This window comes from Zalophus californianus, chromosome 4 (genome assembly GCF_009762305.2).
Source record: "Zalophus californianus isolate mZalCal1 chromosome 4, mZalCal1.pri.v2, whole genome shotgun sequence".
Taxonomy (NCBI): Eukaryota; Metazoa; Chordata; class Mammalia; order Carnivora; family Otariidae; genus Zalophus; species Zalophus californianus.
Window position 1 is genome coordinate 34652731 of NC_045598.1, and position 566677 is coordinate 35219407.

At 48.3% G+C, this 566677-nt stretch overlaps 13 protein-coding genes, 1 long non-coding RNA gene, 7 other non-coding genes and 1 pseudogene across 59 annotated transcripts; 14 read left to right on the forward strand and 8 right to left on the reverse strand.

Moving 5' to 3' along the window:
* Nucleotides 1-691: 691 nt before the first annotated feature.
* Nucleotides 692-9309, forward strand: DMAP1 (DNA methyltransferase 1 associated protein 1). Of its 5 annotated transcripts, none has more exons than XM_027612452.1 (11): nt 692-781; nt 963-1108; nt 1664-1755; nt 2016-2211; nt 7187-7348; nt 7455-7622; nt 7842-8027; nt 8134-8205; nt 8500-8572; nt 8713-9008; nt 9198-9309. In XM_027612452.1, the coding sequence occupies exons 2-11, from the start codon at nt 1004-1006 to the stop codon at nt 9255-9257; spliced, it is 1410 nt and encodes a 469-aa protein (XP_027468253.1). In that variant the 5' UTR covers nt 692-781; nt 963-1003; the 3' UTR covers nt 9258-9309. The 5 variants fall into 5 exon arrangements, with proteins under 5 accessions (XP_027468253.1, XP_027468277.1, XP_027468267.1 ...); XM_027612476.1 differs by having other exon boundaries at nt 7190-7348; XM_027612466.1 differs by having other exon boundaries at nt 720-781; nt 999-1108.
* Nucleotides 9310-9720: 411 nt separating this feature from the next.
* Nucleotides 9721-134659, reverse strand: ERI3 (ERI1 exoribonuclease family member 3). 15 transcript variants are annotated; one of them, XM_027612548.1, is made up of 9 exons: nt 134638-134652; nt 132175-132250; nt 120021-120298; nt 101868-101984; nt 95286-95345; nt 90874-90965; nt 68399-68471; nt 34525-34624; nt 9721-10252 (listed from the first exon to the last, which is right to left on the reverse strand). In XM_027612548.1, exons 3-9 carry the CDS (start codon nt 120273-120275, stop codon nt 10170-10172), a joined length of 780 nt encoding a protein of 259 aa, XP_027468349.1. In that variant the 5' UTR covers nt 120276-120298; nt 132175-132250; nt 134638-134652; the 3' UTR covers nt 9721-10169. The 15 variants fall into 15 exon arrangements, 12 of the variants coding, with proteins under 12 accessions (XP_027468349.1, XP_027468302.1, XP_027468295.1 ...); XM_027612501.1 differs by lacking the exon at nt 134638-134652 and adding an exon at nt 134270-134625 and having other exon boundaries at nt 120021-120292; XM_027612494.1 differs by lacking the exon at nt 134638-134652 and adding an exon at nt 134270-134404.
* Nucleotides 134660-167492: 32833 nt separating this feature from the next.
* On the reverse strand, nt 167493-180213 carry LOC113926830 (60S ribosomal protein L30-like). The gene is made up of 3 exons (XM_035727045.1): nt 180162-180213; nt 170535-170886; nt 167493-167499 (listed from the first exon to the last, which is right to left on the reverse strand). Exons 1-3 carry the CDS (start codon nt 180211-180213, stop codon nt 167493-167495), a joined length of 411 nt encoding a protein of 136 aa, XP_035582938.1.
* A 2027-nt stretch (nt 180214-182240) lies between these two features.
* On the forward strand, nt 182241-403275 carry RNF220 (ring finger protein 220). 3 transcript variants are annotated; one of them, XM_027599911.2, is made up of 15 exons: nt 182241-182507; nt 188948-189689; nt 367732-367864; nt 375851-375896; nt 379529-379630; nt 384361-384403; nt 387518-387639; nt 387983-388115; nt 396205-396301; nt 396498-396584; nt 396718-396773; nt 396905-396983; nt 401168-401276; nt 401420-401494; nt 402249-403275. In XM_027599911.2, the coding sequence occupies exons 2-15, from the start codon at nt 189065-189067 to the stop codon at nt 402318-402320; spliced, it is 1779 nt and encodes a 592-aa protein (XP_027455712.1). In that variant the 5' UTR covers nt 182241-182507; nt 188948-189064; the 3' UTR covers nt 402321-403275. The 3 variants fall into 3 exon arrangements, with proteins under 3 accessions (XP_027455712.1, XP_027455719.1, XP_035582932.1); XM_027599918.2 differs by having other exon boundaries at nt 182243-182507; nt 387518-387561; XM_035727039.1 differs by lacking the exons at nt 182241-182507; nt 188948-189689; nt 367732-367864; nt 375851-375896; nt 379529-379630 and adding an exon at nt 383960-384193.
* On the forward strand, nt 219535-220025 carry LOC113925280 (ATP synthase subunit g, mitochondrial). Its single transcript, XM_027599928.1, has one exon. It carries the CDS (start codon nt 219616-219618, stop codon nt 219925-219927), a length of 312 nt encoding a protein of 103 aa, XP_027455729.1. The 5' UTR covers nt 219535-219615; the 3' UTR covers nt 219928-220025.
* LOC113925288 lies at nt 373146-383902 on the reverse strand. The gene is made up of 3 exons (XR_003520971.2): nt 383859-383902; nt 373845-373992; nt 373146-373369 (listed from the first exon to the last, which is right to left on the reverse strand). It is a non-coding gene; the product is annotated as an uncharacterized LOC113925288 (long non-coding RNA).
* On the forward strand, nt 386889-386992 carry LOC113917364. Its single transcript, XR_003518214.1, has one exon. It is a non-coding gene; the product is annotated as a U6 spliceosomal RNA (small nuclear RNA).
* Nucleotides 403276-404690: 1415 nt separating the features above from the next.
* Nucleotides 404691-426511, reverse strand: TMEM53 (transmembrane protein 53). 4 transcript variants are annotated; one of them, XM_035727379.1, is made up of 4 exons: nt 426143-426271; nt 422028-422121; nt 410766-410887; nt 404692-406196 (listed from the first exon to the last, which is right to left on the reverse strand). In XM_035727379.1, exon 4 carries the CDS (start codon nt 406158-406160, stop codon nt 405543-405545), a length of 618 nt encoding a protein of 205 aa, XP_035583272.1. In that variant the 5' UTR covers nt 406161-406196; nt 410766-410887; nt 422028-422121; nt 426143-426271; the 3' UTR covers nt 404692-405542. The 4 variants fall into 4 exon arrangements, with proteins under 4 accessions (XP_027433836.2, XP_027433862.1, XP_035583272.1 ...); XM_027578045.2 differs by lacking the exon at nt 422028-422121 and adding an exon at nt 413986-414135 and having other exon boundaries at nt 426143-426234; XM_027578035.2 differs by lacking the exon at nt 422028-422121 and having other exon boundaries at nt 404691-406196; nt 426143-426511.
* ARMH1 (armadillo like helical domain containing 1) lies at nt 426397-475918 on the forward strand. 13 transcript variants are annotated; one of them, XM_027577954.2, is made up of 15 exons: nt 426722-426772; nt 433521-433588; nt 434297-434389; nt 440629-440753; nt 441815-442042; nt 447510-447578; nt 448517-448683; nt 449725-449921; nt 453077-453161; nt 473888-474010; nt 474098-474170; nt 474310-474439; nt 474494-474598; nt 474889-474970; nt 475108-475917. In XM_027577954.2, exons 5-15 carry the CDS (start codon nt 441837-441839, stop codon nt 475272-475274), a joined length of 1404 nt encoding a protein of 467 aa, XP_027433755.2. In that variant the 5' UTR covers nt 426722-426772; nt 433521-433588; nt 434297-434389; nt 440629-440753; nt 441815-441836; the 3' UTR covers nt 475275-475917. The 13 variants fall into 13 exon arrangements, with proteins under 13 accessions (XP_027433744.2, XP_027433805.2, XP_027433811.2 ...); XM_027577960.2 differs by lacking the exons at nt 426722-426772; nt 434297-434389 and adding an exon at nt 426480-426531; XM_027577943.2 differs by lacking the exons at nt 426722-426772; nt 433521-433588; nt 434297-434389 and adding an exon at nt 426397-426531.
* A 4644-nt stretch (nt 475919-480562) lies between these two features.
* On the reverse strand, nt 480563-480678 carry LOC113917108. The gene has a single exon (XR_003518127.1). It is a non-coding gene; the product is annotated as a U5 spliceosomal RNA (small nuclear RNA).
* Nucleotides 480679-484601: 3923 nt separating this feature from the next.
* Nucleotides 484602-486358, forward strand: LOC113926825 (annotated as a pseudogene).
* Nucleotides 486359-498577: 12219 nt separating this feature from the next.
* KIF2C (kinesin family member 2C) lies at nt 498578-518319 on the forward strand. Of its 2 annotated transcripts, XM_027575567.1 has the most exons (21): nt 498578-498720; nt 499806-499900; nt 502508-502609; nt 502780-502828; nt 505260-505382; nt 507354-507476; nt 508027-508127; nt 508776-508871; nt 509315-509369; nt 509455-509617; nt 511276-511366; nt 511607-511670; nt 511747-511838; nt 512623-512765; nt 513783-513987; nt 514101-514211; nt 515276-515343; nt 515657-515762; nt 515858-515971; nt 517472-517595; nt 517687-518319. In XM_027575567.1, the coding sequence occupies exons 1-21, from the start codon at nt 498657-498659 to the stop codon at nt 517767-517769; spliced, it is 2172 nt and encodes a 723-aa protein (XP_027431368.1). In that variant the 5' UTR covers nt 498578-498656; the 3' UTR covers nt 517770-518319. The 2 variants fall into 2 exon arrangements, with proteins under 2 accessions (XP_027431368.1, XP_027431379.1); XM_027575578.1 differs by lacking the exons at nt 498578-498720; nt 499806-499900 and adding an exon at nt 501975-502349 and having other exon boundaries at nt 517687-517824.
* An 11477-nt stretch (nt 518320-529796) lies between these two features.
* RPS8 (ribosomal protein S8) lies at nt 529797-532509 on the forward strand. The gene is made up of 6 exons (XM_027603600.1): nt 529797-529862; nt 530280-530386; nt 530831-530930; nt 531331-531506; nt 531745-531874; nt 532346-532509. Exons 1-6 carry the CDS (start codon nt 529859-529861, stop codon nt 532453-532455), a joined length of 627 nt encoding a protein of 208 aa, XP_027459401.1. The 5' UTR covers nt 529797-529858; the 3' UTR covers nt 532456-532509.
* Nucleotides 530113-530192, forward strand: LOC113917597. Its single transcript, XR_003518292.1, has one exon. It is a non-coding gene; the product is annotated as a small nucleolar RNA SNORD55/SNORD39 (small nucleolar RNA).
* LOC113917627 lies at nt 530650-530753 on the forward strand. The gene has a single exon (XR_003518304.1). It is a non-coding gene; the product is annotated as a small nucleolar RNA SNORD46 (small nucleolar RNA).
* Nucleotides 531571-531640, forward strand: LOC113917621. The gene has a single exon (XR_003518303.1). It is a non-coding gene; the product is annotated as a small nucleolar RNA SNORD38 (small nucleolar RNA).
* Nucleotides 532157-532225, forward strand: LOC113917616. Its single transcript, XR_003518300.1, has one exon. It is a non-coding gene; the product is annotated as a small nucleolar RNA SNORD38 (small nucleolar RNA).
* Nucleotides 532510-534570: 2061 nt separating the features above from the next.
* BEST4 (bestrophin 4) lies at nt 534571-541163 on the reverse strand. Of its 3 annotated transcripts, XM_027603525.2 has the most exons (10): nt 539601-541158; nt 539009-539172; nt 538828-538922; nt 538021-538254; nt 537680-537834; nt 537158-537235; nt 536674-536871; nt 536472-536552; nt 536210-536364; nt 534572-536047 (listed from the first exon to the last, which is right to left on the reverse strand). In XM_027603525.2, the coding sequence occupies exons 2-10, from the start codon at nt 539158-539160 to the stop codon at nt 535774-535776; spliced, it is 1422 nt and encodes a 473-aa protein (XP_027459326.1). In that variant the 5' UTR covers nt 539161-539172; nt 539601-541158; the 3' UTR covers nt 534572-535773. The 3 variants fall into 3 exon arrangements, with proteins under 3 accessions (XP_027459320.1, XP_027459333.1, XP_027459326.1); XM_027603519.2 differs by having other exon boundaries at nt 534571-536047; nt 537680-538254; nt 539601-541163; XM_027603532.2 differs by lacking the exons at nt 538828-538922; nt 539601-541158 and having other exon boundaries at nt 534571-536047; nt 537680-538254; nt 539009-539164.
* Nucleotides 537631-554586, forward strand: PLK3 (polo like kinase 3). Its single transcript, XM_035727099.1, is given in 24 exon segments — nt 537631-537745; nt 541532-542259; nt 548718-549998; nt 550000-550176; nt 550382-550489; nt 550578-550694; nt 550837-550884; nt 550886-550967; nt 551049-551086; nt 551088-551137; nt 551951-552046; nt 552140-552284; nt 552287-552340; nt 552469-552592; nt 552780-552832; nt 552834-552872; nt 553112-553136; nt 553139-553204; nt 553366-553449; nt 553543-553705; nt 553838-553967; nt 554137-554241; nt 554243-554254; nt 554365-554586. Coding segments are annotated over 22 exon segments (1941 nt in total). The 5' UTR covers nt 537631-537745; nt 541532-542259; nt 548718-549965; the 3' UTR covers nt 554557-554586.
* Nucleotides 554587-554804: 218 nt separating this feature from the next.
* On the reverse strand, nt 554805-555576 carry TCTEX1D4 (Tctex1 domain containing 4). The gene is given in 4 exon segments (XM_035727098.1): nt 554805-555098; nt 555100-555360; nt 555362-555546; nt 555549-555576. Coding segments are annotated over 4 exon segments (768 nt in total).
* Nucleotides 555577-556449: 873 nt separating this feature from the next.
* BTBD19 (BTB domain containing 19) lies at nt 556450-561794 on the forward strand. Its single transcript, XM_027603557.2, is given in 12 exon segments — nt 556450-556607; nt 557614-557832; nt 559125-559164; nt 559166-559250; nt 559253-559308; nt 559310-559339; nt 559445-559498; nt 560678-560737; nt 560838-560906; nt 560984-561115; nt 561238-561363; nt 561523-561794. Coding segments are annotated over 11 exon segments (876 nt in total). The 5' UTR covers nt 556450-556607; nt 557614-557743; the 3' UTR covers nt 561658-561794.
* Nucleotides 561795-565677: 3883 nt separating this feature from the next.
* On the reverse strand, nt 565678-565794 carry LOC113917112. Its single transcript, XR_003518128.2, has one exon. It is a non-coding gene; the product is annotated as a U5 spliceosomal RNA (small nuclear RNA).
* Nucleotides 565795-566677: the final 883 nt, after the last annotated feature.

Consider the following 566677-nt stretch of genomic DNA (forward strand, 5'->3'; position numbering starts at 1 on the left):
AGGACCTCCTGTTCTAGACGTCTCTCTCTCCAGGAGATTAGTAAATTTCTTCCTTTAAGAGAGACTTCTAGCTGCTCCCTGCTTGGGGCTGTGTTCTTGGGCCTGTTTGTAACCCACACTAGTGCAGTTAGCTCCCGGTTTAGTTTAGTTCCAGGAAGCCGGCTCCAGGAAAGCCCCATGGGAGGGGAGCTCCATCAGTGGAGGTGCAAGTGAAGGTCCAGACCTCACTCCATCTTGGCAGGCATCCTGGGATGTTCCACCTTGACTAGTTTCTCTCTTCATCTCCGACGCTTAGCACAGTGCCTGGTACACACAGCATTTAATGAACAGGGGCCATTAATACCACTAATTTATTTAATAAAAAAATTAAACGTGCTAGGCAATTTGCTAATGTTTTGCATGGATTATCGGTACCTCATTTAAGCAGGTGCCATTACAATTTCCATTTTACAAATGAAACGGGTTCAGAGGAATTAAGCGACTTCAAGGTCATAAAGCTCTGCGCTGTTCTTATTGCCCGAGATGCAACAGAGTAATGTAGAGGGAAAATGCCAGAAAGCAGGCAGCACCCGAACACGGGCAAGCCCGTGGGAGCCAAGCCCGCGACGGGATCACCACAGTCAGCCGCTTTCGCACTGGGTTGCCCTCCGGATCCATTTCCGCTCAGCACAGACCGGAAGTGTTCCTGACGGCCGCGTTTCGAGTGCGCACGACCGGAAGTTTCTGTCCGCGGCTTTGCGGGGGTAGCGGAGCGGTGGCTCCGGCAGTCGGGGGAATCCAGGTGCCGAGGCGCTGGGGCTTAGGTGGCAGTTCGGGCCGTTAGGGAGACCCAAACGGTGGGACACAGGCGGAACCCCCGACCCGCCCCGGACTACCCTCCTCCTAGCGGCCCGCCTCTTCACCCCGCCTCTCTTGGGGCTGAAGTGGCTCCGCCCCCTGGCCTAAGGCTGGTCCCTTCTCAGGCACTGACCCTTGACCTCGGGGCGCTCCCCCATCAGGCGCGATGGCTACAGGCGCGGATGTGCGGGACATTCTAGAACTCGGAGGTCCAGAGGGGGATGCAGCTTCCGGGACCATCAGCAAGAAGGACATTATCAACCCGGACAAGGTAGCAGGGGCGCCTGAGAGCCTTGGGTACTAGGAGTGAAGTGGTGGGGAGCAGTGACAACGGGGGGAGGGAATGGGGGTTGGTGCTGCGCTTCTGAGGAGATGGGCGGTGAAAGGTGTGACATAACGGGTTAGAGAGTTATGTGTTACCTTGACGAGATGGGTTGGAGGTGGTGGGACACCCATGGGAAATGGTGGGGACCAAGAAAGTGTGATACTCATAAGAGATGAGAGTGCTGAAAGAGTGAGACACTTGTAGGATATGGGGGGCGGGGTGGCACCAAGTCAGTGTGACATTCTGAGAGACGGTGGAAAAGTATCTACTCTCACAGGTCGGGGTTCTACCCAGGTGAGGTGGGGCTGGGGAGGGGAGTGACCTGCCCCAACTAGGGGTGCCCCTATGAGTGGGCCTTCTCGGTGTGTCGTTATGTGTCGGGTGTGTATGTGTGTCACTATACCTGTAGGTGCTGTTTTGTTCAGGGATTGAGCTGGGCTCGAGAATTTTCAGGGAAGGGAGTCTAGGCTGTGGTTCTTACCCTGTGGTTTCCCTTCGCAGAAAAAGTCCAAGAAATCCTCCGAGACACTGACCTTCAAGAGGCCTGAGGGCATGCACCGAGAGGTCTATGCACTGCTCTACTCTGACAAGAAGCAAGTATTAGAATCCCAGGCCCCCCAGGTTCTGGTTGCCTGACCAGTCTGCATGTCCCTATCTCCTGCTTTTCTGTGCCCGCTCTCCCCCTTCCGCCCTCCCCAGGTGGGGTTCCTGCTTACTCAGGAGGATGCAGGAGGAGCTCAGACCTCTCGTTCCAGGATGTGACTTTCTTGCTCTAGGGCAGATCAGCCTGGGCCCAAAGGCTGTCTACACACCTCTGACTCTAACCTCCCATCTCTCCAAACCCTACTGCCAGGGATGCACCCCCACTGCTACCCAGTGACACTGGCCAAGGCTACCGCACAGTGAAAGCCAAGTTGGGCTCTAAGAAGGTGCGGCCCTGGAAGTGGATGCCATTCACCAACCCAGCCCGCAAGGACGGAGCTATGTTCTTCCACTGGCGACGGGCGGCTGAGGAGGGCAAGGACTACCCCTTTGCCAGGTTCAACAAGGTGAGCCATCACCATTTGGACATAGGCCAAGGTCTCTGCGCTCCTCTGGGAGCTCTCGGCCTCCTGGGGTTGGCCCCAGAGGCACGGTCAGTCTTTGTGTCAGCCACAGTCACCCACTCAGTCCGCATGGCAAAGACGTGCAGGGTGAGATTTCGTGCGTCTCTTCGGCCCGTGGGATCCTGTCCTTTCCTGGGCCTGGTCTGGTCTTTGGTGGCTTCTCTTGGTCCTTCAGATGTTGCTGTTCCTCAGAGCTGTGTCCTTGTCTCTCTGTACTTTCTCCCTAGTGTGTCTCATTTTCTCTGTGGCCTCAGTTACCTGCTCTATGCCAGTGACCCCACTTAATATCTCCAGTCCAGAGCAATATCCAGTCATTTACTTAATGTCGCTCCGTGAAGGCCCCACAGGAATTTCAAATAGGTACCCTTGAGCAGAACTCATCCATTCCCTCTCTTCCTCACCCGTATCAGTGAAGGGCACCACCGTCCACCCAGCTACCCAAATCAGAAACTTGAGAATCATCCTTGACTTCACTTCTCCTGTAGTCTCTAATTACTTCAGCCAACAACAGGACAAAGAAGGTGGGGAAAGATAGATAACAAACATGTAAGCAAATAAATTGGATTCTTTCAGATAAGAGCCGTCAGTAAAATGAAACCAGGATATGAATGGAATATGAAATGAGTTAAAGAGTGAACTTGTAAGCATAGGGGAGGCCTAATTTAGATAATGTGGTTAGGGTGGGCCTCTCTGAGAAGGTGGCATTTGAACTAAATCTCAGCGATAAATCTCATCGAGTTCTGCTGATTCTGTTTCCATAATAAACCACGTCTGCCTTTGTTCTTTTTTTTTAAAGATTATTTATTTATTTATTTATTTATTTATTTATTTATTTATTTATTTGGGAGAGCGAGAATGAGAGACGGAGAGAGAGCACATGAGAGGGGGGAGGGTCAGAGGGAGAAGCAGACTCCCCGCTGAGCAGGGAGCCCGACGCGGGACTCGATCCCGGGGCTCCAGGATCATGACCTGAGCCGAAGGCAGTCGCTCAACCAACTGAGGCACCCAGGCGCCCTGCCTTTGTTCTTCATTCCCTGTGCTGGCACCCTAGTCCGAGCTGAATCATCTCTAGTCTAGGTTACCGAGGCTCAGGGAGAGCCGGGCCTTACCCACGCTCCCCCAGCCAGTGAGAAGCAGAGCTGGGCTAGGCTAGGATTTCCTAGGCTGTTGTTCAAGCCATTATACGATATGGTGTCACAGTCCCTGCAGCCCGGAGTAGCCTAGACTTGGAGGCTGAAAACACTGGGGCCTGATCCCACGACTTCAAGTCCCGACTTTTCCCCCCTCAGCCCTGTGTAGCCAACTGTCCCTGCACAGCTCTGCCTGGATGTCTCACAGGCTTCTCGGACTGAGCGCATCCGGGTGTGACGCATCATTCTCCCCCACCCCAGACAGACCTGGTTTTCCTCCATCTCAGCACCATCCTCAGACCCCCTCAGGTCCAGCAGAGGGAGAGGCTGGAGGTGTAGGATTGAAAAGGGACAACCAAGAGGTGAGGTGCTGAGGCGATGGGAGGGAAGGTTGGATGAGACAATTTGAGAAGATGAAAGAATGTTCATTTTGTATTTGGTAAATGCTGCTTCATGCCAAGTCAAGCCCTAGGCATTGAGAACAAAAAAATGCACCAGAAACAATATCTGCCTGCAAGAAACTCTCCATATTGTTGGGGAGGGAGTGGGGAGAGCCACAGGCAGTTAGTTTGGTAGGATACAAGCTGTTCTGGGAGGACCTGAAGGTCATGGAAGCTTCCTGGAGCAGTTAGGGCTGGAGTTGTGTCCTAAAGGATGTCACCAGGCGATGTTAGAAAATGAGTGTAGTGACTTTCTCAAGCAGAGGGGCCAGCAGGAGCAAAGGCAGAGATAGAAAACCAGTCCCATGTATGGCACGCTGCAGGCACTTCCCTCCTGATGAAGCCTAAAGCTCGGGGTAGGACATGGTGGAAGGTGAGGCCTGAGAGGTCAGCAAGGCCAGATCAGGCAGGGCTTGGCAACCAGGCTCAGGAATCTGGGCTTGGCCCTCATATCCTTGGGTAGCGACAGAGAGATTTTTAAATAGAGTACTGTCAGAATCCAGTTCGAGTCTTAAAAAGATCATGGTGACTACAGGTGGAGAATGAAGTCGGAGTAAGGTGAACTAATGATCTTCCCTCCAGTACTGCTGGTTCCTGGGGCCCCACTCTTAGTCTGTGACTCCCCAGCCGCTCTCTTGCTCAAGCCCAAGACACAGGGGTCACCTGTGACGGCGTCTTCCTTCACCCCTCATGTCCAGGTGCCAAGTCCTGTGGTTTTAACCCAAAGTTACGTCTGTGCCCTGTTCTCTACCTTCCACTGGTGCTGTTTTAGTTCCGGCCTCCTCCCTTCTCCCCTGGATTGTTTCCAAAACGTGCCAGCTGGCCTCCCAGGCTCTTGTTTCCCCCCATCTGTCCTTACTGCTGCCGGGGTGGTCTTTATAAAAGAGAATCATGATCATTTCTCTCTTCTCTTTCAAAGTAACCTTACTGTCTCCTGTCACCTCTTCCCTGACCAACCCTTATCCCCGGGCTGGATCAGGTGTCACTCATTATACCCTTCGGTATACCTTTGGCATCATACTCGCCACACTGGACTAAATTGTTTTTTCAGCTGGACTGTGAGCTCTGAGAAGGTAAGGCCACTGTCTGTCTTATGCAGCACTGTGTTCCCAGCATAGGTCTGGCAGGCTCAGCATAAATCCATGAATGAATGAATGTCTCCCTCACTTGACTGTGAGCTCCTTGAGAGCAGGACTGGCTACACAGTTCCTGAGCTTTTTTTTTTTTTTTTTTTAATTAAATGGAATTGAAATACATGGCAGGGATACCTAACCAAGCCTGGGAAACCAGAGTGACTTCCTAGAGGAGCTAATGCCTATAAGAGATCAAAAGGATGAGAAATTATCTATTAGAAGAAGGAATGTGGGAGTGGGAATGCACTTCAGGCTGAGGGGGAGAGCCTGGCGTGTTCCCGACACTGCTAGTCATTTGTTTGGAACTTCGGGTGCATGAGGGACAGTGGCTGCAGAGAGGGGAGGTCATCCACCCATCGTTGGTTGATTCTGTAACTATTCATTGATACTTAAGAGTGTGCCTGGTCCTGTGCTGACCTGTGCTTTTGAGGAGTTTGTGAATTAGCTAGAAGGCACTTTTAGTGTAGTAGAGAACTTCTGAGGGTTTTAGGAAGAGATGTTTGGGTGACATGATCAGATAATTATTCTAGAACAGTGCTTCTCAAATTATCTGTGATGAAGGACCTTAAAAAAATATTTCCAATCCATCAGAGAGTGATAGTAAGGTTATAAAAAAAGACCAAATACAAGTCTGTGTTTGTTTTAAAGATTTTATTTACTTATTTGAGAGAGAGGGAGCACAAGTGGGGGGCGTGTAGGGGGAGAGGGAGAAGCAGACTCCCCACTGAGCACAGACCCCCCCCCCGACACAGGGTTCAATCCCAGGACCCCGAGATCACAACCTGAACCACCCAGGCGCCGCCCCCCCCGTTTCTTCATATTCGACTCAGTAGCATGTGATTTCGGTGAAACTATCATACTCTCTCCTACTTTTCCAATTGCCTACTCTCACTTTCCATACTTACGTAGACCACTGGTACCAGTTTGCAAACAGCACTGGTCTGCAGGCTGTCCTTTAGGTAGCACTGGTCAGATCACATCTTGGCTGCGGATGGAGAATTGCTTGGAGGAGGATCAAATGGACGCAGAGAGGCAGGTGGGGAGGCTGTTTCTCTGATGCAGGCAGTGGTGGTGGTGGTCTGGATTGCGATGTGGCAGGTGGAGATAAGAGATCTGGGGGTAAAAGCCACAGCTTTGTGGAAGGGGAGGGGTCAGAGGTAAAGGTAGAAGTTAAAGATGCTTTCTAGTCTTCTGGCTTGGGCACCTGTGTTGGCCAATGGTGACACTGAGAACCGAACTGGAAGATCTAGAAGTTTGAGGGAGGGTGACGAGCTCAGTACTGAACACTCGCATATATTTCTGTTGAGGTATAATCAACATATAGTATTCTGTTAGTTTAGTTTCAGGTGTACAACATGATTCATATTTGTTGTATATTGCAAATGATCACCACTATTTGTCACCTGAACATATTAAGTTGGAGGTATATGTATATGTGGGACCTCCAGTAGGAGAGGTCTAAGAGGCAGCTGGACATAGGGTCTTGAGAGCAGGTTTAGAGTCAATGTGGTTGGCCTTTGATAGAGAAAAGGGACTTCCCCAGTCCAGCCTAACGCTGACTCCTTCCTGGGGTCTCTGACAGGCCCAGCTGGTGGTGGTGTGTTTTGTCCATGAGGAAGGTCTGGGGTTTGGGGCGTGGCAGAGGGGAGGCAGGGACGTGTGTAGGGGTGCACGTACTGGGAGTAGGATTCAGTCCCCTTTACTCTGTAGAGAGAAGGGACCTTGGCCCGCTCTGGGGAGCTGCAAGTCTCGTTGTCACCACTGGGTGGCAGGAGTGCTTCAGACAAGGGTTCCATGGACTCGGGCCTCTCTCCAGTATTTAGCCATCTGCTCTACTCCAGAGTTAACCTCTGGACTCCACGGAAGCACTTACATGTGAGCCCCTCATCTTAACCCTGGGGACAGGGGCATGCATCTTGTTACTGCGGCTCTGGAGCTGAAGGCATGGTCAGGTCGCTCCTGGACCGGATCCAGAGGCAGGCTGCGGTCCCAGAGCCTGCTGGGGTCCTCTGGGCACGCAGTGTGTTTCCTCACGTGGAAGCATCATTTCCGGGCCGCCCTGTGCGGGGCCCCAGGCGGAGGGTTTGCTTTGGTCCAGCCTCGGGATGGGCGGTCCACGGTGGGCGGGGGGGGGGGGGAGGGCTGTGATCACGGGGGCCGGAGCCCGCTGGCCATGCCTTGATGCGCCGCGCCCGCGCTCTGCCCCCCGCACCAGCAGACTGTGCAGGTCCCCGTGTACTCAGAGCAGGAGTACCAGCTGTACCTGCACGACGACGCCTGGACCAAGGCAGAGACGGACCATCTCTTTGACCTCAGCCGCCGCTTTGACTTACGGTTTGTAGTTATCCATGACCGCTACGACCACCAGCAGTTCAAGGTGAGCCGGTGTCCTGCATTGGCACGCGTGCCCCCTGCCTTCACGCGACCCCTGCCCTGTGCCTTTGGGCACTCACCCTCCGCTCCCGCCGTGTCTTTATCCTCAGAAGCGTTCCGTGGAAGACTTGAAGGAGCGGTACTACCATATCTGTGCCAAGCTTGCCAACGTGCGCGCTGTGCCAGGCACGGACCTCAAGATACCGGTGTTTGATGCTGGGCACGAGCGACGGCGGAAGGAGCAGCTGGAGCGTCTCTACAACCGGACCCCAGAGCAGGTCAGCGCTGCAGCCCTTGGCTTCCATCCGGCCTGCTCTCAGTTCCCCCGCCGCCGGTTCCCCTGCCTCCCCACCTCGTCCTTCCTCATGAGCCACTCTCCCTGCTCCACACCCCTTCCCCTCCCTCGTGGTCCCTCGGGGCGGCCCCGCACCCCCCTCCCCCGCTCTGCACTGCCCCCTGCCGTGCACGCACGGCTTGGCATCCTCTCGCTCTCCCAGGTCGCGGAGGAGGAGTATCTGCTGCAGGAGCTGCGCAAGATCGAGGCCCGGAAGAAGGAGAGGGAGAAGCGCAGCCAGGACCTGCAGAAGCTGATAACAGCGGCGGACACCACCGCAGAGCAGCGGCGCACGGAGCGCAAAGCCCCCAAGAAGAAGCTACCCCAGAAAAAGGAGGCGGAGAAGCCGGTGCGGAGACCGAGTCAGCCCAGCCCAGGGTGCAGGGCTCCGAGAGCACCCAGAGCTGGCGGGGTGCTGGGACTGACCCTGGGCCCTCCCGCTGCCTCTCCCCCAGGCTGTTCCTGAGACTGCAGGCATCAAGTTCCCGGACTTCAAGTCTGCCGGCGTCACCCTGCGGAGCCAGCGGGTACGTGTCACCTCCATCGCTGTGCTGGGGCCCCAGGCTCCCTGCAGCCTGCGTGCGGCAGCTGGGGCACCGGAGCACTGGGAGGGGGTGCCACGTGCTGCAGAGAGGGAGGTCTCGGGGATGTGGCTGGGCTGGGGTCCAGGCTCTTGCTCTGTTCCACTTGCTGGTTATTTCTTTTTCGGACGTAGAGCTATCTCCAGGGGGTTCACTTCTCTCCCACTCCCCCTTGCCTTTGGTCCCCCTCACCCTTAACCACTTGTCGGGGAGAGGGCTTAGCAGCCTGGGTCATTGCAGATGAAGCTGCCAAGCTCTGTGGGACAGAAGAAGATCAAGGCCCTGGAGCAGATGCTGCTGGAGCTTGGTGTGGGTGAGTGGGGACTGGGCCCGCAGGAGCTACCCACCCGCGGCTGCCCATCAAGGCTGGGCTCGGGGTGGGGGGGGCACTTCCTGTCGCTGGCCTTCCCGCACACCCTGGTTCCGCCCGTGCCCTCCACCCACTGCCTGCAGAGCTGAGCCCAACGCCCACGGAGGAGCTGGTGCACATGTTCAACGAGCTGCGGAGTGACCTGGTGCTGCTCTACGAGCTCAAGCAGGCCTGTGCCAACTGCGAGTATGAGCTCCAGATGCTGCGGCACCGGCACGAGGCCCTGGCTAGGGCCGGCGTGCTCGGGGGCCCCGCCACACCAGCATCCGGCCCGGCCCCAGCCTCTGCTGAGCCAGCAGTACCTGAACCTGGTCTCGGTCCCGACCCCACCAAGGACACCATCATTGATGTGGTGGGCGCGCCCCTCACGCCCAATTCGGTAAGAGCCTGGAACCGGCCCCGCTCCCTCTCGTGCCGGCAGTGGGAGTGGTTACTCTGCTGGGTTCTGGGACTGAGGGTAGGACTGGGTGGTCAGTGGGCATTACCTGCCCTGAGTGTGAAACACATGCACCAAGCCCGAGTAGAGCTTTGGGGGCCACTGACTCCAGTGCCTTCTGTGTCTTCTCAGAGGAAGCGACGGGAGTCAGCCTCCAGTTCCTCTTCTGTGAAGAAAGCCAAGAAGCCATGAGAGGCCACACGGGGTGTGGGTGCTGCTGTGTAAATAGAGCTGCTGAGTTGGACTGGGCTGCTTCCTTTTCCTTCCCACCACTTGTGAAGCCCCTGGCTGGTTGTGGGGGGTCACGTTGGAGCAGTCACCACCCCCACTCCACAGGGGTGGCGTTGGGACCTGCCTGTGGGGAGGCCCTTAGCAGCCCTCTCACCACTGCCAGTTTTGCCCAAACATCTGTACTTGGTTCTGCACTCAAGGTGGTTCACACATTGCAGTGGCCTCAGATACCAGCCACTGGAACACTGCCTCATGCTTACAGTCCCTGCGGCCCTGTGCTTATTCAGGGAGGGTCTCCCAGGTGCTCCACTGACGGCCAGCCGCACTGGTGGCCTTCAGCCTAGAGCAGCCCGGAACGCGCTCTAACCTTGTACACCTTGGACAGCATCAGGCACAGCAGCGCCTGGTCCACACACACCCAGAGTCTCGTTTCCCCGACTTTATTCAGTGGCACGTTCACAGCGGGGATGGGGGTAGACACAAGGTGGGGCCTGATCTGTCCTGGAGCCCTGGGGGCACCACACACCATGCACTACAGATGGGAGGGGGCACAGGGGGGCTTGGTGGCCCCAGCAGAAGCCTGTGTACCAGGGAAGAGGCGGTGAGTGCCTGGGTCCCCCTAGCCCAGGCCCACAATGGGAGGGGCTAATACTGGGCTGAGGTTGAGGGGTTGGGGTGGGGGGCACAAAGTGTCTGCTCCAGAGGGGCCGAGTGGCCAAGGCCTTACCCAGGGCACAAGCCCACAGGGCAGGCTGGGGGACACTCTGGATGTAGAGCTGTGCCACTCTCCCTTTTCCCCTCTGGTGAGGGAAAGGAGGGTTCTGGGCTGGGCCAAGCAGCTACCCTGTCCTGCCCCATCCCGTCCTCGGCCAATCAGAATGGCTTTGATGTCTGCTTGAAAATGAAGCCTTGATATGCAAGAGTCTTCATGATGTTGGCAATGTTCTTGCAGTCATCTGAGAAGAGAAAGAGAAGACATTTAGATGGGTCCCAGATCCTTCCCCTCTGTGCCCACAGTTGCTCTTACGTGGGTGAGGGAGGGGAGCAGGGTCAGATTCAGGAGCCACAGGCTCTAAACCAGGGGGTCCGGTGCCCTGGTGGCAGCATCTCCAGCCTCAGGTTGGGCTGGATGAGGCCGGGCCGGCAGGAAACATGGTCTCAATGCTGCTCAGTCCCATAATTCATGCTGGAAATTGGCCGGCATGTCCCACCCCGGCCCCAGCGGTGATGTATGGGCGCCGTCGCAGTAAGAAAAAGGCAGAGTAAATGTGTAATTTCTCCCTTGACGGCCCCCGGCCGCTGGGCGATCCTTCTTGTTGCCGCCGCGTGGGGACGGCCCGTCCGCCACACTCCGTCTTCCCGCCACCCGCCTTGATGTCTCCATTTCATTACTGTGCGGCCATTCATCACGCCCACGGCCAGGGTGACTTTGCCGGCACTTGAGAGGGAGAGTGTGTGTGTGTGTGTGGGGGGGTATGGCCCAGGCCATAATCGCTGGTGACAAGGCACAAGCCTTGGCACTTGGGGCCGGGGGCCTGGTCAGCCTGCTCTGGGAACCTGCTCCCCCATGTCGCCCCAGAGCAGCGGAGAGGGTCTAGGTTTGTGGACCTTTGACACCTGGGCCAGCAATCTTCTACTAGACATGCCTGTGTGCTCAGTCTAAGCCCTGCCTCTCCCCAAAACTGGTGCCAGTCAGGCTTCAGTCCTGCCTCTGGCTGTACCTAAGTGGGTCTGCTCCTGCCAGACCGTGTCAGCAGTTTCTCCAGTACTGGTCCCTGTGAGAAACTCCTGGAACCCTGGCGGCTGCAGGAGCAGGTACTCCACGCCTTCACTATCATGGACATAGGCCAGGGCTAGTTCTAACGCCACCAGCAGGAGGTGCAGCTGCCCAACACTCGTCCCTCTACAGAAAGCCAAGGACAGAAATGGCCCAAGTGCCCAGAGTTTTTTTGTTCCACTGCCCAGGACACCAGACAGCTCCCCATCCCTTCACCTGCCCCTCCTCCCACCCCTCTCCCACCTTCCATAGATGGTCCTGGGCCATAACCAGAACCTCAGCCGCTACCAGCCCTCATGGGATCGATGCTGCGATTGCGGAAGCATTATACTTCGATGTCCTAATCAGGTGTGGGGCGGTGGCAACGTCAAGGTGGGGTCAGGAGGCCTCTGCATCTGTCAAGGGCCAACCCCTTCCATTGAGCCCTCCAGCCTGCCCTTGCTAGAACCTCAGACTAGGAAACGGGGCGCAACAGAGCTAGAAAAGGGCTGTGGAAGCGGGAGTCTTGGCCAGCCCAGGTCCCGTGTCATCAGCCGGATGCAACTCTGTGAGGGCAGACAGGTCACACGGGGTCCTGTTTTGCAGACCTCAACATGAACATACCCAAGGGGAATGTGGGCATGGAAAAGTGATACCCAGACACAGGGACACCCTTTTCCTCCAGGGACTCAGGAAGCCACGAGGGCTGGTCTGAGGCAGGACAGTGGGAAGACAGATGGGTGGGTAGTCGCGGCCATGGCAACTCCAGACGTGACCCGTCCCCGTGGTTTATGGGCCGGACACGCGCCCCGCTCAGCTGAGGCCCCATCATTTGTCTCCCTTAGTGTGTACGCCTGTGCTGTGGGGGTAGAGGGTGGAGGGAGGGGGATGAGACAGGAGTGAGGCAGCTGACAGGAAGGGGAAGGGGGGCAGGAAGATCTGTGTAGGAGGGGCAGGCTGGAGATGGGGCAGGAGGGTTTATGATAGGGCCCAGAGGCTGTGATGGGACCATCAAAAAGGCTACGATAGGGTGATTTTCTTCCCAAAGAAGTCTGGCCTTGTCAGGGCACCTCCAGTCCTTCCTGTCTCCTGCACTCTGGGGACCATGGCCGCCGTGCATATTAAGAGTAAGTCCCCTCGTTATCTGCAATTACCCAGCGGCCACACACCTCATTTCTTCCAGCAGAAAAGAAAATTAGTTTTCTATTGACTTCATCTGGCTCCTCCCTCATTGCTGGACAAATCGCTCAATCTGCCTCCCCTGGCCCAAGTGAATGTGCCCAGCCCCCCCCCACCCAGGTCACCAGCCATCCCGTGGGCCAGCACTGACCTCCCACCTGTGCCCAGCCCCAGTCTGTCCTTGACCTCTCTGCACTTGACACACTGGCTGGCTTCATCCACACCCTGAGCTTCAGCAAGCCCTGAAGATCGCCATCTCCTGCCTGCACCTCTCCTGAGCTCTGGAACATCTCCTTCTGGATCCATACAAACTCAAAACATCCAGTAATGCACCAATTTCCTTCCCCACATGTCTTCACTACCCAGTGTTCTCCATCCCAGTGAACAGCACCCCAAGTGCTCCCAAAGAAGCCTGAGAATCGGGCTTGACACTTTGCCCTCTCCTTCCCCAAATCTCAAGTATCAACTGGATTTTATCTTATTCTGTTTAATCATCTCCTTCCCTTCATTCCGCCCCCCACTCCAGCGCAGACCCATCATCTCTTGCTCTTACACAGCCTATCCTCTTTCTTCTCCCTCTAATCCATTCTCTTGTAGCCCAAGTGATCACATCCTTGTCTAAGTCCTTTCAATGGCTCCCGCTGCCCTCAGGTTCAAGGCTATACTCTTTAATATGACTTAAAGGTAAAGGCCCTGTAAAAACGGGTCCCTGCTCTCTCTGGTCTCACCTCTGCCACTCTCTACCCCCAATCCCTGTGTTCCAATCTCCAGGAACCTCTGTTTTCTGAAAATGACAACGATAGACGCGTTTCTAGTCTTAACTTTGCCCACTGGCTGTGTGCTTGTGGCAAGTGCTCACGTTTTCTTTGAACTTCAGGTTCCTCCACTAGGGGTGATGAGGGACGCTACATGTGTTAACTGTGAGCACTGAGCAGGTGATACCCTTCCACACCCCATCTTTGTCGGTGCTTTAGGTTTGGAACACTTCCTCTTCTTGGAGGGAAGGCAAGGACGCTAGTTTCCCGGGTGACCCAATGGTGAGAGGGTATATCCTGCACAATCTCTGGCACAGATGACAGAGAGGCCCGCACACGGCGATGAGACAAGCCGGCATTCATTGCACAAGCTCACACTGACTACTGATCCTGTTTACTGAGGATTCTGGAGCCTACCTTGTTGTAACTGGTCCACTACAACAAAGAAAGAGAGAACCAGAATTGGGAAGACACTTGTTTCAGTTCACCAAGTCCGTGGTATGGCAGTTATGGGCTTCCAGCCCAGGCTCTTTTTCTAGCCCTTGAAACCTCATGAGCCAGTGCAACCTACTGATCAGTTTAAAAAGTCAATGGCACAGTTAGAAAATGAGGAAATGGGGCAGAGGTGAAGAGGCAAATCTGGGCCTTTTAACAGGCCAGGAGTTCAGAGAGAGCCAGCAGCAGGGTGAGGCTGGTGACAACATGGCCTCTGGGAGAGTCCTCTGCTTGAAGCCCTGGGGCCACATGGGTCAACAGCCTCCCCTTCTGGCACCTCTCACTGAGCTAATGAGGCCAGCCTGAACCCATTATGGTGTAGAGGGTAAAGGGGTGGGAGGCACCCAGCCTTGTGACCACAATGGAGGCCTCCGAGGTAGGTCTTCCTTACCTCCAAATTCTAGAAGACTAACCTGATTTTATGTTCCTGCAGGGTTATCAGCTTGTGACAAGATGACTCTCTTCTGTTTGGGGCATTAATGTTCTTAATACTGGAAATATTTTTATATTGCTAAGACCATAACGGGAAGATGTGCAGCTGCTTAAATCCCTCCGAGAGGTGAGTGGGGCTAGCACCTGACTTGGATAAGCTTGTTGACTGGGCCCAAGGGTAGTCAAATATCTGCTTGGCAAAGCTGCTAGTGGAAGGGTGGCTCAGACCACTTAGGACACCCAGTGAGGGCTGACACAGGACCATGACCTGAGGCCACTCCAGGTAGCTGCACTTGTCTGGGAACTGAACAGTAGAGGGCAGAAAGCAGGGCCTGGGCGAGGACCACCCTCAGCAGGGAAAGGGCCCAAGGAAACTCTTGGAGGACCATTTATTTGTGCACGCATTCATTCAGCAAACACACACTGACACTTCTGTGCGCTGGGTGCACACGGGCCATGCCGGGTCACAGGCCTCGCTGCAGACTGTTGCTCCCTGCCCTCAAGGAGCTCAGAGGCAGGCCCGTAAGTGGTGTGATGTGAGCAGTGCTATGGGGAAAGGTGGCAAAGAAAAGGCACCGAGAATCGGGAAAGGGCTCCCCGGAGGACAAAGCCAGGCAGAAGTCTGAGGGCACAGGGTGGAGTGGGGTGGGGTGGGGTGGGGTGGGGTGGGGGGAGCTGGCCAGCAAGCTGGGCTTGAAGTGGGGAGGTGATCCCAGCATAGTGAATAGTACTGGCACCTTGCTGGAGGGGAAACGTAGTGTGTCCAAAAACACGTTAAGTCTAGCAGGTGGTGGGGGTGATGAAGAGTAAGAGGCAGGGGAGTGGCGAGAGGCGAAGCTGGCCAGGTCAGCAGTGACTGGCCAGAGGAAACCCTGGAGACTGGATGCTAAGCTAAGGAGCTTCAGAGCTTCTTATTCTGGGAATGACAGGGAGACGCTAACATATTTGAGGAGGAACAAGACAGGAGCCTATCTGTGTTTCAAGGATTGGAGGGGTTAACCCTGAAGGCACAGACGCTGACTAGCAGACTGTACTACGGTCCAGGCCAGAAACGGTGGCCCAGAACCAGGCCAGTGGCGGCAGAGACGGAGATGGGGATGTATTGACGGTCTGGAGACGTGGACAGAGGCAAGAGATTTTAAGGAAACAGAATGTGCAAGCCTTAACGGGGGGAGATCAGGGTGTGGGTCTGTAGGGGGCTGAGTGTAGGATCTTAGTCAACTCATGGAGGTAAGACAAACCTGAGGTGGTGTAGGTTTGGGCCAGGGATGACCTTAGTGTTAATCTTGAGATTCCTATGGGACATTTAAATGTATCAGGCATTTCCTTTACAGCTTCTAGGCTTTGTATCTCACTGAAAAAGGCCTTCCCTATCCCAGTGCTATTAGAAAACTATCATATATTTTCTTCTAATACTTTTTTTTTAACTTTTTAATCTGTCTGGAATTTATTTTCATATATGGTGAGAAATAGAAGATCGAACTTTACTTTTTTTCCCTAGTGGGATAGCCATTGTCCCATCACCATTGATTGAACTGTCCACACTTTCCCCACCCTTCTGAAATGATGCCTCTATTATATATACAATTCCCATACGTGAGTCTGTTGGAGCGAGGAAAGAGAATGAATATGAAATGATCATAGAGGTGAACTGGACTGGGAGACATCAGGGGCAGCAGGGTGACACGCTGCTGACTTTACAGGGCTGCAAGGCAGTGTGGCCTAAAGGCAGACTCAGACAAACCTGAGGCCTCCTTCCTAAAAAGCTCAGCCTGGTAAGCACACTCTCTTAGTGATCTCCAGGAGCTGGTGAGGAATGGGGCCAGAGCCCATGGAGCAGGGACAGCAAAGATGGGGTGGGGAGAACAGCACTGGAAGCAGGAACCTTAGTAAAGTAGAGAGAGCAAGAACCCTGGTGTGTTGACATTCTAGAACCTCATTTTGCCACTACATCTCTCTGTTTGCACATCTTGGCAGCATCGTGCCCGAGCGCAAAGGGTCAGTGGGTCAATGCTGGGCCTGCTTGACAGAAGACTGCCAGATTAATAAGTCCCCAGCCCCAGAGCGGACATAATTGTACTAAAAAATTATTTGTTTTTTGGCTGAAGTTTAAATTTAATTGGTGTCCTATATTTTTATTTGCTAACTGGGCAACTCTATGCTGGGGGCCAGCATCTCAAGCTGCAGCTGGGTACAACTCAGGGTACAAGAGCACAGGGTAGCTCCGAAGGAAGACAGGAGCCAAGGCAGTGAATTTGGGACTGACCCAGCAGAAAGCCCTGGGTATCCTAAGATTCTGGGTTCGAATCCAAACTCCATCACTTCATAACTGTGAACTTGAGCAAGTTACGGTGCTTTTATTTCACCTCTCTGTGTCTTGGTTTCTTCTTTTCTAAAATGGGAACAATAATGATAATTATAGCAACTACTTCCCTCAAAGGGTTGTTGAAAAGATGAAATGAGTTTTTATTTGTGAAGTGCTTAAAACAGTGGCTGGGTTAGTGATTATTATTGTGGTTGCTATTCCAATAATATCCAATAATAATGTTATTCCAGCAGTAATACCCTGAGATCCCACAAGCCTGTTCCTTGTCCCAGACATGGCCCACACAGTCCCCTGGGCGCCCAGACAGGGCCCACCCTGGCCCCCCTGACACCACCCCCAGATATAGATCCCTCTCCCCAGACACGGCTCCCACAGCTCCCTCTGCTTCCCCCCAGAGCCCTTATAGCCTCAACTCCAAAGTGACCCCTTCTTCTAGCCCCTCCCCTCCGCCCCCTCCACCCCACCGAGGTGCCTGGAGGTGCCACAGCGCTGATGGTGAAGGATGACGGTGGTTCCACAATAAGGGGAAAAGGCAATTTCATCTTGATTAGCAGGCGATTTCTCTCTCCGTAATAAGCGCGCTCCAAATAATTAGCGTGTTTTACGTAATAATGAAATTACAGAAATGCAGTCCACTTATTCAAACAACTCACCATTACCATATTTTTAAATATTAGACTTAATTAGAGTTTATCACTTCAGAGAAGTATGCGGACCGAAGATGTTTTTAAAAAAATCCTCATAAAGTGTTTATTAAGCGCTGGTAAAGCTGGGATAATGATGTGTTTGGAAATTAAGGCAATCAAACACTTACCGCCGCTCCTGGAGGCCGGGCATGGAAATGAGGCCATTACACGCCCATTACCCGCCAGCTCAGAGCCACTTGGGGGGCGGGGAGAGCGTGTGCCTGGCCGAGAGGGCAGAGTGCCCGGAAACGCCTGTGCCAACATCCCACAACAGCCTGGCCAGCGAGCAGGCGTCAAAGCCTTATGTCACTTACATCACGTTTGGCCACCAGGAGCCCAACTCAGACTTGGCCAGGCAAATGACCAGATTGGTCCCAAATACCAAAGATGACACCCAAGACCAACCCTGACCCAGACTCCCAGGCTGGGCGGGACCTGTCACCTCCATTCAAACCCTAGCACAGAGTGGGGACAGAAGCCCTGCTTGGGCAGCCAAGAGAGGTCAGTGAGAGGAGGCAGAGGCTGAGGAAGCCACAGATCCAGAGCAGGTGACCGCTCCCAACTCTGGGCCACACAGGAAGGGCTAGCTGCAGCGGTGGGAAGAGTCTAGGAGGGAACTGGGGAACTGAGCCATGAGCCAAAGATACAGAGGAGCCAGGCCTCGGGCCCGGGAACACACCTGGATCAAGGAAAGCAGGCAAGAAGGGTGGTGGGAGAGGGGCTGGTGGCTCCAGGCCCCATTTATCCCAGTGAATAACTAATTCCAGAATTTATAGTGCTGGGTTTTTGTTCTGTGGCCATTTATATCTGCGAGGGGAGGAAATGAAGAGGCAGCACGGACGCCACATCTTTCTGTGTTATTGCTTGTCTGCCATTTGCAAATCATTATTAATTGTGGGCCCTGGTGGCGGGCTGGGTGGGGGCCGGGCCGGGTACATCCACATAGCTCTTCATCAAGGACCCCAGCCGCTGCCCCAGAGAGCCAATTACCCCGCCCTGATTGGGATCAGATAAAGAGGGAATTTTTACAAATTAGGGAATAAATAGAATTTCCACACAGGGCGCGGGCAGGACCTGAGAGGCTGTAATGAAAAACCATCCGTCACCATCAGCGCGGCCTGGGCACGCAGCCCCGGCACTCCCTCCCCTTGTGGGCCCGCCCTAACGCTCAGGGGCCTGGGTGTACAGGTCTAAGGACACCGCTACTCCTCCACCCGCACCCCAGGCCCAGAAGCAGGGAGAGGACTTCCCTGGTGGGGTGTCTCTACGCCGGTCGGGCTGAAGAGGCCTAGGCCCCAGCTCCGACACTTTGCCTACTGACTCCTCTTCCTTTCCCTGTCTGCCTCTCCCTCTGGATGTTAAGGAGGAGGACACTGAGGTGGTCATGAGAAAGGCCAGAGTTGGGGACCACAGGGCAAAGACCGCATCCATGCCCCTACAGCTACGGCAGCCCGAGGGCAGAGCCCCGGCCCTGTGGACCACTCACTCTGGGCTCCCATTAGCGCTCCTCCCCTTGGATCATTAAATATGTATATCTTATTACACGCCTTGTTAGAGTATCGAGCTCTATTGACTGATGATAAATCCTGAGCCTCGTCCTGGCCATAAATTTATCTGGAGATGATGAAGACTCAATAATCTAGTCAGGCAGATAATATCATCGGGCCTTAAAAAAGATCATTACATTATATGTCAGAATTAAAAGTGAAATACGCCGTAGTAACAGGGCGGCTGCTCTGGCCATTACAACGGGTGCCCGCCTCCCCCACTCATTCCTAGCCAAGGCCCCATCCAGGTAGAGGAGCCAAGAAGCCTCACCCTCCTCCTCCTGACTCTGGGATACTATAGCTAGAAGTGCCAGAGGTTAGCCAGATAACCCAAGGCCGGGCAAAGGCGACCTGGCCGGGGTGGGGTGAGAAGAGGCAGCTCCTGAGAACAGCTGGGCACATCTGCCATACCTGGCAGCCACCTCTGCCCCATTCCACCTTACCCTGTCCCTAGGGGTCTCCCGTGGGACTGTCTTCTGAGGGTCCTTGAGTGGCTCCAATAGGAAGGTGACAGGGCCTTACCCCTTTCCAGAATGGCCTGACCAACCAGGGTGTTTTTTTCCAAAATGCCAACACTGGGATTCAGACACGTTAGGTCACTTGCCGGTACTGCCCCAGGCACCTGTGACCTGGCCCCAGACCCATGCGGCCCAGACTCAGACGCAGTGTCTCTGAGGCCTTTCTTGTGAGCATGTGCTAGCAATCTAGACCCTGGCCACCTCCTTCCCAAGAGACCCGCCTGTCATAGCCTCTACAACCTGTCCTTTGAGAAACTTGCCAGCCTCTTGGATCTTTGACCTCAGCACTGACGACTGTTTCCACTGTATCCTATTTCCACTCATTTCCACAGTTATACCTTCTACCTTTTTAACATCCTCCACTGCTCTTCCTTTGAAATATTAAATTCAAATCTCCCTAGTTACTGGCAATAATACACTTTTCTTTCATCTCACTGGAACCTTGAAACATTAATACCTCTACTCTATCCAGATACACGACTCGCCTCCTCTCTTTACTTTCTCCCCTGTCGACTTCTGACTGCTTACCCAACAGTCATTCCCTTGCTGCCAACCTGGCAGAGCCCACGCCTCCCTCCTGTGACCAGGGTGAATCCTCCAGGTCTGAGCCACCTGCGGTGATCCCATCCCCCTTGCCGCTCACTGGTTTAGGGGTGGCGGTGTGTTCTGGCTAGTGAGAATGAGGGTAAGTTTGCTGAAAGACCTTCTAGGAAAACTTGTTCACTCTTGTGAAGAGAAACACAAGGAGGAAGTAGTCCTTTATACTCTGTGGGAAGTTTTCATGTTTGCATGTAATGTCTGGGACTGCAGAAGCCATCTTCTAAACGTTAGGGGAGTTAGCCTGTGAAGAACATGCTGAAGATAACAGAACAGAAAAATGGGAAAAGTCTGGGTCCTTATGACATTGCTGAGATGCTGAATTAACTAATCCTACAATCACCTTATCTCCAAACTTTTGTGAGGTAATAAATCCTATTATTTAAGGTATCTTGCATTGAGTTTTCTCTTTCTTGTAGCCAGAAGCATACTAACTGATACAGAATGTAAAGACAGGAAAGAGAGTGACATAACAAAGGGGCCCTATAACATAAACTTGGCTGAAGGGAGGAGGGAGGGCAAAGGGCAATGAGGGCGCTGTTATTTCAAGCCAGGAAGTTGGTAACTCTTGTTATGCTCTCTTGAAACATTTGACCAAATTGTTTCCTGCTATATGGCAAGACACAGGCCATATTACTACTAAAAAGGCTAAAAGAGTCAAGTTTTGATGGGAACCCACATGAAAACAGAGAGGGGAGAAAACGCAACTGAACGAAGGAAAATTTTTTATGTCTATGGCTTGTGATCTAAGTTGCCTGAGAATCCCACAGCTCCACAAAGTCATTGGGGGCTCACACTTCTTTCTACCCTTCTCAGCGTGTTGCTTCTAATTTCCAGGTTATCTCCTGGTCCAAAATGGCTGCGGGAGCTCCAAGCATCACATCCACATTTTAGGAAAGAGGAAGAAGGAAACAGCAAGAATAATGTACTTCCCGGCTGAATCACTTCCTTTTAAGTATCATTCCTGGAGGTCTCACACAACGCTTTTCCTTTGATCTCACTGGCCAGAACTCAGGGACATAACCATATCTAGCTGTATGAGGAACTAAAAAGAAGTGGTGTTTTAACTGGGTACACATCGCTGCCCCTGGTGATACCAGGGCTCCTTTTAGTGAGGAAGGAAGACAATGGATATAGGGTATGAAGCAAGCAGTTCCCGTCCTAGCAACATAACCGACGCACCTCACACAGGAGCCTGGATTCCATGGCCCATCATCTCAGTCCTTTCTTGCCAACACTCTCAACTCTCTCTTCTTTCCATCACCCTTGCCTGGAAAAACCCAAGCTGCCTTCTCTATGCTTGCATCTGGGCTGAGCGTGACTAGAGAACATCACAACCATATAGATTCGTGCCCCTTCTAAAACCAGAGTCTGCAAGCTCACCTGGGTGTATGAAACCGCCTGGCCGACCTCCTATGCTCCTGATCAGCGCACACACGCTCTCCCTTTCTCCCTAGTGCCCTTTTCTCTACTTCCCACCATTCTCAAGTCCCCCCCGCCCCCGACACAGTGTGGTCTCCTACTTCACAGGAGACACAGTAGGCACTGTCCTCTCACCTGTTACAGAGGGAGGAGAGAGGGTGCGTCCTCATGGCACTTCTAAAGCCCACCCCTCACTCCACCTGGGTTTTCCATCCCATTTCCTTTAGGGGGGCCTTACGTGAGGAGCAAGCCCCTTTCTGACAGAGCCTCGATTGTTTTTCTGCACTGCTTCCTTCACATAAGCATGTAAACACATCACACCTCTCCCATCTTTAAAAACAACCTCGCCTTAACTCCTTTTCCACGTGCCTGGTAGCCAACCTCTCCTCCCTTTCATAGCCAAACTTCCTGGTTAACGCTCAAGGCCTCCTTCCCTCATTTCCCACCCTACAATCTGATTTCCCTACCTGCGTCCTACCGAACCGCTTTCCCGAATGATCCCTCCGACCTCACAAGGCTGAAAGTCCAGTGGTTTAGATGGCCCCAGTGGACTAACGCGTGCCCTGAAGCTCTTCTCCCCCGGCTTCAGTGACAGCACCTTCCCTCCCTATCCAACTCCTTCAGCTTCTCTGTACTTTCTTCTGATTGTCCCTACAGAGTGGGTGTTGCTCAAAGCTGCCACTGGCCCCCTTCTCATTCTCCACGCTCTCACCGGGTACACTTAGCCAGTCCTGAGCTTATCTACCCTAGATGTCCCAGTGATTTCTAAACCTATATTCCCACTACCACCACCCTGGTCCAGGGCACCACCACCTCTCACCTAGGAGACAGCAGTGCCCCCGCCAATCTCCTCCAAGGTGTCCTTCTAAGCCACAAATCTGAGTCATTTCACTCCCTGTCTTAAAACCCTTCAATGATCCCGGAACAGAAAAAGGACAGCATTGGAAACACTGGTGAAATCCAAGTATGACCTTCAGTTTAGCTCACAGTATAGTACCCAAGTTCATTTTCTGGTACTGATAACTGTACTGTGATTATGTCAGATGCTAACATGAGAGAAAGCTGGGTAAGAGATGTATAGAAACTTCTCTGTAATGTAAAATTGGTTCAAAGTAAAAAGTTTAATAAGAGTTAATCATTAAAATCACCACCACCACTCACTCCAACAGCACCTCACTGCTCTCAGGATAGTGTCCAAACTTCTTTATAAAGTTCCGGGGATCTGCCCAGGTTCCCCCTCAGGCCTCATCTTCCCCACTCTCCTGTTGGGGACCCCAGAGTTCAGGCTCTTTAGCTTCTCAGCTTTTTCTGCACGCCCTCCTTCTGCTGGAAAGCCCCGCCCCTTGCCATCACTGCCTCAAGTGCCTTACCTGGGCCCTCATGTTTGCGTTAGGGATCCTTCTATGTGTTTCACAGCACCCAATGTTCCTCCACTGTGATGGCCTGTGTCACCTCCAGCTAGATCACAAACCCGAGGGCACTAATGTTACCTGTGCAGAGGCCCTCAATAAACACGTATTAAGTGGAAAAAAGGAAGAACTGGAAGAAAAGAAAGAGGGAAGGATGGGAGACAAGCTCACAGGCAAATCTATTACAGCCCTGACATCCGTTGCCCAAAGCCTAAACATGCCAAGGCCCTGAAAATTAGTCAAGGTCCTTGTCCTCAGCTTCCAAAGTGCTGGGGGCTTCAGCCCCTTCCCCACCTCCACTCCTTCCTAGTATCTTGATTTCCCCAAGACCTGCTGGGCCAGGACACTGGCTGGGACCTGAGCTCTCAGCAGTCCAGCCACCAGTCTGTCCAGCAAACTGATGCACCTGGGGGCAGCAGTATCGGTGGTGGGACTCCCCAGTAACAGTGATGCCCTGGAGAAGGGCCTGGCTCTGCCTGGGGACTCTGCGAGGGGGGCTGCCCTCCCGAAGCCCTGTCCCACCTGGTAAATATTTCATCCTCAAGCTGCTCAGCTAATCCCTATTAATTTCAATACCGCCGCCTTGCCTGGCTCAGCTCCCAATGCATTATTTATCCCCTTTGTTTGTTTGTCGCTAACAGGTGGGCCCCAGCGGAGGCGCTGACTGGGGACAAGCCCACTCCATCACAGTGTGGCTGTGAATTAATCATGAGGACTAATGGGAAGCACCTCAGCTCCAGGCACTGCCCTAGCTGTCTCCCCCTGCCCTGGCACCCAGGGGTGGGCCAGGGCCACCTCAGCTCAACTCAATTCAAAACAACACATTTTATTTACTATCTGCCTACAAGAGTCAGACACAAGGTTACCCTTTGGGGATACAAGTTGAACAAACAGACATAAACTCCTGCCCTCAGGGAACTTACAATTCAGTTGAGGAGAGAGATGTTTAAATGACTATTTCTTAATTAGGATCGTGAGGAAAGGCTGTGCAGGGGAAGTGCTGGGTGTTAGGAAGGTGTGCACAGGGGAGGACCTGACCAAGTCTAGGAGTCAGGGAAGGCTTCCCTGGGGAAGCAACTTTGAGCTGCTCTCTGAAGGCTGAGCAGGAGTTAATCAGGCCAAGGACCCATAAAGCCATGTGGGAAGGCCAATGGCAGTTTCCAGAAAATGGGGGAGGCTCTTGTGCTGGAGTGCAGAGGGCGTGAGGAGAGTGGCTTGAGAAGGGGCAGGCCCAGCTCAGGGATGCTCTTCTCCCTCCATGACTGGCATTTTGTTCCTGGTGGACTGCCATGAACACATCCTGAACACCTGATATGCTCACTCACACCACCTCTGCTGACTTGAGCAACATGTGATTTCTTGACCTTCTGCTTGTGGCTCCTGAGAGATGGTCAAGATCATTAACCCTCCATTGCACAGATTAGGAAGCTCAGGTGAGCATTCAGCTTGGGGCTTATGAGAAGGCCTGTGTGGGCCTCTCAGCACCCTAAAGCTTAGGTGTGCCCATGGCAGGACCGGGCTGGATCTGACCCATTGACTCTACGTGGGGACCAGGCACAGGGTTGGGAACACTGAGCTGCCTCAGCCACAAGTGCTCACATCACCTCCCAGCAAGGAACCTCCCTCACCTCTGCAATCCAGCACTGGACTAGGCACCCAGAAGACCTCAGCAAACATCTTCTGAATGACTGAACAAAAGTGAATGAATGCCCCACAATCCCCTCAAAACTTTTACAGAGAACTAAAAAAGACAAATGGGCTAACTGGTACCTGGGGGAGGGGGGTAGGTTTACAGTATTTTCAAATGCATTACCTCCTTTCTCCTCATAGTAAGCCTGGGAGGTAGGAGTCACCATCAACCCCAATTTAAAGAGGAAGAGACAGAGGCCCAGAGTGGTGAATGACTTATCCAGGACCACACAACCTAGAAGTGATAAGCCTTGACTAGAACAAGGTCACCCTGCTTCTAGGCTCCTGGCTCCACCATACCCATAGGTCTGCCCCTCTGTGGGCATTTCCCCAGGTACCCCCTTGGTGGCTCCAGGGACCCTAGTTCTCAAGAATGATCCCCAAGTGGTCTCAACTCATTTATGAACCAAATGTAGCTCTGCCAGGGCAGAGGCTTCACTGTGCACATGATCAGGGTTTGTAATTCTATTCAAAGTGGCCACTTTGAAAATCCGTATGTCTCCAGGCTACCTGTACATCATGGTGTCAAGTCCTGGAGCAGAGGCATCCATCAGCACCTCCCAACGCCATGCCTGTGTGCCCACATGCCTCTTCCCACCCGTGCGTCTGTCCTTGGCTCCCAGCAGCTCAGGAAGTCTTAGCCGGCCCTGTGCAAAGGCTCACGTTAGCCTGCCTGCTTGGCCCCGCAGTACCGTTGCCTGCAGACTAGTCTGGCTGCTGGGCCCCACCCCTGCCCCAAATGCTGCCTCGGCCCTGCCTGCTTCTCTGCTCTCTCGGAGCTAGGCAGCCAGCACGGAGGCAGCCTCGATAACTCGCTAACGTGCTGCCCATGCTGTTCTTAAAAATTTATGACTGTGCAACATGAAAAATCCGGCTGAGGAGCCGTCATTAGCCGCGCTGCCTCCCTCCCCCACCAGAGCCGCCCTCGTAAATTGAGATTTATGGCTGCAGCAGGCGGGGCGGGGGCGTGTGCAGGCGGTGAGGATGTTGTAGGGGAGACAGGGAGACCGATGAGCGGTGGGGCCGGGGGCTCCCCCCTGCGGCAGCTCCAGTTTATCACAGCCTGCGGTGAGACCCACCGAGAGCAAGGTCTTGCCTGGGGTGTGAGCCCCCGCACAGATGCTGGATTCCGCCTAGCGGTGGGACTGGAGGGGGAGGGGCCTATCCCGTGCCAATCACTGGCTCCTTTAGGTGGAGGACCAGATCCTGAGGTCCAGGTGGCTGAGCAAAGGCCTCTCAGGAGGATGATTTGAGGAGGAAGAAGGTTGGACCTAGGGAGCACCATCATCTTAGCTGGAGTGACAAGGCCTGGGCCCCCAGAGCCAGATTCTCCAACCAGAAGCACGTAGGTTGGGCTGTGATTGTGGTATCCCAACCAGAGAATTGGAGGGCAGGCAGGGAGCGGGGCAGAAGGGTGCCAGCAGTCTTCCCTTTCCCTCTTTTCTCTGGTGACGAGGGCTGGTGGAGAGGACCAAGTACTAGACCTAGTCACAGAGCCTCCCCAGACAGAGCCCAGTCTGGGGCTGAAGAGAAGAGGAGGTAATCCCGCAAGCCATGCCCCCCCCCACGAAGCCCCCCATACCACCCCCCCCACAGACCCTCTGTATTACCTCCCCGCTGCCTCCTCCCCTGCTCACTTAGCCCTGTCAGCCAGGCCATTATGAAATTGGGGTTTCATTTACAGACTAATTAAACATTACAGCTTGTTCACAATTACAACGCGGGGATGAGGGAGTAACTAATTACGGAAGAAATGAGCTAACATTTATCTCTGCTCCCACCCTCCCTCTCCCCACTGCCCCCCCAATCTGGCTTCCTCCCGCTCTCTGGTCAGTACCTGCTCTCTAGGCTTATTTCCTAGGATGGGGGACTGGAAGGGCTCAGCACCCACCCACCCTGGACACAAGATCTGACTATTGTTCCCAGACACTCTGGGGAGGGGCTTAGCTCTCAGGGCCCTGCTGCAGGAGACAGGGCTTTTGTGCAAGACCTTGGGTGTGACTAAAGTAAGGGACCCTGTGATGGTGGGGGGGGACACTACTTTGGTGTGTGAGTGTGACAGTACTTACTGGAGGGCTGTGTGGCTCCACGTAGCTGTACCTTGCAGGGCAGGATTTTGGTGTGACTGCTGCAGACAACTATTTGTGTGATGGGGTATGCGTGTGAATGAACCACACCCTCACCCTCAAACCCCAGGCAGAAGAGAAAAGAACTAGGTGGCTGCAGGAGGTGATGGTCAAAGCAGCCCTCGGTCCAAATAACCACTGGGCAGCCCTATTCATTCCTGCCTCAGAAGTAAGAAAGGGAGCAAGGTTACCCTGTTCTGGGGGCTCAGCTCATCCCTGCCCTCAGGTTGGTCTTGGCCTCTGGCCAGATGCCACCTGGGGCCCAAGAAGCCTCCTGGGGGCCTGGGGTGCCCCCTGTGGGCAGGAGTCCTGGGGTCTGGCTGGCCTGCCGCAGAGTTTAATAATAGTAACAGTGAGAGTAAGCGTTTCCATCCTTCCTGCCTTTGGGCAGAAGAAGAAAGGAAAGAGGAGGGAGAGGAGGGAGTGGAGGGAGCGGGCTGAAGGGAGGCTTTGAGGCCTCAGAACTCACATCAAACGGCCGGATCTGGGCCTAATTGTCTGACCCCTGCCCCTGCCTTCAATCAGCTCTGCGGCTCCCCGCCCGCCCCTCGCCTAACTAGCAGCCATGTTCTCCTCATTAGGACAAGCTCCCCTTGCACACGTGTCCCCGGACATGTCCCCAGCACTCTCAGCTCCCAACCTTGCCTGGTGGGAGGGTACGGTGGGGACCCAGTTTTGGAGGGGCCCCTGGGACAGCTACAGCCTCCGCCACCACAGCTGCCTGGACTGAGCTGCTCAGCCCCTCTCCTTGAGCTGCAGGGGCCTGGATGCCACATGTGGTGACATATCCTGGGGCTGGCTCAGCCGCTGGGTGCGTTCTGTCCTCTGTGCGTCCTTCTTGCTACAGCCCGACTGTCTCAGACACAAGCTCCTGAGGGCGGCATGTGTTTGAATCCTGTCCCTTTTGGTCTGGTTCAGCCCGGCAGGGGTTCTGGGCTGGGTCAGGGTCTGTGTTCAGAGGCTGGGAGCGGAAGGAACATGTCTGCCCACTGTGCTAGGGTGGCCCCCTTCCACGGGCCCAGGCATGCTGATGTGTAGAGTGTCTGGGCTGCTGCCACCGCTGTGAAGCAGCAGAACCTGGTGGTTTTGAGCTCTGACCTTAGAGAGATACATGTTTAAATTCCGGCTCTCCCACATCCTTGCTCTGCAGCCTTGGGTGAACGGTAACCTTCCGGAGCTCCAGTTTGCTCACATACAGTAGTGCTGACAGCCCCTATCTCACAGGGTTTGGGAATGAGATGACAGACGGGAACTCGTCTGTACTACATCTGCCACTCAGCAAATGTGGAGGGATACTGGCGTTGGAGGGCGATTCAGACCAAGTTGCCCCCTCCATAGGCCACAGCCCCACTTTGCCCAGGTGGGGTCTGGACCCTGGTCACCGGTGTCAAGGACAGGAGGAGCTGTGGGGAAGGGGCTAATACCAGGGACGGAAGCACCGACACTAGAGCCTAAGCTTGGGGGCAGGGATGTCACACGGCAGCTTCAGGTGGCAAGGGCAGGACCCAGCTTAAGGACTGTCAGGGGGCATGAGGTCAGCTGAGTAGGTCTGGGGCTGGTCCTTGAGGCGCGGCCCCTTCCAGGAGTACTGTGGGCCCGGGAGGAGGCATGCTGTGAACACGGCCAGAGTGAGGGGCTGTCTGGCTACTCGCGGTGCTCATGTTCAGGGTACCAGACCTGGAGGCGATCAGGGGAGGGGCTGGCCTGGTCTGGGCCCTGACATTGTCTCTCACCTTAAACCAGTGGTAATGACTTGCAAATATTGATGAAAACGCAAACTACAGAGATTGTGTTTTTCAGGGAGTGAAGGTGGGGAGCGGGGATAAGGAGGAAAATAAACTGAAATGAAGTCCAGTTATCTCCCATCTGTGGCTGCTCCTAATCCCCCAGCCCAAAGGAATCCAATGCAGCCCCTTATCTGCCCTGTCAATCACTCCATCACCGCCCAGTGCTCGGTGGGCACCACACGCCCTCATACACACTCAAGCACAAGCTCACACATGCACACACACGCACACACTCACTCCGACTCCTGCTCCGACACTCCTGCCCACCCCCAGCCCATTACTCCTCTGAGTAGGAGCAGCCAGCACGCAGGTCCTGCCAGATGGATGCAATTTGCATAATATCAGCAGTGGAGGCTGCAAGATCACCAGGGGTCAGGGCGCTGACATCCCCGCACAGTCTATCTGCAAGTGCTAATTTGGCCGGCATTGATCTGTCTTTCTGATTTCTTTGTCATTTACGTCTGCGACGGTTTGACAGGAAATACAGAGAGAGACAAGGGGAGGCCAGGCCGGGCCCGGGGCTAGCAAGGTAGGGAAACAAAGATTGTACTTCCCAGTGCATCACACACACACAGCACATAATACACATACCAGAACCTTCCCCCATCCATCCGGCAGTCCACCTGTCCGTCCATTTTTCCACCTGTGGTTGCTACTGAAGACTAGAGCTCAGGAAGGAAGGAGTGAACACCTCTCCAGGTGAATACTGCCTACAGACAGGCCAAGGGAGCCCCTGTCGGTGCCTGGAGAGTCATCCCTTCTCAGGGCCACCTCTCCCCCAGCTGCTCACTTTCTCTGGGCGACACCAGAAAGAACGAGACAGGAGTGGGGGGTGGGGGTAGTGCCAAGGAAGCACAGACTCCAGCCGTCTCTGTCCCCGCCTCGTACAGCAGCTGTGCCAACAACTCCTCCTGAGCCCGCCCTGAAGATGGTCGAAGTGGAGGGGGTGGGGGGGGGGGCCCGAGCAGCACCTTTCTGCCTCTCCGGGATAGCCAGGGAGAGGGCTACTAGGTCTGCAGGGGCTTTATATCAATCCTTCACCACCCTCAGGTCTTCCAAAGCCCAGACTGGTTTCTAGCTGATTCTGAAGCCCCTCAGCTCAGCCAGAAAGCCTTAGATCAGATCAGATCTAAATGCTACCCACTGAACCCTTGGCCACTATCCCCACATTCTTCCGTGCCTTGGGAGAAGGGCTCCCCATAGGGACAGGGGCACTGCCTGGACAGATGTCAATGGTAAAAGGGGAGGGGAAGATAAGATTGCAACTCTGGAAAGAAAGAACCCACTGCAGAGAAGTGGACATGGTCACCCTGTCAAGAGAGGCAGAGGGGCCTGAGCCTTCTAAGGGTGAAAGCCCCCCTCCCTGCCAGCCACAGTGGCTCTGTCGTGGCCCCACCTCCTTTCCCTTGCTGATGGTAGCAGAGCAGGGTGATCAGAAGGAACTCCCTGCTGGGCAAGAGGGGGGCTGGCGTTTGGTGTGTGCTAATCCCGGGCCTGAGGTCTTCAGAGGGACCTGGGGAACTTCAAGGAGGGGAAGGCAAAGCTGTACTGTGGACGAGCTCATTAGCCAGCACCCCCACCCCCCCCCCACGAGGAGGAGGGCGGGCAGCCCAGGGAGCGTGGCGGCAGAGGCGGCAGAGAAAAGGCTGTCACTGTCCTTTCTTCCTTTTGGTACAAGCATCTCCCTGAGCCGACGATTCTCCTGCAGTGACACCTCTCACGGGAGCTAATGAGATCCGTGTCACAGAGCTAATGCGCTCTGACTGGACTCTTGATAGACACCCTACTCCTTCAGGGGAGACCACAGGCCAGTACTGCCCCCCTGGGGCCAGGCCCCCACCCCTTGCCTCCTGCCAGCCCAGCTCTTTTTGCCAAACCATGCTGGGTAACAAGCTCCTGAGAGTCCACTTGGTGTCTGGCCATCCCTCCTTACCATGAGCCTCAGAGGGACCCTCCTCAGGCCCTAAGCAGAGGGGCTAAGAAACCAAGGAAGGACCACCCAGCTGGGCATCAGGGAAGGTTCCAGTTAATTCTCCCAGCTAGCTTAAATCAGCAGTCTGTGGGGCCTCCATGTCCAAACAACAGGTGAGATTTTACTGACATTTCCTGTACAGATTTCTGGGTCCTGCTGTTAGATCAAGTATGGAGGGCCTGAACATCACCACCAACAAACTGTAAGTGGGGTCCAAGGATGTATTTTGTACATGCACACTGGGAAGTCCAGGCAAGATTCCCAGAAGAGGTGGCCCCTGGAAAACGGGCAGGATTTTCCTGGTCAATGAGGTGGAGAGCAAACAGATCAGAGAACTGTCAGAGCCAGAAGGAGGTCAGAAGCCGAGAGTTGCCGGGCTCTGGCTCTGAGGGCGACTGTAGCAGGCTTTCTTCCTCAACAAGGCTTTGTCAAGGCCTGTATGTTTCACACTAACTGAGGGAAATGAGGGAAGTGAGCTTGTGTTCTTCCTCATTGTCTCTGTTGGTAGCACAAAGCCCGACACCAAAAAGGTGCTTCCTAGTTCAGCACAGCGGTAAGAACATAGACTCTGCACTCACACGGACCTGGGTTTGAGTCCTGGTTCTTCAATTTACCTGGCTGTGTGACCTCAGGCAAGTCACTTAACTGAGTCTCAGCTTCCTAGTCTATAAAATGGGAATGATAATGCCTGCCTTCCATAAAACTGGTGTGAAAATTACATTAGTTAATAAAAAGTACCCCCAAGTACATGCTGACCCTCTGCAGAAACACAAGAAGCACCATACAGCACTCCGAAGTCCCCCGTGGAGGCTGCCCTGCCTCAAAGCCGTTGGTCCATGGCAAGGATGCAGATGGAGTACGCTGACTGCTGCCCGTCAGCAGTCCCACGTACATGCGGTCCCTCTTCACCCATAGCCCGCTCCACACCACCCTGTTTACTGGGCTTGCAAGGTCAAATCCACCACCTCAGAACGAAGTGTCCCTCTCCTGACAGAGGGCATGCCGACAGCCCCCAAACACCCCTTTTCTGCCTGGAGCTCCACCGCCTCCCTTCCTGAACCTACCTCTCCCTTAGCTGCCAGGGCCAACTGTACCTGTGCTGACGACTGTACCTGAGTTCTGTGGGGGCAGGGCACTCTGTCATCTTCACCAGTACACCTGTCACGGCTCCTGACACATAGCAGGTGTAAGGTAAACATTCACTGACTAGTCCTCTGCCTCCATTCCCAGGGCCACTGCTGGCTCTGAATTAACCGCCGCCTCCGTGCTCCTTGCTGAGCTGCCCCTTCTGCAGTTTCTCCTTGCTAGTCCTCCCTGTATAAACTCTCAGATGGCTCAAATTGAAGCCCAACTCTGACCAGGTTACCGCTCTGCCAGGATCCGCCCACCCCGCCCCCAGCTCCCCTGCAACAGTTCAGCCATGCACATCCATCCCAGCGGGCCCTCTCCCATTCCACAGCCTACCTCCCAGCCCTCCAGCATGCCTGCCCCTTGCTCTCTCAGGGCCACCACACCCGATGCTCAGCAGGAGTCCCCACCAGGTAGGCCCCACACACTCCCCCTCCCACCCATACCTTAGAAAGAGACTCAGGAGATCTCTATAGGGCCTAGGATCATCAGTGATTTGCGCACAGAGCCACTGCCTAGCCCCCTCCCTGGCACCGTGGGAGAGCCAAGCGGGTCCCAGAGATGGCTAAGCTGTGGAATCTGCAGAACCCTTGCCCAGCATCACCAATGCTGCCCCCCCACCAATATGCACACCACTCCCCACTTCAGGCTGGCAGCTCCTCACGCAGTTAATTAGCACTATGTCACTGAGGACCAGCCTGAGTGGCCAGTGACAGGAGCTGACCCTTGACCCCAGGGCTGGGAAACAGTCCACATCAAACTCTTACAGCGCGACCCTTTTAGCACGCACAGTAACTCGGGGCACCGCCAGCTGAAGCTCATTAAAGCTGTCTCTTTGGCGCGAGGGCCATTAACCTCACTGCTCAAAACCAACGCCTCCCCTCCCTGCCTCTCCCAGCCCAATTAATGCCCTGCATCCTCCCTCCCCTCCAAACACCCTCACCCACACCTCAGAGCCAGCTGGGAGCGGGCAGGGCAGCCCTCTGCATCCAAAGATACAAAGACCCAGTGCCAGGAACCCCCAGTGCCCTGGGGAGGCCATGGTGTTGGCAGGGCCACAGAGGAGGGGGCTGCCTGAGCACCTACTGTGTGCCAGGCCAGGCACTGCACAAGCCCTTTACACGATCAGCTTCACTGAACCTCCCCAACAGCCCTGAGAGGCACTGGCATTGTCTCTTGTCTGAGGTCACAGGGCTCTGGGTGGTAGAGCCAGAACTTCCTCTGGCTCCAAAGCCCCTACTCCATTGTCACTTTTAACCTTGGACTGTCCCCTGTGGCCTGGCCAGATGGAAAAACCTTCTTCCCTGGAGAGGGAGGGAACACCTCAGGAGTCCTAACAGAGAGGGAAGAAGGAACCTCTTCCTCTCACAAACACACCCTGGGACGCATCCACAGACACAGGGCACCCAGCTCAAGGCCAACCCAGCCCCGCTGGTCCCTCTAGCAGCCAGACTCAACTACTGGCAGCCCCTGCCCGCCTGGGCCAGTGCAAGTCCTCTCATTGATCCTCACTGTCTGGTCCCTCCCTTTCCCATCCCTCTGTCACTGATTCATCTACTCATTCATTCAGTGCCCCCCCCCAAAGTGTTTACTAAGCATCTATTAAGAACCAGCATGCGCAGTGCGCCCTGCCCCGTCAGTTCTGAGCAGGAGCTCTGAGAGTACTGTCCTCTCAGTCACAAACCTCCTATCTCCTCAGAACCTCACCAAAGAGCCAACCCTTTAACTGGCATTCAAGACCCACTTATTTCCCCATTTTTTTTCTAGCTGTTCTCTGACCCAAGTGTCCCTCCCACTCCAGTCACAGCAAACTACGTGTAGGTGTCTAAGTTGTCTTCAGTGTGCCCTTGTGCTTTTGTACGCACAGCTGCCCTTAAGTAGAAAACCCTTCCCTCATTTTTCTACCTAGCAAACTCCTACTCATCCTTCAAGAATCTCCTGACTCAAGTGTCTTTCCTCTCTAGGAAACTCCCTGCTGAGCTTCCAAGCAGATCAGCTTGCTAGGCTTGGGGTCTCCTCTAGGTTGTATGGACTAGCTCCTATGGAAGGCAACAGTTGTTGTGGGGCACCCCCAATTCCTTAGACCTGTTGACTTGCTTCCTCTCCCCCCACCTGCCAGGCCCCAGAAGAGCCTTGGGGTGTCCCAACAAGAAGGATACAGGGCATCCCTGAGGTCAGTGAGATGTAAATAAAGAAGCAGAAGTCATTGTGGCACCTGAGGACAGGAAAATCCTCCCTTGGGGCAGCCTAGGTGTTCCTATCGCGGCCCTTATACCCTGGGGACCCAGTTCAGTCTCTGTCTTGTCCTAGGATGTCACCTCCTTGAGGACAAGAATCTCCACCCAGCATGCCCAGCACCCACTAGGCACCAGTGATCTCTGTGGAAAGGATGAAGGGCTAGTCTGTGACAGGTGACTGGGTCCTTTTGGTGTATCCTCCCGGTCCCTCTGCCGCCATAGCTCCCCAAAGGTACACAGGTTATGATAATGTCATACTACTTCCCAGGAATAACCCCCCTCCCCGCTCCTCCCCACTTGGAACAAAGCCTATGCTTGTCAAGTACCCCACTTGAAAGCATTTGCATGACGTGTGCTCACACACAGAAAATCAGATACACAGAAATGAACAGACACACTTTCTGGTGGATACACACACAGGCTGATGGTTGCTTCCATATAAAGACAAATGCCCTCAGGAAAATCAACCCAGATATATTGTTACACTCACTCACTCACACACACACGCCCCCCAATACTGATATATCCAAAGTTAGCAGAGCTTCCAATGCCTAGAACCACAGCCACTCCATCCCCCTCCCACGCAGGGATTCCTCTGAGGGTGCACCCCCACCTGGTACCCCAAGTGGCCCCTCCCAACCCCGGCACCGCTCAATGGAGGCTGCTCCTCCTGCGGGGGAGTCAATACCCTGTGGACGGAGCCATCGGTCAGAAGGACCCCGACTAATTAAAAGCTGGTGAGGTTTAAATAATTCATCTCCTTAACTCCCATTGATCGCCCAGTTTAGTAGCCACAGACTTGAAACAATATTAAACAGCCTCTTCTAGCTCCATGGGGGTGGGTAAGCTGACATATGCCCACCCCTCTGAGGACATCACCCACCAGAGATGCAGGCAGGGTTGGGGGTATCTTGGCCTGAATCCAAGGCCACCTGTGACCCACCCAAAGCCCAGACCCCAGTCTTATTCTAAACAGTGTTTTGAGAGATCTCTTCCAATGGTCTGGTTCCACTCTCCCCTATGCCACCCTCCTTCCCCACTCCCCCCACCTATGGAAAGCACCCCGTTAGAGCACAGAGCCACAGAACCCCTCTGTGTGCCAGGGGACTGGGGCATGCGGGCAGGGGGCTGACTGAGCTGCCAGGGGGTATATGTGGAGGGACTGACCAATGCCGCTGTGGGGCCGGCCTATGTGTTGCAGGCTGAGGCCCTTGTTCATGTCTAGAAGTCCATTCTTGGGCCAGCAGCCCATGGCGAAGCTGTAAGCCTGGAAGACAGGAGGCAAGAATGGTTAACAGAGGCCCTGACCCCCAATACTCACCACCTCCACCCTCCAGCCAAATCTTGCCAGTAAGGGCTTACTCTCATTATGTCACTTCATGAGAGTCCCCTCACTGGGTCCCCTTTCCACCAGGGCCCCCACCAGAAAATCCCTTCTTCTTTCAGAGCTCCTTTTATCTTAGGCATCTCCCCATCAGAGACCTCCAGCCCCCAACAGGTGCCCCCTTGTCAGGCTCCTCTAGAGAGCTCCCATTTATTAAGATCCTCCTTCTCAGGACCATCCTGTCATCAGGGCACCCCCTTCACCAGGCAGCCCTGTTAGATACCCCTCCCTCAGTGTACCCAGCACTGTGCTGGGCCCCTCCCCACAGTATTGCTGGTCATAAAGCCTGGTGTCGGGAAGGACTTGGAGACCAACATATCCAAACTTCACTCTATAGATAGGAAAACTGAAGCAAGAGGGGGCCAACCACAGGCCCTTGGTCTACTTGCTTTAGACCAAGAGGCAGGCCAGGCTGTGGAAGGTTGAGTGCCATGCGTGGGCTCAACTGAGGAGGAGTAAGGTCACCTGGTTGACTCAAGCAGCTGTGAAGGGAACACATAAAAAGAATGTGTGTGTGTGTGTGTGTGTGTGTGTGTGTGTGTGTGTGTGTGTGTGTGTGTGTGTGTGTGTGTTAGGGGGAACAGATCTCTGCTGAAGGTCAAGTACTCACTTATGCATATTCAAAGCGGCCACCCATCGATCTGTACTTAATTGTTTTCCTGGGGTTGGGGAAGGAAGTGCTGGGGGCATCGATCTGCTCAGACCCCTAGCACTTCATTGCTCCCCTCCATCTGCTACTCGCGCCACCTGGCCGCCACCAACCTCCATGGTGGGGGGCAGTACATGGCAGGACCAGGGATAGTACTTTTCTTTCACAATCCCTTACAGGCACAACTGACTTGACATCACAGATGAGGAAACTGAGGCCCAGAAAGAAGAGAATTACAAGGGTTAGAATGCTATCAAGTGGCCCAGTGGGAACTGAATTCCTGCTCCACCTGCTAGCAAAGTCCTGGGCTTCTACCAGGGGCTTGTGTAGCTGGCTGGCCCTTCAGACATTTCCCATCGCCTCACTTTGAAGTCCTGGAACCCCAGGCTGCCCTGCTCCCAGTGGCAGGAAGCATACGGGATACGGTCACTAGGAATGTAGCTCGGGGGAGTTCCCAGAAGCTAGGTGGGGAGGGGAACGAGGGGGAACTAAGGTGGCTGCAGCCACGTTCAGACAGGCACTGCAGTGCCCCCAGCCATGCCCTGGCCTGGAGGTCCCCATCCCACTGGAGACTCCCTCACAGCGGGGAGGTCCTAACACCAGGTCAGAAACCAAAGACATGAGGCTGGACACAGAGTCTGTGCTGAGGCCAAGGGGCTGGTACCCTTCCTTCCCAGCTGCAGGAACCAAGCCCTGGCTCTGCGGGTCCTTCAATCTTAGCACCCTCCCGAGCTGCTTTCCTTGACCACAGACGATACCAGCCACAACTCAACGTCCCAGCCAACCTTCCCACACTTTCCCAGGCCACAGCTGGACCCACAAATTGGTGGCTGGGTGTGAGGCTCAAGGGCAGGGGAAAGAACGCTGGCTTGCAGCCAGGGCAGAGCTGGGGGAGTGCAGGCAGCAAGGGAAAGTAGCCAGTGGGTGGTGCACAGCTGGATGAGCTGCTGAGCGTGGTCAGGGCCATGGCTGGAGCGCAGTGGGCCAGAGAGCAGTGGCGGGCCGGCTTTCAAGTACTTTAAAATCACTTACAAAGGCCGGATTAAACGATCAGAAATTCCATTTAATAGGACAAATAAAGAAATAACAATCTACCCTATCAGCCTGGAGAAGGCGAGCTGGATGGGTTTTTTTCCCCTCTAAAAAGGAAAAAGGGAAGGAAGGGGGAAAAAAGAAGGATAATGTGTGTTTACTCAAGCAAAGAAAAAAATATTTAAGTGATGTCGGGGAGAAGATTGCAGTAACTAGTGAAGAATAACATCGTCTACTTTGCTGTCAAATCACACCCGAATTTCAGTAATAGATTCTCGGCTGACACTCAATTCAATTCGAAGGTGATCCTGCTTTATCCCAGCCCATCAAATATTAAACACTTGCATTAGCAGGTGCTGCCGCTTCCCGGCTTAAAGCGGCGGGCGGGCAGCGGGCTGCTGAGGCCCCTCTGCTCTGCTCGTGGCTTGGGGACAGGGCAGCTCAACGTTATCTGCACGTCATCCTGAGTCTTATCGCAGCTAAGCGGGAAGACCACTTCAGATAACATTAGACGCTTGCCCCGATGAGTCACCGTGATTAGATTATTATTATAATTATGACTCCCCAAGATCTTCCCTAGACTGGGACATGTGGAAGGGGGGTGGAGGGTGGCAGCGCCCAGGAGGGCCAGGCTGGGCCTGGCTGGAACAGAGCAAGCCGGAACCCAGGCAGGAAAGCAGAGGAAACAGGCAAGGCAGCGGCCCCGGTCCCGCCTGACGGATGCCTTTCAGGAAGGGCAGTCTAGCTTGTCAGAGCGAGGGCGAGATGAATTGGCGTCTCCAGCGTGGCCGCGGGTGTCATGCGCACAGTTTCATATTCCCAGATAAGGCATGATAACCAATTGCTGCCATGACATGGCCTCATCCAGCACTTCCTCAGGGGGGCACAGGCGGGGGGAAGGGGGCAGCACGTGCACATGGGTCTGCCAAGCTCCTAATAAGAGGGATTTAATTTTTACAAATGCTGCTTCCAGCGGGGCCTTCACATACCAGCCAAAGTCCAAAATGATATTAAAAACGGTTAATTAAAACTGCTCTCCTTCAGCCTGGTCTCTCCCCCTGCTGCCCCTGCTGAGAACCCTGGCATGTCTCCCCCAGGTACTGTCACACACCCCTGCAGAGCTGAACCTTCAGAAGTGACCACCAGCCTCGGGGCACAGTCCCACAAGCTCCCTCCAACTCCTGCCATCTGAGGAACCCCTCAGTCACAGCCAGCAGACGCAGAAAGCCACCCAGAGAACACAGGGTCCTACAGCAATCTGTGTTCTTACCAATGTGTGGTCTGGATCCTCACACCTGCTACCCCTCTACGCCTGTACCCACATGCCCACCACCCCCAGCACTCACTTCTAAAGTCCCTCCCTGCCAGATACATACACCATCAAGTGTGCACACCCACACAGGCACCAGACTCTCCCTAGGTTACTCGGCGCATCCTTCCACTCCCCACGCCCTCCAGATGTCCCCCACAAGATAACATCCGTCTATGAATCTGAGTAGAGCCTTCCCAGGAGCCCCGCTCAGGACAAGGTGATGTGGGCTGTGTCTCAGAGATTCTGGCTGAGAAGTCAAGGCTCGGACTAGGGAACCAGCAGAACAGGAAGATCAGGGAGGCTGTCCCCTGTGGCTGCCCACAGGGACAGTGGAGAGAAACAGGCCTGTGGGACATTGGAGGCAGCTAGGAAAGCTTCCTGGAGGGAGTGGTAGTGGAGGGCTGGGCGGGGATTTGACAACAGTCCAGGCAGGAGACATAGTAAGGACAAAGGAGAACGGCAGGAGCAAGCTTGGTGAGAGCACAGGAAAGGGCTTGGGTGGGGCTGGGGCAGCCCACAAGGACGGAAAGAGCCCTATCTTGAGGTGCTGGCTCCCAGCTCTGTGTACCAATAGCAACACTGGCATCAATCAAGGGACCTAATTATTGTCCACCCCCATTCTCCCGCCTGCTTCCTTTCCCTGCTCCCTCCCTCTCTCTTGCCAGCCTGCAGGGTGTGGGGGTAAGGGACCTTGGAGTTTTCTGACCTCAATCAGCGCGGGGCAGGAATCTGTTTTAAGAGTTCTTGCCAAGAGCCTGTGCCCAAAAGCCCCCTTCCCACACTGCTTCCAAATTCTTGGGGTGCCACTTCTCCACCTGCACCTCTCCTAGCCACCAGGACCCACGCCCTCTCCCCCAGCAGTGGCTTCCTGGCGAAAGAGTTGGGGGGGTGGAGTTGGGGTGAAAGATGCTGGGTCTACCAAACCACCCCACCGCAGCCCTGTGCCAGGCAGGCACGCACACTTCCCTTCCCCTGGGCTGCTGTAATTTCCATGCGCGGGGAAGCAGGTGCCGAGCCACTCCCGGCTGGCTCTTCTCTCTCGTGGCTCTGCCCGCCTTGGCTGCTGCCCCATTAGCTTAGTGGCCAGCCATCTGCGACGGGCCTGCCGCGCAGCCCTGCTGTAGGCGCGGCGGGTGGCCCCCTGTGTAACAGGGAGCTTTGCCATTAGCGCCTTTAATATTCTGACACCTCAGCACAGCCTGCTATTACATGCAAACGCTGATCGCCCTGTGAAATTACATTGCTGGGCCCGCAAAATGGAATCGTGTATAATCAGCCTCCTCCATGCACTGTCAGTCCCATCACAAACACGGCGCCCGGCGGCTTACGGGGGCTTAGCAGCTGCGACAAGTGTATTGGGTTTAATAGATGAAGTAGCCCTCCTCGGCAGCAGCGTCAGATCCTTCAAAGAGGAAGGAAGAGGCATCGATGGCTGCTAGGGTGTCTCGGCCCACCCATTCACTACCTGCCAGGGCCCTGAGGGTGGGGTGGCCACGGAGTGGGCAGGGTAGTGGATGGGGTTAGAACCCAGCTCAGACTCCACACACAAGCACAGACTGCTCTGTAACTTCCAGAAAACCCAGAGCTTCCAAGCTGGAACCAGCACACTGGACCTATCCAGCTTCCTCATGAGGTGGGGAAGAGGAGGCCTTTAACCAGACCTCTGGGTGACATGTCACTTGGTGGACCTAAGGCTGATGGGTCATTTCCCAAGATGAGGAAATAAATCAAATCACCTGCCATTCCCACAAACACCCAACAGATGAAGTTGTAAGGGTGATACTCTGGAGGATTGGGAGGGGGGGAACAGAAAGCCTGACAGACATAACTACGACTTAATTCCTTATCTAATTGGCCAACACTTCTATAGCTGGTGAGCCAAGTACCAAAGACAGAGGTAAACACGAGGCTGGCAGACCCAGCAGCCCAGAGAAAGGCAGTGTGGTCCAGCTCAGGAGTCAGACAAACATGAATTTGGTTCCCAGTTCTGCCAGTTATTAGCACTGTCACTTGGGAGGAGTTATCAAACGTCTCTGAGCCTCAGTCTCCTATACCACAACATGGGATGACAGTTCTTTCTCCGGGTATACCTGAGGTCACTCGGGTCCACTCCCACTGCAACCTCCAGATATTCTTGATGCCGTCACCCAAAATGCGTATTGCCTTTGAGAAAGCTGCTCCCTCTCCCTTTTCTGGGCTCAGCCTAGCAACCAGTTGTGGCCGACTGTGTTTTCCGGGGATGGCTGCAACACCATCTCCCATGCTCTTCTTACAATGTGACTTTGACACCCCTGTTATCAAGAGAGGGAGTCTATGTCCCTCCCTTGGAAACAGCGTTGGCTTTTGCAACTATTTCAACTAACAGAGTAACACAGAAGTAATGCTATGGGACTTCAAGGCAAGTTCAGAAATACAGGAGGCAGCTTCCTCCTCATTCACTGAACACTTGCCTTGGGGCCCTGAGTGGCTCTGTAAGTAGCCAGATTGCTCCCGGGCAGCCATCTTGTGAGGAAGCCCAAACTAGTCTGTGCAGAGACCACGTACAGAAGCCAGGAGACTAGGCAAAGAAAGAGAGATGCCCAGCCAGCCCCCAGCTGACCCAGTCACACCCTGTGCCAGCTCCAAGGACTAACTACAAATGCCTGAGAGAAGCTGAGTCAGAACCACCTTCCTGAGCCCTTCCTAAATTCCTGACCCACAGAAACCTTGAGATACAGTAAGATAGCTGCTGTCGTGTTAAGTCACTAAATTTGGGGGTGACTAATTATGCAGCAATACTAACTAGAAAACCAATACCTACTCACTTCTGGATACACTCTGCCAATACCTTCAACTTCTTGCTGCTTTGAGACTATTCCTCCCCTCCCTCTGGGACTCCATTCCAGGTCATCATCCACCAGGTAACTTCAGTATCTACAGGACAGCCCACCCATGAACCTTGCCTGCCTTTCAGTTTCTCAACTTCCTGGGCTCTAACGACCTTCTCCTCTACCTATTTCACCCATCCATCCTTACGGCCACACCCGGGGCCTTGTTATCACCCAGAACTGCTCTCCCTAAGCAATCTTACAATGACAGATTCCACTCTGACGCCAGTCTCCTCTCCTTCCAGCTTCTGTACCCTCTACTCTTGCTCTTTTCCCAGTCTGTCCAACTCCTTCTGGTCTCGATCCTTTGTCTACCAGGCCTGGAGCCCTGGGATCTATCACGTCAAGCACCCATTCCCCAGTCTTCAAACCCCTGCCCGCTTACCCTAGGTACGTCTTCCCTGAAAAAACCCAATGGTGACTCCATTTCTCCACACTTGCACCTGAGCTAAGTGATGCTGGAAAGTCACTCTGATGCATCAAAAGTGGCCACTATGGGTACAAGATCACAACCTGAGCAATTCTCAGTGGTATGCAACAATCCGACTCTTCTCTGACTTTCACAAATCTAATAAAAGCTGTGGCACAGAACTCTTTCAACTGCATGCCCCTTGTCTACTAATGCATCTGTATCCTTCCCTGCATCTGTACCTCCACCAGCGCTGTTCCAACACAAGGGACACCTCACTTCTTGTCTAAGGCCAATCCCGTACTTGTGCTCAACATCTCACCCTTCTCCTGCCTGCTTAGTCCTGCTCCACCTGGGATCCCCTTTTTTTCTAAATCCTTAACCTCCCCCTCTCTGCTGGCTCCTTTCCACTAGCATTTTAGCAAATGTTTGAATCTCTATCAACTTTACACAACTTCTTGGGCCTCAGGTTCCTCTTTGTAAAATGGGGGTAATAACAGTTCCTACCCCAGAGCTGATGTGAGGATTAAATGAATTATTGTGTGTAAACTGTTTAAAACAATAGCCGGCCCTCTGAAAGTTATGTCAGTATTAGATTATTATTTTTAAAGCCCTCCATTCACTCCATATCCCCATCTGGTGACTGACTTGTTTTCCTGTTAACAGCCAAACTTCTCAAGGTTGTCTCCACTTGCCTCCACTCACCTCCCACATTGCTCCTGAACCCCTGCAGTCCGGCTTCTGGCCTGACCGACATTTAGCTCCTGCTAAAGCCAATGGTCCTCACCACGCTGCCCACACCTAGGGACAGTGTCAGAACTTTGCTGTCTCTGCCTCTCTGTGCCTGCTTCAGCTTTCACACTCTTCTCCTTTGGTTCTCTTTGCGTTCTCTTCTCTCTCTGATCTGCCACTTTCCTCATAATCTCCCTGTAGTCCCTTCTTCGTGCAGACCATCCTCCTCCTCATGCACTCAGGTGCCCTCACTTCCTGTCTTTGTCTACACTCTACCACTCTCCCTGGGTGACTTTTTCAACTTCCTGTCTTCCACCTCTCCAACTTCCGAATCGATACTCTTTGCCACTACTTGAGTATTAACCACATATATTCTATTGCCTACCTGACATTTCCACCTGGATTTCACCCGGGTACATCATTCTCAAACATTAAAACAAACAAACCAACAAAAAAAACCCAAACCAAAAAAACACGCCTCAACATCTCCTCCCCCAAGTTACCCTTCTCTTGGGTTCCCAAATCCCAGTGAAAGCCATTATCATCTCTGTGGTCTATAGAAATGTGGGGTCAACTGTGTCGTCTTCTTCCTTACTGCCCCGAGTCCTGGGATTGCTGTTTCATGCCTCCAAGACTTGACTTGAGCAGTTCCTTCAGCCTGCCTAGGATGCCCTCGGCCTTCTCCCACTGTCCTAATGAACACGTACTCTTCTTTCACCACTAACTCAAAGTACCTTCCTTTATCAAGTCTTCCCTGACTCGTCCCTTCTTTAAACCCAACCATACTCTGAACAGCATCTGTAACACCAGATTTGTTTACATAACTGTTACCCCACGACGACACTGGGAGATTTTTAAGGGCAAGGGCTGTATCGCTGTTTCTCTAAATGGTCTCCGTTAAGGGAAGGGAAAATAAGACGTCTCTTTGGGCCTAATTTTGCCACACAGGAAAGCCTGGTTTTCAGAGTTGCTGCTCCTGTTGACCCTATCCAGTCTCCTTCAAGAACCACTGCTGTTCTTGCCCAGCAGACCAGGAATCCCCCCCAACAGTCAACCTTAGAACTGGGCGCTCAGCATCCTATGTTAGGAGAGAAGGGGAGGCTGTTCCTGTCCCCCTTCTTTTTCTGAGCTCTCTGGCCGTATGGGTAGCTCCCACTCCGTTCCTGTGGCCCAGCAGAGGCGTGGCCAGCACAACTATAACAGCAAAGGGACTGACACTCACATCAGCTGACAAAACCCATCCTCTCTACGCCTGGTGGGTAGTTCTGCATGTTCATGGTGTTCCCTGGCTACCAACATCCTTTAGGGCCCCAGAGCTGCCACTGCCTCTGTCCATCCACAGACTTTGTGTGAGATGATTGTTGTGTCTGTACTTAATCTTCCTGCACACAGCCCACAACAGGACAGCTGCCTCCAGTGTGCTGGACCGACACCACAGCCAAGGCCAGGTTCACGGCATTGGGAGGACAGCTGCCAACTCCGTTTGATCCCATGAGGGTCCCGGGTCTATTTTCAGGTGAAGTAATCCAGAGCCTCTGCTTCACTGCTGAGTCAGAGGGGACTTGGGGACACTGAGCTTTCTGAGGCGAGAACCAGATAAGGAGCTCCTGAGCCACGCTGCCTGAGCCCCCACGGAAGAGGCTGGCCTCTCTGGGGCTCCACACGCACTGTCACAGAGTTGAAGGCAGCAGGTCTCAGCCAGCTGCCCAGGGTGAGAGCGAACTTGTGTGTTTTCTTTGTTTTCATTACAATTTCCTCTCCCATTGCTTCTTTTTAGCCAGCCCTTTCCTCCCCGGGGTGCTAAGGATTGAATGAAACACCACCCCCGGCTCCAATAAGTGTATTTCAATTACATCTGTCACTGCATAACGATATAATGATATATCATGTGATATTAAATCCATGGTAATCATATCAGGGATTTTTTTTAATCGTGCACTAATCACATTATTACATCTCTATAATTAACAACAGGAGGTATGGAAATTCAGTTAAGGCAGAAGGCTCAATGTACTCCCCTCACCCCATCCCCGCCCTACCTTCCCCAGATTAGGGCCCAATTAGGAGTTGGGAACTGCAGGGCACTAGCATGATGGGCCAAAGCCCCCACCTCCCAGTGCCTTGGCCACGGGCAGAGCCTTCAGCATCCAGGGATGGCAGAGACAGGTCAGACTGAGACCAGGAGCATCTTGTACATGCTCAGTAGAGAGCCTGGGGTAGAGGCCACCCAGAGAGGCCCAATGACAAGGCTTAGCTGGGCCTCCTAGGCCCCCTGTCACTGCAGCACCAAATCTTCTCCATGTGGAGGGGTGTTACCTTTCCTTCCAACCAGCAAGGCTCTCAAAGTTGCTTTCAAAGCACAAGACAAATTCCTGCCTCATGGTCTCCTAGATCAGAATTCCTCTTGCTACTGCTACACACATTCCCTCTCTCTGACCTAGCCCTCTGTGGCGGCAGCTCTTAACATCACCAAGTCCGGCAGCTGTGATGTCGCTGCCTCTTGGTTCTAAAATCCCTGAGCTGAACAAACCCAATTCTTCCTGGGGCCATTCTTCCCCAATGCTTTCTGTGAAGCCTGGCACTTCATATTGCATGACAAGTGGGTTTTTGATAACGACTGGGGTTGTTCCCCCATCCCCCAAAATGGTCCGGGTTCTTACGTCCTTGCACCCAGACCTATATGGAGAGGGGAAGGGCCTGGGACTGCAGCTTGAACTATGTCAAATGACCCTGTCTCTCCCACCTCCCCCACCCCTCCTGATACTGAGCTGTTAGGGCTAATCCCCTCAGGGGTGTCAGAACCAGTCTGCAAAGCAGAATTCTGTGTTTCAAGTCCAAAGCTTTGAACTTGGCATGTAACTAGTCCTCAGTGAGGGGCAGGCATTTTGCTAAGTTTGACTCTCAGAAGTTGGACAGGCCTGAAGATAAAAGAGAAAAATCATGTCCTTTTTCCTAATAAAAAGGAGACACTAATAGCAGTCAGCACTTAGGCAAGCACTTTAAGTTTCTAAAGTGCTTTCCAAATTAAAATATAATCCTTTACTGAGCATGTGACACCACCACCACCACCACCAACCCCTCACACACGAAAGCATGTGCCTGCTTGCACATAGCACATACACCTTCGCTTTCTTTCTCCCTGGGAAAAATGAAAACGGTGTTCAAAACCTTCATCCCAGACCTCCCTCCATCTTCACCGGCTTGCTCATATAACACACACTTATTGAGCAATTACCATGTGCCAAGCTCTGTGCTAGGTGTTGGAGACACACAGATCAAGTGCACTAGGCCACTGCCTTCAAGGAGCTTCCAAGCTAGAAGGAGAAACACAGAAACTCACATGCAATGGGGGCTGAGATCAACAAGAGCCTTGAGGTAGAAACCCTAACCAGGTCTGGAGGGAAATCAGCTAGAAGACTGACGTGGCTTTCAGTAGGACATCCAAGGCAGGGTGCCTAGAGAAGGTGGACATGTGGGCCTGGAGCTCAGGTCAGAGGTCAGAGGTCTAAGCTGAGACAAGAAAGTCCTAAGAATGTGTATGGGTGGCACTTGAAACTAAGTAGGTAAGATCACCCAGAAAGAGAATAAAAAAGCTCTGAGGGTCAGAAGAGGCCCTCTCTTCTTTGACGTGTGGAGGGAAAAGAGAAAGGCCGAGAGATGGAAGGCTGAAACCCTAGAGCCTCCAGAACCAGCGCCCAAAGAGCCTCCTCTCTGGGCACACCCACCATCCTGTCCCCGTACGCACTTGTCACCGCCACTTTCACTCTGCCTGGATGTGGTTTGATGGAAGAGTGCAGGCTCTGCAATCACACTGACTCACTTGTGACAAACATTTACGGACAGCCTATTATATGCCAGGCCACTTGCATACATTAGCAATACAGACACAGTACCATCCCCAGAGAGCTTCACAGTCTGTTGGAAAAAGTGGATGTTAAATAAACAGCTACATAAATAACCACTAAGCTGTACCTATAGTAAGGACTCAAAGAAAGGTAGGCTGTTAAGACAGGATGGAAGATGGGAACCTGACCTAGATGGGGAACACTTCCCTGAGGACAGGGAAGCACGAACTGATGGACTGGAGGGGAAGGTGTTTGGGGTGTAGGGAATGATGCATGCTAGAGCCTTCAGGCAAAGGGTAAACAGCACTTGGAAGGAATCAAACACTTGGTACCCCTGGAGCACAGGAGGCCAGTGTAAGATGTGGCTGATGAGGAAGGCAGGAGATGCCCGGCCACGTAGGGCCTCACGGGACACAATAAAGGGTTTCACTATTGTTTCCTAAGGTGATGGAAGCCAGCCAAGGGTCTACCACTGTCATGCAATGTGATCTTAGGGTGCTGTGCCAAAGTCAAAAGTTAGTTGCTTTGCACACCTGTCCCTCCCTATTCCTAAGGACAGTCAGGCCTGGAAAAAGCTAATCAAGAACCAAAACCATTTTCTCCTGGAAGGAGAGGGAGAAACTGCACAAGCAGCTGAACTTATTCATTTATTCACTGAAGACTCACACACTGAAGGCCTGCCAGACCCTGGCACCTCAACTAAATCACATGTATACTCTGCCCTCAAGAATTCACAGTCCTTTGCAGGGAAATGAATACAGATGCCACGAAGTGCCCAGTCACTGTGACAAAGTGATCAGTGAGAACTGCAGTAGTGTTACGAAGGAGCAAAGTGCTTAGGCCCAAAGGCATCTGGAGCCCAGTTTAGGTGTGTTGCCTCCTGGTCCTCTCCTCACCGCAAGCAGCAGCTGGCTGGCTGGGACAAGCACTCCCACACACACTGCACTTAGGGCTGGGGGCAGAGTGTGAGGAGGACCCTGAGCCAAGGCTCCCAGGAAAGGGCCGGAGACCAAGCAGAAATGAACTTGAGCCAGGATCTTCTGACTGCACAAATGAAGGTTGGAAGGATGTGACCAAAGCTACAGAGGGCAGAGGAGGGAAAGGCTCACTGTATCATCTCAGGATGATGGAAGGGGCACCTTTAGAATAAGCAACAGGGCTTAAATAGGAAATCATTTCAGGAAATGATTCCAGCAACTCTAGTCCCCAGGACTGTTTCCTCTTTGGAAAGTGAGGGGCCTAATTACTTGACTTCTTAGGTCTCTTCCTGATCTGAAATTCACTGGATCCGAGGTGAACCTCCCACAAAAGTCAGGCTTATTTCTGATCCCACATCTTTGCTTACACTATTTCACCCCCAAAACACTGGCCTTCCTCCACCCTCTCCAAATCCTACTCTGTCTGCCAGAACACCACTTCCAGGAAGTCCATCCTGATTTCTCTTCCTCCCTCCCCCATATCCCACCCTGACCTCCACAGTTCATACTATGGTTCTCCCTATAGCACTTTGCTTAATTACATATTACATGGGGTCTGGTTCTCTTACTTGACTGGTCTGGAGACTGTCTTGTCTCTGCCTGACCCCTGACATCCATTTCAGAGGCAGGAGGGGAGCTCTACTCTTCCAGGCCCTAGAAGCAGGCAGAAGTCTGGGTCCCCACTCCCTCTGCCCACAGTCCTTTGAGAACTCGACAGGCCTCTACTTGAAAAGGGTGCTAAAAGCAATGATGTCTCCAAGTGCGATGGGAGATATTTGTGTCTGCTTTACCCTTGGCTTTTTGCTCCGGTTCAGGTAGGAGCGGGGTGGGCCGGCTGGCAGATCTGAGAGCGCGGCACGCCCCAGCGGGCAGGGCGCACAGCGCGGGGAAGGCGCGAGTCAGTCTGGAGTGCTCCCCATTTATCAAGCTCACGCAGGCCGCCAGCCGAGCGAGTCTTTCTATCATTACACCTCTCAAAATCCGATTCATACCACTAATCCTGCCTTCATTCTCCCAGATTAATAACATCTCTTTCAACCTTCACAGTGTGATAAATAGACAAAGAGAGAACAAAAGGAGAGACAGAAGAGAGAGAAAGAGCTGGAGCAAGTCCCCATAATAGAGAGAGCCGAGAAAGAGGAGAGGGAAAAAAGGAGAGTGAGCGAGAGCAGGCAGCGGCCGGAGACTACAGCTACCTCAGAGAGCCGCTGAGGAGAGCAGGCCGCTGCGCCCCGCTAGGCGCTCCGCTCCGTCCCTGAAGAGAAAGAAAGGCTCGTTAACAGCTCCTTCCTGCCTGCACTTTTGTTCAGATTCTTTTCTTCCCTTCCAATCCTGCTTTAGGTCAAATTCTAGTGAAAATGAGTCTCCCGGCTTCCCGGGCTCCTCCCAGCCTCCCTACCAGGCCCAGGGAACCAATTGGGCCCCTGGCAGCAGGGCTGGATCTAGGCCCAGGCAGGGCTGGGAATGGGTTTAGCAAGGGTGGGGCAAGCTGGCCTAAAGCTTCCCCAGAGCTGTTGCCTTAGCCTGGCCCCCTGCCTTGCTCGTCAGGCTGACCAGGAGAGGAAACAGAGCAGAGGGAGGGCCTGGGGTCCATTTCCTAAGGCTCTGTCCTGTACATCTCTCTGACCTAAAGCTCTGGCTGGTCTAATCCAAGGCCCCTAGCCCCCAGCAGCCCAGCTAGATGGTGAAAGTAGGCACCACTCAGGCTTGCTAAAACTGAGGTGTGGCTCATACCATCAAATTATGATGGAGAAGTGTGCCTGGGAGAGTAAATCCCACTGGGTCCCAGCCCTAGCCCTAACACAACTGATCTGTGATGATTCTCCTTGTTCTCTCTGCCCAGAAGCTCACCCACACTTGTCTCCACAGCACACTCCCCATCCTCCTCACAGACTCAGTTCAAGAGCCACCGCCCCCCCACCCCCCCCCCCACCCCCCCCCCCCCGCCTTCTGGACGCCCGTCTGCGCTTTTCCAGGAGAATTCAGGCACTCCCTCTTCTGGGCTCTGGAAAGCAACACCATTTACATCACCCTGTAGTGACTATCTGTCTCCCTCACTCCACTGGGAGTCTGTCAGAATTCTGAGTTCTCTATTCCCAGGTCCAAGCTACCCATGGCACTTCCATTCTTTCTTGACTTTGCCCAAACTATCCCTAGCAGGAGACTAAGCCGAACAAGAGTTGACCCTTCCTCTGGACTGCAAAGTATTCCTAGGCAGCCCGCAAGCCTAGCTGAGAGGCAGCGGCAGAGGCATTCCACCCTGGGGAACCCTCTTGGCTCTGCACACCCACTTCCTTCACAATCCATCAGATGGGACAAGGTAGGGTTGTTTTTTTTTTTTTAACAGTACAGAAACTTCACTGACTTAAACCTGATTAGAATATGCCAGATGAGAATCAATATTGTACAGAAAGTTGTACAGAATTTTTTACATAGAAAACTTTATGTCCATACCACATACGTTTTCTCTGAAAAATTTTTTTACATCAAGCACCTCAGAGATTACTCTATCCCTTACTATACTCTTAGCAGTGGGAGGTGGGGTGGCGCATATAGAGAAGGAAGGCCTGTCTTGCCCAACCCAGCCTAGTAGGAGGAGCCGTCCAAGAGAGTCAAGGCTTCTCCAAGGATAGAGGTTGGTGGTAGAGAGAAGCAGAGCCTCAGTAAAAAGCTGGTGGCCTTGTGGTCTGTTTAGAAGCAAGTCCTATCTAGGGAATATCTTGCAGACACTTGCCAGCTACTTTTCTCTGAAAAGCCTCCCCCTATCCCCTGCCCAAAACACAGCCCTCCTTTTGGATCAAAATGGCTGCTACCTACCCCCACCATTCATTCCTGGGGACCCCATCACTTCCAGCTCTAACCCTTAGGTTTGGGGAAAGAACTTGAAAGCTCAGAGAACTGGAGGCTTCATAGAGCCAAGTAACAGAGCAAAGTGGGTAGACTGTAGTCCTTGGGATCATATCCCTCTCACAAAAAAACCAGAAAATCTGTTATGACCTTCCTTCAGCCCTGTATCAGGACTCTCCACACTCACCTGCTCCACCAGGCCTCCAAGATCAGATACCTACAATAGAGGGGTGTGAAAGAATGACAGCGACCAACATTTGTCCATGAGTCCAAGTGACCCAAGGAGATGGGTAAGAGGCAGAATCATACAGTCTCAGTGAAGGAGAAAGGGTCCTCCCTACAACCAACCTAGCCCAATGGTACCCTGATCTCCAGGGCAGGCTAGGTTTAGATGGCACACAGGTCCATACTGCTTTCAAGCCTAAGGCCACAGGAGAATTCCAGAAACATGGATCTCGGCCCCTTCCTTCCCAAAGAGCCCACATTAAAGGCAGATCAGAGAGCCTCAGCCAGTCAACCCCCCTGCAGCCCTCTAGATACCCAGCCAGCAGGCCCAGACACCCCTCAACTTGCTCTAACCAGCTCCCAAGCTCTAAACTCCCAGGTAACTTCCTGGACAACTTCCCCAGGGGCTCAGAAAGATGCTCTAGCTGTTGCAGCCCCACCCCAGACAGGAGGACAATTCCAGGCTCTGAGAAGTCAAGTCATGGCAGCCCCTCCGTCCTCTGCCTCTGTTGCCAGTCCTTACTCAATATACAGTCTCAGCACCAACCTTCTAGGTAAGCCTCCACCAGGTCACCCAGCTCTGAGGGATGAACCTCATTCCTTCAGGGGGATTGACCCCTTCAATTGAGAGGGACAACCTAGACCCCAGTAAGGGACCTGTCTGGGGAGCAGATAGAAGGAAGTCAGACAGACACAACAGGGTCTCTGGCAGGTCAAGAAGCTAGTCCCAGTGATGCTTTTCCCCTGAACCAGACTTCGAAAGCTCACCCCCAGAGTATCTAGTTCTAGAGCCCACTCCTCCAGGCAGCCAGTGGCATAGAGCAGGGAAGAAGTTGGGTCCTAATGTGTAAAAAGCTCCAGCAAAGCAAAATCATTTACTCTTTGGTGTGACTGCTCAGCAGAGCTAATAAATCTTGCATGAGCAGGGCCGATTCTAATTTCCTAATATGAAAAGGCATTTGGATTGAGAGAGAGGGGGAGATAAAAGTGATTGAATCTCCAATAGTCCAGGTTACTGACAAGAAACATCCTGCTCAGCCCTGAGAGAAGGATGGCAGCGCCTGCCCGCCTGCACACACCCATCCGTTCTGCCCCCCTCTTGGCGCGATACATCTCAGTCTCGTCTATTGACAGGACGTGGCTTTAAACACAGTTACACAAGTTATCATTTCTGCCTTCTGATCAATCTGAATTTTCAGGACAATTACCCTCTTAATCAATGATTGCTATCAGCAGCCCTGCGCCTGGACGGATTTCTCAGCAAGGTAATCATGCCGCCAGGCTGGACGGCGCGTGCATAGGCAATGAAGCTCCGGGTGGGGTCTCCTCCCTCCCTCCTGAGTCCCCCATATCCCAGCGCCGCTGCCAGTATCGAGGACAAGGACGGCAAAGTGTGAAGGCCACTTCAAGGAGTGATGGGACTAGACGGAAGGGAGGAAGGGAGGGGGCCCAGCCACCCAGTCAGCCTTTCAGACCACCTGATTATGGAACAAACCTATTAAAACCCTAGATTTACTGCCCACCACCCTGATGCATCTCCACATGCCCTTCTGCCATCATTCCTACCTCCTAATTAGCCTAATAAAGCCCAATTCTAATTATGGGCTCAAACTATTAGGGTGAGTAAATGCAAAGAAAAGAGAAATATTGGCTTTACTAATTTCTCAGAGGCTATTGGTTCTAGAAAGTCCTTTTCTTTTACAGACCTGGTTCATACAGGCTACTGACTGGAATGGCAGGGGCAACCTCTTCTCCTCCTCAGATACCCAGGCATCTGGAGCTGTCACAAAGCCAGCCTGGCCTAGAGCCAGGAGGCCATCCAGCTCAACACTCCCTCCAGGGCCTTTCCACAGATTCTACCCTCCTTGCATAAAACAATCCAGGGCCCCTGAGGAAAAGAGGAAGCAGGGATTGAGGGTTAGAGTCAGTCTCTGCCTCAGTGTTGAGTTCGCCAGAGACCTTACTGGCCTTACTTGCCACCAAGGGGGCAACTCAGGAAAGCTTCTCAGATTAGCTGTTGTTGGGCAAAGGACTGACACCAGAGAGGCCAACAGTGGAATGAGAAGGGCATGGTCCAGGACACTGACAATGAACTTACGCCTCAGCATGGGTGGCAGGTATGTGAATATAGATATAGGGGGCAGAGTGGCTTGGGAAATTTGCTATTACATCCCAAGAGGGAAGATAATTAGAAAGCATGCACGTATTCATACACTGATATTTACTGAGTGCTAGCCAAGGGCTAAGTGGTGGGGATACAGCAATGAGCAGTATAGGAGTGACCCTTACTCTTAGAACTCACAATCTACTTGGAAAGACAGGTGTAAAACAAACAAACAGAACACCAAAAATGCAAAAATAATAAAGTGAACTTGTACACAAATATTCATAGCGGCATTATTCGTAACAGTCAAAAAGTGGAAACAATCCAAATGTCCACCAACTGATAAATGGATAAATAAAATGTGATATATCCATACAATGGAGTATTAGTCAGTAATGAAAAGAAATGCAGTGCTGATTCATGGTACAACATGGATGAACCTTGGAAATGATGCAAAGTGAAAGAAGCCAGTCACAAAAGACCACAAATAAGAAATTCCCAGAATGCAAGAATAGGCAAATTTATAGACTGAAAGTAGATTAGTGGTTGGCTAGGGCTGGTGCATTTTGGGAAAATGGGAAGTGACTGCTAATAGAGTTTCTTTTAGTGGGACACAAGAGTGTTCTAAACTCAGACGGTGATGATGGGTGCACAACCTCAGGAATATACTAAGAAATACTGAATGGTACACTCTAAATGGATAAATTGTATGGTATATGAATTACAGTTCAACAAAACTTTTTTTTTTTTAAGTACACTAGCACAGAAGAAGTGCAAAGAACCCACAACAGCCTCACCTAAGTGAACAAAGCCAGAAAGCTCTACCATGGTACCTAGGCACTTAATAAATAGGTGTGTGAAAGAGAAGGAAGTTGCCAATGGGAAACGCAGCAAGTTTTCAAAGAGGACATAAAGAAGTTAGGTCTTGAAGGGTTAAGTAGTTCAGTAGGCAGGAATGCAGCAAAGGGCATTCTAGGTAAATGGAACAAATATGAATAAGGTCTGCAAGTGACCATGCAGGCTATCCTGGTACAGCTGAAAACCCAAAGGGGTTTCAAGAGGTAGGCCAGAGAGCTTGTACTGCACACAGCATCAAGATTTTTCAAGTAGAGGAGTCAGATGATCAGTACAGGAATAGCTTGGGCTTTGACGGTTTAGGCATGGGAAACAACATGTCACAGGTGAAAGGCCACGGTTTCTGGAGTCACATATCCAGCATTTAAATCCTTCAGTTTTTCTCCCAATAAACTTGAATGACCGATGAGGGCTGGAATTTTGTCTATTTTGCTTGCTATTTTATTCCCAGTGCTTGGCAGAGTGCCTGACCTAGTAGGTGGTCAACAGCCATTTACTGAATGAAAATGAATGAATGAATATGTTGAATCCAGTCCCATTTGACAAACATTGATTTAACATCTACTGTGAAGTTCGCACTGGTTACACAGTGTGAGCTCTTCATGGGCAGGGTCCCTGTCGGATCTCTGCCTCAGTGACTCACACGGGTTCTGTTTGGCACAGGGCAAGTGTTCAAATTGTATTAATACCCCTCCCTCTCCTGGTCCAGGAGGTTTCCCTCAGACCCAGTGAATCTTGGATAGTGTGGCATGAACACGATGCAGTGGCTGACAAGAAAAAGGGAGCTAAAGCTGTCAGGGTGCAGGGCTTTGGAGCAGGTGGTAGTACCCAAGGTATTCGATCCACAGCAAGCCATGGTGCTCTAGGAAGGCAGCAGGCAATTCCACTTATTAAAGCTGGTGAGGACCTGAGTGGGAATGACAGACCCACATTCCCACAGCCCGCTCGCAGCATCCTCTGCAGATTACCCTGCACCCAAGGCCCAAGTGCAGAGAGGGGGCCAGCACAGAGGTGAGGTGGGAACATAAGCTGCAGGTTGTTCAGGTGGACGAGGAGGAGAAGGTCTGGACCTCACTTCCTGAGCACCCTGTCCTGACCCCAGAGATCCGCCATTTCCACTTCTCCCCTCTGGTCAGGAGAGCCCTTCAGCTCACTGCTGACCACAGTATGAAGGGGGCTCCTCAGCCTCCCAGCCCCCAATTCCTGTAGGGCCTCCTCTCCCCTCCCTGTTCTTCCCTCCCTTTCCTTCCTGCAGAGCTTCCCTTGAGCCATAAAAATAAAATAAAACACAAACACCCACAGTCTAGGAGGAGGGCGTCAGACAGATAATGGGCATTTTATATCTTTTTATGACACTCCCCATAGGCAGCTTGGCAATCACAGCGCAATAAAGGCAGGCATGCAGCTTGCATAGTTAAACAACTGCCGGGTAATTAGGCACAGCAAACACACCACTGGGGAGGCCGCAGGGTTGCCCTGGGATCTGCCTGCAGCCAGCCAGTCCTCCCTCCAGCAGCCAAGTAGGTGCAAGGCCCAGGCCCAGCACCATAAGCCCTGGTCATGGTGCTGAAGACAGACCCCTGGCTGCCGCCCTCTGCACACTTGGGCTCATGCTCGTGTACACTCACAGGCACAGCTGTGTGCACCCATACATAAACACTTCCCAAGCAGCTAGCTTGGACCACATCTTCCCAGAAGGACCACTCCTCTTTTCCAAATAGGGCAGCCTAGCATCTCTCGAGGGCCCTGCGTTAAGGCCCTTGAAAAAGTCACTGGCCCAGCTGCAGCCAGGGCAGGCTCACCCGGCTAGCTCTGAGCTTATCGAGTCACACAGGCAAGGGACATATAAACACAAAGGCATGCTTACATGGATTCTCTCTCTTGTGAATTCTAACTCATACAAAGCTGAATTCAAAGTAAATTATTTTTAAAAACACACCCAAACACACTATACACAATTCCTATTACTGTACTTAACTACCTCTATTGTATTTTTCCCCATTTCCCCTGCTAGACTGGGAGCCCTGTATAGGTAAAGACTAGACCTGATTCATCTCAGAGTCTAAATGCCCTGATACACAGGGCTTTAGAGAGTGACTGGTGGCTGAATGTGAATTTAGAGGTCCTGGCGCAGGCAGGGCACAGGTCACTAGGTCCAGGCTGATCTAAGCTTAGCTTACAGATAAATGTCCTCCCAGCACCGAGGACACCTCACTGTGAGTCCACACAATGCCTGTTCCTTCTCTAGTGACCCAGCCAGTTAAATTCAGAAATTTCAGGGAACTGGTGGCAAATTCATGGGACAGAATAGACAAAACCCTGCTACAATCCTATTTGAAGACTGAGATAGCCAAAGGTCCCATATCTCGAAGCCACCCAAATCAGCTTTGAGGAATCAGCCGGGGAAAATTAAAGCACCCTAAGCTACTCTTCCCCCAAAAGAGCTGACAGCAGGCCAAGTGAGCTCACACAAAGGCTTTGGGTTGAACTAGCAAGTTTCATAGGAATGTGAAAACATGTCCAGCTATTTGTTCTGGTCTCTACCTGGTCATCACTCTGCACCTGCCAAGACAATCAACAAAGGGGACCAAAGGCCAGAGGAAAGGCCTGGGCTGCAGCCTGCCTTTAAGGTATTGAGAGGCCCCCTTCCTACCACACTCCAAAGGAGCAGGGAGACAACAAGCTTCACCTCACCCCATGTTCTCACGGAGAAGCCTGAAGCCTCAATGGCATTCAACTCTAGTCCAGGCCACCCCAAACTGTGACAGGACCAGCTATCCAAACCCCTCCCTAATACCTGAGCCCCAGCTCTCCTGACCTGATGCCAGGCAAGGTTCTGCCTTCCCTAGACCCTCAACTTTTCCTAGTGGGATAGTAGAGTAGTCCAAAGGCTGGAGATCAATGTAGGTAAGGGTTTAAGGGGAACTTCTCTCACCTTCCTTGCCTTTGTCTCATTTTTTGCTGAGAACAAAAAAGAGGAAACCTAAAGTACCATGAATGATCTCAGAATGGCAAAGGCAGAAGAGATTGCCTTCTCCAGCCCCCTTATTTGTTAGATGAGGAAACTGAGGGCATAGAAAAGGCAAATGACCCAACACCAGAGCCCATATCTTCAATCTTCCAGCTTCAAGTTCAGCCCAGGGTTCTTTGTATGTTGCTGTTTTCCAGAGATAAGGGCCACATCTGCCCACCTTCAAGTGGGCACATATTTCCACAGACCCCATATTTACACCCTTACCATATTCCTACACGTGGTCATGTGCAAACACCTGAGTATATGAAGATACAAACCTCCCACATGGACAGATACACTTCTTTAAACATATACAGATATCCACATACACTGGCACACCCCCATACACACACAGACAGACCCCATTAATTAGGTGCCACTTCCAAGAGACTTGGATTATGAGGCCAATCCCTATTCTTCCCCAGTCACTGCCTTTCACTGACCATACAACTAGTAATGGCTGGTATGTTTTTGCCCCAGCCTCTTGCTCCAACCAGGCCAGATCAGAGGAACTGCCTGTAGGTGGTATTTGCTATGGGACAAGTGACAAGAAAGCCAGGAAAGGAGAGAAGCTGAATTTACATCCTGTTCATGGGGCCTTGGGTGAGCTTAATTTCTCTGAGTCTCTACTTCAGCACCCATAAAACAGGGACAACAGCCACTCCCTTGCTGCACAGCTGTGAAGATGAAATGAATGAACGTGTGTAAAACACCTGGCACGGAGGCTAGCGCCAACTGGGGCTCCAAACGTTGGTGCTCTATTATTGACACTGGCAGACGTGGTCAGCCCTGCTTTTCCAGAGTGGCAGCAGGGAAATGTGGGAGGGAGAAGGGAGGCAGGGCTGTGCCTCCTGCCTTCAACAAAGTCTCTTTGTCCTTTTCTCTCCTTTTCTGTAACTCCTTCCAGTTTCTAGGGTCCAGAGTCACAGTAACAACAACAACAAAACAGAACAGAACACAAAAAGAAAAAAAATGAAACAAAACAAAAACTTGGGAGAAGGCAGAGTAACTCATGGTTCCCTTCTCTCAGACTTAACACTGAGTGTAGATGAGTCAACCTCTCCCTCGCTTTACCTCTCTCCCCAGTGGCCCTCAGCTCTTCCAGTGTCTTCCTGACAATCCCCTCTGCTGGCCTAGCTCTGTGGATTGAGAATTCTGATGGGTTCAAGAACGAGATCTAGTCCCTGTGCTTGAGTGGCTCACGGTCCTGCACAGGGACAGACCGGGCCACACAAAATAACCAAGAGGCCTGGACCTTGGGCTACTCTGGGCCCTAGAGGTTAGCCTGACAGTTACAGTCTAGGCTCGATAGTCGGGATGCCTAGGCTTAAATCCAAGCCCCAAACAGACCCAGGAGAGCTCACACGCTCCCTTGTTCTCAGGAGTCGCTTCCTCAAGGACACAAGAGAAAGACAGAGGAGCATCACAGTGGGACCAGGAGAAAGAGGTGGTATCACCTGATAGGACACAGATCTGAGCAGCAGCCGGCAAGAGGGAGACCATGTGGCGGGCCTCGCCGCAAACACCTGCCACGGACAGCACTGCAAGCAACTCCAGGGTAGAGATCGACTTGTAGCAGCAGCAGGGAACCTCATGGAGGAAGAAAGAATCGCAGCTGCCTTGAGCTGACTGCCTCACCTATTCCATTTCCGCTTGTGGCCACACTCACGGGGGATGCAGAACAAGGCGGCCTAGCCCCCTGGCTGAGAGTGTGCTAGGCTAGCCACTCACACACCAAGTGCCAGCAGTCTTTTTTTTTTTTTTTTAAGATTTATTTATTTATTTGAGAGAGAGAGCACAGCAGGGAGGGGCAAGGGAAAGGGAGAGAGAGTCTTTTTTTTTTTTTTTTAAGATTTTATTTATTTGACAGAGAGAGACACAGCGAGAGAGGGAACACAAGCAGGGGGAGTGGGAGAGGGAGAAGCAGGCTCCCCACTGAGCAGGGAGCCCGATGCGGGGCTCGATCCCAGGACTCTGGGAATCATGACCCGAGCCGAAGGCAGACGCTTAACGACTGAGCTACCCTGGCGCCCCAGTGCCAGCAGCCTTCTAAAAGCTTTACACACATCACCTAATTGATTCCTCTCACTGTTTTGTTTTTTTTTTAAAGAGAAAGGGAGAGAGGGTGGGGAGGGGCAGAGGGAGAGAGTGGGAGAGGGTCTTACGCAGGCTCCACGCTCAGCGCGGAGCCTGAGGCGGGGCTTGATCTCACAACCCTAAAATCCTGACCTGAGCCAAAATTAAGAGTTGGACTCGTAAGTGACTGAGCCACCAGGCACCCCGATTCCTCGCTGTAATTTGTCACCTTCTGCTAAGGATACAAAGAATGATACTGAAGCTGAAAGAAGTGACTTTCCTGAAACCCCACAGCTAGTAAGTACAGTGAAGATTCTAAACCAAGCCTACTGGACTCCGGAGCCTACTTCTGTGTGTCAGGTATTAGTTGTCTTTTATAGGTTCAGAGAGCTTAAGGAATTTGCTTCAGATCACATAGCTAGTTGGGAGCAATGTTAGAAGTTTAAGCCAGACTCATCTGATTCTAAAGCTCTTTCTCTTGCACTAACGGTCTCCAGACTGTGAGCTACATCCCCAGGGGCCAGTGTCCACACCAAGCATCACCTGAAGACTAAGGGAAGGGTCCATCTCACACACAGCCAGGCTATTTGTTTATGTAGGTTTATGCAGATAGTGTTGTAATTAACAAATACAAATCCATTTAAAAGCCAATCAAATTCATTGTAGTTTTTTTCATTATGTACCTCCCTTATCTCTAAACACCCAAACCATCAGTTGCACCAAGTGCTGAGGGGGAAAAGGAATGTCTGTGAAGTTTTCTGACGTCACTAAGAGCTCCACGTACTCTGCCTGCCTACCTCCTTGAGAGCTCTCCAAAACCACAGGCAGGCACTTTGTCAAGGCACTTTCCCAATCCTTAGTTACAAACGCACAGTAGAGAAGTGTCTTTTGTGTGGAATAACTGTCCAAAGGTCATTAGCAGTGACAGGAGGCACAATCCCTTCCAGGACTTGAGACCCATAAATGTTAAGAACCGATGCCATCTCTAGCAAAGAGGACTCAAGTCCTGAGCTAGGAAAGGAAGGAAGAGTCAGGGAAGTGAGTTTCTGTCTTTCTGACCCTGGCCTCCAACTCCTTCCCTGCCCACCTGCCTAAGATATATGGTCTGGGGAACAGAACACCCCTACCCAGGTTCAAATCCTAGCTTTAGGCTATGTGCCGTGTGGCAAGTTACTTAACTTCTCTAAGCTGATTTGTCTGGGAAATCTGGCAGGGGAATGGGCATGTGGACTCCGGAGCTCATTCGTCCAGCCCTATATTCAGTGTGGGTTCAAGTAGTTCCTGTTGACACCCAGTGTGTGCCCAGTCCAGTGCTGAGCACTAGAAATACAGAGACAGGTGGCATGTAGGCCTCAAAGTGCTCACAGTCTACTAGGAAATACAAATGTGTGAGCAGATAATTGCAGGAGCATGTGATATATACTCATTACAAAGTGCTGAAACCATACAAAGGAGGAGATGATCGACTATTTCTACCAGGGGTTGGGGAAGGTCAGTGAAGCCTTCACAGAAGAGGGTTTTGAAGGATGAACAGGAGTTTTCTCAACACATGAAAAGGGGAAAGGCAATGTAGGCAAAGGGAACAGAATGAGCAAAGGGAAGTGATAGTCCCTTTGAAGAGTGTATTTGAAGAATGGCAAGAAGTTTGATATGGCCAGAATGTTAGAGGGATAGGAGATATGAAGCTAGGGATGCTGCAAAGGGCCCTGGGTACTTTGCTCAAGAGAAAGGATGGGTCACAGCCTTCCATACCTACCCTCTTGGCTCCAGTGCTTTTCCTGTCAAAACAAGCACACTGCAATTGCACCCTTTCCTGTGCCTTTGATTTAAGAGTTCCTCTCCTGGCCCTGACAGTAAGGCATTTCTGTCCCATAGATTATAACTCACTCTGGGCTATTATTCAGCTCCCCAGCCTTGGCCCTGCTGCAGTTAGTCCAAACATAATATCCTTCATGCATATATTATCTGTCTCCCTATTATCTGGAATCATTTCGGAATTAAATTTCAGTCCTGCAATATTGGCTTCAGGAGCGGCGCGCTTTATGGGCTAGTCAAAGGTTAGAATACCAATCAAAATAACAGTGCCGATGCAGCGAGACATTTTAATATTCCAAAACCCGGTAATTGTAAAAGGACATAATATTTTTTCCCTGATTACCCCAAAGGCAACACATGTTAACAAGGCGAGGGAAGGAGTGAAAGAAATTTCAGAGTTCAGACAGCTGTAAGACATATTTAAAGGAAAAGCCAGGCAGGGCACTACACCATGGGGGCAGGGAGATGTGGAGAAAGGAGACATTCTTTCCAGCTCCAGCTGCCCCTGATTCCAAACATAGCACTGTTCCCTCTGCTACCTCTGGACCACATCCCAAGAGCTCATGCCCAAGGGCAGACATTGCAGAGGGCAGGATGAAAGGAGAAAGAGCTCAGGATGTGGAGTCTTGAGGCCTGGGTTCTAGTTTCAGCTCCACAATCCAGGAGCCTCCAGCCCCCAAGACTGGCTCCTCCCAGGGCTTCAGCATCAAACCCAGCAGCAAGCGCTCCAGGCTGCTCTCCCACTCGCCCCCTCCTTGTCCCATGCCTGTGCCCCCACCTCTCCCTCATTTATACCTGGTGCTCTGTGTCCTTTCCTCTGTGCACATAATTCTAGAGGCCCTGGCCCATAGGATAGTGGCCCATAACTGCCCACTGCCCCACGGACAATGCTCTGTACTTTGGATGATGCCAAAGACCTGGACCACAGCATGTCTGGTTCTGACCACTGAGTGGTCCAGAAACACCTGTCTTGGTACAAACCCTCTCGCCCTCCGAAATAAACAAACAAATAAAACAAACACCTTGCAGGGCCCCTAGATCTTCACACCCCTTTCTTGGTTTTCAGTTCTGTTTTGTTCTTGTTTTTTTCCAGATTAGCTTCTGAATAACCCCAATGGAGGGGCTCTGCAGGTGGCACCACGTGGCCACCACTCTATAGAGTCCCAGCCTCTGTCAGGCTGCCTATCACTTGAGCAGTTTTATGCCCACAGCTCCAAAACAGTGACCTGACCGACAGTTTCAGATCTTTTCATTCCTGATGGCTTCCCAGCTAGCTAAGCCCACTCGCTGGAGCCTCCAATCTGCATCATTCCGACCTGCTGACCTGCCTATGGCCCCCAGCAAAGAACTTCATTAAGGCCAAGAATTTATTCCTCCATAAGCCCTTAATTTATTACTGCACTGATTGGGACTCTGAATGCTCCAAGGTCAGGAAAAGTCGCACTCAATCGTAGACACCAACCTTCCCTTCAGCAGTTTCTCCTGCTGTCCACTCCCAGGGGAGAGGGAGACAGAAAGGCTTCTTGGAGAAATGCTTCTCCTTCTTGGAGGGACCCAAGAAGGTCTCCTCTTCCTTATTCTCTTTCACAGCTGGTCCCAACGCACCCCTTCAGAGCACCCAGAAATTACAGCAAGGCGGATAGCACAGATGGCAGAGGAAAAGTGGAACAGCAGTCTTCCTACTCTGGCACATCTGGGTCTGTTAAATTCTAGGTGACCCGCTCCCTACAACTTCTGAGCATGTCTGGTTGAGCTCTGTCAGGACTGACTCAGGATCCTCCTAAGATGGCCTGTCTAAACAGGCCCAGAGGGAATTCCAGACCATTTGTGAGTGTATGTGCATGGACTTGCATGGCTTGGTCTGAAAGTACATGAACTGCATATGCATACATGCAGGCATATATTCGTATATACATTTATCCCTATGTGTCCATGCATATGCAGAGAGAATATATACATTATGTGTGCATGTGTGTATCCACATACTCACTTCCTTAGGAAAGTCGCATCTGACCTATCCCTTTCTTAACCTCTTATTTACACTAACATTTTCCACCACCCAATCTTAGCTACTCACTCCCATGGGTGCACCTTGGAACCTGCCAACACGGAGAACTGCCCCATCTCTGAAATCACATCCTACGCTAACCATAATCTCTTATCTTTCCATGTGGCATGTTCAACTACACCCGGTATACCTTTCCGCGCCTTACTGGGACCTAGCTACTTTTTCCATATCCATCAGGCCCCCTGCTGTCTTCTCTTTCCTCAATATCCAGCTAGGATCTCATAGCCCATCTTGGCAACCACCATCTTGCCAGTATTTTCAACAACTCCTCTGTTCCTTTCATCACACTTCTTGCGAAAGTCTCCACCCTGGATGAATCTAAATGTCTGCTTTCGGTCTGCTGAGCTCTGCTACAGAAAAGCCCTACAACTGAGCAGCGGTTCCACTATGAATGAATGCCATCAACCTCGACGGGACCCTCAATACTGCCTAGAAATCCTACTCTATTTCTCAAGTTGGCTCACACTTCTACTCTTTACTAAAACTACAGCAATCCTTTCCCACTTCCTACAAACCTTCCCAGTCCTCCCCTATTAGTTATTAGCAAGTGGCTCATCTACTTCATAGAGAAAATGAGCCATCAGATGGGAACTACCTCAACTTGCCATCAAATCCGCACTCCTTCAGCATCTACTGCCCCCACCTCGCAGCAGAAGAGGGGTCTTCCTCCTGCAGAGAGCCGATTTCCATCATTTTCTGCACCCCATCTCCTCACCATCCCAGAGACCTCTGTCCGTCCTGTATTTTCAAACTTCCTTCCGTAACGGTGCCTACAACCAAGCGCACGTCCCCCATCTTACAACACGCCACCTGCCTCAACCCCACACTTGCCCCATCACAGTTCTTGTCCTTTTTCTCTCCCTCAAAGCCATGTTTCTGAAAAGGTTAAAATTTCTCTGTCGCCTCATTTACTCCCCCATTTGCTCCAATTTGGCTCCAGTCCCTCTCACGCCATCGAGTTTTCACCAAGGTTGCCGAGGCCCTTCCGTCCCAGGCACTCCCAGTTCAGTCCTTCTGTTCCATGGCTCTCTGCGAGCTGACCGGCCCTCTTGTCCTGAAGATTCTTTCTCTCCGTGGTCTCTGTGGCACCACACCCTCCCTTCTCTACCACTCTTTACTCTCTCGTCCTAACCCTCTCTTTAGCACAAAGGGTCAGGCAAAACTAAATTTCAGTTCTACCTCTGCCAGGTACCAACGTGGGACACTGAGCAAGTTGCATCTTCACTACGTGCCTGTTTTCTCAACCTTAAAGTGTGAAAAAAAGAGATACGCAAATAATAACAGATTATCAAGAAGTAATCAACATAAAAATTACTAAAGAACAAAAAAATTAATGAACTATTCTGTATTTAAGTGTGTAATTTATACTTAAAATACATCTCAGTTCAGATGCTAAATCGTCATTAGAAATATTAGATCTATATTTAGATTTTAAACAGCTAACAGTTGAAAATGTAAACTCACCAACACAGGTTGTTCCAAGTATACTTAAAAGTTCTTCAAGAAAGTTTATTTACATTTAAATTAACTAAACTTTAAAGTGAAAAAAAAAAACCTGGTAATTACGCTGGACAACACAGGTCTAGCACACAAAATGCAATCAATAAATGAGAATTTTTATCACTACTCTCAGTGGCCACTCCTTCTTTATGTCTGACTCTTCCTCTCCTATCTACTAAGTGCTGATGTTTCTCAGTGTTCATCCTAGGCCCTCGTCTTCTCACCCTGTATATTCTACATTCTCCTGGCTTCAATGATCATTCATATACCAACAACTCCCCTGAATTTATATCTCTTATCCAGACCTTATCTCTGAGCCCCAGACCTATATATTCAACTACTCCGTAGCTTCACAAGAACGTCTGAAAGCTTCTAAACTCTACGTGTACCAATTCATCTTCTCTTCTAATCCCCGAACTTCTCCTCCTTCCATTACCTCAGTGCATTCATTCCAATTCATCCAGTTGCTCAAATCATAAACCTTAAGAGTCATCGTGGTTTCCTCCTTCATCATCAGTCCTCACAGCCAATCAATCACCCTTTCCTGTCCATTGTACAGTCTGTTCTGCTATAATACTCATTTTGAAAGAGAACATTCATTCCAATGCAGTCAATGTATTAGGAAACAGTTTAGCATAATGCAAATTTTGCCTTTGTTTATGTGTGATTTTGTTCATCATCAATACCAGATAAACACAGGAAAGTGGCCCGGCTGAAGAGAGCTGAGTCAGAAGATGCAGAATGCACACATGCTTACACTTCAAACATACGTAGCTTCCTAGAACACTACATGTATCATAAGCCGCATCCATCTGGCTACAATTTTCCAACTGATTCCAGAGAACTCGCTTTCTACCACTTTGCAGTAACTCACAAGCTGCAACCTTTCTCATGCCCACTGCCAAGCAAACTTCAGGGTTTTTTCAAGGTAGAGTGCCGTATTCACTGCACTATTTATGTATTTCTTAGCCTTTTAACGTGTAAAATTATGCTACCATTTTTTATTAGATTCCTATCTTTTTTTATATGTCACTGATGAAGTTTTTGAGAATTGTGCTTCTAACCCCATTTTTATTTCAACTTTTTATTATAACTTTTCATAGCATGGTGATTTTTAAGAAGGTCTATGTTGCATTGTAGCAGAACTGACTGTACCACTTAATACTCTAGAATTAATCCATTTCTCTACATTTCCACTGTTCTCAGTTCAATCCTGGTAACTATCATCTTTCACCTGGGCTGTAGCAGTGGTCTAATTTTGTCGTTCTCAACCAGGGACAGTACCTCCCCACTCCCACCCCCGTCTAGGCCCCTGGAAATGTACGTGCATATGGTGGGCACAGAGCATTTCCAATTGTCACAATGACTTGGAGAGGGGCACTACTAGCATTCAGTGAACAGGGGGACAAGAATGCTACAAGTTCAGCAATGCTGTCCAGACAAGGGTTCCTCCCACTCCAAGACGCCAACTATAGATAGCCCCATTAAGAAAAACCAGTACTGATCCCCCCATATCAACACTCAGCTCTCTCTACACTGTAGCCAGAAAGAGCTTTTTCAAAATGCACATCAGATGACACCTCTCCTATGTTTAGTACCCTTCAACAGCTTCCCCTTACCCTAAGGATAAGGATCAAAATCTAAAGTGTGGCCTCCCCCTCCAGTGTCATCCCTCGCCACTCTCCTCTCTTCCCCACATTCACTATGCTCCAGGCAGTCATTCATTCAACAAATAATGACTAAACATCACTGTGTGCCAGGAACTATTCAAAGTGATGAGGACAGAACAGTGAACAGAGACTAAAATTCTCCACTCTTCATGGAACTTGCATTCTAGTTCCATTAAGCTGCCAGGCTTCTCCTCACCTCAGGGCCTTGCCACATGCTTACTAGCCAATTCCTACTCATCCTTCAGATCTCAGCTTAGACACCCTTCCTCAGGGAACCATTCTCTGACCTTGCCCCCCTAAGTCAGGCCCCCTTATGAAATGATGCCATGACTCTGGACTACAATTAGAATTATTTAATATCCATCTTTTCTGTTATATCTCCAGGCCTAGTACAGTACCTGGAACACAGAGGGCACTCAAGAATACGTGTTTACTGATGAAGATGTGTATGTTTTTATATATATATCCATGTGTCTTCATGCTTTATAAATATGTACGTATAAACATTCGTGCCTGTGTATTTCCATATATTTTTGAAGGTGAATATGTGACTATATATTTACACCCATATGTATGAATGGAAACATACATACAACTTTGGATATGCCTACTTGGGTATATTCATTCACTTGAGTAAAAACACGTGTATATTCCTGCACGTGTGTGTGTGTGTGTGTGTGTGTGTGTGTGTTCTTCTGGCTCCTCAGTGACAGCTCTGACCTCCTGGAGGGAGCTGGGAGCAGGGCCCCATGTCTTCTCTAAGCTGACAGTTCAATAAGAGTGTAAGATCATTCAATGATACTCCAAATGTCAGCAAACACTGGCTTGCTCCACTCTGCTACAGGGGAAGTGGGTGGAGACAGGCGATGTGGCAGCCTGACCACTGAAAAGCTACTCTTCCCTGATGCAGTGCACACCATTCCTGGACAGGAGAGGCCTTAGGAAATGGGGATGGTGAATTCAGTCCCAGTTCACTCAATGGGCAAGTTTTGGCAGCCAAGCAGACCAAGATACCCCCACCCCTACTTTTTCCATGGGCAAAGTTCTGCTTGTGGAGTTGAGGAGAAGAGGAAAAGGAGGTAAAGTAGGGAGGAAAGAGTAAGATCAAGGACAGGAGAGGGCCCTGGAGACAGCCAGGGCCTGGTCACACAGGGGGAAAGAAGGGCATACATAGAGTAAGACGTTACACAATACCCATGCAACCCTGGCAATGACCTCTCTGGCTTGCTGTTATTGTTACTCTTTTTAAGGGAGCGGGAATCTTTGTGCACCCTGCACTAACCCACGCCGTAAAAAGGTCAGAAAGATCACCATGCCCCTGGACCTCTAGGGCCCTGCAGCCTCTCTGTCTTGAATGGCTGCTGGCAAAGACTGGCCCAAAGTCCAGAAGTGAGGCATCTCTCCTGCTGGGCCCTCAGGCGCATCTGGAACATGATGTGGCTGGAGGGCAGAGAGGAAGGGATTAGACCCCTCTAATGCCACTCACCTCATGCCACTCTTGTTTTTCCTAGATCTGCTCAGTTTACCTACCAAGACGCAGTCACAAGGCCAACTGGGAACAAAGTTTCCAGTTTCCACTTGTACCTATTTCCCTCCTATGGCTTGGCACAGTCTGGCAGAGAACCACGCTGAACAGGCTCAGGACAGCTTGCCTCCAACCCCAGTAGCATCAAGGTAGCCTTGGGTGGCAATGTTAACACACGGATCGGCTGTTTTCCTGCCTCTCTGCCAAGGAACCTGGAGGCAGGGAGCTAGCCAGACACCAAAGAGTCTAGCGAACTTCACACAGCAACTGTTCATGGTCAGCGCCTGCCTCGCCTGGCCGGGCCTTCATATTACATTTGCTAAGGCCAGCAAGCAGCCTCAGATGCACTCTGACAGCTGACATGCTGTCTTCCGGGAGCGCAGACCTAGCCACACCCTCGTGCAGAGCCCCACCAAGCCCTGTGTGAGGCCTGTGGAGCCAGCTCTCAAAGATCAGTCAGCCAGCCAGCCAGCCACAATTCACTGAGCACACACTCTGTTCTCAGCCCTGATCTGGCCACCTCAGACACAGAGAGGAACCAGCCTCAGTCTCCGTGCTCCAGACGGACAGGTCTGTGAGGAAACAGATTGGGACTCAGTTTCAACGCTCAAAGATCACTGATATCCAAAGGGTCGAGGAGTCTCAAGACAAGAGACTGACTGCTGACCTCGTCAGAAGAGGTGATACCTGAGCTGAATCCTCAAGAAGAGCAAACGTGCCTTATGAAGATGACTGGGGGACACTTCAGACAGAGGTAAGGCCACAGGCCAAGACCTGGAGGAAGGACAGAGCTTGGCCCCTCAGCCAAAGATGGAAGGTAGTAAGTAGCTACTGCTCAGGTCCAAGGGAGATCAGCTGGAGAGGTGGGTAAGGATCAAAGTACAAACAGGCCAAGGACCACGTGTAAAGAACCTGAGTACCAGGGGAAAGCAAAGGAGTTCACAAATGTCGCCATAAAGAATGGCTGCCCTGAGACTGATGGAACAACATCCAAAGTCATTCTCCTCTACTGTTCCTCCACATGTTCACTTAGCTCCAGCCCATACACACACCAAAAGCATGCTGCTCCCCTGGAAAGTCTTCTCTCCTCTTCAGATTCATATTCCACCTTCCTTGAATACCCAGTTCACGAGCCAAATCCTCACAATACCCTTCAATGACGGCTCTCTTCTCTAAGTCCCCCTGGGGGCCACTACTCTGACCCCTGGTGTGTTCTCTCTTCTCTGATTTCCTGGGAGTCACTAAGCTGATGAGCGGCATGGGGTTCTTAAGGTTGCTCGAGGGCTGTTGCCCTTACATCAGAATTATGGGGGTGAGTCTCTCTAGCGGACTGGGCCTCCTGGAGGAATGATCGCAACAGAGGGATAGGAAGGAGGATCTCTATCTTGAGAGTCTATTCCTATACCTCCTTTCTTCTGCTTACCTAGGAAGTATAGCACACACACTAGCAAAGTAGAGTTTTCTGGGTAATTCATTCTCTGCCAGGTCCCAATTTCATAGCCACATGGGGTCCCTCCCAGCCCAGAGCCCCAGCACCCACTCCCCAGGTACTTGGTGCTACATTAGGGCCAGTCTCCTTCCTCATACTCAAAGGGAATTGGGCTCTAGTTTCCATGGTCCTTGTCACATGAGCAAGGCTCTGCTGGGGCGAGGCAGGACCAAAGCCAGCCTGAACTAATTCTACCTCCCAACCAGAGGGTGATACCAGAGCCACTCAGGACAGTCAGAGGCCACACTCATGATCACATCAAAGAAGGATACTTTCCCAGAGGCTCAGCTAGTGCCACATCTCTCCTAAAGACAATGCAGCTCAGCCCAGTGATTTAGTTCTGAGCAAGAACCTAGAAAGTCCCCTTCATTGGGACTTCTCTGCACATCTGGATGACACTACATTGGATAATGTTATACTCTACCCTGCAGCTTGGTCCCCAAGCAGCTCCTCCCTCCCAGAAAGGTCCACACCCTTCCAGTGCATGTTAGCTAGGGAAGAAGAAGGAGGGATGTTGAGAAAGGAGAACAAAAAGAAAAGAGATGACAACAAAAAGAGAACAGAGATGAATAAAGCAAGCAAGGGGGGAGGGGACCTGGGGACAGGAGACCCAGAGGAAGCACCCGAATGGGGCTCAGACACAGTACCTTTTTCAGATTAATCCACTGCTTGAAGTAATCCGCCACTGGCAAGCCCAAGTACTGGCACTGGCCTGGGAGCCTACAAGAAAGGGAAAAGAGAACAAGTTGGGAACACCCATGTCCCAGGTATGGAGTCTGAATCTAGGAAATGCAAACACACCTCCTCAGAAGGCTGACCCATTAGCCACGGGTCCCACTCTGCCCAAGAAAGGCACCGCACCTCTAGCACCCTGGACACTAGGTTCCAGATCTAAATGTGAGCACCTGGAACCTCTATTCAAACTAACACCAGCAGCTACTATTTTCTGATGGCTTGCAAAATGCTAAGGATCTTACTCGCATTGGCATGTGATTCCTCAGCACGATGCTGGGAGGCATTGTTGCCTACCTTTTACAGATGAGAAAATGAAATTCAGAGGGGTCACCAAAAGTCCCACAGCTAAAAACTGACAGTGCCAAGAACTGAACCCAGGTCTATCTCACCCCAAAGCCTACGTTCTTTCCAATGCACCAGTTTGTAGTTGTTTTGTTACAGCAGAGAGGCAGGGATCTAAGACGGGAGGAGAGAGAGAGGAGCATGTGAGTTGGTGATAGCTGGGCAGGGGCTCCAGTTCACATTTAGGTCTCTAGCAAGAGGTTTTCTGCTGATAGAGAAGAGACCATGCAAAAGGATAAAAGGTCAGAATTTAAGCCAAAAGCCCTTTCTTATTATTTATAAATGGTCTTTCCCTCTAAATAGGATGTTGTACCCGCATAAATCCATTCAACCATTTACTGAAGTTTAATAATAGACAGGCACTTAGGGCTCAAAACGTTAAGACTTAGCCCCTGCCTCCAAGGGGTTCACAATTTGTTCAGTGGGATGGACAATAAAAGAAATAGACTAAACAGCCTTAAGTTGGAGCACTGGGATACATGAAAACATGGAGTAAAATACCAGAAATAGTAGCTGTGAAAGAACATAGAACTTTCTTGCTAAGAGAAGAGCTTGGCCATAGGCAGTGGAGAGCCTCTGAAGAGTTGTGATTTACAAAGATTTATCTGGGGCCGACAAAAACAATACCCTGAAAAAGCTGGGTAGTAGCCCAAAGCTAGACAAAGGCTGTAGAAATAACAAGCAAGGAACAGACATGAGACGTGAAGGAGACCCTGGCAACCAAATGGGATGGGGGCGCCCAATGAGAGGAAGCAGTAGAGCCCAATTCAAAGGTCTGTGGCTTGGCTAGCTTCATGTTACTCCCTGAGTCAGACACAGAGAGGGAGGCAGGGGCACAGACAGGATATCGGACACCCAGAGCAAAACAGTATTTAGTCAATTTTATGACTGTTTTTAAATTCTCTGCCCAAATCACAGTGGACTGCTCACTGCCTCACCCCTGGTGCACCACTGGAAGGAGGCACAAGTTTGGGAATACAGTTTTACGTACATGCATGGTACATGGTGGGCACTCAATGTCTGCTAAGTTCAAAGTGCCTAGGAGACATGTGGCAGGGGAATGATATCTAAAGAGGCGGCTGCATATCCAGTTTTGAGCAGAGGTCTGGACTGGAGATATAAACTGCTAAATCGTTAATGTAATTTAAATGAAATTAAAGCCACACGAGTAGATCAACAGGGAAGAGTATGGAATGAGATGAGCAGAAGGCCCAGGCTAATGTCTCGGCAGTGTTACTGAGCAAGAATGAAATCAGGTCACCCCTAGAAGACCATCGCCACACACATGGAACTCACTACTTTATGTGGCAATCAGCCCTAGTTTTGGTCTCCTTCAATTCTAGAATATCCTTTCTTAATACTAAACTAAAATCTGTCTCTGTCTGAGTCTTTAGAAACTAGAGAGTGAGACTTCCATCTCTTCCTTGCAGAATACTCCCAAGATCTGAGGGCCCAGGAAGCTTTCCCCAGAGGTCCCTTCTCATCTCCTTCCAGAATTCCACAGGAGATAATGTACCATGAGTCAGGACTCACCCAACCTATCCTCATTCCTAGAGGGCAGAGCTCCTGGACCTTTTTCAGGGTATCAGATACCCAGAGTCACACATGCTCTTTTGGCCTCACTTTATATCAACCTGTGGTCAACCTAAACAACCTAAAAGCACACTTCCCCTTTCTGGAATATATACAACCGATTTTTCAGCTTAAATTACAGGTCATTAGTGTCAAATGCCACGGAGTGGTCAAGCAAAATGACAGCTGAGAAAAACCCAATGGATTTGGCATCAGTGGGTTGGTGGGAGCAGAAGGCAACATGCAACGTGTCAAACAGTGAGTAAGAGATAAGAAAGTGGAGACCACAGTATAAACTCCTTTTTGAGGAAGTCTGGTAGTAAGAATCCAGTTAAGGTGATTGGTTCCACCCCAGAAAGTTCCAGGGCAGTCCAGCCTCCCCTCCATTACTCTGTTATTTGGCAGACACTCAGAGGAAACTGATACCCATGTTTCAGGCAGTACACTAAGAAATTTACTTTTCTAAGACCTGAGATACCTTACTTGAAGGGGAGGGTCCTCTCAAATATTCAGGTGGCACAGGGACATTAATTACAACCAGTCAATTTCCCAGAAGGGAAGTTCTGGCTGAGACCACGATGAAGGAGTACCCAGGTAACACGTCCCCATGAGGGAACCAAGGACCAAGAATATAAGGATACTAGGCAAGGTTTTGAAGGCTGAAAGATAGCCTTAGGCGCTACACAATGTGGTTGCTTAAGGAGAACTGTATTTTTTGGATAATTTTCTTATTTCCTTCCATTTTTCTTTCATGTTCCTTACCCTTGTTATTTGTGAAAATGCTTGCTGAGCTCAGGTATTGTTGAAAAACCACATTAAGGTCTGTGAGTGAAGGGGCCACCAGAAGCAGCAGAATCTGCAAAGAAACAGGTCAGGGGGACCGGCCAGCAAAAGGCAGGGGTCCTGGGCCACCTACCATATTCTCCCTTAGCCAGTCCCAGTTTCTTTTAGATGACACGGACCAGAAGTCCTATTGGCTGTGGCTAACTCTGGTCGGGGGCACAGGGTGGGGGTGGAGGGGGTGGCGGCTCCCTTTTCAGCAAGATATCAAAGGTAGACATTTCTACCCAGGTAGGGAGGGTCTGGCACAGTAGAATCCTACCTGACCCTCTCGGAGGAAGACCTATACCAGAGGGGCCACATCAAAGACAGACTAGACAGACCACCAGGCGGGTTGGTCAGCCTCAGACACGGCTCAGCAGCAGCCCTGAGTGCTATCTGGACCCCGTGGCTGACTGAAGCAGAGGAAGGCTGGACTGTAATTCTCACTCAGGCTTCAGGACTTGCAGGGACACATGCAGTCTGCAGACTCACAGGCCTTCAGGTTGCTGAGCCCTCCAGTCTGCGGCTGGTCCTGGCCCTGTGACTCCAAGACATGAGCAGTCGAGATGCGGCAGGCTCCAGGCCCATCTTCACAAGAGACACAGAGCCAAATGCCAGAACTTGAACTTCCAGGTGCCTCATGGGAAGACAGCTACACATTTCTATGACAGAACCCTCGCCAGCTCAGAGAGCACCAAGAGAAACTATGAGCAAGGTAGGTCAGAGTAGTTGTCATCCCCTACATAAAAAAGGAAAGTGATGCCCAGAGAAGAAAAAGGATTTGCTCGATCACACAAGAGGCCAAGGGGAGAACGAGAAGTGGGGCCTCAGCCTTCCGACTGCACGGGGCCTCAGTCATGCACAGGCACCCAGAGTTCTTCACGGTCCCTGGGAAGCCAAGCGCTGGGGCCTTAGAGAGGCAGGTAGCATGGTAAGCATGGTGGTTACTGCTCAAGGTCTCACCTGGCTCCAGGGTTCTTAGGAGCCTAAGGCTAGGGTCCGTGAGTACCAGGGGGTACATGGTTCCACCAATTTGGAAAGGAAGAGGGCAAAAGTCCCCCTGACACAAAAGGTCCGAATGCTGTGAGTTCCTACCAGGAAAAGAGCCACTGGCAGTGGGCCCTGGACTAGCCTGCGGGCATGAACGTGCAGGCAGGTTTATGGTGCCCAGGTCTCCGTGCAGCTGGAATCACTGGGCACAGAGCTCCTCAACTGCCCAAACATCATCTGGCCATGCTTATTACTGCTGCCCAATGAAATTTTATGCACCGAGTCCACAGGTGTGATTTCCCCTTCTTTATGAGGGTCGGAATGACATCACTGATGGCCAATAGAAAAGAGCCAATTATGTCCAGGCCATAAAAAGGAATGAGATTTTTTCAACCAAATCAAAACTTCCTTCAGCTTCATGAATGCAAGGGGCCCCCTTTAAGGAAGGGCCCCCCAGTCTTGCGTGGGCTCTAAACCGAGGGATTACAATCGCTTTCCAAATACTGTGGGGCCGAGGGCTGGAGAGGGACTCCGCCTTCAGCGTTTACCATGTGACGCTGCTCCTATCACACTGGGCCCTAGGGTCTTCAGCAGAGAACATCAAACCCTCCTCAAAGATGCCTGACTAGCCCCTCACTACTTCTAACTCTAGGCAGGAGTTAGAAAAGATGGGGTATTTCTCAAGTTCCCTTATTACTCCTTCCAAATAACAAAAAAGAAAGCAGAGAGCCCTCCTCCACTTAGAACAGTGTGGGAGGAGGAGGGATAGAAGAAACTGCCCCCTCCAACAAGCGTAGTGCACAAAACATAAGGAACCCGGCCCTCCCCACACACCCCTCATCCAGCCCCACCACCTGCAGCCCAGTGCTGGGGCTGGGCCCAGACAGCCCTGATGGCAAACAGGTGTGACCAGCTTGGCGCCAGCCAAGGCAGGGGACTAGCTCATTAAGGGAACACCACCCTCGCTAATGGGTAGGGGCAGGATGAAGCCATTGTGAACAGGAGCTCAGCTTTGAAGATTAGGTGACGCAGATCTGGGGGGCTCTGCTAGAACTGCTAGGCTTGAGTTGAGGAGGCCAGCAGCATCCATGGAGGTCTGACAGATAGACTGGCAGACACCAACAGCCAGGACCAGCAGGAGCGCAGGCACCAGCGCTGGGAAAGGTTATGCATGCAATTCCTTCTGTGCTTTTCTCATTCTCTCTAAGTTTTAGGGGCAACTCCAAATCAGGGAGATACAGGACACTCTCACTTTTAGCAGACTTGAGCCCTTAAAGAGCAGGAAGCCAGCCGGATCTGGAGCCATATGTGATTCCTTTCTGCCTCTCTGGGAAGGCCATGAGACCCAGATCTTGAAGTAATGTAGGCTGTCAGTCCTGATGTCCAAAAGCTCAAGGAGGCACATACTGCCCACCTGCAAGGGCAAACTATTTTGTCCCATCTGATATGCAGAAACGGGGAAGTATTAAGGAGCAAAGGGAAGAGTAGGGAGAAAGGCTCAGTCTTCTCCCAAGTCACTGTTGTGCCACGGAGGGCCAGAAGGCCCAGCCTGGGCAAGGAGTAGGCCAACAGACCCAACCAATCAGCCAGATGGATGCTCCTGCCAAAGGGACACCTATGAGGGGGAGTGGGGCTTGTTTCCATGTAGGGTCTCTACACTTGCTCATTCTGATACAAACGTGCCCACGGAATGTTGTCACTATCCTGCGTTTCAGAACTGCCATGTTTCCAAGGCCTTGGGAAAGGTCCCATTCCCACTGGATCCTAGTCTGGGAGATGCACCCAGTCAGAGCCTTCACGGCCGGCGTGATGAGTCTGCATCCAGCATGGGCAGCCTATCCCAGCTGAGGCAGCACTTAGCTAGGGACACAGCTCTTTGTCTCTCCTGTTTCCGTTCCCCCCCTACGAGAGGAGATAAACAGACCCTGGGTGATAAACGGCCCGCCTTTCACGATCACTTTTCCTCAAGTTGAGGAGAGTAGCTAGTGATGGATGGGCTGGAATTTGGTTATCGGGAAGGGCTGTCAGCCAGAGGTGCCTATCTCCTCCCCCACTACGCAGGGCATCATTACCCTGTGGCATTGAGGTAAAATATGAGCAAGGGGAGGGAAGGAAGAAAGAGGGGAAGGCTGGGCTTCCACATAGAGCAAATTGAGCTACAATGAGAGCGGGCACAAGGCTGGGATGTTAGTTATCTGCTGCGACACCTTTATCTCGGTGTAAATTGGTCCTTCCTCCCCCACCGCATCCTCTTGTACAAACAGAGGCAGGCACAATGTGTCACCACAGCAATAGCGTAGCAATTTAACCCGAATTAGTGAGGGGGGTCAAGCCAGGAAATAGGGGTTTCTCATTTCAACAGGTTCCTTAGTCTCTGCTCTGAACCACCACATTGGGGGGAGGAGGGTGGTGGACAGAAAGCAGACCCATAATTGAATTCACTCACTTGGCCACCGTTGATGTATAAAAAATTAATGCTGGAGCCTCCTACTTATCAAAGCTGGTTAGTTTCCATCTCACCTGCGAGATGCACCACAGCAGAAGACATGGCCTGGGCCACCCCTGGCAGGCTGAGCTCTCAGTGCTTCCAGACCATGCAGGGATCAGCAAGGTCAGGAAGGCAGACATAGGTGCTACCCAAGACAGCGGCCCCATGCCAGCAACCCCTCCTAGAAGCGTACAGGATAAAGTGCAGGGTGGGGTGAAGAATGGGGGGTTAGTGGGGGGAGGGTGTAGAAGGTGATCACATTAAAGATGATCCTGGGCAGTCTACAGACAGAAGCAGCATTCTGGCTCCATTTTCCACCCCCTGTCCAAGGTGCTTTTAGAGGGGTATCCAGTAACCCTTCTCTGCCTCCCCCAGACAGATAAGACAGACAGACAGACAGACAGACAGACACACACACACACACACACACAGTTGTGCTGAAATTGAGGAAGCCAATGGCAGCACTGATGGCAATGACAAGGCTAAAAGAGGCAGGAATAGAAGAGTCAGGCCCATTCTTCAATGGCTCCCCCACTGCAGACCCGGAGCTAGAGGGGGGCGCGGGGGAGGGAGCGTCAATATAACCCCCACCCAGCATACAGCTCTGCCGCACTAAGAGACAACTTGGTCAAGTGCCCACGTGTCCTTGAGCAAGTTACGTCACCTCCATGTGCTGCTCTATGAAGGCCATAGGAGCCAGCCAAGGGAAACACATTCCTACCTAAGCACGCATAGAAGGGAGTATGGCTACAGGGAGGTCAGCTGTGACCAAACCTGCAACAGACTTTGGAGAGGCTTCCGGGTCACCTGCCTTAAGACAGCGCCTTACTCAGGAAAAATACACTGGAGAAGCTTTGCTAGGGATGACACAGAAAGGGGTAAATTCTAAAACCACTGAACAATGGCAAAAAATGAATTCCGAAGCCTAGGGATGATAGGAGGAGTTGTGCATGGAGGAGGCACCTTGGAACTCATTCTCCAAATCTAAATAATCAGCATACATATAGGAGGGAACAAAAATCAAGGCCCCAGTCTAGACACAAAATGGGAGAACATTCTACCTCAACTGCTACCACACACTTAAGGGTATCACTGAGACCCAGGACCCTCAAGGGCAGATGCCAATCAAACCTGATTCCTAGATTCACAGAGCTTCCAAGACCACCCAGAAGATAATCACAGCATGAAACATAATGATCACTCCTGGAAAGACGACAGAAAGGGCCATCCTATTTCTGGTGATGGGAGAGCACTGCTGGGGAGCATGTACAAACACTCTGCTTCAGTCCCCTCTGTTAGAACGAACACACACACACACACACACACACTCTCTCTCTCTCTCTCTCTCTCTCTCTCTCTCTCCCCTCTCTGTCCCTCCATTCATTCCTCTTTGCCTGCCCACAGCCCTGGGAGAGTGCCGACTTCTCAGCCCATTTTGCTCCCACACTTGCCCCCATCCTCTGGGACAGCTGCAGGTTACAATTCCAACCACAGGCTTCAGAAAGATGATACACTTGCTGGAGCCTGCAAGGGGTCAGGAGAGAGTACTGTTTGAAATACCAGCGTGACAGCTGGCTCCTTGTCTGTCTCTTCCTCTCCCACCCCCCTCCCCAAACTTGTCATGGTACAAGAAGTCTATAAGCAGCCCATCAGCTTTAAATATCAGTGTGCGTGAAGCAGGAGCACGAGAGCGAGGGAGCGGGAAGCAGACAGCGAGCGCCTCTGTCGCCACTGCCTGTCAGGGAACACTAATGAATTTCACCACCAGCAGCCATGCTTCAGATGGGGCCAGGGGCGGGGGGGGGGGGGGGGGAAGGTGGGGGTGGGGAGTTTTCTAGGGAGAACCTCGCAGTATTAAAACATCTTTTCCTAAAGCCCTGTTAATAAATGTCACTGCAGAGCCGAGAACTACAGCCCACTGCTAGGACTTCAAGGCAAGGGAGGGGTGGGGACAAGCCCTAAGGTCCTCCCAACAGAAGGAGAATGCCAAGTGTGAGGCTGAAGGGGGCCAGCTGAATCCCTGCAATTGGGAGGGTGACCACCATGACCCATGCTCATCTTGTAAAGGCCTTGGGCTGCCTAGCTGAGAGGACCAGGACGGGAAGGAAAGGCCTCAGGTGGGGGGAGATCACCAGCTATGCCTTCCAGGCCAGACTTACTGTCCACCCCCCTCCCCATCCACTTCGGCCAACTCATTTCACAGGGAGGCCCATGGGCAAGGGACTCCAGGGGCTCCCTTCCAGATCTAGGGGAGGATACTCTGGCACCAGTCCCAACAGGAAGTACTTCCCCCACAGGTGGCCAGGAGCCAGAGCTTACCATAATCTCTGTTTTACAGATGAGGACGTGGAGTTGAGTGGCAATGTGACTTTCCCAAGATCCTACAACTAGTAAGTAGTGGAGTCAGGACTCGAACCCAGGTCTCTTAATTCTAAAGGCCCATCTCTTTCCACAGCACCATGCAGATTCTCTGAGGAAGGGCTGATCACCTCATGGCCTCCTGTGTGTCCTCTACTCCCAGGGCCCTGCCCGTCCCCTCCATTCCCTCCCACTGGTACACACACACACCTTTGGCCTGGTATAGGCCACAGCTGCCATATAGCACAGGGCTGGGCTCCAGGCCAGGGTGAGCCCGGCCTGGCAGAGAAAGCCCTGGGAGTGAGCCAGGCCATCACCTGGGAGTCTCCACAGCTCAGAGGGCATGGCTGCAGGCAGAAGCCTTCCCTCGGGTACCCTCTGCACAGCTCTGAGCAGCAGTGTCTGATCTGGCAGCGACCTGCTGTGCAGGGGGCAAATGACATTTAATTTCCTCTTGGTTTCCCTATGGTACAGACGAAAGGCCGTCACCTGCGTCTGGGTCTGGCGGCACAGCTGGAAGTGTTCCCAGACATGCTGCTCTGGAGAGTTCCCAAACAGAAACCAGAACACAGGCAGAGCAGAGGGACGCCCCATAGGCCAGGCTGCTGGTTGTCCCTGAGAAAATCAACTTCAAATCCCCAATGCCAAGCAGTTGCTCAAAGCCTCCGAAAGGCACTGATAGGTAAAAGGCACCTCCCTGCTCCACTGTTTGCCGGCCCACTTGCCTACCGTTTCTCTCACACGGAGCCCACAAAAATGACCACAAGAAGCACACAAGCGCCACAAGCACCCTGTGGTGTTTAAGATGCACGTTAAGTATAACACGCACTTCCCCTGTGCCACAAATAGTTCAGGAAGTCAAATACCTTCTATCTCCCCAGCCCCTCTCCAGTGAGACAGCAAGACAAGCATCTCTCCAGGCTCTCCCCAAGGCCAATTCCTCCAAGGAAAGGGCACAGTGCCACACCTGTTGTGACTGTGGGAAGTGTCAGGGCTGCCACCAGGTCCTGGCTAGAGCTCGTTCCCAGATGGAATGACAGAAGCCCCAGCAGGCGGCAGGGAGGAGGGTAGAGGCAGGAGGGGAAGCAGGTGACAGGAGGTTTCCAGGGCACTTTGGTCAGTATCTCAGCTGATGAGCTATTCTTTTTGGCCCAAGAAATCCAGAGCTCCTTAGCAGTTTGAGCTGTTTCCAAGATATCTCACTCGTCCCTCACTACAGTCTCCACCTGGCCTGTGGCCATCTTGACCCTTTGCCTGGGCTGCTTTTGTGTGGCCTACAATGCCCTCTGGAGGCTCCATGGAGAGGCAAGCTGCAAGCGGTCAGGTTCCGGGATGTAGCCTGATCTCTGCTCCGATACACTCAAGGACAGAGCTGTTCCCCTTAACCCTCTGGCTGACCTCGCTGCCCTGATCCCAGCTCCCTTGACTCCCTCAAAACATGTTAAGCACTTGGCCTACACAGAGTCACACTTCCAGGTGGGCATTAGAATAGGCTAGTGGTTTTTAAACTGTGCTCAGTGGGGTTCTAGGATTCTAGAAGGGACATGAGGCTACTTTGTGGACTGGAGGAAGAATGGCAGGGCCCTGCCCCAGCTTCAACCAGAGCAGCTCAACTTTTATATACTTTGTAATATTGGGATTTCTTTAATATTTGGGTTTTTAAAAAAGTTTCCTGCTAAAAAATACTACCCAATCAGTCTCTCTCCTGTGCACCTCTGGGCTCTCATGGCGTTTGTTCTGTATCTTCTCTGTAAGTTCTCATCCTCCACCTCACTCAGCTTGTAGTTAGTCACGCACATGCTGCTTTCCATCCCAACCACCTGTGCTCCCGACAGCCTCCAGCACAGGACTTCTCTCAGCGGGGGCTGACTCGGGGCTACTGCTGGGAATGCCAGCACTTCCAGCACCCACAGTGGTCAGCACCTTCAAGGGCAGTTTCCAAAAGACTTCTTGAAAGAAAAGAGCTGCAGTGAGGATGACATTCACAAAGAAGGTCCTAGTGAAGACACACGGCATATGCCACTCTTAAAATGACCAAGTGGGGCACACCTGCTACCATCATCAATCACCCAAACCAACCTCTGGGGGGAACCAGAGAGACTTTTGCAAATGGCCAATCTTTGGGCAAAATGCAGACATTCCAACCGGAAATATCACTCATTAGAGGTTTCCAAACCCTGAATGTGGGACCATCCATGGAAACACAAGATGATGCTCATCAGCTGAGTACTCAAGGGTCTGCCGCCTTGTAGAAGAGTCACTAGTCCCACATTTCTGCTTATAGCTCTGGAAATGGGTGAAGCCCCTTGGCCCCATAAACCAAAACCAAACCCACTGCCTGGCCTCCTTCTCCAGCCAGCTCTGGGGAAGGGGCAGGAGGGAGGCAGGGGTCTGTGCTTCTCCTAGCTAAAGCCACTTGTTAATAGGCCCTAGATTCCCTTATCCCCAGGGAAAGGAAGGTAGCAATGAGCCCTCTCCCTCGCACGCCCCCTCCCCCCCATATGCCTCCCAGCAGGGCCAGGGAAGAGAGCCATTAGTGTGTGCCTCAGCAGACAATGGGGAGGAGAAGTCTCCAGAGCAAAGGACAACTGCAGCAATTAGAATGCAGGGAGGTTCAGAAGCTATTTAACTGGGTGACCCCTGAGGTCGCTGCATCTGACTCCCATCCCTGGATAAATATTGTATGAGAGGGGAGGGGGGAGAGTGAGGGAGCCCTCAGAGTGCTGCTCCTCCTTCCACTCTGTTCCCCACCCAACACGGCTGCCTCCAGCCACACACACCAGGAACATTATTTACAGCCCTGACAGTCAGAGCAATCACTCTGCTAACCAAGAGGGAATGGACTTACCAAAAATTGACTCTGGCAATTGAAGAAACCAGGGCTGTGGGGGAAGGGAGCTGAGCCAACACTGAGATGCAAGGCTTCCCCCACATTCTGGGTCCAGCTAGAGCAAATATTTCCCATCACCCCAAGACCACTGGCAGGTGAAGCTGGCCCTAACTAGTAGAGTAAATCAGAAATGGTGCATCCCTCCATCTCTTGGGGACTTCATAATTGAAAAACTCCTGGTTCTCATCACCACCCAGGTGTTCCTTAGCAAAGATGGGAACCCTAGCTACCTGCCCAGAGGAAGTGGGACTAGCCACACGTCATTCATCCAGCTGGTTCCTCAGCTGACCTCTGGGAAAAGGTCACCAGCAGGAGAGTCAGCCATAGCAGAAAGGGGTCAGGTTGGGGGAAGAAGAGGAGAGCGTCTGAGTGCGGGCTGCGCCTCGGCCCCCACATGTGCCGCTCCTCTAGTCCTGCTCTAATGCACCCTGACATGCCTCTGAAGACAGAGAGCTGTTTGCAGTCAGCACCGTGATTTGTTAGTAATTATTTCCATGGTGTCACATTGCTGTCACTCTGTTAACAAAGAGACAGGCTGCCTCGGGCTGCCTGCAAGAAAGAATCGCAGAGAAAAAGGCCTGTCAGGCTCCCGGGATTCTCTGGGCTGGCTGGCTTTCTTCCCCAAACCAACATCCTTGCAGGCTTTGGAAGAAACAGTTTTACAAAACTATCAAGTCTGAGTATGTCACCCTTTAGCCAGGGACACTGAAAATTTATCCCACCCACTCACAGCCATCTTTCCCAAGCCCTACTGAGCTAAGCCCCCAAGTCCACAGATCATTCAGGCACAGGCCACTACGACAGCTGCACCCTCGAGTTCCCGAGCCTTCATCTTCCAAGACCCCTGCTTCCTGACTCCTCTTCCTCACTGGGGTGTTTGTAGCCTCTCAGGGGCTCTCGGGAGCCCAACACAGGGAATCTATTTCAGACCAAACTGAAGCAGCTGCCCCACCGGCATGGATGGTGGTTAAAGAGAATGTGATGGCAGGGCATCTTCCCTCCTTGAAACTGCCAACCACAGTTCAGGACCAAAGCTGCTCCAGTGTCAATGCCCCTGTAGTCTCCAGACGCCTGGACAACTGTAAGGAGATCCCCACAGACTGCCCCGTTGTTCCCAGTGCCTGGATCGGTCTGGTATCCACACAAGGAGAACTGGTGGTTTGCTTTAGCAGAGTAATGTCTCCATTACCCTGGCTGGGCATTAGAGGACAGATTGGCAAGCGCTGACAAAACAGAGGTCACTCACCTTATAGGCATGGAAAATTGGAGATTAATTCTCTCCTCTCACGGAGGGAATCAGACTCCTGGACAGTGGAAGGGAAGCACCAATACTGAGAAACCTCTTCCCTGCCAAGCAGCAGCAGCAGCAGCAGGAGAGGGAGATAAAAGCCCACAGGCTCTACAGAGGCCTTGTCAAGGTGGCAAGGGCCATTGCCCCCCAGCTCCCGCAGAACCCCACAGGATAGTGGAGCCTGGGCAAAACCAAGATTCTTCTGGCACCAGGGTCCAAAGGGCAGAGGGCAGTGCTGGCTGCATGCACTGGAATGTAAACTCTATGAAGGCAGAATGTTTTAGAAGTTTTCTCTCTTTGCTCACTGCTATATCCTCAATACCTAGCATGGTGTAAGACAGAGTGGGTATTTAATCAACATCTGCTGAAAGAATAACTAAATGGGTCAGCATGGCTCAAAGGCCACTTCCACAGGCCTGGGGCCAGCCTCTCCCTCAGAGAAGAGGGAAACCAGTGCAGATTCCAGAAGAGATAGGGAGGCCACATATCCAAAGGACTGGGGTTAGGTTTTAAAGTATGAGGGAAATTTGGGCAAGCTGATAGGCCTCAGGAGATTCTCATATCAGACTGAACATTCACATGCTCATTCGACAACCATGTACTGAAGGGCTAACGAAGCTATGTAGTCCAACAAAAGAAGAATAGATAAAGTACAGCACAGAAATACAATGGAACACTATACGGCAATGAAAAGGCTGAACTACTAATATATACAACAACCATGGAAGACTCTCTTGTATGTTATGTTGAGCAAAGGAAGTCAGACATAGTAGGGTACATTTTGTATGATTCTACTTATTGGAAGTCAAGAACAGGCAAAACGAACCAAAAGTAAAAGAAGTCAGAACAGTGGTTACCTGACAGACGGAGAGCGTTACTGACTGAGAAGGGGTACAAGAGGATTTCTAGGACGATGTCAAAGGTTTTTTATCTTGATCTGGGTGGTGGCTGCACAGGTTTGTACTTGCATAAAAACATATGGAGCTGTACGTTTCACGTTTGTGTGCTTTATGTACCCTACTGTGCCTATGTCATACCAAGATTTCTAAAAACAGTAGAAAAAAAAGGGTTAGGTCTCAAGAGTCACACAGAGTTTAAAACACACACACACACACACACACACACAGAAATATCTCACCCAAAGTAAAACATTTTCCAGGAGCAACAGTGTCTCCTTCTCCTTGGGCGTTCAGGGGACAAGCCCTCCAGCCTTCACTCTCTAGTTGCCAGAGGAGCCCAAACAAATGGCCAAGGCCTGGGAAGGTCCAGAAATATTCAAAACACAAAGAAGTGCAGCCCGAGTGCCAGGCCTAGGAGGTAGTAACAGCCTCTATTCCGTCCCAGGTGAGCTGTGGGGAAGCAGAGATGGAATATACGGTCAAGCCATGGCCCCAGCTGGTTCTGAGGCTCTCTGATGCAGCCTGGCAGATACTGCCACAAAGCATAGAACCAGACTTCCAGAGACAGTCTCAAAGAGCCACAGGACCAATTTGTCTTCCTGACAAGCCGGGCAGACACTAGCTGAGCTACCCGAACTCTGGGCTATGCAAAGGTCTCAAGGCCTACAGCCCCTGCTGCCAGCAAGGAGGAGGTGGTAAGACCCTCACAGATGGTCAAGGGGAGTATAACTCTGGGGGCCACTACTTAGGCAGCAACACTTGCCTCAGGCCCAGTGAAGCAGTAAAGAGCCATCCAGTCAGCGGCTCTGTAGCAGGCTAACGCATGAGGCTCCCACCACCACACACATCTCAAAACCTTATCAGTTACCACACAAATGTCTTTATCTTTTATCAGGATTTTAAACAAGCAACACTTCCATTTCAGGGGTTCCAAAAAAATCACTAGAGTGCTTTAAACCTTCTGTCACCTTCCTAGTGGATGAGGAGATGAGGCCAACATTAGAGTCCCACCACTCAGCCTAAAAGTGCCCAGAAAGTGAATCACCAGAGGCTCTGCTTGCCAAGGAGGGGCTGAACTTACTGATCAGACAACAGAGCTTCTCCCCAGTGCCCCTCCAGGTCCAAAGTCCTTCCAGAGTAGACCAACTGCCCCAAACTCCCAGGCTCCGAGGCAAGGACACAGGCTGAGCTGCCTGCTGACCTGCAGCTCCAGGACCACACGGAGAAGAATGGAAAGGGGGCTCAGGCAGGGACCTAGGAGTCCGGGTGGACTCCACAGAAACCTGCTCCTGCCCTAGGACCTGCCCATAGGAAATGGGATAATCCCACTATGCTCACACTTAGGAGCGCCTTTACCACTAGTGCTAGGCACCAAGACATGTGCCGGAGGGAACTCTCCTGTGTCTGTGAGTAGGCTGGCCCCAGAAGCCTGCAAGCTCTTGGGGGGAGGCGGGGCACCCCTCGCTCCTCAGAGCCCAAGAACTCTCAGCCCAAGGAGCTGTCAGGCTAACGAGGCTACCCCACCGCCACTCCATCTGAGCGTGGCAGGCTGCACCGCACGACTGGCTTCAGGTGGCTCTTCTTTAATTAATGGCATCCCAGGCTCTGCAGGGAGCTTCACCCTACAATGAATGGCCCTCTCTCATTAGAGGCAGGCCTGCCATGATGTATTCAGGGCGAGGGCCAGGATTCATTTCCCTGTCTGTGGGTTGGGGATGGGAGGGAGGGGAGAGGCAGCGGGGAGAGATTTATATCGAGTGACTTGGATTAGCTGCAGCTGAAACATGACCCCATCAACTCAAGCTGCCTTCTTGGGGCTAACCCGATGCACCTCTGCTGACGAGAGGGCTCTAGGGAAGCTGAAGGGAGGGCAGAAGGTCTGGTTCTTGTTCTCTCTGGGCTTAGGCTACAGCTCGAAGGCCCAGAATTCCTATACAACCTCCAGAACCCCCTCCCCACCCGCCACACACACTCAGTATGCACTGGGAGCCTGGCCTGACTCTGAGCCAGTCTTGCCCACTGAGAGCCTCTTCATGGCCAGGAAGCTGACACACTGGCCTCCGAGCTATAAGACTGCCCATGGCTGGCGGCTGGTGGCTGGCTTTCCTAACTACTTTGTGTAGGAAACACCCTCCCTCCCTCCCTACTTCAGAGGAGGAATGCACAACATAGTAATGCCCCCTTATCTGCTGTCTGGGCAGGATCCAAGAACATTATGCCACAGGGCATCTCAGACCTCAGGCCACCCAGCACTAGGGAAAAGACAGGCATTGGTCTGACACAAAAACACACTGTCAGCTATCACCTCACCATAGTGAGCCTCTAAGGTAGGGAGATTCTGTACACTACTACTCCTCTCCACCTCCCTCTGAGGCCATCTCATAGGGATCATAAGACTGAGCAGGGGGACCTGGGGTCTTCTGGGCTAAAAGGTATCCACATTTCCAGCATACTTTTCAGAGACTTAGAAAGAAGGCTACCCTGCACGCTGCTATTCACACAGGTGGTTTTAGACCTGGGGGCTAGGTAGGTTCAGGTTGGCAGCAAAGAGCACACAGCCCTACAAATTCCCCCTGTAAATCCCACTGAATTTGACATTCAGTTTTGCTTGTGCTTGGGATAAAAATCACACATCAGAGCCTATCCTCTACCCATTCTTAGCCCTCTTAGAATGCCCGATTCAGGGCCACCTGGGTGGCTCAGTTGTTAAGTGTCTGCCTTTGGCTCGGGTCTGATCCCAGCGTCCTGGGATCAAGTCCCGCATTGGGCTCCTTGCTCAGTGGGGAGCCTGCTTCTCCCCCTCTCCCTGCTCATGCTCACTCTCTGTGTCAAATAAATAAATAAAATCTTTTTTTTTTAAGATTTTATTTATTTATTTGACACAGAGAGAGACACAGCGAGAGACAGAACACAAGCAGGGGGAGTGGGAGAGGGAAAAGCAGGCTACCGGCTGAGCAGGGTGCCCGATGCGGGGCTCGATCCCAGGACCCTGGGATCATGACCTGAGCTGAAGGCAGACACTTAACGACTGAGCCACCCAGGCGCCCCAATAAATAAAATTAAAAAAAAAAAAAGGCCCAATTCACTAAGAGAGCTGGAGAGTGGGCCCTCACCTGCCCCTGCCAGCCAATCAGAAGGCTGCTCTGCAAGCTTGCGGCATCCCTAGGAAGGCCAGGGCAGAATGCCTATCATCTGTACACACACCCACTCCGTGTCATCCACGCTTCTCCCTGGCCCTCATGGAAGAGCATTCATTTACCCTTCCTTCCCTACTCGGAAAGAGATGTAGCTCAGTTCCGCTTTGCTAAGCCCTATTTGGCAATGTGTCTAAACACATGCAAACTTAATTAGTTCAGGAGGGGAGCCCAAGCACTTGCAGTGACAGATAAAAGTATCTGGAAATGAGACAAGTCAGGACTGCCAGGGAGTTCTTACTCAAGCCCCTTCCCCCAGCAGGCTGCTAATCAGAGGTGATGCAGCTCAGAGCTGGGACCAACTGGCCCACCCATGGGCAAGGAGCAAGGTTTTCATGAGCTTAGTGATATGATGAGAGCCCCCCACATACTACAGGAGACAGGTATCCAAAATGATGCTGGCAGTGGTTTCCTTAAAACTGATCTGAGGACTCATTCATTTGTAGCTCATCAAGGAGGCTCTCAGACAGCCCCAAATCATCCCTCACCACACCTCCTGGCCAACCATGCCCCCATATCAAAATAAACCTAACAGTCCAGACCTCCACCAACACCAGACCGGGTACCAGCAGCCTAGGGTGTCAGAGAACATCTGCCACTCAGTGCAAACCAAAGCAAGAGGGAAGGGAATTCCCACCATATCACAAAGCCATGGGCCAGGAAGGGCAGAAGCAGATGGGCAGATGGCATAATGGTTAAACACACAGGTTCTAGAGCCAGAATGTCTAGGTTCAAATCCCTGTCACAAATGGTTGTGTGCCCTTGACAAATTACCCCTTTGGACTCCAGTTTCCTCATCACTTATTTAAAAAAAAAAAAAAAGGTTATAAAAAGAATTTATTTCACAGGACTGTGGTAGAATTAAGTGAGATAATGTGTAAATAGCACAGCAAGACTCCTGGTATGTAATAAGTGCTCGATAGATGCTGGCTATCTTTATTATCTGATATAAATGTCTCCAGAGCAATCCCAGCCCTCAGTCTTAGAAGGCACAAATCTCTCAGAGAGCCCTTCAGCCAGCTCCTAGGACCAAACTCCTCCACAGCCCAGGCCTATGGGCCATCTCACCCAGTACCATGGAGGGAGGACCCAACACCCAGTGCTGGCATTGAGAAAATCCAGGAGCTTCCTGGCATTAGCAGCATAGTTCTCCAACCCCTCACACTCAGGTTGATGCAGAAAGGCCCAAGATTTCCTCTTCTGTTCCATTCTCCCTGAATCCACCTTCCATCGATCCTCTGTCGTCCTTTCTGAGTACAGATTCCACAGGCTCACTCCATTACTGAGCTGTCATTTATTCAACAAACATTTACTGAACAACTACTACATACCAAACATTGTCCAAGATTATAATGGTGCCCACAATCTAGTGAGAGGGACCGACAAGTAGAGGCAGACACAATACAATTTCATGTATAAATAAGTACATGTGCTCCAGAAACACACAGGAAGGCACCTAGAAATTGACATTAAGAAGTATCGTGAGGAACTGGCCAGCTAGAGCATCCAGCTGGGGTTAGGGGGTGGGGGGTGCACAGAGAGTATTGAAAGATGAGGTTCGAGAAGTAAGCAAGAGCCTTGAGGCCTCATTAAACAGCATGACTTTGCCTTGAGGGCAAGAGGAAGCCTTGAAAGTGTTTTGTAAGCATGTGACATAATTTGTTATAGTTAGGAGAATGTCATGGGGGGTAAAACTGGAGTCAGAGAGATGATTTAGAAGAATCCAAGAATACGGTGACCTGACGGGAACGTGGATGGCTCAGTTGGTTGAGCGTCCAACTCTTGGTTTCGGCTCAGGTTGTGATCTCAGGGTCGTGGGATAGAGCCCCGTGTCAGGCCCAGGCTCAGCAGAGAGTCTGTTTGAGATTCTCTCCTTCTCCCTCTGCCCCTCCCCCCGCTTGCACTCTTGCTTCCTCTCTCAAATAAATAAATAAATCTTAAAAAAAAAAAAGCACCTGGTGACCTGAACTAGGGCAGCCGTAGCAGGGATGGTAAGAAGACAAAGATTTTGAGAAACCTCTGGCAGGAAGAATCAACAAGATTAATTGGTTGTGCCTAGAGAAAAGCAATCAAGGATGGTTCTCGGGTTTCTGACAGAACTACCAGACAGTGGTTCCAGTCACAACTTGAGAGCAAGCTGGAGGACCAGGTGTTGGGAGAAAGAGGACACCTGAGCTTTAAGGGGCCTGTGGCATCCAGATGGAGATACAGAAATAGGCAGTTGGATGTGAAAGCTTGGGGTTCAGCTGGCAGATAAAGCAGACTGCTTTTCTCCAGCAGGATCTCTGCTGCCATGTCAAAGATGAAACCCCTCTATAGAGACATTCCCTGCCTGGGCAGGCAGAGAAGAGAGAGAATTGGAGAAAAGAACCCTAAACGCCATGAAGAGGTTCAAGAACCACGAGGTAAGGCAAAGGAAAGGTAGGTCAGGTAGGGGAGGCAAGCTGACCAAGGGCCAAAGCCATACAAATGACATTTCTTAAACAAGTTGAGAAGGAAAATTAAATCTGTGCCCACTAAATTAAAACCCACCTAGGCAGGATCTGTGACTACAGCATCAAAGCCCACAGAGTATCAACTCATCTGGCTTTGACAAAAGATGGACACAAAATGATTCTTTCAGGACCAAGCAGATTTCTTTTCTCCAGTGGGATTTCCGCTGCCACTTCAGTTCCCATTTCTCAGTGCCTCACTAATCAGGCCCTCTCCAACAAAAGTGATGGGAAGCTGGCTGGGGGTGGGTGTTGGGAGAGAGGGGAAGGGCAGCAACGAGAAGGAGCCGTGGCTCTGGGAAACTAGAGTGGGAAATGAAAATATTTGCTGAATTCTTTAGACTTAGTTAAATCTGAAAATGGATGTCAAAATAAGAAGTAAACCCCATACTAACAAGTTGCGGATGTCAATTTAACACCACCCTTGTCAGGCTCCTCAGCAGCCTTTACCAGGCGCATAAAAAGGTGATGGCTCTGATGAGAGCCATCTGACGAGAGGTTCCAGGAACACGGATAAGCTGTGCACTGTCACGAAGCACTACTTAGGTTTCCTCTCTGGCTGTTTTTATTTTGTTACACATTTAATTAAGAGCCTTCCCAGCAGTTATGCGGACTCCTGCTTCTAAAAGGCAGCCACAAAGCTCTCCTCCCCCCAGTCCCTGCTACCTGACATCTGCTTCCCTCCTGCATATTCTTTTTCAGATCTTCACTGGTCTTTTCAATGCAAACCCAAACCAGCTTACCAAAGTCTGCCCAACCCATCTCTTTTAGAAGCAACATGGTCTTAGAATTCAAGTCTGTCTAGCTAGGAGTCTACCAATTTGGGTCTTGGTTTCAAATTCTGTCTTGTTTTGTTTTTTCCATCTATAAAAGGGAGCTATCACCTTCTACCGGGGAAGATAATTAGGAGGACGGAATGAAATATGGTACATGCTCATTAAAATTTGGTTTCAAGGTGCCTGGGTGGTGCCAGTTGGCTAAGCATCCAACTCTTGGTTTTGCCTCAGGTCATGATCTCAGGGTCCCGGGATGGAGCCCCATCTCAGGCTCCAAGTTCAGTGTGGAGTCTGCTTGAGATTCTCTCTCTCCCTCTCCCTTTGCACCCCCCACCCCCCCCAGCTCATGCTGTCTCTCTCTCTCTAAAATAAATCTTTAAAAAAGCTTTTTTGGTTTTTTTTTTTTCTATATGTTTGGATATAGACCCAATCCCTCTTCTTGATTACATCAGTTCTTATGAAGATGCAAAGCAGCCTCCTGAGTCACCAAAATCTGTCCCAGGCCCAGTGGGCCGAACTGGTGCTATAGGCCAGAATGGGCCAGACCCAAAGACAACACCCTCTGAAATTCCCTCTTTGTCTCATGGAGAAACCAGCTTAGGAGGTCTGGCCAGAGAGCCCCCACTCGTATGCACAGGGAAGTTTTCATATACACGCATATGCACATGCCTTCCCTAGTTAATGCAGGAGATTCTGAAATGTGGGTGTCTGGGATATGAACACATCAAAGAGTGAAATCCACTTGGAAGAGTGGGAGTCCTGGGAGGCTATCTGGAGAAACTGGGCCTCTGGACTGGGCCACACGAGCCACAGACACTGGGTATCAGCCTGAACCCCAAACAGCTTCTCTTATGCTATGTACTTCCACCTCAATCCCTTCTCTGCTTCAAGTACTCAGAGCTGCCCAGGATGCCATAAATAAGAGCAACAGCCTTCTTCCTCCTCACCTTCTCTGTGGAACCCTCCCCTGATTCATATCTGCTTCCAGATCCAGCCTCTGTAATTTCCCTGACACATGAGTGTCATCTGGGAACACGGAGATCCTCTGGAGCTCTGGGAGTCCTGTGTGCAACCTAGAGTATGCAGTCAGTGTGTGTACACGACCTGAGGGATGTGTGGGTGTTTATATGATCTGGACTTGTTCCTCCTGTCTCACCTAGGGAGCTGGTATCCAGTAGCAGGCTTGACATCCACCTGAGTGCGTAACTTCACCTCAATACCCAGCATCCAAAAGGCATAAAAAAGGACCTTGGTGAGAAGATAATGCCTAATTTGGTAGGAAATGTCACTCCAGAGCCACTATTCCTCACCTCCGACCAATACCCCACCTATGCACGAAAGTGTACACGCACGCGCGCACGCGCGCGCACACACACACACACACACACACACACACAGAATGCTTGCAGCTGCCTTCGGTCACAAAGAACACAGAGGTATCGATTCTATCAATCCTCAGCAAACAGTGCCCCCACCACCTCCACCCCGTTTTAGCTCCCCGGGGGCTGTCTGAAGCCAGGTATCCATGAGGATAGACAAGAGGCAAAAGTGTCAACCTAGCAAAGGAACCAGTTCTGTCTTCCATACCCAGGGAAGGACCCAGAGACAAAGGAGAAAAAGCAGTGGGGACAAAGGAGGCTGGGGAATTGGACAGCTCCCTAGAAGCAGCCCTCTCTCATCCCACCACTGGGCCTGCAGTTGAATCATCAGGGCCTTGTACCCCAGATAAAAGGGTAGCACAGCAGAATGGTTAAGAGACAGGACCCTGGAGCCAGGCTGCCTGGGTTTGAATCCTGGCTCTGTGTGTCTTAGGCAAGTTACTTAACCTCTCTGTGCCTTAATTCTCTTATCTATAAAACAGGAATAAAAGTACCAAGGTTTATTAAACGAATTACTATTTCTAAAGCATTAAGGGTAGTAAACACTATATACTTGCTAAAAAAAAAAAAAAAAAGGATCTTCTTTTAACTCCTTCCTTCCAGGGCAATAACATGCAGCCCCACAACTGGAAGGACTGTCCTGAGCAGTGGGACCTGGCAAAGGCAGGAAGGTCCTGACAACAGCCGTCCCAGTAGGGTCCTTGACAGGTCTACTCCCAGCTCCAGAGGCAGAAGGCAGGGTTCCCAGTCCTCTTTTTACCTTGGCAGCCCCAAAGATCCAGGGACTCCCTGACTCAGCTGCCCTGTAGGCTGGGACATGTAAGCCTGCGAAAGGCGACACCTGGTCCCACAGCTTCCAAGCCCTGCCAGCAAAGCAGTGCTTCTCATACTCACATGACTTTCAAGTCCCAGTCTCCACAGGTGACAAAAATTGACTTGACGTTTGGATCTAAGAGGCCTTCTTTCGCCATCCACTCATCGACCCTCTGAAAAGTACACAACAAGAACAGATGAGATTTTCCTTTCTTTTTTTTTCTTCCCAAGTCTGTGAAGAGCCACACCAGTGAAACACAGATAAGCTGCTTGTAATCGGAGCAGGAGAAAACTGTAATCTTATCCAGCCATGGCTCCGCTCTGGGCTCTCAGCCTTGGCTCAGGGCTATGGGGGCACCAGGAGGATGATCCCTGCAGGAAGATCCACAAACCCGAATGAGTGGGGGGAGGGAGCCCCTCCGCTGCCTCCCTGCCCCACTGCCTGGCAGCCCACCCCAGACGGGATAAGGACACATCCTGGTAAGTCGGTCCTCAAAAGCAAAGCCTAGCACAGACACAGGATGCCCTGGGCCATGAGAACAGGCTGGAAGGAGGCTCCAAGCAGGAACTCCAATCCACAGGTTCATTCATTCCCTTATTCATCTCACCCTCCCACCAAAGGTTTATTAACCAAATTTATGAATTTGGTTATTCCCGAAATGACGGTGAAGTTAATCTTCACTGTGAGTCTAGCAGAAAAAGCTCCCTTGCTGGGCTAGAACCCCACCTTGATCCCTGGGGTGGCACTGCCTGCTTCAGTCACTGAAAGCTCATAAACTGGCCCAGGCTTTATGTTTCTCCTCTCCTGGTTGAGGACTCAAATTCAAATTCAGTGGACTCTTTTGAAGGCTGAGCTCAATTCCTAGACAGGGACAAAAACTGCTCCTAAACATACTTTAAGTTTTCTTTCCCTTCATCCCTTTGATCAGGTTTATTATTTGCACTCACACTGGAAGTACAAATACTAAAATCAGTATATAATGAGAGAATTATCAGAAGGCATTCCTGAAGCATTGCCTATTTTTCAGAAGATTCCAGGCATGGGGTGAGAGTACAGCAGATGACCACCACGCCACTCACAGAGAAGGATTAGCTTTTAAAGGCTACGTCGCAAAGTAGCCAGAAATGCAGGATTGAAAGTCAAACACATCTGGGTTCTAACCTTGGCTCTTCCATATCCTGGCTGTGTCACTGATAGGAAGTCATTTAAAAGTCATTTAACCTCTCTGAACTTCAGTTTCCTTCATCTATAAAACGAGGTAGGATGACTAACCTTACGGGGTTGTTTTGAGAATTAAATGTAATAATGTATTAAGTGCCTACCACAAAATAGACAGTAGGCTGAGAAGGCGAGAAAGGCAGATCATCATAATACAATATAATAGATGCAGCCCTGGAGAAGTGACCAGAATGCTACAGGACCAAGAGAAGGAAGTGACTAGCTCTATCTTTTACAGAAAAAGGAGTCAGAAAGGAAGGCTTCACAAAGACGCCAACTGAACTAGGGGACTTGGTGGTTGGGTTTCCCAAAAGGATGGAGCAGAGCAAAGGATATCCCAGGCAGAGGCAGAGGCATGATCCTTTTATATTTGAGAAGCAATTACATGCTCAATGTCTGCGTCCCCCACCAGACTATAAGCACCATGAAGGCAGTGACTTTCGTTTTATTCACTGTCTAAATCCCTAACTCAGCAGTGTCTTCTCAATAGATACCTGCTGATTGACTGAAACATGAGTAGGGGATAGTGTGACCGATGTCCAGTGTGTAGAAAGGAGGGACAGGAAATGACACTGAGGGTTAGGTGGGCCAGACTGTGAAGACTCCAGCAGGTAATGGAGAGCCCACTGAAATCGTGAAGTAAGATTACTCCTAGCAGGTGTAGGCTAGCTCCCTGGGACATCTCAGAGATCCTGGAGGCCCAGTCCACACCAAAGCAGTCTTTGAGTAGGGCCAAGGATCCTAGGTCATTCCATGACTAGAGCAGTCCTACCTCTCAGGAGGTCAGACCGCTCCTTAAGCCAGACTGTGCAGACCCTCTTCACAGTCTGCACACCGGAGAATCCCCCTCAGCCCAAGAGTCTCCCTAGCAAGCTAAATTCAGGACTTTCTACTGCGGAATGGCTTGTCTCCCCAGCCACTATGGCCCAGTTGCACAGAAGGACACGCACACACTCACATTCATGTATCCTTTCCCAACACTCTACATAAGAAAAGGAGTAAGGCAAACCTAGGGCTCCCTATGTCATCTAACCCTGCTCTAGCTCACTGGCCTTAAATCCCCAAGGTAAGTGCCCCATCTGCTGGGGGGGTGCTCCCCAATGCCCCAACTCCTAAAAAGTGGTCTTGGAAAAGAGAGCAAGACAGGATTGTCAGGAGCCAATGCCCAGCAGGATCTTTCCCATGAGAAGCACTTAATATTCACAGGGGTCCTTGGAAGCTTAGGACCTAGGCCATTCACTCATGCAATAGGTATTTAGTGAGAACCTTCTACTGTAAGCCTGTCCAGAGAGGTGATACATTTGTCCTGTACTATCACTGTCTTTTTCTGTCCTTTTCCTTCCCTTCTCCGCTTAGGTGGATAAAGAGTTAGAGGAATCACCAAGACAATCCCCAATCAGCTGGGCTGGCCCTCCCAGCTACTGAAGGTCTAGCATGAGTCCTACTTGGACTAAATGAGTCAGGCAAACACCTAGCTGGCCACCTGCTCAGGGCCTTGGTTAGGACAAGAAGTCAGCTTTTTAGCTATATGACCAACTCAGGGCCAATGAGACAAAGTACAGCCCATTCTGGTCTCCTTGCCAGAGACTCCCCATTCAGGCTGATGCCAGGAATCTTCCCTCTTTACCCACAAAGTATCCTCAAGTATCAGAAAGTAGCTTTATGGATAAGACTCAGAATCCCCTGAGCATTCTGCTCCAGGGTGGCCTGAGGTTAGCAAGAGGAAGTCTCCTGAAGACCATCGCTCCCTGTCAACCAGCACAACTGAGGGGAAAAAAAAAAATCCCATAAGCTCAATAGCTCTGGTTCAGTGCTGGCCTACAGCAGGCATCTTCCTCCTCAGATCCTGGCCAGCGACATTCCAGGGAATAGCTAGCTGCCTGCTGTCTGGCCTCCCTCAGGGGGCAGGCCCTGGCTGGGACAGAGGAAAGGATGGGTGGGGTTCCCACTTTCTCTTTGAGTCTGGTCTTACAGGGAGCAGTCGATGCTGAGGGGCCCCCTCAATCATAGGAGTGAATCTCCCCTCAAAAAAAGAGGATCAGTGGGGCTGGGAGACACCTCAGAACTCATCTTCTCATCTCCCAAACTAGTGTAGGTACCTTCACATTGACCCGACCCAGAGCTTGACCAGTCAGAGAACCTAGGCTTGTACACTCGCAGGGACAGGGAGCATACCTGCCACTGGGTGAGCCTAAACCTGACTCCATCCTGAGGAGCCCAGGAATTCAGTCTGCATTTCTCTCTCCCATGAGACAGGGCCTCTTGGCTAAATAAAGAGATCTTCCCGCCTCTCCCGGCTACCACCCAACTTCCTCTAGGCTGATTACCTCCGGCGCAGACGTGCCCTGCTACCCCCCCACCCCCTCTGCTTCCTCCTGTGCTTTGATAGGGGCTGAGCTTTAGGTTTACTGGTCTTAAAGATAATAAAGTACCTAATGGGATCCACAGGCTTCTTCTCTTCTCCCCTCCCCCTAGAGAGGAGGGAGGGGGAAAGGGACCTTCCCCCTCCGTGAAAACCCCCAGGCCAGAAGGGGTGGGAGACAAGCTGAGGCCAAGCCCGGCCCTTCCTTATTCCCTCAGGCTGGAGCACAAGAAGCAGCATCTTAACCTTTTCCAGCTCCCCGAGGAGAACATCCTAGAAGTGTGGTCTCCGCCAAGGGTTCTAAAGCCTTTCATTTGATTTCCCTCACATAGGCAATTGTCGTAATTATTCTGATTAGGAATCATTACCCAGCGCAGCCTCTGCACCCCTGACAGGCACAATGCATCCAGTGGCAGGCTGCAGTGGGGCAGGCGGGCCCAGCGCACCTCCTGGAGGAGCCGACAGCAAACAAAAGCCATCGATGGGGAGTTCTGGGTGAGTTAATGAAGCGCTCACATGCCACAGGCAGCCAACACTAAAGCTAAACAAAAACACCTTCAGTCCCTAGGGCTAGTCCTGCGGTCCTACGCTCGGCCCCCCTCTTCCACGACCCACCCAGCACCGGCTGCCCGCGCTGTCCAGCCCAGGGCCGGGGGCCAGGAGGGGGCGGGGGCCCTGTGTGGAACTCGGGGCAGCACTGGACATCCTGCCAGTAACCCTGACGGGAACAGCTGGAGATGACAGATCAATGGTTCAATACTCTCAACAGCATGTCACGGATGTGACAGCAAATGTTATTCTAATCAAGCCATAATCATAGTCAAATTACACGGCTACATTCTCAGGAGGGGAGGGAGAGAAAGGCAGCGGGAAAGGGTCCAGAGGTCAGGAATTAAAGGTCACTCAACCTACCTCCAGCACTTGCTGCAGGCTCGGCTGACCATCCACCATGGCTTGAATAATCCCGGTGAGCTGAAAGGAAAGAGAAATAGCCAATAGGTGGAACTGCAGGGTACAGGGTCTCAAAGCCAGACAGGATCCTTTCCTTTCTCCTTCTACCATAAAAGACTCTGGCCTGCAATGCTTTTGGCTCAGAACCTGCCAGAAGCCTTGGGAATGAAGTCCCAGGACATAAGGTGAACTTTCTCCACAACATCCTGCCCCAAGAGGGGGAAACACATCTACATGCTGACCAAAGGGTGTGTTTCATGCCCATTTCAGCTTTCACTTTGAAAAGAAAAGGAAAAAAAAAAAAGATTTTATGTGTCTTGTATTCAATAGGCTCAGTAAATCCCTACAAATTATGATCCAAAGTAAATTCACCTCCCAGCTTCACAGAAGTTCCTGTAGACCCTGAGGAATGCTCACATAGGACAGCAACACTTGGTTATCAAGTCTGGGTCTCGATGTCCAGCATTTCCCCATCTAACACCAGAGAAGAGCCGGGGGAACCCCACAGGCATCCACTCTTTACCCTGAATACCTGGGTCCTCAATACCAACTAGGCAAGCAAGAAATAGACACCTTTTTTTTTAAGATTTTATTTATTTATTTGACAGAGAGAGAGAGAGCACCAGTAGGCAGAGTGGCAGGCAGAGGGAGAGGGAGAAGCAGGCTCTCCGTTAAGCAGGGAGCCAGACGTGGCTAGATCCCAGGACCCTAGGATCATGACCTGAGCTGAAGGCAGACGCTTAACGACTGAGCCCTAGGCACCCCAAGAAACAGACACCTTTAACTGATTGGGAAACTCAGACAGAAAGGCCTAATAAAGGAACCTGGTCTAGAGAATTTCTGACTCACAGGCCTATGCTCACCCAGGTCAGGCCTAGGTTCAAACAAGCTTGTTGCTTTGCTTTGCTTTGTTTTGAAGTGAAAATATCCCTTGAATACAGACTAGGACTGCCTCGGGGACCTGAGGCAGGAGGCCCCTATCCACAGACGTGAACCCAGCTGGAAATCACCATGCCCAATGTGCCCCTGGCTACTCCTACAGAGAGCAGCAGCTCAGGCTTGCTGGGGAACTTATTTTTTTTAAGTGTTGGGGGGGGGGAATTAAACTCCAATTAAACTATAATTACATTTAATGAATATCAAATACCCAGCTCACAGGAACTGCCGGCTCTAAGAGGGAAGGTTAGTTTCTCATAGAGACTTACATGGAATGGTAATACACACCTTTTAGGGAAGAAATTTTCATTTTAAGAACGCTGAGTTCCTCTAGGTGGGTTTCTGTAGTTCATCAAGTCATTATTAGGTGGTATTTTAAGGAAGTGTAAGGACACAGCCACTCTATTTTATATTCCAGAAACTGTTTTTATATTAATCTGTATTTTAATTGGGTAACAGCTGCTGCCTACAGACTTCCCATGGTCTAAAAGGAAAATAAATTAGAAAGATTAACTACACTGTTGTTTCACAAGGCTTTAACCCACAGCATGCCCACCCGGCTGGCACCTCCACACCCTTTCCTTGCTTGGGAGACCAAAGAACTGCCCAGCAGAGGGAGGGCCTGAGCCAAAGAGAAAAAAAGTTGGTCCACTGAGGGCTAGGGGTGGGGCTGGGGGGTGAGGAAGAGCTCTGGGTCAGTGGCTTTAATCTTAAGAGTGCTAAGACTCCTCTTTTTATTTAGTCAACAACTATTCATGGACAGCCTACAATGTACTGGGCCCCATTCCAGGAACTAGGGATCCAGCTGTGAGGAAAAACATGAAATCCCTGCCCTCCTGGAATCAGCATTCTTCTTGGCAGCCCCCTCTATGCCCAGCCCAGCCAGCATACAAAGCCTGTACACCTTCCAGAGCCACACCCTGAGCAGGCAGTTGCCCTGTGTTTTGTCTCAGGCACAGAGGGGCCAGAGTCCAGAGTAGGCTTGTTGCTGACTCCAGGTGCAACACCCAGATGACTGACGAGCACCCATGCACCCACCCCTGCCCTTCCTGGCCCCACTTCTCTCCTGCTTCATTCTTCCAGAGCCAAGCCATATCCCCAAGCTTGGAGCTGGGGCTCAGGGTCAGGACTATCCTGGAAAACCTACAGCCACTCTTACTTCTTGGAAAAGCTCTGGGATCTGTGTGCCAGTCTCATGTCTTGTCTGAGTTTTCTGGGGCAAGGGTAGGTCTACCACTTCTCTTGACTCCTACACCAAGGGTCACTGAGATGAGATGAACACTGAAGGGCTTCCAGAAAGGCTCACTCACAGAAGAAACCAATGGCACCCTTGTCAAGAGACCTCCCTCCTTGGAGATGGGACTTAGGTCAGCATCTATGTACTCCACAAGCACCTGCTCTGGGCCCAGGAAAATCACTCATGTGCAGAGAGAAAGTCACTGCACTAAAAAGGAAAACCAGGGCACTGCTCTGCACGATCTCTCACTACAGACTAGGGCCCACCTTTTCCACCCTGGAGGTAGGGCTCCAGGGTCCTGGGGCTTTCTCACACTCCTGTCCAGTGGTCAGCAATCCTAGAATCATCAGCCTGGGAGGAGCCTAGTGAGCCCAGCTCTCTCTCTCTCCAGGCTTCCCAAATCACCTGTGGTTCAGCAAGACAAGGCTTACAGCTGAGCTCCTAAAGGGCTTGAACTCAACCCCCAGAGACACGGGGGCTTGAACTATTGGTTCGGCTAGAGGCATCCTTCCAGGGAGAGGCCTCACTCCCCTGTATGAATCCTTCCAAGGATGGACTACATCTTATCAGCTCCACCAAGGCACTAGATGAAGAGTGTGAAATTAAGAAATTCGTCCCTGTACCTGATACTGACAACCTAGAAGACATCTCTAAGACTTACACCAGAAGCCATGAAGGAGAGAGCTAATTTAATAAAATAAATACTGGAAAGTTCTACCTTAGGCTTAACTTAAATCCTTCATGCTGCAGTTTAAACCCAATCCCACTTGGGTTAATATATATTTGTAAAAAGCTTTCACATCCTCACAATGAAAGGTACTAGAGGAAAGCCAAGTATTATTAAGCTGAGAACCAGGGCTCACAGGCTAAACAGAGCTCAAAGACCTTAACCACTTAAAGCTGGAGAGGTGAGAGGAAGAATTAATGTGTGCTCTGTGGCTCCTTTCACCGAGGGATTACAGGATTAACTCCCGCTTCTCCAGACTCAGAAACCGTAAGGCGAGGGGCTTTTGACCCTGACTGATAACATGACTGGTTACTGAGATCCCCTACCCACACAGGGGCTTTGTCCAGGAATGAGCTGGCTTCATCATAAACACTAGCAACTACAGGAAGCAGCCCAGGACACTCAATGCCAATAGCATGTCAGCATCCAGTGCTTTCTCCTTTCACAGTTTATCTCCAACACAATCGTATTCTGACACCAAGACAGTTTGTTGATTACATAAGCACTTGTCTCTGGTGTGCAATCTGATAATCAGACCCACTCTTTCTCCTCAGACAAAGAGACCAATAAATCTCACTCTTTATAAGTACAGGTGCAAGACAAAGCCCTTTACTGGCATTTAGCAAAATTGGTATTTTTTCTAGTTTTTTCAAGACAATGACAACAACAGCAACAAAAAAAACTGCACATGGTCAGGAACTGTGCAGTAGCCCAGCTGCTAGATGCAGAGATCTGACGGGTTGGAGCAGATTCTAGAGGTGGTAGGGAAAGGGCTTGGGAAGGAATGAAACTTATCCCATCCTATCTCTGTCAGAAACAAGTCTCCAGGCAGACTATCACCTGGAACGAAGAAAGGACCTCAAGAAGGCTACTAACATGTCCATTACACAGAGCAGTTAAGAGTGTCTATATGTGGGCTACAGACCCACTCAAGGCAGCATCCCTCTTCTTGCTGCCCAGCACTGAGCCTGTTTCTCCCCTCCAAAAGCATGTACTCAGATGTGTACTCATGTGTCATGATGTGTGCACACATCACAGGCCAGGGTTCTTAAGAACTTCTTGTGCACAAGAGAAAATCCTACTAGAGGAGATGCTCAGGCACAATCCAGAGGTGCTGGGTTGTTCCTCATACCTACTAAGGAAAGATTCTCTCTGACTGTGATGATCTCTATCTCTACCCCAAAGGCAGCCACTGCCACACAGGACAAGGTCCCACAATGATGGCCCCCATCCCACGTCCATGCCTTTCTCTATATTACAACTCCATCTGGTATGGAAACAGAGCAATATTTAGATGATCTGAGGTCATCCAAAGAAGATATAACTTACTCGAAAGAACGAGTTAGCAGGACAGTTACTTCGGGGCAGCAGCGGGGCGGCGGGCAGCAAGGTGTGGTTGACTACTCTTTGACAATATTCATTCATTTAAGGAACACATGTTAAGTGTTTACTTGGCACCAGACCCTAATGATGGGCCAGAGATGGATCAGATCCAGGTTCTGCCCTCAAGGAACTCACTCACGGTCTAGTGAGACACATAAGTAAATAAAGTACAATGCATCTGATCAGCGGTTTGGGTGGTGGGACCAGCCATGGGCTTGGGGAAGCCTCCCCAGAGAAGGTGACCCTGAGAAGAGTCCTAGAGGGACAAGTAGGGGCAGGGGAGGAGAGTGGGAGCCGCATACAGGCAGGAGCTTCATGTGCACAGGCAGACTGTGAGGGAGCGACCTTAGGTGAGGGAAGTGAGGGGGCATGAAGCAGGGAGATGTGAGGCTGGATAAAATGGCCAGGACCAGGTCAGGGAGAGTTGGAGCCTCTGGAAGCCTGAGGCGAAATGGCACCCTCGGTGCCACAGCTCAGTCACATCTTCACTTTCAGATAAGGCTTCCGGACAAGGGTCCCAACCCCACCGTGCCTCCTGCCCTCCAAATTATGTATGTGTGTCCAGGGGTGAAACTTTCTAAAAAAGGAAAAACAGCTCTCATCATAGTCTCACAATCCCTCCTCCCTTATCCCCAAAAAGAAACAGCAGCAGCCCTGATCTCAAAAAGATCTCTCTTCCCAATACTCTCAAGAACCCACTCCTGCCAGGGCTGAGCTCCAACAGCACTGTTCCATGCCTAAAGAACTAGTAACCTTTCCCAAATTTGGGTCTGCCCAGCTGCACCAGGCAGCCTAGCTGCAGCTGGAGCTCCCAGGGGAGAATCTGCACACAGAGAGGAAGAAGAGAAGGACGAGAGGATACTGCATTTTCAGGCCAGTGGAGGCTCAGGTAACTAGCTGGCTTAAGGAAAATCTTCCCTTTCCATAAGGAAGGGGATTTTCACCATTAAAATGGTGATTTTTTTTCAAAAAGGGCAAAAAGAACAGATTAGCGCCCCCTGGTGGTATAGGTAATTTCCAGGGGCAAGGGGGAAAAAACATAGATCCCAGAGGGAGCAAGAATCTCAACATCATTAGTGGGAAGAACAAAGGGGCTGAGAGACTACACGCTTTGGCAGATGGATGCCTGCATCAAAGGCCTACCTGGGTTGGGCAGGAAACACTGGCATCAAGCCCAGCGACCCCTGAAACTTCATATCTGGGCTAAGTCAGCCTCAGAGCCCATGGGGCCCTTCCACCAGTGGCAGGCAGGCCCTTTCCCAGCATTCCCCACACCAAGACAATGGTTTGGGGGATCACTCAAGAACTTCCTTCCTGTTTCACTCATATGAAGAATGTAGATCGCTAAACAAAAGCACAGTATCTCGAATGTACCCCAGCCCCAAATTCTTAAGAAGATTCCAGAAACACTCATGTTTTCCCATTACTTCTGCTACCACACATACTTGGCCCATGATTCCACCACAGCCCCTGGCTACCACAGAGAGCATAACACGACACATCACAGGGGAAAGCGGTCACAGAAGGTCTCGGGAGTAAGAACTCTTCAGGGGCACCTCCTCTCTGCTACTAGTTCTTCTGAGCCTCTAGCAAGCATCAAGATCTCAGCCCAATTTCACAATCTGCAAAATGGGGCCAATACTAACCTGCTGGCAAGGTGACCGAGTACAACACTGGCACGGGATAAGGACAAAGACATTTCAGCCTCATATCCCACTTGGACTGCTCTTCTCATTCCTCAATGACAGGGTCGTGCTTCCCACAAACTCAACCAATGCTTCACGCAGGGCCTCTTTGCTCAAGGACAGAAAAACATCACCAGAAGCTAAGAAAGCCTGAACATAACCTCTCCTTCCAAGAAGCTGAAATCTTTACCTCTTGTCAAGAGGTGCCAAGGGAAATGGAACTGAAAAGTAGCTGAACCCCGGCAGTACCACCCTGGAGTGGTGTGGCAGTACCACCCTGGAGTGGTGCAGCACTCCAAGTGCCTGGTCATCAGGACGGGTAGGGATGATAAGGGAGAGAAAAGGTTGGGGAAGCCGGGACAGATGGTGCCACTTCTCCTTGGGTCCCCAGTGACCACAGCGGTGCAAGCGGAGTGGCAGACTTTGTAAAAAGCCAACTGCTGGCTGGGTCCAATGTGCACCTGCCTTACCCACTAACAAGGCTCCAGCTGCCCCTAAAGCAGCATGTATAGTGCACCAGTGACCCAAAAGCTCCTGTCCCAGCAGCCCGTGCTGCCCTGCTCCAGGGCCCTTACCTCTGTACAGAAGGGAGTAAGCTGTGGATGGACTACGGGCTGGACATACATGTGAAAGGTAGACTCAATCTCCATGGTCCGACCATTTAGCTTCAGGATGGGGAACTCGATGATTTCCTGGAATGGCAAAGACACAGAAAAAGAAGAATACATTTTTTTAACCAAACATTACAAGAAAGAGTCAAGAATGAGGGACTGTTTTGGATTCATTAGCTCTTGCCAGGCCAGACCCAAGACTGAGTGAGATGGTGCCAGCTCAGTTCCAATCCTAACCTTCCCACTGTTACTACCCTTACAGGTGGCAGGGACTAGACACACACCCCACCCCCACTGGAAAGGGGAAAGAAGACAGTAGTACAAGCTGCCCCAGTTTCCCCAACTGCTTCTCTGCCAGAGGCCTGTTAACTGGAGCCCATAAGAGTAGCCCCACCCTGTCCCCTTGCCCAGGCCTCTGCCCTGGATGGGCCTGGATCTCCAGTCACCTAGACAACCAGCCATAAGACCAATCACAGCCTTCTGCATTTGAAGCTTAAGCAGAACCGATGAGTTTCTTCATTCGTTCTTAAAAAAAAAAAAAAAAGATAAATAATAAATAAAGCCAAAGGGGATATAAAGAGAAAAAGAAAACTGAGTAAGAGTAATAGGACCTGGTGCCTCCCACCTTTCTTTCAGGCAGTACACCCTCCCCCACCCTCTCCCCCCCAATCACTTAGCCAGCCCTTCCCAGTCCACTGGAACGTAATGGAAGAGAAGGAGGAGGAGTGACAATTTGTTTGGTGTCTCTAAGATTAATTTGTCTCCGTTATTTAATAGAGATGCACAGCACCAAGGTCCTGGTGTGCAAACAGGCTTGCAGAACGCTGGCTGTGCAGCGCGCCTCCTACATCGCTCCTGGGAAGGGAGGAATGCACCAGAGGGGGGAGAGGGCAGGAGAGCACACACGCATCAGAGAGAAAAGGGAAAGCAAGGAGAGAGAATAAAAAAAATTATTGCTTTTTAATATTCAAAAACAGTTTGCAAAATTTAATCAAAGCAGAGGAAAAGCTAACATTTTTACCACTTTGACATTTTTATTAGCGCTTTCATAAATTTTTAAAACATGAATGGAATTAGTTTACAAAAAAAAAACTGCCCTGAAAACATCTGGAAGAGACAAATAGGAAATAATAAAAAAAATAAATAAAAGCAAAATCCTCCGAGTAAAATTAGCATGTGGAAAAGGCCTCCACTGCAGAGAGCGAAGGGGGGCTTGGCCCACTCCGTGGCCCCAGTAGTCAGCTCCAGCAGCATCCCTACTTCAGGTCCCCGGTTCTGGAGGGGACCTTTCTAGTATCACTAAAATCAAGGCAAACTGGTTCTCTCCAGGGACAACGTGGAGGAGCAGCACGGAAGCTATTGATACCTGACCGCGAGCAGGACATGGATGAGTGGGAAGACAGAACAAATGGCCAATCTCCTCAATGTCCCAGGGCAGCCAGGTAGCCTCTCCCTCAAACACACCTGTGACTATCGGGCTTGTTTTTAAAGCATCTATTTTTATCCAACACATTACAGCAGGACTGAAGACCAAATCAAGGCAGTCAGATTTCATGACCGAAAAATCCAAAGGTTCTGCTTGCCTGGTCTCCCCAGCTGATCCCCCAAAATGGGGACACTGACAGGAGCCCCCTGAGATAGGAAGGGCAACAAGGCTGAGGCAGAGGGGCTGGGGCAAGGAGGTCCCAGCTTTGCTTAAATTAGGTGACACCTTTCCTCCCAACTTGAAGAGATGGGGGGACTTATCCCCCAAATCCCTGGGCCTCTCTCACTCCTCACAAAGCACTCCTTTGCAGACCTGGTAGAGGACAGTTTTGTGCTGAAAAATAAAATGGAGGCACACATACACACAAAATACATTATCGGTCCCCCTGAAAAAAACAGATGTCCAAGATTTCCAAACACTAACTCTGAAGTGGGGCTCATCGGATACCTGAATTTCTGATGTATCCTGCTTCTCCAACTATGGAGAAGCAGCACTTCCCCAGTGGGAGCTCCACAGCCTGGTTAGTTTGGCTGCCCTGGTGTCTAAAGAAACAAATACAGCCAGTTCCTCACTAACAATGTTAGCTGGGCCCACAATGAAATTTAACCTGTGACACAACTGTACTTTTCATTTAAACTTTCATTTGGAGAGAAGCAGTGTTTGGAGACCTGCAGTTTGTCCTGCTAATAAAGACAAGTGTTGGGACCTTTAAGGATGCCATTCATCTCTGGCTTTTATTAAATTCAATTTTCTTAAGCCTATGATACATTATGAAATTAGGAGTTGACATTCCTCTGGAAACAAAAATATCTATCAAACATAAATAGAAAAAAAGCCCTCTATTACCAAGAATTTATGGCTTAAAGTTGATCTCTTTCCACTTTTTTACAAGCACATGGTTTGTTTTAGATATCTGAAATGTTATTATAGATCTAGAATTTCATTAGTATTTATTATAAAATAGTAAGCGCTTCAGCTCCTGTTCTGACCAGCACCAAGTCGGCATCCCCAGTAGATTCTCTGAAAACTTGGCCTTTGGGTTTCCCCACTGCAGCTTGCTCTTCAAGCTCTCCTGCTGCTGGCTTCCTCACCCCTAGGGAAATGGAGCCAACCTCTGCTCACACTCAGTAGCACCATCCCAGAGAGGAAGAATAAGCTAGCTTCAGCTCTAAGCAAAAAGACGGGGAGGAGATCCCCAGGAGGCCTGGGGGCCAGGGACATAGTGGATTGGACCTATCATAAACATACCTCTCCAGAGTCACTGGCCCGTCAGCCAGGCCTTCTCCCCAAGACCAACAAGAGGGACTTTCAATAGCCAATCTTAGAACATGACTTTGCATGGGCCCCTTCTCAGCACCATCAGCAGCTGTTGTAACAACGACCTTGCACACTGGCAAACTCATTTAAGCCAATGAGGATGCAAAAGAGGAGCTTCTGATGGAAGACCCTCTGGGGAGTCAGAGCACAAAGGATTTCACTTAGGTACTTCTTACCTTCCCATATTACCCAATCAAGCCCAGAACCTAAAAATCCTGGCCCCAACAGCCCATTCATGGGAGAGGAACCCTAATCTCTACCAAGGGGGCATGACTCTGCAGCCAGTGCACCTGGAGCAGGCCAAACACTTCAACAGTTTTCGGCTCATAAGGATCACAATGGTAACACCAAAGTTACAGGTTGATCACATTAATTCCAACCCAGGAGCTCAGGAGGATGTGCCTACGTGCTAGCTTCTGAGGGCAGTCACTCCGATAATGAAACTGTTATTCCTGCCTCTCCTCCTTTTCCCTCCCTCAGTCTCCTCATTCCCCTGGGAAGAGGGAAGTTTTTAGCAGTAGTTGAGTGTCTGCTTGTGCAGAGGTAGCACCAGGAATGAAAGAAGAACCAGTGTGTGTTCACCAGCCCTCTCTTCCTGCCCTAAGAACAGTTTCCCAATTCCTTACATCTGTATGTCATTCACGTTCAATTAAACTACCTGAGCAGCATCTACTGGGTGCAGGGCACTGTACCAGTGTTAGAGTGGGATTTAGAAAGATGTAGCCTCTGCTTTAAGGAAGTGCACAGACTAGTGAGCAGAGAAGATACAGAACAAATAATGAACAATGCACTACGATAAATTCTTAGTGGAGGGACATACTGAGTGTTAGGACTTTCAACTTATAGTGTGCTTGCAAATACATTTTCTTATCTTACCCTTATTAATCCTGGAAGATGGGTCATAGCAGCAGCAGCAGCAGCAGCTCATAAACCAACACTATGAAGCACCTACTATTTACCAGGCAGGGACTGGGTGTGGAGGCAGAGACAAATACAATGAGATGTGGCTCCTCTGTCTGAGTCTGGACAAAGGGTAGAGAGGAGCTGGCCCTGACACCCTTGGGGACACATGGAAAATGGAATCATTTCATTCCTTCCATTTGTTGTTTACTACGTGGCAGACTGCTAGATGCTTAACAGGAACGACCTCATTGAAGCCTCCTAACAACTCAGGAGGTGGGAATTGCTATGATCCTTATTTTACAGATAAACTAAGGCCCTAAAAGAAGCGGTCACTTGCTCAAGGTTACACTCCTTGTGAAGGGCAAAGCTGGGACTCCAAATGGGGAAAAGAGACTTAAAGAGAACAGCTTTCAAAATATGACGGGTCAAGAGCTGATTCTTCCAGACTGACAGGCTGTCTTTAGGAAGCTCGGTCTGCTGTCTCCTAGGAAGAGAGACTGCTCTCGAGTTACAAGAGCACTGAATGCAGCCTACCCGGGCAGAAAGTCCTGGAGGACCATTGCCGCACAGGCTCCACTGCAGCTGCAGTGACACAGATGGTGCTTTGCCCTGAGCTCGGGGATGGTGGGAGCCTTAGGTTTGCATCTCCAGCACCCAGCTCTGTCCTCGCATGTAGACCGCGCTCTCTGCGCTTCTGGTGAGTAACATCTGAGGGGGCCAATAAAGGGCAAGGTAGAAGCCAAGCACATGGCTCTAAGAGAAACATCTCTGTTTTACAGAGCTCTCCACAGGTCAGGGAGGTGAAGGTGACAAACAGGGTAAAGATGGTGGTGGAGCCAGGATTCAAACCCAGACACAGAACACCCCAAAGCACTTTCTGTCTCTCATGCTGAAGTGCTTTCTCGTCCTCCCCCAACTGCTGCAAACCACCAACATCCCAGTTTTTTGTCTGTCCAGACCAAGGGTTTCCTGGAACGTAGAACTTTCAGAGTTAAAACTGGGACAGCTGGTCAACCTACCTGTCCACAAGCTACCTGCACCACTAGGTTGTCCAAGGATAGAGCATAATAGTCTCCAAAAGTTGGTCTGCTGATGGTGGATAGGAACTAGCCACAATTTGACAACTCAGGACAAAAGCCTCAGAACTTGGATTGTTCAAAGTATCCAGGGTTCCAAATCTCCCGTGTCTCCCTCAATAAAATGTCAGCAGCAAACCTTTGTTTTTTTAAGGGGAGGGAAGACAGATAAAAAGGAAGCACCAAGTAAATATTCTTTTACCTTTTTAAGTGAGCAGAGGTATAAGTTGGAGCAAAGGTTTTAGACATAGCTGCTTTTGCTCAACGAGGAACACCAGAGATTATCTTGATTAACTGAGGACAAAAGTGCAATAGCATCTCAAGTGAAATTTCACAACTACAATCAGTAGATTACAAGAAATAAATGTGTAGGTTGCTTTCAGGGTATTCAAACTCCCTTCAACTAAAGTGTCTTCAGTGATAAGATTATATATTTGAAGACAGAACAACAACAAAAGGATTTTTAAGAAGGGACTTAGGTTAGACTGCTGGAATTTCTTGACAATGGGACAGAAGGTTTAATAGCGTTCTTATAGACTTTTTCTCCAAAGCACAGATTCTCCTTTGCCTGAGCTGATGGTTCTATGGTCCCGTCTGAAATAAGGGAATCAGCAAAAAATTTTTCACGACTTCCTCCTCTCAACCTAGGAACCGGCATTTCTTCAATTTACAGATGGCAACAACTAATCTATCCCTTCCCTCCATCCTATGAAGGAAATTCCAAAATGTGCAACACCGCTGCACAGAAAGGTTTGGTAAATCCAAAAGCGACATCACACCACAAGGTAGAAAAAGCAGTACATGGCTTTTATAAAACGAGTTTTATGCAAATACTTGGTTTTTGGCTACAAGTCACATGCAAAGGCAGGCCCTTCCTCAAGGGATCAAGGAGCCTCCTGGCTAAGGGAAGAGGGGAAGTTGAGAGGGGAAAGTGAGGGCTGCACTGGGCAACGAACAGGGCACGGTTTGCTTAACAGTTTCTCCCTTGGGGGGGAAAAAAAGACATTTTATGCACAAGGAGCTTATTTCTTAAACAAACACTCGTGGTTTTGATTTACACCACAGCCTGCTCCTAAATAATTTATGGCGGGTTAAATTTATTGCCGAGCCCTGGCTGGCTGCAAATTCGAATTGCCAAATAATTAGATTTTAGGGCAAAGCTTATAAATTACCCGTCGATTTGTCCAGACTTGTTTGTCAGTTGCTTTGTGCTTCGGGTCATCTTTGGCATTTGGCTGTTTGGGTTTTAATTGCTGATTTACACTTTGACAGATGAGAGCTGATGCTCAAAGTTTCAGGACAAGGAAGGGTAAAAAATTGGAGCTTTAAAAGGCTGATTTTTCACCTACATGTCCCTTTTCACTATCCCCATAGACCCCAAAGCAATTAAAATGTAGAAAAGAGGCTGAAATAGACACTGCTATTCTTTATTGGGGGGGGTGGAGGGTGGTGTACAGAATGCTTTATAATTTACTTTTACTGAAATCTGAATTTAAAAAACAAAACCATAATACCAATAAATGAAGGAGACCAAAAGTTTTCAAAACTGCATCCTCACCCAGGAGAGTGTGCATGCCTGTGTCTACCTTCACGTGACTCTGGATCCGCCTCAGTTCAAGCATTTTTACATGTTCAATTGTAAGTAACTGCAGATATTAGTGGCCTCTGTGAAGCTGACCCTCCAGGGCTGCAAACAACCAAATGATTCCTTTGTAGCTACCTGTATAGATATTGGTCATAAAATTAATTTAAGCAAATCTCAGGGTTGTGTGCAGGAGAGGCCCCCCAGGGGCAGGACTAAGGGAGGGCATGGAAATAGAAGGGTTCTGGGTCCAACTTACCATTCCAGTAGAGGAAAAAAATCTCTCTGGGTGGTGCCTCAGCTCTACCCACTACGCTGATAGAGGGCCTAAAGGCTTTCTCTATGCTTCCTAAAGGAGGGCCTGCTTCCCAGCCATCTGCTATATCCCAATACCTTGCAATGATGCCATGATTAAGAATACTACTAGTAAGAGCTAACTCCTACAGCTATTGTATGTCAGGCACTGTTCTAAGCACTTATATTTTATCCTCCCAACAGTCCTATGAGACCGGCGCTTTATAAAACCCCTTTTTGCCAATAGGGCAACTGAGGCATAGAGTATAAGCAACTTGCCCAAGGCAAGTCATACTGTTAGTAGGTGGTGGAGAGGGCTCAAATCCAGAGTCCAGTTCTGGAGTCTATGCTCTGAACCATTATGCTATATTGCTTCTCATCAGAATAGCCTCTCCCTCAGTTTTCCTCACCCTGGAGGTCCAGAGTGCACATTCTGGGACTTGGGCACATGCAGCCAATGACTGTTCGTTTAATCAACCAGTAAGGTGAGGAAAAGTCATGTAATGCGCTCAGGATCACAAGATGAATCAGAGGCTTGGTTAGTCAAAGACCATTTTTCCAATGAGTGTAAATACTGCACTAAAGATCTACTATTTGGGGGTAGCAGGTGATCAGGAGAGGCCCAAGCCCACTCAGGCAGACAGAGGTTCTGGTCAGGTAACTTGGGTAGGAAACCAGAGAAACTGGCTGGGCTTCAGGAGACCCTGCTCCTAAAGGGGCTGCTGGTCTCTTCATAGAAGACTTATCTCCATGGGTGCTTCATAGATTCCCTGTTCTTTGTACAAAGCTGCCAGCCAGAAGCCAGGACAGGTAAACGGTTGTGCTGGCATGACAGTAGATTTTTAAAATCACTGACCATGGAGCAAGCAATACACAAACTGACATCCTGCCTACAATGCGCTGAACACTTTTCTCACACATTGGCTCATTTGATCTTACATCTCTGTAAGGCAGGCAGGAATCATTGCCCTATTTTATAGACGAAAAAGCTAGGGAGGTCAGTGGGTCTCAAAGCATGTTTCCTCACAGGCAGCATCCCATCACTTGGGAATTTATCAGAAATGCAAATTCCTAGCCTCCACCCCAAACTCTGGATCAGAAACCCTGAGGTTGGGGCCAGTAATCTGTGTTTTAACCAGCTCTCCACGTGATTCTGATCACAATTCTGATTGCTAAAGTTTAAGGACCATTGGTCTAGACTACAGCAGTGTCTCTCAGACTTCAAATTACCCAAAGATCTTGTCAAATTACAGATTCTATTTAGCGCTGGAGTAGGGCCTGATATTCTGCATTTCTAACAGGCTCCTACATGATGAGGATGCTGCTGGTTCTTGGACCACACTCTGAAAAACACAGATGTAGTCTAGAACATCTATGAGAGTACCTCCTTATCACAGATATACTGACCAAGTGAGAATATGAGCCACAGGTCTTAGTCCCTTTCTCAGAACAAACCCTTACTTGGCCCACTTTCAAGCACCTGGGACAAGACCTTTAGATCTGCCAACCACTCCTGGCTCTTGCCATCAGATATTTCATTCTCCTTGCTGCCACAATCAGGGGAGAAAAACTGGCATGTCACATCCCAGAGCTTTAATGAGCAAGCCGGTAACTCTCTGCTAGGGAGCCAACAAGAGATCTTCTTTCATGACAATGCGTGCTCCCTTGAAGAATACTGTCAGGATCAGGGCATCAGCTACCCACAGAGCACTCATACTATCCTCTCCAGAAAAACACCTTCCTTCTGTCTAACTGAATCAAAAAGCAGTTCTGGATACTTCTCCAATGAAGACTTCTTGAGAAAGACCTGTGGCCACAGATCTGGAACAGGATCCTGGCAATTCCTGCAAATATCCTGAGGCACCAAACTGGGGATTCCTCACCAACATCAACCAGCCGCCACATTCTACACCATCATCATTAACTTCCTTTTAAGGCCTACCCCTGGCCTTGTTTCTCTAGTCACTTACCTTTCTAGTGAAAGCAGACCTTATCAAAATGGCATGTTTCATATTCCATTCTTCAGTGCCTACCTCCTCTGTTCCCAACCACCAATCCCTTTCAGTCCACCAGTTGGCCTTTCATTCAAATGCTGCTAGCAGTGGGGACAGAAAAAAACCAACCCGTGAACAATGCAGACAGACCCCCTGGAACTCCATTTTCAAACATCACAATCTCAAGCCAGGGCTCTCAGTTGCTATCACACTTTTGGAGAGCAAGATTCCAAGCTTTCTTTCCAGTTATCATCCTATCTACCTAATCATCACTACCTACCTCCCCTAGGCCAATGGCCAAATGGTTCATCAAAAAGATCCTACTTACAACACCACTAAGGAACTCACCTTGTTGGTTCTCCCTGATAATGACTCTTCAGTTTGGAGCACTCCATTTACAACAACCATAGGTTCCACCTTTACTCCGTGCCAAATCTCTTAGCACCGCTGACTCCTAGGGGCCCACCAGTATCCAAAGGAACTACCAGCTACTTGGTTCTCAAGCTCACTTCTTTCCCAGCACATCTAAAGCTACAACACATAACTTCCTCTCTCCATACCCACCATCACTACCTTAGTCCAACCTACTAACAACTCTTCCAAATAATGCCTCCTAATTAGGTTCCCCATGTCCATTTTTAACCCCTTGGAACATCTTCCCCACCATTCCCATGAATTCTGGCTTGCAACATCTCTTTCTGTTTCTTCTATTCCATTCAATAACACCTTCACATTTTCTCTTCTGGCTCACCAACTTTGCCCCCAGCCTCACCTCGGACTCTACGCTCCTTTCCTTTCAGCAACATCAGTATCTCCAAATAAGAGCTTCTGCCAGCATTTACCCTTCAGGCCAACCCCTGGCCTCCCTAGAACTAGACACTGACCACAGCACTGGAACAGAAGTGGACTGATCACATAACAGATGTGTTTTCCTGCCCACAGACCAAGATCGCCCACTGGCCACTACAGACAGGGATAGGACCAAAACAGCAGCCAATTCCAAGGTACCTGAACATCAGATTAAAAGCTTTGCTGATGTTTGTCTCTCTCTCCAGAGTCCACTTACCTCCTTTCTGATCTCTCAGCACCAAACGGGGCTTTGCCCATGACAGCACTCTAGAAGGTACAAACCCTTCTCTGCCTGTCCCAGCCTGCTCACCCTCTGCTGCAGACCTGCCAGCCTGGGGGGCTAGTGTCAATCTGGGAACACTCTTGTTTCAGGCTTTTAGGCTATGACTCAATTTTCACAGCGAGAGCTCAAAACTCATCACATAAATGTATAGCTGTGGGTTTTTTTTTTTTTAAGTATTGTGAACACCCAGGATAAGAGAATAAAAAATAATCACCCCAATAGCATCTTAATCAAAATGATGCAGGACCTTTTCCCCAAAAAGACAGAGATGGAGAAAGCATCTCCTAATATCAGTTTCCTCATGTCAAACAACTGAGCTCAGTCTACAAGGTAAGGAATGTAATCAATATTGGAGAGAAGAAAAACAAGATAGGATGGAGGCAAGGAGAAGTGAAGCCTATGGACCTACCCTAAACACTCCTTTGGATTTCACTTCCTCACTACCCCACCCCAAATTCCCCGTTTTCCTTCTATGGCTGTGCACCTGTTGCTGCTGCTCAGAGAGAGAGCTCACCCCCCATCTCGAAGCCCTCTAGTCACCTCTGCTCTAGCACATTTTCTGTTGTTACCCAGGCCCACCTGCCTCTTCCTTAATCCTTCCATTGCATCTCTCGACGTTAGGGAGCCAGTTGCTTATCTGTTTGATGGATCTAAACCTCCCCAGTCTATGGAAGGTAGGTCTTCCCAAAGGATGTCTCACAGATCCAGATCCAAACTGCCAGTACTTTTAGAGGGTCACAGGGAGGTGCTGTGTCATTCTCCAGCCCTTCCTTCTCCCTGAAGGCCTAGCAGCCCAACCCCGTGCTGCCCTTAATAGCATCCAGGGTATCCAATTAGCCCTCCCCGGCAATGCCTCAGGGCCTCAGCTCACATATTTTTTTGTTGACCCTTACATTTTTGCCCACACTTTATTGGCTAAAATTCTCTCAAATCTCTCCTAGCCTTCATACTCTCACAGATCCCACTAAGATCTTCTGGCTTGCAGGGCTCCTGGGTAGTTCAGTCTGTTAAGCGTCTGCCTTTGGCTCAGGTCGTGGTCTCAGGGTCTTAGGATTGAGACCCACATCAGGCACCCTGCTCAGCAGGGAGTCTCCCTCTGCCCCTCCCCGCCCTCCATGCTGCTCATGAGGGCACGCTCTCAAAAAAAATTAAAATCTTAAAAAAAAAACCAACAAACATCTTCTGGATTGAATGTGAGAAATACCATATAACCAATAGAAATAATCCTACTAAACAAACAGTGAAATATTTGTCAGTTCAAAGTCTTCATTCTCTCTCTTCCTCATTTTCAACACTCCCACAAACAACCCTGCAATCCAGGTCAGTTTTTCAGCCTTAGGTCAATTCATCCTGGCTTACTCTGTGAGCACCTTCTTTCATTCCTGCTACAACAATTCTGAGAGGCCATAGGCTGACCTGGCTCTCTTGGATCTCCTAAATTTCTCTAACATCAAGCCTATGCAACCCCTCCTCCACACCATGAGCAGGGTTGATCATTCCCCTCCTTTGAGCTCCCACTGCACCAAGTACTGACCTACATGATATAATCAAATGCTTAACAGTGATTACATGTAGGTCTACCCTCCTCGACTATGAGCTCCTTGAGGGTAGGGACCATTTCTCACTTGTTTCTATGTCCCCGGGATCTAACACAGAGCTTGAAGTTGCTATCCAAAGAGTAGAATGAGGCCTTTTCATTGCCTCTAAGGTGGTTACAATAAGGTCCTCCCCATTCCTTTGCTTACTTGGTTGGTTTTGTCGTATCCAACAAAAACTTTAAAAGGCAGCTCACTGTCACTGTTCGTTTACAGTCCCTGATTTCATTCATCATTTATCAATGGCCCTATTCTTTACAGCTCTTCCCCACCACCAACCTTAGCCCAGTGTCTAACAAAATCTGCATTCCAACAGCTGTCTCAGCCCTGGGGAGGCCACCAGGATAATAAGAGGCTAGGGGGAGGTTTCCTGATTTGTACTCAATTATGTGGTGATTTTGTTACCAATGACCCAGTGCTCCCCAAGGAAAGTTCCTGGTCCCACCCCCAGGCAACTCCACAGCCCTAACTACACACCACAGCAGCTTAAAGGTATAAACCCTGGGGAAGATAGAGAAGCAGTCAGAAGAGAGCAAATAAACCCACTTCGATCTACGCCTCTGCTATGCCAAACACATAAGGCAGCACCACCATGCATCGGTGCTGCGCTCCCGGGATGTATATTTTACTTCCACATTGCTATGTCTGCTCCAAATAAAGAAGGGCCCTTCGGCTTTCACGTGAAGTTACAACAAGGCCAAGACCCGGACACAGCAAACGCTTGTTCTCATTCAGGGAGCAGTTGTGAGGAGCCCCAGTGACAGTTGGAGGGAAGGGATGGGGGGGTGGGGGGGGGGATCCGGATGAGGGACCACCAGGAAACAGCAGTCTGTGAAGGAGGGGGCTTCTGGAGGTGGAGGGGAAGCACCACTTTTATGGAAGCAGCAACAAAAAGGACAAAAGCGCCTAGTGGGCTGTCCCAGTCCCACCACCATCAGTGACCACCAATAGCGGAATTCATTTATGGTGACCCTGGAAGAAGAGATGTGTTAAAGCAGAAATATAACTAAAAAGAAAGGCAATAATTGGTCTGATGGGCAAGGGGAAAATTATACCAGGAGTCGGGAGCCTGTGCAAGAACACTTACAGCTCACACAGTCATCATAACTCAGCCCCCTCAAGCATTTTGTGCTCTGCTTATGGTGTTAACTTTAATGTCTTAACATATAACACCATCCGCACTAACACAAAATACTACACACGCCAGATGAGGCTGAATTATAGTTGCTGTGGGAAGCATAACTTTGAATTTCCTGATTTTGGTGCATTTAATCTCAACCATAATGTTACATTAACGTCGGTTTTGCATTTCATTTCCCAGTTTAGAAGAATAGCATCAGCGCCTTCGCCTGTCTGTAGAGAAAAAAGTGCAGGCTGACTGGGGACACAGGCAGATGACCCGCAACCCAACAACTGGGCCCTCGCAATAGAAAGCCTGGCTGGGCCCCTCCTACTTGAAGGAGCTGTGATTGGGACAAGTGAATGGGGCAGGAAGGGTGGGTTCTTTCTCTAGGGAACCGCCTTTCTGTCCACTTGGAGGGTGTAGAAACCAAGAGCAGGGAGAAGGAAAGGTGGATACATAGGAAGAGCAGCATGTGTGTGTGCACGTTGGCTGGGGGCAGGGGAGAAAGGGTAGGGGGAGCCTGCCTTTCAGCCTTGAATGGAGAAGGGAATCAATATAGTTTGATTTGTAGGGATCTTAACAATTTCTGTAAAGTTTCCCAAAATGTCTCTCTCACAAAAGACTAATAACGATGTACCAGTTCTAAGTCATACTGAGTATGCCTCTCAAATGCCTCTCTTTTATGTTATTCCTTCTCCTGTCACCATTAACCTTCCTCCACCCTACCCTCCCAAAATAACGCAGCATCTGGACAATTTTCTATAAAAGAGAAACTCCTTTACTCATAGTTCTAACTCAAAATGCAGATGGAGTTTCTTCAAGGTTTCCTAGAAAGAAAGAAAGAAAAAAAGAAAGAAAGAAAGAAAAGAAAAGAAAAGAAAAGAAAAGAAAAGAAAGAAAAGAAAAGAAAGAAAGAAAAAAAGAAAAGAAAAGAAAAGCCCCTGTGGACAAAGACCAAACACTAGAAAACCTCAACCCCAAAGGTCATTTTTCTCCAAAGTTATGGGCACTTGAATACAGATGAGAAGGAAAACAGTCGCAGGGCTGTGGCACAGCAGTGAGGAAAAGACCATGCTCAGGAGCTGATGGCTGGCCAGAGGAAACCCAGGGAGGGAGGGCAGGCAGCAGCCAGGACTTCGCTCCCCAGACAAGGACAGCAGGGCTGCCCTTTCCCCGGCCATCCGGAGAGCTGAGGTTATTTCCTTCTCCCCGTGTGCTGTGGCCTATACCTCACTGTCCTCACTTACATTTGCTTTGTTCCTTTCTAAACACTGAGGTGGTAAGAGAACTTGCCCCCAGGTTAAAGATGGACAGTTAAAGATCCCACCAAAGCTTTCAGGCTGCTCCCTGGGCCTGAGGGTCACAACCACCATTATTCGATGCACATCCACACCAAAATGAACAACTATGAACTCCTGCTAGCCAGGAGAAAGGAGTCAGGATTCTCCTAAACCAGATAAAAACCTACTTCCCTATCAGGAAACAATTCCTAAAGCAAGAAAGGAATCCTATTCCTCAAACTTAGAGTCTCTAAAGCAATTTAAACCACCTAAATTAACATTTAGGTGGAAAAATGTTTTCAAATGTAAAAGTCTCATATTCTGCCAATATCTATCATATTAACATGATAGAGATTAATCTGAATCAAAATGTAAATCAAAATGAGTGCAAAAACCTGCAAAAAAAAGTGAAGCCTATTACTGGTAAACCGACCACTCCAGCTTCACCTAGCTGAACAAAGTACAAAAATAAACAGCAAAAATGATGACAGATGGAAAATACCAGATGTTTTACCATGTTTATTACCAATATTGTTACTCACCCGAGTACAACAGAGCTTATACCTGTTAGTTTTCATGGTGCCATTTCTTAAGGACAGTCCCAATAAGCTGACTCAGAGACTTCTGAAGACCAAAGATAGATCAGAAAAATGAACCCCATGCCAAGCCTCCAGATAGATCCTGGCCCCAAACTTGTTTCTGCCTCCTCACCCCTGAGGGATAATGGCACACTCCCATAAGGATCGGAAATGTCCTATGTAGAGGCCTTGAGTATTGAAAGCCACTGGGAGTCAGGGAGGAGGAAGGCTGATCCACAGTCCCAAGCTCATCCCCAGGAGGCACACAGACCTTGCCCATAAAGCATCTCTGTCAAGTGGACAGCCATTAAGCTATTCTGAGAGAGCACTAGGGAGGGCTGGATTCAGCTAGCAGCCCATATTCTAGTCCTTTTCCAGTCTCTTCTAAAAGTTCATTATCATCCCAAATCTCAATCTTTCCTGTTTCCATTTAAATTTCTTTTTTTTTATCCTTATTAAAATGAAGAGCAAGTTATTAGTATACTCTTTGGAACAACTACCTCCCATATGATGAATTTATTTAGTCTGAATAAGAAATAAGTCACAAAGACGATATTCAATTTCTCTTCTTTCTTTCTAAGTCCTATTTTTGTGCCCCTAATGATTTTTTTCCCCTCTCATCCTGAGTTTTTCCAATTTCTCCACTGTCCCTGCTAACCAGAAGACCTACACAGCACAGAGGCTCTAATGACAACATGACCCATGATAACCTCAGTGGAAGGACGCTATCCTATGTGGAACTGATAACGTCTCCAATCCATCTTCCAAAATTCCTCTGAATCCTATCAGGATCCTGCTACTTGCAAACTTTAGAGAAGTTTTTCGTTTGTTTGGTTTTTAAAGAGAGAGAGGCTTTAAGTTGCCACAAACAAGTCTCAAATCACTCCTGAGCTACCCATCCCTTTCCTGAGAGTGATCCAATGGGTAGTCCAACAGAGCTGCCTGGCCCCCAACTCACCTTCCTACCTGCTGATCACAGCATTGTGGAGGCTTAATGAAGTAGAGATGCATTACATTTATCACTTACCCCAGATCCACTCAAATCCATCACTATGTCACAGCAAGAAGTTAGATTGATCTGACAGGATTTGCTCTTCTTCACAAACCCATGTAAGTTATTACTCAGTAGTACCCTATGCTCTTCTAGCTGTTTGCTGATTGATTATCTGACGATCAGGTCAAGTATCTTCTCTGGAATCACAGTAAACTAACAGGTCTATAACTTCCAAGATCATTCGTATTCCCCTTTTTAAAGATAAGCAAGACAGCGAATGCTTCTTCCTGAGTTCTCTAAAGCAACAGCTAATGCTTTCTAATAATGAACCAGGGCAGCCAATTCTTTAAGTGCCCTTGGAATCACATCATCAGGGTTCATTGATTCTGGAGATAATCTTTAATCAGGCCTAGATCCTGGTAAATGGCATGAAGTCCTACCTCAGCCTAGGTCAGGAAGGCCTTGGTGCCTAAGTCTGGGTGAGAAGTTGGTGATACAAGTGATTTAAATCTGTACTGCAGGGCACCTGGGTGGCTCAGATGGTTAAGCATCTGCCTTCGGCTCAGGTCATGATCCCAGGGGCCTGGGATCGAGTCCCGCATTGGGCTCCCTGCTCAGCGGGGATCCTGTTTCCCCCTCTGCCTGCCACTCTCCCTGCTTGTGCTCTCTCACTCTAATAAATAAAATCTTAAAAAAAAAACCAAACCGTATTGCATTATATCTTCAGCATTGCAATAAATAAATAAATAAAAAGAACAATGCCCTTGAAAGAGAGATGGAAGGTGATACTGACAGACCAAATTTAGACATGAATCAGGCTTTACCTTCAGCAACATTGATAGGACCCTCTGTAGGACAAGAGAACAAAGCTACATAATTATCTGAGCTTACAATCTAACTGAAAAGTTCAGAAATAAACATACGTAGGCATGTGCCAGAAAGCAGAATGTAGAAAATGCCATAAAGGAAGTGCCAAGTGATTATGAGAGTTCAGAAGAGGGATGAATCATATGCAATTGGGACGTGTTGGATTTTAGACTCATGTCCCACTAGGGCTTACTCAGTAATTGAAATCTACATCAGTAAGGGAAATAATATGGTGTGTTAAGATATGGATCCTTGATTCCTAACCTGGGAGAATCTATGTAACCAAAATTCCCACCCACCACCCAGGAACAGCCAGCACAGAATCTCTAATAGTTTTGGGAGGCAGAGAAGACTCTACAGCATGGGCAGGAGCAAGAGGCTGAGAAAATAAGGGTGGCTCAGGCAGCACCCAAGCTATATTCCCTTTTATGTGAAGTTCTTTCCCTCAGGACATTCTCCTCATCTTGCTCCTGTCTTCCCAAACTTCCACAGGGCTAATTCCAATGCTCCCAAAGACAGTCCACTACTTAAAGGGAGAACAGGAAAAAGGAGAGAGAAAGGGGAAGGTAAAAGGGTGGTGGGATCTGCTTTATGGAAAATAATCTACTATTCTAAAGACAGAACCTCTTCATGGGAAAAACCAACCATGAGAAATGAACTCAGTTTATCTCTGAATGGACCCCACTCCTCCCTGTCTCCCAAGTGCCTGATGCTACCGCCCCCCTTTTCCCATCCTCCCTACCATTGAAAGCTGCTCCCAAACTAACATGTCTACACATCCCAAAATTATACCCCTAATAACCCAGGCCCACAGGGAAGAGTTACAGTCCTAGAGCCGGGCATACTCAAGGCCCCCACAGTACAATGAACTGCCCCATCAGCCCCCAATCGTTCCCCCAAACCAACCCCAAGCACGCCAATATCTCCAAGAACAGGTGCCTCTCTGCTGCTAATCCAAACCTCCTAGTAGCACTACCTTAAAGGGTAAAAGGTCTCCAGACACAGTTGATGACTAAGGAAAAAAAGTAAGCAAAGAAATCTTCCTTTCCAACAGACCAAGAGTTGTACTTCAGGTTCTCTAACACATCCCCAAACTTAGTGGCTCCAAACATCAATAATCACTTCTTATCTCTCACAGTTTCTGCCAGCCAGGAATTCAGGAGTGGCTCAGCAGACCAGCCTGGCTCAGGGTCTCTCCTGAGGTTGAAGTCAGATGTCCACTGGGGCTGGCAGATTCACTTCCAAGACAGCACCAAGAAACATGAATGGCAAGTGGTACTGGTTTTTAGCTAAGAACCTCAGTTCCTGTACATATGTGCCTCTCCACAGGCCGTTTGAGAGTCCTCAATGCACGGCAGCTGGCTTTCTCCAAAGCAAGTGATCCAAAAGAGCAAGGCGAACCACAGCGCTTTTTATGACTTAGCCTCAGAAATCACACTATGGCTTTTCCTCTATGTTCTACTGGTTATACAAGGCTAGCCCTGATTCAGTGTGGGAGAGAAACTACCAAGGGCAGGAATCCCAGGAGGCAAGGATCATTGGGTACCATCTTAGAGGCTGACTACGACAGTATTCCTTAAAATAACATGCGGCAATAGTAGGAGAAGGAAGGAGGTAAGGGAAAGGAGAGAGGAAGGATGGGACAGAAGGAAATATTTTGATTCCCAAAGGCTGAGACCAGAGAGAAACAATATGCCCAGTTCTCTCCAGAGACTTCTCAGATCTACCTTACCCTACCATGCCTGAACCAAGTCCAACTTCCTAGGCAGGAACTCCTGATGAGTAGCTAAAAGCCAGGAAGACATGAGAAAGTTCCCCTGGAACCCAGAAAGTAAGACTAACCTCCCTCCCTCCTTGCCCACCCCACCTTTTCTGAAGCAATGATGCAACAGTTACCTGAGGATGAATCTGTGGCTTGTCGCACGTGGCCTCAAAGTCCAGCACTAAAAAGTAGTGATACCTCTGGGGAGGGAAGGGCACCATTGCCGCCATGGATGCGCCAAAGCCGTGGGCCGCCAGTTTTCTGGTGGATATGGAGCAGAACTCCGGAACACCACAGGGAGAAAATAAGTGGGAGCCCAGCACTTTTCTTGCTCTTGAAAGTAAATATGAAGAAAATCGAGCTGCTCCAGTCTGTAAAGGTGCTAGCATTGAACATCCAGAAGCATCTAAAACTTAGGGGAGGAAAGTTTAAAAAAAAAAAAAAAAAAAGAAAGAAAGAAAAGAAAAGAAAAGAAAAAAAAAAAGAACAAAGAGCCTGGGTTACTCCCCTCCCACGGTGGCCCTGTTCCATCTGGTCTTCAGGAATAGTCACACAACACAAACCACTCCCCAGTGTTTCTGGACCCCTTTTCTAAATCAACAGTATTCATTCCTGAAGTTCAAGACCCTAATACTGGCCCCTGCAGCATTACGACAGCTCTGAGTCTCCAAGATCATCCTCAGAACAACCTGCCACGCTGGCCTTCATCTTTAAATGGAGCTCTAAAGTTCAAAAGAGAGGAGAGAAAAATTCTGTGGTCATTTCTCGGGTGGCAACAGTTAATGTAAAGCTAAGGTTCCTAAAGTAACATGAGGTGACCCAGCTGTACAGTCAGTCCTGGGAGCTAAGGAGCCTCAAACTGGAAAATGCCAAAGAGTCTCTCCTCAGCTCCATTACAAGCCATTTGCCCCTGGCTTTCCAGTCGGTATCACACACCTCCACATACCCTCCCTCCCATCTCCCAAGGTGAAATGGAACACAGCCAATCACAGGGGAGCTTGCTCCTGCAGGGCCAGTGATTCCCCAGCCCCTGCGCCAGTAAGTGGCACCCTGGGGGAATGAAGGACGCCCAGAGAGCACAGCTGGTAACAGCCTCAGGCCTTCCCGTTCGCTGCCTTTAGGCTCACTCTCTACTAGAGGCCCTGAAGGACTGCAGGACTTTTTTTAAATAGGGAAGAAAAAGAGAAAACCCAGATGTGGCAGTAATGGGAGCATTGCTTAAAAAAAGAAAAAAAGAAAAAAAAAAGTCTAGTAAAGTTTCCTGAGTGAACATGTGCAAAAAAAAATCCAAATCACTTTTCAAGTTTTCCCTTTAAATTTGTAGAATGTCTGCTCCTTAGAGGGTTAACTAAATATAAAAATCAAAGCCTAAGTTTTACTCACAAATAACCCAGGCCTCCTTTAAAAAAAAAAAAGGAACAAAGAAAGTTTGTTTTTACCCCTCTTACACCCAATATTCAAATTCCCTCAACTTTAATCCTCAAAGTCAAAGGAGAAATCTCACTGCTCAATGCAGATATAGCCATAGTTTATGCCTTCTGAAGCCCCATTCTAATAGAGCCAAAAACTTGCCTATGAAAGGCTGCAAATGGGCACTGGCTCCTTCCTGCAGGGCTGAGGGGGGTAGCAGCCTGTGAAGTCCAGAGCATACTCAGAGGCAATGAGGTGACTACTACCTGAATGGACATGTACAATCAAGTATCACTTTTCCTTCTGGCTCTTCCCTGACTCACTGAATGACCTACAATAACTTGCCTGCATATTTACTAGGACACATGTGGGTCCTCAATTTCCCCAACCCCGTAGTGAGATTCCATGGGGATTCAGAGGTACTAAGACCAAAAAGTATTTTAAGTTCTTCATGGATCCTACAGAGCACAGTGCTTGCTTTCACCATGGCTTTACAGCATTTCCAAAAACGCAGCCCAAACTCCTCAGCTCAGGATAGACAAAGGCTGGCTTGGATTTCACTATGGAATCCCTTGGAAAGGCAAAGGGGCCAACATCCCTTCGAACACCAGAATCCAAAATAACTTCACATCACCACCCCTGCCTTGAACAGTACTGGAAGCCTTGCTGAGACGGGAGACACCAGTATGTTCAGATTATGCATTACAGTTTGGATCCACAATCTCTCAGGGCCTTAGAACTCTCCTCTAACTCCTTGAAGTCAGGCTGGGATAAGGACTTTTGAGAGTCCTAATGTTTGTCAATATTCATAGAGAGTGTATATAATATATATAGTCAACCAGACCCCATCTGCCAAATACTACCGGCAATTTAGCATCATGATTAAGGAGGCCTTCCAGGTTTGCATCCTGGCTGAGCCACTTATTTGCCATGGCACCTTGGGCAAGCTCTGTTCTTCCATCCCTCACCTGTAAAATGACAACAATAATAGCTCTTATTCCGTAAGTGAGAATGAAATGAGAGGGCACATGTAAAACACTATTGAGCAGTGTCTGGCATATAGGGGCTCAATATCTCTTACTATTATTACTACTACTATTTTTTTGAGCTATGCCCACCTGGCCAAGCCTGGACCCCCAAACTTGGAGCCTATATATCCAATTAATGCATGCATAAGGCAACCTCAGAAGTAACACCCAAATCTCCTGCGTGCCCAGAATGCTCTAGGCCTCCCATGTAGCATACTATATGTGCGCTATCCCCTTCCATGAATGACACACTGATGACCTAAAGCCCTCTTGCCTGCAGGCCTTGCTTTCCCAACTGATTTCACCCACATCAAAAAGCTTCTCTTGCAGGAAGTCTTGAGAATAGACAATAGTAGAAGTCTTCCACACGTCAGTAATCACTGGATTCCATACTTCCTTTACTTCTAAAAACCAAGTTCAACTCAAGTCAAGAAACAGAGGGCAGCTCTTCCTCTTCCCTTCCTGAAAAATTTAATCTTATGGCTTTAGTCATTAGTTGTGGCAGAGGAAAGTAGTATCTACAAGTTGAAGTGGGGGGGAGCAGAAGAGTCTGAGGGTGGGGGTGGAGGGTATCAGAGCCCAAGCACAGTAAGGAAAGCATCTGTACAGAGGCAAGAAGGTGTGACGTAGCATGTCAGAACCCGTGTGGGGTGTGGAGGGCATGGGGAGGCGGGGAGCAAGCCTGATGTGGGGAGTCATGGGCAGGGTAAAAAAGGCACTCAAGAGGGGTAAGGACCAATGGTAACAAATGGGAGATTGGTTATATACAGAGGGATTGATCAAAGAAGGGCGTATATTAAGGGTAATGAGAACCAGGTTTCTCATTGTTACAGGATGGAATTAAAATATGGAAAGAGGAAAAAAAAAATCCATGGTGTCAAATTGAAATTGGAGGAAACAGTGTGAACTCATGGTTTCTGATATATAATATATAAAAATAAGCTAGACATGAGTATGGGGACACACACACACACACACAATCTATTTTCTAGCTCTGTCTATTGAAGGGCCAGGGAGCAGCAACACTCTAGCAGCAATGAGCACACCTAACACCCAGTTGCCTTCTAAATAACAGTCTTCAGTGGAAGAACCAGAGCTCTTTGAAGAAATGGTTGATTCCACAACTATGGCAGGGAAAGTACAAGATGAGTCTAGAACATCTTGTTTAGGGGCCAGAAAGCAAGGAAATGCTCAAAGAATGATGGGAATTAATCAAAAGGATGCAGAAGCCAATTTGAAGGGACTCCCACTGGCAATAAATAATGATATTAATAGATTATATTGCATTGAATAAAAAAGGAAACCATGAAATTAAAATACACAAATTAACTAATTAATAAATTAAAGTTTGGTAAGGGATGTTCACGTAGTTTCAATCTCCCCACAGAATGCTTATTAATAGTTAACAGGAAGCAAGTATACAATGGAGAAGCCTGGCAGACATCACCTTAATCAAGTGATCAAAATGAACACAATGGGATAAATCAAAATCATGTACCACATGATGGGATGCAATGAGAAGAAAGCATCATTTCTGTGATATTCCTGTCAAAGATGCATAGTCTAACTCTAATCATGAGAAAATATCCAACAAACCCTAATTGAGGGAGAGCCTACATAATAACCAGCCTGTAATCTTCAAAAGTATCAAGGTCATGAATGTCAAGGAACTTTTACTGAGCAAAATCTAAAGGAGATCAAAGGGACTTGATAACGAAATGCAATGCACATTCTGAACTAGATCATTTTGCTACAAAAAAACATTACTGGGACAATAGGCCAACTTGAATGGGGTTTCAGAATGAGAAGGAGGTAAGGTACCAATATTAATTTCCTGGTTTTGCTGGTTGTACTATGGTTAGGTAAGAAAATGTCCTTGCATGTAGGAAATATGCCCAAAGTATTCAGGGTGATGGGACACTAGGTCAGCATTAGCTCTCAAATAGTTCCACAAAAAATTCTTTGTACTATTAATTCCAACTTATATGTAAATTTGGCCTATTCCAAACTTTTAAAAATTATTTTTTTTAGGGGCGCCTGGGTGGCTCAGTCATTAAGTGTCGGCCTTCAGCTCAGGTCATGATCCTGGGGTCCTGGGATCGAGCCCCGCGTCGGGCTCCCTGCTCGGTGGGAAGCCTGCTTCTCCCTCTCCCACTCCCCCTGCTTGTGTTCCTTCTTTCGCTGTCTCTCTCTCTGTCAAATAAATAAATAAAATCTTTAAAAAAATTATTTTTTAATCTATATGCTGCAATGTGGTTTAAAAAAGGGGGGGGAGGAGAGAGAGAGAAGAAGAGATGGTATGTGAGGGCTCAATCTCGCCATACCGCCCACCGAAGGTAGCCTGTGCATACAGCCTACAGCCTACCTTAAGAGGCAAAGCCAGCCCTTAAAGCATCAAGTCTCCACGACAAGAGCCCCCACTCAATGCCTGCTCATGGAGCACTCCTGCCACCATTAGAGCCTTCTCAGGAAAGAGCCCTGCACTCCCTGCAGAGGCATCCCACCTGCCTTGTACCCTCTGGCCTCTTGGGAATTCCCCTTTCCTAATGCTGCTTTATACTTGAGTCACAAGTTTGTAGACTCTAAGTCTATAATTGGTATCATCAATTGGGATTTTGAGTATCTAGTCCAGGGGCAGAACTCAAAAGGAACAGTTTATGATTCCATGTACTTCTGCATACTGTGTTTCATCAGAGACCAAGACTTATACACATTTATTCTCAGGCACCCTTTTTCTTCTCCTGGCAATTAAAGGTAGTAAGTAGCCTATGGCAAAGAGGAAAATAAATGATTCCCTCCTCAAAATGAAAGGTCCAGCCCCCACTGGAGACAGGGGAGTGGTAAATAGGGACTGCCATGCCAGCCCCATTTGGAGAAACAGGCCTGCGCCACAGCCCCCGGAGGATGGTCTCTGTGCAGAGTATTTACACAACAGACACCAACGGTCCTCTGCAGCCATTACCACCGGTCAGGTAAATAACGCATGTGCCAAAACACACATTTAATGAGGGAAATATGCCTTTATAAAAAGCCTCAATCTGTATTTACCTGAGAGACCAGAGAAGCACCAAATCACCAGATTAGTGGAACCACAGAGGAGTCATTCTGGTGTCTTGGGTAAATAGACATTTTATAGCCTTCCATTACTGAGGGGGGGAGAGAGAGAAAAGGGAGGGGGCCATCCTTTAACATCCACATCCACAGGCCACAGGAACGTGGGGGATAGGAAAGGAGAGGGCCATCATGAAATATGGGGTCTACTCCCACTCCATCTCCCCAGCTGCAAATACAGTTGACCCTTGAACAACACAGAGCTTAGGGGCACTGACTCCGCCCCCCCAACAAAGTGGAAAATCCACCTATAACTTTTGACTCTCCAAAAACAACTATTAATAGTACTGTTGACTGGAAGCCTTACCAATAACATAGTCAATTAATACATATCTTATATATGTATTGTATACTGTATTCCTACAATAAAGGTAGAGAAAAGGAAACGTCAAGAAAATCATAAAGTATTTATTGTACTATACTGTATTTACTGAAAAAAATCGACAAGTTGATCTGTGCAGTTCAAACCCATGTTGCTCAAGGGTCAACTGTACTTGGAATCCCTGGGGAGGGTTTAGGCTGGTACCATCCCTGGATTCTAACCATTCCATTAAAAACCAGACTGGGAGGCAGGAGCACATTCCAGAGAAACTGTAAGGCACTAGAGGCAGGCTCTGAGTCTAGCCAACTAGAAGCACCTGAGAGAGCTGCAGCTTCCTCAGGTCCCAGTCCCAGGGCAAGTCCCTGTCCCAATCTGACTGACAGTATTACAAGGGCTCAGGTACCTGAGTCACAGAGGCATCAACAGAGAGCAGAGTAATACCTGTCTGGAACCACTCAGTCACAGGCTCTGTATTAGGCAGCTAAAAATAGCCTGGGAAAAATCTAAATAAACTGCATGCCTTCAAAAGTCATAATCTTCAAGCTAATGAATGCACCTTGCTGCCAGAGCACTTTCTGTGAAAATCACAGATTGTCAAAGGTGAAAGAAAATCTAAGGGGAGACACAGTACAGCCAGCCAGGGAAAATGAGCCCCAGGAAGAGAAAAGGACTGCCTAAGACTCACATAGCATAGTAACAACAGAACCCAGGGCTCCTGACTCCCACACCAGGGTCTCAGACCACTGCCCCAACACAAGGAGCAGGCCTCACTGCTCACCTCCCAAGCTTCTCTGTAGTCTCACAGTGGAGGCCGGGGGGCCTGAGGGTTTGGCCTAGTCTACTGAAAGCTAGAGGGTGAGGCAGAACAAAGCTTGACATGCCCTGGAACCTCTACACAACTTCCTGATGGCCCCAAAGTAGAATGGAAGCAGGAACTCTAAAGCTGGGTCCTCACCTCAACAAAACACTCTCCTCCTCCCTACAACCTGTCACTCCCTCGGCCTGTAGCTACCTACAGTTGCTTCTGCTCCAAGGTGGGGCAAGGGAGAGCATTCTCCATATTAGAAGCAGCTGCTAACCCTAAATTACCAAGAGAGCTACAGTCACTAAAGACCTTCAGGAACACCACATTCTGATGACAACATTACAGGCCACAGGAGGCTTACTCTCCTCTTCAATTAGCCATCTCAGCAGCTCAAGGCAGCACCTAAAAAGAAGCGACTGTGATTGGCCTGCTGTTTGCTAACTTACCACTACATGCAGTAGTTTGGGCAAATTCCTTCGAGGAGCCAAAGCTGGGAGACATCTCTTTGCAAAGTCCTACAAGTCAGTTGTGACACCCATCGCACGTGAGAGGGGGCAAAGTTTTGTTTCTAATACACCATAAATAGGATAGAAATGAAGGAGGGGCAGAGTATGGTACTCTTATCCCTTCAAGTACCTTTCACACTTGTAGACAGCATCTGACCCCAGAGGAGAGATATCAAGAACCTGCCATTCCCCTGCTTCCAAGATGGAACTGGTACAGAAACACAGCCCAGATGTTTAAACACTAGAATCAGACAAGTCTAGGTTCAAATCCTGACTCTATCACATATCCTTTTTTTTTTTTTAAGTAGGCTCCACACCCAACATGGGGCTTGAACTCATGACCGCAAGATTGAGTTGCATACTCTACTGACTGAGCCAGCCCTTCTACCACATTTTCTTAACAATAACTACTATAATAATAATACCTATCTCTTTGGGGTTCAGGTCAACCACACAATGTATATAAAGCACTTTGTACAGTTTAAGCACTCAATAGAAGGGAGCTACTGTTGTTAATGCATGAGAAAGAGGAGAGGGAAACACAACTATAAGCCAGGTACTGTATTAGTGATCCACATATTTTATCCTCCTAACTCTCAAGCAAAATGGGGAAAAATAATCCCATTTTACACATGAGAAAACTAAGCCTCACACGTCCTCAGTTCTTCGGGGCCCTGTTCTCCTCTCCCATGTTTGAGGGCCCACATTCCCCACTTGATTGAGTCCGCTAAAAATACATATCAACTTCAGTTTTTCCTTTGAGGTAAGGTGGTGACTTTAAAAAGTAACCCAACCGTAAGCAATGATCAAGTCTGTCCAAATCATCCAAATTTGTTCTCATAATACATTTATCACATTTTAACAAGAAAAACAAATTGCAGCCCTGCGTACAAAAAGCAGAAGAAGGATGGGGTGCCTTGGACAAAAACAACTGCAGCACAAGAAACTCAAAGCCTCTTCTCAAACAATTCCAGAAGAGCAGAGAAACTGGCAGGAGGCAGGGTGACGACTAGCTCTTGCTCAGGTCCCCAAATGTGATGTTTCCTTTTACAAATCTGTGCCTTGGCAAATGCTACCCCCCTGCTTTGGAATGTTACTTCCATTTTCACCAGCTCCTTCCTCAAAATGCAGCTCAAAATTCCCTTTTAGTAGCTTTCTCTGATACTCCATCAGAAAGTTAATTGCCTAAGTGTGATCCAGTAACACACCCTATTCCTATTTCATAACTTTTTGTCTCACTATATCGTACATATACTTTTTGTCTCACTATATTGTAAAATTTTAATCTATTTCTCCTACTATAATTTTCAGAGCCTTAGGTGAGAAGGCTGTAAGACAGCAGGTATAAGTATGTGTGCGTGTGCATGTAAAAAAGGCATAATTTCTTTGGACTTGTTTTTTGTCAGACCCTTTAATGCATTTTAAAATTTCAAGTAGCATTAAAGAAAAGCATCAGTTTAATTTTTTCACCTAAATAGCGCATGAGTTTCAAAACTCTGAGAAACACTGACATTCACATAGATCCTTAAGGGCAAGGACCACATTTTATTCATTTCTGTATTCCCAGCACCCAGCACAGGGCCGGGTACAAAGTTAGTGTGAATCAATGTTTGCTGAATGAATATGCCCGAAGTCCTGATGTCAACTGCTCTGGAATCAGAACATGTTAGAACAGAACAGACCCTAAGCACCAAGCAAAGCTTCTTTTTTTTCCTCTCTCCTTCCTAGCCCCACCCCATTCTGTCCTCCCCAGTCAAAGACAGAGAGAGATACCACATTGCCTTGGTGCTGGAATACTATTAAAAGGATTAATTTAGGGACCAGTGTTTGGACTGTCACATCCAATCACTACCCACAGATCTACAGCTTCCCAAATCAAGCTCATGCAAAGAGGAATCAATTGCAAGGACACAGAGGGTCTGAACAGGCATACTAATGGCCTCCTGAGGTGCCAGCGGCCAGCTCTGACACTCCCATAAATTATCCGCCTTTTGATTTTACCTGTAGCTGTGGGGCACAAGGCACAATTCTGAACATATCAAAGCAATCTCTTGTAACCCAAGGCTCCCCCAAGAATGTCCCCAAAGGAGGAGGGGCTAAAAACAATGACCCAAAGGGAATCTGCTTCCCTGGTCCAAGCAGTCATCAATTAAAACCCAACAGGACCAAGTGGATAAAGTGGGACCCAAATCACTCCTAGCACATTTGGACAAAGCATGCATCAGTCTGCAGTTCTGCAATGACTACACATCTCTCACTCAAAGGAAGAGAAATCACAGCAATAAACTAACACAATTTCATCTGGAGGCAAATCTGCACTAGCTATGACAGTACCTCACAGCACGACCTCAGGTAACACACTTAACCTTCGTGGGCCTCAGTTTCCTCACAGGGGTAAACAGGGACAGCAATACTGACCACCTGACTCATTCCCAGAGTGGTGGTGAAAAGTAATAAAAAAACATTCAAGAGGACTTTACGAAGATGTAGGGCCACAAGGGTGGCAACACTAATAAATGACCCTGACCAACTGGGAGAAATGACTGGTCACACTTTGGTGAATTTCTTTCGGGTAGCTGCTCACTCAATTCACCTCACTGATGGTATTGGGGCTAAGGTCTACCCTGAAGAAAGTTCTGATTTTCTGGACTCCTGATGTCTGAAAATTTTCCATTACGAAGAGTGGTGGCCCCTTCCGTTAGTTATAACTTCCTTCTGTCTACTGGCTCTCACCACCAGTGGTTATGTTCCTATCATATGGCCATAATGACAACTGTGAGGACCCAAAACATACTAATCCAAAGGCCAACTCACCCAATTGTGGGCTGCTTTTAAAAAAAAAAAAATTAACTGTGTAAAATACTATTAGTAAACAAAAGTTATTAAAACACTGCGCTAAGAGCTTTATATACATTATCTCATTAAATCCATTAATCAACCCTCTTTAAGTCCCATTATCTGCATTTTACAGATGGGAAAGTAAAGCTCAGAGAGGTAAGTCACTTGCCCGAGGTTACATAAACACCATAATGTGGGTTATCAGAAACCTACAGGCTTCCCTCCAGCAAGGCAAGTAGGCTTGCAGGAGGACGAAGACAATTTATCGGACACTCAACACTTTGGCTCCTGTGCCTGGCATATACCATCATACCTGAACCAGGAGACAGTCCCCAAACCAGAAAAAACGTCATCAGGTTGCTACAAGCAAGGAAAGTTTGACTGAGTAGGACACGTAACAGAATGAGGACAACTCCCTGGAAAACTTAGGAAACTGGGTCCTCCTTTGTTTGTATAGTTCAAAAAGTTTAAAGTAATTGACATTAAGCTATGAGCCCTAAGACCAACATCCCTACCAGGGCTCCATTTATTCTCTACTTCTTTGATTAGAAGAGTTCCCCAAACCTTTTCATTCATTCTACACCTACTTTCCCTTCCTACATCGTTTCTTTTTTTTTTTAAATTATATATATATATTTTTTAAAGATTTTATTTATTCATTTGAGAGAGAGAGAATGAGAGACAGAGCATGAGAGGGAGGAGGGTCAGAGGGAGAAGCAGACTCCCTGCTGAGCAGCGAGCCCGATGTGGGACTCGATCCGGGACTCCGGGATCATGACCTGAGCCGAAGGCAGTGGCTTAACCAACTGAGCCACCCAGGCGCCCCTACATCTTTTCTAGTCTGTAACACAGGAGCTGGTATTACCAACAAATTCTTTGGCAGACATGCTTTAAGCTCTAGTCGATGGCCAGGATATTAATAAACATAACCAGTATATACATTATGCAAAAATTCAGTTATGCTCAATTTTTTAGGGTCAAAATACTGCCTCAAAGGGTTAAATATAAAATGCTACCCATGCAAATGTCACAGGCTTCTTAATTGGTCTCTGGCTCCAGTATTGTCCCCTTCAGTCCATTCTTAACAATGAAATCAAAACAAACTTTCTAAAACACAAATCTAATTATCAGTCCACAGCTTAAAACCTTTAATAGCTTCTTACTGCTCTTATGATAGTCTGGTCCAGGTGTTGGCAACAATGTTCCACAGGCCAAATCCAGCTGCCACTGGTTTTTATAAAGTTTTACTAGAATATAGCCATGCTCATTCACTTTCATACTATGGCTGCTTTCATGCCGTTAACAGCAGAGCTGAATGGAGTTGAATAGCTGTGAGAGAGACCCACAAAGCCTAAATAGTTACTATCTGGTCCTTTACAGAAAAAAGACCTAGTCTAACCTAATCCTAAGAGCTTATAAGGCCCTGGCCTCTGTTTACTTTTCCTGCTTCGTTTCTCACCTTATTCTCCAATCCCCTGCCCACTGAGTACACTATGTTTTAACACATTACTTCAGTTTCTCAAACTCAACAAAACTCTGACATTCACACTTGGTCCCTCATGTCTTCATTTAATTCTAGATGAGGAGCCTACAAGTCTGGGTTGCAGACCCTTCTGAGTACTCCCCAAACATCTAAACTTACCTTATAGCACTCCCAGTGTGTATCAGAATTGCTTCTTTACCACCTCTCTCTCCCCTGAATTTTTAAGCCCTGTGGCATCAGAGACAGCATCTGTCTTGTTCACCACTACAATTCCAGTCCTAGCAAAGTATCTGGCCCTTTGTTACTAAACAGCCTCTGAGATCCTGGATATTAATCATCAGAGTCTTCCTTTTCAGGCAGCCCTGATCTTGTAAAATGGAGACAGGCTGGGATTCACCATCCACCCAATGGTGATTCCCAACCCAAATCAAACCAAGATCCCAAAGGCCTTGGTCAAATGCATTACCAAAAGCCAAACCAATGTGTTCCTTCCTATTATCTTAAGCTGTGTATTTCTCAGGATGAAGGGCTACTCCAGCTCTATTCAACCTTCCTGAACCTAAAGTAGGTGCTCATGCAATGCCCACAGAGAAATCATGACAGAACTTGAGTAGATACCCCACCTCTAATTCTCGCCATTCAGTAGTCTTTGAGCACATGGTGTCTAATCAGAAAAAGCTACAGAAAAATACAATCTGCACCAACCACCACCCCCTCACCCTCCAAACCCAAATATTCATAAGAAAGAAGTCGAGCCAAACTTGACCATGCAACAACATTCTCACCTCTCCTTACTTCGAAGATGCCAAGACTGCCAGCTGGGGATGCTGAAGGTTCTGTGAGAGCTGGAAAGCCCCAATGCTGTGGATAAATACACATCTCTGCAACAAGTCTATTTCAGTTATAAAGGATCAAATCCCCAGGGGACTGCTGCTATTTGAAACAATTTAAGGACCACACCAAACCTCAACTCCTAAACTCAAACTACTTTGGGATAACAGTTATCTATGTGGAAGAACAATGCCTGAACAAAGCTTTCAGAAGCTACTAGTACTATTTATTTTTGGAATGATGGATTTCATGTTCTCTAGTCGCATACTTTTCTTCCTAAGGAGGTCATCTCCTAGAAACACTAAACATTTATAATATCTGAGCTTGGACTAAGAAAGATGGCCACGAAATGGTATCTCTCGGGATAACACCAGAAACCTAGTTTAGTCAAGGAGGAGACACTGGTAAGGCTGACAATATTCAGAACTCAGGAACTGAGACCAGGATTGGAGGGGCTGGTTGCCACAAACCCACAGGCCATACTGCAAATGGCCAAATAGACCATTAAACACTTGCAGTATACTTCCAGGTATATCTCAAGTCCTAAGAAAGTCAAAGTGTAACCAAACCCTAAGTCAAATCATTAATGGAGACCTATCATATTTATCACCTAATTCAGATTTTCCAAAAGACTAGAAGTTGCAGAGGTGCTCTTGTAAGCTAGCAATGCCCTTTGTACAGAGAAACATTTAGGTTTGGAACCAATCTATTCCTGTCCACCACTCTGCACATTTAAGACTTTATGCTACTCAGAGCCCCTGGGAAAGACCACTCACAGACTTAACCCACCACCAAGAAAACTTTTCCCAAAATGAAAGGGAATAAAGGCACTTTTATTTGGAAATTTCAAGTTAGAAGGAGAGCTCTCAGCCAAGCTCTAGGACCTAGCTAGCTGATTATTTACAGGATCTTTGGGCAGGAATTGTTAATGAGCTTTTAATTTGGAGTGCTTAAGTTGCCAAAGTGCTCTGAGCTCCAGTGAAGCACCACGGAATCCATAAAGGAAACCTTATCAATCACTTCCCGGCAGCTCCCTTCCCCCACACCCTACCTCTCTGACGAAAGGCAGCCAAGTGGGTTTCTAACCAAGATCACAGACACACACATTAGTGGAGTCACACTCCAAGTCCCTGTTTATAAATTGGCTTTTAAATGGTGGGGGATTCAGGTATAATATACTTAAGCTCCAGGAACGAACCCACTAAAACAAGGCATGCCATGTATGATAAAGTCAGAATAAAGCAGAATTTGATGAAGCCAATTTCTGGTAGAAACTCTACAGTCAAAAATCATTCAGCCAATCACAACCTACTATAGTTCAAATAGTGTACAGTCTTCAGCCAATAGGATTCGTGGTTTTTTGCCCTTCAGCTCGGAGAATGATAAAATGTCTGATAAGAGCTAATCCCATAGAGGTGGCCAGAGACCTATAGCAGAGACAACGATGGGCATTATCAGTTTGCAAAATCCAACCCTAAGGTTAGAATTCAAACCCCCAGGAAGGAGCCACATGCAGCATCTTCCAAGTCAACCAGAAGTTACATTATGCAAAACTCGCAGTCACACCTCAATCCAAGTTCATGCTTTTTTGTTTTAAGAGAACACCTGTTGCTGGAACATTTGCAGGAAAAGCAAACAGGGGAAAGCTAGCTAGGTTAGGCCCGTTATTCACTCCTTCCACCATCACTACTACCACTGCTACAGAGTTACAAAGAGTTAAAGTGCTAACCTCGTGTGTGTGCTGGAGAGGGAAGAATGGGGTTATTCTATCTACTATCTCTTTGCTGAGTTTCTATCCACTGTGGCCAAACCTCTCTTCCTCTTACCTAGTATAATCCCAAGTAAAAAGTCAGCACGCTTAATCACCCCACCCAGTCGGTCTGGCAAAGCCCTGCCCCGCTCCCTCTTGGCCAGAACGTTACTCAGTAGATCATGCATCCAGGGTGAGCACATGGGCTAGCACCCCAGACTGCACAAACAGCGCGCGGCGACCTCACCCCGCATGCATTAACCAGGGCCCAATCTGGGGGGCCTCTCCGCATCACCCACCCCAGGGTGTTGCCCCCAACTCGGGCCCATCCAAGTCCAGGGGAGAGTAAGGGGAGGGGCAGGGGGCCAGGAGACCAGCCCTCCTTCCCAGGGCCGCCCCCGCCCCCCGTCAGCGGCGGGAGAGGCTGTCGCCATGGCAACGCCCCCTCCTCGGGGCCAGCGCGGCAGGCTCCCTCCAGGTGCAGGCCCCGACGTCTCCCTCGGCCTCAGCAGGCGCTCAGGGCAGTTTACGGCGGCGGGCGCGGCCCGCGCCGACTGCGGCGCCGGCCAGGCAGAGGCAAGGCCAGCTCCGCCCGCTCCCCACCGCCCGTTCCCGGCCGCCTCAACAGCGGCAGCCAGCACCACGAGTCCACAACACACCGACTCACCTCCGCGCACTCTGACCCCGGCCGACGCGACTGACGGGCGGGCTCGGTGGCCAACCGCTGAGCCCGCCGCTTGCTCCTCCGACCAATGGGCTTAAGGGGGCGGGGCTTCTTCTCCCCAAACGCTCGCTCTCCCGCCGACATGCGCGTTAAGGTGTGTCAAGATGGTGACTCCCCGCGGCTGGCCTTATGGGACTTGTAGTTTTGAGGTGGCACGTACTCAGAAGAAAGTGAAGGGGGAGCTCCCTTCCGACCTGGGAAAGGAATATTTTAAATAACGAAAACTTTCTAAGGCCTAGAGCGACTCAGGTCCCCCACTTCCGTTTTCCCACCTCCCAATATACTCACGAGGTGAGTATAGGCTCATAACATGACGTGTTATATTTAGATAACTCCTCCTCATGATTTGTTCAACAAGTCATTATTGTCATCCACTCTCGGAGGTGGGCCTGGGGAGAGCTGAAAGGAGGCAGATTTTAGGCTAAGAAGAAAATTCTTAGATTTCTGAGGGGCCTTCCTACTGAAAAGGGAACTGACTTGTTTGGGTTGGCTCCAGAGGGAACGTCAGAGTTGAAAGGATTCTGGCCTCAACTACAGGGAGCTACGAGAGAGAGTCTATTCTGTCATTTGGGGAGAAGTCTGGCTAAAGCCAGAGATGTGTTTCTTCATCTGGTTTATGGCTCTTTGGGAAGTCATGGGTAACATGTTCTGAGGTGGAAAACCCTGGCCTTGGCCAAATCAGTGATGGCTTTGACAGCTTCCCAGTGAGCCAAGAACCATCTTCTGGGCCCAGCTTTGGTCACCAAGCCCTCTGTCTGCCATTTGCATATTTTCACAAAGAAAGTGATGTCATTTCTGGGCCCACCATTTCTGTGAGATCTGACCTTAACATACTGGTTCTTGCCTGAGCTGGGAATGCCTGGTAATACCCATATTAGGGAATGTCTTCCTTAATCCCGCATAATGGACTAGGTGATTCTACTCTGCACCTACAGAATTTATTGCATTGTTTTATAATTGTCAATTTCCTTGTTGTCTCTCCCCAGGGCTGTAAATTCATTTAAGGTAAGCATTATTTCTGTATTGTTCATGGTGTATCAGTAATACCCAGCACAGTTCCACGAATAAAGCAGGAATCTGGTAAATCTTTTGTGGACAAATGAGGAAATAAACATCAGCAGGGACAGATGCCACTTAACCCAAAGTCAGTAAAGTGGAGGCACATCTTCCTATCTGATTCTTGGGGCTGGAATTGGGTATTCCTCCTCCCGTTAATGTCATCTAGACATTAATCCCAGTTGATTAGTCAGTCAACATACATTTATAGTGCCTCTGCTAGGTGTCGGCAACTGTTTTTGCTGCTAAGATTCATTGGTGAATAAGGCACACAAAACCTGTATCCTTGAGAAGACTATATTGCGGAGGGGAAGGTAGATGCAGAACAGACAATAAACAAATAAGTAAATAGATAAATTAAATTAGACAAATGAGGGGTGCCTGGGTGGCTCAGTCGTTAAGCGTCTGCCTTCGGCTCAGGTCATGATCCCCGGGTCCTGGGATCGAGCCCCGCATCGGGCTCCCTGCTCTGCGGGAAGCCTGCTTCTCCCTCTCCCACTCCTCCTGCTTGTGTTCCCTCTCTCGCTGTGTCTCTCTCTGTCAAATAAATAAATAAAATCTTAAAAAAAAAATTAGACAAATGAGAGGCTCTGAGATGGTCTCTCCTGTCCCTGGTTTTCATATGTCCTGAGTCTGGCCTAAGAATAGGGCACAACCAAACTTCTTGGCTGTAAGAATGAAGTCAACCTACACTGTCTGGATTGGAGGCTTCCTTTAAGGCCTAGCACCAATATCCTCCATGGAGCCTTCCATGGTGCCCTTAACTTCCCCAGAATGTGCTCTTTCCTCCTCGGTGCTCTAGAGCTCACCCCTATAGCTTCCAGGACCTCACCGGACTGTATTATATATAAGTTCTTTTTGGACAAAGACCAGGCCAAATGTATTCAAATAATAGAACAGTTTAAGAGATCAGTATATTCTTGGTGCCTTACACTGCTGCCTAACCCAGCATTTGGCTCCCTCAAGCCTTTGGCTCTGTGGTGATTCCCCTGTTTCTTATTTCCTAGAAAACAGAGCCTGAGGTAAAGCTTATGTGGTTAAAATTTCATTGGGAACTATAATCCCAGGGCAGCAAGAGTTGAGAGGCAAAGAGAAGTGAAGCAAAGAAGAAAAGGAAGAAAATATAAGGTTGTGTATTATAAAGTTGCCTGGAGCTTCAAACACAACTAGTCTTGAAGCCATATAGAACCATCACTTTATAAGGGGAAAGGGAGGTTGTATTACCCCACCACTCCAGTAGCCACGGGGGGTGCCAGATCCCACACCCTAAAGCACAGAGGTTCATCTGAGACTAGAAATGATAAGAGGATCATAGCCCCTGGTTTGGTCAAATTAGGCCCATTGCAATCCCCACCACAGTGGCATACTGGAGGCTCTGTCAAAACTCTCCTGAGGAGGCTAAAACAACCAGATGTGTTACTAAATGAGATGACAGTAATGGCAGCTGGGCTGTCCAAAAAACAAGTGGCCAAGGCCCGGGGTGAGGGTACAGCTGGGGCAAGTGAATCTTTGGAGGCAGATGAACTGAATCCAGTACACAGACACAGATAAACCTCGGGCAGCTTCCTGGCTGATGGATTAAGTGACTGAGCTAAAGTGAACACAGCAGGAATTAAAGAGAGGGCCACGTTGGTTCTGCTGCCCTCTGAAACCACAAGGGAAAACAGCAAGATGGCCAGCAAAGCTGGGACCTTAACCAGCAGTGGAAGGGCAGAGAATCCAGGACCCAAGGACAGTGCAGGCATGACGGCCCCCAAACGTGGCACAGCTGAGAGAACCAGACTGGGTCAAAACCATTTTATCTAAGAACTGGGAAAATTGCTTCTGCCGTTCACAGTCCCTGTAAGCTATGTAAGACAGCATCGTGCACTCAGGAGGAGTGTGAGCTCAGAGACAGCCTGTTCAGGTTGGGGTCCTGACTCCATCTGTGACCTTAGGGAAGCCACATACCTTTCTGAGGCTCCATTTCTTCCTCTCTGGAGTGGAGATAATACTAGTATCTACTTATTAGAATTAAATACAAACATGCTTAGTATAGCATCCAGATAAAGAGTTCAGTAAATATTGGCTGTTATAACTATTATTCTCACCCCTCCCCCCATGCCTCTGTCCAACTCCTCTTCCCACCATGACCACCACCACCCCCCTTGTCACCCCCCACACCCTGCCCCCCACGGTCTCCACTGCAGGAGCAGTGGGAGCCAGACCTGGCCATGCCTTTTCTGCCCTGCTTTCCCCAGGGCTGTTCCCCATGAGCCTGTGCCATTCATCTCCCTGGTGACCTGAATCTGAACTAAGAGATGGATGTGGGGTGGCTGAGGCCAGGGTGGTAATGTGCTCCCTTATCTCCGTGCCCCTCACTGGGGCCTAGTTAATTTTCCCTTTGATTTTAATATAGATTTATTGAAAGTTTCAGTTATCAAAACAAACTGCAGCAGCAAATTGGTGTTCTTTGCAGGCCTACAAGTGCCTATAAAGCTGCCATGCTCGGGAACGAATGGCGCTCTCGCGGAGGTCAGTCATGGCAACAGGAAGTCCCTGGGGACACACACACTGCAGTTTAATATTTTTCTTATTAGCCTTTTTCTTCTTGGCCATCTAAGCCTCCCCTTTAAATCGGAAATCAAATGGAGCCACCTGCCCAGGGAGGCTCCCCTTCCCCAAGCTGTTCCACTCTGCCTTCTCTGTCCTAGCCTCCCATCATCTTGTCCTCAGACTTCTCCCTGCCTTGCTCACTGTCCAGAAAGCATGGTGATTCACATGGCCCAGAGGTGTGGCTCACAGCCCCACCCCAACTATGGAAGCTTGGCTTGGGCTGTCCGGCCACTCTAGTCAGAGGCAAAGCATCCCTAGAAAAGATTGGGGCCTCAGGCCTCTTCTGGATCTGGTGCTCAGAGGGGAGGGAAAAGACAAGTTTTTAAAGTAAAAGAGTTGTTTTCAAAAAAGACAGACAATCCTGTCAGGATCTATTGAACTCAACAGAAGCATAAAAGAAAACTGGGCAAGTTTCCCTTCCGGCCCCCGAATTGTCTGGTTTCTTTCCCATTTCCCCCATGGCCACTCCCAACATGGCCCTCTCCTCTCAATCCCAACTTGATTTTTGAGACCCCCCCCCCGCCCCGCCCCATTCTCTGGTCCCAATCTACCTCTCTAAGAACCAGCCTGGTTTCTTGCCTCCAGTGGCTCCCATAACTAGAACCACACACTGCCACCTACAAGTCCTGTCCTTGGAGGGCGTCCATGACCTGATAACCCTGAGGCCACCATCATCTCTTCTTCTGCATCTGAGCTGCCGCTGGGTCACCTGAACATGTCCCATCCCAATTCCCAATGGCCTCCTCCTGCTCTTACAAATTCCCTGCCAGCAGTATGGGCTACTGCCCTTCCTCAGAACTTGGACTCTGACTAAGTCGACAAGTGTTGCCGTGTGGCTAGAGCAGTGGCCAGGTGCTACAGTTTGGATCCAGACAACCAAGGAATTGAATCCTGGCTCTGATACTTACTGACTCTGTGACTTGGGGAACCTCTTTGTAGTGTCACCGTACCTCGTGCTTATGTCTGCCCTTGTCTGCCTCTATCTCTCACCCACAATATTCTGTGGTCCTCAAAGAGGACTGTGTTTCTAATTGTCTTTATATTCCCAGTGTGTGTATTTGATGAATAAGCAAAGTCACCTTATCTTGGCCTGTTTCCTCCACTATGAAAGGGAGATATACCGCATAACCAATAAAGCAAGGGAAAGCACCTACCACCGTACCCACCCAACGTAAGGTAGGTGCCCAGTGAGTCCAGTTTCCTTCAGCAGGTTTCTCTTGAGGTTGGTCATCAGCCGCCAGTACTGCCACCTTTTGCCCTATTCCCCATCTCAGCTTCAAGTTCAGCTCTCTCCTGTTACCTGTTAGAGCTTCCCATCACTGATCAGATGCCAGCATTCACCCTAGACCCTTTGGAGTGGTGCTGATGTCTCCGCTGCTCTGGGCCATGCTCCCTTCCAAACCCACTTACAAACTGCTGCCTCCTGGTGGCTCTGTTCTATTCCCTAGGACTGCCTTGTAGTTTGTCTGTTGCAAGGCTATTCCAGCTGGTGGTACCAATGAGTTTATGTTAACATTCATACACCAGTCTTGCTAATGCTAGGCCCCCCACCTGCTCCTGTGGAAAATACCAGTCCCCGGCAATATTTCTTTAAAAGCCTCAGTTGTGGGCGCTCGGGTGGCTCAGATGGTTAAGCGTCTGCCTTCGGCTCAGGTCATGATCCCAGGGTCCTGGGATCGAGGCCCGCATCGGGCTCCCTGCTCCTTGGGAGCCTGCTTCTCCCTCTGCCTCTCTCTGGCTCTCTCTCATGAATAAATAAATAAAATTTTTTAAGAATCTTAAAAAAAAAAAAGCCTCAGTTGTGCCCACGGATCCATCTAAGCTACTGTGTGCTCCACTGGCTTCTGTTGCTAAGTGCACCGTAGTTGCTGGCCTTGAATGCCTCTGCCTGATGTGCTCAATTCTCATGATACCATGACAGTGTGAGAGCACAGCAGTCTTTCACAAAGTAAGAAGAATCCCTCCGTATTACATCAGCTAGGAGGATGTGAAGCCCTGCTTAGGGTGTTTGAGCTCTAAAGTGTTTCACAAACAGCTCTTTCCACTTAATCAGCTATTCCTTTTTCGTTTCATTCTGCAAACCTACTACCGTAAGAGTAGCCAGGATTGGGTGAGTTTACGTAAGAACCATCATACTGAACCAGAGCCATGGTCCTCTTCAACCATTAGTCTTATTGTGGAAACTGGCTCATCTGCCAGCCTCCTCCCTCCTCTATCATTAGGCCTCTCTCTCTCAAGCTCTGCGAGCCCTTCCAGCAATCTGGGATCCAATGGGTTGTCCACACACCACCACTGTAATCCATGCTGGTATATACCTGATCCAGTTATGGTTGGTTGAAATGTAAATGTCAGGCTTGGTTCACATGTATTTGTTTGGCTTTGTAGCTCCATGTAAAACAGTAGATTCAAATAGATGTTTGGGTCAGAGGATGTTGCTTAACTCCCCATAGTGGATGTAGCCCAGTAATCAGCCCCATTACACTGCATATTCCCCCCAGGATTCAGTGAATAAACTTGTACTGCCTGCACTGTTCTTGGCCTTCCCAGACAAATACAGCCTCGTCCTTCCGCTGGACCCCTTGTGATTTCATAGTTCTTCCTTCCTGATCTTGACTTGGCTTTCACGTGCTTTACAACTCAGGCTTCAAACCTACATTTCCAGCCTTATTTCCTGGTAGTTCTTTACCTCCCCTTCTCTTCCAGGCCAAAAAGACTAATTGTTACTCATCAAGATGCTTTGCACTTCTCTGCCTCCAAGACTTTCTTTGCTGGTGGTGTTCTCTCAACTAGGAGTACCTTCTCCATTCCATCTCTACCATTGAACCCACTGAGAAATGTGGCCCTGCCCCAGGAAGCATTTCCTGATTCCTGAGTGATTGTTCCTTTCCCTCCTCTCAGCCCTCAAGCTCCATCTATGGGTCCTGCCCAGTGTGGCACTCACTAATCCAGAGGGCGGGGGCTTGCTCAGCATTCTTCTTCTTCTTTCTAAGTTAAAATCCAACGTGGGGCTTGAACTCACAACCCTGAGATGGAGAGTCACATGCTTTACCGACTGAGCCAGCCAGGCACACCTCAGCATTCTTAATCTGTAGGCACTGCCTGACCGCCCCCACCTCCCCAGGACCTGAGAATGCTATAGGCTTTTAGGAGGCATCCCAAGCCTTCAGGGCATCTCCTCCAGCAACCCCAGCTGAACTAAGAGCTTGAGCCCATCCTTCTCAAAGTGTATACTTTTTCAAGATTCAACAACATTCTTTGTTTTTTTTTTCCAACAACATTCTTTGAAGACCTCCTTTGCGCTAGGCTCCTTGAAAGGACAGGACAAGATCATGAACAGTGGACACATTTCTGCCCTCATACAGCTTACACTGAAATGAGGGAGACACTGGTAAAGAAATATGTCACTTAGAGTCATAACTGTGATCAAAGACCAATTGCAGTGAAAGTTTGAAGAGGAGGCAATGATCACAGCTGGAAAGATTAGCATTGAAGTCAAGTCTTTTTTGAGTAGGAATTTCCCAGGCCAAGGGGCGGGTGGGGAAGAGTGAAGAGGAGAGGGCATTCCAAAAAGGGCATAACATGAGCAAAGCCATGAGACAAAGAAATGGCTCCCATGTGGATGGGAAGAAACTCAGTGCTATTGGAGCAGAAGGTGTCACATAGACAGTGGTGAAAGAGGAGTTTGAAATAGGCAAGAGTTAGATCATGCCTAGTCTTAAAGTAAGCCTTCTTAATGGGTTTGGGCTTGAGTTTGAGGGCAATAGAGAGCCACCAAAGGGTTTAAAGCAGAGCAGGGTCTAGGTCTGTTCTGTATTAGATCATTGCTCCTCAAACTTGAGCGTGCATTCCAGTCACTTGGGAATCTTGTTAAAATGCAAACTGTGATAATGGGGTCTGGGAAAGGCCTCAGATTTTGCATTTCTAACAAATTCCTCAGTGATGCTGATGCTGCTGGCCCTCAGGCCACACACGGAGAAGCAATCCCTCTGGCCCACCTTCCCACCTTCCCCGACTGCATCCACTTACATCTGCAAGCACAGAGCATTCTCCTTTCCACTGAAAATGGTCCAAGGCTGCTGTGGCTCTTCGCTTTTAAGTAGCCTCTATCTTTTAGAAGCTGTTTATTGAATATTTATTTGCTCCATGCCCACCCGGTGTAGGACTAGGTGCAAGGGGTGGGGGTAGGGGGGCAGGGGAGGGAGGCTGCAGAAAAACAAAAAGCAAGACATTTTCCTGCCCAAAAGTGTTCGGCATCATCTCTGAAGGGGCAGCTTTCCCTGAGCTGCCCTCTGCCAGACCTGTCATAAACATGGTAAATGAGGCCTGTCTCAGTGTGCTCCCTGGGGCTCCCTCCGCTTCTGCAGCCCCATCCAGAGATGAGCCTGTTTATCCCTAACGGTTGTCTCTGACCTCTAAATCAATTCCCTATCTGATACAAAAACCCCAATCCTCCCGGCCCGCCCCTCAATCCCAGACTATGACAGTTTTTAAGACTGAAGGCGGTGTATGAGGACAGTGGTTCCCAGCCCAGGCTCTGAAGTCAGACTGTCTGGATTCATGGCCCAACCCTACTCCTTATTAGCTGGGTGACCTTGGGCAAGTGGCTTAACGTCTCTAAGCTTCAGTCTTCCTCATCCGTAAATTGGGATAATAATTCTTTCTGTATCACGAGGCTGTTGTGAGATTCCGTATGACAATGCATATAAACACAGCCCCTGAACCCTGCAGAGAACACCCAACAACTGTTAGCCATTTTTTTTTAAAGATTTTTTATTTATTTGACAGAGACACAGCAAGAGAGGGAACACAAGCAGGGGAGTGGGAGAGGGAGCTTCCTGCGGAGCAGAGAGCCGATATGGGGCTCGATCCCAGGACGCTGGGATCGTGACCTGAGCTGAAGGCAGACGCTTAAAGACTGAGCCACCCAGGTGCCCCAGCCATTGTTTTTATAAATATGAAAACCTGTGTGTCCAGAAGCTTATCAAAGCCCTTTTGGAAGTCTGTATAAACAAAAGTCCCTGTCAGCCCTTATCCACCTGTGATGGTTTTTCCTACCGGCATCAGCCCCTCCCCTAATGCTGGGGAGGCAGAGGCAGTCTTGGAGTTCGGTGCAGATCAGCGCTGCTGGATGAGGCAGCCTTTGGGGAGCACTTCGGGGACAGGTTTCAGCCTACAAAAGCCAAGGCTCTGTGTTGGGGAGGGGTGCTTTGTGGATCCCCTCCTACCCCCAACCCCATCCCACACAGCGTCCCCTCTGTCCAGGGTCACCCAGGTGGCCCCTCCTTCTGGCTGCAGGGAAAGAGGCAGCTTCAATCATTCATCTTAATGTCTCTATTAAGCAGGGTTATGACCAGGACGAGACAAGAACAAGGTCTTTTAGTGTAAAAACATGGCTCCCAGGGCTTGGCCTCAGGGGACCTGTCCCCTGCACTGCTGCGGTTCCCATAACTACTGCCTGAGGGCCAGTTGAGGCCCCAGGTCGGACAGGATGCTTCTGCCCGACTTCTCTCTCTCCGTTTCCTTCCCTGGATCCTGCTATGGGCCCTGCCAGAGCTTTCTTTTCCAAAGAGAAGAGCAATGACTTGGCATTTAGTGGCAGCCCCGGGGGCCTCGAGGCCTGCACCCTGCCTTGGGATCACCATCCTTTATCCCCATCTCATCTCTCGCTGGCGATGTGGAAGCAGCTACAGCCTTAGCCGCTGGGCTCTGGGCAGGCTAGGGCTTCACCTGGAGTCGGGACTCAGAGCCTAGGGGATAATGGGAATATTCCTGATTAGGGAAAGATCTTAACAAGACCGTACCGGAAGTCCCCATCTGTCACATTCAAGAAGGTTTAGGAGTCATTGGTGGAGTCAGCATATGCCTGGACCTGGGGCCTGGGTTCTAGGGTGGTAGCTGTCTGCCCAAGGAGCCCAGTGCGTACTGGTGCTCACCTACCCCCGTGCGTGGGCGGAGGTTGGTGGGCAGCAGCGGAAACCCACCCCCTCACCTGGGGAGAAGAGCTGAGGCTCCTGGAGAACTAGAATCAAACGGCCCCAGAAAGAGCAAAGGGCACAGACGCAGGCTTCAGAGGCACAGAAAGCGTCCCCAGATAGCTGCTCCCGCGTGTTAGTAATGCCCCCATTAGAACACGAGTCCTTCAGCTCACTGGCGTGGGAGGATAAGAAAGTGGAACCCAGAGAGGGCAGGGCCTAAAGAAGGAGACCGCTCACCCAATACTGCTTGCTGCCTGCAGCCCTGCTAATCCTTGGGCCACTGCCTTCTATCTCCCACCGTGCTGCAGCCTTCTCCCTGGTCCTGGATTTACCTCTGGATCACCACTTACCCTAAACGTGACCTTTCTCTGAGGGCCTCCGTGAGGTGGGCTGGCAAAGAGGAAAAGCCCTAGTCGTGGGGCCAGGTAAACACTGGGTTCACATCCTGGCCCTACCCCTTCGAAGCAAAGTGACCCGCAGGAGTCAGCGCTGCTCCCTGAGCTTCAGTCTGTCCTTCTGTCCTGAAGATCTTGAGGAGTCAATGAGACAGCATGCATGCAGTTGTTGGGCTTAGAGGAACACTGTGGGGAGGGGAGAAGGGGTGGAGGAGGGAACCGGGAGTCTCGGTCCTCTCCACGTGTAGGAGGGAAGGCTCTGTGCCTAAAGGCTCTTGTGCCTTTGCTCAAGACCCCGCCACCCCACGCCCCCACCCACACCCAGGGGGCGTGGGTGGTGGGGTCTTGAGCAAAGAGGGCTGCAAGAGCAGGGGGGCCTGTGGAGGGAATGCCAGCACAGCTGAGGGCAGCACAAAGTCAGAGTGAGTTAGCACTGGTCCAGGGGCTGCATGAGCCACGCAGGCTTTTACAGAGATGTCCAGGGAACAAGAAATACCAGCAAGGAAGTTGCCCCATTAATAAATAAAAAGGCGGGAAATTAATGATGGTCTGAAAATGGCTGAGCTACTGAACTCGTTCTTTAAACCTGTCTTTAACAAGAAAAATAAAGAAAAGAGATTTGGCCAATTAGGAGGTAATGAAGACATTGTAGAAATAGCACCTGACAAAAACACACGTGGTGGGGCGGGGGGCGGGTTGCTGAGTGAACATCCAATGGCTTCGACCCTTCAGAAGAAGAATGCCAAAGGAGAGGAGGACAGGAGATCATTGCAGGGCCTGGGAAGGGGTAGGAAGGGAACTGGGGGCGGGGGGGTGGGCAGGACACTGTCCCCTGGCAAGGCTGGAATGAAGGTGAGAATGGGGGTTAGAGGGGACACAATGAGGGCAGATGGAGGTGATAGGAAGGGCCCAGAGAGATCTCTAAAGGCAGAGAAAACCAGAAGGAACCCGATGAGAACTACAAAAGGGCTAGGTCCCTGACAAATTTGGGGTGGTCCCTTTTAGGGAGTCTATGCCTATAAATGGGAGAAGAGAACAGGAGAGGAGGCATGGGGGAGGGAAGGAAAGCGAAGTCAGGAAGGGAGATCTGGGGCCTGAGGAGAGAGGGAAAGGCAATTGTAGGGAGAAGGAAAATTAAAGACAGTATTTGGGCAGGGCTTAAGAGAAACAGCTGTGGGCAGTGGGGGGGAGGGAAAGGGGCCATTTTTCTAAGTCGAGACAAACCACACTGCTGGCCAGTTCTAGCACTCCACGGAGGTGCAGGTGAGCCATCCGGTGAGCAGAATGGCAGCCTCAGTGACAGGTGGCGATAGGCTAGAGGGGTCACAGGTTGAGCTAAGCAGAGGAGCCTCAAGAAATAAGGGGGGGGGGAGCCAGAAAGATGAGGGTGAGAAAGGAGTCCCAGAGCAGGGGCAGCTTTGCCCCTGTGGGGAGCTCTCTGGGCAAGAGTCGGGTGCTGCTCGGCGCACCCCACCATGGTCACTGCTACAGCAGTCCTCCTGCCACCCATGCCCTAGGAGGACACAAGGAGAGCATGGGGGCCTGCGAGACTGGCCACGTCACAGAGAAGGACATCTACAGGAGGGCTCTTGGGAAGATCTAGGCAGGGAAGGAGTGGAAGGTCTTGAGGAAGAAAGGAAGGAATGAGAAGGCAGGTCCATCCACTCTAGCCACCCCTCCCCCTCGGCAGCCCTATAGCTAGGAAGGGAGCCCTCTGCTCCCTTAGCCCTCCTGGACTTTTCCAGGCCAGGGCCTCCCTCTCCTGCAGCCCCTGGGTGCTGCTTTTGGGCTAACCCCCCCGACCCCGCCCAGGGAAGCCAAGGCCCACAGTCCCCCAGGGACAAGGGTGGTCTGGCCTAGGAAGCTCACAGGCTCCAGGGTCTGTCCCGAATCTACGTCTGGAATTCACCCCAAAGTGGCTGGGCCATAACACCACTGACACCGTCTGCGTGGGGGTGTAGGGGGGGCGTGAGCAATGAAACTGCAGGAGAAAGGGAGGCCAGCCAGTGATGAATAGGGGCAGCCAGAGCCTCGTTAGAGGAGGGTGTGGAGAGGCTAGCCGCTGCAGGGATGAGCCCTGGGCCTGATTTATCATCTTCAGGGCTGATCTGAGCGAGAGGGGTTAAGTAGCAAGTTAATGAAATCCGCAGATGCTGCTAAATGGGGAGAGCGGGGAGCACCAGGCTAGAGGGGGTGCCAGGAAAGGAGGCAGGCAGGCTGGCTGGCCACTGAAGAAGGGGAGTCATCTGGAGGGGAGAGAGGACAGACCTATTCGTGCTCAGAGGGGATCCTGTCATAGTCTCTGAAATCCGGCTTGGGCCAGCCAGAGAGAAAGACGTTAGACAGCAGGGATTCAGGGAGAACCCAGGTCCCATCCCAGGGGCGTCCCCAGTCAAGCTTCACAGCCCCCTGCCCCAGTCCCAGTGGGCTTCAGCAAACACTTACTGGGCGGCCCCTGAGCCCCGGAGACCAGGAGGTGAATCAAAACGGGCCTCTGCCTCTCTTTCCCCCCAGGCTGAGTGGCGAAACAAGTAACTACAGTTCGCTGTGGTAAGTGCTGTTGAGCAACACAAAAGGAGGGAGCAATTAATTCTGACAGGGGAGGGCAGGGAGGTCAGGATGACATTAAAGCAAGGCTTGAAAAATAAGGATTTTGCCAGGCAGAAAAAGGAAAAAGAGGGATTCTGGGCAGAAGGAACGGCATGAGCCAAGGCCAGGAAGAGCACAAAGGAAGCCAAGGGAAAGGGAACTGACCTGGCAGAGATGCCTGTTCAGGGAAGGGAAGGGGCAGGCGGAACCCAGCCAAAAGCCCTGTGTGCTCCACCACGGGGGCTCAGCTGCGGATCCTGGGTGTTGGGTGAGGCCAGTGCGCCCAGGCATTGTGTTGGGTGGGCCCAGGTGCACGGTTGGTTGGTCCTGCAGTGGTCTGACTGTGCAGGACAGGCCCAGGAGAAGCACAATCCTGGCCAGAAGAGCCCCTTCTGTATGCTGACCTCCTGCTCTACTTCTAACAGTAGGTCTGGACCTCCATTGTAGGGTTGATGCAGAATTAAATGAAGTCATCTGTAGAACTTTTGGCACAAGGCCTGGCACACAATACGTGCTTACTAAATGTAAATTATCATTATTTTGGTAGTTAATATTTCCAGGCTGAGTGAAAAAGAAAACCAACAACAAAACCCTGGGCCAGGGTAAGACTGAGGCTCCGAAATGCACGCAGGGGGCAAGCAGACAGGTGGTTACTTAATAGGTAGAAACTTGGGCCCATGGGACAGAAAGTGATCAATCACTCTAATGATGCATTGGGACAGGGTGCTGCTGAGACATCAGGACTGAGATCCCCAAGAAAAAGAAGATGACACATAGGCTATAACTAAAGGAACTCTGAGGACCAGGCCGTCAACACTTCTGACCAGACCCATGAGGGGCAGCTCTTAAGCAGAGGAAAGCAGTTTGCATCTTTGGGCCAAACAGCCAAGTCATCTTATACCTCATCCAGCCCTCAGAGCTATCTGGGCCAATGAGTACAGCCTTCCCTTTTCTACTCTTGTCCTGAGCAGCAACCCTCCCCGTATAGGAGAACCTTCCCTAAGGGTACAGTAGCAGGGGTATAGTGGCAAGATATCTGCTTCACTCCTTACTATTCTATAGTAACTAGGTATTCATTGAATGTTTGTTGGATGAAGGGATGGATGAACTAGTAAAAATCCTGAAGCTCTTCAGCATAGCAGAGCACAGCCAGACCTAGAAAAGTCTCCCCTGCCTGCCATACACACACACACACACACACACACACACACACACACACACACACACACACACACACACACAAGAACGCGCACGCACACGCACACACGCACCCACTTTCCTCATTCTATCTCAAGGCAGCTGGCGTGAAGAGAGTGGCTGATAGTGTGGAGATTTAAAGATTAGGCCTTGGAGTCAGACCATCCTGGGAGTCAGACTTTCCTTACCAACTCTGTGCTCCTTAACCCCCCTAAGTCCCAGTTTCCTCTGTAAAATGGGAATAATAACAATGTGAAGAATAATAATAGTGCCCACTTCATACGTTGCATGGATTAATTTAATAATTCATAACAGTTCCTGTGAAGAACTTAGTACAGTGCCTGGCTCACAGAAAGTGTTACACCAATGGAGTAGGATTTAATAGAATTAAAAGAGTAGAGAAAATTAAAACAGTAGTAGAGAAAATCTCTTAATTCTCCCTTCACCTCCACTTTGTGCCCCTTCAAACTTTCTCTGTGGGCCCATACTCCCCCTGCTGCTGCATGGTTTTTCAGGCAGGTCCTAAAACTTCATCCTTTCACCAAAACTGAGTTCTGAGATCCACCGAGTCATGAGGTTAGGCAGGCCCAGTAACAATCCATCCTAAGATGGAAGGACTACATGTGAGGTCGAGCATGCGCAGAAATGGAGGGCACAAGCAAGCTGCAGGTCAGTATCCCAGGCTCCCATGTCATGTACCACTGGTGTGCCAGTGCTTCTCCTCTGCTCACGCCCAGCTTGTATGAGGGATTCCTTATGACAAGGCAATAGGAGGGAAAAGCCCTACCTTAGTTTATGGATGGGTTGATGCAGTGTGTGGGAACAAGCTGAAATGGACAGTGGCTACGCTGAAAGACAGTGGTGAGGGAAAATCCTCCCAATGGGCAGAGCCCTGGTCACCCACTTTATGTGGAAAGAAATGAGATTCAAGGATAGAATATTTATGGGCTCAGGGCCAGTGGGTAATGATAGTGCCAGCTGGAAGGGGCAAGCCTGGAAGATCACGGACAAGGAGGTCTGGGGTAGTGGCCCGTGAATGGACATATGAGAATGGGCACAAAGTGTGAAGATCTTGTATGACTTGTTAGTGCCCACCAGTGACTATCCACCATGGAAGGGGCACTAAACCATCAAGTAGGTAAAATGACTCAGCCCATTGACATCAGCCAGCTTCTGTCATTGGTTACCCCAGTGCCAGTACGATGAATGCATGGATGAAGTAACTAGGATGGCAGGGGTGGATGGAAGTTATGCACAGGCCCAACAGCATGGGTTCCCATTTACCAAGGCTGATCTAGTTACTGCCACTGTGGAATGTTCAGCCTAGCAGTAATAGAGGCCAATGCTAAGTCCCCAGGATGGCATCACCCGCTGAGGAGATCAGTAAGCCCGTTGGTTGCAAGTTGGATATTTTGGGCCCTTTCCATTTTTGGAAGAAGTAGAAATTCACTTTGACAGGAATAGATACATATTCTGGTTATGAGTTGGCCTTTCCTGCCTACAGGGCTTTAGCCAGGACCACCAAATGAAGGCTTACAGAGTGTCTGGTTCATCAGCGTACAATCTCATATACTATCTACCATGTCATACCAAGGGACCTACTTTACAGGAATAGAGGTGCAAGAATGAGCCTATCACATGCTATAGCACCCAGAAGCTAACTGAACAATGAAATGGCCCTTTGAAGGCCCAGCTGAAACACCAGCTAGGAGGTGATACTCTATGAGAATGGGGCACCATCTTTTTGGATACTGGCTCTCAACTGGGAAGAGTTTTGCCCCTCGGGGGCTTTGGGTAATATCCGGAGACATTTTTCATTTTTGCAACGGGAGGAAGGGAGAAGGAGAGGTAGTGCTACAGGCATCTAGTAGATAGAAGCTAGGGGTGTGCATCCTACAATGCACAGGACAACCTCTCCCCCTCCCCCACACACCCAAATAAAGAATTATCCAGCCCAAAATGTCAATAGTGCCAAGATTAGAAACTCTGTTCTAGGACACAGTATACATTTTTTTTTTCACAGTATACATTTTTTAGGCGGGGCGGGCAGAGGAGGAGAGAGAGAATCTTAAGCAGACTCCATGCCCATCACAAAGCCTGACGTGGGGCTCGAGCTCACAACCCTGAGATCATGACCTGAGCCAAAGTCAAGGCACTTAACTGACTGAGCCACCCAGGTGCCCCCTAGGACACACTATACATTTTAAATCAAAGATCTGTATATGGAGATGTATCCCCGGTGGGGTCCAGAAACCAAAGCCTCATTTACAATTACTCCCAGTGATCTCTATGTGAAATATACAATGCTGGGCTTTGCAAATTTAGAAGAGCTGATTCCCAAAGGGGAACACTTCTGTTAGAAGACACAGTAAGAGTCCCACTAAACTATATGGTATGCCTGCTGCCTGGGTTCTTCGGGTTCATCATGCCACAGACGACAGGCAAGAGGAAAAGTCACTATATCTTGGCAGAGGTAATTGGCTCAGATCATTAGGAGGCAGCAGGACTGCTGTTACACAATGGGAACAGCCAGGCGATCCACTTGATACTTGATCTATTAGTACTCCCTTCTCCTAATTTGATGGTCTAAGGACAAGTGCAACAGCCCCAGCCTGAGAAGGGAATGGTAACCAGTCTGAGATCCCCCAAGAATGAGAGTCTACATCATGCCACCAGCTAAGCTACCAAGACCAACAGATGTGCTAGCTGAGGGCAAAAGGAACCTAGAACTGTGAGCAGAGGAGGAGTATAATGGATATAAGCTGTGACCCTGAGACCAGATCCAACAGTGGGGTCTTTATTTCATTCTTCAAACCTTCTTCTTCTAAGTTTCCCCTGGGAAAAGAGGCCCACGGAAATCCTGGAGGAGGTGCCCTCAGAACCAGTATAAAAAAGTGAATCCAAGCGGTACCAGGGTCAATTGCAGTGAAGGCAGTGATCTGCTGCCTAGTTCCCCCTTCAGGAATGAAGGACCAATTCTGCCAGTTGCTGGGAGTGTTAGCCTTGTTGGGGGATGACTGCAGCTGAAGAAAACTTCTTTGCCCAACGTCCTGCCTCTTTCTCAGGGCAATCGCATCAATGACTGATCAATACTGGGGCATAAAGATCAAGCTCACTTATCCCAACTCTGGGTACTTTTGAAAGATCATCCCAGCTCCAGGGCTTCCTGTGGGACTGGCTGAGGTCTTGTTGGGACTGCTTCACAATTCAGCTTCTCCCTCTGCCTAATCGTGCTTCCCTCTCTTGGTGCTGATCCCAAGAGCAGTCTACTAAACATCTTGCATACTAATCTTTGTCTCAGAATCTGCTTTCTGGGGAACACGACATACAACAGTCAACAAACAAAATAAGACCTCTATCCATGTTGAGCTTACATTCTAGGGGTGGGGGGAAATGGGGAAACACCGTAAGTGAATGAGTAAGTAAATCATTAAGTATGTTGGGAGATGGTAAGTATGATAAGTTCTAAGGAATAAAGAAAAAGTAGAGCGGAGTGAGGAGATCAGTACTGCCTGGGCGTAGGAGTTGGCAGACAAGATGCAGTATTAAATCAGATGCCAAAGTGGGCCTCATTGAGAAGATGAGATTTCAGCAAAATTTAAAGGAAGTAAGAGTTGAACAAGTGGATATCTGGAGACTTTCCAGGTAAAGAGAAGAGCAAGAGCAAAGATCCTAAGGCAGGAGCCAGTGTGTTTCAGGAGCACCCAAAAGGCCAGTGAAGGTAGAGTAGGGTGAGCAAAAGGGGACTACAATAACAAGAATAGAAATTGGAAAGGCAATGTGGGGACAGAAGGTCAGATTATGTAGGGTGATTTTAAGGGTGATGATTTTTGCTTTGAGTAAAATGAGAACTGTATCTGATTCATCTTCCTCCAGGAAGCCCTCCCTGACTGTCTCTGGCTAGATGTACGCTTCCTGGTGCCTCCCCTGTGCCCTCACAGCCTCCTGGGCTTCCGCCATGGTTGCATTTATCACACTGTTGTAATTGCTTCATTGTCTGTCTGTGTTACCCACTTAATTGTGAATTCCATGAGAACACACTGAGGTTGTGTTGGTAATAGGGGATCATTGTGAGGACATAGAAAGTAATAAGGAAGTAGAGACATAGCCACACCATGAGACTTCACAGAGCCCATAGAAACTCTGCAAATGCTGTTGTTCAGGATACAGTGTAGTTCTAGAAATGAGGTGTTTCCATTGCTGCCTCTGAGTGAGCATTCATTGATCTCCAATCTTGTTTTTCACCACTGTAGTCACTTAGTACTCTGTCCTTGCTTCTGCAGCACCTAACACTTAAAATTAATGTTAGTTTCTATTTTCCAAGGGAAAGGATCTAATTGGCGTGGCCGCATCCCAGTCAGTAACTCTGTGGAGCAGAATTTCTTGCTAGGCCACTTCATGGACTCCTGACCAACAAATAGATTGGCTGCCTTCGGGTCACGTGTCCACCCCTGAGGCAGTTAGCTGTGGTCAGAATAGTAAAGTCAGTTGATACCAAGCACGGTCATCACTGCGGAAGGAAGTACCCAGAGCCCCTTCTCCTCGCAAGGAGCTGCAGATGTGCCAGGTATTCACTATCCAGTACAAGTGACTTTCCAATACAACTTGCAACGGTGACTTTCTAATGGAAAGCCTCAACCAATCAATCATTCTTATATAATGTCCAGTCCTCCCAAGGGCTTAGCACAGTGCCCAACACAGAGTAGACAGCAATAATAATTTCAAAGTGGAAGGCCAGTGCATTCAGACAACCCGGCACAAAAGGAGGCGATACAGAGTAGTGCTTTAGCACGTGGATTCTTGCCAAAGACTGCTTGAGTTCAGATCCCAGCTCTGCTCCCCAGCAACCATATGACTTTAAGTCAACTGCTTAACCAATCTCAGACTTAGTTCTTGTATCTGTAAAATGAAGCCACAGATGGCACCAATGACATAGGAGGCTCGGGTGCATGAAATGAAACAATATATATAAAGTGCTTTTCTACAGCCCCTGGCGCATGGTGATGCCTCAGGAGTAGTAGCATTGTGATTTTCCTTTGTGAGACTCATGCTAACGAACATGGAGCTCTAGGCTAAATACGGATCTGGAAGGCAGTGGTCGTATCCTTCCCTCAGCTGAGTGGGTTAGGGTCCTATCAGAGAGCTGCCTAAGCACACACTGATTCTGAGACTGGCAAGGCCATGGTCCGCTGGCTGGACTCACTGTCTTCCCTGTGGCTCCGCCCACGTGGTTCCAAGTAACCTGCAGTTTATGGGTCATCCGGGCAGCTACTGCTGATTTTAGCAAAGAAAGCCACTATGAAGGATATATCCCAAACCTTTCTGGGTCAGCAATAAATATATTAGTTATTGGGCAAGCAGGCTGCTATACCCTCAATGTCTTAAAGGGACAGGTAAGTCCAGCAGAGAATAGGGGAAGAGAAGAAAGATAGAAACAAGAGTGTGCATTGACCACAGTCAAGGATTCAAGGATTCTCTAAGTTACGGCTCAGTATATAACCAAGCCAATCTTAATATTTCCAGTATGGAGAAGCCTTCTGGTCACCACATCTCGGCACACAAGGGTCAATGGGGAGGTCGAGATGGAGACAGCTTTCTGTGCATTTGTGTGAATGTAGACATGTTTGAGATTGGGGGCTCATTCAGGGCAAGCCAAGGCCAGCGTTACCCCCTCCTGAGACCCCCTCCAGGCTGGCATATAGACTGGGACTGAGAGCTGATAGAAGATGAGGTTCTTCTTTGGAACCTACTTAACCAGGAAGGGCTCCTCATGGAAGAGATTATGAGAAGATTTGGGGAAAGGAATGAGAGTAGTTGCCTTGGCTCAGGGTATGTTGAGGAGGCAGAGGGGTGGGAGGTAGGGAGAAGGAATATAGAGAACAGAGGGAAGATGGAGTCACTGCTTCAAGCTGGACCCTCGGTAGACTGAGCAAAGAGCAGCGGGAGTTCCTCTCTCCACAGAGCTCCATGGTGGCCTGTGCTGGGGGCTGGAGCCTGAACCGCCTCCCTTTGGGACTTTCTGGGGGGCAAGAAGGCTGGGCCTCTTGGTTCCTCCCAGGGGCTCCAACTGCTACAGAACGGGGGGTTCTGCCGCCCCCCCCGCCCCCCAAGGAACACCACACAGCAACGCCAGCTCCCCCTTTACTGTGCATAGCACCTGGTAGCCTTGAGGCATACTTGTCAAGGGAGAAGTTTCCAATAGCAGATCACAATTTTCTCTTTTCCTCACGGATTCCGCTGGGAATTTCCTTTGAGGAAATGGTGGTACCTCAGGCACCACCAGGGGGCACTAGGGCCTCTAGGCACCAGGGGCCAAGGCTCGTGAAATCCTTGAAGCATGGAGGCCCAGGTCCCTCCGCCCGAGGCACTCCCCCCACCCCACCCCACAGCAGCCCCTCCAGCAGGACCTTGGTGCAGGAGATCAGGGAGACTGTGCTTCCCTAACGAGAAATGAGAGGACTGGGCCAAAGAGCCCTATTTCTGTCCAGCCCTATACTACCTGCCATAAAATTAAATGATCACAATGAGTACATTAATTACCTGACACGAATGCTTTAACATAACAAAATTATTAGCCATTTTAGATTTAGTGTTTGTACAGCACTTTATATTTGCAAGGGCGTCGCAATAACTTCCCCTGTCGAGGGCGCGTTTCGGGCCCGAACGACATCCTAAAGGGTTTCTTCTGGCCGGCCAGCTGTCTGGCCTCCGCCACAGCTGGTCGCCAGCCTTTCTTGCCTGCGCTGACTTCTTCTCTTCCCCTCCAGCTGCCACGGGGCAGCCCCTCCTGGCAGGGCCCTCATCCGTTCACCAAATCCCATTTGTCCGAGAGCCCGGAGACAGTTTCTTCACTTGTGCCCAGGTTCCCTACTTGATCCTGCATCAGAATTCAAGGGTCTGAGGGCAAGAGCCCTGGGCAGGGCTGGCCTTGGTGTCCAGCAAGTATCTCTCCCATGCTGGCGGTGGTGGCAAGTATGGACACACGATGGGTTCTGCACATAGTAGGAACTCTGAGTTTGGGGCCTGATGTTGTTCAAACTCCACAAGAACTGATGGTTTGTCCTGTCATATCACCCCAGAGCCAGCCCTAGACTCTTGGGGGGCATGGCGTTGAGGGGACTTGCCACAGTGCAGATTCAGTTCCAGACTGAATGGGATATTATAGGAAACTTCACTAGTGAAACTTGTTGCAGTTGGCTTGGGTGTGAAATCTGCTTCCCTGGGCAGAGAGATCAAAAGCCCAGTTGATGGATGTCTGTGTACCCAGCTCTCCTTGCTCGCTTTCATCTTCCTTCCAGAAAGAGGAGTAAACATTCAGCTAGTGAGCACTGCAGGTGTTCCCTTGAGGAGTGGAAAGGAATATCATTGAGAGCAGACAAGACCACCAATGAAGGTGTCCACAGGATATCAAGGGTCTCAAGAAGGAGAAAGATGAAGGGCGTTTGCAGCAGCAGTTCCAGAATTTCCATGTAGGAAGGCCTTTGGGGCAGTAGCAATTTGACTGAAAGGCAGCTGGGGGAACTTTACTTGAAGCTGAATTTGTGTAGCTTATATGATGCAGATCAATAATATTTCCTAAAGCTTTTAGTCATACTTTACAAAAGTGGAGAAAACATCAGTTCTCTATATAAGGTTTATCTTGGTGCATAGTATATATAGTGGTTAAGGGCAGACTTCTGGATCTGTATTACTTGGGTTCAAACTTCAGCTTCACCATTAACCATCGAGGTGACCTCAGGCGAGGGCTTTAGCTTCTCCGTGATCTAATTTCCTCAACTATAAAATGTGGGTAACTATAGTGTCGACCTCACAAACTTGTGAGGATTAAATGAGTTAATCTATATAAAGTGTTGAGCGTATAATAAGTCTTCTTTAAGGGTTAGCTACTGTTACTTATTGGGAAGAGACTTGAGAGGGCCTAGGGGTGGTTGTGGTGCCCAAACTGGGTGTTTGGAAGTCAATTTGTAAGTCATTCAAAGTGAAGGGGAGTGGAAGAGAGGGATTTAGGCAGGAATGGTGTGTATGGTGGAGTGCTGAGGAGACTCCTGGTGAAGTCCAGACAATTCCATCTCCATAGGGGTCATGGAAAGGAAAGGGCTGGGTTCCAGGTCATTAGAGACCCACAGTCTTTCAGTGTGCATTGAGGAATGGCAGCTAGGGCTGCCTAGCACCCCCCCCTTTGACAAAACTAGACGTTACACCTAAGAGTAGTGGGGGGAATGACTATTCTCTTGCCATTCTGTGCACAGTCTAGGAAACCTGTGGTAGGGGTACAGAATGGGAGGGAGGAGCATATGGGCCCAGCCAGGGGAGCGGGAAGGGTGGGTTTCAGGCACTGTCCGGGGGGCAGGACATCTGTGCGGTGGGCAAGTAGCCCTGCACCCGTGCTCTGCCCCTGCCTGACTGTCCAGGCTTTGGAGGAAGAGTGGCTCTCATGGCTAATCACAATGACTGGCTAATTAGCTGGCCTCCTCCCACCCTCCCTGTGCCTCCAGGATCTGGGTCTCCCAGAAACTCAAGGGGGATAAGGGGTGCAGTGACCACTCCAGGGAAGGGGGGACATCCTGGTTCTTGGCCCTGACCCAAAGTGGTAATGGGGTGGAGATGAGCTCAGTAGGTGAGGAAACCTGCCTCTGGCAGGATCCTGGAAAAGCCCAGGCCATGGAATTGGGAGGCTTGTGCACCTCATCCCACATCTCCCTCTAAAGTGAAACAAGGGGGGCGCCTGGGTGGCTCAGATGGTTAAGCGTCTGCCTTCGGCTCAGGTCGTGATCCCAGGGTCCTGGGATCAAGCCCCATATCAGGTTCCCTGCTCGGCGGGAAGCCTGCTTCTCCCTCTCCCACTCCCCCTGCTTGTGTTCCCTCTCTTGCTGTGTCTCTCTCTGTCAAATAAATAAAATCTTAAAAAAAAAATAAAGTGAAACAAGGGGTTCTGACAAGCTTCCCCTAAAAGCCTCTTCCAGCAGCAAGCCTGTATGAGATTCTGTCTCTTCTTGTAGTCGCGAAAAGGAAAATGAGGGAGCAGACCTGAGTTCTACAGTCTTGCTATGACTCTTCTAAGTTCTGGAACCTTAAAACTGAGATGAACAGGCCAAACCCTGGTCCTCCCGCACACTCCAGGCACAGAGTAGGCTCACCCACCATACAAGTGAACAAAAAGGCCCAGATGTCCATGTGCACCCTACTTGGTAGGTCACCTGGTCACCTGTCATGAAGGGACAAGATGTATCCTAAAGGGAAGCGGGAAATTCAACAATATGGAGGATTGACAGAGATTCTTTTATAGATATAGATATAGATATATCTATATATAATGGAATATTTTAAATTCATATATATGTAATAGGATTTTTTTATTCAAATATAGTTGACATACAACATTACATTAGTTTCAGGTGTACAGCATAGCGATTAGACAAGTCTGTACATTATGCTCTGCTCACCACAAGCGGAGCTCCCACCTGTCCCCATACAACGCTATTAAAATATCATTGACTATATTCCCTATGCTGTACCTTTCATTCCTGTGACTTAGTCACTCCGTACTTGGGAGCCTGTATCTCCCCCTTGCCTTCACCTATTTTGCCCATCCCCCCCAACCTCCTCCCTTCTAGTAACCCCTCAGTTTGTTCTCTGTATTTATGGGTCTGTTTCCCATAAATAGAGGAAAGCTTTTGTTTGTTGTTTTGTTTTGTTTTCATTTAAATTCAATTATTAACAGATAGTGTATTATTAGTTTCAGAGGTAGAGTTCAGTGATTCATCAGTCTTATATAACACCCAGTGCTCATTACATCACCTAGTTACCCCATCCCTCCCAACTCCCTCCCCTCCAACAACCCTGTTTGTTTCCTATGATTAAGAGTCTCTTATGATTTGTCTCCATCTCTGATTTCGTCTTCTTTTATTTTTCCCTCTCTTCCCCTATGATTCTCTGTTTTGTTTCTTAAATTCCACATATGAGTGAGATCATATGAAAATACGATCTCACTGTGCTCAGAAAGGCACAAGAACAGTCTAATTCCATCCACGTCGTTGCAAATGGCAAGATTTTAATTTTTTGATGGCTGAGTAGTATTCCACTGTATATATACTACATCTTCTTTATCCATTCATCAGTTGATGGACATCTGGGCTCTTTCCATAGTTTGGCTATTGTGGACATTGCTGCTATAAACATTGGGGTTGACAGAGGTTCTTAAGACGTGTTGCAGTTAACGTGTACCCAGTTAAAGGATTTACTGATTATATTAACTAGTTTTAGCTAAATGTCTTCATAGAAAGGACAGAGGGTTTAAAGCATTCCTACAAAGAAAACATGACTTTTAAAGAAGACCAAAAAATGCAAGCACAATCAATCGCTTCTACTCCTAGTGGGAGTTCTTAGACAGATTATCAGATAAAAACAATCATAAGCTAATCAGATCTGACAAGAAGTCAGCAAAAACTTTTTGAAATTATTAAGAAGAGTATTTGAAATATGGATTTACATACATTATAATGAATTCTGCCCTAAGTGGTATTAGCAGATGGTAGTAAATTAGAAATAAATATACATATATTGGGAGAGGGTGGGCTTTTTTACCGATAAGTATGCACAGTTGAGAAGTTTGGAGACCACTATTTCAGCATATCTGTGGCTCAGGTTTTGTCAAAAATAATTATTGTTTTCCAGAAAAGTGATAAGATAAATCACTTCTCTTAATTTATGATATGTTATTTGATGTCTGGACTGTCATTTTCTATCTGTGAAACCTTGTACAATTGTCTTAAAACTCTCTGAACCTTGCTTGGCTTATCTGTAAATCATTATAAGGTTGTTATAGGATTATAGAAAAATATTTAAATGTCTGCCACACTGTGGGCCCCTGATAATGGTTGATATCATTATAAAGAAAGGCATTGCTAAGTCAAATTAAGAGGTTTTTTTTTTAAAGATTTTATTTATTCATCTGAGACACAGAGATACAGAGAGAGAGAGAGAGAGAGGAGAGAGCCTGAGCAGGGAGAGAGGCAGAGGGAGAAGAAGCAGCTCCTTGCTGAGCCAGGAGCCCAATATGGGGCTCGATCCCACGACCCTGGGATCATGACCTGAGCCGAAGGCAGACGCCTAACCATCTGAGCCACCCAGGCGCCCCCAAATTAAGAGGTTTAATAAATTAATAGGACAAACAATAATTTGGTGCAACATATTTTAAAGTACTTGAAGGTTTGAATTCACTTTGGGCTACGGGCTGAGGAACCAGAGAGGAATTTGGTGGAGACTCTGGTCTAGAATTTGGAGCTGGCTTGTCCAAATTATTACAGCAGCCTCCCAACTAGTGTCCCTACCTTCATTGTCCCCCGCAGTTCCCTGGCTCCAGCGACCACCTCCCCGTGACTGGCAGACCAGTCCACATCACTTCCATCACTCATTTCCATGCGTAAAAACCTTCAGTAACTCTTGTACTACACAATTCTCTGTTATATACTGTCTTGAACTGTTCAACAATCTTTCTTCAATTCAAACTTCTCTTCCCAGATAAAGCTGTTGTAGTTAGGACTGAGAACTTACAAATAAGATTGCCCCTGAGAGAATTTAACTTAATGGGCAGGTGATGAAAGGAACCCAAGGTCTCCTAGGCCCTTGGGAATGGTTACTTGATTACTAATCAGTGGTATGAACACAACCAAGGAAAAAAAGCTTCAGTGTGGTCTGCAATACAACTCAACCTAGAGGAAAGCTACAGAGATAAATGTTAGCTGAATGCATCCAGGACTGACCATGGAACAAAGAAATATATTGGAAACAGGAGAACCTGAACGTTTCAAGGCTTCAGGGCTATTTATTTCCTCTGGCCAGGAGAAGTCCTCTTCCCTTGTATGTCTCTAGTAAAGATACTCAGCATTCTTGTCGTCTTGGATCACCTGGATGAAATAGTCCCCCTTTTTAATTACTAGGTCTGGCAATCTCATCAGGGTACTGGTTTACTACTTTTGCTTCTCAGGTATTTACAGATTGAGATGGGGCACCTCTGATAGGGTCTCAAGCATTCCAGTCAATTGAAAAGTATATCTCTATTCTTTTTTTTTTTTTTGACAGAGAGAGAGAGAGGACAAGTAGGCAGAGCAGGGAGCGCAGGGAGAGGGAGAAGCAGGCCTCCCGCAGAGCAGGGAGCCCAATGCAGGGCTCAATCCCAGGACCCTGGGATCATGACCTGAGCCGGAGGCAGACGCTTAACCCACTGAGCCACCCAGACATCCCTCGGATATCTCTATTCTTTATGTGAGTCTGACAATCTTAGTTTATGTGAATCTGATAATTAAGTAAAGATCTTAGTGAAAAAGATGAAACATGAGGCAGGAGGAAATACAGCAGAATATTTTTTATTTGTTATTATTTTAAAGATCTTATTTATTTATTTGACAGAGAGACAGAGCACAAGCAGGGGGAGTGGCAGGCAGAGGGAGAGGGAGAAGCAGGCTCTCCGCGGAGCAGGTAGCCCAACACGGCGCTCGATCCCAGGACCCCGGAATCACGATCTGAGCCAAAGGCGGATGCCTAACCGTCTGAACCACCCAGGTGCCCCAAATATTTTTTTTAATCATGTGGTTGAAATGCTCCTTTTAAGTAAGACATACCATCTAGAATCTATAAAGGAAAAGATTTAACTAAGTAAAAGACTCCTATACAAAGAAAAACACTATCAACAAACTTGAGAGACATGATAGACTAGGATCACATATTGGCAAATTACATAATAAATAAAGGATTAATATCCACAATATATGAAGAAAACCTAATAATGAATAAGGAAAAGACAACCCAATAGACGAATGGGCAGAGGATATGAATTAGAAAAGTTACAGAAAATATGTCTAATAATAATATGTCTCACAAACATTTGAAAATGGTTCAAGTTCACTTTTAACTAAGGGAACAAAATTAAAATAGCAGTGATATACCTATCCCATAAGACTGCTATAGTTTTTAAAAGATACATGAGAGGGGTGTATCACTGCTATTTAATTTAAAAATTGTTAGTGTCTTTAATACAACTGATGAGGGTATAGGAAAACAGGTATTTTCAAATACTGTTAATGGGATATATGTTGGTATGGCTTCTTTTGGAGGATCACTTGGAAGGATATATCCAAATGTGACTTGCTGTTATATAGGCACATCTCAGAGATATTACAGGTTAGGTTCCAGGCCACCCCAATAAAGCAAGTGTCACAATAAAGTGAATGTCACAATATAGCCAGTCAAATGAATTTTTTATTTCCCAATGCATATAAAAGTTATACTATACTGTAGTCTATTAAGTGTGCAATAACATTATGTCTAAAAAATGCACATACCTTAATTAAAAAATACTTCATTGCCAAAAAATGCTAACCATCATCTGAGCTTTTAGTGAGTCATAATCTTTTTGCTGGTGGAGGGTCTTGCCTCGATGTTGATGGCTGCTGACTGGTCAGGGTGGTAGTTGCTCAAGGCTGGGGTGGCTGTGACAATTTCTTAAAATAAGACAACAGGACAGTTTGTCTCATTGATTGACTCTTCCTTTCACAAAAGTTTCTCTCTATGCAATGCTGTTTGATAGCATTTTACCCACAGTAGAATTTCATTCAAAATTGGACTTAATCCTTCCAATTTAATCAAGTAAGTTTATGTAATGTCCTAAATCCTTTGTTGTCATTTCCACAGTCTTCATAGCATCTTCACCAGGAGGAGATTCCCTCTCAAGAAACCACTTTCTTTGTTCATCCATAAGAAGCAACTCCTCATCCATTCAAGTTTTATCATGAGAGTGCAGCAATTCAGCCACATTTCAAGGCTCCACTTCTGATTCTGGTTCTCTTGTTCTTTCTACCACATCTGCAGCTACTTCTTCCGCTAAAGTCTTGAACCCCTCAAAGTCATCCATGAGAGTTGGAATCAACTTCCTCCAAATTCCTGTTAATGTTGCTATTTTCACCTCTTCCCATGAATCACAAATGTTTTTAATGGCATCTAGAATAGAGAATCCTTTTGAGAAAGCTTTCAATGTATTTTGCCCAGATTTGTCAGAGGAATCACTCTCTACGGCAACTATAACCTTACAAAATGTGTTTCTTAAATAATAAGTTTGAAAGTTGAAATTACTCCTTGATCCATGGGCAGCAGAATGGATGCTGTGTTAGCAGGCATGAAAACAGCATTAATCGCATTGTACATCTCCATTAGAGCTCTTGGGTGACCAGGTGCATCATCAATGAGCAGCAATATTTTGAAAGGAATCTTTTTTTCCTGAGTAGTATGTCTCAACAGTGGGCCTAAAATATTCAGTAAACCATGTTGTAAACAGAACAGTAAATGAGCATTGCCTTCAACTTAAAATTTCCAGCTGCATTAACTTCTAGCAAGAGTCAGCCTGTCCTTTGACACTCTGAAGCCAGGCATTGACTTCTCTCTAGCTATGAAAGTTTTAGATGACGTCTTCTTCCAATATAAGACTGTTTTGTCTATATTGAAAATCTGTTGTTTAGTGTGGCCACCTTCGTGAATTATCTTAGCCACATCTTCTGGAGAACTTGCTGCAGCTTCTACACCAGCACTTGCTGCTTCATCTTGCACTTTTTTTGTTACAAAGATGGCTTCTCTCCTCCAACTTCATGAACCCACCTCTGCTAGCTTCCAACTTTTCTTCTGCAGCTTCCTCCCCTCTCTTGGCCTTCACAGAATTGAAGAGAGTGAAGGCCTTGCTCTGGATTAGGTTTTGAATTAAGGGAGTGTTGTGGCTGGTTTGATCTATCCAGACCTCTCAAACTTTCCATATTAGCAATAAGGCTCTTTTGTTTTCTTTTCATTCACGTGTTCACTGGAGTAGCACTTTTAATTTCATTCAAGAACTTTTCTTTTGCATTAGCAACTTGGCTAACTATTTGGCTTAAGGCGCCTAGCTTTTGACCTATTTCAGCTTTTAACATGCCTTCCTCACTATGCTTAATCATTTCTAGCTTTCGATTTAGAGTGAGAGATGTGTAGTTCTTCCTTTTATTCATACACTTAGAGGCCACTGTAGGGTTATTAACAGGCCGAATTTCAATATTTTTGTGTGTGAGGGGCTAGGAAGGCCCGAGGAGAGGGAGAGAGACCAGGTGAACTGCCAGTTGGTAGAGCAGTTAGAACACATAAAACATTTATGGATTAAGTTTGCCATCTTATATGGGCACAGTTCATGGTGCCCCATAATACATGTTCATTGCACCCCAAATACAATAGTAACCTCAACGATCACTGACCACAGATCACCATAACAAATATAATAATAATGAAAAAGTTGGAAGTATTGCAAGAATTACCAAAATGAGGGGTACCTGGGTGGCACAGTCGGTTAAGCATCTGACTCTTGGTTTCTGATCAGGTTATGACCTCATGGTTGTGGGATTGGGCCCGCATTGGGCTCCATGCTCAGCACAAAGTCTGCTGGATATTCTCTCTCCCTCTCCCTCTGTCCCTCCTGCTCATGCTCTCTGTCTCTCAAATAAATAAAATAAACCTTAAAAAAAAAAAGAATTACCAAAATGTGACACAGAGACGCAAAACGAGCAAATGCTGTTGGAAAAATGGCGCCAATAGACTTGCTCAATGCAAGGTTGCCACAATTTATAAAAAACTATGAAATGTAATAAAGTGAAGTACAATAAAACGAGGTATGCCTTACCTGAAAAGCAACTTGACTAAGAATAAAATTCATGGGTTGCATTTGCTTCCCCTCACACCCTTGAAGTCATGCTCCATTGTTTTTCTGATGTCGAATGTTGCTTTACTTTTACCCCAGCATTTTCATTCATCTCTTGGTTGGCTTGATTTCATCTTAAGTTGTTTTTTCAGGAAGGATTGTATGTTATTTACTCCCCAGGTTCTTGCTTGTTTGAGAATGTGTGTTATTGGCTTGTTGACTTAAATGACAACCTGATCAGATATTATATTCTTGGGCTCACTTTATTGCCCTAGAAACTTTGCAGCCACTGAATGCCGCTGTGGAGAAGTCTGAGACCAGCCTGATTCTTCCTTTTTATACGTGATCTGCTTTTTCAGCCTGTTTGATTGAAGAATTCCTTCTTCATCGTGAAAGCTAAGGAACTTAATCAGGATATATCTTGGTTTCAATTGTTCTTTGTTGGTTTTCTTGCGACACAGTATGTCCTTTTCCTGTGTAGAATGAGTGCTCCACAGCTCTTCACATCAGGAAAAATTTCTTCTGTTATATATTAAAACACCTTTTCTTTTTAATTTGTCACGTTCTTGCACCCGGTTTTATGTCCTCAAAGCATGTGTCACTATTTGAAAGTATCTTATTTGTTTATAGTTTAATGTTTTTCTAACCCTTGGAAAGTAAACTCCATGAGAAAAGGAATTTTCACTCTATATTGTAATTTCTGTATCCCCAGTATCATGAACAGCGCCAAAGAAGATCATTGCTGTTTCAATAAATATCTATTTCCAATTTTATAAATTATGCAGTGAACATTCTCAGCATACATCTTTTTGAACCATTTAAATGATCCCTTTAGAGTAAATTTCTGGAAGTGGAATTACTATATCAAGAGGTACACATATTTCATATTAGGTTCCCCATTGCCAAACTGTTTCCAGAAAGATTGTTCAAATTTATGCTCCACCTAAAGTGCAGGTGAGTGCCCATTTTCCTTACCTACACGGAATGTAGTCAGTCTTTCTAATCTTTGCCAACCTATAGGTAAAATGTAATAGCTTATTGTTTTATTCTTATTTTCTTTAGGCTCTTAGGCACTTGTAGATCTTAGATTGTGAATTTTCTATTTATGCAGCTTGACCTTTTGCTAGTGGGTTGTTAATATTTTCTTGTTGATTTATAAGAAGCTAGTTAGATATTTGTTATTAACTCTTTTTAATTAAGTATTATAAATTTTTTCACTATTTTTTTTTAATATTTTCACTATTTGCTATTTGTCTTCCAGTCTTATGTATGGCCTTTCTCACTATGCAGAATGTTTACATTGGTATGTGGTTACCAGATTCTCTTTATGGCTTCTAACTTTTGGGACATGTTTTGAAAGCCTTTCTTCAACTCCAAGGTTATACAAATATTTCCCCTTGTTTTCTTCGAGTATTTTTATGGTTTCATTCCCCCCACATACTTTGGGTCTAAGGAGTGAGGTAGGGATAAAGTCGTATTTTTTCTAAATGGCTGGCCAGTTATTCCAAAATCGTTTACTGAGTTATTCAACATATATCCACTGATTAGCATTTATTGACTATCATGTGCCAGACACTAAGTCCTTTACATTCATAATCTAGTTTAATCCATACATCAAGTGATGAAAAAATCAGATTTGCATTTAAAAAACAAAACGAAACTTTGTTTCCAAAGCAGAAAACAGACTGGAGGGGGAAAAAATAATTTCAATGTGACCAATTATTTAAGTGATCCAGGCAAGAGGCTCCTTTGCAGCTGTATATTCTAGCACTTACAGGTCATGGCACATGGTAGATATTGAGTAAATACCTATTGAATGAAAAATGATAATGACTTGGACCAGAGAGGTGGCAGTAGAGATGGAAAAAGTGGACAAATTTTGAGAAATAGTTTGGAGATAGAATTAACAGATCTTATTTAAATATGGGGAGATTATTTAAATATGGGGAGATGTGAGAGAGGGTGATGTCAAAGGTGACTTGGGTTTCTCGAAGGAATAGCTTTAATGGGAAAGTGATGAGTTTACTTTTGAACACACTGTGTTGGAGATCCCTTGGAGATATTCACTTGAAGATGTCAGGTAAGCAGGTATATCAATCTGGAGCTCAAACAACAATTCTGAATTCGAGTGTGAATTTGAGGAGCATATGCATACTGACAGTAATTAAACCCATAGGAAGAGCTGTGATTACTTAAGGAAAAGATATTGAATGAAAAGAGAAAAGCTCCTAGGATAGATCCTGAAACACTCCGACATGTAAATGTTTCGTAATAGAGGAGGGAGAAGGGAGTAAAAATGTCTCTGAAAGCCTGCTGGACAAGTAAGAGAAACCAGGCGAGTGTGGTGTCTTAGAAGACAAGGAAAGAGTGTATTTAAGGAGAGAGTTCAGGGTAATTCTAAGAGCGAGTGAAATGATGGACCATGAACGCTAAGCCAGATAAATAGAGAAGTAAAGACAGGAAGGAGGTAACAGAAAGGAAGCGAAGTGCTCCATAATTTTTTCAAACAAAGGGAAAGGGCATGTGCAGTCAGGCTGGTGTAATAAGTGAGCTGGAAGTATAGGTGATTGTGGTAAGAAAGTGGGCTATTAGAATTAGTGATTTTAGGGGAGAGGGGAAAAGAATTAGTGATTTTAGAAATAAAGAAAGTAGAGGAGTTTTAGGTGATGATGACAAGGTCCAGGGAGTGACTGGGGGTGTGCGTGGCAGGGATAGGTGGCCAAGTAGCATTGGAGGAGGACATCAGAGATTAGGCGGGTCTTTCTGAACTCACTTAGGATGATGGCAGGACTTGCAGGACACAGGAACACAGTAACCAAGTGCCAGTATCTTCTGTGAACGATGAGCACACAGAAGGCAGGTGGATTGACCAATCAGGGAGTGGGTGGCAGGGGTTTCTACAAGAGGGTGGGGAAGCAGTGGACTCTGACTAGCACCAGGGAGTATTCTGGTCTCCTGACACTAAAGAGGTGTGAAAAATATGAGCAGATCTCACTGGAGGGAACAGCCTGGGAAGTGTCCTAGAGAAGGCTAGGTTTTAATAAGCACCGAAGTGGAAGGAGCATTCAGGGAAATGATTGAGTGTGTAGAGGAATTGGAATTCCAGAGGGCAAATGGAGGGTTTGTGTAGGGAGAGAGGAGAAGGATTACACTAGGCTTAAGGAAGTGTAGAGCATTTTAGGAATGACAGTTCCACAGAGGACAAATTTGGGAAGAGAGCAGGTAATTCTATTTGGGGCTTTGACCTATGAAAACCAGAATGAAGCTTGGCAGATTTAGTCACAGCTAACTCCTGGAGAACAGTGGACACAAAGGCTTAATAAAAGTCAGCTGTGGTCTGGAAGGTCCTACAAGTATTTGTTTTCATGCAGAAGTGTGATTAGTCACAGTAGATGCAGCAGAGGACAGTAGTGGGAGCTAAGAAGCTTGAAGTTCAAAGTTCTTTGAGGGGGGGAATGAACAGTGGTCCTAAGATTAAATTCTTAAGTGTAGCATCAACTGGTGTCCTCTTTAATCAGAAGATGGAGGTCTTGGTACTTACAGCTTGGGGTGGGGGGTGGGGAAACAGGGACTTAGTGGTGGCCTGGGAACCTAGCCTAGAGCTACAGATGCAGACATAGTTTAGAACTTCCACTGGAGAACAGTTTTGATTTTCACTCTCCCAGCATAGGAATGATGCCAAAACTATTATCTCAAAGTATTTGCATCCATTATTACAGGCTCAAATTTTAAATGATTTGGGCCATTTCCCCTAAGTTTCCTTCTTATGTTAGCAAAGTATGTATTTGCTTAATTCATAATTTACAGAATTGTTGGTAAGTTAAATTTTCCAACACAAGAGAAATCATGGTTTTGGGTTGGTATAACTACAGGATTCGGAAGTCTTAACAAAACTTAAAGTTGTCACGTTTCAGGAGGGAAAGTATAAATCTTAGTTTTTAGTTTGTTCTTTTCTTGCCCATGCCTTTATAGAATCAATAGAAAACACGTTAGCAGAACTAGGCCAGTGTCATACACAGTGCACCTCCCTCACCACCTTCAGCTCCTTGAGACTTCTTGCTGCACTAAACTTCTGGAGATGCTTTTTGTTTCTAGCACTCACTTGGATATGGGTAGAATATGGATATATTCTGTTTTTTCACCGTGGAAGCTCTTTGTTTTTTACCCACATATAATCACGTCTTAGATGCATATTTTTCCACATTTTAACAGCTCAGAAAATTGAGATGCTTCTTATAGTCCAAACTGTTTTTGATTTGATGAAATAGAGTACTTTGTATCCCTCCCCTCCCACAGCCCAACATAACTCCTGACACACAGGAAGCACTGAACAAATGTTTGTTTATTGATTGACTAATATGTAAATTAAGAAGAGGCCATAGAAGTTGAATTACTTCTTAAATACCAATTTTAACTTGACCTCCAGCATTTATTCAAACTCTTGAGTTTCATGACTCTTTATTCAATAAAATGTTAGGTTGTTACAAAAATAGAGGAAAGGAATAAAGAAAGTAATAATTTATCTGCCTTTATAATGATTTAAAAAGGGAGGGGCACCTGGGTGGCTCAGTCGTTAAGCATCTGCCTTTGGCTCAGGTCATGATCCCAGAGTCCTAGGATCGAGCCCTGCATCAGGCTCCCTGCTCCGCGGGAAGCCTGCTTCTTCCTCTCCCACTCCCCCTGCTTGTGTTCCCTCTCTCGCTGTCTCTCTCTGTCAAACAAATAAATAAAATCTTTAAAAAAAATAAAAAATAAAAACGGATTTAATATTTACAAGGCATTCCTTAACAATACCTACCTTACTTTTGTGTAGAATTTGTCACCAAAACAACAACAACCAACCATGCAATATATATAGAAAAAGTGACTATTAGAATAACAGAGGGGTGCCTAGCTGGCTCAGTCCATAGAGCATGCAACTCTTGATCTTGGGGTCATAAATTCCAGCCCCACATTGGGCCTAGAGATTACTTAAATAAATTAAAAAGTGGAAAATAGAGAAAGTATATGATTTACCTAAGTTCCACAACTAGTCAGTCTTGGTTTCTTGGTTTCTGTACACTGGGCTGGGTTGTCCCATGGAAAGATAGACGTACCAAAAGCATTCTTAAATGCAGCGCATTTGTGCAAAGTGCTTCTTAAAACTGATTGCCTTCAAGTGAAATTCTCATTGCTTGTGTGCTGTTGCATTCATCTCTTTCTAGTCTTCAGAAGAAGGGGAAAAGGGGAAAGGGAAAAGAGGCAGCGTAGCTGAAGTATAATTGCTTAGTAGACACCATTCAATGAGGGAGGCAGTAAAAAGTGAAACTCCTATTATTACATAGTAAAGAGCACCTTATTTAGCTCTTGGGAAAGACTGAAGGATGTTTACTGCTACAATGCAATTTTCACTCACTTTGAAGGAATCATCACAAGTGTCAACTCGTTTTCCAACTTAGAACCTTTAAGTCATCCTCATGAAATGTTTATATTCCTTTGTCTTACCTTCTCTACCCATGCCTCTGTGGTGTCACTCCACTGTTTCGCTTCGATTTGACTTTCGGAGTAATTTTCCGTCCTACACATTTATTTCCAGACTCTCCTTAGGTCATCCCTTTCTTGCTTTGTCTTTCATTGCAATATCTTCTCTGACATTCATTTTAGCCAAGATTAACTTCCTTTTGCCCCTGAATATTTGATTTTTCTCTACCTGTGAGCTGGTTTTGAAGTCAAGGTGTGTCCCAGGGTGGAAGTGTCTATTTTCCATTTCACTAAAGTTACTTCCTAGAATTACTTCTCTCTTGGGAAAAGAAGGGTGGCTTTCAATGAAGCTCATGACTCCAGAAAATTAATGAGCACTAATTTTGCAAGTTATAGTGAAGGATCTTGGTAGTAGCGGTTGCCCCCTCTTATGGGGAAGTCATCATATGGGTGCTTTATTTCTCCCTTCCCACTCAAGATGCTTATAGGTTATCAGAGAAAGGACTTCTCGTGACTTCCAAATATTCCCCCTTTGACTTCTTTTTTCAATTACTTGTTTATATTTAGTTAGTTTTGCTTTCTAGCTATGTTTTACTTTTTTTTTTTTTTAAACAAGATCTAGGGTTACCTGGGTGGCTCAGTCGTTAAGCGTCTGCCTTCAGCTCAGGTCATGATCCCAGGGTCCTGGGATCGAGCCCCGCATTGGGCTCCCTGTTCGGTGGGAGGCCTGCTTCTCCCTCTCCCACTCCCCCTGCTTGTGTTCCCTCTCTCGCTGTCTCTCTCTGTCAAATAAATAAAATATTTAAAAAATAAATAAATAAACAAGCTCTGGCCAGTTTCATTAAAGAAGAATTTTGCATGTTTTGCTTTTCACCAGTCTGTCCTGGCATGCTTCTAATGATATCAGGATCACCTGGATCAATGATAGCTAATGAGCATACTCCACAGTATTTTCCACATTCTAAACCCAATTCAGTAGTATTGCCACTGTACTGATGGACACCAGTTTGGGCCAACATGGCATAATAATCTATTTCAGATTTCCTCAAGGCTGGACAGTTGTTGACAAGGATGATCAGTTTCACTTTGCCATGTCTCATCATTTTCAGAGTCTGCTTGTACCCCAGCACATACATTCCACTTTTCATGATGACTTGGAGCCCAGAGTAGATAGACTCTAGTGGCTTTTTTGTCTCCTTTGCATCCACCGTCTTCCTGCCTTAGGTGTGGGCAAGGCCAACCAGGAACAGCCGCCAAGATGGCTGGGAGCAAGAAAAAGGCACTATGTTTTACTTTTTAAGCTCTAACTTTCTGAGCAGGTTATTTAATCTAAGCTTTGATTATTTTTATCTATAAAATATGGATGAAAATGTCTACCTATCAGGGTTTTTATGACATTGCTCATCCAGAAGTGGCTAGCTGGTTCATTTCATAGCCTTTATAAAATGTCATTCAGTTCAGTACATCCTTCACTGTCTGCAACTTGAAATCACTCTAATTTCTTGCTATGCTCTTGTCCTAAATGTTCTTGCCCTTAGCTCACTTAACTTTTCCAAATTCATGTGGTCTTCTGGTTGGCTGGTCATATAATTTATTTGGACACTTTTTTTTTTTTAAGTAAGTTCTATGCCCAATGTGGGGCTTGAACTCAAGACCCTGAGATCAAGAGTTGCATGCTCTACCAACTGAGCCAGCTGGGCACCCCTAATTTATTTGGATACTTTTAAGCATACAAGGGGGCAGCACCATCATTATTATGCTAGGATAACAGGTGTAAATTGGGATGTCCTAGGCAAATTAGAATGTATCCCATCCATTAGCCCTCTCCTGGCTACAGCAGACTGCTTCCTACCTGGGAATTATCTTCATGTTGCCATTTCAGGACTCCATTGCTTTACTGACCTTCTGTATAAATTCCCCCCTCTGTCACTATGACTATCAATACCTATGCTCAGAACTGCATATATTTATTTTCTAAACCACCCTCCTTTACCAAGTTTTCCATTTCTGGTAAAGGCTAGCCCACACTTCAGAGTTTATCTTTGACTTTCTGTGTTCCTTCAGATCTCATATCCAGCCAGTTGGCAAAGTCTGTTAGTTCAATACTATAAGCATACATTGAGCATTCACTTTGTTCCAGACACCAAGTGAAGTGCTAGGGATAAAAAGAGAAATAAGATACAGGTAGTATCTTTGGTATAGTGGTGAGGTTAACATGGAAGTTATCAATTCTGCTTGAATGAGTCAAGGAATACTTTGCAGAAATAAAGGTGAAACTGATCTGTCACTTACTATATGAAAGAATTAATATATATTTTATTACCAAAATTTGCTAGACACCGTGCTTGCTATGCACTAAGAATACATTGCTAAGCACGGCAGGAATGGCCCCTGGAGCTTATAGACTATTAGTGAAGGTAGACAATATAAAAGTGAGAAGTGTTAGGAAGGATAAGAATGGGGCATAATGTGAATGTAAAGAAGGAGAACTAATCAACTCTGCTTTCAATTAAGCTGAAACCTAAAAAGACGAATAGGAGTAGTTAGGTGAAGGGTAGAGATTGCTAGGAGAGGGGACGAGAGATAGGTGTGAAAGAGGAGAGAGGATGATGCTTTGAAGCACTGATGGGAGACCAACATGTCTGCAGAGGAGAGAGAAGTGGGGGAAAGGGACATAGAATAAAGGTGGAAGCGCAGATGGGGTCAGAACATATAAGACCTTGTAGACCATATTAAGGATTTTGGACTTTATCCCAAGGTCAATGGACAGCCATAATATAAGCAATGATAGTGATATAAACAGATTTGCCCTTTTTAAAAGAAGGCTGTTGCAGTAGCTTAGATAAGAGATGATGGTGGTAAAAATGGAGAAAAAGATGGTTTTCAGAATATCTAGAAAGCATAATGACAAGATTAGTAATTGATTTGTAATGAAGGGTGAAGAAGGAATGGTCGAAGATGACTCTCAAAGCAGCTGATACTAGCACGTACTGAGCTGAGAAACAGCAGAGGAGGACCAGGTTTGGGAATGAAGACGATAGGTCTAGGTTTAGATATGCTGGGAGTTTGAGATGCCAGTGGAAAATTCAGATAGAGAGCTTATGGAGGCAATTGGATATATGGGTCTGAAGCTATAGATTTGAGACTTGTAGGTATGCCAATGGTAACAAAGCCATGGGAGTGAATGCATTTACCTTAGGAAAAAGCCAAAGTAGGAAGAGATGTATGCATTACAACAGAATGTAAGAAACACTTAATGGTCGCACAAAGGGAGATCTGTCAAAGATGGTCAAAAAGGAACATCTAGAGAAGAGAGAAGAAAATCAGAAATGTGTGATGTCACAGAAGTTAAAGGAAGAAAGCATTTCAAACAGGGAATGGCCAAGTAAAAGGAGAAATAAAAATTGATGATCTTACTGAGGCAGTTTTGGAGGAATGGCAGCACAAATTCCAGATTGATGGCGTTGAGGAGTAAGGGGTGGTTAATAAAATCAAGGCAGAGTGTCTGTGGGCAATACTTTGCACAACTTTGGGAAGGAGGGGAGAGCATAAGAGCTGGAGAACGATGTGGATGAAAGACTAAGGAAGATTTATCTTTTTTTTTTCTTTTAATGAGGGATACTTGAGTATGTTTAAATACTGACTATAAAGAAACCATTAAAGAGGAAGAAGTTGGAAACAGGAAAGAGACAATACTAGTGCAAAGGCCTCCAATGAAGGCCAGGGCTCCAAAGCACAGGTGGAGGGTCCAGCTTTTAAAAGGAGGAGGGGCTCTTCTTCTCTCTCTGCAACAGGAGTGAACAAGGGAAGGGAATTACAGGTGCAAGTAGGAGGTGGGAAGTGAAGTAGCTTCCCCTTGATGGCTTTTCATCTTTCAAAAGTAGGTACTCAATAAATATTTATTAAGTCAATGAATGAATAAACCCAAGTAACACAAATCTTAAATCCACACTGTTTCTATTTTCCTCCAGAAGCATTCTTTTGCCTAGAAAAGCGTGGAGATGATAGTGGAGGTGAGCAGGATTCAGAGTAGTTTTAGGAAGAGTGCCTTTAGGAAGAATGCTTTTTGGGATAGGATGTTTCAAAATCAAACAATAAGTACGCTAAAGTCATGCTCCAGATGGAAATCGGCAGGGAAAACGCTGCTCTGTTGGATGAAGTGAAAGCAAAAAGTCTGACCATCTGTTCTATACAGGTCTGTTCTGTTCTATATTTTTAATTAAAAAAATTTTTTTTTTCAATCCCTAGAAGTTCCACACCACAAACTCCGACGCTGGGGGGAAAGCATGGAACTATCATGTACTGAGCACTTCTCTGCCAAGAACTATGGAGAGTAACTTTCATTTTATCTTCATGTTGACTTTATGAGGTAGGTATAATTAATACCATCCCCATTTTAAGATGGTGGAAACTGAGCTTCAGAGAGGATAAATGTGACAAGACCACTCAACCATTCAGTGGTAGAAACAGGATTCAAACCCAGATCTGCCTTTAGTTGTTCTTAACTACGGTGCTATGTATCCATCTCAGATTTTAACTCTTAACATTGTGGACACTCGTCATGGTGCAGTCATGAGTAAAATGTTCCCTGACATGCCATAGGCTCTATTCTTGTGATATTTCCCACTCTTCAAGATTCAAATTCTATCTCCATTAATGCCCTATCTAAGTCCTGCTTTCTCCCCTAAACACTTGAGGATACCTCAAACCCTGATGGTCTCTCCGTCCTTTGAAATCCTACAACAGTTTGTCTGTGTTACTCATTTGATGAATTTTTTTCTGCATTGTAATTGAGAATATTAACTTTTCTTTTGAACTTTTCATAGGATTTTCTCTTTTTTTCTTTATTTTTTAAAAAGATCTTATTTATTTATTTGAGAGAGAGAGTAAGAGAGAGAGAGCACATGAGAGGGGGGAGGGTCCGAGGGAGAAGCAGACTCCCCGCTGAGCAGGGAGCCCGATGCGGGACTCCAGGATCATGACCTGAGCCGAAGGCAGCCGCTTAACCAACTGAACCACCCAGGCGCCCTCATAGGATTTTCTTATGATTATGACTTAACACCACAATTTCACAAGCTTCTTAGGGGATAGAAAGTGCATCTCATGTCCTTTTATTTTGTTTTCCTTTTTCTTTCTTTTTTCTTTTCTTTTCTCTTCTTCCTTTCTCCCTTCCTCCCTTCCTCCCTTTCTTTTTAAATATCTTTTAAAACTTCTTCCTAATGCATTGTCCATAGTTTGCAGTCAGTATTTGTTGCTAGAGGTTGCTAGGTCAATCTCACCATGGATATTGGTTGAATGTCTCTGAGAACTGTCCACAACTACTTCAGAAAGTTTCTTGTTGATGTCAATCTGAGAAATGGAGGATTTATTATTATTTCTGCTGTGGATTTTATTTTTCTTTTTTAGTTACAAAACTGGGAATCTCAAAAAGACTATTGGTTTGTATGTGCATATGGGAGGGTGGTATTCCTTTGAAAGGGACTGTAGAAAAACAGACTTTTTATTCTGTAAAGGTTTTTTGCAGCTTACAAGTTCTCATAAAAAAAAAAAGAATAGCCCAAATTGGTTGAACTTGAAGTTCCCCTCCTCCTTTCTCCTCCTTCAGACACTTTTTCTAAACCTACTTCCCTTAAAATGACTTTTATTGATTTTCACTCAGTGAGAGTTATTCTTCAGAATGAGGATGGAGGGGTCAGAGAGAGAAATTTACCCTGTGTTACCTGTGGAATAGGTGTACCTCCCTATCTAGTCTTGTTTTATTTGTTCTGTTTCCTGTATCCAGAAACCTGCACACTAGGGATCATTAGGTCCTCTGTGTCTTGGTCGGAGCTTGAGTACAGTATACTAATAGATCAATTTACGTGTTCATTCATTCAGCAAACATTTATTGAGCAGGCATGTCCTAGGCATTGGAGATACTAAGATGAATAAGACGTAGTCACTGCCCTCAATGACCTCCAGATGTACATGAAGGCACCAACTTGGTGGGGGTTGGGGTCAGGGAAGGCTTCCTCAACGAGGTAACTGAATATCCTCCCTTAGGGAATCCTAAGAGACTAAAGAGGTCAGTCTTGTAAAATACATATAAACATCTAATCAAATTAGCCAATTAGAAAGACATTTATTAAGAAAAGACAGTCTTTTACCAGTATGTCCTATGTTTCTTTTTCAATTTTTTCCTTAATTTCTTTGTCTCCAGTCTTACCCTCTCCAGCCTACATTTAAAATTGCCTCCAAAGCTATTTTTCCAAACCTTGATCTGATCATGTCATTTCTGTCATGAGAATTTTTAATGGCTCCTCATTCATTCATTCTATGTAATCATCGATCACCGACTGTGGTGTTAAGTGTTTGGGATGCAGTGGTGAGCAAGCAGTCCTTCCCTTTTTTTTTTTTCTTAAAGATTTTTTATTTATTTATTTGAGAGACAGAGACAGAGATAGTGAGAGAGATAGCGAGAGAGAGGGCAGGAGCAGGGAGGAGAGGGAGAAGCAGACTCCCTCCTGAGCAGGGAGCCTGATGCAGGGCTCGATCCCAGGACCCTGAGATCATGACCTGAGCCAAAGGCAGACACTTAGCCAACTGAGCCACCCAGATGTCCCCAGTCCTTCCCTTTAAGAAGCTTATAATGTAGACAAGGAGACAGACAAGTAAGCAGACAGTTTCAGTAGAGTTTAATGCTAGCTTTGACAGGGTAAGCACACAGTTGTGTGGGAATGTATAGAGGAGCACCTTGTCCTGTCTTGGAAAGCCAGGTAGTGCTCCCTGAATCTTGTCCTTAGCTTTAAATCAATTCAATCTAACAGAGACTAGTATCTATTGTGCTAAGTCCTATGCAAAACAACTGCTTTTAAGCAGATCAAAGTCTAGTGGAGGTTCCTGAAAATTTAATTGAGAATTCCAGCACAATGTGGTAAGTGGATGGATAAATGCATAGCGTGCTACAATAACACAGATTGAGGAAAAGAGAGGATGGTGGTAGTGGAACTCCCTGAAAGAGACAAGGCCTAACAGAGGCTTGAAGTATGAATAGGAGCTGGCTAGATATTGCATCGTCCAGATCCTTAACAGACAAACAAAACTCTTCACAATCCATTGATCTACTTTTCCTATGCACCCTTATGTCTTCTCTGCCTTTGTTTTTCAAATTAGAAACAAGAACCCCTGGATTATTTAGTGTTATACATGTGATATGAGTAAGTACTGGACAAATGTGGTGCATCTCTCTGAAGCATCAGTTTTATCAGCTGCTAAATCATTGAGAACATTGTTTTATATTCAAACATAATATATTTGTGGAATTGAAGGCAAATTTTCCATTAAGTTTTTTCAAGATAAAACCTGATACATAAATTTCAGACTTGCCCTTAGACACCATTATCCACCCTCACCCCTTTCTTGTAGAAAAGTTTGAACTGCGCTATCTGAATGTGCCCAGAACTTTCATGTCTCTGTGCCCTAGCATATGCTGTTCCCTCATCCTAGAGTACTCATCCCAATTTTCTCCCTAGGTAAACTCACTTATCTCCTCCCCAGGTAAATTTTATCCTTCAAGCCCAACTTAAGTGTCATCCCATAATAGTCTTTTTTTTTTTTTTCAAGAGAGAGAAAGAGCAGAGGAGAGGCAGAGAAAGAGGGAGAGAGAGAATCTCAAGCAGGCTCCACATCGAGCACGGAGCGCATCACAGGGCTCAATCTCATGACCCTGAGATCGTGAGTCTGACACTTAACCGACTGAACCACCCAGGAGCCCTTATATGGTATTTTTTGAACACCCACTTCAGTCCGCCTCCTTTCCTAGTAGCTCCAGGTAGAGTGAGCGCCTCCTGCCATCCTTTACTCAGAATCTCCGTTACAGCACCGCTCACTAGCTGCTTCCTCATTTGTCTCTGCTGCTGAACTGTAAGCTTCTCTAGGGCAGGGATGGACTACTTTAAAATTTTTTTATTATTAACACATAATGTATTATTTGTTTCAGGGGTAGAGGTCTGTGATTCATCAGTCTTATACAATTCACAGCGCTCACCCATAGCACACACCCTCCCCGATGTCCATCACCCAACCACCCCATCCCTCCCACCCCCCTTTGCTCCAGCAACCCTCAGTTAGTTTCCTGAGATTAAGAGTCTCTTATGGTTTGTCTCCCTGTCAGGTTTCGTCTTATTTCATTTTTTCCTCTCTTCCCCTATGATCCTCTGTCTTGTTTCTTAAATTCCGCCTATCGGTGAGACTGTATGATAATTGTCTTTCTCTGACTGACTTATTTCACTTAGCATAATACCCTCTAGTTCCATCCACATCGTTGCAAATGGCAAATTTCATGGGTTTTTTTGGTGGCTGAGTAGTATGGAATACTACTGTGTGTGTGTGTATATATATATATATATATATATATATATATATATATATGTATATATATATATATGGACATCTTGGCTCTTTCCATAGTTTGGCTATTGTGGACATTGCTGCTATAAACATTGGGGAGCAGGTGCCCCTTCGGATCACTACATTTGTGTCTTTGGGGTAAATACCCAGTAGTGCAGTTGCTGGTTCGTAAGGTAGCTCTGTTTTCAACTTTTTGAGGAGCCTCCATACTGTTTTCCAGAGTGGCTGCACCAGCTTGCAGTCCCACCAACAGTGTAGGAGGGTTAGGCTATTTTAAAATTTATCTTTGTGTCCTTAGTATTTGGCACAATAAATGTCTGTTGAATGTTATTTATATGGACCATTCCTTACTCTGCATCACCTCTGCTCTTACCTAAAGTAATATCTCCTTTACTTCTCGTTTTCAGGGAATGATGTGTTCCATGAATGTGTATTTTCCAGACAACTGAAATTTACTTCCTAAAGTATCAAAATCTGCTTTGGGTGGGAATTTATTTTTCTAAGTTTTTACATACTTGCTTGCTCTCGTAAGTAAAATATACTAAGCATAATGTGTTCCTTAATGACTTTCCCCTGAAAGCATTAGGGTTATGCTGGTCTGGAATTTGTGACATCCTCTGGGGCCGCTGATGGGACAGGGCTTTTTGCTTCCACACTGAAGAACTCCATCCTTTTCTGGTTTTTGAGTTCTTGTGCTTGCTTCTTGTATATTGGTCACCATTTCTGGCTGTGGGTATGTTTGCTCTAACCACATTGCCCTTTACTCCTTTTATATGCTTTTTAATGGATACTAAAATTACAAAACTAATATATGTTCACTGAAACACAAACAGAAGCATTTGAAGCAAAAAGTCCCTTCTTCATTCCTGCTCCCCCCACCACTCACCCACATCCCCACTCCCACTCCCTGGCATAACTATTGTTGGCAGTTTAATGTATATCCCTGTAGGTCATTTCTGTCGATATGTGTGCATACTTGGGTACATACAAATATCCCATCACTCTACATGCGCTGTACGCTGTTATACGACTTGCTTTTCTTCCCACTTGACGATATACAATAGGTATACTTGCATGTCAGTACATCCAAGTCTATCTCCTTCTTTTTAATGGCTGCCCCTTTTTAATTTGACGATCTTAATCAGCTGTGAATGGGAAAGCCAAATAATCAAGCTTATTAGAATTGTACCTAAGAAAGAGTAAATCGGCTCTGAGTGAAGGCTTGAGGAATTCTCCTAGGAGTAAAATGTGTTAACTCTAGTGCGAGGACTTTGTAATGTTTATTTTGGTTATTCAGGGACCCCTTTTGCTTATTTCCTAGTCCATTGTGTTTTGGATACCTGAGGTTGCTGGACAATGACCCGTGAATTCTTGAGGTATAACATATTCAATTTTGCATTATATAGTTTTGCTATGATTTTGTGGATTTAATTTTTTCATTATTTCATCTAATTCTTAAGTACTTGCATCATAGTACAGAGCACTGAATATAGCAACAGTTAAAAATATTTGGCTTGATGATTGACATAGGGCTTCTCATCTATATCATCTACCTGTGAGAATGTCCACTGGATTTATGAGAACTCTGGAAGCTGATCTGAGGAAGCCTTTTGCTACTAATGAACATTAAAGTACTGATAGTATCTTGTCCTATAAATAATAAAATCCTATTTCAGATTTATATAGGGTCTTCCTTCTGCTTCATTTACCATAGAAAGTGGCTAAATCCTTTTGTCTTTTTTTTAAGTAGACTCCATGCCTAGCATGGAGCCCAACAGGGGGCTTGAACTCATGACCCTGAGATCAAAGTCATGACCCTGAGATCAAGATCTGAGCTGAAATCAAGAGTCAGAGGCTTAACTGACTGAGCCACCCAAGCACCTCTATCTTTTTTTATTTTTAATTTTATTTTTTAAGTAATCTCTACACCCAATGTGGGGCTCAAACTTAAACCCCGAGATCAAGAGTCACATGTTCTACCGACGGAACCAGACACCCCTAAATCCTGTTGATCCTATCTTTAGATACCACTGCAATGTGTCTCCTCTTCTCCATTCACTGCCTCAGTACCTTGGTTCAGGCCCTACTAGATCCCAACTGACTTACCTGTCATAAACTTCTTAACTGGTCTTCCTGCCTCCTGTCTAACTTCTACCATGCTCACCCAGTAACTAGTACTCTTTTCAAGCAGGAATCTTACCATGTCACACCCCTGAAAAACCTTCTAGGGGTTTCTCATCAGTTCTAGGATAAAGTCCACTTTCCTTAACTTAGTATACATAGCCTTTTGTGATTTGCCCCACTTGTCCTGATTATCTCTTGCTGTTCAATGCCTCATACTTCAATTTCTAGGGAAATCAAGTGGTTTATAATTCTTTCAACATATCACACAAGAGAATTCTCAACAGACGCTTGTTAAATGAATGAATGAAACGCCCCCTTATAGCTGGGGTGACCATTCAAACTGCTCAGCTGAGGATGGTCCCTGTTCACACCGACCATCGCAGCATAATTACTAATATTGCTCCTTTTCACTATCAGACTTGTCTCACACCAATAAATTACACGGTCATCCCAATTATAGCAGCCATCAAATTGTTTTCTACCTCTAGTTTCCTCTACCAGATGGTGAGCTCTTCGGGGGCAGAAATTTTATTTGTTCATTTTATTTTTATATCCTTATGTATGCATTCAATGAAAAGATTGCCACTGTTAGATACTGAGGATATAATGTTGAATAAAACAAAAATGGCTCTTGCCCTCAGGAAGCTTACAGTCCAGGAGGAAAGAATAATCTAATGGGAAGAAGAGCACCTAATCCAATACATGCTGCTGCGAATGAATGACTAAATGTGGATTAAAACTTAGAGGCTCCTAAACAAACAACCCTAATCCTATGAATTACAGATACAGAAATAGTCATAACCATAGAACTCTAGATTGATCAAATCAACCATTTACTTAGAGTTGCTAATTAAGAATTTGAAATACAAGCCACACGTGTACACCTAAACATACATGACCTGTAGATGCTACCTTAATGTTAAATGTAACAAAAAAGACCATGCAGTAATAGCAAGCAAGAGACTCTGAGGGCTCTGTTTTTATAGAGATAGTTTGTAATCCTGTGTGGTTCTTTGCTGAGTGGATTATCAGTATGTACCCTACCCCTGCCCCCCCGTTTTTTTTTTTTTCAGATGGGAAATCTGAGGTTTCAGAAACTGAGCCATAAACAAAGGAATGATTTCCTAAACCAGGATTAGATTTTGGTTGGGCTTTGCTTTCAGAGCTAGGAGTACCTGCTATCCTAGACTTGTTAACCATGTTCCATGGGCAAATTGCAAAAACCCTTTCAACCTCAGTTTCCTATTTTATATATAAAATAATGATAATATTGTCTCCAGAATTAATCTAGGGATTAAATGTGGTTATGTAAAGGCATTTAGTCCTGTAACCTGGCTCTTAGAAGACACTCAGGAAATGTTAGTTCTCCATCCATTTTCCCCTATTTATCTTTCTGTCCTTGGTGCATTAAAAAAATGATATAAAATGTTTTGAAAAAAAGAACTGTAATATAAATACCAATACAATTTTTAATTCTTGATCCTGGGTGCTAAACTAGGCCCTCTCCACCATCTCTAAAAGTTGTAGTTTTATTTATATTCATCTGTTATCTTATTGTTATAGGCAAAGACCCTGAGAAGCATTCCAGGAACAAAGCAGTAGGTAAGATTTTTCTGGAAAAAGGCAGAGTTCATGAGGTAGCCAGGATATGGGGGGCATTCAGCTGCTTGTGGGTGTCAGCCTTCAAGATTTACCCATTTACTCTCCGTCTTTTGGTTCAAGAAAGGAAGAAGAGCACCAAACCATCCATTGAGATCTCTCGGGGTGGGTGAGGGGGGTGTGATGAGGGGGAAATGTGAACAAAAGCAAGAGCTCTGTTCAGTTACCACAATGTCCGGCGACCCCAAGACTTTCGAGCTCTTTCGTGAGGGCCAGCAGGTCTGTTCTCCAGGAGTGCCCTGGGTCTGGACTCCATTTCCCAGAGTCCCTTAGTGCCCTAATGTATTCAGTGCTCAGAGTGCCTGTATGTGTGTGAGTGTGAGAGAATGTGTGCGTGTGTGTGCGCGCGCGTGTGTATGTGTGTGTGTGTGTGTGTGTCTCCGAGTCCCTGGGAGAGTGGAGGCTCATTCACTGATTAGAGCCAGCGCTGAGAGGCAGCACTGCTCCTTCTCTCACACCAACCGAGTCTCTTGATCTGTACATGCAATCCCAGGCAGCTCGCGAACACAAACCCGGGGCCAGCCGCCTGCTGCTGCTGCCGCTGCCGCCGCCGCCGCCGCCGCTGCCTCCGCCGGCTCTGCGCACCCGGGACTTTTCATGCACCACACTCACTGCCTCCTTCCCTCCGTGTCCTGAAAAGTGCGACCGTTCTCCCAAGGAATTTCCACGGCAAGTATGGAGACCAGAAAGGGGTGTGGGTGTGTGCGCGTACACAGAGGGGTGGGTGCGAGAGCGGCGGGTTGCTCGGGAACCTGACTAACTTTCCGGGTCCGTTTCCTAGGGATTCGGGCGGCTCCCCCCGACCGGGGCAGGGGCTGGGACCCGGGCTGGCGCGTCTCAGATCTCCGCGACGGTGCCTCCCGGCGTCTGTGCCCTACGCGCTCCGTGCGCTCCCTCGCTCAAACTTTCCGTCTTGAGTTTTCCTTAATGTGTTTTATTTGGGGGGTGCGAGGGGGAGGGACCAGACGCGAGAATTGGACAAGTAGGGAGGGTGAGGGGACAGCCAGGGAAGGGGAGCAGGACTTCTTTTCTCCATCTTTTAATAAGCCCCGTTCCCACTTTGTTTGGGTCGATGGGGAGATAGCCCTGTCGCCGGGCTCCCCCGGGTACCCCGCGGTGATTTCCGGCAGGGCCCGGCCCGGGCGGTGCTCAGTGGGGAGCCCGAGGCGGCGGGCAGGATGGGGAAGGGGAGATCCTAGTGAGGAGGCTCCCCACCGCCCCCACACAGCACACCACCGGCCGGGTGGGGTACCCGCGCACCGCTGGGAGCCTCGGGCCCCCGGGTGCTCGGTTCACTTTTTCCCAGCGGGGGCGGGTGTGAAGGGCGTGGAGGGCGGTGGGGGTGGGGTGGGGGGAGTCGCGGCGCGCAGGAAGGAGGCAGGTGCTGGCACTGAGGTGGACCGTTCTAAACGCAACCGGTAAACTCCCTGCTCCGCCCGGCCGGACCGGCCTGGCCTTAGAGCAGCCGGACCCGTGGGGGGTCTCCCGGGATTTTCGGGGTCGGGACTCTAGCCCCGCGGTTGTACGGAGCCGGGCGGGAGGACCGCCGTATAGACAGCCGCGCGTGGCTCTTTTTGTAGTTTTATTTGAATCTTAGACCTGCCTTAAAGAGTAACAATTTCTCTTTCTCCGACTTGAGAACAAAACTTTTCAGCGAGCACGCAGGTCGCTGCCGTCCTGCAGCCACCGCCGCCGTGCTCGTCAGCCCCTGCGGAGCGACCTTCTCCGCCCGGAGCCGGGCCCCGCCACCGCGGTCCCGAGCCTCCGGCCGGCCCCCTCCCCAGCCCCGGGCTTTTCAGGGCTCGGCCTGGGCGTTTCGCCTTTGTGCTTTGTAAGGGAAAGCCTTTTCTTCCAGGGCACAACAAACTTGGGCGGAGAGCTTCCGTGTGGCCCCCCGGGCTTGGCCGCCTACGGTGGTGAGACCATCCGAGGGGATGCCCGGTCCGTCCTTTGCTCCACGAGCCCCTCCAAGAGCTCGAGGCCCAGGTGGACCCCAGCCGGCGAGGGCGCGCGGGAGCCCCGAAGTAGCGGGGGCTCCGGCTGCCCGGAGGCAGAGGAAAAGCTCTCGTTTCCCGTTCGGAACGCGCTGCTTTTTTTTGGGCCCTGGCCGTGGCTCCAGTGGAGGGCCAGGGCCCGGGCCCCGAGCCCGGCGCGCGTCGCACCGGGTGGGTGCATGGGGCGGGGGCGCTCGGTGTGGGGTTCAGCCCTGCCTGGCGTGGCCGGGCCGGGCCGTCCGGGGTCTGTGGCCTGCGCCGCCTCCCTGCCCCAGGAACAGCAGAGAGGGAGGACTCGGGCGCTCTCTGTCCGCGATGCCCACCAGCCACGTCTCGCCTCCAGACCCCGCTCCGGACTCGGCTTGAGGGGCAAAGGGAAAAGAAAGGAAAAATAAAGAGGAAAAAAGGGGCGGGCAGTGAGGAAGCGGCGGGTCAGACTGGAGGGAGCAGAGCAGCCAGGGATGCCCGGCCTCCTCCTCTGCCGGTCTCGGGGGTTCTTGCGGAAAATGGAAAATGAGCCGAGGGGGGAAGGCAGAAAGAGCGTCGAGGAAGAGATGCGGGAGTCCTCCGTTCCCATCCCTCCTGGCCCGCGGAAAGCCGGCAAAAGTGGCGTGAGTTCGCTCGCTGCGATCCGGGGCGAGGTGGGGGAAGGCCGAGGACAGGGCGGCGCCGCCCCGCTGGTGACCGACGGGGCCGGGGCCGGGCGCCCAGCGAGCGGGGACACACACCTGTTCTGCGAGCTGCGTCGTGTGCGGCGGCCGGACGGCGTCGGCGGGAAAGGCAGAACTCTCCCTCCTTCACCCCAGGCCCGCAGTCCCGGAACCGGGAGGGCCCGGTTGCCCCGCGCCGGCCCGCGTTTACGGGAGCGCCAGAATCCATGAGCCCGGTGGCTGCCCGCCGAAGCGGTGGCGCGCGGCGATGAGACCCGGGTGACCCGCGGGGCGGGGTTGTTCAGGGGCACGAGGTCCTTGGACTTTGATCGAAGGCAGCCTTCCCCCAGCCCCTGTGCGGCGGGCCCTGCCCGGCTGTGGACCTGGGCTCCTTGCACTTGTCGGTTCTTCCCTGGCCGGCGCCCTGGCTCCCCAAAGTTACTAGTGGCTTGTTTCGTGCGGAGGTTGTTGGGACCTAAAGTATTCTTTGTGCAATGGCAGCCGAAAGCTGGAGGGAGAGGTCAGGCCAAGGAGTGGTGGGCTCGGCCCTGCGTTGGCCCCAAGTTTTTGCAGGTTTCGCCTTCACCTCTTCTCCCTCCGTTTTCCCTAAAAGAGTTGCTTTTCCCTGGCTAAGACTCCTACCGGCTGAATTTTACACCCGCTTAGCTGAGCTGGCAGCCCCGCAGCCCCGCACCCTTCGACAGGCCGGGCTATTTCGGATTCGCACCCGTTGGCCAAGCCCGGCCTGGGTCGGGGTCCAAATCTGGGACCGATACCCGGCCACGTCTGAATCTCAGGCGTTGGCCCCAGCCTTTGGAATAGTGTTAAGCTTATGCTTCCTGAGCTCTTGCATATGGTGGTAAAATTTCTGTTAGAGCGGTGTTTCCAAATACCCCCTGGGCATTTGGTGTGCGGGAATTCTCTTCAAGCGAAGAAGTCTGTGAACTTTAAAAAAAAAAAAAAATTCTTTCCTGAGTTCTTCACAACCCCCCACTACCCTGGCCCCATTTCCCATTGTTCTCTGCTTTTTAAGTTGCCTGTTAATTTTTTAAAAGTTTATTTATGCAAAGGAAAAATATCGTTTAATTTGTTCTATTATTTTAATTCCTGGGTTTTGGAAACTATTCAGAGACCACAAAAATGTCACCTGTTGTAATAAGCAGAGGAGTGTTGTGTGTGCGTTTTAATTGCCAGCAGAGTCGTAGTTTGGTGGGCGTTCAGAGCTAGGGCTCCGGGAAAGAGGCTTTGCAGCTTTTCTTTGTGGCAGTCATTTGCAAGTGGGTTTGGCTCCCAGCTGTAGGAGCAGCAGCGCCGCTTCCTTCTACGCGGTTCCCAGCGCGGGTCAGGAAGCCCAGACCCTGGACAGGGATGGTCAGAGGCCGGGGTGGGAGATTGCCCACTCTCAGACTTTCTTTCTGGCTTTCGGTTTTTCAATGCGAAAGTGGCTAGTTCGCGCCGGAGAGCGCGGAGCGCTGCTCATCAGATCAGCTTCAGACATTTTCACGTTCCAAACGCCAGTTTCTTCGTTTCATTTGTCTTGGTTCTGGCATGTTTAACCACGCAATTAGTAATCTCACTAATTATTCAGTTAGCTGGCGTTTTGTAATCACTTTAAACCAGGGTCGGGTGTGTGATTTGACAAGCAAACAAACTCCCACCCATACAGACCTGAACCAAACCCATCACGTCAAGGATTTGAAAATTTTAAAACTCAATATTTGTTGGTCCCTCCGTCCAACCTCACTGCCTGCCACACAATTTATTTAGCTTCGTGGATTGATCCCTCCTCCTTGTTTAGTTAATTCAACAAAGACTTTTTGCAATCTGTTTGGAGTTTGTCTGATGCCGTGGAAAAGTAGCTGATGATTTATTTGGTTGCTTTTCGATTTCTGTCTTCAGCCCTTCTTTCTCCTCCTTTCAGCGGGGATGTCAGCTGTTATTACTTCCTATTGATCCCTTTGCAAAGTGAGAAGTGAACTAAAATTAATGTCAATTCCACTGCTCGGATCAATAGCTGGAGTTATTTTAATCTGGATTTGCACGAAGTGCTAAATTAAAAAAAATCAGCATAGAGGCGGAAAAGTAACAGTTACTTACTTTCCCTTTGCCTGATTCTTTACAGTCACCCAAATGCTCCATCAAGCTGATTATCTTACAATCCATATTTTTTTAATTAAGAGGGTCAGTTAGTTTTCTTATTTTGGGTTCTGTGTTTAAACCCATGACATTTTGACATTGGGAGTGTATTAACTATAGATTTTCATAATGACTGTGGTCTGCTGAAGCCTCATCTATACAAGTTGTTAATGTGAGGAGGAGGTAAGAAAGAAAAGGAAAAAGAAAAAAAACACACTCCCCCTTCCCCCACAGAGACCAACGCCCACACAGTGGAGTAAAAGAGATGTGGCCTGGAAAAATATTGTTGATTTATTTTCAGTATAATGAAGTTTCAAATGAATAACCAGGTTTGAGTGATTCACCGTGTTCTGTTGGAGTGTCCGGTGCTGTCGCCAGATTACTAATTTATGAAACTCATTTAACATAATGAGGTGATCCAGGAAGTAAAAACAGAAAGTGAATTCTCTGGGCAATTGGTTATTTGGGGGGACAACATTCCACCCTTCATCCCCCCCACCCCCAGTGTACTATGTTTGTCCTTTTCTCCTGCTTGCCTCATGTAATATTGCTTGTTGAGAGACAAGTAGTTAGTTATTTCTGTTATGAAGAGCTGCTTAGAACCCTTGGAACAGCCCTGGACCCACTTTAGAGCGTCCATGTTGTGTGACCATTAATCTGACTTGAAAACAGCCAAGAACAGGATTCCCAGACCAGACTTGTCAGGCTAACTGGCTGTCCTTGGCAGATCATTCCCTGCACTGCTATAACTTGACAGGAAAGTTATTTAAAATTTGGAAGAGAGAAAAATCCGTTAATGTGAGATACATAATCTGGTAATTTAGCAATGATGTCTATAAGGAGAGATGCCAAATGAGGAAGCAGTCTGATGGTGTGCACTCATCTTCCCAATTAATAACAGTCATTGACACGTCTGCTACAGGATGAGAGAAGGAAATACTCTCTTTGCACTGCATTAAGCCAAGGGGATTCATCTACAGTTTAACTGAGGCTTCTCTATTTGAGGGAATACCAAAGATACTCCATTATCTAGGTGTTTTTTTTTTTAAGGAAGGGGGCAAATTCTTATTTGAGCTATGACTCTCGATTTAAAGATTATAATTTGTAGCAGATGGTGATTTTTGGTTACACTTTGAGTTTCATTAAGTTTCTGTCTAATGTATATTTTTGAAGCTAATAAATTCTAGTACTCATCTTATGTTATCCTGACTTTTGATATATAGCCCTTCTCCCATTCCCCAACCCCCTACTCAAAATAAATTTTGAAATGGAATCAGTGGCTATGGAAATGTACAACCTAAATTTAAAAGGGAAATTGAAGGAAGTCTCTCCCAACTCCAATTTGTTCCAGGGGTCTTTATCAGACATCAACTCTGACTGGGCTCAATAAGCAGAGCAAAATAAGTCAGAAATTTTGTTAACATTTTACTCCAAATGTTAATGGCAAATTCAAGGCTGTTTACAAATCTACTTAAGAGCGAGTGCATTAGTAACTAAAATTACCGATCCGTTCTTTGCTGCCCCTGGAAGACAGCCGCTTCTAGAGAACATATGCCAAAGGCACCCATTATGGTGTTAAATATTGTCGGAGATGCCAGGCATTTTCCTGATGAAGATTTTGTTCCTTCTCAGAAAAGAGAAAACCTGTATGATTAGAGAGGGGTGTGCGTCAAAAATAATATTGCTGTTGTCTCTTCACATAGCACTTTTTTCTGGAAATAGCCTTAGATGATACATGAAGATGTGTGTTGATGTATGTGCCAATGTGTGTGATTTATCCACACGTACAATTCGTACCGACTAGCATGTACAGATGGTCTAGATGTGCTTGATTTAGGAATTTTTCAGCACCAGGGTGTTGTCAGGGGAGATGAAGAGAGAATGTGTTTGTGGGGGGTCATATAGGTAGAACCTTGCCTCTGTTTGAACATCAGGGCTGCCATGAGAGGTGTGTGCAGGTGGAAACCCTTTAAAATATAGACCCCACCTAATCTACTGGGTGACTTGGCCTTCCAAAGCTCATTTGCTCAGGGAATATTGTATTTGGAGGTTTTATGCTTTTTTTTCCTTTGCTGGGCTCAGGCGCATTTCACCCGGAACGTGTAGGGACCAAAGTCAGCTACGCGTACATCACAGTAAGTTGTCTATTGATTTTCCTGAATGAAAATGGTCTGATGCTGCTGCCCACCGGCTCCTAAAGCCTGTGGTGTCTCTTGCCCGAGCATCTGTAAGCCAGAAGGATGGTGTTTCGATCACTTGGGGTTTCCCTTTTTTTCCTCCCCCCTTGACCGTCCTCCCCCCTCTTTTTTTCTCTTTGCTGTTTCCGCAGGTCTTAGAAGGGGATGATTCCCCAGTAATATTCCCTGCCCTGATCCAAGGTGCCGCTCGGCCTCCCTCCCAGGGAAGACTGCTTCTTGTGTGACACGAGCCTAAGAAAGAGACTCCGATGGACTTACACCGGGCAGCCTTCAAGATGGAGAACTCATCCTACCTCCCCAACCCGCTGGCATCCCCAGCACTGATGGTCCTGGCGTCCACGGCTGAGGCCAGCCGCGATGCTTCCATCCCTTGTCAGCAGCCACGACCCTTTGGTGTACCTGTCTCAGTAGACAAGGACGTGCATATTCCATTCACCAACGGTTCCTATACCTTTGCCTCTATGTACCATCGGCAAGGTGGGGTGCCAGGCACTTTTGCCAATCGTGATTTCCCCCCTTCTTTACTACACCTCCACCCTCAGTTTGCTCCCCCAAATCTAGATTGCACCCCAATCAGTATGCTAAATCATAGTGGAGTGGGGGCTTTCCGTCCCTTTGCTTCCACTGAGGACCGGGAGAGTTATCAGTCAGCCTTTACGCCGGCCAAGCGACTTAAGAACTGCCATGACACAGAGTCTCCCCACTTGCGCTTCTCAGATGCAGATGGCAAGGAATATGACTTTGGGACACAGCTGCCATCTAGCTCCCCCGGTTCACTTAAGGTTGACGATACTGGGAAGAAGATTTTTGCTGTCTCTGGCCTCATTTCGGATCGGGAAGCCTCTTCTAGCCCAGAGGATCGGAATGACAGATGTAAGTACTTTGGTGTGAGCCTTCCCTACCCCCAGCAAACCCTGCCTCACAGTAGTGTTCAACAGGTCGCTGGCAGTTTTCATGCTCCTAGGAATGGGGAGGGCCAGGTACTTCCCACTCGATGGCTGCAGAGTGCTAACATTTACTTGTCTCTTGTCGATGAGCATTGACAGTTCTGGGAGGACATGTTTTTCTGAAGGTAGCCAGAAGCAAGTCGGCCTCCACGCTGCCTCTCCCTGGGGCATGATTGGCTTATTCTCTGGGGATTCTGGAGTGAAGAAGGGTGCTATATATATATACTGAAGTGAATGTCATTTTATTAGAAAGCGTAGGTTCCTAGGAAATTTGGGGGGGGCCTGAAGAAACTCATCCATGCCTCCTCTCTTTGCTATCCTCATTATATTTCTCTGAGCATTTTTTTTTTTAGCTTTTCCATTGTATCACATCCAGTGGACTCCACGTGATTTTATTTTCCCAACTCTCAGCCCTTGTCCACATGAGGCTATTTTTCAGAGAAGGACAAAGGTGTCGTCAATCACCATAAAGCATTTCAAACAGCTGTGTTTTCCTTGCGATAAAGCCGACTTCTCTTGGGATTTAACAGGTTTGCTGGATGCTTATCCTGGGGCTCACTTTTAGGACTAGACACGGTTGACCTGTGTGACTGCTCCATATTTGATGTTCACAACAATTATTAATTTCTGCTTATGGAACAGTTTTCTCATGTTCTTTCAGTGCCTCGTTGAGCTTTGGCGATCCTCGCTAATAGTTGGAACTAAACCTTTATTTGGAACTTGTAGACCAGGAGTGCTGAACCCTGCAATCTTCTCCTCTAATAGAATCAGAAAATAATTGTGTTCTAACGTTTTTGGGCTATGGGTAGGCAGAGCAGTTTTCTTCAAGCCTGGTGAGAATTTATGAACTGAGGGTGTTTTTCCACCCAACCCTTTGTTCTAAGGTTTGCTTTATTTTATTTTCTTAAGAAAACTACATCTGAGGTTTGCTTTCCCCTTCTCTATTTTTTTGTGCTCCTGTCCTCTCTATAACCACCAACACAAATACCTTTTTTTTTTCTCTTCTCTTTATGATGCCGAGGAGAGTAATAGAGACATTGCCACTCTCTCCCCTGTCGGCGCTGCTTCCTCAGGCTGTCTCCTTGAATTAGGCACTGTGTTAACTTTCCTGCGCTAAAAGGCATCTGCCTAAACCCAGCGTACCTTTTCAATAAAAGTCATCATAAAATCAACCTGCCTTGTAAATCCATCGCTCTTTGGTTTTGAAATATGTTGCAAGTGTGTCTTTTATGTCAGCGTCTGTAAGCCCGAGACCTCCCCACTTCAGGGACAAGCTGCCAGCACGAGGGCCCGTGTGTTCTCTTACTTTGCCTGGGCTCTTCTTCCTCTGCCTCTCCTTCTGGACAGCTGACGTGTGCATTACCATCTTGCTTTCCGGGTATACCTGCTGAAGACACTGGCGTTGGGTTGGATCTGTTGTGTTTTACTTTAGTGCAGTTTTCATTTGTCAGTGTGCAAGTGATCAAGGCAAGCTGTAATCTGACCTCTGGCTAAAGCTGGCCCGGGTGAGAGTGCGACAGATTCTGTCCCTTTTTGCTCCAAATACAAGTTGAAGATGCAATCCTCTCAAACCTAACAGTGCTGCAAAGTAACATCTGGAGATCAAGATTCCTTTCTTCTCACCCAACAGATCCGGCTGGTCTCCATTTTTCTCTCTTTTTAGCCCAAACCTGGGTCAGACCCCCAGAGCAGGAGGAAGCTTGTTAGTCAAGTCAGAACTCATAGATGTGTCTATCCATTCCCCCTCTGAGTGTCAAAGCCATAACTCTTCTGTTTGCCTGGTTTGCATTGTGTGGTGGTGCCATCCCCCATGGAGTTGGATCTCTCACACAGGAATACGCCTGGGTGGAGAAAAATTAAATGAGTCTATCTCCCAAAGTGAAATGGAGTTCTGACCTTGAAATTAATGAGATTCTGATCAGAAGAGTGGGGAAACTTCTTTATTTCAAATTGTAGTGTTATAGAAATTGGAACCCTTTCCCCTTTTATTTGCTTAAAATATTTTTCTTTAGAGAGTACTTTGTCTTCTCTTTTTTCTCTTACCCAAACATAAAACCTAGAGGCGTGTCTGTGAGTGTAGGACGTTTTGCACAACCACATTATTATCTAGAGTTGCATTTGTGACTAATCTTTAATAAGAAACAAAGGTGCAAAGTGAAGAGGAGCCTCTTAGGCTGTGATAGCCCTGGATCTGGGCTCCTTCCTCCCTTTCTTTCCTTAGGTGGCAGAGCAGCCTTCCCAGGGCTGTACTGGGTAGCGTTTGTGCTTTTGATTTTGAGTTTTTGGAAGGCGGGAGAAACATTTTTCTGTGGGGAAGGGTTGAAGAGGCACTGTGACAAAGTCTGCAGCAGCTTTCTTGGCTCCTGTCATATGCCGACGTGTGTCGGAATATTTATGGTCTGTTTTATGTAAATACATATTTAAGGGCCGTTAGAAGGCCTGATTATTCCCACTAGATGCCTTTCAGGTCCTCCCTACAGAACCGTTTTGAAATAAGTAATATTTCTCAGATAATCGAGTGACAGTGTACAAGACTGCTTCCAAAGGGAGAGCTTAAGGGGCAGATGGGGCAGTGAGGGGGGTGGGGAGGCCAGCAGAGAGGATAGAAAGTGTTCAAAAGAGCAAAGTAATAGGATGCAGTGGCTTTTGGTCAGATTTCCAAAATTAACCATATATATTCTAGTTTTTTATTCTTAAAATTTAGAGTTAATTTCTGATGTGGTTGACTTATTTTTCAGTTCTCTTCATATAAATAAATTTTTCTCATAAAATGTAAAAAAAAAATGGTTTAATTAAATACAACAGTAAAACTCCTAAATAGGCACTTAGCTTTAGGGGTTTTTTTTGGGGGGTGGGGGGCCGAGTATGGGTATGTGTGTGTGTCCTTTACTTAGAGTAGAAGTTTTATGACTGAGTTTTAGGTCAATGAAAAATCAGTTTTACAATGGAAACACTGACAATTTTTACTGTCGCAGCCACCCCCTGCTCACACACTGCATCCATATGCAGATATGTCCACATGTGAGAGCATTTGAAAGAGGGGCCTGCAGACATGGTGTAATGCACACGTGTTCTTTCCTTAAATCTGGGTGCTGATAGGCAGGATTTCTTTTGTAATTAAATATGCATTTTTGTAGACCAAAATGTAGCTATTTGGGTAAAGTATTGTCTCTCCTAGTAGATGATTTCCAGTTCTTGCCCGTTCACCTACCTGGCATCACAGGTGATTCGTGAGGTAGGTGTTGGGTTCTATGGAAAAAAGAAGGCTTTACTCAACAGGACTGACTTATTTGCCCTGGAGAAAAGGAGAAGTGTTTTGTGAGAAGCCGTTCATGGAGGATGTGTAATTCCCCAGGAAGGGAACTGAGGTAACTCCTGTTTATTGTCACTCCCTGAACCAGTCTCCAAGGCTTCTTGTCCAGGGAAATGATGCTAAAATTTATGGACCAATTACGAATAGTCCACGTGTGTCTTACATATATATGAAGTGTCTACAGATATGTTTCCCAGGGCTTTTAAAATAAACATCTCCTCATTAAGGAAACTTTACAACAAAAGGGAAGATAAGTATTGTCTGCTGCCTTGTGCTAGAATCTATACATTTATTACTCCCTTAGCACCCTGGCTCTTATCATGTGCATTTCCTTGTTGTTCTCTGTTGGCCACCCCTGGGCCCAGATTCCTGCCCGGGTGACACAGGTTTTTGGTTTTGGGTTTTTTCTGTTTTGTTTTGTTTTCTTGGGGGGGGGGGCAGCCTGCCAGTCATTCCACTCAGTCAGCCCAAATTGGAGTTGGCTATATGCATGTTCCCCAAAGGGCTAAGAGGAAAAGAACTGTCCCAGTTGGAGCAATGACTGGCCCTGCCTTCTGATTCATCTCAGGGACGGGCACTGGGCATTGACCCTAGAGTGGCCCTGTTTCTTTGGCCCTTGCCTGTGTCAGGCAGATTCACAGGTAGGCAGGAAACGGGGTGGCTCACAGCAGTTCCTGGATGTTCTGCTTTGCTCTCATCTTTGATGTATTTGAAAAGTCATTCTTGGGCCCGAAAAGCCCTGAGTAGGAGATGGTATTTTGTACTGGGGCGGGGGGGGGGGGGGGGGGGGGGAGAATGTGTCTTTATAAAGGCATGTATCATCGAAGACCCTGTGTCCTAACAATCAGATCAGCTGAGCCCACATAAGCCCAAGGGCAGCCTGGAATGAGGAGTCCCAGCTACATCATGGGGGTGGTATTAAGGGGGGATACTTCCCAAGGACTCTGGGACTGGAGTGGCCAGGGACCCTAACCTGGGCTTTTAGGAGAATTGTTCTTGCTGGGGAAAATGTTTGGGACAGTTGTCAGGTCACCAGGCTCAACTTCTGGATTGTAGCTGGAGCAGATGACCACCATTGAAAGGGCCAGCGGATCACCAGAGGAGATGGGTCAGATGGTTCCCTCCGTACTGACTGCCCAGACCTAGCCCAGTTGTCGCTCAGCTGCTCCCGGATTTCTCCTGGAGCCCCCTTTCTCCTCCCTCTGGGGATGGAGGGCAAGAACTCCTGTGATGTGTGGTTGTTTCTGGTTGTTCACTCCCAGCACAGTCATGGAGACTCCTTTTCATGCTGCTGGGTTTAATTGTCTTGTTGGGATAAAGAAATGTTTGCACAGCTAAAGTGGGGCCGGGCTGGACGGGAGCAGTCCCTGATGGCTGCAGAGCCATCTGGCCTGGCTTGGCTTGGCTCATCGCGCCGCTCGCCCGCCGCCCGCCCGGCGGCTGGGCTCGCTCCCGCTCCCGCTCTCGCTCTCTTCCCCTGTCCTCGCTCCACGCCGCGCCGCTCTGGTCGGCGGCTGCCTCCTCGCGCGGCCGGAATGCCTAATCACCATGGTGAGAAAACGGACACCGCAGCCGTCCTCCCTCCTCGCCTCGCGCCCTCCCTCCCATCAATTGTCATGCAGAAGTGATCCGGGCTGCCGTTTCCTCGCGGCCGCCAGCCAGCCCCTCGCCGCTCCCGGCAGAAGGGTGGCTGGTAATTGATCGTTTGGGGGAGGGGGCGCGGAGAGGCGCGAGGCCCGGCCAGGGGGAGGAAGGACCACAGAGCGGGCACCGTTGGCTCACTTGGAAAGGACCCCCCAGCCTCGGCCACCGAGATGGCTTTCAAGTGGTTTCAGAAATGTTGGTGACCTCGCCGTCGCTCGGCCGGACTCGGAGGCTGCGGGAGAACTCCGGGCGCCGACCCAGGGCCGCGCGAGGCTCGCGCCGCCGCCGCCTGCGGCCGGGACCCGCGGGCGGGCCTGGTCCCCCACCCCCCGCCCCGCCCTCCACCTCCCCGCGCCCCCAGGTCGCACTAGGAACCGAGCCCTCGGTCGGTTTCCTGTCCTGTCGTCTGAGCCGCAGAGGGAGTGTGGGAACGGGGTGAAGGGACAGGGAGCGAGTGTGACCGGGGGGGGGCACGCCCACGCGGGGGTCGGGGTGATGGACAGGGCGGGAGGTGCGGGTTGGCGGGTGGCGGTGTGAGGAGGCGAGGGGACCCCGCGCGGGCGTGGGGCGGCCAGCGCGCGGGGAGGGGGCGTGGGGGGCGAGGGGTGGGGGGCGGGAGTGGGAGGAGGGTGTGGGGGAGGGCGCGGGGGCGCGTCGAGGAGGACGGACGTGTGTACGCGCGCTTCTGGAGCTAGCATTTCCCTCGGCACCCGACGGCTTTGAGGTTTCTCCTGTAGATTCGAAATGTTTTCCCCGTCTTGCTTTTCACATTTGTAAAACGTTCCGGGAAATGTTTCCCAAGTCCTGGGGTTCGTGAATCCGCAGGATGGCCGGTATTCGGGCGAGGCGAGTCTCGGTCGCCTCTGACGGTCTGAGGCTCTCAGCCAGCACAGCGGGGCTTGTTAAAGTCCGGGCAATTTCTGGAACTCTTCCCACGGGAAGTTTTCCGGGGCTGCCTTCCGGTCAGCGGCCCCAGGTTGATTATTTGGTGGCCCTTTTTTGTTTGAAAACAAAAAACACACATTGTATCCTAATAACAAAAGTTGCTCTCCCTCCCCATCCCCTTTCCTCATTAGGCAGAAGAGGAAACTGAAAAAATAGAATTATATTTTTATATGAGTTTTTCTTATTTTTAACCCTTGTTAACTACATCCATCTGGTTAATAAATATTAGCACACATTGAAATGTATTCTTTGTAAATACTCGGCATTTGGAGTGACAATACATTTAGTATAGTTATATTTTCATAATGGTTTTTCATATTTTTAAGTCTTATTAACCACATCCACCTGGTCAATAAATATCAGCATACATATTGGAATGTACTCTTTATAAATACTTGGGATGTGGAGTGATGATACATTTTAAGTGTAAAATCCACACAATTGTAACACCAAAATTACAGTAATCTTTGGATTTGCATATTGTCTTCCAGCAGTTTAACAGCATTTCCCAGTGCCATCTCCCCCCAAAGACAGATGAACTGCAGACTTGGGGATAACTTATTGCTGTAGAGCAGCTAAAATGCCTTCACGTTTTAAAAAATACCATTTAAATTGTGGCGTTTGTGGCTGAACAGAACCTACAAGTGTGTGCTGTGGGTGGGAATTTGTAAATCTCTCTTTCTTTGGGCAAGGAGGAGAATTTTCTGCAAAAGAACTTTCACCTACTTAGTCTCTCTCTTACTTAGGCCCTTTCCAGGAAAAGATCCTGATTTAGAACTATGGGTTTAGGGCTAGAGAAAAGATAGGCTGTGGTATGAATCAGCAAACCTGGTAGATGCTAAGTAAACAGGAGGAATTCATTCCCTTCCATTTTTACCCAATGGGTTAGGTTTTTCTATAATCTTAACCACAGTTTAGTTTTAGTGCCAAAAAAAATTTCTGGGGCATTGGTGCCAATCACATCAAAGGGTTCAGTAAGTAATAGTTGAGTATTGAATAAATTAATGGTGGTGATTATAATCTAATTTTTTCTCCAAGTTTTCAGCAGTTTGCCACTCTTCAGCATTGCGCTGGATAATATCTATTAGACCATGCTATCCCAAAGGTATAGAGGTCGGAGGAAAGAAAAGAAGAATTTATTTATGCCTTGAGATTTAATAATGACAAAAGTAGGTAGGGAGTTTCAAGAGATATGTGAAATTGCCTATCTCAAATATAGACTTATTGTCTTGATTATTTGGGGGTACCAAAAGAATCTTTCCTAGCTTAAAAAATAATTTAAAATTTGCTTTTCTCACCTAACACTCTAGAAACCTAAGATCAGAGGCTATCCCCTTCCCAAATGTTTTCTCACAGCATTACATCCCCTATCATGGAGTCCACAAATGCTGATCTGCTTTTGATGTGTATTTAAAAAAAAACAAGTTCCTACCCAGGTCTTGGTTGAAGCTGGAAACAGACAAGTGATGTGGGGGTTTTGTAGACACATATAACCATCTGGCAATTCAGACATTTGACCGTCAATTTTCTCTGTGGAATGTGTTCTGATTGAAGATGACCTAGAGGAAATGAAAGTTGTGTTTTTTGGGGGAAGACATGGTGCTGCATCCAGTACATTCTGTTCAGCAGGCATGGAGCTTTAGGAAAGTCTAGAGCTGTATGTGTGAAGAAGGAACCTTTTGGTACAGTCTCATGAGAAATCAAGCCCAGTAAGCCTGAGTGTGACTCACCAGATGAGGGTTGTCTTTTTCCACTGAAATTCATTTGCAGGCTGAGACTTATGGCTTTGCATCCATCTGTGAGAAAGCTGTAGGGAGGGGGCAAGGGCCAGCCCCGGAGAGACCTTTGCTTTATTTTCAGGTATATGATTCCCATTTAGGTGCCAGCTAATCCTATAGTGCTCTCGTTTGGCCTTGCGTTTTGGGTTGGTGTGATTTATACCAAGTCAGCGTGGCCTAGCAGAATAAATGCCTGTGAGAGGAATAAATGTTGCATTTACCCCTTTGAGCCTCAACCTGAAGATGTTTCAGATCAAAGGTGGGAAGACAATATAACGTAGTAGTTATGAGTTCAGCCTCTGGAGTAAAATCCTGACCCTTTATCTTACCTACTCTGTGACCCTAGGCAAATTACTTGACCTCTTTGGGTCTCGGTATTCTCACCTGTAAAATGGGAATTATACAACCTTAAAGGGCTGTTGTGAAGGACTGAATGAGATTAAGTACACAGGTAATGCTCAGAACAGTTCCTCATACATACTAAGCATTCAATACATAATGACTTATTTCAAGGATAATCTGGTGGTATAATCTTCATTGTTAGAAGCACTGAAGTAGCCAAACACAGGGTCATTAACAACTAGCATGTATGTAGGATCCTTTCACACACTCATGCCTTATGGCAACGTGGAAAAAGGGAGAGATAAAGTCTCAGAGCCCTTTGCTGTGATAGCCAGCTGCTTCACCTCCCTTCATGATTACCCATCCACCAGGATTAGCCCTGGTGGCCCTCTGACCTCTTTCTCCCTCCATTTTATTTAGAAGCAAGGCAATATTAGAGTTAAAGAAACCGAGTCTGAGTCAGGAAGGGACCTGACCAGGGTTAGTTAGGTATCTAGGCAGTGGCCCAGGTCAGAGAATCCAGATCTCATTATATTTTCTTATTCTGGAACTTTGTATTATCGGGTATCACTTGAAATAAATGGACCATTAGAATTGTTTGTGGTAGAGATTTGAGCTATATGTAATCAGATTTTCTGCAATGGTATTTGGTATTAGAATTCGAAGTCCCAGAGTTTCTAGTATGTCCCTAGATTTTAAGTTACACAGGCACTTTTACCCTCTTGCCTGTGTGAGAGAAATCTGTGAACCTTCCCCCATCTGTGTGTGTCACAGTCCCACAGCATGATGGATTGTCTCTGCTTGGGGGAGGCTTAGGACGGGGCTTGAAGGGGCCTTGTAGGTCAGGAGAGAAATACAGCAGCAGGACTGAGCTGGGGGAGCTGCTGAGGAGGGATTAGCAAGGGAAGGGGAGGGCAGGATTGGGCGGGGATAGGCCTCTTCCATGGTGTCTGCGTGCATTTTCCTAGGAGTAAAAGAGGGCTGTCCATTACCCTGAGTGCACAAATAAACTCAGTGTTTTCTTCTTTGTAGAAAGAAAGTCCCATGGGGTTTGGGAATATCAGAGAATGATTCTGCACGTCAGTGGGAGAGGTCGGGAGTAGGGGGATGGGAGTGGGCAAGACTGACCTTCTGCCTGAGGACTGTGGATTTGAGTCTATTATTTAAATATAGGGGCTTGGGTTTGAAAAGTCTCCTGTGCACGTATGTATGTAGCAGAAATAGCCATTGGCGGCCAGTTGAGGCCAACTCCTCAATCCTTATCAATTCCTTCATGGCTCTGTGGCAGAGAAGGGGTTCAGGTCAGTGTTGGTGGTAAAGAGCACCCACTTCTCCTCTCTCCCTATCCCCAGTCCTTCCCACATAGAGACACAAAGGTATACAGGAGATAGGAAGGGAAATGCTCACCATTTTTAATTTTGAGTTGCTAAAGAAGGGGGGAAAGTCTGAGATTTAGGCCCAAATGCCAAAGTCAATGGAAGGAAGGAATTCCAGAAAAGAGAAGAGTTGGACCCAAGAGGTGGATGGAGAGGCGAAGGCAGTAGTGCGTGGTGGGGTAAGGAATCAGCAGGACTGCAGTTAGGGCCTAGGCTTTGGCTTCCTTCCTGAGCAGTAAAATTAAAAAAAAAAAAAAAAAATCCTTAGAACAACAAAAGTCTGGACGCATGGGCTTCCTTCCTGACAGGCCAACCTGGTGGGGCTTCATTCAGCCTGAGCAGCAGTCAAGGCTGATTTACTGGTAAGAGATCCCAGACAGACATTTGAGCTTAACCCTTTCCTAACTGCGGAGATGCCTCATTGCCAACGCTGCCCTTTTCTTACAGCTTCCCATGGCGGTGTAAGTAGCTTCTTCCTGTCATTTGTTCTTTATTTAAAGAGGGTACCTGCTGCTGAAGGGCCTAATACCCTCTTCACGAGAAAGCTGGGTCTAGGAGAAGTTGAATGACTTGAGAGATCTTGCCATCAAGTCTCTGAGAGGGCTGGCATTGTGGCTTACGGCTGATTTACCTCTCAGGCTCTTGGTGACATTATATTGACTTTGGAGCATTATTTCCATCTTTGGTCATGGGCAGTGCCTCCTGGAGTCTGTACTGGGGTGATCCTATGAGCCTCAGTTCTGCCTCCTTATAGTTTTGGCACCGCAGGAGGAACACTGCTGCTTATTTTAGGTGTTTATTGGTGTAGTATGGATAAAACTGGCGGAGTACATGAGGCATGATTTAGTTTCCATCTTGCTAGTACGATGCACTCATTAATTCATTTAATTATTCAGTCAGTATTTACTAAGTACCTGCATTGTTCCAGGCACTATGCTAAGTGCTAGGGATACAATAATGAGCAAGGCAGATTATATATAGTCCCTGCCTTTCTAGAGCTTAAAGTTTAGCAAGCAATCACAGGATGTTGTGAAAAGTACTACAATAGGGGAAGTATAAAATGCCATGGGATTAGAAGTGGGAGCACCTACTCTTGTCAATGAGTGTGGATAACTTTCTGGAGCTAGTGACCTTTAAGCTGATAATCTGGAAATCAAGAAGGAATTACTGTATTCAAAGGGGCTAGGTGTGGCAGTTTGCCTTTCTGGACAAAGTATAGCATCTGAGAGTGGAAGAAAGAACTCCAGAGCTGCCAAGGATTGCTCATGATAAAGTAAAAATAGAATTTCTGTCTGCCAGGACCTGAGACATGACCCTGGATCTCTGTAGTACTTCATCCTATAGCCGGGTGTTCGTGAGAACATTCGTTTGGTGCTTATATGCTTCTGAAGCCCAGCATCATGTAGGGTCTTGTTTTAAAAGTAACTTTCTTCTGTTTTGTCTGTTTGTTTTGTTGAAGCATAACTAACATACAATAGTAGATATAGGAGATAACTAACATAGAGTAGTAGAAACATTAGTTTAAGGCATATAATATGATCCAACAATTCTGTACATTACTCAGTGCTCATCAGAATAAATGTCCTGGGGCGCCTGGGTGGCTCAGTCGTTAAGCGTCTGCCTTCGGCTCAGGTCATGATCACGGGCTCCTGGGATCGAGCCCCGCCTTGGGCTCCCTGCTCCGCGGGAAGCCTGCTTCTCCCTCTCCCGCTCCCCCTGCTTGTGTTCCCGCTCTCGCTGTGTCTCTCTCCGTCAAATAAATACATAAAAAATCCCTAAAAAAAAAAAATAAGTGTCCCGTTTATCCCCTTCCCCTATTTCACCCATCCCCCACTCACCCGCCCCCCCCCCCCCCCCCCCCCCCCCCCGGTAACCACCAATTTATTCTCTGTATTTAAGAGTCTGTTTTTTGGTCTCTTTTTTCCTTTGTTTGTTTTGTTTCTTAAACTCCACATATGAGTGAAATTGTAGGGTATCTGTCTTTCTCTCACTGACTTGACATTATACCCTCTAGGTCCCTCCGTGTTGCAAATGGCAAGATCTCATTCTTTTTTATGACTGAGTTATATTCCATTGTGTGTGTGTGTGTGTATATATATATATATATATATATATATATATATATATATATATATAACACCACATCTTCTTTGTCCATTCATCTACTTGAATGGGGTTGCTTCCATATCTTAGCTCTTGTAAATAATGCTGCAATAAACATAGGGGTGCATATGTCTTCTTGAATTCGTGTTTTCATTTTCTTTGGGTGAATACCCACTAGAGGAATTCCTGGATCATATGGCAATTCTAGTTTTAATTTTTTGAGACTGCTCCATCCTGTTTTCCACAGTGGCTGCACCAAGTCGTATTCCCACCAACAGTGTATTTTCCCTCCACATCCTCGCCAATACTTGTTATTTTTTGTGTTTTTGATTCTAGCCATTTGACAGGTGTAAGGTAATATCTCACTGTGGTTTTGATTTGCATTTCCCTGATGATGAGTGGTGTTGAGCATCTTCTCATGTGTCTGTTGGCCCTCTGTATGTCCTCTTTGGAAAAATGTCTATTCAGGTCCTCTGCCCATTTTTAATTGGATTATTTGTGGTTTTTGTATTTGAGTTGTATAAATTCTTTATATATTTTGGATATTAACCCCTTATCAGATATATCACTTGCGTATGGGAGAAGTCCCATTCAGTAGGTTACCATTTTGTTGGTTTCCTTCACTGTGCAAAACAAAAACAAAAACAAAACAAAAGTAACTCTCTAAAGATAAGCCACTATAAAATACTTTCTAATGACATATGATATCTTAAGACCTGTGAGCACCCGGAACCATGCTTGGTACAAAGTACTCAGGAAATATTTGTTGAATATGGAAGCCCATTACCCTGATGATGTTTGGGGGGATAGATCAAGGGCCCTGGTCTTTTTACTCAAGTTCATGCTCAGCTGTATACTTTGCCTGCACAGAGATCTGATAGGTCCCAAGATCTAAAGTACTCCCTGACCGTTAAACTAAGCCACACAGCACCCAGGATTCTTGGCAGGATTTCTTGGCGAAGTTTCCTACGGGAGGTGCTTTGCTCAGGCGTGACTTTCATGAGGGAGGTTAGGCGTGTAGTGCCAAGACTATTGAAAAAGAAAAAAAAGGAGGCAAGGCAAACCGTTGTCCCAGGCTGGCACACATAGGCATACTAAAAACAGTTCCCTCCAGCCAGGGCCTCGGTACTCTGCCATCCTGGTTGTGGTTTTCCTTCCCCTGGCCTCTTATCGTGGTCATCACTCAACATCCACAGCATTTCCTGTAGAGTGCAGTGCTCAGGGCTGTTTGCAGAGGAGTCAAAAAACTAGATGATACTTCCTCTTCTTGAGGGCCTATGGTTAAGGTGAGTGGTTAGGATGTATATACGAAAAAAGAAAGATAATATAAAATAACAGACAACAGGAGCTCTCTGGGATCTCGGGAGGAGCCATTCCCAAGGCTGGGTTTCTTAAACTGTGAACTAAGGACCACCAGTTTCCCTACCACTTGTGATGGTGATAGAGGAAGGGGTGGTTTGGGGGTGGGGTGGGGGGGAAATATGACCTGTAATGCAGATTCCCAGGGCCCACTCCAGACCTCCTAATCAGAATCACATGGAATGTGACCTGGAAATCTGTATATTTAGCAAGCAGGTGATTCTTAGACTCCTTAAAGTGTGTGTCACTCACCAAAGGTAAGAGTCTCAGAGGGAAGTTTTCACCAAGGAGAACAGCTTTGGAGGAAGGGCAATCAGTATGAGCAAGTAGAGAGGAAGAGGCTGGGGTCCCAGTCAGAAGCCCGGAATGGTAAGAGTGAAGATACCGGATCCACTTAAGACGGTATCTTTCTTCTGTTAGGCGTAGGATCTGCCCAGCTGCCTCTAGTTGCCCCCTTGGCCTTTGTTCCTCCTCGGGTTGTTTCCCTTTTCCTCTCTTATTGCTGACCGGTTGATCAAACATGCTCAGACCGCCCCTGTCTTGGTACAATATTGTAGTTCTAAGGTGGCCCAGTGGAGGGGCTCACGGTGCTTAGCCAGATGTGAGGGAGCCAATGAGCGCTTTGCTGCCTCCTGGGCTCCAGCCAGCTTGGCTGCTCACTTCTGTTATACTGCCGAGTTGGGGCTAGAGAGGGGTTTTGCCAGCCTTCTCTCTCCTCTTCCCCAGCCCTTAAGCTTTCTTCTTATGCTAAAATGCTCATTTGTAAAGAAATAAGAGTTAGCGGAGAGTTGGAGGGTTAGAGGAATCTCTCAGAGGCTGAATTAGTCACCAACACCTGCAGACTGGCTCTCTGCTTCAAGCTTTAACCCTTCTGGGGACAGCTGCCAGTGGATAGAAGGTTAAATGAACCGCGAGTGGGGGCTTGGTTCGAGGTTCAGATGGTTCAGGCACCTGCACACTGGCAGATACTCTCATCAATGTTACCCATGGACTTGGGGGTGGTGTCCTTTTCCTGACATACTCTCCCCTTTTAAAATGCTGATCACATTGTATTGTAATTATTTGCCTACTTGCCCCTTATGTGACTCTACCCAGTGTTTCTCCTCCTGTAGCACCTGGCTCAATAAATATTTGTTGTGAGAGTAAGTGAACGCAGGGTCACTGTTTCCTCGACCGAATTATGCTGAGTGTTGCCAGCTGGCTCTACCCGCTCCGACATAGTCTGAAGGACCACACAGGATCCACCGCAGGGCTGGGCACCCCCTGGCACATTGACAAGTGGGAAGTGATGACTAGAAATAGAGGCTTTGGAAACAGCTCAGTGACAGGCCAAGAGCACAGAGCCAGAAGCTCCAGCTTCTCATTTACAAGCTGTGTATCTTTGGGCCCATCCCCGTCTCTCTGACCCCCAGCGCCTCATATATAAAATGAAAGGTGGCAAACAATCCGCACCCTACTTTACAGGGTTGTTGAATCAGGAAAGATAACACAGATGTGTTTTGTCATCCAAAAGATACTGTATAAATGGCACACAAGCTCACAGACCACAACAGGTACGCATACCCCATACAATGTATTCATCCCCTTCCAAGAGCATCTGTCTAAGGAGCAGCATGGTCTTGGGGGAGCAAAGCGGTTTATGAAATACCTGAGTATTCAACCTAGAGGGAGCCCTCCTACCTGCAGTTCCAGCCTTGCAGCTGGACTCCAGAAGAGAGGCTATGTTCCCCGCCACCGGCTGAAACATTATTTTCCTAGGTGGTTTGGGACAAATTTTTGTGGACTCTTTGTGGATGTAGGTTGACAGGCCACTTTCTGTACAGATCTGTGACATCTGAGCTGAAATATTATTTTGCCGGATTCCCACTGAACTGAATTCACCCTCTGCCTTTCTTCTCAGCAGTTCAGAGCGCCTTTCTTTATCAGTTCCCAGGGCCCATGACTCTAATTCCTACTTTGGGGAGGGAAATATTTTGACTTAGAGGCAGAATGCCTTGGCCTAAGGAATGATAGACAGAATTGAGGTGAAGAGGGCTTTCTGCCTAGGCTGCAAGAATAGCCATGCTTTCCAGGCAAGTATGACAAGATGAAGAGGGCCATCAGATTTGGAAGGATTTGGAGGGACTTGCCCCGCAGGTGAGATCTTTAAAAGTCGGAGCTGAGCCTGGAGGATTGGAAAGAGCAAGCATTTGAAAAAGGCTTTCCTTGTGCGGTAAACTTCATTGTGTGATTATTTAATAGACCATTAACAAGCAGATTCATTAACAAGATCTTAATTAACAAGTTCCAGGGTTATTCCTCCAACTTCCCAGGGGAACTGTTCTCCTATTTAGTCCCAGAGACTTCCTATCCTCCTTAAACTAACCATACCCAGACGCATTTAAATTCAGTCTTTTTATTGCAAGAAAAATGACTGCGGGCAAAGACAGGCACATAGCACTACTCCTAATAAGAAGAGCTAACACCTTTTGAGTGCTTTCCACGAGTCAGACACTGTTCTGAGTGCTTTACAAGTAATTGTGTGTTTAGTCCTCATAAAATCCCTTTGAGATCGATATTGTTATCATGTCCATTTTACAGGTGAGGAAACTGAGGCCCAGAGCATTTAAGCACTATACCCACTGTCACAGAAGCAAGAGATAGCAGAGATGAGATTCAGACCCAGGCAATCTGGCTGCAGAGCCAATGGGAAGGAGGAAAATCCCAGGAGAGGGAAGTGTATGGGTCAGATTCGTGAGGTAATAAGAATAAGACTTGTATCTGTTCATGATGCGCCAGACACTTCTCGGCACCTCATGTCTGTATGCCAGGCTGCGTCCACACTGGAAGAAACTGTGGGAGTCCTTTGTACTGAGGCAGCCCTTAGGGCGCAGTCTCTTTTGGCCCACTCACAGGCCTCTGTCGCCCTACATGCGCTGGGAGTTCCTTGAGGCAGGGACTGTGTCTTACTCATCTCTGTTCTCAGTCCCTGATGTGTTGTCTGGAACTTACTAGTTATGATCTCAAACAAAACGAAACAAAAAACAGTTTGTCACATATACCCCTTGATAGGAGAGGGGGCAGATGGTTTAGCATCTGCTAACTCCTCATGCTGTTTGGGGGGCAGAGCCTGCTGTTTGTGGGTGCTCTGCACTCCACAGATAGAGCAGCTCAAGGAGAGCCAGCTCTGAGACAGGACAGATGCGTCTGGTCTTTCTGTGCCTCAGTTTCCTCAGGGTAAAGTGGGACTAGCACTAACACCAGTCTCCTGGGGTTGTTAGGAGGATTAAATGAGTTATATAAGATGCAAATAAAGTCCCAAGAACAGTTCCGGGCACAAAGTAGGCCTTTAATACACGTTAGATTTAATAGTCACAATCACAAGGGCTCTGGCACAGTTTTGAAGTCCCTTGAACCAGGCTCTTCCCCCTCCAGCCTCTATTCTTTTTCTTTTTCTTCTCCAAATTTTTATTTAAATTCTAGTTAATCCCAGCTTCTATTCTTGATTACATTATAGGGGCAGTGACTGGTGAGCCCTGATCTCTTATGGGTTTGTGCAGTTTGACAGTTCTTTCTATAGCTGAAAAAAGAGTTCCCAATTGACATTAAGGAGCGGTACCTATAGTGCGGTCTTCTTGGCTCCCGTAAAATGGGGGCTGGAGCAAGGAGACTACAGCTCACCTGATGATCCCCGCCCCCCCCCCTTTTAACTACCCTAGCTGGCATGGGATGGAAATAACCAGAATTCCATGCTAAACTCCTACCTGGGGAAGGACAGGAAGCCATCAGGACTTTATTTGGGAACAAAGGGTTTGGTTAGTCTTGTTTTTCTCCTCTTCCTTGCCAGCCTTTCAGAGAGCAAGCTTGTGGACTCTGCCAGCTATTTTGGGGAGAAGATAAGGAAGTGGCGGAATGCCTGAAATCACTGGGAAATTTGACCTAGGAAGGAACTGTTGCAGGTTGCTTTCTTTTGCTTGTTCTCTGATTACTTACATGGAGCTTATGTGAAGCTATGTTTTCCCCTTTATCCTAAAAAAACAATTACTTCTTTATCCAGATTCTCATCCCATTTGTACATTCTGTAAGGACCCATCTCCTCAGTCTCAACCTGAAGAACTACAAGAGCACCCGTTCTCACACTGGCTACTTTTGCTCCCTCTCCAGTATCCACCCCCTACCCCATCATCTTTCATTAACGATAGATGCTCATAAACTCCCAAACTGGCCTCCCTCTTTGCAACTTAGCATCCCTGTGTTCTTTCTAAGTAGCTTGGCCATAATATCACTTTCTTTAGCAGCATTCTAACTTCTAAGAAGCTTAATAGGCAAGGAGATTGTAGGGCCTTTGACTTTCTCTGAGCCTCAGCCCTAAGTGGTTTATTCTATTAAGCTGATTCTTGGTGGTGGATAGAGCTTTGCTGGATAAGAAGTTGGGGATGAGGAGGGGGGTTGCAGTTTGAGAAATAGGATCCTTTCACTCCCTCTTCCACTGTTCCCCACCCTCAAACCCATTCCTGCACTAGGATCCTGTTTTTTGAGCTCAGGAATGAAGGGGGTGGTGATGGAGCCAAAGCAAAGAACTTTCCTTTGAGGACTTAAGAAGTTGGCTTTTTTTTTGAACTGTGCTTTGCCTCCTTACCTCTACCCTTCCTGCCCATTTGTTCTTCTTCTTCAATCAGCCACTTTGGGATTTTTTCCTTTTTTTTTCCTTCCACCCTTTTGCCTCCTCTCCAATTCTAGCAACAACAAAAAAAGGAACAATGAATAAAAATTATGAACTATTGATTCAGAGAGAGGAAATCCAGGTGTAGGATTTGTAGGAATGTAGGAGAAAAAAATAATAGATTCGACTCTAACAAAGGAAACAATGCAGAATTCTTCTCAGTGTTCTTTTTCTTTAGAGTTACACCAAGATGAATTTATTCCTTCTGATATTTTGGCCCAGATTAAAGATCTTCAGGTTTCCCTATTAACATTCTCTCTTGGTTCAGAAGGGCCAGCAGGTTGGGAGAGCAGGGCGGGGGAAGAGTGTTTTTTGTTGAATCATGTGGAGCTGCAGGAAAAGTATAAGGGAAATTTGTGAGCAGGAAAAACAAGGTTGCTGGAGAAGTGAGGAAAGGACATCAAGAGTGTACGTGTAGAAAAAAGTACAGCAAGACGGGTGAAGGGGGGGCTAAGAGGTACAGACTTCTAGTTAGAAAATAAATAAGTCAGGGAGGTGGGAAGTAAAACATAGGAAATATAGTCAGTAATATTGTAATAAGGTTATATGGTGACAGATTATGACTGCATTTATCATAGTGAACCTTGTGTCATGTAGAGAATTGTCAAATCACTCTGCTGTATATCCGAAACTAGTATAATATTGTATGTCACCTAGATACTTCAGTAATACAAAATTTTTAAAAAGTACAGGACAATCTTCTCAGAGAGGGCAGAAAGAAAACCAAAAGTGACCGGAAAGCTAAGAGGAAGGAAAGAATACTTGAAGATGGAGGTGGGAGGATGATGGAACATTTGAGACATTCCAGGGAATTATGGACAATTTGTTTCATAACATACCCATTGTTGATGAAGGTGCAGGGACACAGGGCCTTGTACGTAGCTGGTGGGAGTGTAAAGTTCTATAGTCTCCTTGGAGGGCAATTTGGCAATATCTATGAAAATTTTAAATGCAAATATCCTTTGCTGGTTCAACTATAGGAATCTATCCTACATATGTTTAGTCAAGTACATAACGATATATGTACTTTATAATATTGTTTATAATTTGAAAAACTAGAAGCAACCTAAAGGTACATTGATAGGGAATTGGTAAATTATGATACATCTATATAATAGAATACTAGGTAGTGGATTTAAAAAAGTAAGTTAGGGGGCGCCTGGGTGGCTCAGTCGGTTGAGTGTCTGCCTTCAGCTCAGGTCATGATCCCAGGGTCCTGGGATCGAGCCCCCGCATCGGGCTCCCTGCTCTGCGGGGAGCCTGCTTCCCCCTCTCCCGCTCCCCCTGCTTGTGTTCCCTCTCTTGCTGTATCTCTCTCTGTCAAATAAATAAATAAATAATCTTTAAAAAAATAAAAATAAAAAAGTAAGTTAGGGCCGTAGGTGCTTGTATGTAAAACAAGGTACAGAGAAGTATATGACCCCTTGGTATAGAAAAGAAGATACATACATATATATATTTATATGCATATAAAACTTTTGGAAGGGGACAAAGGAGGTTGTTAACAGTAGTTTTATTTGGGGAGTATGACTGGGAAGGAAAGTAAAAGTAATACTTTTTATTTTATGCTCTTCTGCAATATTTGAATAGGTAACATGTATATGTACTATTTTTATAATTTAAAAATCTAGTTTATGATTTAAAACATAGTTTGGAGGTGCTAGTATAGAAAAAGGACATTAGGTAAAAACTAAAGAAATCTGAATAAAGTATGAACTTGAGTTAGTAATAGGGTATCAACATTGGCTCATTAGTTATAACAAATGTACCATACTAAAAATAAGATGTTAATAAGAGGGGAAACTGGGTATGAGGAATATGGGAACTGTCTGCACTATCTTTGCAATTTTTCTGTAAATTTAAAAACTTCTAAAAAGTTTATTTTAGAAAGACAGTTTGGGGGCGCCTGGATGGCTCGGTCAATTAAATGTCCAACTCTTCATCTCAGCTCAGGTCTTGATCTCAGGGTTGTGAGTTCAAGCCCTGCATTGGGCTCCACTTAAAAAAAAAAAAAAAAGACAGTTTGGAAGACTATATTATGGGAAAGGCCCATGACCTAGCATTTAAGGATTGAATCTTAGAGAGATGGTTTGATAAAGCTGGATGATTTCTCTAGTTCTAGAACTCGTTACTGATTGGTTCCATTTCTTCCAAATGCCGAGTGGAATGGGGTGGAGAGTCACAATTGCTGCGAGAAAAGTGTCTGATTTTGTTGTTGTTGTTATTTACAAAATTAATTTTCTTTTCTGAATTAGTTTATAAAAAGGTTAAAATAACAGGTGATTTTGGTTATTTCCACTTCACCACCCAAAAAGTACAGACTGGTGCAGGAGCTACCTAGTGAAGGGAGTTTAAAAATGAAGAGAGACTTAAAGGTGGTCAAATGCTTGCTACTTTCTTCACGTGAGTGAGATGGGGTAAACAGGGAGCAGATGTGAGGACTAAGTTGTAGTCCACTTAAGCAGTTCTGTTTGTGGTCATTTATATGAGATTTGGCACTTTGGCCCAGGAGGAGCAGGACAGAAGACTCTATCCCTAAACCATCCTCTAAGTGGGCTCTCTTCCCTTCTCATGCACTGATCAGGGCTAGTGGTGGCCATTGGCTGAGTTCTTTGCAGGATTAGGGTCTAGAGAATGCAGACCTGCCATTGGCTTAATAGGATGTGTGCTCTTCTATATTTCTGCCTCTGATACTAAGAAATGGTTAAGACCAATGATAAGAATTTTCCCTTTGAACTAACTTACATGCCGGCCAGAGGAAGGCAGACTTGGTTTTACCTTTCCAAGTAGTAAAGGGAGACCTCTAAGCCTTACTCCCTGTTGGCCCTGGCACCCAATTCAGAGGAGGGATCCTTTATAGTATTGGATACAACTAACCACTGACTTCATCCTTCTCGGAATTCCCACTTGCTTGGCTTCTGGGACATTATACTTCCATTGTTCTTCCCCTACTCCTTTCCCCTTGTTTCTGTTCTCACAATACCTATGTTTCCCTGTATCACAGCACTTGACTTTTTTATTGTGATACAGTATCTTGTCAATTGGTGAGGGGAGTAAAGTACTATGTTAGTCTGTAGAGGAATGTTAAAACAACAGTCAGCTAAAAGTTGGTCTGCTTTTTAATGTCATCATGTGCTGGCAGTTTTAAACAACATCAGTTAAAATATTTCTCCCCGAAAATATCTTTTGTTGGTCTAAGTTCTAAAAAAAATTGCTGTTGTTACTCTTGAGTTTTACTAATATATATGTAACTTTTAAATTAGCACGTCTTAAATGCTATGATTTAATAAACATTGTATTCTATAAGGAAGAATTGGGAGAACTTTTAGTTATACTGCAGGCCCATGACACCTGCAGGCTCAGTTTGCTTTGCAAGCAAGTGCCTAACAGCTCAGAAGCAGTTGAGCTCACTTAGGGCTCCATCTCCTGTAATAGTGAACATTTCTGCATGCAAACGGTAAATTCAAAATAAACAATGAGAGCAAGTTAATTGTAAAGCTAAAGAAACAAAAATTGAGTTATTTCAGTCAGCCATTCTTTTTGACCTCTTGGAATTCTTATTTATGTTTAAACTTTGAAACAGTGAAACAAACTATGAAGTGGGGTGTGACATTTTCGTTTGGTATGTGCATATTTTAGTTCATCTAGTAAATAGTTTACTAGAGTATCTTTAAAAATCAAACATTATTTTTAAATTGTTAATTACTTATGTTAAAACTGAAGAATCAATCAAGAAAATAAGTGTTATGATTGATTATGGCATGATTATTTATTTGTCATAAAAAATAATCCGCCGTGTCCATTATGCCTGGTATGCCCCTGGAGGTGATGTTTGAATTGAAATGTGAACGGTGAGCAAGTGACAACCACATAAGGGTTTGGGTCCTGGTACATGTGAGGGACAGAGAGTCTGAGGGCTGGGATGGAGTGAACTTGGGGAAATAAAACAGTAAATGAAAGAAAGAGCAGCCTGATCTCCATGAATCTTTTAGATCATAGAGGGTTTGGATTTTATTCTCTATGCAACAGGAAGCCACACAGTGTTTTAAATGGAGAAATACCATGTTGCGATTTATCATTTAAAAGAGACTATGGGGGCACCTGGGTGGCTCGGTCGTTAAGCGTCTGCCTTTGGCTCAGGTCACGGTCCCAGGGTCCTGGGATCAAGCCCCGCATCGCATAGGGCTCCCTGCTCGGTGGGGAGTCTGCTTCTCCCTCTCCCACTCCCCCTGCTTGTGTTCCCTCTCTCGCTGTGTCTCTCTCTGTCAAATAGATAAATAAAATCTTTTAAAAAAATAAAAATAAAAGATGACTATGGCTGTTGTGTGAATAATGGGTCCAAATAGGGTGTTAGTAAAAGAGAATCATTGTAAAAAGTCCGTTGCAATAGTCACAGTGAGAGAGAGGGAAGAAATAGTGCTTTATACTTATTGAAATATCCACAATTCCCACAGTAGGTACTCAGTAAATACTAAATAAATAAATTTGTAGAACACTAAATGCTTAAAAAAAAAGACAAAACAAAACCCCAAACTGCAACAGAGCAGCTGCTGAACAACACGGTGGTAAGCCAAGGCCACTTACTGTGGAGTTCAACAGATCGGGCTTTAGTTGCAGCTTGGGCTCTTAATGGATGTGCTGCTTTGAAGCAGGTAATTTAAACTCTTTGAGCCTCAGTTTCCTTGTCTGCAAAATGGGAATGAGCTGACTCACCTTTCTGTTTTATTGAAATACTGTATTTATAGCATGGTGTCTGATACACAGTAGCCACTCAATCAATGGTGACCATTATGGTTAGCAGGATATGAGCTAGTGGTCAGTGAAGCTTTGGTGTGGGTACAGGCACAGGGAACAGGGCATCTGGTGTTCCTTAGGATATCAGGAACACTTTGAACCTTCTAACAAATGAGATTCTGTCTCCTCAATCTAAACTTTTGCTGGCCTTTGAGTAACTGTGTTGGAGTCTTAAGAGGAAAAAAATAGAAGAAGAGAGCTTTGGAAAGAGATAGTTAAGGGTTAGCATATTCTCTGTCAGCTCAGTTCTTTCCCCTGATTTTAAGAGGAGTCAAATCTCCTGTTCCTTCATTTCCAAGTTGAATAGTGAAGTCCTAAGGTATGTGCTTCCTTTACACACAAACTTAGCTGCTCTCCGAAGCAAGTTTCCAGTTTTCTCTGCAAAAGCTGCCTGGGGCACAGGACGCTCTAGTCTTGTACCTAGTTAAAGACCTCGATTAAGGATGCAATCAGAGTTGTTTGGCTCTGTGTATCACTTGACCCTCACCTAAAGTGGCCCAGGCCTCTGGGGTCGCTGCAATAATCATTCCGAATCTGTGAAGACAAGGTGGAGCTGGAGACCGCTTTTATTCATCGTGGGGAGATAGCTACTTCTCCAGGGGCGATATAGTTCTTTTTCTTAAGATTTTCTTGCCAAGATATGTGTGTGTGTGAGTGAAAGAGAGAGAATAAAAAGAAAGAGAAAAAAAGGCCCAACAGTGCACAGAAACTGTTAGCACAAAGGCCGGGGGAGGGACTTGCAGGGGAAGACAAGGAAGTGATTTTGCCCAGTTTAAATCCCACTTGAACCGTGTGGTTTCTGAGTCCTGAACCTTTTGAGGTTCAAGTTGAGTGCACTCTTGACAAAACGTGATTTTCTGGTTCACATCAAAAAGGCTTTAAAAGACTTCGAAGTCTTTTCCTTGGGACATCAAACAGTCCTCAACAAAGCAGGGTGCTGATGAGATGCGTGCAAATGAACAGATTAAATTCTCCCGTGAGGATTAGATTCTCCTTAAGAAGCCGGCAAAGTTGGAAACACGGGAGACGAGACGAGGCTGTGCCCAAACACACTCACAGGCAGGGACCCCAGAGTGCCCTTATGCCGGCTTCCCGGCACTACCTCCCTGGGCCTAGGGGCTGACCTTATTTGTTATAAGGTTCACACAGGAGTACCCAGGGAATTAGAAACTGAAAACAAACTCTTCTGTATTCTCCCTCTTGCCTAAGGCAGCACTTATGTTCCCCAATAAAAGGTGTAAATTAACTTAGAAAAGATAGGTCATTCCTTTGAAAAATTGTCAGTTGTCTTGGTGGCTTAGAGCAGAATTTTGCTTATTGAACCAGCCTCAATCTTTCGAGAACTAAGGACTTAAATGTCTGCTGCCTTATGGTAAATGGACTAGCCGACTTGAGGATCAGTGTGGCAAACCAACTAGTGCAGGCGAATTTCTGTTACCAAGCAAACCCCCGAAGCTAAAGTCGACTGCATAGACGCAGCTGTAGGTGGGTCAACTGCATCCAGCACCGTTTCTGAGCTGAGCAGCTAAAATATTAATGATTAGCTTTGAGGAGGAGCAACTCTGACTGAGACCACTCTCTTGAAGAAACCATAATTAGCAATTAAAATATATTTAAAAAACTGTTCTAACCAACAGCTTCTAAATAAATAATTGTCACTGCTGATTGAACTTGTTTTATTTTCCTGTGTTTTTTTCTTATCTTTTCTTCCCCCTGCATTACTTACAACCCTGTAAATGCTCAGTAGCTGTTAATATGATTCTGTCAATATGTTTACCATGGTGACTTGGGCTGTATTTGGCGAGCATTTGAAGAAATCAGTCACTGGTTGGTGCGAGGAAAGACAAGCTGTCGATATCCAGGGGAAGAATGCTAATAACCCTGGTGACAAATCGTCCTCTGGATTCTCCAAGGGTTAAGAAAAAGCACCTCTTAGACATGGGAGCTCCAGGCTAAGTGGTGGTGACTTGTTAGGAAGCACAGACATGAGCTGTCACAGACCTGCAATGTCCTTTTCATTGTCATACTTTGTACCTTTCAAGCCACAGAGGAGTTTTGGAGACAAATGGGCCTAGATTTGGATCCTGATTCCCCTGCTTTTTAACTATGTGACCTTGAGCAATCACCAAACCTTCATTTTCCCATTGTGAGTTAGAGGTTGTAATACATAGCCTCAAAAGTGGATGGGAAAGACCTTGCACAAAGACATTATTCACTGCTTCTCAAACTCTTCTGGGAAAGTACACAAATGATAAAAGAAAATGAACTTCTGGCCCCTAGCATTGTAATGGTGTATAGGAAATATAACATATTTGGGTGGATTTTACATTCTGGGTTTAATTTATCAAGACAATGTTTAAATATGCTTATCATTAAGTAAAATTGGTGCTCTGATACAGTTCATTAATTGAACACATATTTGTTGAATGCCTACTATGTGCCAAGCAATTCAAGACGCCAGGGATACCACAGTGAATAAGATAGATAAGGTCCATGCTCCCAGTGCCTTACAGCTGCATCAACCAGGAAACCTAGTATTGGATATTTCTCAGGTTCCCTGGGACCCATTTGAGGGGACACCAAACCCCACACCAGAGAATCCTGGGGAAGACCATCCACTGGCTAACTGCCATGATTTTAAGTGGGGAAAGAGAGAGAATCATTAATATTTTGGCATATGTCCTTCCAGATTCCTTTTTATGAGTTGATAGATAAATAAGCTGACAAGTATTTTTATACAAGTAGGATCATACTAACATGCTTGTTTTTTCACTTTTTCATTTATTATACATAATGCTCCGTGTCAATAAATATAGATCTATAACACCATCCTTAAAAAGCTACTTAGTATTCCATTGCAGAGATGTATCATATTTTATGTAACCAATGTCTGGTTATCTAATTAGGTGTTTCCAGCTTTTCAGTATTATAAACAACACTGCATAGAACATCTTTGTAAATTCACCTTTGACAAGTATCTGATTATTTTCTTAGAATATATTCCTAAAAGGAGAATTGTTGAATAAAAAATATACATATTTGGGGCACCTGGGTGACTCGGTTAAGCGTCCAACTCTTGATTTTAAGGCTCAGGTCATGATCTCAGGGTCTCACATTGGGCTCTATGCTGGATGTGGAGTCTGCTTAAGATTCTCTCTCTCCCTCTTCCTCTGCCCCTCCCCACCCCCCAACACGCATGCTGTAAAAAAAAAAAAAAAATATATATATATATACACACACACACACACATTGTGTATATGTATATATATATTTAAATTTTTATGCTTATTGCCACATTACCTATTTCTTTGTAGTCTTATCAATATATTCTAAAACATTTTAATTTTTGTCAATAGGCAAAAAATGGTATTTTGTTTATTTCATCTGTATTCTTTAATTACTAATGAAGTTAAACATTTTAAAAATGTTTGACATTAGTTTGTCTTTTTTGAATTGCCTGTTTATATCCTTTCTCCATCTTTCTCTTATTGATTTTAAGAGCTCTTTTGATGAGAAGACTAGTCATCCTTTTATATCTATCATCTATATTGTACATTTTTTCCCTAGTTATCGTTTGTTTTGATATATTAAGATGGTGGCGTTTTGTTGTTCATTTTGCATACAGAAGTTCTTTATTTTTAATGAGTCATTTTATGGTTCCTATCCTTTTTAGTTTCTGACTTGGGCTTATCCTTAGAAATGTATAAAGCAACTTCTAATCAATCCCTAAAGCATATTCCAATATGCAGTAGTTATCTCAAAGGTAATTGTCCCCAACTTGGAAAAAGTCTAAATCCTGAGCTCCTGTGGATGTCTGCTGAAAGGGCAGTTAAGAGGCGTCCAGATCAGATAAGTAGTCCATAGATAGGATAACCAAAGAAGTTCACAACCTAATGGAACATATGGACAGACAGTAATTAAAATAAAATGTGATGAGTGATATAATAAGAGAAGTACAGAGGATGCTTGGAAGGTAACCAAGGGGAAACCAAACTGGGTCCAGAGTCTCAGGATGTGCATCCTGGAGGAATAGAAGTTCAGGTTGAGATTTTAAGCCTGAGTGGAAGTTAGCTGTAGGTAAAAGGTGGGGAAATATATTTCAGGCAGGGAAATGGCAAACACAAGACCTAGAGTCTAAACCTGTCAGTTATAGTAGCCACCACTATGGGGGCTATTTACATTTAATTAGACTTGAATAAGATTAAAATATTTTTTCTCAGTCCCCTTAGCTACAATTCAAGTGCTGACTACGCACATGTGACTTGCAGCTATTACGTAAACAGCTCAGGGATAGAACTTTTTCATTATTTTAGAAAGTTCTATTGGACAGCACTGTGGAGAAAGAGCTTTATGTATTCAGGAAACTGAAAAGAGTTCACTCCAGCAGGTACATAGTGTGCAATGGAGGGGGGTGGCAGAAGATGAAGGGGACACAGCAAAGAATGGAGGGACTCAGTCAAAGCTGATTGTAGTATTGGGGCCAATGTCCCTAGCCTGTTATAGAGGAAGTAGCGGGGAAACAGGGGAATAAATTTAAGTTTTATTACACATCAACCTTTCTGGTAGATTTTTATCTCCGTTTTACAGACAATGCAGCAGAGACTGAAAGAACTTAAGACATTTGACCAACGCACACCTAGTTAGTGACAGAGCTGAGATTCAAAGCCACACCTGTCTGATGCCAAAAACCTGTCCTCTTTCTGTCACTTCGATTGACTACAGAAAGCTCTACAGAGTGATCTATTGGATCAGGATGGAAGGGATTCTGACTTAGAAAAAAATCCTTTCTCAACTTGGTACTCTATTCTGGGAGGATTACTCATGGGTGAACTTGGGACCCAGCCTGGAAGTACGAGAGAGAGAGAGAGAGAGAGAGAGAGAGAGAAGAGCGCTTAGAGGCATAACTTTCTTTGGAGCTTTAGGTCTTTGATCCTGTGTCCCCAAGAGAACCTCCTTCAGCTGCCCTAGGGACCTTGACATTAGGCAAATTTAAGGGGGAGCTCTGTCCAGGGGCTGGCTCTTAGAACCAAGACTACATTACCAAAAAAGGCAATTGGCTTGAAGAACCCAATCGGAAATCTGTCAGAGGTACTCATGGGTATCGGAATATATGACTTGATTCATCCCTGACCTAGAATCTACTGTGGTGGCCACTTCCAAGATACTATCTTCAGAAAGGAAGGGTGCCCATCACCAGCTAAAGAGGGAAGTCCTTACCTTAGTACAAGCCCGTCTAGTCCAGCAGTTGAGGAGCATGTCAGACCATGTCCGCCCCAGCCCTAAGCCATCATAGGGACTGAAGTTTTTATTTTTTAATTAAAAAATTGTTTTGGGTTGGGGGAGTGGGGAGCTGAAGCTTTTAATTTGCTGTCACAGCACCAAGCATTCTCTGAGCCAATGAAAGTCATGCCTGGCAGGATATTAGAGAGTATATTACCAACAGAATGAGAACCCTATATAAGTCTGTTTCCTAGGTCTGGTATTTTCTAGCGTGAGTATGTTACCTTCGCATCCTCTGAGCTGGTATGAATGATTGAAGGGGAAGATAACGTGTATGATCATACAGATCGGGAATAATGAAGGATGCAAATCTGAGAAACAAGTGCAAGAGATATAGTTAAGGTGATAGATAAAATGGTTAGCTTTGGAGATGAGCAGCAAATCTAAGAAGAGTGATAGAAGAGCAAACTCTAAATGGAGGAGGAAGATGCCATGGCCTCCACCTTTAAAGGAGGAAGCAAGATATTTTGTGGAGAACTGTGGAGGAAAGGATGGAGTAGCGGTTGGAAACGTCGTAGGTGGAGAAGGTTCCTGATCTCTGTTGAGTGTAGTGCAGAGAACACTTGAGATATGATAGTAAGAGAAGTGAGTAGCTTATCATCATTTTCATTCACTCATTCCACAAGTGTATTGAGTACTTGTTACATGCTGTGAGCCATTTGGTCATCAGAATCCAGAACCCGGAGATCATGACCTGAGCCAAAGGCAGACACTTGGCTGACTGAGCCACCCAGGCACCCCACATGTCTCTGATTCCTGACAAGATAGAGCACCTTCTCATATTTATTAGCTATTTAATTTTCTCTTTTGTGAAGTGCCTGTTCAGGGTTTTGTCCATTTTTCTACTGGGTTATCTCTTCCCTGATTTCTTCACATAGGCTTAGTATTTCTCCTTCTACTCAACCACTGCTCCTTATAAATATAACCTATATATTCATTTTTAAGCCTATATGTTCTCTTTTTTTAAGAGAGAGAGAGAGAGCACACACAAGCAGGGAAGGGGAAGAGGCAGATGGAAAGGGAGAGACAGACTCCCTGCTGAGCAGGCAGCTCGATGCGGGGCTCAATCCCAGGACCCTAGGATCGTGACCCAAGTTGAAGGCAGCCCCTTAACCGACTGACCCACCCAGGCACCCCAAGCCTATATATCTTATTGATCTCCTTATTTCTGAACTCAGACCCTTTTAATCCATCTTTGTCATAGCTACCAGAGTTCTGTTTCTAAGACAAACCTTGTTCTTGTAATTCCCATGCCTGGAACCCTTCAGTGTCTCCCCATTGCCTCCTGGACAACATAGCATGGAAGGCCCTCTATCATCTGCCCTAAAAGCCTCAGCTTTTGCTGGATCCTCTCAACCCCCTCCTTCCTCTTTATTTACTGTAACTTCCATCTCTACCAAACTGCTTGCAGTTCCTTGAACACATAAAGCTGTTTTATACCTGCCTTTGCCAGAGTTATGCTTTTTTCCCCTTTGTCTTTAATTGAGAGAATACCTACTCATCGTTTTTAAATTCAGTTCAAAGGTCACTGCTTCTTTAAGACCTTTCCAACTCTCCTTCTCATCCCTCATTAACCTCACCGTCTTTTGTCCTCCTACTAAATACACTATTATCATTGCTAGCAGGGCACCTGTTTATTCTTACGCACATACTGGTTAATATACCTCCCTCTCCCACTAGACTGTACCTACACCCTCTGAAGGCATGGGGAGCCCCTTGAATGGAGGCGTATTTCTTACCCCTCTCTTTAATCTCGGGCCTACCATAGTGCAGGTGGCAGGAAATAGGAGACATTGTCATTAGTGTTATTAGTGTTACCGTGAGTACATGTCCACCTGTTTGCTTATTAGATCGGGAATTCCTAGAGGGCCTGGCACTTGGGTGGCATGCAGTGACATTTGTTGAATGAATGAATAACTTACAAAAACTTCTGAAAACAGTGATTGTTTTAAAGTGGTATTTGGAGTAGGAATAGAGAAGCCAGGTGTACTATATTTGCAGAGGAACAAAGCTGATTTACATCCATTTCGCAAGGATGAAATTTTAATCTCAAATAAATGCAAAGCAAAATTTTATAAGGACAAATGTAAAATTTTATGCTTGGGTGAAAAATTTAAGCTTTAAAAGTGGGGAAAGCCAGGGGGTCCTGCGGCGGGTCCTTCCGGGGGGTGACATTCAGCGCCCGTCCGGGGCGACGGACCTTCCAGCTTAGAACTATGGCCCAGTTTGTCCGTAACCTCGCGGAGAAGGCCCCGGCGCTGGTGAACGCTGCTGTGACTTACTCAAAGCCTCGACTGGCCACATTTTGGCACTATGCCAAGGTTGAGCTGGTTCCTCCAACCCCTGCTGAGATCCCTACAGCTATTCAGAGCCTGAAAAAAATAGTCAAGAGTGCTCAAACTGGTAGCTTCAAACAGCTCACAGTTAAGGAAGCTCTGCTGAATGGTTTGGTGGCCACCGAGGTGTGGATGTGGTTTTATGTCGGCGAGATCATAGGCAAGCGTGGCCTCATTGGCTATAATGTTTGAAGACCAATCTTTAACATCTGTTTATATGTGGCTTATTATCTGAGTGTTCTTGGACCATGTGTGATCAGACTGGTATTTGAATAAAAGAAGATAATGTAAAAAAAAAAAAAAAAAGTGGGGAAAGCCTGACTTGCCCATGCCTGTGGAAAAGGAGCTGAAATCTGTGATATGATATCGTCCTTCATCTAGAAAGATCAAGTTTTTGCAGCAGATTATAATTTGTATATGAGTGTGACTGGAAAGATGAAAATCTAAGAACAAGGTCCTAGGAGATTATCCTTTGGTCAGCACCGATGTCTGCTGTCTGGAGAGCTTGTCAGTGTTACAGTGACATCTTGTAGATGGCCCGGCTAAGACTTTCTTTGCTCAAAAAGAATGCCTCTTCCCTGGAGTAACCATTCTTAAGCAGCTATTTTCATCTTCACACAGTAGATGAAGCTCACATGCATGGTAATCTGTCATAGACAAATCTACAGTGCTGTATAATTTCTGGTCCATGAGCTCTGCCTTCTCCTCTTTGTCTCCCCCTCAAGAGAGCATATCATAATGGAAGTGTACAATCATGACATTATTTATTAGAGTGATAACCTTGATCTGCTCCAAGTTATGTTTTCTAAAAACTCAATCATTTCTCCAAGCTTCAATACTTTAATTATTAGTGGTAAGAAATTACTATATTCCTCACAATTGACATCTTGGTTGAGAACCAAGATATGAACAGTATGAACAGTGGTATATTTTATTTGTAGAGAGATGAGAAACTTTGGAGTCAGACCAATTGTGATTCATTTTGCAGTGCATTCCCTGCCATGTGATCCTGACCTAGTTGCTTAATATCTCTGACTTTCATCTGAAAAATGGGCTACTTTATAAGTTGCCATCAGGACTATAAATAATTATGTAAAACACCCAGCCTAGTGCCTACCTCCTAAATGTCTTTCAAATCTGTATACATCTCTCTCGCCACTCCCTACCCCACACGGGCTGTATCCCTGTTTTGAGCCACTAGGATCATGTTCCACATTTCTGCAGCAGCCTTCTTACTGGTCTTTTGCCCCCACTCTTACTTGCCATTTCCTTCAAAGCAAATATTTTCAAAAACTGATTTGAACCCTCAACAGGTATGTCCCTGGTACGGGGATGGAGGTGTAGTTGCCATTTACTGAGTGCCTATCAGATGACAGGAGCTGCTCCAGCATTTTATGCATGATCTCATTTAGTCCTCACAATAAGCCTGAGAAGTAGGTATCATCATTCACCTTCTAAAAATGAGAGGTTGGAGAGATTGAGACACTTGCCCACAACTACTCAGCTAGGAAGTGAGGAGCTCTGTGTGTATCCAGGTTAATCTGGTTCCATAGTTGATGCTCTGTTCCTGTTCCATGCTGCCTCTGCATTGGGTTATCAGCTCCTGGTGCTGTTAAACACCCTAATCCTATTGCTAACTCCCTGTGTGCTGACTCTGAGTTTACCATACGGTCTCCTAATAATTTGGCTTTGCACATCACTTGGCTACAGAGTGATGATGGTGGATGCAAATATCTCATTGTATATTAATAAACTGACACTCTAGTTTTATACTTCAGTTTTTTATGACTTATTGAACATGCCTAAACCTCCCTGGGTTCTCTCACCTGACAGGATTGAGTTTCTGGACCAGCGAGGCTGAGGGCCAGATTCTGGACTTGGATAAATTTGCCAAGGGAAATACCCCCTGGTTTGAGTCTTCTGGCAACTAGCCTACTGCTCCGAGCTACAACTTTCTGATGCCTATCATTAACCTTGATGATACTGATGAAAAATCTTTTATTTGGTTTACCAAAACCTGACTACTTCTCTAGACTTCTGGATAGTAACAGAGATGAAGACTCTCTACACTTGGTTTCCCAAGACTTAGGCTAGCCTTTGTGAATGGCTGCTCACTTCTTAATGTTTTCTCAAGCATTCCATCAACAAACATGTTTTGAGCCTTTTTATAAGGGGAAATACAAGAAATTTAGTGTTTTAAGATACTTTACCATGTAACTGAGATCATTAGACATGAAAAAAGAAATGACCAACAATTTAAAATACCAGATCACAGTACTTTCACATAGTAAACTTTCTATGAATCAAATAGGTTTGAAGTGAATGTTTGATATCATATGTGCCTGGAGCTTATATGGGAGCTCAGTAAATATTTATTGAATGATTATTGAATGTTGACCTCCCAGATGCCACTCTCCCATAGACAACTTCCAATCCATATCTCTAGCTCTGACCTCTCTAAGAAGCTGCAGGCTTGTGATAGCCAGCTGCCCCCTGGACAGCTCCACCTCAATGAATATACCATTAGCATCTCAATCACAACATGTCAAAATTTATCTTATTAACTTTCCATCTTTGGAGAGGCGCCATAACCTTGGGATTAAGAACATGGAGTCTGGGATATTGGTTTGATTCAGATTCACAGCTCCCGTACTTAATGGCTGCGTGACCTTGGGAAAGTCTCTTAACTCTTTTTTGCCTATGTGGGGTTGTTCTTAAGAGTCAATGTGATAATGATAATGGATATAAAGCATTTAGCACAGTATCTGCACATAGTCAGCAATCATTAAATGTTAGCTATTGTCATAATTCCCCCAAACTTCCTATTTTCTTTACTTGGTGATGACACCATTACCCACTCCAACCCTCACATTCACCCCATCTCATCTACTTAGTTACCTAAAACTGTATGTTCTGCCTTTTTGTTATCTTCCAGATTATGACTCATTTGGCATATGCTTACTCAACATCTGCTGAATGCCAAACACATTGCTAGGCTTTGAAGACACAGAGATGAATACTTACCAGTCTCTGTGTTTATGAAGGCAGATACATACATAATTGCAACCTTTAAGTGATCCACTTAATGGAAATGCACAAAGTGAGTTAAAAAGAGCTTGGGAGAGATATTCTTTCCTCCTTTCAAAACCAATGCTCCCGCTTCAGCCTCTATCACCTCTAACTGTGGATATTGCAGGAGTTCTTCTTCCTCTTCTTCTTCTTTCTCTTCTTTTTCTTCTTCCTTCTCCTCCTCATTGATTTTGAAAACGTACAGGTAAAACAGAGTAGGTGCTCATGGAAAAAGAATAAATTCCAGAATAATTACAAAGTAACATTCTCTTTGACTCCACTTCTGTAATCCTACTTCCATCCACAAAGGTTAACACTATTTATAGTTTAGTATGTACCTCCTTTAGACCTTTTCCTATTTATAGATGTATACGCTTATGTAGATAAAGATATAGTTCAGTGTAGATAAAAAATATGTTTTTACACAAATGGGATCATACCACAAACATATTTCTTGCTCTTTTTACTTAGCAATATATCTTTTTTTAAAGATGTATTTATTTATTTGAGAGAGAGAGTGAGAGAGTGCGTAGCAGGGAGGGACAGAGAGAGTCTTAAACAGACTCCGCACCAAGCGCAGAGCCCAATGCAGGGCTCCATCACACAACCCCAAGATCACAACTACCCGAAACCAAGAGTCCAACGTCTAACTGACTGGGGCACCCAGGCACCCCTTAACAATATATCTTTAAAAACTCTTCCACGTCAATGCATAATAGAATCGCCTTATTCTTTTAACCTTTAATGCTATTACATATTTTGTAACTATCATAATTTATTTAGTTGCTTCCCTATTGGAATCCTTCCAAGTGCTTCATTTTTCACTATTACAAGCAATGAAGTCGCGAACTTTTTACACAGATGTTTTTGTGTATGCATGCAATTGTTTCTGCAAGTAAGTTTCTCGTAGTGGAAGGGCTGAGATAAAAGATGTCAGAATTTAAGTTTTTGTTAGAGTGTGCTCCAGAAAGACCATATCTGTTTATGCTGCCATCCAACAGTGAATGAGACTACTTATTTTCCCACATCTCTCCCATACTGGCTATTATCAGTTCTTCAGTTTTTGCAAATCTAATGAGTAAAAAAGCTATATTAATCTTTTACAGATTTGTATTTCTGTGGTTACTAGTCAATTTGAACATGCTTCCATATATTTACTGGTCATGTGTATTTCTTCTGCGAATGGCCTATCTATATTATTTGCCTATTTCTGTATTAGATTGTTGTCTTTTTCTCATTGATTTGAAGGCTTGCATCATTACATTTTGATATGAATTCTTTCTCTGTTATATATGTTACAGATATTTTTCCAAGCCTATTGCTTGTGTTTTTGTTTTGTTTTGTTTTTTTGCTTGTCTTTATTTACACTGTCTTACATCACACAAAACATTTTCTTATGTAGTAAAACTTGCCAATCTTTTTCTATTATGGCTTCTGAGGTTTGTTTTGCTTAGCATGCCATCCCTACTTTCAGAAGATTTTATATATATAATCTTTTTCTTTTCAATACTTTCACAGTTTTGCCATCCAAGTTAGATCTTTAATACAATTAAAATAAATCTTTATCAATAGTGTGAATTAGGATTATAATTTTAGTTTTTTCTAAAGTAATTTCCAGTTGTCCCAACATAATTAATTAAATACTTCACCTTTCCCCCACTGATTTGAGATGCTAGGTTGTACACAGGTCTGCTTGTGGATTCTATCCTGTTCCCTTGATTTTTTTTGTTTTTTGGCCCATTTTTGTGCCAACATCACTCCGTTTCACTTACTGTAGCATTGTAGGACATGTTTATACCGTATGAGACCCAAAACTGCATGTTCTACCTTTTCATTATGTTCTTTTTCTTTGTCACATTGTTTTTCTTTCTCATAATTTTCTTGACTGCCTTTGTACATTTCCTCTACCAAGTGAACTTTGGAATCAATTTGCCAAGTTCCATAAAATATCCTATAAGTATTTGGATTGGAATTTCATTAAATTTATAGTTTAATTTGAGTTTCATCCAAGAACATGATGTATTCTTCATTTATTTTTGTCTTCTCTTAATGTCTTTCAATAAAGTTTACAGTTTCTTCATATAAATCTTGGACATATTGGTGAGTTTAGTCACGTGTATTTTACAATTTGCTTGCTATTATAAATAAGATACTTTCCAATACATTTTTCTATTTGGTTATAGTTGGTGTATAGGAAAAGGGGTGGTTGTTGTTGATCTTTTATCAAGCTTTTCCTGAAATCTAGTATTCGTTTTGAGTTTTTACAGTTAATTTTTAGATTTTCTAAGTTGAAAATTAAATCACTTATAAATTGTGACAGTTTTATGTCTGACTTTGTAATACTTCTATTTCTTTTTCTTATCTTATTGGACCAGCTAGGACCTCCAGTGCCATGGTTAGTAGTTACAATGATAGCAATGAAAGCTGGCATCTTTTTCTTATTCCTGATTTTAATGGGACTAGTAAATGTCCTTTATCAAATTAAAGAAATTTCCTTCTATTACTGGCTTGTCAAGAAGTTTTTAAATTTTTGTTTTGTTTTTTTTATTTGTTCGCCTGCTTGCCTCTTAAAATCAGAAATGGGAATTAAAAATAATCGCTTTTTAAAGCGTCTTTTTGGGGTACGTGGGTGGCTTAGTCATTAAACACCTGCCTTCGGCTCAGGTCATGATCTCAGGGTCCTGGGATGGAGCCCTGCATCGGGCTCCCTGCTCTGCAAGAAGCCTGCTTCTCCCTCTTCCACTCCCCCTGCTTGTGTTCCTGCTCTTGCTGTCTCTCTGTCAAATAAATAAATAAAATCCTAAAAAAAAAAAAAAGTGTCTTTTTGTGTGGTGATCATGACATTTTTCTCCTTTAATTTATTTAGGTAATGAATTATATTAATAGATTACCTAATAGAGAATCAGCCCTTTATGTTTCTGGATAAATCTTACCTGTTATTAGTCATGAAAAAAGTTTTTTAGAACAATTAAGTTTAAGATATTTGTATTGGGGGCACCTGGGTGGCTCAGTCATTAAGCATCTGCCTTCATCTCAGGTCATGATCCCTGAGTCCTGGGATCGAGCCCCGCATCTGGCTCTGTGCTCCACGGGAAGCCTGCTTCTCTCTCTCCCACTCCCCCTGCAGTGTTCCCTCTCTCGCTGTGTCTCTCTGTCAAAATAAATAAATAAAATCTTTTTAAAAAAAGATATTTGTATTGATGTTCTTAAGTAAGCTGATAGTTTTCTTCTTTGTCTGTTTTTCATGTTGGAGTAATATTAGTTTAGTACAATGGTTCTCAAATTTTTCTGTCCCAGGACCCATTTACTCTCTTAAAAACTATTGAGGATCCTGAAAGAATTTTTGTTTATGTGTTGTTTCCTGTCAGTATTAGAAACTAAAATGGAGCAAGTTTTAGAACACAAGAATGTACAAGCACGCATTTCATTAATTGCCAGAGCCATGACATCATTACATGGTATTCCATTAGTCTCTAGAAAATGCCACCTACGCTTGTATGAAAGAATGAGAATGGAAAAAGTCAAAACATTTTAGTATTGTTATCAAAATAGTTTTGACTTGTGGACTCCCAGAAAAGGCCCCAGGGATCTTAAGGGATCCCTAGACCACACTTTTGAGAACTGCTGGCTAACAGAATGAGTTGCAAAATTTCCATTTTTTTCCTGTACTATATAAATAACATAGAAATTATTTGTGTCTTGAAGGTAGAACTCATCTATAAATTATTTGGAACTGACTATTTTTAGAATGTTATATCTTTGCCTACCATTTCAATCCCCCATATGATTATTGGCCTACTCAGGTTTTATACCTCTTCTTGAGTTAATTTATACATTCATATTTACCTAGAAAAACATGCAATTTCATGTAGATTTTTATTTTTTAAGTATGTTATGGTTATGCTTAAATTATAATTTTTAGATTTTCTTTATGTCAAAAATTAAATCTGCTTTTTTATTTCCAATATTGTTTGCCTGTGTGTTTTCTCTGTTATTCTTATTTGGATCTGCTAAAATTTTATCTATTGTATTGCTATGTGTTGGTGTATTTTAAAGAACCAGTTTTTATATTATTAATCAGGTTTATTGTTTTTTATTTGTTTCTGCATCTCTATTAATTCTTTTATTTTGGTGGATTTATTTTTTTAAATATTTAAATATTTGTTACTTAATAAATATTTATATGTATATAAATATTTATTGAGATATAATTTACACATAGTAAAATTCACCCTTTATGGTGCACAGTTCTATGAGTTTTGACAAAAGCATACAATCTTGTAACCACCAGCCCAATCAGGATACAGAAAAGTTCTGTCATCCTCAGAAATTCCCTCATTCCCCTTTGCAGTCATCTTCCCCTTGATCCTCAGTTTCTGGCATCATGTTTCCTGTTTTAGTAGTTTATTTCTGAGTAATATTCCATTATATGGATGCCCCACAGTTTTATCCATTCACCAGTTGAAGGATATATAGGTTGTTTCCAGTTTGGGGTGATTATGAATAAAGCCACTATAACCATTTGTGAATATGTTTCTGTATAAATTTTAGTTTTCATTTTTCTTGAATAAATACCTAGGAGTAGAATTTCTAGGTCATATGATAAGTATATGTTTGACTTTATAAGAAATGCCAAATCGTTTTCCTATCATTCTCTGTTTACTGGATTTCTGTTTGTTTTGTTCTTTCCTTTGCTTCTGTCAAATCTCTTTTTTTAGAATGTGAGTTTGGTCTCCTCATGCTGATTCACCTTAGCAAGGGCATAGGGCACACCACAATGCCTCAAGCATAAAACACCAGGGAGGACACCTCAGTGACAAGACTTGGGAAGTGGTTGAGCAAAATGATCCGATCCCTGTGATTATTGTGATGGGATTGGGGTTTGGGAAAAGGAGAGAGGCTGAGATGGGGCCAGTAGTGAGGCTGCTATAAGAGTCTCATGGGGGTCATGGTGCTATCAAAGGAAAGAGAAATTTGTGGGATGGAAAATGTGGTAGGTATTCAATAAATACTTGTTTAATTAACTGATTAAAGAACTTGATATTTCAAGTTGGTTGCAGGAAGTAAGAGGTTTCTTAGAACTGCAGATGAATGAACTAGAGAGGTGAAAACATTGAGAACAATACGGAAAGATGAGTAAATTGAGAGGGGAAAAGAATTCTGATAACTAATTTAATGGTCTAGGGTAAGAGAAGGGGTTGGCAACAGAGACTTAAAGCTGTAAATATAACATGAACTTTGTGAATAAACATGGAAACCTCGTGAAGACCAAGGATAAATTTCTAGGTTCTCTGGCTCCAGCACCTGCCATCTGTCCCTGGTTGATGTCTGAGCTTGTCTATGGATACCCTGAGGCCAGACAGCCAAGTGATGAGAAGGAATGTTTCTGAGGGGGTTTAAGCTTTGAGGTGGGGGGTGAGGGGTGAGGGGTAGATGACATGACTCTGAAGAACTTTTCTAGCTTTAGGATCTTGTGATTCCAGTGAAAATACTACTCAAGTGTCATATTTCCAGAATAAGAATAAAGACTCTCTTGACTTGGAGAAAGGCCCCTAAGGCCTTTAGTGGGAAAGAACAAGTAAAGGCCAGGAAAGGTCAATAAAATCTTTTTAAAATACTTTATTGCTAAAAAACATCATCTGAGTTTTCAGCAAGTCATAATCTTTTTGCTGATGGAGGGTTTTGCCTTGATGTTGACGGCTGCTGGCTGGTCAGGGTGGTGAGTGCTGAAGGCTAGGGTGGCTGTGGTGATTTCTTAAAATAAGAGAACAGTGAGATTTGTCTCATCGATTGACTCTTCCTCTCACAAACAATTTCTCTGTAGCATGCAATGCTGTTTGATCGCTTTTTACACACAGCAGAACTTCTTTGAAATTGGAGTTAATCCTCTCAACCCTGCTGCTGCTTTATCAACTAAGTTTATGCAATATTCTAAGTCCTTTGTTGTCATTTCAATAATCTTCACAGCATCTTCACCAGGAGGAGATTCCATCTCAAGAAACCACTTTCTTTGCTCACCCATAAGAAATAACTCCATCCAAGTGTCATCATGAGATTACAGCATTTTAGTCACATCACCTCTTAAACCTCGTTCTCTGGCTCTTTCTACCACATCTGCAGTTACTTCCCCCACTGAAGTCTTGAACCCCTCAAAGTCATCCATGAGGGTTGGTGTCAACTTCCTCCAAATTCCTGTTCATGTTGCTGTTTTGACCTCTTCCCGTGAATCATAAACGTTCTTAATGGCAACTAGAATGCTGAATCTTTTACAGAAAGTTTTCAATATACTTTGCCCAGATTCGTCAGAGGAATCACTCTCCATGGCAGCTATAACCTTACAAAATGTATTTCTTAAATAACAAGACTTGAAAGTTGAAATTACTCTTTGATCCAAAGGCTGCAGAATAGATGATGTATTAGCAGACCTGTAAACAACATTAATCTCATTGTACATCTCCATTAGAGCTCTTGGGTGACCAGGTGCATCGTCAATGAGCAGCAATATATTGAAAGGAATCTTTTTTCTAAGTAGTATGTCTCAATAGTGGGCTTAAAATATTCAGTAAACCATGCTGTAAATAGAACTGTAAATGAGCATTGGCTTCAATTTATAGTCACCAGCTGCATTAACCCCTAGCAAGAGAGTCAGCCTGTCCTTTGAAGCTTTGAAACCAGACATTGACTCTCTCTAGTTATGAAAGTCCTAGATGACATCTTTTTCCAGTATAAGGCTGTTTTCACCTACATTGAAAATCTATTGTTTAGTGTAGCCATTTTCATTAATGGTCTTAGCTACATCATCCAGATAATTTGCTGGAGCTTCTACATCAGCACTTGCTACTTTAACCTTGGACTTTTATGTTACGGAGATTACTTCTTTCCTCCAACCTCATGAACCCACCTCTGCTAGCTTCCAACTTCTGCAGCTTCCTCACCTCTCTCAGCCTTCACAGAATTGAAGAGAGTTACGGCCTTGCTCTGGGTTAGGCTTTGGCTTAAGGGAGTGATGTGGCTGGTTTGATCTATCCGGACCACTCAAACTTTCTCCATCAGCAGTAAGGTTGTTTTGCCTTCTTATCATTGATGTGTTCACTAGAGTAGCACGTTTAATTTCCCTCAAGAACTTTTCCTCTGCATTCACAACTTGGCTATTTGGCATGAGAGGCCTAGCTTTTGGCCTGTCTGGCTTTCCACATTTCTTCCTTGCTAAACTTAATCATTTCTAGCTTTTGATTTCAAGTGAGAGATATACAACTCTTCCTTTTACTCAAACAGAGGTCATTGTAAGGTTATTCATTGGCCTAATTTCACCACTGTATCTGCATGGAGTAGGGAGGCCTGAGGGGAGGGAGAGACACCAGAGGAACTGCTGGTTAGTGGAACAGTCAGAACACCCACAACATTTATTGATTAGGTTCACTGTCTTATATGGGCAGGGTTCATGGCACCCCAAAACAATTACAATAGTAATCTCGAAGATCGCTGATCACAGATCACCATAACAATGGTATAACAAATATAATAATAATGAAAAAAATTAAAATATTGCAAACATTACCAAACTATGGCACAGAGACACAAAATGAGCAAATGGTGTTGGAAAAATGGCACCCATAGATTTGCACGACACAGGGTTGCCGCAAACCTTCAATTTGTAAAAAACTCATTATCTATGAAGCATAATAAAATGAGGTATGTCTGTAATTGGCAGAATGACTAGAAATATGAATAAGGGGATTGGCTGAAGATAAAATCATAAAGGTAAGAGGGATCCTGTTTGTGTATTTGGATTTTTTCCCAGTTGGGAGTTGGGGGAAGGAATGGAAATCAAAGGCTTTTTTTTTAATTCAATTAGCCAACATATAGTACATCATTAGTTTCTGATGTAGTGTTCAGTGATTCATCGGTTGCATATAACACCCACTGCTCATCACAGCACACACCTTCCTTAATGCCCATCACCCTGTTACCCCAGCCCCCCAGCCCCGTCCCCTTCTGCAACCCTCAGTTTGTTTCCCAGAGTGAAGAGTGGAAATCAAAGTGTTTTAAGCAAGAGGGTGTTGTATTCAGATCTGTGTTTTCAGAAAATAATGGATTCTTTATCTATTGCTATTCCATCTCCAATTTATTTTTTATTTTTTTATTTTTTTAAAGATTTTATTTATTTATTTGATAGAGAGAGACACAGCAGGGAGGGAACACAAGCAGGGGGGAGCTGGAGAGGGAGAAGCAGGCTTCCTGCTGAGCAGGGAGCCCGATGCGGGGCTCGATTCCAGGACCCTGGGATCATGACCTGAGCCAAAGGCCGATGCTTAATGACTGAGCCACCCAGGCACCCCTCATCTCCAAAATTTTAAATGCTAAAACAGAGAAAGCCCCACTCATTCAGCATTGCTACTAAGTTGATTGATCAAAATCAGTTAAAGTAGGAAACCATAAAAAGTACTACATATATGTGTTCAACATTTTAATCTAATTTAGAACATATAAATGCACAACAACTGGCTAATCTTCAGGTAGAGGTCCAGGGCCTTCCCTTAAGTGTGGAGTCCTTGATTCTTGAATGACTGCACCCAAATGGAATCATCTTTGGATTTTAGCTTCAACTTCTTTAAAGTAGAACAAGAAACTTAAATATTTCTTGTAAAATAACCTTCTCACAGATTCTATTATTATGATTTTTCAGGTTTTGTACATAATAGCATAATAATGATTAAGAGCACAGCCCTCAAGCCAGACAGCCTGGGTTCAAATCCTGGATGCACTGCTTCCTAACTCAGGCAGGTGGTTTAGTCTTTTTGTGCTTCAATTTCCTTAATACTCACTTCAGAGAGTTATCGTGATGATCAAATAGTTATTTTATATAAAGGCTTTATGTGGTACCTGACACACAGTAAACATTCGAAAGATGTTAACTGTTTTTCAGTTGTCCCACCCATACCCAATTCAATCTAGGGGCACCTGGGTGGTTTAGTCAGCTAAGCGTCCAACTCTTGGTTTCGGCTCAGGTCTTGATCTGAGGGTCAAGAGATCGAGCCCTGCATCAGGCTCCATGTTAGCCCTGCCTCAGGCTCTGTGTTCAGTGTGGAGTCTGCTTGAGATTCTCTCTCTCTCCATCCGCTCCCCACCCCCTCCTCACTCTCTCTTTCCTCTCTGAAAGAAAGAAGGAAGGAAGGAAGGAAGGAAGGAAGGAAGGAAGGAAGGAAGGAAGGAAGGAAGGAAGGAAGGAAAGAGAAAGAAAGAAAGAGAGAGAAAAAGAAAAAGAAGGAAAGAAGGGAAGAAGGAAAGAAGGAAATGAAATGGAGATTTACCTCTATTGAGACTTTCCAAAGCATTTGGTTTTGTATTCTTGGAAACAGTTCTCTTTCTTTTTGTACCATTGGTTTACATAATATTTACTTAAATTATATAAGTTCCATATAACCGTTAACATTGGCATAAACAAGTTTTGGCCTAAACAGTGACTTACACTCAACTGGTGGAAGTAGACGCAGACGTACCCGAGTGGCTTTCTCACCAGGAACATTCAGGGTGCTGTGGCCATTAACTAGTGTGTGTTACAGTGGAAATGAAAAGTTATAGTGAACCCAGTAGGTCAGTAGAGACAAGGTCAGTTAAGAGAGCATCTAATCTTGGATGACAACCTCCATCCTTCCAGCATCCTCTCTCCCTTGCTCCTCTTCTAGCTATGTCTTAATTTCATCAACTTCCTAGACCCAGGCCAGACCTTTAATCTTCCTAAGCACTAGAAAAGAGAATGCTCCCCTATGGAATTTAAAATAAAAAGAATACTAACTTGTAAAATAAGCATAAGGAAGTCCAATAAAGTTCTGACTTTTCCCATGGTGATTATTTCAGTGCTTTTTTTTTTTTAAATTTTAAATTCTTTCCCCAAATATGTTGTAGGTGGTCCCTTTGCTTTGCTTGTGCCCTGAGAATGTGTATATCTGTTGGGTAATCCCACACTGCCTCTGACTCTTCCATTTTTTTGCCAATCTCTCAGCCTCCTAGAATCACTTCCCTCCTTTTTGAGCCTAGATCCTGTGGTCCATCGCTTTTACCTGCTTTCTTGCCAATATCGTCTATTCCATTTCCTTACATACTTGTCTTTACACAGAACCCACCCAATAACCCCTCAAACACTGGATATATTGAATTTGAGGTGATTTTGCGGCTTCTGGGTAAAAATACCCAACAGGCAGTTGAACCTAAAAGTCTAGAACCCAGGAGAGAGTAAAAATAGATAAAGAGATTTGGAAATCTTCAATAAATAAGAGGGATTTGACCCCATGTGGGTATGTCACATCACTAAAAAAGGGCCTGTTGAGTGGGAAGAGCAGTGGCTGAGCTGAGAACTCTGAGGAATATCACTGTGTAGGGGGTGGATGGAACAGGAGCTGCTGATGAAAGAGAGAAGCCTGAATCCAAGGAAAGAGGGCTTCAAGAAGGAGTGGTTGCCAGTATCAAACGTAACAAAGAGGTGAGGTAAGATTGGACAGTGCCCAACACCTAGTAGGTACTCAGTGCATACTTGTTAACTGACTAACTAATTAGGACTGAAATGATTAGGATGTTGGTGGTGATCTTGGTGCTAGGTTTGGGTTTCCCTAGGCAGACCCTGAGATAAGCATTAGTGTATTTGGAGGATGTAGGAATTCTGGGAGATGGGAGAGTGAAACAGGACTGGGGACCAACCAGTAAAGGATGAGTTATCAAGCCAGCAACCACTGTGAGCAGTTCGAGTTTAATCTCCCAGGGAAAATTCTGGAAGTCAGTGCAGAACACCCAGCTTATAGTTATCCTTCTCAAGGGATGAGGGACCTGGAGTATTTATATACCAACTCCTGCAGGTCATTTGTGGAGAGCTGCTCCTGGAGGGCTTTAATTCAGTGACGTTTCCAGCCTGCTGGTTGGGCAAGAGAGGAGACCTTGGTTGTATAAGGAAGCAAATGAACACAGATCCTGGCATTTGGAAGGCTGGTGTGCAGTCTAGTAGTAAGGGCAGGGATACGGACGGGACAGCAACAGCACCTGTACTCTTGGTATCTGCAGTTTCAATAGCAGAAGCTAAACTTGTGTGGGTTGGTAGTAAATTGGAGGTTAGCAGTGGACATAATGAGTGTAGATCTCTGTTTCAAGATGCTTAGCTGAAAGAAGGTAAAAGATACGTCCACAGGCTGACTTTATAGAGGGGAGGAAGGAAGGGCAGGGTGTACTGGAGGATCAGAACGTCCTGGTGATATTCACTGAAGAGATTCACGGGGCATGTGGGTGGCACAGTTGGTTAAGTGACAGACTCCTGGTTTCAGCTCAGGTTGGGATTTCAGGGTCCTGGGATTGAGCCCCGCACTGGGCGTGCTCAGTGCGGAGTCTACTGGAGACTTTCCCGCTCCCTCTGCTCCTCCCCACCGTGTGCTCGCTCTCTCTCTCTCTCAAATAAATAAATAAATCTTAAAAAAAAAAAAGAAATTCACCACATTTTCCCATTTTTAATTAGGATGAGATATACTTAGTTGCACTAACTACTACTCACCTCAGGGTCCTTCTTCAGCTTCCTTGGGCCAGCATCCAGAGTTTCCTCTGCTGGGCTTTGGGAACTGAGTTCCCCTGCTGAGCTAGCCTTTTCCAGCCTCAAGGTCCCAGAGGAAGAGATTGACTGTAGTGCCAAGTGTGGAGCCCGGTGGCCAGACTCTGAGCCCACAGAGGACCACAAGGTGAGAGGAGAGCTGCTCCCGAGGGGTCTTCCACTAAGTAGCTCCTTGCTTTCCCCTCTCATGTCCACAAATCACAATAATCGGTTTGATTGGGGCATAACAGGCATAATGTTAAAGGAAATAATCTTGTGACATTGATCTAAAGAATGGTTCTTTATTTGATTGCTGTCCGTCTCTTAGCTAAAGCATAAGCTCCTGGGGGATTGTGTTCATTTTAGCGGTATCCTATCCCTAGTGCCTGGCACATAGTCAGTATGCAATAAATATTTGCTTAATGAAGAAAGAAAACCACAAGTACTGCTGTCTATTGATGGTGCCTAGACCAAGAAAAAGCTGAGATTTTTTTTTTTTTTTATCCCCCGAGAAGTAGATTTTCTATGAAGTTAATGAAATTGAAACTTATAAGGGCCCCTTACTTGCAGGGCTCCTTTCAAGATCCTGGGAGAGGCCTTAACAATATTTTTACGTGGTCACACTTTTGCAAATTTATTGCAAAAACAAAATACCTTAATCCTTGAATTATATTTCAATTTTTCTATAGAAAATGACGCTTAAAATTGTTCATATGAAGAGTCAATCCAAAAGTCTGCAGCCCAAAAATTGTAGGAAATAATTAACTTAGGGTTCTATCAGACAATTGATTTTAAAATCATATTGAAAATTTTTTGTGATGTTTATGGTCAACTTTAAAAATTTTGTTATATGTTGTGCTATCATTTGTCATGCTAAATAAATACTCACTTTTGAACCTAATTTTATAGTTGTACTTTTGTTTCTTTTTCTTTTCTTTTTAAGAGGGCCCTCAAAGTTGTATGTGCTAAGCTTCAGATGCCACAAAACATGAACCTATCCCTAATCCTCCTTTACCTTCCTAGCTTTAGGTGATTTTGGATAAAAAGCATTATCATCTTTAGTGTCCCAACTACAGACAATTGGTGTGTGACTAGTTTTCATGTAGACATTTTAGATGGCTCCTGGCCTTCTTTTTTGGTTTATAGAATAAATTGAGTTTCTAGAATTAACCAGGAGCTGAGGACCACTCCCTTCTGATTCATTCATGGTATTTGAGTTTGAACCTCTTAATTCTAAAGTCTCTTTGAGCCCAGGCCCCAAAGACAGATTTCTTCTTCATTTGCCATTTGGCTGACTCTAGAATGGAGGCAGAGTTGAAAAGAAGAGGGAGAAGAGGGCCTCATGCGTACAGAATTCTAATGTGATGACTTTTGGGGAGTGCCTCCTAATTGGTCCCAGTTGGTATATCTTGCTGAGAAAGGAGAAGGCATATGATGACCGGTGGAAGGAAGTGAAGATATTTAGCCTAGAGAAGAGATCTCTCTGTTGGATACCTATATTAGCAGCTCTTGCCACAACACTGCATAACAAACCACTCAAAACTCAGTGCTCAAAGGTAGTGGGTATTCATTTCTTAAATGCACAGATACTTGGATCAGCTGAGGTTCAGCTGATCTAGGCTGGGCTCTGCCAGGCTTGGCTCCACTGTGGGTGAGGTCCAGGACTGCTCTGTGTGTCCTTTATCCTTCTTGAACCAGCAGTTCTCAGAGGCATGTTTTTTCTCATGGTGAAAGGCAAGAGCCCAAGAGGCCAAGACCAACTTTGCAAGAACATTTCCATCCTCTGCTTGCATAATATCTGCTAACATTCCCCTGGATGAAGCACATCAATAGCCAAGCCCAAAGTCGAGGGTAGGAAGATCACTCTGCCCTGCTTTGAAGACAAAGCAAGCCATATGGGCAAGGCAACATCAGGGGAGCCGGGAAGATGGAGGTGGAGGCACGGAAGGAGGGAATATTTGATGAGCAGTCATCTCATTATGCTACAAGAGCTGTCATAGCGAACAAAGAGCAGATTCCTCACCTCTCCGTCCTCAATGCACTAGTCTATTCTCATTCCCTGCTTTTACCAAAACCACTAAGTCTTACTTATTTTGCTTTATTAATCTAGAATGTGGTTCTTCTTCATGCTTGCCTAGATTGCTGCTACAGCCTGATAACTGTTCTTGTCTCTGGTCTCGTCCTTTCCCAATTCGTCATCCACAGAGACGCCAGCTCTCATCATTATCCCACAGCATCAGCATTAGTGTTATGTATTTTGCATTACACTTACTGGTTTCTGTGCCTTGTTCCTTCGTTGTATTGAGAGCTCCTGGATGGCAAGAGCTCCTCGATGTGTTTTCCTTATCTTTGAATCTCCAGCATCCTGCACTGGGCCTGACACAGTAACACTTCAATAAGGAAAAAAAGGAAGATGGGAGTCCGATTTAAGTGTGTATGACCTTAAAGCCCCAACTCTTTCTACTCTACCATAATTTAGACTTAGTCACAGATGTGCTGCTGATAAAAATAAGGCTAAAGCTCAAACCCTCCCACTGCTACACCTGTGGAAAAGTAGGCTACTCGATCAAGATTAGCAAAGATCTTTTCTACCATAATCACAGTAATCCTTCCTAATCCTAGTTCTTGGAAAATGGAAAGGTCTTGAAGCCATAAAAAATTATAAATGGCCATCAGTACTTTAAATATATGAAAAGATGCTCAACTTCACTCTTAGAGAAATGCATGTAGCCTTTTTTACCTATCAGGTTGGCAGGGATCAAGAAGAGTTTTAACATTGTCTTGGTGAAGGGTTTAGAAAGAGGCATTCACATGTATTGCTGCTGGGAGTGTAAATCACTACCTCCCCTATGGAGGGCAATTGGGCAGTGTCTGTCAGCTCTTATGTACTGATGCAAGGAGGTCTCCAATACACCCTGTGTTGTCAGTAAAAAGGAAAGTTGCAGAATATGGAGTATACTCTTAGGTCCTTGTGTCGGGGGAAGGGGTATAGATACACATGTATGTTGTTACTGCTCAAGCAAGCTCTGGAAAGCCATCTAAGACCCTGTTAATAGCACTTGCCTTTGAAAGGGTAACCGAGCTGGAGAACAAAGAGGAGAGGAAGATTTCTTTGTCCTTGTGTGTATTTGACATTTTCTTCCATTTAGAATAGAACTGTTCAGATGACACAAACAATACAGAAGATCAACAAACTGGAAAACATATTTGCAACATGATATTGCAAAGGGCTAATTTCCTTAATCTATAGAGTTTATAAATCAGTTAAATTAAGACAGAGGGAGAAGTAAGTAAGGGATATAAGCACCAATTTTAGAAAAAAACACAAAGGCCAGTAATTACGTGAAATAAAAAGCTCAACTCATACATTATTAAAGAAAACAAAGGAGAAATCAGAAGGAATCTTTCAGAGAAGAATTAAGCTTGATTATTAAATGTGTTTAAGTGGAGACGAAGTGACCAATTACTAAGGTTGCTGTTGAGGAGTTTCTTTTAAGCATCTGACAAAAGAAGGATTTCTAGCACCCGAAGGAACGAATTCATTCCAATCCTTAGAGGCCCTAATACCTTCTGGTACCCAGTGGAGAGGTGTTCACAAGGCCCAGCATAAGAAGGGAAAGGAAAATAATGAAAAGTCCCCTAGAAAGCACAAAATCTTGGAAATGGAAGGGAACCAGCCACCTAACACTCTGTCTCTTGGGACACAGTCCCAGATTTGCCACTTAACAACATTGGGCAACTTTATTACTATATCATTCATTCAATAAATATTTACTGAGTTCCTTCTGTGTGTGTCAGGCACAGCCCCAGTCCTCATGGAGACAGACATTAATCAAATATTTATTCAAACAAATGTAAAATTGTCACTGTGATGGGCTACGAAAGCCTAAGGGTATGATGTGACCCAGACAGGGACTTTCGGGAAGTTGAAGAGGAGTTTAACGAGGCAACAAAGGGAGGGGAAAGGTGCCAGGCAGAGGCAGCGGCACGTGCAAAGGCCCCGTCAGGAGGGCTCATGACAAGGCCTAGGAGGGAATAAAATTGGACATGGTGCTGACTGTGTGTTATGAGGCAAGACTGAGGAGAGAGGGCTCTGGGTTGAGCTCAGTCAGAGCCCTAAGGGCAGTGGAAACACTTCAGAGGGTTTGGAGATGGAGAAGAAGGGGGCCAGGGCCTGGAGGAGATGCGCATTTTTTAACTACTACTCTGGCTACAGGGGGGAGAGTGAATTGGAGGAGGCAGGAGCGGATTGCACAGGTGGGCGAGGAAGCCCAGAGAGGGTGGAGGCTCGGGTTACAGCGCTGGAGCGCAGGGGGAGCAATCCGGACCAAGGAGAAAGACGCCTGGGAGGTAAAATTGGCAGGAGTCTCTGGTGGATTCCATCTGAAGAGTGACAGAGAGGAAGGAAAATGTCAATACTGCTTCCTGAGTGGATAGATGACAGTACCATTCACAGACAGAAAATAATGGGAGAGAGGACTAAGTTGGGGAGGAAATGTCAGGAGTTCGGTTCAGAAACCACGAGATGCTTTTGAGAGGACACATCGGTCGGTTAGCAGCATTTACCTGGAGCGTCCTCTATGTAGCCGGCAGTGGAATGTACGGGTGTGTTTACTTGTAATAAAGGGGAACAAAGAGCTAAACACAATACCCCCTTTGAGGCCCCTTCTTTTCCACTATTCTGTTGTTTCTTCCTTCTTCCGTCATTTGCCTATTTTCTGACTCTCTTCTGACCTCATCTGTTGGACGGAATGATCCAATACCTTACATTTATAGCTTCTTGGTCTACTAATTTCTAAAGACCTTTATCACTACTCACTTCACTGTCTAGTCCCATGGCCACACCATGAACCTTATCACTCAGAACCCACCTTAAACTTCTCGCACTGACTGTGCTCTCCTATCCTGCCGGTTTTCCCTTCCCCTCTGGGTCTGCGTCCTCCTGCATTTACTGTCCTGTTTCTTTCCTTGCCATTATTTCCAAACCTCCCAGAAGGATCTCCTCCCCAACATCACCAGAAACATAACAGGCATTCAGTAAATATCTGTTGATTGTCTCCACTTCCTTATTAACCAATTGCTTGTAGCAGGGTTGACCTCCATCACTGCAGTGGCAGGCCAAATGGGGCGTCCTAATTACCAAATCCAGTGGGTACTTTTTTCAGCCTTTGTTTTATCAGACCACCCTTCATTGTGGCTGGCCTTGTTGCCTTTCTTTTCACACTCTACATTTCCTTGAATTCTGCATTTTCCCCCCTCTCTACTTTTTCTTTGCTTCTTTTGAGGAATCCTAACCCTCAAGGTGTGTCTTCAGCCTTCTTTGTCCCTCATCTACCCATTTTCCCTAAATGATCCTATCTACTCTCTGTGTGGCGAATCCCCAAATATCTACATCTGGCTCAGAACTCTATCAAACTCTGAAAATGTGTTTTTGCCTGCCTACTGGGTATTCCCACCAGACACCTAGTAGGTATTTTTTACATACTGGTTGAATGAAGCCTCTATAAGCTCCCACCTCACAACTACCATGTCCAAAAAAGAAATCATCTTTTCCTTCCAACCCACTCCTCCTCTTTTTTTGTTTCCTATTCTGGTTAATGGTAGCACTGCCCATCTAGTCATCCAGACTCCTCACATTAAGCACCAAGATCTAATTATTTTTACCCCTAAATATGTTGAAATCTGTATCTTCCTCTATCCCCGCTACCACTCTCTTAGTCCAGTCCCTCGTCAAAGCCCTGCTGTTTTTTCCTTTCTCCCCTTGTAACTCACCTAGATTATTTGAATAGTTTTCTAAACTAGTCTCTCTGGCCTTTATCTTGCTCCTCTCCAGTCTTTTTTTTTTTTTTAATTGAGATAAAATTCATCATTTTATCATTTTGAAGTGTACAATTTGGTGGTTTGTAGTATATTCACAATGTTGTAGAGCCATCACCACTGACTAATTCCAGGACTTTCCCATCACCCCAAAAAGAAACCCTGTGCTTCCCAACCCCTCCCTACCCCCATCTCTTGGCAACCACTAATCTACACTCTGTATTTATGGATTTGCCTATTCTGGACATCATACATAAGTGGGATCATACAGCATGTGGCCTTTCATGTGTGACTTTTTTCACTTAGCATAATGTTTTTTGAGGTTCATTCATGTTACAGCATATATCAGTACTCCATTCTTTTTTGTGGCTGAATAATATTCCATCATATGGATATATCACATTTTGTTTATCCATTCATCAGTTGCTGGAGATTGGAGTTGTCTCCCCTTCCGGCTATTATGAGCAATGCTGTTATGAGCACTAGTGTAGTTTTTTATGTGGACACATGTTTTCATTTCTCTTGGGTATATACCTAGGAGTGGAACTGCTGGGTCATTCATTAACTCTCTGCCATCCAGTTTCCCATAATGGCTGCACGATTGACAGCCACCATTGCCATCGGTAGTGTGTGAGGGTTCCAGTTTCTCCACATCCTGGCCAATCCTTGCTATTTTCTGGTTGGTTGGCTTGTTTCTCTGTTTTGTTTTGTTTTTTTTTTTTAAAGATTTTATTTATTCATTTGACAGAGAAAGACACAGCGAGAGAGGGAACACAAGCAGGGGGAGTGGGAGAGGGAGAAGCAGGCTTCCCGCCGAGCAGGGAGCCCGATGCGGGGCTCGATCCCAGGACCCTGGGATCATGACCTGAGCCGAAGGCAGACGCTTAGCGACTGAGCCACTCAGGCGCCCCAGTTTCTCTGTTTTTAATAGCCTATCCTACTGGGTGTAGGGTGGCATCTCATTGTGGTTTTGATTTGCATTTCTCTAACAACCAATGATGTTGAACATCTTTTCATTTTTTGTCCATTTATACATCTTCTTTGGATGCAGGGTCTCTTTAAAAAGCAATTTCATCATGGCATTCCAGTACTAAAAATTTTTAATCACTCCCTATTGTCTAAATAATAAAATCAAAATTTCTCAGTGTGTCATACAAGGCCCTTCAGGATCTGGCCTCGGCCTTCCTTTTGCTCAACACCTTCTATTATTCTCCTCCTCTGACTCGATGTTTTAGCCATATTGAGCTGAGGAGAGGTAGGGGGATTGTACTTTTGTTTCCTTTTGTGTCGACTCAGTCTCCAACAATAGAAGATGCTCAGCCAAAGTTAAGGAAGAGTCATCTGAGCAGTGCAGTGATGAGGTGGGATCAGGATACCTGTGAGCCCTGCCGGTGTTTCCTTTCTTCCTCTTATTCTCTTGGCAGCTCTCCTTTGCCCTGATCAGACCGTGTGAGTGCCGGACAAGACTATATTCGTGTCTCTAGACCTTACTGAAAGGCTCCCGCTCAGGTCTTCCTGGACGGCGAGGTGTGTGTTTCTTCATGTCACTGCACATCCTGGGATTCCACAGCCCAGGAGGAGGCGGGTAGGCAGAGGAATAGTGGCCAATTTGTTCTGTGGGCCCTTCCCTCTCTTGTCTTGACTGCAAAGAGCTGGAAAGTCAGCTCCTATTGTGATTAAGTTATAATTTAAGGCAGTGAACATGTGCTCTGCTGGCGGCTATAAAGATTCAAATCATAAAGTTTTACAGTGGAACGGTTTCTGTAAAAGCATCGTTAGGAAGTGGGAACCATGCCTTTAATTCTTATGACATATGGGACTGCCTGGTTTGTTTTGGTTTCAGTGGAGTTTAGTAGGGTGATGGTCTGACTAATTAAAGTCAGACCTTCTTCCTCACCACAGTGCTCTGCCCTGTCAGAGGACAGCGTAGAAAGGTGGAACTTTCTCTCTACTTTTGTTCCTATCTCAGTTTATCAGGGACAAGGAACTCTTAGAAATCAAGAGTAACCCTTCAGTCACTGAGTATTTTAAAATCTCCTCCAGCCTCCCAGGCTTCATTTGTTGGGAGTCCATGTCTTCCTCTGTCCCTTACTGACCAAGGGGGCAAACCTAGACAATGAACCAAGCCTAACTTAAGAGGATGATTTCATTCAGGGGGATCAGCTGAGGAGATGGATGGGCCTTGTAAGCATGTCAATGGTAGAAACAAAGAATAATAGTTGAGTAGCTCTCTTAACCAACTTTCACTTAACTTACTTGCCTGGTTAACTGTCGTTCTCTATGCCGTGTGTAAAATGTACTGACGCCTACCGTGTACTCTCAGCTGCTGGTTACTCTTGATTTGCTGTTATAGGTTACGCCACCTCACTGCCCCTCCCACCAGCTGACTTGTACGCTAACCAAGACCCGGCTGTACTTGCCCCTAAGCCTGTTTATGCCAGTGGTAGTTGCTACTATAACTGCCTAATTTCATTAAATATTTTGTAAATTCAACAATAAAACCGGAGAGATGTGTTTTGTTGTTGTTTTACGAAAGCCAAGTTGAAACCTAAGGTGAGCTTTTAAAATAATGGCTGCTGAAAGAGCTGTAATACTGAGGGAAAACATCACAACAATCTGGGAACCTGCATTCTCATTTCTCTAAGTTCTTGTTCCACTATAAAAAACCAAAACCAAGAAATGTAGACAACATATTATGGGTGTGATTTACGCAAGAAAGATCTGGAAAGCCAGTCAGCAGACACATTCCTTGGCCTTACTTCAAAAAATTGGAGAATGAATCTACATTTGTATATTTTAAGTTAAAATAAAATGTTTGAGGTAAGTATATATCTTTTTAAATGATATTCTGCTTTACAGGACTTTTTGGATAATCAACCAATGTGTTGGATAAGAGGGTTTCTCTGTAATAAGATTTATCATTTATTGGTATCATTATTGAGTGTGTTAAATCTTTGCAGTGGAAGGCATTGTTATCCCCATTTTACAAGTGAGGAAACAGAGACTTAGAAGAGTTAAATTGTGCTAGTTCACACAGAGAGGGTGATCACTTCAAGTCCTTTAGCTAGGGAACCAAGAAGAAAATGAAAAGTCCACTGTGGAATACAGGAGCAAATGGGTCAGGGAAAGAGGTATTTGTGTTTGATCAAAAAAGTAATAATAAGTAGCACCCAGTAGGCTGCTGGGAATATAAATTTGGTATCAACCAAATTTTTTCATAATGCTATGAAAAAACATAGCATTATCTTCATTTATTTAACCAATAACTATTGAGTCACCTACTCTGTGCCAAGCACTGTTCTACATTTTGGGGATATGTGGAGGTTATAGGTTACGCCACCTCACTGCTCCTCCCACCAGCTGACTTGTACGCTAACCAAGACCTGGCTATACTTGCCCCTAAGCCTGTTTATGCCAGAGGTAGTTGCTGCTATAACTGCCTAATTTCATTAAATATTTTGTAATGAACAAAATAGACAGAAAACACTGACCTCATGCATTGTAGCTTACATTCTTGTAGAGCTGAACATGTATATATCATATGCCTTAGCACTTCCACCCCTTGGTATATTCCCTAGAGAAACTCCTGCTCACATCCTCCAAGAGATGTATATACAAGAATGTTCACAGCAGAAATGTTTGTAATAGCAACAGAACAAAGCCTGTAAATAATCTATATGTCCACTAACAAGAGAATGGATTAACAGATTGTGGTATATTCATATAATTGAATACTATAAAGAGGTGAAAATGAAAGCACTATAACCCTATGAATCAACAGAGAGAACTCGTAGAAATATAACATTGAGTAGAAAAAAAGAAAACAGTTGCAAAAGCATACACACAGGTCTGGGAAGGGATGAGGGAGGTAGGGAGATGGGATCCAGAAGGAGCACATAATTATTAGTGGTTATGTTCTATTTCTGAAGTTTGGATGGTGGTTCACAGATGTTCATTTTATTATTACTTTTCATATAGCATATGTCTGTATTATTTATCTTTGTATCATACAATTCATATAATATTTAATAAAATGTTAGTGCCTGAACAAAGAAAAGAAAGTAGAAAAGTTGTAGAGATTAAAGTCAAAGATCTTGGAGCACTTGGCTGGCTCAGTCAGTAGAGAACTGATCTTGGGGTCCTAAGTGCAAGCCCAATGTTGGGCATAGAGTTACTTTAAAAACAAAAGTCAAAGATCTTTACTTGGAGAAGCTTGGGATTAGAAAAGCTAGAAAGCCAGACCCCAAACAATCTGTATAGCTTGTACCAGGATCCAGGCCCTGGTTTTTCTTTCTACCTCTCCCATATAGGAGGATCTTCATGCTCAGGAATCCCTCTGTGCTTCTTCACAGCATATGGTCTATGACTTCAGAAACACTGTAGAGACTGACACTGGGACCTTGTAGCAGGGGCAGCAAATGCTACAAGAAAGAAGCTAATGGTAGCTTGGGGAAGGTATATGTTAGAGTTGTCAGGCTGTGGGCTTGGAGTCATCAGGCTGAAGATAGAAGAAATCTTTGGACTTCAGTTTTCCATCATAGCTTTGAACCAAAGCTCTGTGTGTCTGCATGTGTTTTTATGGGTATGCTTATGTTTTTGGAGTGGATGGAATACACCAACTAAGCTTGGTGAAAAAAACTTGCTCTGACCTTGGCAGAACAGCAGATGGCCTGATCTTCATCTTTGATCCCAACTCATAATATTCGTCTCAAAGCAATCAGACATAATGTAAAGAAGGAGCCCATCAGTTATGTATTTTAACTAGGTTGGTTTGTTTGGTTACCAACCTAATTCCTTAGGAAGCATAGCTCACTAGGAAGGGAACAAAAAAGTTACTATCAAAAATAAGAAGAGGGACACCTGGGTGGCTCAGTCAGTTGAGGGTCCAACTATTGATTTTGGCTTGGGTCATGATCTCGGGGTCCTGGAATCGAGGTCTGTGTCATGCTCTGCACTCAGTGGAGAGTCTACTTGAGGATTCTTTCCCTCTCCCTCTGTCCCTCCCCTGGCTCTCTTTCTCTCTCTCTCTCTCTCTCTAAAATAAATAAATAAATCTTTAAAAAATTAAGAATGGAAATAAATTGAATTACACTTTCTAAAGCTATTTTCTGGGCAGGCCAAAGAGTATTCCAAGTGTTTCCCAACATATCTAGTTTCATTCACTCACTTTAAAAATTCCTTTACTCAACAAATATTTATGGATAACCTATTGTGTGCCAGTACTAATCCTAGAATTTGAGAAGGCATTAGTGAATGAGTGGATATGGTCCTTCCCCTTTCAAGGCCTGTAGTCCAGTGGGGAATGCAAACAAACTAAATATTTATTATTACACACAGGGATGAATGCTATGAAATAAATGGCATAATAATATAGAATAATTGGGTGATCTACTAAAGGTGGTCTCTGAAGAAATGCGTTTGTATAAAGGCCTGAAGTAAAGACCTGCAATGAGCAAAGGGCACATTCAGAAAGAAAGAACAGGTTATTTCAATAGTCTTGAAACAGGAAAGTGCTTGTTGCATTTGAAGAATGAGAAAGAACCAGTTAGTTATTGCTACATAACAAACTCCCACAAAAATCTCAGTTGCATACAATAGTAGCACTTAGTTCTCATGCATCTGTAAGTCAGCTAATCTAGCTTCAGCTTGGACAGGCATCTTTGCGCCTTGCAAGTGGGTTGAGTGCTAGTCTGATCCATGGATATTCGTTCTGCAGCTTGGGCTGAAGAGAGAGCAGCTACATAGGGAGAACGTCTCTTCAAGAAGGCCAACCACACAAGTACATTTCAAGCCCATGCTTGGGACATATCTGACCCAATGTACCATTAGCCAAAACAATCACATAATTGAGCCAAAAGTCAAGAAGCAGGAAAGTAAACTTCTCCACAGAGGCAGCAGGGGAGTAAATATTTTTGGACAATAATCTAATCTAGCACAGTCTACCACTTGTTCATGAATATTCACATACCTCCCACTTGCAAAATACACTCACCTACAATCCCAAGACTCCCCCACATTTTATCTAAATCATGGCACTTGGCCTATTAAAGTCCAGGATCTTATAATCCCTATATTAGGCCTAACTGTGATTTCTCTTTATCTGAAGACCTAAGAACCAAAATAAATAAATAAACCACCACCACCACCACCACCCATTTAATATACAGTGGTGGAACAGGTACAAGATAACAGCAATAAACTACTCCATTCAAAAAAGGGAAGAACTAGATGCATATAGAAATCATCAATCCATAGCAGTTCTGAAATTCTACTGGGCAAATGTTGACAGGTCCCACCATCCTAGGAGTTGGGAATTCTTTGATTAGTCCTTGGTTCTGTTTTCTGGGAGTCGATCTCCAATCCATTGTTCTCTATGGCTCTTTGTTCTGTCCTGTAGAAATTCTTCTTTTTCCATCAGTCTTGGATGCTTCTTCTTTTTTAGAGAAGCGGGGAGGGGGTATGGGGGGGCAAAGGGAGAAGGAGAGATAGAATCTTAAGCAGGCTCCGTGCCCAGTGCGGAGCCTGACACAGAGCTCAATCCCACGACACTGAGATCATGACCTGAGCCAAAATCAAGAAGAGTTAGACCCTTAACTAACTGAGTCACCCAGGTGCCCCGCCTTGGCTGTTTCTAAAGAGGGCATTAAATAATATGTATTTCTGATGGCTGAGCAGATCTTTCTGCCTACTGCCTGCCAGTAGAAATTTGGGGACTCAGAGATCTTTTATATCTTGAACAGTCTCAGTCTCTTTTAGTTGGAGCTGTCGCTGCTTTTGCCAATACAACTCTCTCACAAACTTTGTGGGTTTTCTATATATTTGATACTAGTCAACTCTGTGTGCCACAAGCCATACCAAGGTTTTTGCAAGACTTGATCTATCCAGACTTAATTACTGGCAGTCTGCACATATCAGGCTACTGGAGAACCACACTCATAAGCTATCTAAGGAGCCTCTTTTCCAGCTGAAAGAACCTACTAGATGCCACCTTATTTCCCTCAGAGCTTAATGAGGACCCTTGATTTTTACTTCACCTTGAAACGATCTCTTCTGACAGCATCCTGAATTGATCTTTAGCCCCAAGATGGATCTTAATTTGAAAATCTTTTACTGGAAAGGCTGGAGTTGAGAAAGTTTTATGGTGCAACCCATTAAGTTCTGAGTTCTTTGTATTTCCACTGAATTCTGCTTGCAGACTAGCCAGTTCTTTTTAAAATTTATCTCTTTCTTCTTAGTGCCTCATCAAATGCAGCTAAAAGCAACCAGCTCATGATTTCAATATTTTACCATAAGAGCTCTTCCAACTCTATTAGTTCATTAGATCCATTTTCTGTCTTCCAGATTACTATTGTTTAACCAAGTGTTTACCTCTACATGATACAAGTTGCTATTTTTCTAGTCTTTTATATTAGCTTCCTTGCAGCTCTGCCTAGTTCCAAAGCTAGTGTCCCATATTTTAGATATTTTGTTGTTTTTGTTATAGCAGCATTTCAATATTTAGAGTGATTAAAAAAGATGAAATCACCAAGGCAAATCACGTTAAAAGGAGAAAATAAAAGAGCACAACCTCCAGAGACCTATAACATTTAAAGATTTAATAGAAGAAGAAGAAAGGAGTCTGAGAAGGATGGTAAAACCAAGGAGCAGAAGGGGAAGTGTTTTAAGAAAAGAGCAAATGGTGAGCTATGTCAAATGCTACTGAGAGATCAAGTAAAGGGTTGTGTCTGTGGGCTTTGGCAATATGGAAGGTGATTGGTAGCCTTGAGAGCCATTTTAGTGGAGTGACAGGGCAAATTCAAATTGTCATGAGTTGAAGAGTTAATGAGAGGTGAGAAAAGGTACATAGCATATGTAGACAACACTGGAAATGTTTGGCTATAAAGAAGAGCATAAAAATATGATGGCAAGCAAAGAAATGTGAGGTTAAGTGAGGGTTTTTTTTTTTTTAATAGAGGAGACTAGTACACGTGTGAATGCTGATGGAAATGATTCAGACAAAGGAAAAGACTGATAGTGCAAGAAAAAGAGATGATGATTAATGATGCAGTTTTTAAAAGGCAAGAAGGGATAGAGTGCATGTGGAGGACTGACTTTAATAGGAAGAGGATCATTGTTCTCATCAGGAAGATGGGTGTTAATCCAGAGATAGGAAACCAAAACAATGATAGCTAACATTTCCTGGGTGCTTGTTATTTGTCAAGCATTGTGCCAAATGTTTTGCATGCCCTGCTTCAATCCCTATGAACTTGGTTTTATTTCATCCCCATTTTACAGATAAGAAAACAGAGGCTTAAAGAGGTTAAGTAATTTTCCTAAGATTTCTCTACTTGCAAGTAGCAGAACTAGAACTTGAACCCAGTCAGTCTGACTGTGAGCCTACACTTTTTTTTTAAGATTTATTTATTTATTTGCAGGGGGAAGAGCAGAGGGAAAGGGGGAAAGGGAGAGAGAAACCCAAGCTGACTCTGCACTGACTGGGGAGCCTGACGAGAGGCTCTATCTGACAACTCTGAGATCAGACCTGAGCCAAAACCAAGAGTCAGATGCTCAACCAACTGCACCACCCAGGCGCCCCAGCACCCACACTCCTAACTTCTATGCCAAACTGACTCAATTCATTTTGCCATAGAGGAATAATATTTTTTTAAATGAGATAAAACCAAGAATGCACTGTAAGCCAGACCAGAACTGGTCTAGATGAGATCTCCGCAGGCTCCCTTCTCAAGTGCACAGGAGGAGTAGGGAGAGAGGGCTACAGTAAAGACATCTGAAGGAAAGAGGGAGATCAGACCAATACTAATACTGATCTCTTCCTCTTTTATTTATTTTATTTTTTTTTTTATTTTTTAAAGATTTTTATTTATTTGAGTGAGCGTGAGAGAGCATGAAGCGAGGTGAAGGGCAGAGGGAGAATCAGGCTCCCCGCCAAGAAGGGAGCCCCATGTAAGGCTCAATCCAGGACTCCGGGATCATGACCTGAGCCGAAAGTACACGCTCAACTGACTGAGCCACCCAAGCGCCCCTGTTCCCCTTTTCTATACTGCAGATTTTTCAAAGCTGAATATCTTATATGGAGCTAATAGTCCTTCTGTAGGAAGAAAAGGAGTTCTTTTCTGGTAGCATGAGGTACTTGAGTACTAGGGGATCTGAAATGGGCTTCTTCACATTTCACATTTCTAGCCCTTGGCATAGCCTGTGGCGGATTCAATCGTAGTGTTAATTAACATACACCTTTTCAAGGGGATCAGTTCAATCTCTTTGTGGGCCAGTTAGCTCTGCTCCACCTTGCTCAATGCCAGAAGCCCAGTTTGCAGATACCTGCTGTAGATCAGAAAGAAAGCTGAAAGGAAGTATGGGGGAGGAACCATCTGCAGTATTAACAGCACTACTTTAGAAATCATCCCAACGTGTAGAGTTAGAAGATAAACTCATCACATTAGCATGCGGAACTTTGGGGTGCCCGGTTGGCCTGGGTGGCTCAGTGGTTTAAGCATCTGCCTTCTGCTTGGGTCATGATCCCGGGTCCTGGGATCCAGCCCCTAGTCGGGCTCTCCACTCAGCGGGGAGCCTGCTTCTCCCTCTGCTGCTGCCCCTGCTTGTGCTCTCTCTTAAATAAATAAATAAAATCTTTAAAAACAAAAAAACACATGTGCAATGTTTTGTGCCCATTCATTCAGCAGATATTGAGCTAGTCCTGGGTTCCAGGCCCTGTGCTAGCTAAAGGGGTGTAGAGTGGAATGAGGCTCTTCTCCTGACCTTGAAGAGCTCCTAAGCTCGTGGGCAAGCAGATTACCTTGCAAAGGTGTTTGATGAAGGTATGTCCAAGGAGCTGGAGAACAAGCAGTAGGCAAGAATAGACAGGTAACCAGATGAGAGAAGGCCAAAATGTGTAAGCAGCGATGCAACTTGATCTGATTTGAGATTATGATTTATAGTTTGCTTTCATATACATGTTTATTATTCTGTTTGAATCAGATATTCAGACTTCCCCCTCATTACCTTTTCTCCTTTGAGCCTTCCAAAGCCTATCAGATGAAATTGTCAAGTACGTCACGGACCAAGAAACCCCCAATGCTGTGAGCTCCCTTTTCCAGGTGGAGAGTCTGGGCCTACAGCAGGCGGTTGCTGTCGTAAGCCGCTTACCCTATCCAAAATCTGTTTTCCCAGCGTTGGACTCCAGACTCTCCTTTCTCACCTATCCTTCACAAGCTGTAGAGCCTCCTGAGGAAGGGCCTGGGTCAGCTTCACTTTTAGAGTTTATTAGTCAGGGTAAGGTAATTTCTACACCAAGCAAACCCTGTTCCGAGGGTAGCTTCATAGCAGTGATTTGGGAATACAGGTTCATCAACCCCTAGGGTTCAGAATCCTCTGCTGGATGTTCTAGCAGGCATATGAGCAAAGAAAGAGAGCATAAAGGATCAAGTAGTAGACTTTCATGGGCCCGGGGGAAATAACATAGCACACATTGCCTTCACCTACGATCCAGTGACCGGAATTCAGTCCTATCTAACCGCAAGGGAAGCTAGCGAAGACCATCTAGCTGTGCGCCCAGCAAGAAGGAACAGGTTTCAGTGGGCACACAGTAGACTCTGCCACACAGCAGGCAGAACTGACAGAGAGTGGACTGCTGAGCTCTGGTCACAGTGACGACAATGGAGCAGCAACGGGATCCCCCAACATCCATGTCTGGAGACCAAGGATATTCTACTTCAGGTTTTCGGTGGGATGGCTGGTGGAGGCACTATCCACCCCATTAACAAAAGGAGACCCGCTTGAGGAGATGAGTGAGACCTGCTGTGACTAGGATGGGGGGCGGGGCGGACTCAGGTGGCCTGGAAGAGGGTTCTCAGGTAGGCTCTCTGAATAATGCTGCACCAGAGCCTGTCAGCTTTTTCAACCAGGGTAAGCACAGGTGCCCTAAGCCGTCCCTTCAACGTAATGAATTAACATCTCTCTTATGTATTTAGAATGTACCGTCTAGATGGACTAATTGTACCATCCTAGGGAGAACTAAGAAAATAGTCACTCAAGTCGTTTTTCTGTCCCTGAGGTTCAGTCGAGGAACCCTGGTTGAGAACCGCAGCCTGTGGCGCTGCAGACAGCATTTTGTATTTGAAGCAAAGGCTCTGGGCTCTTTTCCCCCTTCCCCCAGTCTCCTGCCCCCTGAAAGGAAACAAACTGATGTCATGAGAAATTCCTTTCTAATAACAAAAACAAATGGGCGGTCTTGGGGGACTGTTCGTGTGGAGAGACAGTGGTCGTTTAAGAATGAGGAAATGGTGAGTCCTGCTCAGAGTTCTGGCTAAGTACCAGGTAGAATCTTTCCAGCATCATTCTGAATCAAGAGAGGCAGGGAAATCACTTTAGTAAAATCTTGGAGTGGGGAAAAATGTAAAGAAAACAAAATCCAACTAAGGCTGCTTTTCCCCAGGAAAGGCATTAGTCAGGCAGCCGTTGGAGGCAGCCGCCTCTCAAGAGCCTGTTTTTCAGTGTCACTACGGTGACTCTCCATGCTCTGGGTTTTAATTCTAGCCTCTAATCTCAGTTGCTTCTGTGATAAATTAATTGTAATGATAGAGGCCCCAGTTACGAGGTCTGCACCGTTTGCTTGTAATGTGAGCGACAGGTTTAGGACCTGCTTTATTTAAGATGCTGGGGTAATTACATGGGAGTTAGCATATGCGGGCAGAGATATGATTCATTCTTCCAGCCACAAGCATGACACAGCTGTTTGCGGGATAAAATAGGGGAACCGTGTTGTTACAAAATGTTCCCCTTATTATACCTCATTAAAAACAAGGCTGTGATAAGTCAGGACTGGCAATGAAGAAAATCTATTGCCCCTCTGTAAAACCTGATAGGGAAGAGACTCAGAGCTGTGCTGTGTCATTTTATTTTTTTATTTATTTTTTATTTATTTATTTTTTTGTCCTTTCTCTGACTCTTCCCCCTGTTATTTAGCAACTCACCAAATACTTGGGGGAGGAATAGTCTCCCAGACCCCCTTCCTTTCTCCTAGTGAAATAAGGTCTGCCCTTTCCCTTTCTTAGATAAAGCTGAGGATTTTCAGAAAGAGAGAGCATTCACTGAGAACAAAGGATGGGGGTCCTTTTGGCGACCTGGCCCAATTTTGTCCTCATCACCTTCAACAGGAGCATGTGGGCTGAGAGAGCGCCCAGTGCAGAGAGAGCTCCGAGGTTCCAGCAGGAAGCAGAGCTTCAAAGTCAGAGAAAACCACGGGCAAGAGACAGAGGCTCATTCCTTTCAAGAGACAGATATATGCTGTCTTCCCCCATCATCTTGCTTTTTAAAAATAACCTTAAAAATTGAAATGCATCTTTGGCCTCATTTTCCTCCTTTTCTCTCTTCAAGGGAACTAGTGAGAGTCTAAACCAACCTGCCGATTAACATTGAACCCAGGGCCAAATAAATTAGGCTATTCTTTATCAATATGGATGGTTAGGAAGGATAGGAGCTACAGCGTAAAGAATATTCTTCAGGAAGTAGCTACTCGAGCCCAATCCAGAAGAGGTTTTCCTTGAGACATGCATGTGTCTGTCCAATAGTGGAGCCCACTTGGAAAGCCATAGATCTTAGTGATTAAGAACATGGGCTGAAATGCTAGACTACATGGGTTCAAATAGCTCCACCATCTCCTAGCTATGTGGCTTTGGGGAAATTGAGTCAATATATCTGTGCCTCAATCTCCCCAATCTATAAAATGAAAGTGGCAATAATAATGCCTACCTCTAGCATTATTATAAGAAGTAAATATGATAATACGTGTAAAGAGCTTAGAATAATGCCTGGCAAACACCAAGTGCCAAATAATTGCTGTTATTACAAGTAGCACAATTAACAGCAGCAAACTGCTATGAGCCAGGTTGTGTGTTAGATTTGAAAGGACAATTTTGGGGATTTTTAAAAATGTTGTTGCTGCAACAGAAGTAAGGACTCTAACCTGATTTGTGATCCTTCTTCAGAGTTTGGGCTTGGGGACAAAGTCTCAAAATTTTGGCTAGAGATACAGGGAGGGAAGTTCACGGGCATTCTCAGTTGTTGAGTTACATACCAAACACCTGTCCACCTTGGTAATATGGGTGTCTTAGAGGGGTGCCTGGGCGGCTCAGTTGTTAAGCGTCTGCCTTCGGCTCAGGTCATGATCCCAGGGTCCTGGGATCGAGCCCTGCATCAGACTCCCTGCTCTGCGGGAAGCCTGCTTCTCCCTCTCCCACTCCCCCTGCTTGTGTTCCTTAATGTGTCTCTCTCTGTCAAATAAATAATATCTTTAAAAAATATATATATATATATATGGGTGTCTTAGAGTAGTGGCCTTCAACTTTTTACACTATGATTTATATTTTAAAATATGTTTTACAATGTGACTCAGTACACACACTCACCAACTGAAACAAAAGCTTCACAAAGATAGTACTATCCTTACTTTATGTGATGCACTTTACAATTTTCTGTCTTACTCTATTCTATTGCATTTCATTAAAAAGTGCTGATGATCACTCTTAAGTTGATATTACCCTCCACTAATGGATCTCATTTTGTAAGTGATGGGAACTTGGTTAGTTCTCAAAAAGTGCTTGTTGAATTGAAGTGTTCTAGAAGAGGGATTAGAATATGAGAAGGACAGAATCAAGTGTATATGGCATGTTCAAGTTGTAAAATACTGCTGAAGTGATAAAAGTTGATGCTGAAGGGGTAGGGTATATATACCCAATAGTTAGGATCAGGAAAGCATTAGATCCTAAGAGAACAGATAATGTAGATTTATAGACAACTATACTATGAAATCAAAGGTGTTAAACACCATAAGAACAATTCTGAGAGGTTGTGGGAGATCAGAGGAAGCTGAGATGGCTTTCAGCTGGGAATTCCTGGTATTCCTCAGGATTCTGTTCTACACATTGTTCATTCATTCATTTATTAAATGAATATTTTTTGAGTTCCCACTATGTGCCAGACACTCTCCCTTGGCTCTCATCCATTTCCCTAGTTTCAACTGCATGAGGATAACTTGGGTTTTTAGCTATTCATTAGGCACTTTCCAGTGTGGAAAGGTAAATGTTTACTCAAAATCCCTATTGAAGTCCCAGTACCTCCTTTTGGCTTTGACTTGTGCCATCCTGAACCAATCACCTTGGCCAGGGCAACATAATGCTCTAATTGTCTTATGCCTGGGTCACATCCATTACCCTGGAGTGAGGTGTGGACTCTACTTCATCAGAATCTCATAGACTGAGGATGAGGGAAAGGGTGGTCTTGAATACCATATTTTGTTTCACAACTCTAAGTCTACACATACTGTTTCCACTGCCTGGGAAATGATTTTTCATGATTTTGCCTAACTAATGAGTTACTATTTGTCCTTAAAAGCCCTGCTCAGTAATTATCTCTATTGTAAGATTTACTCTGTTAAACAGAGCTAATTACTTCCTTTTCTATATTCTTTTGAACTTTAAACATAAGTCTGTCATTGAATTTATCAACATATATTACACTTATCTGTTTCAGGGTCATCTCTCCCACTGTACTGTGAATTACTTCAGTGCAGAAACTGTCTTAACCATTTTTGTATTCCCAACCCTCAGCTTGAACATAGTAGGCACTCAAGAAATGTTTATTAAACTAAACTGTTCTTCATAAGACTAGTCAGGCAGCAAAATGTAATATCAACTAGAAAGGGAAATACTGGATATGTTTCTTAGTGACAGATAAAGATAAATAAGGAGGTATCAAAGAAGAAATCAAAAGGGAAATTAGAAATTGATATGAATGAAAATGATAACACAACACACCAAAACTTAAGAGATGCAGCTAAAGCAGTGCTCAGAGGGAAATTTATAGCTCTAAACACCTGTACTTTAAAAAGAAGAACTATCTCGGACACCTGGGTGGCTCAGATGGTTAAGCATCTGCCTTCGGCTCAGGTCATGATCCCAGCATCCTGGGATCGAGTCCCGCATCAGGCTCCCTGCTCCTTGGGAGCCTGCTTCTCCCTCTGCCCCCCCGCCCCCGTCTCTCATGAATAAATAAATAAAATCTTTAAAAAAAAAAAAAGAAGAAGAAGAAATATCTCAGATCAATAACCTAACCTTTCAGCTTAAGAAACTAGAAAAAGGAAAGCAAACTAAAACCAAAGCGAAGAGAAGGAAGGAAATAATAAAGATTAGAAAATAAAATAAATGAAATATAGAATTAAAAAACAAAGGAGAAACTCAACAAAACCAAAAAGTGATTCTTCAGAAAGATCAACAAATGGACAAACCTTTAGCTAGACTAAATAAGAAAAAAGGAGAAAATACTCAAATTACCAAAATCTAGGAATTAAAGAGGAGACATCACTACCAGCCTTGCAGAAATTTTATAAAAAAGCACTATTAGTGAATACAGTAAACAACTGTATACCAAAAAAGTAGATAACAGATAAAATGGACAAATTTCTAGAAAAATGCAAACTACCAAAAGTGACTTAAAAAGAAAGAAAATCTGAGTAGATCTATAACAAGTAAAGAAATTGAATTAGTAATTTTAAAACTTCCCACAAAGAAAAGCCCAACTCCAGGTGGCTTCACTGGTGAATTCTCCCGAACTTTTAAAGAACAATTAATACCAATCCTTCACAAACTCTTCCAAAACATAGAAGAGGAGGGAACCCTTCCCAAGTCATTCTGTGAAGACAGTATTACTGTGATACCAAACCAGGCAAATGGATCATAAGAAAATAAAATTACAGATCCTTTATGAATGTATGCACAAAAATCCCCAGTAAAATTATAGCAAATCCAGCAACATCTAAATAGGTAAGATTATGCACCATAACTAAACAAGAATGCAAAGTTGGTTTAACGTTTGAAAAAAATCAATGTAATACACCATATTAATAGAATAGAGGACAAAAACCAAATGATTATCTCAATAGATGGGGGAAAAAAGCATTTGACAAATTCATCAGCCTTTCATGATAAAAACACTCAAGAAACTAGGAATAGAAGGGAACTTCCTCGATGATGAAAGATTGGGAGTATCAAAAAACAAGACAAGAAGTCCACTCTCACCACTTGTGTTCAACATTGTACTGGAGAGTCTAGTCAGAGCAATTAGGCAAGAAAATAAAATAAAAGACATCCAGATTGGGAAGAAAGAAGTAAACTCAATAATAAAAAGAATAACCCAATATTAAAATGGGTGAAGGATTTGAATAGATATTTCTCTAAAGAAGATATATGAAAACTCAATAAACAGATGAAAAGATGCTCAATATCATTAGCTATGAGGGAAAGGCACGGCAAAACCACAATGAGATTCTACTTCACACCCACTAGGGTGGCTATAATCAAAAAGTTAGGTAACAAATGTTGGTGAGGAAATGGAGAATTAGAACACTAATAAATTCCTACTGGGAATGTAAAATGGTGCAACCACTTTGGAAAATAGTCTGACAATTCCCCAAAAAGTTAAACATAGAGTTACCATTTGATCTAGCAATTCTGACTCCTAGGTTTATGCCCCAAAGAACTGAGAACATATGTCCACACAAAAATTTGTCACAGATGCTCGTATTCATAATTGCCAAAGGTGAAAAGAACCCAGATATTCATCAAGTGATGAATGGATAAACAAAATGTAATTTATCCATACAATGAAATAGTATTCAGCCATAAAATGGCTGGTACATGAAGTACCAAACATTTAAAGAAGCATTAATACCAATCTTTCTCAAACTCTGCCAAGAAATTGAAGAGGAGGAAACACTCCCAAATGAATTTTACAAGGCCAGCACTAGCTTGATACCAAAGCCAGATAAGGACACTATAAGTAAAGAAAACTACAAGCTGATATCTTTGATGAATATAGATGGAAAAATTCTCAACAAAATATTATCAAACTGAATTCAACAGCATTTAAAAAAAGGATCACACACCCTGATCAAGTGGGATTAATCCCTGGTTTGCAAGGATGGTTTAACATACACAAATCAATAAATCTGATAAACTATATCAATAGAATAAAAGATAAAATCATATAATCATCTCAATAGATGCAGAAAAAGCATTTGGCAAAATACACCATCCTTTAATGATAAAAATTCTCTTGGAGTGCCTGGATGGCCCAGTCAGTTAAGCATCTGACTCTTGGTTTCTGGCTCAGGTCTGATCTCAGGGTGGTGAAACTGAGCCCTGCCTCAGGCTCCAAACCCAGCCCACGCCCCTCCCACCCCAGCCCGTCGGACACTGCACTCGGCTGGAGTCTGCTTAGGTTTCCCCTCTCCCTCTCCCTCTGCCCTCCCCACGTGCTCTCTCTCTCTCTAAAACAAATGAATAAAGCTTTTTAAAAATTTCTAAACAAACTGAGTATAACAGAGACATACCTCAACATAATAAAGGCCATATGACCAGCTCACAGCTAACATCATACTCAATGGCAAAAGATTCAAAGCTTCTCGCCTAAGATCAGGAATGATACAAGGGTGCCCACTCTCACCACTCCTATTCAACATTGTACTGAAAGCCTTAGCTAGAACATTCAGACAAGAAAAAGAAGTAAAATTCATCCAAATTAGAAAGGAAGAAGTAAAATGCTGTCTGTTTGCAGATGATATGATCCTATATAAGGGAAATCCTAAAGGCTCCACCAAAAAAAACCTTTAGAACAAATCAACAAAATCAGTAAGGTTATAAGATACAAAATCAACATACAGAAATTGGTTGCATTTCTATGCACTAACAATGGAATATCCGAAAAAGAAATAAAACAATTCCATTTACAATAGCATCAAAAACAATAAAATACTTAAGAATAACCTTAACCATGGAGGTGAAAGAGTTGTACACTGAAAACTATAAGACTCTGATGAAAGAAATTGAAAAAGACACAAATAAATGGAAAGATAACCCATGTTCATGGATCAGAAGAATTAATATTGGTAAAATGTCCATACTCCGCAAAGCCACCTATACATTCATGCAATCTCCATCAAAATTCCAATGGCATTTTTCACAGAAATAGAACAAACAATCCTAAAATTTGTATGCAACTACAAAGGACACTGAATAGTCAAAGCAATCCTGAGAAAGAACAGAGCTGGAGGCATCACACTTCCTGACATCAATCTATGTACAAGGCTATAGCAATCAAAACTGTATGGTGCTGGCATGAAAATAGACACACGGAACAATGAAACAGGACTGAGAGCCCAGAAATAAACCCTCACATAAACAGTCAACTAATATTTGACAAGGGACCTCAGACTACTCAATGTAGAAAGGATAATCTCCTCAATAAACTTTGGTGGGAAAACTGGATAATCACATGCAGAAGAATGAAACTGGACTCCTATCTTACAGTGCTCACAAATTTTAACTCTAAATGGACTAAAGACTTAAATGTAAGCTCTGAAACCATAAAATTCCTGGGAGAAAACAGAGAAAATGCTCCTTGATGTTGTTCTTGGCAACAATTTTTTAGGTATGACGCCAGAAGCACAAGCAACAAAAGCAAAAATAAGTAAGTGGGACTCATCAAACTAAAAAGTTTCTGCACTGCAAAAGAAACCATCAACAAAATGAAAAGGTAACATCCTGAATGGGAGAAGACATTTGCAAATCATATATTGGATAAGGGGTTAACATCCAAAATATATAAGGAACTCATACAACTCAAGAGCTGAAAAAAAAATCTGATTAAAAGTTGAGCAGAGGATCTGAATATTCTTCCAAAGAAGACAGACAAATGCCCAATAAGTACACGAAATATTCTCAACATCACTAATCATCAGGCAAATGCAAATAAAAGCAACAATGAGATATCATCTCATATCTGTTAGAATGACTGTCATCAAAAAGACAAGAGGTAACAAGTGTTGAGGAGGATGTGGAGAAAAGGGAACCCTCGGACACTGTTGGTGGGGATGTAACTTGGCAGAGCTACTATGGTAAACAGTATGGAGGTTCCTCAAAAAGTTAAAAATACCATATCATATGATCCAGCAATTTTACATCTCGGTATATAGCCAAAGGAAATGAAATCAGGATCTCAAAGAGATATCTGCACTCTCATGTTTATTGCAGCATTATTCACAATAGCCAAGACAGAGAAGCAACTTAAGTGTACATCAACAGATGAACGGATAAACAAAATGTGCTGCAGACATGTACAGCGTAATAGTATTCAACTATAAAAAGAGAAGGAAATCCTGTCATTTGCAATAACATGGATGGACCTTGAGAGCCTTATGCTAAGTGAAATAAGTCAGATAGAGAAAGACAAATACTGTAGGATATCACTTATATGTGGAATCTAAAAAAGTCAAACTCGGGGGCGCCTGGCTGGCTCAGTTGGTAGAGCATGCAACTTTTGATCTCGGGGTCATGAGTTTGAGCTCCATGTTGGGGGCAGAGGTGACTAAATAAATAAATAAATAAGCCAAACTCATAGAAACAGACATTAGAATGGGGATTTCCAGGGGCTGGTGGGTGGGGGCAATGGAGAGATGTTGGGCAAACGGTACAAAACTCTGGGAAATCTAATGCACAGCATGATGATTATAGCTAACAATGCTATGTTATATACTTGAAAGTTGCTAAGGGAGTGAGTCTTAAATGTTCTCACCACAAAAAGAAATGGTAATTATATGAGGTGATGGAGATGTTAACTAACCCTACTGTGGTAACTATTTTGTAATATGTGTGCATCAAATTAACACAAGGTATACCTTAAACTTATGCAATGTTATATATCATTTACATCTCAGTAGAGCTGGAAAAAAACAGGCATGAATTACTGATACATGCCATAACATGGATGAACCTTGAATATGTCACACAAAAGGCCATGTTTTGTTTGGTTCCATTTCTATGAAAGCTCCAGAATAGGCAAACCTGTAGAGGCAGAAAGTGGATTAGTAGTTGGTAGGGCTGTGGGGAATGGAAGGTTTGGGGGTGAGAGCTTGAAGGTATGGTGTTTTTGGAGCGTGGTGATGAAAATGTTCTAAAATCCATTGTGGTGATAGCTGTACAACTCTCTCTGAATATACCCAAATCATTGCATTTCAAATGAGTCTATTGTGTGGTATGTAAATGACACCTCAATAAAGATGTATTTAAAAAAGACAAGAAAGCAGAGGACTTGAATTGGAACAGTAACAGTGAGAATAAAGAAGAGGGGATAAACTAAAGAGAGATGACAGAGCCAGAGGATCTGTTGGACTTAGCTAAGATTTTGATGTGTGGACAAGGGAGAAGAAATAAATTCATGATAAAGTTTCTAAGTTGGGTGCCTGTGAGCAATGGGTAACACCATTCATATGAACAGGAAATAAAAAAATTTTTAAAAGAAGAGTACATTTGGATGGCAAGATGAATGTTCGCAGAATTCCACAATGCTAGGCACTAAGGATACCACAAGATGATGTCGAAAACTGCCTTCAGAGAATGTATTGTCTTATTGCAATACAAACGGCTTAAAAAGCAGTTAAAAGAAAATGTAGTTGAGTGCTTTGATGGGGCTGGGGCAAGTTGCTTTGGAAGCATGTAGTTAGGAGAACCTAACCTAGTCTGGAGAGCGAGAGAGACCTAAATGATGAGTAGGAGTTAGCTAGTCAGGGGGAACTCTAGTATGTAGACATTCTGGTAGAAGGAAGACGATGAGCTTTCTAGGCAGAATAAACTTTGTTATATATTGGCCCAGAGGTGAGAGGGGAACAGAAACTAAATCAGGATAGCTAGACCTCCAAGATGGCAGAGATCCATTTTGTTCACTGCCATATCCCACCAGTCGGAATACTGTCTGACCCGTAGCAAGCACTCAATGCATGGTCACTGAATGAATGAACAAATGAAACAGTGACGAGAGATTATGCGGGAGAGGTAGGCAAGAGCCAGACATGTGGGGCTTTTATCCTTTTGTTAAGGAGCTTGGACCGAATCCTAAAGACAATGGGAAACCATCGAAGAGTTTTAAGTTTTAGGAAACATGGCAGATTTGTACTTTAGAAAGAGCAGTATGGCTCTCGAGTGGAGAATAAAGAGTAGCTCCAGGATAGACTGAGCGACAGGGTGAACAGAAGGATCATCCACTGAGATGGGAGGACAAATTAAGGTGAAGGGGAGAGAGAATGAGTTCCGCTTTTGACATACTGCATTTTAGGTGTCTGTGGGGGAATCCTGGTGAAGTTGGGGCTACGGGCAGTTTTCCCAGGATGGAATTCAGAAGAGAGGTCTGGCCAGGTGATAAGAGTTAGAGTCACTAACATTTCTATCACAACTAAAGCTGTGGAAGTGAATGAGATATCCCTGGAAGAGGGATGGAATGGCATGAGAATGAATGAATGAGTGAATGAATGAACGAATGAAACGCAGAAACCCGCTCTGAAAGAGCTTTGGCTAAAAACCTACAGGCTGAGGAATGCTGTGGAAAGAAATGAAGACTTAAATTAATGAACCAGTGCCCCCTCCCAACCCCGCTCTGCAGAGCTGGTGTAAAAGAAAGGTATGGGCCATGGAGTAGGAAAGGGGGACTCGCCACATCAGCAGCTCTTACTTTTCACCCTTACCCTTTGCCACCTCCCTCATCCTGTGTGGTGCTGCTGTGTCTAGATTTGTGTGATGTGGGCTGAGGGTCCAGAGCCCAGCTTTTATTCTAGTTCTTCCCTCCCTCGCCCCAACAACGAAACAGCCTCCCTTGTTCACCTAGCAAGTTGCTAAAATTGGAAACTTAATCAAGCATGTTCACTTAGGAATGCTGAATAATTTTGCAGCCTGCCCTCGAGAACAAGGAACTGCTAGGGCAGAGAATGACCACATGAGAGCCGCAAAAGGTGCCTGCACTTCTTGTGTCGGGTGTCCCCATCTGAACTCCTGTTGAACAGAAAGACAGCGGCACCTTCCTCCTGCCCACTTGCCTATTGCTTTAAAGCTGAAAAGTCCCGGCCAGTTACAGCTCCTGGCCTGAGGACGGGGGCGGGACCCTCAGGACAATTTCTCCTCTAACTGCTTCTGCCCTTTCCCTGGATGCAGGGAAAGAGCTACATTGGTGTCACCTTTCAAATTAATTCTGAGTCTTAGAGCTTGGAATTCCTGAGGCACCTCTGGAGGGAGGTCCCTTTAAAACAATGCTGCTATGACAGACACATTTCATGTGTCTGTCCCCTCCTTTCAGATGGTGTCCACCTTAACTTATCCACGGTCCAGATATGTTCTCAAGGGTCTTAGTGATTCTGGGCATGTATGTACTTGATAATTCCTTCCCCCCACCACCAGCCCTTTATGTCCTTGGACCCTTATGCACCTGTGTGGGTTAATCTGGAATCTTAAGTGACCATCAGGTCTCACCAGGATATGGTCAGACTCCAGTGTCTGGCAATTCCTCCCATCCACCTGTGTATGATAATCCCTTAGTGCCCCATCACCACCATGTAATAATCCTTCTCTTTGGCCTTAGTGTTGTTTTATTATATGAGGAAATCTCTGCCACTCGAGTCTTCCTGCATAAAGGCCAAACCATAAAGGATGAATATATGATCATCCTTACTCCTTTTCCCCAGTACCTGATAATCGCCCCATTCCCCCAAATTCAATAATTCTCCTCATCCCTGGGTTTATTATCTACATTTATTAAGCACATATTATACTGCTCCCAAAACCCTCCCTTTCTGCTAGAATTTGCCTCCTAAATTCTTAGGGTACATCTTCCTCCAAAGCTAACTGTGTTCCTTCTCTTATCTGAACTCCCAAGGCGTCTGGACTGGACGTGGAGGCCAAGATGCCTGATATATGAAAAGCCGCTTGTGCTTCCATGAGAAAAGAAACCAGCTGGGGAAAAGCCTGGCCTGGCCAAGGAGCTCACTGGTTGGAAGCGGCGGATCAGCAGAGACCTTGCCAGAACTTGGCTCAGACTGTGCTTGCTTCCCTAGACATGGGCATGCCCAAAGGAAGCCAGCATTCGCCATGGAGTGTGTTTGGTAGGCAGTGAACATCCCTCTTTCTTTCATTTATAGATCTGTCTGTTCTCCCAAACTACATTTCTTCTGGGTTCCCAGAAGAGAAAGACACATTGGCAAGTATAAAGTGGAAACTCCAGAGGTCCACAATGCTCCTAATAATACTGTCATACCTTCCGTGCTAGCACAATCAGCCTCACCACCAAATTCTGCCCCAGAGTCTACCTGGAGTAGTGTCATCATGCTTTCTGTTTACTGCACTCACCACAAAAGTCCCCTGGCTCCCAGGAGGATGTCATCACCTGGACTGTGTCATTATATGTCCTTATATGCTCTGTATATCGAATAATCTAGTCGTTCTCAACCTTGCCCTCATACTGGAATCGCAGGGCAAACTAAAAAATACTGATATCTTCAAAGTCCCCATCCCTGACAGATTATAATTTCACTGACTCTAGAGGACAGCCTGGGCACTGGGAGTTTTAAAGCTCTCCTGGTGATTCTAAAGTTGTGTGGCCATGGTTGAGAACTACTGCCCTAATCTGACCCCACTCTCACCACCCCCCAACTCCCACAATCCATCAAAATCCACTATACTAGTAATGGTCAAACTTTAACATCATCAAATCATCCAGGAGGGCCAGATTTCTGTGCCTTAACCTCCGAATTTCTGATCGTGTAGGTCTAGAGTGCAGCCCAAAGATTTGCGTTGCCAGTGCTGCTGGTCCAAGGACCCCACTCTGAGAACCATTTCCAATTTCCTGCTCTCTTGCTTCTTAGACCTTCTCTCTTCCAGTAATGTTGTCTTCCACCCTACCTCAGTCAGGGACTCTGAAGTTCATCCCCAAAACCTTGTCATTACCAATAATGGTACCCCTTTGTAATATCCATTTTAAGCATCCTTCCCTCATGCCACCAATTCACTTTCTCTAAGTGCCCCAGTTCCAACCGCAGTGGGACAATACTCCACTGGTCTTACCAGCTTTTCACTGTCGCTCACCACATCATGCCCTAACTTCTCTTCTAACCTAGCTCAGATTTCAGGGCCCACTGTTATTTCTGTTGCCTTGTACGTACCCTCAACCTATTCCCTTACTCCTCTCTCTTTCATTATACTGTCCTAGCAAAACTCCAACCCTAGTTGAGTCTACCTCTTGCCTTCTCTCTGCTTAATTCTTGCTTCTCATTTAATTGAGAAAATGGAGCCATCAGAAGATAACTTCTACCCGCTCCCGCCTTCTCATGTACCTCATCTCATCTGTGTCTGTACCCATTTTTGAGCTTTCTCTCCTGTTGCTATGGGTGATTTGCCATGCTTCTCTAGAAGGAGAGCTCCTGCACTTATGCTCTGCATCCCAGCCCCTCTTACTTCCTTAAGGGTACCCACTGTCCCGCAGTTGCCTCCTCTCCCTCTCGTCCTCACGTTTCCTTTCTCTGCTGGATCATTCCCATCAATAGACAACCATGTTCATATTGACCACCTTCTAAAGAACCCTTCCATTGGCCCCATTCCCCTTTACGTCTATCCTTGTTGTCACCCTCCTCTCCTTTTGTTCTCACTCCAACCCTCTCTAGTCAGATTTTTCCCCAATCTTTCCTCTGAAATGGCTTTCGTCAAGGTCACCAGGGACTTCCCCTATTGCCAAATCCAGTGACCGAGCCTCAGTCCACAGCACACTCAACCTATCATTCCCTTCTCCCGGCCTTTCTTCACATGCCTTTTGGGACACCGCTTTCCCTTGGTTCTCCTACCTCACTGCTCGCTCCTCTTTTGCTTGTTCCTCCTCCGCTCTCTGACCTCGAAACTTTGGAGTACGCTTGGATTTGGCCCACAGATTTCTCCTCTTTGCTTTTTTTTGTTTTTGTTTTTTTAAAGATTTTATTTTTTTATTTGACAGAGAGACACAGCGAGAGCAGGAACACAAGCAGGGGGAGTGGGAGAGGGAGAAGCAGGCCTCCCGCAGTGCAGGGAGCCCGATGCGGGACTCGATCCCAGGACCCTGGGATCATGACCTGAGCTGAAGGCAGACGCCCAATGACTGAGCCACCCAGGCACCCAGATTTCTCCTCTTTTCTATCTACATTCCCATCCTAGACAATCTCATCCAGTCTCCTGGCTTTAATACCAGCCATTGCTGGTGACTCTTAGATGTATATCGGTAGCCCCGGCCTGTTCCCTCAACTTCAAACCCTGTACCCAGTTGTTTACTGGACATCACCACTTGAATGTCTAATAGGCAACTCAGATTTATAAGCCCAGAACTGAACTACTCATTCTTTCTTCTAAGTACATAAACCCAAACAAGCATCCTCTTAATCTCTGCCTTATCAATAAATGGTTACTTCAGTCTTCCATTTGGATCAGGCCCCAAACCCTGAAGTCATCCTTGATTCCTTTCTCTCACGCCTTCCATACAACCAACCAGCAAATCCTGTTGGCTCTACCAGCAGGAGATATCCAAAATCTGGCCACTCCTCTTCATTTCTACCACAGTCCCTGGTCCAAGCCACCATCATCTCTCGCCCAGGTAATTGCAACAGTCTCCTGATAAGGTCTCCCCACTTCTGTGCTTGCCCTGGGAACTTTTAAAACATAAATCAAATTATCTGACCCCTCTGGCTTCCCACCCATTCAGAGTAAAATCCAAGCCCCTTATCAAGGCTTAAGAGACCCTATATTATCTGGCCTCCCTGCTTCTCTCTAATCTCATAGCTTACAGTCTCCCTTTGATCTCACTGCTTCAGCCTTTCTCTTCCTTAATCAATAATTTAGGGCCTCTGCTCTTGCCGTTCCCTCAGGCTGGGATCCTCCTTTTCCAGTACTTCCTCGAGATAGGTCTCTGTCTAAATTCTGACTGTATCAGCAGGCCTTCATGACACAGCCTCCCCTCCCCCCGTTAACACTACCCCACTGGGGCTCTCTAGCCCCTTTTCTGTCTCTATTTTTCCATATAGACTTATACCTGAATATTTATTCAATGTGTTGATTATCTCTCTCCCACCAGACTGTAAGGTCTGCAAGGAGGGACTTTATTTTGTTCACGGCCATTTCCCAGTGAGCATATGGTAGATGCTCAATAAATACTTGTTGAATTAATTAATTAATTGAAAATTGTTTAGATTTTTCCTCCCCAGTGGCTGCCACCCTGCTCAGGGAGGTGTCCCCAGGCTGCCTTTCTCTTCTCTAATAGCCTCCTGACCACCACCTGGGCCCCCCTCCCCTCCCCAGAGCCTGCCAGAGCATTCTAATTGCTCCTGCATCGGAGGGAGGGAGGGAGGGAGGGAGGGAGGGAGTCTTCAAAGAGGAAGGAGGGAGGGAGGATCTCCATCTGGTATCCAGGAAAACAAGGGAACAAGCTTGGGTCTGCTGTTCTAGGTCCACTCTCAAGCCCAGGATGTGTGGCTAGGGAGCCATGAGGCCAGGCCCTCTTTCGGCCTAGACTTGCTCTTGGCTCTCTTTCCTTCTGTCAGAGGGTGGGCCTTGAGCCTCCATAGAGGGCCCCAACTTCTCTTGGTTTGGTCAACTAAGCTGGGCCCAGCATTAGGCCTCCAAGCTGCAGAAGGCAGTGGGGGTGGGGGTGGCCGGAGACAATGGAGAGCCCAGAGCCAGCTCTCCTTTTCCACCAGCCTCAAGTGATACAATGATACAAAGGGAGAGTCTTGTGCTTGGGGGAAGGGGGTGGGAGAGCCCTTTGTCCCTCTATTTTATGCATTGCTGGGGGGGTGAGGGGTTAGAAGGTTGGGGGTGGCTGGTGAGCGGCTGTCAATATGGGGAGGAGTAGAGAGTGGTGCCGAGGCCCTGGAAAGTTTTTGAATTTCAATCAGATTGGCTTTGAAAGAGTTTGGCTTTTGTTGTAAGAGAGAGAAAGGTTAATGCTAAAGTTGAGCGGGAGGGGGTGGGTTCTGAAGATGGCGTCCTGTTTGCAGGCCAGTCAGCTGTGGGACCCCCAGGCTGGCAGCAAGACTGGCACGGGAGCACAGGAAGGCGCAGGAATCCCGTCTCCCTCCACTGGAAGCCCATCGAGGAGTGCCCCGCAGGGAAGCCTGGGGAGCGTTGGTTGGGTAGGAATGGAAGAACCTGGTCAGCTGGGAAGCACTGCAGGGCAGAGCAGGGGAACGTCTTTCTCCCTTTTGCGAGCCTTACGGAGCCTTTGACTTATTTTAAGCCAGCAGAGAATGAAGTTCCCTCCCGTTCTCCCCTCCCCCACCCCCAGTTGCCAAAGCGCCTTTGCCAGGACTGACTTTGTGACAAGTGCGGGCTTAGGTTGGGGGGGAGGCAGGGAGGCTAAGGTGGCTTAGGACCCCCTGGTGGTCAGGAATCATCTGGTTTCCCTGCTCTGGGCCTCTGCTGCCTCTCCCCAGCACCCTAACTCCTCCAACAATAAAAGAGAAAATCGTGGCGCTGTTGTAGTCTTTGGAACGGGGGGGGGGGGGGGGGGGGGGGGGGGGCAGGGGGGATGAAAAAGGATGAGGGACCCTTGGCCAGGAAATAGGCTGCAGCCACCAGTCAGGGGTGGGGACCAGCCCTTCCCCAGCTCAGCACCTCGGGCAAGACAGACAGCCAGGTCCGTGGGTCTTTCCCTTCCCTGAATTTGTGGCAGACGTACACACCCACACCCCACACACCTAATTTATAAGGCTGCTGGGTAAGGCTGCGGCACGATCCGGTGTTCTGGGATTCCTTGGGAAGGAATCTACGGGGTGCTCTGTTCTCCAAATGGTACCACTATGCGCTCTTAGCTCCACCGGCTACAGACCTGCCAATGATACCCCCCCACACACCCCAGACTCCAGCCTGGAAATATTTGAGGGGCAAAGAGTCCGAGGAGGAGAGAAGAAGAATTGGTGAATGGGTTTATTCTCATTTTTACATTTAATAAGCACATGCACAGTGTTAGGCCTCTTCTTCACGGAGCAATATTTGTTCGTTAAATATTTGTTAAACATTCCTTGTTAAACATTATGCCAGGCCCTTTGGTGAAAAGAGGAATTAAGAACTGTCTCTGTCCTCAAGGAGCTCACAGTCTAGAATAGAAAAACGGGAAGAGATAATTATAATCCAATGAGATAACAATGCTATCACCCCAGCACACAACACACTGCAACATAAATCACATCTAATTTCATTTGACAGGGGAATACTACAGAACTATGTGTGAATTCGTTCTTTAAGATTACAGTCACTTTTTTTTTTCTTTTAATTCTGGTACATTTGAAATGTTTACAAAGGAAAAGCATTCCAGAGATGAAAACTCACCCCAGTGAGCAAGAAGGGGCTTGGACTCCAAATCCTGGCTAAAGGAAATAAAAGAGGAATGTGCTCATTTTTGTGTGCATGCAAATTTATGTGCTAAAAGATGTCCAGAACTGTGCTGCCCTCCATCCACCAGCAGACTGAAAGTACTTTTCTGATTTTGTTCTCCATCTGGTTTGCAGCCAAAAAACCATCCCAGGCCCCCAACCCCAACCCCCATCCCCACCTCCAAGAGCAGGTCTTTCAGTTCATCCTTCAGGGCCAAGTCTGAGGTGATGAGAGGGCCCGGGGAAAGTTGACCAGAGGAAGATTTCTAGCCCAGTGTCCTCAAAGCCTGGTCCCTGGACTGGTAGTGTCAGCATCACCTGGGAATTCAGAAATGTGAATCCCCAAGCCCCACTCCAGACCTACTCAACCAGGAATTCTGGGTGTGGTCCCAGCAATTTGTCTTTTAATCAGCTCTCCACCTGATTCTGATGCTCCTTAAATTTCTAGGCATGCTGATCAACTACTCCTGGTTAGATAATCCTGATGCGCCTCAAAAATATCGTGCTCTGGGTAGAAGCCTAGCCAGTGGGCCAATCCAGCCCACCACCTGTCATGGGCTCATCTGCTCAAGGCTGTGAACATTAATGGCTGTCGCACAGAAGCTTTAAGGACCACATTATCGTGGGTCCCTGGGGCCCAGGCCCCTGTGATCCTCCTGGGCTCAGAATCAGAGAACAGGACGCTGCAGGAGGAGAGGCTGGTCGAAGCACAGAGCGATGACCCAGTGCTGCCGGTTCCTTTGAGATTCCCGTCAGGAATCCGGGCTTGTAACAACACCTAACACGGTTTGGTTCTCTGGGGTTCTGGATGGGCACGGGTTATGAAGAGTTGGTTGGAACGGGACAGGAGGGAAAGGGCAAAGTCCCCTCTTCCATATTTGATTTTGTAGATAGTATCTGACACCTCAGGGACAGGGCTTAAGAGACCGCAGCACCTGCGTCTCCTTGGCATCAGTATCTTTCTCAGCATCAATGGACAGTGTCTTTTTGGAGGCCACATGACCATTTCTGTCTTAAGAAAGTGGCATCTATCCTTTTTATCCAATCTGTGTCTCGGGCCTCTCTCCCCGCCCCCGGCTTCCCTTTCACCTTGTGCTGGAAACCTTTGGCATCCTCAGATTCAGATTGCTATAATCACATGATCAGTTTTGATCTCCAAAAATGAGGCCAAGAGTTCCTTCCAGAGGGAAAGAAACATCAATGTTAAATAGATATTAAGCGCCAAGCACTGTGCTCCCTGCTTTACATTCATTTCATTTATCTTCATGGCAACCCCCAAAACTACATGTTATGCCCCCCATTTTATCACTAAGGAAACTGGAGCTTGAAGAGATCACCACTTAGGCAGGGTCCACTGGCTTTTAAGAAGCAGTAGGATTTGAACCCAGATCTGACTGACTTCGGAGCTCCCGTTCATCCCCCTTTACCACACCATTTCCAGAGAGTTCCTCTAGGTCCAGGCTCCCTCCCAGGCAACCATCAAGGAGACAGGACCCTGGCCAAGTCCATGGGCCGTGTGGTCCGGGCTGGATTCCTTCTTGGTTAGGCTCCGGATCAGGCCTTACCTAATTTCTGTCCTCCCCTTCTGGTTTGCTGTGCTGCGTGCCCTCTTGGCTCTTCATGGGCTCCCCGGGGAGAGGGCAGAGTGAGGCCTAGACAGGTCGCTGGGAGCATCCCTTCCATCCCCTGTTAACCCCTGCGGCTGGCCCACAGCAGGGAAGCCTTCCTGCCCAGCTCTGCACGGACTGCTCGCCTGCCGGAGTTTGCATTATTTATTTAATGTCTTGTACCGTAAATAATGGTAACTTTATGGTTATTAGGAACGGGTTAAGGTACATGCGGGTAGCACCAGGCTGCCTTCAAAAGGAACAGTCCTGGCATAAAATGTTGCGATAATTGCTTTACTGCTGAGTGTTGGTCTTTATTTTGTGTCTGATTTGTCCCTTAAGCCAGCGTAACATTCTCCCCACGGCAGGAGAATGCAGAGAGCAAATTGAAGGGCTGAGCATGAACAATGCGACATGGCGCACTGCTGGGTTTTTCTTTTTTCCTCTTTCTTCGTTTCTCCCTTGACCTCCCTCCAATCCTCTCCACTCCCCTCCCCCCATGCCCTGCCCAGTCTCCGCCCCACTCTGGTTGGTAGAATCATTTCCCCCCACCCTTAACACCTCAAGAAGGTAGCCCATCTTAGCCGCCTTATTTTGAAAAATTAGGTGAAAAGAGCACTCCTATCCCTTACCTCTGCTCTGGGCAGCAAACAAGACAGAACAAAAGAATAAACACAAACACCAAGGCTTCCTCTGCATGGACCCAGTGCCCAAGCAATGCCTGGGCATCCCAGCCCAGAGGTGGTTGTCCCTTCATTTCTTACAAGGAAGCGGGGTGCTGGCACCAGCTAGGACACCAGTCTCCTTAGGGCCACCTCACCAACCTGACAGCCCTGCAGGGGTCAGAGAGGGCAGGTGTGCAGAAAACTTCTGATAGTGGGACAGGGAAATGGTCTCCAGGGGCCACTGGGTCTCTCCCCCTTCCCCTCCTGCCATCACACCAAGGCAGGCAGGCTGAAGGAACTGTCCGACCCATATTTCCCTGGTCTGCCTAGGAAGCCTGTCATCACAGGCCAGGGAATGGAGAAGAGGGAAAGTGCCCTCCGTTTGGGTCCTTCTCTCGCTTTCCCAGAGGTGAGAGCTCCCAGCCTTCGTCTGTTTGCCCCGAGGGTCGTCTCTCAGCCTCTGGCAATGCCCCATAGGCTGGGATGACCCCAGAAAAGTAAAACCTCCATCCCCTCTCCCCGAAGGTCAAGCCCAGAATCACTGGAAAGGGCACTCTGGCTTGCTCTGGGCCTCTCCGACATTCAGGGAGTTTGGCTGAGGGGAGAACATGACGTAGGAGTCAGGAGGCCTGGGCTCTTGTCTTAGTTCTGCCACCGATTAGCCGAACAGTAGTGAACTTGTGGCAATGGAAGTTCCTTGGGATCTTTCCCTCCCAATTTCATGTGTAAAGTGAAGGCAAAAATATCTGCCTTGTGAGATTATGAAGATCCAAAAGGAGATAACTGATTAATACAAAGCCCAGAACCGTCGTGGTAGGTTTATCGTGGAGGCGCTGATGTCCCATCATGCTCTCTCACCGAAGGCGAGTGGCTAATTCTGGGCAAGGGAGGGAAGGTGGGAGTGGGGGAGATTTGGGGTGGTACAAAGAAAGGGAGAGGAGGAAGGCAGAGCCCACCCACCCAGCCCCCATGGCTCCCCTTGGAGAGGGAGATCACTGTTGCTCTTCTCCACATAGCCCCTCATTGGTCATCAGGGCAGATTACCAGGTTGTGCCTGACCTATTCAACCAGCAGCCAGGATGACCTCTCACCCTCGGGCCCATTCCCTTCTCCTTCTTTGGCTCCCTTGCCTTAAGCTCCGTTTCCTCCCCCCTAAGGGTTTCTCCCTCTTGGCCATAACGGAGGGACAACAGAGTCCAAGCATGTTGACAGCCAGCGAGCGCTTTAAGCTATAGGAGGCTGAAGAGACTTATACTTCTCTCCACTCACCGCCCCCCCCCCCCAGCCTAGTAACTCATCAATAGCGGAAATTTGAACAAAGTGGAGAACCTGGGATGAAAGGAGAAATGCTGCGGTGATTGGGGTGGGGGGGAAGGGGGCAGGGGGATGGCTTTAATTAGGGCTTCTTGGCCTCTTTAGTCCTGGGGCTGGTTGGGGTAATCCAGTTAGAGTCGTCGCCTTTCATCTCAGCTGGCTGGCCTCTCTGGGGCCCTGTCAGAGCCTTTAGGGGGCAACAAGTGGCGGGCCGCGCTCGGAGCGGGGGCGTGGGGAGGGGGTTGGTACCGCACTCCTTTCCAGCTGGCCGCAGAGGGGGGTGCGGAATGAAGCCCAGCCAGCACGGCAGTTGGTGGTGGGCAGAGAAGTGGCCTGTGCGGGCGGCCTGGGCGCTGGGCGGCTGTCTCCTGACACCAGAAAGTCTTTATGAAAGGATCAAGTCGGGAGCATTGTTCCCTAGGCCAGGGAACCAAGGGCTCAGAATGCTCTTTTGTGTGGAGGTGCCCCCCCCACCCTCCCCCTTCTTTTTTCTCCCTTTGAGCCACTGCTGGCTGTGCCTCTGCCCCCGTGCTTGGGGGGGGGGGGTGGGCAATGGAGTGGTGGAGCTGGGCTCGGGACAGACAGTCCTGGGGGAGCCATCTGTGCTGGGGTAGGATCCACTGGAGCTGAAAAATTAAACAGCATTTTCAATTAACTTTTCCTCTCTTGTTTGGGGGTGGGCGTGAGGGGGGTGGTGGAGCAGGCTGGTTGAATTTAACCTTTGAAAAGCTGCTGTGGAGACGAGGAGGAGGGAATGACCTTTCTTCCTGAGGCAGGGCTGGGTGGGGGTGGGGAGCAGTGGGATTGTTTCCTTGGGCCAGCCAGGGACCCTCTCCTCTGGTGAATATTCTAAGAAGCTCTTGGTGTCCTTGACCTGAGGTCCCACCTGTGTAGATTGGATTTGTGCCTGCATCCCCAGAGTGCACACCCTGGGAGAGATGGGGGGAACCGCATGCCGCATGGAGTCAGCAGGTGGGGTGCAGACTCACTGCTGGGCAACTGCCCCCTTAATGGCTATCCCCGTTCTCTACACATCACCCCTTCTTTTCCTCCAGAAGTCCTGCTTTTTAGTTTCAACTCTTGGAAGGGGTGCCACAGAACATGGAAGAACACTTGTAGAAGGGATTCTGCTCAGGTGGTGTTTGACCTAGATATGCTCCAAGACCGTTGCAAGCCTGTTTGATGGCGATGTGGAATATACCTAGAATATAACATGGCCAGAAATCATCATCCAAGAGTCCAGGTTGTACCATTCTCACATCCTCAGGGCTGCATCCCGCGGCCTTGTCCATCTTCCTGGGGCTCTGGGAGCAGATCTTCCTCAGCCTTTGCTGGTCTCTTCCTCACTGTGGGCCACACAGCAACCACAGGGCCCCCCAGCTCTTCCTGGGTCCCCATAGTGAAGACTTCTCTCACCATTCTGATTACTAGTACCCAAAGAACACTCCGTAGTTTTCAAAGGATTCATGTGAGTCTTCTCTTGATCTGTGGAGATAGGTGGATAGTGTTAATCCCATTTTTACGACAAGGAAACCCGGGACTGAAGCAGGGTTAATTTTGAAAAATTAACCCTTGGATGGTACATCAGCATCACCTAGGGATCTCTTACTAATTGCCCGTCCATTCCCAAAGATTCCAAAACTTTCACCCCTCCTACCCATCCCTTTACTCCAGAGTAGAATTGTTTCATGAAATTGTATCTTTGCATTTTTCTTTAGCCAAGCATAGAGTCCCATTTATAGGTGAGAAAATCAGGAAGGTCACTTGATTAGCTAAGGCAAAAGAGAGAATAAATCCAATGGTTTCACTTGATTTTTTACCACTCCCTGTCATCAAAGCACCAGGGGAGATGATACTGGAATATCCCAAAGTACTGGAAATGAGTTGTCCCTCAACTCTTCTAGGGCACAGTGGAGCATAATTTTCCTTCCCAAGCGTGTTCCTCGTCTTGAATTTCATGCTCAGTTTAGGGCACTCATCCCTAGCCTCAATTCAGGGCATTCTCCCCTTCCCTGTGTTCAGTCAACTACTTTTCCTTTGGTTCCTCAAACACTCAAGCTTTCCTTTTAGGCAGCTTAGTGTGTACGTCGCCCAACTCTTACCCGTCCTTCCCATCTCTGTGAATTTCACTGCCTAAAGAAGCCTTTCCTGTCCCCCCAATGAAGTCTTGTCCTCCAGTTTTACTTTCTCATAGCACTTGGAGAGTATTTAATGTCTCCTCTACTAGACCGTAATGCCTGTGAGATCAGACATCCTGCCATTTTGTTCACGCTATCCCCAGTGCTTGTGGTGGGCACTCAAGCCCTTAATACATGTTGAATGAATGAAAGAGTGAGTGAATGAATGAAAGGAGAAAGAGGAAAGGTGGCAACTCGCAGAGAAAATGAGCAAAATGAGAACCAAGTCTTTCCAGAGATAAAAGTGAGGACCAAGTATTGCTTTGACATCTAGAAAATTTCTTTAGAACCCCATAACGGAAGCCAGCAAGGCTGAATGGTGCAGAGAACACTTTCAAGGCAGGGGATGGGAGAAAATGGAAATGATGGTTAAGGTCTTTTAGGTGAGGCAGGGAATGCAGGCAGCTAGCTTCAGTTTTCCCCCTGTATTCCAAAGATACCAGTCCAATTTTGGGGCACTGAGGAGGAGAAGGCTGGAAGAACGCTTAGAGTCTCAGCCAGTTCTGATGCATAGTAAGAGAAAAGAAAGGTTTTGCTGGCTTAGAATAGCTTTGGGTGAGGTCACCCTAGTATTCAGCCAAATAAAAGGATTGTCTTTGGTAGGCGGCAGAGGAGAGATCCTGGGGCCTGTGGGCAAGAGGACAAACCAGAGGAGGGGGAGAGAAACTTGAACTAATGAAGAGTTAAAGGGAATAAACATGTTTTGCAATATATCTAGGGTGAGGGGCAGGGAAAGGTGGGGGGAAGACCAGCGAGCATATAGACTGTTAATAAATGAGGAGAAGTGGGAGATTCATCTTACCTCCTACAGGGCAGAGATACTCAGCTCATTTTCTAGATCAGTCTTTAAAAAGAAAAATGACAAAAAGGAATTTGGATAATTAGGAAGTAAATGCAGACGGTGCAAAAATCGTTACTGATAGAAAGCAGGTAGGAGAATACTCAGAAAATGTAAAGGTTTCACAAATCAGCAAGCCAGGATGACATCCATCATGAGGTATTAAGGCTAGTGTTCTGGGAACATGCTAAGCGGGGAGCTGATTGAACCACTTATAATTATGTCTTGGAAAATCATAGAAAGTAAAAGGGGCCGTCAGGAGCCTGGGGAAGTGAAATGGATGTGACTTCTAAAAAATGGTACAACAGTCCTAAAAATGTTCATCCAGCTAGTTTGGAGCTAGATACAGTGAAAGGGGGAAGGAATCTGTCATCTTTGGGAGGAAAATAGAACTGAGAGCAGTGCGTACATGCATGTGTGCGTGTATGTGCATGTGTGTGTGTGTGTGTGTGTATGTGTCTAAGTGTGCCTAAGGGCCAAACGACACCAAACGGAATAATACTAAGTGATAAAATTGGAAACAGAACAACAGATGTGTTGTAATGGGTGCACCACAAGTGGCTGTTGTTAAAACAGGTTCAGGTTTTTGCCAGTGGTGTAGACATGTAAGTGAAGACTGCACAGAAAGGGAAAATCAGTGGCAGAGAATCCATTCAAGGAGAAGGATACCCTCCCAATGAACAGAGGATTCTGAGCCCACTGACTCAGGACGGGGAGGTGGGGTGCGGACTGTGTGAGCTGAAGAAACTGATAGAGGTATGCGGCGGAAGGATAACACAGCAATCTGAAGAAGTCTTTGGTGTGGGCACCTACTGATGCGCGCGTGCGTGTGTGTGTGTGTGGTGGGGACCGGCTGGGCTCGAACAAATGAATATGGGGAGGCCCCCCCCCCGCCTCTTCCAAGACAGCCACAGAGAAGGCGTGGGAAGCCACCTGGCTTTGGGGGTTACACGCACAACGTTTGGATGCAGAGCTAGAGGGGAGGCCTAGAAGGGAGGTGACACTCTGGAGTGGCTTCGGAAAGAGTGGGGAAGGCCCCTCCGGGCTGGCTGAGAGGGAGTGGTCTCTCATGGTAATGATCCTAACTGACTCCACAGCCCCAGCGCGCCCCGCACGCTTTTACAAGGTTAAAGCAACAGCTTGAACCTGTATGGGGTGAGCATTTGTTTCCTTTCCAGATTGCCAGCTAATGAGGAAAGATTAAAGGAGCTAAATCTGTTTAGCTTGGCTAAGTGACGACGGAGGCGGCAGGAGCGGAGTGGCGTGCTGGGCTTGCCTGGCCGGGCTGGGGGTGTGATAACTGTGTGCAGATTTCGGAAAGGGGTAATTCCAGCGCAGGAGGAGCGGCGGGCTCAGGTGCTGCCCTGGCCTCAGATGAAGGCAGAGTCCCCCCAGCGGTGAGCTCGGTGCTCCTGGAGTAGTCCGTTGACCTGAGGAGAAGGGAGGGACCAAGCCAACCCGCCTTCTTAGCAGGACTGTCCCAGTGGGCCGGCTTTCATTTTACCTTCTGCTAACAGCATCTTCCGGGGTCCCTGAGGGTCCTCTCTGACCCACGGCCCCACCACAGCCCGCGACTTAGGAGGCTTGGAACCCAAAAAGGTTACTACTCCACTTTCTGGCCTGTGACGTTCTTAGTAGCTGGTCTGGTGGTTCATAGCCAGGCCAGTCCCTCAGGATGTCTTCCGATGGAGTCCTTCCAAAGCTGTGAGATCAGCACCTGTGAGAGGAGCCTTTCTAGGAGCAGAAAGAACTTGCCCCAAAAGTGGGGGGACAAGGCCCAGGGGTCCCCAAGTCTGGACCCTCTTCAGGAGAGCCAGGCTGCCTCTCACCATGCTTCCTGTTGGCAATCTCACAGTTAAACACTTAAACAATCTTTCTTTCTCCTCTTTTCTCTCTCCCCCTCTTTCTCTTTCTCTCTTCTTTTCAGAGTTGACAGGGGCCAAATAAAGGCCCTTTTAAAAAAAACACACAAAACAATTTTGTCCCTTCTGAAAGTGATGGAGCGAAAGTGAGTGCAGATTATAGGCCTGTGAGGCGAGGGCCTTCCTGACGGGGGAGAAGCGGTGACATGATGGGAACCTAATGGCAGTAATTGGCCCTGGCTTTGACAGGGCCCATATCACAGCTCAGGAAAAGAGAGATGTTTAAAGTAAAAATTTACACAAAATTATATGTTTTCGGGGTGAAAAAGACTGTTTGGATTTCATTTTTTTTCTTCCTCTTCTTCCCCCCAGGGCATGTTTCATGGGTCTTCCTTTGCCGGGTGTGTGTGTGTGTGCGTGCACGCGTGTATGTATGGGTACATGTATATGTGTACATGGCCGTGCATCTGCCCCCCCCCCCCAGGTACATGTGCGTTTATACCTGCATTGTCAAGGCCTTCTATTTTCTCCCTTACTCAATCGGAAGTATTGGTTAGCTTTGGAAGTTTCTCTTTCAGAAGTAGAAGGAGCCTACGAGAAGGGAGAAACAGAGAACCATTCAAGTAATGTCTTAGGCCACCCTTAATAATTTCACCTCAGCACTGCTTGTTCAGATTCAATATAAAGTCAACTGGCATCTTGTATTTATCCTTGTAGTGCTTCATCCTAAATAGAACCAAATAATAGATTGGGTAATTGTATTTGTTAGTGTCTGACTCCTACTCCTCCAGAAGGTGAGCCCTTTGAATGCAAGACTTTATCTTGTTCAGTGCCGTAATCCCAGCACCCAAAACAGTGCCCAGCACACAGCAGGCTTTCAGTATTTGTTCAATGGGTAGCCCTGAATCTCAGAATTACGTTGAGACGGGAGCTGTGTTGGAAGACCATACCTTCCTGAATATAAAATGCTGAGAAACCAGACTTTTGTCTTGGGTACCAAAATATTCTTGGGTACCAATTGATTCTTCATTGCTTATTAGCAATGTGGCCTGAAGGCAGTGAAACTAGAACATGAGGTGTTCATCCCTTGTTCAGAGTAGTTCAGACTGTCTCCATGTGAGCTGTCCTAGAAGCTCTTCAGTCAAACTCCAATCAACTCTTTAATGCTAGTGACCATTTCCAGTGTAGACTGGTCCACTGGAGGCTTACAAGATGGACTGCAGCTCCCTGTTTGATCTGGATGTTAAGCATCATGTATGGGCCAAGCTGAGCTCTGGTCAGCTCTCCAGCTACTTCTTAGATTTTTAAAAAATATATATCCTTTGACTAAAGTAGTAATGAGATACATGAATGAAACTAAATCAAATGTCTTCTTCAAGTGAGCTCAAGGTGAGGCACCAGAATCACAGAATCTCAGACTGGGGAGAGGCTTTACAAGTTCTGAAGTCCATCTTTCACTAGTTACATGCATATAAGCTCTACAATAACCCCTTAAGCTCTGGAAGCAAAGATTGGCACGTCGGGCAGGAACCAAGAAATGAGGGGGCTAGGAATTGGGCTGAGCAAGAGTCTGTCCTTGGGAATGGGTCAGTCGTGGGGGACAAAGTTAGAAAGGGGAGGCCCAGCAGGGACTGTGACAGGGAGTTGCTGAAGCGGTGGAAACCAGTTCCGAAAGGAAAGTCCAGGAGGCTGATAGAGAATGGGAATGGATAGGTACCAGCAGCAGAGACAAGGCAATATTCTATGTCCTCTCCATTTTACCTCAATGAACAGAAGAAAATTTCAACCCAGGCAAAGTAGAAGTTGCCAAGACCACCGAGGGAATCCAGAACCCTGGGTGGACATCGCTGGGGGTAGGAGAAGGGCAGCAGTGGCTAGAATCCAATGGAGTGATCCTCCTAGAACTGTGACGGTCACCGAGATGCCAACTGATGAGGAGTTGATACAATTCAGGGAACAGTTCTGGAATAACATCAGGTGGGGTCCATGTACTCAGTACGGAGTCAGGTACAGTAATAGCAAGTGATGTAAATGAGTCATAAGATTCATGCACTCTAGGAGGAGAGAGGACGAAGGGATCTTTTATGGTCAGAGAACGGGTTCTGAAAGAAAAATGGAGGCATTTGGGGCTTTAGAACCATTTATTTGTGCCAATATTTATGGAATGCCTACTCTATTCCAGGCATCCCGTTTGGTCAAAGCCCTCCAGACCTACTGTTTAAGTCACTTCCCTTTTATTTTCCCTTTATATGCTGAATCGAGATTGTGAGTAAAGAAAAAAAAAAAAATGGCTGGCATTCCATGAAGGAAAATCACAAAATATGAGAAGGCTCTCTTGGCAACCTCAGGATTCTCCGAGCTCTGCAGACGCTCCAAGAGTCTACGAGAACAGCTGCAGCTTACAGAATTTTCCTTCTTTTTGGCATTTAGCACAGAGATGATAACCTTGTCCTCCTATATTACCTCAGTGTAGGAATATTAAAATTGTAAATTACATGCATTTTCCTAAAATACAGTCCTTTCACTGGGATCTGGAATAATGACTTGGCTGCAGGTGCCTCTGGGTACCACTTGGCTTGCCAGTCAGTGCAGCATGTTGATCAGAAGATGAGATGCTAAAACCTTCCAGCCTGACTCCCTTGGACGTGATCTTGGCTGTTAGAGCATACCCTCCTAACAGGATCCAAAGGAGCTGTGGGTGGCGCTTGCTTTTTCACTCATCTAAACTTTTTGCTTAAAATTATGGAATCTCAGAGCCTTGGAGGTCATGAGACATTTCTTTTTTTTTTTTTAAGAATTTATTTTTTTATTTGACAGGGAGAGACACAGCAAGAAAGGGAACACAGGGGGAGTGGGTAAGGGAGAAGCAGGCTTCCTGCGGAGCAGGGAGCCCCATGCGGGGCTCGATCCCAGGAACCTGGGATCATGACCTGAGCCGAAGGCAGACACTTAACGACTGAGCCACCCAGGTGCCCAAGACATTTCTTAATAGACAGCCTACTCTAAGTTAAATGCTGGAGACACAGAGCTCTAAAAATAGTTCCTGCTTAAAGGGATTCATAGTCCACGGAGGAGACAGCCCAGCTAGAGAGATCATTTCAGTATACTATGATACATGCCAAGATAGATGTCTGAACAAGTTGCAGCACCACCTAGAAGAAGCAAGCACCTAAATCAGCTAGAGATCTCGAAAAAGCGTCACAGAGTTGGCAAAGTTGTTGAATGATTCTTTAGGGAGAACATAAGTTTGATAAGCAGCAGAAGAGCACAGGGGAGGGCGTTCCAAGCAGAAGGCAGAGCATAATTGTTGAACGCATGAAATTTAAGTTGACCAATCCTGGCCCTGAGTTCCTTAGCAGTTTCTAAGAAGTTCACTCTCCTCACCTTTGTGACAATTGTGTGCACGGTATAGGGGCAGTAAGAAAGGGAAAGGGCTTGAAGAACCACGAAGAGAAAGGAAGGTGGGAATAAATTAGAGGGAAAGAGGAAGGGAAAGGAAGGAAGCTGGTATTTATGGAGTGTCTGTCTTATGCCAGGTGGCTTTACGTTATCTCATTTCGTGTTATTGCTCCCACTTTAGAAGTGACGAAAACGTGGCTCAGAGAGATGAATGAATTCCTTCACCCTCCCTTCACTCTTCCGTCCTCTCCCGCCCACCCCCCAGCCCCGTTACCACTCTAAGTCTACCTCAGACCTTTCTCTGAAGCCCCCGCCGGCTGTTGACTACCATCACTTGGATCTCTGACAGACACTCCAACTTCCCTGTCTGGAATGCTGCCAATAATTCATCCCCCGCCCCAGATCTGCTCCTTCTCCACTCTTCCCATGCCCCCTCCCCATCCACGTGCTTGCACAGGAAACCAGAACCACTCTTGACCTTTCCCTCTTGCTCAGCCCCACATTTGATGCATCACTCAGTCCTGACCATGCTACCTCTAAGACTTCTCTCAAGTGCATGCACTTCTACCCCGCTTCTCTCCACCACCCTCAAGCAGGCCATCATCACCTATCATCTGGTATGACTGAAATAGTCTTACTTGATTTCTTTTTTCCATTCTTACCACCTCCCAATCCATCGGGCAACCCAGAAATCTCTTTAAGATGCTTGGCCCCTAGAGTCAAGCTCATAATCCCTAACACGGAAAGACATGCTCCCTGTCTGCCCTGACCTTCCCCTCACATTGGGGGTCTTTGCATCCCACCCACCTCTTCACATGGCTGGGTCCTTATGCTTCAGATCTTAGCTTAAATGCCATTTCCCCCAGAGAACTCTTCCCAATCTAATAAAAATGTCTCCTATTTTTCTATTTATTATCTTTGTCTCTAAGTGTTTATGATGAATTGTAGTGATATGTTTGTTTGTGTGTTGGTTTAATGTCTGTCTCCTCCACAAGCCTAAGTTCTGTGCAGGGAGTACTATGTCTCATTTGTTCACCACTGAGTCATGACCACCTTGCACAATGCCAAGCATTGAGTAGGCATTTAATATTATATTTTAAAATATTATGTTTTGTTAAAAAAGAATATTAATTGAAACTGGTTCAGGATAAGGAAGAGCTTGGATTTAAACTCACCTCTTCATGATGCCAAAGCCCCAGCACTTACCTCTCCACCATCCTGCCCTCCTGTGGGTGAGAACCAGCATGGACAGGTAGGCAACATGTGGTCTTCCTGAAGTTCTTTTCAGAGATGAGATGGAGAGCCTTCAAAAGCTTAATCCTGACGGGGCAGGGAACTCTGTGAAGTGAGGGTTCATGTCCTCACTGTTTAGCAAAGTGCCTGGCACAGAGTAGGGGCTCAATAAATGATGAATGAACAAATGAACCATGAGAAACTCTCAAGTTTCTAATATGAACCAATGGGCATAGGTACCATTTACTGAGGTGGAGAAGGGAGTGGAGGAGGAGGAGATTCACTGGTGGATGGAGAGAGGTAGGGAGAAATGAAGAGTTTAGTTTGTGCAGTTTTGTCTGTGCAGAATGACCTGCACAGAAGGCACAAACATCAATAAGCATGTGTTTCAGGAACAGTGATCAGTTTATCCATTCATTTATTCATTTATTTGACCATTCATTTAATCAACAAATGCCTGTTAAAAGTTTAGTATATGCCAAGCACTGTGCTACATGCTTAACATAAGACAGTAAGTCAGATAAAGTCAAGTCAGGGAAATGGATAAGAAAACAGATCACAGGGCGCCTGGGTGGCTCAGTTGGTTGAGCGACTGCCTTCGGCTCAGGTCATGATCCTGGAGTCCCGGGATCGAGTCCCGCATCGGGCTCCCTGCTCGGCGGGGAGTCTGCTTCTCCCTCTGACCCTCTTCCCTCTCGTGCTCTCTCTCTCTCATTCTCTCTCTCTCTGAAATAAATAAATAAAATTAAAAAAAAAAGAAAACAGATCACAACTTAGAGTAGTTATGCCATTATTAAAATGAGCACACAGTTCAGTGGGACTTCAGAAGTGGAGGCAGAAAGACTTTCTAGAGAAAGTAACACCTCACTTGCATACTGAAAACTGGAGGAAGTAGGTGCCAGCCTGACTAAAAGCCAGAGAAAGGGTGTTTAAAGCAAAGGAAGTAGCATGTGCAAAAGCCCAGTGGCAAAAGAAAGAAAAGTGTTCAAAGGAACTATAAATAATTCAGAAAGTGGGAATCATGGTGTTAGGAGCAGGATGCTCCATGGAAAGTAGTAAGAGATCCAAGCCATGGACCTCTTCAACATCCCTCCTCTCTGTCTCCCCATTCAGAGAGAATAGATAATGCTGGAAGTCGAGTGTAGATGTTAGTAAAGTCACTGTGGCTCACAGCGGTGTGTGTGAGGAGAAAGTGGGGTTGGAATCATAAGCTTGCACCAAGTTGATAAGAGCCTTATTTGCCATAATAAAGTGTATGACTTCTGGGAGCAATTGGTAGCCATTGAAAGTTTTAAATCAGGAAGGGTCTTGGTGGTGATATGATCAGATACATATCTTAGAAAGATAACTCATAGCTACTATGAAAAATGGATTTGGATTAACAGAGACATAACCAGAAGCCACTTTCTGTCATATTTTCTGTCAAGAAGACATTCTTCAGTTTGGAAAAAAAGAACAGTAAGAAAATACCAAAGTCCAAGACAATGTGTGTGTTGTGGGGTGAGTGTGTGCGTGTGTGTGCGTGTGTGTGTGTGTGTGTGTGTGTGTAATTGTAAGAAGCTATCTGCAAGAGTGCCCATTCTGACCCTCATGAGTCAACTGAACTACTTGCCATGTAGTTGCCTCACATGTCTTGGGTTTGTCTCTATGCCGGGACACATTTTCTTCTTCTCAAAAGGTCCTCCCTGCCTCGTGTCCATCTGAAATTAAAACTGTAGGTCTCAGTTCAGCCTTCCTTACCCTTCTTCCCCCAGCCAGATTTAATAGTTCCATTCTCTGGACATAACAACTGCTCTAGAACTAGTGGTTCTCTTATATATTTATTTATTTATTTATTTATTTATTTATTTATTTATTTGAGAGAGTGCGCATGTGTGTGTAAGCGGGGGGAGGGGCAGAGGGAGAGAGGAGAGAGAATCCCAAGCAGACTCCCCTCCAATGGTGGAGCCTAATATGGGGCTTGATCTTATGACCTGAGCCAAAATCAAGAGTCGGACACTCAACTGACTGAGCCACCAGGCGTCCCTAGTTTTCTTATCTGTCTCCCAAACTAGACTGTCAGCTTCTCAAGAGCTAAGACTGTGCAAGTTTCCTTGTATCCCCAATATCAGGTACCTTCAGGGTAAACAGTAGGTACTCTAAATATTAGATGGATTGAAATTTATTGGAATACTAATAACTAGGATGTTCTAATGTGAAATTTAATAAATGCAAATTCCTGCGTTTGGATCCAAAACTTCAGCTGCACCAGTAGAGGATGGGAAAGCAAGATTACTCATCCAGCAAACATCTATTGGCTATCAAGTACATGCCAGGTACTGTGCTTGACACTGGACATAAAGCAGGCAACCAGGGAGGCCCATTCTTTGCCCTCATGGAGTTTACAATCTGTTGAGAGGATAGATTTCAAGCAAGTAGTTAATGTAAGCAAAACGCTATAGAGAACAACATAGAGAGCAATGGAGATCTAACATCGTCTCTAGGGAAGACTCTACGAGGCAGTGCTATGTAAGCTGACCTGAAAGACTGCTGGAGTTCTCTAGGCAAAGTCAAGGGTCGGTGGGGGTTGGGGTAGGAGATGTGGTTCGCAGCAGATCTCAGCTCTGTTATTACTTCCGTAGGTCAACTTTCCCTGACCTTCTTGACAAGGTCACATCTCCTATAGCAACATGGACGGCTCTTGCAGAACTTACCTCAGTTGCAGACCCACGTGTATTTCCGTCATTACTCAATGAATGCCCATCACACCCCTAGACTGTGTACACAGTGAAGAGACTTGTCTCATTTTGTTCACCAGTGTCTTCCCAGTGCCTAGGACCATACCTGGCATATAGGAGGCTCTCAATTGATGTTTACTGAATGAATGAAAGAGTAAATGAATGAATTGTCAAGAGAATGAATGAAGAGGTGGGCGGAGGAAACAAGCACCGAAGACCAGTGTGTCTGGGAACAGAGTGAGGGGGAGACCAAGAGTGAGAAAAATCTGAGGGTTTGGTTGACTGTCAGCTATGTATGAAACAAGGTAGGACAGATGGCTACAAACTTGGGCTTCATTGAGAAAAATCTCTCTACTCTGCCCTGGCTAGACTAAATGCAGGGTGTTATTTTCTTTCCAGGGGGCCACACTTTAATAAGGACTATGACAAATATTTGCAAAACATTTCCATGTGGGAAGTTCTATCACATAATGGAAAGATCATGGGATTTCTGATTCAGACAGACACCTGAGTTTGAATTCCAGCTCTACCATTTGCTCGCTGGATTGGACGAATCACTCAACTTCCCAGAGCCTGTTTTCTTGTCTATAAAATAGAAATAATAATATCCAAAGTTCTGAAACCTAAATAAAATAACATGTAAAATGCCTAATGCAAGTGGCACCTAGTAAATGTGAGCCTCCACATCTATTAGAAGAAAAAGAACTCTGGGCTATTTGAGTTAAGGAAGGCGTCTTTATTTATTTATTTATTTATTTATTTATTTATTTATTTTAAGATTTTATTTATTTTAGAGGGAGAGAGCATAAGCAGGACGAAGGGGAGGGGCAGGAGCAGGGGGAGGGGCAAGGACAGAGGGAGAGGCAGAGGGAGAGGGACAAGCGGACTCCCCACTGAGCAGGGGACCCTCCATCCCAGGACCCTGACATCATGACCTAAGCCAAAGGCAGACGCTTAACCAACTGAGCCACCCACGCACCCCAAGGAAGGCTTCTTGAAGGGAGCAAAATCTGAGAAGGTCACTTAGGGACTGGGGGATTTTATATTATTAAAGAAAAGAGAGAGGCTTCAGTCAAGGGGGTGGGTGATTACTGAGCGTGGCAATATGCTAGGCCCTATGCATGGATAGAAAACCAAGTAGAGCCCATTCCAAGCTCCAGGCCAAGAATTTCCCTTCTGGGCAGCAACCTTCTTAACCAACTGAGCCACCCAGGCGCCCTGGGCAGCAACCTTCTATCCCTTATCTAGCTTTCCCAATAGGCATGTAATGTCCAGGAACCATCTCTGACTAGTGTACCAGTTTGGGGAAGTAGGGAACCTACAGCCTGGTTCAGGATTTGCGCACAAACTTGGGCAACCTCCAAGAACCTGCCCTCTTTGAGCCTTTATAGTACATGCGCTCCACTAATGGCGCTTTGAGCAAGCGTGTGCCCGTGCACACACTAAAGCCCACAGCCAAGCCAAAACAAAGCATGCTGGCCACACCGGAGCTCGGCTGTAACATCCAACAGCAGCCCATCCAGAGGGTAGCTTTGGGTATGGAAGGACTAGTAAGGGAGAAGGGAAGCGAGAGATGGGAAAGAACATATGTTCAAAAATAAACACTGCCTCCTGCTAAATGGTCTAGAAAGCATCTGTAAGAGGGGCTCTGGGCTGTGGGGTTTCCGAGGATGGTTAGTGCGGGAATGTTTTGTCTGTACAGTTGGGGTTGGGGGCTTCCACATCCTGCCCCACTGCCACATCTGGGGAAGTCATCTGTGCTGGGCTGATGGCTCCCTGAGCACTCCTATTTTAATGGCTCGTGGTGCCGCAAGAAGTGGCCCTGGAATGGCCATTCCAGGCCGCCCCAGGGAAGGGTCTGGGGCAGGCCCCAGGCAGCCTGTTTGCTTTTCTCCCACCCGGCCCATCTACCACCTTTCAGGCCCTCTCTGCCTCGGTGAGCTGGCCTGCATCCTGCTTGGCATCCTCCAGCTGCCTGCAGGGTGACCGTGGGACCAGGGGACTTTGGCATGGGGAATGGGGAAAGGTCTCGGCCCTGCTCTCCTGGACTGCCATCGCCTTGATGAGGCACCGGCTCCTACACCATCACGGTTTTCTTTCTTCTTTTGTTGCAGCTCTGTCTCATCTCCTTGCAAAAGAGGGAGGTTCAGGGTTATGGGGTCACTTCCAAGACCAAGTGGTGCAGAAAGGGCAGGCAAGCACATTTTGAAAGAAGTGCTTCTCTCTGTGAAGCATGGTATTAGGGTGAGAAATGAAAAGAGCGAAGCAGAGAGATGTGCTGAGGGCTCCTGCCTCTGCTCTCCCCTCAGGTCTAAGAGGACCCCCTAGTCATTTCCGCCCTGGTGCTCCAAAGTGTAGCCCCATCCTACAGACAGTCCCTCAGCCTGAGACAGATGGCTGTAGGTGGAGACAGACCTGCTCCCCGGGGAACTCTGGGATGGGTCATTGACCGGCCGGTCTCCCTGCCTTGCTGACAGCCCTGGAGGATTACCCACCGGACCCAGAAGAAGGGGCATTGCCTGCGGAGATACCTGCAGGTTGACAGGATTGAGTAAGGGACCAAGGCCTCAGCAAGGGTGAGGACCCCCCTCCCCCTCCCCCCCCACACACGTCAGGTGCCCCTGGGGCAGCCTGGCTCGAGTGGGGGCCCACAGCGCCTGGGGAGAAGCTGGAGGGGCCAGAGGAGAGGGGAGGGTTTGCGCTCCTCTCTCGGCAAGGGCTCGTAAAGCTGCAGGTGTGAGATGTTGTTATTTAGTCTAGAGCCTGGTATGTGACAGCCCGGGCCCTCTCTCCTGCGCCTGCCGCCGCCACCGCCTCTGCTGGCCAGATAATTAGTCCATTACGACTCTCCCACCTCGGGTAGGTGGGGGCAGGGCGAGAGCCCACCCTCAGACTCCTTGTAATTCAACTTCCTGTGTTTTATGGAAGCGGGCTGTTGGGGGCAGCGAGTGAAAGGCCCTCCCTAGGCTGGGCCAACCCCTCACTCCGCTCCCAGCCCCCACCTCTCTCCTTCCCCGCCCCCCCCAAACCCAGTTGCTGTGACCAAAGGTTATTTCCCAGCTTCGTATTCAAACTAATTTGTAGAAGTTTTTTACATCTCTTACCTGCCGAAAACATGAATACCAGACGGGTCTATCTCGTCCTGACTCTTGCTCTGCCTGTCTCTCTTCCTCCGCATCTCTCCTCTGTCTCTCTCTATTTTTATTACACGCTTATCGCCTTTTTCCCTCCTGCTTTTGAAATTGATTTCCTTTCCTTTCTCCCCCTATTCAGGACCTAAACGCTGAATGTTCGATATTTCATTTGAGACCGCTAATCGCATTACTGCCCTTGACGTTTTACAGATATCATATTATGGGCGCAAATTTGGCAAATTATTAGCGCTGTAATGTATAGCTTGTCAGAGGTATTTAAGACGCTAAGAGCCCAAGGCTTATCGGGGTTAGCAGAGAGCTCTCGTTGAGCTTTTGAAATGCAGAGAGCCAGTTATAAAACACACTGTGACTCTCTCTTCAGCTGGTGAAAAAAAGGAAAAGAGAAAAAGAGAAAGAAAAAGAAAAAAAATGTCACCCGTCTATCAGAGGCTTCCAGGGCTGATAACAAGCAAAATTCTTCTCTGTGGGTTTCACTGGAAATGTGAGAAGCTTTTAAAACATTTCTCAAGCTGTCTGGAAAAGAAAAAAAATCTTTATTGAAAGGATGTAGCAATCTTTTTTACTGTGGCCTATTTATCTCTGGGGAAAAAGCTGTAACAAGAAGATCCCCTACCGGCCATCAGCCGCGTCAGGGCCTGCCTGGCTTTGGTGGCGGACTTTGGTGTGGGGGGCTTGCTGAGAGAGAGTGGGGCCATCTTTGGCAGAAAGGGGAAAGGCTGCTGGCTCTGGTGCATTCCTCTGGGAGAGGTAGCCTCAGCACAACATCTAGCGCCTTGCTCACGGCTCATCAGACTCATCTCATCACATCCCTTTTGAATGAATGCGTGATTGAACCGACCAACCAAATAAACAGAGCCTTGAAGCTGCTGCCCCACTTTGGCTGGCCCACCTGTGCCCCCAACCTGTTGGCCCCCAGTACTGTCAGTAGTGAGGTGCTCTCTCAGCCCCCCACGACCAGCCCTGCTCTCTGAGCCTACACAAGCCTCTTCCTGTTCTTGTCATTGCCATCTGCTGATGACATCTCCCCTCTGGTCACTGTGAACTCTGGCACTTGGCTCAATATCTCCCCGGCCCCTATTCCTGCCCTCGTCCTGGGAATTTCAACACCCACAGGAACCATCCAAATCCCAGATTCTCTGCTCCAGTCTCCTGCACTCCTACAGCAGAAGGCCAGGATTTCTTCACCTCAGGAATCCCACATTCTAACCAGACCCTTCTATCCTTCTACATCTCTGCTACTTCCTCACTCCCACAGAGACTGGTTTTTGACCTTATGGAGACCCTCGATCCTTGGACCATTCCTAATGCAACAAGCCCATCATTCCCTCCTAGGCTCACTTTTATTCTTAACCTTGACCCTTTGATCAATCTCTTTAAAGAATTTCTTCCATCTCAGATCCAGCTCCGCATAAGTATTTGCTTTCTCCTCTAGCTCCGCCCTGTGATGCTGGACTGAGAAAATCACACAACCATTCTGCCTGGTACAGACTTTAGCTGGGCCCCAAATGCTTCTCACCAGTCCTCCGGCTTGGCCTAGAATCAATTCCCTTTTTCCCACAGCAGTTGTTTTAAGCCTTTCCTTCTTTCAAAAAATTTCCTTCCTTGCCTCTGTTTACCTCATTCTCCCTGGATGACTTCATTTCCTGCTTTACGGAGAGACTAGAGGCTAAAAGCTCAACTTTTCTCCCGTCTTAACCTTACCCTTGACCCAGAGGGTCATCTGCACAGCCGTGCATCCTGACTCAGTACTGATCCTCTCCCTGTGCCCTGGTGCCCATCACCACTGCTCCTTGAGACCTTGCACTGCCATGTCTTCTTCAATGTCCCTCTTCCTATCAGCACCTTTCCCTGTACCTTCAAGCACCCTCAAATCTCCCCTTCAAACCTTGTTCCACACTATCGTTCAAGCATATTACTGCCCCATCTTCCCCTTTCTCTTTACCGATAGACTTGTTCGAAAGCAGTCCTAACTCTCACACGTCCATTGCCCCATCTCCAGCTCACTCAGCCCATTGTAGACTATGTTCAATCTCATGACGTTATGGATACTTGGATCACCTTTCCCCTCTTCAAATTCTTTTTCCTTAGCTTCTCCAACTCATTTCTTTGGGTTTTATCTACTCCTTCTCGTTCTCATTCCCTAGCTTCTCCTCCTGTGTATGTCCCTTCCACATGGTTGCTGCCCAGAATACTTTCACTTGTCTCTTTTGACTTTACACAACTGCCCTGCGTGAGCTCAACCATGCCGGTGGTACCACTTGCCCTCTAAACTCTGATGACTCCATGACTACAGCTTCAGCCTCAACCTCTCTCCTGAGCGTCCCGCCTCATATTCCAACTGCCAACTCACTATCTCCCCCCTTGAACCCTTGCAGGGCACCTCATATGCAACATATTCAAAAGTGACATCCGTGTATTTTTTTCATCCTGCAACTTAAATGATCCTTAAGCACCATTCAACAAAACACTCAAGCAAAACCTGGTTCAATCTAGATTCTTCCCTCTTTCCCTGCCCTTTACCTGTCCTCCTTCACCTACAAAGAAAAGAAATATTGGGAGGTAGCGAAGGAGTAAGTTCCTTGTCTTGTACCTCATATCAAAATAAATTCCAGATGAATTAAAAAGTTAAATGCAAAGGATAAGCCATAACTAGATCTGTATCAAATACAGATATGTATAACAAGTTAGGGAAGGACCTTCTTAGCATAAACACAATGGAAGAAGTCACCAAGCTTTTAGATTTCTATACAACAATGAAAGTCCCACCACAAACAAAAATAAAAGACAAATACCAAAATGCCACTTGAAGAACAAAGATTTGCTGTAAACAAAGCAGAACATTTGATATTCCTAATATATAAAGAGTTCTTACAAATCAATAAAAAGCACTACTAGCTCAATATAAAATGAACTAAGGCATGAACAAGCAGTTTGCAAACGAAATAGGAAAATCTTCAAATTAATATAGCTAGTATAAATTAAATAAATAATATTTTGCCTATACAAATGGACAACTACTAAAATGATAAAGTTCAGTGTTAATAAGTGTGGAGTTAGATAGGCATTTTTATATACTATTAGTAAAAGCACATATTTGTATAACCTGTCTGGAAGCAATTTTGTAATGTACAGCAAAAGCCTTAAAATAGTCATGCCTTTTATTTTAGTAATTCGTATTTGGAATCTATTCTAAGAAAATAACTGGACCCGTGGTCAATGATTTATGCATAAGGATAACCGTGTCAGTATTACTTATAGCCAGGAAAATATGAAAACAACCTAAATGTTCAACAACAAAGGAATGATTACATAAATTATAGTAAAATCATTCAATGGAATATTGCACAGCCATTAAAAAAATCATGTTTTTGGAGAATATTTCGGAGAATATTTTGGAGAATAATAGCAGAGATCCTAAAATAAGGTTAATTAAAACTATGCAAAGAAAAAAAATAAAAGGAATCACACCAACATATTATACTGGGTGGTGGGATTATAGGTCACTCACTTTAGAGTTCTCTTGGTTTTCTAAATTATCTACAATGGACATATGTTACATTTACAATTAGAAAAAAACTTCCTGGGGCACCTGGATGGCTCACTCAGTTAAGCATGTGACTCTTGATTTCTGCTCAGGTCATGATCTCAGGGTCCTGGGATAGAGCCCCGTGTTGGGGTCTTGAGATGGCTGGGCTCCTTGCCCAGTGGGGAGTCTGCTTCAGGATTCTTTTTCCCTCTGCCCCTCCCTCCCCACCACTCACTCTTATGCTCTCGCTCTCTCTCTCTCAAATAAATAATCTTTTTTTAAGATCTTATTTATTTATTTGACAGAGAGCACAAGCAGGGGGAGTGGCAGGCAGAGGGAGAGGGAGAAGGACTCGATCCCAGGACCCTGGGATCATGACCTGAGCTGAAGGCAGATGCTTAACCGACGGAGCACCCAGGCGCCCCAATATATAAATCTTTAAAAAACAATTCTGAGCATAGAGTCACCAATCATCCTCCCATGCTTGTCCTTCCACTTCAGTCCTTTCTTACAGCCCGTGCCAGCGACCATTTTTAAATGCAAGTGTGACTGTGTCACTGTTTTTCAATCCCCGCCATGCTCCCTGTAACCCTTACCATATATTCAAGGTCTGCAGTAAGTTGCACTAAGTGCCTCACCCCACCTGTTTCTTCAGTCTCGCTTCCCACATACCTCATCCTCCCTAAACGTGCCCTGCTGACGCACAATACCATGGCCTTGCACACCTTGCCCCTTCCACCTGTTGTACTCCTACTTCCCTTTTCCATCCTGTAAGAGCATTTCTTCAAGACTCAGCTCGAGGACTCCCAGCACTTAGTTCTTTTCTCTGACGTGCGCCAAGCACTCTGCTGGACCTCTTTCGTGACAGTTAACCCCGTGAGACTGTAAGAGCGCTGAGGCCATAGTCTTTTCCTAATTTTTGCTTATTTTCCCAGCATCTAGCACAATGCCTGGTGTGTAGTACATGTTTAATGAATATCAGATAAGTGATCAATTTGAGGATTTCTGATTCTTCCCTGACCCTTTGATGACAGAGAACAGGAGGGAGAGAGCCCCTCTAGCCATGACATTTCAGGGTAGGAGAGCTCTGGTGTCAACCTCCCTGTTTGAATTCCCTCTATTAGGACAAACTAACATCAGCCAACCTCTGCTTGAATACCTCTTATGAGGGGGAGCTCATTACTTCTCAAAGCAGTCCTTGTCTAGATACCTGATTGTTAGAAAATACTTTTCTTAAAAAGAACCCAAATTTGAGGAGTCTAAATTTGCTTTAACCTTCCTGTTCTTGGTTTTCCAAATGGGGGACATACAGGAATCAGCTCCCTCTGCCTTTATCAGCTTCCTTTTTTACAAACTGATGATTCCTGCCTTTCTTTCTATGGTGCTGAGTCCCCTGCCCTGCCTTGCAGTACTGTTTTACTACAGTACTTACTACAGATTATCTCTACCCCACTGAGCAATATGCTGCTGACAGCTCATAGTAGTGCTTTCCATGTGAAAAGCTCTGTGGTTTGCAGTAGGTCTTCTTGTATATGGTTGGTTGGGGCTCTTGGAGATGGTGCCCAGACCTGCGCTGCCTGAGGCAACTTGACCCAGGGTGGAGCAGGGTGAGCCTGTCACTGCTTTGCGAATGCAGTGGGATCTCTCATTCGCTACTGGCTCCTATTGAGCTGGTTACCAACCGAAACCCCAAACTGTTCATTGCTGAGTCATGTCTCTTTCACCCCATTCTATGCTGTTGGGTTTTTATTTTTTATTTTATGTTTTTTAAGATCTTATTTATCTATCTGAGAGAAAGCGAGAGAGATCACAGAGGGAGGGGGGAGGGAGAAGCAAACTCGACACTGAACAGAGAGCCGGATGTGGGACTCCATCCCAGGACCCCGAGATCATGACCCAAGCCAAGGGCAGACACTTTCCTGACTGAGCTATCCAGGCACCCCATGTGCTGTTAGATTTTTAGATCCAAATTCAGACCTTTACATTTATTATTATTATTATTATTACTATTATCTTTTCTCTTCATTGAGTCCCTACTATATACCGGGGTAGGCACTTCAGATATATGCATATATTGATATCGTCTATCAAATATTTTAATCCTTATTAACATTATGGGTAGGTTTTATTATTTCCATTTTATAGGTAGGAAAACTAAAGCTGAGAAAGCTAAGAAGTTTTCCCAAGGATGAATAGTTTAGAAGAGACAGAAGTGTTTTCAGACTTCCAAGCCCATGTTCTTTTTTTTTTTTTTTCCTCTTCTCATGATAAAGTGTGTCTTTCGATGCGGAAGAGGGACTGGGACTGTGTGACTTCAGTGCTCATCGTGTGACTGGCCCAGGGTTAGGGGTGCTGCATCAGGGGTCTCAGTTCCTCTCCATCATGACCCTGGGGAGGGCATCAGTAGCCTGCTTCCTGTCCACCTCAGGCTCCTGCAGATGGGAACAGCCCAGAGTAGAGGGGGCTCCTGGGGCTTTCCGTTGAACCAGCCCCTGAAGACCCACTGACCACCACATGGGAGGAAGAGGGAGCTTCCAGGGTCCTCAGGGAACGGGAGTGGTGACCCGCCCAGCGCAACAGGATGGAGCCACAGTGGAGCTGTCCCTGGACCAGGTCAGTCGCTACCTGCGCCTTTAAGGACTAGACTCAAAGGAAGGAGAAAGTAGATGACAATGAAGCAAAGGGCTTTCAATATCACAGAAACAGAGGTTTCCCCTGCTCTCTGGTTTTGGAGGGGGCTACCTGGCTTTGAGTGCCTAATGCGTGCTGGATTAGTGGTTGTTACCTAGAGAGTAAATGAAAGTCCACTGAAGGCTCTATCTGATTTGGGATGCTGGTGTGAGTTTACAGACCTTCAGTTCACATCGGTTCTTTCAAACTGCAATAAGTAAAAACATGGACTAAGTGCTTGGTCTGGGCCAGGCTCTACGCTAGGTCCTAGGATGGTAAGGCATAAGACACATGCCCTGCAGAGATTCCAAAGCTGCTGATCGACACTGAAATAGAAGTAAGTACAGGCACATAAGAGCAGACTAGATCAGACTAGGGGTGGAATATCAGAAAAAGCTTCTGCAGGAGATAATGCCCAACCTAAGGTATGACAAGTTGGCAGGGGGGAAAAAGTAGATGGCCATTCCAGGCAGAGGGATCAAAATGAGCAAACAGGAAAGCCTCCTTTGTTAGGGGGAACTAGACCCAATTCAGCATTGCAGGGGCATTGGGGGAGGAGCAGAGCACAAAAGATGGGGTGAAGAGGGAGGTGGATACCAGTTCACCGAAGGTCTTGTAGCCTCTGCTAAAGAACTTGAACTTGATTCTTTGGTCAGTTCACATAACAATTGCCCCTATATCCCAAATACCATTTATTAGCTGTTGGAGTCTGCCACAGCACTGGTATGTAGTCTGTTCTAGAGACACAAATCACCCTTCAGCCTGCTGTTCTGTCCTTGGACTTGGAGACCATCAGGTGTCCCAATGAGGTGGTCATTGCTTTATCATCATTGTCATCATCATCATCATGGTTATCATAATAATCAAATAATAAAACAGAATTGCATGTGAGAGAGAATTGTGAACCTCCATTTCATCAACCTAAAGTCCCTGGGATATTAAAGCATGTCTCTGGTATTAGAAAATAGTCTAGTGGTCATTTCTCTGACCAGCCGTAGTCTGATTCAGACAGACATTTAAAGAGTGTAGAGAATAAAGACAGCAAAGAACATATCTAGGACAGAAAGTTCTGACATATTATTAAGATCTTCCAATGGAGATGTCATTCGCAGGGAGAAAGGGGAGTTCTAGAGTGGTCCAGGGGGTACTTACAGCATGTATGTACAGACACATCTATAACACATGCAGCACACATAAGACCAGGGGCAGTTATAGCGTGTCCTCTTGTTAGGAGTAAAGCTTTCTGGCTTCAAGGGGGTGGTGGCCCTGTAGACCCAACAGCTTCAGTCTATCCCTTCCTTCCATGTGGGGAGGGGCTTCCGATATACCCTCCCTTCAGGAGGCTGCGGTTTCTGGGAATGTAGTGGAATTTAATTTGTGAATTAGCAGATCCACCATGGATCACTAAAGGGAGTGTGGCTGTTGAGGGTACGTCTCCAGCCTTTTTGAAGTTGACATCCATTTCCTGGACCCCTCATGCATCCTTTGGTATTTCAAGACAGCACAGAGCAAGACAGAATTGACTCCTTGCCCTGCCACAGCTCCTGGGGAATGACTAAAGTCGATGTCCCCTTGCAGGTCTGAGAGGACACACAGGGCCTAGCTAAGGCTTCTGGTCAGAGGGCTCCCTGTTAAGCACTGGCCTCTTCCATCCTGTGGCCCGTTCCTGACCGTGAGGCTGTCAGGAGCTGGTTATGTGTTGTGGGTGCCGGCAGTCCGAAAGAGACCTTACCGGCAAAGTGCACTGAAAGCTCGGCAATTCCCCTGCAGCCTGGGGCGGGGTGAGGCGGGCTGACAGGGCCCCAGAGCCTCTCCCTGCTCCATCACTAAATAAGGGGGCTCTTAAAATCTAACAGAAAAACGGAGAAGGGGGCCTCTCTCTTTCCCAACCCCAGCACCCTGATGGGCCTCTCCTGTGTCTGCTGACGGTGATGGAGTAGAGTGACCTTAAGAGGTGTGGCCTGGGCCCCGTGGACTGGCTGGAAAATTCCTGGGGGTTCCCTCACTTATTCTCAGCTTCCCCTGCAGAGTCGGGGACTGGGTCATAGGCGTGCCTGGAGCGTGCCGAGGCAGAAAGCAAGTCTTTGCAAGAACCACTGATCTCTAGAACGTCTTCCCCAAACAAGGCTGTCTGGGCTACATTCAGTCGGCGCTTTGGGGTAAGGCGGTGGGGGCGAAGTGTTGCTTTGAACTGGGTTACTTGAGCTACCACTCTGGAAGGTTGGAAAGCAAGTGGTGCAGATTTACAAGGTCTCATTAAACCGCCTGTGGGCCTGGTACACGACTCTGTCCTTGGAGGTTCTGTGCCGTCCAAAGGGCTAAGGGCACTGCGTCTCTGGGTCCGGAACCACGGGCCTGCAGCCTTCCTCGGCGCTTACCCTCCTTGCTTTCCCCCTGAGCTGCCGAGATGGGGAAGGATGGGATCTCGTTGCTTCACTCTCATGAAATGGCGCATCAGTAAGTGCTACTTAAGAAAACACATGGTCTGCCCCTTGAAAAGGCCCCCCTCTGCTGCTGCCGCCACCAACACCTTTCTTTATTCCGCCCAAACCTCACCAAGGGGAATTCGAAACAACTGTGGTGATAAATCCGCCTGCAGATAATTGGCAAGAAAACAACACTTGTGCAGTATATAACGTTTTATGGTTGTTTCATGTACTTTATTATAATACTAATGAGCAGTTATATATCAGGAGCTAACTGCACGCCGGATTAGCTTGTTAGCATGATATGAAATGGCAGAGCAAACAGTCCAGGCCCCTCGCTCCCTGCATGCCTCCCCCACCCTCCCTGCCTACCCCTCGGTCCCATTTGCACTCAGTAATTAGTATGCAAATTAGGCCCCGGGACCACACAAGTTCTAGTATATTACAAGGGCTTTATTATGCTCTTGTGAGTACATGATGGAAACGGCCCATGACAGTGTTTATCTCAGTACCTCTGTCTTGCCTTCTCCTTTATCTCTCTCTCTCTCTCTACCCCTCTGCGTGTGCACACACACACACACACACACGCACACACACACCACGCACACCTTCCTTTGCATGGTCTACAACCAACCTCTCTCTGAATCAGACCTCCAAACTTGATAGAGGTTTAACTAGGTCTTTCTGCCTCTATTTGAACATATCTAGTAATGGGAAGCCTGCTCCTTCTGGAAGCCATAGTTCCATTCCAACTGCCATAATTGAGAGACAATACTCCCTTTTTCGTGGTTGTTAATGTGTGTGTGTGTATCAGTCACAGACCCCTTCAAAATTTACTGAAAGTCATGGACCCCAATACATATTCACATACACGCAACATTTTCTATTTGGCGTTAGGAATCCTAAAACCCATGCATAGAGGGGGATCCATAGACTTCTTACCTTATATTAGGCCGAAATTTAATTTGCCTTTATTTAATTCTTGCCCTGGGATTAAAGTTCTGCCCTTTGAATCTCTTCAGAAGAAATCTCTCCTCTTTACTCTGTGATAAACTGGCAAGTATTTAAGAATTCCTATCACATTTCTCAAATTATTCTTTCCCCAGCTGCCCCAACCATTGATCACAAATCATGGTTTCAAGACATCTTTCCACCCTGACCAAATCTGCCCTAGTTATCAATGGCCCGCCAGGAGTAGGAACCCGAGTCAGAGCAGACCATCTCCACTGCGCTGTGGCGTGACCAACCCTCCTTTGTTCTACACACCGTACCTCATTAATGTGGCCAAAGTCTTCCGAAGTCTTTTGGCAAATATAAATTCACCCGAGACTCCCAGGTCTTCTTCCCACGAATTCTTCTCAAGGTATAATTCCTCCAATCTACACTTTCTCATATTTTATATTTTTTTTAGCCTACAAGTAGAATACTTAGTTGTTCTGTTAAATTTCACTTGTGTTCCAACTTGTGGAAGTGACTTTTGAATCCTGATTCTGTAACCCATCTGTAACCCAACCCATCTTGAAAACTGATTCTGTCCTTAGCCTTGTCTCACTTATACATTTGTTAGCTTTATTGTTTCTGACTTCAAGTTGTTGATAAAAAATGCTGAACAGAGCAAAGGACATCATCCTGCTCTGTGTCACTCAAGACCTCTTTTACAAACTCTGATCAATATTCTTCGGGTGTGGCTATCCAGTGTGCTCTGGATCTACCTGACTTTCTACTATATGTGTGTCATTTCTTTTTTACCCTCTTTTTTCTGTCTCATTTTACCCAGCAACTGTTTTTTAAACCTTCCTCCTTCCTGAAAATATCTCCCCTTGATCCTGTTTTTCCCCTGAAGTACCCCTATTTTTCACATTCCCTCTTGAAAGAAGAGTCCACACTTTCTCACTTCCCAACCAGAAGTGAACTGGCTGGTCTGACTTCTGCCTGCACTCACGCCAATGAAACTGCTGTCACAAAGATCACTAACAACCGCTGAATTGCCAAATCCCGTGGACACTTTTCTCTCTTTGTCTTATTTGATTTCACTTTTGCATTTGACACCAAAAATCATTGTCTTCTTATTTTATTTTATTTTATTTTATTTTATTTTATTTTATTTTATTTTATTTTATTTTAAGAGAGAGAGAGACAGCCAGCAGGGGAAGGGGAGGGTCAGAGGGAGAGGGAGAGACTCTCAAGCAGACTCCCCATGGAGCACTTAGCCCAACAGAAGGCTCAATCTCATAACCCTGAGATCATGACCTGAGCTGAAATCAAGAGTCAGATGCTTAACCAACTGAGCCACCCAGGCACCACTCATTGCCTTCTTCTTAAAAAAATCTATTCCTATGACTTGCCATGAGCCCAGGACATGACTCTCATAGATCTATCCTAACTCTGAGCATTCCTTCTCAGTCTCCTTGGGTGGCTCCTGTTCTTGCACCTGCCCCTAAACCCCTCAGCTTTCTGCATCTAGTTCTGCTTTCCCTCTTCTTTTCATTTGTTTGTTGACTTATTCAAAATAAGTACCAATGAGTAATTCTATGTGCCATGCACATATTAGATGGCAAGATTCAAGGATTCATGTAGCACAGACCCTACCTCCAAGGAGCTCAAGCTAATAGTCATAATACAATGTGATGAGTGTTTGAAGGGAGGAGAGGTATGAGGAAGATATTATAGGAGCCAAGAGGAATGGGTGAGCCAATCTGGAGAGGGCGGAAATGATTACACAGCAAAGGTAATATTAAAATCAGTCTTAAAGGACGAGTAGGGGGTTGCTAAGCTGTTCTAAAAATCCCTTATTTCTGAATCCGCTACCTCTCCTTTTCCCATCTGTACCACTGCAACACTCTTCCAGAATTTCCAGATTCCAGGTCTCATTCCTTGCTCCCTTCAACCTGCACTACTCCCCAATCTAACTAACCTCCACACTCATCATGAGAGTTTAAAAGATAACTCTGATTCTTTGTAAAATACGTTGTTGATTCCCTTTGCTTATAAGATAAACCCCAAACTCTTCAGCGTGGTACACACAATCTCTCTTACAAATCTGGCGTCCGTTAACGTGTCTGCTCTCTTTGGGCGCTTTTTGCTTGGCAGGTGGTCTTGCCCACTCTGATAGGGTCCATCATAGTTGGCCATGAGAAATCCAGCCTATAAAAGGCATTCTCTCACATAGCTTCAGTTGAACTTTGAAGAATGCTCCTCCACCCACCCAAGCTCAAAGTCTACACCTAAAGGCCTCCCGCCAATACCTCCAAGCCACCTTCTCCCCTCCCACTGCCTCCATCTCTTTCCCAGGCTGCAGCAAACCCTTCAGTATAAGCAGGGGGAGAGAGCAGGGCAGTTGCTGCCCAAAGGAGAAAGACAGAAAGGAAGAATCCGTAAAGCAGGAGCACAGAATAATGGGCTTCATGAATACTTAGCATAAGGAAGAGAGGGGGAAAAAAATCTGTGTAGCAGGCAGTTTTTGTAAAGCGTTGAACTGTACCACACATCACCCCCTGACAGGCCCTGATGTTAGCTCCTGGAATGGATCACAAGAGACTCATTAGAAAAAACAAATATTATCGCACGCTGAAATGATTTATGGAGAAAAATGAAAAATTTTGTGTTGTTGCGTTCCCTCTCACTCACTCCCCCTCGCCTCTGCCTTCTTATGGGGAAGTTATTTATGGCTCCAGACCCTTAACAAGAGAACAGCAAAGCTCTGAGCTGATCACTCCTGCAAACTGCCTACATTTGATTTTTATTAGTGACTTAAAGCTTCCTTTTTTTTCTTTATTGTCCTGGGTGAACCAAAATGCATTTTAATGCCTGCTATTCAGGCCAGATAAGAAATGTGTATATGCCTCCTGCACAAACCAGCCGCTGCAATGTCTCTGCCCAGAACCGAGGATGATGCAGAAGTGGGGAGGGAGAAAGATCAAACTCTTTGAGAGGACGAGCCAGGTGCCGCGAATAGGGGCGCTTAACACATCTCCCCCTTCCATGGTGGCCTCAAGGGACAACAAATTTGTCCTTGTTGAAGTGGAGACGGAACCAAGGAAGTTCCAGACAAGGAAAAGAAACAGTAATTGACAGTTGTTGTGGTTTGCTATAAACCAGGCTTTATTCCAGGTGTTTTCACTTAGATTATTTCACTCAATCTTCCTAACAACCGGGAGTTAGGTATCCTTATGCTCATTTCATGGAAGAAGAAACTGAACTTCGGAAAAGTCAAGTAACTTATCCAAAGTCACGTAGCTAGTAATCAACTGAGCTGGGAGTCCAATCCAGGTCCATCTCATACCATTGTCTGGATTTGTTCCTCTGTACACCTTGTCTCCTGGACTGAATCCTGAAATCTCTAGAAGCATAACTTCTGAGCACTAATTGGAGGCCTCCTCAGAAACCTATTTCATAGTCCCATCTTTTACCGGCCATAGAATCTTCCCCTTTTCTGTCTTGGATAGGTGTCACCAAGCCCCTGCTGGATGCTGTTATTTTTCAAGGAAGCCCATGGAGCCCCTCACACTGGACAGTGATCTGAACATCTCCAGTTGGGTCAGACGCTTTCCCATTCTGGTCACCTCAGACTGGCCCCTGGCAACTGTTAGCGTCCCTCTTACCCTACGTCTCTTGGACATAGGTCACTTTACAAAATGCAATATTGAGAAATTCCTCTTGAGAAAAGTTTTTAGCATTTGAAGTCCCCAGATGGAAGGTAGTCCTTGCTTCCCTCACAGTGGCAACCAGGACAGGCACTACAGGAGAGTCTGGACTTGACCTAACTAATGCTGATCACCTGTGGCTGCCTGGTCTTCCTGATCTTTGACCTCTGTCTTTGCACTCTGGTCCTCTAAGGCCCCAGAGTCTCTCTAGCTGTTTCTCATTAAATAATGGCAGCACTGGGCCAAGAACAGAGTGGGTACCTGTACAGACCCCTGTGGACCCTCAAGACATGTTTACAGTCAACCATCATTTTCCCTTTCCTGGTTATTTCCATTCTGATGCACAAATAGCGAGCTCTTACTGTGAAACAAACAGTTAATTAAGAAATCTCGGCGGGCAGGGGCTGACCAAGTCTTTCATTTGTCTCTGGATGCTGCTAGTCCAAGGTCAAGACCTCACTAAGGGCAGTCAGGGGTGGGTTACACACTGAGCCCCCCCAGTGACTAGCCTTGGGAAATGCCCTGCTAATGCCTCTGCGCTTTGGGCTGTCTCTTGTGGGATGGAGAGGATGTTGGGAGTGGAGAAGGGTTCAACAGGCAGTCCGAAACTATGGAGAGGTGGCCTGAGTGGACAATCCAGCTAATCCTAGTCTGTGCTTCCCTTCCACGATTTGTCCTAGGGGAAGCTTGGGTCCCTGGAGATAGGACAGTGGCATTGGCACCATGGGCCTGGGAGCCCCAGATGAAAGGCCATGGGGGCTGCACTTTGGTGTGATCTGTAACTCACTCTGACATCTGAACAGAAGGAAGGGCCACTGACTAAAAAGCAGCCCATCCCCCCACGCACCCCACCCCTTGTTTAATCCCCAGGAGAACTGGCAGCCCAGCCTGGACATTTCTAGCAGTTCCTCCCTGGAGCACCTCGTTCTTCGTTCTCCTTCCACAAACTGGGCTGGGCCAAATAAGCCTGGAAAGGGGACCAAGGGAGTGCTAGAGAAAGAAGGGGTGACCGAGCAGCCTGGAGCCTGGAGGGTCTGAACCTACCCGCCCTGCCCCAGCCCTTCCCTCCCCGGGGCCTACTCTAGGGCCAGCCACACGGGGCCTCATTCCTGCAGGGCCCCGTCTCTCGGCAGTGTTGCTAGGTGCGGTGAGTCCGGCGCCTGCCACCGGCTGGCCAAGGCTCTGCCTAGAGACCACTGGGGAGGCTGGGAAGAAGGAGCTGCATTATTTGGTTGATCCCTCCCTCCCTCCCCCAGCCTCAGCACAGTGAGCTTTCCGGAGGGATGGTTATGAGCCAGCCCATCCCCAGGCCTTCCTCTTTGTGCAGAGACCTCCCCGTCAGACCCCCCACCTTCGCTCACTACCCCCTCCCCCTTCCCTCTGGTTCAGCAGAGCCAGAGTTAAGCCCGGGGTTAATGCCCAGTGACACCTGCAGGTTGGCTAGTGTTGTTGACATGGGGGTGGGGGGAGGGGAGGGGTGATGGGGGAGATCGTTGGTGGCTTTATTATGGAGAACTCAGCAGGCCTGGGGCCTTCTATTGTCCAAGTGGCAAATAAATAAATAGGAGAAAGTAAGTCTTCCCCATGGCTTACCGACGGGAGGTTAACAGCTGGACATGACATGACAAATTGGGCATTTTTCTTTGGGGACTGATCCTTACAGCAGCTAGCAGGGAGAATGAGAGAGAGAGGGAGGGGGGAGTTGAGAGAGAGAGAGAGAGAAAAAAAAAGAAAGCCGGAGCACAGACCCAGCTAGTCACGGAAGTCAACATTGAAGCTGCATGTTCATGGACAGGGGTATGTGACTGGGGTGTACGGTGAACATGACATCATATTTTGGACATTTGGGGAAAAAAACTACAGTAATTTTGCATGCCTGAGGAGTGAATCCCAGAGCCCCAGAGGCTGGGTGTCTGGCTGTGTGGGGAGAGATGTCTCCGTCTCCCCCATCCTGCCAAATGGAAAACCAAAAGGTCAACATTGGCTCCAATCTTAAAGGATCTCCTCCTTCCAAATGGGTGGGATGTTGACAGTGGTGGAGCCTATATCCCAAGCCTGAGACTGCAGAGGTGTGCCCAGGTGGCTGGTACTGTCCAGCCGGGCAGCAGAGCAGCCTGCCTGTCCTTGTAGCTCAGGTCAGGGAGCTGGGCCTCTCCCCTGGTCCCATCCCACCTTCTTTCTCTTCCCCCAGGAGTGCCCAGCAGCAGGGCTGGAGGCCCAGAGGAGATAACCTCTCTCAGACAATCTCGGTTGCCCACTGTAAATTGAAGTTGGGGGTGGGGGGAGCAGCAGAACAGAGCAGAAGCAGATGGAGAATGCTTGATCTCTGCCAGGGCCTCAGAACCATTCAAGCCAAGACTGGTCTCCACCTTTTTCTGAGGCAGCAGAATGTAGTGATTAACAGCTTGTCCTTGAGCTGGACAGATCTAGGGTCCCATCCTGTTCCTTTTCTTCTTGGCCCTGTGATCTTGGCATGTTATTTATCCTCTCTAAGCCTTGGTTTCCTTATAGGTAAAATGGGGATCATACTAGTACCTTCCACATAGGCCGAGGCAAAGTTTAAATGAGTTAAGGCATGAAGTGTTGAGTGTAGAGTCTGGCATGTGATAAATCCTTTATAAATGCTACTTAGTAGTATTCTGGGGCTGGCCAACCTTTCTCTCCCTTTTGCCCTGTATTTTAAGATTGACAAGGGGGAGGGGGTGTGCTGTATGGAACCGTCCTCTGCAGGGGAAAGGAAGTGCATATCCAGTCCGCAGCCACAGAAGTTAAATCCATTGTCTCTAAAGGCCTGGTGTGGTTAGCCTAGAGCCTTCATAGAGCCTTGCTTGCAAGAATCACCCTTTCCCCCTCATCCTCCCAAAACTCACGTTTCTAGCAGTGGGTTGCAAGGAGCATCCTTGCTGGGCGTGATTCTGCTCCCTGCCCACTCCGTGGGGGAAGCCTGGCCAACATTCCAAGGACATTTCAAGGGAAGAGAGGATTCCTGACCTTCAAGAGGGTTTACGGTTTGTTTTTCTAGAAGGCAAAATCTCCATTCTCCCTCTAGAACCAGAGAAACACCACAGGAAGATTCCCAAACTGAAGTGATTGATTCATTCAGGAAATACTGACTGAACACTTACCAAATGTCAAGCACTGCTCTAGACACTGGGAAGAGAGCCAGAGACAAAGCGAGCAAAACCCCCTGCCCTCGGGAAGCTTACCTCCCAGGTCTCTAAGAAATCTACCTCAGTGTTGGCACATGTCAGAGTTACCTCCACCCCTTACATTGGCTTTCCAGGGTGGCCAGGGCCTACAATGGTCTTTGAGGCTCTTCCTGTTGGGTTCAGGCCCACAGGAAAGCCAATCACAAGGGAGCTGGAGAGGTGTGCAGGACGTGAGACAAGAGCTGATGGAACATCTGAGAACTTTGGTTGCATGGAAGGCAGTCTCCAATGATTAGCAAAAGCTTCATCGAAGGGAGGTTTGAGAGGAGGGGGAGAAACTCAGAAAAGGAAGCTAGAGCATATCGCGTGCTTATTCCATGCCAGAACATCAGGTACTTTATGTACACTGGCCAATCTCACCTCACAGGCGCTCTGTGAGGCAGTTAATCTTATTCTCCCCATACAGGTGAGGACCCTGAGAGTCAGAAGAGAATGTGACTTATCCAAGACCCATAGCTGGTTCATGACAAGAACTGGATTTGAATCCAGAGCTGTGGGTCTTTCCTCTGGCCCATGATGTCCCATATCGGTTTGCAGGAGAAAGCCTGCCAGAGGGTTTAGAGGCAACAACTGTGGAGGGGGAGAGGCGGGGAGAGCGGGCCAGAGTTTGGAGTGTTAAAAGGGCAAAGGAGAGGAGAAATCTAGGGGGGCCTGAAGAGCAGGCGAGACCTCAGCCTCCCTAAAGCATCAACCCCCTTATCCTTTCAAAGTTAAAGTCCCTGCCCTTGGCCAGACCCTACTGCAAATCTTCCTGTACTAGGTGAGGAACCATCTGAACCTGAGCAAGAGAGACGGACTAGTTCTTTAACGATCACTGCCAGACGGTGGAACCAAAGGGGTGGATGGTTGATAGAAAGGAGATTTGAAAGCTGTAGGGCCTTCCCCCGTGACCAAGACAGGAAGCACACCGCGGGGACTCATGCGCGTGGTCAGGTGGGCGGCTCGCTCCCAGCCTTGGTTGTTCTAACCCTTCAGCCTCCTCGTAGCCAGTACCGAAGGTCGAATTCTCTTGTCCTCCTCCCCCATCCCAGAGCCTTGGCTCAGGGGCCTGTGGGCCCAGCCCAGGAGTTCCAGCGGCCAGGCTTTGTGCCTGGCGAATCCCTTCCGCTGCCAGGATCTGAGAGCAGAAGCCACACAGGAGCGCTCATCTTCCAGGAAGGCCTTCCCCCAGCCCCCACCACTCACTCCCCTATATAATATTCCACGTTAGAGCTCATAAATGCTGCTGCGGGTCCCCAGCCTGATTGAATTTGGAAGCCATTGTTTACAGACGTCTGGCTGTACAGGGGGATTTATTGAATTTTCCATGAAATGTTGCTCCCCTAATGCTGTAAAAGGCAAGCAGCCCACATCAGAGGAGCCCTGCGGTAGAGGATCACGTTACCCCGAGATGGAGTGCCTGCTTCAGAACCGTTGCCACCCCCAGCTCTGGCTGTGAGCAGGCGAGAAAGGCCTCAGGGCTCGCTCCTGAGCCCGCCGCACCAGCACCCCAAAGCTGTGACTCCTAAGGCCACATCTGTCCTTTCTTTCCCCTCAGCCCTCTTCCAGTCGATCCCAAAGGCCCCCAGTCTCTGTGTCAAACACAATCGAGAAGAGAGCATAAGGGCACGCCTGAGCCTTCCTGGCTGCTAACTGGTGTCCCCTGCCCCCCGCAGTCCCCTTGTCTCAGAGCCATCCTCCTCTCCCCACACCTCCTGCTGCCCACTTCACACCGCTCACTGCGGCAGCCTGGCCACCTGCTTCCCCTCGGGGGTGTCCTGGGCCACCTAACGGCAGGTGAGGCAGCATAGGTGTTCAGTCAATGTTTGTTTTGCAAAGGAAGAGGAGGAGTCGGGGCAGAAAGAAGGGAGGAATGCCTCAAGGCGTTCCAGAGTGTCACAGGTGGAAGGGTCTCCTTCCTCCAGGATCACTAGCACACTGGCCCTAGGGATCCATGACCACGAGAGGCCCCGGGACAAGGGAAGGGCATCCCCAACAGCCGCGTGAGACGCCTGAAGTGGAGATGTGTCCTTGTGTGCCTCACAGAAAGGCAACTGGGCCAAGTCTTTCCCATTTTCAAAATCTGCACCCTTCACTGCCTCGTGGCTCAAAGGGCTGTTTATACTTAACCACCTCTACTTCTCAGCACTGGCTCATTACTGCCATCATCCCTGGATCTGCTCTCTGAAAGGTCATGCGTCTGAATCCCTAAGTCTGTCTTCGCCCTTGCCCTTCTCAGCACCCCTTCGGCTCACCTGCCAGATGCCTTTTGGAAACTCTTCTCCAAGCTCCTGGTTCTTGCAGACAGCTCCTTCTCTGGCTCTCTGCCCCCCTCGCGCCCTGAATAGAAGTAGGTGTCTCCCAGCGTTCTGTCTTTGACCCTCTGCTCTCAGTATACACTTGCATCTGATGATCTCATCCGTTCTGCAGCTGCAACTATCATCTGTACTTAGAGGACTCCTGAATATAAAGCTCCAGATCTGACCTCGGGCTGCTCTGATCCCATTTTTCCAAATGCCTGGTGAATACCTTCAGCACTATGTCCCATAGACATCGTGAAATTCAATCCATCATCTAGCCCCCACCCCCGTCATAATTCACCTTCAGTGGTCCTTATTTCTGTTGATGACATTATCGTCCTTTCAATTACCCAGTCAGGAAATCCTGGAGTCATCTTTGGTATAGAGGCCCACTGCATACCGACTATCCCCACCTGGGCCAATGCTGTCCCCACACGGCATCATGACGCCTCGACACGCACACACGTACACACACAACTTGTTCTCTTTCCTTTATTTCTCTCTCAGCATGAACAGCACCACACTTCTCCCAGGCACCTAAGCCAGAAACCTAGGCCTCCACGCTCTCTTCCCTCTTGGCCTCACATCTTCTGTGTTCCATCAGTCACCGTGTCCTGTGGATTCCTTACCATCCCTTCTGTACGTCCCCTCATTGCTAGCCCCTGCTACTGACTTAGCTCAGTGTGGGGTCCTCAACATGCCTCACTTATATTATCTAAAAATCCTCCCAGCTGGTGTTCACTGTCCAGTCTTTCTCTCTCCCACCCATCCTTCCCCCCTGCTGCTAGAATGCCATCCTCAAACCTGTCTAAAGACTCCTCACTTCTCTAGAATAATCCCCAAGCCCTCCAAGCCTCCAAGCATTTGCACACACCCTTTTACCTGGCAGGTGCCCCTCCACCCGAGCGCCCTACCCTGACCCCTTGGTTCAGCCTCTACTCAGTACACTCCCGATGATTCTTTTGGGACCCAGCTCAGAGGTCCTCTCCTCTGTGCCATCTTCCAACCCCTCCAGGCACAAATGGGCACCTTGTTCACGGCCACTATGAGACCAGACGCGCTGTAGCCTTGTCATGCTTAGTACACTGGACGGCTGTCCCCTCTAGCTAGGCCACGTCTTGTTAGTTTCTAACCCTTGCAGCTAGCACAGCACCTTACATCTAGAAGGATCTCTGTGAACCAGTGCTAAAGGCAGGTCAAATTTAAGTGAAGGAGGCACGGCATACCTAAGGAAACTTCATCTACGGTGGGGTTTTTTTCTCTCCACCTTTTCTGCGGTTCTCAAAAGGGGCAGAGTCCAAAGGGGATCATCTCTCTCTTGCGTCACATTGTTCTCAGCCTGATCCCGGTGTGTCCAGGGGTAGGAGGCATTCACCATCCTCAAGTTTCTGAAGTCTGGGACTCCCTCTCTCTCCCCTGGCCTCCACCCTCCTGATCTGTCACCCCTCCCCATTCTGCCTCCGCAATGATAACCCCTTCCCCTTCCTCTCCCTGCCTCTTAGCTGGGGGACACCTGGCCTCTCCCATGCCTTCCTCCAGGGTAACTGAAGGACCTCAGAGAGAAAAACAATGATCCTCCAGAGACATGTGTTCACCACGTTAGGAAAACATGCCACGCTGCAGGCACCAGCCTGAAGGAGGGGGTCTATAGCCAAGGAGGGGGAGAGTCCCCACACCAGCCTCTTAGCTCTCAGACAGACCCACCCTCACTCTGACTCGGGGGGTGGGCAGTGGTTCTGGAGAGAAGTAGCAGGACATTGTTTTCTCAGATTTAATTGGTTTATTTATCCTATGCCTGGGCTCCATCTGTCCAACCTCCAAAAAGAGAAGCAACGAGGGCCCCAAGCCACCATAGGATCCCTGTCCTCAGCCTGTAGCTCTGCAGGGACCTGGAGCCAGCTGAGAAGTTTGGAGTTTGTCCCCTGCAGGGCAGAAGCCTGGAGGGCCCTCAGGCCCTAAGGGCCAATTGTCCAGACGGATAGAAATAGAGCAAATCAATCGAGAAGAGAGCATAAGTGCACGCCTAAGCCTTCCTGGCTTCTGATCGGTGTCCCCCCGCAGTCCCCTTGTCAAGGCCAGGAGGTCCGGGGGGTCTTGGAGAGGTGGCCCAAGGCCAGTTCAGAGAAAACGTCCAGAGGGCCCAGGTCTGACCTTGCCGACTGCAGATGTGTGAGACAGGTTTGATGAGGAGGCAGGGGGAGATATTTGGGGTTAGGGATACATCCCCTAGGGGAACCCACTATGTGCCAGTCTCGGGGTGCATTCGCTGGGAAGGCCGCTGAGCAGCTGCCCTCGATTTTGCCGAGTTTGGGCAGCATTCAGCCCTCTGAACTCAGGGACAACAGGGCGAAGCTCCTCCCCTGGGTGCCAAGGGAGAATCGGAGGGCTTGTCAGCAGTGATAAGTTGATGGGAAGAATAAGAAATGGGGAAATCAGGAGAGCCAGAGATTCTAAAGAGATGCAGAAAAATTGCTTTTCCACCCTCAGGAGCAGGAACCTCTCCAAAGAGCTAAACTGTATCTGCTGAGGACTTGTCCCCGATTCCTGCTCCACCTTGTCCTGGCCCCCCGCTTAGACTAGCAGGAGCTGTACCGAAGTGTATCAGTGGCCTGTACCATGTGGGTCATTAGTACAACATAAGCCTGCGAGCGGCTTCAGTGGCAACTTAGTGGAGACACTCAGGAAGTTCTTGGGCCTCACCGGGATGCTTCTCCTGGTTAGGTGGGCCCCATTCATCGCATCTCCTCCCTCCACCCCTGAACGTGTGCCTTCTAGTGTCACATGGCATAGTTAAACCATGGTCTCCAGAACCATGGGGACCCTGAGGCAGGCCCTGACCTCCCACTCAGGCTGTTCAGGCAACATTGGCCATCCCCTAGCACCTCTATCCCAGGAGAGCAGAAGCCAAAGTCACTGTCTTCCCCAGCGCCCCCCAAAACCGGCCCCCTTGCTGGAAGGAGCGCCCACGTGTGCTGCCCTCTTCAATTCTTGACTCGATTTATCACCCATGCTTCATCAGGTAGGAAGTCCTGCCCATTCTTTCCCCTCTCCTTTCTCTTCCCACAACAACCCCCAAGGGGGAAAGAAAGAAACATGACGCCACCTCCCCGAGATAACAGCTATTAACCATTTGCTTCAGTGCTTCTTTTTGCAATGCAGAACTGAAAAAGCACAGACCTTAAAATCAGGAATATCTGAATTCGAATCCTGGCTCTACTACTTAAAAAACTGTGTGACTCTGGGCCTCCATTTCCTCGTCTCTAAAATGGGCTATAACAGTATCTACCACATAAGAGAGTAATGAGGATTAAATGAACTATTGTAAGAAAGGCAGTTTACACAATGCCTGACATATAGCAAGTCTCAAAAAATGTTAATTACGGATTTACAGAAAAATTACAAAGATCGATAAAACATTCCTATACACCCCTCATCCAGCTTCCCCTAATGTTAACATCTTAGATCACCGTCTTCTGTTTATCGAAACTAAGAATTAGTTAACACTGGTACGATGTTATTATTAACTAAACTATTGAACTATAACTGCGAAGGCTATTTGAATTTCCAGTTTTTCAGCTGATATCCTTTTTCTGTTCCAGGATTCAATCCAGTATATGAAATTTCATTTGTACCATGACTTTACCACTTAATCACTCTATTGTGAACATTTCTGTTTAAATATACTTCCAATGCCCTTTTCCCAACAATGTTAAAATATTTCTTCACTTGTTTTCTTTGTTATTTCTCTGCATTTTAATTTATTGAACCATTCTCCCTTTATAGGTACTTAGATGGTTCTTTCTTTCTTTCACTATTATTAATAACACACTAAAAAACATTTTTGAGCATACATATTTTTGAGAATTTCTGATAATTACCTTAGGTTAGATTCCTAGCAAAAAAAATTATGGGGTCAGACAGTAGGAACTTTTAAAAATTTGTTGATACATATTGATAGACAGCTTTCCAGAAAGGCTATACCATTTCACAATCTTCTCAGCAGTGAATGACTATACCCATTTTCTCTTTTCTTTCTTCCTCTCCTCTCCTCTCCTCTCCTCTCCTCTCCTCTGCTCTTCTCAGTAGGGTCCATGCCCAGCACAGAGCCCAATGTGGGGCTTGAACTCACAGCCCTGAGATCAAGACCTGAGCTGAGATCGAGTCAGATGCTTACCCATTTTCCTAAACCATTATCCACATTATCAATTTTTAAACCTCGACTAATTTGATTAGCATTAGAAAACCCCATACAACAAACAAAAACCACTTTCTGCATTATTGTAGCAACCTCTCTACCTCCATCCAACTCACCTTGCGCATCACTACCAGGTTACACATGCTAGGGTTACACTTTCACCATGTTCCTTCCCTGCGCCGAATCCTCAGTCCTGCTCCTAGGCTCACCTGCTGCACAAGGCAGAGCTCGTCAGCTGACATTCCACAAGCCAAGCCATATATTTCGTCTCCTCCTGACATACACCTCCATTTTACCTCCTTATGGGAGATGGATGGGAGCCACCACCTCCGGGGGTCTGCCCCAGAGTTGGAACTGGTTTGATGTATGCGAGTGGAAGCTAGTGCCCTTCCGGTGCTGGCAGATGCCATCCAAGAACAGGCAGCAGGCTATTGAAACAGCAAGTGTGCAGGCCGCTTAATGGTTCTGATAAACCTCGTTCAAGACGATCTCAGAGCGCTCAGAGAAAGGAGCCCGAGAGCAGACTCAGAACTTGTGAACGTGGAAACTCCAGATCCCTGTAGCCGGCCTCCTTTAGGCTGTCCTCAGACATGTCCATCTTAACATCTCAAGAATGCAAAGGAAACTCATCTTCGACCTCCTGCCAGCCCGGCTCCTCCCCTCTTCCTTTACTTACTGCCCCTCTCTGCAGACACTAAATTGGAAATGGGAGCAGTCCCTGACTCTTCTGTCTTCCCACTCTACCCGACAGCCGTCACTCCCCAGCCATATTCCACCAAGTCTCACTGTCCCTGTCTCCCCCTCTGAGGTGGCCCCTTGCTCCTCTCTTGCCTCTTCCAACATTCGCCACAGCACAGCCAGTTACTTCGATACAAAACTGATCGTGTCCATCCCCTACTTGGAAACCACCAGCGGCTCCCCATTGCTCTTGGAACAAAGTCCAAACTCCTTAATACGGTCTAGAAGGCTGTCTATGATTTGGTCTACCACCTTTCCAGACTAATCTCTCACCACTCGGCCCCTGACCTACAAACTCCAGCCATACTGACTCACTTGCAGCTTTCCAGCACACGAGGTTCCAATTCCTGGCCTTTGCACATACTCTCCCCTCCTCTTCCCTCCGCTCTGTACTCCCATCACTTCCAAGAGTTCCTTCAGATCATAGCTTAGACTCATTTCCTCTGGGAAGCCTTCTCTGCCCACCCACCCCCCAAGATTAGGATAGGTACCACGTATTTCCACTACACCCCATATACACCCCTCTAGTAAGGTTAACTTACTATAATTGCCTAATTACTCCTTTGTCTCTCTGACAAAATCACATGCACAGTGAGATCAGGATTGTATTTTGTTTACTATTTGTTGTATCCGTGGTGCCTAACATAGTATCTAGAACATGGTAAGTGCTCCACAAATATTTGCTAAATGTAAGAATGAATGAATGAATGAATGAATGAATGAATGAATCCTTCAAACCCTCCAGATTCCCAGTTCTGACATTCTGTGTGTCTTGGTTTAACTTGTTTTTCACCATTGTACTCTCTGCAAAGCTGCAGGAATGAACATCTAAGTAGAGCTACATGAGAAGCTGCCAGGCTAAGAGCGTGGAATTTAATTTGTTTGGCTCTACAGTCTGCCCATCAACCCAGCAGGGAGTGACATTTACTAACACAATCCTAAAAGGCCCGTGGTAGACAAAGTAGGATGGAACTGAAGAGAACTTGCTAGAATAAATATATGTCTAGCTAGCGTGATATATCTGAGGATGCCTACAATATTAGTCAGGATTCTAACGTGAAACAGAGGTCCACAAATGGAGTAGCTGAGGAAAGTCTGATGAAGGGACTATTGGCAAAGAGAAGGTGGAATGCAGCGGGGGAGCTGTTACCACTTCTAGGCTGGAGGGAGCATGCACCAGATCCCAGACAGAGCTGTGCCTTCATCTGTGGCTGTGCTTAGGAGCTGTGACCTTCAGTAGAGGAAGAAGGAGCCAGGATAATAGTATCCCAGCTGCTTCTCTCCTCCTGTCCACCAGTGTCTTCCATGTGTCAAACCCAATAAGAATCCTGAAGGCAAGGGAGCTTGGTTGAGGCAGCCCACAGTAGTCAGCTTCCTGGGCACAGGAGAGCATGGAGAAGGGTGGTGTGTGGAACTGGAGGGGTGAACAGATTTTGCCAGCCCGCTCCTGAAATGGAGGCAAGATGCAGATGAGGAGGGCTGGCTCTCCTTGTCCACTCAGGCTTCACTGAGGACAAGAGTCGCTGAAGAGGCGAAGCCTAGAATGTGGGGAGCTGGCAGCCTAGCCTGGTGGGCATTGAGAAGAGACTTGGGCCAACAAGTGAGAACCTCTTATCACCGTATAGGGAGTGTCCTTCTCACCTGCCCTTCACTCCTCTGCTAGCTCACTCCCCAAGCACGGTACCAGGCCCTAAGCAGAGTAGGAATCCTGACACGTATCTCAAGATCACATTCCCTGGTCTATCCATGCTCAACAGAGCTGTCTGTCCTGTACAATCAAGAACCATCCTAGGGGCACCTGGGTGGCTCAGTCGTTAAGCGTCTGCCTTCGGCTCAGGTCATGATCCCAGCGTCCTGGGATCGAGCCCCGCATCGAGCCTCGCATCGGGCTCCCTGCTCCACGGGAGGCCTGCTTCTCCCTCTCCCACTCCCCCTGCTTGTGTTCCCTCTCTCGCTGTGTCCCTCTCTGTCAAATAAATAAAATCTTAAAAAAAAAAGAAGAGAGAGAGAGAACCATCCTATAGCTTCTTCAGTGTATAGAACGAAGATCTCTGAGGTTAGACCCAAGAACAGGAGACAGTTGGGCTGGGATGGGAGTGGGCCATTGATCAGGAGCCCGGAATCAGCTGACAAGAGAATGGAGAGACAGAAAGATCTACCTTTTCCCTAGAAATCATCTGAGGCAAGCCCGTGGGGCCCAGCCACCCAGTGCTCCATAATGGAGCAGCCCGATTGTCAGAGGATCTTCAAGATCTTGCCTCCTTACACACAGCCAGGTGGAGAGGCAGTCTAGGTCACGGCTGGAATTCCAGAGCAAGCAGGTAAAAGGCAATGGCCTTCCCAGACCACCCACTGCTCCTGTTGTTCTAGCTCAGACCTGCCTCGTCCTTTCTCCTAGACTTCTGCAATAGCTCCTTAGCTAGTCTCCTTGCCAACAATTCTGATTCCTTAATTTCTCCTCCATACTGTTTCAGGATTGATATTTCAAAACTGCAAATCCAGCCATGTCTCCCCTTTTCCTTAACTCCCTCAGTTGGCTCCTTTTTGCCGACAGGATCAAGTCCAGACTCGTTAGCACAGCTTTCAAAGCCCTTTATGAGCTGACCGCACCCACCTCCCCAGTCTCAGCCCTTATGGAGCCTCCATGCATACCCTAAATTCCAGGCACACTGAAGTACTTCCTTTGCAAATACCAATTTATATTTACCTCTCTGACTGCACTTACCCTTCCCTTCTGTCCCTTCATCCACCTGTTGGAACTGCTACTCATATTCCAAGAGGCAGCTCAAGTGACATAGCCTCCTTAAAGCCCTCCTTGGTGTTGCTGACCATCCCCTCCTTGGTACCCACCCCGTACTTACTTTTCTAACCACACCATTTTCTAATGATCTGTCTGTACGTTCTTCTCCCCTCCCAGACCGTGAGCTTCTTAAACACAGGCTTTGTATTTCCTTGGATCTAGCACAGTGCCTGGCACATAAAACATGCTCCACAAATTGCCGGTTATTAACAACCTGAATGAACAAATAACTCCCTTCTCTGTCCCAAGATGTGGCCGCTGCCTACTGGTAAACACAACTCTCCCAGCCTGGCTGCCCTGAGTTCGGGTATCTCCTTCCCGAACTCTTCTTGTCTCTTCCTGGCTGCTCCTGTTCATTTTTCATCGAAGTTCTCCTCTGTACAAATGATGCTGGACAGGGAAGGAGTACCCAGGGAGCTCACAGCGTGGCTGGACTCAATGTTCTTGCCCACTAAGAACCCCAGGAGGCCAGAAATGACAAAGGCAATTCTCTGTACTAACGGGGAACCACGGGGCCTCATTCTGCATCTCCCTAGGCACTGAACTGAAGGAGCTTCTTTCTGCTTAGCTCTGAAATCTACTGGTTATTTTGAGTCTTAAATTTAAGAGCTACCCTAATCTCTGCCTGTTCCTTTCCATCTCAGGGGCCGATTGTCAGAGGATCTTCAAAATCTTGCCTTGGGAATCCTGACTCTGCCTTTACTCACTATAGGGTGGCCCAGAATTTTCTTTGCTATTCGATGAACACGGCTCTGTTCTCTAAGTATCTCTTCTCTCCCTCCCTCCCCCGATCCTTTCCCTCTCACCCCTTCTTACTATGCTTATTATCTGTACCTAAACATGTCCTTTTATTTTTCCACCTCCACATCTTGGGACTTGTCATTCCGTCTGTCTGGGATACCTTTATTTCCTCTTCCACTTGCTAAAAACCAACTTGTTCTTGAAGGCCCATTTTAAATACCACCTTCTCCGTAAAATCTTTCTTGATCCCTTTTCCAAACCTTGATCCCTTTTCCAAATGGCCCTTCTGTGAGTGGCCATAGTCTCCTGCATTTTTCTTCCAGCACTCACTATGTTCCCCCTGTGTTGACACTGTGCTTTCTAATCCTCTTATAAAAGTGTAAGCTTCTAGATAGAAACTGTTCAGGTTTACATCCTGCAACAATGCTTTGTCATAGTAGGTACTCCATGAATATTTATTGCATTGAATTGAAATACCTTGAAAACCAGGATCATTCATATTCATTGGTTCATTCACTGAACAAACCCTGATTAAGCGACATATAGGACTCTGTCTTTCATAAATTTGTCCAAATACTTTTTAATTCATTTATGTTTTCTGCTAGACCCACCACTTGGGCTAATGAATTTCTGAAGTTTACCGACTACTGTGTAAAATGGCAATCACCTTTGTTCATCTCAAATGTGCTCAAGCTTCCAAAGCAAACCCACTTGCCTAGGGTTTCAGGATTTCGTAAGTCTTTAATCGCCTTCTCTACACTGCTTGTGATTTCCTGCACATCCCCCAGCAGCCTTCAACTTTGCAGACTTGAGAGTAAGTCATTTAGCCTTTCCCAGTAAGGTAGTCTCCCACCCCCTGGATCTTCTCTAGGACAGGACAGAGTGACCCAGCAGAGCCCTGCAAGGTAGGACTATTCTAGCTGGACACCTTGAGAAGTATGTTCTCCTTCTTCTTTCATATCTTGCTCGCATTTCTCTTAGTCTTTTGGCCAACAGCCTCGGGGAACTGTCTAAATGAAGAAGGATTTCTAGGTCCTTTGCCAGAACTGTGGCTGACCATGCAGAGTTGAACACTGGAGAGGGAATTTTGATGTGTTTATCACAAAAGGCGCTGCCTTGCACTTGCTCACATTTAATTGAGTCTGTACCCTTTTGCCCTGAAGTCTTCCTGCCAACTAGATCCAGAAGGGTCCTGGAAAACAGCATCCCATGGCCCATCCCCCTCCATATATATACACATATACTCCAAGGGTCATACCTTTCTTTGGCTGGATGCCTGGTGCTCTTTTCTGGGAGAGTCCTTGCACCATGTGAAATAGCAATCTCTCCCAGTTCTCCCTGTCTAATCAGACACAAAACCTATAAGATTTTGTCTAAGCTTTTAAGGACCTCGTGGTAGGCTTAGGGGAAAATAGGCACATATGACGGTACTATTAGTAATAACATCTACTGCTTCTTGAGCATGTCCTACATGCCAGGTACTTTAAACATTCTTTACAATGAGGATCAAGTTTAATCTTTACAACAGCCCTGCAAGGTGGATACTTTAACCCCATTTTACAGATGAAGACACCAAGGCACAGAGAGGTTAACTCACTTCCCCAAGATCACACAGCTAGTAAGTTCACAGCTAGAATTCAGACATAGGTGTGTCTTGCTCCAAAGTCTGTAGTCCTTTGCCACTACATTACATGGTCCCAACACGTAAGAGTCACACAACATGTGGTAGCCCCGGTGAAAGTGAGCAGTTACTGAGCTGTTCTGGTCTCCCCCGGGTCACCTGTCACCTGTCTCAGCCAGTCTTTTCAGACCTTAGCTTATACCTCATTTCCCCACGGAAGCTTTCCCCAGCCCCCATTACTCATTCCCATAACACCTGTCGTTGTCCCTCACAGACCTTATTTAGTAAATGGTTTGTTTACTGTTTTCCTTTCTTGGAAAGCAAGTCTACGAGGGCGGGGCCCATGATCATTTTGTTCACCATGTTGGCCCTAGCGCCTAGCATAGTTCCTAGCATATAGTAGATGTTCTTTAAACACACCTTTCTCAGCATGTCTCCCTTATGGAGCTTCACTGGCCTCCAACCCCCACCTCGTCCCCAGCTTGGAGCAGGACAGCCCAGGCCAGCTCTGCCACCTCCACCTTGCCTCTAAAACTTCCTTCAATGGTGGCGACTCCGACACCCCCTGGCCCCGGCCCTCAGCCTTCCGGTCTCTTGGCTACCAGGAGTTTATTTGCATTTTCTAGCTTTTCTGTGGAATCAGGGCATCCCCTCAGCTCAGCCCCAGCAGGGCAGGGTGCTGACGGGAGCAGCCAATTGCCAGGATACCAGGTTTCCCTTTGCTAAGCTTTTTCCTAGGAGTGATTTAAGGCCCCGAACAGATAAGTGAAGAGCAAACCCGCAATGAAGTCAGCACTCTGCTTATTAAGTGGAAAAAGCTGTGCTTGGCTTATTGAAATGTTCATTAGACAGATATATAGAGATGAGAAGGAGGAAGGGGGGCAGGCAGCACCACAGGATCTGACCGAGCTCATGTAGGCGAGGCAGGGGCCACCTCGGGGGAGACCTCCATCTAGCCCAGAAGGAAAGGAGTGGGGGCTGGAGTAGGCGGGTGGTGCCTGTATCTCATGACTCAGGAAAAGAAAGAAAATGGGGAGAGCTGTGCCCGCCGAGGCTGCTGTCAATCTAGGGCAGTGGACGGAGGGACTTGGCCCTAGGTCATCAAGGCATCTTGGCCCACTTTGGAGGATGCTCACTTCTCTGCATCAAATGTCATTCCCTTCGCCCTGGGCACCTAATTTCCAAAGATCTCTGACCCTGTTCACTTGCCTACTGTGAAGGCAAGAGGGTGACCTGTGCTTTGTCAGGGAGAACAGGCCCATACAGAGAAGTGTGGTGAAGCGGCCCCCTCTGAGGGAGCCGGCTGTCTGGCAGGGCCCCCCACTCCCCCACCTACAGTTCCCTCCAGGAAGGGCTGTCCCTGGGGTGGGACTTGGGGCTGGCTGGGCCCCCTCAGACCAGGCCAAGTCATGGCTCCTTCAGCACCCTCCACGCTCCCTGGCTTCTGTCCTCTTCAGTGCCAACCCAGGTAGCGCCAGCAGAGCTCAGCGCTCCAGAGTGGGGTGGCCTTTGAGAAGGCTGTGGCCCCTTGTTAACTGTATCCCCTCCTGAGACACGGTGAGAGCTTGTGGTGAGCAGGAGCTTGTCTGTTGATTCTATGTCCCCAGCACGAGCACAGAGCCGGGCCCACAGAAGGGCTTCTTCTATACAAGGTTGAGCTGGGGGCTGACTGAGTGAAGGAAAACTCTGCACCCCTCTTGCCCCCTTCAGATCCTGGAAGGGGGAGGAATCATGATGGTCTCGAGGAGCAGGCATAGTTTTGAAACCGGAAAAATAGCCTCAAGACTTTCTAACATCTTCAGCTTCCTTTCTCACCTTCGTCAGTTTGGCTCCGGGAGAATAGAGGCAGTGGTAACCAACTAGACAAGAAAATGGACATTAGCAGGAAACGTGGGAAAGGAACAATAAAAACAGGACCTTTAGAGTTTGAATGTTTTCCCACACATTATCTCATTTAATCCTCATTCACTTATTCAATAAATACTTGAACTCTTGTTCAACTCCTGGACCTAGCAAGTCAGCTAGCCGTGTTCCAACCTCCTCTGAAGCCATCTGACCCATCCCGACCCCTCCTTCCCAGCGCCGCTGCCCTGGTCAGATGCCCCACCTCTCACTCAGCCCAGGGAACCCCGGGTCACTGCCCCTACCCTTGTGTAGCGTATGGCCTTGCGGAGTGCAAACTTCATGACAATTCTGTATTCATTCATTCTTTCGTTCAGCAAACCCTGATGCCAAGCCAGAGGACTGGGGGAGGAGAAATGAATCAGACATGAATTCTGCCCTAGAGAAGCTTATAGTCTATGAAGCACTTGTACAAGGAATCGCAATTATCAAACAGTGTGACAAATGCATGGAGGGGTTAGGGAAGGCTTCCTAAAGATGTCTGAGCTGAGTCCTTAAAAAAGAGCCTATGTTTACCAAGCATTTGGGGACAAGGCATTTCTTGGCAGACAGCACATGGATTTGGTGGAAAATTCAAATTGTTCAGCCATGGAGAGAAATAGTGGAAAATGGTGTTAGAGGTCGAGGAAGGGCCCAAGTCCCGAAGGAATGTCCATGCTATAGCAAGGAGTTAGACCCATTCTGGAGGCAACTAGAGGCTGCTGAGGAGGGAAGATCACCCCAGCGGCAGTGGGAGAGGTTGTCTAGAGGGGCCGACCAAAGACCAAATGCTGGGCCCTTTGGGAGGCCATCTGGATGAGCTGAGTGAGAGATGGGGTGCCTGACCAGGACAGCGGTGCTGGGGAGGGAGAGGAGGGGACGGGTCAGATGCTTCAGAGGAGGTTTGAACTCCACGTGGTGACCTGCTGGACACGGGAATGAGCGAGGCAGGTTCCACCTCACCAGGAGGGAGAGCGCCAGGGTAGCGCCCAATCCCGGTGGAACCAGCAGGGCGCTGCGGGAGCTGGGAGCTGTGGCCACCTCAGCCCACAGGGCAGTCTCTGCCTCCCATGCGGAGGCAGCTGACACCGCTCCCAGGCCCTGATGACTCCATTTTCCCAGCTCCCTCCCTCTGCCTCGCTGACTTTGGAGGTGATTAGTAATAAAACTTTAACAAGCATCCATAGGTGCGTCTCCCTGTCACTTTTATGAGGCCATTTCCTGAGCAAAGATATAGGAGCGCCTTCAGCCTCTCCCGGCCATGTCGGCCATGTCCTTGCTGCCACTGTTTCAATCTGCGCCTCAGACTCAGCAGGTCCCAGACAACCACAGGGGCGAAGTGGGGGTGCCTGGAGGGGACTGGAACATGCTTAGCTCAGGGAAGCCCAAAAGGGCAGGCTCAAGCTCCCTAGGTGTCCCCAGCGGTTCTTCCTAAGGACTGGCAAGTGTTGCTAGAAAGCCCGGGGCCCTTTGCACTGCTTGGGCCATGATAAATCAAAAAGGGCCTCATTTCTCCCCACTTCCCCTCCTCCACCCCCCATGTCCCCTTCCAGCCTTGTCCTAGCATTTCTTGAGTCACTCCGTCAATGCGTATTTATCCAATGCCCCCACAGAAGGGTGTCGGGGAACTAGTCAAGAACCATACTTGCTCCCTGCTCTTGGGTAGCTGGTGACCTGATTGGGGCTGAGAATAACACCTACCAAGTCACCAGAATACATCGTGATCATGTTCTCGCAGGCCAGAGGGTAGCGCTATGGTGGGAATCCAGAGAACGGAGCAGGAGAACTTCATGAGGCCAGGGCAGTGGGGAATAGCTTCGGGAATTTCACCGAGAAAGGGACGATGGGCTAGAAGGATTTTTGTGAGCTGGGGAGGAGGGAGGCCGCCCCTTCTTTCCTGACGCCATTCTAGATCCGCAGGGGTAAGGCCAAGCTGGGCCCCTCTGAGCTGAGCGTGCGCGCTAACGGGGCTGAGCTGAGGCTCCGGCGGAGCCCCCGCACCCCCCACAGCCCGGGCCGTTGGGCCCCTGCCGCTGGAGGAGGCTGAAGTGGCACAGTGATGGTGGAGAAAGGGGCTCTATCCCAAAGAGCTGAGGACTTGAGGGGCACCACGCTTTCCTCCCAGCCCTGATGGCGCCTGTTGCAAGTCCGCCCAGGGAAGTGGGGCCGGGCGAACAGGAAGAGGGGAAGCGGCCACATTTGATACTGTTGACTCCATCCTCGTCCCTGAAATTCCGTCACTGGGATCTGTGACCCTTTTGTGTCCCATAGTGCGCCATAGGGCAAAAATGCCTTCCACCGGACAGACGTGGTTTCACGTCTTAGCTCCTGAACTTGGGTCCCCTAACCTGAGGTGAGTTACACTCTCTGAGCCTGGATCTCCACCTATAAAATAGAGACAGAGCACCTCCTTCAAAATGGGAAGTTCAAATGCAGTGATAAGTATCGGGCACCCAGGACAGCATTGTGAGAACGCGGGCTCCTTGGTTTGTTCCCTCCTCCACACCCCATTCCCCACCTCTTTGGTTGTCCCTTCTGTCTCTTCTCTGCGCTCCTCTCCTTCCACAAGCCCCTTGGTCTTCCCCAGGGCTGGTGTGCCCCCCATCTGTGTCTTCTCCTCACATTTGTCTCCTGAGCTGGGGACCCACACTTCTAGGTGCCCACTAGTCAGTTCAATTCAGTGTCTGTTAGGTGCCTATCCTGTGAGAGTCCACTGCCCCCCATGAATGCAGAACCGCCGCCTGCCCACGAGGACTTACAGTCCTGCAGAGTTTTGCCTGATGGCCTCAGTTTCTTCTGGGAAGTCATGATTGAAGTCATATGATAAGAATGGTGGGAGTAGAGATTGAATGGGGGAACCAGAGAGTGTGACCAGTTAGAAACAGCTGCAAGAGAAACAGTTCTCAAATTTCCTCTCCCTTCCATCCACATTATTGCTACCCTTGTTGGGATCACCAGCTTCTCCTGCCTGCACTATTGCAGTAGACTTCTAAGTCACTGGTTTCAGCTTTGGCTCCAGGACATTGGAATCTCCTGATGGGGCAGGCTTTTTAAAATCTGATGCCTGGATCTCTCCCCAGAGATTTGGATTTGGTTGATCTCTGTGTGGCCTGAGCATCACCACTTTTGAGCTCCCCAGTTAATTCTATTGTGCCGCCAGAGTTGAGAACTACTATTCTGCCTTCTTGCTTCTGCTCTCATCCCCATTAATCTGCTCCCCACCCTGCGGGGACAAGTTTGATTGTGCTGTTCCCTTGCTTACCTGCCCTTCGATCTTAAGCTCCCCCAGGACAGGGACTATACGTGAATCCACTCAGTATCCCCAGGACCCCGCATAGAGCCCTTAGTAGGGAGTGTTCAGTCAGCACTCGATGAATGAGTGAATGAATTAATGAATCAGTAACCAACAAACTGATAGCCGCCGGGCCTGTTCCTAGCAAAATGTTGGTGAATGACAGCAGTTTACCCCTGAGCCAGGAGAATAAGGCCATTTGGGTCCAGATCTCGAAGCCTGGGAAGGAGGCTGGGCAGGGGGAGGGCGGGAGTGGGGGAGAAGGCAATGAGAGGTCAGAAAGGCAGAGTTTCCTGAGAGGTGAATTATCAGTGGGACCACCATGGGTCGGGTAAGCACCTCAGCCTGGGACTAATGGAGTTAGGGAGGAAGGCCCAGGCAGACCCGGGGAGAGCGATGGGCGCAGCTTAATCTGCCCCCAGGAAGTGCAGGCTGGGGACAGGCAGGCAGGAGGCAGCAGGCCATTCCTCAGCGGCTAATGCCCCCAGCCTAACCCAATTCCTTCTCCCTCAGCCCAGGCAAGGGGGAGGTTGCAGGGAGGGCAAGCATGCCCCGCAGCTGGGAGGGTGGGGGCATGGCTAGAAATCCAATCAGGAGTTCCACTTCTGTATTAGCCTCAGCTCCCCGGGTCAGCTGGTGGGGCTGGCAAAGAGTGTGGGGCTGGGGCAGAGATGCTCCTGGAAGCCTTTGAAACCCTCCCGCCCGGCCCTCCCTGGGTGCCACTGGGACTTGATCTGGAGACTCCTGTCCCCGCGGCCTGAGCCAGTCCTCCCAGCCAGCAGCCTCACCTCTTCTCTGAAGCCACGGTGCCACATCAGGGCTTGCCCCCATTGCTGCTCCTCACTCCCCCGCCACAGCCTCTCACCCTCCCTCTCTGCTCCACATTGATATAAATGGAGGCTTCGGCTGCCTTTAAATAGTCCGATCTATCAGAGGGGCACACACTGCCCATAAATCTGCCGGGGCTGATGGCTCCCTAAGTGGACTGATGGGAGCTATTTCCGGCAAGGTGTTCAGTTACTGTGCCCCTCCCACCGCTCCCCCCAGCTTGCCCTTCCCCAGGGGCAGGGACCCTTTTTGTCATCTGGTAATTGGTGTTTTTTTCACTTGCACTTGGTCCTACAGAGGGGAGTGCAGCGCCCTAGCCTGGCCCCTAACCCGATTAGCATTGGCTTTCAGAGAAGGCCCCTTTGGAGTCAACCTTCCTGTTCCAGAGATCAAGATCGAGCTGTTGGCTCAACAAGGAAGGGGGCCAAAGTGGGAGGAGGGTGCCCAGGGGAGCCAAGACTAAGTGTTGCGGGGGTGGAGTGTGGATCAAGTCCCAGCCCCTCTCTGGCTAAGCCTGCCTGTTTCCCAGGCCCTGGCCTGTAGGACGTGGTAGGGATCAGAAGATAGGCTCTCGAGTTGGGAACATCCATCCCGACTATCAGATCTATCTCCCCCTCCCCATCAAGGCTGTTCTGGGCTAGCCTTGAGCTTTCCTTGTCTAGAAATGACCTAGTATTGAATAAGGGATGGTGTCTCTCCAGCCAAGTGGTATGGATCTGAAACAGAGCTGGAGAAGTCTCAGGGCTAGCTGTTATAGTGTAGGGGGTCTGTGCAGGGGCACATACATTACCCTAATTTGGAGGGCAACTACTAATGGATAGATTTCCCTGAGGGAGGAGAAAAGACCTCTGGAACTCTGCCCGGCCTCCTGGCCCCAGGGCCCTGCTTGGGGAGACATAGAGATGTCCTTGGAGGTCACCCCAGTGGCCTCTGGTCAAGAGGTCACTATGTCACTCAGAGAACATCACTAACATAGCTCTGTTTCCCACACCATCCTCACTGTTTTCAGAGGGCAGAGAGCTAAGCCAGCCCGATTATATAGGCCTGGGCTATTGCCCCTGCCAAGGACTTCTAGAATATTCCTAAGGTTTTTGTGTCTTAAGAGGAGGAACAGCCAGAGATGGTGAAGGGCAGGGAGGAACTGGTGGAGAATTCTCCTGGAATATGTCCGTAGAGCACTTGTCAGCTTTCTCTCCTGAAATCTGGGCTCTTGGGAATGGGATCGAGTCGGTGGGTTTGTGTGCCTTAACAAGGTGCAGGAGGTAGGATGTTCCTGTTATGGACTCTGGCTAGGGAACCGGGAAGACTCCAAACAGAAGGCATAGAAAAATATTGTTTTGAACAAAACAAGATTTTCATATACCAGTCGCCCCATTTCTGACCAGTTGCTGGGGATCTGGACAGAGCAAGAAGGTGGAGGAAAGGGCATGTGATGAGGTTCCCAGCTGGGCAAGATCCTGGGGCAGGGACACAAGTTGACCATATAGCCCCCAGCCAGAGCTTCAGACCTGAAGGGGACCATTTCTCCGCTCCACTCATAGCCGTGACAGACGGAGCTCTTTGAAGGACATCAAGAATGCCCAATATCATGGCAGTTGTGAAGGTCATCAATAACACTTCCCACATGATCTTTCAGGAGACTTGGAGAGAGCCTACCTTTTCTGGGGTAGAGATGGGGTGGGGGGGGTAGCCTTTGTTTAGAGCAATCCAGAGAGATTCTAAGGTGCCCCCAAAATCACAGGGGGTACCTCACAGAGCATAAGCATTGCGCCCCCTCCCTTCATTCACTCATTTATTCATTTGCTCATTTACTACACTTTTGCCACCAGCCACTGTGTAACCTGCCCTGTGCTGGTGACCAGAGGTGGAGAAATTAACCAGACCCAGTTCTTGCCCCCAAGGAGCTCAAGTCTAGTAGAGAGAAACAGATTTGTAAACACAGATGATGTAATCCAGCATGCGAGACGCCGTGCGAGCCCAGAGGCCCCTGGCTGAAACCAGTCCGAAGGGCCCAACCTCGCCTTGCCACTCCAGATTCCACCTGGACTTCTGGACAGCCCCACTTGTTTGACCCGCACACTCCTCAGATTCAACTTGTCCAAAATTGAACATGTCCTCTGTCCCCAAGTCAGTTCCCCCTGCGGTGTCCCTAACCCAGTAAATGGCACCATAGCCAAAATTATGACTCGTCCTAGATGGCTTCCTCACCCTCAACCTCCACAGCCAACTGGTGATCCATCAGAGTGTTCTTTTTAACAGTAGAGGTAACACTATGCCACCCCTCTACTGAGAACCCCCAGTGACCGTTCCTCTCACTCACGGTAAAATCCTTACTGTGGCCCCAAGGTCCTGCAGGATCTGCTTCTCCTGCCCTCACTCTGCTCCAGCCGCACGGGCTGCCTGGCAGTTCCTCAAACATTCAATAATAATAATAAACCCTTGCTATGAAATAAGCATGTGTTATTTACATGTGTTATTGCCCATAGGTGTTTGTGTACCTGTTTTTGTCTTTCTCACTTGTGATCTTGAGAACACCGAATTTATTTATCTTCATTCTCGTCGGATAAATTCATCGTTGTAACCCTGGTGCCTAGCACTGTGCCTGGCACATGGTAGATGTTTAATGTCTGCCAAATAAATGAATGAGCAAATGTCAAATGGGATATCCCTGAATAGAGAAAGACCTTGGAGAAAGGCACTAGTCTAACCACTCTGCAGAATTTGGAAAGTGTTTCTCTACAGACCGATAATAATCCTAAACAGAGAGAAGTCAAGTCCACGTGACTAAGACTGATGCATAATAGACCACCTATTCATAGGTGCCCCGCATTTGAGCTGGGTCTTAACAGATGAGGAGGATGCCCAGGCTGGGGACCCATGAGAGAAGCTGAAGAGATGGGAGAGAAGCTGGGAGCCTGTCCACCTCAGAGGCGTGTGGAGGGTCACTTGGGCTGAGTCCTTGCTTTCCCTCAAGACTCACTGCATGGCATAGAACAACTCATCTCCACTCTCCACCCTTTTTTCCCTCTCATTTATAGACAGGGATGGGGGATTAGATGGTAAGATTTCCGAGGGCCATTCCTTCTAGGATGCTATAAAAACAGTTTGGGTTCAGACTGATTGGACCTGGAAGCCCAGCAGAGGAGCCTGGCTTTGGTCTTGTTATCAGAACGGTTTCCAGGCAGAAAAGTTTGTCTTCGGAACTCGGTCCGTTTGAGGACGAGAGGCAAAACTTCCTTCCTGCCCTCCAAACAGACCTTGAGGTTTTTGGAAAATTGATGAAGAACAAAGACTTCGCTTGCGGGTGGTCTGGGGTGTGCAGAGCTACAGAGAGGTGGCTGGGGCCAAGGCGTCATCCCCCTAGGGAGACTCAGGAAGAAGGCTTTTGTCTGTTTTTTAGACTAGCCTCTCTCCCCGCCACACTCTCCCCAAAAATTATTATAAAGAATTATTGCCATTAGTACGTCTTTCCTACTGAAAGGAGAAAATCGCCTCATTCATAATTTATACCCTCAATTACTATTAATAAAGAAATATTTCAGCAGAAAATCGCCTGGGAAAATTACACGTAACATTGCATTAACATTCTATTTGAACATTTTCATCACATTTGTTATAGAGTTAATAAGAGGGATACGGTCCCCTGACTTCTTCATGAAATTATGGGCTGACGATGATAGTTTAATCTTTTAGACTTTATATAATATATTCACTTTACTAATTGAGCTATCCAAGGAGCAGTTAGAGATGTTCTTAAACGTGGAGACAGAGGAGTCAGGGCCATGACTTTGCTGCCAGAGGCACCGCCTGTCAGGGTGGGACTGTGGGCAAAGCCTGCTGACTTAGGCTGGCTAGCCTAGACCCCACCCTGGCAGAGCCCAGGATCTTTGCACGACCTCCAGGGGCAGCAGCTGACCAGGACCCAGTGGGGAGGTGTGGGGGGGGCTGCTGAGTAGAGAACAAGAGAAAGGGAGAAGGGAGGCCATGGGGAGAGGAAAGGAGAAGAGGAGGCGGAAAGGGCATTCTTTCTAGACTATTTCTTCCATAGTCATTTACTTAGATGCCTTCTGCCTTCGTTGTCCTGGGTCCCAAAGGGAGCTTAGCCCCATGATGATTTGTGGGATGGCATGTGGTAGTGGTTCTAGATACCAAGAGCTCCTGGAAGACCTGGCATCCTTGGGATAATACCGTGAAGGCCCCCAGAGACAGGTGCTGGAGAAGGTGGGGCCCCGAAGGGACAGCCTAGCACAAAGGAAGGGTTGTGGGTTTGTTTGTTTTTTCAGGTCTTAACAGAAATGATGGGTGTATATTTTAGGGAGGTGAGCTGAGCCAAGTTAAGACAATAATTTATAACTGCTTTCGTCAATGTGCTTTTCCATCTATTGTCTCAGAGAACACCCAGAAAAGCTGGGAGACAGACCCAACAAGGGGTGCAGTTCCAACTCCTGACTCAGCTCGAGTGTCACCTCCATGGGAGCTTTTCTTACCCCATCCCCCTTCCCCTGCCACTCTATGAGAGTACCCTGATTGGTTTTGGGGTAACGTTTATGACTTCCTCAAATTGCTTGTTTTCTTTCCTACTAGAATTTAGGCAGTTTTGCCCCACACCTAGGACAGGTCCTGTGTACCGTAGGCACCCCGTACATATTTGCTGGACTAATGGAAGTAAAGCAGAGGATGGTCAGACAGCACACCCAAGACCACAGAGTTAGAGCAGAGCAGAGACTAGAACTGCAGTCTCCTTTCTAATTCTCCTCTGACTCTTGGCACCTCTTCTTACCTTCCTCACCCAATATGTCCGCCAATGGGACCGTGTTCAGACTACTTCTCACCATCTTCCTTGCCACTGTGATCACGCAGGCCACCATCATCTCTCACTGCACTCCTTTCTTGCCCTCCGACAGTCTGTTCTCCACACAGTGACCAGAGGAACCCTCCACCACATAAGTCAGGCTACAAACTTTTCCAGGCCTTCCTGTCACACGTAGAAGAAAATCCAGTTCCTCATCCTGGCCTCCAGGACCCCATGGTCTGGCCCCTGGCTTCTCTCCGCCCCCATATCCTGCTCCTCTCCCACATGTTCTCTCCACCCCAGCCACATCAGCCCTGCTGCTCCTTAATACACCAAGCATATTCCCCATCAGGGCTTTTGACCTTGTTTCCTCTGCCTGCAACACTCTTCCCACAGATGCCCATGAGTCTCTTGCTCACTTCATTCAGACATTTACTCAAATGTCACCTCTTCAGAGAGCCCCTCCCTGACTGCCCGCCATCACTCTCCACATCTCCTTACCCTGCTTTATTTTTCTTTATTGCACCTATCCCTCTCTGACCTCCTGTTCTATTTTTATTTGTCCATTGTCTGCTTCCACCAGAAGGTAAGTTCCGTGTTCACTGTTTTACTTCCAACACCTGGAACAGTACCTGGAATACAGTAAGTGCTCAATAAATTTATTGAACGAATGAATGAATGAATGAATGAATTTATTTTCACTGCACACAGCCTGTCTGGGTGATCTCATCCACTCACATGTAAACGCTACTCCAATATGCCAATGGTTTCCAAATCTCAGCTTCAATCCATATCAACCTCCTGAGCTTCCAACTCACTTTCCATCTACCCACTGGACATCTCCCCGTAAAGATATCTAAAGCACAATAAGTATCATGTTTCTCCCTCTTTTCATTCCCATCTCATTAAATGGCAGCACAATCTTAGATGTCCATTCCAGAAACCTAGGATCATTTTTTTTAAAGATTTTATTTTTAAGTAATCTCTACACCCAACATGGGGCTCAAACTTACAATCCCAAGATCAAGAGTCATGTGCTGTACCCACTGAGCCAGCCAGGCACCCCACCCTGGGATCATTTTGGACTCCTTCTTTCTCACTGGTACATCCATTCAATCGCCCACTGAATCATCCATTCAAATTCTGTTAACCCTTCTCTAAATAGCTCTCAGATCTAGCCAGCTCTCTCCAAGGCTCTTAGCCTAACCCAACCCAGCGCCATCACCTCTCCCCTGAATTACTGCATCAGCCTCTAGCTGGTCTCCCTGCCTCCAGTCTCCTTTCCCTCTAATCCATCCTCTATAGGATGTTTTATATTTCATCTAAAACATAAATCTTGGGGCACCTGGGTGGCTCAGTCGTTAAGTGTCTGCCTTCGGCTCAGGTCATGATCCCAGGGTCCTGGGATCGAGCCCCGCTTTGGGCTCCCTGCTCAGCGGGAGGCCTGCTTCTCCCTCTCCCACTCCCCCCTGCTTGTGTTCCCTCTCTCGCTCTGTCTCTCTCTGTCAAATAAATAAATAAAATCTTTAAAAAAATAAATAAAAAATAAAACATAAATCTTGGAGTCAGAGATAATGTCCAGGCTTCTAGCTTGAGTAATTAAATAATAATGATCCCTATCACATTAAATGGGAGAAGAGGCAATCTGGAGACCTGTGACATTTGACTGCCTTTGTGGCATTTTTTAGTTTGGCTGTCTCCTCCCACTAGGTGGCAGAAATCACCTCATCCATCTTTGTGTCCTCTGTGTCCTCAGCACCTAGCACCGTGCCTGACACAGAGCATGGGCTCATGAATGTTTATTGCATGTAATTGTCACCCTGAAATTCATCAGGGGAGGGACTCCTTTTGAAATCCACGTCTCAATGGCACCCCACCACTGCTATTATAATATTTATCATATTGTACCGTAATTTCTGTTTACTTGTCTGATTCCTTGCTAAATGATGAGCCCCTCTTTCATCAGACTGAATCTCTCTCTGGTACATTGCAACATCCTATTTACTGGTCCTTCTACTCCTCCTGACCAGCCGGCCTCCTCAGCGCAAGGCCAGCCATTCTGCCAGGCCCATTTTCCCCGGCTCAGCTACTTCTCAGCTCTCTGGGTATCTGTGACTCACTGCCTCAAGTGTAGCTTCTGATCTCTACCATCAGCTACTGCCACTAAAGATTTGGGTCACTGTCACCACTCCTCTCTACAATACCAAGTAACCATGGCTGTCTAAGTGAAATGCGTGTCTGTAGCATCTTGCTCTGTTGCTCCGCTGGTGGAGAGAGGCTCGTGAGGAAGAATTATGGGGAGCTGATGGAATAGACGATAAAGGGAAGGGTCCTCCAGGTTGAAATGAGGTTGGGTGAAATGGACGAGGACATGGAGGCTTGAAAGAGTAGTTCTCTAGGAGCTCATGGAAGAAAACAGGGAGGAGAATGGCATAAAAAGAGACTGAAGAGAAAAGCAGCAGAAAGTGGGTTGGAGGGAGCTTAGAATATGATTATAATATGACATAAACTGTATAATTATTATTATGATAGTAATAATAGCTACTATTAATTGAATGCCCAAAATATCCTAGGTGGTATGCCAAATGCTTTCTGTGCATCATCTCATTTACCCTTCACTAGAATTCTGTGAGTTAGGTGCTAAGGAGTCGGAACTTCATCTTGTTTACCCTGAGGGCATGGGGATCCATTGAAGGCTTTGAAGGAGGGGAGTTGCCTGGTCAGATTTGTGTAGGGCCTGCTTGTGGAATGCTGCATACAAAAAAGGGAGATGTTGGGACCAGGAAAACCATGAGGTAGGTCAGAAAGAAGAGAAGAGGCCAGAATCTAGGAAAGGAAGCTAAAGATGGGAATCATGGAAAGCAGAGCTGAACCAGGGCAGAGGCCTGAACTAGGATCAGGACTAAGTTTGGAAGGAGTTCCCCCTGGATAGTTTGAATTTCAGGTGTTTACATCCACTGACAATTGGATATGAGAGTCTGATACTCCCAGGAGAGCTCCAGGGTAAAGATACAAATTTAAAATCAACAGAATGTAGATGGCAGTTGATTCCAAGGAAATGTATCCCCATTCAGGACAAAGAGCTGGGCTTACTAGACCCTTCGTCAACCAGCGGTTGCTTACCTCTCAGGAATCATCCCTCAGAGTCCCCCCAAAATTATTCTCTGCTCTGGCCATACTGTAATTCTTGGATTTCCCCAGCTAGACCGTGCTGGTCCACCTGCAGACTGTTTCCTGGGCTTTCCCCACTAGTTCTAGTTCGGAGCTGTCTCTTCCCTACCCTCTTTCACTTGGCTAACTCCTACTTGTCCTTCAGATCATATTTAAAGATCAAGCTTTAAAGATAGTTCAGGAGAACATATGGTTATCATGTGTTTCCTGCATCCCACAAGCATGCCATCACTTTCCCCTGCCTGCTCCAACTGCAGAAAATTGGGGAGCACGGACAAAAGCTTCCCAAGGCTTCACATGATACCTGAATAAATTTACTTAGGGAAGCCAGATTCAGACAGGTCATTGGCCTCAGGGCCCAAGAGCCTAAAGCCAGGCCCTTCCGTACTATTTTGGGAGGACAACGGAATAAGAGAGATCACCCAAGTCACCCTGCCCCTGCACTGCCATTAGGCAATCGGCAAGTTCATTCTTCATTTTATAAGCACATTTGTTTGCTGTATCTTAGATGCTATTACCGCCAAGGAAGAGGCATCCCCTGTGCTTACTCAGACCCTGTGCTCATTCCTGTCCTATCAGTGCTCACACTGTGTTTTTATTACCTGCCTCTCCCACTAGTCTGAGAGTTTCTTGAGAACTGTTTGTTTAATAAATGAAATAATTGTGCCTCCACTGTGTGTTGGGCTCCGTGACGGGCCCTGGGGCCACCAAGTTGACTAGGACAAGGGCCCTGCCTTGAGCAGCTGCCCATCTAGGGCTGGAGAGCATCTGTTGCATTTCAGTGAATTACCATAGATCATTTCATCATAGTCACAAGTGCTTGGCAAGTCTTGGCATACACATAATTTCCTTTGATCCTCAGAGCAGCTTTGAGGGAGGTGGCAGATAAGGCAGAGCTTCGTTCCCAAACCTTAGCTACCAGGAAGAATGGGGGTAGGGGCCAGGGGGCAGCCACCTTTGTCGTCGCAAGTTCACCACCTGAAAGAACAGAGAACAGAGGCCATGGGATGCGGGCAGTTCTTCTATCTCTGGGGCTCCTGAGGGCAGAAGTTCGGCTGTGGGGCCGGGTCTTACTCCATTTTCACTCCCTCTTGAGGCCAGTGCCTTCCCTGGCCGTTGGGCAGGTAAGATGCCCCAGCCCTATTGCTCCCCAGCCTGAGAAGGAGATTGAGGAGCTCTGAGCTACGAGAGGCCACTGGCTGGGCTCTGACTTGAGCTCCCGGCCCAGCCGGGACAGGATGGGCCCCAGTATAAACCGGAATCGCCTTGTAAACAGCTGAGCAGCTGGGCTCCATCTTGGCGGGGGAGCCCCAGCAACAACCCAGCAGGACAGCCCCAGCCCAGCAGGGCATTGTCCAAAGAAAAAGGTGGGGAAAAAGCTGAGTAAACAAAGAGGACTGGCCAGTTTTTCAGTCTCTGACTTGTTATTTCAGCCGGACAGTGGCTGTGGTAACTGAGGGGAGGGGTTGGGCCCGGCCGAGCTTAAGTCTGAGTAACCTTCCTCACCACATCTCCTCTCTCCTCCCTCACCTCAACTCAGTCTGCCTTCTCTACTCTAGGCTCACTTCTGGGAAAGGGGCCAAAGATGGAGACTGCAAACAAGTGGGGCCAGGCTCCAGGAGCTGATGGGAGGGTAAGGGAACTGGGCATTTGCCAAGTTTCTGCACATCCATCGGGTTGTGTCCAAGGTGCTGGGAGAACATAAAGTAGAGATCCAACCAGTCAAGACAGCTTGAACTACATTGTCTTGGACACCCCTACTCTGGCTCTGCAAAGCAAGGTCACCCTAGGCTTGCAATGATCTTGATCCCAAGGTTCCATTTGGAACCCTAGGACTGTCCTTCCTATCAGCTGTCACATCCCAGCCATCTCCAGTCACTGCCCAAGTACAAGCCCCAACAGTCTTCTCGCCAGCGTTTTCATCCCCAAATTACTATGCACCTCCTCTCCCTGACCCACTGCCACCTCTCTCCCAGCTTTTCCCCCTGCCACGTGAAGCTACCAATCAATTCCGCACAACCTCAGCTTCTGAATACTCCCTCTACTTCCCACTCTGCTTGAAATTTAGCTCTCTGCAAAGGCCTCGTCGTCCACAGCTCTTGTCCGCAGAGGCCACCCACTCTCCCGGGTCCCAGCTTCATGCTCCTCTCCCGCGCCACTTCAGGCTGTCTCTGGTCTACCCTCATGTAAAAAGAAAATCCCTCTTCCCTTCAAGCTCTTGATATTTCGTCAGATCATTTCTCTTTGCTATCTTTGTCATCTACTGGCTTCTTTGTTGTTCCCCAACACGTACACCCGGATCAGTCTTCTCTCCCCCATTCCTTCCCTCATCTTAGGGCATCTCAGGGCCCCCCAAATGATAAGCTATCCAGCCCCCCGCCCCAGTTCTCAGGCTTGACCACCTCAGCTTCAACAGTCTTTACCACCACTTTATTTGTCCATCCCTAATCCCATGTCATTCATCTATTGAACACGCGTTTATGAAGCGCCTACTCTGTGTCCTCAGCACTGGAGATAGAGTGCAAACAAAACCCTGTTGTTATCAAAAGCTTCTCTGTTTGAGGCAGGAAACAATGAAAAAACACCGGGTAATCAAAGTGATCAGTACTACGAAGGAAATAAACAGCACACTAAGATAGAGAGTCATGGTGGGAGGGACTCCTCTATGGAGGATGGTCAGGGAAAAGAGTCCTCCATAACGTTTGAGCTCAGAACTGTTGGAGGAAATGGGGCCAGGCATGCAAAGAAGGATCCCAAGAAAGGGAAGAAGTGGGAGGTATCAAAGACCTGATAAGGAGGCCAGGGAAGCTGGAATGTACGAAGGGGGAAATGGTACAGGATGAAGTCAGAGAGGCAGGAAAGAGCCAGAATATGTAGGACCTTGTAGCCTATGGCAAGAAGTTTGGGTATACTCTAAGTACAGGAGGAAGCTATTTGAAGGTTAAGTCATTGGATAAAACTGCATTATCTCTGAAAATGCCCACTCCAGCCACCTATGCTCTCCTGTCCCTCACACCCAGACTCCCACTCACCTCCTACCCGCCTCCCATGGGAGGGGCAAAAACAGCATCCAGCAGGTTCCACCCTTGTATCCCTGGCCTGTGGTTGGTTCCCAATAAGGGTTGTTTGCATGAGGGAATGAATAATCAAATAAATTACAGCTGAACATCTCCCCTTTGACCTCATCAAGATATCCAATACCCAACTCTTAACATTTTCTCCCAGTGTATTAGCACACCCTGCTCATTATTTCTTTACCGAGACACAACCTCTGAATTCTTTTCTCACCAGTACTCCTCAAGTCCTCTGCACCTGTCCTATGACACTACTTAGCAAAACCCTATCTCTGGATCATTGCCACAGTCTATCTTTATGCCCATGGCTAAAAGCTGGTGAACAAAATCACACAACTCTACAGACCTGTCCTCCACATCATCTGAGTCTCAGTGTTGACTCACTTCTATCCCTCTACCACTTTCACTTCCTGCTTTACATAGAAATCCAGGATACCTGACATCCCTCAACTTTGAGCCTCTCCCTTCAACTCCACCTAAAACTGTTCTTCTCCCCTTCTCTGTTCTAGAGGCCCGCCTCCTCTTGTTCCAGACCAAGCTTCTCTGCCTGCATCCAAGTCCCCCTGTGATCTGATCTCTACCTTTCCTTTCTCATCTCCCTTCATTCTGTGCCTTATCCTTTAACACCAAACAGTACTGTACCCAGTAGCCAACATAACTAATGTTTATCGAGACCTTATTATGTATCTGTCTCGGTTCTAAGCACTTGACATGTGTTAACTCATTTCATCATCACCCTGGCCATGTTACATTGTATTATTCTTTAATACCATACTATTCATACTATGCTATAATTATCCCCATTTTGCAGATGAGGCACAGAAAGGTTCCGTAACTTACCAAAGTCACATAGCTAGTACATGGTAGAGTTACGATTCAAAGCTAGGCAGTCTGCCTACAGAGTTCATACTTTTTGCTCTACTGTTTCTCTGCTGAGCACACCCTTTACTTCTTTGCCTAATCTCTACTCATCCATGAAGACGAAGCTCGAAAATCATTCACTCCAGGGAATGTTCCTTTACCACCCTTCCCCAATCTCTCTCCCAGAACCCCAGTTCTACTGCTGCCAATGTTTAGCATGTAGTAGATGCCTGATAATTTTTTAAAAAGAGCATTATGAGGGGTGCCTGGGTGACTCAGTTAAGCGTCTAACTCTTGGTTTTGGCTCAGGTCATGATCTCAGGGTGGTGAGATCTAGCTGCCCACCCCACCACCACCACCATGCTCAGGCTCCACGCTCAGCATAGAGTCTGCTTAATTCTCTCCCACTGCCCTTTCTCCTGCTCTCTCTCTCTCTCTCAAATAAATTAAATAAATAAATAAATAAACAAATAAATAAATAAATAAATAAAAGCATTATTGAGATAGAATTCACATGCTATACAATTTAAAGTGTATAATTGAATGTAATTGGGGTTTTTAAAATGTGTTCACAGGACTGTGAAACCATCACCAGAATACAGAATCCAGAATTTTAGAGCACTCTGTCCCTCCTAAAAGAAACCCCATTAGCGGGGGTGCCTGGGTGGCTCAGTCAATTACGTGGTTGCCTTCGGCTCAGGTCATGATCCCAGGGTCCTGGGATCGAGCCCCGACTTGGCGGGAAGCCTGCTTCTCCCTCTCCCACTCCCCCTGCTTGTGTTCCCTCTCTCGCTGTGTCTCTCTCTGTCAAATAAATAAATAAAATCTTAAAAAAAAAAAAGAAACCTCATTAGCAGTCAATCTCCCTTCTTCCCCTTCCCAACCCTAAGCAACCACTAAACTACCGTCTCTAAAATTTGCCTATTCATATCAATGGAATTCTATAATACATGGGGGGGGTTTGTGACTGGCTTCTTTCATTTAGCATACTTTCAGCTTATCCATGCTGTAGCATGTGTCAGTACTGCCTTCCTTTTTATGGCCAAATAATATTCTATTGTATGGATATAGCGCATTTTACTTATCGGTTCATCTGTTGAAGGGCATTTGGGTTGTTTCTGCTTTTTGGCCCTGATGAATAATGCTGCCATGAACATTCCCACAAATGTTTTTGTGTGGAAGTATGTTTTCCATTCTCTTGGGTATACCCCTCCAAGTGCAATTGCTTGGTCTTATGGTAACTCCACATTTATTATTTTTAGAAACTGCCAAAATGTGTTTCAAAGCAGCTGTACCATCTTATGTTGCCACCAGCAAATAATTCCAATTTCTCTACATCCTCACCAGCACTTGGTATAGTCTTTTGGGGTATGGCCTTCTTAGTGAGTATAAAGTATTCTGATAAATGTTCTTTAAACTAAGTATTAGTCCAGGGTTTTTAAGGATGCTTGACTTTGGAATTAGGTGCCGAAGGATGAGAGTGAATTTACCAGGAGAATAAGGAGGACTTGAGACAGTGGGCTGCCGGGCAGACGGGACGTTTTCTCTCTGCTGGCTCTGGACTATGGAATTTAACAAAAGATCCAAAAACCTGTTGATGAGACCTGCAGAAGACACAACTCTAGAAGGAAAGATGACTGAATCAGGGGACTATCAAGCGATCTTCATTGGCTCAAATAATGGGTAGAAACTTCCAGCCAGATGAAATAAAACCAGGATAAATATTTTACTTTGAGTACATGCAGAGGGAAGGGAGGCAAAGCTAGAGAAGGTCTGGGGAATCTTCAATAGTAAATTCAGGAGAATCCAGCAAGTGCTATGGCTTACCCCCCCGCCGCAAGTATCTGCTATCATTTGGACCCCACAACAATTGAGGGGACAGACAGTTCTGCTCCACTTTGCACTGATCAGACCAACCTGGAGGCCCAGGTCTGATGCAGGAGAATAGGCAGTCAACAACTCCAGTCACTCCCACGGGACACAGAGCCTGATTGTTTGCCAAAAATGACATGTTCCTATTATCTATCACCCGTGACCTTCACAACTGTCCTAGCAGTGGGATAATAATAATAGCCAATATTTATTGAGTGCTTACCATGTGCTCAACTTTCTTTGTTCTAAGTGTTTTACGTGTATAAAATCACATAATCCTTGCAACAACCCCAAGGTAGGTAAATTATCGGCATATTTCAAAGGAAGAAACAGATACAGAGGGTTAAGTAATTTGGCCAAGGTCACAATTAGTGAGCCATTAGACCAAGATTCAGACCCAGGTAACTGAAGAGTCTGAGCAAGCCAAACACATGGAGAGTCTCTGGGAATCAGCACCAGTTGCTATGGGAGGCAGTGCACGGCTGGATCTTAATCTCTCCCTGGACTTGGGGAGCCCCACTCTGAGCTGAGCTACTTGAGTTCCAGTGCTGCGGGACCTAAGAAGGGAGTGGCTCCCTTCCTGAGACAAGCAGCCTCTTCCACTTGGCCTTGTTAGTCCGAGCGTGAAGGGCAAGAATGGGGACAGACTGCATGCTTGAAGCTTTTTACTAGGATTTGGGGCAGTTAGTTCTGGGCACTCATCTGGGACAAGGAGCTATTTGTGGATAGTGTTTACTTTTTCTGCCCTTCCTCCTACGACCTCTGCTGACCTCCTCTGACTGAGTAGGTCTCCACTGAGGTCCTGGCCTGTCCTTGGACCACATCCTGAAGAAGTTGTCCCAGTAAGGAAGTTGTTGCATCATCTAGTGTTATGATAAAGAAACTGTATCTCAAAAAGGTGAAGCACCCAACTCAAATTCATATCACTATTAAAGAATGAGGCCAGGATTTTGAACCTTGGGCTCTGACTCTGGATGCTTGCTCTTTTCCCCTTTATCATGCAGACTTCCTTTGCCCATCACGACAATAGCAAATGGATATAATGTCCTCAGTGGAACAGAACTGGAGTGCCTACGGGTCATGATACGTGAAGTTGGGTTACATGGAGAATCATTGAATGGACTAGAAATGCTCAACCTGGAGAAAAGAAGACTCCAGGGAACATTTTTAGTGTTTTCAGATTCCCAAAAGGCTATTGTGTCAAACAGAGACCAAGGACTTTTCTGTCTGAGGCCAAGGGGTTAAACACAGACCAGTGGGTGGAACTTGCAGGGAAGCAGATTTTAGTTCAAGCTGTGTGTGAACTTTCTAGACAGCCAGAGCTCTCCAGAGCCGAACTGCTTCCTGGGGATGTCTGGAGTCTCCTGGCCTTGGAGGTGTTTAGGCAGGCCACCTGTCAGGAACATTGTAGAGATAAGCTAGACCATGGGAACTATGAGGATTTCAACAGAAGAGTCTGGGGTTCTTGGCTCCAAGTCCAGCCTCTCTGGGCCTTCAGAGCTCTGGAAGCCTCTGAGCATCACATCTGCCACCTAGCCAGCTCTCTCTGGTGATAATGTTCTTCCCTCCCAAAGTGTCCTCTAGCTTCTCCAGGAGAACAAGGGGAGGAGCCCCGCATGCTTGGGGCCTGTGTCTACAGGACCTCAACTGGGCAACAGCCCTCTCTAGATTTTGCTTTTCCTCTGATGCTGGGTAGACCTTCCTAGACCAGGAAGTAGAGCCAAGGCCAGGTCCAGAGCCAGGTTCTGAGCCTGGAAACTTGGTGGGAGAAAAGTTTATCTGTGGTCCAGAGCTCAGGTCTAGGGCCAAACCCTGGCTGAGAGAAGGACTGCCTGTCTGGGGCTGAGGAGGGAAGGCTCATCTGATGACATCTTCATTAGGATTTTCCTCTCGTCATACAGACTCTGCACCACACTCACACACATATATAACTATTGGAAAAACGATTTTAATACCCATGGCACATTGTCCTTGTGTGATATAAAATCCAATGACATGTGGCATTTGGAAAAGGTCACTTCTCCCATCAGGATTCATTAGCCTGTTTCAGCCTCTACGCCTGCAGGACGGGTCCCAGCTGCCTGTCCCCTGCAGTAGGGCCAGCTGGACAGGTGGAGCCCACAGGGACCCTCCCTGGAGAGCAAAAGGACTCCTCAGGGTGCTGGCCAGGGAATTCTTGCCTTGGCCGAACTCTTTCCCACACGTGCCTGAAGAGGAGGGAGGGGTGGTCTCCAGAGAAAATGAAGTCTCTAGCCAGGCAACCATGACTTTCAGCTCTGGAGTGCATGGAAAGGGGAAAGACAGAACCAAAGCCTCAGTGTTTTCCTAAGAGTATCATCCTTTGGGCAGAGGGAAGGAGACGTGAGGAGCTCTGCAGGGAGAGCTGGGGGTCCAGTGTGGATGCTCTGAGGAAATAAAGGATGTGGGGGAAAAGAAAGGCCTGGGAGGCCACAGTGGGCAGGATCCTGGGCCTTCCTTTGGGGGCCTGGATAGAACCTGGGATCTCCTGGTATTTTATTCAGTCCTCTTTGGCAAAGCTGGGGCCAAGCCGGGTCTTCTTACTCCACTCTTGTGTTCTTTATGCTCTTGGATTTCATCTCTAGGATGAAGCGGTGGGGCCCACTGGCCAGGTCCGTGGGAGAGGCAGTATCTGTCCTGGTGGCATTGGTGGGGCCAAGGGATGAGCAAGTCGGCACCAGCATTTGTGCCTCGTACACCTGTGCTGGTGCATGAACCAGCCAGCACTCACCTTGGGAGGCCATCTCTTTACCAGTGAAATGGGAGCCGCCTGCTCCTTGGTCTCTGGGATGGTTGGTTTGTAGGGAGCTACCAACAGATCACAGAGGAACTCTAGCTTCAAAGTAGAACAAAGACAGAGTAAGAGACACAACGCTGAAAACACTGGAACTGGGGGGCCGGTGAGCTGGGAGGAGGGGAACTGGAAAGAGGTACTCCCTGAGGGAAAGCCTGAGAAACCAGCCCCCCAGCATAAGCAGAGGGCGCTGGAGCCCGCACTGCGTGTCAGTTGGCTCACACACTCGTGTACACCTGCCTAAGGACCTGGCCTCACACTCCAGTATTGAGAGGATGGGCAAAGGAGGGATCTCCAGCGAGGAGACTAAGAAGGGATGTCCAGGGAGGCAAGAAGGAAACAGGAGGGCGTGTTGTGACAGAAGCCAAGTAAAGCAAGGGTTCCCGGAGGAAGGAGTGAGCCCCTGTGCTCAAGCTGCTGCTGGTAGAATAAGGCGAGGGTTCCTGGGATCTAACCGCGTGAACTGGTGGATGGGACGACACCGACCAGCCTGGCAAGAGCACATTTGAGGGAGGATGGGAGAGAAGGAAAGGGATATGAGGAATATTGAGGGCTCTTTTGAGGAATGTTGCTCCCAGAAGCAGATACATACATTCACACAGAGATTCGCGTATTCATCCAAGAAACACGTACTGAGGCCCTCATCACTTCGAGCCTCCGCACTAGGCCCTCTGTACCCAGAAGTAAGCAGAAGCAGCACAGCCCTTGACCTTGGCAACCTCACAAAGTAACGGGTGGGTGGACGAGGTGAAGCCTCCTCGGTTCTCTCACTGGCGGTTTGAGCTTCATTTTCCTAACTGTTCAAATAGAGATCTGCAATCCCTGCCCTCTCTGCTTGTGGAACTCGGCATGTCACAGGGTTTGTAAAGGCCCGAATTCCAAATGTTTTGACCTATTGTCACACCAGGTGGTCACCCTGGGTTCTAATTTTTGATTCAGAAAATGTGGTCATTATGGGATTGTTGTGAGAATCAAAAGAATGAAGCACATGGACGTATTCCGTGACCTGCCAAGGGCTATATCCGTACAGGGCGTTATTCAAACTGGCTTAGACAGACAGGCAGGCTTGGCCTCACCTTTCTTTGTGCTCTTCCAGAGTAACTTGCTCCCGGCTCCTTCCTGGCGCTGCGTTCCCTGCATTTTCAGGGGGTTTTAAGGTGTGTGCCTCATGCACCAAATTGTGTGGGACACAGGGCCTGGCACACAGTGTAACTTCTCCACAAAGACTTACTGGACTTCTGAATGAATGGGTACATGATGAGGGACATAGACGAATAAACAGCAAATTACAATGTGAGACAGAAGAAAATGGTAATCACCACAGCTACCATTTATCGGGGACTAATGCGAATCTCCTCACGGGCGGTACCTCAGCTCTTTGTCACGGCTGCGCTAAGAGGTAGATGGGGTCATCCCTCTCTTCCAGATGAGGCTCAGAGATGTTAAATGACTTGCCCAAGATGCAAAGATACTTAGGGCCTTGGGGGGCTTCAGATCACACCAGCTTACCAGAAGTTTCCAGAAAGGGTCCTTTGGCCCTCGGATTGTCCCTCCTCTGGTCCTCTCCATTCAGAGCCCAGGCAACTGGCCATGAACCCACCACTTCAATCTTCTCCCCTCCCTCACCAGGCCAGGCCAGGCTGGTCTAACCCTAAGCAGCCGATGGGGAAGGAGCTGCCCAGAGCATTCATTCCTCTTTTATAGCCCTTGTCAAACTCCAAACCAGGCCGTAAATGCATTAACCTCGAACGGATTAAGCTGTACAGCTTACTTGGCACCATAAACAAGATCATTGGGATGTTGATTTTCCCCTTTTATTGCTTCACTCAAAGAAAGCATAGCTGGCTCCAGCTCTGGAAATAGGGCTTGGCTCCCCCAGTCAGGGTGTAAAATGCTGGGGGAAAACTCTCTGGCTGTGCCCTAGTAGTTAGTTGCTGCTGCCGGCAAGACTGGGGCTTAGGGCTCAGGTACACCAAGCCCAAGAGTTGCCCTCCCTCAGCCCCGACTTGTCTTGGCACAGCCAGAAGTAGCCATTTCCAATCCAGCCACCCAAGCCCCTCTCTCTGGAACTGGCACTAAGCATCCTGGGGGGAAGCTCAGGAGAGAAGCTCAAACGCCCACCTTCCAGATCACTGGCTGTCCCAGCAAAGATGGTGTTACCGAGGCACCTCCCTTCTCCCGGCTCTCCAGCCCCTGGGGTTTCCTCCAGCTCAGCCCTTCCCTAGTGAGGCTGCCCTCATCTGTTTAACTCCTGTCTCTCTCCAATAGACTAACATCCCTCCTGGCCAGGAAGTGTCCCCTCTCCTGGCGCTTGGGACCCTATTTCCTCACGTCCTCTCTGAGGCCCGGCTCCAGCAATGGTGCTCACTCCTGGAGCCCCAACCCTTTTCCATACGCTAAAACGAAACACACTGCAGTCATTATCCAGATCCTGTGCCCCTCTGTTCTTGAATGGGTTGTCCACACCTGACACCCGCCTAGCCTCCTTCCCTCCCATTCACTCCTTAGACAACTGCAGCCATACCTATGGCCCCACCTCTTCCTTGACCCTGCTTTTGCCAAGGTCAGCAACTACTCAAGCCATCAAGTCCAACAGGTGCGTTTTAGCCATTTATCTGGACTCTTTTACTCAACAGATTATTTAATGGGTTCCTGGATGCTGGTGACACAATAGTAAGCAAAACAGAACAAAACTGAGACCCTAAGAAGCGGTTGTAAAGACTGCCAGCCTGCCTGGGTTCATCCTTTGGCTCTGCCACTTACTAAGCTGTATGACCTTGGGCAAATTCCTTAACCTCTCTGTGTCTATTTTTCCAACCTCTGAAATGGAATAATTATAGTAATATTGGGAAGATGGTAGTGAGGATGAAGTGGATTAGAAAGGCAAGGCCTTGAAGTCAGTGTGTGGCAAATAGGAGGTGCTCTATGTTCACTTTAAGTAACTTGCCTCATATCACATAGCTGGCAAGTGGTGGTGGGGCCAGGCTTCGGACCCAAATCTACCCGATTCCAGAGCGCTCCCCCTCGGTGGCATCCTACTACTCCCTGTTTGTCCTGCCTCCCATCTCCACCCCTGCCACCCTGGGCTATTTGGGCTTTGCACATGAGAGTTACCTGGAAAATATTTGCTCAGTGTATTAATTTAATCAGTGGATCTGGTGTTTGGGGAGGCTAGGCAACCAGAACAATAGTTATTTTATGTATTTTATGGGTAGAAATGAGGTGGAGGAAAGTGAACTGAGCCATTTTGAAGAAAGGATCATAATGACCAATTTCAGCATGTTTCATTGGAAGTGGGAGTAGACCATCTCAATAGTTACGTCCTTTGGACAGTTGACAACTCAGGATGGGAGTTCAGGAGAAACATGGAGGCAGCTTTGGGAGTCATGTCGAGAGGGGGAAAGTTGAAGTCCCCAAGGGTAAGAAGACAAGAGCAAAGAGCAGAGGAGTGCGCCTTGAGTCAGGAGAACTGGGAAGAGGAGACAAGATACTGGTGTCCAGTCAGCTGAGGAAGAGGGAGCGACAGGGAGAGGAGAGCCGGCAGAGGTGAGGTGAGGTGGCAGAGCAGCGGCATGAGGGAAAGCTACGGATGCCATGAGAAGGGGGCCACAGAGGACCTAAGGGTCATGGCTTCCATGGGGTGCCAAGTAAGCAGCTGAGGGTGAGGCCATGGTAGTGATGCCAGTGGTGATGGGCGCTCTGTCCCAGAGGGTGAAGGCCCTTACTCCAGGAGGCAGATGAGAAGAAAGAAGAGACTTAGAAAGGGCATAGAAGAATTAACAAGATCAAGGGAAGGGCTGGCCACGGCAAGAGAGAAGTTACATACACATCTGAAGACAGAGAAGAAAGGACTCATCTAGGGGCAAAACGCAAGAGTGAGAGGAATGGGGAACGGCCGAGAGAGCAGAATCCCTGCTGAGGACTGAGAAGCCTGGCCCTAAGGGACAGTGGGCACCAGCTTTGGGGGAAAGGCAGAAATTCTGAGACCCGAAAAAACAAGAGGAACCAACTAGAGGCAAATGCTATGTGAGCCTAAGAGAGGAGTGGCAGACTCCTTCTACATCGTCTTCCCAGTAAGAGAATAGTAATAAGAACAAGAATGATAATAATGATAATAAAACCAGTATATTGAGGAGCTCAACTTGGGAGACACAAATATGAAACCTCTTCCCTCCCTACCAACTATCCTTCCTCAAATACCCTTTGTCAGATGGGCAGTTGATCCCTTCCCAACATGGGCAAATTCCTCCCTAATTCCCAGTGACTTCTGACTTTTAAAAGTTTGTGCACTTTTCAATTCCAGTCTCATATCTGGTTAAGGCCTTCCTCTCCCGGTTTTTAGTCTCCCTTGTATCACTTTGCAGGGGGCCACGGGGCAGGTCTGCTTCTAGAACATTCCCTCCTACTCTGAACCAGCCTCTAGGTCCTCTGATGGGGAAGAGGGAAGAGGGATGGGATGGCCTGTCTTACTCCCCGCCCCCCCCCCCAGGCTGCTGTAGTGCCAGTTCTCTGATGGATTCACCGTTTCCCTGGCCAACAGCATGGGCATCACAGCTCTCTGTAGAGGGCACGTGCGCTCAAATAGCTTAACCTGCCTGAGGCTTAGTTTGCATCCTCTTCTATAAAATGAGTAACACTGCTTCAACCTTACAGGATTGGTGTTAAGGACTAGACAAATACCTGTAAAGCACCTAATACACCATCCTTGCTCCACAAATGGAATCCCCATTACTGCATGCATGAGTAGGATAGCTCCTGGGCACGAAGGTGCATTTGTGCCTGTCAAGATGTGTGCATGTGTACCTGCGTGTGCAAAAGAGAGTTATGTGTGGGCTGGAAATGGGGCACCCTTGTGAGTCAGCTGTTGTGTGTGTCATTGCCTACAGCTGACCCCAGAGCTGTAAATCCTGCCTCTATGCCGGCTACAGTGAACACTTTATAGCTGAAGGTCAGGCCCATGAATCATAAGTGGGGCCGGCAGGAAGCAATCAGACTGGGCTGGGTGGGGCCAGGCCAGGGTGGGGAGCTGGGCTGAAGGAGTTCCCAGTATTAAGACCACTTGGGGAGGAACCCTGGGCATATCCTTCAATCCCAGATCTCTGGGAGCCCAGATGTTCTCAGCAGTTTCCCTGGACCTCCATGGGCAAGGGGGCCCTTCTCTACTGACAGCACCACTCAGACGGGGGCTGCGAGCCAAGGCCCTGCCTTCCCAGGACAGGCCTCTCCTGTCTTCTGGGCACCAGCACTGCTGGTGCGTGAGCTCTACTTCAGGCTTTGGAGGATGCGGGTGCCGAGCAGGATCTCAGCCTAGTGGATGGGGAGCGCCCAGCCCTTTGAGCCAGATGCTTTTATTTCTTCTTTTCCTTTCCAATCTGTCTTGGGGAAAGTGGCCCCAATAAGGCAGCCCTTTCACTCTGAAACCTTTTTATGACTCCAGCCATAATTAACTTGAGTAATAAAATTTTTCAAATCCAAATAGATATAATTAACATTTAATGCCCCTGGTTGGTGCTGGTGGCTAGGCCCATTAAGAGCGCAGTATTGATTGAGAAGGTGAGCCAGCTGGGCCTGCTGCTGGGCCAGGGGGCAGAGGTAGTTGGAGCCCAGGGCTGCCCATGGGCTGGGCCCCAGCCCAGGTGCAAAGAGGATGGCAGGTGGCCAGTCCCCACTCCTGCTTGCAGAACCAAGGCATGAAGAGTACCCGGGCTGGGTGGACTCGTCTCTGCCATTCATCTCGGGGGGCTCTCCCACCTTCAGATGCTGTGATCTCAAGCCACCCTTACCATCATGCCCTTCTACCCAGCCCACCCGCTGCCTTTCCTGTGCCTTCAGCCTGCCTCCTCTCCCAGAATTCATCAGGCTCCCTGCCTGCAGGCATGCCTCTCCCCACTATTTCTCCTTTCTGATTCACCCTGCCAGGCTGTGTGCCTCAGGTTGAACTCCATACCCCACTGGTCGGGTAAGAACCTTACCTGACTCCCCTACTTGACTTACACATCCCTACCTGCGGCCAAACTTCACCCCCCACCCAAGCTGAAGTGTAGCAGAGAGGGGGAGAGAATTCATTTGAATCCCAGCCCCTCCACTTCCCTGCTGTGTGACCTCAGGCAAGTCCCCAAGCTTCTCTGAGCCCCAGCGTGCTTATCTGTGAAATAAAGATAACAAGAATATCCATCCCTTAAAGGTGTACTCGTGTCCATCTTAATCTCATTGATGCTTCCCAAGTATCCCAGGTGATGGGAATCACTGTCTCTGTTTTACATGTAACAAAACAGGCTTGCAGGAGGCAAAGCCCTCATCCCTGTGTCTTATACTTCTGTCTCTCCCAGTAGTTAAATTTAACATATATTTATAAACAACACCTAGGCTGGGAACTGCAAAGAACAAGATGATTCTGGTTGTTTTTTGTTTTTTTTTTAAGATTGATTGCTTTATTTATTTTAGAGAGAAAGAGAGGGAGCAGGGAGAGGGGCAGAGGGAGAGAAAGAATCCTGAAGCAGGCTCCCTGCTGAGCGTGGAGCCCAACACAGGGCTAGATCTCAGGACCCTGAGACCATGACCTGAGTAGAAATCAAGAGTCTGGATGCTTAACCAACTGAGCCACCCGGGCGCCCAAGAACGAGATGATTCCAAAACAAAGCCTCTGCATTTCAGGGAGCTCCAGCCTGGAGGAAGTACAGTGCAGGCAGAAGGGATGCGCGCAATCAGCTGGCTTACGTTGAGGCTGCATGGATAGGTGTGCAGGCTATGGGTCCTGGCCCGAGTTAAGATGTAAAGTGCTGTAGGAGAAATGAGGGACGGTCACCAGCCCAAAGCAAAGCCAGACATGAGGCTGGAGGCACTGGGAGTGATGGACGGACACCCCGGGGCTGACCTGTGTGGCTCTGGGACCATGGGGTGCCGGCCCATGGTATGGTCCTCAGAGAATGCGTTTTTTGTGGTAAGCCCTGAGCTGGGGAAGGAGGCACCTGGTGCTGGGATTCACGGGTGTGGTTTATGGGGTCCCGGTTCAGCCATTCAGCATGTTAGAAGGACCAGCTTCCCAGGCAATTACCCACATGATGCCCTTTGGTGGGGAGGGCAGCCCAGGCCCTGCCGGGCAGAGAGAGTCTAGAGAGGGGGCCGAATTCCCTCCTGTGTCCGTGGTTGCTCCCACTCCTCCCCCCGCCCCCAGGCTTACAGTCCTCTGCTCTCCATGCAGTATTCCCCATCCTTCAACAAAGGCACCTTTCCAGGCTTTAGGAACCCCCTTTCTCCTTGAAGTCTCACCAGGGCCTGCCTTAACCCAGGTACTGCCCTGAACTTAAATTCAAGTGAGTCTCTGCTTTCTCCAATGTTCCCTCCTGACCGTTTGCTCCTGGCAGGCCCAGGACCATCCTTAGCATCCCCTGTGTTCATTGAGCCCCTGCGCAACCCCCCTTCCCATTGCAGGGAGCAGTGCTGCTGATTGATGCACAGCTAGGAAGGCTGGGGTGGGCCTGAGCGCATTTGACATCACTCCCTGTGCCAGGCCCTGTTGAGAAGCCAGACAAGAAAAGTGTAATTACAATGTGACAGGTAAGGCTTGGAGGCTATGGGGACACACGGTTGAGTCTAAAGATTCAAATAGTACCGTTTCCCGGAAGAGTTCACCGTGAGGCCGAGATCTGAAAGGTCTGCCATCCAGGCAGAGGGAACAACGTATATAAAGGCCCACAGGTGAGAGAAATGGCCCACTTGAGAAACTGAAAGAATTCGGTGTGGCCAGAACCATGGTGTACACGGCGAGAAGTGGGGAAGAGACAAGGCTGGCCAGTAAACAGTTGTCTACACGTGAACGCCCTTGCAGGCCTTGCTAAGGAACCCAACCTTGCAAGGCCCAGCTCTATCATGCGCTGCTGGGGGACGTCAGGCATCTCACCTGACTCCTCTCACTCCCCCATCAGTAAAACGAGGGTAATAATCCCAGCCACCTCCACCGTGTGCAAGGATTGAACCGCTTCATGCTGGGCCAGTGCGTGGCCTGTGAGAGTTCTAGACATGGCCAAGACGTGTCCTTCTGCAAAAGACTCTTCTAGTTGCAAGCCTCAGTGCCCTGTCTAAAGATTGAGGGGGGGTTCAACAGCATGGTCTATAAGTCTTCCCAGCACTGAAATGCCAAGGCCGTGTGATTCCCTGGCTCACAACACATCCTTAGCTCCTAATGCCTATAGAACGAAGGCCCAGGGGAGCCCCCACCAGGCAGTATCCGACACCATGAACCCCCATCCTCTATTGCAGCCACACTCTCAAGCCCTGCTGGGCCATCTCCCCGCCTGTGCCTTGGTTATTGTTCTACCCTTCCTTCTCTTGCCAACTACGCTACACTCCAGACTCTCATCGCTCCCTCCTCCAGAAAGACCTCTCCTCCCCTGAGCCCCAACCCCATTCTCCTCCTCAGTCCTGCCCCCTTCAGCCTTGCAGTGGGATCTTCTTCTGTGCCCAGCCCTGGAGCCCGGGCTGCTTTTCTTTCCCAAGCACTGGCCCCCAAACTTTGAGGGTGTTTCAGGACTAAGTTTGAACAATTCATGATAAAATTGAAAGGAAAGAGAGAGAAAGGGACAGACCGACCAGTGGCCAGAGCAGAAGAGAGAGCAGAGGACAGGCTCTCCCTTGAGCAGACGCAGCCTGAGCTGTGGGGGACTTCACCTGGATTCCTTTCCTCAGCCCCACTCCGCAATTAGAACTGCGAACTAGGACACGGGAGCCCAGGGCTGGTGCCTTCAGCTAGGGGGTGCTGCTGGTGGCAGGGCTTAGAGCCCCAGGGTGCAGCCGGTAACAGGCTGTGCCTGGCCAGGCCACTCAGCTGCCCCTGCCTCGGGCCTTCTTTGCACATAACCTCCCGCCCAACCCCCCACACAGCTGCCTTCCTCATGACACAGGCTTGTGTTGTTCTGATGACCACTGACCACTCTGGGGGAGGGCTAGGCCTGTGTGGATGGAGGAACTCTAGAGCCTGTGGGCAAAGCCTCCCCAAGGCTCCCTGGCTGTCAACCTGGTCCCCCCCCCCCGCCACGCTCCCAGGCCTCCAGCAGCCCCTGCCACCCCTATTTCCCATCCGGGCAGGAAGGCATGCTGACACCTACTCTGTGCAAGCCTCTGTGCTTCATGCTGTGCACACTGATCCATTTGTTAGAGTAACCCGGGAGGCTAGTAGTATTATCCTCGGTCTCTAGGTATGAGGAAACGAAGACTCACATAGAGTAGTAATGCTAAGTAAGGTAGGTTTCCAGACCAGATCTCTCCCACTCCAAAACTCATATTCACCCTCCCAGGCTCCTAACTCCTATTCCCTACCTTTAGCCCAACCCTGGCCCTGGGAGTCTGCCTATGACTGAGCCGCCAAGACAGAACACAGGGAGTGTGGGTGGAAGAGCATGCCAATGTGGAAATGAAAAAGACATGAGCCTGAGGGGAGAGGAAGATGTTTCTGGTGGGGGGATTGGGTCCAGAGCTACCATGGTAAGTGTCATTACTCAGCTGTCTCTCCGGGTCGTGGAAGCCCAGCCGGCAGCCACGGAACAGAACCAGGAGCGGAGCCTACCCAGTCTCCTGCCCCGACTCAGACCCACCCCCCCCCATCAGTTCCCACAACTCAACAAGGGGGAGCAAGACCGCCTCCTCTGTTCCCTCCCATGCCCCAGACCCAGCAGAGGGCAGGGGACTCTTGGACCCACCCTCCTCCCCAGTCTTCACTTCCTGCTATGGATTACTTTAGCCAGATGTTTTTAGTGTGGTAGACAGACCACAGCCCTGGACTATAGAAGCCAAGGGCTTCATTTTTGTAGTTCTTTTTTTTTTTTTTTTTTAAGTAGGCTCCGTGCTCAACACGGGGCTTGAACTCACAACCCTGAGATCAAGAGTCACACATTCTACCCGCTGAGCCAGCCAGGCACCCCAAGAGTTTCATTTTTAAGCTTACTGACAACAAACTTTGGACAAGTACTTCTACCCGTCCCGATCTAAAGAGACTTTCCCTATCTCGGTTGCTAAATATCCCAGGATATTGGTAGTAACAGCAGCAGCAATAATAATAGCAAACACTTGATGTAAAGGGCTTATATGCACCAGCACTATTTGAATGACTTTACACATAACCTTGTGAAGCAGCTACTTCTATTCTTTCCATTTCACAGATGAGAAAATTGAGGCACAGGGAAGTTAAGTAATTTTCCTAAGGTATTCAAACGGATCTTTCCGTTTAAACGGTTGATGAGAAGTAACTTGTAAAATGATAGTTATTTTGTAAATATGGGGGTGCTCTAGAAATTCAAAAGCAGTTTTCCTAAACAGAGCTATTTATAAATGGAGAAGGGGAGCGCTTTTTAAAGGCAGAAGTGTTTGACAAAGATGGCAATATGTTCTATTACTCAGTGCCTTCCGGTGTGAGAGGTGGCTCTTCTGAGTTGACCCATCTCCTGCATGCCAGGCTTGGGGAGCAGGTCACAGTGGGTAGCCCACTAGGGCAAACCCAAATTATTCCTATTTAAAATTGCATTCCTTCTTTAAAATCACAAAATGTCAGACCTGTAAGAATCAGCTTCTGTCGTGCCCAGGAGGGCCAGGTCGTAGACAGAGCTGGGAAAAGAGGAGAGCTCCTCAGAAAAACCTTGATTTAGAAAAAAAAGCCCTAGAGGGAGCTTTGCTTGCTTTACCCCCCAACACACACACACACACACACACACACACACATCCTCCTTTTTCATTGGCAATCAGGGCTGAGCTAATGGATATACTTCCTCCCTGCCTTCCCCACATCCCCCAAAATGGAGCCTTTAGGACAGAGAACATAGAATAAGAACAAGACTTGCCTCTTTCCTCAGCAGAAAGGGACTGTCCAGAAAATATGTGGGAATACCTATTCTCAACTAGACTGCCAAATTGCTTTTTCCCCTCTGCTGGGGGCAAATGCCTGAGTTCTGCTGCTAAGGAAGGCCTGAACCAGGTTGATGAGGCAAATATTCTCAGATCCTATTGCCCCACTTTCCTGGCTCAAACTGATATTGAAAAGAAAGTATGGCAGGGGACCAGGAAGATTATCAGAGAGGCTAAGGGGACATTCAGTCTTGGGATAGGACTGAAGCAATGGATAGTACAATTGTTGGATTTAGGAGGGCACAAGAGTTGGACTGAGGTTGGTATTAAGATAGCTCTGACAATGGGAACTGGGGTTATTTCGGGGAACTGGGATTAGATTCAGGTTTAGATTTTTTTTTTTTAAGATTTTATTTATTTGACAGAGAAAGACACAGCGAGAGAGGGAACACAAGCAGGGGGAGTGGGAGAGGGAGAAGCAGGCCTCCCACAGAGCAGGGAGCCCGATGCAGGGCTCGATCCCAGGACGCTGGGATTATGACCTGAGCCGAAGGCAGACACTCAATGACTGAGCCACCCAGGCGCCCCCAGGTTTAGATTTAAATTTAAGAGTTGAGGGGCACCTGGGTGGCTCAGTTGGTTAAGCATCTGCCTTCAGCTCAGGTCATGATCCCAGGGTCCTAGGAATGACCCCGGAGTCAGGCTCCTTGCTCAGCGGAGAACCTGCTTCTCCCTCTCCCTCTGGGCTCTCTCACGCTCTCTCTGTCAAATAAATCAATAAAATCTTTTTAAAAATATATAAATAAATTTAGGAGTTGAGCTAGGTGGCAGGACTGGGTTGATCAGAGGGCTGGAGTTAGGTTTTGCTTCAGAGCTTCCCTATAAACTGCCTGCTTCATGCCGGTCTCCATAAAGAGGGGATCCCTAATAGCTACCCCTGGCCTCTGGTCTAGGAGCTTTATTGAGGAATTAGGAGTGAGGGTGCGGGTTGGCTCTGGAACGGAGCACAGTCAGTGTCCCCCAGCTAGGGAGCTGTCTAGGCTAGAACCTTGCTCCTCAAAGGGTGGTCCACAGGACAGCTGCATCAGCTGCACCTAGGAAAGCCGCAGAAATGCGAAATCTTTGGGACCCACCTCAGAGCTACCAAATCTGAATCTACATTTTAACATGAACTTCTACGAGTTCTGTACACTTAAGGTTTAAGAAGCACTGGAGAAGCTTTCCTGGCAGAAAGGTCAAAGGGCATCCAGCCCCTGGGCCTCCTCCAAGGGCCCCCTGCCTGATACCCCCCTCCCACTGCTGGAGCCACAGCGACACCTACTGGCCACGGGCACCTAGGCCAGCCCCTCGGGGACATCTGGACCCTATAGTCCCGGCCTGCCTGGCCTCCACCCTGAAGCTGGCATTCCTGAGTTCTGGGGCTCTGGCTTCCCCAGCTAGGCTGGAGCAGGTGCAGGACGGACCAGGGCCTCAGAGCAGGGCAGGGCTGCGTGCAAGCTGGGGCTTGAGGCCTCAGTGTGAAGAAGGCAGGGCAAGCGAGCAGGTGGCCTCTCAGGTGCCCAGAGCTCAGGACACAGCCCTACCCCTGGTGTGCTCTCCACCCTCGGCAGCACAGAGCTCGCGTTTGCTCTCTTCACGGCAGCCCTCAGCCAAAACGGACAGGGTGCAGCTTCCTGTCCCGACCAGCGGACAGCTGATGCCCCTCGAGGACGTGGGATTTGAACCTATGTCTGAACGACTCTTCTGGGAAGCGGACTTTGAGGAACTACAATTGAAAAGCAACTCGGGGAAGGGGAGCAGCTGGGATATTTCTGGTCCAGGGTGGTGGTTGCTGGAGACTGGATTCCCGTGACAGAATCCTAAGTCAAAAGGGAAGACTAAGGCCAAAGGGCAGAGAAGAGGGATGGGGAAGGAAGGCAACTCCCTTCAAGGCAGGGCTCAGCTGACCCACCCCAGGGGACCTGACTGCTCCAGAGCCACCGGGGAGGAGAGGGGGGCCTCCTGGAGGCAGCAGTGATCCCCTCCCTCCCGTCCTCCCCAGGACCAGTTCTTGTTGAACATTCAGCCCCCCCCCAGCCCCGCCCCAGTCTGCTCTCAACTATAAGAAGGGGTTTGCCTGGGAACTAAATGATTGTGATTGCCCACCAGTGTCTGCCATTAGTGGTGATTAGTTAAAACATCAGAGTCTAAACAGTCAATTGGCTCTAATAATTAATACCATGGCTCAGCTGTGACTGTGAGTGCGCGAGGTAAGAGAGAGAGAAAAATGAGAGAGAAAGGGAGACAGGATTGGCAGGGAGCCCTAGCTCTGGAGCTACCATTTCTTGACCCACGCGCCAGGTGCTGGGCCAGGGTGCACCTAGCTCCTAATTCTGTGTGCTCACAAGACATTTTAATAAATTACTTCACTGAGTTATCATAATCGCCCTGTTAGTCTCCGCTTTCCGGTAAGAAAAATGAGGCACTGAAAGGAAACGCCAGTAAATGCTCAGTAACGGTCAGGTGAATGAACAGATAAATAAGTGAATGAAGTCCCCAAAACCGAAATTCAAACCCAGGTTAGCCTGACTCCAGGAACTCTGTGGGCGGGGGAAGATGGGAGAAACTGCAGAGACAAAGCAAAAAGAGAGAAAACACCCACCCTTCTCTCTCGCATCGTCTCTCCTTATACACACTCCCTCTCACACACTCCGCTCTCCAGCACCTAACACACCCTGTCCGGCTCCGCGGACACGCGCGCGCGCACGCGCGCCCTTCTCCCTCACACAGATCTCCGTCAGACAACCGGCCTCTCCCCTCTCCTGCCCTCGCTGCGTGCCCTACTCCACACCCCTCTCCACCACACAGTGTGTCCTCTCAGCCCCAGTCCTGTCTACACACCCACCCGGCCACACAAACGTCCCCCAGCCACGCCCTCACACCCGCCCTCTCCCCCTCCCTGCTCCCGCACACAGACCTCCCCCCTGCCTTTCCTACGAACCTCTCCCCCTCCGCTCATGTGTTCACACCTCCCTCTCCCGCAACCGCTCGCTTTCATTTCTCTCTCACACACTTCTTTCTTTCTCTCACACGCACCCCTCCTCCTTCTCGGGGCCCGGTCTGTCCTCCTCAGTGCTGTATTTCCAGCTCTTAGAATATCACTTGGCCCATAGTAAGCTCTGAGAGAGAGTTCGGGAAATGAAATAAGCGTACCCACTGCTGGCTACCTCCGACACACACACACTCCCCCTCTCTCCGCCCACCTCCACCCCACACCGCGTACACATCTCTCACACATACACAGGGGTACGCTTCGGGCCTTCTCCTAGAACCGGCCCCCATCGGGCGCTCCGCTTGGTCACCTCTCCAGGAGTCAGGGCCCAGAGGCCTCGAGCGGGGCGGTCTCGGGCTCGGCTTACTCATCTCTGAACTGTCCCCAGACCTGGAAGAGCCACAGGGACTTCCCTGCCTGGCAGCGGGGTGGGGGCTCTCATGCCGACCCCTTAGGTATCCTAGAGCCGGCTCAGCCACTCCCCACCCCCTCCCTGGGTCACACGCAGCGACAGAGCGGCCAGTGAGCAAGATGGCTGTGTGTGCATTGCTATTAATCACCCCTCCTGGTCCGCTAACGAGGCTAATGCGGTAAGTGACAATAGCCCATCTTGGTTCCTGATTTAGGGGCTCAGGACGGAAGCTGGGCTCCTGGGAGTGAAGACGTGAATTCTCCACGACACTAAACCTTCAAATAAATCTCCTCCAGTCAGAGAAGCCCAGGGCACTAAATCCCATGCGCCGGTAATTGAAACCCTTAGAGCTTTCTTGGGTAGGGAAATTGCTGAGAGAGAGAGAGCAGCCCAGGGGTTCCGGGTGGGGTGGTGGGCTAGCAGAGAGGCCCGCAGAGGGCTCTGCAATGGGAGAGGCTACTGGAGACCCTCCCTGAGCACGTGGGTATCTGTCCATCCTGTGTGGGTATGTCTGTCAGTGTTTCTAGGCATGGGATTTTACTGTCCATCTGTCTTCACATGGCCACTGCCCACCTTCTTCCCACCAGCTCTGGGGACACTGGTATTTTCCTAGGACAGCTGGAGCTTCTGTCTTTCAAGGGCTTCTCCCTGTCAGTGACCATGAAGCCAGGCTTTATTTAAACAAAAGAAATTGACAGCATGACCTCATTTGCCTGCCTTCCCCTCTTTCTCCCCCTCTCACCCCCACACCTCCACCGCCCACCCACTCCATCTTTCACTGTCTTTCCAGACATTCTCCTGCAGTCCCTTCAAGTTCTCCTCCCACTGACTTGGCCGCTGAATCATTCAGCAGCCACTACCACCCCCTCTGTGCCAGACTGTGTCGGACCCTGAGTGTACCAGGTGAATCAGAGAACCTCCCTGCCCTCAAGGAGCTCGGAGTCTACCAGGGGAGACAGATGGACAAAAAATCATTGCAATATTATATGTAGGATGTGTGCAATAATCAAGGTAAAGGCACACAAGAAATAGCATGAGAAAGGGAGTGATATCAAGGAAGGCTTCAAAGAGAAGTATCATCTGGGTGTGGTCTTAAAGAACAAATAGGAGTTATAGGTTGCCCATGGAGAGGTAGATGTCATGAGCAGTGAGGACAAGATGCGAGGAGCTGGGCCTCGCCCAGCCATAGCACGCAGCCCTGCTGGAGGGGATACGAGGCTGGAGAGGGGCTTGCATGATAAGGAGCTCGGAATTTATGCTGTGGGCTTTGGGAGCCGAGGAAGGGTCTTAAGTGGCTGAACGATAGGATCTGACTTGTGTTTTAGGAAGATCCTGCTGGCTGTAGAGATAGAAATGGATTAGAGGGGACAGAGAGGCATCAGGGATCTTGACAGGAAAGAGTGGAGATGATACCTGAACTAAAGCAACAGAGAAAAGACAGCGCTGGGGGTCCTTAGGAGGTAAAGACAGCTCAGACATACACTTACCGGATGTAGGGGCCAGAGTAAAGAGTCAGAAAAAACAGGAGGAGGGCAGGTCTGGAGAAAGACAAGTCCCATTCCAGGCACACTGAGCTGGAGGAGCCTGCGGAACATCCAAGTAGAGGATCTGGTGCACGGTGACAGGCGTGGGACAGGACTAGAGGTGGGGATTGAGGAGGACAGCGTGCAGAGAGAGGAGGGGATGAAGACAGGCTAAGAGCTGGCTTCTGAGGGGGGGGGGAGGGTCAGGAGCATGGGCTCGAGGGTTGAGAGTCCCGCAGCACGGCTTACAGGGTAACCGTGGGCAAGTTACAGAGCTTCTCCACGCCCGTTTCTTCGGTGATGGAATAGTAAAGTGCTTGGCACAGAGGAAGTATTTGATTGACGTTATCCCTTCTTCTTCCTCATCTATTCAACTTGTACTTACCCATCACCGCTCAGCTTGTGTCTCGTCCTTAGGGAGGCCTTTCTGGATTCCTCTGAGCAGGGCAAATCTGCTTTTACAGGTTCCCATAGCACTGTTCACCTCTCTTTGGCACGACTGCAATTTTACAGTTGTTTGTATAATTTTATTGTATCTGTTTCCTCCTACTTTGTAAGCTCCAAAAGGACATAGATTTTATTGTATCCTTAGACCCTGGTGCAGTGCCTAGCACATGGAAGACCCTCAGTAAATATTTATTGAATTAACAAATAAATGAATATCGCTGGAGTATCCATCCTATCTGGCGAATGATGACCATCGAGGATCTGATTGAGAGCAGCCTGGTCGAGAGTGGGGTGGTGGGAATGCAGACCGCAGTGCCGTAAGAAGTGCTAGGAGACAAAGGAGGATGGACAGCAAGCACGACTCTTTGGAGCATCTTAGGTGAACCAGGAAGGAGAAGGGGAGGGCGTTAGCTACAAGGTGCCATCCAGAAGGGAGAGATGAGTTGTTAATATTGTTGCGGGGGGAGGGGGAGTGACTCCAAGCATGTAGATGCTGATGGAGGGAGGCACACAGGAGAGAGGGGGCCCACAACAGCTTTCCCCGCAAACAGGCGGGAATGGGATTCTAAACCCAGGAGAAGGGATTCTAGCCAGAACAGGAAGAAGAATACCTCTTCCACTGAAACTGGAAGAAGAAAGGAGGCGAGCATGGATCTGGAAGTTGAGGGAATTCATACCTAAGGACTTCAGATTTCTGAGCGAAGTGGGAAGCAAGGCCACCTAGTAAGAGAGAGGGGGACAGAAGATGGGGCGGGGAACTCCAGATAGTAAAATATTATTGGATCGTCTCTGTGGGAAAAGGGAGACAGAGCTGACCAAGGGCATGTTAAGGGATTGCTTAGTAGTGCTGAGCTTGGAAACGGTGAATTTTTATTGGCACATATCTGCATGGTTTTGTGATTTTCCCCAGCTGTGTTTAGCCGCCTGTGTGTCTGAGACAGAAAGGAGAACAGAGGGATCGTGGAGGAGGCAGAGGAAGCAAGAGGGTGTTACAGTGATGTGCCCTAGGACTGAGACTAGATTCCACGAGTCAGTGGTGTGTCCGGAGATGGGAGGATAGAGGGAGAAGTGAGTATGATGGGGGCAAGGCTGTGGGAGGGTTGGGGGGGAGAGGAAGTTCTATCACAGAGCAATTCAGGCTGTTGACCAGGTCCTCCAGGAGGAAGTGAGTCCAGGGGAAAAAGAACGACCCCTGAGGAGGTCAGTGATGGGGCTTGGGGTAGACAAGTGAGAGTCGAAGTCCTGGAGGACTATGGAGAATGGAGGACACCAGTGATGAGGGATGCAGGGGAGTACTTGGCCTCAGCCCATAGCATGGAGGAACGGTGGGCTGGAAGTGGCAGTGAGCACAAGGAAGACACTGACACCCCACCCCTCTCCTGGCCCGAGGAACCCGGAGTTGGGAGAATAAACAGCCTGCACCGAAGAGAACTCCAGGGAGTGGTGTCTCCAGGGCATGTGCCGCTTTCCAGGAAAGTGACGAGAGGAAGTAAAGGAAGTATCCAGGGACCGAGGAAGGCGAATTTACTGGCACAGATCTCAGTCCCGGAGGGCATGATGGGAAGATGGTAAAGAGCCATCCGTGGAGCCCCCTCCGCCCCCACCTTCCCTGGCATCTCTCCTAGGAGTGTCCGCCATGCCAGCCCACCTCCCCCAACTTGACCTCTCTCCCCCTGCACCATCCACTCCCCCACCACACCTCGCACGTGTCTGTTCTCCGTGCTCCCCCACCTCCTCCACAGACCCTCCCGCTGCCCTGCCCCACCCCAGCCGGCCTGAGTGAGCAGGAACCCCTGCACCTTCATTTCTCAGGTCACTGCTTGGCTAATGGGCTATTAATTTGCTCAATCGTCCCCTGTGAGGCAAACTCAATTTCTGCCAGCCAGTCGTCCCTCCCTGTCGACAGCGTGATTGATTGGAGGAACAGCTGTCACCGCCCGGCTGCCTGCTCTCTGCCTCCCTTCCTGAGAGTCCTCACCACCCTCCTCCTCGGGCCGCTGCCCCGCGCCCACAGAGGCAGCACACCCCTGCCACCTGCCCAAGGATCTGTCGCCAGCAATGAAAAATGACAGAAATATTTAAGGACAAATAAGGTTTCCCAACGCAATTGAAAATGATTACAGGCAGCTACAGATGGGGCCAATCTGACGCGTAGCAGCAAATCAAATCGAATTTCCTTATCGGCGTATTATTTTAGGCGTTATCTGGCACGTCGATGCAGTTATCAATTCAATTTCAGCCGCCAGTCCGCTGTTTACTGTCTCGCCTTTGCTGGGAAAAGGTAAACATGCTCAGCCCAGCAAATTAATTTCTGGCTGAAGCCAGAGGCTGCAAAGGACTGCTCTGCGGTACCCCGCAGCCCCCGCCTTGGCCTTGGGCTAGTGGGCCAGGCTGGCCGGGCCTGGGGCAGGCGAGAGCTTGCCCAGGGACCAGAAGCCCCACTAGTCGCCTGCCCCGCCTCCCCCCCTCCCCGAGCAGGATTCAGGGCTCCTAGGAGACTGAGGTGACCACTGTTGGCTCCGCGGCTGCTGCCAGGGAGAGGTGAAGGTCTCCCATTAATTCCCAGCTAAAAATGACAAATTCATCTTGGACGACAATTAAATGAAGTCAGTAATTGATGCTAATTGATCTCCAGATGCGAGGGCTCCCCTCAGCCTTAGCACCACGTGCCTGTCTTGCTCACTCTCCCCACCCCTCCTCTACTTCTCTCTGCTGCTCTCTGGGTCCTCACCCAGCGCCTGGGGCTCCGGGTCTCCTGACCCCACAGGTCTGGGGGAGACAGCTGGCCTGGGCTGGGCTAGCAGGCAGCGCCTGAGGCCGAGGAACTGGCCTGCTGCCCAGCCAGCCCCTGCAGGCACTTGCCATCAGTGCCCCGAGTCCCACCCATCAGCCCAGAAAGCAGGTAACATGCCCTCCTCGGCGGTTCAGGATTTATTGCCCACAGCTGCAGAGGTTCCCACTTCATTTTTATAAGCCCATAGTCAGAGCCAGCAGGGGGTAAAGCACACTTGGATTTACTTTACTTTAAACAGTACAGTCCTATAGCATTTTGGCTCCATGGCAAGGAAGGCACTGGGGCAGAGTATACAGGTACACTCCGTCTACACTCGCATTTAGGCAGAGGTGCTCTGGGCACCCCTGGTGTGTTTATCTAGACGCGAAAAAAGACCCGCACTTGTGTGAGCACCTCCCTGTGTGTGCCAGTGACCCCCACGTGCACATGTGTGTCCAGACACTTGAGAGGATAGGTTGTGCATGTCCACATATGGAGATTTTCCTGGATTGGGCGCTTTTCTACAGTCACAACTAATCCCAGGGAACCCCCCAGAGAGGCTCTATCTGCCCCACCCATCACTGGCCTGGCCCCGCCCAGCGTGGGGCGGGGGCCCTGTCTGGAAGTTATTAGCTAATGGGGGAGGGGAGCTGAATTGTAGCTCCAGAAGAGGTGAGAGGCTGCAGTTGTGTTTGGGACAGCCAAGGTCCGCGGTATGAAATAGCTGGGACCCCTGAAGCCCCACCAGTCTCTAAACAGTTTGGCTGGTGCACTCGGTAGAGCAAAGGCTGATGGGGCCAACAGTTGGGGCTCCAGGCCCCAGACTCAGTGAGCTTGATCATGCGTCGGCCCAGAGCCCTTGGCTCCTGTTCGAGCCGAAGTCTGAGCCTAAACCACTCCACAGGCTGACCTCCACCTGGCTGTCCTGCTTATGTTCTCCATTGGCCACCCAGGAGACATGCCTGGCTCAATCCAGGCCCCCTCTACTGCTTGAGACAGGAAATAGCATCCATCACCGTAGGGGTCAGGGAACCAGCCAGGCTCTGGTTTCATAAGGACCCGGAGCTGGTAGCAGGCCATGTAGAGTGGGCAATGCCAATCTGAGCTTTTGCAGGCAGAGGTGGGAGAATGGAAGATGGCATGCGGGCATGTGTGTCACCCCATGTATTATTATATCTGTGTATAAATGCCACATGTAAGGAACTGGTGTGTGTGAGGTACTCTGCACCGTCTCATGGAAAGGAGAGGAGCAAATGAAGGAAGAGGCACTTATAGTAGGGATAGATGACCAGACCAGACCCTAAATAAGGGTCAGGGCGGAGGCAAGAAGTCAGAGAAAACTCCCACAATGTCTCCCAGCTAACGTCTGCATCCTCTGGGGAGTTTAGCAAGGTCTACCGTCATGCATTCATTCATTCATTCAAAGAATATTTATTGATTTCTCTCATTACTATTACTATTCTCTTACTTGGGGCTATGTCCTCTGCTAGATGCTGGAGCTATAGCAGTAAACAAGTTAATCCTTGCCCTCAAGAAATTTCCAGTCTAAAGAGGGTGACAGACACAGAGTAGGCAATTGTAACACTGGGTCACTAGAGGTGGCACAGGAGGCTGTGGGAACACAGAGAAGGCACTTAGTACAGTCTGGGGGAGTCGGGGAAGGCTCCCTGGAAGAAGAAATTCCGAGTCCTTTCCAGCGAGAGTAAGAGTTAGCCAGCTTGTGCCAATGGCCTTTGCCATATTCTTTGGCAAGGCCAAAGCAGAGACAGATAGGCCCTATTTGGTTCCAAGTGACTCAGGAACTGCTAAAAATGTCACCCTCCCCCTGAGCACCAGCCACGGCCCTGGGGTCTGGGCAGGAGGGTACACGGTTGTTTTCAGGGCATCCCCGGGTACTGGCAGATAAATATGGGCCATCGCTAAATGCACATCTCTCCTCTGGCTGCCCCACCCCCACCTCCTCGACCAGGGATGCCTATTAATCCTGACAAATGATGACTTACGAACATGTAATGCAAACTGATTCATCATACATTCAAATCCGCCGCCCCGCCCCAGCGGGAGGCCCCAGCCAGACAAGTGTATTACACGGATAATGTATTTGACGTATTAATAAAACCAGCCGCATTGCTCTGGCGCGGGGACTGGGGAATGCCAATATACGATGACAGATCACATATTGATGAAATCCAGATGTTTGGAATCATAGTCTTGGGGCCTTGTTCATATTGACTGAAGGTAAAAAATGCCATCTGTCAGCGTGTTAACTCTTCCTGTCCCACACTCAGCAGAGGCGCCAATCATGGTTTTCTGGAGGGAAGAGGAGAAAGGGGATGAGCAAGAGAGGGCAGGATGAGTAGTCAGGTGGTCTGGAAGGTGATAGATGGATGAAGTGGGAGTAGATGGTTGTACTGTGGATACAATGGGTGGAGGAGACACTTTTCGTGCCTTATGTTCTTGACCTCTCAGCAGCATGTGACCCTAGCAATGACACCCCCCTCCTTGAAACTCTTTCCTTCTTGGCCTTGATGATACCGTACTTGTCTTTGTCCTCCCTTTGACTGTTCTTAGTCCTTGATGACTTAAACTTCCTCCACCTGTTGGAGCTATTCAAGGTCTGTTCCAGCCTCTTCTTACTGCGTACTTGCTCCCTAGCCGATCTCACCTACTCTCAACTTCAGTAATTTGTTTATTCATTCCTTAAATATTTATTAACGATTTACCATATGTCAGACATTGTGCCAGGCACAGAGAATGCTTTGGTGAACTTCAGCTCTTACCTGTGTGTCAACGTCTCCAGCTCTCTCATTCTGGCTCTGGCTCCCACAGAGTGCCTAGAAAGCATTTTCACATGGACGTCCTAACAGTTCCTCAAACAAGCACTACATCCAAAATGGAACACATTTTCCTCCTCACCAAGCCTGCTTCTCCTCCTCCTATTGCTCAAGCCAGAAACCTTGGAGTCACCCTTGGCTCCTTTGAGGCCTTTAACCCCCACGTCCAACTGGTCCCCTTCTGTCCACCTCCATCATCATCATCACCATCGCCCTCCAACAAAGCACCATAATGTGTCACCTGAGTTAGTGAGATCACCTTCTAAGCAGCCTTCCTGCACTCTCTACTCCGCCCCCTCAGACCATTCTCTGCAGTTAGAATGATCTCTTTTAAGTGCAAGTCTGATATGTCTCTCTCCTGCTTAAAGCTCTCCCATACATTAAAAAGCAAACAAACAAACAAACCAAAATCATTAACGTAATTAAAAAAGTCCTCCAGGATCTGGCCTCTCTCTCATTATATCTCAACACTCTGCCCCTCACTCACTCTGCTGCAGCCTCACTGGACACTTTTCAGTTCTTCAGTTGGTCCTTCTCCCCTTCTGTACCTTCAAACACACTGTTTTGAACCTAGAACTCGACTTGTCCACAGTCACTGCCTGACTGCTTCCCACTCATCCTTCACACCTTTGCTTGAATGTCATTCCCTTCACCTCCCAGGCCAGCTGATATACTTCCACAGGTCCAAGTACTTCCCTTTCTCTAAAACCACTCTGGGGACGTTTGTTATTGTCCCTATCTGCAGTCAGTTCCCAAGCTCCTTGAGGGCAGAGAGTGTACCTGTCCTGTTCATTATTGCATGGCGTCGGTACAATAGCAGGCCCATTGTCGGTATCCAGTTGACTATTGAATTATTGCCTGGGTGAGTGCATAGGTAGGTAAGTAGCTGGGTATTACGCAGTGGTTAAGAGCACTAGCTTTGGCGTCAGACAGACCTGAATTTAAATCCTGCTCTGACCTTCCAGCTCTGTCGCTTCATTGTTCCAAACCCCATTTTCCTCATCAGTGTGATTGCAATAATAGTATCTACATCACAGGACTGTCTCAAAGATGAATGGGATAAAATATGCATAACATTAAGCCTACAGCCTAACATACAATAACAATCAATACATAGCTATTATTAATACACAGATAATGGATAAATGGTTAGATGGATGGACAGATGGATATACTGGCATACAAACCAATCAACAGATAAATGGGTATGGATGGATAGGAAGGACCTCCGTGGAGGCCAGAAGGGCCAGGGCCAGGGTACCTACAGAATCATATACAATCTTGACCATAGCGGGGAAGAAGGCCAAATACAGGGCAGGGCCAGGCTGGTGTCAGAAGGGGACAGATACAGGCACAAACAAGAAACTGGGCTAGCAGCCTACTAGAGATGATAATGACTCATCACTTTGTACAGAGCCCTGGTTTAAGTGAATCCTCACAAAAGTCCTGGGAGCTAGATATTATTATACCTACTTCACACAAGGAAAAACTAAAGCTCAGCAGTGTTAAGTGATTCGCCCAAGGTCTCACAGCTGGTAAGAGACAACTGTGTTGAATTCTGCTTGAAGGCTCCTCTGTGTCCTGGTCACCAGGAAATGGAAGCCCTTCTACCAGGGGTTCGGTGAAGGGAAGGGTGGGGCACACGTGTGTGTGTATATACACACACACGGACACACATACATCCTCTTAAAAGGCCCAGCTTCCATTGCCATGTGTCATTAGCGGTACCCTCACCCTCATTTTAACCCTCCCCTTTCTTAAATCAGACACTGGGCAGTCAAGCCCTGCCTTTTGTGGTCTGCAGAGAAAAGATTATGAAGATGGCACTTGCTGCTTGAACAAACAGAGGCAAGAATGGAACCCAGAGGGAACAGAACTAGGACACCACCAAACAGGCCAAGCCAGAGAAGCACCCGCTGGGCGGGGCGCTGCAGGGTCGGATGTGGGTTAGTGATCTCGGAAGGGAGGGCTTTCCCTGTGAAAGAACCCCCAGCCTCCAGTTCCCAGTTCAGCACCAGGTTTCACTATGGAAGATGGCAGAGAAAGAGCAGCTCTGCGGGCCCTGGAGTTGCCTGCTCCCAATGGTCAGCACTTCCCAACAGAGGGGGGCAGCAGAGGGCTGATCTGGGACCCCAGGTGCTTGAGGCCCAGTTCCAAGGCCTCAGGGCCCGACCGGTGGGGAGCCTGGCCCAGGCGAGGAGAAGGCTACTTGGCTTGAGCGCTCCGCTCTCCTCAGCGTGCCTATCCGTCTACACAGCCTGCGGCCAGTCACTTCCGGGTGGAACCTCACCGATTTGGGTGGGCAGGTATTCTAAGCAGCTCCGAACGCGAAGGCGACCTCATGGAGGTCACACAGCTAGGGAGCTTGACCCTGTCGTCGCCTCAGGCTCGTGGAGCTTGAGGTGCCGTGCACGGAAGGCTGAGGACGGGGTCGGGCCCCTCTGCTCCCTGCTCCCCTCCGGCTCCGGGGGCTCCCTGCGGCGGGCGGGAAAGTGGAAGTGGCAGGCACAGTGGGGGCAGGGCGGGGCCGGGGGGAGGTGCGGTAATGAATGTGGACGGGAGGCGGAATGAGCGATCCATCTTTGCATGGGAGGGGAGGGGGCCGCCGGCGTTCCCCCCACACACTCACACACTCAATCAGGCGCTGTCAGACCTCGGGCCGCCTGGCATTTTGGTGAAGAATCTCTCAGCTAAAAATTGTTGTCAGTCCCATTTCCTCGTTATCAGTGCAAGGGCTGAGGCAGCGCCCGGGGATTAACAGGAGCGGCGAGCGCCCGCACCGCCATCCGCTGCCGATAACACTGGGCCTCCCACCTCACCGCCCCCATTCATCATCTTTAGCACTGACAGCCCGTCCCAGTCCCTGTCCCCAGCCCCTCATGCTTCCCGCGTCTCCCCACTACGCTGCTCAGCCTGCCTCCTGACCTCCCTATGGAGCCAGGCCTCCTGAAGAGGGACAAGATTCAACCTAGGCCCGCAATGACCCACACCCACCTGTGGCAAAGGGCCTGGCCCGCTGGGGGGTGGGGGGGAGGGGCAGGGGCAGGAGTGAGGGATGCTCAAGGAGAAGATGCTTTCTGACAGCCTGCCTCTGGAGGGCTCGGTCTGCCTACCTGTGATGCTGGCACATTGGCGTTGCAGAAGGGATTCCAGGGATTCCTACATCAGATGGGCAGCTGAACTAGGGATTTCCAGAGGTCTCTCCAGCCTGAGGACTCTCCGATTCTGGGAACTGTGGAAGAGAAGGGCCAGGATGCCTACTCTCAGGCCTGGGAAGAGTAGGGGGTTGAGGACTTCGTTCCCACCCCCGCAAGACCACAGCCCCCTCCTCTTGGCCATCTCCAGCGGTTTTATGGCCCGTTTTATGGCCACTGTAATGGCCCAGGTCAAAAGCTTCAGGGAGCTGTATTCTGGGAATTATGCAAACGAGGAGCAGGCCCAGGGCCAGAGTATGGATTTTGTCATTAAACCTGGGCAGGCCATGTCGTTAGTGCAGTAAAACCCACGTCATGACCACAGGTCTCAATATAAAATTATAGGGAACACAGCGGGGGAGGGGAAGCAGGGGGCCCATGGCCAGGCTGACACCTGCCACTCTAACCCCTGAGAAAATGGGGGTGGGATGGAGGGCATGGGCTTCAGGGTCCCTCTGCTGATCCCTGTCAAGGCTATTCCTAAAGCTGAAGCCAGGAAGAGGGCCCATTGTCCTGATGGGGAAACTGAGGCCAAGCTCCGAAAAGTAGATCTCTGTGGCAGCAAAGCAGATGAACTGAGAACAAGTAAATGGGAATGCTGAGTCCTGGTCCCAGCCTTGGAGGGAAGACTCTGGGCACTAGGAATCCCTAAGAGCCAGAGTTGGTGGCCCAGGCTAAAAGGGGCAGAAACCCTGATTTTTCCCACCTCAGCTCCATGCCCTGGATCCTCTGCTTTGTCAGGTCCCCTCCCTTGCCATTGCCCCCAGTTATGCCCCAGGCCCTGTCTCAATGATCCATTTTAACAGCCTCATCAATTCTCCTTTATTCACCCCTCATGCTTCCATCAGGCACTGCCTCCCCCTGGACCCTACCAACCACCCTCTGGTCCCTCCAGCCTCCACCCTCGAGCGCCCGTTCCCACCTCCCGCAGCCCTGGCCAGGGCAGTGCTGACTGGACCCACTGACCCTTCTTTGGCTTTCCTCTTACTTTGTGATCTCCTTCAGGCCAAGAACGTGTTTTATTTATCTCTGAACTCCAGTTTCTCCTAGAATAATGCCTGAAGTAAAATAATTGTTTAATAAATGTTTGCTGAGTGAATAAATAAATGAAGCATTGAGATCGTGAGCTGAGTACAGGGATCACTGTCCAGTTCAGAGACTCAGTTTCCCCACCTGTAAAACAAAGGTATTGGCCTGCAGAATTTCTAGGGTCTCACTCCACCTCTAAGATTCTTGGGCCGAATGAAGTTCGAGGCAGAGCTGAGACTAGAATCCTCATCTCCCATCTTCCAGACCAGGTCACATCTGCTTCTTTTACTCAGAACTACCTTCCAGCTGTCCTCTGAGCATCTGAGGCATAGTCAGCAAGGCACATGATCAGGAGGGCCCCTTCCCCTGCTCAGAGACCTAACCACACAGACTAGAGCCACACCTACCCTACCCTGGCCCACACCAAGCCTCCACAGTGGACCTCCCAGCTCTGCGAAGATCATCGGGCTTCTAGGATGATCTGCTCTTCTTCCTACAGGCTTTCCCTTCCTCTTTTCCTCTGCTTTGCTTCATTACTGCACATCTAGTCAATGTCAGGTCTGTTTTCAATTGTCTATAAATATCAAGTTGGGTAAGAAATGGTCCCTGCCCACAAGAAAGTCACAACTCATTGTTTTGCTCCCGGTTTTCTGCCTGGAACACTTCTAAGGTACAACTTAAATTTCATTTCTTTGGTTAAGACTTCTCTTTTTTCACTCCTCAAAACACACACCCAGAATGAACTACTCCCTCCTTTGAGCTCTCAGATGACTCAGTCTGGACATCCAGGAGAGCTGTGACCATCCTCAACCTTGTGTCAAAGGGAGGTGGGTTCCTGTGCTCAGCCTGAACTGGGAGCTCCTTCAGGCATGGGGTTGCTAGAGTTAGCAAATAAAAATATATGACCTCCAGGTAAATTTGATTTTTGGAAGAACAATGAGTAACTTTTAGCATAAGTATATGCCATGCAATATTTGAGACATACTTATACTGAAAAGGTATTCATTGTTTACTGAAATTCAAATGTAATTGAGCATCTTATATTTTTTTAAAAGATTTTATGTATTTATCTGACAAAGAGAGACACAGCAAGAGAGGGAACATAAGCAGGGGGAGTGGGAGGGGGAGAAACAGGCTTCTCGCAGAGCAGGGAGCCCGGCTCGGGGCTCAATCCCAGGACCCTGGGATCGTGACCTGAGCCAAAGGCAGACACTTAACGACTGAGCCACCCAGGCACCCCTGAGCATCTTATATTTAATCTGGCAACCCAACTCAACCACCATCATTACTGGCATGGCCTTTATCTCTCTGAAAGCTAATTTTGACCCTCTCTGGGCAACAGTGGGAAGAAGAAGCAGGGAGAAAGATCTTGGCTGAAGCTAAAGAAGCCTTTCTACAGTCGACGTTTACATAGATAGGCAAGGATGTTTCTGGATGAATAGGACTCCTCAACCCCATGCCTTAAGCAGAGGGCAGAGGAGCACTGGGTGGCAAGAGTGACAAGGGAGGAGAGAGTTTAGGCTCCCCCAAGAGGCATGCACTAGGCAACCTTCAGCCTCCTTCCTAGAATAGTGTGCTCTGGTCACCTTCAGCAACAGAGACAGTGACAGAGCTGTGGGTGGGGACATGGTGGGGACAGAGTGCAGGCTCCCAGCTGGACCCCCAAGCCAGCATAAACCAGCACAATACCCACTTGTATTCCCATACAATTTGAAGGGTATTTGGGAGGGGGAAACCCAGAATCTGTTAGGTTCACAAGAGGCCAATGAGGTCATCCATGTGAGAGGTAGTGAGACCCAAACAGGGAGAATATAGATTCCAGGAATACCGAAGAAGCAGAATGGATAGGACGTGGTGGTTAAACGAATGTGGGAGGGACAGTAAGGCAAGGGAAGGGGCCTCAGGGGAGGCGAAGTTTCCCGGCTTGGGTGACTAAGGTGCTGGTGTCATTAACTAAGATGGGCACTGCTGAAGAGGAGCAGTTTTGCAAGGGGTGAAGAAGCTGAAGGGCTTGTTTTTGGATCCGTTGACTTTCAGATTCTTGGGGGACATCCAGGCATCGCTGTCCGTTAGGCGCTTGGATACAGAGGCTGAGAGAACCAGGGAGGGATCTGGGGGAAGAGACACAGATTCTGGAATCTACAGGGCACAGATGGGAGTTAGGGCCATAAGAAGGAAGAAGAGCATCCAGCATGCAGAACAGGGAGAGGGGAAGCTATGGGCAGAATCCTGGGAAGGTGAGGAACCCGGAAAGAACACTACCCCAGAAGTCACATGGGTCCTTTCCTGTCATTCCCCCTCGACTGTGAGGGCCTCAAGGGCAGAGACTAGATCTGATTATATTCTGTGGCCCCACCACTCTGCACCGGGGCTGGTTCAGAGTAGACCCCAGACAACGTTTGCTGAATGACTGCAGGAATGAATCCTCTTTCTCCCTCTTTTCTTCCTTCTCCAGACTTGGGGAATATGAAAGCAGGGAGGAAAGGAGAGACAGAAGGGGCACTGGATATTCTGGGTGATGGCCCAAGACCTTCACTAACCTGTATGAAACGAAGTGATTCAGCTTTGATTGCACAGAGCATTGACTGTGTCCCAACAGATTTCCCAGAGGGGCAGCTGGCTAAGGAGGTGCCATTCATGGCCCCGAGTCACAAAGAAGAGTTGAATTGTCCTGGTGTCTGAGACCCTCGGGCTCCACCCTCCTCTAGGCCAGGAAGTCCTGGGAGGCAGCAGGCTTGGACTGGAGGATTGGGACACTGGCTTTCCGTCCACAGACTAGCCCAGCTTATCTGTCTGTCTCTTCTTCTTCCCTCCCCAGGTAAGAAAAAGGCAGCAGCTTTGTTTGACAGCCAGGCCCCTATTTGCCCCATCTGCCAGGTCCTGCTAAGGCCCAGTGAGTTGCAGGAGCATATGGAGCAAGAACTTGAACAGCTGGCCCAGCTGCCTGCCAGGTAAGCCACCAATTGGGGGAGCCTGCCTGCCAGACGATTCCACTCAGGGTTCTAGACACCAGGTCCCGGGAACAGCCACCTGGCCCAGTCCCCAACCTCTAGGTAGAAGGCAAGGCCCTCCTGTTACTCTCCTCTACTCTGCCTTCAGTCCTCGGATCCTCCAGCAAAATGGTGATGCCTTTCCCTTCTTGCTGTCTTTTCGGAGATGGGAAGAGCGTGACCCCTCTTCAGTCCTCCGCCTCAAAAGGGCACAAGAGGAGCTGGAAAGGGATGAGCCACAGCCCCGGGCCTTGCACTGCCATGCTAAGCCTCCGGGTAGGGTAGCAGAAACAGGGACTGGGCCTGGCAGTCTGCCCAGCAGTGTGGCCTTGTGCCGCTATCCAGGGGAGTAAGCACTGCCTTCTCTATGAATCTCAAGGTCTTGAAAGGTGACAATCAAGAATGGGCTTGGGCGGGTCCCCCCGTGCTCCACCCTACCTCCCTTCTCCCTGCCTGAAGGACCAGATGGAGCCTCCTTGAGGGCCTAATGGAGGAGCCAGGTTATCAAAGGGACAGAGCAAGGGTGTGACAAATTACCCCAAATCTTAGCAATTTAAAGCAACCATTTCATTGTACTCATGGAATCTGTGGGTTCAGGAATTCAGACAGAGCACAGAGGGGATCACTTGTGTCTGCTCCAGGATGTCTGGGGCCCCAGCTGGGAAGACTCAATGGCTGGGAGCTGGGATCATCTGGAGCCCCCTTCACTCACATGTCTGGTGATTGATTCCGGCTGTCAGCTGGGACCTCAGCTGGGGCTGTGACCAAAGCACCTACACTTGGCTTCCATGTGGCCTGGGCTTGCTCATAGCCTGGCAGCCTCGGGGTAGTTGGATTTTCTATGTAGCAGCTTAGGGCACTCAAGCAAATGTTCCAGCCAACGAGATGGAAGCTGCATCACCTTTTACAACCTAGCCTCGAAAGTCATTTAATGCCACTTCTGCTGTTCTCAATTGGTCGAGGCAGTATCAGCCCAGCCAGATTGAAGGGGAGCAAACATACACCCCACCTTTTGATGGGAGAGTGACACGGTCATATTATAGGAGAGCACGTGGGATAGGAGACATGGTTGGTTGCAGCCTTCTCTGGAAGATACGTCTGCCAGGGAACAGCCTTCCCCACCATTCCCATCCCCACCCCACCCCTTGTTCAGTTCAAGTCATCAGACTTGACTGATCTTCCTTCTACTGTCTCACCTAATCCCCCTTGCAGGGTGCAGGGGACCCAGAGGTAAACCAGAATGGGTCCCACCCCCAGAAGCTCATTGCTTGAGAGTAAGGGGAGCGGGGCCATAGAAACTGTGAGGGGTAGAGGCTGCTCGATGGGAAGAACTGTGGGGCATGGAGAAAGTGCCAACCCCAGCAAAGAGCAGAGAAGACCTCCTATGGGAGGGGCGGCCTGAGCTGAATTTTGAAGGAAGTATTAGTTATGTGTTCCTGTGCTGCAAATTACCCTCAAACCTAGTGGCTTGAAACAACAAACATTTATTACCCACAGTGTCTATGGACCATCAGTTCAGGAACAGCTTAGTTGGGTAGTTGTGGGTAGTTGTGGCTTCTGGCTCAGTCTCTCATGAGACTGCAGTTAGGATGTCAGCCAAGACTGCAGTCATCTGAAAGTCTGCCAGTGACTTTGGGAGCCATTCCCAAGATGGTTCCTCCACACGTGGGTCTCTCCGTAGGACAGCTTGAGTTTCCCTCTGACATGGCTGCTGACTTCCCACAGAGGAAGTGATCCCAGAGACTCAGGAGGAAGCCACAATGCCTTACATGATCTAGTCTCAGAAGTCATACAATATTGCTTCCAGTGTATTTTATTCTCTTCATTAGAAGCAAAGTCACCAAGTCCAGCCCCCACTCAAGAGAGAATTAAACTCTATAAGCTCTACTTCTTGACAGGAGGAATATCAAAGAATTTGTGAGAATACTTAAAACTAGCACAGAAGACTATACAAATGATAAAATAATAATCCTGTTTGAACACTCGCTATATGCCAAGTACTCTACATTGCATTAATGTATTTAATCTTCACAACAACCCTCTAGGGTAGGTAATAAAAAATTATTAGCTCCATTTTACAGATGGGGAAACTGAGGAACAGAGGGGCTAAGTGGCTTCTCTAAGGTTGCACAGCCCAAAAAGTGGTAAAGATAAGATTCGAACCCAAGCAATCTCACTGTAGTGCTGCGTCCTTAACCGATCCCGGCATACACACACATCCCTGACCCTCCCCAGCACACACTACCTGGGACTAGCCTAAAAGGGGCACAGCGGAAAAGAAGTACCTTTCCGCAATTGAGTTCCACACCTTGGCTGTCTGGAAGGGTTTCTGGGTAATTTGCTTCCAATGGAGGACTTCCCCTCAATAAGAACAGAGAATAGAGGCAGAGGTGTGTGGAGGGACCTGCAGCGTTCTGTAAAAGCTGTGGACCCCTAAGGATCTAGAAAATGGGGGCCCAAGCTCTCTGCCTCCTCAGTGGGGGCCACACTATAGCCTAGTCCCTGTGGCCCCACCCCTGCACAGCCCAGGGAGTCCACATCTACCCACAGAAGTGCCCCCCAGCCGTGATCCTGCACCAGTACCCCCCCGTATTTCCTCAGAGCACCCCCTACTTCCACACGCTTACCCCCATGTCCGTTTACCCACCCAGAGCCCCCACATCTGCTCCGCCCCTCATGGCTGTGTCTTGCGTCCCCCACTTCTGTGCCCCTCACGTCCAGGCCCAGCCCAGCACCCCCTAACCCTTGGCACGCCCCCCCCCCCCCCCCCCGGTGTCTGACAGCCGGACAGCGGGATCTGCACAGCAAGTGAAATTCCCGTCGGATCGATAAAGCCGAAGCGCTGGCGGCGACGGGTCGATGGTTTTATCTGTCTCGGCCCCGCCGCGCCCGGCGCGCTGACAGTCCGACCGGCCGGCAAAGGCGTTCAAGGGCAGCAGCGCCCGCCGCCCCCTCCCCTCCCATCCCATCCCCTCCTCCGCCCTCCTCTCCCTGCGGCCGCTGCGCCCACCGGACTGCGGGCTGGACCGGCCGCCGCTGCCCTCGTGATTTATCTGGATTTTTAATTGGAAAAAATTTGCGAATTAATTGATTTCAGGAACTTGCCAATTAACATTGTAATTGGGTGCGTGATAAATTCCCAAGGAGCGTGTCAGCTCCCTCCGGGCTGAGGGCGAGGGCGCCGCAGAGCCGGGGTAGTGCGCGGGGAGGGCCCCAGCCTTGGCTGCCCTTGCCCCGCCCCCGCCCGCTGTCTGGGAGGCAGGAGGAGAGACGAGGAAGTGGGGGAGAAGATGTGGCACCTGGGCTCCTGAGATTCCTACCCACCCCCCCACCCCCACCCCCACCCCCACACCCCTCCCTGCCACCGGCTCCCTGAGCTGAATGGGACCTTTGCCCAGCCATTTCACAGATGGGGAAACTGAGTCTTGCAGGAGGGCGGAGCTTGTGTGTGCCTGGGCACCGCTGGCACGGAGGGCATCCCCCATCCATGGCATATGGCCAGAGCCTTCCTGCCCAGCTCTCCAGTCCTCTCCTTTCCCTTCCACTTCATGCTCCCTGCTCCCTGCTCCCCTCCCTTCTTCTCCTCTTCCCTCCAACTTTCCCCTTCCTGCTCTTACTCTGCCTTTGCCTCTGCTCTCCCACCCCTCCCACAGCTTAGCGGGCTCCGGAGCCTGTGGACGCTGCTGCAGGGTGCCTCTCCATCACCTGGGACGCCTCCCTCCGTCCCTGCCACATGGCTGCTCCCCGAGAAGTTCTTCAGGATGGGCCTGGTGTTGTGCCTTCTGCTTCCCTTTGCCCAACAGCACAGAGCAGCAACCTTCCTCCCACCCCCACCCCCAGCAGGCTGCTATTTGACACACCTGAGGATTCACACAGAGAAGCAGGGACCTCTTGGCTCCCAAACTAGGGCTGGCTGCTTTTTACGGACACAGGCAAACGCGTGTACATGACATACAGGCACCCGTCCACGCCCACATTCCAGCACACTAGATATACTCACATACACACACACTCATTCCCACAGGTACGTGGGCACACAGACACCTACAGGAAGAAGAGTCAGAACTGTTGGCAAAGCACGTCTACTTTTCAAAGTACTTTTACATTTGAGATCAGAGGCTGTGCCCACACACCCTCCTTCAGCCCGGCCTCCCCTTTCTCAGTCCTGCACAGGAGTGCAAACAGACCCCAGGACTCAGCTAGTTAGAACAAGGAGGGCATAGTTAGATTAAGGACAGATTGAAGGGGGCTTTCAGGCCTGGAGGGTTGTCCTGGATGCAGAGGGGGAGTCAGAATATTAGTGAGCCACAAGAACCTTGACCAGATTGCAGAAGTGTAGGAGAATCGCTCTGGAGGCCAGTGTGGAGCATGAATTGGGGGTCAAAGCAGAGAGACAAATGAGGATGTTGGGCAGGGTCCAAGGGACAGATGATGAGCTGACCCACTGGCCTGGGACAATGGCAGTGGCCTTGGGAATGGAGAAGAGGGAATGAGGAGAGACTGGTGGAGGAAGAAGCAAGAGAACTTAGGTGATTACTCACAGGGTACTTGCTAGGAAGAGCTTTCTGACCTGGGTGACCAGAAGGGTGATGATGGCAGAGAAGGAAGTTTCTGGGGAAAGGAGGAGACAATGGACAGGGCTCTGGGCATGCTAAGCCTAAGATGTCTCTGGGATGGTGATGGGGTAGAGACTGGTTGTGTGCAGACAGGCAGCAACATACAGGGGGCTGAAGATTGGAGGGTTGTGGGGAGTGACCCCCAGACTTCTCTGTGGCCCTCAGGCAGGAGTTTCCACCCAGAGAAAGGAAAGAGCCCTAGGCATGGAGAGATGGCACAGAGGTGCAAGTGAGGCGTGGCTTGGTGAGGCCTGAGCCTGGGGACCTTTCCCGGGAGGCTTCCAAAGCCACTTTGAGACCTGGCCTCTAGGATGGGAAGCCAGCTCTCTGGTCAGTGCTTTCAAAGTGCTGAAAGGAGCCACAGGGAGGCTAGGGGACTCTAGAGAGGCAGGGTATGGAGATGGCAGTGCCCCCACCCCCACTTAAGCCTTATTTAAGGCCGGCCTCGGTGTTTGGTTGGGTAATGAACTAGATAAACAATTCCCCAAATAGATTAAAACGAAGTGTAACTTACAAAGGCGGCTGGTGATGATGGTTTATTCCTGGGCAGCACACCATTTCTTTATTTCCAAGGATAATTCAGTGTAAATCACCTTAATTAAAAGTGTCAGCCCAGCCCATGAATATTGTACTTAGGAACGCGTTTCCTGGGTCCCAGTTATAATTTAAAACCCATGGATCACTAGGCAGCGAGTGACTGAGAAGGGAGGAAATCGTTGGGGGCGGGCTGTGGAAACAGGGAGGGATGGAAGGCAGAGGAATCTGTGGGCTGGGCAGGAGCCAGTCGGCCTGTAGCTCTGGAGCTCGGACCTCCCCTTTCAGTGGCAGGCTTTTCACCAGACTCCTGTCCCTGGGGAACCAAGCACAGTCAGAGGTAATCAGGTTGTTGGAAGAAAGGGGGGGGGGGCACTTGCTCAGAGAGAGGGAAGGAGCCGGAGGCAGGCTCCTTGGATATAAACCAGTCCAACTTAAGGGGGCGGGAAGAGTATTGGCAAAGGGAGAGGTTGGACATTCTCACCGTAGAGGTCCTCATTTCTACTCACCAGCAGAGCAAACTAAAGCCCAGTGTCAGTGGGATGTTCCCAAAGTAGAGATAGAAAAAGAACTCCAAGCTCTGTCCTCCAGCCTACCCCCTGAGTATCTTTAGGGAAGCAGTGTGAGCAATGGAAAAGCAGCCCTTCAGACTTGGTCCAACAGGAACTCAAATCCCTAAACCCTACATGGACTGTGTGAACATAGAGGTGTCATTTAACCTCTGTTAGTGAACTTTGTAAAGTTTTTGTGAAGATTAAAGAGAGAACACATATAGAGTACCTGGCCCATACCTGCCAGACCTGTCCCATGTGGTTGGTGCACAATCATTGTTCACTCTGTCCTTTTCGGTCCCAACCTGATCCTGTTCAGACAAAGCGCAGACCTCAGGCCAGGGGTCCAGTGAGAATACTGGTACACAGAGATGCCTCATTTCTGTACCTGTCCAGACACAGGTGCAATGGGATGTCAGTCCTTGTTGAGTGAGTGAAGGAAGGCTCAAAGTCATGAAGTCCCCAACTAGTTGCTCCTAAAGAGCAGCTCAGTTTCTTCTCTGTACCCATTGCCTAAATCAGGGACTGGCTGGGAGCAAGAATACAGGGACTGTTCAGGAACCAAATGGAACTGAGTGGAACCTGGTCTGGCTGTCCTTCCCAGTCTGTGATGCCCACACTGTGTGATCGCACAGGCAGGCAGCTCTGCGTTTACACTCAGACCTTAGGCTCATGCTGCTGCTGAGCCCGGTGGCCTCTGCACTGTGATGCGTGTGTCTGTGTGGGTGTGTGTCCACGTGTGTCTGCATGTGTGGGTGCGTGTCCGTGCATGTGGCTGTCTGCATCCATGCATGTATTTCTGTGGATGTTGGCGCCTGAGCAGCTCCTCACCCAGGTCTGGGGGACTGTTGTGAATGGGTCTTTATTTACAACATGTTTGAGCCTCTGAGTGTGACCACATGGGTCTGAGTGACTGTTGACAGAATCATGGACAGTAGATATGTGTGTATTTGCCTTTATGCCAGGGTTTCTCAACCTCAGCACTATTAACATTTGGGGCCAGATAATTCTTCGTTGGGAGGGGCTGTCCCATACATTATAGGATGGTTAATATCCTCTACCCACCAGATGCCAGTAGCAAACTCTGGGCCCCCAGTGGTGATGATCAGAAAGGTCTCCAGACATTGCCAAACATCCCCTGGGGGACAATGAGGACTTTATCTGAATCCACCTAAGCCTTTGCTCACATACTGGGTGTATCTACTACGTCTGACTGTGTGGGTGTTCCCTGGGTCCATGCCCTGTGAGTCCGTGCGTGCCCCACACATTCTGCCTTGGGTGTGTGTCTGTGTGTCTTTTGTGCCTTACAGATAGCTCTGTGGGTGTGCTGTACCTGCATAGCTTGTACGTGTCCGTGCAGGGACCCTGTGTCAATGGGCTGTGTCTGCCTCCTGCATGTATCAGCCAGCGCCTCCGTGCGCATGTATTTGTATGTGTGTGTGAGTGCACGTGCATGAATGTGTGAGCACAGATGTGGTGAGCAAGTGGGGGCAGCAGGGAGGGAGGGACAGGAACAGGGATATTAATGTTTCTGAAGTGGATCTGATTTGATACGTCTTGTTCCATTGTCAGCATCTGTTTAGCAGGGATTTGTAATACTTTGTGGCTCTGGATCACTCATGCTTAGCGCGGGATGTGGCCTTGCATACCAATTTTGTTATTAAACACAGTCCTCGCCTCCCCCACAGCCCATCCATCACCTCCCGCCCCTGCCCCCACCTGCTCCAAGCTGCCCACCATATTTCAGGGCCCAGCTCCCGCCCGCCTGCCGCGCCCGATGCCGGAGGGCCTGGGGCTGACAAATTGAATCAGGGGGAGATCATTCCTGGCCTAACGCAGTTTGCAGCGTGTTGGAGGGAGAATTGACAAGAGCCATGTCAGCTCCATCACCCCAATCCCATAGGAGCTAAGAGCAGGCTGGGGACAGGAGGTGGAGGGAAGGGGGCATCCAGGATATGCAGAATCCTCAGGGCTGATAGCAGGAGTCAGGTAAAGCCTCTTTCCTCAGATTCACGAGGGAGCCTACCAGGCCTAGTGTCTATGCCCCCTCCCAGCTCTTGCCACGGGTCCCTGATGGAGGCTGAGCTAGTCAGGGCCAGCTGGGGTTGAATGGCCTTGGTAGAGCTTGGCTGCACAGGGCTGGGCTAAGCTGGCTATGCCTTCTCTTTTTGGGGTCTTGCTATTCTTCTCTTGCATGCCCTGGGCAGCAAGTGGTATGGTCACCCTGTTCTCTTCTTTCTTGGCAGCAAGAATTCCCTTCTGAAGGATGCCATGGCTCCAGGCACCCCCAAGGTAGGTGGACAATTGTGTGTTTTCCTCCTACCCATCCTAACCTAGGCCTACCCATGACTGATTTCTCTCGAGGAAAAGGAGCTCTTACTGGATGCCCAACTGTCTCCAGGGTTTGATTGTCAGTCTGAGGCGGAGGGCTAACCTGTGTGCTTGAGTGTGCATGTGCGTGTGTGTGTGTGTATGTGTGTGTGTGTGTGTACTCTGAGCACGAGCCAGAGTATGTTCATCTGACTTCTTCCTCTTCCAGTCAGGACAGGGGTCAAAGCTAAGAATGACCTGGAGGCATGGGGGGCTCGGACATTAAGACTCAAAGGAGGAAGGTGAACTGTAGCAGGTAAAGAAAAATACAGAAGTGCAGGCCAAGACAGAGAGTGCACTGGCCTTCAAAGCCAGGCCATGGGTGTGTGTGTGTGTGTGTGTGTGTGTATTTTGTCCTGAGGGCAGCAGGGAGCCAGGGAGGATGTTGGGCTCATCTGGGGAGACAATCTGCCCCCTCTAAACAGATACTATGGGAGAGAGGTTTGAAAGCATCAGACAGAGAAAGGAAAAATGAAGGGCAAGTGGCTGGCTCAAAGGAGGGGCCAGAGAGGCCTTAGCACAATGACATGATTTGTACCAAGAACTCCCATAGGTGGCCCCAGAGGCAGATGGTACTGCTTCCCCAAAGGTGATGATTTTGAGGGAGTGGGGACCTGAGGAGGAGAACTAGACCCTACTCACTGAGTGTCCCCTTCCTCACCCTCGGTAAGGCAACATCCTTTCTTAAGAGTTCTCAAAATGACTCGTAAAGGCAGGAAACCCTGGCCCTTTTTATAGGGAGTGAGGAGTGAGGGTTAAAGCTTCAGAAATGGTGGGCGCCTGGGTGGCTCAGTCGTTAAGCGTCTGCCTTCGGCTCAGGTCATGATCCCAGGGTCCTGGGATCGAGTCCCACATTGGGCTCCCTGCTCAGCGGGAAGCCTGCTTCTCCCTCTCCCACTCCCCCTGCTTGTGTTCCCGCTCTCACTGTCTCTCTCTGTCAAATAAATAAATAAAATCTTAAAAAAAAAAAAGCTTCAGAAATGGATGAAATCAGTCAGGAGGCATGCACAGAGAAATTAGAGCGAAAGCCAAGAAGAGAATCTGGGGACCCCTGCATTGGGGGTTCAAGATAAGGTATAGGCACGAGGAAAGGGGCAAAGGAGGAGGGGTCGCAAGTTAGGAGGGGCCCAGGAGAGCCTGGTACCCCAGACTCTTCGGGGAGAAAAGTTCCAAACATATGAGGTGGTCAGCAGTTGAAGAGAGAAAGTCCAGAGAAGGGAACCATTGCATTAAGAAGTCTTAAAGGCACTGGTGACATCTGAGAGGGCAGTTTGGAGAAAAGGAGCCAGAGCGATAATATTACCTCCCAGGTTGGCCCAACTCCCCCGGAGGCCTCAGAAAGGGTGGGAGTGGATTTTGCACCTTCATTCAGGAAATCACTCAACACAGAAAGTTGGACAGAATGAGGGGCAGAGACAGATGTAGGCCCTGCCCAAGGAAGCAAAGTCCTCTGGTCCTAAAGAGAAAAGGTGGGTGTTGCCACGGAGCTGTGGACCATGCAGGTGGGGAGCCACCCACCCGTGGATGCCTGCAGCATTCAGTGGTTGTGGTTAAGGAAGGTAGGCCAGCCGTTGCCACCTGACGCCTGACACCTGAGCATGGCTGTCAGGGCTAGGCATTGGACCCCAGTGAGGCCTGTGCTCGAAGGATAAACACAGATGCAATCCACGTCCATACCTGGCCCCACACATATGCAGATGCTCACACTACCGAGGTCAGAAGACTCACAAAGGAGGTCTTAAAACCTGTGTGGATCCTGCCACCACCGACACAGGCATGTTGATAATCAAACTCAGAGGCAAGGACCCCTGCTCGCCCACTTCCAGATTCATGCTCACGCCCCAAAGCTGACCATTTCAGGGTCTATCCCCTGCCTGTGGCTGAGGCTGTAGGGAAGTGGGCCATGGGTGGAAGAGGCATAAGGTAGAAGGTTCAAGCCAGAGACTGAGAAGACAGGGAGGCGGAGGGAGGGGGGAGGAGGAGAGGGCGAGGGGGCCTTAGACAAGATTGATGGCCTCATTGCCATTAAGAAAAAAATTAGCCGGTGGCGGCTATCATATTAAAGGGTGAAGAAGCCGTGAATTATTTTCTTAAAGATCTTATCGCTTACAATGATAATTTTACCTTCCAAAAGGCCACTTTTAATGAGGCGAAGAGCCAGGCAAAAAGTCATGATTTAATGCCGGGATTTTTTTTTCAAAACACATTTTACTGCTTTTTGGTCCATGTTTAAAAAGCGCCAGTGACCTTTTTTTATTCTGCTTGCCCCAGGTGTAATGCTGGGGCCTCTCAGGGCTTCTAACTTAGAGAGAATGAGAGAGAGAAAGCACACAAGAGGGAGCTTTCTCGTGGCGGGGGGCAGGGACCCCCACATTGTTTCCCCTCCTCAGCATCCTCCCTGGGACCAGAGAAGGAGAAGGACATTGCCTGAAAGCCCACCTTAATCTGCACTGGGCCTGCCTGGCTGGGTGAAGAAAGGGCTCCAAGTTGCAGGCCCTTCCCAGCCTCTTTCCTCTGCCAGCTCTTGGGGAGAGGCTGAGTCAGGGAGCCCTGCCAGGCCAGCAGCTGCCCCTCCCCAACCAGGGCCCTTGCCTGAGGATGTGCAGCTTAGCCACCGCATGCGGGTCACATCCTAAGGCTCGGTTGGAGATGAAGGATAAATGGCTGCTCCATCTTTCCCAAATTGCTTTCTTTGGGCTGTCACTGGCGATTTGGCATGGTTTCTAGGCTGGGGAGGCCTCCTAGGGAATTGTATGCTTCCGGCTCCGAGCCCTGCAGGCTGGAGAGGGTGGGGGAAGGAAGTAGGGATTGCTTTCAGGCCTCCAGGCCCCCCCCCCCGTTTGCAGCTGAACAGGCCTTGGCAAGAGCCGGCAAGAGCCGGCAAGAGCCGGCTGAACGTGCCATGTGGTATTTAGAATTGTGGCGCTCGAACACAATGTAAAGCAGACAGTTTATTAATCTAAACTGCAGGCACATGTAGGAGAGGCTGCACAGGATTGACGTAGGGGGGTTAGTTCTGCTGGGGTTCTTGCTGGGGTCACTGCCGCAGCGCAGGGATAAATGGACCCAGCGTACATCCCTAGCTGCATGCGGGAAACTCATATATACTATTTAATTTACTGTCTCCATAGCAGGGCTGCCGTCAGCCTGTATTAGGGGCAGGCAGGGCAGCAGGTATGTGGCTTTACCCCCAACCCTTCAGGGGGGGGGGTCCCAGAGTCTCTGCTTGCTAAGGGAGAACAAAGCATATATCATCTCAGCCCACTGGGAGTGGGCAGGGAGTCCTGCCCCACTGGGGCAGAGATTACCTGAGGTCTGGGAGGTTTGGACCCTCTTGAAGGTCTCTACCCGTTCCCAGAATCAAGCCACCCTCTTCCACCACCATAACCCCGGGACCCCAACACCTGCCTGCCTTCTCAAGAGTGGTTGAGACTATCCCTCTGCCTTCCTCTCTGCCCCTCTCCCCAAAGCTCCGTTGGACTGGGAAGTCTAGGAGACTGACTGACTGCAGGTCTCATTTGGCCTGAGGCGACATGTCTCTTTTCTTCTTCCAGTCCCTCCTGTTGTCTGCTTCCATCAAGAGAGAAGGAGAGTCTCCAACAGCTTCACCACACTCCTCTGCCACTGACGACCTGCACCACTCAGACAGATACCAGGTGAGGAGGGAGTGGGTGAGCATCAGAAGGAAGCTCACGTAGATGAAAGCTTAGAGGCGCCTGCCTGGTGCTAACTCCTCCCCCTCCTTGGGAGGGGAGAAGAGAAACCTGAACTGTATTTGGTTCCCTCTGCGTCCACTGCCCCTAACTGAACCCAGAAGGCACAGGTGTCAGGGAATAGGCCTTCTACAGATGGGTTTTAAGGAGTGATGCCAAGGTCACCAGGGTTCTGGTGGGCTCTGAGCATTTCTGAAGCTTCTCACTCATCAAGAGGTATCCTATGTGGCTTCATTTCATGAGGGACCCAGAGACATAGCCCCAAATCCCCTGAAGATTTCAAAACCAGGATCCCTTGAGCGAATAACTATTCAGTGCTGCCAAACCTTGGTATCAGACCCAGAAAGAGACAGGCAGACATTACCTGTGAGTGCCTTGGGCAAAGAGGAAGGGAGTAATCACACAGTCCCAAAAGATCACAGCAAGAGGGGGCCTGAGGGTAACATCCTAGCTCTATATGGATATCCTTTGTGATAAGGAAAGAGAAAGAACTCCCCCAGAAGCTTCTGTCTGAGGAGAGACAGAGTCCTGCCCTTAGGAGCCCCAGTCAGATGGAAGAAAACAGGGCCTTCCTCCAAGAAACATTTGTTTCAATGGCAATAGGGCTTCTCAGGAAGCCCCAGCGTAAAAGGAGAAAACAGCTCTGACTCAGCCCTGATTGGATGTGGAAAGACAAGGCAGCAGGGACCTATAATCCCAGATAGAGGACCTGGGTCACTGCTGGCACACAGGAAGCCTTTGTTGGAATTAAGAGATGTTCTCCTTGGGCCCCCTTTCCTCCCAATTGACACAGCCTGGCATCAGGGTGCAGAGCTTAGAGAAGGGAGCAGGGGAGTGGACACCAGCCTCCACTGGCACCTCCTGTGCTTCTATATGGGACTCAAACTGCATAGTCCAAAGTGCTAGCCCCCCAGAGGAATCCCCACTCTCATAAACCTTGGTTCAAGAGAGGCAGTCCAGTCCAGCCCCTGGGGAACATTGCTCTCACCCAGACAATGCTAGTGTAAGTGGAGAAAGGACCCAACCCCACAGAATTCTGGTCTGATAGGGAGACAAGGCTCTGTACCAGAGAGTTCCACTCCAAAGGGATGGACAGAGCCCTGCTTTTAGGGGGCATTCTGCCACCCTCTCTACTTCAGGCACAGCATTCAGCCTCAGTACCTGCCCAACTAGGAAAAGAACTACCATGAGGCAGAGGCACAGCATGCTAAGGCATGGTACTGAGGTCTTCTCTGATTTAGGTTCAACCCGTATTTCCAGCTGCCATTCCTAACACTGCCCTCCATGAACCCTATGGGCTATCCCCACGTAATTAATGCCAACCACTCCCTTTGGCTGTGCCATTCCTTTCTTGCCTGCACACTTTTACACATGCCGTTTCTTCTAATGGGACTATTTTACCCCACCCCATCACATTTCTATTTATCCTTCAATACCCTGCCCAAATACCATCTCCTCCAGGAAGCCTTTCTGGATTAGCTATCTCTTCTCATGACCCCTGTATGTCCCTATGATTGCCCTTATCATCCTATATTGCGATCACCTGTTTAGATATGTTTCCATTATTTACTGACATATAACAAGCCATCTCGAAACTTAGTGGCTTAACACAATGTATTATTTCTCATGGTTTTTTTTTTCAGTTGACTGGGCCTTTCCTCTTATGCAGCTCATTCAGCTGGAGGATTGACTAGGCTGGAAAGCTTCACATTCTGGGAGATCGGGATGCCTTGGTTCTCTTCCATGTGGCCTCTAATCCTCCAGTAGGTTAGATCAGCTTCCTTACTTGGCAGCCTCAGGGCAGTGTCACACCAAGAGGGTGAAGGCCAAAACTGCAAAGCCTCTTGAAGCCTAGACTCTGGAACTCACATCAACTTGGCAAAACAAGTCGCAAAGCTAACCCATAATCAAGGGATAAGGAAATGCAGCTCTTGACAGAAGGAGCTGCAAAGAATTGTGGCCATATTTAACCTATCACAACGAGCATGACTGTTTCACTAGACTGGGAGTTCCTCCAAGGCAATGACCTTGTCCCATCCTTCTTTACACCCTTCCTGTACTCAAACATGCTCAGCCCAGTGTCCTTGCCTTCAGGGGCTTAGATTTGCAAATAAATAATTATAGCCCAGTGTTTTAGTGCTGTGACAGTTATAAATAAGTTTCTGGGACAGCACAGTGTAAAGAGGGGCAAATCAAAGCAAGCGTCACAGAGGAGGTAACAACTGAACAGGGTTTCAGAGGACAAGTAGGAGTTCACTTTGGTGGACAAAGAAGGTCTGCCATTTCAAGACAACCCTGTGTACAAAGAGCATAGAGGTGTATCACAGAATGATGTACTTGGGGGACCTGCTAGCAGTTCAGTTTTGTTAGCATGTAAAATGCAAGGGGAATTGGTAGAAGGTGACACTGAAAGTTCCCCAGAGACTAGCTGGGTATCCCCTCCCCTGATCTTTATACAATGCCTGGCATGTACTAGTTGGTCAATTCTGTTGGATTTTTTTTTTTTTTAATCATCGAAAGCTGGGCAGTGGTGAGGGGGGGTCTGGTTTCTGGTTTGGTTTCCCATTTACTTAGCCCCTGCTGGGTTACCTAACTCCCTTAACCATGACCTCATTTTACCCTCATACAACTGTGCAGACTAGGATTCGTTGCCCCCAATTTATTGCTAAGGAAACAGGCCTAGAGAGGGGATGTGACTTTTTTTGGAACACATAAATTATGAGTAACAGAGTCAGAATTTGAACTGGAATTTGGCCCTGAATCCTTGATTGTTTTCCATCCCTGCACTGGGCTCAGAGGCTTCCCTCATAAATATCCTTCTCCCCTTCCCACTGATACCTCCTGCATGCTAGACCCTGTGCTGGGTGACTGGATAGAGATGACCCCACCCTCAGTAGAAGGAACACACATGTAAATAATCACAATATACAAGATCAGAGGGAAGCCAAGGGGTGGTGAAAACTCAGAGGAGGCAACTAACCCAACATTTGGGGAAAAGTGGAGCCTTCCCAGAGTCCTGAAGGGTGAACAACCGTTAACCAAGCAGCAGATATGGAGGCATGAAGGATAATCTAGTCCAGAGTCCAGAGCATGGAGTGCTAAGGAACTACAGTTAGCCCTGCAAAGGTAGAGTGTCAAGATGGCAAAGGGAGAAAGCAAAAGTAGAAGAAAAATCTGAAGAAAAAATCAGGTCACATAAGGCCTGTATGCCATGCTGCAGATCTTCTAGGTGGAGAACCACTGAAGGATTTAAAGATGTGGGAGAGGGGGAGACAGGGTCAATTTTATACAATACAAAAGATCACACTGTGTGTAGTCTGAAGGATGGGTCGCAGGGAGAGAAACAACACCAGAAGGCCAGATGAGAGACAAATTTTGAGAGGTCACAGATTATGAACTAGAACAGTGACATCCAAGGTAGGTATAGCCATTCAAGAAATACGCTATGCCAAGCGCTGTGCAGGGCCCTGGGTTCACCCATATGACCCACACGTGGCCCCAACCCTGGAGTGGTCAGTCCACCATAAAAATTTGTATGAGCCACAATGGAGATCAAAGTACTCCAACGGGAGGAAAAGATACTTTTGCTTAGGCCTGTAAAGATGAGTAGGAGATACACAGAGGTGGAGATGAGAACATTTAAGAGACCTTTAAAGATAGACTCTGGCATCTAAAGTTGGACTGAGTGTGAGGCATGAAGGAGGGTGGGGCCAATGACACCTCTCACGTTTCCGGTATGGGCACAACTAAGTGGATGGTGCTATCCGAACACCCAGGAGGAAAGCGGCTGTTTGGGGGATGTCGAGTTCCGCGTTGGCCGCGTTGACGTGCGGTGCCTGCGAAACCTCCAGGGGCTGTCTGAGAGACAGCTGAACTGGGAATCCTCTAGCAACGGGACTACAGAAAGGCCAGGGGCTGGGGGAGGGACAGTTTGGGACATTCGGTGGGATCGCCCGGAGGCGACCCGGAATCCAGACGCCTCCTCCCCAGCAAAGCGATAGCCCTGCGTGAGGCCGGGGTCGGGGCCGGACTGAGGCTCTCGGGCGGAAGGAGCACCGCCCTGGCAGGGGGCGTGGAGCGGGGTGGGAGGACCTGGCGGCCGCTAAAACTCTGCCGGGTTGGCTTTGCGGACGGTGGGAGGGACCCCAGAGCGGCCCCAGCCGGTTACTACCGGAGTACGAGCAGCTGTTTCCTGGTCCTGGTCCGGCCGCCCCCCCCCTCGTGAACTTTCACCCCGGCGCGCGACGGCAGCGGGTCACGTGATCAGGGCCAACATGGCCGCCGCCGCCGGTGGGAGCTGAGGTGCCGCCGCCGCCGGGCAGCCGGGGGGAATCCGCCCGCATCGCCGCCCTCGTCGGCCAGGCGGCCGCAGGGCCCAGAGCACCGGAGACCGGGGTTGGGGCGGCACCGTGCGGCGGCCACGGGGTCCCGTTAGAGCATCCCCCGGCGGCTATGCCGAGGGCCCGGAGCGGCCGGCGGAGCAGGGGGGCCGGCGGGAGGGAGGAAGTAGGTTTGTTTACGGGCTGTTTGGGGCGGGGCAGGCCGGGACCGGGGTCCAGTGCTGGGGCGGGGGCCAGGGCTCCAGGCCGCGCCTGACGCTCTCTCTCACCCTCTCTCTCTTTTTTTTTTTTTTTTTTTTTTTTTTTTTGCTTCTGCCCGGGATCTTCTCCCAGACCTTCCTGCGAGTGCGAGCCAACCGGCAGACCCGACTGAATGGTGAGTCTTGCCCGGCCCCTCCCTCCGCCCCACCCCCGGCCTCCTCCCTCCCTCACTGCCTGCAGCTCCAGGCTTGCCTGGGTCTCTTCGACATAGGGGCGGTTGGGCTTCGTCGCAGTCACAGCGCCTGAGAGAGTGCTAACCAGGGCGGCCGCCCTCAGTTTCCCCGTCTGTCTAATGGAGGTTATGGTTCCAGCTCTTGCCCACGCCTCTCTAAAGGCCTTCAAGAACCCTGGCGGGCAATAAGTACCAGAGAATGAGGAACAAGCTACACAATTCCACTCGGGAGCTCAGCTTTGAATTTGCAAACTGCTGGGACCTCACTGTACAAGCCGGCAGGGCGCTGAGAATGTTTTTCTTCCAGTTTTTAATCAGCGCCCAGTAGTGTGAATACAGCCTCTCTGCTGAGACTTGACAATGCAGTGAGATCTGGAGTTCCCACGGCAACAGGAACTAACTCATCCCAGGGCTCTTTGAGTTATCAGTCGGCCCACATTTCACAAAGGTGATCAGCGTGGGCTCGACAGCTCTTAGAGGCCTCTGAAAGCACGTCGTGTATGCACTACCTGGTGCCCCCCCCCCTTTTGGATTCAGACCTCTGGAGCATTACTATTTGCTGAACACAATTGGGTGAACCGAGCTTTTTGTGCTGACTAGGGTGTGGTATATCTGGGTATTGGCTGTAAGGGGCTTAGGGTCTCTGGGCCAGCTGGTGAGTGAGGCTATGTCGGACATTCAGGATCTCCACCTCTTGCCACTTGGTTTCTGCTGCCTGGCTGAGCCCTGATCCGGGAAAGGGAAAGCATTCGTTATGGCCTGACACCATGTTAATCATCATTATCATAGTACTTCTGAGAAGAAAGTGGTAACATATTTTGTAGATAAGGAAACTGAGGCTGGGAGAGGAGAAGGTGATTTGTTTAAAATTGCGCAAATGGGATGTAACTGAACCATGATTTAAACTGAAGTTTACCTCCAAAATCTGTGCTTCTGTGACCATGTCGTTCTCCCTCCTTAAGCAAACTACCTACACTTTAGTAAGCTTAGTTCAGGACTTACAAGATGAATGGCAAGTTAAACCAAACCTGCCTTGGTTATCTGAGAATGTTCAGATGTTGTCCAACCCATCAGGGTGCTTTCCTGGGATTATAAGGGATCTTCTGTCCCGGGTGGCTTGGGCAAGAACAATGTACAGTATCATGCTCTCCTTCGCAGTTCTCTAAGATTAATTTCTTTATTCAGTCATCAGTGTTTGTCATAGGCCCTTTATATTGGCACACTGCTCCATATGGGCTTCAAGAACTGTCAGGGTCCCTCACGTTTCTGATGATTTCTCCATCCCAGCCCTGGCTGCAGCGTGCCAAGGTGGCTCAAGCCTGAAATTCCAAGTGTTAGGACAGTCAAGGTGAAGGGATCTAGATCTTTGTCTACAAAATCAAGGAGGGCACTCATAGTCCCCTCTCCTGTAGTGAGACCACAGGAAATTGAAGATTGGGGCCAGGCTGCAGACCAAGATTTCTCAAACTCCATGCCATCTCTGGTGGGGTGATGGCTTTCCTATTGGTTTGGGTCTTCCTAGAGCTACTATTTTGCAGTTGGAGTAGCTCTCTGCCTCAGACTCTCAACAGGCAAGAGGTAGGTCCCCATGTACGTATTCTTAGTGCCCTAGCACACTCACAGATCAGTCTTTGTTGCTGTTGTCAGTCAGGGGGCAGGTGTGGTACTCTTAGGAGAGGAGAGCATTCTAACCTATGGAGTCAGGCCTGATTTCTCCTGTTTTTTGCCACTTTTTAGCTACTTGAGCATGTGCCTTGTTCTCTCTGAGACTTAAGCGTCTTCTGTTAAAATGGGTAATGCAAACTTGATTCAGGTTGAATATAGAATTAAATGAGCTACCTTGTGGTGTAAGGTATTTGATGCTGAGCCTAATACACAGCTGAAGCTCTAAATTGTAACATCAGCTTTCACCTGTGTTCCCCTCCCTAAACTGTATTCATGAGCTTCCCACCAGGGTCAATATCCATGAGAAAGTTTTTCCTGGCTTTACAGTGGGGAACCATTTTCTCCCTGGCTGGCTCCCACACCCCTCAATCAGTCTGATCTCAGAGTGGCTAGCTCTACTCCTGCTATTGCACGGGGAGGGTGGCAGTCCCTTGTTTTGACCCCTTCCTGCTTCAGTGACAGGAGGGCTGCAGAGAGGGATTAGTGAGCTAATTAGAAATGATTGCATCTCTCAGCATTAATTAGCAGTGCTTTGGGCTTACAGTGTGCACTTTGGAATTGAGCCCCCTGCGGGACAGCATGGCAGGCAGCCGTCTGCCTCAGGGGCCTGCCAGCCCCCTGCACTGATTAGAAATGATGGAACAGGTTTGGGTAGGCGCAATGAAAGCTGTCCGCTCAAGGTACCATGGGCTCTCTGACTCAGATCCTCTATACCTTTATGACTGGGCCTCAGTCTCCTCTTCTGTAAAATGGGACCAGTGAAGTGCTTTCTTTGTCAGCACATACGCTAAAATTGTAACAACACAGAGATTAGCATGGCCCCAACACAAGGATGATATGCAAATTTATGAAGCATTCCGTTTTAAAAAATGGGACCAGTGGACATGAGAGAAAATCTTCCTGAGAGATTCTAGGTAGGACACTGAGGGCTGTGCCACAGGGCCCTTGGCCCAGGAACAAAAGGGGTTTTAGCTGATGAGTGACCAGCAAGACAAATTGGCCCCATGGAGGGACCTTAGGTTCTAGCCAAGAGATGTTCTCTAAGAGAGCCCATGGTCTTGGCTTTCTGGGCAGATACCTAGCAACTTGGAGAGTTTTTGCTCATTGGACTTACTGAGCACTGCAGGTAGGACGGTATGGGTTGAACTTGAGCTATCTGTGACCAAAGAGTGGACACTTTGCTGCCCTAGCACCAGTCTCCTCCCCAGGTGCTCTTGGCAAGGCCCAGTCCCCAAAGGAGCAGAAGGTGCTGCATAATGGGGGCCAGATCAGGCACTGAACAAAAGGGCTAATGGCTGGCAAGAGGTCAGGATGTGTCAGCTCCACTGGGACCCTGGGAGCTACAGTGACCGTCTGCCTGTTCTGTGCTTTGTTTTCGGTTTCTCCATGCAGCTCGGATTGGGAAAATGAAACGGAGGAAGCAAGATGAAGGGCAGGTATGTCCCCTGTGCAACCGCCCCCTGGCAGGATCGGAGCAGGAGATGAGTAGGCATGTGGAGCATTGCCTTTCTAAGGTAGAGGGGCCATCACTACCTACCTCTTCTCCCCTCCCCCCTTGCTTCCCCTGACACTAGCTGCTGACTGCCCCCAGATGTAGGGGCTGTGTTGGGGTCTCCGTGTGGTCTCAGCAGCTTCTTCCTCTCTGTTCTTCACCCTCTTCCTTTCCTTTCACGCTTCCACTCCTCCCCTGGGGCTCCAGTGGAAAATTATTGGGAAGAGGCCCAGGTTCTTTGACTTTTGGATTGGTTTCCTTGAAAGGAGCGCTAGAGCTGGGGGCCAGGGCTATGCCTTCCTTGTAGACCTGGGGGAGCAAGTAGTGGTGGCCCGGGACCCATGATCCTACTTTGCTCTTCACAGAGGGAAGGCTCCTGCGTGGCCGAGGATGATGCCGTGGACATCGAGCATGAAAACAGCAACCGCTTTGAGGAGTATGAGTGGTGCGGGCAGAAGCGGATACGGGCCACCACTCTCCTGGAAGGTGGTTTCCGAGGTACAAGCGGCTGACACGTAAAGCACTGGTGCTCTGGTGGCCGGGCCTCTGCTGGGTATTCATCTGTTGGGAGCCAAGAGGCCAGGGCTGGTGGCTGGTCACCCGTTCCACCACGTGGGAACTGCTGCCGGCGGGGCTCCTTTGTGACCGTGCTGCCTGCCTGTGATGTGCATATTAAAATGGATGTATTTGGGTGGGGAAATGGAATTGTGAGGCTGCAAGCTAGGAGTGACGAGGGGGGCTCTCAGCCTCGGGTGATGCATTGAAGGTGACAGCCAGGCCGCGTTAGCACCTGCATAAAATATTAAAGGGACGGTTATGCATTTATCACTCCATCCCTCTTAAGGCTGATAAATGAGAATCCAGCAACCTGCTGTACACCTCCAGCACTGGGGGCCCTGAGGGCTTCCAGGCAAACACATTGGATTTTCCTCCTCCTCCTCAGCCCCATGTCAGGGAAATCAGTTACAGAGGAGAGAGTGAGTTATGGCAAAATTTGACCTCCCATGAGCTTCATTGGTGAATCTAATTTTAGCTCTGATTCCATCCCTTCTCCCTGGGCGCCCTCTGCCCTGAAGCAAGAGGGGCCTGGGCCCAGCTGCTCCCTGCTTCCTTTGGGCTCGCTCCAGTTGCTGCAGAGGGATCTGCAGGGCTTTGCACAGCTCCCTTGCCCTTCCAGCTCCTTGGAGGGATATGGCTTCGCCCAGTGGAAGTCTCCCACCCCAGGTCAAACAGTAGACTGGTTGGATGCCTAGGGTCATGTCCTCTTGTCAAACTCCCCTTCTCTGGGCAGGGGAAAAGGGAAAGAGTCTGCCTCCTGGCCTCCAGCTCTCCTCTGCCTGTGCACAAGCACAGCTGGCCCTGCGACTTACAGTCATTAAGTGAACCAGTCTGCTTCCCATCTGCCTCCAGTTCTCTGGGCAACACCCGGGGGAGTACTGGTGGGTCTGGTCCCTGGGGAATCTCACAGCAGCTGGGAAGAGGGTCTCTGCCTTGTCCAGGCCTTGCTGCATGGGTTGGTCCCGAGGAGCGGTCTCCACAGCGCCGTGCAGTGCAGATTGGATATGTGAAGGGGCTCCAAGTCCAGGTGGGGCATTATGCCTCTGGGTTTTTCTCAGTCCCCAAGCATCTGGGGCAAGCCAGAGTGTCAGGACGGTAAATCAGCCCAAACCATAGCCCCAGCCTGAGCTGGAGAAAGTTCATTTGCCACCTCACTCTGGTCCTGTCCTGTAGTTTTAGAGTGTCTGAGGCCCTGGGAGGAGGATGAGCAGCAAAAAGCCCAGGATCCTGGAAATGGGACACACAGGTGTCTGGTGGTGGCCCATGAGGGTCAGCTGCAGGATGCTGCTCTGGGTTCACAGTTGGCAGCTGCAGATACATCTTCCATTACTGTGGCAACTTCTTAGGTTTCTTGGCACCGAGCTGGACCTGATGCCTTCTGGGCACCAGACAAGGCTTACAGAGGATAAAGCTACATACATGGGGCCTGCTGATTTGACAGTGTTTCCCCTGTGCCCGGACGTACTTGCAGAGCGGGTGTGCAGTGCTCTTAGGCCCTGGGCGGGTGTCAGTTTTCCCTGAGTGTTTACACTGTGAGGTTGTTCCTTTCAAGAATTCCTGAGGGGAGTTCAAAGGGGGCTTTTCTTTGAGCGATTTGGAGAGCGAGAATGAGAGTGAGGCTTGAAGAGGGAGCAGGGCCGGAGGTGCCTTTATCTGCAGAGAATGGCTCCAGCTTGCCTGATAGAAGCTGCGGCCGCCTCTTAAACAGCTTAGTGCAGTCAAAAGACAAGCAGACTTGAAAGGCTGTTTTACAGCAAGATCAGCAGGGGCCACGAGGCAGAGAGCGGGGCGCAGTGGAGCAGAGGAGGCTGAGGCTCCTCGGTGGGGGGGAGGGAGGGCATCAAAGGAGGCCCTGGTTGATCCTTACTGCCTCTGCCCCTGAAACCCCATCTGCAGAAGCCGGCCATCTGTCAGTCTACCCTCCCTGGCCAGGACTGGTAGGCCCCAACTCTTGGGGGGTTGGGTGTGGCCCCGCCAGGCGGGCTGGTGTCAGTGCAGCGCATTGATCGCCCGCCGGGCGGGCCGGGCCGCAAGCCGGGCAGCGCGTGCTTAATGTGATTGAAAGGCAGTTAAAATGGCGGTGACCTTTTCAGGAGGAATTAGATTGCCTGCCAAGACCGGTTAGAGGGAGTGATAACGCCGGCTGAAGAAGCTGCCCAGCCGACTTCAGAGAGAGGGAGCAGAGGCAGGATGAGCGGGCGAGTGGTGAGGCCCATTTAAGCTGCGCTGTACGTGCTGACAGAACAGAGATTGCTGTCCTTGTTAGATATGAAAGAATTGAAGAATTGCAGATAAGTTCCTGTATCCGATCATCCCCTATCCCTCCTCCCAGACCAGGGCCCCTTCATCATCCTCAGCAAAGCTTCCCACCAGGCCCACTGGGAACTGATCTGATGGAGCAGATCTGTTACCTTGAATGTAATCTGCTATGGAGCCAGGGAACAAGCAAGAGTTTTGGTGGAGATACTTGGCTGAGGGGAACAGGCCTTGAAGATAGGCCTGTGGCTATCAAGGGCAAAGCCCAGATAGCTCAGGCCCGGAGTGCTTGGAATTGGGACTCTAGAACAAAATGAAGGACCAGACAGAACAGGTAAGTAAGCAGTACCAAGATAGGTACAGCTAGAAACAGATCTTTAAGAGGCTAAAGGAAATAAAGATTTCAAGACAGTAGGTCGGAAGACCTAAAACTTTCAGTGTCTAGGAAATACTGTGGACTTCCCAGTTCTCAGAGAAATCCTGGGCTATGTGCCTGAGCTGTTGATGTCCTCTCAGAACCTAGTCTGGTACTGCTGTTTCCCCCACCCAGCTTTAGAGTTGCATAAAGGGTGGCATGGGGCCTAGTGCTTCCCCAGCATTCCCCTGAGAGAGCTTAGCAGTTAGGAGGAAAAGATCCTCTTCTGGGGCACCATGCCAGCCCTGGGCAGAGCAAAGGGTCTCTGGGCTAGAGCGGCAGGCCTCAGGGAAAAACTAATACAGCCCCTGGGGACAAACCTGCTCCTATCTATAGTCAGAGGAGGTATGTGATGAACGAGCCACACCTTTCTCCTCATTTCCTGTCTCCAGCTCCTGGGTCCTAGAAAAGACTTATGGTGAGATTTGATCCTTCCCCTGTATTGGTTGCCAGTGAAAGTTCACCCAGCTGGATTTGGGGAGCCTGGAGCCCATCGTTCTGGAATGGACTGGCTAGAGAGAGAGGACACGGGAATGGTTGGTTTCAGATAAGGTAACAGTGATGGCGGGAACAAGAGTGTGGCAAGATGGAAACATTTCCCAGGAAACTGCACAAGAACTAGGAGGTGCCGCACCTTATCTGTGAGCCCTGACAGGAAACGAGTCACTAGAATCTAGCATTGAGCCCCTTTGACTCAAAACAGGTGGAGGGGAGTGAGAATGATGGTACTTAGAGAACCGGCTGTGCAGGCCTCTGCCCTACCCAAATCCTGGCCTAGCGACTACATCTTTCTCAAGTTCCTGTCTCGGATTTAGGCTGGTTCCAAGTAGCCTGGGATGAGATCTCATGGAGAGGACCAGCAGGGCAGCTCTGGCACCGATCTTTTAACGGGCTGTGACTTGCTAAAACGTCACCAACTTCTGGGTCAGGGGCCAACAGGTATTGTGAGTCCCAGGGCACAGAGAACTAGGCCTTCCCCTCGATGCTGCCCCCTGTGGCATGTTCATTCCCAAAAGATGGGAGCCCCCGCAGCTACAAGTGTCCCCCAGTGCAGCCCCGCCGGCCGCGTGGTCGGGTCAGTGACAGGTGTCAGAGCAGCCGGCTGCAGGAGGCAGTCTTGGAACGGGGAGGGCTAGGGCTGCTGCCTTCCAGCTCCTGCTCCCTTTAGTTCTACCTGTTGCCTGCTGGGAGGGCTAAGGAGAGGTGGCAGGGAGCAGGACACCTTCTGTCCCCTGTGGCAACTGACGGGGATTTTAACGGCCTTTTGGAACGCAGTTGTTAAGCTGGGATGGAGGGAGCGCAGGCAGAAGGAACAAGTATCAATGGTTTCAAACGGTGTCCGTCTCTCTGCGTCTCTCCTGACGTGAGGCAGTGAAACGCGTTATTGAGGAGGCCCGGAAAGTGGCTAAGTGCGTTTGACACACGCCAACTCCCTGCCTCCACACTGGATAATTGCATTGTCAACTGTTCAGCGAGGTGGCAGGTGACACTGCAGGCCGATTGATTGTCCCGCATCGCAGCTCCCGAGACTGTCAGCTCCCCAATCGATGGCGTTTACACAAGACACCGTAACTGCATCTGTAACTAATTCCAGTGTAAAACTCTCCGGAAGCTGCTGCCCGTCTCCCCCCACCCCCCCCAAGAGCATGGCCTCTGAAGGGCCCCAAGACTTTCCTTTCTCCCTGGGCTCAGGTTTTGTTCAGAGCAGCAGGTGAGGAAATTGATGGCTCCTTTTTTGTGGTTTCGGGTTCCAGGACGTTAGTGCCCCCAGTGAACGGGCATCTCCAGTTTCTCAATCGATCACCTAATCAATTGATTAAATTAACACTGATTTTTTTTTTCCCCTTCTCGATGACCCAGGAAGAAATGAGTTTATGGGAGAGGGGTCATTTTTATAAAATTTAGACTTGCCTATCATTTCTGCACTTAATCCTCTTCTTCTCTGTTGCTAAGCATTCATTTGGAGGGAAGGGATTTTTCACACTGCCTACCCTTCCAGAACCCACTCTGCTGAGCATCATTGACCAGCAGGCTTAGTTTGCCTAGAGACAGCAGCCCAGCACATTGCACCACTCTCGGTGGGCTTGAGCCATAGCAAGGGGCCTCCCCTGGTGACTGAAGGGTCCCCCAGGTCAACTTGGAGGTCCTGGGAGCTGAGTCCCTTCCCTGGATAAGCAGCAGCAGGAGTGGCAGCTTGCTTGTTATCCCCAGCGCTACATGGAACAGGAGCCAGAGGCTTGGAAAGGAGCTCTGTGTGCCATCTTGCCTCTGAGCACTGGCTTGGGATGTTCCAGCAGCTGAGAACATAAAACGGCTATGGAGCCTTCCTCTCAAAGCAAGCTGGGGGGGAGGGGGGGAGCCGCTGTCTGCATAAAACGGCTTTATGGCAGTTTCTTTTTATTATGATTCTGCCAGAAGTCAGCAAGTGACATTTCATTAAGAAAATAAAGTTTAATGTGCTGGGAAGGAGGCTGGAGCAGGCTGGGGCAGCATAAGAGGGAAATTGGCAGTAGCAGCCTGTTCTGAACACCTGTGGGGGTAGGGAGAGGTTCCCAACATCTGTCTCCACTGGGGGATGGGGTCAGGGTCATAGTAAACCGCTCAGACCAGAGACAGGCCTTTTCCTTGGCAGATAAGATGTGCCGTGCTCTCTGTCCTACCTGGCAGGTTGTCACTGCCCAGCTGGGGTTGGGGTCTGGCAGGGAAGGTTGAGGTGGTGTCCTGAGAGGCTTCGGGCCTCAGCCTCCTTTCGGACACAGCGCTCTCAGGACCTAACAGGACAGCACCGTCACCGTTTAGCCGTCATGGCTGTGGGCCTGGCCAGCTCTGCTGGATGATGCTGAGATCACACCAATGAGTCAGACCTGGGCTTGCAGTTTGATGAGAGACTGTGACAATACATGTAATAACTATGATTTTGGAGTTGCGCGGGAGTCTGGGTGGACACCAAGGAAGGGACACCTATGTAGAAATACCTGGGGAAGTCTCTACACTCAGCACCTCAAGGGTAGAGATCAGATCTTGAAACTCTGTGTCTCCAGTGCCAAGCCAGGCCGAGGATGAGCTCAGTAAAGGTTGAAAGAATGTTGTTGGGGTGAGTTCATTCAGGAAGTATTTCTGGAGCAACTGTGTGCATCGGCACTGTGAGTTCATAGCAGGAGGCATGGCTGAGCTAGGTCAGACTTGCAAAACAAGCAGGTGTTTGTTTTGTAGACCAGGGGAGAGGTGACAAGATGTACGAAGGCACTGGCGCGCAAACAGACATGGAGGGTCGAGGAAAGCACAGTAGCTATGTTCCGCTGGAGTAGGAGTCCTGGTCCAGGCCTGGCCGAGGAGAGGACTTCAGGCCACAGGGCTGCTTTCTGTGTTGAGAAACTGGGACTCTTACTGGCAGCTCTGTGTTACCCTGTTTCCTCAGCTTTGCCCTGGGTCCTTTGCTTTCCTTTTTGTACACTCACCAGGCAGGGCTGGGCAGGGCACGGCTGAGGTGAGGATGTGAGGCTGGCTGCTGAGCTGTTGTGTGTACTTGGGGGAGGGGGCCTTGGCAGGGTTCGGGGGCATAGGCTGTAAGTGAACCTGATAGCTACATTCTGATTGATGGCAGAGTTTGTCTCCCAGACTGTCAGAGGGTTTATAGAAGTGCCACTCACCCACGAGGAGGGAATTGCTTGTCAGGATACCTGGCTGTGAACAGGGGACAGAGCTGTAACTTGGTGTTTTCTCAGCTTAATGGCCCTGCTGTGACCTGCCTGCTGCCTCAAGTTTGTGGGTGCCTCAGTGCGGAGGGGAAATGAGGATTGTCGGGGAGGGGTGGCACCTAGGCAGTGCCTAGCGGCTCTCTTTCCCTCATGCTCCTTGCCTTTGGGATGGGTGAAACCTTTGTGAGACTGGAGGCGTAGGTGGGAGAAGGAGGATCAGGAAGAAAATGGGCTTGAAAGATGGATAACATTCTACATGGAGTGAATAGCATGAGCAAAAGTCTCAAGAGCAGGGCATATGGGGTCATGTGAGATGCAGTAAAGAGTCTATCTGTAGGCGTAGTGCTTATGGAGTAAAATGAAGAAAAGAGTAGAGGTGGCCAAGTAGGTACACCCACATCTTGATGGGTCTGGCTGAGGAGGTTATGCACGCAGTGGGAAGCCACAGCTGGTCTGGGAGCCAGCAAAGGAAGGGTCAGAACTACCTGGTAAGCAGGATGAAGGCACGGACAAGAGGCGTGAGGACCCATCGTAAGACTGTTGTCCTGATGAGAGTGGAAAGAACGGACAAGAAGACGTTTCTGAGGTCATCAGGCAGAACCCCGAGCTGCTTCCTCGCCTCTTTGAGGATTTCCTTGCGGATTCTACTTGCCACAGATTCTACCTTTTTCATCTCTGTCCATCCTGGCAGGGCTGCTATGCTTTACCAGTGGGATGTGGTCTGAGACCACGGAGCGGAGGTAGGGGCAGGGATGGAGAAGCAGCTCTGTGGCCCCTGACCGCGCCCATAAGGAAGGGTGAGTCTGGGTGTCAGAGCGACAGGGCAGGTAAGGGGCCCTGATGTGGCTTCAGCAGCTCACCCCTCCCCGTTGGCCAAGGGTTTGCCTATGGCTGGGCCAAGTGCACCTTGGTGTAGGGTCAGCCACCTGCCTGGCCCGTGGCCCTGCCTCCACCCAGCCTGGTTGCCTTTGTGGATTGCTTTGAGAAGCAGGTGTGCGTGCCTATCCTCCCTCACCCATCCCTTCCTAATCCCTTTCTAACTGCACTTGTCCAGGAATCTGGGCTGAGTGAGGTGGAGATGAATAATTAATGTCAGGCGCTTCAGACACCAAATATTTGAACAGCTGCCTGGTGTTTTTGCTGGCAGGGACCTGGCGGCCAAGATCAGGACGTTGGCTGGGGGTCTTGCTGTGTGGCTCTGACTGGCCCTAGCCAGTTTGCTCTTCCCTCTGATGGACTGTCACAGTGGACCATGGGACACAGGGGATGCCCAGGTCTTGGTGGGGGGGTGGCTTTGTAGACCTTGAATTTCTGTGTCCTCTTCCTGCTCTTCCTAGACCTGGAAGACAGGTGGACAGCAGACTAGCTTGAGTGTCTCCTGAGGACCTGACAAGTGTATATGAATGGGCTAGTTTATGAGCAGAGAGCACCAGGAGCAGCAGGAAGTGGCAGAGGAGAAGGATGAGGTATACAGCGTGAAAGGGACTGAAACATCAGAGCCAAGGGTACCTAAGTAATTGGCTGTCTATGTTTCAGGCCCAAATTTCTGCCTGGCCCTTACCTGGCCCCAAACCTGAGCCCCTACCTAGAGGCAACAGAAGGGGCACCTTTGGTGTAGTCTTGTTGGCCCCTGGCCCTCCTCACACCCTGCTTCCCACAGGCTCTGGCTTCGTCATGTGCAGTGGCAAAGAGAATCCGGACAGCGACGCTGACCTGGATGTGGATGGGGATGACACTCTGGAGTATGGGAAGCCGCAGTATCCTTGGGGCACTGAGGGGCATGGTGTGGGGCTGGTGGGATAAGCCAAAGGGAACTGAAAAAGTAGTCAGCACCTCTGGAACTTGCTCATTCCATCCACCCCCACCTTGGGGTCAGTGTCAAAGCTTTAAGCAGGATTCAACCTTCACGGCCTGCTGCAAACTAGGATCTGTTGTCCTTGACCACCATGCCAGATACACGGAGGCTGACGTTATCCCCTGCACAGGCGAGGAGCCTGGTGAAGCCAAGGAGAGAGAGGCACTACGGGGCGCAGTCCTAAAGCAAGTGTGGGCACAGGCTTGGGTGGGTGGGATAGAGAGATGGGAAGCCCTGAGGCAGGGGTCAACCCAGTACCCACCCTCAGGGCTCCCTTACCTGCCTTTAGGGCTCACTTTGTTCTTTTCCTTTCCCTAGTGGCGGCCCTCCCAGCACACGCATCACGCCTGAGTTTTCTAAATGGGCCAGTGACGGTAAGTCCTGACCCACCTTGGGAGTCAGGGAGAGGGGACGTCCTTTGGGTGGTGGTGACTGACTCAAGCCCAATCCCTCACCTGTGCTGCCCAGTCTGGCCAGAGTATGAGTTGCCCCTCTGTCCCAGCAGAGATGCCATCTACCAGCAACGGTGAGAGCAGCAAGCAGGAGGCCATGCAGAAGACCTGCAAGAATAGTGACATCGAGAAGTGAGTGTCTGACCAGGAGAGGGGCCCCTGGGACGACAGTTCAGTGGGAGGGGAGAGAGGGAGCTCTCTGCGAGCAGGAAGGCCTGCTGCCAGGACTCCTGGCCTTCCAGAGCATAGTTTAGTCCTGCAGCCCTGGGCACACGACCGGCAGTGGGGCCCAGCTGGTGCTAAGCGTGACTCTGTGAATTGATCGCTGGGCCACTGCCCTGGGAGTCCTGGCGGCGGGAGGAGCACTCTGCCTGCCTCCCTGCCCGCTGTGGCAGCTCCACCCGGGAATGTGATATATGGCCGCCCAGCCCAGCCGGCGCACTTGATTCATCTCCAGTTTCTGTTTCTTAATCGGGAGCTAAATTGGTTTCATTTTTCTTGTCCCGGGTGGCGCTCGCGGTGGGTTTTAGGCAGGAGCATTGGGTCTCCTCACTTCTGGTAGGAATTTTTGGCCTAGGTTCTCTGGCAGCGGGGAAGGGGATCCATTAGCACTTCACATGGGGCTGGGCAGCCCCTGGCCTGGATCCCCAGGAGCCGCAAGGACTTGAAATCAGCTGGGCGTGTTACTGCCTTTCTGGAAGCCCAAGCAAGGCCAGTTCTGGCCCCCAGAGGTGGCACTGTCCAGCTCTAGCTGTCTGGAGTTGCTGCTGTTGGCCACTGCTTACCTCCCTGCACCCCACCCCCCCCTCTGCTGGAGGCTAGGTTGCCTGGGGTTAAAAGGCAGCCACTTCATTCCAGGGCCAGTGTTCCATCTTGCCTCCCGCCAGGAGAGTGGATTGCAGGCCGGTGCAGGGCCGGGTCGGTGGCCCAGGGTCACCTCCCATTTGTTTCCCTCCATTTTGTGTTGTCATAAATTCATTCCAGCCCGTTGTGGTTGATCAGTTTATCTCGGCCGGGGCCGCGAGTGCTGCTGGCATGATGTATGGGCCGCGGCTCGGGGCCCGGCTGCCCATGAATCACCGCCGCTGCTCCGTGTCAGTGCTGGAGCGGGCCGCACGGGTTCGGCGCAACCGGCATGGGGGGGAGGAATGACGTATGGATGTTTATTTAATAATTCTCTCCTACTCCAGCTGAGCGGGGCGGGCGGGGCCGTAAGGGGCGCCCACCCTCGTCTGGAGGGGCTGCTCATAAATCAGAAAGACAAGATCATTAATCAGGGATGGCGCCCGAGGGGGAGGTGGGGGCCAGAGCCAGTGGCCATCCATGAAGGTACTACCCACCCAAGGCTGGGGGAGGTTGGGACTTCTGTCCCACCTGTATGAGCGCAGGCACCAGTAGGCAAGGTTCTCTGGGATGAGTCATAGATGGGCTCGGTCATCTGCAGAGATCTCCACTGGGTCTGGCTCTGCTAGGATCGGGACCCTTTAGTCCCCATGACTTCTCTCTTCCTGGTACACACAACGTGGGTTCCTGCCCTAGCTCTTTTTCACAACCCAGGGCTTCTCCCAAGAAATCTCCACCCCATGCCCCGGATGGTCTCAGGAATAACTCATAAGCAGCCTGGGTCAGGAACTGGAGAATTGGGTATTGTACCAGAGCAGAGATGACAAGCCAGGCGTATGCTGAGCAGATCCATGAGAAGGTGGGCTCTGCAGTTGGTTGTGGCCTGTGGAGCCTTTGGAGATGAAGGGGGAGACGGCTTTATTCTCTCCTGGCCCCATCCTTTCCGCCTTTCTAGCTCTTCTGCTCTGATAGGGAGTTTGAGAGTGCTGTGCTCTGGGGTCGGCCTGTGCCCCCAGCTCCAGGCCTCAGGTTCCCAGTTTTTAAAATAACTACATAGGACCAGGCAAATGCCCAGCCTTTCCTTAGAGAGAAAGGGAGCACAGCTACCTTGTTCCCTTGTCAGGAATTTACCAACGGTCCAGATGAGGATGGCACACATGGCATTGGGCAGGACGCCAGGGGAAGGGTTGTGCTGGTGTTTGTAAGGCTCAAGGGGGTGGTGAAGGCTTCCAGATCTGGCAAGTTGAATGGACACTCCCAGAATCCGGCAGTGTCAGAGGGGCCAAAGTTGGACCCTTCGCAGCTTCCCTGGAGAGAGGCAGGGCAGAGTCACAGACCCAGGGAGTAATAGATCGAGGGCATCCCTGACACAGGGACGCGGCACCAAGAAGTCCTATTCTTTGTTGCTGCCGGTGCCCTAAGAGAACGGTCAGAGAGCAGTTTGTTGCTGCCCATGGAACGTCACCCACCATCCTCCCCAGGCTCCCCAGTACCACTTACCGCCAGTACCACCTGTGAGTACCATGGGCTTTCTGAGCCAAGTGTCTGCTCCAGGCCGGCAGAACAGGCCACCCTAGGAGAGCGTCTCTGCCCACATGGTGCCACACTTAGGATTCCCCCTCAGTCTGCGTGCGCGCGCTCTCTCTCTCTCTCTCTCTCTCTCTCTCTCTCTCTCTCTCTCACCACACCTTTTAACCTCCGCTCTTAACCTCTCACCGCCCTCCTCCAGCGGCCTCAGCAGCTTCCCGTAGCCTGTGAGATAAACTTCACTTTCTGATTGTGGCCTCCGAAGTCTTCCCTGACACGATCTCCTTTCCCACTTTAGCACTTACTCACGGGTGAGCCTTACAGCCACATGGGCCTCTTGGCCTTTGTTCCTCCCGGTCTCTGGGCCTGGAGACCCCGCTCCTCCTGGGTATTGTCAGTGTTGTAATATAGTCCCAGAGTTATCAGTGGATCCAGGCACCGGTTTGTGGGGTTTGTGCCACCTCCTCCACGCTGTGTGAACCGTAGGCACGCCACTTCATGTTCCTCTGCTGCTTTAGCTTTTTCATATATAAAATGGGAATATTACCCTTTCCTCGTGGGGTTTTTGTGAGGTGCAAATAAAATAATTTTCAATTCCTCAGTACAATCTCTGGCATTTAGTAAGTGCTTAATAAATTTTGGCTCTTTTGTAATTATCATCATCATTATTCCCTAAGGCCCATCTCTAGTAGCACCTTTTCTAGTCCTCTAGGCAGCATTCTTCCCCTTCTGTGAGCTCCTCTGGATTCTGTTAACTTGTTTTAGGAGGGGTGGGAGGGGTCACCCCACTCTCTGAGATAGTCCTAGCTCTTCACTGTTCAGTACTGCAGCTCACAGAGCCTTCCAGAAGTTAGAGGGACCTCATGGGCAGGGCTTGACAGCAGGTGAGGACTCTCAGGGCATCTGATGTGCCCAGGAAGAAACAACAAGGAGCCCTTGAGGTAGGCCAGGCCTGTGGCCCAGGACCTGGATTCTGTGGGACTCGTGCAGTCCACATATCTCTTACTCTGGGGGCAAGACTGGTTTTTCGGTCAACAAACATTTATCACATACTCACGTGCGCGCCGTGGGGCTAATGTCCGTAGTCAGATTTGGTGGCGTGAGCAGCTTGTCCTTGGGAAACTACGTCTTGCACAGGAGACAAAGGACGTTTGCAGTTGTCCTGCTGTGGCGGAGTCTCGTGCAGGTTGCTGGAGAGCACAGAAGAGCAGCCACCGGCGGTGGTGCTGGCAGGAGGGTTGGAAGAGCCTTCTGGTGAGTTAGGAGGTGGAGTGGTCCAGAGGAAGCAGAAAGTGCCGCGAGAGGCCAAGGGAGTGAAAAATGGTGCTGTGTGTGGGAAGCCTCCTAGTTTGGTGTGGATGGAGCATGAAGTGTGGCGGGGTGCTAAGGGATGTGGGCTGGGGCTCTAGACCAAGGAGTGCTTGGTCAGCGTCTGAGGAGTTTGGTAGAGCTTTAGTCTGAGGGAAACATTGAAATGTTGAAGTAGAAATGGTCAAATCTACAAAATTCTAGGTGCTGAGAGAATGGAAATGAAGGATCTGGAGGCAGAGGGGCCATTCAGGTCAGCAGAGGAATTGTAGGAGAAACCATGAGGGCCTGGACCAGTGGTAGCAGTGGAGAGACTACGGAGATACTAGGAACTAGATGACAGATTGTAGGTGTCAAGGGTGACTGGGAAGGAATGGTTTGAGAATGGTTCTGAGGTATCTGGTTTGGAAATTCACCAGGATGGAGGTGGAGGAACAAGGAGGGTGAGGAGTTCAATTCTAGAAGGAGGAGTTTACAGATACAGGATTTGGGCAGGTGGGGGGCAGGGACATCTGGTAGACACTTACACACCCACACACACACACACACACTTCTAGAATTAAAGGGAGGTGTGGGCTGGAGGTTCACATTAGACATGCTAGCCTGCTGCCTGCCCAACCATACTGTCCTCTTTCCAGAATCACCGAAGATTCAGCTGTGACCACGTTTGAGGCCCTGAAGGCTCGGGTCAGGGAACTTGAACGGCAGCTATCCCGTGGGGACCGTTACAAATGCCTCATCTGTATGGTAAGAGAAAGGGAACCTGGGATGCCTCTGGTCAGGCTTCACTGCCCTCTGGGGGTTGGGAAGGGCCTCTGCACTGTGATTTGAGCTCTTTAGAGGGTGGGCCAGCCTCAGAGTGACCCCTTCTGTGCCCACCTCCTCCCTAGGACTCCTACTCGATGCCCCTAACGTCCATCCAGTGTTGGCATGTGCACTGCGAGGAATGCTGGCTGCGGACCCTGGTGAGGGGGCATGGCGGTTGGGGAGTGGGTGGCGGTTTCTGGTGCTGCCCATATGTCCATGCTCACGTTTGAGCCTGCCGAGGGGAGGGAGGTGCAAGGGGCAGGGGAGAGGATGAGCATCGAACACGGGCAGCGGGAAGCCAGGATATTCACCCCCCCAGGTCCCCCAATTCTCTCCTCCCCCACGAGGTTTATTGAATCCTCTCCCTTCGTGGGTTCACTGCCTGCTCCCCTACCCCCTGCCCACCCCCAAGGCCCACTCTGTCACACACATTGGTGAGATCCCGGGTCAGGAGGAGGCAGGGTGTGGGTAAGCAGGACTAGGGCCTCAGCCCCTCCCCCTGCCATTACTAAGCTCCTTCTGCTCCTGCCCCTGTTCTTCGCTCCGGAGCAGCCATTAAAATGTCGCCCGGAGACAGCAATAAAAGGCCCGGACGTGGGCTCTGTGTCCTGATCAAAGGCCGCATGTAATCTCGTTAGGGCCGCCGCAGCCACAGCTGGACCCAGCCTTGTTCTCATTACCGGGGCTCCCGCTGCGGGGCTGGCCGGGCGGTTTGATCCTGGCATCCCCCCAGCACAGGAGCGGGCCTGCCTGCTTGCAGAGGCCCGCCCGTGCCTCCTCAGCCTGGGCTGACCGGACTGAGGTGCCAGCACACAATGGGTGCAGGGAGACACGGCTGCAGGCCCCGACGCTGTCCCGGGCAAACATGCGGTGTGGTGTGTATAGCCTGAGCCCTCCCTGTTCTCCCTGCAGGGTGCCAAGAAGCTCTGCCCTCAGTGCAACACCATCACCGCACCCGGGGACCTGCGGAGAATCTACTTGTGAGCTAGCCACCCCTGGCGGGCCGTGCCTCGAGCAGCCCCACCTGCCTGCCTCTGTGACGTGACCGTCCCCCTTGTACATACTTGCACACAGGTTCCCCATGTACATACATGCGTGCACACACGCGTGCGCGCGCGCGCACACACACACACACACACACACACACAGGACTCTGGAGCCAGAGTGGATGCTGAGGCCCAGGCCCTGCCTGCTGGCTGCCACCAAGACTGGGGACCATACCTGTTCCAGGTTCTGTCCCCAGGGTGGGCCAAGGAGGTGGAGGTGAGGGGGAGTAGTGGGGCAAGGCTCCTGAGATCCAGCCCCCAGACTGACAGACGGACAGACAGACATGCAAACACCAGACTGAAGCACATGTAATATAGACTGTGTATGTTTACAATGTTGTGTATAAATGGGACAACTCCTCACCCTCCACTCCATCCCCTCTCCTTTGGTTGTATGATTTTCTTCTTTTTTTTAAGAACACCTGGAAGCAGTGCCCCCTTCAGGGCTGGCTGGGGGCTCGGCCCATCCACCTCTCAGGGCGCCTGCCTCTCTCTCCCATGGTATCCCTTTTCCTCTCCCATGTGCTCGGTGTTCAGTGATGTATATTTCTTCCCCCAGACATGGGCCACGTGCCCCAAGGGACACGATCCTCTCCTTAGTCTTAGCTCCTGGGGCTCTCTATAAGGAGTTGGGGGAGGGGCGAGACACAGGAAATGGGAACCGAGCTAAAGCAAGGGCTGAGATTGGGGCTGGCTGAGTGTGCTCCTGGCTGTCCAGCCTTCTGCCAAGAACCATTCCTGGGATTAGAACTGCTGTTCCCAGGGAAAGTCGTCTCCCCCACCCCTCCCACATGGGCCCCACGGTGTGATGCTGTGTCTGTATATTCTATACAAAGGTACTTGTCCTTTCCCTTTGTAAACTACATTTGACTTGGATTAAACCAATATAAACAGCTGCTGCCTGTGTGTATGTGTGCAGGGAGGGCTAGGTGATGGGGTGGTGTGGACAAAGGCAGTTAAGGGGTTAATTCCGGACAGCAGTGTTGGGGAGAGGACTTGGATGTGGGTGTGCAAAGCAGTGCAGGGTTGGTCTGCTCAGGGGGCCCTGGAGCACTCCGTCAGGAGTGGGGGTGGGGCCAGGGACATGGACTCCTGACTATTGATGGGTAGGGGCTCCAGGTTAATTCCTTATCGATGCAGAATCGTCAGCTCATTAATCACAGAAGAGGTCAGAGCTTGGGGGTACATAGCTCTATCCCCCAATCTAGAGCAGGAGCAGCTATAAGCTTAGGGAAAGACACAAACCCCAAGCCTCTGTCCCTTTCTAGTCTCCTGAAATGAGCCAGGGACCAAAACAATCATCTCAGCCCCCGTGGCTTTTTTTCTAGTGACCCAACACCTCAGTAATAGCTACTACCTAGATCCCCAGATGGCCTCAGTAGAAACCACCAGTTGTCCAAGGTGGACTCTCACATAGGGGAACTGAAGCTGGGTAGCCAGCACTGGAGATGGCACTTTTATCAAATCGTCATCCCCAAGGCTGCCCACGGCCAGTGAGTAATCTGCATCCCAGGTGCTCAGGCAGATGCTCAAAGCTGCAGGTGAGTCCTTTCCTTTACACATTCTCACACACCAGGCCCCTCCTCCGTCTTCCCAAATCCCCCCACCGTAGACGCACCAATACATGGGGTGCCCTCGGTGCATACTACAGAAGTTCCAGTCGGCAGCTCCTGCCTCCTGCACCCAGGTGACAAATCACCCTGGTTGGAGCCCAGTGAAGGCCCTGCACAGCCCCAGGCCCAGCTTCATGGCACCAAATATCCTGAATACAAGAATCCTGGGGCGCAATAGTCTAGGGAACGTATGTGGCCTGCCAGAGCAGAGCGGCCCCAGCGACGGCTAAGGTTTCGGGAGAGAAGTGGGTAATGCCCAGTTCCCATCGGGCTGGCTTTCGGGTCTCAACTCTCCCTTCTCCTTGCCTTGGACTCAATAGGTCCCTGATGGCTGGTTACTCTCACCCTGGGGGCCGTAGGCTCTCTAATAGGCAACGTTATTAACCCTGAGTGAGGGCGTGAAGCCTACCCAGCTGTGGGATCCTTAAGCGTGGTCTCATGGCCCAGGCAGCACTGCCACCTGTTGGCCATGGCTAGGAATGCAACCGCACAGCATAGGGATCAGTCGCAATGGTCCCTGCGGTCCCAGAGGGCTGACAAGATGCAGGTCGAGCTCGGCTCTGGAGGCAGAGGGTCCATCAGTCCTGAGAATATCAAGGGTCAGCTCCCACCCAGAGCCTGGCTAGCCATCTCCTTCACTGCCTGTCAAACTTTCAAAGCCCATCCCTGCCTCCCCCCACCCCAAGTCCCTTGAATATCACAGTAAGCTCATTCAATCAACATATTTATTGAGTACCTGCTATGGGCCAGCATTGTGCAGCAGTGACTGAGAGAATGAGAGATGATCGAGAACTCAGGCTGAAGTCACCTCTCCTGCCTGGACAGGATCCAAGGGGGTCTCAAGGAGATGAAGGAGTCCTCGCCCTGGCTCTGGTCTTCAGGGCTACTGACTTCGCTTGTCCCAGCTCCTGTGTGGCGCTGCTCCCTTCCTACCCACTCCATCTGCCTGTTAGACACCTGCAGCTTTCCTGGCAAAGTGTGGTGGACCCAGGCAGGCCCACCACCGCTGCACCCTCAGCTCCCCTCTCTCTGGCAGTGAGGTGAGAGCGGCCTCTCCAAGTGAGCTGCCGAGTGAGATCTAAGCAGATGGCGCTTCACGCTGCGGGAGCAGAAGTCACACCCCCCGCACCAGCCTGACCCTGTCCTCCAGCACTTCCACACAAAGCTCACCTACCTTTCAAGAAGTTAAAGATCAACCCTGGGGCTCCTCATCAACCCCACCCTCCCCACTCTGTTAACCCTCCCAGCCTAAAAGCTATAGGAACCCATCCGCAGCCCGACTTGCACCTGTCCAAACACAGCCACAGCGAGACTTCTACGGCAACCTGTCCAGGCACCCCCACCACCTAGGATCCTGGGAGAAACAGTTCCCGGGGCAGAGGCTGCTAAAATTCAATGGGAATTCTCTACTTGCGGGACCAGAGTCCCAAAGGGCTGTCAGGAGTTGAAGCAGAAGAGGGCCCTGCCACCCACAGACAGAGGATGTGGGGAGGTGTGGGGCATTTATTTCTGGAGCAGAGAGGAGTTGGGTGGGTGGGGCAAGGAGCTCAGCAGTGGACACAGCTGCGCATGAAGTTGACGCAGAGGCTCGTGTAGTAAGTAGGGTAGTCACGGAGGTGGCTGACGTGCGCAGATGACACGAAGTCCACAGAGCGCACCACAACCCGGTGTGCCAGGCGAGCCTCCACCATGCGTTCCACGTCCCTGGCCAGGACCACCTCGTCGGCCCTTGAGTAGAGGTAGAGCTCAGGCCAGCGAGAGGCTGCATCGAGTAGCCGGTCATAGAAGTGGGTGTGGAACAGGGCCGTGAGGGGAGCGAGCAGGACATGGAACAGGACCGCCACCAGGGCGAAGGCCACCAGGAGCAGCAGGCGTAGCACCGCAGGCCGGTGCCCCAGGACGGCTGCCAGGGCCCGCAGAGCCCCCAGCAGGTTGCTATCCCCAGGGCCGCTGTCAAAGATGGTGCCCACCACACGCAGGCGGCAGAAGCGCCGATGGGTCTGCAGGAGCTCCAGCACGTATCGGTACAGCATGACACCGGCATTGCTGAAGACATGGAAGAGCAGGGGCTCCTTCTCAATCTCGTAATGAAAGAGTAGCTCAAGTAGCTTCTGGGCCAGAACACGAAGTGAAGGGATGCCCAGGGACTCGGAGAAGAAGACCATGTGCCATGGGGCTGTGTATCGGATCACGATGCAGCCCTGGGGAGAGGAGAGAGGCCGGGTCGGTCCTCAGGGATGGGGGGCGGCGGGCGGCAGCGGGGGGGACTACAAACTAGCTTCAGAGATGTCCACCACTATAAGCCTAGCAGTGCTCCAGGCACCAGCTCACCACTCACAGACACCTTCCAGTGTGCAAGGTACTCGCAAGGCCCAGTTGTGGAATAACCACTTCATGCTGGCCACAGCCACCCGGCCTGGCCCAGTACGTGAGGCCTGGAGCTCGCTCTGGCTGACCAGAACAGTCTTACTCTGGCCCGTGCCCTCCCCCTTCCCCCTTGCGGCTCATCTGCTCAACTCTGGCATATTTAAGGGCTCGTGCTTGGCGACACCTTGCTGCAGTGACTGCTCTGCACCAGCCCCACCCTCCCAGGCACAAGGAGCTACCCCCATAAAACCCAACACGCAGACACAGCCTGCATGCCCCAGCCTTGGCCACCAGAGGCCACTCGTGAGCCGGACCGCATCAAGTCAGCCTCCGGCCACGGCCGCCTTCCGGCAGAACCCTGACAGCACAGGCCATGCTCTCTGGCATAGGGGCCGGGCACCCGATCTGTCTGGTTCCAAGGCCCGGGATCGCTCCTCCCACTCACCCTGAAATTCCAAATATAGTAAACACTGTTGTTCCTCAAATTCTAAAACCTGAGTCAATCTCGTAGGCTCTGTACCCCTCAATGCCTGAGTCAAGTATGCCTCAAAATCTCCAGACAGATCCTCTTCTAGGTCAGGTAGAAAAGGCAGCCAAAGCCACGTGCCTCAGTGCTAATCCCCTCTCATTGTCCTATTCGAGAGACAAAGGGCCATTTGTCAGGGGAACTGAGTTAGGCGGGCTCTGGGGTCACACGGGTCTGGGTTCGATTCCTGACACCACTTATTAACAGTAGGGGTGAAGAGCAATTTGCTTCATCTTCCTGGGCCTGTGCTTCCATCTGTAAACTGGGTTAACGTCCATCTTGCGGGGTTATGGTGAAGACTGAACAAAAAAACATACCTCAAGTGCCCCAAACAGCACCTGGCACAAAGTCAACTAATAGTAGCAGTAATTAGTGGCGGCAGGACTGATAACACGGAGAACACCCTCTGACCACGGTACATGAATGACGCGGAGCTAAACACGATGGTCAGCTGAAAGAACCCTGCCATCAGCCCCCTAACTTCACCCCTCCCACTGACTCCAATCTGACATCTGTCCCCGACTCCCCCGGCACCATTCTTACCAGGGCCCTGGCATGCCTAAGCCCCCCTCCCAGGACTCTGCAGAGGGGGCCACTGATGCCACCTGGCCCCTCAGGCTCTGGGAAATTTCATCAAGTGCTCTGTTCTAACTTCCCAATGGCATGTGAAATGTCTTCCCACACCCCCCCCAACCAACACACAGCATTTCCCACAAATGCAAACACACTCCCACATCACACCACCACACACATGCAACTCCTAGAACTAAACGAAGCCCACCCACACCATATCCCACAGATGCAGACACACGGGGCACCCACCACTCACTCATGTGCACCCACCACACCATCTGGGAGCACACTACAAAGCCACAGCTGGCAAGACACACCCACACGCACACATACTGCCGGCAGGTACCCAGTTACACGCTCTGCTCCCTTCGAGAGTACACACGCGCGCACACACACTCCTCCCCTGGAGCATTCACACGCAGAAATAAACAGCAATTCCTGCAAACACGCCACCTATGAGGACATACACGATTTGTGCCCTCCAACTCTGCATCACCTGTGAGTGCACACACGGAACTCCCCAAGGGCCCAGCACTCCCCAGGAAGGGCACATGCATGCCAAGCTTCCCTGTGCCCACCAGTCTGGGCCTCACTTTGAGGTTTCCCAGGTGCCTGCATCTCCGACGCCACCTCCCCCGTCAGATGCTCCTAGAAGTCCCTGCAGGTCGGGTCCCAGTCTCCACCATCCCCCATCCCCCAGCCAAGCGATCCTCCATCTCTGGGCACACTCCGCCCCAAGGCCCTGCCATGGGTCCTTGCTTCCCTCTCCTGTATTCTCAGTCTCCTCCTTTCTCCAGAGTTCTGTCCAAGAAATCTCATTAAAAAAAAAAAAAAAGCCTCAGGGCGCCTGGATGGCAGAGTCGGTTAAACATCCAATTCTTGGTTTTGGCTCAGGTTGTGATTTCAGGGTCCTGAGATGGAGCCTCACATCCAGCTCCACACTCAGCAGGGAGTCTGCTTAAGACTCTCCCTCCTCCTTGGGGCACCTGGGTGGCTCAGTCGTTAAGCGTCTGCCTTCGGCTCAGGTCATGGTCCCAGGGTCCTGGGATCGAGCCCCGCATCGGGCTCCCTGCTCGGCGGGAAGCCTGCTTCTCCCTCCCCCGCTCCCCCTGCTTGTGTTCCCTCTCTCGCTCTCGCTCTGTCAAATAAATAAATAAATAAAATCTTAAAAAAAAAAACTCTCCCTCCTCTCCCTCTGACCCTCCTCCCCCCATACCCACGTACTCTCTCTCAAATAAAGAAAATCATAAAAAGCCTCTGCCATTACACTGTGTTCCCCTCTAACTCTATCCCACCCTCTCTCCACCTTCCTAGACAATCTTTTTGCCACCTGCCCTCTCCACCTCGTGCCCTCCCACTGCCTCCCCTGCACTGCTCTCACCAAGGTCACCCACGCTCTCCCAAATGGCCAAATCCCACGACGCCTCTTAGTGCCCATCCTACTTTCCTGCACTCCTAGATATATTCTCTGGTAGCCCCACATCGGGTGGAGATTACTTAAAAATAAAATCTTAAAAAAAAAAATGAAAGAGCCTTAAGGAACAAAGTAACTATACGCAATGGGTCATCTTGGATTGGATCCTGGTTTGGGCAAATCAGCTATAAAGGACGTGTTGGAGACTGTGAGAGAATCTGAACAAGGACTGGGAACCCAAGGAGATGAAAACAGATTAAGCAAGGTGGAGATCATGATCTGAAAAAAAGCAGGATGCAAAACATATATTCAAAAGCTGGGACACCTGGGTGGCTCAGTCGTTAAGCGTCTGCCTTCGGCTCAGGTTCTGATCCCAGAGTCCTGGGATCGAGTCCCGCATCGGGCTCCCTGCTCAGCGGGAAGGTCTGCTTCTCCTTCTGCCTGCCGCTCCCCCTGCTTGTGCTCTCTGTCTCTCTCTCTCTCTCTCTCTGACAAATAAATAAATAAAATCTTCATTAAAAAAAAAAAAGTATATTCAGTAGATCTCATTAGGTTAAGAAAAGCTACACACAGAGAAAAGCTGAAAGGATGGGCACGTACGAGTAAAGAGAGGTCATCTCTAGGTGGAGGTATGGTATTCTGACTTTCCTTTCAATCATCAAGTATCAGGAGTTTGGAGTTGGAACATTTTTTTCTCCACACCCATCCCGTCTCCACCCTCTCCTTTTCCCAGAGGACCCCTCCGCCAGCCCTGCCAACTCAACCCCGCTGCCTTCCCTGGAATCTAACCCCACACCCCCGCCTCAGTTCCCCTCAGGACCCCTCCCAGCCTCCTCTCTTGACACTTGCCCTTTCTTTCATTCTCTGTTCTGGCCACACTCACCTATTCCTATTCTTCTGCCTGCCCTCAGGGATCTCAGTCCCATGGAGAAGCCAGACAAAACAGGCCTGGCCCAGTGAGTGGAATTCAGAAGTGGCCGAAACTAGCTGCGGAGCTATCCGTAAAAGGCGACGCCAGAGGACCAGCCTTCTTGGTTGGGGTAAGGCCTCAAGCTCAGGACGACATTTTCCCCCCAACCCTTCTCCCATTCCAGGGCCACACACCATTCAGGCCCAGTGCAGACGGGAGGCCAGCGGAGGGAGGCTGCGGCGAGGGGCTGGGGGTGTTGGCTGGTCTTTCTCCCGGGAGACCTCCACTCCTCCTCAGCCCACGGCTTCCAGGTGGCAACCAGGGCTGCCTGTACTGGCGTCTTCCTGCTGAGGAGGGCAGGGCCAGGCCAGAGGCCAAAGATGTGAAAGGGGCTTCTAAAATATAACCAGGCCCTCCTAAGGCTCTCTCCAGTTACCACAAGCTCCACATCCAACGCCTAAGAAGAAGCCAGAAAACCTCCAGCCTGAATCTCTTTTCCAAGAGGCCCTCCTACTATGGGAATGCGAAGGTGCCATGGTCAACCCTAAGACAGAAACTCACCTGGTCAGAAAAGGAGAACACCCTGGGAGTACTCACCATGCCCAGCACGCTCGGCCCAGGCTCTTGCTGCCCATCCGGGCAACAACAGCCTGGAGGTCTGGGCCGACTCCCCAGCTGGGAGCACATCAGGGCTGCGCTGCCCACCGTGGGGTTTGGGGAGGAAGGAAGGGGAAGCAGGTTGGGGGGGGGCGCTGAAGGAGACAGACCCGGCCACAGAGCTGGCAGCAAAGGAGGGATAATCCTGCCAAAGTCCCCATGAGCCCAGCGTCTTCCTCACAGGCTGTTCTCAGAGCCGGGCCTGTCACACTGGCGGTCAGCAGTCGCTGGAGCCCAGCGATGAGAGCAGCCAAGGCCAAGTGCCCCCCAGAGCGGCCAGCTGCACCCCGGGCGCTGGGTGTCCACAAGCCTGCAGTACTCACCCTTTTGTGGTAGATGGCGCTGTACTTGGCAAGGTTCTTGTCGGTGCAGCCACCCCAGCCCAAGAGAATCACCAAAGGCTGTCGAGACCCCACCTCCTTCCCGCTGTGGTTGGGGTTGTTCTCTGGAACACAGACATGGTGGGACTGTCAGCACTGGAGCCGGCATGTGGGGTGAGGGTGACTGGCCAATGCAAAGCCAATCTAGTGGTAGGCAGGGAACCAACAGGTGCCAGACCTCGGCATATCCTGCCAGCCCCTGTGCCTCAGGTTCCCACGGGGCTCCCTCCTCTATCCCGCCGCAGAAGTGGCATTTAGGCCTCTCAGGAGGCAATGCAGGGTCACTGCAAAAACCCACATGAGGGCACCTTTCTTTCGTAACTCAAAGACAGCCCAGGCGAGAAAAGTGAGAACTTTCTCCATGCAATTTCACTTTCTAATCCAGAGGTCAGCAAACTACAAGCCATGAGCCAAATCTGGCCCACGGTCTGGTTTTGTATGAACTGCACGCTAAAAAGAATAATGGTTTTTCTAAAAAAATCAAAAGAACTAATATTTTGTGACACATGAGAGTTCTATGAAATTTAAGTTTGACAGTCCACAATAAAGTTTTATTGGAACACAGCCACGCTCATTCATTTACTTATTGTATAGCTGCTTTCATGATAAAACAGCAGAGTTGACTCATGGCAACAGAGACGCTATGGTTTGCAAAGCCTAAATTACTTATGGCCCTTCACAGAAAAAATTTGCCAGCCCTATTCTAATTTCACAAGCAGTTGGAAGAAGGAGATCTTAAAAGGAGAAATGGATAGACAGTGCCAACAGGGAGGTAGAGCAGACTCTGAGGGACCACACCAAACCACCCACCCAGTCCTGCCAGAGAATAATCATCGCCAATATTTATTTCCTGAGACTTAATGCTCATAACAACACTATGAGGAATATTATTGCCGATGACGACACTGAGGCACAGAGTGGTTAAGATAGTGGCCTAAGGTCACACAGAAAGGGTACAGCTGGGAATTTGGCCCCTGCTCCCCATCCTAACTAAGCCACTTGAGACCTTCTGTGCCACCAGCACCATCCCCAACTAGAAGCATGTCTCCTGCAGCGATGTGCCAAGGCACAGGCCAGCTGCCTCCTCCATGGCTACTTTCTAAGAGGCTTCCCTGCAACCTTGTTGGTCAGACCTCATCTCATTTCCCCTGCCGAGTAAGGACCCACGCACTCAAGGGGACTTCGGTGCAGGGACTGTCCATTACTAGTTATCCACCCTCCCGCAAGGGCCAGGGTGTGCCCTACCAAGTATCAAGCCACTTGGCTCTACTCAGCTGCCACCTCGAGATTTATGGATGCCGGTGTTGACGGGGCAACAGTAAATTTCAAGGCTAGTTAAGAGGATGGTAAATATAAATCACTAACCTTTGGACAAAAGGAAGACAACAATTTCCTGTAGAAATTAATGTGATTGAAAAGTTCAATGTTCCTGCTCTCCAGCAGTGGTGACTCTGGCCTTCAGGGATTAACTGCCCGCCCCCAGGGGGATCCCAGGCTGCGCTGCAACTCAGCCTGCGCCTCAGTCCCAGCACACCCAGGCTCCCCTGATGCTGGCCTGGCCTCTGGTGAGGGAGATGGCCCTACAGACCTAACGCGGGCCACTCCAAATATTCACACCGCCTTTCCTGGCCTGGTGTCCCATCCCCTGCCCTTCTGGCGGAAAGGCATCTGGGCCACCCCGGGGCCCATGACCAACCCTGCTGGGGATGAGGACTGCCCATGAAGCTCGGGCCACAGCAGCCTCAGGGGGAGCAATCAACAGCCACCCATTTGGACCTGCCTGTGAATCTCTTGAGATCCAGGAACTAGATTTCTGAGACCTGCCCCAGGGAGGCTCCCTTACCTCTGGGCAGCTGTCTGAGCATAGGCTCCCCTCCCCCAGCCTACAGCGGTCCCCTCCTGTGCCCACCAAGACACAGCAAAGGGCTTTGACATTTCTCTCAAACACAGAGAAGGCAGCCAAGGGACGCCACACCCCCTGGCGGCCTCCTGAAGTGAAGGCCAGCCCCCACCAGCAGTGATGGTGCATTCCCAATTGAGGAAGGTTCGAACAGCTTCTGCTGGGCCTCTGATCTGCCCCTGGTCTCGAAACTCCCTTCTGCTCCACCAGGTTTTACAGGCACCCGTGGCTTCACCAACTCAGGTAGGAATGACTTCCCCAGAGAGGCATTTCCATGAAGAAGCTCTCAGAATGTGGATACCCTGAACACACTGCCCACTCCCAGAGCCCAACCTTTCGGAATTGCTCCTCGTCGGAGGGAACTGGCCCCTCCACTCCTGCCGAGGCTGCCCCCCCCCCGCAACCCCGCCAAGCCCACAGCTGCTCTTCCTGCCCGGGGGCATCTCCCATTCCCCCCGACACAATCTCCTCCTGGGGCCCCACTCTCTCTACCCATTCCTAACTTCAGCCTTCATCCTGACCTCCTCCCACCGGAGCCATGCTGCCCCTTCTGATTCTGTATTTCAAGTGCTACAACCCAGAAAGTCCAAAGTGCTCTGGCAACGTGGCTGAGAGTGCTGGCGACTTGCTGCGCTGCCCTGGAGCCCCAGTAGGAACATGCCAGGAGGAAAGAGGCCATGAGTGGGGGACAGGAGGCTCTGGAGATGCTGGGGTTGGTCTCAGGCCCAGCAAGCAGTCCTGGGGGGCTAGAAGCTGCGGTGAGGAGCAGGAGTGGTTGCAAGTGCTGCTGAGAGTAGCACTGGGGCGCGATCCTGCAGGGCCTTTCAAGCCATGCGTAGGAGTTGGAATTTTATTCCGTTGCAACAGAGAGAGCAAATGATGATCCTGGAATTGGGGAAGTGGCGGGATCCAATCTGTATTGATTAATGACTTGCACAAGGATTTAATGTCTGTCTCTCCCTTTAGCCAGCAGGCTCTGTGAAGGCAGGCACTGAGTGCAGCGTGTTTATCACCCCCCCGCCCCCACCCAGCGCCCAGCCCCGTAGCTGGCCCATTCAGGCGCGCAGGAGAAACGTGCTGGAATGAACACGTGGCTGCAGAGTGAAAGATGGATCCAAGGAGAAAGAGCTAGCATTCTTCTTGCTCCCCATTGCCCTTTCCAGAGTAATAAAAGTAATTCTTATGGCTATCGTTATTTATTGCCACATCCACATCACGATTCCTCCATCCTCTTATAAAAGCCCCTGTCCTTTTTATGCTTACCCCACCGGCCACATCACCCTCGTTCCTCCTGTGGCTGACATCTCAGGGCCTCTGGCTGCTGCGCCTCAGGGGCAAGGCTCGGGCACTGGCTCCGTCTCTCATTTATGCTCCAAGACTTCCCATGACCCGGTGCCGGCAATCAAATCCACTCTGTAAGCCATCACAAACCTCTCTGAAGTCCACATCTCCTTCCAGCTCTTAATCCCCCTCTTTCCCAGAGCCAAGAAAACCAGTAATGGTAACAGGAAAAAGAGTATTATGTGGCAGGCACTGTTCTAAGCACTTTATGGATGAACTCATTTAATCTTTACAACACTCCCGTGAACAATGTACTATTACTATTCTCATTTTGCTGATGAACAACTAAGGCACAGAGATAATAGATAACTGGCTCAAGGTCACACAACTAATAAGCAGTGAAACTGGAATCCAAACCCAAGTGGTCTAGAGACCAGCTTGTAAAAACTGCCCCAGCTGGCACCCTGGGTAACAAAACCCAAGCCCCCAGGCTGAACCAAATCTCTACCACCTCAGCTCCAAACGTGTACACGTAGCTGCCTTTGTCCATCAACAGATCCAATTCTGACATCTTTCGCCTCCTCCTCAGGGACCGGCCCCCCCAGCCAGGGCCCCAACGTATGCTGCCTCACTGGGTCCTGCAACCATTCCCGGAGTTCGTTACTATTGTTCCCATCTTACAGATGAGAAAACTAAAACACAGAGAGAGTAAGTTCCTCTCCGCAAGACCATGCAGTCAGGAAGTGGCAGAGCCAGCATCCATCTCTCTGGACCAGCATGCCACCCTGCCCTCACCTCCAGGACCTCACGCGCACTCCCTAGTGGGGAGCCACCTGGCCAGTGTGCTGATGCTTCATGTTTATGGCTTGGCTAATGCCCACTCCACCGCCTGAGTCCACTCACTGTTCACTTCCAGGAAGCCTCCCCTGAGGGCTCCTGCAACCCCTTCTCATCCCCCACTCCCAATCGCCAGACTGGGTTAGATGCCCCTCGGCTGTACCGCCACGGCGCCCACCATCACCATGTCTGAGCTTCCCGTACTGCCGGGCAGTGTCCATTAGGAACAGGGAGGAGGCTGCTGTAACATGCAAGGCAAGAGAAGGCACAGGCCTGAACCCCAACAGTGGAAGACAGGTAGGAAGGGGGAGGGAAAGGGCAGGGACAAGAGTAATTTTGGAACATGGATTAAAGGTCTCAAAAACATGCCATCTTTGACACAGCAATTTCACTCGAAGAAAAAAAAATGTTTAAGATTTATTTATTTATTTGACAGAGAGAGAGACACAGCAAGAGAGGGAACACAAGCAGGGGGAGTGGGAGAGGGAGAAGCAGGCTTCCCGCTGAGCACGGAGCCCGATGTGGGACTCGATCCCAGGACCCTGGGATCATGACCTGAGCTGAAGGCAGACGCTTAACGACTGAGCCACCCAGGTGCCCCGAAAAAAAAAATGTTTAATCATATGGAAATATTTGATAACACATGAAGCAAACTAGAGACATACGTGTAAGAGCTAAAACCATAAAACCCTTAGAAAGAGAACACAGGAGTAAATCTTTGTGGCCTGGCATTAGGCAACGGTTTCTTGGACATGACCAAAAGTGCAAGGAATAAAAAAAAAAAAAAAAAGATAAATTGGGATTTCATCAAAATTAAAAACATTTGTACTTCAGAGGACACCATCAAAAAAGTGAAAATAGGGGTGCCTGGGTGGCTCAGGCGTTAAGCGTCTGCCTTCAGCTCAGGTCATGATCCCGGGGTCCTGGGATCGAGCCCCGCATCGGGCTCCCTGCTCAGCGGGAAGCCTGCTTCTCCCTCTCCCACTCCCCCTGCTTGTGTTCCCTCTCTTGCTGTGTCTCTGTAAAATAAATTAATAAAATCTTAAAAAAAAGGCAACAAAATATTTTTTAAAAAAGTGAAAACAACAACCCCCACAATGGGAGGAAATATTTGTAAATCATATATCTGATAGGGGGCTTGTATCTGGCATATACTAAAAAACCTCTTACAATTCAACAATAAAAAGACAAACAACCCGATTAAGATGGGCAAAGGATCTGAATACACATTTCTCCAAAGAAGACAGACGAATGACCAATAAGCACATGAAAAGATGCTCAACATCATAGTCATTAGGGAAATGAAAATAAAAACCACAATGAGATCCCACGTTATACCCACTAGGATGGCTATAATCAAAAAGTCAGATAGTAACAAGTGTTGATGAGGATGTGGAGAAATTAGACCTTCGTACACTACCAGTAAGAACGCAAAAAAGTGCAGCCAGTTTGGAAACCGGTTTGGCAGTTCCTAAAAAAACACTAAACAGCAAGTTACCACAGGACCCAGCACTTCTACTCCTACATCATCACACACCTAAGAGAAGTGAAAGCATGTGTCCACACAAAAACCTGTACACAAATCTTCAAAGCCACAAATATTCACAAGAGCCACCACGTAGAAACAATCCAAATGCCTATCAATAATGTGGTATATCCCATACAACGAAATACCATTTGGTCATAAAAAAGCAGTGAAGTACTGACACAGGCTACAACACGGAGGAACCTTGAAGATCTCTGCTGAGTAAAAGAAGCCAGCCACAAAAAACTACATATTGCATGATTCCATTTATAGGAAACGTGCAGAATAGGTAAATCCATAAAGAAGCAGAGTAGCGGTTCCCAGGAGCCAAAGGGAGGGGGGAATGGGGAGTGACTACTAATGGGTATAGGGTTTCTTCGGAGGTGATGGAAATGTTCTGGAGTTAGTGGTGATGGTTGCACCATTCTGCGAATATACTAAAAAACAACGAATTGTACAGCTTTAAAAGGGTGAGTTTTGTGGTATGTGAATTATATCTCAATAATGCTATTATTTTTAAAAATTAATAATAATAGGGTTGCCTGGCTCGCTCAGTCTGTAGAGCATGCGATTCTTGACCTTGATGTTGTAAGTTCAAGTCCCATGGTGGGTACAGAGATTACTTTAAAATCTTTTAAAAAATTAGTAGTAATACATTAAGTGAAAAAGCATGTTGAAAAGTAGCATATACAACGGAATATGTACATATATTTATAGGTGCATATATATTTATGTATATACACATACACACATATATTTACGCATAGAAAAAAACACATCCAATATTAATAGCAATTATTTCTGGGACTAAAAGCAATTGCTTTTTTGTTATTTTTTTTACCCATTTTCTAAAATCAACATGTATCACTTTTGCAAGGAGAGTTAAAATGTTATTTTAGCCCCTTGGTAAGGCAGAAGTATTCTTCTCAACCCTCGTGATTCTTGAGCACCCACAAAACAATTTAATTTCACAGGCTCCCTGTCCTCTAGAATTTCTCAACAAAATAATACTGACACCAATAACAGAAGAATTACAGACACATATATTGTACAACAGTTCCAGTCATAAAACTAAAGCATAAATTAGATTATGTATATCCCAGGGGCATGTGAAGAAGACAAAGGGAAGGCTGACGAGGCATAAGGGTCTATGGCACAATATGTGCTTTTTATCTGTAAGCCAGAATCAAAATGCAAAGAATCTGTTTTCTTTTTAAAATGCAAAGAATAAAAGGATCCTCAGTTTCTTCTACTCCCCAGAAAAACTTTCTAGACTCTCACATATCTAGTTCCGGTATTTTTTCTTTTTTTTAAGCAAACTCTACCCCCAACATGGGCTCGAACTCACGACCCCAAGTTCAAGAATCACACGCTCTACCAACTGAGCCAGCCAGGGGCTCCACAGTTCCCATATTTACATATTTAAATTACTTTATTTAAAAATTTCCTTTTTTTTTTTAACTTTTTGAAATAAGAGCCTAGGAAAGTAGCACAGTATCTTAAGAGTACATACTTTATAAAACCATATCTGAATTCAAGACAGGGAGACAAACCAAAACAGACTCTTAAGGACAGAGAACAAACTGATGCTGGGGGCCCGGGGCGGGGGGGGGGGGGGGGGGGGGGGGGGGGGGGGGGGGGATGGGTGAAACAGGTGATGGGGATTAAGGAGTGCACCAGTCATGATGATGAGCACTGGGTGCTGTATGGAAGTGTTACATTATATTGTATACCTGAAACTAATGTTACACTGTATGTTAACTAACTGGAATTAAAATAAAAACTTGGGGCGCCTGGGTGGCTCAGTTGGTTAAGCAGCTGCCTTTGGCTCAGGTCATGATCCTGGAATCGAGTCCCGCATCCGGCTCCCTGCTCAGCAGGGAGTCTGCTTCTCCCTCTGACCCTCCCCCCTCTCATGTGCTCTCTCTCTCTCATTATTGCTCTCTCAAATGAATAAATAATTTTTAAAAAATAAATTAAAAAAAATCTTTACAAAAATAAAAATAAAACAAATCCTTACTCATCTGAGTCCAAATCTCTGGCTCACCATGAATAACTACGAAACAGACCTTGCGCAAGCTCCCTAAACTTCAATTTCCTTATCTGTAAAATGGGGCTATTAATATATAGATTAAATAAGATAATGTCTGTCGAGGGCTTAGCATGGTACCTGACACAAATAAAGAGTTCAATGAACCCAAGATACTATTCCTTCACGAGCAGCACATGTGTCCTGTAGAAAAGGAGAAAATGAATGTCTAATAAAATTGGAATCCCACTGTTTTGTAATCTGCTTTCTTCCATTTAGCAACATATTGTGAACCTCCCTCCCTGTCAGCTTATATATTTCTACATCACTCTTTTTAGTGGCTACGGAGCGACTGTAGAATATTTCATAATTTGTGGTGACCAATCTCCCATTATTGGACATGATATTTCCAATTTTTGCTATTATAAAAGGACTCTATTGGACACCTCTTTCTTTGTGTGTGTCCTTAATTGTGTCCTAGAAATGGAACCGTATTCAAGCAACACTTCCTAATGGCAACAGGAATCTGCATGTACTAGCTGAGGAGTGGAACTCTGGAGTCGAAATCTGGGATAACTTGGGGGAAGATACCTCAGCTCCCTGGAGTTTCTGTTCCTCGTATGTAAAATGGAGTAAGACCTCTCCCTCCTTCACAAGGCGGTTGCCATTAATAACAGATGCTCCTGGCAGGACATGTTCAACAGAAGAAGAGCAAGAGAAGCCCTGGTGAGCTCAGAGAAAGGAGACCTGTATAGGGTCCACCAGGTCTGGATCTCAAATCTAGAGCCTAGCACAGCACCTGGTATAGAGCAGACATATCAGAAAGGGGTTTTATTAATGTGTGAAAGAGACTGTGATTCCAAAAAATATAGGCATACCTTGGAGATACTGTGGGCTCGTTCCCAGACAACCCCAAAAAAGTGAATATCATAATAAAGTGAGTCAAATAAATTTTTTGGTTTCCCAGTGCATACATATGTTTTCACTATACTGTAGTCAATTAAGTATGTGCTAGCATTGTCTAAAAAAACAATGTACATACCTTAACTTAAAAACACTTTATTGCTGGGGGGCTCCTGGCTGGCTCATTCAGTAGAGCATGTGACCCTTGATCTCGGGGTTGTGGGTTCAAGCCCCACATTGGGTGTGGTTTACTTAAAAAAATTAAAAAATAAAATCTTTTTAAAAATACATTATTGCTGGGTGCCTGGGTGGCTCAGTTGGTTAAGCAACTGCCTTCAGCTCAGGTCATGATCCTGGAGTCCCGGGATCGAGTCCCACATCAGGCTCCCTGCTCAGCGGGGAGTCTGCTTCTCCCTCTGACCCTCTTCCCTCTCATGCTATCTCTCATTGTCTCTCTCTCCCAAATAAATAAATAAAATCTTAAAAAAAAATACATTATTGCTTGGGACACCTGGGTGGCTCAGTCGGTTAAGCATCTGCCTTCAGCTCAGGTCATGACCCCAGGGTCCTGGGATCGAGTCCCGCATCGGCTCCTTCCTCGGCAGGGAGCCTGCTTCTCCCTCTCCCTCTGCCCGCCGCTCCCCCTGCTTGTGCTCTCTATCTCTCCCTCTGACAAATAAATAAATAAAATCTTTAAAGAAAATACATTATTGCTAAAAAATGCTAACCATCATCTGAGCTTTCAGCAAGTCATAATCTTTGTGTTGGTGGAGGGTCTGGCCTCGATGTTGACGGCCACTGCCTGATCATGGTGGTGGATGCTGAAGGCTGGGGTGGCTGTGGTGATTTCTTAAAATAAGAAAAGAAAGTTTGCCACACTGACTGACTCTTCCTTTCAGAAATGATTTCCCTGTAGCATGTGATGCAGTTTGACAGCATTTTACCCACAGCAGAACTTGTTTCCAAATTGGGAGTCAATCCTCTCAAGCCCTGCAGCTGCTTTAGCAACTAAGTTTATAGAATATCCTAAAATCCTCTGTTGTTATTTCCAATCTTCACAGCATCTTCACTGGGAGTAAATTCCATCTCAAGGAACCACTCTCTTTGTTCATCCATAAGATGTAACTCCTCGTCTGTTCAGGTTTTATCATGAGATGGCAGCAATTCAGCCCCATCTTCAGGCTCCAATTCTAATTCTGGTTCTCTTGCTCTTTCTTGCAGCTACCACCTCCACTAAAGTGCTGAACCCCTCAAAGTCACCCACGAGGGTTGGAATCAACTTCTTCCAAAGTCCTGTTAATGTTGCTATTTTGACCTCTTCCCATGAATCACAAATATTCTTAATGGCACCTAGAATAGAGATTCCTTTCCAGAAGGTTTTCAATTTACTTTGCCTAGGTCCATCAGAGCAATCACTCTGTGGCAGTTATAGCCTTAAGAAATGTATTTCTTAAATTACAGGACTTGAAAGTTGAAATCATTCCTTGATCTATGGGCTGCAGAATAGATGTTGTATTAGCAGGCATGAAAACAACATTAATCTCATCATACATCTCCATCAGAGCCCTTGGGTGACCAGGTACATTGTCAATGAGCAGAAATATTTTGAAAAGAATCTTTTTTTCTGAGCAGAAGGTCTCAACAGTGGGCTTAAACTATTCAGTAAACCATGGTGTAAAAGATGTGCTGTCATCCGGGCTTTGCTGTTCAATTTATAAAGCATAGGCAGAGTAGATTTATCATAATTCTTAAGGGTCCTAGAATTTTCAGAATGGTAAATGAGCACTGCCTTCAACTTAGAGTCACCAGCTGCCTTAGCTTCTAGCAATAGAGTCAGCCTGTCCTTAGAAGATTTGAGGCTAGGCATTGACTTCTCCTCTCTAGCTATGAAAGTCCTAAATCACATCTTCTTCCAATATAGGACTGTCTCATCTACATTGAAAATCTGTTGTTTAGTGTAGCCACGTTCATGGATTATTTTAGCCAATTCTTCTGGATAACTTTGTGGTGGTTTCTACACCATAACTTGCTGCTTCACCTTATGCTTTTATGCTATGGAGACGGCTTCTTTCCTCTAACCTCATGAACCCACCTCTGCCAGCTTCCAGCTTTTCTTCTGCAGCTTCCTCCCGTCTCTTGGCCTTCAAAGAATTGAAAAGAGTGAGGGCCTTGCTCTGGATTAGGCTTTGGCTTAAGGGAATGTTTGGTCTTCTACCCAGACCACTCAAACTTTCTCCATATCAGCAGTAAAGTTGTCTTTTTATCATTCATATGTTCACTGGAGTAGCATTTTTGATTTCCTTCAAGAACATTGCCTTTGCCTTCGCAACTTGGCTGTCTGGTACATGAGGATTAATGTTCGGCCTCTCTCAGCTTTCCACAATCCTTCCTTAATAAGCTTAATCATTTCTAGCTTTTGGTTTAAAGTGAGAGACTTGTGATTCTTCCTTTCACTTGAACACTTAGAAGCCACTGTAGGGTTACTAACTGGCCTGATATCAATACTGTGTCTCAGGGAATAGGGAAGCCCAAGGGGAGGCAGAGAGAAGATGGAATGGTCAGTGGAGCAGTTAGCACACACACAACAATCATCAATTAAGTTCACTGTCAGATAGGTGGGGCTCGTGGCACCCCAAAACAATGAAAATAGTAACATCAAAGATCACTGATCACAGATCACCATAAAAAATATAATCATAATGGAAAAGTTTGAAATATTGTGAGAATTACCAAAATATGACACAGAGACACGAAGTGAGCAAATGCTGTTGGAAAAATGGCACCCATAGACTTGCTGGATGCAAGGTTGCCACAAACCTTCAATCTGTAAAAAAAAAAAAAAAAAAGCACATCTGCGAAGTGCAGTAAAGCAAAGCACAATAAAACAAGGTATGCCTGTAAATTAAACTCCTCTATTTAAAAAAAAAAAAAAAAAACAGGGGGCCCCACAGGCAAGGAGGGTTTGAAGTCCCAACTCACTCTTCACCTGGGCTTCTAAGGCCTCTCTGGTGTGGCAGCTCTGTGGGACCACCTCAGTCCCCCCACCTCCAGTGCCCTTCTGCACTTTCTTTGCTCACCATCTACCCATCAGCCCTGGGAAGCTCTAGGTCCAGCTTGGGCCACTCTTCTCCAAGAAGCCCACCACAACCACTGGGGCCCACCACGGTGTTCAAAACCACTCCAGGGGCGCCTGGGTGGCTCAACTGGTTGAGCGACTGCCTTCGGCTCAGGTCATGATCCTGGAGTCCCGGGATCGAGTCCCGCATCGGGCTCCCTGCTCCGCGCGGAGTCTGCTTCTCCCTCTGACCCTCCCCCCTCTCATGCTCTCTCTCTCTTTCTCTCTCTCAAATAAATAAATAAAATCTTTAAAAAAAAAAAACCACTCCAAACTATTTCCCAGGTGCCAGTGAAAGCTTCCTGAAGATTAAGTGGCCTTTTTTTCTTTCCCCATTTTTTTTTTTTTTTTTTGGCGCGTGCTTAGGAGAAGAGCAGGTTCACAATAAAACGTGGGCTCACAATAAACCCGTCACTTCCCCTCTCTGTGACCTCCAAAGGCCTTCCTTGTACTCTAAGAGGAAGCCCCTTATCCAGACCCTGTGAATCAATTATTTCTGAAAATGTTTACTGAACATGAGAGCAATACAGTGCTGTTAAGAAGGCCTCCTAGCCTGCCAGCAAGCCAAAGCGGGGCCCTGGGGCAGGACTTGGCTGACCATTCTCTGGATGGGAGAAGGGGCAGCGTAGCCTCAGCCTGGGATGTCAGGGCATCTCTGGCTCGGGCCCACAGACCTGCCAAGTGACTCCATTCAGCTCATTTGGCACCTCCTCCTTGGCAGGCCCTAGCAACAGTGAGCAAAACCATCAAAAGCACTACAACAGGGATCCCTGCTATGGGAGTCAGGAGAACAGAACCTTCCCCAAGGAAATGAGGTGGGAGCAGAGTATTAGGAGGGGAAGGGGATCACTGGTCAGAGAAGGAAGCAAGGAGATTCCAGGTCAAGGGATCGGCTTCAGCGAAGGCGCAGGCTGACTACTCTCTCAGCATGGGCAGTCACAGATACTGGCTGGTGGGATTCCCAGCAGAAGGATCCTAGGCTGCCCAGCCCGGGCTCTGAACGACCCCAGACCCGCAGCTTCCTTCTAGGTAACTGGGTAACTGATATGCCAGCAGCAGCTGCTTGCCTGTCAACTCACAGCAGGTGCTGGGCACTGCAGTTTTGATGTTCAAATATGGGGGAAAGAAATTCCAGAAACCAAACATGATTGTCCTACATACTTCTCCACCATTAAACAGCAAATGCAAAAGAAAGACAATCTCCAGGATCCCCACAGGCTATCCCCAAGTGAAGCCATGTCAGCCTGGAGGGAGCTCTCTGCAGATGGGAAACAGATTCAAGGGATCACGGTGCTGTTATCTCCCACTGAGGGGTGCTACAACCTCCAGCTCAGCTCTGGGGCATGCGCTTTGAGAGGGAAAGGCATGATGAACTAAAGCCAATCCAGAGAAGCAATCAGATGGAGGAGGTTCTTAGAACCACATCAGAGGAAGGACAGCTGATGGACGGCCCTAGAGGTATTTCTCTTGGAGAACAGAGATGTGTGGAAGGCAGGAGCTGACCTCTTGAAGAGAGAGGAAGACAGATTATCTTGCTGTGTTGCACCCACCCACCCCGACCCTCTAGTCCTGCAGTTACCACATCATTGTGAAACCACCTGCTTATAAATCCTCACCCGTCCTGAAAACCACAGCTCCCTGAATGAAACCTGTGCGTGAGTCACTTCTGAGGCACCAGCAACTAACTGGCGGCCAGGACACAGCAAATGCTGAACTGAAAACAGAAACCACAGGAAGGCCTATTGTGGCTCAAGAAAAGGAAGTGCTTTCTAACAATCCCAGTTACCTACAGCAGGCCAGGATGTTTGGGAGGAAGCATACTGTCAGAGAAAGGTCTGGAAGCAACAGAATACCCTCATGCTGGTAGGACTAAATGGCCCCCTGAGGTTTCTTCCAATTCTAGGACCCCGCCTCCTGAAGCAGTGAGGGGAGCCACAGGCAGAGGAGATGCACCGACACGCCAGGCACACACATCCAGTCCCTGTCTTGTAAACCCTCACAATCCCGTGGGGGTTGTGGGGTAGGCACTATTGTAATTCCCATTTTACAGTGGAGGAATCCGAGGCTCAAGAAGGTTCAGTAACTTGCCAACGCCATAAAACCAGTAGGAGGTAGAAGTGAATGGCAAACCAAAACCACCAGGCTGCCCACCTGGGCTGAGAGAGAACATCTGCCCTCCTATCCACACGGTGGGCAGCTCCAGCCCTTTGCAGCTGGTGGCTCTCCAAGGGCAATAATATTAACTGGCTTCATCTCCCCCTGAGGCCAAAACTTTTCAAAAGCATTTTTACATCCATAAGCCCAAGAGCCCACTGCCACCATACCCAGCTCTAAGGCAACAGAATTGGTCTAGGGCCATCTGTCCTGTGGGAGCCTAGGGGCTGCCCTCTCCTCCTAGACCCCAACCAATAACACAAGATGCAATGGGAAGGGGTTGGGGAGGCTCTCCTGAAGGAGGCAACATCTGAGCTAAGCCTTCAATGACGAACCGGACAAGGACAAGTGAGGGGGCAGTGTGGGGCAGCAGAGGGGAAAGGGCATTCCAGACAGAGGAAACAGCAGGAGCAAAGGCGGAGAAGCAAGAAGTGTGTGGAGAATCACAAGCAGTTTGGGTTGCCAGAACATAAAACGCAAATTGAACAGTGGAAGGACACAACGATCAAAGAGATAAGCAGGGGCTGCTAAACTGCGAAGGACTTTGAATGCCACGTTAGGGAACCTGAACTTGATTTAGCCTGAGGGCAATAAGGAGCCACGGAAGGGTTTTAGGCAGACCGGTGATAAGAGTAAACCTCTCTGTTAAGGAAGATCACTGTGGTAGCCATACCAGAGGCTGAGCTGCTGGCAGTGAGACTGGAGGGCAGAAAGGCCAAGTGAACTACAGCAGGGAGAGACATGCTGGGCTCGGTACCTTAAGCCTCCTCTATGATAATTCCCTGTCGGGGCCAAACTTTCCATTCTCTGGGCCCCCAATCCAACTCTCCTTGCAGGCCTGCTCTACAGGCTACTCATTTTGTGGAGTCTCCCACACGACTGTCTTTAATGATACGACCCTAGAGAGGAGTAATGCTAATCATTATATTTACTCCATGCCAGGCACTGCTGGGTCAGGCACTATGCTGGGTCCTTTACACAAATTACCTCAGTTGTGCAACCAACAGCCCTGGAAGGGAGGTTACTATCGGTAGCCTCGTTTTGCAAAGGATCTGAACCGACTTCTACCTGGCGGCAGATACCGCTCGGTTCACCCCTGCCAAGGAGAGTGGGAGGGATGAGTCCCGTGTCCCGGGCTTCTACAAGGACCGCCGCGAAAACAGTGGGTGGAAAATAATGGTGGGTCCCCTAGCCACAACCGCCGAAGAGAGGCTGGAAGTGGGAAGCCTGAGCCCAAAGGAATCAGGACAGCCCCTGCCCTCGGAAGCCTTCAGCTGCGAGGAGAGAAACGAGGGCACGGACCTGACAGCTCCAACTGAAAAGGCAGAAAAAGCCCCCAACGGAGCCGAGGCCGCAGCGAAGGGGCGGGGCTCGGACGCGGAGATCACTCCAGGGGCGGGGCTTGCACGGGGGTGGGGCTCTGTGGGCCCGACCAAGTCTAGGACCTGCGGGACCCCGTGAGGGGGCGGGTCGCGAGAGGGCGGGGCTCCGAGAGGGGCGGAGCCACAGCTGTGCTTGCGACCCACAGACTCGTTAGGTTACCTCCCCACGACTGGACCCGACCCTCCTTCCATACCCTGGCTCCAGCAGGGCTGATCCGGGATCTCGATGGTGTAGTCCAGCTCAGCCGAAGCCATGGTGAAGGCGCCAGCCCTCAGCACGGGCCTCCGCCGGAACTCCCGCTCGCGCGCCCGCGCCTCACCCAGGAGCCTCCCGGGCGCCGCCCAATCACCACCCACCTCTCCCGTCGCTGCCCAATCCCTGAGCGGCGCTCTGTGACCTCCCGTCCTAGCAACCGCCGAGTCTCTCTCGGAGCCTCTCGCGGCACCCCACGGCTCGGCCCTAGCAACCATGCCCCGCCCCGTTCTAGCCCTGCTCCGCAGGCACTGGCTGACTCGCGTGATCTGGGTCAGGTATTGGTCAACCAGGACGCCGGTCGGGAAGAGTCCCCACCCTCCCGTGTAGGTAAGAGGGTCTGCGGGAGATTTGCGGTATTCTGGAAACGGGAAGGTCTCCCTTTCCCACCGTGTCTTATCCTACGGGGTGGACGGCAGTGCCCTTTGATTTACATCATCTCCTACCTCTGCCATCCTTTACCAGACGCAGCTCCGAGGGCTGGAGGTAGAAAAACGTACAAAACGGCCTAGGGGACGCGTGCCAGCCCATCCTCCATCCAGTGGGTTGAGGCACATTCTTGGCTGGTGGGGTGAGTGGCAGGCAAGGGAATGGTGTCTTCAGGGGAAGACTCTAGAGAATGTTCTGTTCGTGGGGGACACAAAGGGGCTAGAGAATACAGTTTTCTTGCATTTATCCATGTATTTAACAAATACTTACTAAGCACCTGTTATGTAGGTGAGAGCTAGTGAAGATTAAGCTTTTGGCCATGACTTCCATAAGTCTTAAAAGGAGAGGGAGAGAAACCATGCATTAACCAACTCTAATTCTGTGCGAGGGATAAATACTACAGAAGAATAGGCCGTAAGCATTTTAGGGGCTCAGAAAGTGTTGAAGGGTTGCATTTATGACAATGGGGATGTGTCTTGAGCTGGGCCTTGAAAGACTTATGGGAATATGGAGGACAAAGGACTCCTTGCAGGAGCTCAACGAGGGGAAACTGAGGGATGAGTGCCAGAAATTTTGAGTGTCTTCTGGTCAGAGGAGATACTAATGTGAGAGTAAACGTGGAAGAAAAGTTAGGCCCAGACCCTGGAGGGTCTTTGATGTCACACTCAGCTTTGAGTCTATAGGTAGATGGTAAAAATTTTCCAGTGTGTTTTATACCTATAAGCGCAAGAGCTCAGACTTTATCCTGAGGACAGTGGGGAGTCATGGAAGGGCTTTAAGCAAAGGAATAAAGATCAGATTTGCATTTTAGAAAGATCAATGCAGAGAATGGATTGGGGATTGGGAGAAGGAGGGAGACTAGTTAAGAAGTTGTTTCAGTAATGGGGAAAGGTTATGGTGGCCTAAAGAATGGAGAAGTAGCAGGAATGAAGAGGAGGGGATGTATTCCTTAGATACTTGTGAGCTAAAAAGAACTGGACTTAGTGCCTGGTGGGGCAAGTAGGAGAAATGAAGAATGACTTCTAAATTCCTGGCTTGAGCAAACAGAAAGAAGAGGTAGCAGGGTTTTTAGGAGAGAGTAAGTTCTGGCTCTGATGAGTTTGAGATGCCAGTGGGACATCCACGTGGAAGTGTCCAGGAGGTTGGAATATGCCTGACTGGAGCTTGCAAGATAAGCCTAAACTGGAAATAAAAATGCAGTGGTCTGTAGTGCCTTATATACATCAGCCACACCAGTGGATGGATTTGTTGGGCTTCCCAGAGAGTATAAATAGGAGTAAGAAGAGAAGAAGGGCCTAGGACAGAGCCCTGAGAAGCTCCCAAGTCTGAGGGTCTGCAAAGGAGGATGAACCTGCAAAGTTAATTGAGATGAAGTGTCCAGAATGGTAAGATAGTCAGTGGTAGAATGTGGTGTTTCAGAAGTCATGGCACGAAAGTGTTGAAGGCTGATGACTAATCAAGTAGAATAAGGTCTGAAAAAAATCCAGTGGATTTAGAAACAAGGAAGTTGTTGGTGACCTTTGCAAATACGGTTTCGGTGGAGCAATGGGAACAGAGGTCAAATTACAGTGAGTTGAGAAGCAGGTGGTAGGTGAGGAAGTGAAGACTGTACAATACACTTTCGAGACGTTTGGCTCTTTCCGAGAAAAAAGAAGGCAATAGCTGGAAGGAGACAAAGGTTTTTATTCAGATGAGAGAAGTGCTGTTGGCATGGCCCCAGCAAAAGGAAAAAAGATAAAAATGACAGAGAAAAGGAAATAACAGAGAGTAGCACCCCTGGAAAAGGAATAAGGTCAGGGATCCAAAGCACTGGTGGAGAAATTCACCTAGAAAAGTGGAGGGACACTCGCATTGTGACAACAAGGAAGCATGTGAGATCTGTATATTAGTAGGTTTGGTGGCAGGAAGTTGAGGAAATTCTTGTTTGGTGGTTTCTGTTTTCTCTGTGAAATGCATGATGTCAGCCAGGGAGAATGGGATTGGAGATGGTGTGCAAGGTCTGAGAAGAGCAGAGAAGGATTGAACTAGCGTCAATGAGTGAAGAATGGAAGCAGGATGACTGAGGCAGTGTACAGATTTCTGGGCAGTTATGAGGTTGGTGACCATTCACTGTAGCAGCAGCAATCTGCCTGGTTGTGTGGAAGCTATTTTTCCCCCAGCAGTATTCAGGCATCTAGTGGTGGGTGCAGAGAGCTTAGATGAATCTATCCAGGTTTGAGTTTCATCAGGCGGATGAAATGGAAGGACAGAGGACAAGGAAGTGGGTGATCCTGGCAAAAGGTTGAGATGATGGAGCTTAGAACCTAAACTGCCTAAGAGGGTGTAAAAGTTATGGACTGGGGGTCCCAGTGAAGTTAGAGAACATAGATCTTGGAAAGAGTTGAATGAGAGAGGTGTGATCAGAAAGTGGAATAATGAAGCGTGAGTAGTTCCAGGTGATGACAAGGTCCAGGGTGTAGCCATGGGAATGGGTGGCTGGAGTGAAATACAGAAGACAGTCAAGATGTTGACATGGCCAGCCCCGCCCCCCCAGATGATGACAGGACTTGAGGAGGGAAAAGGATGCTTGTGAGCTAGATACCAAAGTCCTGGATGAATTAAGTACATTGTTCTGGAGTCTGTAGGCAAGGATATGAATATGAGGAAGGGTAATAGTCAATACAGCAGAGTGGCATGACCCTCAAAGTAGTAAGAGTTTTTACAGGAAAGAGGTGGAATAAGGAACTGTGTTGGGCTTTGGTGAGCAGACACTAGCCCCCCCCCCCCGCCCCCCGCCAATCCTGAGATCTTTGGAGTATAAGAGTATAAGCAGCCTCCACCAGGGAGGGCTCTGCAGAAGTAGCACCTGGGGTAGAGCCAGCTTCAGGGGCAGGCTGAGGGGAGGCTGAGCAGCTGCGGAGAAGCTAAGGGTGGAGGAGAATGCTGATTGGGAACAAAGGCCTTTGAGGGCAGAGTAAGAAGGGGTAGGAAATCAGGTCAGGGGAGGTGAAGCACAGAGCAGTGCAGGGGTGAGGAGACATGTGTAGAAAGATGATGGTTGACCTAGACAGTTAACGTTTTGTGGGGGAGAGCGTGAGGGCAGGTCTGTGGAGCGGAGTTGGGGGCAGAACTGATCTGAGAGGAAAAATGGGGTCTGGTAGAGAGTGAGGGTAGGTCTGGGGAGAGGATGAAGGCAGAGGGCTTTGTAGGAGGAAGGTGGGAGGGGAGAAAGGTGGTCTCTGGGGAGAGGATGGAGGGAAAGGCAACTGTGAGGAAAAGATGGGGCACCTAGAGTCTGTAGGGAAGTGACGGGTGGTTGGAAGGATCTGTGAAGAAGGTATGAGGGGGGGAGCAGAAAGGAAGGGAATCTATGAGAAGGAAGTGACCAATTGTAGCACATATGCCCTGAGGTAGAAGTAAAGGCCAGGACAGTCTCTGGCTGGGCCTGAGGTCAGAAGGAGAATGTTTCTTTCTCTGTCTCTCTTCTCCTTCCCTCTCTCTTTCCAAATGGGGAGCTGAGAGTGAGGAGCTGAGAGGATGGAGCCCAAAGAGAAGGCCTCTGTCCCATTCTGCAGGTGGAGCCTGCAGGAATAGGGGACAATGACGCCTTGTCTCTGAGGCCATCTGGGGACAGGGAGCCAGACTGGCAGCCCGTGCCCTGGAGGCTTCTTGCTTTGAGAAGTGTGTCTTTGATTTAGGGGGAGAAATTTTATTTAGAAACAAGACCAAGTGACCTTTTGGTTTTTAATACCTCTTCCCACTTGTCACTAAGGACTTTTGACTTTAGTACAATAGCTGGGGTTTTTGAGGTTTTGTGATTTTAGTTTCTGTGCATGAGGAAGAACCATTTGTCTGCTATAGAAATGATTTATGGATGAGTCCAGATTTATTCATCACCTCTAAAAATGGAGAGGAAATTAAAAACAAAGAGTCTACTCTGGGCGGAAGACAAAGTAGGTTTGTCGTCCTTGCAGAAGACTTTGCCAAGGTGAAAAGGCCACAAACAAACCAATTTGGACCACGGTTCCTAATCTGGATTTTAATTTCATATGCTTTGATTTTTCAGACCATTTTCTCTCCAAGGTAAAATAATGACCATTTTAATTGGCTGCCACTTACAGAGAGATTCCAATAAGCATGATGGCATACATATATTTTTCTCTGGCATTCCACGTGTGCTCCAGTTCTTATGATCAAGCTGGTGAGGCTGACTTTTACTGCATGCTGCATGCCATGATCAGTTGACTATAAATTAAATCCTCTTTTCCAAAAGCCATTTTCCATTAGTGCTAATTTGTTTGTTTCTCATTTCCACTGATCATTAGAGTCTCTGGTTGTGAGCACCAAATTGGAAATAATTTCCTTGACATTTCAAAAAAATCTCTCCCCTTCTTGAATGCCATTTGGCTGCAGCTAAAGAACATTATGGTTTGCAGAGGAACAGTTCACTCCAATTACAATTTAACTGACCGTTCATGGCACCGAATCCCTGTCCTTAGTGTCCAGAGATGACACCATCGCTGACATTGCTATTTCCTGTCATAGCTGTAAAATGCCTCATAGACTTTGCACTGGCCTTGGATGGAGATTCTGCCACTCTGCACATGGCAGCTTTGGGAAGTTGGTAGTTTTATGGACCTACATATCATGGACATTCAGATATAACCATCCAAACAGGAGCTGGCTGATTCCTTCATCCATTCACCCAGGAAGCATTTATTAAACACCTATTCGGTGCCAGGCATTATGCCAGACCCTGGGGACGCAAAGATAGGGAAGACCAACCCTTGCCCTTGAGGGACTCACACTCCAGTGGGATGGAGGGTTATGTTTTACGCAGAGTAGGGGAAGAGGTGGCATAGGTGGGACCACAGAACCGACAGCCCCTCGTTGTCTCAGGGAATTAGCCAAAGGGCAAAAAGGAAGCTGGCCATTCTTGATGGCAGAGCAACACTGAGATGCAGAGGACCCTGGAAGGGCCCTGGGAAGTTGAGAAGTGAGATGCGGTTAGCCTGGGGCCAAGTTTGAAGGGCCTTGCATGCCACACGGTGTTTAGACTATCCCGTAGGCCAGTGGGAGAAATGTGATGGTGAAGAAGGGAGGAAGGATAGAAGCTTGAGGGAAAGGCAGTCAAGGAAGGCGTTATTGATGTATTGATTTTGGTTGATGAAGATTGAGCAGGTGTTTAAGGGGGGTCAGAAAGATGGAAAGATTGACGATGGAGGGGCAGACTCTCGCGTATGTGGAAGGGTAGAGAAGGGAGGTGCACCTGATGGGCCCTATTTTCTCTGTGCGGTAGGAAGCCCGTCAGCTGGGCATCCTTGAATCCTCCCCACTTTCATCCTCCACTGCCAGTCCCCAGGTCCTGCTGCTTCTCCCTTCTCCAGAAACGTGTGGCATTTCTGCTTCTCTCCAGCCCTACTGTCACCAGCAGCTTTTGCCAAGATTAGGGGAGCAGCCTCCTAACTGGTGCCCCACTTCCAGTCTTGCCCCCTTATGATCATCTTTCTACACTGCAGTCAAGAGGAGTCAAGAGGATGTTTCTAGAACAAACTCTCTTCTTGTCACCCTTGACTTAAAACCCTTCGGTACCTTCCCATGGCCCTGGGGATCACATGCAGACCCAGAAGCACAGCACACACAGCACACACATTCTTTGGCCTCTGCCTGTTGTCACAGTTTTATCCTCAGACTGTGCTCCAGCCATTCTGAACAATCTCAGCCATGAAAACAGGAGCTAAGCTTTATGTGAGGTTGTCTGTTGACTCTGTGAGGTATCATCACCTCTTCTCAGGTAAGAGAACTGAAGCCTAGAGAGGTTAAGTACTTTGCGTAAGGTCACCCCGCCGGGAGGTGGAAGATCATGGAGCTGTGGTGTCTGGGTTCCTGACCACGGCCCTGCACTGCCTCCCGCTTGCAATTCTTTAAATATGCCTTACAATCTCTCATCTGTCAGCCTTTGCATACTTTATTTCCTCTACCTGAAAGACGATTTCATCACCTCTTCACCTGGCTGGCTATAGATCACCGTTCAGCCTGGGTGGCATCTCTTCTGGAATGCCTTCCGGAACAGCCACTACCCCATTACCCCAGCCCCGGCTGGGTTAGATGTCCCTTGCTCACATTCCCAAAGTGTCCTGTGCTTACCCCCATCATAGCACTTAGCACACTGCTGAAACTGAAGTTGCTTATCTAGAGGGCTCCATGCCACCCCCAAACTGTGTCTTTTTCACCCTAGAGGCCTAGCATAATGATGGGACATACTTGTCTGCCGCTATTTGTTGAATTTCATTTAATGGAATTGCTGACAGTGAGACTGGAGGTCAGGCAGAGAGACTCCTAATCGTGTGTGAGGTTACTGAGGCCTTCCTGCAATGCGACAGGCACTGGACGCCCATGATGGGGTGGAGGGAGGCAACGCCGGAGACGCAGGCCGGCCCAGAGAAGAGGTCATAGTGCAGAGGCCTCAGGGAAGCAAGCATTCTGAGCCGGAGGAATGGTCAGTGGTGTTAGTTGTCACAACAAAAGGACAAGAGAGCAAAAGACTGAACTGTCCTCACTGAACTGCGCAATGAGGTTAGAGACGCTGGGTAAAGTGATGGGAATGGAGTGTGGGGGATGGGTGGCAGGGGAGGGAAAAGCCAAATCGCAGTGGGTTGAGAAGAGAATGGTCAGTGAGAGAACAGAAGGTTTTTAAGAAGCTTTGCTATGGGGCGCCTGGGTGGTTCAGTTGGCTAAGCGACTGCCTTCGGCTCAGGTCATGATCCCGGAGTCCTGGGATCGAGTCCCACATTGGGCTCCCGGCTCAGCGGGGAGCCTGCTTCTCCCTCTGACCTTCTCCCCTCTCATGCTGTTTCTCTCTCTCTCCCTCTCTCAAATAAATAAATAAAATCTTTAAAAAAAAAAAAAAGAAGAAGAAGAAGCTTTGCTATGAAGTGAGAAAACCAGAGAGGTGACTGGAGGGGGACCTGGGGTTGAGGTAAATGGGTTTTGTTTTCATTTTTTGCTTGTTTTTGTTTTAGGCTAAGCAAGAATTAAGTACGTTAACAAGGAAAATGCCTAAAGAGAGCAGTTGAGGATACAGAGGAGGGAGCTTTGGATGGAGTGAGGGCCCTCAGGAGGCAGGATGGACAGATAGGGAGCCCTGGGAAGGGGGAAGGAAGACAGGAGGACAGGTGTGAGTACAGATCACATGGGAAGAATGAAGAGGACTGTGAGGACATTCTTGCCTCATGGCTTTTTGTTAAACCCAAGAGTAGATGGAAGGGTAAGGAGCTGGGGATTGCAGACATCACAGGCGAGTCACAGCGTTTAGCATGTAGCTCGTGAGTGTGAATGCTGGGTTGGTTGGCAGTGCAGGTTCAAGATCATTGGAGTCTTGATTTTGTGCCTCTCCTACCCGCTCCAACACATCCTGGGATTTACCCCATCAGAGCACTTTTCACTTTTCATTAAAATCACCAGGTTGCCGTTTTCCCCACCCACCACTCTCTAAGCACCTTGAGGGCAAAGACTATGTTTGTCATGTTAACCAGTCCCACTCACAGTGCTTGGCTAGGAGTCAGCACCCAGGACATCTGTTTAATTAATTACTGTGTGAAGTTAAGGAAATTAAAGTGTTCATTATGAACACACTGCGTCGGATATGAGTCTAAATGACACTCGCTGAGCGCCCGTGATGTGCCAGGGACGATGCTGGCCACCCCCATTGGGAAGATGGAATATGTTGATGTTGACGCTGCCCAGCCGTGCTTGGGTGAACAGGAAGACAGTTGCCCAAGTGAGTGTGAGCCTGAGGGAGTGGCCCGTAAATGAGCACCAAAGCAGGCAGAGGGGGAAGGACAGGAGGCTTGAGTTAGAGGAAAAGAAATGATTTGCTATGGGGAATTTAGAAACCGGTTTGTGAAACCTGGGGAAGGTGGCAGCCTCCTCTAATTCCCATTGGAAGCAGTGACAAGGGGTGTGGGGGAGGGGAGGGGGAGGAGGGGGCGGGGAGGGAGGTCAGATTTCAGTTGTGGCAGAATTTAAACGGAAGTTCTCTGGGCTGAGATGTTTGAAACTCTATCTTGAGGGTAATAAGGAACAATTGAAGAGTTTGAAGCAGGGAAATCTGTCAAATTTGCATTTTTTAAAGCTTTTTTTTAAATATTTTATTTATTTATTCATGAGAGACAGAGGGAGAGAGAGAGAGAAGCAGAGGGAGAAGCAGGCTCCCAAGGAGCAGGGAGCCCGATGCGGGACTCGATCCCAGGACCCTGGGATCGTGACCTGAGCCGAAGGCAGACGCTTAACCATCTGAGCCACCCAGGCACCCAAATTTGCATGTTTTTTTAAAGATTTATTTATTTGAGAACACACACATAGGCACGCACAAACATGGGGGGAGGGGCAGAGGCAGAAGGAGAGAGAGAATCTCCAGCAGACTCGCCACTGAGCACAGAGCCCAACGCAGGGCTTGATCCCAGGATCCTGAGATCATGACCTGAGCCGAAATCAAGAGTGGGACGTTTAACCAACTGAGCCACCCAGGCACCCCTAGGGACTTAGGGTTTGAAGAGAGTGTGAAATGTAAGGATGAAGACTTGCACAAGTCCTTTAGAGAGAGGCATCTGGACCTCAGGAGGAAGGCCCAGGCTGACAACATGGGTTTGGGAGTCCCAAAGCCTACACTGTAATACAAAGTGATGGGAGTGAAGGAGATTACAAAGCATGAGAAGACAACTGAGAACAGAACGGAGCTACAAAGGAGCCTGAGGAGGATCCAGTGAGGGGCAGAACCAGGAGAGAGTGAGGTCAGGAAAGAAATGTTCAGAGAATCATCCACAATCCATCAGAGGCCAAGCAAGATGGACTGAAAGTTAGCCACAGAATTTGACAAGAGGTTATTGGTGACATTTTGGAACACAGGGGAAAGTAGAATCAGTGCTTTGGGTTTATGGTGAGAACCTGGACTCTGGAGTTTTACACAATCTGAGAGTAGTTTCTGTTTCCACCCTTGTTTAGCTGTGAGACCTTCAATAAATAAGCAAACCTCTCTAAACCTTAGTTTTTACATCTGAAAACTGGGGATAATAATAACTACCTCCTCAGGAACTTAAGAAGATTAAAACAAATAATGTCCATAAAATATATTCTATGTGACTAGCTCTTATAAACACTAAAAAATGTTAGTTTCTTCTCCCTGCCATCAGTCCATCTCTCCTCCCTGCACCATGAAAGACACAGAATGTATCTCCTTATATTTGGTTGTCAAGGAGAAGCTCAGATACAGAATTTATCCCAGCAACTCCCTCCTGAAATTGGTACATTTCTCTCCTTTTCCCACTGTTTTCTTCTTCATTCTTTTTAAAATTGTACTTACTGGTTGTTTGGTTTTGGGTTTTTTTTTTAGCGGGAGGGTGGTTTGTAATCCTCATCAGGTCCTGTTTTGTGGATGAAAGACCTAAATGTGAGACAGGAATCCATCAAAATCGTAGAGAACACAGGCAGCAACCTCTTTGACCTCGGCAGTAGCAACTTCTGGCTAGACACGTCTCCAAAAGCAAGGGAAACAAAGGCAAAAATGAACTATTGGGACTTCCAAGATAAAAAGCTTTTGCACAACAAAGGAAACAGTCAACAAAACCAAAAGACAACCGACAGAATGGGAGAAGATATTTGCAGATGTCTTATCAGATAAAGGGCTAGTATCCAAAATCTATAAAGAACTTACCAAATTCAACACCCAAAGAACAAATAATCCGGTCAAGAAATGGGCAGAAGACATAAACAGACATTTCTCCAAAGAAGACATACAAATGGCCAACAGACACATGAAAAAATGTTCAACATCACTTATCAGGGAAATACAAATCAAAACCACAATGAGATACCACCTCACACCAGTCGATCAGAATGGCTAAAACTAACAAGTCAGGAAACAACAGAGGTTGGTAAGGATGTGGAGAAGGAACACTCTTACGCTCTTGGTGGGAATGCAAGCTGGTACAGCCACTCTGGAAAACAGTATGGAGCTTCCTCAAAAAGTTAAAAATAGAGCTACCTTACAGCCCAGCAATTAAACTACTAGGTATTTACCCCAAAGTTATAAATGTAGTGATCCGAAGGGGCACCTGCACTCCCAATGTTTATAGCAGCAATGTCCACAATAGCCAAACTATGGAAAGAGCCCAGATGTCCATCGACAGATGAATGGATAAAGAAGATGTGTGTGGTATATATATACAATGGAATATTACTCAACCGTCAAAAAAAATGAAATCTTGCCATTTGCAACGATGTGGATGGAACTAGAGGGTATTATGCTAAGCGAAGTAAGTCAATCGGAGAAAGACAATTATATGATTTCACTCATGTAGAATTTAAAAAACAAAACAGGAGCATAGGGGAAGGGAAGGAAAAATAAAACAAGACAAAATCAGAGAGGGAGACAAACCATAAGAGACTTTTAACTGTAGGAAACAAACAGGGTTGCTGGAGGGGAGAGGGGCTGGGAGATGGGGCAATTGGGTGCGGGCATTAAGGAGAGCACGGGATGTAATGAGCACTGGGTTTTTATATACAACTGATGAATCACTGAACTCTACCTCTGAAACCTAATACAATATACATTAATTAAATTTAAATAAAATAATTTTTTTATTTTTTTTATTATTTTGAAGAAAAGATAAAAATAAATAAGGGGCTGGAGATTCTTGATTAAACATAACTGTAGTCCTTATCTCTCCTACCTCTCCAAACCTCCCTGACATAACACTAAAGAAATATAGAAAGGCGGGACGCCTGGGTGGCTCAGTTAGTTAAGCCTCCAACTCTTGGTTTCTGCTCAGGTCGTGATCTCAGGGTCGTGAGATTAAGCCCCATGTCGGGCTTAAGTTTCTCTCTCCCTCTCTGCCCCTCTTCCCCTCTAAAACATAAATAAAATCTTAGAAAAATAAAGAAATATAGGGGCACCTGGGTATCTCAGTTGGTTACGCATCTGCCTTTGGCTCAGGTCATGATCCCAGGGTTCTGCTTCTCCCTCTCCCCTCTCCCCACTTGTGCTCTCTCTCTCTCTCAAATAAATCTTTAAAAAAAAAAAAAGAAATATAGAAAGGTATTAAGTCACAAAAGTTCAGGGAAAGAGGCAACAGCAGATGAAAGCTGGACAAATATTTAGGGAGTAGAAGGCAGGTGGGGGAATGTTACCTGGCTTGAAACATCCTAAGAAATTACAAACTTAGTGCCAAAGGGGAGATTACCAACAAGAAGCAAGTCAGTTCACCCAGTTTAACCTCTAAAAAGCTTAGTGCCTTTAGACATGAGGTAAGGGGCTAAACACAGGGGGACTGGCTGAAATCTGTATGCAGAGCACTTTGCCCCCACCCCAGAGCTTCTTTCTCAAAAGCCACATGCCCACTCTAAACTCTCGTGCTGCATAAGGAGAAAGGAAATTGAATTCTGGAGGCCTTCATACTCAGAGACCTCAGGCATAATTTGAAAGGCAGGAATGAGAAATAGGGTGGAAAACTGAGTGGTGGTGGGAAAGCCTACACACTGCCCCAGCCCCTCTCCCACCTCCACTCCCAGATTGCCAGATGCCAGGCATCTAGCACCCCTCACCCTCTCACCACACCCCACCCCCGGAAAGTAGAGAAGTCCAGAAGACCCCCAGGAGGCAGGAAAAGCCCTCCATTGACTGACATTTATGTGTTCTTCAATGAAAAGACTAGTCATTGCCTGATAAATTTCCAAAACCCAAAGGACACAGCACCTCAAAAGACCCACCAAGGGCCTAGAATACTAAGTGAAAAAGACCTACAACAAGACATACCATCCTACCATTTCAGAAAAGTGTTTAAAAGCATCAAGAATGAAAAAACAAGCCACAGTCCACAGCACACAAATCAGAATGACATCAAACTTAACCAGCAACACCGGGGAGGCTCAATCTGAGGGAAGTTTATTCCTAACATGGAATTATATACCCAACCGATATAATACAAGGTCAACACACTCTGAGACTTTCAAGGATACACACAAAAAAAGTAATTTTCATTTTGGGGCACCTGGGTGGCTCAGTCGTTAAGCTTCTTCCTTCGGCTCAGGCCATGATCCCAGGGTGCTGGGATCGAGTCCCACATCGGGCTCCCTGCTTGGCGGGAAGCCTGCTTCTCCCTCTCCCAATCCCCCTAACTTGTGTTCCCTCTCTCGCTGTGTCTGTCTGTGAAATAAATAAATAAAATCTTTAAAAAAAAAAAAAGGGGGGCACCTGGGTGGCTCAGTCGTTAAGCGTCTGCCTTCAGCTCAGGTCATGATCCCGGGGTCCTGGGATCGAGCCCCGCATCGGGCTCCCTGCTCGGCGGGGAGTCTGCTTCTCCCTCTCCCTCTCCCTCTGCTTGTGTTCCCTCTCTCTCTGTGTCTCTCTCTGTCAAATAAATAAAATTTTAAAAAAAAGTAATTTTCATTTCTTAGGAAACTACTGAGGAATGTGCTTCGACAAAACAAGAGAGCAAACCAGAAAGGAGGAAGAGCTAGGTCCAGGAAATGGGACAGTTAGCAGAGAAAATCCCAAAAGGAAATCCCAGAGAAAATCCCAAAAGGAAATCCCAGGACAACATTTGTGTGCTAGGCTTAGTAAGGAACAAGTCCCAACTGGAGCGGAAAGACCAAGTCTATGGGAAAGACGTTGCCAGGGAAAAGGTGGAACTGATCAGTTAGGGGTTGAACATTTGGAAAAATTGCTATGTGTTTGGAACATTTGGAAGAAAATAGCTCTAGGTACTCAGAAATCTAAACAATTGAAAAAAGAAACAATGATTCACCCAGGTAAAACCCAACTTGTAAGAGAAAAAAAATGTAATAGTAGTTTACAGCTTGAGTGAACAGTGTTTGTCTACCTGGTCAATAATGTAAAGACTGACTATTGATTTAACTATAAATTGTGGAAAACTGTATTGTGAAGATAAGGGGAGAAAAAAATGGAAGTGCGCCTGGTACGAGAAGTTAATTACTCAAGTGCCAGAGTAAGAAATAAATACTGCCTAAAACAGATTAAGTAAGGGTAATGTCTGAGTTTGCTGGGGCTGCCAACAAAGCATGACAAGCTCGGAGGGAGTGGGGCTTAAACAACAGAAACTGGTTATCTTGGGGTCTGGAGGTTCTGATCAAGCTGTCTGAGATCAAGGGGTTGCAGGATTGGTTTCTTCTGAGGCCTCTCTCCTTGGCTCCCAGTCTGACTCCAGATCTCATGTTCTTCCCCCTGTACCACAAGATCGGGGGCTCCTCCAGGGCCCCGGCAGTGCCTCATCCCCCCATCTCCCACAGCACCTCACACAGTGCCACATGACGGGCCTGCACTGCATGGTCAGCTGCATCACTGTGACTTCTAATGCTGCCATCTGTGGTTTCCTTTTCCGTGAAGAAAAGAGTAAGATAGGGAAGATCCAAAGAAACCTCAGGGGCCATAATGGGGAGCGCCCAGCTGGAAGTTTCCCACCCTCCATGTCCTAGCATTGCTGGGCACATCTCTGATGGCATTTTTTTTAAAAGGTTTTATTTATTTGACAGAGAGAGACACAGCTAGAGATGGAATACAAGCAGGGGAGTGGAGGAGGGAGAAGCAGGCTCCCCGCGGAGCAGGGAGCCCGATATGGGGCTCGATCCCAGGACCCTGGGATCATGACCTGAGCCGAAGGCAGATGCTTAATGACTGAGCCACCCAGGTGCCCCTCTGATGGCACTTTAAATTTTGATCCTAGAAAGGGTCCACCCACGGCAGCGGCAGGGGGGTGGGGGTTTGAGGGTGGGGACAGCTGGGTGGGCACAGGGTACGTTCCTGCCTTATAAAGCTAACCTTGGTGTTTCAACTCCTCTTCCCTTGGGTCCAGAACAGCCACTCATCCCCATTTTCTTGAGGCCGGTTTGGCTGTTGAAGGTGGCCACGGCCTCTGAAAGTTATTCTCAGACTTAGGGCTATAATATCATTCACAGTGATTGATGTCTGATCCTATGAGAGATTTTGGTCATTTTTGTGTTTAGGTTGATCCACAGTCATTCACCTGGCTGTTAAGGCTGACAGGATTTCGTGGTTGTCTCCATCCCCAAGGCTCCGTGGACGCCCTTCCCGGGAGCACATATCCAGTGTCCTCTGGGGAGTAGTGGAGGTTGGTGTGTATGTATGTCTGTCTCCGTGTGCCTCAGATTATTGCTTCCTAATAAAATTCTGTTGGCTGGGCCCCATCAATATCTCAAATACATGTGAGGAAACGTTAATTTAGAATCAATTTTAGGATGTTTCAGACTGTAAAGTCCTTTTAACTAGATCTCTGGCGAAGATGTAGAAGCACTTTATGGGACTGTAAATTTCATGTTGAACAGTCTTCGTGAAATACACATCTCCCCTACACACAAGCTGTTCTCTCCATATCAATCATGGCCCCTGCAAGTAATGTTTCACAAATATTCTGTAAATCACAGAAAACCCCATGATAATGTGAAATATGACTTTCACTTGTCTGTTAGACAAAAGAATCACACATGCCTCTCTCCCATCAGCACTAACATTTGTTATGGATAATAACACTTTCAATCACAACTATTTTTGGAAAACGGGTTTATTTTAAACCTTCCCTCCCCCACTGAAAACACTCTCCCAAGGACACAGACTCCTACAAACCACAGCCCATTAATCCAACTACGGAATGGAAACTTTTTTCTTCTTACTAACTTTTTTTTTTAAAGTTGTTTTTAAGAGAGTTAGTATAAAAGCCCAAGGTACAAGGTTAAGGAGCATTTTTCCTTAGCTGATTGGTATGAGAAGGGCCAGGTCTCTAAAGACCCCCACATTTCTGGCCCTGTGTGAAGTGAGGGGTGAAAGGGACCCAGGTTTTTAGCAAGCACCTTCATCTCAGCTGGTCCTTTAGTTGCTGGCAGCAGGGGATCCAAGGAGCTAAAACGTTAGCTCTTAAACATGAAGTCGACATTGACCACCTTGATATTCTTCATGCCATTACAACACAGCTAAATCCTCCCTGTTCAAGTAGGAGATGATCTGTTCTAGAGGTGTTCTAGAGGTGTATTTTGAATGCCACAACATCTGCATGGGTGACAGAGGCTCGCTCTGCCTCCAGCCGATTGCTGGAAAAGCAAAACCCATAGAGTAACCTACGGGACTTCCATGGTTCTAAATATTTTGGTAACCTGTCTGTTTTCCCTCCCTCTGTAGCCAACTTCAGGACTGACTGACCATGACTTCCATAAAGGAGCAAGCAGCAATTAGCCGGCTCTTGAGTTTTTTACAGGATTGGGACAACGGCGGCAAAGTCGCAAGGAGTCACATCCTCGACAATTTCATCAAGACCAACCAAGGCAAGACCTCTCCTGAACTGGAGCAGGAGTTTTCCCAGGGAGCCAGCTTGTTCCTGGTACGCTTGACCACCTGGCTTAGACTCATGTATCCTTTGCCAAACAGAAATAAATTGGGCAATCTTCAAAGGAGAAAAGGAATGGAGATTATTGGGAGAGCTCTTCTCTTGAGTCTCCCTAAAATTGTAGATCAGGAAATCTGGTGATCAGAGTAGCATCCAAAAAGTCAACAACTAACCCCCTTCCTGTCTTCCCAACCTGCACATGTACCCTCATTCTCACCCCTAACCTCTTCTGCTCCCATCAGATTTGGTGTGGATATTCCCTCTGTCTGGGGTTAATTCTCTCTCTCCTCAAGGACTTTATTCCTTCTCTCCGATGGCCTTCACTTTTGCCTCCTTACCAGCTTTTACATTTACATATGCTCAAATCTCTTCTACCTTAAGAAATTAGATTAAATCCCCATCTCAAACCAATATTCCACCTAGTTCCTACCCTTTGTGGTGAAGCCTCTTGAAAAGGTTATTGACTTTCCCTATCTACGCTTCTTCACCTCCCTTTCCTTCTCCGCCCACTGCAATCTGACTTCTGTCCCCTTTGCTGTGCAGGTCTTGCCAAGGTTACTGCTGTTGTTCTAATTGCAAAACCTAATGACTACATCCTTGGTCATTACACATGACCTCTCAGAGGCACTTGTCAACTATTACCACTTCTCAAAAAACTCTTCCCTGAAACTAACATAATGTTATATGTCAATTAAACTTCAATAAGAAGAAAGAAAGAAAAAGAAGAAAAAAGCGCATATAAGTCGTCACAAAAACAAAAAACCAGCCACTCTTCCCTTGGTTTCTGGGATACCAATTCTCTTGGTTTTCTCCTTTCTTTGTCTTTTCCTCATTTTTTTCAGCCATCCCTGAAATGTGGATATGTCTTGGGACTCCATCCACATCCCTCTCTCCCTCAGTGACCTAATCCATCATCATGATGTCAGCACTACTCCAGGTTAAGGGTTCTCAGTTGTGTAACCCTGCCCACATTTCTCTCTGGAATCTGAGTTCCATACCTATTAATCCAACTACCATCTCCACTTCTACCCCACAGAATGACTCTCACGTTTCTGGCTTGGGAAACTGGGTGAATGGCGTGCCATTATGTGGGAAGAGAATACAAGAAAAGGAGTTGGGTTAGTTAAGTCTGGTTTGGGACATGTTGTGTTTGAGGTACCCATGCTCAGGAGTCCTAGAGACAGATTGGGGTTGAAGACAGATGTGAAAGTTTGGGTTATGGGTGCATTTGAGGATATTCCTGCTCTGTGTGCTCACAGCATTCCATGGATCATCTCAGATCCTTTTTTTTTTTTTAAGATTTTATTTTTTAGTAATCTCTACACCCAATGTGGGGCTCAAACTCACAACTCTGAGATCAAGAGTCACATGCTCCACTGACTAAGCCAGCCAGGCACCCCTCAGATCCTTTTATTATATATTTTTCTCCTTGCCTGAACCCTCTCCTCTCCTCTAAACCTACTTCTTATTTGACTAATTCTTACTCCATCATTCAGATCTCAGTCTAAACATCCCTTCCTCAGAAAGCCTTTTTCTGAGCCTAGGTTACCCTGTTACATATGCTCATGGCAGCCCCTCCATCTTGATCATTATAACATTGTATTGTTTGTACCTGCTTAATATTGGGGTACCTGGGTGTCTCAGTCAATTAAGCATCCAACTCTTAATTTCAGCTCAGGTCATGATCTCAGCGTTCTAGATTGAGCCCTGTGTCGGGTTCCGGGCACTCAGCAGGGGTCTGCTTGGGATTTTTCTCTCTCCCTCTGCCCCTCCCCCCACCCCCGCTTGCTCTGTGCACGCGCTTGTGCTCTCTCTCTCTCTCAAATAAATAAATCTTTTAAAAAAATATCTCAGGCACCTGGGTGGTGCAGTCGGTTAAGAGTCGGACTCTTGGGGGCGCCTGGGTGGCTCAGTCGTTAAGCATCTGCCTTCGGCTCAGGTCATGATCCCAGGGTCCTGGGATCGAGCCCTGCATCAGGCTCCCTGCTCAGCGGGAAGCCTGCTTCTCCCTCTCCCACTCCCCCTGCTTGTGTTCCCTCTCTCGCTGTGTCTCTCTCTGTCAAATAAATAAAATCTTAAAAAAAAAAAAAAGAAGAGTCGGACTCTTGGTTTATTTAGGCTTAGGTCGTGATCTCAGCATCGTGAGATGGAGTCCCACATCTGGCTCCACGCTCAGTGCAGTCTGCTTAAAATTTCTCTCTCCCTCTGCCCCTCCCCCACCCCCCCCCCTCTCTCTCATAAATAAATAAATAAATCTTCAAAAAAAATCTCTCTTCCCCACTGGCTTATAGGCTCTGTGAGAGCAGGAATCACGTCTGTTCTCCTCATCTTTGCATTCTTAATGCCTAGGACCGTGCCTGGCCCATAAGGGGCACGTTCTACATGCCTGCTCAGTAAAGGAAGGAGGGATGCAGAGTCTGCAGCTGGGTGGGACTAAAGGCTGCAGTAACCACAGCTCTCTTTTTCCTACAGTTACATCATCGATAAAATTTCTAATCAGACTCAGACCTGGAACAGGCCAAGGGGAATACCACTGATTATGTCTCTAGGTTGACTCCAATGTCCTCAGACATTAGAGTTCACACCAGAGGTTTAAATTGCAGATGAGCAGGGCGCCTGGGTGGCTCAGTTGGTTAAGCGACTGCCTTCAGCTCAGGTCATGATCCTGGAGTCCCGGGATCAAGTCCCGCATCGGGCTCCCTGCTCAGCGGGGAGTCTGCTTCTCCCTCTGACCCTCTTCCCTCTCGTGCTCTCTATCTCTCATTCTCTCTCTCAAATAAATAAATAAAATCTTTAAAAAAATTATAAATTGCAGATAAGCAGCCTGCCTCCCCACCCCCCACCCCCCCCCCCACGGCTCTGATTTAGTCGACTGAGGGAGGACTCCTGGCCTCTTTGTTTCTGATGAGCACCCTGGGGGACTCTGATGCCTGTGGGCCAAAGATGATACTTTGAGAAATATCAGCACCTATAATTTGGCTTCCGCCCCACAGCCTGTGACACTAACCTCACCAAGGTATCAGCAACGCCTTGGTCGCCAAATCTAGACCACCTTTCGCCCGCCTCATCTTACTTACATCGCCTCCCCCTAGCCCCGGTCCTGCTTGACCACTGCCCCTTCCTACGCTGTCCTGTCTCCCACCTTCTCCCACGGCCGGTTCTTAACCTCTGTGGCAGGATCTTTCCTCCCCACGCCTTACGTGGGAGTGTTCTCTTCTTGTTCAGTCATTGCACTTACTACCCTCGGCATTGTATCATTCTTCCCCATCTCCCAAGTGCCAGTCAGAGCGCCCTGCGTTTGTGAGACACTCACGGCACGCTTATTGAATGACTGAAAGAACCATGCTTTCAATATACAGTCATATGTTCAGTGTCTACACCTGACATTATGCATAGTTTCCTAACTTTTTGTGACCTTGTCATACAAGAGAAAAGAGACCGGCTGAAGTGATGTAGTGTGTTAAATCAGTGGCTCCACGCCTCCTAGGCTGCCCGCTAGTTATGGTGGATTTGGAAGGAAAACAAATCAACATAGCATCATTATGTCTTGTAAAATTGACTACCACCTAATCTCACATTAGCCTCAAACCCCTTTTTTAACCTTGAACTTCCAGAAGAGACCAGTAAAACTAAGGATTTATATATTATAATGACAAAAGTATTAGTTACCATTTATTGAGTCTTTTTACGCTCTAGGCACTGAGCTATGTGTTGTACAAATATTAACCCCTCTGAGCCGCTTGTGAAGCCTAATAGGTGATTATCTTTAGGATATCTTTATTTAGGATAAAGCCTAAACGGCATTATCCTATTTTATAGATAAGAGAGATGAGCTTTGAAAAGGTTGAGTAATTTACTAGTGAATGGCAGAGATAAGGTCTGAAATGGGTCTATCTGGCCCAAAGCCCATACACTATCCACTCTCCTTCAGGCCTCCCTGCCCTGGGACAGGGTGGACCCACAGTTCCACCTCCAACACCAACCCAGGAGATAATCTGCATAAATAGCCCCACACCCTCCATCCATCTACAGGCGGGAAGGCCTGACTGGAAGAACTCAGACTCTGAGCTAGACTGCTAGGTTCAAATCCCAGTTCCATCAGTTAACTCTGGGACCTGGACAGGTCATTAACCTGTCTGAGATTGTTTCCTCAGGAAGTACATGGACATATTACTAGCAGCCACCCCAGGGTGTGGTGAGGATTAAATGGGACAAGGCAAGCAGAGCACCGCAGTGCCTAGTACTAGTTAGCGCCTGCTGATATGGTGGCAAACTTCCGGAACTAATTGCTGGAAATAATGGACCAGAAATATGTGTAATGAGTGACTGTGAAAGCAAGACTAGCCTGGGACAGAGGAAAAGGAGGTGACAAAAGTTGGTGAGCCTGGCTGGCAACTGAGGAAAAGAGGGAGAAGGCAGGGAGGCAGGAACGGGGGCTGGGGCTTGTGGGGAGCTGGGCGGAGGACAGTGTAGGAATACAGAGGCTAGCCCATGGGCTGGTAACCTGGCCTCCAGCTGTAGTGGCAACAGGCACGGGAGCCTGGCTCCAGAGCAAACACTGTTTTTGCAGTAAAGAGCCTTTCCTAATGAGCCAATCTGTCTCCACTTCTATTGGCATCCTGGGAACCAGGGTGCCGCAGAGATAATTTGCCTCACATGCCCTCCCCCCCAACAAAGCACCATTACCTCCAACCCATTACATTAGCCTTTATCAGTCTTGGAAGCTCTCAGTCATCCTCCATGAGCTGCAATAATTTCAGCTAATTTCTTAAGTGTTCTAAGAGCCTGTGATGTGTTATGAGCCTAGTAATTGTTGACTGGTTCCTTTTCTGTTGTGGGTTGATTTCATACCTTGTATCCGAGCTGATGCATGCTCTGGGTGCTTTATTACAATGAAGCTTTTTGCAAGGCTCACATTAAAAAATAACACTAAATCTGAGGTTGTTTTAAATCAGAGTTTAATTTTTCCACCATCTCCCGTTGTTCTTATTAGGAAGGCACGCAATTCTTCATAAAGATAGTGACCTCCAGTGTAAAGCTTTGAGCAAGTACAAAATTGAGAATTAATGATGAAGCCGATTATTTTTAGAGAAGTCTAAAAATGAGGCATAAAGTAATGAACTGTGCTGAGACCCAAGGGTGCAATGGTCATGGTGTAGAGAGGCTTGGAAAATTGACTGTGCTTTCTCCATGCACCTTTTATTCATCAGAGCCTCCTTGCTCTCTAGGGGGCCTTTTCAGACCCAAGGTGGCTGACCAGCCCCAGAAAAGCTTGCTGGGGAACCAGGAACACACCTGCTAGCACCACCCACCCCTGTGCCCCACACTGTGTGTCGCCACTTCCCCCTTCAGCCTAGTGGCCCCTCTCAGATAAAGGGCACAATTCAATGGTTGGTCATCCTGGGCCATAGAAGGTACCAGGAATCGACACAGGATCTGGTTTCTGTGTAGAAAACCACCCTGAAATTCACTCTTTAACCTGTCATGCAGCTATATGACTGGCTCCTGTTTAGATAAGCTTCTACAGTCTATTGGCATCTTCTTGTCAGCGGTGAGCAGGTGAGTTCTATTTCTAGAGAGATTCTGGGGTCTCAGTTGCATACAGGGCTCATGGTATCATTGGCATTCACACCACATGAGACCACCGTGTTTTCTATCACATGGGTAGAAATCCGTATGTTAAGCCCGGCTAGGGGGCTCCTGGGGGGGCTCAGATTTTGGTTAAGCGTTTGCCTTCGGCTTAGGTCATGATCTCCAGGTCCTGGGATCGAGCCCCACATTGGGCTCCCTGCTCAGCGAGGAGTCTGCTTCTCCCTCTTCCTCTGCCTCTCCCCACTGTTCCTGCTCTCTCTCTCTCTGTATCTCTCTGTCTCAAATGAATAAATAAAAAATTGTTTTTAAAAAGCCTGGCTAGATCCAGGGGTTCAAAAAATGTCATCAGTACTTGGTCTCTCCCTCTCTCTTCTCCATTTCTCAGCTCTGTTCCCCTCTGTATTCTTTGGTCTCCATGGGCTATGGCCCTCAGAAGCTACAGACATGCATCCTGCTTGCTCAGCCACACCGAAAAGAGAGCATATCTTTGCCAGGGGTTCCCAAGAAAGTCCCAGGTGTTGAGCCTCATTGGACCAACTGAGGTCACATGGCTGGTCCCAACCAATTACTGCAGTCAGAATGATGGCATGCCCTGTAACCCGCTCACCCTGCCAAAACCACACGGCCCATGAGTGGCAGAGGGGTGATTCCCCAAGGGATAATTGAGGTGCTATTTCAAGAAGAGGAACAGAGTCTGGAAAACCAAACACAAGAAACGTCCAACGTATTTAACTTTTGCATTTGCTGCTAGAAGGAAGAACTTCCAAATTATTGTGTCACTTTGCCCATGAACAATTCCTGGATAGGAGGGCAAAGTATAAGAAAGGACCTCGAGATCCCTTAGAAAGGTGAGTGCCAAGGAACATAAGAAGTTCTTATTTCTACTCTTGTATTCCCCTGGACAGTAATCAGTACCTTAGAGAATTTCTGGAAGTTGGAGGCGTCCTAACACTCTTGGAAATACTTGGGCTGGAGAAGATCAGGGAGGAGGACAAGAAGGAATCCATCAAGCTACTTCAGGTTATTGCAAACTATGGCAGGAAGTACAAGGAGCTCATCTGTGAAAGCTATGGTGGGTACTGTGTTACAGTGGGGGTGGGGATTCCATGTCTCCCTAGAGGCCTGGGTGAAATGGTGGCGGCACCCAGCACTGCTCCAGGAAAGTGTTGCACGGAAGCACTTTGTACAGTGGAGTCAATTAGCTCCTGTCCGTGTCACCACCACGAGAGTCAGATTTATGATTTTCTTGATTCATCATTTGCTCCAATCTTTCCATGGTGGTTTTGGAAATACTTCTCCATTTTAAATATATCCTCTTTCATGCATCCATTCAACAAAGATTTATTAAGCCATTGCCTAAAATCCTTTGTGAAATTGAGTTATGAATAACTCTAGAAATAAAATGGAAATAAATCATTGTCATTCATTGAATATGTGTGATATATGTATATATATCACATATATATATAGTGCTGGGGATACAAAGATGAATAAAATACAGTCCTTGTCCTCAAAGAGCTTACAGTGTGGTGTAGTGAGAAGGGTAAATAACCCTGTAATTTCCCTATGTTCCATCAAGTTCTCTGATCGAGGTGGTTGGGGAAGATACCATCCCCCACACGTCCCTTTTTCAAAGCACTTCCCTCGCTGCACTTTTCTTCATGGTTCTCCTCTATGTCTCCCCGTGGCCTCTCTGAGCCTCAGTGTATATATCCATTAAATGGGACTAACACCTCCCTCTCGGTATAGTTTCTGGGATTAAATGAGGCAGCCTTTGTCAGAACATTTAGTAAACTGCTGATAGCTGCACGTGTTAATGATCATATAGCAATCCCAAATGCGTGTTTAATTGTGCATTTTGCAGAGCCATTTTAAACTTTAGAACAGATTTTGACAAGCTGACGTGCCTGTGTTGAAACCAAATCCTCTGGCCACAGAGCCATGAAGCAAACAAGACAGTGAGGCAGCATGAGAACTGGGCCTTGATTCTGCTTCACTTGAACGGGCCTCATTCACATATCTCAGTCGTCCCCTGCCCATATTATATCATCTTGAGTGAGGATTGTTTTCATAATCCCCTTCTAATTGAGCATTTCCTCTCTTCTGTGCTCAGGTGTACGATCCATAGCAGAATTTTTGGCAAAGTCTAAATCCGAAGAGACCCAGGAGGAAGTGCAGCTTCTGTTGGATTCTTTGGTCCACGGAAACCCCAAGTACCAGAATCAAGTCTACAAAGGTCTAATAGCTTTGCTGTCCTGCACATCACCAAAAGCTCAGCAGCTGTCCCTGCAGACTCTCAGGACTGCGCAGGTGAGCCCCGGCTGCATGCTCCCGTGGTTCTGATTCAACCCACACACTAACCTTAAAATTACCTACCACAGTTGCACTTCACGCAGGCATGAGAAACAGAGCTCAGCCTCCCACAGCACGTCCGCTATTCAATCAGCGTTACTTCCAGAAGGCCAAGGTGGGGCAAAGAGTTCATGTCGCCCAGCAGAGTGATTTGTCCTGTTTACTTAAGGATCAGAAAGATGTTGGCAGACTTAAAAGTAGTTGAGACAAGCAACAAGGATGATGAAAAGACTGTAGAAAAGCTTACAAGAGTCAATTTGGTAGGGAAGGAAACAAGGTGCATTTGTAGACAGCGCAGGAGGGAGAGGCCAGATCGCCAGGGCTTGGGAAGGCTCCTCCTCTCCTCCTGGCTTCTGCCTTCCTCTCAGTGCCCTGGAATGTGAGTGGGATCTGATTTGGGACGTGGTGGCCACCTGAAGACACCGTGCTGGTAAGGAGGGAAGAGAGGCTCCAAGAGTGGTCTTGAGATAAATTAGCAAAAGCTCTCAAAACAGCTCCACACTGGGTGGAGGTAGGGAGACAAGAGGTGTCAAAGGGATGGTGAGGCCTGCCCTGGGGCAGGGGAACAGAGGTGACCGGGTCAGACGGACATTTCTGAGGCGGAGCGCATGGGAGGTGGGGCAGTAAAAGAAAAGCGGGCAAAAATGACAGACAGCTTTGGACTTGGCAGCAGACTGAGCTGTGTGCCACCAGGAGAGAGCAGGGAAAGATTGATCGGATTTGGGAAGAGTTAGGCTTTGACTTGATGAGACTTGGTGCCTCCCAAGTGCCACCTAAGGAGCAGGCCCAGCCGGCTGCAGAGGACATAAATAGGTCATTTGTGTAAAAAACAAAAACAAAACAAAACAAAAAAAAAAACGAATCCCAGGCCTCCCTCCCATAGATTCTGACAGCTTTCAGATGGCCTTTAGTAATGCTTTTTCTTTTTAAGCTCCCCAAGTAATTCTGATTTCTAGGTCAAACTGAGGAATTACTGTTGAGGACATCTAGTAGAGATACCCACCGCACAGTAGAAAATAAAAGTCTGAAGCCTCGGAAAGAGACCCGAGATTAGGATGGCAGGTGGGTTTCCTGAGCAGAGAAAGGATCACTGAAACAGCAGAAGTGAGGGAGGTCAGCCAGGTAAAATGAACCAAGAGGAGAATCACCAGCATTTAGGGCGCCTGGGTGGCTCAGTTGGTTGAGGGACTGCCTTTGGCTCAGGTCATGATCCTGGAGTCCCAGGATTGAGTCCCGCATCGGGCTCCCTGCTCAGCAGGGAGTCTGCTTCTCCCTCTGACCCTCCCCCCTTTCATGCTCTCTCTCATTCTCTCTCTCAAATAAATAAATAAAATCTTTTAAAAAATTAAAAAAAAAATCACCAGCATTTAAGAGATGAGCTAGAAAAAAAAAAAAAGATGAGCTCAGCAAGAAGGTCCAACAAAACAGCTGGATTATCATTATTATTTCCAGTTTCCATTTATTTATTTATTTTAGATTTTATTTATTTATTTGAGACAGAGAGAATGAGAGAGAGAGAGAGCAGAGGGTCAGAGGGAGCAGACTCCCCGCTGAGCAGGGAGCCTGATGTGGGACTCGATCCTGGGACTCCAGGATCATGACTTGAGCCGAAGGCAGTCGCTCAACCAACTGAGCCACCCAGGCACCCCTCTGGTTTCCATTTATTAAGTGCCTCCTACCTGCTAGGCACCATGCCAGGGGTTTATTTCCATGATCTCTTTTAGTCTTCACAATAGCTGATGGAGGCAGACATTTTATTTTTTTTTTAAGATTTTTTTTCATTTGAGAGAGAGAGAGCATGAGCATGGGAGAGGCAGAGGGAGAGAGAAAGGGAGAAACAGACTCTCTGCTGAGCAGGGAGCCCGATATGGGGCTCGATCCCAGGACCCTGGGATCATGACCTGAGCCAAAGGCAGATGCTTGACTGAGCCACCCAGGCGCTCCGGAGGCAGACACTTTAAAGATGAGGTAACTGAGCCTTGAGGGGTGTCCGGTGACTTACTCAGGGCCACACCCTAAGGAATAGGTATGTTCTAAGCAGGCACTGAAATCCAACTCTCCCTAACTCCAGAGTCCTTAGTCGTTCCATATACCACTCTGCCTCTTTGAAAAAGAGCAATGGAAGCTGTTAAAGGAAAACAAGGGGAAAAACGCCTGTAAAAGTGAAAGGAAAAGATTTTCAACAAGGAGTACATGACCAGCTGGGTCAAATACCACAGAAAGGCTAAGTGTAGGTAGAACAGAAAGATGGTTCCCGTGTGAAAAGTTTGGGGGAATGTCAGCCCCGTGGCAGGAGAAGTTAAATTGCTGCAGCCTGTCAAAGGATGCACGAGGATGAAGTGGCTGCTCCTGGGCTCCTGGGAGGCTTAGGTGTAGAGGGAGAAAAAGAGCAATAGCCGAAGGGCAATTGTGTGCAAATGGGCGATCTTGAGGATGTTTTTGTTTTGTTTTGTTTTTGAAAGATTTTATTTATTTATTTGAGAGAGAGAGAGAACGAGAGATAGAAAGCACGAGAGGGAAGAGGGTCAGAGGGAGAAGCAGACTCCCTGCTGAGCAGGAAGCCCGATGTGGGACTCGATCCCGGGACTCCAGGATCATGACCTGAGCCGAAGGCAGTCGCTTAACCAACTGAGCCACCCAGGCGCCCCGATCTTGAGGATGTTTCATGCTAAAGGACAGGAACCGATGCCCTGCTAAAGGTTGAAGAGGTAGAAAAGACGGATTCCCCAGTCACTTGAGGTCCCTGAGAGAGAGAAGGTTTAGGATCCTGGATGAGTTCAACTCTCCCCAGCCGGTGCCCACCCTCCCGCCAGCAAGGTAGCTGGCTTGTGCCTGCACCTCTAGCAGGTGGCCGGCTCACCCCAACTGAATGCCTCCAGAGCTAGAGGGGTCAGTGGCAAGCTCAGCAGACTGTCTTTCGGATCCTTGGCTGCCATATCTGGCCCTCCTCTGGAGAAATGTACTCATACAGTGCAGCGGCCAAGGCCCAGTGACTCACCATTACCCTCCCTCTCCCCATTCGGCCAGGCTGCGTAGCTGTTTGCAAGCCTGCTTTTCATTTCTTCCAGGTGTACTAGATCTTAAGTAACCCCCTTGTCCTGTTGTCTTGTCAGTCGATCATTGGAACCACCCACCCCAGCATCGTGGAGTGCGTGCTGAAGGTGCTGCGCACAATGCACCTGGAAGTCCAGTATGAAGGTAGGGGGGCAGCTGGGTCTGATCCTGCTCACACATTACAGAAGCTGACCGTGAGAAAGTAGACAGACTAGCTCTAACAGTTTTCTCTTAGTCACAAAGAACCTTGTTGGGTATCCTGGAGAGCCTTGGCAGATGGTAGATGCTGGTTCGGTCTGATTGGCAAGTTATTCAGAAAATGACAGCCACTTTCTGTACTTCGAATCAGCCACGTGGTACTTTAACATTGGCTATGATCCGCCTGGGTCCAGAGCTGGCTGGTTCCCAGTCTTTTTTTTTTTTTTTAAGATTTTATATATTTTTAGTTTTGCAAGAGGGAGTTTTGCAAGAGACAGAGAGAGAGAGAGAGTACACGAGCAGTGGGGAGGGGCAGAGGGAGAAGCAGACTCTCCCCTGAGCAGGCGCTGAGCAGGGAGCCTGACTCCGGACTCAATCCCAGGACCCTGGGATCATGACCTAAGCCAAAGGCAGACGCTTAACCAACTGAGCCATCCAGGCGCCCTCTGGTTCCCAGTCTTATGTGGTACTTCCCCTCTAACCAGAAATCACCCAGAGGACTCCACTTCTAAGAAACTAAACTGAACAGTGGTAGTATTGATAAGTTTGCATGTATTCAGTCCTCCTATGTGCCAGCTACTTTCCGTGCATCATTTCATTTAATTCTCAAAAGAACCACAAGAGTACAGAGCCTGACACATATTAGGTATTCAAATGCTCAAATGAACGAATAGTGGAGGTAAATATTTTTATGTTTTTCAAGCTAAAGCATTGAAGCACAGAGATATTAAGTATGCTTCCCAAGGTTATGCAGCTAACCAGAGTCAAACCAGATCTGAATCCAAAGCATATGCTTTTATTTATTTTAAAGTGATCCTTTTTTTATTAATTTTTTTTCATTATTTTTATTTATTTATTTATTTTGTGGGCAGCAAAGCAAAGTTTATTGAATGATAGTACAAAGCTCCCAAAGAGGGAGGGGACCCAAGGGGGTTGCCCTAAAGTGGTCCTTTTAAAAAAAAAGAAAAGATTTATTTATTTATTTGAGAAAGAGAGGGAGTACATGCATGCCCATGGTGGGAGGGGAGGGGTAGAGGGAGAGGGAGAAAGAGTCTTAACAGGACTCCATGCTCAGCTCTCATGACCCTGAGATCACGGCCCTGAAATCAGGACCTGAGCCAAAACCAACTAGATGCTTAACAGACTGTACCACCCAGGTGCCCCTAAAGCGTATGCTTTTAACATGAGCCCATGGCAGGTGTTTATAAGATGTTGTTTCCTTCCGTGTTCCTATAGTGGTTCAGAGAAGGAAGATTCTGTTTTCAACAGGAGGGAGCAAAGAAGGGTTTGCTGAGAAGGTGGTGTTTGAACTGACCTTGGAGAATGGGAAGGATTTGGGAAAGTGGAAAGGAGCAGAGGAGGGCATTCTGGAAAGGGGAATGGTATAAACAAAGGTCCGGGCATACAGAAGTACAAGATATATCTGAGGAATGACAGGTAGATCATTTAGTGGAAGTTTGGTAGAGGTCTCAGCCCAGGAAGACCTAGAAAGGTAGGCTAGGACCAGATCGAGGAGCACCTTGAATGCCAGATGGAATAGTGGGCACTCTGTCCAGGAGGTTATCTGGGTGGTGGTATCTGCAGTAGGTCAGAACCACAGGGAGACTCGAGGCTTGAGGCCAGTTGGGAGGCCTTTTGGGTTGTTCAGATAACAAAGTAAGAATGCCCCCATCTAGCCAAATATAGAGGCCCTGGCGAGAGCGAATGGACAGGACTAGGAAGTGCCTGGGTGTGGAGAATGAGGTAGCATAAGGGGAAAGGGCAGGGCTGAAGAGGCAGGGACACAGAGGCCCATTAAGCAGGAAAAGTGTGGACGTCAGCAAATATTAGGATCCCTGTGTCCGAGATGGCAGGCAGGTGGAGCCCCAGATCCAGGAAGTCTGGGAGGGGCAAGAGGAGCAGGCAGGGACCAGGGCTCAGGTATGCACGTGAGACCCTGGGGAAGACTAGCAAAGGTCCAGAGGGTGGCTTCAAATATCGATTGTTTTTCAGAGGCAGTGTTGAAATTGAATGTCGGTCCGTTTTTCCTGCAGTAGCATTGCCATTTTTGTATTTGTTTGACCCCTGCAGGTGTGCTTGGGAAGATGGACCTTGTATGGTGAGAAGTAATGCTGTGTTAAAATCAATTACCAGTGGGAGGAGTCTCCTAGCTGGGGAGGAGTTGCCATAGAGGGGTAGCGTAGTGGAGGGAACTGAGTAAAAGTCAGTCCCAGCAGCAGAGAATTGTCGCTGCATGGGAGCAAGGGTGAGGGGATGACCTGGCAGCAGACTCATGTTAGGAAATGTAATCAAGCAGCCCGCAAAGACTACTGGGTGGCACTGAGCCTCCCTCCCTGCCACCACCTCCACGGGGCTCACATGACCACTGCTACTCATCATCACTTCTTAGCTTATGCCTCTCTTCTCCAAGGTCTTCCCTCACCTGCCTTCCAGCCCTGCCCAGATGTTAGCCCTCCTCCCTTTGTACCACCCTGCACCCTCTTCCCTGCCGGTACCCCCAGCCCTGGAGCAGTCATTTCCAGAATGCACTGCACAGTTTCAGGCACTTTTTTTTTTTTGAGATTTTATTTACTTATTTGAAAGAGAGTGCAAGCAGGGGGAGAAGCAGAGGGGCTGGATGAGGGAGGGGAACGAATCTGAAGCAGACTCTGCGCTGAATGCAAAGCCTGGGGGTGGGGGGGGTCTCGATCTCACAACCTTGCGATCCCGAAACCAAGAGTCGGAGGCTTAACTGCGCCCAGCAGACGCCCCCGTTTCAGTGCACTTCTTGCCACTTCTGTCCTTATATCCTCAGAGCAGTCTCTGGCCTAGGGTGGGTGCTTGTTGCATGTTTGTGGAGGGAGAGAGGGAGAGAGTTCTGCCCATACACCCTGAACCCTGGCAGAGGCAGAAAAGCGTGAAGCTTTCTCACTGCCCTTTTGGTTTGATGTCTGCTCCTGTGATAACAGTGAAATTGTGAGCCTCAAAGTAATTTCAAACAGGCCAGACTCATAACCGGTGCTCAAGAAATGTCTGTTGAATGAAGGAATTATTCTTTTTCACCGGGGACTTCAAAAGGATCTTGGTGTAACTGGGAACATAGTGCGTGTATATGTGCGGTTTTCCACTAGGGGGAGCTATTCCACACCTCGGCAGAGTGGAAGTTCAGGGAGCGAACGCGGCGTTCAGCTCCCGCTGAAAATCCTCCAAAGGCAGGGCAGGGAAGGTCTGACAGGTCTTAGATGTGGTGGCAGGGTTGGGGGGGGACGGTGGTTGTGTTTGTACTGAGAAGAAAAAGGAATAGTTGAGAAGGAGGAGGGAAGGAGGGCGCAGTCCACCTCCCACGCTGGGAGGGGGTAGTTGACATCGTTCCCCTGGGAAGGCTACAGGGAAAGTGCAGTTCTCAGGGAGAGTGCCGTGACAACGGGGTGGAGAGGCTTGGGAGGCTAAGTGACTCTTTCCCTTGCAGCGTGGGGCCAGGGGTGCTGGAGCCCGGTGGCGGCTTCACCTCTTTTCTCATTGAGAACTGCACCTCTGCGCCTCCGAATCTACCTGCCTGCGTGGCCTGTTACCCACGTTCTCGGCCCTCTTTCCCATCTCATCTGAGTGTCCCTGCCCCTCCCGCAGCCAGCTCTTCCGCTTCTGCTTCTGCTCTGAAGCACAGTCATAAAGCCGTCTCATAAACAGAGCCTCTCTCTTTCTCTCTAGAGGATCATCTCCGGTGACATGGAAATATGTTCTGTATCTCCCATCTTAAAAAAAAAAAAAAAAGAGCCCCTCCTTGGGGACTTTAATCTATGGATTAAAAGAGATTTAAAAGACATCCCCCCCAGATTAAATTAAATGATAGCGTTTAAGGATGCATAGCGCTCCTTGACCCCAAGTTCCCCTCCAGCTACTCATTTTTCCATTTTCTTCCTACTTGATCTCTCAGCTGCTTTTGACTCAGTTGGCCCAAAGCAACTTTTCTTCTCTGGGTTTCTGTGATACCACATCCAGTTTTCCTCCCTCAAGCTGGGTCTGCCATGTTTGTTATGATTACTTTGCTACTTTCTCCTATTTCTCTACCTGACTGTTGGTTCAGCCTACTTCTCATCTCTTTACCCACACCTTCTGCCCGCATGATTTTGTCTAGTCCCCAGCTTTACACACCACATATATGTTATATATTCAGGTACCAGACTGTGTCTCTGGCCTGACCTCTCCCCTGAAATCTCCCCAGACATCTGAAATTTATAGCCAAAACAGAACTCTTGATTTTCTTCCCAAATCCTACCCTGTCTCCTATTTTCACTAAAAGGTGCCACCACCAACCCAACTGCTCAACTAGAAAGTGTAGGACTAGTACCAAACGATCTGCTTTCTCTCACCTCCCACTGTGTCCCACACTTACCGAGTCCTCTTGGCTCTGTCCCTACTTACAGTCTCTGTCCCCACCACCACTGTGATCTCCCGTGGCTAACTCACCATCCTGTCGCTAAATTCTGCTTCCATCCTGGCCTCCTATAATCCATTCTCCCATTGCAGCCAGAAGGATCATTTCAAAAATAGCTTACCCTTGCACCTACACTAAACTCTCCACACCTGTCATGGCCAGCAAAGCTTCTGGAAGGCTCTTTCCCCAGACCTTGGATTGACGGACAACTTCTCGAACTTCAGCTCAGACGTCTCCTCTGAGAGAGGCCTCTGACCACTCTCTCTAAAGTGTCCCCACTCCCTTCCACTGACCCCTCGGGCTCTGCAACACACCACATCACTGCACTTACCTCTTTCAGAAATTATCTCGTTCACTCATTTACTTGTCTAGTGTCTGTGCTCTGTAAGAAAGTCAGCTCCAGAAGAGCTGAGGCTTCATCATCTTTGTCTACCATTGTACCCTGGTGCCTACAGAGTACTGGCAAAAGTAGCCTCTTAGATATTTGTCGAATGAATGAATGAATGGAGATGAGTGAATCTTGTATATCCTCGTTTATAGTGACAGTCATCAAATTGGAAATAGAATTTGAAATACCTAATTTTTTCAGCCCAGATGGGGAAGTGCAGGCTGTGTGTATTAAATGACCTTTTATTTCCTGAGAGTTCTTAGGGCCAAGGAAGAGAGTTTGGAGGGGGAGGGGAGAAAAGGAAAGTTTCCTAGAGGAAGGTAAGAGATGGGAAGGCCACATGCACAGAGAATGGATGCTGTGGTCACCCGTTGCTTCTAACAAACCACTCCTAATTTAGTGTCATAAAATGATCACTATTTTAACTCTTGCATAGTATGTAGGTCAAGTATTACAACAGCACACAGCTGAGATGGATTATCTTGGCTCCCTGTTATGTGGAGCCCACCAGGAAGACAGCTGGGGGTCAGAGCTGGAACGAGAGGCTAGTACTGATTTTTCCTTTCCCCTCAGGCTCTAGTATGGTTCCACATGGCACCTTTTTTCTTCCGAAAGAGTGCAAGAGAAACCTGTGCGCCAAGGAATGGTTTTCCAGTCCTCAGTACAGGGGATTCTGGTTGTCCATTCTCTGTCTATTCTTCACTTTGAAGTAGAAATAACCAGGGAAAGGGTAATGGTGTCCACTAATTTCTGAGGGTTTTTTTTCCCCTAGAATTAAGATTTTAGAATTTCTTTTAATGATGATCCCATTTAACATTAGAAAGCCAAAATTAAAATTAAGGGAGGCCTTCTTCAAAGTGGTCCTGCCTGGAATTTATCTCCATTTATGATTTCTGTGAAGTGAAAAACGGCACTTTCCTCCCAGGGAGGATTGCTATTCCAGGAATTGGTGGCAGGCAGGGACTTAATCATGACAAGCAATCTAAAGCCACGGAAGTACTCGCTCATTGGCCTCCCTTCCTAGAGAAGAGAAATGTCAAAGTCATAGAAAGTTTTGCAGAAGAAGAAATTAATGAGTTCTTTTGGGAATTTGAAATACATATGTGTGTAAATATATTGGTATCTTTTACAAATCAATTATTACCTTAGGATCATAAAAATTACTATGTATGACTTAATTAGAAGCAGACCAATCATTGTAAATTAATTTGCCAAATATATGCCTGCCAAAATATTAGCCAAATGACCAATTTACTGCGGGCCCAACTCACCAAATTACCAATTTACTGACAACATGTTTCCTTTAAATATTTGTAAAATTTAACCATTGGTTGTATCAGTAGGACCTAAGAGATCTGGGAGAAGCTGGGACTTCAGAATTCCCTGGGCCTTCACCCCTCTCTGCCCTTGGTTGGCCCCCTTCTCTAGCCCTTGGTCTCCCTCCCACCTCTCCCCATCCCCTCTTCTCAAGGATGGGGTACTAGGCCATGCAGTACGGTGACATCCAGCACGGTCCCCCACCGGGTCCCCCTTCCCTGCCATAGCAGCTACAGAGCTTGGGCAGAGACAAATGAAGATTCCTCAAAATGCTGTTTTGAAGACAAAATGAAAGTCGTTATATTCAAACTTTGCAGAAATCTACAAAAGCTATTAAATCAATCCATCTGTAATCCATCATACATTGCTCTATAACAAATTACCTCAAAACTTAGTGGCTAAAAAATAAACATTTTTTAAAGATTTTTATTTATTTATTTGAGAGAGAGAGAGAGAATACAGAGGGAGAAGCAGGGAACCTGATGAGGAACTCAGTCCCGGGACCCTGAGATCATGACCTGAGCTTAACCGACTGAGTTACCCAGGTGCCCCCAAAATAAACATTTATTATCTCTCACAGTTTTTGTGGCTCAGGAATCTGGGAACAGCTTAACTGAGTGGTTTTGGCTCCGGGTATCTCATGAGGCTGCAGTCAAGCGGTCAGCGGGGGCTGCAGTCATCCGAAGGTGGGACGGGACCTGGAGGACTCACCCCCCACCCTCTGGTGTGGCTCACTCACACCCCTGGTGAGTTAGAGCTTGTTTTTGACAGGAAGCCTCGGGTCTTCACCACATGGGCCTCTCCATCAGGCTGCTTGACTGTCCTCACACCAGGGCAGCTGGCTTCTCCCAGAGCGAGTGATCTGAGAGAGTGCGAAGAGGGGGCCCCACTACTTGTTATAATCTAATCTCTCTCAGGAGTTGCACAGTCACTTCTGTTTACCCTGGTCATTGGAGGGGGGGTGGCTAGGGAGGAGAAATGGGCTCCACCCCTTGAGAGGAAACAGACTAGAACTTTTGTGGACATATTTTAAAACCACTGTACCATCTCAAAAAAAAAAAAAAACAAAACCCAGCTGTGCCAGTTTCCATTCCCACCGGCAATATGTGAGGGTTCTAATTTCTCCACACCCTTGCCAACACTTGTCATTGTCCTTTTTTTTTAAGAATTCTTTTTTTTTCAAATGTTTTATTTATTTACTCATGAGAGTCAGAGAGAGAGAGAGAGAGAGAGAGAGGCAGAGGGAGAAGCAGGCTTCCCGCGGAGCAGGGAGCCCAATGCAGGACTCGATCCCAGGACCCCGGGATCATGACCTGAGCCGAAGGCAGACGCTTAACCATCTGAGCCACCCAGGTGCCCCTGTCCTTTTTTTTTTTTTAATAGCCATCCTAGTGCATGCAGAGTGGTGGTACCTCATTGTGGTTTTGGTTTGCATTTTCCTAATGACTAAAGATGTTGAACATCTTTTCAAGCGCCTGTTGGCCATTTATATTTCTTCCTTGGAGAAATACCTTCTCAAGTCCTATGCCCATTTTTTTTTAAAGATTTTATTTATTTATTTGACAGAGAGAGACACAGTGAGAGAGGGAACACAAGCAGGGGGAGTGGGAGAGGGAGAAGCAGGCTTCCTGCTGAGCAGAGAGCCTGATGCAGGGCTTGATCCCAGGACCCTGGGATCATGACATGAGCCGAAGGCAGTTGCTTAACCACTGAGCCACCCAGGCGCCCCCCATTCCCATTTTTAAAAATTGGCTTGTTTGTCTTTTCGCTGTTGAGTTGTAGGATTTCTTTCTATATTCTGGATACTAGAATGGTTTCTCCCATTCTGTTGTCTTTTCACTATTTTTTTTAAAGATTTTATTTGTTTATTGGAGAGAGAGTGAGCGAGCACACAAGCAAGGGGAGAGGCAGAGGGAGAGGGAGAAGCAGACTCTCCTGCCAAGCAGGGAGCCCAACGTGGGGCTCCATCCCAGGACCCCGGGATCATGACCTGGGCCAAAGGCAGATGTGTTAACCAACTGAGCCACCCAGGTGCCCTTGTCTTTTCACCTTTTTGATAATGTCCTTTGTTGGTTTATTTTTATTTATTTTTATTTTTTATTTTCTTTTTAGATTTTATTTATTTATTTGAGAGAGAGAGACAGAGGTAGTGAGAGAGAGCACAAGTGGGGAGGAGAGGGAGAAGCAGGCTCCCCGCAGAGCAAGGAGCCCGATGCAGGACTCGATCCCAGGAGCCTGGATCATGACCTGAGCCGAAGACAGACGCTTAACACCTGAGCCACCCAGGAGCCCCATTTGTTGGTTTATTTTTAAATGATTTACATTTTTTGTTCATTCATTTACTTATTCAAAAGAGCAGGCACTGGGCTGGGCACTGAGTGTATAGTGACACACAAAACGAAGTCCCTGCCGGGCTAGAGCTTTGACTCAGCAGTCATAATACCAGTAATGATAACTAGTCATCACTACCAGTGAGGACTGTGTGCCAGGCACTGTTTTAAGCTCTTTAATTATGTCATACAGTCCTCAGAACAATTCTGAAAAGTAGGTACTATTATAATCCCCAGTTTGCAGATGAGGAAACTGAGGCACAGAGCAATTGAATAACCCGCCCAAAGTCTCAGAGACAATAAGTGGGAAAGTTGTGGGTCACACCCAGACAATCTGACCCCTGCACCCAAATCCTCACCACCAAACTGTCCTATCTCTCCAGTATTACAAAAATAAGACTTTTAAAATTTTTACCCCTTTTGAGAAATAGTCAAAAACCTGAGGATGGACAATATTATTATTACCATAAAACAATTATGTTTTCTTAGCTTCATGCCCTTCTCAGGGTCATGCAAATACTATAAGATCTCATTTTTAAAACTACACCTTTTGCCCCATAGAACCTTGTGCCTTTACTTTCCGCTTCTGAGCTAATCCATATCAGCAGGTGTTTCAGCCTTTCCGGCTGTGTAAGAGGCCACCCCATCCCGTGTGACTTCATTGAACAACAGTCACAAGGCTCTGATGCTAAAGGATAGTTTAACATAAAAATCAGCTGAATATTTTTTTTTAAGATTTTATTTATTTGACAGAAACAGAGACAGTGAGAGAGGGAACACAGGCAGGGGGAGTGGGAGAGGGAGAAGCAGGCTTCCCGCTGAGCAGGGAGCCTGATGCGGGGCTCGATCCCAGGAAACCTGAGATCATGACCAGAGCCGAAGGCAGACACTTAACGACTGAGCCACCCAGGCGCCCCCAAAATCTGAATATTCTTAAAAGATAGGTTATTTCTCCAAAATTATATACTTCAACTGCCACACTTTATTCACTCTTCCTAAGTTTTATTAAACAGTCTCCCGTAGTTGTTTGTTTGTTTGTTTGTTTGTTTGTTTTCAAATAGAAAGTCCTTGGGGAACACTCCTTTCTAATGGCCCAGTTTGCCTGGCCCTCAAAACCTCCGTGTCCGCCCTGACCTGGCACTGTCTCCCCTCAGGCGCCCGATGCAGTGGTCAGTGCCCCACTCAGGTGCCCGCACACGGGTTGGTTGGACTCCGGGAGAGCAGACACCCGTGGAAGACACTACAGTAATTCTTAATTCAGCAGTACATATACCACCAAGAGCACCTAACATTAATTACTTCATCGACTGGCTTTTTTAAAAGAAGTAGTATGTAAAATATGCTTTTTATGTTTCAACAGTGGGCTTTGAACAGGATGTAGGTGAAAGAGGTGGTGAGATGTACAGGAATCAAAGATAGAATGTGACTGGTCGGGAAAATCCTTGACACTGGTCTCTCTTATAACAGCAACTTGCCAAACGTATTCACACTCTCACCCGGGGAAAGGAAGCAAACCTGTCTGGACGCTCACTGAAGCACACTTCTCACATGTGGCCAGTAGGTGGCAGTTTCGCGTGGAAGTGAAGACCAAGAACTGGAACGCGGGTTTCCCAAGGCTCTAGGAGCAAAAAATTATAAAACAAACTTCCTCAGTGCCGAGTGCCTTAGAAATAGTTGCGTGCTGGGGCGCCTCAATGGCGCAGTTAAGGGACCGACTCTTGGTATTGGCGCAGGTGGTGATCTCAGGGCCCTGATCTCAGGGGGTGAGATCAAGCCCCGTCCCCAGCCCCGAGTGGGCTTAAGACTCTTAAGCCCCGTCCCTCAGCCCCTCCCCCCAATAAATAAATAAATCGAAGGAAGGAAGGAAGGGGGAAGCGAGGGAGGGAGGAAGGAAGGAAGGAGGGGAGGGAGGGAGGGAGGGAGGAAGGAAGGAAGGAAAGAAAGAAAATAGTCGCATGCCACAGTTCCCAGGTGCAATGCCATTTCTAAGGTTCCGTCTGTCCAAAGAATACTGAGCCCACCACTGCGACTCTGTCTCCTATTCGTTGTGATTCGCTGGGCAAGTTATTTGTTCAGGGTTTCTTCAGCTATCAGACAGGTGATCAAGGAACTTTCTTCCCGGTGATCAAGGAACTTTCTTCCCGGACTGACAGGCTGTGGGTTCTGTGGTTCCCCTTTGGATTAGAGGAATCCCTTCTTCTGCACTGAAGTTTCCATGAGTGTCAGTGCGCCACCCTTTGCATCTGTTTTGTCTACTGCTGTTCCAGTCAGCACAAAGCACTGTGGCTGACACGGACCCGACCAGTTTGTCAAATGAAAGCTTAGGCCCCATAGAGCTGCTTCTCAGCCTCAACGGGTGTGACCTCCCCATGGCTCTAACCCTCCTGATCACACTCTCCTCCCTGAATACTCTGATCTCTTCCTTCCCTGACCTGAACTCTCCTAGTTTCCTCCTCTCTCTCTGGAAACTGTTGCTCAGTCCTTTGTACCTTCCCATCCCTCCACCAGTCCCTTAGTGCAGGTTTCTTTTTCTCTCAGGATTCAATCCCAGGTCCCCTGCTCTTCTCTTTCCTTTCTGTCTGTGGTACCTCATCTACTCCCACGGTTTTAATGACCGCCTATAGTGATAGAAACACGAATGGCTAGCCTTTATAAGGTGTCTCCTCCACGTTAGGTACTGCTCCAGCTCCCTACTCGTTAGTCCTCACGACAAGCTGACAAAGGTGGCACAATTATTATTCCCGTTTTGTGACAGTCAGGCAGAGCAGCTGAGTGACCTCTCTCCAGCTCACACTGCTCTCCTGAGCTCCATCCCAATTTTTCCGTTGGCCTTCTGAACATCTCCCCTCGGGTGTCCCTGACCATGTTCAGAACTGGACTCCTGAGATTCCAGCTCGAAGGTCCCAATCTCAGTGAAAAGCCCCCAAGGCTGGAAATGTAGGTCATTGCCATCTCTTCTTGCTTCCCGCCTACAATCAACTTCTAACAAGACCAGTCAACTCTTAACTCCTTGCTATCGTTCAAATCTCCCTTTTCTTCATTCTGTCTCCACTGCTGTTACTCATATCTCTATATTTCTCACCTCTAAACCAACCTCCGTCTCTCTAGCATGGTCCCTACACAGTCCGTCCTCCTCATCCTCCACCCAAGCCGAGGCAGCAGAGCTTAGTGGTAAAAAATATGAGCTTCGGAATCCCAACAGAGTCATTCTGCTACTTTTTAGCTGTTTGACCTTGGGTAAGCTACTCAACATTTTTGAGTCGGTTTCCTCTGAAATGAAAGACAAGAGGGGCCCCTGGGTGGCTCAGTTGAACATCCGACTCTTGATTTCAGCTCAGGTCATGATCTCAGGGTCGTGGATAGAACCCCACGTCAGGCTCCATGCTCAGTGCGGAGTCTGCTTGAGATTCTCTTTCTCCCTCTCCCTCTGCCCCTCTCCCTGCTCACCTGTGAGCATGCACGTGCACTCTCTCTAAATAAATATATATTTTTTAATCTTTGAAATGAAAGACAAGAAAAAACACCTGCCCTATGCAGTGGTTGGCACATGCAAAGTCCTCAGAAGCCAGTCCGTCTCCTGAGGCTTAGGTCTCACTCCATGACCCAACACCCTATGTCCTAGCCAGACCTCCCTGCTTGCCCGGCCACAATGGTGGCATGCACTTGCCACATTCTTCATTCCAGTCCCTCTCTTCTCCTCCATGGCTTTGTCAGCTCACGTGTCACCTTCTCCAAGAGAGCCTTCTCCTGATTCCCTGTCCCCCAGTTTCTCAACATACCCTCACACCAACCTGACTTGCTTTGTGTTCCCATGGCTCTTATAATACTACAGCATACATACCAGTTTGCTTACTGGTATCCCCCATTAAACTGTGTCATCCCTGAGGACAGGGATTGTATCTTTGTCCTCCTTGTAGCCATAGCACAGGGGTCTGGCACACAGAAGATGCTCACTAAGTATTTTGTTAGATAAATGAATGAACCAATGAATAAATCAGTGACTGAAACCATTTAGGACAGTTGGGTGTTGTCAGCAACACAGGCTTCAGGCAAAGCTGCCAAAGACAGTAATCCCCCGTTGCCCTTTGCTTTCTGAATGCTCTGCTATGCTTCAGAACTAGCACAGTGGGTAAAGAGTTGTAACTGGCTGTGGTTCCTATGAGGACATTTGGACAGAGACTAGCCCTTTCACTTTGGGTGTAAACATGGACAGCTCTGAATTTTAAAACTCAATCAAAAATGATTCAGTGAATAAAGCTTCACTTTTCCAAGGAGTTCCGAGTGTTGCAGACACACTAGCAATGAAGGCTTAAGTGTTTAGGGTAAAGTGAGTAGGCAAAAGCAGATATTTATCTCCTGGAGAACTTGGTCCTACGTGGGCAGAGAATATGTTTTGTGGTCAGGGAAATTTCATAAAAATATTTTCATTCATTCTTTCCACCCTGAGTAATCTCTGAGTCATTTCTTGCTGTAGGGAGAACTCTCTTAGGCACAGGCAAGGGTTTTTTGCAGGCGTCCTGGCACTCAGGTGCCGTCAGCTTATTGTGCCTGGGAAAGAGCCCAACTACTAAGGGAGGCAAGCTGTGCGGCAGCTGACTGGGCCCAGCAGAGTTGGGCGCGAGGGCAGGCCAAGCCCGCTAATTCAAAACCCCACTAATTCAAAAAGAAGGAAGAGGTTTCATAACCAAACAATAAGAGAACAAGTGAGAAACACTTGGGGGTTTCACACACCGGCCAAGCGGCCTGAGGCATCCCAGGCTGCGTTTTTGTCCAAGGGGGAGAATGTTTGGGGGACACCGGGGGGGGGGGGTCAGTGTGCTGGTCCCTCTCCCTCTGTGATCCCAAGTTAGAACCACATCTGAGCAACAGGAGGCTGGAGTGGGGGGCCACTGGGATTGGGAGGGCAGGAAGCCCTGGAAGGAAGAGGAAGCCCAGAAGCCAGCAGCAGCTGGACAGTCCTAGGAAGTGTTTCTGAATGAAGCAGCGGTTTCTGAATCAGGTTGGTCCAGAGAGAAAAAGGGAGGCCGAACAAGGCCCGACCCCAGAATACTAAGCGCTAGAAGGGGTAGCAGGGATGTCCTTAAGAGTCCTTCTGCCAGAGAGTAAATGATTAGGAAAAACAGGCCGAGACAAGACTGGCTTTGTGTGGGGCTTCAGGACGGGGCCTCTGTATGCTCCATGGCTCTGCGGTGTGGGTGGATGGGAGGCCCCCCCAGGACTTGAGACAAGGGCAACTTGTCTCAAGGGGGAGGCCTTACTGGTACCTTTCCTTAGACCAACTCACAGCCCAAACTGGTTCTCCTTCCTGCCAAAGAACACTCTGAGTCCTGGGGTGGAGACGTGGGCACCCCTCCTTCTGGGAGGGTTGGGAGCTGAGGGCACTCGGCACCAGGCAGGAGAACCGTGTATGGCGCATGAGACCCAGGAGGGGACTGCTGGCTGCCTCCCCAGCCTCTGCCTCCGGGTAAACAGGCCGCTGCGCGGCTGGTGACTGTCAGTGACAGTCTTCTGACAAGATTATAAATCACCAGCCCATGTTCATGGTTAGGCACCATATGCGTGTGTGTGGTTAGCAAGTAAAGCTGCCAGGAGCTGCCCGCGGCCTCCTGTAGACCGCCGCCCTGCGTGCGCTGCAGACCCGTGCGGTCCCTGCCACTGGCCACCTCTGCCCCCCGGCTCCCACGGTGCAGACGGGGCTGCGGCCCCTGCGCCCGTCTGCCCGCCCGCCGTCTCTGACAGGAGCGTTCAGGCGTGCGCCTCGGTTCTGGGCCCAGCCGGCCACCCGGGGCGGAAGGGCGGCGCTGTGGCGGCCGTGGCTCTCCAGCCTGCCAAGACGCAGAGCCGGGGCCGCTTCCACCGCTCAGGGTGGGCGAGGGCGGCAGTGGGCAGCGCGGGGCCGCTCCTGCGGGCCTCCCCACCGGGCTGGCGGTCTCCAAGCACGGTCCTGGGCTGCCGTTACCCGCGCACGGGAAGACAGGCTCCAGTCGATTGTTTCCAGTCGATTTATGGACTGGACTGGTTTGAGGCTCTGGGGAGGCCGAGCTGCCTCAGATACACGTTCACTGGAGTGCACGGTAGTGGAGAGACTATGACTGGATGACGGCGGTGCTCCATGGTGACAAAAGGGGGCTGTAGGGCCAGAGACACAGGACGTCTATTCCTCAGTGGTTCAGACTGGAGGCAGAGGGACTCAGTGGTCCAGAGTGGAGGCAGAGGGAGAACAGGTCAGACAAAGCTACTTGAAAGCTAATTTCTGAGGTGAGTCTAGAAGAATAAGTAACAAGAGGCAGGTGAAGAAGACTCTTCTTCCTGATAATGGTAGGCTAGAAAATTTGGATCAATCCCCCCTTCTGGAGGGATTGATGTTGAGTTGTTTTTTCTCACAACACTTCTGATACCAAATGGGGGGAGGGGGTTTCCACACAAAGCAATTGTCCAATTCTCCAAGGACATCAGTTGGGTACGCTATAATTCAATTCAATTCTGACACTACCCAGAGTTAGCTTCAGACTCCACAGGTTTAAGGGCTCAGCACCTCAAGAATGCCTTTACTTCAAATGCCAGTTGTATTAGGTTCCCATGTTATTCATACTTCTGTCCAACTTGGCTACAAAGCCGGGGGGTTCATGCAACCCTTCCTCCCTTTCAAGTTCAGTCATTTGCTAGAACAACTCACAAAACTCAGGAAAGCATTTTGCTTACTATTAACAGTTTAGTTGTAAAGGATACAGATCAGGAACAGGAAAATGGAAGAGATGTATAGGGCAAGATATGGATTGGGGGACTGCTCCAGGCACACCACTCTCCCACACTTCAGTGTGTTCACCAATCCAGAAGTTTTCTGAACCTATCACTTCAGGGGTTTTATGAAGTTTCACTATGTAGGCATGGTTATTGGTGATTGATGAGCAAATCATTGGCTGTTGGCTATTGTACAACCACCTGTGTGGTCCAGGAAACCTCAAGTCTTGAACTTGGACAAAAGTGGTTCAGAACTGTTAGTGCCCAGGCGGCTGAAAGAAGAAAGGAAAGTGCTCTCTGGAAGAAAGTATCTGCATCCTAGCTCTGAAGTTTTTTCCTACAATTAATTTTGCAAATATACGACCAACCCAGGGACACCTGGGTGGCTCAGTCAATTGAGCATCTCCCTTCGGCTCAGGTCATGATCCCAGGGTCCTGGGATCGAGTCCCACATCAGGCTCCTTGCTCGGCAGGGAGTCTGCTTCTCCCTCTCCCTCTGCTGCTCCCCCTGCTCATTTTCTCTCTTCCTCTCTCTCTCTGTCAAATAAATAAATAAAATCTTAAAAAAAAAAAAATACAGGGGCGCCTGAGTGGCTCAGTCGTTAAGCATCTGCCTTCGGCTCAGGTCATGATCCCAGGGTCCTGGGATCGAGCCCCACATTGGGCTCCCTACTCAGTGGGGAGTCCGCTTCTCCCTCTCCCACTCCCCCTGCTTGTGTTCCCTCTCTCGCTGTGTCTCTCTCTGTCAAATAAATAAATAAAATCTTTAAAAAAAATTCAATAGCTAAAAGTAATTCCTCAGTGTACACATTTAACAGTAGAGTAGACACAGGTGAAGAGAAAATTAGTCACCTGGAAGAGGGGAAGAAAAGTAAGGGTAAGAGTGAGACTATCTAATAGAGGCAAAGAGAAAAAAGAAAGACTAGGGCAGCACCATTAAGGAGACAATGGTGGAGAGTTGTCAAGAAGTGATGAAAGACACCAACCCACAATAAAGTCTAAAAAGGTTAAATCAAAATAAATCCACACAAAATGACTCAAGTATATACTGTCTCCAAGAAATTCACTTCAAATAAAAGAATATAGGCAGGTCGAAATAAAAAGAAAAAGATATTTCATGAAAGTACTAATGAAAGGAAAATAGGAGTAGCTCTGTTAATATCACACAAAGTAGGGGCACCTGGGTGGCTCAGTCAGTTAAGCATCTGATTTTGGCTCAGGCCGTGATCTCAGGGTCGTGGGATCGAGTCCCACATGGGGCTCCCTGCTCAGCAGGGAGTCTGCTTCTCCCTCTCTCTCCGCTGCTCCCCCTGCTTGTGCTCTCTCTCTCATCTCTCCCTCTCAAATAAATGAAATTTAAAAAAATAATAAAGAAAAAGAAAAGAAAAATCAGCAAGTATATAGAACTCAACATCATCAACCAGCAGGGCATAACTGACATTTATAGAACACAATTCTATATTTCTAGAAAACAGAAGGGAAGGAAATAATTCCTAATTAATTTTATGAGGCTAGTGGGGTGCCTGGGTGGCTCAGTCAGTTAAGCATCTGCCTTTGGCTCAAGTCGTGATCCCGTGGTCCTGGGATCAAGTCCCACATTGGCCTCCCTGGTCAGTGGGAGCCTGTTTCTCCCTCTGACCCTCCCCCGCTCATGCTCTCTCTCTCTCTATCTCATTCTCTCTCTCAAATAAATAAAATCTTAAAAAAAAAAGAACTTCCCCAACTTAATTAAAAAAAAAAAAGCATCTACCAAAAACCTACAGCTAACATTATACTTAATAGTGAAACACTGAAGATGCCCGGGTGGCTCAGTCATTAAGCATCTGCCTTCGGCTCAGGTCATGATCCCAGGGTCCTGGGATCGAGCCCCGCATCGGGCTCCCTGCTCAGCGGGAAGCCTGCCTCTCCCTCTCCCACTCCCCCTGCTTGTGTTCCCTCTCTCTCTGTCTCTCTCTCTGTCAAATAAATAAAATCTTTAAAAAAGAAATAGTGAAACATTGAATGCTTTGCTCCTGAGTTCAGGAACAAAGCAAGAATGTCTACTGAAGGATTAGTACTAGCAAAAGAAAAATGATCCTAGGAGACAATTCTCTACAGGTCTATCACATTTCTGCATATCTTTTAAGTGAAATAACAACTGCTCATTGTCCCAAACTATCTTTTCAAGGATGTTGATGAGCAAACAGCTTTGGAAAATATATTTCCCCCTTTAGAGCAAAAGGCAGGCATGCTTACTGACTGTAACATTCAGGTCTTCTAAGTGTTTCTCACTGTAGTGCACACCACTGCACAAGCAGGCATCCAAGTGTGTTACCCCCATGGGACTTGGGGGCAAAGGGATTCCATGCAGAAAGAGAAAAGCCACATAATCAATATGAAGAATATAAAAGAAGACATCACTAAAGATGCTACACTCATTAAAATGACAAAAAGATGAGATAATGAATTTTTTTAATGTTTGAAAATGTAGATGAAAACTGCTAGAAATTATAACCTACCAAAATGGACTTATGAAGAAAGAGAAAATCCAAATAGTCCTCTAACCATTAAAGAAAATGAATCAGTAATTTTTTTCCCATAAAGTCAGCTTAGAGAATTCTATCAAACATTCAAGATAGGGTCACCTCGGTGGCTCAGTCGGTTAAGCGTCAGCCTCCAGCTCGGGTCATGATCCCAGGGTCCTGGGATGGAGCCCCGCATCGGGCTCTCTGCTTGGCAGAGAGCCTCTTCTCCCTCTCCCTCTGCTCCCCCTGCTTGTGCTTGCTCTCTCTCTCTCTCCGTCAAATGAATAAATAAAATCTTTAAAAAAATTTTCAAGATAAAATTCTCGTCTTACTCAAACTCTTCTCAAGATTAGAAAAAGAGAATATAAACCCCAACTCATTTTCTTAGTTTAGCTTAATCTTTTTTTTAAGGTTAGCCTCATCTTAATATAAAAATCCATCAATGATACCATGCAAAAGAGAAATTATACACCAATCTTATCCGCATAGCTGCAAAAACTCTACACAAAATATTAGCAAACTGAATCTAGCAGCATATGCCAAGGATAATAAGTCATCTAATCTAGGAACGCACATATATCATCTTAATAGGAAAAAAGTTTGAAAACATTTAATGTCTGTTCAATAAGAGATATCTACAAAAAACTATAACAAATGCCATACCTAATAGATGAAACATTGGAAACTTTTCCTTTTAGCTCAGAAATAAGGCAAATTTGCAAACATTCCTCTCCACGGAAATCTTTAGTAAAAGGTGAGACATGCAATCGGAAGAGGAACCAGAGTATACTTAGGTATGTTTGCCACTCTTTCCATAACTGACTGCAGTTCTCCAAGACTGGTGTCTATTCCTGTGCCACCGTCACCCTGCTAGGAAAATTTGTGAAAGGGATTTTTAGAAAAGACATTTGTTGATCCAAGGAAACAGGGAAATGTGCAGTTTTAAACAAAAATGTAGTACTGGGGTGGCAGCCATAGATATGCAAATGAGCCCTCTGGGTGAGATGGTAGGGTTGGCCCACAGTAGTGCAGGGTGCGCACCTGCCCCACCCACTGCTGGGGTGGAGGGGACCCAAAACATTTTTTAAAGGGCACCCGGGAGGGTCACCTGGTTAAGCATCGACTCGGTTTCGCCTGGGATCAGGATCTCATGGGTTGTGGGATCCAGCTGCCTCAGGTTCTTGGCCCACTGAGGAGTCAGCTTGAAAGTTGCTCTCGCTCTGGCCGCCCCCCCCTTCATGCAAGCGCTCTAAACAAGTTGTTTTCTTAGGAAAAATTACCACAATAGAACAATGCTTACTAACTTAAAAAAAGAAAAAGAAAAAAGGCACTTTATAAGATGTTGCCCAACCAATCCCAAACAGCAGTGTTGTTTTTTACTTATTTATCTGACAAATAGAGAAACAGCAAAAAGAGGAAACACAAACAGAGGAAGTGAGAGAGGAAGAAGCAGGCTTCCCCCCAAGCAGTGAGCCTGATATGGGTGTCCTGCCCCAGGACTCTGGGCAGACACTTAACGACTGAGTCACCTAGATACCCCAACAGCAGTGTTGTTTAACAACCAAATCACGAACCTAAGAATCTGTCCTTGCTAGGAAACATTTAGCCTTACTTGAATAAGGCCTCCAAAAATTGTACTACCAATTCTCTAGTGCTTCTTCCTGCAAAAATACATGTTTGGCACCTACATCAAAGACCCTATTAAGATGAGAAAAAACAATACATATGTTGCCCCTGTGCCCCTGGTCCCGGATACTGGCTGATCCCCCTACGCTTCCGGTGCCTTTGCACCTACCAGCAAACGCTTTTCTTCCATGACTGAGAATTATCTCAAGCATATCTTTACTGGGCAAAGCTTTCCTGACAAGGATATAAAAGGTTAATTTTCATGATTCAAAGAGATATTCCTGGTATTAGTTCCCATGTGTCTATCGAAGTCTCAGCTCCCCTACCAGTCGAGTGGAGGTAGCAAGCACGTGTGTTTAAAATAACACTTACCAGTGTTCCATCACATGACCAACTCACCCTGCCCCCATCCAGCTCTGCCTCTATACGATTCCCTTCTAAGAATGTTTCTTCTCCCTTTTCCCCATCTTCCCCAGCACCCCCACAGCTTGACCCCCTTTGTAGTGCTATACTGTGCACCTGGCGCATCAGACATGTAGTGCAGGCTTGTGCGAAGGCTGAGGGGATGCCAGAATGACTGGAAAGTACCTCTAAAAAAAAAACTCTCAATAAATTCTAGTTCTTTCCTCATTTGTAACCCAATCTTTCCTTTTGCTCCCCCCCCCAAGACGTTAGCCAAATCACTTTGCCCCATGCCTCTCTCTGCAAAGTGAAATGGGCTAACAGTTACAGGGTCATTGCAAAGCAAACCTCTTTTGGTTATGGTGAGCTTCGAGGGGATGCTGTGTGGAAAGCCTAGGCAAAGGGCTCCATAAATGGTTTGTCAAAAACTACCGCAGTCTACCTTGCTTCCACCCTTCTCACTTGCTGCCACACATCCTCCATCCACTCGCTGTCTCCCTCTCACCCCACCCCTGGGGGGCTTTGCCCATCCTTTCTCCCTTTGAAGACCTAGCCCCTCCCACCTCCGTGACACCCCGATTCCCGGATTCCTCCAAGCCGAAGGTGGCCCCACCTCGGTGGGGCCTCCAGCTCTGACAGCCTCAAAGGCTCACCATCCAACCTTTCCTCCTCCCTCTATGGCAAATTCTGTGAGGGCTGAGTGTGGGGGATGAGGCTTGGCCCCCTCCTCCTCCTCTTTAGCCCCAGATCCAGCCGGACTGAGGTGTTGCCTGCCCAGCTTCCCCCACACATAGCTTGCATGGTGCTGGCCAGTAAAAGGTGCTAGGAAAGGAGCAGGAAGGGGATGGGGGTAAAGGGAAGCGACTTGGTTCAAGGGAGTCTTTGCTTGCTTGGTGGGGATGGAGGGTTTTGGAGCGTCAGGCCTCCCCAGCGCCTCTGCCTTTCCCCAGCCATCGAGCTGATCAAGGACCTGGTCAACTATGACGTGTGCCAGGCGCTGCTCAAGGGCCTCGTGGAGCTGCTGATACCGTCCGTCAAGGAGACCAGCAAACTGCAACCCAAGATCCTCAACGGTAGGGAGCCGCTCGGACTGGGGCTGCGGGGCGGGGGCTGGCCTTGGGAAGCCGGGCCTCCAACCTCACGGCCGCCCCCTCTGCCAGACTCCTTGGTTCCCCAGCTCACCGCCCACCTGCCGGTGTTTTTGCAGCAGGCTGCGGCGGCCAAGGCCATCGGGTAAGCGGGCGGGGGGAGTGGGGGGAATGCGGCGAGCCAGGCTGGCGCTGCCCGCGGGCCCGGGGTGGGGGGGTGCGGCTCGGGCTGCCGGGCGCCGGAGGATCCCAAGGGGTCGCCGCCGCCCGAATTTCCGGCCCAGGATCCTGGCGCGCAGCAACACGAGCATCGCCGAGGAGATGCTGCACCTGCGCGTGGTGCACAGCCTATTGGCCGCCATGGGCAACTCGGACCACAGCAACAGCCAGCGGCAGGCCAGCCTCACGCTGGAGGTGAGCGGCGGGACTGCGGGGCGGCGCGGCGGGCCCTGGGCGAGGGCACCGCAGTCACCCCGCCGCCCCCCGCGGCCGCAGTACTTCGTGCAGGTGTTCCCGGTGGTGGAGGAGCACGTGCGCAGGTCCATGGGAGAGGAGCTCTACAAGCTCTTCCTCGTAAGTGCCCCCGCCCCGCAGAGCCTGGACGGCGACCGGACGGTGCAGCCTCCACAGCGTCCCCGCCCCCCCGGGCCACACCCCCCACGCACGCTGGGCCCGGGTCCGCTGTGGGAGGGACCGCGCTGGCTCGGGCTCCTCCCCACCCCCACCCCCGCCCCGCGTCCTGCCGGTCCCTGTCCTGCGCTTCCGGTCAGCCCCGGAGCCGGCCGCATTCCTGTGCCTGGCGCCCGCCTGCAGGTGCAGACTGCCCTGGAGGCTCAGTAGGTTTCCCTTGCTCCTGCCCCCAGAGCAATGCCGAGGACTTGTACGTGAAAATAGATAGCATTCAGGCGGACATCTTGGCGGCCAATAAAGTCAATGTTTCCAAAGGTGAGTGGGGAGTGAGGGTGCCTGGAGCCGAGGTGCAGCGGCACCCAGACTCAGGCTCGCCTCCCCTGCCTCCAGCATTATACCTCGGTGGCGTCCCCCACAGCAACACGACCTTTTACCTTGACGCCCATGACCAGGATCAGCTGGCTTACATCACATACTTCCAGAAGGAGGATGTGGAGGGAGAGGAGTAACAGAGCCTCTGAGGCAATCCAGGAAGGCCCGGGCTGTGTTTCAGGAAGCCTGGCAGAAGGATCCTGGGGTCACGCTCATGGTGACTCCACTGGCCCAGGTGGGAGGCTGAGGGTTGGGCCTGCCAGGAGAGGAGAGGGAGAGCTGCTGGCTGGCAAGAATTCAATAAATAATCTTGCTATATGTCTGTTCTCTGTGTAGCGGGGCGGGGGAATTAAATGAGAGCTTTGTTGATGGGCTGGGGTTCCTCTGCTCATCCAGGAAAAAAGCTGGTCTGGAGGGAAGGAACATCGATATCCTGGAAGATTTAAGAGTGTAGCCTGAGGAGAGAACTTCACCTCTGCTCCCTACTGGCCCCTGCACGCTCTCCTCCAGGAGACCACACTCATCTGCTTTTTTTCCTACCTCTGGTTGCTTCCTCTCATTCTCTTTTGCTGATTAATCCTCTCAACCCAGCTTCTTTCAAGTTAGAGTAACCTGGAGCCTCTTCTCTACTTTTTCACCCTGGTGATCTCATCCAGTCTCAGAACTTTAAATGCCATTTATACACCATTGACTCCCACATTTCTATTTCCAGTTAAATATTTCCACCTCCTTATGTCCAAAACTGGACTTCTGATCTGTGCCACCTTCCCCAGCACAACTGATGGCAACTCATCGTTTCTGCCACTCAGAACAAAATAGTGTTCTCTTGGGCGCCTGGGTGGCTCAGTTGGTTAAGCGACTGCCTTCGGCTCAGGTCATGGTCCTGGAGTCCCGGGATCGAGTCCCACATCGGGCTCCCTGCTCAGCAGGGAGTCTGCTTCTCCCTCTGACCCTCTTCCCTCTTATGCTCTCTCTCTCTATCTCATTCTCTCTCTCAAATAAATAAATAAATAAAATCTTTAAAAAAATAGTGTTCTCTTTAATGTCTCTCTTCAACATCTGTATCCGTTCTGTTGACTCCAAGTATATCCAGAATCCAACCATATCTCACTACCTCTGTTGGTAATACCCTAATCTGAGCCATTGTTTTTCCTGCTTTGTTTCTCCACCATTGTTTAGACTACTCTAGAGGCCTTTCTACCCCATTCTCTTTTCAATACAGCAGCCAGGGTAGTCTCTCTCTCTTTTTTTTTTAAGATTTTATTTATTTATTTGAGAGCGAGAGAGCACAAGCAAGGGGAGAGGCAGAGGGAGAAGCAGGCTCCCCGCTGAGCAGGGGGTCCCATGTGGGGCTTGATCCCAGGACCCTGGGATCATGACCTGAGCCGAAGGCAGATGCTTAACCAACTGAGCCACCCAGGCGCCCCCATGGTAGTCCTTTTAAACTTAGATTGTGTTACTGCTCAAAACCTTGCAGGGCTCTCCATTTCAGGAACAGTAAAGCTAAAAGCCCTTCCTATGGCCTGCAGGGAACTGTAGACAATTTAGTCTCCTATGACCTCTGAACTGTCTCCTACTTCTCTCTTTCTCCTTCACTGGATAGCATAGCTGTATGGTTCTTAGAAACTTTCACCTCAGCTATATAGCTACATGGTGAACTCCCTCACCTCCTTGCAACTCTATACAAAAGTCACCTTCTCAATGAGGGCTACGTCATTACCACTCCCTATACTCTGGTCCCCAAGCCCCTTATGCTATTTTTTCCCACAACACTTATTACTTTATTTGTGTATGGTCTGTCTCTCCACCTGTATATAAGCTCAACTAGGTCGGGGTATTTTTGTTCTTTACTAATACATCCCAAACATAGAACAGTGCCTGGCATGCACGTGTTAATGACAGAAATTGTCCATCAAATCAGAAGAAATGATAGACAGACAGCAGTAATTCTCCAGGTGGCCACAAGAGGGCACACCGGCCCTGATTGTTAATCTAAGGCAGTCTCAAAAACGAGCTGAGAAAAGTTAACAAAATATAGTTACGCTTTAAAGGTAAGTGGGTGTTCTGTTTTAAAGAAGTGTCTGTTTTTAATCTTCAGATGGCCTTTTTTTGTAGAATGATGGTAAAAAAGTACCCCGGAAATTTTTTGAAATTTTAATAATCGGAAAATCCAAAAATCTGGAAGCCACCGGTCTAAGGTGACCATAGTTTAATAAAAACAATGGAACTTTTAGGGGCGCCTGGGTGGCTCAGATCGTTGGGCGTCTGCCTTCGGCTCGGGTCCTGATCCCAGGGTCCTGGGATTGAGCCCTGCATCGGGCTCCCTGCTCCTCAGGGAGCCTGCTTCTCCCTCTGCCTCTTTCTCTCTCTCTCTGTGTCTCTCATAAATAAATAAAATCTTAAAAAAGAAAAATACAGTGAATACCTGTATACCTATCACTCTTTTGCTTTCTCCCTCTCTCTCTGTTTCCTGAGCCATTGGAAAGTTTTGTTTATTGGGGCACCTGGCTGGCTCAGTCGACAGAGCATGCAACTCTTGATCTCATGGTCCTGAGTTCAAGTTCCACATTCAGAGTAGAGATTACATTTCACCACTAAATATTCACATTATGTTTCTACTAAGAATAAGGACATTCTCCTACATAATTACAGTATCATTATTTTGGTGGTCTGAGTAATGGTCCCCAAATATGTCTACATCCTATGCCTGGAACCTGTGAATAGTTACATGGTAAAAAGAATTTTGTGGGCATAATTAAATTAAGGGTCTTGAGATGGGGAGATTATTCTGGGTTAGCCAGGTGGACCCGTGATAATCACAAGAGTCCTTATAAATAGGATCCAGAGTTAGAACTAGGAGATGACAGAAGCAGAAGAGTTGGAATGATGTGAAGGGGTCACATACAGGCAGCTTCTAGAAGCTGAAAGAAGCAAGGAAACAGTCTCTAAAGTCTCTAGAAGGAAGGCAGCCCGGCCAACACCTTGATTTTAGACTGCTGACCTCCAGAACTGTAAGAGAATAAATTTGTGTTAAATCACGAAGTTTGGGGACACCTGGGTGGCTCAGTCGGTTAAGCGTCTGCCTTCGGCTCAGGTCATGATCCCAGGATCCTGGGATCGAGTCCCGCATCGGGCTCCCTGCTCAGCGGGAAGACTGCTTCTCCCTCTGCCTGACACGCCTCCCTGCTTGTGCTCTCTCTTTCTCTCTCTGACAAATAAATAAATAAATAATCTTTAAAAAAAAAAAGGATCACAAAGTTTGTAGTTACTTGTTACAGCAACAAAACCTATACAATTATTAATATCTAAAAGAGTGCATACTAAAATTTCCACAACTGTCCCCAAAATGTACCTTCTGTTTTCTTTCCCTTTTTTTAAAAAGATTTATTTTGGGGGCACCTGGGTGGCTTAGTCGTTAAGGGTTTGCCTATGGCTCAGGTTATGATCCCAGCATCCTGGGATCTAGCCGGTGTCAGGCTCCCTGCTCAGCGAGAAGCCTGCTTCTCCCTCTCCAGTTCCCCCTGCTTGTGTTCCCTCTTTCGCTCGCTCTCTCTGTCAAAATAAAATCTTTTAGAAAATAAAAAAATAAAAGATTTCTTTAGATTTATTTTAGAGGCCGTGCATGAGTGGGGGAGGGGCAGAGAGCAGCAGAGAAGCAGACACCCCACTGAGCACAGGGCCAGATGGGGAGCTCCATCCCAGGATCCTGAGATCAAGACCTGAACAGAAACCAAGAATAGGAGGAGGAGGCTTAACCGACTGAACCACCCGGGTACTCCCCCAAGCTTGAACTTCGAAAGTTTTATTCAGGGGCGCCCGAGTAGCTCAGTCGGTTGGGTGTCTGCGTTTGGCACAGGTCGTGATCCCAGCGTCCTTGGATAAGGCCCCCCGCTGAGGCTCCTTGCTCAGCGGGGAGTCTGTTTCTCCCCCTCCCTCTGCCTGCCCCTCCCCCTGCTTGTGCTCTCTGTCAAATAAAATCTTTAAAAAAAGAAAAAGAAAAGCAGAAGTTAAAAGTTTTAGGGCGCCTGCCTTCAGCTCAGGTCATGATCCTGGAGTCTCAGTATCGAGTCGCGTCGGGCTGCCTGCTCAGCGGGGAGTCTACTTCTCCCTCTGACCCTCCCCTCGACCCTCCCCCTTCTCATGCTCTCTCTCTTTTTCTCTCTCAAATAAATATCTTTAAAAAAATAAAAGTTTTGGGCGCCTGGGTGGCTCAGTCGTTGAGCGTCTGCCTTCGGCTCGGGTCGTGATCCCAGGGTTCTGGGATCGAGGCCCACATGGGGCTCCCTGCTCGGCGGGAAGCCTGCTTCTCCCTCTGCCATGCTCCCTGCTTGTGTTTCCTCTCTCCCTGTCTCTCTGTTAAAAAATAAAAATAAAAAATCTTTAAAAAAATAAAAAATTAAATTAACCGACCCTATTTTTTTAAAAAAAAGTTTTATTCAAGGCCTCAACAAAAACACGTTACCGAATATTCTATTGATAGCAAACATCTGTTGGGCGACTGCTCTGTGCCCCATGCCAGGCGCAGGAGGCAATTTAAGTTAAGTCTTGGTGGTCTCCAACCTGTGAGCGTAGCAAATTCAAAACCTTCGGGATGAAATGTATCAGCCACCTCTGCTAATGTACTTGAATTTCTTAAAACGGTGCCATTGCTGGAGGGTAAGGCTGCAGTGGGTACCTCTCCCCAAAATGGCTCCTTACTTTTCCGTCCTCCAGGGTGAGGGCTTTCATCTCCTTGCCCCCTCCGGGGTCAGCATCGCCTCTCCAACATAAACTCCACAGCGGCACAATCCAAGCCACGCCTGAGACATCATTTTTCTAAAAGCCTAGTAAGGAGTGATGTAACGCAATCCACCATGAGCGACCTTCCTTGTGGCTAGAAGTACAGATAGACCCTTTGCGCAGTAAGACCCATGCACCCGATTCGTTCAAGTTACCTACTCAATAAATCGATTTTGCAGGCGCTGGGCTAGTCGGGTGAAAATTGAAAATTGCAGTTTACTTAAAATGCGCATAGCACAGAGATCCGCACTGCAGCGGTGATAAGTGAGAAAACTCCCATAAGAAAAAAAACCGAGATTCCCCAGTAACACTACACGGTACCGGGTTGTACAAATGCAAAAAGTACCTGGTTCTGCAGGTTCCAAGGACACCCATTTGAACCACTAGCCCCTGCCACAATCCAAAAGCTTCAAAACAAGTGGTAATGAAACACAGAAAGAACTTTTTTTAGCGAAACCGGCTCAAAGTACTTTGTATTCGTATTAGCCAAGCATTGCAACGGAGAGTTAAAACGACACCAAAAAAAAAAAATTGTTTCAAAGCCATTCACGCAAAGTAAATTAACTTTCAGTTCGTACTACTGCAACCTACTGAAAGTTCAATCAGTAAGTAAAACATCAACTGAGAAAGTCCTTCCGCATTAACGTCACAAATCTAGAAAAACCGTTAAGAAAGCAAATTTTAACACAATTACCATCAAAAATTAAAAACTAACTAGAAGTAAGAGCGAAGTCTTTTTTTTAACACACCTTGACAAGCCCTGCAAGCGCAAGGCCTCAAAAAATTGGGTAAACACTCAGAATTGTTCCTCTCCACGGAAATCTTTAGTAAAAGGCGAAAGATTTATACGATCTGAAGAGAAACCAGAGTATGGTTTAGTGTTTCGCTCACACAGCCCACGGGTAATTGTCACTCCTAGAACAGCAATGGTAGTTACTTATCCAAAAAAGCCAGTGACTTCTGTCTTTATCTCAGGCAATTCTGTGATGGCAATCTGATTTCTGGGGAGGGAAGAAAAGTTGAAAGAAAAAGAAAAATCTAGCCGTTTTTAGAAAATTAATACCCTGTGTGCAATGCATTGTGGGTATGTAAATGAAGCTTAGTCACCAGCCTCCGGTTGCCGTAAATTCCTTAGTTCGTTTTCTTGCTAGGCCTAGAGCCACCACCAGGGGGCAGGGCAGAAGCCAGATTTGCAGGGACATAGACGCCACGTCCAGAGTCTCATTTTATTTTTTTTGTTTTCATTTTGTTTTATAATTGACACTCCAAGGTAAAATTTATCTTGAATAAAAATTAAAATTGAACTTTTTTAAGTCTTGAAAATAATTGTCTTCTTGCATTCATTTAACAAAAATATATTGAACACTGTGTCAAACCCTGTGCTGGGCTTCAGGAATGTGTGGTGAGCACAGATAACAGAATGTTCAGTGACACATGGGCCAAACATGAAAGGATTCATCAAAGTAGGGTGGTGAGGGCATTCAGGGCAGCACCATAAGCAGAATGAGCCGGGGTAGTGAAAGGGCAAGTGGCCCAGATTTTTTTTTAATTTTTTTATTGTTATGTTAATCACCATATATTACATAAGGCCCAGATTTTGACGGGCCTTCAATGCCAAGCAAAGAGCTTCAACTTACCATGAGGGCAATGGGGAGCAATTGAAACTCTTTAAAGGACAATAGGATCAGATTAGTGGTTTGAAGCAGCATCAGCATCACCTGGTGTTATTGGTGTTATGAGTTGAATTGTGCCTCCCCAAATTCATTTGTTGAAGTCTTTATTCCCAGTATCTCAGAATGTGACTTTATTTGGAAATAGCGTCATTCCGGTGTAATTAGTTAAGTTGAGGCTTCCAGAACTCTGAGACAATTCATTTCTGTGATTTAAACCACCCAGTCTGTGGTGCTTTGTTATGGAACTCTAGAAAATATACCTGGGGGGGCGCCTGGGTGGCTCAGTTGGTTAAGCGACTGCCTTCGGCTCAGGTCATGATCCTGGAGTCCCGGGATCGAGTCCCGCATCGGGCTCCCTGCTCAGCGGGGAGCCTGCTTCTCCCTCTGACCCTCTTCCCTCTCGTGCTCTCTGTCTCTCATTCTCTCTCTCTCAAATAAATAAATAAATAAATCTTTAAAAAATATATATACCTGGGTACTTGTTAGAAATGCAAATGATCAGCCCTCATCCCAGGCCTACAGTCAAAAACCGGGGGAAGGGGGACCCAAGTGTCTGGGTTAACAATCCTCGGGTGATTCTGATACAGGCTAAATTGAGAACCACTGAACAGCCGCGGCTGCGGCTCAGATTTGGAGATTATAGCGAGCAAGAAGTTGAGAGACAATTTAGGACACGAAGCAGTAAAGCCAGAGAGAAATGATGGCCCAGACTGCCCAAGGAACGAGTGCAAGGTGAGGAGAGGCAAACCACTCGGAGAGATCCCTAAAAAACAATGGCAGGGGGCGCCTGGGTGGCTCAGTCGGTTTAAGCGTCCGCCTTCGGTTCAGGTCAAGATCCCAGCGTCCTGGGATCGGGTCCTACATTGGGCTCCTTGCTCAGCAGTGAATCTGTTTCTCCCTCTCCATCTGCCCCTCCACTTGCTCGCTCGCCTTCTCTCACTCTCTCTCTCAAACAAGTAAATAAAATCTAAAAACAAAAAACAGTAGCCTACAGGAGCCCCTCGGCAGGAGCACATGCAATTAACTAGGAAGGTTGGCGGAAAACCAGGAGAGTGAACCAAACCGAAACCAAGGGCAGGAAAGACGTTTCAGGAAGGGAGTGGTCAGTTGTGTCCAATGCGGGAGATGGGGCGGCCAGGTCCGTGGGCTTCAGCAGCGCCGCAGTTGCCGGGGACCTGGCCAGAGCGGTTTCCAGAGAGTGGGGCGCGGCGGCAGCCGGGCTGCGGGGAGCTGGCGGGGAGCGGAGGTCAGGAAGCGGGCGGTGCGGGCAACTCTCCTGAGAAGGCTGGCCATGAAAAATCAGAAAGACCAACAGACCGTTTCTGGAAAGGCGGGAGATCGAAGGCTAGCCCTCCGCCTCCCCCGTTTAAGGTTAGCATCTCGCCGAAGAGAATGGAGCCGGTCGGGGGACCGAGGGAAGAAGGGCCAGGAGACTGGAATTAAACGGTGCGGGGTGGGGTGGGGGGCGAGGATGGTGGTCCATCTTGGGTGCGAGGGAGGCCCCGGACTCCGACTCTGTGACTCCGGCGACAGGTGGGCGGAGGCGTGCGGGTAAACCCCACCGTGGTGACGGGCCGCGGAGCTGCCCCCCCGCCCCGGGCGGCGCTGCAGCCCTCCAGCCTCCCCTACCTCTCTGCAGCCGGCAAAGCCCCAGCCTTCCACCTTCTCAACATCTCTGTTCCCTGGAGCAGCTGAGCCGTCCCTCCGATGAAAGCCCCACTCCTACTTGACACGTCCCTCGTTGGCTTGGCTTCCCCACGCCCGAGGCCCCGGCCTTTACCTTCTCTCGCGAAACCGTGCCGCACCTTCCCCCGCTCCCCTAGCAGACGACCTCGCCACAGATTCGTCTGAGAAGGCGGAAGCCATTTCCCCTAACTACCCACCCCCCAAAAAACCCGAGCCCCCAGCAGCTGCCCCTCCTCCACTAGGGCTTGTGAGCCACCTCCAAGCCCCTGTAGCCTGCGGGCTTCCACCGGCGGCCCCCTCAGGGGCATCTACTCTCCTCTCTCCGTGGGTCGTCCCTGCAGACCCAGGAGGCTCCGTTTTCTCCCAGCTGGAAAAAAAGGGGAGGAGGGAGAGGAGAGGGAAGGAAATAGCCAGCTCACCCAACCACGTTCTCCTTTTGGAATAGAGTGAACACAACAAAACAACTTCACTCTGTTTTTGTTTCAGGAAAAGTTCTGACGCAAGTCTCTTCCTTAAAAATAGGGCGCCTGGGTGGCTCAGTCGTTAAGCATCTGCCTTCAGCTCGGGCCATGATCCCAGGGTCCTGGGATCGAGCACCGCATTGGGCTCCTTGCTCCGCGGGAAGCCTGCTTGTGTTCCCTCTCTCGCTGTGTCTCTCTCTGTCAACTAAATAAATAATACCTTTTTTTTTAAAAAAAATTTATTTATTTATTTATTCATTCATGAGAGACAGAGAGAGAAGCAGAGGGAGAAGCAGGCTCCCAAGGAGCAGGGAGCCTGATGCGGGACTCGATCCCAGGACCCTGAAACCATGACCTGAGCCGAAGGCAGACGCTTAACCATCTGAGCCACCCAGGCGCCCAAATAAATAATATCTTTTAAAAAAAAAACATTTTCCTGGGGGGCGGGGGGGAATGGATGAAATAGGTGATGGGGATTAAGGAGGGCACTTGGTGTGATGAGCACCGGGTGATGTCTGGCAGTGTTGAATCGCTGTATTGTACACCTGAAACTAACATAACAGTTAACTATAGTGGAATTAAAAATAAAACAATGCACTGAAAAGAATGTAAAAATAATAATAAAATTGCGTTGTAGGAGTAAGAAAAGGGGCGCCTGGCTGGCTCAGTTGGAGGAGACGTGACTCTTGATCTTGGAGTCATGAGTTCCAGCCCCAGGTTGGGTGTAAGATTACTTAAATAAATAAACTTAATAAAAAAAAAATTCCTGCAGCCACAAGAGAAGAAATGGGACTTTTATTCTAAACAAATAGCTTCTACTGAGTTTCACCTTAAAGAACCTTCACTGTGGATGCATTTATATTGACTGGTACAATTTTGACTTAATTTTCACACTAGACTTTTGTTTAAATGACTCATGTAATTAAATAATGCTTCACAAATCTTGAAATTGATTCAAACTTCAGAGACTTCAAGATGTGTTTTTTGGTAGGTGAAATAATTTCTATAGTAAGAGTTCTTACTTTAATCCTTGTCTCTCCTTCCTCACTTCTCATTTTATTTTAAAAAATTGTCATGAGGGGGCGCCTGGGTGGCTCAGTCAGTAAGCATCTGCCTTCGGCTCAGGTCATGGTCCCAGGGTCTTGGGATCAAGCCCTGCATAGGGCTCCCCGCTCCATGGGAGGCCTGCTTCTCTCCCACTCCCCCTGCTTGTGTTCCCTCTCTCGCTGTGTCTCTCTCTGTGTCAAATAAATAAAATTAAAAAAAAAATTGTCATGAGGTGTGCCTGGGTGGCTCAGTCGGTTAAGCATCAGATTCCTGATTTCAGCTCGGGTCATGATCTCAAGGTTGTGAGACTGAGTCCCAAAATGGGGGACCTGCTTAAGATTCATTCTCTCTCTCAAATTAAAAAAAATGTCATGAATTATTTCTAACTCCATAGAAAAGTACAGAGGACAAAAACACACCCAGTACTACAATTTAATAGATATGAACATATCTTCAAATGTGCTTTAGATATGCTTGTAAATGAAAACCTCTTATAGGTTTCCTTCCTCCATTTTGGAGCCTCTGCCCTTCCATCCACCTGTCAAATAAATAAGTTTTTTAAAAAACAACACTACATCTAATAACTTGTGTATATGTTTTTTTCCATATTTGTGGGTTTGTATCTTTTTTTTTTTAAGTAATCTCTACGTCCAACCTGGGCCTTGAACTCACAACCCTGAGATCAAGAGTCACATGCTGAGTTATAGCCTAAGTCCTATCATTGTAGGAGGATTCTGCAGCCACTATATCAACGAGCACAGATGTTTCTCTTTCTTCACATGATGAAGATCAGGGATCTAAACTTATCTGGAAAGCTAGAGAGGCACACTTTGTTTCCATTGGAATGGCAGGGTTTGCAGCAATCGTTGCATATGGATTATATAAATTGAAGAGCTGGGGAAATACTAAAATGTCTGCTCACCTGATCCACATGCGTGTGGCAGCCCAAGGCTTTGTGGTGGAGCAATGACCCTTGGTACGAGCCATTCCGTGTATAAGGAATTCTGGGCAAAGCCTAAACCTTAGAAGAAGAGTAGTTGTTTTGTTGGTGCTGCTTGTTTTAGTTAGGCATCTCATATTGAGTTTGTATGTTTATGTTGAAAATAAATTGTCTGAGTGGGCCAGACAATAACACGGTAATTTAAATTTTGGCTTCCTTTTTTGCGGGCTTGATTTACCTGGTAACCAAATTACTAGTGACCAGTTAACTAGCTAGGTCATTCAAGGGAGTCAAATTAGCACAAAAGAAACACGTCACTTTTAAATGTACTTCATAGTGGTATAATATGCTTCTTAAACCCTTCTGATAAAATCAGTTATAGAGAGGACAATTTGCCAATCCTGAGGTACTCCAGTTGCTTTTGAAGTTATGTAGGAATCCTGTTTAATTTAATTTATTTTCTGCCTGTTTTGCAGACTGATTGAGTACTGCAGTTTTTAGGGCTAGTTGGCTCTTAACCCTTTCAGGACAGTGCATGGAATATAAGCTTCCCCACAACTGAAAATACGTGTATTTAAACCAAACCTAAAAAGCCAATAACAGCTGCTTACAAGTAGTATTTATTTCAGAATCATACTTGTGAACATGAGAATAACTTATTTATGGATCCCAGTTTAGCTTTTTTTGTAATTGCAGAGTTATATTTATGCTGCTGTTGTATTAGATTAATTTTTTTTTAAGATTTTATTTATTCAGGGGCGCCTGGGTGGCTCAGATGGTTAAGCGTCTGCCTTCGGCTCAGGTCATGATCCGGGGGTCCTAGGATCGAGCCCCGCATCGGGCTCCCTGCTAGGCAGGGAGCCTGCTTCTCCCTCTGCCTCTGCCTCTCTCTCTCTCTCTCTCTGACTCTCATGAATAAATAAATAAAACATTTAAAAAAAAAGATTTTATTTATTTATATGACAGAGAGAGAGCGAGAGAGGGAACACAAGCAGGGGGAGTGGGAGAGGGAGAAGCAGGCTTCCCGCCAAGCAGGGAGCCCGATGCGGGGCTCGATGCAGGGCTCGATCCCAGGACACTGGGATCATGACCTGAGCCGAAAGCAGACACTTAATGACTGAGCCACCCAGGTGCCCCTGTATTAGGTTAATTTTTAAATGCTATCCTGAAATAGAAATGTGTATTTTAAGTACTAATGCAAAGGTAAATGAAAAACACTTCTTTCTTTTTTAAGATTTTTTTTTTAATTTATTTATTCATGAAAGAGAGAGAGAGAGGCAGAGGGAGAAGCAGGCTCCCAAGGAGCAGGGAGCCCAACACGGGACTTGATCCCAGGACTCTGGGATCATGACCTGAGCCGAAGGCAGACGCTTAACCATCTGAGCCACCCAGGCGCTCTGAAAAACACTTCTTAAATGTATGAAGTTTATTTTCTCTGTAAGAATCGTAAATGTTGGGGCTCCTGGGTGGCTCAGTCATTAAGTGTCTGCCTTCGGCTCGGGTCATGGTCCCAGGGTCCTGGGATCGAGCACTGCATCGGGTTCCCTGCTCAGAGGGAAGCCTGCTTCTCCCTTTCCCACTCCCCCTGCTTGTGTTCCCTCTCTCGCTGTCTCTCTCTCTGTCAAATAAATAAACAAAATCTTTAAAAAAGGAAATCGTAAATGTTAACAAATTACCAATAATTGAAGTGATTAATGATTTATCAGCCAGGTGGTTTGGTTGGACATTATACACAAACTTTGGTATACTCCAGAATGCTTTGTTACACTTCTCAAATTTTGTCTAACCTGAATTTACATTCCATGGTGATAACATGGTAAGTGTAGTGTTAGTAAAGTAAGTGAACACACACAGAAGAGTCACAGGCTCTACTGTATGAGCCAGCCAGGTGCCCCGTGAGTACGTATCCGGAGGGTAAATTCCCAGAAGTGAATTGTTGGGGCAAAGAGTAAATGCATTTGTAGTTTTGTTAGATATTGCCAAAATTTCATTTTACACAACGCAATTGTATGCATACAATTGCTTCCTCTAGCAATGTATGAGGATATATCTGTTTCTCCACAGATTTGCTAACAGGATATTGTCAAGTTTTAAAATTTCTACCCATCTAAAATGGTATCTCAGTATAGTTTTAATCTGTATTTCTCTTTTTTATAAATGAAGCCGAGTATGTTTTCATGTTTAAGGTCATTTGTGGATCTATCTTGTACATGTATTTCCTATTTAAATCTTTTGCCCGTTTTTCTGTTGGGTTTTCACTCTTTCTCTTACCCCCTCAATTTTTCTTGGAAACCTGCACTACCATCTCTCAGTCATGCATCACAGAAAGGAAATGCTTCCCTTAATTTTAATATTTTATTTTTTTAAAGATTTATTTATTTATTTGAGAGAGAGAATGAAAGATAGAGAGCATGAGAGGGAAGAGGGTCAGAGGGAGAAGCAGACTCCCTGCTGAGCAGGGAGCCCGATGTGGGACTCCATCCTGGGACTCCAGGATCATGACCTGAGCCGAAGGCAGTTGCTTAACCAACTGAGCCACCCAGGCGCCCAATTTTAATATTTTAAAGAGCTTGTTATGTATTAAAGGTATTTGTCCTTTATCTGCCATGTAAATCATTAGTAATTTCTCCTAGTTTTCATTTTTGCCAACCAAAAGTGTTTTTTGTGTTTGTCAATCTTTTCTTCTAGATTTCAAGTCATAGTTTAAAAAGCTTTCTTCATACATACTATTTAAAAAATTCAGTCAGGGCGCCTGGGTGGCTCAGATGGTTAAGCAACTGCCTTCGGCTCAGGTCATGATCCTGGAGTCCCGGGATGGAGTCCCACATCGGGCTCCCTGCTCAGCAGGGAGTCTGCTTCTCCCTCTGACCCTCCCCCCTCTCATGCTCTCTCTCTCTCATTCTCTCTCTCTCAAATAAATAAAATCTTTTTAAAAAATAAAATAAATTTAAAAAAATAAAAAATTCAGTCATGTTTTCTGCTACTGCTTCTTGTAGTTTCTTTTTTTCACATTTAAATCACTGGGGGTTTTTTTTGTTTTACTTTTTTAGGGAGTCGAGGGGTAGAGCAAGAAAGAGAGAGAGAATCTTAAGCAGGCTCCACACCCAGCATGGAGCCCCATGTGGCTCAATCTCACAACCCTGAGATCATGAGATGAAATCAAGAGCCAGACACTTAACCAACTGAGCCACCCAGGTGACTTAAATCACTGTTTTGGCTTGAGCTTTATTCTGGTGTATGCTATCAGTTATGGATCCAGTTTTATGTTGCTCCAAATGGCTGAAACTACTGGTATAAGTTAGGAGTTAATTACTCCTGGAAAGTTTGGGAGAATTTATCTGTATCCACTTTAGCTTTGTGCTTTGGAGAAGAAAGATTTCTTATTATCATTTCAATTTCTTTATTGGATAGTGGTCTATTCGAGTTTACTATTTTTTTCTTTTTTTTAAGATTTTTAAAAAATTCGTGGAGTGCCTGAGTGGCTCAGTCGTTAAGCGTCTGCCTTCGGCTCAGGTCATGATCCCAGAGTCCTAGGATCGAGCCCCACATCAGGCTCCAAGCTCAGTGGGAAGCCTGCTTCTCCCTCTCCAACTACCCCTGCTTGTGTTCCCTCTATGTCTCTCTCTGTCAAATAAATAAAATCTTAAAAAAAATTTTTTTTAATTTATTTGAGAGAGAGAGATCACAAGCAGAGGGGCAGGGGTAGAGGGAGAAGCAGACTCCCCGCTGAGCAGAGAGCCGGATGTAAGACTTGATCCCAGGACCCTGGGATCATGACCTGAGCCGAAGGCAGACACAACCGACTGAACCACCCAGGTGTCTTACTATTTTTTTTTATACGTGTTTTAAAATTTTACATTTTTTTCTAGAATTTTATCGACTTTGTTTAAGTTTTTTGATTTATTGATGTAAAATTGTTTATTTTTAAATAAATATTTTTAAAAGATTTTATTTAACTGAAAGAGAGCATGCACAAGCAGAGGGAGATGGAGAAGGAGGCTCTCCACTGAGCAGGGAGCCCAATGCGGGGCTCGATCCCAGCACCCTGGGATCATGACCTGAGCTGAAGGCAGATGCTTAACGACTGAGCCAGCCAGGTGCACCTAAAATTGTTTATTTAAACATTTTTTTTTAGATCTTATTTATTTATTTGACAGATACAGTGAGAGAGGGAACACAAGCAGGGGGAGTGGGAAAGGGAGCAACAGGCTCCCACAGAGCAGGGAGCCCGATGCGGGGTTCTAGCCCAGGACCCTGGGATCCTGACCTGACCCGAAGGCAGACGCTTAACGACAGAGCCACCCAGGCTCCCCTTAAAGTTTTTAAATGTCTATTTAGATCTTATGCCCATTTTATTTTATTTTTGAGAGAGAGCATGCATGCACATGCTTGTGGGGGTGGGAGGTATGCAAAGAGAATCTTAAGCAGGCTCCATGCCCAGCAGGGAGCCTGATGTGGGGCTGGATCTCAGGACCCTGAGATTATAACCCTGAGATAATGACCTGAGCCAAAATCAAATATGGACGCTTAACCAAATGAGCCACCCAGGCACCCCAATCTTATGCCCATTTTAAAATTTATTTAGTTTTTAGTAATATCTACACCCAAACTCACAACCCCGATATGGAGTCACATGCTTTTCTGACCAAGCCACCAGGTGCCCAATTAAAAATATTTTTGTTTGTATTTATTTCCCTTTTTATTCTATATTTTGCTCATTTACCTATTTTTCTTTTCTTTTCTTTTAATCAATCTTACCAGGGTTGTCTAGCTTATTGAGACTTTTAAACAACTAATTTTTTTTTTTTTAAGTAGGCTTCACGCCAAGCCTGGGGTTGAACTCGTGACCCTCAGATCAAGAGTTGTGTGCTCTACCAACTGAGCCAGCCAAGCAGCCCTCTAAACAACTAAATTTTTTAAAATTCTTTTTTAAATCTCTTTTTCACAGATTTCTGCCTTTTTCCTCCCTCTCTTATTTTTTTGAACCTCAACTTTGTAGCTCTTTCCCAAATTATTGAACAAAGTATCAGGAATATTTTCAGCTGCAGGTTAAAGAAAACATGAATAAAGATGGCTTAAACAAACAGGTGGGTTTTGTTTTGCTTTGTTTGGTTTTGTATTTACACAAGGAGTCTTGATGGAGGTGGTTGCTGACTTTGATTCAACTGCTCAGCCTCCAAGAACCCTGGGGCTCTTCTCTCCTATTTGGCTGTCCAGAGTGTGTTGGGTTTTTGATCTCATGATTATCAACCTACTTTGTGATCACAAGGCAGCTGACACAACTCCAAACAGAATATCCATGTCCACAGCAAGAAAAAAGAGGATATGTTATGAGCAAACCATAGTCGATGTCATTTCATTCCCTTCTATTAGAAAACAGCATATCCCACCCAGAAGCCCCCCAGAACATTCCTGCTTACATCTCATTGGCCAGGACTGTGTCACATGGCCAGCTCTCATTGCATGGGAATCTAGGAAAGCAAGTTATTTAGTTCTTCCAGGCTCTAATGTAGACATGAGTAAGGAAGCTGGGAATAGCTGTTAGATTAGCCACCAACAGTGTGTGTGTCACAAACAACTGGCTCATTTGTTTTCAGTCTTCCTTGTTTTCTTCATCATTTCCCGATGCCTTTGGGGTGAATCCTCACCCTGATGTTGCTTATTGTTTCATTTTGGCTGTAACCATTCTGCTCTTCAGTCCATGTATGGATTTCAACTATTAAAGTTTTCTCTCTCTTTTTGTTTAAGATTTTATTTATTTATTTGACAGAGAGAGCAAGAGAGAACACAAGCAGGAATAGTGGGAGAGGGAGAAGCAGTCCTGCCGCAGAGCAGGGAGCCCGATGTGGGGCTCGATGTGGGGCTCGATGTGGGGCTCGATCCTAGGACCCTGGGACCATGACCTGAGCCAAAGGCAGACACTTAATGACTGAGCCACCCAGGAGGCCCTCAACTATTAAAGTTTTCATAACTAGTATTTCCAACTGATTCTTCCTGTTTGTTCCTGCCTTATGTTAACAGTGTCCTCCCTTATTTGTTGAGGATATTTATTAAGCTTATTTTAAACTCAGGTTGAGTAAGTTGGCCTCATCGAATATCAGTTTCTCAGTTTGTTTTTCTTTTATTGCAAATGTGTTCCCCTTTGAGTTCGTATTACTTTGGGGATGTCAATGAACTTGGCAGGGAAAGGCTAAAGTCCAGACCCTAAGATATGGAGAAGGAGGTAGAGAAGTAATGTTTAAGGTCCACTGGTCTAGCTCTACCTAGCCAGGATGGAGTACTGGACGATGCTGCTGGCTTCCTGCCTTGTGCACAGCAATGAGTCATGTAATTATCCACTCACGGCCCTAAGGAGTGGGGGTAGGGAGGGGTGGGGCAGTGGGGAGCACAACTGAAAACTCTCCCTCAGCCTCACCCTTACTCAGGCACCTGATTCTCTTCACCTCTGGCTGCCATCACAGTCCCCACAACTGGTCCCAACCAGCCTTCTCATGGATTTCTCAGTTTTTACTTTAGTTTCTCAAATACTCGACCTCTTTTCACTCCTGTTTCTCCTCCTCCTCCTTCTTCTTTGTTGCTGTTAAGGAGAAAATTTCAAGCAAACAAAAGTGCAAGGATGTCATTTCCATCACCCAGCACCCATGATCATCACTTCAAGGCCACGATTATTTCCTACATCCCCACCCCACACTGCTGGTCTGCTGGATTATTGGATTATTTTTTTTAAGATTTTTATTTATATGTCAGAGAGAGAGAGAGAGCACACAAGCAGGGGGAGCAGTAGGCAGAGGGAGAAGCAGGCTCCCCACTGAACAAGGAGCCCGATGTGAGACTCAATCCCAGGACCCTGGGATCATGACCTGAGCCAAAGGCAGATGCTTAACAACTGAGCCACCCAGGCACCCCTGAATTATTTTAAAACAAATCTCAGACTTTCACTTTTTGGCAGAAGAAGCTACCACTATCAATCTAGATTAGTTCACCATCTTATCTGCCCCATTTAGTAATTTCCCCCACCTTTATTATGAACAATTTCATACAGACAATAAAGTTGAAGGATTACTATAGCACCCAGCTATATACCCACCAACCTGATTCAACAGCTCTTAACATTGTGTCATCTTACTTTTAGCTTATTTGTATGTTCTTATAGGGGAAGAAAAATGTTTTTTCTTTCTATCCTTCTAGGTTCTCAACTGGGGCTCTGTAACAAAAGATTAAAAAAGCAGGGGATAAGGGGCACCTGGGTGGCTCAGTCGTTAAGTGTCTGTCTTCGGCTCAGGTCATGATCCCAGGGTTCTGGGATCAAGCTCCGAATCGGGCTCCCTACTCAGCAGGAAGCCTGCTTCTCCCTCTCCCACTCTCCCGGCTTGTGTGCCTGCTCTCGCTATCTCTCTCTGTCAAATAAATAAAAAAACTTAAAAAAAAAAAAAAGCAGGGGGTGGGGGCACCTGGCTGACTCAGTGTATAGAGCATGCGACTCTCAATCTCAAGATCCTGAGTTCAAGCCCCACGCTGGGCATGGAGCCTACTTTAAAAAAAAAAAAAAAAGAGTAACAAGAGAAAAGCAGACAGAAGTTCATTAACGTGTATCTCCTGTATACATGGGAGAATCTTCAGGGCTGAGTAACTCAAAGAGGTGGCTTGAACTTGGGCTTATAAAGCATCTTCAACAAAGAATAAATTTGTAGAGAAATAACAGGACAAAGGAAAAAGTTTTTAGGGTCCAAGAACAGGAAACTGTGGGAAGATAAATATATGGGGGGAGACTAATGATTTTTGAGTAAGGTTTGTTTGCAGATTCCTCTGGTGCCATCACTGGGTGGATAAGAGTCTAGAGTCTCCTCCCCAATAAAGGAAAATTTATATTCTGCCTTTAGGCAGAAAGGGAAAGGGTAGAGAGAACTTTTCCTGTATATGCTGCTTCATAATTGGCTTCAACTCAAAATAATTCTTATGTTAAAGAGGCACATTTTAGGGTGACATATCCTGGTTTTCATTATTTTTTCTGAACTATTTGAAAGTTGCAAACATCAGGGGTGCCTGGATAGCTCAGTCGTTAAGCATCGTCTGCCTTCGGCTCAGGTCATGACCCTAGGGTCCTGGGATTGAGTCCCGCATCTGCTCCCTGCTCCGTGGGAAGGCTGCTTCTCCCTTTCCCATTCCCCCTGCTTGTGTTCCTGTTCTTGCTGTATCTCTCACTGTCAAACAAACAAACAAATAAATAAATAAATAAAATCTTAAAAAAAAAGTTGCAAACATCATGACCCTTTAGCTCTAAGTATTTCAGCATGCATCTCCCAAGAATAAGAACATTTTCTCGGGCGCCTGGGTGGCTCAGATGGTTAAGCGTCTGCCTTCGGCTCAGGTCATGATCCCAGGGTCCTGGGATCGAGTCCTGCATCGGGCTCCCTGCTCCTTGGGAGCCTGCTTCTCCCTCTGCTTCTCTCTCTCTCATGAATAAATAAATAAATCTTTTAAAAAAAAAAAAAGAACATTTTCTCACATAATCATATCATTATTATACTTAAGTAAATTAGAAGTAATTCCCTAAAATCTTTCATACCTATTACATATTCAAATTTCCCCAGTTACTCCCAATTTTTTTAAACCATGATCCAATCAAGATACATGATTTGTGTTTGGTTGTCGTTTGTATTATCTTTTAACCTAGAACAGTCTTTGTACTCTTATCTTGGTAGGAAATTTTTGAAGAGACCAGGTTAAATATCTTGTAGTGTCCTGCATTCTAAATTTGCCTTGTTATTCCTCCTGGTGTTGTTCAGTTTGTTCCTCCATCCCCTGCATTTCCTGGAAGCAGGAAGTCAAGTCTAGGGACTAGACTGGATTTAGGTTATACATTTTTGGCATTGTTATCTCCTGGATGATGCTGTGTAGTTCATATTATATCCTATCAGGAGACACATAATGTCACGTCACCCCATAACTGGTTGATGCTAAGTTTGATCAGTCGGTTGCAGTAGTGACTGCCACATCATCCATAGGTATGCTTTCCCTTTGTAAACTGTTAATGCAAATTATTTATGGAGCAATACTCTGGCATCCTACAAACATCATGTACTCAGTAACCTTTCACCTACCATCCACTAAATCATTTATTTCATTGGGAGTTGCAGTATAGTTCCAGAATTGTTTTTGTGTTTTTTTTTATTTGTGTCCTTTACTAAAAAAGTTTTTGTTATTTTTGTCCAATTATGTCTGTTCCTTTTCTTTTCACAATGTTTTTTTTAAGATTTTATTTTTTTAAGATCTTATTTATTTTTGGGGGGCGCCTGGGTGGCCCAGTCGTTAAGTGTCTGCCTTCAGCTCAGCTCATGATCCCAGAATCCTGGGATCGGGCTCCCTGCTCAGTGGGGAGCCCACTTCTCCCTCTCCCACTCCCCCTGCTTGTGCTCATGCTCCCTCTCTCTCAAATAAATGAATAAAATCTTTTTAAAAAATTTATTTACTTTTTGATAGAGAAAGACGCAGCGAGAGAGGGAACACAAGCAGGGGGAGTGGGAGAGGAAGAAGCAGGCTTCCTGCCGAGCAGGGAGCCTGATGCGGGGCTCGATCCCAAGACCCTGGGATCATGACCTGAGCTGAAGGCAGATGCCCAACGACTGAGCTACCCAGGTGCCCCTAAAATTTTACTTTTAAGTAATCTCAATACCCAACATTGGGCTCAAATTCACAACCCTGAGACCAAGAGTCATATGCTCTACCAACTGAGCCAGCTGGCACCCCCACAATGATTTCTTAATTCTTTTTGATATTAAGTATACCAATTTTATTTTATTTTATTTATTTTTTAAAGATTTTATTTATTTATTTGACAGAAAGAGACACAGTGAGAGAGGGAACACAAGCAGGGGGAGTGGGAGAGGGAGAAGCAGGCTTCCCGCAGAGCAGGGAGCCCGATGCGGGGCTCGATTCCAGGACCCTCAGATTATGACCTGAGCTGAAGGCAGACGCTTAACGACCGAGCCACCCAGGCGCCCTAAGCATACCAATTTTATAGACTCTGATTGTTTTATTACCAGTTCAAGGAGCAGAGGGCTTTTTTTTTTTTTTTCTGTCACGGTAATGTGTCTGTAGTAATATGCTGGAGTCCCTGACATATGTATCCCTAATCTAATGGCTTTGTATTTTCTAAGGTCCTAGAAGTTTCATTATTCTCAGACCATGGGCCTCTCCAGGGTCAGCTCCCTTGCTGCTCTGACTTCTGTCTTCCTTTTTAGCACAAAAGAATTCCTGACTTTGGGAACTGAGTTTCCTGTGGCTTTTACTGGTTTTGGATCACTCCATACTAATTTTTTTTTAAAGATTTTATTTATTTATTTGAGAGAGAGACAGAGAGCCCAAGAGCAGGGGGTGGAGTGGGGGGGGGTTGCAGACTCCCCGCTGAGCACAGACCCTCACACAGGGCTGGATCCCAGGACCCTGAGATCATGACCTGAGCCAAAGCCAGACACTTAACCAACTAAGCCACCCAGGCGCCCCTCTCCATGTTAATTTCTTGACTTTCGGTTCCTACAACAGGAATTTTATTACCAATGTAGGGCCAGGAAAAATTCACTGGATGCGCCCAAGGTTGAGGAACTGGAAATAAGCCCTCCTGCAAAAACCCATGTGCCCCAAGGGTTCCACATAGGCCTTGGGAAGCAGCCAGCAAGCGTGCAACTGCCTGGACCCACAGGTATAAAAAGCAAAAAAGGTCTAAATTTACATCGGCTTCCTAACACAGGAGGTAGAGAAAATAACATAATGAACACTTGTGTATACGCATGATTCATGTAAAAAAATAAAATTTCTATTTTGTTGCAATACCCTCTCCAATCTCATTACCCTCTCTGCCAGAGGCAACTGCTCTCCCAAATCTTTAGTGTTTATCTTACCCAAGTATATCTTTATTCCTTTATTACATATGTATGTATCCCTAAACAATATCCCACTTCTACGCTCTCTAGTCTGGCTCTTACCCTCAATACTTCGCCAAGACTGTTCAAGGTCACCAATGCCTTAAACTTAAATGCTAGCAAAGGATATTTCTATGTCCTCAACCCACCTGCCCTTCCCACAGCTCTCCTGATTTCCTTCCTCCTTCCTCACTCTTTCCCAGGCTTCTCCTCCCTGGTTTTCTTCACCCTTCAAGCCACTCTAATCTCATCTCCTTTGCTGCTCCTCTCTGCCCTACCTCGAAATGCTGGCCTGCTCCATGGCTCAATTATGAATGTTCTTCCAGATCTCATTCAGTTCCACAACAGTAAATACATCTACATAAAAATGACTACCAAATCTCTATCTCTGAACTTGATCTCTCCCTGAGCTCTTAGCTTGTGTATCCATTGCTCACTTGACACTTAACACTCCGAAGTCTTGAAGACATCTCATACTCAACATAACCAAAATGAAACTTACCCCCCATACACACACCTGTTTCCTTTACAACCCCACTCCCCTATTTCAGGAAATAGTTCATCATCTACCTACCCAGTTGTTCTAGCCAGAAACCAGAGATCAACCATGATTACCCCTTCTCTTTCACCCACATATCCAACCCTTTGACAAGACCCATTCATATCACCTCCCAAACTTTAAGCCATTCTCTTAGCTGTGTTTCCATTATCCCTTCCCCAGGCTAGGCCAGCATAATCTCTTGCCTACTAAATGATTTCATTTCCAGTCTTCCCTCTTCAAATCAGTTGTCCACATATCAGCAAGCCTGATAGACATAAAATCAAATGTAACTCAGAACTTGTCATTTCTCTGCTTAAAATTCAATGACTTTTTAGAATCAAAGCCAAAATTATTCACTATGGGCTAGAAGATGCTACGTGTTCTCACCCCTCTCCTCTTGCTTTCCAGCCACAATGGCTTCTTTCATTTCTTCAAACAAGATCAAGTTCTTTCCTGCCTCAGGGCCTTTGCACACACAGTCCTCGGATCTTAATCTGGGATGCTCCCACCTTCCTGCCCTTCACTTTGACCTAGTCTGTTCCTTCTTGTTCTCTATACTCAGGTTAGATATCTCTTCAAAGATTTCTTCCCTAGCCACTTTATCTAAAGTAGATTCCTCCATTATTTTTTTTTAAGGTTTTTTTTGTTTTTTAAAGATTTTTATTTATTTATTGAGAGAGAGAATGGTAGAGAGAGAGCATGATAGGGAAGAAGATCAGAGGGAGAAGCAGACTCCCTGCTGAGCAAGGAGCCCGATGCGGGACTCGATCCTGGGACTCTAGGATCATGACCTGAGCCGAAGGCAGTTGCTTAACCAACTGAGCCACTCAGGCACCCCCTCCATTATTTTCTCAGATCTCAGTTTCCCTCAGAGCACTTACCACAATTTGTAATTTACTTGTTGCTTCTTTATGTTCCCTGCTCACATTAGAAATGTTAGGTCAAGGAGGGCAAGAGCTATATCTTGTTCACTATTATTATCTTCAGCACCCAGCACCATGCCTAGCACGTGGAAGACAATAAATGTACAGGTAATGTGTCTCCCTGGCACTTTAAACATAGTTCCTCATTTAAATTTCGCAGTAACTCCGCGAGGGAGAAAGCGTGCTCCTCATTGTGCAAAGAAGGAAACCGCGAGTCCAGTTTCTAAACTACCCAAGGTCAATGAGCTAGTAACTTAAGAAGTCGGGATGTCTGAAGGACCCCACAGTCTCAAACACCATACCGGAGTTTCTCAGTTTTGAGGAACCCTGTAGCGCAGCGAACTTTCCGTGTAACGTCGGGAAAAGGAAACTTCCACCGCGCGACTGCCAAGCTCCCGGTAGGCCCAGCGCGCGGGGGTGTGGCCAGGCGGGTGGGCGGTCCTAGGCGCCGGAAAACCGACCCGAGACTACATATCCCAATAGGCTGTGGAGGGCGCCGCAGGCTGGCGGAAGCGAGGTAGGTGGCAGCGTGATGACGTTATGAAAGACGCTGGCGCGCGGGATTTAAACTGCGGCGGTTTGCGCGGCGTTAGGACTTGATAGGGTTAGCGGAGCTGTGGTTTTTTTTGCAATTCGTGTTTCTCTTCCCGGCGACTTCCCATGGACTCGTCGCTTCAGGCCCGCCTGTTTCCCGGTCTCACCATCAAGATCCAACGCAGTAATGGTGAGGGGCGGGGTCGCGAGGTCAAGGGGACCCGTGGGCTGTGAGACGGCTGAAATTACTGCTCCCCACCCCCCCCAAACAGCAGGGTCGAGACACTGTTGGGGATTCCCCCGCCTCCACCTGGACTGCATGTCTGCACCGGCCGTCGGTCTTTTCTACCCAGGTCCAGGGGCCTCCACTGGCGGTGGGTCCCCTGCCTGTCCTCGGAAGTGGGCGGGGCTCTTCCAAGTCAGTGGATCTCCTAGGGAAGTTAGGGTTGCTAGATTCACTTCGCCTCCAGAGTTCTCCCCTGAAACTGCCTTGCTTTTGTAGGGACCTCGGCTTCCTGGCCCCTTTACTCTCCTCTAAATATTCCGCACTTGCAATATGTCAGGCACTGGGATTCAGGGTTAATCAGGCAGAAAAGATCTTTGCTCTACAGGAGCGTGCGAATCTGTTCTCTTTTTTTGGTTAAGCAGCTACCGCATCTCTGGCAGGTCTAATACCCTGTCATTAGGAGAATGGTCAGACATAATGTCAGGAGTGAGGTAGGGAAACCCGAGGGCACTAGAGCCTCAGTGCGTGTTGAGGAGCAGTACCGAAGGACTAGAGTGACTCCTCTGCCCAGACATACCTTCAGCTCACTGTAAGCTCTCTTTTGATTGGGGGGTGAATCCTTATCCCCTGCAGCTCAGTTTTTGTTTTTTGTTTTTTTTAGATTTTATTTATTTATTTGATAGAGAGAGACACAGCGAGAGAGGGAACACAAGCAGGGGGAGTGGGAGAGGGAGAAGGAGGCTTCCCACTGAGCAGGGAGCCTGATGCGGGGCTCGATCCCAGGAACCTGGGATTGTGACCTGAGCCGAGGGCAGATGCTTAATGACTGAGCCACCCAAGTGCCCTTGCAGCTCAGTTTTAAGACCAGTTCCCTGCCTACCTCATGGTGGGATATTCTAAGGGTGAGGTGCCAGGAGGTTTATTTGTCTTCTGGTGTTAAAAAGAAAGAAAAAGGCAGCTGTTGCTTCCTTCAAGTCAACTCCACATTAGAGTCTCTGTGGGATTCTAAAAGTGAAAAAGGTGGGTAAACTGGACTTTTCATACCATAGGCATAATCCACAGTGCCAATGTAAGGACTGTGAACTTGGAGAAATCCTGTGTTTCAGTGGAATGGATAGAAGGAGACGCCACAAAGGGCAAAGAGGTAAGTTCTGTGAGAATGCCTCTACCACATTTAACACCTTCCTCCCTAAGAGATCTGTGTGAAGGGGTGCCCGGCTGGCTCAGTCGGTAGAACAAGCAACTTGATCTCAGAGTCCTGAGTTCTAGCCCCATGTTGGGCAGAGAGATTACTTAAAAAAACAAACAAACAAAAAGATCTGTGTGGAAATGGAACTTGTGAGAGCCTTGTTTCTGATGCTGCCTTGTCCTCCCTAATCTTAAACATGGTCCTCTTTGGATGCTTTAGGATTTTATTTAGTCAGGCCTGGTCTAAATTGAAGCAATCAACAGTTTCTGGTGTGTTTGTAGAAGACAACCTGCACAGAATCCTAAAACCTTGCTTATGTACCCTAGCTTCTGAGTGCAAACTACCTATGACATCAGTTTGGGGAGCAAAACTGATAACCCAGTTGAGGAGACAAAAGTATTTCTGAAACACCAAAGAACCAAAGGCAATTTATGATAAATGGCACAGTTGCATACTGCTAGAGCAGCTCAGAGGTGGTAACTCACTGAGGATGAGCTTGACTGGTGGTGGTGGGATGGGAAGTCTTAGCAGAAACAGTGAGATGGCCCTTCTAGGGACAAGTGAAGAAGCTTGCTCCAGGCAGTGGAAGGCTCAGGATGCTGGACAGTTGAAAAGGGGAGAGAGGGTCTTCATTTCTGGCACTAACATGTTTAAGGTTTTATTCTATAGGCGCTGGGGAGCCTTGGAAAGATTTTGAGAAGAGAATGACTTCTCTAAACATAAATGACTAAAGCATTTATGTTTTAGAGGCATTGTGGTGTGGTAAAAATTTCACCGGGCTAGAAGTATAAAAACCTGGATTCTAGTCTGGCTCTGCCACTATTTTGTATTTTGAGGCACGTTTTCAACTTTCTTAGAAATTCAGCCTCCTCACCAAAAGGTGAGGATGATAATATCTACCTCATGAGGTTGTTGTGAGAATTTATTCAACAGATACTTTTGTACTGGTTTCAAAATGCCAGATGGCATCCTAAGGTGAATAAGACAGACCTGGATCTCCTTTCCTGGAGCATAATGCAATAACACAGGAAAAGGACTTGCCTAGCATAGTGCCTTCTAGTAGGTATGCAGATATTTAGGTGGTATATTTGAGAAATAAAAGGATTGAATACTTTACACTATCTGCCCTTGAGTCAAGAGGTTCCTAAAATTCTTTTTAACCAGCTATTAGTAGTTCCTTGTGGTTTGTTTGTTAGCTTGTTTTTGTTGTTTAGAAATATAGCTCTTGTAGGGTCTCACTCCAGCTCAATACTGCCTTTGGAAAAAGGTCTGAACGTCTTAGTGAGGCATTCAAAGCCTTTTCAGGATCTGACCCCAGTCAACCTTTTTTTTTGGTACTATACACTCTTCTTCCAAAGTATGCTGGGCCAGGGGCAGATGGGTCCGGCCCCCACTCTGTGACCATGCCTAGTGCCTTGCTGCCTTCACACTGTCACTCTTACTCCTCCTCCTGGGATGTTCACCCTGAATCATCCGTGTGAGAGTTACTTAATGTCAGAACTAGGGTTAGATCATTGGTCTCCTATGTTGTTTGTTTTCTGTGGTTTAAGTGTCAGAAACAGGAGTGTGTAGGAAGGGTCTGTAGCTGTCCAAGAAACGGGGACAAAAGTGTGGTTCCCGAAGTACTTGCCAGGTTTTGCATTTGGCGATACTATTCTTGTCCTGTTCTGCCTTGGTTTCTAGCCCTCTGTGCTTACGGCTTCGCCATTAGAATATGAGCTAACAGAAGGCAAGGGCAATATATGTCTTCATTCATCTTTGAATACTTTCCCCCCTACTGCCTTAATCGTACTTAATAAATGTTTGAATAAGCTAGTTAATAAATATAGGTTGCATATGTAGGAGGTAAAGCTTTCACCCTGGAGTACATGCTTCAGCTTGGAAACATTTTGAGATGCAGATAACCAAGTTGGTACCGTATTGTGAACTGCTATGAACTGTGCTCATGAAGTTTGAGTTGTTCCTAGAGGGTTGCAGGACTCTGGTGATGTAAACCTAGAATTGTGACCTCATTAAGGCATGAGCAGGGAAGTAGGGGAGGCATGAACAGGAAGCTGTGACTGGGGAAGAAGTTTCTGGGCCCAGTAGAAAATGTAGGTAGACTTAGGGTTATGTAGCAGCTCTCAGGAACTTGTCCCCGCCCATAAGATCCGGAAGGGCCCTCCATTTTGACTATCTCCAGGACAGTTAGAACTCGTTTCCTCCTCCGTGTCAGCCATCAAGAGGTGCTCAGGGGACTGTGCCCAGCAGGACACCCTGCCCAGCAGAACAGTAGGGGAGCCAAGTGGCCTAGATCTACTGTGGACTACCTGTTCGCCTGTCTGTCTGCCCTCCTCTTTACCTCGTTCTCATCACTGACATCTACCATTGGCTTGGCAATCAGGAACCAATATCCATCTAGATGGTAAACCATGACTAAGGACTATTTGTTTATAGTTATTAGTACTTGGTGGAACTTAAAGTTGGTAAATTCTGAATCTGGGGGTAGCCTTGGTTGCAGAGATGCATTTGGATTGAAGAAGCTATGTTGTTCCACTAAAACTTTTTACTTGCTCTTTGCAGATTGATTTTGATGATGTGGCCGCAATAAACCCAGAACTTTTACAACTTCTTCCCTTACACCCAAAGGACAATCTGCCCCTACAAGAGAATGTAACGGTCCAGGTAGGTCCTTGTCATCTGGCCAAACCAGTGCCCCAGATGATCTGCTTGGCTTGTTGGCTTTTGCTGATTTTCTGGGACTTCCTAGGACTTCAGCATAACACATGGACCTAAGATAGGTCCTTGAATATTGTTAGGAACCATTTATTGTGACGGTTTGTTCTCTTTTTCAGAAACAAAAACGCAGATCAGTCAACTCCAAAATTCCTGCTCCGAAGGAAGGTAAATGGATTTCTCTTGGCTTGTCATTATGGGGTTTGTGCCTGGGATAATGTTCCTGGGGCACAGGAAGTTGTGACATAGACTCATTGCTCCACTTTAGCAGGTGGCTCTGTGTGGGTTGAGTCCTGTACTGTCTTCCAAGCATCTTAGTGAGGAAGAATCCAACCTACAGAGAGGTAGAAATAGGGAGATTTTAGTCAAAGAGTACAAAGTTTCATGGGAAACTTCACTTATGGGAAATAAGTTCTGGAGATCTCATGTATAACATCTGGTCTGTGATTATCAGCACTGTATTGTATACTTAAAATTTTACTATGAGGATAGTACATACATACATTAACAACAAAATAAAAATAAACAAAATACAAAACAAAGGGAGCAGAAACAGACCTTAGGAAGTGATGGGTAAGTTTATGGCATTGATTATTATAATGATAGTTTCATGGGTGTTTACTTTATCTCCAGACACAGCGAGTTGAATAAACACCTACAGCTTTTTGTACTTGAATCGTACCTCAAAAAAATGCTTAAAAAAAAAAAAAAAGAATCCAGCCCTTAGGCCAACCTCCCGAGGACCTGGTGTATTTGGGAAATTTGCCAGGTGGCCTAGAAGCCTTTCCCATAGAATCCAGAGGAATAAGCAGCCACTCATGGGTTTGTTTTCTTTCCTCAAGGGAACAGTGTGCCTTGGAGTGAGGTGGTGAGCGGGCCCAGAGAAAAACTAGGTCTGGGCTATTTGGAAGTATAGTCAATGGTGCTGTGGAGATCGGGGGTGGGGTGGGATGGGAAGAATAATAGCATTGCCTTGAAGTCTAGGAGAAGGTTGGGCTTTCTCCACGGAAGTAGTCCGAGTACACCAACTCTGACTACAGTGGTCTGTAGCTATAGGGGGTGGGGTGGCTGTAGGTGCAAACTGCCCAAGAAATCCAACTTAAGACTCAGAGCCAGCTATCCCTCAAAGCCTGTGTGGCCTGTCCCAACCAGGGGTGATCACTGCCCTGACATGGTCCAATGAGGGGTGGAGGAGAGAGTGAAAGAAAGAAACCACTTGCCTGGACCTTCAGGTTGGGGGGATCCCAGGTGGAAGGCGGTGCAATTGCAAGTTGGGCTGGGCCTGAGTGGTGGGATTGCTGGCCCTCTTGCTAGCTATACTATAAGGACCTGCAAGAGAAATTGGAATGGTCTTACTGCATATGCCTGTCCTCAGAGGACATTGCCCCAGCCCCTGTCAATGAAAAACAAATCCTAATACAGGTACGTGCTATTCAGCAGTAGAAATGAAACACAAGATGACAAATCTTTTAGGAAATAGGAAAATGATGATAATCTGTGCTGTTAATGAAAGACATGGATTGGGGCGCCTGGGTGGCTCAGTCGTTAAGCATCTGCCCTCGTCTCAGGTAATGATCCCGGGGTCCTGGGATCGAGCCCCGCATCAGGCTCCCTGCTCCGCGGGAAGCCTGCTTCTCCCTCTCCCACTCCCCCTGCTTGTGTTCCCTCTCTCGCTGTGTCTCTCTGTCAAATAAATAAATAAAATCTTTAAAAAAAAAAAAAGACATGGATTATACAGAGCCATCAGATCAGCGTAGACTTAGGAGACTCAGAAATTCAGTACAAGTTGGTGTCTGCCTATGTTACACTGAGTGTTCTATTTCCAAGTTTCTGACTTATTTCGTAGGTGATGAATTGTTGGTCTCTTATGGAGGGTAACTATATAAATGGGTAGAAGTTAACAAGAATTCAAATACAACTCAGTTGTTGCTCTCACTTAAGCATTCTTCTAAGATTCCAGCAAATCAATGTAGCTGACCCTGATGATGTAGTGATCTGATGATGTGGCCTGGGCCTGGCTCTGTAAAGCATCCTGGAGCAGTGGAAAAAGCCCAGCGTTTGGAATCTTGACAGTCTTGGGTTCACATCCTGGTTCCAACACTTACTAACTGAGTGACAATGGGCAGGTCACTTAATTTCTCTGAGCATCCGTGCCCCTCTTCCATCATATGGGAATACTGATATTTACCTTACAGTGTTGTTTTGAAATATGGGAAGATTGTACAGTGGTAGGTGTCACGGCAGTTAAGGTTTAATAATGCTTTTTCTCAGAGATTAGGTCTGCCTCTTCAGAAAGGATTTCAGATTAGCTGTAAGGTCCCTCCATTTACTTGAGACAGATGCTCTTGTGGGAGATGTCCTTGCTCTTGGGAGCTCTCAGATGGGCAGAACGAACAGATTAGTTTTGGAGTCACTAGTACTTGGCCTTTCTAATTTTTCCTTTTCCTCGGGTAGAAGGAACGGGAAGTTGGTGGGCTCCTTTCCTGCTGGTCTGGACCCATCTCACCCTATACAGAATCTTGGAGGGTTGCCCCCTAGTGGCCCCCACTGGCCCTCCTGATCTCGCTGCACTGAATGGCCACTGCCCTTGGTTCTCCAGGTCTCCGCGGCCGCTCCACTCGAATGTCTACTGTCTCAGAGGTTCGCATCACCACTCAGGAGAATGATATGGAGGTAGAGCTACCAGTGTCTACAAATTCCCGCAAGCAGTTTTCAGTTCCCAGTGAGTAATGAATCTGTTTTCCCTGTTTGAGGTTCTGGAACAGCTCCTCACACATTGCCCTGTCCTTGTTCTAGAATATCCTGAGATTCCTACATTCCCCTGGCTTCAGTTCTGTTCTGGCACCCCCCTCCCCCGCTCCCTTATTTGGAAATCATTTCATTTTACTCTTAATTGTATTGAAACATAATATATATACAGAAAAGCAAATGTATCATTAAGTATATAGTTCACAAACTGAACACACTCACGTAACTAACACCCAGATCAAAAAGAGCATTACTAGCAACCCAACAGTCCCCCTCAAGCTCCCGACAGTTCCTAAGCTCCTAAGGGTACCTATAATCTTGACTTCTGATAGCATAAATTAACTCTGGACTTTGCATAAATGGAGTTTTAAAATATTTTTAAGGGCACCTGTGTGGCTCAGTTGTTTAAGCATCTGCCTTCGGCTCAGGTCATGATCCCAGCATCCTGGAACTGAGCCCCATGTCGGGCTCCCTGCTCAGTGGGGAGTCTGCTTCTCCCTCTCCCACTGCCCCTATTCATGCTGTCTCTCAAATAAATAAAAATCTTTTTAAAAAAACCAAAATATTTTAGTTGCTAACTTTTATTAGATAAAGCAGGTGCAGATTTTGTAAGATATACAATCATTACGTCTTACATGTCAAATTCAGCTCTAATAAAATGAAGGTAAACGAAAGGGTCACAACCAGGTATGGGAAGTAATGAGTTATCATGGGATGTACTTTTCTGGGATGGCAGTATGTTTAGTTGTGGTTCAGGTTCCTGGTTTTGTTTTTTGTTTTTTTAAGATTTTATTTATTTATCAGAGAGAAAGAGAGACAGGTAGTGGAAGAAGCAGGCTCCCTGCTGAACAAGGAGCCTGATGCGGGGCTTGGTCCCAGGACCCTCGGATCATGACCTGAGCCAAAGGCAGACACTTAACTGACTGAGCCACCCAGGTGTTCCACTCAGTTTCCTGTTATTCCTGGCTTTTCTGTCTGTTCCTGTTAGCCATCCAGGCTCCAAGGCTTTGGAGAAGTCAGAAAAGCCTGGCTTTTCTTCCAAATGAGTAGAAAGCCCTGGCCTGAGAACCCAGGCTTGGGTCCAGCCTAAAGTCTTCAGGCCTTTAGAGGCTTTTCCTTCGTCGTGAAGTCCATACTGATCTATTTACATACCCTTTCAGATATATCTATATACAGATATATATAGATACATATATTTTTTAATTTAAAGATTTTACTTTTTAAAGATTTATTTATTTAGGGCGCCTGGGTGGCTCAGTTGGTTAAGCGACTGCCTTTGGCTCAGGTCATGATCCTGGAGTCCCGGGATCGAGTCCCACGTCGGGCTCCCTGCTCAGCAGGGAGTCTGCTTCTCCCTCTGACCCTCTTTCCTCTCGTGCTATCTCTCATTCTCTCTCTCAAATAAATAAATAAAATCTTTAAAAAAAAAATTTATTAGAGACAGAGAAAAAGAGAAAGCAGGGGGGTGGGGGAAGAAGGAGAGGGAGAGAGAGAATCTCAAGCAAACTCCCCCGAAGTGGGGCTCAGTCTCACCACCCTGAGACCACAACCTGAGCCGAAATCAAGAGTTGGACACTCAACCGACTGAGCCACCCAGGTGCCCCTTAAAGATTTTATTTTTAAGTAATCTCTACACCCAACATGGGGCTCAGACTTACAACCCTGAGGTCAAGAGTTGTACTGTCTACTGACTGAGTCAGCCAAGCGCCCCACCCTCCCAAGAATTTTGATCCCAGGAGCCAGCCCTCGCAGAGAGACTGACGGGGCTCAGGGTGTGGGCTGAGGTGAAGGGAAAAGCCCAAGGTCTGCTCACACTGTGGGAGCCTGAGCCCTTGCTGAGCCGGCAGTTGGTTGCACCCATCCTGGTGCATGACCTGCTAGGGCTCAGAGGAGCACAGCTCTGGTATGCCTGCCTGCTTCGCCAGTGACTCTTGTTCCCCCACAGCTGGCCCCCCTAGGCCCTCCTGTTCGGCAGTGGCTGAAATACCATTGACGATGGTCAGCGAGGAGGTGGAAGAGCAAGTCCATTCCATCCGAGGCAGCTCTTCTGCAAACCCTGTGAACTCAGGTAGATGCGCCGAGCTGTCTGCTCTCCTGCTCCTGGTGCAGGATAGGTTGTTCCATCTGTCCCAAACCTGGCCTGCTTTGGCACCTGAATTCAAACCATGTTTGTCACAATGGGGCATGTTTTCCTGTGTCTTTGGCATCAGTCTTTCACAAGACGTGACCCTGTCCCCACTAGCTGACAGGAGCCCTCGGATGCAGTTGAGTTGCTGTCACAGCTCAAGTCTTGGCCGACACTTGAAGGATAAACCAGAATGACCATCAAGATCAGTCAGGGATGGTATCCCCTCTTCTGATTGTTGAGAAAATGCCACAGAGGCATGGAGAGAGCTTGGGTTAGGCCTAGAATGCTTGTGCAAGTCTTTACTTTGCGGATTTGGCCCTCCCAACAGTCACATCTGTTGCTGCTGTAAGGATCCTTGCATATGCTCCTTGCATATGGTCATTTAAAAACAAGGGCCTAGGAAAGGCCCAGGACTCAGTACAGCAGCTGAAGAGTAGGCCGGCTGGCCTAGACAGATAATAGTGGGCTTCCTTTCCCCTGCTCCCCACAGTTCGGAGGAAATCCTGTATTGTGAAGGAAATGGAAAAAATGAAGAACAAGAGAGAAGAGAAGAGGGCCCAGAACTCCGAAATGAGAATAAAGCGAGCACAGGTACTTTCCTTAGGTCAAGGGTTTTGAGACAGATGTCCTTAACTGCAACCTCACCAGCAACAGAGATACAGTTGGGCCCCAGCATTTCTGAGACTCCAGTTCTGATATCGAGGACATTTAACTGGTTTCTCATTAGGACTCAGAGAAGATATAAGTCAGATAGTTTCTGAGGCCTTCGGGTGAGGAATATTTCGTGCTGACCAATATGTGTGGTGGCAACGGAGCTACTAGGCAGAGTTGCTTGCTTCCCTGCCCCCCCCACCCGCCCCCCGTCCCCACAGTTGTGTTGGTGGGGGCGGGGGAAGTTCTGCAATGGAGTTCCAGTTTGGAGCACTTCCTCTCAATTGGGTTCATTGCTCTCAGGAATCTCAACCTGCTGGTCTCCTAAAAGGGGACAGTGGCTCTGGCCCTAGTTCCTAGAGTGGTTTGGTGCATGCCTAGGCACCCCCCTGCCAGTCTCCGTCTTCAGGGCTTTGTTTGTGAGTTCTCAGCCTAGAGCCAGGGTGGGAGGAAGTAAGACTAGGGGGGCTTTGTCAACTGAAGGGCTGTATGCATGTAAAGAGCTGTTGCTGCTTAGCTCTGAGCTCTGAGAGCACTTACATGTCGGCATGTCAGCCGTCCATCCTTTTTCACCCTTGTCCCAAACAGGAGTATGACAGCAGCTTTCCAAACTGGGAATTTGCCCGGATGATTAAAGAATTTCGGGCTACTTTGGAATGTCATCCGCTTACTGTGACTGATCCTGTAAGTAAGCCCAAAGGGCTTCTACCTCTCCTTCCTGAGTAAGTGTACAATTGAGAGACAGATTTCCCCTTTAGGAGAGTGAGACCCTACAGGAATCTCCACTCACCCTTGAGGTATTTTCAGTACCCTTTGGTGGGCTAAAGCGAGTAAGGCTGGATGGGAGAGTCTGATCTCTAAAACTCCCACCCTCCTCACTTGCATAGGTTGGCTAGATCCTTACTAATAATCGTGGAAGTAGCACTGAAACCTGTAGGCAGCAGAGTGAGGAAACTGGGAAGGAAATTCAGAGCTGTCTGCTGTGCTCTAGAGCAGAGCAGAGGCAGGGGTCCTAGTGTCAGGTCCTGGCCCCTGAGTGGGCCAGACACGGGACTGGAAAAGGAGGGGTTCTTTCAATATTGCTCTGACCTTTCACTGGTTGGTTGTCTTCTCTCATCCTCTTGAAGATCGAAGAGCACAGGATATGTGTCTGTGTGAGGAAACGCCCGCTGAATAAACAAGGTAAGCCCTGATCAGTCAGAAGGAGGCTCTGGACTGACATCCTCTGTGTCCAGGAATCATCCCCTGAAATACTCTCCTTCTGCAGAATTGGCCAAGAAAGAAATTGATGTGATTTCCGTTCCCAGCAAGTGTCTCCTCTTGGTCCACGAGCCCAAGTTAAAAGTGGACTTAACAAAGTATCTGGAGAACCAAGCCTTTTGCTTTGACTTTGCATTTGATGAAACAGTTTCAAATGAAGTTGTGTACAGGTTAGTCTCTTGCCTCTTTTTTTCCCCTTCCCCCAGCCTTCCTCTTTTCCATGCGGGACATTGTGATAACACTACTCACAGCCACACTGAACTCTGAGGCCCTTCCTGGTCTCGTATTTTCTTTGGATCAGCTGTCACAGAGCTGGCTCTGGCTCTGACTCCGACTCCAGCTCCCAGGCACCAGGAGGGCCCAGCTTGGGCCTGTTATATCCCATTTTGCATCTTTAGCAGCCCATCCTTGAATGGCTCATAAGTGAGGTATTACCCATTGCACTCTGCTGAGGCCGGGCTGGGTAGGGGTTCTTCCAGTATCTTATGCAGCCACTCACCCACTAAGCTTAGCAGACTCTGCACACACTAGGATTGCTCTAATACAGCACCCACAAGCCTCATGTGGTTTTTCGTTCTTGTTCCGTTTTTTTAGGTTTTTATTTTTAAGTAATCTCTACACCCAGGGTGGGGATCGAACTCACAACCCGCAAGATCAAGAGTCACATGCGCCATTGACTGAGCCAGCCAGGCACTCCATCATATAGCTATTTAAATAAAAAATAAAATTAAGAATTCAGTTGGTTGTTTTTTGTGTTTTTTTTTTGGCTTAAACTCATGACCCTGAGATCAAGAGTTGCATGCTCTACCAACTGAGCCAGCCAGGCATCCTAGAATTCAATTTTTTAGTCATATTAGCCACATTTTAAATGCTTAATAGCCATATGTGGCCGCGACTGCTATTACAGTAGAGAGCACTTCTATTATCACAGAAAGTTCTTTTATTTTTTTTTAAGGTTTGTGTATTTATTTTAGGGAGAGAGAGAGTGAGCACGCAAATGTGAGAAGGGAGAGAATCTTTCAAGCAGACTCCCCACTGAGCGCAGAGCCCAACGTGGGGCTCGATCTCCTGACCCTGAGATCATGATCTGAGCTGAAACCAACAGTCAGATGCTTAACCGACTGAGCCACCCAGGTGCTCCATCACAGAAAGTTCTATTATCAGGACTGCTCCAGACCAGAGGATGACAGACTGCAGCCCATGGACCAAATTTGGCTCACAATCCCTTTTTATAAAAAGGGCTCTCAAACCAAGAATGAATGGTTTCTATGTTTTTAAAGGATTTTTTTTTTTTTTTTTAATGTGACAGCTGGGTGCCTGGCTAGCTCAGTTGGTGGAGCATGCAACTCTTGATCTCAGGGTTGTGAGTTTATAAGCCCCCATTGGGTATAGAGATTACTTAAAAATAAAACCTTAAAAAATAAGTGACAGAGACCTATGTGGCCCACAAAGCCTAAAATATTTTAAGGTCCTACTTTAGAGGATTTCCTCTGATGTTTGTAGTGTTTCTTATGCTGGCGGTCAGCTACTAAGCTCAGAGTTTCACCTTGGGTCTCCAGGGTCAGAGGGAGGGCTGGTGGCTCAATTAGAGTGAAGGCCACCTGCTTACTCTTGGCAGGTCAGTCTAGCCCTCCCCAGTTGGCTGGAAGAATTTCAAATTTATTAGTGGGGCTGGGGTCCAGTAGGACCACTCTGCAGGAGAGGAGTGCTAGTGCTTGGAAGGAGGAATTGAAGACCCCGGGAGTTCTGCAGTGAAAGCCAACAGGACCACATTCTAGGAAGCACATTTTAGGGAGAGATAAATACTCTCTCCTATCCTTTCTCCTAGGTTCACAGCAAGGCCACTGGTCCAGACCATCTTTGAAGGGGGAAAAGCAACCTGTTTTGCATACGGCCAGACGGGAAGTGGCAAGACACATGTGAGTATTCAGGTCCGGCAGGGAGCAGGCCTGCCCGTGGTGTCTCACTGGGTCCCTGAAAAGGAAGCCGGTAAGCTTCTTGCAGAGAGTGCCGTTGGCACAGACGCTCCATCAGCAGATACTCTTGTGCCACGTGCCTCTGCCGGCGCAGCATCTCAGCTTTGGTGCAGTGATGAAGCCAGTAGTGCTCTGGCCTTGCCCAGGGCCCTGTACCACAGTCTTCCACCTCTTCCCTTGCAGACCATGGGCGGAGACCTCTCTGGGAAAGCCCAGAATGCATCCAAAGGGATCTATGCCATGGCCTGTAAGTATGTGTTCCCCCGCAATGGGGTTGGGCACAGAAAGCCAGGCTGCTTACTTAATTCAGGCTCTCTCCATAGCCCGAGATGTCTTCCTCCTGAAGAATCAGCCCCGCTACCGGAACCTGGGCCTGGAAGTCTATGTGACATTCTTCGAGATCTATAATGGAAAGGTAGCTAGCTGGCAAGGAGCCCCTATTTGTACTGTTGGGGCCCCTGAACTTTCTAAATCCTTGAGGTTGGCTAGAAATTGTAGAAACCAAACAACCTGTGGGCCTTCAGGCCTTTGATGGGCTGCTCTGCCCGGACATGTGTGGGAGATTTCATCTGATCATGAGATGGGGCCCAAGCTCAGCAAGTAGGGCAGCAATACTCATCAGGGCACCTCTCACATGGGCGGCTTGCCTTGTGTGTGCCCTGCCCTCCCTTGACCCACCTCCTTTATAACCTTTCTACTCTTCCCCTGATCGTGTACATTCATTCTCTGTTCATCTTCTCTTTCACTCTCTCCTCCACCCCTCATACCCTGTACCCTCTCTCTCTACACTCTGTGCTTTTGCAGAGTTGCCTTCCCCAGAGCAGGATCTCAAGGATAATAATAATACAGCTAATGTGGATTATTGATACGGTATCGTGTGCTAAAGCACACGTCTCAACTCATTCAATCACTACAGTAACCTCTGAGGCAGAATTACCATCATTATTCTGCAGATGAGGAATAAGCCTGGAGCCGTTAGGTACGGGTCTAGGCTCCCATAGCTGGCAAAGTAACAAAGTCAGAGCACACTGAGGCAGCCTGACTCAGCTTTCAGGGGTCCTGCCCTGCCCCCGGCTCAGCTTCTCTCTGCCTTCCCTGCTGCCAGCCTTATCTAAGCTGGGACAGGCCCTGAAGGATGGGGTGTTGGGTGGGGTGCCCGGCCCCTGATGGCCTTAGCCTTGTTCCCCTGCCTGGCACAGCTGTTCGACCTGCTCAACAAGAAAGCCAAGCTGCGTGTGCTGGAGGACGGCAAGCAGCAGGTGCAGGTGGTGGGGCTGCAGGAGCACCTGGTTAGCTGTGCCGACGATGTCATCAAGATGATCGACATAGGCAGTGCCTGCAGGTCAGAGTTCTGGTGATGGGAAGGGGCCCCCAATCCCTGGTTCAGGTGACAGACCCTCGCTCTAAGCCCACTGCTGTTTCCACAGAGTGCCGCTCTCCGCAGCTTGGTGAGGGCTGTGAGGGCCGCTGCCTTAAGGACTCTCAATAGCACAGATGGCCCCAGGCCGGAGGCTCATCAGGAGCGAGTCAAAGTGTCTTAAATCTAACCAAAGTAGACTTTTTTTTTAAAGATTTTATTTATTTATTTGACAGAGAGTACAAGCAGGGGGAGTGCCAGAGGGAGAGGGAGAAGCAGGCTCTCTGCTGAGCAGGGAGCCCGATGTGGGACTCAATCCCAGGACCCTGGGATCATGACCTGAGCCTGAGCTGAAGGCAGATGCTTAACCGACTGAGCCACTCAGGCGCTTCCCCTCCCCCCCAAGGCAGACTTTATTTCTAGGCTCTTACCCCAAAGCATACTTCCTGACTTCTCTAGGTTTTTCTTTGCTCTTCTCTCCCTCTGTGGTAGGAGACAGGATCTCTGGGTATGTTCTAGGCTGGAAGTGATGGGGTCCTAGCTCCTCTATAGAGTTAGGGAAGTGCTCTGCCACCAGGCATGGTGCAATGAGGTACTGGGTGGCTTATGGAGGCCCAGAGAATGGGCTGCCCTCCTCAGGGCCCTCAAGCTTTGACAAGTGGTTCATGACAACCCTTCCTTCTCCCCCTGGGCCCTGCAACACAGGCCACTCCTTCCCCATGTGCTGTTGGGCCATCGGGTCTCACTAAGGTCCTAGCACAGAATCCAGTACTTTCACTGCCAGGAAAACTTGCTAGGTCCGGAGCTGGAGGGAGAGCTGCTGCCCACGGAGGACAAAACAGAGGTCCGGGACAAGAAGATACAGGACTGTTCCGAGTCCTGACTCGTGCCCCTTGTACCAGAGAACTTAGTGCTGTGAAGTGGGGTGCTTGAACTCTGGGGAGCCACAGTGCCTGGTAACCTCAGAGGCTCATAGCCTTTCTTTGCTCTCCTTTGACACAGGACCTCTGGGCAGACATTTGCCAACTCCAACTCTTCCCGCTCCCATGCCTGCTTCCAGATTCTTCTTCGAGCCAAAGGGAGAGTGCATGGCAAGTTCTCTTTGGTGGATCTGGCAGGGAATGAGAGAGGTGCGGACACTTCCAGTGCTGACCGGCAGACCCGCATGGAAGGTGCAGAAATCAACAAGAGCCTCCTGGCTCTGAAGGTAGCAGGGCCTTGACAGAGGTGGTTGGCCTAGAGGGCTCCTGGTGGAGGGACGGAGGGAGTGGGCGGCCCAGAAGGAAGGAAGGGACCACAGTGGCCACTGCTCCCCCACAGGAGTGCATCAGGGCCCTGGGACAGAACAAGGCTCACACCCCATTTCGAGAGAGCAAGCTGACACAGGTGCTGAGGGACTCCTTTATCGGGGAGAACTCAAGGACCTGCATGGTGAGTAGGGTCACTTTGGAGGTGGTATAGAAAGACCCTGAGTCCTGTCTGTGGGCAGGCTTGGTGCCCCTGGCCATCTGGGTTTCCAGGCTTGATCTTGACTGGGCATCCCCTGCTGCCTTTTATTTATTCACTTACTTATTTTAAAGATTTATTTAATTATTTGAGAGAGAGAGCACGTGCACACACAAGCAAGGGTAGGGGCAGAGGGAGAGGGAGAGAGAGAATCCTCGAGAAGACCCCTCGCCAAGTGCAGAGCCCAGCATGGGGCTCAATCCCAGGACCCTGAGACCATGACATAAGCCCAAATTAAGAGTCGGATGCTCAACTGACCGTACCACCCATTCGCCCCCCTTACCCCCAACCTGGCCTTTTAGTGCCAAGTACCTATTCCAAGAGGGAAGGAAAGGATATGCTCGCTTTACTGTATGTCTGGGCAGCTCTTGGTTTGGGGATGGTCCATGCTCCCTTACCTGGTGAAATGGGGCCCCAGAAATCAGAAGGAGGGCTATCGGAAAGCAGGAGAGGGAAATTCTCATCTCCTCTATGGCTTCCTTCAGGTTTGTTGGCTCCCAGCTTTGCAGATAGGAAAGGGCTATGGCCTTAAATGATTTTTGTCCCCTTATTTTATCTACGAGCCCTGCTAGCTAGGGTCTGCCCTTCTTCCCCTCCAAGGAATCTCCTCTCCCCAGCCTACGAGGGAAGGTGGGAATTTCTGACTAAGCTCTAAACCATCATTCCTGAGCCTAGCTGAATAGAAGTTTCCAGCAGGAGCCACCGCTCCTTAAGATGTGACCTTGGTGAGAGGGTCAATAAAGTGATAAAGCAACAGAGGGGATAACCAGTTGCACCAGGAACCAATTTTCAAGGTGCATTAATTTTCGGTGCCCATGGGGCAAGTTGCCTGGCACAGAGTGGGTGCTTAATTATTAGCTTCCTGCTTCAATACTGTGTGGGTGTCAGCAGCTCAAATAGATAGTTCCTGGCAGTCTCCAGCAGTAGGAGGTCTGGTGCACTTACCCTGTGATCTTCAACCCTTAACTGCCTGTTTCCCCCTTTTGCAGATTGCCATGATCTCACCAGGCATAAGCTCCTGTGAATATACTTTAAACACACTAAGATACGCAGACAGGTACTGGTACCCATGGCCAGTGGGATGGGGAGAGGGGTGTAGGAGGGAGGAAAGGAAGAGGGAGGAAGCTCTGGAGTCTCAGTGCCTACTGTATATGCTTCTGTGACTCAGTGAATCTGAGACTTGGGAGTTCAGACATGATGCTAGATGGTCTGTCCCTGTCCCCTTCAGGCCTTGGTTGAGAGCCAGCATGGGTCCTCCAGGCCAAAGTCAAAGCTGCTTCTCCCCTTGAGCCTCATGGTCTGAGTGGTGCTGCAGTCTTGTGAGTGCCAAGGAGGCTCCTGTGGACTCTGAGACCTTCTTGTTTCCTCAGGGTCAAGGAGCTGAGCCCCCACAGTGGGTCCAGTGGGGAGCAGCCAACTCAGATGGAAACAGAAGAGATGGAAGCCAGTTCTCATGGGTCCCTGATCACAGGCAATGTAAGGTGTGGGGTGGGGCCAGGCAGAAAGGAAATGTGGCCTGCTGAGACTGGAACTAGACCATACTGTTGTACCTCTCCTTTTGGCCCCTTCAGTTCTCCAAGGAAGAAGAGGAACTATCTTCCCAGATGTCCAGTTTTAATGAAGCCATGTCTCAGATCAGGGAGTTGGAGGAAAGGGCCGTGGAGGAGCTCAAGGAGATTATACAGGTGAGGAGCTGGCCCTGGCTAGGGAGGGACTGGGTATCCATACTAGCAGAACCCCTCGGTTGTGCCTAGCACCATTCTTTGAACGTGACCTGGGCTTTGCTCCCACAAGTCTTCAGATGGGTATGGCAAGAGGCAGGCCTCTACCTAGCATTCCATCATTCTCTACCTATTCATCTAGCTGTTCTAGAACAACTAATTAACAAACCCCCTTCTCCAGCCTGGCCCACACAGCCTTTCTCCTCCATCTTCCTAGCCAGAGCTAGTGTCTCTCCTCTATGCTCCTGACTGAGGTTTTGGAGAGTGATTTATATGCAGAGACCTTGGCTTGTTTATTCAGTGAGTGTTTGGTGAGTACTTTCTGTATGTCAACCGCTGTGCTGAAACTAACATGAGGTATGGATAGTACGCCCTAAAATAAGACTAGATCAATCCTGACTCTTCTGTTTATAAGCTGATTTCCTTATGATGATCATTTATCATCACTAGGCCTCCGTTTCTTCATCTCTAAAATGGGCAAGATGGGTGGTTGTGTCTGAGGATTAAGTGATACGCTTTTAAAGCAGTGCATAGCACGCAGTTAGTGTGTGGTAGGTGTTGGATGCTGGTGCTGCTGTGACTCCTGCTGTGGGAGAGCAGGGGGAGGGGAGGCCCGAGAGTGCATTCTGCCAGGGAGGCGCTCAGGGTGCAGCACAGAAAGGAGCTTGGGCCACTCTGAACTGAGGAGGGGACGTGAAGTTTAAGTGCTTAAGCCTGTCCTCCCTCCCTGGAATGCTCAGGGGTACAAATGTGTGAAAGGCCATGGTACTTTCAGGAAGAATGAGAGATTCACTCTGACCAAAGCAAAAAGAGTGAGCAGATGATGGAGTTAAGGCCATGGCCAGGTCAGCTAGAGGGCCCATGGTTCACTCCCAAGGCCTGGACTTGGTCACAAGGGCAGTGGATGCCTTTGAAGGAAGTAAAGCGGAGTATGGTCGGATCAGATGGCATGGTCTTATCAGAGCTTTAGGTGCAATGTGGAGCCTGGTTTGGGAATGTGGGAGAGCATGAGTAGAGGCACTTCGGAGTTAAGAGCAGTTAGGAGATTATTGTTAAGAGTTCAAGAGAGGTGTTGGTGCCTTGATGGAGTGTGGCCATGGCCACCATGGGACTGGAGTGAGGACATGAGACTCAGATGCCATTTAAGGGGCAAAATTGGTAGGATCCGGGGACAAGCAGCAGGGTAAAAGAATAAAGTTGCTTCTCCCATTTCTGGCGTGGTCTCAAGACAGATTGTGATGTTCATTTGACCCGGGGAGAGGGACAAGTTGGAGGCAGGAAAGAGGATGGATTCAGTTGAAGATTTCTGCGTGAGGAGGTTAGGAGGCAAGAGTGCGGGCTGTGGCCGAAGGAATGGGCAGCTCGTGCACGTCGTCCGCATTGCAGGTGGTAGGGGTGCAGGAAGGGTTTGCTAAGTTGGTTTGACAATTTTTGAACTGACAAGCTTCCCCCGTGTCACCGCAGCAAGGGCCAGGCTGGCTGGAGCTCTCTGAGATGACTGAGCAGCCAGACTATGACCTGGAGACCTTTGTGAACAAGGCAGAGTCTGCCTTGGTCCAGCAAGCCAAGCACTTCTCAGCCCTGCGAGGTGGGTATGGCTGAAGGATGGGGCCTCTGCCCTGAGGGAAAGGGGCCTCTGAGACCCCCGCTGACCCACAGTGCCCCCCGCTTCCTTCCAGATGTCATCAAGGCCTTGCGCCTGGCCATGCAGCTGGAAGAGCAGGCCAGCAAACAAATAAGCAACAAGAAACGGCCCCAGTGACGACTGCAAATAAAAGATCTGTTTGGTTTCACACCCAGCCTCTTCCACTCTCCATCCCTCCCCAGCAAACTTTGGGCACCGGGTGGGTCTAGTCAGGGTCTGAGCTGGGACAGGCTTTGGTAAATGCCAAGTATGGAGGCCTGGGGCAGCTGGGGAGGTGGTCAGAGTGACATGGGACACTACTTTCCTTTTCCTCAGTTGTAGCGCTCAAGGGAGCAAGAATGGGAAGAAAGAAGATGGGAAGGGTGTTGCCTTCTCTCCAGGAGGGAAGACTCTCTGGTATAGAGTTTTCCCTTGGGCGGCCTTCTGCCTATGTGGACTGGCTACTGGTGGGGTGGTCCGTGGGGTTATCCTGGCTCTGGGGAGAGGGAAGGAGGCTTTAGTCCAGCTCTCTGCTGGCTCTGGCCTGCCTTCCATGCCCTTGGTTCAGGCACTATGTCTTGTACTTTAAAAAAAGTCTCTGGGATCTCTTCCTTGCTGGTTTTTGAGGCTCAAGAGGTCCCTGCTGTTTTCTGTTTTACGTGTTTATACATTGTGTCTAACAATAAAGAAAGGGAAAAATCAATCTGTTGAGTGGTGTGTGGGAAGGACTAAGGACAGACACTTCCGCCACTCTCCGTAGTGCTGATTCTGTACTCTCCCTGAGGAGGCCAGAGCCACACCTGCAGTTTCAGTGATGTGGTAAAGCTTCAGCCCCTGCCTTGTTCAGTGCTTCCCTGGTCCCAGGTCCTCTCCTGGGACCAGGAGCTAGAAGCAGAAAAGAGATGGTGCTCTGTCAGTTACGGTCTGCTCAAGGCAACACTGACAAGAAGGCATTTGGCTTGCTAGATGGGAAAGGATCTGATGAGCAACACCAGTTTGGTCTGGAAAAATTAGAAGTTTGCCAAGTGGACTGAGAAACCAAGGATAGAGCATGGACAATTTGGGAACTGGATGGTTCCAGATTCCTTGTCATAGAACATGAATTATCCAAATAGTAATATGCCACTAAAACATTTTTAGTCTTAAGTGCCACACAACCAAATATGTGTTCTAGAAAAGCCTCAGGAAGGTGGGTGGGGAGCATGGGGCACATGGGCTACTGTAGAAACTCTAGAGTAAAGAGCTCGAACAGACCAGGTTCTGGCTCTCCCAGACTCAGTTACTTCATTTGTAAAACAGGCACATTCTCTACCTCATTGCATGAGTTAAAGGTGCCAGTCAATAACCAATTGTAGGACCTAGCTTCAGAAATTTAGCCGAACCAAGTTCACAGAGACAGCACTAGCTCTGAGGCCTTCAAAGCTTCCAGATACCTAACTTTCTCCCTCATCTGTGAAATGGGGTCACCAAAACCCACCTCACAGAACTGGAAAGATTAAATGAAGACCTTACCAGACGACCCATCTTCTTACCTGGAATACCATAAGTGTTCCTAATGGGGGTGCATCCTTACAAGTCATCCCCTGCTCCGAACCCTTTATTTATTTTTAAACACTTATTTATTTATCTATTTTTAAAGACTATTTACTTATTAGAGAGTACAAGCAGGGGGAGAGGGAGAAGCAGGCCTCCCGCGGAGCAGGGAGCCCCATGCAGGGCTCGATCCCAGAAATCCGGGATCATGACCTGAGCTGAAGGCAGCCACCCAATGGACTGAGCCACCCAGGTGCCTCTGCTCCGAACCCTTTAATAGTATCCCTTCACACAAAGGATAAATTCTGAGCGCCCTACTGTGGCCTGGTCAGCTCCTTCCTCTGTTAGTCCAGTTGGAATGCAGTTTGGCCAAAACAGTTCGAGGTTAAAAGCCCAGTTTCTGAAGCCACACAGCCTGGCTCTGACTGCAGAAACGTATGTGGGTTTCACATCTTTGTGCTATCTGTGACATGGGGTAATACTGGTATAGAAGTGTTAGGAAAATTGAGTTGATATACACACAGTAAGTACAATGTCCCATATTTAACAAATGCTATGTAAGTGCTAGTTAGCTATTTTAAGCACATAAGGACAAATACTGTATCCACAATGTCTAGAACATACGGTGAGCATACAATATATATTTTTGAGTGAATAAACTATCTCCTACCACTCACTGTTCTCCAACTACACTGACATTTATTTCTTGAATATGCCAGACCTTTAAAAAAAAAAAAAAAGCTTTATTGAGATATAATTCACATACTTTTTTTTAAAAGATTTTATTTATTTGACAGCTACACAGTGAGAGAGGGAGCACAAGCAGGGGGAGTGGGAGGGAGAAACAGGCTTCCCGCCAAGCAGGGAGCCCGATGCGGGACACGATCCCAGGACCCTGGGATCATGACCTGAGCCTAAGGCAGGCGCTTAACGACTGAGCCACCCAGGTGCCCTGAGATATAATTCACATTCTTTAAAATTCACATATAGTGGCACCTGGGTGGCTCAGTCAGTAAGTGTCTGCCTTCGTTCAGGTCATGATCTTGGGGTCCTAGGATCGAGCCCTGTATCAGGTTCCCTGCTCAGCAGGGAGTCTGCTTCTTCTCCCTCTCCCTCTGCCCCTCCCTTGCTCATGCTCTGTCTTTCTCTCTCAAATAAAATCTTAATTTTTTTTAAAGGTTTTATTTGAGAGAGAGAGCACGAGCAAGGGGAGGGCCAGAGGGAGAGTGAGAAGCAGACTCCCTGCTGAGCAAGGAGCCAGATGCGGGGCTCGATCCTAGGACCCCGGGATCATGACTTGAGCCAAAGGCAGACGCTTAATGACTGAGCCACCAGGCATCCCTAAATAAATAAAATCTTTTTTTTAAATATTTATTTATTTGACAGAGACACAGCGAAAGAGGGAACACAAGCAGGGGGAGTGGGAGAGGGAGAAGCAGGCTTCCCACAGAGCAGGGAGCCTGATGCAGGGCTTGATCCCGGGACCCTGGGATCATGACCTAAGCAAAGGCAGATGCTTAACGACTGAGCCACTTAGGCGCCCCAATAAAATCTTTTTTTTTTTAAGATTTTATTTATTTATTTGAGAGAGAGAATGAGAGAGAGAGAACACATGAGCTGGGGGAGGGTTAGAGGGAGAAGCAGGCTCCCTGCTCAGCAGGGAGCCCGATGCGGGACTCGATCCCGGAACTCCAGGATCATGACCTGAGCCAAAGGCAGTTGCTTAACCAACTGAGCCACCCAGGCACCCGCCCCAATAAAATCTTTAAAAAAATAAAATTCACATGCTATAAATTCAGTGGTTTTGGTATACTCATTTAATTGGGCAACCGTCACCACTAATTCCAGAACATTTTCACCCAAAAAGAAACGCAATACCTGTTAGCAGTCACCCCCCAATCAACTCTTCCCCCAGCCCCAGGAAACCACTAATCTACTTTCTCTATGGACTTGTTATTCTGGACATTTCATATAAATGGAATCATACAATATGTGGTCTTACTGTCTGGCTTCTTTCACTTAGTGTTTTTATTTTTTTTTATTTTTTTTATTTTTTAAAGTACGCTTGGCACCCAACATGGAGTCCAATGCAGGGCTTGAACTCATGACCCTGAGATCAAGACCTGAGCCCAAACCAAGAGTTGGACACTCAACCAACTGAGCCACCCAGGTGCCCCCAAAATGGATGAATCTAAAAAACACACTAAGTGAAGGGTTTTAGCTCTTATATTTGACCCAATTTTAGTTAATTTTTGTAGATGTGTGAGGTGTCTGAATTCACTTTTTGGCTTGTGGCTATCAGTATTTTCCAGCACCATTTTTAAAAAGACTGTTGTTTTCCCATTGAATTGACTTGGCACCTTTGTTGAAATCAATTGACCAGGGGCGCCTGGGTGGCTCAGTTGGTTAAGTGTCTGCCTTCAGCTCAAGTCACGATCCCTGGGATCAAGCCCAGCGTCAGGGCTCCCTGCTCAGCAGGGAGCCTGCTCTCCCTCTCCCTCTGCTGCTCCCCCTGCTTGGGCTCTCTCCCTCTCTCTGTCAAATAAACAAATAAATAATCTTAAAAAAAACAACAGGGCGCCTGGGTGGCTCAGTTGGTTGAGCGACTGTCTTCGGTTCAGGTCATAATCCTGGAGTCCCGGGATCGAGTCCCAGATCGGGCTCCCTGCTCAAGGGGGAGTCTGCTTCTCCCTCTGACCCTCTTCCCTCTCATGCCCTCTGTCTCTCATTCTCTCTCTCTCAAATAAATAAAAAAAAAATCTTTAAAAAAAAAATACCAGCCTGTTCACAGATGATCCAAGAACACTCAAATAATAAACAAAATATAAACATGTTAAAGATTGATCTTCAAACATTGTGCCAGTGATGCCTCCCTTGTTTATGATCTCCCTGACAAAATCACATCCACACCTCAGTGGCCACCAAGCCATTCAGCCGAGCTTCCTTAACTGTGAACTGTTTGAAACTACCCATCTGAGCAGTCTTGACTTTTTTTCAAGCTCTGAATAGCTATAGGGATCTCAGCAGGAGTTGGAAGAACCAGCTCAACCTTGGCATAGTGCCAAAATGCGGCCAATCTGCCTGTCAGCCCACTAAGGCTTTGAGTAAGTTACAGCAGTTTCCATTAGCACCAGGGCCTTCTCTGCAAGGTTATGGAAAACTGGGCCATGGTTCCAGGATAGAAACTTGATTTCTGGACTTTAAATGCTATTCCGTTTGTCTGTATATCTGTCCTTGTGCCAATACTACACTGTTTGATCACGGTAGTTTGTATTAAGTTTTGAACTCAGGAAGTGTAAGTTCTCCAACTGTGTTCTTTTTCAATATTGTGTTGGCTATTCAGGGCTTCTTGCAATTCCATGTGAATTTGAGGATCAGCTTTTCTGTTTCTGCAAAAAAGGCTAATGGGATTGCACGGACTCTGTAGATTGCTTTGGGTAATATTACCATCTTAACAACATTAAGTACATGTCCTTAGGATGTTTTGTATATGTACAAGGATCCATATACACAGGATGTCTTCCCATTTATTTAGGTCTTTAGTTTCTTCCTTTAAAAAAACGAAAAGATTTTATTTATTTGACACAGAGTGAGACAGCACAAGCAGGGGGAGCGGCAGGCAGAGGGAAAGGGAGAAGCAGGCTTCCTGAGGAGCTGGGAGCCGGATGAGGGGCTCGATCCCAGGACCCTGGGATCATGACCTGAGCCGAAGGGAGGCGCTTAACCAACGGAGCCACCCAGGCGCCCCCTTTAATTTCTTTCAACAAGGTTTTATAGTTTTCGGTGTACAAGTCTTTCACCTCCTTGGTTAAATTTATTTCCTAGGTTGGTTGGTTGGTTGGTTGGTTTGGATGCTATTGCAAAATGATTTGTTTTTCTTAAGTTCCTTTTCAGATTGTTCATTGCTGGTGTATAGAAATAATCCATTTTTGTGTGTTGATGTTATACCTTGCAACTTTGCTGAATGTTTATTAACTGTAATATTCTTATATGTGGATCCTTTGGGACTTTATATAGGGTCATGTCATCTGTGAATATAGTTTGACTTCTTCCTTTCCAAATGGGATGTCTTTTATTTCTTGCCAAATTGCCCGGATAGAACATCCAAGACAATTTTTAATAGAAGTGGCGAGAGTGGACATCCTTGCCTTGTTCCTGATCATTAAATATGATTTTAGCTATGGGTTTTTGTAGATGATCTTTATCAGCTGGAGGAAGTTCAATTCTGTTTCTAGTTTAAGTGTTTTTATCATGAAAAATCATTGGGTTTTGTCAAATGCTTTTTCTGTGTTTTGAAGTGACCATACGTCTTTTTCTCTCATTCCATTAAAAAGGTAAATTATATTGATTTTCAGATGTTTAACCAACCTTGCACACCTGGGATAAATCCCATATGCTCATGGTGTATAACCTTCAGTTCCTGCTTATGCAGCTTCAAACTGAGCTATATCTTACCAATAAAAGGCAACATTAGGGTCTTTTCGGGTCTTCCTGGGTATGTATTCAGCCCTGCATATGCATGTGGCCTTTAAATTCCCAGGAATATGTGGGAGTTTTTCCAAATCCCCATATCCCCCTGCTTTTCCTTTTCAGTTTTTTATTGTGTTCTGGTTTTCTGGTCAGCCTCTTGTTAGCCCCAACTGGTAATGTCACCTCAGCAGCTCTGTTGCCCACCCCCTTTTTTTTTGACAAACACCCTAGGGATTGGGCTGTTCAGAGTGAGCTTTGAGTGGGGTCAAATAAAGACAAGCCCTAAGAATGGAGCTTTTTGGCAAGTTGCCAGACAGGTCACATGGTGATGATTCTTTAGGGATGGGGCTTTGGGGGACCTCCAGACCCATCTTCCCCTTCCAATTGCTATTAGGCTCTGTTTTTCACAGCTACCATAGTTGAAAGGCTACTGGTTTTCAAAACCTCCATGGAGCTGGGGGAAGGGAATGGGATTAGGGCAAATTAAAAAGCAACAAAGATCACTGTTCCCAGATTCAGCTGCTATTCTTGAATAGTGCTCCTTGGATTGTTGCAAGCCTTAGTTAATTTCAGAGTTCTGGAAAAGTTGATTTTGACAATTTTAGTCAGCGTTCTCGTTGCTTTTATGGAGTGGTTTTCTGAAGGTCCTTACTCCATCATTCCAGAAGTGCTTACCCTTCTTAGGGCTTTTTACACTTGACATTCTTTCTGCATGGAATCATCTGCTCTTCAAAAGGTTCTTTTTGGGGGGTGCCTGGCTGGCTTAGTCAGTAAAGCATGTGACTCTTGATATCGGGATCATGAGTTCAAGTCCCACACTGGGTGTCGAGCCTACTTAAAATAAAATTAAAACCATACAGGAGTGCCTAGGTGGCTCAGTCAGTTAAGAATCTGCCTTTGGCTCCGGTCACGATCCCAGGGTCCTGGGATGGATCCCCTCATCTGGCTCCCTGCTCAGCGGGGAGTCTGCTTCTCCCTCTCCCTCTGCCCCTCCCCCTGCTCCTGTTCTCTTTCTCTCAAATAAATAAATAAAATCTTTTTAAAAAATTAAAGCTATATGAAGTTTCTTTTTTTCTTTCAGGTCTGTTTACCCCAGATCTGTCACCCTAGAGAAGTCATCTCACACCATCCTATCTCATTTGCCCCTTTGCCCCATGACAGCACATTATTTCTTTCATATCGTTTATTACAATCTATTTATAGTGTCTTCTCCAGTAAAGTTTATGCTTCAGACAAGCCTTTCATTGTAAAGATTTTCCAGGGCCTAATACCAATTGTTCTTAATTTCTAGTGTTATTAGTCTGCAGAGCTAAGTGACTTTATCCAGGTATCAGGGACAAGAGGTTGGATAGATCCCAGGTTTAAGGACTTACTGTGTGAGGAGGTGGTGAAAGGTTAACGGTGAGGGAGATAAAGATGCTCATGTGTAGGCACCCAAAATAGGACAGGAGTAGCATTAAAGTTACAGCGAGTCGGGATCTAAAATCTTCTAGACACAAGTTGGTGAGAAGCAGAATTTATAGGTAAGTACAGTAAAAGAGTAATGAGTGTTATGGTTTTATAGCATAAGATTCAAAGTCTGTGGTTTTTAGGATAGAGTAAGGATGGTCTGAAATTGGCCAACACCTGTCTCCCATCCAGAGAAGAGGAACGCAGTTGTCCTCCACTTGAGAAGGCTGGCAAGGAGGAAAACTCCTCAGAGAACCAGATTTCTGTTAGAAGGCTATGGAAAAGGAAACATTATGAAGGCAAAGGAAATATTTCCAGAAGAGGTTGAAGATACAGAGGATTTTTCTGATGAATGACAGGACATAGTGAGATTTTAGGAAATGGAGAATGGTGGGAGATCAGTTTTTAAAAGATATTATAATAACCTATGTCAGGATTAGAATGTGGGTGATAGATTTAATTTGGGAAATGATTTTTTTAAGGTGACTAATGAAAATAGGGACAAAGGCATAGTACAATTAATGCCAATGGTCTCAAAGCAAATGGAATCGTGGCCAGGCTAAGGTGTTGGAGGGGAGCAGGAGAAAAGATCTCTCCAGGATGACAGGGAATCAGAGAGCTCCTATTTGACTTCTGCTAAAGCCAAAGTAGAGACTTGGAGGGCATGGTGTGGGACACGGAGAACTGTCTTCGTCTGACTTTAAGAGCTACAGAGATGCCTCTAAAATACTGCCCCCAAGAGATGCAGATGCATTTACAATTAGTCTATTACTCGAGAACATTAAGAAAACAACATGCTCATGTGATGCAAACTGGCTGACAGGATGGAGCACTAGGTTAGATGGCTAGGGGACCCAGACTGTGGTGGGTGGGGGTGGGAAATAGCAGTCCCATTCTCTTCCAAGCTTCACACTCATCTTTCCAACTACTTGCAATACAAAGAATAGCCACCTATATGTCTCACAGGCAAGTCAAACTCATCCTAAGGTTGAACTTTCTAGAAACCTGCCTCTCCTGTGTTCTTTTAATTGGTGTCATCCCACCATTCATATGGTTTCTCAGGTCACTTTTCTCTCATCCCCCTAATCCAGTCTATCTAATTCTGTCACCTACCAAGTGCCCCCGGAAACCATCTCCTTTTTATGTCCCATGCAATTACCTTTTCATTTTTTTTTGTGCCAAAGAGCTGGAGATGGAGAGATGATTAAAATCCCTGCACTGGGACCACATCGGGCTCCTTGCTCAGCAGGGAGCCTGCTTCTCCCTCTGCCTGCTTGTGTGCTCTCTCTCCCTCGTTCTGACAAATAAATAAAATCTTAAAAAAAAAAAAAAATCCCTGCACTGTACTCAAAGAATTCACAGTCTACTGGGAAAACCCGTTGAATAAAAATGTGGTAAGCAAAACAATAATTTGTTCAGGGAGCCTGGGTGGCTCAGTTGGTTAAGCAACTGCCTTCGGCTCAGGTCATGATCCTGGAGTCCTGGGATCGAGTCCCGCATCGGGCTCCCTGCTCAGCGGGGAGTCTGCTTCTTCCTCTGACCCTCTTCCCTCTTGTGCTCTCTATCTCTCATTCTCTCCCTCTCAAATAAATAAATAAAATCTTTAAAAAAAAATAAAGATAGCAACCTGTTTTTAAAAAAAAATAATTTGTTCAAATATTTGAGTGCCATTCAAGTATTTATTGAGTGCTTACTAAATGCCAGGCATTATTCTAGGTTTGGAAACACAGTAGAAAGCAACAGTTACTACTCTCATGTTTATTATATTTTAGTGGGGAAGGCACATAATGAGTATATAAAAACAATGTTAGTATTAAGAGAGTAGAGAAAGGTAAGTGTTGCTACTTTACAGAGTTTTGTTTATTTTTTATTTTTTTAAGATTTTATTTATTTGACAGAGAGACACAGCGAAAAAGGGAACACAAGCAGGGAGAGTGGGAGAGGGAGAAGTTTTGTTTATTTTTAAGTAAACTCTACCTCCTATGTGGGGCTTGAACTCACAACCTGAAGACCAAGAGTCACGTGCTCTACAGACTGAGCCTGGCAGGTACCCCAACTGTTGCCACTTTAGAAAGCAGGCTTAGAAAAGGCCTCCCAATGTGTGTATGTATGTAGAGGTGAGATTTTGAGCAGGAACTTGAAGTGAGAGCAGGAGCCATGCTAAGACTTGGAGAACAGCATTTTCTCTCAAATTCAAGGGCCTGAAGCAAGAACAGCAAGGTTAGAGTGCCTGGAGTTGAGGGAGGGAGATAGTAGGAGGTAAGTCAAATTGATAAAGCAGAAGAGATAAGCAGAGGTCTGATATTTCTGGGCCCTGGCAAGGAATTTAGACTTTATCCTGAATGTGGTAGGAAGCCAGGGGGAGGTTGAAGATACAGAAGGATAATGTTGAGAGACTCCCTTCAAAGGGATGAGGTAGGATTTGGAGCGGACTGTAAAAGGACTTATCCATTAGGCAGTTTACTCCTTTTAATACTGTCCTATGATCTGCTTCCCTCCAGCCACCAGCCTCATTGTCTCCTCCCCTTTATTTTTTTCCTTAAAGATTTTAAGTCATCTCTATACCCAATGTCGGGCTTGAATTTACAACCCCAAGATCAAGAGCTGCATGTTTTACTGACTGGGCTGGCCAGGCGCCCCTATTTTATTATTTTTTAAAAAGTTTATTTAAGTAATCTCTGCACTCAACGTGGGGCTCGAACTCAGGATCCCCAAAATCAAGAGCCACAGTCTCCTTCAACTGAGTCAACCAGGCACCCTTCTCTTCTTCCCTTTAAAGTCATACTTCCTGAGAGAATTGCTTACATATACCGTATCTTTTTTGAAAAAATAACTTCTCATTCCCGGGGCGCCTGGGTGGCTCAGTTGGTTAAGTTGGTTAAGTGTCTGCCTTCAGCTCAGGTCATGATCTCAGGGTCCTGGGATGGAGGCCCAGCATCCAGCTCCACTCTCAGTGGGGAGTCCGCTTCTCCCTTTCCCTCTGCCCCTCCCCCCTACTCGTGCCCTAACAGGTAAATGAAATCTTAAAAAAACAAAACAAAACAAAAAACAACTTGGGGCATCTGGGTGGCTCAGTCTTTGGCATCTGCCTTCAGTTCAGGTCATGATCCCGGGGTCCTGGGATCGAGCCCCACATTGGGTTCCCTGCTCAGCTGGAAGCCTGCTTCTCCCTCTCCCACTCCCCCTGCTTGTGTTCCCCCTCTCACTGTGTCTCTGTCAAATAAAATCTTTAAAAAAATAAGAAATAGGGGCGCCTGAGTGGCTCAGTCGTTAAGCGCCTGCCTTAGGCTCAGGCCATGATCCCAGGGTCCTGGGATCGAGCCCCGCATCGGGCTCCCTGCTCAGCGGGAAGCCTGCTTCTCCCTCTCCTACTCCCCCTGCTTGTGTTCCCTCTCTCGCTGTGTCTCTCTCTGTCAAATAAAATCTTTAAAAAAAAAAAATAAAACTTCCCATTCCATTTTTTTAAGATTTTATTTATTTTACAGAGAGAGAGACAGCGCGAGAGAGGGAACACAAGAAGGGGGAGCTGCAGGCAGAGGGAGAAGCAGGCTTCCTGCTGAGCAGGGAGCCCGAAGCAGGGCTCGATCCCAGGACCCTGGGATCATGACCTGAGCCGAAGGCAGACGCTTAACGACTGAGCCACCCGGGCGCCCCTTTCCCATTCCATTTTAAATTTTGCTCACTCCCCTGCACAGAAACTGCTCTTGCCAATATTACCAAAGATTTTCTAGTTACTAAATCCAAGAATCACTTTTTAGTCCTCATTTCAACTAGCCTTCACAGTAGCATTAGACCATGACATCATTCTGTGATGGCTGTCTTCCTGTTACTCAATTGCTCCTCCGTTCCTCTGCCAGTTTTTCTCTACCTGGCCTTAAATGCTCACATTCCTCAAGCGTTGGACCTAGAATATCTTTCTGTATTTCTTTGTTAGGGGTTGGCACGCCACTGTATGCTGATTGGGCCCATGCGCCAAGAATGGTTATGTTTTTAAATGTTTGGGAAAAATCAAAAGCATAATATTTCATGAGAGGTGAATCCCAGTACCCCAAGCTTTATTGGAACACTGCCATATATTCCTTAACTATTGTCTAGGGCTGCTCTCACACTACAAGAGCAAGTTGAGTAGTTGTGACAGACTATATCCCACAAAGCCTGAAACAGTTACTTAGTACACTTTACAAGGAAAATGTGCTTTATGCTCTGTCCCTAGGTTCCGTTCATTCTGGTGACTTTAATTACCGTTTGTATACGGACGATTCCCAAAGTAACATCTTCTGTCCAAGATCATCTGTAAGGATGAACAGACATGAACATCCAGCCGCCTGTCATTCCAAACGATCAAATGAGGAATTAGGAATCCTTGACACACCTCCCTTTTCCTAACCCCCACGTCCAATCATCAAACCCTTCAAAACAAAACCCAAGTCCACCACTCGTCTCCATCCCTACTGTCTTCCACCCTTTCCCAACGCAGCCGCGCCCAGCTCTAAAGCGAGGCTTTTCAAAACGTAAAGAAAGCAGGCGACTCCCCGCTCGGGTGTGCCCTAAAGCCCTCAACCTCTAACACTGCCATTCCCACCGCCCTCTCCCGGGATTCCGAGCGCAGACGGCCCTCTCGCGGCCGGAGGCTCGGAGAAACATAAGTTACGTCGCGCTCCGACTCCAGGCTCCTCTCCGCGGCGCCCGGAAAACACGTAAAGGGGCGGGACAGCGTTTTACAAACCGGACCGTGAGGCTTTGCGTTTTCTTTTTCGCAGCCAGCGCCGAGAGAGATGGGTGAGTGTCGCTCTGCGTTGGGACCGGGGAAGGGGAATGAGCTTGATCCAGTGCCATCCTGCCTCGCAGCCAAGTCAGGAGTGCCGGCGCCCCGACCCCTGGCACGGAGCAGCCACGAGGAGGGTGGTGCTCGGGTTCTGGCCGCCGAGGCTCGCTCCGGTGGCTGCAGGGGCTGGGTGCTGCGGGCGCCGCCAACATGGCTGCCGCCGCCAACATGGCTGCTGCGGGAAAGTGTCCGGGCTGGGCCGCATGTGGATGATGACACTCTGGTAATGCTGCAAACTCCCGAGTGCGCAGTGGGGGAGCCAACCTTGGAGAGCTGAGCGTGCGGCCCGCCCGGTGCGGGGGTCTGGGGCTCGCAAGGTGCCTGCCCGAGCCCCAGGGGCTAAAGCTTCCGCGCCCTGCTTCCACATGTAGGCATCTCTCGGGATAACTGGCACAAGCGCCGCAAGACCGGGGGCAAGAGAAAGCCCTACCACAAGAAGCGGAAGTATGAGCTGGGACGCCCCGCTGCCAACACTAAGGTGCGTGCGGGGCCCTCGTGTCCAGCGTAGTCTGGCCGCTGCGTGTGGTGGTGTAGGGCTCTGATTTGTCTAGGGGACTGGGCGGCCTCCTCACCTCTACGCGTTGGTCAAAGAGGTTGAGTGGAGACATGTCATGTATTAGGACTTGAAGGGCGCCTGGAGGGAGTGGGCTCGTCGGATGATAGTCAGAAACCTGGTATTTTTGTTGTTGCGTAGAGACTTAATTTTCAGTGTTTTGGAATCAGATTTTTCTTCTTGGAGGTAACTGGAGTGATGAAAAAGTATCCTTAGGTGTGGTTGTGGCCGTCTTGGCCACCTGTGTGCCACTTGCCAGTGCTAGGACTTGTCATAGTTACACTGACCGTTGCCTCCGTCCAGCCTAGGTTCCCTACCTTCTCTTGTCTTGCTCTCCTGGATAACCTAGTTCCTGTTTGTCTTTTGCAGATTGGCCCCCGCCGCATACACACAGTCCGAGTCCGGGGAGGCAATAAGAAGTACCGTGCCTTGAGGCTAGACGTGGGGAACTTCTCCTGGGGCTCTGAGTGTGAGTGAGGCCCTCCAGGAGTGGGTGGGAACTCCACACCTAAAATTTTCTAAGCTTCAGTAAGTGCTTTTAACAGAAGTCCGTGGCCTCCACCAAGATACTGAAGTTTCTCTTTGAAAGCTGTTAAGGTTGTGGTAGCTGGAGAATTCTCTCCATCCTGTTTTGTCTCAACTCCTATAACTGCAGGGATTGGGACTGAATCTAGACACTGTGTGGTTGCCAGTTATCTCTGGAAAGGTGGCTTTGTGGAAGATGAACTGACACCCCATAGCTGGGTAACAGACTAGAGTTCCCTTGCTGTTTCTTAGGCACTTTGGGGGGAAGATGTGGTGGTAGGGGACAACAAGGCCATTTTCCTTCTGGTCTGTAAGACTTGATTCTGAAATTCTCCCGTGAGCAGGTTGTACGCGAAAAACAAGGATTATTGATGTTGTCTACAACGCATCCAACAATGAACTGGTCCGCACCAAGACCCTGGTGAAGAACTGTATTGTGCTCATTGACAGCACACCGTACCGACAGTGGTACGAGTCCCACTATGCACTGCCCCTGGGCCGCAAGAAGGGGGCCAAGCTGGTGCGTGTTTTGGGGGAGCCACGTTCACTGAGGGGGTGAGGGGAGGCCAGCCTCATTCCAGCCTTCTTATGATGAAAACTGCGTCCAGTTCTGCTACTGAAGGGAAAGAGATGAAAGCTTTTAGTGCTGAGGAAGGCAGCAGGGATTGGGATATACAGGGCCCAAGGCTGTGGGGACATTCCTTCCCTGAGCCAGGGCCTGGGGAGCCCCAGCTAACCCATCTATCTCCTTTATTCAGACGCCCGAGGAGGAAGAGATTTTAAACAAAAAACGATCAAAGAAAATTCAGAAGAAATACGATGAAAGGAAGAAGAATGCCAAAATCAGCAGTCTTCTGGAGGAGCAATTCCAGCAGGGCAAGCTTCTTGGTAAGATGGCTGTTGCATTGGGGGGTTGGGTCACAAGATACAGTGTGCCCTCTGCATTTTATTCTTGCCCCTTGTTCTTTTAACTGCCTGCCAGCTGTGTGGTAGAGGCTTCACTAGGAGAGTCGATGACCGCATACAAGCACAACTCAGAACATGTGGTCATCCCATTAGCCTGAAGCTGAAATGGGACATAGGGGGCAGGAGTCCATAGGCCTCAGCTTGGCCTCTGCCTCTAACTTCCAGAAGTATTTTGAGAAGTCTATGTGTGGGCTGAGGGGGCTGTCTCGGTGATGAAAACTTTGTCCAGTTCTGCTACTGACTTAGAGTGACGATAAAGTGTATCTGAGGAGACACTGGGCTTCAAGCCTGCCCCCAGGATACCTGAACCAACATGGACTTCCTTAAGGAGACACCTAGGTTTGGGTAGGGCCGCACTCTTTATTTTGCTAATGAATGCATACTATCTTGCAGCGTGCATTGCTTCAAGACCAGGCCAATGTGGCCGAGCAGATGGCTACGTGCTAGAGGGCAAGGAGCTAGAGTTCTATCTGAGGAAAATCAAAGCCCGGAAAGGCAAATAAATCTTCCTCCTATCTTTGGTCACGTAATAAAGGTGTTTATTGTCCTGTCCTGTGTTCATGTGTGAATATCCAGTTGCTCAGCACGCTCTCACCGAAGGCCAGTCTTAGATATGGGCTGTGCCTTTATATAGCTGAGGGAACATTTCTCACCCCAAAGGCTAGTGTTCAGTGGGAACCAGGGGTGTGGCATGCAGGGCAAGCATAGACTGTATGAGGAGTTATCCCAGCACTGGGCCCCCAGTATTACTGGGGTATTGATTGGAACCTGAAGCCATGCTGCCTCTGTGAATTTGGCTCTTTGAGAGATCCTGTACCCTCTTCCTGTGTGAACCTTGGTTTTAAGGTTTTAGCTTGAAGTTTTCAGCCTGGGTTCATGGATGGCCTAAAAACCCTGAAATTGGGTTCCAAATTTTTTTGGTATTGTTGATAGCAAGTTGTACACATTTACGTATCCTGTCAGCTTTTGGATGTCTTTTTGAAGTAAATTTTCTCTTCAACCCTAATCCCTTCCCCCCTCACTACTCAAGTGTGTGAGATAACCAGTGATTTCTGCATTGCTAAATCTGCAAGGGTCAGCTCTTTGTCTTCAGGTTGGCTACATTGTCTGCTCTTGGTATGAAATGTAGTTTGTGCTGCATTTTTTTTAAACTTTAACCCAAACCTACTTAACACCTACACTTGGATATCATAATTGGACTCTCAAAGGTGAACATGTGAAAAACCGGTAACATTCCTCAGCTTTCCCTTTTCAAATAGTTTCTCAGCTATTTGATTATAGCAAATTGTTGCCTTTATACAGCTGCTTAAATCAAAATCTTGGGTCATTCTGCCCTTAGACTCTAGCGTCTAAAGTCCCCAAATCTTGTTGGTTCAACCTTTAACACCACCTCTACTTTCTGACCACTCTTGCAAATAGCACTGAAGGTTTCTCTTGTCCCCGACAGTCCTAGCAATAGTGATCAATGGGGTTTTGACGAGACAGCTTCCCATCTCAGAAGCCTTACCAAACACCCAAACACTATGGAACTCAACGTGACCTGGTTCCTTTTTCTACAGTGCTAGTCATCCTGGCCTTACTGAGCACATGTTCGCTTGCTAGTTCATTTGTTGGGAACATTTTCCTTCACATATCCACATGGCTTACTCTTCAGGTCTTAGACCTTAGTGAGTTCCTCCCTGATAATTTTAAATTATAGTCCCTTCTGTGCTGTTAATCTTTTGCCCCAGCTTTTTCTCCTTATCCCTTAGTTGGGCATAAGTTTTGCTCATTTTCCTTTTTGTCCAGTTAGAATAGAACTCCACGGGAACAGGTATGTTTCCTGCTCTGTTTCCAGTACCTGGAAGTGCATGGCAACATACCAAGCACTCAAATGTGCTAAATTAATTTTAAAAAGAAAAAAAGATTTTATCCAAGTTGAAGATGATGGAAATACAAGCATAACATAAGAGCCAAAGAAATGAAAAATCCAATTGGTTCATTAGCTTAGCTAAATGGCAGAGTTCTGTGAATAGACAATAGGGAAAGAGGAACTAGGAGATGACCCCCCCCCTTTTGAGTACAAAAACTTTAGGACATACAAAAAGCAACCCAGCCTTCTCAAACCTTACCATTGGCTCTGGGAGGCCTGTACCCCACTTTTCCTTCCATCCAGTGGTTATCTTAATGCAGCACCATGATTTCAGCTGTTGTTTACAGTATGGGTCAGTTGTAGCAAAGCCACACTAGACACTTTGCCTTTATTTCCTAATTTGAGCTCTACAAGATTATATCTCCCCTTCACTTCTACCTCTAATCTGTGACTAGAACCAGTGTGTTTAGTCTTGGATTCATCCACTATTCATTCCCAAAGCCTTCAGCTGACCATTCTTGCCCTGAAGCAAGGCTAACTCCTGCTAACCCTATGAAAAACTTCAGACACCTACATGAATGGCTATGTTGGGGTGCTTTTGTCTCTAGACTTTGAGATCTAGGCTTAGGTAGCCTGTAACCCATGGTGGCCCAGCAGGAAAGTAGCAAAGCCAGCCTCAGATGTCCAGATGTCAGAGGCTGCGCTCAACCTCGACTACACCCTTGTTTCTTCCCTCCGAGTCCTGTCATCAGTCCCATCCTTTGATCTTAGGACTCCGTTTTGGCAGTCACCAATTTCCTTGGTGGGGGCTGAACTTGCAGCGCGGAGCTCAGTTCAGTCAACACGATCTGTGCTCCATGAGGCTGGGTCCCCCCCAACGCTGCAGGCCCGCCACAGAGCCGGACTCGCAGCTTTCACCCCATAAATCATGCTTTCTCCTGTTCAGCTGGTGGGAGCAGAAAAGGGTGAGGCACTCAGAAGTCCAAACGCCCACCCAAGGTCTAGGCTGGGTGGTGTACAACTGCCTTCACATCTAAGTTGGATCAGCCTCCAGGACAGATTCCCAAGCTTTTACCATATTATCTTTATCCCACTTCACAGCATGCCAACTTAAACAACTGTAATTGCACAAGTAATAAACGATTATATTCTCATTGTAAATAAAAAGTTGAATATTACAGGTAAAGCAAAAGTTCCCCAGCACACACACTCTGATCCCTCTTCAGAGTAAGATTACCAGGGTAAGGTATATCCTCAACATCTTTTTATATATATATTTTTTAAAGATTTTATTTATTTATTTGAGAGAGAGAGAGAGAGCACATGAGAGGGGGGAGGGTCAGAGGGAGAAGCAGTCTCCCTGCTGAGCAGGGAGCCCGATGCGGGACTCGATCCAGGGACTCCAGGATCATGACCTGAGCCGAAGGCAGTCGCCTAACCAACTGAGCCACCCAGGCGCCCCTCAACATCTTTTTATAAAGGACTCAAATTGTGATGCCTGGACCAGCAGCAGCACCATCACCTGGGAACTTCCCTAAAAATGCAAATTCTTGAGTTCCATCCCAGATCTAATGAATCAGAAGCTCTGGGAGTGGCACCCGGAACTATTCTGAACAGGCCCTTTAGTGCAGCTGATGCTCCCGCAGGTTTGAGACCGCGCCCAGCAACCTATTGCCCAGGAAATTAATGCATCTGGGTTCTTGTTCCCTAGGCCCCGCCCATTTACCCCAGCCTCACCTTCCCCAAGCAAGCCATCCTACCTTCTGCCAAAATGGGCATATTCCCAGCCCCAACGCCGGCCCCGCCATATTGCCCCTTCAAGGTCCGTCCCTGAATTCTCCCGCTCAGGAAACAGCAAGCGACACAGCAAGCGCTCTAATAGCGCTGGAGGTCAGCAGGGGGTTGAGAAAGTGAGCCGAGGTAGGCCTGGGGCAGGCGGGCAGGACGGCCTGTGCCCGGCAGCCTCCAATCAGGGCTCCCCGGCCTCGTCCTCTGACCGCACTGACGCCTCCTCAATGCGGTCCGCGGCCTCGGGGTCGCCACTCTCCTCCGCTCGTAAGCGCAGCACATGCGGGGTCCAGGGGGTTCCTCGCACGCGGCCGAAGGTCCTGAGGCTGATGGCCGGGGAGGGTGCTCCCGCAGCCAGGAAGCGGCCGAGCAGCGGGGTCTGCGTGGCAGGCAGCGGCCGAGCGGACCTTGGGGACGCCTCCACCTGCACGCTCTGCTCGGGGTCGTCGCTCATGCTGCGGGTGGGAAGGCGGGCTGAGCGAGCCTGGCGCCAGGGCCACCCCAGGGCTGGCTTTCCCAAGAGGGTGGGGAGCAGAGGCGACGGAGTCATTGGCGCCCCCAGAGCGGTGGTGAGGACCTGGGGTCAAGCCCTGCCTCCACCAGCGCAGGCCGCTCACCGAAGGTTGAAGGTGGAGCCCAGGAAGGAAGGCCGCAGAGCCTCGGCCGCCGTGGCCACCGTGTAGGGCGGCTGCGCGGAGTCCTCGTCCCAGTACAGGTCTTTCTCGGCGGGAGGCAGGTTTTGGTACATGTCGTCCACGGATAACAGAGACACCTGGGGCAGGCAGCAAGCCATGAGGATCCCCCTGTCTCCTCTCCACATCCAGGCCCAGCACTGGCAAGGAGGAAAGCACAAGGCACTGCCCCCAGACCCCTGCCCACCTGCAAGTTGCGGTCTATGAGCTGGTTGGTCTCAAAGTCGTCATCATCCTCACCAAAGGGGTTGATAATCTGTTCGGCCACCTACAGGTTGTAAGACAGTGTTTTCTGGGCTCAGAGCCCCATTCTCTGTCCCCAAAGGTGAGGTGGGCCCTGGACCCACATCTCTACAGAGCAAGCTGGTATGACCGGGCTATGTGCCCACCTTGAGCCAGCCAGCATAGAAGAAGAACTGCAGCAGAGTAGTGAGAGGCACATACATGTCCAGGTCCCCCATGGTGGACGCCGCCTCCTGGCCCGGCTCTAAAGGCTCCTGAGGTTTGGCCCGCCCTGCCTCAGGCTCCACGAACTGGCGGCCAACCAGGGAGAGGGCAAAGAAGGAATATACCGCTATGGTCACCACCTGGAGAAGGAAGCCTGGCTGAGTAAGACAGGGAGAAATGCCCTCCGTGACCCTGAGGGCCAGTGAGGGAATCTGACAAGGAAGTAAAACGTGTGGCAGCATCAGAGGGGATGGGGGCGTCGGGGGGGGGGGGGGGTCTGGGGATGCTTTGAGGATGAGCCCTTGGTGGTTCAGTGTCTCTCTGGACTGCACTGCCCCAGGGCAGGTACCATCTTTAATTCTCTGTGTCACATGCCGCACAGGACATGCAGTAGGCAATGGGACGGGAGAGGGGAGAGGCAGTTACTTGGGTGTAGACGAGAGGGATGCTGATCCAGTCATAGTGGAATAGCATGCTGCATTTGGCCCGGTACTTGTTCAGCTCCTGGGGGAAAAGCAGGAAGATGTCGGTGGAGGAGAGGAGGGAAGAATGGGGAAAGAACAGGGGAGCCCAACACAAACTCGGCCTAGAGGCCCATTCTGCTGTCAGGGATGTTATCGTGCGGGGGTGGCGTGATGGGAAGCAGCCTAGCAAAATAGCTGTGAGCACAGACTGTGGATCCAGCCTGAGTCCCAGCTCCCCTGACTAGCTGTGTGACTTGGGCAAGTTTCTTTTCCACTCTGTGCCTCAGGTTTTTGCCTGTGAAAGAGGGATGGTAATGATGTCCCAAGGGCTGTTCTGCAGGCCAGATGAGTTAATGTATGTACAGTGCTTCCAACTGTGTGCTGTACACAGTTGTTGGCACCATCTAAGTGCTAAGTACTAAAATTATTATTCCAGTTTGCAAAGCCAAGGAGGTCAGACAGGCCTGGTCTGGAGCCGACTCACTTCCAGGAGCAGACAGAGAGCAATGTCATCACGGATCCGCCCATCCCTCCGGGCCTGGGCGGCCAGGTTGGTAAACCAGACACAGGGGATCCAGTACTTGTTGAAATCGGATTTCAGGCTCTCAAACTTTTTTCTCTCTTCCTGGGACATGAAACCTGAGGAGATACAGTGAGTGGGGGCGCAGACACCTCCCCTGCCGCTAGGACGTGCCCCTCGAGGGTTTGACCTCCCCCCCTCCCAGGAGGCCCATGTTCTGGTCCTGGCCCCCGGGGGGCCGCCCCCGGGCTCCCCAGCGTGGCACCTGCGTTGGCCAGGCTGAGCGCGGGGGCGCCTGTCCACACCTGCATCCACCACGTGCTCCATGGTGGGGAAGCGCTTGAGCACACGGGTGCTGACCGAGCGCAGCACCAGCACGGATGCCAGGTTGGCATAGCGGATGAGGGTGCGGCGCAGCAGGCGACCACGCTGGTCTACGCCATGCACGCTGGCCGAGATGACGCACATCAGCTGGTCTGGCAGCGGGATGCTTGTATACTGGGCCCACCAGCGGTTCACCACCAGGGTCACGTAGAAACCTGATCGGCCGCCATGGAAGCAGAGACAGGAAGGAAAGATGGAGAGCCCGGGAGTCAGCATGCCCTGCCCCCCAGCCGGAGCACCTGGTCCAGGCGAGGCTGAACCAAAGCAGGGAGAAGGACACCTTTGGCTTCCGTGTCCTGCCTGGCTGTCAGGGGGAACGCCTCTTCGTAAAGCCTCTGCCTTGCTAAGCCAGGCTTGGAGGATGGAGGAGTGCAAACCTCCTCCTGCAGAGAAGTGGTCAAGTAATGGCTAATTCTGAGCCCTGCTTCCCATGAAGGTGGAAAGGGGGTGTCACCTCTCTCCAGCTCCTCTCCAGGACACAGAGTGGGATTTTGAAGCCAGCAGGTGTCTTATCCCTTGGTGGAGTGAGGGTCCAACAAGTGACAGGCAGGGTCTAGCTGTCTGGAAATCCTGGACCCCGGACGCAAGTCCCATGCCTGCTGAGCCTGCTCTGGTTGACCTGTAGGCTGTGCTGCTGGGGTAACTTTGACCCTCGGAGCTATCACCTCAACCCAAAGGTCAGGGAAGATGGTCAGAAGGATACCAGGGAGAATTAGAGGGAGCCTTACCCAGTACAAAGGATAAGGGGATGAGATCTGCAGAACGATTACAGTATCGGGCCACCTGAGCATACACATGCCTCTGCTCCTGGGTCAGCAGGAGCCTGGGGAAGGTCAGTTGTAAGCCTGGGTTAGAGGGAAGTGGGCAGCCGAGCACCCACCCCACCCCAGGCCAGCCCTGAGACCTCACCGGTAGATGATGCTGAGCAGAGCATACAGGGCAATGAAGAGGAGGAATTCTTTGTAGAGGAGCTTGTAGATGCTTCCCCTCCAGCGGAGAAGCAAGCTGGAGAAGCCTCCTAAGCGAGCCTCTGCCACTTTGAGGGTGTATGAAACCGTCATGGTGCTGTGGTCCTGGGTGGGAGGTCACATGAGCTGCCCCCAGAGCTGTCCCTCTTTCCCAGCAAACCTTTTCCATAGCTTGCCCAGGCACCCTCCCTTCAACTCTGGTCACACACACCCAGCCTTCACCCTGTGTCAGTAGACGAGGGGAAGAAGCTTCAGAGCAGACAAAGCACCCCCCCACCCCCTCCAGAACTCAGTGGTACGTGGGTCAAGCCAGGACGGGATGGGCCTAGGGGAGCTTAGATCTATAAGCTCTCATGCAAGAGCCTTCCCCGAGATCCTCTTCCACTTGCAGGGCCAGAAGGAACCAGATCACAACTCCTGAGGACAGAAGATCCAACTCTTGCCCAAACCTACTACACTACCCGCTGGGGTCTTGCTGACAGCTGCTCTCCCAAGGCCCCGGGTACTGCCACCTCCCAGTGACACCGACCTACCTGCTCTGGGCAGCGGCCCGCGCTGAGGAAGCAGAACTGGACTAGCCCACACACCGCATGCACTTAAATATCTGCTGGACCCATAAAGCTTAGCTGGCCCGAGGTTGTCATTGATGGATTGAGGCTGTCACCCAGCTTCCCCTGGTCCTGGGAACTAGATGTGTCTCCCTACCCCTGCAGGGCTGGGCTAGGCTTTGGGTGGCAGAAGTGCCATCTGCACTGACCCTACAACTCACACACATGACGTCATGTGCTTGAAACCAGGTTGGCTGGGATTACTGTCCCACGCTCCAGGTGAGAAGACAGACGCATGATGATAAATTGTTATAATCCTAACAGCTACTGATCACAGAGCACTGACTGAGGACACTGTGCCAAAGGCACTGCTATATCAGCGTCTCATGGAATCCTCATCTCAACTCCATGGGGCAGGAAACATCCCCATTTACAGATGAGGCTCCAAGAGGTAAATGACCTTGTTCAAGGTCATCGAAGGCAGGATTCGAAGCCTGAGTTGATGGACTTGGTTGGTGGAGCTTGTAAATAAAACAGCCAGTTATTTTACCAGCAAAACGGGCTTATTCAAAAACAGAGGAATTGCAACTCAGGATATGCGGATATGCAAGCTACAGCAAACCCTAGGCAAGTCCAGAGAACAAAGAAGGGGAATGTTATATAGAGGAAAGAAAAGGGAAGTTGAGTGGGGGCTACTTTGAGCAAAAGTCCACTGGAGGTTGGTGATGTTTTCTCATTGGCTGAGTTGTGACAACTTCTCATTGGCTGGACTCTTGCTCTACAAGGAAAAAGTCTTTCTCCCTCTTGCAGGGGGTAGTAAAGTAGGTCCTTTCCAGTTGGAAAATGCAAGGTATGCTTCTTCCTGTTGGGGTCTGCAATTGAGGACAAATTGGTAGTGTGTGAGAACTCCCCCCATTCTGGCGACCGGATTCTATTTTAAATGTTTCCTTTGTTCAGTTTCACAACTCCAAAGGCTGGAAGTGGCCCAGTTGGAGCTAAACAAGGGCTTGAGCCCTGGGACCAGGGTCCTGTGCACTGGCCACACAGCTAGGCTCTGGCAGGCTCTGGGGGGCTTGGCTTGACCATTCCCCATCCCTATTCCACAGGACTGACAAGGCCACAGGTCTGGGACTCAGGCCTAGGGATGCAGACCTCCCTCAGCCCTGTGTCCAGCATCTTGACTCCTAAGGGTATCTAGCATCCTGAGTGGCCATTTCTGCTTCTAGGCCTCAGTTTCTTCCTCTTTCAAACAGAGGAAATAATATTTGAGGCACCAGCTCAATTACCTACCCAGTGCTGAGATCACCCACAAAACCCCAGGAGTGGTGGTCCCACTTCTGACCTGTTTTGGGAAGCTCTTTCCCCCCACACTGTGAGCTGATTCTCACCTGCAAGCGTTTCCTAAAGACAGGAAGCATGGAGAGGTGGTAGGAGCAAAAGCTTGGGAGTCAGACAAACCTGGGTTTGAATTCTAGCTCTCTGTAGCCTTATACAAGTTACCTCATCTCTCTGAACCTCAGTTTCCTCCTCTCCAAAACAAGATCAATAACACCTTCCACACAGGGCAATTGGGATGATTCAAAGAAACAGTATCCAGAGTCTGGAGCACTGCAGGCATTTAGCCTGGGCTGCTATTACCACGAAGAGCCAAGTCTGTGTTCCCTTTAGTTTCCACCTACTCCTTCGCAGATGAAGAGGCAGAGACCTTTCCCCTGAAGCCTTTCCGGCCTGTCCCCAAGCCAAACAGTGCCAGGTCCTGGCTTTTCAGTAGGGTACTCAAGGCATTCTGAGATGCTCCCACCTCTGCTCCCATCACCAGCCTCTGGCCTAGCTCCTTTTCACTGCTTCTGCAAGGTCCGGCTCAGAGCGTCCTCAGGGAAGCTTTCCATGATCTTCCCCCTGCCTCCTCCCTCCAGGTTTCCTGACTTACAGCAGCAAATCGCACTGGGCAGTGACCTGTCTGCGGGGCTCATCTGCCCTCCAGCCCGTGTGGCCCTTGAGGACAGGATTGTATCTGACTCATCTCAATAGAGCTGGGGAGGACTTGAGCCCAGGCAAGCTTTGCTTTGCTTTTCCTTTCTTTTCTTTCTTTTTAGTTTTTTCCCTTTTCACCTGAAAGACATCTGGCCCTCCTTTCCCTTTTTTTCTAAGAAACCTCCTGGATGAACAAGGTCTGGAAAACTACTCATGGCCAGAAGAGTCATGTTCTCTTTTTGGGCCCCAGGTGAGCCAGGTGAGATGTCAATATGAGGAAAGAACTGGACTGTGTGTGTGTGTGTGTGTGTGTGTGCATGTGCATGTGTCTCAGAGGTCTGGAAGACCCAGGACCTCTCTCCTGGGGAGGGTGAGATACAGCTCTGGGGCCTCAGCCATCATGGCTGTGCAACCCATCCCAAGCTCTGATCTGTGGCTTTTCTAGAGCATTCTGGGCTGCATACCACTTAAAGAGTCTTGTACCTGGGGGCCCAGGCCTGGGACTGGAGGAGCTTAGGCCCTGAGATCCTGGGAGCTTCCTTGAGGACAACCCAGGCTGCTGCATTTCACTCATCGCCCCCCATCTGCTTTTGTGGCCCTCACCCTCCTGCCTGTTACCAACACTCTGGATCACCGGGCTGCGAACTTCCCACAGAACCATGTGATAAAGGTACAGGACTCGAAGCCTCACTCCAGGAAGGGGAGTCCGCAGTCCCCACCCAGCCCTTCCCTCCTGAGTCACCTTATCTCCCTTCCCAGCTGCTGACAGGTCCCTTTGGTTTATGGTCCAGGAGAGGGAACCACTCCACCTGTAAATCATTTACTCCACCCTTTATCTGTCCTCCAGTTCTTGCCTCTCACTCTCTTCTGGTCCTAACCGCCCATGGCTCTCTCCCCTCCTCACAGCCCGGAGTTGGCTATATGGCTTGGCAGTTTACAGCATGGAGTCTGGGAGCCAGACTGCCCAGATTTTCAAATCTGAACACTGTGAATTACCTTTGTGACCTTGGGCAAAACGTTAAACATTTCTGTGTTTAAGTTCCCCATAGGGAAATAGGATAATACCTTTCTCATAGAGTTGTGAATAATGAATGAATTAATATTTATAAAGTGCTCAGAATAGCACATGGTAAGTATGAAACGCTGCTGTAGCTAGAGCATCTCTCTGGTTTGGCTTTAGTACTTCTGCCTCTGCACCCACCAAAGACACCTGAGATCTCATTGCTGATTCCAACGGCCCCCTCCCAAGTTCTACCCTTACTTGGCAGCTCTCATTTTTTTTTTTTAATTTCAGATAGGCTCCCCATCCAATGTGGGTCTCAAACTCACAACCCTGAGATTAAGAGTCACATGCTGTACTGACTGAGGCAGCCAGGCGCCCGTTGGCAGCTCTCACTCTTCAAAGACTCCCTTGACCTCAGTGACCTGACACTGTCAAGAGATTCTGATTCTTTTTTTTTTTTAAGATTTTATTTATTTATTCATGAGAGACAGAGAGAAAGAGAGAGAGAGGCAGAGGGAGAAGCAGGCTCCCAAGGAACAGGGAGCCCAATGCGGGACTCGATCCCAGGACCCTGGGATCATGACCTGAGCCAAAGGCAGACGCCTAACCATCTGAGCCACCCAGGCGCCCAAGAGATTCTGATTCTGAGAGGTGCCTGGGTGGCTCAGTGGGTTAAGCATCTGATTCTTTTTTTTTTTTAAGATTTTATTTATTTCAGAAGGGGAGGGGCAGAGGGAGAGGGAGAGGGAGAGAATCTCCAGCAGACTCACCACTGAGCATGGAGCCCGACACGGGGCTCAATCCCACGACCCTGAGACCAAACCTGAGCCGAAATCAAGAGTCGGATGCTTAACCCACTGAGCCACCCAGGCACTCTGCATTGGGCTCTGTGGTCAGCACGGAGTCTGCTGGAGATTCTCTCTTTCCTTCTCCCTCTGCCCCTCCCCTTGCTTGTGCTCTCTTTTTCCTTCTTTCTTTTCTTTCTTTCTTTCTTTCTTTCTTTCTTTCTTTCTTTCTTTCTTTCTTTCTTTCTTTCTTTCTTTCTTTCTTTCTTTCTCTTTCTTTCTTTCTTTCTTTCTTTCTTCCTTTCAGAGAGAGCGAGAAAGAAAGAAATACAGAAAAATCTTTAAAAAGAGAGAGAGATTCTGACTGAGCTGCCAAGGGGGCAAGGAATGTGGGACACATGCTCAACTAGGGGCAGCAAGGTCTGACAGCATCCTCTAGAGGATGGAGACCCAGAGAACTCTGAAAAACCTCAGCTTGGGCAGAAATTGTGAGATTTTTGGCTTGGGGGAGGAGAAAGAGCATTAATAACAGGGACATGGAGACATGGAGCAGTGTAGAAGGAGGGTAGGTACAAGGACAGAGAAACTGTGACCTCCAGAAAAGTCAGGCAGTGGTGAATAGTGGAGTCAGACCTCTTGGGTTCAGAACTTAACTCTACCCCTTGATAGCTGCATGTGACCTTGAGTGAACAGCTTAACCCCTTGAGCCTCAGTTTCTTCATCTGTGAAATGGGAATAATAATCACATCCTCATCATAAAGCTACTGTGAGCAGTCAATAGCATAAATGCTTAGCCCAGCGCCTGGTGCATGGCAGGTGCATAAGATCCATTCATGGCAGCATATGTTACACTGAGGGAGGAGGCAGAGGAGACTGCCAGGCCCTTTAGTTACAACATTCAGGAGGATCTCCTCCTGATGTCCTGGTTTCTGGAGGAGGGCTCAAAAATCTTGTTAACCTCCCAAGGGGAGAAGACAGTGAAGGGTAACAGAATATGGCACCCAATATGCCATTTTAGCATATTGACTATTTTGAACTGTAGGTACTTGAAAAACAGCAAATGCAGAGAGAGGCCTTCTCTGAACTCCCCTTATCTGCCTAAAGACGAATCTCTAAAAGGACTCGATCGGCATAAATGCCCTTCCTGGGAGTTTCTTCTCATATCACAGGGGAGGAAACTAGAAGTCTATACCACATCCAGACAAACTTGGTCACAAATTATCATATCTCCCATCCATTTTTCTAAGGGTCCATTCATCTTTTCTAGAAATCATTTACTTTTCCTTAAGAGGCCTATATTTCCCTTCCCTTTTCCTTATTAAGATGGTATTTAAGCCTGAATTCTTTTTTTTCTTTTTTTAAATTTTTTTATTGTTATGTTAATCACCATACATTACATCGTTAGTTTTGGATGTAGTGTTCCATGATTCATTGTTTGTGCATAACATCCAGTGCTCCACGCAGAACGTGCCCTCTTTAATACCCATCACCAGGCTAGCCCATCCCCCCACCCCCCTCCCCTCTAGAACCCTCAGTTTGTTTTTCAGAGTCCATGTCTCTCATGGTTGGTCTCCCCCTCCGATTCCCCCCCTTCATTCTTCCCCTCCTGCTATCTTCTTCTTCTTTTTTTTTTCTTAACAGATATTGCATTATTTGTTTCAGAGGTACAGATCTATGATTCAACAGTCTTGCACAATTCAGAGCACTCACCATAGCACATACCCTCCCCAATGTCTATCACCCAGCCATCCCGTCCCTCACTCCCCCCACTCCAGCAACCCTCAGTTTGTTTCCTGAGATTAAGAATTCCTCATATCAGTGAGGTCATTTGATACATGTCTTTCTCTGATTGACTTATTTCACTCAGCATAACACCCTCCAGTTCCATCCACGTCGTTGCAAATGGCAAGATCTCATTCCTTTTGATGGCTGCATAATATTCCATTGTGTATATATACCACATCTTCTTTATCCATTCATCTGTCCATGGACATCTTGTTAAGCCTGAATTCTAAGCTGGACGAGAGAGTTACTCATTTTTCCCTGGTTCTCTCCCTTTCTTCCATGCACAAGTTATACATGTTAATAAACTTGTGTTTGTTTTTCTTTCATTAATATTTTTATTGAAGAGTTTCATCTGAAGACCTAAGATGGGTGGTGGTAAGGTTTTGACTCTGTACAAAGTCTTAACCCCCAGTACTTTAGAATGTGACTGTATTTGGAGACTGAACCTTTAAAGAGGTAAGTTAAAAACGAAGCTGTTAGGTGGACCCGTGTCTGATTCGACTGGTGTTTTTGTTTTTTGTTTTAAGATTTTATTTATTTAGTTGAGAGAGAGCACGCGGGTGCGTGCACGAGAGAGAGAGAGAGAGAGAGAGCACTTGCACAAAGGGGTGGCAGAGGGAGAGGGAGAAGCAGGCTTCTCACTGAGCAGGGAGCCTAACACACGGGGCTCAATCCCGGGACCGAGATCATACCTGAGCTGAAGGCAGATGCTCAACTGTGGTTTTTATGAGAAGAGATTAGGACACACAGAGAAAAAGATCATCTACATAAAGGGGATTAAGAGGTAGAAATTTCGGGACACCTGGGTGGCTCAGTCAGTTAAGTGTCTGCCTTTAGCTCAGATCATGATCCCAGGGTCCTGGGATCAAGTCCCACATGGGGCTCCTTGCTCAGTGGGGAGCCTGCTTCTCCCTCTGCCTGCTGCTCTCCCTGCTTGTGCATGCTCTCTCTCTGAGAAGTTAATAAATAAAAACTAAAAAAAAAAAGTAAAAATTTCCAGTTATAAAATAAGTCACACAGATGGAGATTAAAAGTACACCATAGGGAATGTAGTCACTATTACAATAATGTATGGTGACTACACTTAGGGTGGTGAGCACTGAGTAATGTGTAGAATTGTCAAATCCACGTTGTATACCTGAAACTAATATAAGATGTATGTCAATTATACTTAAGTTAAAAAAAGAAAGATCATGTGAACTCAAAGGGAGAGGACCACCATCTACAAACCAAGAGAGAAACCTCAGAAGAATTTGTTAACAAACAAATTCAGGGACACCTGGGTGGTTCAGTCATTAAGCATCTGCCTTTGGCTCAGGTCATGATCCCAGGGTCCTGGGATCGAGCCCCCATGTGGAGCTCCCTGCTCCGCGGGAAGCCTGCTTCTCCCTCTGCCTCTGCTGCTCCCCCTGTTTGTTACTCCCGCCCTCTCTCTCTGTCAAAGAAGAAATAAAATCTTTTTATTTATTTATTTGACAGAGAGATGCAGTGAGAGAGGGAACACAAGCAGGGGGAGTGGGAGAGGGAGAAGCAGGCCTCCGCCGAGCAGGGAGCCCAAGGCCAGCTCAATCCCAGGACCCTGAGATCATGACCTGAGCCAAAGGCAGACGCTTAACGACTGAGCCACTCAGGTGCTCCAGTAAATAAAATCTTTGAAACAAAACAAAAAAACAAAATTCAGGGGCACCTGGGGTGGCTCAGTCGGTTTGAGCCTCTGACTCTTGATTTTGGCTGGAGTCATGGTTTCAAGGTTGTGGGATTGAGCCCCCTCCTTCCCTCTCTGCCCCTCCCCCTGCTCCTACTGAAGTGCGAGCGCTCTCTCTCTAAAATCTTTAAGATTTTTATTTTTGAGAGAGAGAGAGAGAGAAAGAGTGCATAAGCAGGGGGAACGAGTGGCAGAGGGAGAGAGAGGGGCAGGCTTCCCACTGGGCAGGGAGCCCGATTGAGCCACCCAGGTGCCCCTAAATAAATAAAATCTTAAAAAGGAAAATTCAACTAAGTAAATTTGAAGACCTAATGGCTTTATTAAATGAGTCATGAATCCATCTAGCAAGTTGAGGAGGGATCTGAGGAGTTTGTTCAAAATGGAAAGTTTTTATAGGAAGGAGCTTGGGACAGAAAGTTAGAAGCAAAATAAAAGGATTGTTTCAGGCCAAGGTCACTTTCCCTAGGAGGAAGAGCAGGGGGTCTTATCATGCAGATCACCTTTCTTTCTTTGGGGGATTGAGGGTTAAGATTGATATTTCTGGGGTGGTGGGGTGTGGAAACTGCAATTAGATCAGGTATTAAGCCTGGCTTGGTGACGTGGCCTGGCCCAAAAAACGCCATCTGAGGGCTGTGGTTTTCTTTTTAGCAGAATCAACCTTGTCAATACTCTGAGCTTGGACTTCCAGCCTTCAGAACTATGAGAAAATACATTTCTGTTGTGTAAGCCATCTAGTGGTGTAGTATTTTGTTACGGCAGCCCTACCAAACTAATATGAAGATATTTTGCTTTATTTTCCAAATATAAAATTGCAAACTCAAATATGCCTTTTCTTCTTTTCTTTTAAAGATTTTATTTACTTAATGGAGAGAGAAAGAGAGACAGCGCGAGAGGGAACACAAGCAGGGGGAGAGGGAGAGGGAGAGGGAGAAGCAGGCTTCTGGCCGAGCAGGGAGCCTGATGCGGGGCTCAATCCCAGGACCCCGGGATCATGACCTGAGCTGAAGGCAGTCGCTTAACCAACTGAGCCACCCAGGCGCCCCTCAAATATGCCTTTTCTTTTTTCTTTTTAAAATATTTTATTTATTTATTTGACAGAGAGATAGATACACAGCGAGAGAGGGAACACAAGCAGGGGGAGTGGGAGAGGGAGAAGCAGACTCCCCACTGAGCCGGGAGCCCGATGCGGGGCTCAATCCCAGGACCCTGGGATCATGACCTGAGCCCAAGGCAGACACTTAAATGACTGAGCCACCCAGGCGCCCCACAAATATGCCTTTTCAAACTACACATGCTTCAGCCTCATTTTCCCTGTAGATCTGTCCTTTCTGGCCCCACCACTACCATCTCCCCAATGGAAAATTGTTGACTTGTAGGATAAAAACCAAACTCCTGACTATGGCACTTAAGCACCCCCACCCCCTCACCTCCCCCCCCCATCTGAGCTATTAGTCATCAATCCCCATTTCAGGCTATTTGGTTCTCTCCCATCAGTGGCCATGAAGGGTGAGGTTAGAGGGCCTGGGGCGGGCAAACATGGAGGAAGGATGCAACGGAGATGACAGTGGAAGGCGGGGAGAGCAGCAAGGTGCTGTGGCAATGATCAATAATCCCAACAGGAGCGACTACAACTCCCGTTGTGAGGGGAAGATGGAGGGAAGTGGGTACTTCACAGAGATTTTTAGCTTTGGGGAGATAAAACTGATAGGAATTAGGTTCTAATCAATATTTGTTGACTCTCCTGGCTACTCTTTCTAAAACAAGCTCTTTGGTTACTCTTCTGTTGACTTCTTTCATAGCACTTTTCAAAGCCTACGATGACCTGCCTATTGTCTGTTTCCATCCTGCAGAGTGTGGACTAAATGAGGGCTGCAACCTTGAACAGCCTTGTTCAGCCAGTGCTTGGCATTTAGCAGGTACTCTCAATAGATCTTCGAGGCCTGACTGGCTTAATGATTGATTGAATGGGACAGAGTGAGGGCAGAGAGATGAGAAGGACAAGGCCAGGGGGAGGCCTGTGATAACTGGGACAAACACTCCAGAGGGGTTAAGACCCCTACCTCTCTGTTTCTGGCCCTGGGAAGGGTGGGCATGAACTAGGGGTCTAGCTGTCCACATGGCCCCAGGACCACCTGCCCAACTGGCACTAGATTTGAGAAAATCCTAATTCCCATTCTTCACTTTCTGGCCTTCTGACTGCTGACTCAAGCAGTAGGTGTTTTCAGGAAAGGGAATAGGGGATCCCGCCAGAACCCGAGATCTAACTCTCAAGGTTGTGGAGGAGGGTAACAGAGGATACGACGAGGCACAGGGTAAAAACCTTGAATGCTGGGCTGTCTGACGCCAAAACTCAAGCGTGGCAGCCTCCGCCTCCTCCACCCGCCCCCGCCCGTCCCAAGCCAGGCGCAGGAGTGTGCAATTCTTCCCAAGCCCTAAAGGGGGGTAGTACCAGGCTGGGACCCGGGGGCTCTGGCCTAGGGCACGGGACCAGGGCGAAGATCTCGCGCACTTAAAAGGAAGTGTTGGTGACGCCCCCTGGCGAAAGCGAGCGCCGCCCCTGCCTCTCCCTTCCCGCCAGGATCGCTGGTCTATCTAGTTGCTTGGGGAGACTCCCCAAGCCCCGGGAGGGAGTGTCCCTTGGGGAGACACCCAGCCCCACTCAGACTTCAGAAAAAGTCCCGAAAGATGGGGAAAGAAAGAGACCCCATGAACGAGACTCTCGGTCACCAGGGCGTAGAGAGAGGGGTACGGAGAAACGGCTGACCCCTACATTCTGGTCGCACCCGCACGGTGACCACCAGCACTGTTGCTCTTTAAGGCGTGGGTGGGAGGCTGGGCCTGGACTTGCGTTGAGTGGGAGGGAGGAGCTTCTTGGTGACGTAAGACCGGGGAGGGGCGTGGCTTCTAGGTGACTCGCCGCCTGGAAGGGGGCGGGCTCTTAATGACGAGACGCCGGGGGAGGAGACGGGCGTTCATTGATAAAAACGCCGGGCTCCCTCGGGCGCGAGCGCAGCGTAGCAAATCCCGGCAGCGCCACGCGCGGCCCGGGCCGGGCGGAACCGAAACAAGCCGGGCCGGCGCTGCGACGCACCGCCTGCATGGAGCCCGCCGCCAGCTTCCTATCCCCGCGCCCCTTTCCCCCGTGCGGCCGCCCCGCCCGCGCCCCCTGCCGGGCCCGGGCCGCCTGGGAGTGCCACGCCGGGACCTGAGCTGGAGATGCTGGCTGGGCCACCGGCGACGGACCCAGGGCGACTTATCACCGACCCGCGCAGCGGTCGCACCTACTTCAAAGGCCGCCTGTTGGGCAAGGTGAACTGGTGGGGTGGTGTGCTAGCGAGGGGAGGAGGGGGTCCCTGCTGGCCTCCTTGACGGCGCCGGGTGGGGCGGGGGCGCTTGCCCTCGGCGCGGGGACGCTTGTCCTCGGCGCGGGGACGCTTGTCCTCGGCGCGGGGGACGTCTGCGGGCCAGACTTGGCTGTCCTGGAGCGCTCTGCCTGATGCCCCCTCCCCATAGGGGGGGCTTTGCCCGCTGCTATGAGGCCACTGACACAGAGACTGGCAACGCCTACGCGGTCAAAGTCATCTCACAGAGCCGCATCACCAAGCCGCATCAGCGCGAGAAGGTGGGCCCGGGCCCAGCGGACCAGGGGTGGGGTGGGGAAAGTGGTGAGGGAGCCCTTGAGGGATGACCACCCCGCGCCCCCATTGCAGATCCTAAACGAGATTGAGCTGCACCGCGGCCTGCAGCACCGCCACATCGTGCGTTTCTCGCACCACTTTGAGGATGCTGATAACATATACATTTTCCTGGAACTCTGCAGCCGAAAGGTGAGCGGTGACTGTGAGAGTGGGAGAGGGAAAAGGGGCCCTTAAGACCCAAAGCTGGAGCCCTGTCTCTTCCTCGGTGAACGCAGATGGAGGGAGGGTCAGAGAGGGCGGAATCAGGGGCTGAAGTGGTGGCTCTCTGCAGTCCCTGGCCCACATCTGGAAGGCTCGGCACACTCTGTTGGAGCCAGAGGGTGCGCTACTACCTGCGCCAGATCCTTTCCGGACTCAAGTACTTGCACCAGCGGGGCATCCTGCATCGAGACCTCAAGCTGGGTGAGACTCCCGGGCCAGCAGGATTGGGGGTTGGGGCGGCATAGAGAAAGGACTCTGACACACCTCTCTGCCCCCATTCAGGGAATTTTTTTATCACTGAGAACATGGAACTGAAGATGGGGGGACTTTGGGCTGGCAACCCGGTTGGAACCCCCGGAACATAGGAAGAAGTGAGTGTTTGAGGAGAGGGGTGGCCATGGTCTGTGTGACACGATGACGTGCGTGACAGTGAGTTATGTATGTGGGAGGCATGATGACTGCCTGATGTGTGTGTGTGATAGATAGGAAAGGGATGATGGGGTTGTTTGTGTGTGTGTGGGAAGGTGGAGGTGGCAGCTGGAGTTACAGGGACTGTGGAAAGGCTGAGGGTCCTGTTGGTGTTGGAGTCCCTGAGACAGATGGGGGTGTAAGGATTCTCGGAGATGTTGGACCTGATCCTATGTGTGGATGGGGGAAGGTGACATAAGCAATGTGTGTGTGAGACAGACTGAGTGTGGTAATGGCAGGACATGACACCCGGTGTAAGAAGACCCTGCTGTGCCCACAATGACTGGGTGTGAGTGACAACAGATAGCATGTGCGGCCAATGAGTGGTTTTGGGGGAATAGGACAGCTGGTGTTGGTTTGTGTGTGGCACAGACCATAGGGAGGTGACAGCCGGTATGGGTGTCTGACAGACGGGAGTGGGGGACTGACTGAGGAAAGGATCCATGATGGACCCTCTGCTAACCTTGGAGGAGGGGGCTGGGGTGGGGTGTCAAGGCCTCCCCTGTCCTGCCAAGCAGCTGAGCAGCTGGGCCAGGCGGGTGGGCGGGGACTCAGCTTGCCATCCCCAGCATCCATTGTCCCAGGACAAGCAGGAGTTCTCTTGCCTTTGGTGACAGGCAGCTGCTTTGTCTGGACTCAGAGTGGGGGCAGGGAAGGGGGGGCTAGCCAGGCTGGGTCCTGAACCTTCTTCTTTCTTTCTCCCTGCCCCTTTTCAGAACCATCTGTGGCACCCCCAACTATGTGGCTCCAGAAGTGCTGCAGAGACAGGGCCATGGCCCTGAGGCAGACGTGTGGTCCTTGGGCTGTGTCCATGTGAGCCCCAGGGTCATCGTACACTGGTGGGGGCCCGGGTGGGGTGTGTACCTTCCGCTATAGTCCTGATGCCCTCATCTTCTGCCCTTCAGGTACACACTGCTGTGCGGCAATCCCCCCTTTGAGACAGTTGACTTGAAGGAGACATATCGCTGCATCAAACAGGTTCACTACACACTGCCCGCCAGCCTCTCACTGCCTGCCCGGCAGCTCCTGGCTGCCATCCTTCGAGCCTCGACCCCAAGACCGCCCCTCAATTTGACCAGATCCTGCGCTATGACTTCTTTACCAAGGTCCTGTGGGCTCCCCAGACATCTAAGTCAACTCTGCATGTTCCCAGGGGGATTCAGTGGGGGTAGGTGACAGGGCCTCCTGGGGCCTCCCTTCTTTGCTCTCACTTGACTTTGACTTCCCTCCTTAGGGCTACACCCCTGACCGGCTCCCTGTGAGCAGCTGTGTGACAGTCCCAGACCTGATACCCCTTAACACAGCTAGGATCCTGTTTGTCAAAGTTACCAAGAGCCTCTTTGGCAGGAAGAAGAAAAGTAAGTCTGGAATGTCAGTGGTGTGAAGGATAGAGCGTGGCAGGGGGGCTTGGTACCTATATTGTGGGGGCATGAGTGTGAACGCCTCTGAACCCCCGGGGGAGAGCATGTGCCCATCTGTATCCCTGCAGGAAGTCTGGGGGTGGGGGGTGGGCAGGATATGAGGGTTGTATCTTCCCCTACCCAGGTAAAAACCATCCTGAGGAGCGGGATGAGGTCTCCTGTTTGGTGAATGGCCTCCACTCGGACGTCCATTGGCCATCAAGATGCCAGGCCTGAGGTGAGGGACTCACATGGGTAGTGTGCCCTGACTCACTCTCACCCTAGCTGCTGCAGGAAGCCTGGGATAAAAGAAGCTAGTGAAGCATCTAGCCTCGTGGTGGCCTAATTGGCTGTGTCTCATTAGCCAGGCGGGCTGACCTGGGGTGCCCTGGCTGCCAGGGCAAGGCTGGGCCATGGACTCTCGAGGATTTGGATTTTGAGGCCTATCTCACTCCCTTCTCCTTCCCAACCATCCAGGCTCCAGCAGCTTCTGGTCCTGCCCCCTCAGCTTGGTAGAGACAGTGCCTGAAGACAGTTCACCCCGTGGGACATTGGCGAGCAGTGGAGATGGTGAGCAGCCATCTCATGATGGCTGAGAGGTGCTAAAGGAGATGGATGAGAGGTGCTAGAGGTTGTTGGGGCTAAGACCAGGGACCAGAGGGAAGGAGTGTCAGACATGGCCTGTGTCCTGGCGAACTAATGCCTAATTCCAGGTGCCCTGTTCCCTTCAGGGTTTGAAGAAGGTCTGACTGTGGCCACAGTGGTGGAGTCAGCCCTCTGTGCTTTGAGAAACTGCCTGGCCTTCATGCCCCCAGGTAAGGGTGGGGTCCGATATGGTGAATGGTGGTTGGGAGTTCTTTGGCTGAAAGGTGGGGAACAGGTCCTCACTCCTTCCTCTTCCGTGACAGCGGAACAGAACCCAGCTCCCCTTGCACAGCCGGAGCCTCTGGTATGGGTCAGCAAGTGGGTTGACTACTCCAACAAATTTGGCTTTGGGTATCAACTGTCCAGCCGCCGTGTGGCTGTGCTTTTCAACAATGGCACACACATGGCCCTTTCAGCCAACAGAAAGTAAGTGCTGTTCTGGGAGTGCCATTGTGCCCAGCACGTGTGGTGCTTCTTCTGCACTGGGGTGTCCTGGGGTCTCCAGGGAACGGGCATCGGTGCCGGGCTCCCTCTGACCTCTCGTCTCCTCTCCTCCAGGACTGTGCACTACAACCCCACCAGCACAAAGCACTTTTCCTTCTCTGTGGGTGCTGTGCCTCAGGCCCTGCAGCCTCAGCTGGGTGTCCTCCGGTATTTTGCCTCCTACATGGAGCAGCATCTCATGAAGGTGTGTGGACTGGAGTGGGGCACATTGAGGATTAACACATCCTAATCCCTTCCTATTCGCCTTGGCGGGAGCGTTGGGGGGCTTAGAGCTAGAGGCTGAACCTCTATGGGAGACATCAAGGAGGAGGGGCGTGATTCGTGCCAGACAAGTGACCTGCTCCTGCCCCCAGGGTGGAGATCTGCCCAGTGTGGAGGGAAGTGTGGAGGTGCCTGTCCCCCCACTCCTGCTGCAGTGGGTCAAGACGGATCAGGCCCTACTCATGCTGTTCAGTGATTGGCACTGTCCAGGTGAGAACCCCTCCTGGACTTGGGGGGGAAGGTCTGGGAGGCCCATGGTGCTGGGGAGGAAACTGGACCTGGGGCCTAGACCCTGATCAGTGCCACCCTTCTGTGCACAGGTAAACTTCTACGGAGACCACACCAAGCTGATCCTCAGTGGCTGGGAGCCCTGCTTGTGACTTTCGTTGGCCCGCAACCGTAGTGCTTGTACTTACCTCGCTTCCCACCTGCGCCAGCTGGGCTGCTCCCCAGACCTGCGGCAGCGGCTCCGCTATGCTCTGCGTCTGCTCCGGGACCGCTGCCCCTCCTAGGGCCCTAACCTGCAGAGCAGGCCATGACCTAAAGCCCTCAGGTCTGAGGCCTGTGCCTGTAAGGCTCTGGCCCTTGCCTTTGTGGGCCTCCCTGTCCCTTTGGTGCCTTCACTGGGGGCTCTGGGCTGAATCCCCCAGGGAATCAGGGACACAGCTTTACTGGGGGTTGGAGTCTGCGTTGTCCCAACAGCCTCCTTCCCCTTCTCCAAGAAAAGCCTGAGCCTTAGTCCCCAGCTAGGGGGCATTATTTATGGACCACTTTTATTTATTGACAGACATTTATTATTGGGATTGAGCTCCAGGGAGGGCCTCCTCCTGGGATAATAAACCATTTTTGCAGAACTTGGAGGCGTCCTCACTCGCAGTAGAGCCCCGTGAACCATAGCCACGGCAAAGAGGGAGGCGTTGGTGAAGGCGGCAGAGGCCAGCCCGTCGCGCTCGGTGTCCCAGAGTGCGCGGCTGACCACGTGCACGCCCTGGCCGGCGCGCGGCCCGAGCACCACGTTGCACACGAGCTTGTAGCGCGGGGGACAGAGCTCGCGGCAGGCGCACATGCAGCAGCTCGCACAGCTCGCGAGCCAGCGACCCAGCCTCACGCGCCCGAGTAGCATGTGTGGCACAGCCGCGCGGCCAAGCGCCGCCTCCAGGGAGTGTTGTACTCGCCGCGGCCTCCCAGCGCTCCCCTGGCGCAGGCTCTGTGCGGTAGGAGGGCGCTACCCGACGCAGGGGGGCCAGGGGCAACCCCGAGAAGCTAACCCTTGAGCCCAGAGGAGGCACTGGGCCCAGAGATGGTCGCCGACCCCCCCGGACCTGTTCCTGGTCCTGCCAGCGAGTTGCGTCGTGAGAAGGACGAGGCTGGGCCCAGCACAGAGCCACGGCGGGAGGACGGGCCCAGACCTGCTAGTCGGGCCTCATCATTACTGGGCAGGTGGCCTGGAGGCCTCACCGGCGATCGTTTGAGCCCGGGGTCTTTGGTAGTGTCCTCCTCTGGCGTCCGGGGGGCACAGACCTGCCAGCCATGGACCTGCCAGCTGGGAGACCCACACTTGGACAGGATGGCCTAAAACTGGCATCTTTGTACCCCATCCAGTCTTTTCACTCAGTGATAAGGGTTTTTATCCCCTAACCCCTTCTTACCTCTGTTCTGGGGACAGGTGAGTCCAAATAGTCCGGGGCTGCGAGGATTTCCTAAATGCTTCGAGGGTTAAGGGCTGTTAAGGGACATAAGCAGTGCTGCTCAGACTATCATCTTGGGTTGGCCCCTGCTCCCTTGAGCTTCACGTTCCCCGTGGGCACCATGGAGGTTAGCTAAGTGAGCTCTAAGTACACCCTCCTATTCTCCCTTCCCCCAGACTTTGCCAGCAGAAGGGGGAGATAAGTCTGCCCTTGGTTTGCCTCAGCCTAGATCTGTGGTGCCTCAAACCCCTAACCAGAAGGAGACACAGACCCAACTCCTTCAACCCCACAGATCCTTTTAGCCCTGTGGGTTACTGAATCCAGCCGTCTTCCACCCCTATCTGCTTCTAGGGTGGCTGACACAAAGATCGCCCTACAACTGGCTGAGGCTGGAGGCAGGTGACTCGGGAAGCTCCTTCTGCCCTCTGCATTTGGCCCTCTGACCCTACCTGCAGAATCAGCTCTGGGAGGAATGCCCTCTTCCGAAACTCCCACAGGCACTGAGTCACCTGCAGCTTTTGGGCTTCCCAACTCTCTCCTAGCTCCACAGCCTTGTCCTCCCAGCTGGCCTGACTGGCAGGCAGGAAGGTAATGGCCCCCTGTGTTGTTGGAGTTGCCCTGGTTACTGGGCAGGCACTCCTGTTTGGTTCCTCCTTCCAGTCCTGGCTCTGGCTTAACCTGGAAGTGTTACTGTGAGTAGGTGTTGAGTGTGGGGTACCTGAGTCATCAGGGAAAAGGGAATAACAAGGGTCTAGAACCCAGGGCATACTACCACCGCAAGGACTACGGAGGGGGGCAGATGTGGAGAGGGGCTCCCGGGGCTCTTGAGCTGCTGTCCATTTCTCCCCTTGTGAAGGCTGGCTCTTCAGTTGTGAGTAAGTTTGCAGAACCCCAGGGATGTGGGGAGACCTTGAGCCTGCAGGGGGTGGCTGCTGAGGGATCAGGATCTGGGCCCACAGGAAGGAGGATGTCATGGCTCTGTCGTCTCCCCCATCAGCCTCAACAAGGACAAGTATTTCCGCTCCCTGTGCAGAGCTGGGGTGGGGCTTGGATGACTTCCTCAGCTTGGGGCTGTGTGCAGGGGGAGGGAAGGCCATCCTCCCCGCTGGTGGGAGCCGACCTGACGCAACAGTGGTGCAACAGTGGTGACTGGACTTGGCAGTGAACCAGAGCCCAGCCTCCTGACCCCTGCTGACCCAAGTGCCCTGGGGCTTCTCCCTAGCTTGGACACACCTCTTGAGTGCCGAGAGTGCCACCCCCCTAACCGGGGTTGCATTTTAGGGATGCCAGAGGCCATGACGCCTCTGTCAGAGCTGACACCACCTCACCTGACCTCCCTCTGGAAGGGACAGGACTGCCCCCTCTCAGACAAGCCAGTCTGGGCCCTGAAAACTCCATGGGGGTGAGGAATTTCCCTGTTGAGGGGGGTTCCCCAGGCCTGGCAACCTGATGTGCATGGGGGGGCCAGGGTAGGAGAGGCAGGGAGTTTGAACTCTGAACCCAAGACAGGCAGGGGCCTGGGGGCTAAGACCCTCCACTCAGCTTCCGGCCCCCCTGAGGGCTAAAGTTTTCTCTGGGCCTGTGGGAGATGGGCGGGGCCTCTCCAGCCAGGCTCCGGTTTCCGTGGAAACCCACAGGCTTCCCACCCACTGCCGCCTGGGCAGGCTCCCAGCTGGGGCCTCATCCGCCCCGTCAGCCTCTCCTCCCCAGTCCAGTCGGCTCCACCCTCAGCCTCTCTCGGTCCCCTTCCTGAGTCCCAACCCCTAGCCCAGCCTCTTGGCCTCTGATGCCTTCTTAAGGAACCTGGGCCTCTCCTGCCCCATCCCTAAACTTTAGCTTTCCAGCAAACAGTCTTCCCAAGCTCCTGCCCCTCCCTCTCAGGCCTTTCCTAGTCTCTACACCAGCTGCTAAGCCTGGCCAGGCCTCCTGCTCCTTCCCACCTACCGCCTCCCACAGACCAAGAGACACCAGGCCTCCTATTCTACCTGCTTCTTTCCCCCGCCCCGCCCCCATGGAGCCCCCGGGGACTGGTTGTGCACGGGGGAGGCTGCACCCTTTTCCCACGGCACTCCGAAGCCTTCTCAACAATCCCCAATACAGGTGAGGGGGCGGGCCCTGTCTGTGGGTTTTCCTAACTGGCTTTGCTGGGGCCCCATGGACCCTGAGGAAGCCTTGGGTACACAAGAGGTGGGGAAGACCACCCCTCCTCCCTGTGAACTCAGTCTGGGGAAGTCAAGTGGTGAGAATGACTACAGGTCACTCATCGTCCATGATGTCCTGAGAGCCAGAGGTGGGAGGGGTGGTGGCAGTGGGAGCTGGAGCCCAGAGCAGCTGTGTGACTTCAGGCAAAGGCCTTCCTTTTTGGCTCTTGAGCTCCTGGCAGAGAAGAGCCCTTTGTCCCCCTGGATCCTGAGGGAAGGAATATAACTCGAGTCCCTCCCTGGGAGGCAGAGGAGCAGATGACCCTGTTCTGGGAACTGGGGAGTCACAAGAGGAACAAAGCTCAAGGGATTGAGTGAGCCAGAGTCTCAGACAGGAAGTAGTTCAAGGGTGCTGCCTAGGGCTCACTGCCCAGGATGCTAGTGGTGTCCTGAAAGCAGGGATAGAATATGGGGGCAGGGCTGGTCAGAACTAGAAATGTAGCTTTCAGTCCCCACTGCCTGAAAGCTGGACTCCTCCTCAAGGGTTGGTGACTCCCATAACCCTACTGCTTTGGGGATTAGCAGTCTGGTGTGAGTAGGGGGAACCCCTGGCCTTGGACCTGGGACTAGAAGGCTCCAGAAGCTCAAGCTTCATTTTCCTGCCTCCTACCATCTATGCTGTTGGGAGGCCCAGAGGCTGGGGCCGGAAGTGATTGTGAAGATGGAAAATGTGGTCTGGTCTCATGATGATGTATCGCTGCCACATCTGTCTGCAGCCAATGCACTCTGCACCCCCGCTCCCCCACACCGTCCCGCCTAGAGGAGCCTGAGAAAAGGCTGAGTTTGCAGTCTATGGAGGAGGAGCCAAGAAGAGCTTCCCTTACCTCAACTCAGGCTGGGGAGGAGAGGGGTAGGTAGGATCAATTTTGCATCAGCCTTGGTGCCCCCTCAGCGATCAGGCATTGCCACCTGCCTCTAAGACCTGAGGGTTTGGGGATTACTATCCCATTTCATGGATGAGAAACCTGAGATTCAAAGGTATAAAGTCACTTGCCTGAGGCACCGTAGGGTGGGGCTGGGACTAGAATCCAGGAAAGTGTATCCCAGACCTTTGGCTGGAAGGACTAAGACCTGTCCCTTTTTATGACAGATTAGGAAATGAAGGCTCAGAGGTGGACAAAGGCAAAGCCTAAGGGTTGTACCCAAGACTCCATCCTCTTCTTCCCTGGTTCTCTCTCCCCTTTCCCACAGTGATGTTTGCTTTGTGGTCGGTCAAGAACGGCAGGAGGTGTTTTGCCCACCGGTGCTTGTTGGCCTGTAGATGCAACTTCTTCCAACGACTTCTGGGCCCAAAGCTGGGCCCTGGGATGCCTAGCCCCGTGTGCTAAGCACAGTGCCAGTGGAGGCCTTCCTGGCAGTGCTGGAGTTTCTGTACCACCAACAGTGTCAGGCTGCACCGCCGCTCTGTGAGCCCTCTAGGCAGAGGTCTGGGTGGCGGTCGGGGGGGGGGGGGGTGCTGGGGGAGGGGCAGGAGAAACTCTCTTCCACTCCCCCGACCACCCACTCTGCAGGTGCTGGAGGTGCTGACAGCGGCTGTGGAGTATGGGCTGGAGGAACTGCGAGAGGTGGGTTTGTATGGCAGGGCCCTGTCTCATTTCTCTTCCCTCTTATGGGCTCCGTTCACACTGTGCCTCACACACACTCTGTCCTGGAGAGGCACATGTACCAACACAGAAGTATGGACAGCCCTCTGTGTACATGGGCATTTATGTGGGCCTGTGTGCAAAAGGATATGTGTATGCTGTGTGTGTGCTGTGGGGGCATATGGGGTGTTTATGGCTGTTGCCGTAGATGCCAGGATAAGTCAGCCTTGATGCTTGTTCTTCAAAGAGAGATAGACACATGAAAACCCTTAACCAGGGGTATAAGAAGGGTGATAGATGAAGGTATATGGTGCCGAGACTCTACAGAGGGTCTCTCTGGTCTTGCCATCAGGGAGAAAAAAGGGAAGACTTCTTGGAGGAGGAAACATTCATGTTAGAACAGGTAGGAGTTTGCTCAGAGGGGGCGTGGAAAGGTGGCGTTCTAGTCACTGAGGCACAAAAGGAGCTAGTGAGCCATTTGGTATGGCTGGACCAAAGGTGTGAGAGGAGGAGGGAGACAGATGAGATTGGAGAGGGTACCAGGGGCTAGATCATGCAGGACCTTTGAGAATTTGGACTTTTTTTAACTCAGAGGACACGGAGATTCATTGGAGGTTTTAGGTAAGGGAGTGAGGATTTGGAGCTAAGGGGAGAAGTGATTGGGAGAGATGAGAAAGGCTCCCCAGTCCAGGAGGGATGAGTAGCAGTGGAAGCCTAAGAGGGAGGTGCCTGACTTTGAGAGAAGTGGAGCTGGCACGACCCAGCACCTTTCTGGTCGTGAGGGTGAAAGGGACAGGTCATGGACGAAATTCAAGTTTCTGGTTAAAATGAAAGGATCTTTGAGTCAGGAGGGGTCCAAGTGGAAGAAGATGAGCATCCTCAGAGAAAAGGAGAGTGGATTTTCACATGGCTTTCATCTAGTCTGATTATCCAGGAATGTGCTAGAAGGTAGACTGCTGGACCCAGGGTAGACTGCTAGTCTCTAGTCCCTTTGGGCTTGCCACGTCTCAACCCCTGGTGATTTCTTGCCTCCCCTGGTCTGGGAGGTCACGATGGGCTTGTGGCTGCTTAGTTGTCTGGGTGGCTCACTGCTTCTGGGGTGGGGCTAGGGTCTTGGAGCAGAGACACCTTGGCACAACCCACTTTCATTTCTGTTCCCAGCTGTGCCTGGAGTTTGTGGTGAAGGTGCTGGATGTGGAGCTGGTTTGTGAGGCTTTGCAGGTGGGTGTTGCTGGACAGGCTTGTAGGTGGGCGTCAGTGTGGAGGGCTGGACTACATGGCCTTCCAGCTTCCAACCTGACACCCTTCATTCTGTTCCCAGGTTGCCGTAACCTTTGGCCTGGGGCCTCTGCAGGATTGTTGTATAGCCTTCATAGAGGCCCACAGCCAGGTATCGCTCCCCATCTTCAGACTCCCAAACCCTCACACCTCATTCTGCTCCTCCCTGACCTATTCGTGGACCCACAGGAGGCGCTCCGGACCCGCGGCTTCTTGGAGCTGTCTGCGCCCGCGTTGCTGCCCCTGCTGCGCAGCGACAAGCTCTGTGTGGACGAGGTTGAGCTCGTCCTGGCTGCCCGGAGCTGGGCGCGCGTGGGCGCGGTGAGCGGGGGCTACGGGGACCCCGCGGTGGGGGTGCGGAAGGAGGCTTGGGCGCAGGAACCTGGCAAGGGGGTCGCGGGGCAGGTACCCAGCCCGTCCGGGCTTAGGGCTGGCGTTCGCAGGCCGTGCTGGAGCGGCCTGTGGCGGAGGTGGCGGCCCCGGTGGTGCGGGAGCTGAGACTGGCCTTACTGGCCCCGGCGGAGCTGAGCGCCCTGGAAGAGCAGAACCAGCGGGAGCCACTCATCCCGGTGCGGACGCGGGGAACCAAACTCAGATCCACTCAGCAGCCGGGGGAGGAGGGGGTCGAGGGGGTAGGGAGAAACGCGGGGGTGAGGGGTTGCGGCCCAGGGTCTGAGGGGCGAGGCGGGCTACTGCTGCACTCCGCCGTGACCAGCCTTCCCCTGCAGGTGGAGCAGATCGTAGAGGCGTGGAAGTGCCACGCTCTGCGGAGAGGGGATGCAGCCCGGGGCGCCCCGTGCCGCCGCCGAAGGGGAACCCTGCCCCGGGAGCATCACTGCTTTCTGGACCTGCCCTTTAAGTGACTAAAGGCCGCAATTTGCGAGGAATTCTGGCCTGTCCCAAACTACAGCTCCCAACATGCCTGGCGCTCAGAGGGGGCTTCCGTCCCCAGCATGCCCTACGAGCCGGGCGCTGGAAGAACCGCCGTCAGCTCTGTGCCCCGCCCTGTGGGTGGGATTGGGTGGGAGGGGAAGGAGAGGGGGGGGAGTGGGCGTGGCTTGGTGGGGCGGGGCCCCAAAGCGATTTCCTTTGCACTCTTATCTTAACTCCTGGGCCTCTGGCCACCGGGCCCTGCCGCGTTTACTTTTATAACCCCCGCGATGTTTTCAGCTCAGCTCCCTCTTTATTCCAGACCTACGTCTTGGAGATCTCTCTCCAAATGCTGGACAGACACTTCAGACTCAGTTCAAAATTGAGCTGCCTTCTCATCTTTCCCAACTTCTGCCCCCATCGTTTCTCATCTACTTGGGTGTCTTTTTTTAAAATTAATTAATTAATTTATTTGACAGAGACACAGGGAGAGAGGGAACACAGGCAGGGGGAGAGGGAGAAGCAGGGCTCCGGCCGAGCAGGGAGCCGGATGCCAGGCTCAATCCCAGGACCCTGAGATCACGACCTCAGCCAAAGGCAGAGGCCTAACGACTGAGCCACCCAGGCGCCCCTAGTGGGTGGCTTAAGCCCGAAACCTGCATCTCAGCCTTGCCTTATTCCTCTTTCTCACATCTCCTTCCCGTGGCTTCCACCTTCTGAGAGACTGAAGGGTAGCAGAATGTGCCAACCCAAAAGATGCCTCTTTAAGGATTATTTTAAACTATTTTGAGAAACAGTGGAAGCTCTGGAAACAGAGTAGAAGTTACCCTTTTGGAAGGGAAATTTATATTTAAAAAGGAAATCTCCATTTGTAATGGTGTCTCATTCTCTGTACCAGGAAAAGAAGGATGATGAACTCACAGGAGGATTTTAGTGGAGAAGGCACCCCATTGAAATCTGTTTAACAAACCTTAATCTTGTTTACTCTGCTTTTCTTGGTGGTTTTCCCATAAGTGGCCTCCCTACACTTTTCTTTCCTCTTTAGCTTAAGATGGTTTTTCAGCAGGTGTTTTAGGCCGCCTCAGGGAGTTACTCCTTTTTCCCTGGGTATCTTCCATGTACACATAAGGTATGTTAATAAACTTGTTTTTCTCTTGTTAATCTGTCTCTTACTACAAGAGTCTCAGCCAAGAGCTCAGAGAGTAGAGGGAAAGTTATTTTTCTTCCCCTATGAGATCTTTCCATTTGGTTCAGTTCTCTTAGCTTTAGTTCACCCAGTCCTATCTGTGCTCAGAATGAATTTAACAAGCTCTTTTTTAAAAAGATTTTTATTATTTGTTTATTTGAGCGAGAGAGACAGATAGTGACAGAGATATTGAGAGAGAGCACAAGCGGGGAGGAGAGGGAGAAGCAGGCCCCAGCTGAGCAGGGAGCCCGACGTGGGGCTCGATCCCAGGACCCTGGGACCATGACCTGAGCCAAAGGCAGATGTTTAACTCCAGTGCACTGCCTCTGCGCCTGCCATGCCCCCTTCCTGCCATTTCCCACACAGCAGCCAGACTTAAGATGTCAGCCCTACTCCCCTTATGAAGCCACTCAACATCCCCATTGTTCTCAGGACAAAATACACTCTAGTTCACTCTCAGGACACTCAGAATTACTAGTGGTAACTCCTCTCAACTACTACCTTTGCATTAAATCGCTGGTTCTGAAAGCAGTATCCTCTGGCTGTGCATTCACTCTCTTATTTATTGAAGACTCCCCATGCCACCTCTTTCATTCATTAGACGTTTTGTCTTCCTGAGGATCTGAATCTCCCTGAAAGATCCCTGGGCCTAGAGTGGCGACTTTTTCATTTCTTGTTCCCCAGTCCCTGTCACATAATCAGTGCTCTGTAAATGTTCAGTGATGACTTTATTTCCTTATTTAAATACTATTTTATTCCATAAAGAGTTTAAAAGCTGTAAAACAAGACACTATCAATCTAAAATGAGGGACAGTCGATTAGAAGAAAATAAGGTTAAAACTTCTGTCTCCGGGATTTTATACAAAAATATGTTGCACATGAATTAAAGGCAGTTATTTGGCATTATCTCTCAAGACTGAAAATGTGGTTACTCATAGTACCACTTCATGACAGCACTGGATAAGGAGAATCAAAAACAAACTAGATGTCCTGGTTTAATCTAGAAGACTGATTATGGTATATTCTTACCATGATGTAGAAAGATATCTGTGACCTTTGGAAAAAAGCTCAGTGCAGACCAAGTAGAGCACGATTCCTTTTGCCAAAAGAAAAGTTAGTGTAGGGGAGGAAGAAGTTTTCCTTTCCCCTCTTAGGGTCCCTTGTTGGGTCTGAAAATTACACTGATAAAGACAGATTAACAGGAGAAAAGCATACAAATTTATTTAAGATGTTTCATTACATAATCTCTACATCCAACGCGGGACTCATACTCACAACCCCAAGATCAGGGGCGCCTGGGTGGCTCAGTCTGTTAAGTGTCTGCCTTTGGCTCAGGTCATGATCCCAGGGTCCTGGGATCTAGCCCTGCATCAGGCTCCCTGCTCCGCGGGAAGCCTGCTTCTCCCTCTCCCAATCCCCCTCCTTGTGTTCCCTCTCTCGCTGTGTCTCTCTTTGTCAAATAAATAAATAAAATCTTGAATAAAATAAAATGAAACAACCCCAAGATCAATCAAGAGTCACATACTCCTCGGACTGAGCTAGCCAGGTGCCCCAATATAAGTTTTAGTAATATGGGAGTCTTCATAAGGAAATGAAGACCAGAAGAAATGGTTAAACCTGAGTATTTTTATGCTAGGTTTGATGAAGAGTGGATAGTCGTGAAGGAATATGATGGTTTAAAGAATATGAGGTAGGGGCATCTGGGTGGCTCAGCCGGTTAAGCGGCTGACCTTAGGCTCAGGTCAAGATCCCGGATGGGCTCCTGTTCAGGGGAAGCCTGCTTCTTGTTCTCCCTCGGCCTCGCCCTCTGCCCCTCCCCCACTTGCGCGTGCACTCTCAAATAAATCTTTTTCAAAAGTAACATTAAAAAAAAAAACCCAGTTTCTCTGTGTGTGTTGTGTGGAAGTTTGGGACAAAGTGGTAGGGGACGGGATGCAGTCTAAGGAGAACAGTTAGGGAGGGGTTTTCGCATGAATCCGTGAAGAGCTCTTCTAGGACCAGGGCGGAGTAGGTAAAATGTAGCAGCATGAAGTGTATGCTTTGAACATGGTTATCAATGGGACCTGCTGATGGCTGTAAATTTATGGACCGTCACCAGTTACGAGATGGTATTTACTTAAAGCCAGAGAATTAAATAAGCTTGGTCGAGAAGATAGATGCAGATTGGTGGGAGGAGCTAGGTCCAAAATCTGAGGACACATTTGGTGGCTAGCCCTAGCCACCTATCTCTCATAATGCTGCTGTATGGCACCTATCACTGAGATTGTATATTACCCAGATTATAGTACCCACTTTTTTTCAGTGCTTGGTTCTACCGGTAAATTAAGCCCCTTCCTTACAGTAAGGAATCTGCTATCTTCAGCATAAAAAACCAGTGTGAAAGAAGTCATACCAAACTGCTGCGGAGACAGCTAGGGAGTTTGATGCGAGGTAGGGAACTACTGTGCTTACCCCTTCCGGCTGTAACTCAAACCAAAAATATTGGGAGGAATGTGAATGACTATTACTTTCTCTTTCTGGTCCTTCTTCTCCCAAAGAATGAGTTAGGATAACCTACGGGTGAATACAAAAAATAAATTCGCCAAAAAAAAAAAAGTAAGAAAAATAACCTGCACGAAAGCAAAAAACATGCACAAAAACGTATTCTCTCCACGGAATATCTTCGCATGGATCCAATCGAAAACACTACACTAACCAAACTACAATGTGCGCCTTTTATGCTTAGTATTCAAAGACAAACTCCACATTAGATCAGCAGCACAATTTTTACCACAATCAGAACTCCCAATATATCTTTCAGATCTATTTTTTTAAGCACAAAAGAGTGAGCCTCGTTAAGAAAGAGGCCTCAAAAAATTGAGTAAAAACTCACAACTGTTCCTCTCCACGGAAATCTTTAGTAAAAGGCGAAAGATTTATACGATCTGAAGAGAAACCAGAGTATACGTTTGGTCCCCCCGTTTGGAACCTCCCAGAACAATACAACACTTAGCACACTTATGGTTGTTCAGTGTCTGCACGGTTCGTCCTCCCTGCCTGAAATTTGTACGGATCATATATTTCTAACAGGCAATATGCCCTAAAACAGTTCACAAATCTCCGTGGGGTTGGAACTCCAGCATCGTGAAACTGTCCCTTCGTGGTGCACCATGGGTATGCAAATCACAGGCGGCTCCAGGCTGGTGGGAGACACCAGCTGTCGCGGCGGGAGGCGCCAGGGGGACCCCTGGGGGCAGCTCTCCCTCTTTGCTCTGCGGTCTGCACGGGAACCCGCGCCCGGTTTGTCTAGAGAGGTAAGGGTGCTTCCCGCTGGTGCCGGCCGGTGTCGAGCCCTATACCGGGGTGGACTGTTAGTCCCAATTGTTGAGGTGCCATCTTATCATTGCACACCCGCAGGGACACACCCACCCCCTCCCGTGCTGGGGCAGAAGCAGAAACGGTAGAGCAAAGACACTCAGGGGCCATGGGACCTCCGGGGAGGCACATCACTACCCCTCTTGCAAGAGATGGCATCCAGGGGCGCCTGGGTGGCTCGGTCGTTAAGCGTCTGCCCTTCGGCTCAGGTCATGATCCCAGAGTCCTGGGAGCGAGCCCCGCGTCCGGCTCCGTACTGCGCGGAGAGCCTGCCGCCCTGCCTGCCGCTTTGCTTGTGCAAAGATGCTTGTGCAAAGAGACCTGTGCTCTCTCTGTCAAATAAATAAATAAAATCTTTTTAAAAAAAAGAGAAATGGCATCCAATTTATTTTTATTTTTTAAAGATTTTATTTATTTATTTGATAGAGAGAGACACAGCGAGAGAGGGAACACAAGCAGGGGGAGTGGGAGAG

Coding starts and splice junctions, on each gene's coding strand:
- ARMH1 (XM_027577943.2), top strand. CDS start 441,837: ATGACTTCCATAAAGGAGCAAGCAGCAATTAGCCGGCTCTTGAGTTTT. Junction 442,043..447,509: donor ACCACCTGGCTTAGACTCAT/GTATCCTTTGCC, acceptor CCTGTCATGCAG/CTATATGACTGGCTCCTGTT. Junction 448,684..449,724: donor GCTCATCTGTGAAAGCTATG/GTGGGTACTGTG, acceptor TTCTGTGCTCAG/GTGTACGATCCATAGCAGAA.
- BEST4 (XM_027603519.2), bottom strand. CDS start 539,160: ATGACGGTTTCATACACCCTCAAAGTGGCAGAGGCTCGCTTAGGAGGC. Junction 537,236..537,679: donor CTCTCTGTCTGCTCCTGGAA/GTGAGTCGGCTC, acceptor CTTTTCCCCCAG/GAGCTGAACAAGTACCGGGC. Junction 536,872..537,157: donor TCCCTCTCGTCTACACCCAA/GTAACTGCCTCT, acceptor TTCCTTCTCCAG/GTGGTGACCATAGCGGTATA.
- TMEM53 (XM_027578035.2), bottom strand. CDS start 426,419: ATGGTTGCTAGGGCCGAGCCGTGGGGTGCCGCGAGAGGCTCCGAGAGA. Junction 410,888..426,142: donor TCAGCCCTGCTGGAGCCAGG/GTATGGAAGGAG, acceptor TCTGTGTTCCAG/AGAACAACCCCAACCACAGC. Junction 406,197..410,765: donor GCGCCATCTACCACAAAAGG/GTGAGTACTGCA, acceptor TCCTCTCCCCAG/GGCTGCATCGTGATCCGATA.
- LOC113925280 (XM_027599928.1), top strand. CDS start 219,616: ATGGCCCAGTTTGTCCGTAACCTCGCGGAGAAGGCCCCGGCGCTGGTG.
- RPS8 (XM_027603600.1), top strand. Junction 531,507..531,744: donor GCAAGAAGGGGGCCAAGCTG/GTGCGTGTTTTG, acceptor TCCTTTATTCAG/ACGCCCGAGGAGGAAGAGAT. Junction 531,875..532,345: donor CCAGCAGGGCAAGCTTCTTG/GTAAGATGGCTG, acceptor ACTATCTTGCAG/CGTGCATTGCTTCAAGACCA.
- KIF2C (XM_027575567.1), top strand. CDS start 498,657: ATGGACTCGTCGCTTCAGGCCCGCCTGTTTCCCGGTCTCACCATCAAG. Junction 511,367..511,606: donor CGGGAAGTGGCAAGACACAT/GTGAGTATTCAG, acceptor CTTCCCTTGCAG/ACCATGGGCGGAGACCTCTC. Junction 515,763..515,857: donor GGTCCCTGATCACAGGCAAT/GTAAGGTGTGGG, acceptor TGGCCCCTTCAG/TTCTCCAAGGAAGAAGAGGA.
- RNF220 (XM_027599911.2), top strand. CDS start 189,065: ATGGACTTACACCGGGCAGCCTTCAAGATGGAGAACTCATCCTACCTC. Junction 189,690..367,731: donor AGAGGATCGGAATGACAGAT/GTAAGTACTTTG, acceptor TTCCCTCCCCAG/GTAAGAAAAAGGCAGCAGCT. Junction 387,640..387,982: donor TGGAGCATTGCCTTTCTAAG/GTAGAGGGGCCA, acceptor TGCTCTTCACAG/AGGGAAGGCTCCTGCGTGGC.
- ERI3 (XM_027612494.1), bottom strand. CDS start 134,404: ATGGCGACAGCCTCTCCCGCCGCTGACGGGGGGCGGGGGCGGCCCTGG. Junction 95,346..101,867: donor TTACTCCCTTCTGTACAGAG/GTAAGGGCCCTG, acceptor CTTTCCTTTCAG/CTCACCGGGATTATTCAAGC. Junction 10,253..34,524: donor CCGGCCCCACAGCGGCATTG/GTCAGTCCCTCC, acceptor TTCTCTTCTCAG/ATGACTGCAAGAACATTGCC.
- LOC113926830 (XM_035727045.1), bottom strand. CDS start 180,213: ATGGTAGAAGTTAGACAGGAGGCAGGAAGACCAGTTAAGAAGTTTATG. Junction 170,887..180,161: donor AGTTAAGAAGTTTATGACAG/GTAAGTCAGTTG, acceptor CCCACACCTAAG/GCAGGAAGACGGTGGATGCA.
- DMAP1 (XM_027612452.1), top strand. CDS start 1,004: ATGGCTACAGGCGCGGATGTGCGGGACATTCTAGAACTCGGAGGTCCA. Junction 8,028..8,133: donor AAAAGGAGGCGGAGAAGCCG/GTGCGGAGACCG, acceptor CCTCTCCCCCAG/GCTGTTCCTGAGACTGCAGG. Junction 9,009..9,197: donor CGCCCCTCACGCCCAATTCG/GTAAGAGCCTGG, acceptor GTGTCTTCTCAG/AGGAAGCGACGGGAGTCAGC.